Raw genomic sequence first — 554,388 nt, 5'->3', positions numbered from 1 at the left:
ATTTGCACTCCTTTAAGATGTGGCCACTTGTCTATATCTTCTTGTCGCGGGATGTTATTCTTGCTCACTGGAATATCCTTTCATGAAAACACCTCCTTTAGCTTTATAAAGTTATTTGAGTTCAGGTGGCCTACCTCCAACTCTGTCACCATAGTACTGGTCACAACTTTGTTTTCTTCCATGGTTGTAAGAAGGCGGCTGACCTTTTTCCCAGGTAGATTCAGCTCATCAAGAAGTTTATTTGTGCAAAACAAAGCTGTGCTGCCGGTATCCAAGAATGCATACGAAGTGACTATTTTGTTGCCCTTTCTTGCCTTTTCTCGGACAGGAATTATGGCAAGGATGCCCTCAGTGTTATCAGGCTTGTCCTCGAAGTTTTGATTACAACTGCCTTTCACAAATCCGTTGAACACTGTCGGTTCATCACCATCCATGGACTGTCTCTCCTTTGGCTTCCCATGCAGCAACGTATGGTGTGTCCCTTAGCAGAACTGACAGTTTACTCCCTCCTGACAGCGCCTGCTCATATGTCCTGGTTTCAAGCATCTGAAGCATAAGCCTTGGCTCCTGAAAACTCTATCTTATCCTTATAAGAGGAACTCTCCAGTTTTTTACAGTGCTTGAACGTATGCCCCTTGTGGCAAAAAGGACAGGACACTCAGGTGAGGCTTTGATGGTACTGGAAGGCTTGAGAGAGGATTTGATGGTACTGGAAGGTCCTGTCTTACCAAAACCTGGCCCTACGCTCACATCCTTTTGAGCAGCCACCTGCTTTGCAGTAGTGGTAAAACTCTTTTTAATACCAACTACTGGCCCCAACTTGGTACCTGAAGGACTCTAAGTGCTCTTTAGGTTTGTCTACTATGTCCCCATAGTAAGGATGCAGTGAGACCTGGGATTCATAATTGAGAAACTCAACTACATCTGCAAACGTAACCCTACATTTGTGTTTCTCATCCAGATCATAAGCCACCTGCCTCCACTTCTCTCTCAACTTATATGGAAGTTTGGAAACAATCGTCCGTATGTTGCTTGTAGTATTAAGCTCTGCCATACATTCCACATCTACCACGGCACTTACACAATTGGTTAGGAAAAGAGCGAACGAATAGAGCGCTGCACCATCTTCAGCCTTATTTGTCTGCCAATTTAAGGCCTTATTTATATATGCCATTTGTTACCTCCAGGTTGGACTACTGTAATTCCCTACTTTCAGGATGCCCCACTAACTCCCTAAAGAGCCTGCAATTAATCCAAAATGCTGCAGCAAGAGTGCTGACTGGAACTAGCAAGAGAGATCATATTTCACCTTCACTAGCTTCTCTCCATTGGCTTCCCATTAAATCTAGAATAGAATTGAATGGTCAGGCTCCATCATATATAGAAGACCTCATAGCACCATATCATGCCAGTAGACCACTTCGATCTCAGAATGCAGGCCTACTTGTGGTTCACTAATGACATCATCAGTACGCAGACACGTCACAAACACACATAAAACAATTACATTACACACAGACACACATTACATTAAATAAAACAAATAACTAAACTGTGGACCCTTGATTGTCTCATACAAAGTCCATGACTTTTTTTATGTGATGTAACATTTGCAACAGCTGATTTGTTATGGTTGTTTTTGGGCGACACAGTTCCTAATAACCAATAAATATAAATAAATATAAATAATTGAAATGTGATCCTATCTTCACAAGTCACAAATGTCAACAAACACACTAATTCAAAGCTGACAAAACACAGTTATGAATTTTCATGTCTTTATTGAAAACTCCCATCAAGCATATAAAGTGATGGTGGAAAAAGTCACAGGAACAGTGTTTAATTAACTGGCTGAACCACCTTTGGCAGCAATAACCTCAAATAAGCAAGCTGTACAATGTTCTAACTTACAGAATTGATTCAGCTCAGCCATTCATTGGACATCTGTTGTGAGCAGCTCTCCTGAGGTCAGTCCACTGCATCTCTAGTGGGCTGAGGTCTGGGCTCTGACTGGCCTTCTCAAAAAGGTGTATTTTGTGTCTCGCTGCATTACATAGCTTCTTCTAAACTTCAGCTTGCAGCCACCCTGTTTATATCCTGTAGGATACCTTGATAAACTTGGAAATGTATTTTTGTCAAGTGGTCCCGGTCAACAGGCAGCAGCCCCAAATCACCATGCTCACTGCGCCATACTTCAATGCTGGGAGGATATTTTTATGTTGGTGCATACTACTTGAACTGCAGCGGGACCCACCCCCCAATGCACTGAGCTCCTTTCCTCCTCTCTTCCCTCTCTCCTCTCCTCTAACCACACATTTATTCGTCACCACAGTATGACATTAACGTTGTGTGTTGTTTCTCCCATAGTTGTCGATCTCCTTCTCTGTCTCCCTCTCTCTGTCCCTTTATAGGTGTCCTAGGCTTTGGAGCTGTCTTACCAGTGTCCAGCAACTGGTCCTACCAACCTGCCCAATGTTTTGTTGCCTCTTATTGCTCTTTTCTTTTCTCTCTCCACTTTCCACTCACCCTAACCATTCAATGTAGATGGCTGCCCACTCTGAGCCTGCTTCTATTAGTTCTATTACTATTGCCTAGGGTCTGGTCAAGGGGGATTTGTTGGGTTTTCTCTATACATATTCTTGACTTTATTCTGTAAAGTGCCTTGAGATGACTTTGTTGTGAATTGGTGCTTTTTAAATAAAGTTGAATTGAATAGAATTTAATTAATTTTAAAAGAATAATCCAGAAAGTGACATTTATAATGTATGTATGAAAATATAATCTAAAGAAGAAGGTTATTATTCATATCTCTATCTGTGCATCTTCTTTAAGTGTGAGACTACTGACTAATCTTGGGAAAGGTGAGTACTCATTTTGGACCCATCTTCATTTTGGATTCTGGTATTTGACTCATTTATTGTATGCTGTTTATTGCACAATAATTTAACTTCACCTTGGAGTGTTTTGATTTTTGAATGTTATTAAGATTTTTATAGTTGTTATTAAAAACAAAAGGCCTATAGTAAGTCGAAATGTTTCAACCGACTGCCTATTACAGTAAGAAAATTATTAGCTCAAAAAGATATTACAATCATTAACAGTCCAATGTACCAATATACCAAGTTATTCTCTGCATAAAGCTCCGTTTTCTTTAACCCACTTTTAATGTAACTGCAAACACTGTTTTTTACACTCATTCAGTGTCAAATGTCTGTCTACAATGAAGCATTTTTAGAGAATCATTTCACTGATAGACTGGGTCAGACTGAACACTTTATAGGGAAACAAGTAAACATTTGGAGACACTGAAAGCCCTTATGTGGGTAATCTATTGACCTGGTATTCCAAACTAAAAGCACATTCTCTGTTTTAAAACCATTTAACGACTGCAAAACCCACATCATTGCACACCTGTATTCACTTGGTCTACTATTCAAATGCCCCACCTATGTACCAACTACTCAGAACACAACAATGGCTAATTTCTTGACTTAATCTGGGGACACACCTAAAGACTAGTTAAGACTGTCAATAGCACACACCTCACAAACGAGTGACACAACTGTGTCAAAACTATATGGCAGCAGCCAGGGACCTTGACTTTTTAAATTAACAATTTGTATGGGAACGAATAAAAGACAAAAACAGCCACAAAATCGCAGATGGTGAGGACAACGTGGACTGTAGAACCTACAGAGGGAGGTGAGGGTAAAATAACTTTCTGAGAAATGTTCAGGTAAAGCTGGAGTTACTGTAGGTCTGCTTCCGTTGTGATGCCATTGGTCACCGATACCTGTTGTAAACACGTTAAAAGTCTTGGTTTGAAAAACAATGGAGGCAGGAGATATACTGGAGATAGAGGAAGAGAAGACAGAGGAAGAGGACAGTGTAAGAGGATGAGAGCAAGCATTATGAGTGAGCTCAGGGTCACTTTGGGAGCATGTGATAAACCATGGGTTGTCTTTTGGGGAGGCTGAACATAGAGATGAGGATCTGTATGAGGACGCATCCTAATCAGAACTCCTGAACTATAGCAAGTAATATCTGGATATATGAAAATAAGATTAGCAAAGCTCCAAAGTATACTAGTGAACTTACAGAACTGTGTTATACTACTCTAAAAGTACCACTGTATAGCAGTAGTTACAATTAATTACTGTAACATTTAAATGTTTTCTAAAAAACACTGACATCAGAGCTAGTAGACAACATCCACCTGCAGGAAGAAGGCAAACATTCACCTCAGTAAAAAAAATATGTATTTGACAGTGAGAATTCCTGGGGGAGGTGGAAAGAGGATGAAGGGGAGGACTAGAAGGGAATAAGATAAGGGGACCCAAAGATCCAAGAAGAACCAATATTGTCAGTGTGCGGTTGGTGCTGTGTGTACTTATTCAAATAATGGTGTGTGTATGCACTGTATTCATGCAAAAACAATTTTTGAAAGAACTGGAAGAGATTTTTAAAGAAATGTTACACATGTTGTAGGTTTCGTGTAAGGTTTTGCAGTTAGTGTTGTGTTTTGCAAAAATAGTGTTAGTCAAAAAAAAAAATCTAAGCATTTAGGAAAAAGGGTCAAGCCACCACACATGTTATCCAAACACATATTTTACTGTTGAGTTTTTTTAATATTTCGAAGTTCATCAGTCCATTAATAGTTGTTTTATAAGTCAAGATATGACGACATAGCGATGATGTCACCCAATACAAATGAAATATTTTTGTAGAAAACAAATATGCATATTTCGACTTCACTACATATACTTTATTTCTCAAACACACGGGCCTTAGCACAACGGACAGTGAAGCTGCAGTTACATAGAACCACACAGTGGAGGGCCGTTGTAGTCCCGGGGAAGTATTTAGCAGTGACTCAGGAAGTGTAGAATATGCGGATATGGGTTGTTCTTGTTTCAATGTGCAGAGATCACACAGGTGATATATGGACTTGTATTACAGAGTAACAATGGATTTACTGGGCTAAGATGCCGAGTAAATAAATCCACCGCACCCTCAGGTTTGTTTGTTGGTTCTTTTGGATCTGGAGACATGTCCTGACGTGTTGGTTAACAATTGGCTGCTACTAACTTCTCTCTCATCCAATATTAACCACATCGCACTGGCCAGTGTGGTCCCTTCTTTTCGACTGCAACGTCTGACTGTCAGCTGTCCCACTCAGACTGAGTTGTTTTCCATTATGTGTCATTTACAGCTGAGGACACTGATTTTTATAGCGTGGGTGGTGGGCTACGTCGCATTTCTGCTTTCCATAAGAAGGATGTGGACGGGGAAGTACGTCCGTAGTCCAGCGATCCGTTCACTGTTCATGAACATGGCTGGGAGCGAAGTGGCCGCAATTGACACACAGGAGGTATGAATGATTAATAAGCAAGGTAAAGTTATTGATTTTGCTTGATATAGGACTTTAGATACTCCTCGGTTTATGGTCTTCTTTTTACTACTTTAACCTCATAATACATCAAATGTTTTCAGTGGGTGAAAGGTCTGGACTACAGGCCAGTCAGTTTAGCATCTGGAGTCTTTGTAGGTGAAGGTTACACAGCTGAGGTCATCTGGAGTTTAAGTCGTGTCAACTGGACCTTTTTAAAAATCTTTTTGGAAACATTCTGCAACTCATCCAATAAGAAAGACATGACTTAACCTTTAGATACTTGGACTTTTTGTTTTTTACTTTTTCGCTATGCTGTTTTAATAAATGCATAATGTGGTTAAATATTCAATTCAATTCAACTTTATTTATATACCGCCAATTTAGTCAAGTCATCTCAAGGCACTTTACATAGTCAAGACTATAAAGATGTATGAGATGAGAGAACCCAACAATTTCCCCTTGAGCAAGCCATAGGCAACAGTGGAGAGGAAAAAATCCCTTTGACAAAAGAAACCTCCAGAAGACTGGACTGAACTGGGAGCTGGTTCCAACAGGAGAGGAGCTTGGTAGCTAAAGACTCTGCCTCCCATTGTATCTTTGGAAATTCTGGGAAATTCTGGATTAATTGCAGGCTCTTTAGGGAGTTACTGGGGCATCCTGAAAGTAGGGAATTACAGTAGTCCAACCTAGAAGTAACAAATGCATGGACCAGTTTTTCGGCATCACTTTGAGACAGGATGCTCCTAATTTTGGGTATGTTCCGTAGGAGAAAGAAGGCTGTTCCAGGGAATTGTTTTGCTGAAATTAACAAGGTCATCCAGATGGAACCATAATTTACTTAAAACCCTGCATATATTATTCAGCATTAATGGGGGCTTCACAGATGTGCAAGTTACCCATGCTGTGTGCACTATTACGCTATCATTCCAACAGATGTTGGCTCGGAACTTTGTACTGATAACAATTCATGTTCATGCTGCTTATGACCATTATGACCAAAATAATTTTAATTGACTTGCATATAATTGTGTTGTCTTTTCATTTACATTTTACACACTGTCTCAACTTTTCTAGAAAATGTGTGCGTTCATGCTAAGTTTCACAGCTACATATGCACCATGAGTCTTGCAATGCAGTGACCAAGGTACATTAATAGCAGACAGTCCAATTCTGAAATAGTTTAGTGTATATCTACAAATCCTCAATGAGGTAAAAAAAAAAACTATTACTATTACTATTACTATTACTAGTTCTTGTTTTATTAAGGTGAGTGACATAGCTTAACCAGATTCTAGGGGGAAACAAGAACCTTTAAAAAATGTTTATGTAAATATTTGGATCACATTATTTTCTTAGTATGCACCTAATTTTTTTACACTAATATGGATATTAAAATTTTTGTCCTTTTTGTCTCTAGTGGTACCGTTGCTCTCCTGACCTGCTTGGAGAATCATTGGAGCCCCTCTTTATCCAGAGCCACTTGGACGCAGACACAAAGGCTTTTCTCAAGCGGAGTGTGGAGAAATCCGGGTGGCTCCTCACTCAGCTTTATCACTCTCTCGTTTCAACAGTTCTCAGCCCTTTGGTCTCACGCACTTCCATCAATGGGTAAGTAGTGCAGGACCAACACCATCCTTGTGTCATAAGAGTTTCATATAAGCTTTTCTCTGCCTCAGGTTCCTCGGCCGTGGCTCAATGTTTGTGTTTTCTACGGAGCAGTTCCAGCAGCTGCTCCGGATTGGGCCTGAATGGAGGGCTGAGAAACTCCTGGACATCGGAGCTGGGGATGGAGGTGTCACAGAGGTGATGAGACCCCATTTCAGAGAGGTTTATGCAACTGAGGTGTCATTACCCATGAAATGGCATCTTCAGAGGAGGAATTACAAGTGAGAATGTTTTTCTGTTTTTGTGTGTTTGGTTCATCCACCAAACTTTTTTCTTTTATAGCTTGATCCTGAATACAGATATTCATCATCTGGAAGGAATTGGTCCTTTTTTTGGAGTTGTTGAAAGTATCTAAATACATTTATTCAAATACTATAGTTACACTTTTGTATATTTTTTGAATATGAGTATTTAGATTTTATGCTGTTTTATACTTTTTGCCCACTAAAGGTCAGATGGAAAAACGTATTTTTTTTAACTCCACTATATTTATCTGACAGCTATTGTTAATCTGGGGCGGCGAGCTGGAGCCGATTCCAGCTGTCACTTAGACAGAGCCAGTGCTTATTATTATAGAAAGTAATGTAACTCAGCTCAACTACATTACTCATGTTTTTTTTTTTTTTATCATAAATTACTTATTTATGTAATCTTTTGAATGCAGGACTTTTTCTCATACCCGTATTTCTACACTGTGGTATTGGTTCATTTATTAAAATGAAATATCTGATTGCTTCCTCCACCACTGTTTATTTGGAAAATGAGAATTATTATTTATTTCTCGGTCATACACCGATTAATGTCGTGGAGGCACAACATTGCCACTGGTGGACTGAGCACACTCCTGGCCATAATAACAGAATGCGCCTCTCTTTCTTTCTGTGTTCTGCTGTCATGACCAGAGTTCTGGGTATCAATGAGTGGCAGCAGACTGGTTTCCTGTATGATGTGATCAGCTGTCTGAACTTACTGGATCGTTGCAATGATCCTCTACGTCTCTTAAAAGACATCAGGCGATCCCTCGTTCCCAACACAGGGAGACTCATCCTAGCTGCTGTGCTTCCCTTCCAGCCATATGTGGAAATTGGTCAGTTTGAATTCAGTCTCTTGTATTCTATAAGAATGTTGCTATGAATGGCTTTCTTCACGTACACCACTCTGAATGTTTTCTCAGGAGGACAATGGCAGCGTCCCAAAGAATATGTAAAAGTAGAAGGAAAAACGTGGGAAGAGCAAGTAACCTACCTGTCCAACGAGGTCTTCCGATGGGCAGGGTTTGAAGTGGAGGCAGTGACCCGGTTGCCATACCTCTGTGAAGGAGATATGTATAATGATTACTATGTTCTTGATGATGCTGTTTTTGTTCTTAAGGCTTTAGACAATAGTGAACACACTGCTCATTGAGTACAAAATTTCACAGTGGGACTTGTTTTTTCAAAGAAACTATTTGGATGGATTGTTGTGCAATTTTCATAAGCATAATTTGTACAACACAGTACATGATTTGTTTAAAAGTGTTGAGTTAAGCATGAAGCTCAGGTACTATGGCTCCTGTGTTTAACAGCCATCTTCTGTGACAGTGGTACCTCTACCTTTTTAAGCAAAAATAAGTGAATGGCAATATGCAACTGTTGTAATGCCACTAAAGATCAGATCCTTCAAGACATATCACCATGTTGTAAGTGTTGGTTCTATATGTGAGAAGTTTTTATTTTATTAATCTTCATTTTGGAATAATAGTAAGAATCATTACTGAATTTTTACATTTGAACTTTCAGTATTTCTGTGTTGGGGGTGAAGGGTGTGATTTAACCAATGTGAACTGAGCTGTTATTGTAATGCCACATAGGTTTTCTTCATTAGTGAGAACAAAAGTAATATGATGCCTTCTTAAAGTGAGCCATTGTAGCTTACGTACTGACGGTTGCAGCTAGAAATTAGCTTTATTATAGTTCAGCAGCTGATTGAAAAACCAACAAAAACAATCCAAATTAGACTAAGAGGTTTGATAGTGCTAAGGGGTTCTGCAAAGTAGGGGACAATTCCCATTGAGTTTGACACTACGAGCAGTTCCTTTCACATTACGTATAAATGTTTAACCCGTTCTTAATATAAAAGTGCAGCATAAATGCTAAAACCACACTACAGTATCTAGCAAGCAAACACCTGCGTGTATTGGTTTAAGAAATGGTGCCTGTAATAGCTCATAAATTCAACTTTATATTTTTAAAAGAAACACTGTTATCTCTTCTTTCAATGGCCACGTGGTTTCAATTGAAATTATTATTATGCAACTAGAATATGGCTGCATGATGGAGTTTTTTAAATTGTGCCATTATTCATGCAATATTTGTACTGAACAGTGTAAAAAAATTAATACTCAAACAAGGGAAGGTCCCCTGGCCTTTCTTTATGGTTGTAATAAGTCTCTGGTAATTTTATATGTATTTTTAAAGGCTTTGTCTATTATGTGATTTATTGTATATTTTGTGTATCTGGTTTTGGTTTTGTTACTTATTTTTCAACCTCCTGTACATTTGGTAAATTTTTGTTTATTGTTGAACATTTGTTTTTGGTTTTTGGTTATTTTATGACCATTTGTAATGTTTTGTGTCTCTATTAGTTTTAGGCAATTTATTATCTTTGACTAATTGTGCTTCTTTTTGATATTGTTGTACTTCTCATTCTGGTATCCTGCGTCTTTTTTAGAAAATATAGCAAACTTCAGAAGCTGTGTCTTACGAGCTACCTGACCTATGAGGCCCCAGGCCCTGAGTTTGGTCGATTCAACCAACTTTATTGATCCCATGGGAAAATTGTGTTGCCTTGTTACAGCTGCTCTCTGTGTGAAAAGTAGAAAAGAAAGGGGGAACAAAAACCTCCACCAAGACTATTGACAAGAACAAATACAAACTACTGATCAAAAAGTAAGAAAAAACACAGTCAGAGGAGAAAATTTAAATGAAATAAAAAACAATACTATTTGTCCATTTTGACTTTTTAGTCCATTTAGTCCCTATCGTTCTTACAGAAGGGGGATAAGGTGAACAGTTTAATAGCCACTGGGAGAAAGGATCTCCTGTGACGTTCTGTGGAGCACTCGACTGTGATCAGTCTCTGGCTTAAAGTGCTCCTCTGTGCAGCCAGCACACAGTGGACTCGGTGGGAGGGATTGTTTGGAAATCATTCTCCCCTCAGCTAAAACATGCAGAGGGTCCAGCTTCCCCCAGAACAGAACCAGCCCTCCTTATTAGTTTGTCCATTCTTTTACTGTCTGCTACCTTCATACTGCTGCCCCAGCAAACCACAGCATAGAAGATGGAGCTGGCTACCACAGACTCTTAAAATGCTGCGGATGTTGAAGGACCCTAGTCTCTTAAAATACAGCCTGCTCTGTGTTTTCTTGTATATAGATACTGCGTCGACTGACCAGTCCACTTTTGTCCAGATGGACACCCAGGTATTTGTACTACAAAACTTCTTCCACCCCCTCTCCCCATATGGAAAGAGGATTGACAGGAGTCCTGGACTTCCACCACCAGTTTCTTTGTTTTACTGATGTTGAGCTGGAGAGGATTGTGCTCACAGCAGTTAAAAAAACTGTCCACCACTGATCGATACTCTGTGATATCTCCAACCTGGATAGATCCAACATCCACAGTCATCAAAAAACATCTGAAGGTTGCAGGACTCTGAGTTGTACCTGAAGTCAGAGGTAGAGAAACAGGCTGAAGAGAAAAGGAGATAGGACTCTCCCTGCGCACCTGTGCTTCTATATACACTACTATATGATAGTATAGTTATGTTGTAGTGTAGATAAAAATAGTGTTTATGTGAACTCAATTATAACCCCAATTCCAGAAAAGTTTGGATGATGTGTAAAACTTAAAATAAAAACTGAATACAATTATTTGCAAGTCTCATCAACCCATATTTTACTCACAATGAAACAACAGATGTTGAAACTGAAGCATTTTACCATTTCATGGGAAATATTAGCTCATTTTGAATTTGATAGCAGCGACATATTACAAAAAAAAGTTGTAACAGGGCAAGATAAGGCTGGAAAAGTAATAAATAAAGCCTCTCCAATGTAAAAATGGGCAGAGGTTCACCTATATGTGACAAACTACATCTAAAAATTGTGCAACAATTTCAGAAAAATGTTCCTCAATGTAAAATTGCAAAGAAGATCCCACCATGTACAGTATATAATATCGTAATAAGATTCAGAGAATCAGGAGGAATCTCTGTGCACAAACCATTGCATTCTGTTTTTATTTAAGTTTTATACATCATCCCAACTTTTTTGAATTGGGGCTGTATTTTCCGCACAGCACTGAGGCTGATCTTCTGGTGCATTTCATTGTCCGTGGTATTTACAGTTTAGTTGGAAAGTAGAATTGGAAATATTTTCCACCGAATTTAGACGCAGCCTTCGTGTAGCATAATTTATGCAAATTAAATGTCCCTCTCTTCTGATTGGCTGTGCGCCCTAACTTTTCCCGTCTTGCATTGGGTACTGTTGTCTTGGCCACGTCCCCAAGCCACGTCGCGCTTTACTCGCCATTTTCCCATCTTCCGAAAGCCAGGCACCAGTTATTGATAGTGTCACGGTGTCATTCAGCTCTGTCAGATCATAAACTTGCAGATACCGGAGACGAACTGAGCTCTTCGTGGAATCGCTAATAGGTTTCGTTCAGCTGGAGTTCGCACAAACATGAACATTTTCAGGCTAACCGGGGATCTCTCCCACCTAGCAGCCATCATCATCCTGCTGCTAAAAATATGGAAAACCCGGTCGTGTGCCGGTAAGTGGTCGTATACATTTACACACAGCTTACATTACCTTCTTTTCTGGCGTAAAATGTGTCTTGTCGTATAAGTGCTAAGGTTTAACCACACGAAATGTGCCTTTATTGTTTAATGTCGTTACTTCGGGTTCATTAGCCAGTTTGTGCTTACGTTAACTAAGCTAGCTGGCTAGCGACACTACTGATAACTTACACCACTGTCCCCTGTCATTAAACACAAGTACTTTGTATAGTGTCACTGTTACGATCGTAGGGACCTGTAAGCTCAGAATACTTTCGTCAGGAAGAAGTAGCTTTAGAGTCTGTGTAGCGGCAGCTGTCTTGCTAGGCAGCCTTCACAGTGATGTGGGCCTCGCACCATTGTAAGGTAGTGACAAGGGAAGCAGACGGCCACCTCATTTGTTAGGTTAGCATCTAATGTTGGGCCTCCTCATTTTTTAAATCTACTGGGTTAGTGGCACGTTGCCCCCTGTTACTCCTTTACGTTATGTTAGCCCCGTGTGACCTCTGACGTGGCAGCAAAGAGCTCACTGTTTGACATCTACATAGTTTTTCATTGACTGAATACTTTTGTTTTGCATTTGCACATCGCCATTGCAAAGGTGCAAGCTAATTGTTTCGTGCTGTGTTTTCAGGGTCATTTGTGTTCTCTTGTTCAACCCTGCTGTGCTTTCTTGTTCTCTCACTGGTCAAAGGTTAGAGCTGTATCACTGGAAGACAGTTGCTCACTTCAGTTGAATCATTACTGCTCTGTGATTAAGATCAAAACCAGATAGCTGTATATGCAGGTCAATTCTGCTCAAGATCCAGAGTTCTAAAATGTAAATTTGACTGCAGTGCAGTGTTGGCAGTCGTACTATGTATGTTGTTATGTATGCGTATTAATATTGTTGTTATCGTATTGAAAGTGTATGACTTCAAAGATGTGTTGTCACTTGCCAACACACTAGATAAACAGAGCAGCTTGGTACAAGTGGAGGTGAGGTCTTTGGAGCTGCACAGTCAACTGCTTGTTAGAGGGCTGCAGCATAACTGAAATATCACATGCTGAAAATACTCTCCACTCTGCCAGTGAAATAGAAGAACCAGCAAACAGTTCGTTTAAGATTTAAATTTGGTGTATGTGTTGTCTGTGTGATGATTAGCTGCGGGGTCTGAACATTGGTGGAGGACTGAATAAAGAAATGTAGTAAATGAAAATGTTTGAATCACCTCTACCGTTTCTCCACAGGCATCTCTGGAAAAAGTCAGGTCCTTTTTGCATTTGTGTTCACCACTCGCTACCTGGACCTGCTCACCTCCTTTATCTCTCTCTACAACACCACTATGAAGGTGAAAACCCTTGCATGTTACCCCTCACTCGGTTTTCCTGTAGTGTTTTTTTTTTTTACTCAAGCACTGAACACACAGTGCTAAGGGTATATTAATACAGCACGCTGACACACCTGTATTTGCTAAAGGATAGAGTCACCCAGTAAGATGCAACAGATGTGTGTTCAGTCACTACTGCTTTAGTTTATTGATATCACATCACTGGGACCAAGGGTTGTTAATCTTTAGTATTTTGGTGTTGTCCTTCTGTTTCAGGTCATCTACATTGGATGTGCGTACGCCACTGTGTACCTGATCTACATTAAGTTTAAGGCGACTTACGATGGGAACCACGACACATTCAGAGTGGAGTTCCTGGTCGTTCCTGTTGGTGGCCTGGCTTTTCTGGTTAACCATGACTTCTCTCCACTGGAGGTCAGAAATCGAGCAGAAACAGGCTTACAAGCCCACTACAGCACAGATGCATGTATTCAAATTCATTTTATATGGGACAGTTGTTCCTACACTGATTTGTATACAGTTTCAGATTTTGTACACACACCCTTAGTATGTCTTCTGTTTTGCTCTCACTACATTTACAAGTGTACTGAGTAAATTAAAAAGTTTTTACCCATCAATCTACACCCAGCAACCCATATTGCCAAAGCGAAACATGCTTTGAAAAATTATTGGAAATGTAAAAAAAAAAAAAATCAGACGCTGACATTTCTCATTTAAAAAGTATTCAGACCCTTTGATATTACACAACAGCCTGCAAACTTACAAGTAAAATGTGCATGTGCAACCTTTAAGGTGGAATTACAGATACTCCAACAAGTGTGGTCAGTGTGCTTTAACAGATAAGCAAATTCAAGGGGACAGGCTAACGACTAACCAAACCTGAATACAGAGGATTCAGTGTTGGTTTAAGCATCTGTTTGGTAAATGGGGGCAATATGATTAATTTAGAAAATGATCAAAATTATCCTTCTAAGTCACTTGAGTATATTAATTATCAGGTAAGCATTTACACCCAAAGTTAATTAGAAATTTAGGCTACTTTTTAAGTAGTATGTATGCAGTATAATAGTAATTATTTAATATAATAAGAAAGTTGAAAATTAACAGAAAACTGAAATTTACAGAAGCACTCAGACCTTTTGCTGTAGCTCCAGATTTTGTTCAGGGAAGTTTCCAGGGACCCAGCGTTCATTCTTTAAGGGCTCCAGCAGTCGTCTCCCTGCAGAGCAACCGGAGCAGGACGACTGGTCAAAGCTGAGAGAACGATAAATGCTGCCACACACAGAAAGATCCTTTAAGAAAACTGGCTTCAAAGTCTGAGACCTAAAACCTGTGTTGTATTAGCCCCTATTAGGTGGGTTAAAGTGTTTATGCACTACACACAGCATCTTAAACCTCGAAGCAGTACTGCTGGTCATAATCCCTAGCCGCAGTCAAATTTTATACAAGATCAAAGTATTTGTGCCGTGAAGGAGGCCTCCTTGAATCACTGGAATTTAAGAATCTACATGCCAGAGCTACATTCTGCCTCACTCTATGTTTTCCACTGGGCATTGCATGTCCTATTTGTGAAACATGACTTAAGTAATGTGAGTAAAATAAATCTTTCAGCTGGAGATGGTACATTTTTAGTTTCTATAACAACTATGCAAATATACCACTTAAGTGTACTCGAAATGCACATTAGTCCTTTCCTGTCTCTACAACACTCTTCCCCTGTTCTTTTTCCCCAGATCCTCTGGACATTCTCCATCTACTTGGAGTCTGTGGCCATCCTGCCCCAGCTTTTCATGATCAGCAAGACAGGTGAGGCTGAAACCATCACTACCCACTACCTGTTCTTCCTGGGACTCTACAGGGCACTGTACCTCATCAACTGGATATGGAGGTTCTACTTTGAGGGATTCTTTGACATGATCGCCATTGTTGCTGGAGTGGTACAGACCATCCTCTACTGCGACTTCTTCTATTTGTATGTAACAAAAGGTGAGCCATGCTGCATGTATATGTGTGTCCCACCATACATTACTGTGCTCCTCACAATCTATTTGCTCTTTATCAATAATATTCACACTAATGTTGATGGCAGCCCATCAGTCTGTAATCTTAGTGTTTAAAACCTGTCCTGTCTCATTTTAGTACTGAAAGGAAAGAAGCTGAGCCTGCCAGCCTAAGTGCTAAAGAAGAATATTTTGGCATATTCAAAGTGGGGAATTGGAGGGGAGGAAGAGTGGCAGTGGACACCTCTGACACCCCCCACAACCCATCCTCCACCACTGCTTCCTCCTCTTCCCCTCCTGCTAGTGTAAGATGCCTGAGACAGAGAACGAGCAGGAGCCGCTGGCTGCACCTTCCTCTGCTGGAGAATCAGCGGAATCTAAGCTTGTCCATGGCCTCCGGATTTCTGTTTGATGCATCTTGCCTTAACTTTTTTTTTTATTACTCTGTATAAAGTTAGGAAAAAAATTTAAACATTTTATACATAAAGATGTGTACTCTGACGATTTGACACATTGGTGAATAATAGCTGAAGATGTAAAATTGCCTATGATTTGGCATTGTATGATATTGAAAGCGGACTTCTTGTAGTGGAATATTATTGACTCTAGTGTTTGTAATACTATTTGCAATGGAAATAAATGTGCATTGTTTTTTTTTCCCTGAATTAATATGGGGAGGAATTTGTTGAATCCTCAAAACTTTGGTGGGCACGACATGTCATGTTTTGCTACTTTTATTTTATTTTATTGTTTTTACCAGAATTCCGATGTATTACGATGTTTCGTTTGGTTTCCCATGCTCTGGCTAAATCTTGCATAGATGCCACAATTTTATTTTTATTTTTTTAAATTTCTAAAATAAAGGGAACTTGGGCATAACTCTTGAGGTCAGTTGCTTTCAAAATTACCTTGTGTGAGTTCCTTCTGAGTTGTTTTATATTGCCATATTGAACACAAGGCTTGTTAATAGCACAAAGTCAAAGCTAATGAACTCATCACTGTAGCTTGCTTTCTTCGTGTGATTGCCCAACAAGTTATTACATTAACAATATGTCTGTACTAAGTCATTTTTTTGAGATGGCTCCTTTTAAATATTTGATATAACTATCAATTCACTGGTCCTGTGCACTAGTTGCATTTATTTTTGATCTTACTGGTTGATCTTACTGGAGTCCTTAGAATTGTTGAATCTGTTGTTTATCATATTTGTAATTAGAGAAACAATTTGTGTTGCACTGTGAGATAAGAAGCATAATCCTATGATAGCTGTTACACATAAATTCTAAATAGATCTTTACACATTTGCTTCTGTTGTAGATCTCTTGCAGATCATGCCATTTTTTTAATTTCATGTCAGATCTTTTGCATAGTGTTTTCGCCCTAAATAAAGACTTAACAGGAAAAGGGTTCTTTTAAGGCTGTGGGTAAAAGATTAAAGTGTTGTCCACTGCATGTGTTATTCTAGTTGTGGCCAATCTTGCTTGGGGCCATTAGCCACAACAACAGAGACAAGAAGGGGACAACAGTCTTTATGAGGTCTCACACAAGAACCTACTGTATCAGCCTGTATGTCGAATGATTCGTATGTGCAGATTTAATATTTTATATAAAAAGGCAACAGATATTTGTAAACCTTTTAAAGCGTAGCAAGCACAGGTTATTTGATTACGTTGAAGGTTGAGATGCTGCCTTTATTAAAGTATTGGCATTCAATCAGGGATTTTCGTGTGGATAGAAAATAACATAACACAAATTGTCTACGAATGTATGGCTCCCCAAAGGATTAGTAACTATAATGTTAGAAGTAAAAGTTTCCACGCAAACACTTGCATGGTATGTTCATTGTTTATTAGGTGTGAATGGTCGTGTGTGTGTGTGTGTCTCTTAGTGTTGGAACTGAAATAGAGTGGAGACCAGTCAGAGGCCTCATGCTTAATAAGTAACGGGTTTTTTAAAACTCGTATGAACATATGTGGTTTAATATTGAGTTATAATACTATTTGATTAATTGTACTTTATTTTGAAAATTGCCAGCTAAGATCCAATTAGAGTTACATGAAAAAAAAGCTTAACTGTTATTTGGTTAGGTAGGTATAGAGTAAACTGCAGATAAAGGGCTTTCGTGGCATATGAAGGTGAAGCCCCATAGTTGAAGTGTGTTGTCAGCATAACGAAAGTGTATTTTTATGCCAGCCTTATATTTCTGTGCAGAATTTATCCATGTTCGACTATAAACACTTTCCTACACTTGTCAAAGGTTCCACACATTTAACGCTCTCACCAATATCATAAGACATAAATTAAGGCTAATGTTAAGTTGAAAGCGATTTTAAAACACATTGTTATTAACGTTAGAAGTGAGTGGTGGAGATTAAATAGTACGACAGTCGATACGAATTATGCTGGGAGCAGGAACAGTCGAACAGGATAGACAAGCGGAACAAAAATACCGTCGGACAAACAGCTTTAGTTCAAATTTGCAAAGGACGCTTGGAATTATTCGGCATGCAACTCCAATTTTCCCACACAGGGTTAGAATTTCCTTAGTAAATTTGACGACGCTTGCCAACGAACCAGAGCCCATCTTAGCAGAGTGTAAGGGATGAACATAATGGAGGATATATCAAATGGAAACAGTGAGTTCTGCTGTCGGAAAAACAGAATTTAGCAAACTAGCTTTTTTAGCTAACTTAAAACACTAACGCTGAACAGTTGAACATGTAAGACATGATTTCACTATGCTGCCAAACTTGCTGTCATACTTTAAGCTCATGCCATTTTAGATTGAGAGATACACATGCTTTATAGTTTTAATTTTAATGGCAAAAATAATTAATATGAAGTTGTACCAGAAGCCTTAACACTGTTTAAGTGAAAGTGGCAGTGGCACTTAATGTGTTAAAGTTGAAATGAAAGAAGAACCAGAAACCTCCCGATTAGGGTGTGTTGTATTTTATTTATTTTTTTCTGGAGAAAACTGCTGGAAGTGTCATCAACTGGAGGAGCATGTCAACCAAGGCTACCACAATTAAATTTCATAGTTAAAGAAACACAACAAACAAGTAGGAGTAAATAAAACAAAACATATAACAAAATCAAAATACTCTATGCTTACTTTTTCTTTTAGATACCCACCTGCCTCTCTCTGCTCTGCGGCTACTGGTCCCTCCAATTCGGCTGATGTCAGCTGCAGCCTGGCAGACCGTCCAACAGAAAGTTGTGGCCGATTATGGGGTTCTTGCAGATTTTGCTTCAGTAGTAACAGACTTTGTCCCAGAGCTGATCACTCAGCGCCAGAGAGCCCAACTTATCCTAGGCCTCAGAGCACGGGTGAGGAAGTGCAGTAGTCTGTTTTTAACCCCTAATAATTACTATATAATAACAGCTATAACAGCAAATCTAATTTGTAATATTTTATAAATGTGTACCTTGTGGCTTTAATTACGGCAACAATGAATTAACCAATAATTACTCCACCTGGTGGTTTTAGTTATACATTTAATGCTGTCCAGGACCGACAGGTCTCAGAGCATACAGTGCATCAATATGATGCATAGGATAGATTACCCATGTTGAACTCTGTTAGCCACAACACCGGCTGTAAATTGTTGAGATACAGTTGAGTGAAAAACTTTGCAGCCCTTGTTTGAAATGGCAAAAAGAGCAAAACAGATATTTTATTTAATGCACATTCACGTTCAATTACTAGAACTATTCCTTCATCATCAGAAATAACAAAAATGGCCAGGGTGTGTATAAAAAAGAGAGTTATAATGAAATAATGAGCATTAAGCACTGGGTTGAGATGCAGAAGGCCAGGTGTTCCAATCCCACCCCACCATGTGTGGCTGGGTGGGCCACAACACCTGGCCTTCTGGGTTGTGGCAGGAAGGGCGTCCGGCGCAAAAACCCATGACAAATCAACATGCAGGACACGTTCCGCAGTGTCGACCCCTGAAGGGACAAGCAAAAGCTGTTGATTTTTTGTATTAGTAAAAACAAAATCCTTGTTTTACAGTTTTTGCCATTTCAAAATAAGGGGATGCAAAGTTTTGAACTCAGTGCTAACAGACTTGGCTAAAGTCACGTGAATGTCATCTGTTATCTGTGACCACTTATTCTGCACAGACTTATCCCAGCTGCCACTGGGCGAGAGGCAGGGTACACAAAGAGACTTACAGGCAACCACACACATTCAAACGTACTGTGCTAAATTAGATTTTTGAATGGGAAGTTTAAAGAAAGTGTTTCATGCCGTTGTATTTATGAAAATATTTCTGTCTGTGTGTTGTTTAGCTTATCCTAGACTTATGTGAGTGTGACGCTACTGCTAACTTTGACATTGTTCAGCCACACCTGGAGAGGATACAAACCCTTATTGAGAAATGGGTAACGGAGGTGAGTTTTAATTATCATTTTGAATAAAAATAAGCACTATAATGAAAATTAGCTAGCCTTTTTTTTTTGTGCGTGTGTCCTTTCGGCTTATCCTGTGAGTTCAGGGTCGCCACAGTGGACCTTTTGTCCACATGCTGATTTGGAGCAATTTTTATGCCAAATGCCCTTCCTGGTGCAACCTTCCCCAATTTGTACCAGCTTTGGGACAGCTGCACAGCTGGGGGTGGGAATGGGCTGTTGGGGTTCAGCGTCTTGCCCAGGGACATTTCGACACGTGGTCGGGAAGAGCGAGGCGCAAACCTCTGACCCTATGCTCAACATCTCCCTTTATAATAGGTCATACAATGTAGTTTGATCAATGATGATGACCCGTTAGTTTTATTTTGTTTGTATCATGTCTTGCAGGATGACGCTACAACAATGCCAAATTCAGAATTTGTAGATCTTATTTATAGCATGCTGAAAGATCCTGACAAGAGAGAACACTTCTTTCAGGTCAGTATTATTTTTTTAATGTTGTTTTTCAGTAACAAAAAAAAAATAATGCACAGATGCACCAAATATTTATTTGTTAGTTTCTTTGTTGTTGAAACATAACTGCTTTGGGTCACAATTGTCAAATTAGTTGAATTTGAACATGATATACCAACACACATTTGGTTTTCCATTTTTTGACATATAAAGTCCGAACGATCTAGATTCAGTGTTTCAATGCAACCAACAGAAACACTCAAAGAGTCAGCTTTTCTTTATGTGTGTCCATGTCCATGGATGGACTTCAAAACTAAGCTCTGTGCCATGGTATAGTTTAGTGTCTTCATTTAAAATGTGTTGGGTTTGTGTCGGTTTTATAAAAACTAAATGTTTTATCATTTCTGCCTTTCAGAACATTTTCCCTGTAGAGTTTGGACCATCGTTTGATGAAACACTTCACGCACTGATGTGGCTCTTTTTGTCCAGACTTGAAAAGTTTCTTCCTCTTCAGACTTTTGAACTGGTGCATAACACTTGTCTGTAGCTTTGAAGTTCACTGCTCTGTAGAATTTTAGCCTTCACCTTTTCCTTTATTTTATTCCTTATCTCAAGGTTGCCTCCATGTTAAGTGAGGTGTCCTCTATTCTGGTGGATAGTATGGAGAATGTGTCTCAATGTGAGGATCTTAAAACCCTGCTACAATATCGGAAAGACCTTGGGCACCTTGATTGCAACGGCAAGTACATTCAGTAATTCATGGATTTGTTTGGTTTATCATATTTTTTTTTTCGATTGTCCTTTAAAGAGTGTACTTTTCCTGAACCTGAAATTCTGCAAAATATAAGTGCTGTAAAAGCATTGTAATACAGAAGTTTCCCACAGCCTAACGGTGAACATCATTTTCAAAAGCATTATGAACTAGCTTATGTGCATCAAACTGTGAACCGTACATTCTGAAAAGGATCAAACTATAAGATGACTTAACCTCTCGGACTCTGAGATTACTGCGTTTTTTTTTTTGTTTGTTTGTTTTTCATTATGGTAAATGTTCTGCACTTATATATTGCTTTTCTACCTATTGGCACTCAAAGCGCTTTACACTGCTTCTCATTCACCCATTCACACTCACAATCACACACACACTCATACACCGATGGGGAAGCTGCTATGGAGCTGGCCAACACTCACCGGGAGCAACTAAGTTGGGGTTGGGGCTCAGCGAGGTCTATGGGTAAAAAGCAGTCTAAGAGGGATTGGTGTGTGTTGGTGCTTATTGATGATTCTAACAATGTTGTACATGAAGATCTATCTGTAATATTTTGGGGGATCTTGTGTATCTGAATCTGGTGAATTTTATACCTAATAGCTAAAATGTTATTTGTAAAGAAAGTCATGAACTCATTGCTGCTCAGAGTTAAGGGAATACTAACAACTAAAAGAAGAGCACATTTGGACTTTGTATTCATAAGGTGAACAGAAGCAAATTGACAAAGACTAATAACTAATGTGTTCTCCACAGCAAGTTTACGAAGTGATAAAACATTTGTGCTCTGTAGTTAGCTTATTAAACTTTCCCCATTTGGCCAGAAATGTGAGGAATACAACTTAAAATATGGCAGCACAGTGGCAGAGGAGTCTGCATATTCTCTGCATGCTTGCATGTACCAGCTCTGGATACAATTGCCTTAAAAGGTTAAGAATGAGTGTGAGTGTAAAATTGTCTGTCTCTGTGGAGCTGCTATCACACAAGCACTGCAACTTTGAACTAAGAGAAGCTCCATGTGAGAACACAAGTATCAAAGTCAGATGGCTCTGACATTACCCAGATTTTCAACCGCGAGCCCACTACTACAAAGTCTGAATATTGTCTGACTGAGCGTATGTGTTCATAGAGTAGTGAAATGTCTGGAGGAATCAAAGCAATGTATCTATCAGGCAGCTGGTACTGTTTTTGCTGGCTTCTGCAAACTAAATATTGCTTCCGGCTGCATGGTTTCTCTACCATGTTGTGCCTTTGGCATGTTTTCATCCGGCACTACTCCTCACTGAAATCAAGCAGAACTTTGCTCCATGTTACAATGCTTCTGCTTTGTGTTGTATGTTTAAAACTTCGAACAATGACGACCTGATTCTTCCGACATTGTCCGAAGTTCATATGTAAAAAGGTTTACATCTTATTTATCAGTCCTGAGATAGGCTGGCAACTTGTCCAGGGTGTACCCTGCCCTATGCCTAATGACAGCTAGGATCGGGTCAAGCACCCTGCAATCTTTAACAGATAAATGGTTAAGATAATAGATCGAGTCATTTCAAAATTTTGAAATGTCAAAATTTTGACAATTTTGACAAAATTTTGACATTCAAAATTTTGAAATGACTGAAAAGCTTTGTCTAAATGATTAAGTCTTGTTTGTTTTCCTTGTGGCAGGGTTTTTAAGAGTTGAATGAATGACACTTAACAGTGGGTGTTGAGGTTTAGTCTTTTAAAGATTTTTACTTTTTATGTTTTATTTTGTTTTTAATTTTTTTTTTCAGATAGTTCCTTGGATGGTGTCTGTATCATTTCAGCTCTCAAATGCTCCTCCGTTGAAGCAACTGAGACACCTAAAACCCTGATACAAGACAACATATTGGACTATGCGGTATCATGTACACCAGATTTTTTGCCTCATACAGTGGAGATAAGCACTGACGCAGATCATCAGAAAAGTGAGATGGAGACTGAAAAAGACAACTGGACTCCTGTTTCAAATGGACCAGCAATGCTTTTGGGAGATAATTCAAGATCCAATGACAATACAGGCCACAGCCAAAGTCGAGAAGAGTATGCACCACACCTTCTTAAAAAATGCCATGTTCAACTAGAAAGGCTAAAAATCCCACTGTGCTCACAGTTTCGACCTGAGAGAAAAAATCGAGGCCGGCGGATGAAAAAGATTCTGCTAAAAGAGAAAAGAGGACTTGGAGAAGAGACATTCGATGCTCATAAGAAACCAAAATCACCTGACTGGGCTCCCCTGGAAGTCTCTGATAGTGAAGATTCAAGCAGCTTTCAACACTTGTCTTACATGGCTCCTGTCAGCAACTGCAGTGAAGAAGACTCGTGGTCGTACTACTCAGAGGAGAACTCTCGCCGTAAAACTACCAGTAGCAGTCCCAGTCTGGCTGATTCATGGTCTTCCTACTCAGAGGAGGACTCTCTCCATAAGACTGTGATTAGTAGTCCCAGTCTGGCTGACTCATGGTCCTACTACTCAGATGATGCCTCTTCCATTGTGGATCCAGTCAGTAGTTTCGCTGAGGACGATTCACTGTCTGGCTGCTCAAACAAGGACCATCGTTTCATAGATCCTATAAATGTATCAGCTTCTAGCATCCCTGCCGTCAAGGCCACTGCTCCAAAAAGAGTACGTAAAGTCCTGTGCTTTATCTGCAAGGAGCAAGTGACAACAGTCCTGAGAAAGCACATGAGAACACACTTTCCCACTGGTGACTATGCCTGCCCTCAGTGTAACAGAAGATTTAAGCTCATGGCATCATTAAAGATTCACATGCAGAGAACCTGCTATGAATACAATCAGCAGCAGGTTGACCCAGAGAAGCCAGATGAATTAAACAATCTTTACAAGTGTGACAAATGCCAAAAGGCATTTAGGTACAAAGTGTCACTGGACAAACACAAAGTTACCCATAATGTACTATACTGCAACGTGTGCAGGAAGGTGTTACGAGATGCAGAAATGTTGGCAAGACACAAGGTTTCACACACCCGATTCCAATGTACCCGGTGTGAAGAGAGCTTTACTCATTTTCTCCCCTTGCAATGTCATTTTGTTAATATACATGAAATCAGCAGACCCTTCAAATGCAACCAGTGTTTAAAAATCGTACCCAAGCTGCGCACTTTAATCCAACACGAGTGGACGCACACGGGTCACTTGCCGTTCCAGTGTGCTCAGTGCAACTTTAGATTCAGATCTGACGCAGAGCTCATTCACCATCAAAGGGTTCACACGAAAGAAAAACCCTACCTGTGCTCAGAATGTGGCAAGACTTTTGCCCAGACGAGCAACCTGTCTCGGCACTACAAACTCATCCACGGCGAGTTTCGAAACATGAGGAGGTACGCTTGCTCCCAGTGTGACAAGTCCTTTAAGGAGAGAGGAGCCCTGATAAAACACCAGAGGAGCAAACACTTAAATGAACTGTTCCGCCATCCTTGTCCATACTGTGGAAAGATGGTCTCCATGAATACGCTCGCTAGACATAAATTAATGCATACCGGAGAGAGGCCTTTTAAATGCACCGTGGCTGAATGTGATAAGTTTTTCAGGTCAACTTCTGAAGTGAAGAGGCATGTCCTTTATCACCATAGTACAGACAGACCTTATAAATGTGGCGTGTGTGAAAAGGCCTTTGTGAAAATGTGTTATCTCACCGCACATGCTAAAACACACTCAGGAGTAAAACCCTTTGTCTGCCATATCTGTGGCAAGGCTTTTCCTAAGCTCTATAGCATGCAGAGACACAAAAACCTTGTACATACATTTGTACCTCATTAACCCCACGCGTTAGGTATGCTTAGTGTTGGTGTGCCAAAACTGACATATATGAAATCACTTGTCAATCTGCAGAAGTGTTGTGGTGGCAGGATTGTGCAATCTTGAGTGTAGCGTGATCAAACAGTAGTTTCTTTATTGGGGGGGGAGCAGTCGGCACCCAGGGAGCTACTACTGAATGTCCTACTCCAGGACACACCTAGTTCATGGGCTGACATTTGATCCTGGCGTCTCCTGCATCCCGGAACGATGCTCTACCCTTTTAGCCACCAATTATCTGGTGGATTTTAGAGATTGTCTCGATTTATGCTGTGGTACTAAAATTAAAACGAGTAAAGGAGGGAGATCTGCTCACTGAAAACATATGTTAGGAAGTATATTTATGTATTTAAGTTGCAACATTCATGATGTGGTATTAGTCATCATCATGCAAAAGTCACATCAGCTAAAGTCTTCTCTTACAGACTTGAGCATCAGCCTGAAAAGGGAATTTATAATGTCTAATTGTGAAACTATTGGTGAATTTAAGTGAGTGATTCTTGTGCTAACACTTAGCAAATTGGAAATTGGAAACGGCGCAACCTCTTCACAGTTGGTGATGGTTGTTGCTGTTCTGGTTAATATGTCAAACATTATATAACATTTGACCGTAAACCAAATACTGTTAAGAAAGAGGCATCACTGTGTAAAACCACCAAAAATCATGATGAAACATTTTCTGTAGCTCCTCTTACTGATCTCATGCCACTTTCAGATTCTCCCGGTTAACAAATAGTCAGTAAATCAAGCTGATGAATCAGGGAATCAGAATGTTTAATGTTTAATCCAAGTAGCTTTTGGAAAATAAATTGTGCCAAAGTTTGTAGGCTGTTAATGTATAAATTCATATTTCATCAAGATTTAATCCTCTTTTTGCTTTGTATGTAGTGTATTTTTTATACTAGGTATACTGAACATTTTGGGCAAAAACATTTGATAAACTTTTATAAACATTTTTAGTGATAGATAACTGCATCAGGCGAGGAAAATGTTTTTGGGTCCTCACCAGTTTGTACCTCTACAATAGAATATTCTAGCCTGACATACAACTCTACTTAGCAGCGCATTTTAAATTTTAGGTCAAGATCACGATTCAGATTGTACATCGTGATATAATCTTTTAGCCAGAGTGTCCTCCTCTATGAAATGTAAAAAAACTAACAAAAACCAGACTTTTGCAGCCCTCTAATCATCTCTGCTGCAAATGAAGTGTGTAGTACCTCTCGTTTTTCCCCCAGTTTGGTTTCTGTTATAATCAGAAAATATACTTGAATAAATTTTGAAAATGCAAAGGACAAAAAGGAAATTAAGTGTTTTTTTTCTTATGATCTATTTGTATCTGTTTATATGTGTCTAACCAAAATGTTAATTAGACTGAGAGTGTTATAAAAAATTTTTTATAAATAATTTGCTTTTAATATGATGTAAAGACCCTAAAGTGCATCTTAAAACAGAGAGGTGCCCATGTTAATACTGAAACATGTTTGGCAGGCTGTAACTATTCCTCCTGTTGGAAGGAGATGCTTCCTATGTATGTGATGGGTACCAAAATCAACAATCAACCATCAGTTCAGAAATGTTTATCTGTAAGGCTTTGACCTTCTTAGTCATATTAGGTGAATATCTTACAAAGTTACATTCGTTGCACCCCTTGTTTTTGCAATATCTATATACTACTTTCATTCACATTATATGGTTATGTTGTTTTAAATTTAAGCATTATGTATTACTAAAAAAAAACCCATTTCATGTGCATCTTCATGTATTTTGTTCATTTCTTATTAAAATGTTTTATAAAATTAAAGAGCCACATCACGAAACATTGTATAATTGAGCTTGTCAATCAAAAACAGTACTAAACAGTATGTGTTTTGTTAATTCATGTGGTGTTTGTGTGCTTTTTGTTAATTATTGGGTAACTGTGCATCAATTTTACAAATTGGAATAGTGTTTAATCTTAGTTAAACAGGATTTTCAGAGAACGTGTAAATGAATTCACTAAAATGATACTAGATTGTACTTTATAAATGAACAAATACACAAAGGGGTGTGATAAAATTGTTACTTAATAACAAATTAATAAATAAATATAAAGCTCAGTAAATGCGAATGTATGACTACAATTAAATAATGGTATAATAATATAATTAAATACAAACACAAGGAAAAAAAGAGGAAGAACAAAAAAATTAATACGTAAATGTGGAACTTATATAAACGCTGCTGCTTGTCGCCGGATTGTTATTTCGGATGAACATAAGAACCGTTGACGCACAAAGATCGCCTCTGTCACTTCGGTCTTTTCAGAACAGCTATCGTAAAATATCTTTTTTGACTTCAGTCGACAATATTTTCCCCTCACTGGAATGTAACTGCGGTGAATACATAGGATGGATGAAGAGATTTCCGATTTAGCTGGTGAGTGTAAATGCTTACAGACATTTGTTTAGCTAGGCCGCAACGCAGCCCGCGCGCGGGAATAGCATTGCTAACTCTGTCGGTAAATCGCTGTTTTTCAATAATGTATTGTTAGTGGGAAATTATTAGAATTTCGTATGGCACTGACATCCCCGGGTTCACGCCGCTGGTGAAACTGGTATCTGGGTGTCTGGTATTACATTGATTATTTGTCAGTTTCGAGACTCGTGCTAACATTAGCTATGCATTGGTTCTGCTATATTGGCTAATGCTGGCTAAACTACGTTAACTCCTTCCTTCAGACAAGTTCACCAACGCTGTGGGTTGATTTTGTGGCTTTTGGATGAACGGTAACAACTTAACGAACGTTTAAAACATCCTCACAGTGAGTGTAAACATATTTATATTTTCATTTGGCAAAAAGTGGTAGTTGGTCAAACATAAATAGCAGAGACGGCTGCATAAACATCCACGTCAATTACCGTTAGAGCGTGACTTTGGAGTATTGTGGCATTTTTTAATGTTACAAGTACTTTGACCTTTCAATAACGTTATTTATGTTTTCATCAGATGACATCATAAAACCATATTTATGGCATTTCCAAACAAAAAAATGGTAAATATGAGGAAGAGAAGTGAACGCAAGCCTTTTTTGGAGTAAAGCATTATAATCATGGTTAAAAATAATATATTTGATAAAATGAAATAAATATGCAGTGTGAGCAGTGAAAAGTTAATGTACCCAGTTGGTGCTTCAGCTGTTATAACATCTGAGTCACTGAACTGTCGTAATTTATTTTTAATCCCCCAAATTCCCTTTAGGCTTCACTCACCCCAAACACATAGGCATTCTGTTATATAAAGTATACTATGCTGATGTATACAATATCGTGTCTATTTATCTAACACAATGTTCATGTGTCAAATTATCGTGCTTCTGAAATTTCTTTTCTTTTTAACTTTTCCAGGTCCCACTCTTCCCATGTCTACTCTGCGCCTCCTGGTCCCACCAATTCGACTGGTCTCTGCTGCAATCTGGCAGACGGTGGAGCAGAAAATTGTATCTGATTATGGGCTACTTGAGGAGTTTGTCTTTATGATCACAGAGATTGTTCCTCAACTTCTTTCGACAAGGCAGCGGGCTGAACTCGTTTTGGGTCTTAGAGCACGGGTGAGGAAAAATGTGGAGTTTGTCTTTTTTAAAGCCGGTAGTTGTGGTAAACAAAGAAGACCAACTTAACTTTGAGGGGTCATAATTGGATGTTGCTTCAGCAGTTGGCAGTTGAAGGGTATGTAAATATCAGGTGAGCTCATCAACTGCTGCTTTACTGGATGGAGCAGGTTGTAGGCTGTAGTAAATAATTGAAAATTCAGCATTTGAATTGGTTTGTTCCTACTTGCAAAATAATGGGTTTCAAAACCAAACCAAGCCTTTCAGGCAGTGTTGGTCATTGTTTCCAGCATCACTTTTTCAAAACTGTTGGCACTCTTATGCCTTATATTCACAGATCAGTGTGCTTGCATATATTTACAGATTCAAATACCAGATACAGAAATGTGCCTTTTTTAGTCCCTTTGACTGGTTCCTTAATCAGAAAATCTGTTAAGACATTAACACTAAGCAAAGGAAATAGCAACCGAATAAAAGGCAGGTAAGCAGTTCTACACTGTGTTTTTCCTCAGTCAATTTATTATATCTACTTTCGTCTTATTGTAGCTGATTTTGGAGTTGTGTCGCTCTGAGGAGACTGCTGACCTCCAAGTCATTCAGCCCCACCTTGACCGACTGCAGAACCTCAGATCTCTGTGGAATGTGGAGGTAGGTCTTTATGGTGTGTGTTTGGTATTTGTACAGTTGTTAAACTCACTTTTGCATGACAAGTAGTGACCCAAGCCTTTGCTTTTCTTCCTATCTGATTATTTTACATTTCGTGGCACCGGTTGTCAAAAGTCACATCTGTATTTTAATACTTTTATTGCAGACTGATAATCCAGAACCAGAAGTATCTGATTCACATTTCATGGGTCTTGTCCATAATCTGCTGAGAGATACCGAAGAGAGAAAAAACTTTTTTCAGGTAAGCTTTGGCTGTATTGTTTTGTACAAACAGATGTGTTCAAGTTTGATGTTATTTATTAAATGTCACTTATTGCTATGGTTTATTTCATCGAGAACTCTGCTTGTGATAAGCACCAGTTCGCCCTTTATTTATAAATGTGAAGTTTCTTTGGATTAAAATACATGAATGTTGTTTTCCAGGATGTCTTCCCTGGAGACTTTGGTCCCACATATGATAAAGCAATCCAGACACTGATGTGGCTGTTTCTTTCCAGACTGGAGAAGCTACTTCCCACCCAGTCTCTCCAACAGGTATAACTAATGTATCACTGCAGAAATAAATACATGTCTCATTTTGTAACTTGTCTCCATTTTGCCATAAAAGACAGACGTTTTGCTTAAACAGGCTATATTACTTTTTGGGGGGGAGGGGTAATGGCAATGTTTTACCTAACACTGAGAGAATGCAGTGCTGTTAGCTCACATCATTTAGTTTTTTATTATATCTTTGGCAGATTGCAGCTTTGCTCAGGAACACCTCATCTGTGTTAAGTGAATGCATGGAGACTTTTTCTCAACCAGAGGAACTCAAAATCTTGCTGGAAACTCAGAAAGACCTTAGCCAGTTGGAGGACATTGGTAAGCTTCTCAAAATTACAATGACCTTTTCACAGAATAAGGCAAACATTAAATTCATTGTTTAACACAGAAACAAAATACTTGCACAATCACAAACACATAAAGTATTTTTATAGCTGATCTATTAAAATAATTCTGCCTTTTTTCATCTGCATCTTGTTTGTCCGTTTAACAATAACAATTTTTTTTTCTTCAGAGTCATATGTCGTTGACAGTGGCATCTTGTCAGCCTTGTGTCTCCCTCCTGTGGAAAGAGTTGTCATCGTCAATGAACAAACTGAGAGTGGACTCGTGTATACAGTCTGCACAGAGATGGAGGTGGAATCTGAGAACAAAGAAGTCTATGTGGAGGCAACTGGGAACACAGAAGACTGCGTGCAGACCCAATGGTTTGGTCTCGGCAACGTGGTGAAAGCAGAAATGGAATCTGTGGTGGTTACAGATCCTGTGGAAGGGACTGAGGCCAGTGAGGGTGAAACAGCAGATGATCACCATGATGACCAATCTAGAACACTCATCATCGGGGAGGATGGCCAGGTGACTGTGCTGGATGGCATGGAGAAGAAGCCAAACAAACGTGGGAGGAAAAAGAAACGTTTGGCAGATGAAGACTTCAAAGTCCAAGGCAAAACGGGGGACAAACAGAAAGAGCCAGAGTTTGATGTTTTGTGGGAAAGACCAGTGCGAAAGAACCGTGGCCTTAAAATGAAGGGGTACCTGTCACAGTGGAGAAAATCAGGAAAGGCACAGGGCTGTAGTACTAACAGTAGCTCTAAAACGTTCGCCAGAACCCAAGATTCAACTAAAAGTAGTGACGGGAGAACATGTAAAGTGTGTGGCAAAGTAGTTAGCCGTGCCAAGTTCTTAGCACGACATATGAATAGACACTCTGAAGAGCTCCCCTTCTCTTGTCCTACATGTAAAAGGTTTTATAAAAGCTTGCGAAACTTAAAGCATCACAAATGTCCGAGTGCAGCAAAAGCGAAGGAACAAGACACTGAAGCCGATGAGGATGCCCCATCATCTAGTGTGCTTCCTGGGGAAGAAGCCAATGAAGAGCAGCTGTCTGAGAGGGATCCCGATTACTCCCCTTCTGCAGAGAGGAGGTCTTCCAAAGAAGCAGGCCAGAAAAGCCCGGAAGTAAACAAAAGTGTCATAGAAGGTCCATTCTACTGTCCTCACTGCAGTGTGGAGTTTAAGTGCAAGCAAACATTCAGGTTCCATTTAAGAAACATTTGCTACAATGAGCAACAGGTGGATCCTGAGAAGCCTGAGGATGTTAAACATTGTTTCAGGTGTGATGAATGTGACAAGGCATTCAAATACAAGTCAACATTGGACTCCCACAAACAGACTCACAACCCGCTCTACTGTGAGGTGTGCATGAAATTGGTACGTGACTCAGAGGCATTGGCAATGCACAAAGAATCCCACACGCCATTTCAGTGCAACCAGTGTGAGGAGAACTTTCCTGTATTCAAGGCACTTCACAAGCACTACATTGACGTCCACAATCCCACTGAACCTTTCACCTGCACCCACTGTCAGACAACTTTTGCCAGTTTGAAGCGATTCATCAGACACGAGTGGAAGCACACAGGCTACCAACCATTTCAGTGCCGTCACTGTAGTAAAAGATTCAGGTCATACTCTGACCTTGTGGAGCACCAGAAAAAGCATACTAAGGCATATCCATTCCTCTGCTGGGAGTGTGGCAAGAAATTTAGGCACGGCGTAACCTTGACGAGGCATGTGGAGCGTGTGCATCATGCAGGTGAACCCATGACCCAGAAACCCACACCAACCTTCACATGTGCTCAGTGTGGGAAGACCTTTACTTCCAGAAGATGCCTCCTTAAACACGACAATTTCCATCACAAAGGGCTACGTTTCCCTTGCGAGCACTGCGGGAAGGGATTTTTTGGCAAGGATGCACTGGTGAGGCATACTTTGATTCACACAGGTGAAAGGCCTTTCAAGTGTGATGACTGCGAGAAGTCCTTCCGATCTGCAGCCGAACTAAAGATACACAGGAGGTACCACACAGGGGAGAGACCATTTAAGTGCACCATCTGTGACAAAGGTTTTGTTCAGTCCTGCTTTCTTACTTTACACATGCGAACCCATACAGGAGAAAGGCCATATGTTTGTGGAGTGTGTAACAAGGGATTTTCAAGCTTGCATGGCCTAAAAAGACACAAGAGACTGGTTCATGCGTAGTAAGTGTTATCATGAATCTAATTTGAATAGATATGTTTTGTTTAATATTCCCTCATTAAAGGAGGTCAGAGATCATTATCAGCAATAGACCAGAAAATGAGGAACTGTTAAGAATTCAACCTCTTTACAAAGACAAACGTTGAGGTGTATGGATTCCGACTGGGGTTTGGAAATGAAACCATGTTTTCCAGTTGAACAGTTTCCTTATGTCAGCCACACTGCTATCTGTGGCTGCCACCATGTGTATTGTTAGGAACTGTAAATGTGTAGTGCATAATGAAAATGTAACTTTGTATTTTTACAAAAATGTTTGCTGTAGTTCTACATAATATTGTTTGTATAATTGATATAAACCTAAATTCCTTTTGGGGGGGGGGGGGGGTTGTTTTTGTTGAATAAATCAAACGTTTGATCCATTTGATGTTTGATTTACTTAAGGATGAAGTCATTTGTTAAATTGTAAGCATTTAATTAGCTTTGAAATTTCAGCCAAAAGAAATTAAAACTTTTAAAAGGTGTTCATGCAGAACATGGTACAGACTACAGTGGTTTTGAACTATTTACTGGAGCAGTGTAAGACATGCAGGTGTTTTATGAGTTAACCAGCAAGTACAGTAGGATGTTTCATCCATTTTATGTCTGTATGGATTCTACTAAAGATACTTTAAGATGCCAAATTAGGTTTGAGTAACATTCATGATCTTTTAATTGTGTCTGGCTCCATTGGTGTGCGGACACCACTGTGCAATATCAAACACTCAAAGGCACACAACCCGGAAAAAGGTAGAGCAAACAAGGATGGGAAGCATCAGCAACAGAGGTGTGGTCAAATACAGGGTTTGGTGTATTTAGGTGTTTGGTAGCTAAATGTAACTGTATATATCCACAGAGTTTATTAGAGTGGGTTCATTGCAGAGTGCAAATTATTACTATTCATAATACTTAAGTCATTCACAGTTTATTAAAGGTTGCACCCACTTACCTGTACAGTCTATTATGAATGGGATTTGTTTGTGACAACGAGGCAGCTGGCCACCGCTCACCAGGAGCATCTAAGTTGTGGTTCAGTGTCTTGCTCGAGGACACTTTGATGTGTGACAGGAGGAGCTGGGGATTGAATTAACTGGGATTGGTGGATGACTGTTCTACCTCCTGCTACAGGGGGTACACACATGCATGGATGGCATCTCTGTTTAGCCCAGTAATGGTTTAATTAAAAATCTAAAATTTTAGATTCTTGAAGGAAGCCTTTGATTTTGAACTTGCTTCTTTGGTTCTAAATTGCATAGTGCATATACATAAATTAAACTTTCCCCTGACTTAACTATATCAAAGTATCTCCTCACTTATAGCTGAAAAAAAAAAAAAAATGCCTCCAGGTGACATCACTTGGAGGAACCTTCAGTTCAGATTATGTTACCTTGTTGCTCATACTTTGGAGTTTGTAATCGTGGTCAACCTGCTTTTCCAGAGCTCCCCCAAGAGACATCATGTGAACTCCTAAGGAGTTGTTTTTCAGCTAGAAGAGAAATGTTTTAATATAAGGAAAGTCAGTGGGAAGTTTAAAAGTGTTCATGTTCATTTCCACCCTAAAGTAAAGTCATAGAAAGCAAATTGAAAATTGTTGAAGTTGCCCTGGTGTCCTGTGAGTTCAGGGTCTGCACAGCAGATCATTTGGTACCATATCAAAGTTAGAAATCGTAGTATCATGACATCCCTACAGTACAGCATGAAAGGGTCAAACTTTTCCAGGGCACAGTACATTAATCTGCCCAGTGAAATGTTTATATCTTCCAGTTTACACATGAAAGGAAAAACTTCACAATTGAGAATAAAAAGAACTTCACCCCAGATGGGACTCGAACCCACAATCCCTGGCTTAGGAGGCCAGTGCCTTATCCATTAGGCCACTGGGGCAGTAGCTGGATGTCACTGTAGGTTAACAGATGTTAATGTAATGAGTAATGTTCACATTTAATCCAATTCATTTTCTTGTTATTAACTCTGGCATTATAATGTTACGTCCCCAAGCCATAGTGCATTGATAATTATTTACAATCAAACAGCGTTGATTGCTTACAAAGTCAAGCTGATCACGGCTTATCGAGTGTTTGAGTGGTCTCTCAACCACTCGATATGCTTAAACTAACGTCACCTTTTGTAAAACAACATATGAAGCTGACAATAAAATTATTTCACCTTTAAATATCCGTTCAAACAACCATGTTCAAGGCAAAGATTCCCTTTGGCCTAATGGAACGTTGACTGGTGTCAGCTCTCTCCAGGCAGGAACCTCTCAGTCGTTCCTTTCCTCTGGCAGTGGACTCTGGAGGAATGCTAGCTAGGGTTAGCATTAGCTCATCTGGGAACAGCTGTTGGGTTTAGCTGGCGTTAACGTTAGGTACTTGTTAGTGTTATTTGGCTTTTGGTAGATTTGTCAGGATAATGAATTTATTGCCATCGAATCCTCATGGGAATGGGCTCCTTTATGCCGGATTTAACCAGGACCACGGTAAGAAACGGCACTGTCATCTTTTTTCCTGCTAAATACAAATTGTCAGTGTCGTGGATGCTAAGCTAACGTTCCTAAACTGATGTTTTCCCCTGTTAAATTAACCTTGCATTATGACATTTTCTGAAACCAACTCTTTACATTTTTAAGTTGATCTGTTACTGTTACAATATTAATCTAGCGTTAAACCTAAAAAGTAAAGGAAATATGGGACGCTAAGTTCATGATAGGCTTAGCTAACAAGCTAGCGTAGCTTTTTAAATTTAACGCTATAGCACAGAGTTGACGGTAAGTTAGCTAACCAGCTAATGTTGGGTAGATGTGACAAGCGTAATCACGTTATATCTAAACATGTATATAAAACGTAGTTGGCCTAATTAGCTCAAATATCAGTTAGGATCTGAAGTAAATATTAGTTCACTAGTGTGGGAAAACTTAGCTTATATGCTAATGTTAGCATAATTTCCATTAAGCATCATATGAGCCGAGCAATGGCTAACGTTACTACAACTACGAACACCTTGCATAAATCTATATCAGCTAACTTTAACAGTTATTACCGTTTAATTGACTATTTGGAATGTCAGCTACTTCCAATTAGATTATTTTATTCTGCTACCCGCTTTCAGAAACGGATAATAATTTGTTAATCACTAACATGTCATAGTCACCGTTAGCCCATTTTAACACAAAATATTATTGGCTTCACACCCACAGTTTCAAACAGGCCGCTAAGCTGAGCTATTTTTCTTGGCCAAGGGTCTGACTGAATAATGTAATTAAATTACAGGTGATAAATTGTCGTGTGAACTTAGTGTAACGTTAACGTTCTAACGGCAAAGTGCCTAAAGACCATCACCTCATGTGACCTCTCAAAGTAGCAGTCTAAGAACCTCCGTCACCATTTTGAAGGCTTTACTAGTGTTGTGCACAGTATTAGTGTGGACACCTTTTCATTCAATGTTTTATTTTTTATTTTCTTATTGTTTTCTACACTATATCTGAACTGAACAAAAACTATAAACAAAGAAAAATATTTTTTACATAGTCATTTGGCAGATACTTTTTTTTAAAATTCCATCCATTATCTGTAACCACTTATCCTGGAGCCTAACCCAGCTTTCATTGGCAAGGAAGTAGGGTCCAATTTAGACATACACAGACAGACAACCATTCATACTTACATTCCCACGTATGGATAATTTAGAGTCGCCAATCAATGTAACATGGATGATTGTGGGAGGACACCCGGAAACTAGGGACCTTCTTGATACGAGGCTGCAAAATTTACAGTCTTTTCCATTCTCTCAACCAGCAGAGAAAGTCACCTGCAATGCTTTTCCCACATACCATACCACTGCTTTTCCTTCACATTGTAGTCCGACCCATCCCAATCTCTGGTAAGTGTCAGCCAGGTGATTGTAGAGGCAAGGTCATCTGATGAGAAACTGTGTGACATATAGCCCTTACATAGCCATAATATTGATCGATTTCAGCGCCGTTGGTAAATATTGAAAGATTCTTTGGACTGAAAACATAATTTATACCTCTGAGACATCTGCCCAGCTGAAGAGGTGTTTCCTATCGCTGTATTAACATAACAGTCAGTCTGAAATAATGTGTGCTCTCCAAAGAAGTATGGAAGTTGCGCAGCTTTGTCTGTTGATGTTGTTGGTATTAAAATATAGAGCATAACAGGAACTTTACTCAGTGTCCCTGTGTCTGTTCATTGCTGTAAAGCTGGTGTGTGTTGTTTGATTCCTAATTGCTTATCAGTGTTTATGTCAAACCCTTGATTTGACAATAGTGACTGCGTTTACATGCACTTAAGAGACTTGGTTACTGGAAATCCACGTTTACATGCAGCATAAAATAAGCTGATTTTTCCTCCATTGCTGATTTCTTTTGGAAGCTTGGCATACAGATTTTTACCGCTATAGTGATAGTAAACTCTGCTTTCTGACTTTTCTGTTTTGTGGGGGGGGGGACTTGTGTTAGTTAAATATCTGTCTGACTTCAGGCACACTTTGTTTTAAGAACAAGGCGACATTGCTCTGTTAATGAGCTCTTCTTTCATTCAACCTTTCACTCAGCCACATGTTCTTTTCTGCAGCCTTTGTTATTCACATGCACAGTTGAAGAAACGTGGTTACTTGTAATACATGGCAAAGAAATTGGGATTCTCTGACTTTTACCTCGGGTTTTGGCTTTCCCGTCTAGATGATAATTAAGAAATCAGTTTTCACAAGAAAGTCGACGGTAACCTTGTTGTAAATATACTGAATAGTTGCCTAATCTAATCTGTGTTTGTTAACAAATTGCTGTTCTGTCTTCTTGGGTCTTTTCAGGATGCTTTGCGTGTGGAATGGAGAATGGATTTCGTGTGTACAACACAGATCCTCTCAAAGAGAAAGAGAAACAAGGTAAAAGGGTTTAAATGGTTGGAATACTTGACATTTTGTTAGTAGCATTAGTACTGTTCAGTGTTAACGCTCAGTGACATTGCAATGTATTGAGCTATTTTATTAAGCTTAATCGTTTGAGTTAGAAAATTGCAATTCCTTAAATATGGAACCATATAAAAGCGAGGCTTCCTCTAAAGTTGGATAAAAATGTGAATCCGCACATGACTTGTTCAAGAGTCACTTCTCTAACTTTACTGATTTAACTGCTGTACCAGAGTTTACAAGTACACATTTACACAACCAATTGAGGGCTTTATTTTTTCAGTGCTGATTCCTAAGCAGGTCTTTACAGCTGATAGGGGTTATTTCCTTTTGAGGTTCTGCACACTGTACATATAAAAGGCCAGTCTCAGTTTGTAAAATGAATAAGATTTCTTGTTTTTTTGGGAGTCAGTGGACTTTGATAAACATTAGTGAAAAGCAGCAGTGTGCAATTTTGTTTTTAATTAAAATTTCCGGTGCATCATTTTCTTATCCACATAGCAGTTATTCATGTTACTATTAATTTTAACATCCAGTGTCTTAAACTTCCAGAGTTCTTGGAGGGTGGGGTTGGCCACGTGGAGATGCTGTTTAGGTGTAACTATCTAGCACTGGTGGGAGGAGGCAAGAAACCCAAGTATCCAACTAACAAAGGTATGTTTTGGGTGTGTGTGTGGGTGTGTGCAATTCATTTCAACTTTATTTATATAGCGCCAGTTCACAACAAAGTCATCTCAGGGCACTTTACAGATAAAGTCAAGACTAACAATTCCCACCTTGAGCAAGCCATAGGCAACAGTGGAAAGGAAAAACTTAACAGAAGAAACCTCCAGCAGAACCAGGCTCAGGGTGGACGGCCATCTGTCTTAACTAGTTGGGGTGAGTGGAAAGTGGAGAGAGAGGAAAAAAAGGGCAACAAAAAGCAACAACAAAACATCTGACAGGTTGGTAGGACCAGTAGCTGCACGCTGGAAACGCACAGCTTCAAAGCCGGGGACACCTGCAGAAAGAGACAGAGAGAGGGGGACAGAGAAGGACAAAGACAACTACGGGAGAAAACACACAGAGTTAATGTCATACAGTGGTGACAATTGCGGGGTGAGAGGAGAGGAGAGAGGGTCAAGAGGAGGAAAGGAGCTCAGTGCATTGGGGGGTGGGTCCCCCAGCAGTCTAAGCCTATAGCAGCATGATTATAACTAACTATATGCTTTATTAAAGAGGAAGGTTTTAAGCCGAGACTTAAAAGTAGAGAAGGTGTCTGCTTCCCGAATCTGAACTGGGAGCTGGTTCCACAGGAGAGGAGCTTGATAGCTAAAGGCTCTGCCTCCCATTCTACCTTTGGAAATTCTGGGAACCACAAGTAGGCCTGTATTCTGGGATCGAAGTGGTCTACTGGGATGATATGGTGCTATGAGGTCTTCTATATATGATGGAGCCTGAACATTCAGAGCTTTATATGTAAGAAGCAGGGTTTTAAATTCTATTCTACATTTAATGGGAAGCCAATGGAGAGAAGCTAGTGAAGGTGAAATATGATCTCTCTTGCTAGTTCCAGTCAGCACTCTCACTGCAGCATTTTGGATTAATTGCAGGCTCTTTAGGGAGTTACTGGGGCATTTAGGGAATTACAGTAGTCCAACCTAGAGGTAACAAATGCATGGACCAGTTTTTCGGCATCACTCTGAGACAGGATGCTCTTAATTTTGGCAATGTTCCGTAGATGGGAGAAGGCTGTTCTAGAGATTTGTTTTATATGTGAGGTAAAGGACAAATCCTGGTCAAAAATAACTCCAAGGTTCCTTGCAGTAGTAGTGGAGGCCAGACTTATGCCATCTAGACTAACAATATGGTTGGACATCATATCTCTGGGATTTTTGGGCCCAAATACTATGACTTCAGTGGGGGAGGATCTGGTGAATTCTTTCTCTAATAGTTACAATTTTATGCATAAAGAAAGTCATGAAGTCATTGCTGCTCAGAGTTAAGGGAAAACTAGACTCAACAGAACTATGGCTCTTAGTCAGCCTGGCTACAGTGCTGAACAGAAACCGGGCGTTGTTCTTGTTTTCTTCTATTAATGATGAATAATAAGCTGTTCTGGCATCACAGAGGGCACAATATCAAATTAGAAAATAAGAAAATTAAATCAAAAACTCAAATAAGCAGGACAGTACACGATAACAAATAATATTGGTTTTTGATTTTACCAATTTGGGTGTGAAAGGCTAAGAGTAAGGCTCTCAAATGAGTTATAACTCTGTTTAGGTCTAGAGTTTATTGATAAACCTTAGTGGAAGATTGCTGCAACTCCTCCACCTCAGCCTGTGCTTCTAGGAACATGATAATTAATATGACTTGGGGGGGGTTGACTCATTTAAACTGACATATTCTTCCTGCTGCAACCAAGTTTCAGTGAGACAAAATAAATCAAATTTATGATCACTTATTATTCAAGCACTTACTTTGTGTACAGTACTTTTAGTGTGAGTTAACAAATGTATTAAACCAAAATGATTGCAGAAGAAGATTCACAGCACTCACCTGTTTGTTTATGGTGTGATGAGATTAGTTGCATAGCCAGTGTTGTGCATGAATGTTCTAGAAATGCTCTGTTCATTAAACATGCGCATTTTTTCAGTGAACAGTCAATTGAATGTATCCATTTGTGAGTGTGTGTGTGGGTCATTAACAGACACAGTGAACATAAGTGTTTTGCCTACTCCTTGTGTCTCTACACTCTTCAGTCAGCCACCAGCTCTCCCTCATATGTGCAGACCATAGGTTAGTTGTGTTTCATCTACAAACATCACCCCATAATTCTAGAATGATCTTTTCTCCAAACTAAGCTATTTAAGTCATCTAGTGCAAATTCCTGTATGTTTTACTTGGCAATACGTATTGCAGAAAGAAAAACCTCATACTGTCAGTTTCCAACATTGTACAGTCGTAGCCAAAGTATATTTTAGGGCAAACTTTGAATAACTTATAATACATTTTATGGATTAATCTATCTAGTGTTTGACACCTCTAGATCATAGTCATATTAGAAAAGCCATTAGGACTTAGTATTATATACTGTGGCCATTCTCTGAGGAGTTTGCATGTGCTTAGGTTGGTTTCCTCTGGGTACTCGAGCATGAATGGTTGTTTGTCTGTGTCTATCCCTCTGTGTTGGCCCTGAGATAGACCTGAAACCTATCCAGGGTGTATAACGCCTCTTGCCCGTGGACAGCTGGGATACATTCCAGTCCCCCACCACCTTGAACAGCAGTTAAAGATCATGGCTTCATGTTGTAAACTGCTGGGAAGTACTAAGAAAATATGATGGAGTAATAAATAATTATATCTTCCCTACTGGCTTTCAATTATACTTTCCAACTTTAGCCGGTATGACTGTATAAAATTAAAATAGTCTTTCATGGAACTATTAAATACTACACCTGAAGCATTTTGAGACTTGGCTGAATATTTGTTTTCCTTGCTGCTTTAGTGATGATATGGGATGACCTAAAGAAGAAGACCGTTATTGAGATTGAGTTCTCAACAGAAGTTAAAGCAGTGAAGCTTCGACGTGACAGGTAAAAAAGAAATGGGTGTGAAAACCGCTTTATAAATAATGGTTCAACTATCCAGCTTCTGTCATTGTTGAGGTGGTAGTGGACTTTATTTCATCATTTGTGACAGTTGTAACGTTAATGTTGTGCAGTGCATGAGTCAGTAGATTTAAGGTTCCTCCTCAGGGATAGTCATGCTGTTTAGATAAATTTTGTGTCAGACAACAGTTGCTATAGGCATCAGTCTCTGCTTAATCAAAGTACCGTAACAATGAGCCTTGGAGTCATGCCACTTAGTCATGCAGTCACAATGCACCAGTGTCTAGAATCCTAACTTAATCTTCCCCTTTATTTTCACCTGAGCTGCCTCTGTTTTTAATCACTAAAAAGCTCTGTCTCGATGTGGGGCTTGCATCTTTCAGGGACAGCATTTGAAGACCAAATGTGCCACAACTATAGCACTAACCACCTTTATTTCAAAGACTTCTTCAAATGCAGCCAACAACTGCAGCCTTCTTTCTTGTAGCCACCTGGCAATGAAGGCTCATGCGAACAGGTGGATCCTTTTCGGGCCAACCTATCCCAAGATTCTTTGCGTCTCATCATTTAAAAGAGTATATGACGGCTTCGGAGTTGAAGGAAAAAAACCCATAAAAACATTAAAAGAACACTGGTTGTTAATAAGTTTTTACAAAAAGTTGGGTTTTTAAGTTTCATATTGTTAGTGGTGTTAGCTCGCTATCTGCTAGTTTAGCTCCCCTTCATTAATTCCTTTATTTATTTATTTTTAATTGCTGCCGAGCTGCTTACAAAATCCAAGAACAACTGGTGGCATAAATTTGGAGTCATTCGTAGACCAGAGTATTTGATTTTGGCTTTGTGATCTATGTGGTCTGTGAAGGCTACATGCCTACCACAGGTAGTTTGGACCCTGGACATTGCTAATATACCAGATTTATAGCACTGTCCTCTGAATGCTAATTTAAATTTAAATTTAAAGTTCACTGTTGGTTCTCTGTTCCAGGATTGTGGTGGTCTTGGATTCAATGATCAAAGTGTTTACGTTTACCCACAACCCTCATCAACTGCACGTTTTTGAGACCTGCTACAACCCCAAAGGTTGGTAAATCAGTGGGCCTATGTACTGTGTTTACTCCCATAGTGGAGAAATAAATATCACATTTTGGGCTCCTAAATGTGATATTTGTATGAGGACAATTAAATGATTTAATGTGGACAGAGGTGATCACTGAAACAAGCTGAAATACATGTTGTTTTTGCAATAAATACTGCATTTCGAACACATTAATGTAGATACGGTTTTAGCAGAGCATTGAAACAATAAAATACAAAATGATTGTTTGTTTTAATTCCAACATTTTTCCTCTTCCTCTGTTTCTCCTCAGGTCTGTGCGTTTTGTGTCCCAACAGCAACAATTCTCTGTTGGCATTTCCTGGGACTCATTCAGGCCATGTGCAAATAGTGGACCTGGCTAATACAGAGAAACCCCCAGTGGACATCCCTGCTCACGAGGGGGCGCTTTGCTGCATTGCTCTCAACCTGCAGGGAACAAGGATAGCTACTGCGTCAGAGAAGGTATGTAATGCTCGAACTGATGCGAACTGAGAATATAAATGCTTGTTCTTCACTTTAGTTGTGTCTTTAGTTGTTACCACTGATGACTAATCCTAAAAATGATGTGTTTCCACAGGGGACACTTATAAGAATTTTCGACACATCTGCAGGTCAGCTCATACAGGAGCTGAGACGAGGATCTCAGACAGCCAACATTTACTGGTAAGAGTTGAGCCATATTGCTGCTCAACTATCTGCTAACAGCAGCCTGCAACAGTCCTTTTGTTGCATTTTGTAGTGAGTCAAAAATGCGACCTTCACCAGAGGAACCTGCTCTCTCCAGGATATTAACTGGTGATGGGTGCAATTTCTACATCAGAGTTATTGGCAGTCACGCCACAGTTTTAAGTCCTGGTTTACTGCCTCTACTCCTGTTGTCTATAAAGATGGAAGATCGAAGTTCAGAATTTCAGCTTTTACTTCTTGGTATTTAAATTGGGATATTAAACAACATCAAACATAGCACCTTTTTTTTTTTTTTTTTTTTATCAGATCAAGTATTGGAACATGTGACTTCCCAGCTGTGTCTGGTGAGATTGATTTAGCAAACAGTAATTTAACTAAATGACTGCTTTTGGTTTTGCCGTGGGTTTTACCTGTGAAGACTGTATTTGTGTTTAAAATGGATAGAAAAAAAAAAAGAAAAGACTCCATTTTGAATGTGAGAAATGAAGGGAAAGCAATCAAAGGGACTGATTTATTCAATAAAACGACTTGGACTGTGCTGAAAAAAGAAACCACAGGTGTAATGAGCAACATAGTTCCACACTCATTAAGTATTTATTTAAATCTTTTTTTAGATGAATAACTGAGCTTTTCTGGTTCTCACTATGTTCATCTGGTTTGCCCTCTCCAGCATTAATTTCAACCAGGATGCATCCCTCATTTGTGTGTCCAGTGACCATGGCACAGTGCACATCTTTGCTGCTGAGGATCCCAAGAGGAACAAGCAGTCGAGGTCAGTTTCTGCAGAAAGCTTTCTGCTGCATGATATAATCATTTAAAGTACAAATGGAATGTAAGAGTTTTTTGACCTATTCCCATTTTGCACACATCATTTCATTTAGGTGTTAGAGATCTGCCGTTTATTAAAACTGAAATGCTAAACCTAGCTCACTGCTGTGACGAATGCAAGAGACTTGGTGTTATTCTGGAAAATAGTACAGAAGTATTGTAACTGGCAGTACTGTTTTCTAAACATTATTCCATATTTCCCAAATTTTCTGCTTTCTGACAACTGGATTTATTTGAGATTGCTGACGACATTTCATTCGAAAGGCTTCTCTAGGTGTGCGTTTTATTGCATTGTGCCAAGCAATTAAACTGTGTAAAGTTTTTTTAGTTGTTGTTCCACAGAAGTCAAATATATCCACACACCGACTCCACATACTGAACCTTTAGGTTAGACTTTTTGGCACCACCAAGTCCAGCATTACTAGGGTCTAGTCTTTGCAACAAAACTGTTTGTCCTCACTGTGGACTGAAAGGCTGCAACCACAGGATCACAACCCATGTTATGAGTTACGTTGTCCTCAAGGTGCCTCCATTGTCTCTTTGCCTACATTCGTCTTTGGATTACCTCAATATCTGATGTCTAATGCAATTTCTCGTTCCCTTGGAGGCATTGAACGCAAAAATAGCACTAATCATAGAGTCACCATCCCCAGTTTTAGGGTAAATAAAGCAGGTTAAAAAACTTTATTAATTCCTATTAAGCATTGTCTTTAGACACTCTGTTTAGTGAGCCATGCTGTCTTGCTTATATGGATGGACGCTTTCCCAGCTGCCCATATTCAGTGAATCAGCGGCTTTATGTTCTGTGCCGTAAATGAGATCCAAAGTTTGAAAAGGTGATGGGTGGGTTATTGGGTTAAGTGTGCAAATGTTAATTGCATTCATTTAAGTTAAAGCTACTTCGCAAAATGTGGGAGGGGCCTGACAATAATTACACACAAAGACGGTGTTGATAGATCAAAGTAAATTCGATTTTCTGTGGCCTGGTTGTGTGTCCCTCATGTCTGCAGCTTGGCATCAGCCAGCTTTCTTCCCAAATACTTCAGTTCTAAGTGGAGCTTCTCCAAGTTCCAGGTCCCATCAGGTTCTCCCTGTGTGTGTGCTTTTGGAACAGAGCCCAACGCCGTCATAGGTAAGTTTAGTTTGTGATGATGATTTCACACACAGCATTCCAGGACACCGCAGTGTTAATGCTCCTGTTACCGTATGGCCCATGATAAATGGGCACTAAGAAAGTCAAAGTGGTGCTACACACACGGGTTCTTCCTCATCTGTTCTATCGAAAATTGTTAAAAAACAAAATGCAATGTGGGGAAATTTATTCATAAATAAGTTTATTAAATAATCTTACTAACACAAATGTGCTATTAGCCTCATTGATGACTGGTGGTGTGGTTATCAACATGTGTAATTTATACTCAAAGTCAGAATTATGTTAACTTTTAAATCTGATTTAATTTGATCAAAGATGTAATTTTTATGTACAAATGAATTTTGTTGCTAAAAGCATCTGTATGGATTATCCTATACCAACAAAACATTATGCAATTATGTGTATGGTACAAACAATATCCTTTAGGGTTCAGTGCTTTTAAAGGACAGTGGTGTTTTTCTTTCCGAGCTTTGGCTTATTTCACACTCAATCTCAAACCATTTTAAAGAGATCAGTTACATGGTCATAAGTGACCAGGGTCCTGCACCACGAAGTGAAGGGATATTATTATATTCGGCTTAGCTCACATTGCAATATCACAAAGCTGTCTCACTTTTAATGTCACGCAAGTCCGACTAGAAGCACAACAGTACTTTTATCAGAAGACTGGGGTATTAATTCATCCCTGCAGGATTCAAATTGTTGGGTGTTCTTGCAGTTGGACAAGTAAGATTGTCCAACTGCAACTGTTGGACAAGTAAGATTGTCCAACTGCAACTGGTTTTCTATTTTCCTTTTTTCTTTTGTGTCAGCTTGGTCTGTGGTTGTGATAGTTGAGCTTTGTTTTTGATCATACGTCGACCACACACCATCACATGGTTATCAAATGTATCGAATTTCTAAAGAACACACTAACAGGACATTGGAAATGGTAATGCTTGCTGTTGTATGTTGCTGTTAGCTGTTAGCTGTGGTGTTCAGGTGCCACCCGGTTATTACGGTTTGTCAAGGTAATACCAGTTTTGTGAGGTTACAGGGCGGCTGTAGCTCAGTTGGTAAGGCAGTTTACCATGGACCACAGGGTCAGTGGTTCAATCCCCGCTCCCGGCTACCTGTCGAAGTGTCCTGAACCCAAGTTGCTCACGGTGGGTAACATTTACTTTAGTGGGATGGTTGTTGTGTTTCTGTTTGTGGAAACTTTTGTACATTGGAAGAAAACTGTGAGCATGAATATTTACTTCATGATTCAGCTTTGTTGTAACGCTGCCAAGTTTTTGTCCTTAGCATCCACATTAGATAAGACGTTCAAAAACTTGGGATCACATCAGTCACCATTGTGCTGCTGTTGGTGTTGAATTTTGATGTGACATTAAATGAGTCATTAAAACCCTGTAATATTACTGTAACATGTCAGTCGATGTTATTGTTCTGCTTCTGACACGTTCTTTGCTGCTTCGGTAACAGCTTCAGCTTGTTAATGTGTTGTTGTTAACGAGGACTCATACGAGGACTGATATTTAACAACTGTGTAAAGCATGTTTTACACATGAACTCCGGAAAATGTTAAGAAAATTCATCCTTTGGCCTTTCACACATAAAACCCAGAAGGAGAAAAAGCCAAAGTAAAAAGTGTGAAACTCAAAGGCACATGGTAAAAAAACTCATGCATCTAATAATAAGAAATTTGTACCACTTTACTACAACGACAGCTGAATTTAAATGACATTCAATGACCTTTAATCCACCCAACAGTTTGTGACAGAGCAGCGTGCTACACACACAAACTCACACACATCATACAGACATTGTACTAGAGGACTCGAAGGGTAAAGTCTGGATGATGTGTTGATGAGTTCCAGTGCAATTGATAATTGCATAATTGGATTATTTTAATAATAAATATCTAATCAGTTGTCCCTCTGTCCTCTGTTATGGCAGAAGACAGTCATATTTTTTTCTTTTATGTGCATCATTGAGTTATTCACAAAATGGTTTCTGTATTAGACAAAGAAAAACATTTAGTTGGGCCGTTACAATAATTTTGCAAAAATGTATGCAAAGTATATTCTTAGCCATACGTCAATAATAACAAATTAGGTCTAGTTTTTTTTACTCTATTCTCGTATGGTTATATTACTTACAGCTCACCCTGCAGAATATCACATTTGCTTGCAGTAAACATTTCCTGCAGGTCCCGTACATTCATCTCCTGTTATATTAAGTACTTCATTCTTGGTTGTTGGTTCTTGGTTCTTTCACATGACCATGCTCTTAGCCCAAACCAGAAAACCCAGACTTCACAGAGCCGGTTGCTAATCAGCTTTGTGTTACTGCTTATCAAGGACAGTGGATGAATGTTTTTACGTGCACTTAAGAAACCTGGAAATCAGATTTCGAGAGAAAGCCGACTGTAACCTGGTTACGTAAGTCCACGTAAATGTACTCAGTGTGAGGCTCAGTATAGCCAGATAACTCCAAAATATACTGAACTTTCTTTGTGGTGCAGGCCTCTGGTGTTTGTTTTCTAATTTATTGCATTCTCTTTTATGTTTGGTGCATTGCTTTGTGTAAACTTATTTTTGCATACTGTACATTCTTCCTAAGCTACAGCCCAGTCACATTTCTATTTGCTTACCGTGTGGGTCCCACTTTCTCACTTTCCCTTGCAGCCATTTGTGCTGACGGCAGCTACTACAAGTTCCTGTTCAACCAGAAAGGGGAGTGTTCAAGAGATGTCTACGCACAGTTCCTTGAGATGACTGATGAGAAAATATGACCCTTGACCACCTTGACACCCCCCACATTTCTGCAGAATTGCTATTATGCAGCCTGTTATTTTTTTTTTTTCCCTACTTCTTTTTTCTTTTGAACAAGGCAGGAGAGGTCCCTTGTAGGTCTTCTCCATATCTTGACAGACTCTGTGAAGGAGCATCAGATGATGGGAAGACAAAGAGAAAGAAGCACAGACTTCTGGGAGGGGGGAAACCCTCACAGCAAATATGGACAGAAGGAATCACCAAGAGGGACTCATGAGGATCGTATCTAGAAAAAGGGACACGGACGCCGACTTTACTCCCAAACCAAACACAAGACAGAAGTGGGAAACGTATTTTTTGAAATGGTCAGATGCCGCTTTTTAAGATGTCTTCCGAGGAATTTACAAAGGATGGCTATTTTTAATCACACAGATGATTCTGATAGTTGGATAGATTGAAAATAGAGATTTTTGTCATGTACCATCACCTAACCTAAGTATAGGGAGTGCCTCTGAGACTGGAGCAAAGCTGTATATGTGCACATATTACTGTTGTCATATATACATGTATGTGTATGTGTATATACCCAGTGTACCATATTAGGTATTTGCAAGGCAGGATCAGAATGAAGGAACAGTTTTTCTCCACCTCTGCCTTTATAGAAACATCTAAGACAGACTCTGATCCTGCATTGTGAAATGTCACTACTTAGTATTATGATTTCTTATATTCGCTCGCCAGACTGAACTTTAAACTACATTGAACTGTACGGAATAGTAGCAACAACAACAAAAAAGCAAATGAACATTTTGGTTTCATTCTTTTTTTCTTCTTTATATGTTCCCCCCCAATTGTTTTTAAAAGCTTGTGAAAGTTGAGTTTTTGCTGTTTTTACCTACACATGAAACTGTGTTGATCTTCTTATCCAGCTCTCAGCAACACGTTCACTAAAGGGTTCCCCCAAAACTATTTCTTAGAGAGTTACATTCCTAGCTCAACAGAAAAGCTTACAAGCCAAACCCACACAGTTTTCATCTTAATTCACTAAAACATATTAAGGAGACTGTTGGATTTCTACGTAAAGGCTGGGTTCAACTGTAAAAATGCAAATATTTTGAACTTGGTTTAATAATGCACTTCATGTTAATATTAACACATTTATATCCTAACTTGACTCAACCAGAAACCTCTAATACATGATTAATACTTTTCTTTATATACTTGTCATTGGCCAGTGCGACTCCAGTCACAGCAACAGCTGGGTGCAATCGTTTGCATCCCCTTTTTTTTTGAAATGGCAAAAAGAACAAAACAATTTTATTATTTTTTTTAAATCAACACATTTAATGCATTCAGCTAGTACTAATCTTCATCACAAATTTAAGTTTAGATTTTTGGAGGTGGATGCAAACTTTTGCAACGAGCATTTTTACTGTAACGTTATATTGTATATTCTTTGGTCATTTTTGTTATATGTGATGATGAAAGAACATTTGTACCAGGTGAATAATGCATTATGATGTTAGGGATCATTTTGCATCCCTTTACAATGAAATGGCATGTAGGGGAATGCAAATGTAACTAACATCATAATAATGCAAATTCAGCTCGTACAAATGTTCTTCCACCATTACAAGTAACAAAGTGGCCAAGAAGTGTAAAAAAGTAAAATTTAAAAAAAATTATATTGCTGGAAAAGTCTACATACCGCTTATTAAAAATGAATTTCTAATGAACATATGTGAATGTGCACTAAATATTATGATAAGAAAAAAATCTACTCTTTCTGCCATTTCTAATTAAGGAGATGCACGTTTTTGCACCCACTTGCATATGGGAATGTTTAAGTCTCGTGTCAGTGTATCTCTCTTAACTGCTCCTCCTTACCAGCGTTGACAATTCCAGATAAGGCAAATCAGGGAATCTGAAATGCTTTGTTGAACCTTGTTGCCATAAACAGAATATGAGTTCATTGAGGATGCATCGCAGTGGAACATGTGCATTAATGTCAGATTTGTTATTTCTTATTTTACTCAACAGGTTTTTTTTTTTGTTGTTGATATAGTGCAAAAACACATTTTTCTTTGTGTTGCTTTCCGCACCAGATTGTACATCTGCAGGTATCACTGGATACACAGAGCACTTGGTGGTCCCGGACTGAAAAGGGGGGGTGCTGCACAAACATGAAAAGCCAACTTGTTTCTGACACACTCAAGATGATTGTAAAACATGCACTGAAATCTGAATTAAATCTATCATCTGCTTTTACAGTTCTACCTTATGGGCTTGTTCATGCTTTTTTTCTACTGTTCATACCTTAGTGTAGCATCACCCATTACACTGAATAGAGAATTCATTAAATTTGTCCATTAATTGACAAAGGCTGGATGGCTAAAGTCTAAGCAACATAAAAATTGCCTTACTGTGAGGACATGAAAACATGCCTCACTAGCTTTGTTTCTTTGCCTCGTAAAGGTTTAGCCTGCTTGAAACAACATTGTACAATCACACTTGCTGCAGTCATTCTATTCTCTCTGGTAGAATTAAATGCTAAATTATTGTGACTCTTTATCTCACCACATACTTCTGTACTAATCAGACTGTTAATCAGTATGTTATTATCAAACCTTACTTTGTAGTAGTATTTTATCCTTTCCAGCCTAAAATTCAGGCTGCTGGCCTAAGTTTCAAATTCTGTAATGTACCTCAATATCTATCACAGGATTTGATGGCACATTTGGCACCAACACTGACGTGCAGTCACTGGGAACAACTCATCGGATTCAGTGTCCTAATCAAGGACACTTCGATATTAACAAACCAACAGTCCTGGTTGGTTTGTTAGTGGACATCTCTTCCTCCTGAGTCACAGTTGACCTTGATCATTGAGTCTAGGTGAAATGTCTCAACAGCTGTTGGAAGGACAGCTTCAGAATACCTTGTTACACACACCTTTCATCGTGTCCCATCATTTGGTCAAATGTTTGCATGCTAACAACGTAACATAAAAGAACAATGTAGCCATTAAAGGTGGCTAAAGGTTGGAAGATGCTACTGACAGGACAAGCTTCCCTGCAGTGCAGTGCACACGGTAGATGTCTCAATTCAGGGATCTCATCCTTTGAAGACTGGATTTTGGAGTGTAACACCAATACTTTATAAAATATTAAAAACGAAAAAACAAAACATATCAATAGGCTTCTGGGAGGCACATGCCGAGCTCTTTCACCAACTAAAGGACATAATTGTGGAGGCTTCCAGGTGTGTGTGGGGTTTTGTGCCACTTGCCTCCATCATTGTAAGCATATTAGCATGCAAACATCAGCACTTGGATACACGGTGCTTTGTACTATGACAGCAATGCTATGATAGTTCTGCGTAGAAGGAAGCACCACACTGGTGCCTTTGGGGACTCTTGATACCAAGGTTGTCGGAAGCACGCTGAACACTTCAGCACTCGAAATGAGTGAGTCCAGCTGTTTCTTTCCTTGAAGATACGCATGCTCAAAGAAAGCTTTTCCATCCATGTGGTAAGACTTCCTAGAACAGCCCGACCCAATGGTGTGGAATGGTCACAGAAGCCACTTAAACTTATTTCCAAAACTCTACCTTCATTCCAGATGTTAACTCTTCAACCACATGACCCTCTGTAGCATTGCCGAAGATGCACAAAACAAAAAAACAAAATCCTTCACACAGATTTGCATTTGCCCAGCAAACAATGCCTTTTACTCAAAGAAATACAAACTAAAAGGTTATGTGTTTTAAATAAATTTATAAAAAAATGCATTTACCCACTGAAGCAAAATAAACACCTATCACTTGTTTTTCCTGATGTAACATAGAATACAATCTGAATAGACTTTTTAATAGCCTGAACAGAATAAAATAATTAAGCAAAGAGAGAGAGACTGCCAACTTCAACACAAAGTAACAAACACAGCCAATGATGACAGGGGGAAAAGAACAGCAAATAAAACATACACCAAAAAAGAAAAATAGGAAAGGGGAAAAAAAAATGTTAAGTGCAGCACTGGTCAGAATCGTTTAGTGTAGATTCAGTCTAAATTTTCTTCAGTTCCATATTCAGATAAATCTGCTCAAGTACATTGTCTCTAGATCCATAACATGCAAGCTCGATCAAGCATATGGTCAAATACGTATGGGAATATATTTTTTATCTTGTAGAATATTTGTGAAATATGAAAAAAAAAAAAAATCTTTCAATGTACAATGATAAAAGAAATTTCATTTGCATGAGTGAGCAGAAAAAAAGACCATCCACTCCATAGTGTTTTCTTTAAAAGGCAAAAAAATAATAATTTTTTTACATTCATTTCACTGAACAAATAGTCCACATACAAAAACAAAATCTTTTTCCCAAAATATCATGTTGTGATGTTTAAATGTTCTTAAAGAGCCCACTTATAGCTTTTAGTTTTCTTAGTTATTACTAGATAGTATCTGTGCCTTAGGAAACGGAGAAACACTCAAAGAAGATCCACAGATACACTTGTACAACAGAATACTGCATATCTACTCACGACTGGGTTAGGTAGGTCGACGTCAAGGCTAGCTGCCGAAAATGGGGATGTCCACACGTACGTACACACACTTCCTGTGGCGGAATACACTACTGGTGATTTCACTTGGTTGCGGTTATTCTAGCCAACCCAGTTAAGTGCTTGTCTGCAATGCTACCAGGATGAGGCTCCTTTCTGTCTTTGGGGACGTTCAGGACTTCTCACTTGCCAAAGAAGTCATTCTTTAAATTTCTTTTCCTTAAACATAGGTATTTCTCTCTTGCTGTGCTGCTTCTTGCCATCTGGGTCTCAAACGTCGGGGTTTCACAGTCATCAGCAACTCTTAAAATTACATTTTTAATTTGGTCTTTAGTTTTTGCATCGTGTTTCATGGTCTCAAAGAGGAGGAGGATTGGGGGTGGGGGGTGGGGGGGGGGGTAAAGGAGGAGGGTTTTGCACATTGTGTAGTTCTGTCTGTGTTTCCACTTGTCTTCTCTTTTTGGCACCTTGACGTTAAGACTATAACCAGGTAGAATGGAGGGGGCGAGCGTGTTGAAGGTGTTAGGCTCAGTGTGTACAGGAGAGCGGGGGTTAGTGTGCAGATCGAGGTGGTGTGGGGCTACTTGTCACCGACCTGTTCACTGACCCCTCCCTCTCCAGCTCTCGCACTGGTGCCATTGTTGTTAGTGGCTACTGCTGTGGCTTCGCCCTTCTCTTCCTCTTCGGTTTTCACTCTCTTTGACTCCGATTGGCCTGGCAGTTCTCCATTCTGCCTTTTGGTGGGGAGGGAAGCTGAAGCCGAGGCGTGAGTTGCCAGGAGGTGGAGAGGGTTTGCAGCAGCTGGAAGAAAGAGTTTTGGGTTTTTTTAGGCCCACTGTATGGAGTCTGAAGTAAGAAAATGAATGAGACAGTTGAAGGCTGGACTTTACCGTTCACTGTGACCGGTTCCTAAGTCAGCTGGGTAATGTGACACACAAGCTTACGAAGAATTTAATGCTACACTTCATCTGAAACCTAAAACTCACATTAATATTTGATTGCACTGCCAATGCAATGGGAAATTCAGAGCATCAGTCTGATATTAATGTTTTCATTAAACACAAAACATAATATTGTTGATAGCTGTTCATGGCCTAAGTGTTACAAATGTTCCATAACTGTCTTGTCTTTGAGACTAAGATTTGTCAGTGTGAAACCACAGTGAATTTTGCTATTTGGGCACATGGATACTGCCTTTGTTTAAGAAGCAGAGACCTTTTCAACCCTAGAAACATAGTTCCCACAGTTAAACGTGGTGATGCAGCATAATGCTGTGGGGGTGTTTTCTGCTTCGGGCACATGGATGCATGGATTCATATCATGTTAGGTGATAATGTAAAGCGATATCCCAGTCTAGCTTTAGGCTGCGGCTGAGTATTCCAGCAAGAAAAGGACCCAAAGCACACATCCAAGTTGGTCCAAAACTTTTTCAAGGACACCAAAATCAAGTTCCTGGGGCCCAGATCTCAATCCTATACAGAATCTGTAGCAGGGCCACAGGGTTGATGTCCATGCTCGAAAACAATGCAATTTGGATGAGCTTGAACAATATACCATGTAGAAAGGGCTAACGTCGTTCAAGAGACATGTGCCAATAAGTTAGGAACTTAAGATTTTGAAATTACCCTTCTTTTCATCATTTTAGTAAAAAACTTATGGCTTTTGTTTAATTTCATTAAGACCGGCTTCTAATTTTAAACATAACACCAATTGAATCCCTGTCTGTCAAGTAGTCAAGTTTCTAGTTGTATATAATTTGTAGAAAGCTGCTATGAGCACTGAAGCACCTGTAGTTCATCATCAGCTGCAGCAGGGACCACTACTCAAGACTGTTAACTACAATCTCACACTTGCAGGGTCTTTATAACATTTTTGTTTCTAGAACATTGGAGCCGTGCATCTAAAAAACCAAGAAACATTCCGTGGCAATCGACTGATAGAAAGGTCATTAACGCTATGATTTGCTTGCTTTAAATCCTCTGTCAATTCAGGACAGAACAGCGAGCTCCTTGCACAGGCTCCCATATATCCAGCAATGGGGGTTTGCAATCTCTCAAGCGTCTCGCTCAAGACATTTGCATTCTCACATATACCGCCTCCAGATAAAGTCCAGAGAATTTCAGGATTCAATTGCACGTGTAAAGTGGCTTTAAAATACTGTTCTAACTCCAAAGAGGCTTAAGTGACAGTAGAGGACTAAACTTCTTTTTAGGCATTTTTCACAGTTCAAAAAGAAAGAAACAAATTAATCAAAACTAACATATCTAACTAAATTTACAGTAAATATAATTTGTGTTAATAACTGGAAAACTCCACAGAATCCCTCTAAGTACTAAATGCAAATGCATAAACATACTTTAATCGTAAGTAGTTTATACGGGTTGTATGGATGTGTCTGTCACCTGTGTTAGCAGCAGTACCAATTGGGAGCAGATGGGTCCCATTTTGTGTGATAGCCTTTACTGGGAGCTGGTGTTGACCGAGAGGGGCTTGTTGCACGATAGTAACTGTTGTCAGGGGAGTAGCCTGAGAGCTCTGGATGATTCGGCTGACTCCACCTATAGACGATGCTGTGATGGTTGGCACTGACTCTACATTCACTGCACAAAGAGAGAAACTTGCGTAAAACTTAATGCACTTATACTTATACAACAACATGAATCTGCTCTCACCTTTGTTCTCTTGGTGTTCTGCACCACCGTTCTCCTGAGGTTCTGGGCTCACTGTAGAAGCAGACTGTCCACCAGCGGTAGTCATGGTGACTGCTGGGATCTGGTGAACAACGTGCACTGTCTGCATGACGGGGGGGGAGCTAACCGACGTTGTTACAATGGCTGGTGTCGCCATGGCGTAGGTCACAGGCTTCATGGTAGTTTGAGGCATCTGGCGCTGCACAGCAATCAATACTGGCTGGTTGTTGAGCGGGGAGCCTGGCAGCAAGCAAGGGACAGGTTACCGTCACTGTCTACACAACTTCTGTAACTCCACACTAACACAAAAATGGTTTAAAGTGGGGAAACAGTGCTTAGCATGGCCACCGAATTTTCCGAATATCAAATCATATCTGTTAACAAGAGACAAAAACTTGCAATAGGTTACCAGGGGAGTTCTGTGTAAAGCGGGCCTCTTGGATAACAGCAAGTTTTGGCTGGGTAGAGGTTTGGGTGGGGGCTGGATGAGGGGTCGGTTCTGGCTCCATGGGCACTGGAGACCCCTCTCTGGACAGACTGTCTGGGGTCTGGACCCCACTGGAGTGGGCAGACAGCGTCCCTGTGTGGTTGGGAGAAGCGGGAGCACTCCTACACAAGGAGAAGTAACACGTGATGGGTCAGGGCCAGGAAGAAGCAGTAAAATAAAAAAAAAAAAAAACAACTAAAAATGTGCCTTTAAAATTACAATTATAACCTGGAGGAAAGAGGTCCCACAGGGGTCCTGAAGCAGGGCACTCCACGTGGCCTACGCTTCCTGAAGGCTTGTTCTATCAGCTTGCCTTCAGAGGCAGGATCAATCCTCCAGAATGAGCCTTTGCCTGGCTCCTCCTGAGAGCGGGCCACCTTAATGAAGTACCGGTTCAGGGACAGGTTGTGGCGGATTGAGTTCTAAAACAGCAATGAATACAAGGCAGGCGTAAGCTGTACAAGTACCAAGAGTGGGTCACAGCATTTGTATTAGCAAGTGTTGTTGCACTACCGCTCTTTGGTTTGGAACAGCTAAGTTTGCTGAATCTTCACAGTGTGTTTCTTTTCCACATAGTTGTAAAAGTAACCAATGTGCTTGTTAAGTGACGACGTATGAGTCCTGTGATAATTTCTGGTTCGAACGTTTGGTTCATTTTACTCAGTTTAATACAGCAAAATGTTGCCGGTATTTCAATCAATCTGAATCTGAAAATCACAGCAATAATTGTCAATTTGCTGCTTTGCTTGCAAAAGCAAAAAGAAAAGCCAGAGTTAATTGGGTTGATTTCTTTTTTTATAAATGAAAAGGGAGTTTTGATGAGTCATAGTATTAGCTGGCTGGTTAGCATTAAACTACTATAAAACTACAATAAACTACTATAAACATTATGCATTAAAAACTAATATATAATAGACAAACACTACAACCCAGACTTACTACAATGCCAAACACATTTTGGTGATAACATTAGTTGCGGAAAGTTGCTAGCTAGACACCAGTTCCTCTTTTTCATTACAAGTAGTGTAATAACCAATTTTATATTTAGCTAAAATGAAAACTCTAATTCAAGCTGCAACTCCAGAGTGTGTATCACAGCAGCCAGACCCTCACACTTTGTATCGCATCATGAGATGTCAGCTGGCATTAGCCTTATTTAACATTACAAGCTTTAGTCTAATTATTAGTAGAAATGCTGTTTTTCATCTACTGTTACATTATAGTTATAAACAGCCCTGCACATCTCTAAATGGGCAGATTGTCATTACATGTTGTCAGGTAGCTAGCTTCTTACTAACCTCCCTGAACAACTTAAGCTGATAAATCCTCTTTTGCCCATCCAATCAAATTTTACACTGGAAAATATTCTCTTTTGTTTCAGCTATGAACATGTTTTTCAAGTTATGTGCAGTTTTTGCACACAACTTTTAACACTAACCCTAGCTTGAAGGTTCAAGATGAGCAAGTCTGCATAGTGAATATTTAACCAATCCTACAATGGCACTGGCATTTAACAAGAGACATGAGTAACATAAAGCACTGACCTGCCAGCCTTTATCAGCTGTTCTGTAGTAGGGATAATTCTTAGTGATGTGGGTGTATATTCCGTTCAGTGTTAGCTGTTTATCCTGGGCCATGGTGATCGCTTGGACTATTAGTTGTGCATAAGAATACGGAGGTTTGGAGTCATCCTGTGAAAACAAAGTTCTACATAACTTATGTGCTACTGGGAGGAAGTTTGTTGTGTTAACAAAATGCAAAAAAAGGCTCAAGTCATGTTTTCTTTCTTTAGAATGTTCACACGCTGGACACAAACACACAGACTCACCAGGATCTGTACTCTGTAAATCTGTGCTGTTGTGAACGTGCAATTTTTAGACTTCAATGAGTAACCAATGACGTTCACAGTGTCCATCTACTGTCAATCCATGGGGATTTCTCTGAAGTCTGTTGCCTACATCTACTTCAATGAATTGAACAGAAAAGACACATCCATATTTAACCCACTTCTCAGTCAGCCCTGGACTTGTCTTGCTCCTACCTTTGGGCTGTCCTCACCCGATGCCTCCTTGTCATTTTCTGATTGGGAATTGTCTCCTATAAGGTCAGTGGCCAGGACGCGGCCTGTCCTGTAGCTAGATAGTCCCGCTCCCCGCGGACTTGATGGACAGGAGTTTGCTGCACTGTAAAACAGACAACAAAACTTTACTGTAAATTTCTGGAGCAATGATAAGAAAACCAACATTTTTTTAGACAACGCTGTAAAACAGTAGAAGACACCATGTTTGAAGGTTATACAAAACATGACCACTTTCACCTGATGGTTCCAGTGGGTGAAGGCAATGGGCTCATGAGGTGGGCAATGTTGTCAGGAATGTTTATGGTCAGTGGGGAAATTTGGGGTTGGACGGGCTTGACCGGTGATTCCGGCACGTTCCTTGGCTCCTTCTTGTCACTGGACAGGGCTGTGAACGTTATCTTTATACTTGTGCTGGGGAAACGAAAACAACACCTGAGGACAAAAGACAAGCAAAAACAAAAAAAACATGAAGTATGTGTCTTCAATGTCTATAAATCTATTTACATACAGTTAGCATTTGTCAACATTCAAGGATTCGAAGTGTATATTGTCATGTGCACAGACAGAAAGCATGTTTCCCTGCACAATGAAATTCTTACCTTGCCGTCCACAATAAATGCTGTATAGTAAAGTAAAATAAAAATAGAAAAAAAAAATAAGAGCAATAAAAATTAGTGGAAGTGCAGTTCTGATAAATAATGAATGTAATTTGGGTAGCAATTAAATGATACAGATAAGCCTTCTGCCTGACAACAAGCAGTATGCATAACTGAAAGAGGACCAAGATTAAATATGGACATCTAGCATAACTATTATGTAAGGGACCATGTCTAACATGTCTTATTTATTATTAATAAGGTATATTTGGACCAGCTGCTGACACTTTATAATTAATTATTATAATGGCGTTGTAACAGTCCTTCCCAAACATTAGCAAAGTTTAAATGAGCTACAGACAAAACCAGCAAATATGACTTTTGGGGAATGAAAACTACAGACAAACTAGCAGAGTAACGTTACTGTAAACATACCAACGGAGAATGTGAGGCCAAGTTAACACTGAGCTAAACCAAGTTAACAACAGCACTTAACCATCATAGCTGCCACTGTCACACCACATGTGAATATTCGGCTTTAGCAAGTATTTAACAATCATTCCTCCCTAAGCTCTTTCAAAATATGCAGTGCAGTCTGTGTTTACAGCAGGTCAGAAGCTGAATTGATCAGCCATGTCTCCGTGCTGCTAGCATGTAGGTGGCATGCAAACACTTCGGCATTAGCCCCAAATTAAAACTTCTCTTGTTTTAAAAAAAAAAAAAAACGAATCAAAATTGTAGTACAATTGCATTTTCACATCCCTTACTTCGTTGTCAGTGAATGCAAACTTTGGGAAAACCCGTAAGGTTGCTAACATAATACTGAATTTGCAGGGACCGTTCTGCGTGTAGCAAACAACAATAAACAACTCTAAGGCTCGATTCCACATTACTGAGTAGTAACTTGGGCTTTAAGTGCACCGATTCGTTGCTAACGTTAAAAGCATTACTGGCTGACGTCTCGCTCACGTCTACCCGGTGGACTACATGTTTGCCAAATAAATCAAAATAGTCAAACGGTTTGCAGACGGGACACGTTAAACATGTTTTATTTGCCCATCAGCAGCATAATTATTACTTAAGGGGATCGGGAAAGGAGTTTTCATGTGACGTTATCGCCATACATACGAGTAACGTTAGCACGTATCAGGCTTGCTGCTGCTTGAAACAACACGTGCAACCCCGTTGCGGGATAACAAAAACAATAACAACACAAGAAACCCATAAATGCGCAGGGGTTTTTCTTTAGTTCACGCAATTCAGCGATATCAATCTTACATTCGTGGAAGCTGGAGAGGTGGAGCCCCTCTTCTCTGAAACACCCCATCAACAAACACCCCGTTTTTTCCTAGACATCGGAGATAGAACTCCCCCGTGCCCGTCCTGTCCTCTCCCGCAGTGAATATTTCGAGGTGCCGCCGAGAGATGAAGCTGGAGTGTCCTATACTAACGTCCACCGAGCCCTGCGAGGAGTTCCGGCCGATGGTCACTGATCTTTTCTTCATCAGATACTCGAATTCTCGGCCCTCCAGCCGGGCTACCGCCGACCCTGACATCCCGCTTACCACCGCCATCTTCTGAGGTATCTGGTAGAGATTTGAAAGTGTATGTTAAAGCCCAAACGTGTAAGCGGTTACGGGGAATTGAAGAGGGGGAATTTTATAGTTATATGAAAAAAGGGGGAGTCCAATTTTACACCGTGGAGAATTTGGCTAGGAACGTGCCAGACCGGGGACACAGCGGCTCCGACCCACCGCCGTAAAGAAGAGGAAAAAAAAGAGGAGCTTCAGCCAATGAGAAGCAGCCAAACGGGCGGAAGTATCGCGACAGACAATCTGTTAAACCAATGGAAGCATCGCTTTTGGAGACAGATGTGGGGTGTTTACCAATGACAACAATAATAAAAATAGCCAGAGGAAAATGGGGTTCGGTTGCAGTGCAGGCTGACACGCAGATGGTTGGAAAGATGGACGAGGCGGTGCAGTGATTTGCAGGAGGGGAATTTGGTCCGCTTTATCTGTAAATGCTCGTATAATGTCCACACTGGTGAAGACATTTTTCTTAATTTATGTTCTATTTTTACAGTATAACATGGCAACAAACTTCCAAACTTATTCTTTAGAAATTAAATTAATTCATAAATTAAGCATAATGAGTTCCAAACCAATTTTAAGAAAAAAAGGTTATGGCTTTGTAAAAAAGACTCCTTAAAGCTGCATTAACATTTTTATTGGGGGGGCAACTGTGGCATTTCTCTCAAATCTACTTTACCCTTAATTGTGCTTTGCTAAATTTTATTAAATGTAGCACCATCCAGCCTTAGAGATGTGTTTTGGATAACATAACTGCTAGTAACAAAATTAATGCTTGACATGTCGTTAAGACCTGTTTTTCACTCATGTAACATTACAAACAACCAGACTAACTAGCTAAGCTCTAACAACAGTGTCAATGGCTGTGTCTGAAATCATCCCCTACTCACAGTCTTCTTCTTTTCCTTTCTGCTGTTCCCGAGGTCGCCACAGCGAATCATGTGCCTCCATCTAACCCTGTCCTCTGCATCCTCTTCTCTCACACCAACTAACTTCATGTCCTCTCTCACTACATCCATAAATCTCCTCTTTGGTCTTCATCTAGACATGGTCCCTCTCATTCACACACATGTATTCTGTCTTACTGCGGCTAAGCTTCATTCCTCTGTTTTCCAGAGCAGACCTCCACCTCTCTAGATTTTCCTCCACCTGCTCCCTGCTCTCACTACAAATCACAATGTCATCTGCAAACATCATAGTCCATGGAGATTCCTGTCTAACCTCATCTGTCAGTCTGTCCATCACCAGAGCAAACAAGAAGGGGCTCAGAGCTGATCCTTGATGCAGACCCACCTGCACCTTGAACTCCTCTGTCACACCTACAGCACCTCACCACTGTCTTACAGCTCTCATACATGTCCTGCACCACTCTAACATACTTCTCTGCCGCTCCAGACGTCCTCATACAATACCACAGCTCCTTTCTCGGCAACCTGTCATACGCTTTCTCTACATCTACGAAGACACAATACAACTCCCTCTGACCTTCTCTGTACTTCTCCATCAGCATCCTCAAAGCAAATACTGCATCTGTTGTTCTCTTTCTAGGCATGAAACCATATTGCTGCTCACAAATGTTCACCTCTGCTCTTAGCCGAGCTTCCACTACTTTTCCCACAACTTCATTGTTTGGCTCATCAGCTTTATTCCTCTGTAGTTGCCACAGCTCTGCACATCTCCCTTGTTCTTAAAAATCAGCACCAGTACACTTTTCCTCCAGTCCTCAGCATCCTCTCACTCTCCAAGATCTTGTTAAACAAACTAGTCAGAAACTCTACTGCCACCTCTCCTAGACACTTCCATACCTCCACAGGTTTGTCATCAGGACCAACTGCCTTTCTAATCTTCATCATCTTCAATTTCCTCCTCACTTCACTCTTACTAATCTTTGCTACTTCCTGCTCCACACTTATATAGCACTTTTATATTGGCACTCAAAGCACTTTTACACTGCTTCTCATTCACCTGTTTAAACTCACAATCACACACAAACTCTTACACATATGGGGGAGCTGCTATGCAGCTGGCCAACACTGACCGGGAGTAACTAAGTTAGGGTTCAGTGTCTTGCTCAAGGACACTTCGACATGTGGCCGGAAGAGCCGGAGATTGAACCATAAACTGTGGGATTGGTGGATGACCAGTCTACCTTCCTGTGCCACAAGCACCTCTTCTTCTCTCCATTCTCTTTCATTTTCCTCGTTCATCAACTCTTCAAAGTTCTCCTTCCAACTTCCCATCACACTCCTGGCACCTGTCAATACATTTCCATCCTTATCTTTAATCACACTAACCTGCTGCACATCCTTCCCATCTCCATCTCTTTGTCTGTCCAACCTGTACAAATCCACCTCTCCCTCTTTAGTGTCCAACCTAACATACAAGTCCTCATATGCTCTTTGTTTGGCCTTTGTCACCGCTACGTTCACCTTATGCTGCATCTCCCTCTAATCCTGTCCTCTGAAAAAAGTACTGTACAGTCCTCTAAATTCCATACACAAAATATAGTGCACTGTATAGTGTTTACCATGATTTAGTAGTGTAAAAATTGTGAGTGTGTAGGTCTATCCATTATTTAGTGCACTCAAAGTATCCTAAAATGCAACACTAAAAGTAGTGTATAGGGCATCTACAGGTGGTTGCCAGGGGAAAGTAAATCACATTTGTCAGCCGCATTGGAAAAGGCCTTTACAGTGTGATGCAATTGGTCTTTAAAAGCAGCCTTGGAAGGATGCAGCCCCCAAATTGAGACACACCTTGTGTCTGAAATCAAAATTTAACAAGAACACCTGACCCTGAATGTGTGCTTATTTCACATTGACTACAAGCCAGTGCAGACAATTCTGCATCTGACTTTATGCTTTTGCTGTGATCGACACCAGAGAAAAGAGTCAGGTGCTTGAAATGACAACAGTATCAGAAGAAACTCAAGTTTGGATTCAAATGTGGGGAACAATATTCTAGTGTTTGTCCAAATATCCTGTTCATTTTACTATTTCTGTACAGTTAAAAGGCAGTTTCAGCTACAGATTGCAAGACAGCCACAGTGGATCCAGTATTCACAGCAACTATTCTATAAGATAGTGCAGGTTGGCAGTTGTCACCTCATACAGTGCATCCAGAAAGTATTCACGGCATTTAACATTTTCCACATATTGTTATGTTACAGCCTTATTCCAAAATGGATCAAATTCATACAATACCCCACAGTGACAACGTGAAATAATTTGGATTGAAATCTCACCACCTGGCCAATACCATCCCTACAGTAAAGCATGGTGGTGGCAGCATCCTGCTGTGGGGATGTTTTTCAGCGGCAGGAACTGGGAGACTAGTCAGGATCGAGGGAAAGATGAGCAATGTACAGAGACATCCGTGATGAAAACCTGTTCCAGAGTGTTCTGGACCTCAGACTGGGGTGACGGTTTGTCCTTCAACAGGACAATCACCCTAAGCACACAGACAAGATAACAAAGGAGTGTGTACGGGACAACTCTGTGAATGTCCTTGAATGTCCCACACTTGAACCCGATTGAACATCTCTAGATAGATCTGATAATGGCTGTGCACCGATGCCCAAACATACATAGGTGGGCGCAGCTTGTAGCATCATACTGAAAAAGACTTGATGCTGTAATTGGTGCTAAAGGTGCTTCAAAACAGTATTTAAGAAAGGAATGAATACTTATGTACATGTAAATTTGCAAAGATTTCAAACAAACTTCTTTCACGTTGTCATTATAGGGTATTTGTTTGTAGAATTATGAGGAAAATAATGAATTTGATCAATTTTGGAAAAAGGCTGTAACAAGTGTAACAAGTCCTGTGAATACTTTCTGGATGCACTGTATAAGACGACAACTGCCAAGCTGCACTATGTTATAGAATAAGTTATCTGCATATATTTTGTATATGGTGGAGATGGAAAGAGATGAAGAGGAGGTCAAAAAGGTACCCTACCTGGAAAAATTAAATCAGAATAACAAGCATAGATATTTGGAAAAACTATTAACAATAAACCCATTAAACATTTTCCAATAGCTCTGTGCAATATCTGCTAATTCAAATACTTGTACTTGTACTCAAATACTAAGTGTTCTACCTTTAAAAAAAAACTTTAAATAGCGTTGTGTATAGAGTTTAGTGTACAGCGGTGCCCCCGTATGGTCAGCCAGCAGTAGTAGGTTTAGAGCCTGTAATTCCCCTCAGAGTTACTGAAGCAGGTAGAGGACAGAGCGGGACTGATCGCCTGCTGCTAATCTTCGTTATAACATTGTAGCCTTGGACATTTTTTGTCCATAAGTATTTTTTTTATTACCCTTTTTGATGCTGTAAACCTAATATGGTTCTGGTGGTTGGTATGGTTTTACTTCCAATCGTTAATTCAGAGCTACAGTGAATTGTAAATGGTAAATGTTCTGCACTGCTTCTTATTCACCCATTCACACACGCTCACCGGAAGCAGCTAAGTTGGGGTTCAGTGTCTTGCTCAAGGACACTTCAGCATGTGACCGGAGGAGCCGGGGATTGAACCAACAACTGTGAAGACAAATGTCTTTAGTTTTAAAGCGAGTAAGGTAAAGCAAGAAAAAGGAAAGTGAGCCTTCATTAAACATCCAAGAAAAGTTGGGCCTTGTGCTTATTGGAGGACTTCACACTCACATGTTGGCTAACTGTCCAGCATAGAACAAGATCCACTCCTCTACTGACTGACGATGGCAAAATGCTTGGGGATTATAACAGAACAGCCTCCATCAGGAAAGTGGGGGAAATCTCAAAAGATGGGCCCCATGCGTCCTAACAATTAACATGGTGTGCTTTCAACTTCACAGTCTCAATAATGTCAATTGTGTCAGTTAGTGCAAGGCACGTAGTGCACCAGAGCTTTTTTTTTTCTTTTTTCACTAACATCTGCCACTTGCTACTGGAGCAACGCTAATGAAAACAGAGAGCTCTATCTAAACCATTGTTTGTGGGCCATAAAATTTAAACAATGAGCTGAAACTACTTATAAAGTTAAAGGGGACTTCGGTATTAAGTGAATGTTCTCAGTGAATTTGTCAATAAAAGTCAGTATTTTCACATGACATATAGTAATTTAATTGGAGCTGCTTTTAAGAAAATGTATTGTGGTAGAAAAGCACCCAAATTTTAAACTCCATGTTTTGATTTCTATCTATTTTAGAGGATTGGTCAGTTTTTAATTAGTGTCACTGCTCTTTTATGATGTGGTTCTTGTTTCAAACAAGTGGAAAATATTAAAAACAGCACTAACTCGGTCTGCCTGAAACATAAACTTAAGATTCACTTAAATACTATTGCTGAGAGAAAGTCATACAGATAGGTGACAATTTCAGTGACAATCTGGATAAATGAGTGGAGAACATATTTTAATGTATTAAACATATTTTTAGAAAAATTTCAATAATGGTAATGAAACATAACCAAGCATTATCTATAAATCACTTATGTAGAAGTTAAAAAGGATTTTCTATTGCTACACCTTTTTAGAGCTCACTTTTATAGAAGTGTTCTGGGCTCATAATTCAAACGGCAATTCATATATCTACCAACTGAGCCACAGCCCTCACTAACTGATGGTTGTTGACAGGAATGACTTCCTGTGGCGTTTTGTGTCTTAGCACAGCTGAACCATTGTCTTATTGAAGGGGCTCCACAGATTGACCTTGAGGTCATGGAGAGGATGTGAACATTTCTACATGATTTTCAGCAGTTTTTACACCATCCTCCTCTCCATAACCAACTCCAGGGGTTCCAGATAGGTCCATAGTACATAACCATCCTTCCTGATCTGTAAATGGTAAATGGTAAATGTTCTGCACTTATATAGTGCTTTTCTACCTATCGGCACTCAAAGCGCTTTACACTGCTTCTTATTCACCCATTCACACTCACAATCACACACACACTCACACACCGATGGGGGAGCTGCTATGCAGCTGGTCAACACTCAGCGGGAGCAACTAAGTTGGGATTCAGAGTCTTGCTCAAGGACACTTCGACATGTGACCGGAGCAGCCGGGGATTGAACCAACAACCCTGAGATTGGTGGACAACCGCTCTACCTACCTACACAGTCGCTGTTCGTTCACTATATTGGTATTACTGCCTTTGATGCTGCTGTCCCAGCAGATGGCAGCAAAGGATGCTGCACTAGCCACAGCAGCCTGATGAAAGATGTTAAAGGACCTAAGATTCCACAGGAATTAGGGTGTTAAACTGAAATATGGATATGGTGTGGAGGAAAAGTCAGAGGGTGGTCCCTTGTTGTGTTCCTGCGCTGCTGACCACCCACTCAGACACACGTGCCTACAGCTGCCGGTCTGTTTGTCATAGTCATTAATCCAGGAGGTTGGTGATGGGACTAAACCAAAGAACATGATTGTCACAGTGCTGTCCTACCACTTGTAGTATAATCAGATGTAGTATTGTTGAGTCTTATCAACTGCAGTGAAAAATCAGTCCAGTGCTGCCACCTGCTGTTTGTTTCTTACTTTGGTTGTGGGATGTGAGAAGCTTCTGCTGTGATCAGAGCTGACAGAGTTACAGCCAGTGACCTGTAAGGTATGATTGTAGATGTGCTGACATATTTCCTCCCCCCCCCCCTTCCAATAACAGGTCAACAGATCTACCAGTGTTATATAATCTGTTTCATATACACCGATCAGCCTCTGCATTAACGCCACCTACTAGTTTTATTATTAAAAAAGTTTTTTTTAAATATGATGAACTAATAAATGCTGATGTATCATTATAATTTAACTAGCTGTCAGCACATTAAGTGGTTAAAATCAGCTCCAACAGTGTCCTTTGACCCTTATTATTTCTAATATAATTAAATGGTCTGCACTTGCCCTTTTCCACCTATTGCCACTCAAAGTGCTTTACACTGCTTCTTATTTGGCCATTTGCACACACACACACACACACACACACACACTGATGGGGGAGTCAATGCCTGCTTGGAGCAACTAAGTTGGGCTTCAGTGTCTTGCTTGTCTTGATGTGTTGAGAGGACCCGGGGATTGAACCAGCAACTGCGAGATTGGTGGACGACCGCGCTAATTCCTGCGCCACAGTGGCCGCCCAATTAGGCTACTGTACATGTTTTGCCATAATTACTATAGTCAGGATAGTTTAAAATAAACTGCTTTCTTAGTGGAGTTTTACTTTTACTTTAGTATTTTAAGAAAATAGAGTAATTATGTTTAACACTTTTATTGAGTAAAAAATTAAAAGTTGTACTTTAATTTTTCTTACTTGCACAATTGAGTTTGTGTACTTCTACCACCTCTGCCCACGGTGTCAATATCCTGTATATGGGGGCAGTGTAGCTGTGGACTGCTCAGAGTGGCCATGCTGACCCTGGTCCTCCAAGACATTATTAAGACCACCAGTGGTAATGTGATTCACTACTATAGCTCAATACTGGTGTGTTATCTACAGCCTGAAAATGAGTCATACACAGTACATCTTTACTGCATAACAGAAGAACAAGAGAACAACTCACAGAGAGTGCAGCACAAATAATACGGACTTGTTTCTATTCTTGGGGAAAGAGAGAGTTAAGGAGATTTACTCATTTGAACATTCATTTTAACTGAATTGATTCACTCTGCAAACTAACTCCAGTCTCATCTGCTATTAAGTGTTTCTTTTCAGACAGAAATGTGTCTGCAACAGCAACGCTCTACTGAAACCATACTAATGAAATTCTTTTAAGTGAGTTAGCACCTCATTATGGTACTGAGAATCCCACACCTTTTCACTGGAAGGAATTAGATCCTTAAACGAGGAGTTAATTTACAGGAAACACGACAGTTCTTCGTGTAATGAATTTGGAATGTAGAGAGAAAATGAACTTCTCCAGGTATCTTTCTCCCAAAGGAAGCCAGATTCTCTGCCATGTACAGTATATGCATATACAGTAATCAGTTTTTTCTAGCTGCATATGTGTAACAAAAGGCTGCAGACAGAACAGAGAAAGGCTGAATGACCGATCTGGTCGAAAATAAAACTACTACAAAGTGGAAGTTTTGAAAAGTTGTTATTCAGAAAGTTTGCACTCCGCTGTGTCTCTCTCCCCTTTTTTCCCTTTCTCCCGTCTCATCACTCTGCCTCTCCATTCTGCAGGGGCAGAAACACAGGATAATAAATGAGTGTTTTCTGTCTCTATAGAGTTATTATCTGTGAGCCATGCTTCCAAAATAAGTCTGAAGTGGATGAGAAATTAGGTCACTTGTCTCCTGTATTTATATGTGGACTTTCAGTAACCAGGTTTCTAAAGTGCATGAAAACTCTGCTGAAACTTGATAAGGGGCCCAAACCAGATAAGGAGTTTTTATAATAAGCCAAAAAGCTGTTGTATCTTACAAGCTGTCAATATGTTTAAAAGCCAGATCTTACACTTTAAATGCACCGAAGTACAAGGTACGCTATTTCCCCCTGAAATGTACTATACCAGAAGCAGTAGTGAAAAGTAACTAAGTAGATTTACACAAGCACTAAGTAAAAATGTATAGTCTGTTAAATTTATTGTTTTTTACATTTTTACATTATTTCTACTTTTACTCCACAACATTTCATTTGGAGCTTCAATTGCTTTACAGATGCAGATTCCTAAAATAAAATCAAGTAATTTATAGTGATGATTACTATGGATTAACCAGCTATTAAAACTAGCTCCGTCTTCACCACCTGTACCTTTGTGATGTTTACACAATAATGCAGCAGTAATTACATTCCTATGATATTATCCATATATCATTCTGAAATAGGCTTTTCTGCATAACTTGGGCCATTTAAGAAGGCTATGGTTTGATGCTATTACATTTTATTTAAGTTTCTAATGTAGTTGTGTCACTTGTAATCGAATATTTTTTAAATCTGCAGAAAATTGAAATACAGGTTCACCTTTTTTTACTTACTTTTACCTATAAGTACAATATTTCTCTACTTTCCCCACCACTTGACTTTGCTCTGTCACACCTAGTGCCCCCACACTGCTGCTGTAGTGTGAAGTTCTGGCAGTCCTGACAACCAGCACCCAACCACTGCAGAATGTATTCCCTGTCCCCTTTGTCACAGTGCAGTGTGTAAAGCAGTGTCATGTTCAGTTGACCCAGGGCAGGCGTAGGTGTGTGGGTGCTGGCTGCAGCTTCTACAGCAGGCTGGCAACAGGTAATGGAAAGACACATTAGGTGTGAAGTGTAAACTGAAACCTTGGAGGCTATTATGACACCTTAGTCACGTGACAACAAGCTCAAAGTGATTGTCCTGGAAATGTTTTAGCATCAACAGCACAGTTATAAATGAGTAATGCACACCTCACACATTTCCAAAACCCCGTCTTAGTCAAAGCTAAATGGGCGTGTGGACCTGCTCACAAAGAGAAAGATACATACAGATTGTGCAAAAACAATCACGACGCAATAACACAATTTTAAAATCTATTACATGAACAGTATGTGTGTCTAAATCATGTGTGCTGGTAAATGCATAGTCATTTAAAGTGAAACCTTTTTTAGAGCATAGTTTATTCTGTGGTTGCTGTTGTCTCTTTCTAGCTACGTTGTTCCTACCATTGTTAAACCTAAGAGTTATTCTGGTGTTAGGATTAAATATCAGCCACACTGTAAATAGGGTGTGTCTGCTTTACAGACAGACAAACAAGTTGTGCTACATACATCACCACTAAACCTGCAAATCATAGTTTCCCAATGTTTGATTTAACCATGTTTTTTGTTCCTGTAATGTTTCACAGATGCAATTTACCCTCTTATTTCACCACACAAAACCATTGTTGTAAAATGAGAGCACTCCCTGCCCCTGTAGCTAATGGACCTAGTTTGACTGGTTTTTGTTGAATGGTTTGTGCGACCAATAGTCAGATTTCACAACAGATAAATTCCCACAGAGACTGATCAGAAACATTGGCCTTTGATAGAAATCAATAAAAAAAAAAGAGTAAATACAGGATAAAAATGCAATCAAAATGTAAACAGACTGAGTAGAACTACAAAGTGAGACCAGGCAAAGATGCAAAATGACTTCAAAGTGAAGCATAATGCTTTTACAAAGAGATACAAAACAACAAAGAGGAGCAAAAAAACAACAGAAACATAAAAAAGGCTTTAAGGATTACATAATTACTACAAAGAGATTCATACCAAACATAAAAATATCTCAAAGTCTCGGTGCCTTGCTTCTTCTGTATTTAGGTGGGCGACATCAAACTTTGCAGAGCCCATCGTCTTGTAATTTGTCTACGACTGTAGGTTATTGTCATTTCTTTGTAAAATCCCGTGGTTTTTGGGGCGTTGAAGAAAACACACAAAGACAATTAAGTTAAGTAGAAGTTGAGGGTTTTCAGATTGAAAGGATCCTTTACTTCACTTGCTGTAAGGTTTGGCACCTTTATTTGTAGCTGTAGTTTCATTTTCCTGTCACATTTATCCAAAGAAATTGTGAATCTCATCTGGGCAGTAGCTCTGCCAGTGGCACCTCCAGGTTTCCCAGGTACCAGAAGATCCAGAACACCAGGCTGATGAAAATAATAACGGGCCCGGAGAAGACTAAGAAATCCCAGAAGCTGAGTGAAGAGCAGACACCAACCAAAAAGAGGATGAGGCCCACTACATCCAAGAGGATGGCGAGGAAGAAAAACAGCTGACAGCGGCCCAGATAGTTCATTACATCCATAATAGAAGTGAAGTTGACGACTGTAGACAAAGTACAGGCATTTGGTCACCGCTTTACCAGTTTATCCTTGTAACATGAAGCATGTCACAGGTGAAATTCTCTTCCTGTCTGTGAGTTCGAGAGAGTGATGAGAAGGAAAAGTTTGAACACTCTTATCACATTCCTTCCTGTATCTACATCTCACATATTTTCTTGACAGTGACGGAGAAGAAATGTTTTCTTAATGAGGACATGAGATTTTCGGACTCTATTACTGACTGCGACTACTTTTCATAAACATATTACATTCCAGCATTCACAGATCGAGGACTTATCTCAGGCCCACAGGTGCATTTGAAAAAGCTGGAATTATGGACCGAGTTTTTCAGCCTGAAACATTTTTTTTTTTATTTGTAAAAATAAAGTAATAGTAACTAAGTGTTTACACGCTACAAAAAGATTACATGTTGATCATCTGATAAGAATTTCCAGACAGGAGAGATGAGTCAAGAAAAACCGTGTATTGTGCAACTCTGTTATCTGATCAGTGTCATGAACACTTTAGAATGTAATCACACGATGGCAACATCCAATAAGGTGTAAACTTTATTCCCAGAGTAAAAATAATTTAAATCTGTCACAAAAATCAACACATTAAAATAGAAATTAAATGCATAAGTTAAACACATTCCTTCCTCTGTGCACAGCTCCTCCGCTAACTTTCCATTAAAAGCGTCCTCGTTATTTACAAAAAAAAAAGTGACTTTAGTTTAAAAGCTCAAAGTTTTCAGTCTGTTTATGTCAGTTTGCCAACTGGGCTCCATCCTTTCACACCAGGCAAACAGGAGGTTTCCTGTACAGAAGACAAAGAGAAAGTTTTAGATATTTACACATGATAAAATCTAATGAATTACATACAAATAACAGTGGACATTGATCCGAAAGCGGTTGAAGCACAACAGAGGTTAATTTTAGAAGGGTCCCTCAGCATATGAATTTTAAATATTGCTTTTCTTGTGAGATGTTGGAGAATATTATCATTGTATGCTAGAGTCAATCTGTTAATTAGTATTGAAAATAAGACATTAAATTAAGGTAGATAAAATTAATAACATTTATTTCATGAAGGTGGCTTCACTAAGATTAAGGAGCACGTGGGGTCCAAGAACTAGAATATAAATATGATTATGAAATTTCATTGTGGAGTAGGACATTGTACTATGCTGCAAGTGGGAAGGCAGTGTAATAAAAGTAACATTCAGCCTTAAAAAGTCACCTTCCTGATCCCCACCACCTATCATACCAAAGCAACTGATTTAATAATTCTATTATTCTATAGTTATTCCATAACTGAGTTCGCTGCACATTCTACTTTTATCATAAATATTCGTGAGATAAATGAGAATTACTTTCTTTGAGCAAACACTTGTCATGTGTGGGACTGAAACTAAAGGTTAGTTTCTTGTTATGCTGGTGACAGCATTATAGCATTAATGTATGTTTTTGATGTTTTTGTATGTCTGTCTGTCTGTTTGTCCCATTAAATGCAATATCAAGATCTGTGTCTGTGTGAAGTGTCTTCAAAACCAACACGTGTCCACTTGAACTCAAGAAAGAACTGATTAGAATATGGTGGTCAGAAGGAAAGTTAAAAATACCCATCAAAGTGTCCCCAAAGCCCAAGAAAGCAACTTCAAAATGTAATAAATTAATAATTAATCAATAAGAAATAGCAGCTAAACTTCGCAATTTAAAATGTTTAGTAAAATTGAATAAATTACTATAGCTAAATTTCAAAATAGCTGAATTGATGACATTGTTTCAGTTGATTAAAAATAATTGATGATCCTAAAAAAGAAAGAAACAAGGAACGGAAATATTTTCAAACAACTTGCATTTGAGATGCTTGTATGTGGATATTTGAACGTGAGAGTTTCATTAGCTTTCATTCCTTGTCCTAGGAATAGGATAGGATAATAAACTTTTATCCTTTTTCAGCTTCTTACAAACATGATTAATGATTTTGTTATCTTGTAAAATAAATAAGCGCATTTCTTACATCGGTAAACAAAATGTCTGCCTGACCTGGAAACTAACTAACTAACTACATCTAATGTTTATTACCACATTAACAATTCTATAACAGCATGAATGCACATAAAGAACCTATCACTTGAACCTACACCTTATCTGTCTGTTACCCAGCACTTACGCGTCAGTTAGTGCACATGAAAAACGATTGTTTGCTATACACCCGACCAGTTTATTGTACTAACACTTATCCACACATGTTACCATCAAATCTGTCTGATAAATATCTCACTTTATGAAACATAATGGAACAGAACCTAATCGCTGCCTCCATAGCAATGTTGTCCTTAGGTGGAGGCCTGTGTTCATTGTGGGATTGTCCAGTGATAAAACCTGTGACACCTGTGACAACCTGTTCCCAGTTACGAGCAAAGCCCCGGTTTTAGAAACACTGAGGTCCAGTTTCCTGGTGCTTTGCTAATGTGCCAGTTCCACACTGTCCATTTTAAGGATGTTTATGTTCAAACTGGAAAAGTGACCAAATGAATCGAAAGGCAATACAAACCTAAATAAATGTGATCCACTTGTGATTTTTAAATCTAATGTTTTTGATGCCAAGAAAAATAAAACTGTAGAATATGGTGTGACAGCTCTAGAAGCCTACATGTTAAGTGTTTGTCAGAAGTTGCCATCAGGTTGTATTGCATTATTTCTGCTTGTGTGTTCATGTCATGTTCACTAAATGCAAAGTATAGTCTACAAAAACTAGTAGAGGTAAAAAGACTGGTGTGTAGAAAATACCGTATACAGTTAGTATGTATGGAGATGGGACTAAATTAGCAATTTGCTGGAGTCAACTCAGCCTTTGGGGAATGAAGATGAACATTTTTTCATTACATTCTGATATTTTAGAGCCCAAATGATTCATCTTTAGCTGAGGAATCTTCTGCGGTTAAATCAATAAGGAAAATCACTTTTAGTTTTAGCCCTAAGTGATTTTTTTTAACACTTTTGTCATTTTAATCATTAAGTTACTATTCCATTATGTTAATTGTTTTTATAAATGACAGTCTAATTGTTGATGAAAAGTCTTATCACATCTTGCCTGGATATTACTCTGGTAAATACATACTTTAAATCTTAGTTTTTTTTTCAGGCTACAAATATGCAAAGAAATCAACAATTAAAAATAGATTATATCTAGGAAATGTCTTCAAAATACATTATGATAATTACAAAATATAAATTTCTGGCCTCCAAATGCCCAGAAACAAAATGTGACATGGCCTCTTGTCAGCTAAAGCCCTGCTCTTAATGCTTCTACGTAAAGTTCCACTTACTGTTCAAGGAAGCTTTACCCTTAATAGATACGTTCGTATTAGATATCATTTATATATCTTTAGAAACAGGTTATTTACCACAGGCCTATAAGGTAGCTGTAAATTAAACCACTACTTAAAAATCCCTGTCTTTACCCAAGTGTCTTAGCCAATTACAGACTAATCTCCCCTTTATTTCTAAAAGCCTTAAAAGGTTGTTGCAAAACAATCATGCAACCACCTGTGCAGCAATGTCTACTTTTAAGTCTCGGGTTAAAACCTTCCTCTTTAATAAAGCATATAGTTAGTTATAGTTATGCTGCTATAATTCAATTCAATTTCAATTCAATTCAACTTTATTTATATAGCGCCAATTCACAACAAAGTCATCTCAGGGCACTTTACAGACTAAAGTCAAGACTATAAAGATCTATTGAGAGAACCCAACAATTCCCCCTGGAGCAAGTGTTAGGCAACAGTGGAGAGGAAAAAAAGCAACTTAGGCTTAGACTGCTGGGGGACCCACCCCCCCCGATGCACTGAGCTCCTTTTCTCCTTTTGACCCTCTCTCCTCTACTCTCACACCGCAATTCTCACCACTGTATGACATTAACTCTGTGTGTTTTCTCCCGTAGTTCTCTTTGTCCTCCTCTGTCCCCCTCTCTCTGTCCCTTTCTGCAGGTGTCCCCCGGCTTTGAAGCTGTGTGTCTTCCAATGTGCAGCTACTGGTCCTACCAACCTGCCTGATGTTTTCTTGTTTCTTTTGTTGCTCTTTTTCTTTTCTCTCTTCACTTTCCACTCACCCCAACCGGTCGAGGCAGATGGTCGTCCACCCTGAGCCTGGTTCTGCTGGAGGTTTCTTCCGTTAAAAGGAGTTTTTCCTCTCCACTGTTGCCTAGGGCTTGCTCAAGGGGGAATTGTTGTTTTTTTGTCTATAGATCCTTTTAGTCTTCACTTAATTCTGTAAAGTGCCTTGACATGACTTTGTTGTGAATTGGTGCCATATACACAAGGTTGAATTGAAAAAAAAAAAAAAACTTAAAAACCTGCCTCTTTGTTCTCTACTCAGTGGTTGTTCTTTAGACCACACCATTTCACACAATTTCATATCTCAGGCTCATTAGCCAATGTTATTGGAATCAGGGTACAGCCCAATAAAGTTAAATACATGGAACATGTGGACGGAACGAATATGCATGAAGCAGATCAATACACTAATAAGCCACAACAATAAAACCAGCTGGTTGCGTTATAATGTTTGAATATGATCCCTGCATTTAGAGGCAGAGTGTACAGCTTTAGCTACACCTCCACCTACCCACCACACTCTCTTACAATGGATCAATAAGCACTGCAGAGTTCCATTAAAATGCTGTGGTGCCTTTTGGCCCAAAGGGTGTCTCGCTCGCCACCTGGTTACAAGCATTCTGACGGCTAATATAATACACAACTGTGAAGGTGAGCAGAAACGGTCAGGCTCATTAATTAAACGTTGCCACAGGCCACTGAAGATCTTTTCACAGCAGCCAGAAAAAGAACGTAAATAATTATTATTGCAGATTTGCATTTGTGTGAAGGCGCCCATTACTCGAGGAGCCTGGTTTCACTGTGGGCATCACATGATCTGACATTTCATAATTATGAGCAGGTTGAGAACAGGGGAGGGAGGGGTGAGGGGCTGCCATGCCAACATAAGGATGCAAACAGAAATAATTCAAGTATTGCAGATGAGGAAAAGCAAAACAACATCAGGCTGACAGACAGAGAGAATGCAGGCCAACCTGATCAATTGTCAATGCCTGTGGAACCAAACTGTGAATTGGTTCCACAGGCCCAGACTTTAGAGGATCACATATTTTCCTAGTTTTGAATGTTGTAGAATATTGTAGCAGAAGAAGAAATTGGTTGGGCTAACTGGGTTTTCGAAATCTCAGTGAGCATGTTACAGTGATAAACTCTAGACAGGGAGGATGCTGACGTGACCCTGGGTTTGGTGAGAAGGATGAGAGATGGATACAAGGACGTGGATGTTGTTTAGAATGAAATACGCACCATCTCCTTTAAAAGTTCGCTTTGTTATCTGCCGCCTGCAGCGCCACGTCTGAACTCTTCAACACACCTAACTCCACGTTTTTGTCAAAAGGCGATGGGCGCTCACTCCCTTCATCAAATCCTCTGTTGTCGTGACCCCACATGGTTACGCCGCCTCCTTCCCAGCTGATCCAAGCCGGCGCAGCATCGCGCACAGTCCCGTTCCCCATGCTCTTCTTCTCCTCTCCGGCTTCCAGAGCCTTCATGCTACTTTTGGAGAGCCCCTCCGACTGCTTCCTGGCCCACTGCGTAAAGTTGATGTCCAGGGAGCCTGTCTTGTCCTCCTCGTACAGATGGACATTACCTGCGTACCACATAACCCACCACAGTAAGCTGAGGAAAATAATGACCGAGCCCGTGTAGATTAGGAAATCTCCATAGAAGCGGCCATCCAGGGTCAGGTTGCCGAAGATCCCGACCAGGAGGACAACCAGTCCAACTGCATCAAAAGCCACAGCGAGGAAGAACAACAGCGCGCACTTCCCCATGCAGCTATGGTCCATGCCCGAGGAGAGAGCAGAGCCCGAGTAACGGCACTCAACAGTGCAACTTGTTTTTCAGCACGCACATTTCCCCACCATACACCTGTGCTGTAGCCACCTGGGCACAGGCCCCGCCCCTAGCAGCTTACCGTATCAATCACTAGCTCCCCGTGGTCTCATTTCACTATGCTGCCTTCAAATGCACAGTGTAAATTCAAATCACCTACATGGACCACGCCATACAGGTCACCTCAGCTTTAAGACAAATCTTGAATAAACATATACAATAAAGGTAGAAATCAAAAGAGTAAGAAATCAAAATATAAAGTCCCTACTTATAAAAAGGTCTTTGTCCAGGCCACAACATGTTTCTCTATTGTCCACTGAAAAATGGTGCTTATGAAGCAACTAGGCCTCAAGTTTAGATCCTACAACATAAAGATGAGTCTTAGCAGAAGTTCTCAAAATGTTAGAGTTTATGAAGCGTTGTCTGTATAAGCATGGTTGTGGCCAGAAATTTGAAGGTTATAAGTAGCCATCCTCTAAAATTCGCCCAAATATTTCTTCAATAATTTTTCACATTGTGACTCAATGGATGGCTGTGCTGTACTGCCAGTCGGGCTACTACATTGAAATACAGTATCACTATGCTGGAAGACCTGCCGGAGATTTTGTTCTTCTTTTACTTTACATCAAGTTCACCAAATACCTACAAAACCAACGACGAGCCCATCAGGTCCAGCTAGGTTTCGTGCTAAGTTGTAATTATTTGCATAATGAAGCAAGATGACAAACATGGTGAACATTATCTCTGCATGTGCACATGTGAACATGAACATTTAGTTAAATTATTCATAAATCAAATTTAGTTTTTCTTTTTTCTGAGGTGTTTTGAGGGTCTGAGGACAGAGGAGACCCTATGCTATACAGACTGTAAAGGTCCATGAAACAAAACAGTTGTTTGTGATATTATATAAATAGAATTTAATTTGATTTGGTTGTCAACTCAAACAAACATAGCTGAAATGTCTCAATTAATTAAATAATTAGCACCACATTAAAAAGTAAATAATCACATGAAAATGTATAGAACCTAAACATGAATGCAAAATCCTCTGCAAAGAATAATGAACCAATAGCTGGTAAGATACCACTAAAACACAAGACGAAAGCTGTCCACAACTTTTATCAGGGCAGGTTTCACTGAGAGCAATACCCTCTTTCCGAGAAACGCCCTATTCAGATCTCAGTTACTTATTAACACCTGAAAGCTTTCCAGTACAACCGGTTTGATTGGCTGACCACTCACGGCTGATTTTACTGTGATATAGTTGGACACACAATGGACATGATCAAAACTGGCAGGAACAATGATATTGTAATTTTTTAAATTCCATATTGTGTCAGGAATATTGTTCAGGTGGAGATGTGGATGTGTTATGTCAGTAACTTGGCCTCAACTCTCTAGTTTCAGACTTGAGTTTTCAGACTTGCATGTTTAAGGTCACTTCCTTCCAACCTAACTCCAAAATAAACAATAATGTAGTTTGCTTGGCTCAAACCTCTCATATGAACCACGGGAGCGTCTCTTGAAATAACACCTCTGTGACAGCTGACAGGCAGGACTTGTCTCTTTAAATAGCACCCCTATGGTGGCAGAGACACCAAACGTTTGTCATCATGGAAACTATTGCAAACCCAGTCATGGAACCATGGTTCATGGTTAGTTAACACTGAAGTGGTTGGTTAATTTTAAGCAAACCAACAACTTTAGGTTGTTCACAAAAACTGTACCTTCTAATTTTCAGAGTTACAAAAATTGTGGAATAGTCATGGATAACACTGAAAAGTCCCATGTGTTGTGACCCGTCCAACCTGCTCCCAGTGCAGACTTCACTAGTCTGTCACTAACTTTCTTTTTGTCCCGTCAGAATTACTATGTATAAATGTTACTGTTGATCATAATACCCTATGGTCCAAATGACGTATGTATTTTACAAGAGAACAGTCTCCTTCCTTCAAAGTTCACACCCCAGAGTTTCTCATTTCAAACTAACCTTCAGACTCTGCAGATGCTGACTCAAATTACATCTTTTGTGGGAATCAATCAGACTTTACACAGAGACTCTAGAGACAGTAAAAGCCTTTTGTATACAATAGTTGTCTCCAGCACTTGGTAACATACCGAAAGGCACCAACAAATACAGGACATGTGTCGCCAGCCTGTGGTGCCAACAAAGCCAACATGCTTGGTGTCGTCTATAACTGGCCAGAAAACAGTAAGAAACTAAGTATTAATAAAGGTTTTCTCATTTTTGAAATATTTGTTTAAAATAACTTGTAACAAGTATCTTTCTCTAACATATCAACTTAAGCTCCAAAAACTTAAATACATGAATATAGCTGCTTTAAATGTGTTGGTTGGAAGTAACACAACAGAATTCCCCAGAAGTGGTGTAGATGTTATGTTTTATTTGACAAAAATAGGAGAATTGGTATTACATTTATTATAACAAATGTCAAATATGAGCCAACCGAAAAGTGGAAAACAAAACACAAAAAGAAAAAAGGAAAAACCTCTTTGAGCTATTCACAGTATGTTCATAGTCAGAAGAAATAAATATCTCTTCTTATCTTTTTGCTTGAATGCATGTGTTCATTTTCCAATTCTATTATTCCCAGCAGCATTTGAACATTTGAAGGCAGAAATATTTTGCCGTTTTGGATGTCTGAATGGCACACACACACACACACACACCAAGGCAAACACACACACGCACACAACTAGACAAACAATGAATCAACGATTGTAAAACTTATTAAGCCCCATGATTAACTGGAAGATGTGGCAGATTACATGGATTTCCTTCAGTGAAGTCCTTCATGGCTCAAAGTGATTTCTCTGCCATATGCAGGGCATCTGCTGCAGAAAATAGAGGAAAAAAGAATTGAAATGGGGATGATTATGGTGCAACAGAGAAAGTGAGGAGTGCCAGAAATAAATCAGCAAACGCCAAATATCAAGCTTACTAACAGGTCTTGTGTAAGTTAACCTGAGTGTAATGGCAAATCTGCTCCTGTTGACAGGTCCACACAGTCGCTGTACACATGCATTTGGGTGCTAGAGGGCGCCAGTCATCTTTGCAACCTGCCTGGAGCACTGCATCAGAGACACGCTGCATTGCTGATCTGAAAGGAAAAAACTTCAATTGAAAAATCACAATGCAGCTTTTACATACAATTTAGCAAACACATACTTTAGGCAGGGTGTGTTTGCATTCATATATCATTTAGACCAATGTAGAATCAATGTAGAACATTAAAAGACAATTATTTTTAATAATAATTGTGATCAAACTCAAAAATGCCTAAAATCTATGTAAGATTCTGCACACACACAAGACTTCTACTATGTTCTTATACATGTAGTATATACAGCACAGGCCTATCCACGATTCATATATTATTTGAAGCTATTTTTTGTGGAAATATACTCCAAATCATCATAATGTGCAGTTAAAGCCTCTTGTGACAAAGATTCATCGATCAGTAAGTCTCGGCTTTCTAACTAACCAGGGAATTTCAATTATTTTTCCTCGGCTCAAATGTTTTGGAATATATCCTATATATTGCAACTAAAAATGACTAATGTGGTGGGGTGTGGCATTGTGAAAAGCAGGGCTGAAAGTTGAAGTGCTACGTGGAGCAGAATGGAACGATTTTGAGTTTCATGCATATTGTAGCTTTACAAACCAAACATGAATCTATTAAGGCTGAGTTGCAGCCTGATACAATAACGGGTTTTGGTAATTTTCTAAATTATATGTATTGTCCACAGTCATCAAGCAGACAATAAAACCCACAATAAATCATTTTGAACAGAAATGTTCCCTGTCAGTCTGCAGCCTTGATTATCTTATTTGTCTTTGCCATAAACCTCTGTTGTTGTCCAAAAAGCATTGAAGCAGCCAGACACACAGGTCCACAGGACGACATGTTTCTCCATTCTAAACCAATGCAATTTACTCTACATATCCCACAGATGTAGATGTCCAACATTAGCATTTTGTTCACAGCCATCATCTACCTGGTGAATGTTGGTCCAATATTTACAGTCTAATACAGCCTGAGAAAATATTTGACTCTTAAGCTGATAAATGCTCCATGTTCCAACACTGTGTTTACCAGTAAGTTGCTAAAGCTGCAAGAATGCTTACTCAGAGGAAACTGTCAGATGGTCAAATAGCTTCTCTGGAATCATTCTTTGTGTCAGTGTTGGATACAGCTGTGTCCAACAACTTTTACACTTTACAAAATGGACAAACTGACATTGACACCCACTACCCACTGTATCAAGGTGGAGGCAGAATTTGAACTCGTCTCTACAACAACTATGTTTTTTGAAAAGTTGCATAAACTGTGATTGTCTTCAATACAAAAAGTCCTTATGTCGAGATCCAAAAGCTACTTGGTTCGGTTTAGTTAGATAATTGTGGTTTCAGTTAAAATGGGTAAAGATACTCAGTTATCCAGGTTTGGTTATCTGAAGATTGAATCATGTCAATTGGAGTCTTTTTGTTAGTTATAAATATTAGCGAATTGACACGATTCAATCTTCGGATGTGCTTCTATTACAGGACTTTTGTTATGGAAAAGTCATGGATTTAAAAACTAAGCCTTTCAAAGTGGAGCCAGCTGGACTTTACTCACTTTCACTGTTTTCCATCAAGCAAAATGATTGGCACTTTTGCAGTTCTGTCAGAAAATTAAACCCTTCTCTCAGAAAATTGTTTCAATTGCCAATGTCTTGGTAGTCACATGCTTTTTTTTTTGCACTGGAACAACACAAAAAAAAAACCCAAAGAAGAAAGGTCCAACTTGATAAAAATTCACACAGATCTCAAAAATGGACTGGACAAAATGATTGGCACCTTGTCAACATATTTGCTTTTTAAGCATGTGATGCTCCTGTAATTTGTAATTAGAGACACATGTGGCAAGTAACAGGTGTTGGCAATTTATTAATCACACTTGCAACCAGTTAAAATGGAGAAAAGTTGACTTAACCTTTGTGTTTTGTGTCACACTGAGCATGGATAAATGAAATAAGTGTAAAGAGGTGTCCGTGGATTTGAGAGAAGAAATTGTGGAAAAAAATGGACAATCTTAAGGTTACAAGTCCATCTCCAGAGATCTTAATGTTCCTGTGTCCACTGTAAGGAAATATCATCAAGAGTTTTACAGCTCATGGCATTGTAGCTAACATCCCTGGACGTGGATGGAAGAGCAAAATTAATGAAAATTACAACGAAGCATTGCTCGAATGGTGGGTTAGGGTAAAAGAGTGGCTTTAAAACTATGTGTGGATGTGAGTCAGGTCCATTCACAAATTGGGCATTAACCGCAAGAAACCTTTTGTGTTTAACCTATGTCTTATAAAGTTGTTCATCTGCAGGGGTAGTCAAAATAGATGAAAATAAGCCAATTCGTCAAAAATGATGCCCATGAGACGTTTGCTCTCAAAACAGCCGGAATGTGTTTTTCTCCATTCTCCTTATAAACGCTGTGTGAAGAGGGGCTCACTCACCCTCCACTTTGGAGTGTAACATTATGATTGACTGCTTTGGAGGATGTGCTTCAGGGTGGTTGCCGACTGTAGAAAGTTCACTTAGTTTGTCTTTAAGATGCAAAGGGTTTCAATAAAGTCAAGTTTGCTGATAAACCCTGCTTGATGCTGTTTCATTACTGTTTCCTTTCTGCACTTGGGCACTTGGTGGGTACTCAACTCACATCACTCACTGCCTGTATTTTCTTTTCATTTTAACTACACATCATGATCTGAGTCCTGCTTTCTGTCAAACAGCCTCAGTAAAACTGGATAATAATACAAACTGTTCCACAGGCAATACAGTAAATCTGCTTTTAAGGTTGAGTTGATATTATGAACTGCAGAGACCAGGTCACCTTGGCAGTGTGGGATAACTTAGGAAAGGTTTGCTTTACAAAGCTAAACCCTGGAGATTGCATTATTGTGTAGAATCAATCAGAAAAGACATGTGGCAGAGAAACACTTTATCTGTGCCGGGAAGAGGCACGATTGGAGTGTTAAACCTTCTTCTCATCTCTTTGAACAACTTCTGGAAGTGAAGGAGCTGGTACTGTATTAAATAATTGAGTGTTGGAAGGTAATTGAGGACATAGATCAATAATATCTAGGGGGTTGTTCTCATTACAGAGATACCCAGACACTTCCCAAAGTTATAGCTCAATGATGATGAATCTGGAGTGAAAGGCAGAAGGAGAGAGGGAGGTGGAGGAGAAAGGGAGCAATAAGATCTAAAAATCTTACAAATGAGACGCATTTCCCATTCTTGTCTGACTCATCAGAGCCTCATATCAAACCTTTGTATGTAGCAGGTGTTTTGGCCACCTCACGTTTCAACATGTCAGATCTCTGTGCTTAGAAATGAGACTTTCCAGGGCGCGTGACGCCTTCCCAGGGCCTGATTTCCCAGAGGATTGGCAGTCTCGTCACGCATGAGCGTCTGCAAGCCTTTAAACAGTCAAACCCCCACACCACACCACCCACCCACCCGCCCAGCCTCCCAAGCAGCACCCAGCTCCCCATTACAGCCTCTTCTATCCTCTCTTCTGCTCTCGCCTCCCTGTTTCTCCTCCTCCATCAGGACCAGGTTGTTTCTGCTTCTATCACCTGTTGGGGATGTAAAAAGCAACTGTTTCAACTTTTTACAGAACTTGCGGGATTAAACAGTCGTTTCATTAAATGTTTACATCGCCTTAGCCGTAAGTGAGGGATATGGAGTCAATGAGGCTGGAGTTTCAAATCAGAGATGGTATCTATTCCCCACCTGCGGTGGAAATTGGAGAGGTGCCTTTAAACTGATAGAGTGTGTTTCAGAAGAGCAGTTACTTTTCTACCTGTTTATCCCTGAAGGGCTCAGTATGGAGAGGCAGAGCTGCTATTCATGCTCCATCACACATATACAGACCCACCCACACATGTGAACACATTTATTTTGCTACACATGTGAGGATTAGATTCATTCACTATAACCTAACTATGCCCTCGCCACTAAGTTACCATACCTGGAACTCATGTCCTAACTAAAAGCTACATTTAATTACATTTCAACTAAACCCCAGTTGTAAACCCAGGTCCTGAGCTTTTATTAAGGTGAGCTTTGGCCAAATAGCCTTCAATTTAAAGCTAAACCCAAAATAGCTAATAAATGCCACTGTGGAGACAGCAGACTACACATAACAACATTAGATTTCACCCCGGCAGTCCCTCTAAGAGCCTTACCCTTGCTGCTTTCAGGCAGAATGGCATTGCCAGGGTCGAAACAGAAAATCATCCACAATTCCACAGAAAACGCATACAAAGAAAAACTGCAGAAATAAACATGGTGTGTTCAAGGCAGTTCAGTATCTGACGGTAACACTCTGCATGTGAGTATCAGCCTGGGAATACAGTATGTGACAGCTGATGGAGGAGCAGGCTGATCACTGAAAATGTATGTTAAACAGTCCCTTTCCCTGATCCCATGAGTCTGATCAATAACACTGATTAAATCGTGCATTGACAGTTTGTCAGGAATGAAGCTCTGCCTGTTTACACTGCAGTCATCTCTAAGAAGAGTTTTTTATATAGTATCCTCTGTAAATGTTGCAACATTACGGCCAAATTATTTGATTTTGCTGCTCACTGAAGAGAACAAACCAACTTTTGTATCAGATCACCAGAATTGGCACTCAAAGCACTTTACACTGCTTCTTATTCACCCATTCACACTCACAATCACACACACACTCACACACCGATGGGGGAGCTGCTATGCAAAGCTCACCAACTAAGTTGGGGTTCAGTGTCTTGCTCAAGGACACTTCGACATGTGACTGGAAGAGCTGGGGATTGAACCAACAACTGGGGGGATTGATAAACCCCCGCTCTACCTTCCTGCATCACAGTTGCAAGTATCGGAACATGTGACTTGTGGTGTTTATTGTGACCCAAGAGTGTTCTGTGAGATTTATTGTTCAACACTAAATACCTATAAATGGCTACCCCTGGTTTTGGCCTTTGGTTTTACTTGTGAAGAGTGCATTTGTTGTTAAAAGAGAATAAATCACCGTGAAGACCTGAGAGCTGACTATGGGAGATAAACAAGCCAATTCCAATCTGAGAAATAAGGGAAAACACTGCAGACATTGCACAAACATTTGGCATAGACGATACAACTCTCTGGTGCATTGTGTAGAAGAAAGAAACTCCTGGTGCACTGAGCAGCATACATAGAACTGGTCAGCCAAGGAAAACTACAACAAAAGTGTAAAAAAACATTAATTGGCCTTTGAGTAAAGGGGACTCTACAGTAAGGACACTGTTTTGTACAGTTTGAAGACAAAAAATGCTGTCACAAAAAAAACAAAAACGGCTGTTTTTGTAGCTGCAGAGTATTTGAATCTATGTAATATTTTTTTCATGTTGAAAAGCGATATGGATTTAGATCATGTGATTAAAGACAAGACCAAGGAGTATATGGTTCTAACCATATACTCTAACAATTTCAAAATAAATAAATAAATTCTAAAAATGTCAAACCTACCAGGTAGGTTAAAGAAAGTATTGTGGTATACTATGTAAACTAAAATCAGTATATATGTGACTATATGTATATAACACACTGATAATAGTCCATCACATGTATGTTGTTGTCTCCAGTTCATAGAGAGACACCATGATGCGTTCTCTGGATCTGTGAATGGGAAGAAGGAGTGAATGAATGCTGTGAGTGCATGTTTAGTTAGCCATAGCATGTGGTTATAAAAAGGTGAGCAATTTCAGAATGATTTAAATTACAAGTAATTATCTTACTACAAGTCTACTTGAGTCTACATATGAACAAGACACCGACGTGTCTGTAGACTTAATCTTTGTTTTCACCCTTGCTTCTGCAAATACACACAACATTAAGCCAAGGCATCTTTTTGAGGTCAAAGGTCATTTCCATTAGCTTATACCCTTAAGACCGGACTCGATAAATGGTCCTAACTGTTTGCATTCGCTGGCCTTAGTGTCTCTTGTATCCACTTAACTTTAAGACAAACCAGGAAGCGGACTGAGAACGTGGTGACGCCTGTGAAATCTCTCCCCCTCAGCTCTCATACTCCACTTTGAGTGACTATTGTCTTCACCCCGGTCATAAAAATCCGAAAGTGCTGGGGTGGAGAGGAGGATTAAAGAAGGAGGTAGAAACGGAGAAAGACGGAGTGAAGGTGAACAGAAATTGGTCTTATAGCCAAACTGTCCTCTTCAAGGTCGTCACAGTGATTGGTCTGGTATGAGGAGGATGGGACTCAGTGAAATGAAAAATCAAAATGTCCAGTCTGCAGTGTGTGGCATTTACTCCAGAACAAATTTTATTTCTGGAGTTTTCCACCTGCTCTATTCCTTCCAGATCTTAAAGGAACATAAAAGGAATTTGAGCATGATGTTATGGTAAAATATACATGACCAGGGTTTATAGGGCTGCATAATTTGAGGTGGATCACTTCACTCTGAACTACTAAACCTCTCATTTTATTACTGAAGTCCTCTCTCAGGAAAAAGGAGATTATTTCTGGACAGAATATTTACCCTCATGCCATATGATGCAAATAATATAACTGATGACGTCATTCTGCATTTTTGTTGATATGTATTCAAATAAATCATGGAATCTGATTTTTGTGACAGCAAGCAGATACCAATCGCACCTATTCTTGCTTCTCATTAACACAGGAGAAGGTGTGATTGAATATATATCATAGATGCACCAACTGACCTTTCCAAGAAGGTCAGCAATTCTATGGCGGATATAGGAGTTCACACTGTTAAAGGTTAAAACATTTTCTAACATACAGTGGTGCATCCACATGCTTTATGGATGCTTCAGAATTTTTGCTATTTCTCCAAATCAAACAAAGAAGACAGGAAATGATCCAATATTAAATATTTGTGTAGAGGCGATCTTACTTGTGTCTGATGGTCCAACAAGTACTTCACTCCGGAGATCGTTGTTTGTCGAACATTGAACATTTGCTTCTCAACTTAGCCAATGACGGCTAAGTTGTTTAATTACAGTAATCTCACAAACACATTCACAAACAGTTTCATCAAACAAGCTTCTCAAAGTATGGCTGAACCCAGGACTTGTTTCTGAAAGTATAGTTAACCCACAGAACCCGTATCTCAAAGTATGGCTGAACCCAGAGGACTTGGTAAGAATATATGTGCCTCTACAGCTGCACACTGAATCTTTCACTTCCACCACCTTGCAGTCTTTCCCTGCCCCTCTTGTAGTAAAACCTTTGCAATGTCAAAGCCATGTGATGTCACTAATGACATTATCATTATGCCTAAACATAACACAATACAGTACATTACACAACATAAATAAACAGAGGAAACCCTGGCTGGCTCATAGAGTTTTGTGTTTGGCAAAAGTCTGTGAACACCTAGGCTTATTAGTTTCTTTGAAAGGGAAATTGGAGACAGGTTTCAATCAATGAAATTACAGCAAGGTTTGAATCTGATAATGGTTCTGTTCTGTTTCACGGTTCGAGCAAAAGAGACTTCTGACCATGGACTTGATGTTATGTGATGAATGTGGAAATATCCATCTGTGACCTGCAGCTCAACAGGAATTAGATCATGCATTAAGACAATCACTCTGTCCCATATCATCCCCCACTAACTACATTTTGTGTTCGCCATTTGGTAGTGGTGCCAAAATGTCAAATGTGTAAATCCATCCACTAACTATCAATATATCCCACAATGCAATGTGACAGAAGTTAGCGTCCTAAATGTTAAATGATTGCTCACTATTGAGTGATCTACTTAGTGTTGATTATATAGGGAGTAGGGAATGAGTGAGTAGGGGGGGATTTCAGACACAGCGGGTGAGTTAAAGACCTGAGCTTAATCCTATAGGCATGCTATGAAAAATCCTGAAGCAGGCAGTTCATGCAGGAAGCAAAGCAACATCTCTGAAATGAAGATGTACCGTAAGAAGGAATGGGAAAAATCCTCCAAGCCGATTTGCAGTTAGAGGAAATGTTTGGTTGAAGTTATTTCTGTAAAATGGGACTAAAGGCAGATAATATTTAAGTTAAGAATAATCCTACATATAGGGTTTATTTTTGGACCCATTTGTTGGGTCCCTTTATCTAGTTTTAGGAGTTTCTGTGAAAATGTAATTGTCAGTATAGGTCAAAGGAAGAGAGGAATTTGTAAAATAAATCTTGTACACCAGGCCATGAACTGCATAAAGCAAACAATAGTAGAGTAAATTCAATGGCATTGTTTGAGCACAATGTGATGCTGTGAGAAACTGGGTGATGTAGCGACGATAAAGAAGGACTAGTAGACATACATAGTCATATAGCACTAATACACTAGCCGGATAGAGACCAACCAACAGACTCTGTTAAAGTAGCTCTGCAAGTTAGTTAAGACAGCAAGCTAGGTAGTTTGGTAGCATTTCGTTTATTTCAAGCTTTAAAAAAATTCTTAAAGTTAAAGTATTGTGAAAAATGTTCACGTGCACTGGACACTCTTTACATTTCAACAGACCACCTTTAGCTTTTAATAACAATGAGCTGATATGCAATGTCAGGACATTTATTTCAACCTGGAGTTGCATTCATTTTTCACTTAGATTCTATATTGATGATGTGAGAGTCTTCACCCGCACATCTCAAAGATTTTCATAAGGGTCAAAGTGGCCAATCCGTGTGTGAAAATGACATGGCATCTCCCTGAACCATATCTTTTTTGGAACTTGAGCCCAATGAATCCTAGCATAGTCATACTGAAATATGCCTGTGCAATCGGGAAAGAAAAAATCCACTGATAGAAAAACTTGGTCATATTCAGGTAGTCAGCTTCTCATTGCATCAGTTTGGGTTGAATCATTTATCGCCAGCTGAGACTTTACTGCAGTAATTATCCAGATGGGCTCTCATTTACTTGCTTAAATCCAGGAGGTGACTATATTTTTCGTCAGGCAGTGTATTTAACGTAGTTTGTCTCCAGTAGTCAATCTATTGCTTTCTATCCAAGCAGTGTTCAGTCTCTTGAACGCTGCAGTGTTCGGCCTGCTGTAACACCTCTTCAATGTTGTAAAATCTGAAATTCATCAACCCCTTTTTTGGATCGTCTCTGTTTGGTTCAGTGCCATAAAGGATAAGAGTTAAGTGTCTTGCCTAAGCACCCTTCAGTGTGCTAGAGGACGGTCTCTTTAATCATTTAAGCACACTTGTGCCCTCTAAGCTGGTCTGAGGACAAACCAATTTTTGAGAAATATTTTGCTTTGTTAGTCATGAGTCTGGGATTTTCATCTGGTCTATAGAGCGAAAGAGCTTGAACTAAAAGGAGATAGGGAAAATAAGAGCTAGAGAAAATGGATGCTGATGGCAGGTTTGGGAGAAGGAAGATGGGGAGGAGATGAGATTCACAGATTTTTATCTCAGCTGGCAGTGAGGTTCGCTTCATCTAGCCTTTAACTCATTATGCATTTGTCAACATTTCCCAACATTTCTCCCCTTTCAAAGCTCCAGGGAGGTCTGGGAATATTGACTTCCACTCCTACAGAATGTAAAGACGATCCCCAAATTGAGTGCAGAGGCCCTTCTCTTGCCAGGTCCAATCCTGTACCTGTAAGTGTACACCAGGACTATTAATGCGTTTAAAGATTGACCCGACACACAAAAGTGTGTCAATGAGTGGACACCCCACGTGTAGCGCCCGCTCTCTGAGAGCGAGCGGTGACTGAGGGCAAATGCTTGGAAGCAGTCTGCTGGAGGAGACGAGAAGCTAAGGCTGTAGCGCCCCAAGCTCACTGTTGATTTTCCATTCATCGGATATTATCCTAAGTGTCTTTTGTCTGTCCTCCCCGAGACAATGTCTCTGGCCGATTTGAAACAAACAATTGAACGTATTGAAGGGCTTAATATGATTAAAAAACGATCAGCTGTGTCGGTGGCAGGAGCTTGTGTGCATAATTGGATTAGTAATGGGGAACAAAAATGAATGGTGGTGGGGAGAACAGAGCTCTGGATAGACCTGGATGAAGTGTGATTTCTATTCTGATGTGCAGGGTATATTGTGGGTGGGAAATAAGCACTATAAATCATGTCACTGTCCCAGATGTAAGTAGTCATTAAATTTTTCAAACGAGTGGATTTCAGTTAACCTCCATGAATGCCCCTTTAGAAATAAAGTCCAGGACAATAAGGCCGTATCTCATTAATTTGATGAAATGAATTGTTTTCCAGCAGACACTGCTCATCGATGTGACCAATGCAAAAATGTTCAATGGTCAGTTTGCAGATAGTTTTAGTTTTAAGATTTCAATTTCCGGGATTCCTCCCTTCACTCTGTTACAAAGAAAAGGAAAGAGATTTCAAAGAAGATTTAACAGTAGTGGAGTGGTTAGCGCTGCTGCTTCAAACCTAGAAGGTTGTGGGTTCATGTCCCTGGCTGACTGTAGCCTTTACTGTGTGAGGTTTGCATGTTCTCCCTGTAGAGGTTTTTCACACGACAAAGCAATATCTGCCATTTTTATAGTGTTTCCATTTGTCCTGACATTCTACTGTTCAGCGCAATGATGTTATGTGTGTTCATACTGTTGCTCCCTCTGTGTACTGGTACTAACCATTGCTGCTTTGTTAAGACCTGTGGGCATTGAGGATCCTGCAGGCTTTGTATATGGACATGGATTGAACATGAAACAATCCTACAAATACAGGAAGTGAAAATCTGGTCAATCTGTTGCATCAAACTTCAGAACATTGGTAAAGAGCCAAGAGGGAAAAGATAATGATGTCTAACTTGTTTTTTGTAATTATTGTGTGTCCGTCCACATATCTGAGTGCTTTCAATATCCAAATGAGCAACAGACTTTGCCACTAAAATAAACATACAGTGTAACCGCCACCATTTAGCAAGCTGAATTTAAAGAAAGGCCTCCATGACAAGTTTGATTAACAGCCCACTGAGTGAAAATTCCCACGGCACAAGTAAATGATCTGCACTTATATAGTGCTTTTCTACCTATTGGCACTCAAAGCGCTTTACACTGCTTCTCATTCACTCATTCACACACACAATCACACACACATTCATACACCGATGGGGGAGCTGCTATGCAGCTGGCCAACACTCACCGGGAGCAACTAAGTTTGGGTTCAGAGTCTTGCTCAATTAGCTGTTTTTCAAGGGAACCAGAAATACGCTAACTTCTGGTTTAGCCAAAAATAATGGCATCCCAGTGGCACTTATGAGGATTAGCTACATACTTGACAGACAGATGGCTCACGTTTGATACACTCTCAGAAATAGGAGGACAATAATAGTTCAATTCTGTCCCCCAAGGAACAGTATACACTCTACTTACCATTTATTCAAGTAAGGTACAATTTCAGGTGAAAGTCAATTTTTTTAAGTAGATATGAAAATTTCATGTTACAGTTACAAGTCTCTGATGTAATTATCACTGACTGTGTTAAACGAAAAGCAATGAAATATATGCACTCAAATCGCAAGGTGATGAATAATGAGTACAACTAATACCACAAGGGTACAAATAAGTACCTAATGTGAAGGGTAAAAATGTGGCCTTCTATAAGCTGTATACCGTATATTTTATCATCTTTACCTGCCTATGATGCTGGTTTTAGTAGTGGTCAGAAATTGTCCTCACACTCAAGATATAAGGAACAACATAACCTGAACCGAGTATCACTTTGGCTATAAATCACTCGGTAACTGACATCATAGTCTGTTGATTATTCAGAGTAATGGGAACACTGTTTCTGGAGAGACACATTGTTCTTTACACTTTTACAGCTCGTTTTTCCAATGCTGTGATCACTGCAATTTAAATTCACAGCCATTGTTTTGGGGTGGCAGCAGAAATCTCGGAGACAGATGCTGCTTGTGGCTCCTAAGAAATAGCAGAGCTATAAAATACTCTCTTGAATTCAAAAGTACAATATATTAAGCTGCTACCTTCCTCCCAAATGGCAGCTCTCTCATATTTACTGTTCTCCTCAGATCCTGATTTTGTACAGGACAGCTCGAGCTATATTAGATGGTTGATTGTGTGTTTAGGGACTCGATGGATACTGCCTCTCTTCAAATGTATTCTCATATCAACAGGACTACTGCGGTTGTTTCTTTCCGGCCAGAATGTTGAAATGTGTCCGTGGTCCCTCAGAATGCTGTGCCCGCAGGCAGCAATAAACTACAGGCACGTTTCTTCGGCTCAAACCCCACTTTTGCGGCCGCCTCGTAGCGATACAGGTCACATGATTATCCTCACAAGCAACAAAAATACCTGCAGTAATCTTGGTGTTGGAGGAATTCCTCTCGTGCTGCTTATTGTCAGCTGAGACTTACTGAATACACAACATCTCAAAAAAAATTCACACTTGTGATAGATGCTCTGGTGTTTCTGTTGTTGTTGTTGTTGTTGTTGCTATTTCCTGTGAGGAAGAAGAGACGATGGGAACATTTGAGGATTTACTGGGATCTTACTGGCACCATAAAGCTGACTGAAGGTATTGCGAAAGATCCTGTCGCCTACAAAGAAAATACAGCCTAACCTTATACAGAGCTCCTCTGTTAACATGAATAAAGTGACACAGGTTTTGAGCGCACACTACAGTTAGGATACAAGTGTTTCTGGCTGCAGTCCTAGAAAGCCATTGATCCAAGGTGCTCTGTACTATGAGTTCGTCTGCTGCTGGATGCTGCAGTCTTCGCCTGCATCTGTTTGTCTGGATGTTGACCAAAAAAAGGTAACAGAGAGCAAAGAGCCTGAGATGAGGTGATGCGGAAGATGGTGAGCAGTCTGAGTGTGACTCACCAGCAGGTGTGGGCGATATGTGGCACTAGGTGGCGCTGTTTATTTTTAGTAGGGAGACTTACTTCCCGTGAACATAAAAAGAAAAAAGAGGCACTCTTCATTTCAAATATTGATATTCCTATGCAAGAGCATAGCTCCTGCACACCATTAACTGATAAATGCTTTTGTTTGAAAAGCTGTTTACTTCTAGTGTTTAAGGAGTTTTTCATGTATTGATTTTTGAATTAGTCTGTATTGGGATCAGCTTGACAGCTATTTTTTTTTTTAAGTTTTTACTCATACAAAGCACTTTTTTCAGCACAATTCTCAGTTTCCTCCATTTGCCCCCTGAGGATACCAAACACAGCGATGGAACAATACAAACAACTGAACCTTACAAGAGGGTGTGACAGAGTGTTTTCTGCTGCCATTAGATCGACAGAGGAATGCAGACAGAGTTTGTCGTGCCAAGTTAAGCAAACCATTGATTTGCTATTGCCTGGCAACAATGATTCGCTTGGCATAATGTGAAAACTGGATTGCAGGACTTGTGGTGAGAGTCTCTCTGTTCCTGCTATCAGCAAGGTGTTACCCAGTGTGTTTGTGTTCTCAGCATCACCCTGCATGTTGAACTATAAGAACAAATACATCCACATGCACTCTGCCAAGTATCAACGTGCTAATTTATGCCTGGATGGGGTGGGGTAGAATGTATGTTTTAAGCATGTGTGCATGTGTCTGTTTTCTCACGAGGGAAGCTGTTGTTGAAAGGGTCAAAGATGCATGCACAGTTCTGATTACTGGCCAAAGAGAGAGAGAGAGTCCGGCCAATTACCCAATGAGCACCACAGCAGTACTGACAGAAGCTGGACTCCTTGTTTGTCAGTAAAAGACATAGAAGGCCACAGTCTTCGATCAGAGCAGATGACTTGAGAGGACTGCATCGAGATTTAATGCCATTCCGACGTGAATGTGTGCCAATGTGTATGTACAACAGGCACATTGACGTGGTGCCTGGGGAGACTTCATTACACCTGACCTCTGTCTCTGTGGGGGACAGGGAACCTCGCCTTGTAGCTGTGTCCCTGATGATGCTGTCACATCCAGTAGTACACACAGTTTGAAAGACTTGAGACTAAACCCATCGATAGAGAGCCATTGTTACCTGTCATCCTATTCACCTCTAAATGTGATCCTGGGACTGGAAACAGACAAGACAATGGCAGTTTTGTCTCTGTCCTATCCTCACCTCCCTATTGCTGTTTTTTGTCAGATGAACATATAACAGTCATCCAATCTTGTAGCAGAGCCTTTCCCAGCCGTATGATGTGTTTCACACCATATGTTCAGATAAAATGTTTTTTAAAAACATGATCTAATAAGATACCCTTTCTGTTTTCCCATGAGCCAAGATCACCTCAGGTTTAAACATCAGTTAAATGTCAGTTCAGACTGAACTGTACAGTGTGGTAGTTTTTATTCTGCAGACATTACAACCAGTGGGTTGGAAAATTGACTTTAGACAAAGGCATTGGTAAATGTTATGGATAGAGAGGAAACAAAGTAAGGATGATGTACATGGGGAACCTGGATGCTACAAAATTGTATTTGTAGTTTGTTGTAAGCTTGAAAAGTATCATTTGTTAAACTCACAACAGGCTCCATTTCTATTTGAGTCCTGTAGTAGATCAAATTTGTTTAAGATTATGGATAGTAAAGCCCAGGACAGGTTGGTGAAAGAAATGCTTAATGACAGATTAAATTATATTACACAATGCAGTAGATCAGAGGCTAGACAGGATGTGACATCATAATGTCCATTAAGATGAGTAAACCAGTGGACCATGAGTGGATTGGTGGAGCACTAAGTAAAAAATACTGCAGCCATTAATTCGTTATCTTTCACTGGGTCACAGTGGCTAAAAATGCAACAGGTTTGTCCAGATGTCCCTCTCCGCAGATGTCTTCCAGCTCCTCTAGAGGGATCCCTAGGGTTTCCCAGGTCAAGTGAGATATAGAACCTGTCAACCTTTCCAAGGAATCATGGGTCAAGGAATCCTCTGGAGGAGATGTCTGAACAAGAAAATCCTTATGGAAGTCTGAACTCCATCTTTAGGGTCCCCAATATGTTTTTTGCAAGTATGACAATACATTGCCAAATGTGCCCTTGAATAGCTATGGAGGTGATCCAGCTTTGTGGTGATGAAGACCACTGAAGATTTTTGAATATTTCAATGATTACTGTTCTAAAGCTGGAAATTGAAGGCTGTTGAAGCTGGAAATTGAAGGCGTGATGTTCAATGTTGTTAGTGGTTATGCCCCACAGGTAGGATGTGAGTTAGAAGAGAAGGAGAAATTCTGCAGTAGATTAGATGAAGTGATGCAGAGCATCACTAGAGGTGAAAGAGTGGTGATTGGTGCAGATTTCAATCGACATGTAGGTGAAGGGAACAGAGGTGATGACAATGTGATGGGCAGGTTTGGTCTTCAGGACAGGAACTCAGAAGGACAGATGGTGGTAAACTTTGCAAAGAGGATGGAAATGGCTGTAGTGAACACTTTCTTCCGGAAGAGGCAGGAAATTAGGGTGACGTATAAGAGCGGAGATAGAAGCACTCAGGTGGACAAAATCTTGTGTAGTAACCTTAAAGAGATCAGTGACTGTAAAGTGTTGGTAGGGGAGAGTGTAGCCAGACAACACAGAATGGTCATGTGTAAAATGACTCTGATGGGGAGGAAGATGACGAGGACAAAGGCAGAGCAGAGGATGAAGTGGTGGAAGTTGAAAAAAGAAGAATATCATGTAGTTTTCAGGGAGGAAATGAGACAGACTCTGGGTGGTCTGGAGGTGCTTCCAGATGATTGGACCACTGCAGCTAATGTGATCAGGGAGACAGGTAGGAGGGTACTCGGGGTGTCATCTGGAAAGAGGAAAGTGGACAAGGAGACTTGGTGGTGGAATGAGGAAGTTCAGGAGGGTATACAGAGAAAGAGGTTAGCTAAGAAGAAGTGGGACACTGAGAGGACTGAAGAGAGTAGACAGGATTACAGGGAGATACAGCATAAGGTGAAGGTAGAGGTGGCAAAGTCCAAACAAAGAGCATATAAGGACTTGTATGTTAGGTTGGACACTAAAGAGGGAGAGGTGGACAAAGAGATAGAGAGGGGAAGGATGTGCAGCAGGTTAGTGTGATTAAAGGTAAGGATGGAAATGTATTGACAGGTGCCAGGAGTGTGATGGGAAGTTGGAAGGAGAACTTTGAAGAGTTGATGAATGAGGAAAATGAAAGGGAACGAAGAGTAGAAGAGGTGACTGAGAGAAGTGAAGAGCGGAAAGGCAGTTGGTCCTGATGAAAAACCTGTGGAGGTATGGAAGTGTCTAGGAGAGGTGGCAGTAGAGTTTCTGACTAGTTTGTTTAACAAGATCTTGGAGAGTGAGAGGATGCTGAGGACTGGAGGAGAAGTGTACTGGTGCCCATTTTTAAGAACAAGGGAGATGTTCTGTGGCAACTACAGAGGAATAAAGCTGATGAGCCAAACAATGAAGTTGTGGGAAAGAGTAGTGGAAGCTCGGCTAAGGGCAGAGGTGAACATTTGTGAGCAGCAATATGGTTTCATGCCTAGAAAGAGAACAACAGATGCAGTATTTGCTTTGAGGATGCTGATGGAGAAGTACAGACAAGATCATAGGGAGTTTGCATTGTGTCTTCGTAGATGTAGAAAAAGCGTATGACAGGTTGCCGAGAAAGGAGCTGTGGTATTGTATGAGGACGTCTGGAGCGGCAGAGAAGTATGTTAGAGTGGTGCAGGACATGTATGAGAGCTGTAAGACAGTGGTGAGGTGCTGTAGGTGTGACAGAGGAGTTCAAGGTGGAGGTGGGTCTGCATCAAGGATCAGCTCTGAGCCCCTTCTTGTTTGCTCTGGTGATGGACAGACTGACATATGAGGTTAGACAAGAATCTCTGTGGACTATGATGTTTTCAGATGACATTGTGATTTGTAGTGAGAGCAGGGAGCAGGTGGAGGAAAATCTAGAGAGGTGGAAGGTGCAGGACTTTAAGTACTTAGGGTCAACGGTTCAGAGCAACGGAGAGTGTAGAAAAGAGGTGAAGAGGCGAGTGCAGGCAGGTTGGAACAGGTGGAGAAAAGTGTCAGGTGTGTTGTGTGATAAAAGAGTATCAGCAAGAATGAAAGGAAAGATGTTCAAGACGGTGGTGAGACCAGAGATGTTGTTCGGCTTAGAGACAGAGACACTGGAGAAAAGACAGGAGGCAGAGCTGGAGGTAGCAGAGCTTAAGATGTTGAGGTTCTCTTTGGGAGAGACGAGGATGGACAGGATCAGGAATGAGGACATCAGAGGGACAGTTCATGTTAGATGTGTTGGAGATAAATTCAGAGAGGCCAGAGTGAGGTGGTTTGGACATGTTCAATTAAATTAAATCCAATTCAACTTTATTTATCTAGCACCAATTCACAACAAAGTCATCTCAGGGCACTTTACAGAATAAAGTGAACATTATAATGATGTATAGGGAGAACCCAACAATTCCCCCTGGAGCAAGCCATAGGCAACAGAAGAGATGAAAAACTCCCTTGTTGTTCAGAGGAGAAACTGTGAATATATCAGTTGAAGGATGCTGAGGTTGGAGCTGCCAGGCAGCAGGTCTAGAGGAAGAACAAAGAGGAAATTTATGGATGCAGTGAGAGAAGAGGATGCAGAGGACAGGGTTAGATGGAGGCACATGATTTGCTCTGGCGACCCTTAAAGGGAACAGCCAAAAAGAAAAAAAGAAGATGGTAAATGTTCTGCACTTATATAGCGCTTTTCTACCTATTGGCACTCAAAGCGCTTTACACTGCTTCTTATTCACCCATTCACGCTCACAATCACACACACACTCACACACCGATGGGGGAGCTGCTATGCAGCTGGCCAACACTCACCGGGAGCAACTAAGTTGGGGTTCAGTGTTTTGCTCAAGGACACTTCGACATGTGACCGGAGGACTGAACCAGCAACTCAGAGACAGTGGACAACCGCCCTACCTTGTTGTAAAGACTGTGGTAAAAAAACATAGTGTCCATTGAGGAAGGTTCACAGCTGCAGGCTACTAATGGCACAGAAGGAAAACAAAAGCTATTTCAGTCCTGCATTTTTAACTGGATACCTGTCAGAATGAAATTAATGAAAAAGTCTAATGAATATTCCTCAGTAGACAAACAAGAATATCATTGAACTGGTCACCTGTGATTGTCGGCAGGATTTTTCTGGTGACATGCTTAAGAAAGCATTAACCTTAACTGCTTAGCTAAGTATTTCCATTTACACTCTTATGTGAACCACGTTTTGGGCCTAAGGCTGAAACTGACCACCCTATAAAGGAAAATCATTTCTGCCTCTTGTATTTTTGATTAAAAAAAATACAGTCCGGTCCTGAGATTACTAGACAAAATGAAACATAATAAGAAAAAAATGATGACATCAGGTAGGTACTACAATAATGGTCATATGCTCACATACAGTATTATCACTAGAATGTAAAATTAGTTCTAAACATGTTGGAAAAACTTCCTCTGGGCTGATAAATCAAGGGAAATTAATAATAAGTTCCTGAGAAGAGATAATTTGAAAATCTGGGAAAACCTGTGGCGAAGTTACCATTACCATTAATAATAGCTGTGGTACAACAGAAATGAGAACCCAGACGTAATGATCTGCTGCATCTGATCTACAGGGAGGGTGGTTATTATCTGAAGACAGTGATGTGACCACACATTTCACCTCTGCCATGTGTTATAAGCCGAGCCGCATGAACGCAGCATCTAATTTTACTGTGTCTGACCTCACGTCAGCTCCACCAAGGTGGGTGTCACCTCTTTCAGATTTTAGATTTTCAGCGTCTCTCCAGGTGGACTGTTGCCCCCTGTGCCAAACAACAGGGCGGGGTGGTGTGGTGAAAGGAAGACACGGGGAGAGAGGATGGGGCTGACAGCAGAGTGTGGACAGAAGGGATAGATGTGATGCAGAGGAATGAAAAGCATAGATGTGGGGGAGCCTCTCTGTTTTATCTAAGCACGACTGCAGCCTTGTTTAACCTCACGCAAGTGCCAGCCATTTATTCATGTACAGAACTGCAAAGACCAGATGAACAAACCTGTAAACCCTAATCCAGGTTCAGTTTTCTCTCTGAGCGGCTAAGTTCATAGGTAGCAGTTTAAGAATGCCGATCCTCGATCTGCAGTCTGACACTGCGGCGCTGCCTCAACAAGCGTCAGGACAATTTGTGCAGCTGTGGTTATACAATGTGGACGATTTACATTTTCGACAGCAACAGCATTTTCAGCACCTGTTTGTTATCACCTTACACAATAGAGAGTTTGTTATTCCTCTTCCTTTATGCACAAAAATGTTTAATAACTGTCAGTAGAGCCTACGTAGGAAAAAGTCAGCATTTCCTGAGACTCAGTGCTTATGCCCACAAACTACTGGATAACATGTTAACATACAAGCAGTGACAAACCAGAAGTGATAAATACTTAATAAGCGAGGTGTCAAATCTGCTTTCAGCTCTTCGGCGTTTTTAGGCCTACCAGTTTCAGCTTTTTAAAAGGAAGACATTTTGATTCTCTAGAGAGAGAGTTGCAGCTTTATGCCTCGTTTTACTTTCATATCTTTTGCTACAGGCTGAGCTGCTACATGCAGTTTACAACTGCGGTTTACTAAAGCCACATTCATGTCAAGTGAAAGTTATCATTATAATTAACTCTAGGAAGCCTGTTTATAAAAACTCCATCATTTCAGACTTACTGTTAATAAAACAGAACGCCAACATCATTCACATGTCCAGTGGTGATAATTTCTGCATTGACTGCACATGGCTACTATAATATGGTTATATGTGATTATAATAATACTTATGAGGTTAAATTACATTTAGGACACTAAGGTGTTTATGTAACTTCTCTTGAGGGGCAGCTATGGCACAGTTGTTGGTTCGATCCATCTTGAGCAAGACACCAAACCCCAACTTAGTTGCTCCTGGTGAGTGTTGGGTAGCTGCACAGCTGAATGTGTGTGATTGTGAGTGCGAATGGGTGAATGAGAAGCAGTAGAGGTATAAAAACTCTATGTAAGTGCAAAAATAGGTTCTAAAACATATCAAATTTAGTGAACAGCAAGGTCAACAGAGCAAAGGTATTAGCTCCAAAAAGTATCTGAGTGATGCTCAGCCTTCAAACTAGTCATCATCCATCATTGTCTCTCTCAGGGTCAACACAGAGAGTGTGTTTAAATGGCTGCTTACATAGCACATTTATCATCTTGCTTCTCATTCATCTATTCACACACACCCTCACACACTGATGGCGGTGGCTGGCATGCAAGGTGCTCACCTGACTCACCAGGAGGCCTTGGACACTCCAACACGTAGCCTTGACCGGGGATCAAACCACTGACCGTGGTCCATGGCTGCCTTACCAACTGAGCTACAGCCACCCCTACATTAGCCAATAACAGCTTACAGTGACCAGGTAAGTGTCATATAAAGTGGAAAGCTGGCTTCAGAAATCACGGTAGGGGACTAGGGAAACCTGATTCTCTGTCAGAGAACGCATGTATACGTGTAACCAGGTTTCCAACCAGTTTCCTCCAAATTGTGCATATGTGTGACAAAAGGCTGCAGACTGGAATGTATATATGAGTGAAAGGCTGAATGAAAGTAGACATCCTCAACAGAGGGATGGCCCCTCATTTGTAAAACTAATGTCTAAAGTCTGACAGAAAATGTAACTAAATAAGTCATTTTCCTCTGCAGATTTATAAAATTCTAATAGTTTCTATGGTGGATCAGCTTTGTCCTTTTTCTCTGTCCCTGCACTATCACTGAAGAAATGTCAGAAAGCAGCGTTTTCTGTCACTATAAAGTTAAAGTCAGGTTATTCTTCTGCTGCATGTACACACAGTTTTCCAGTAACTGGGTTTATAAAGTGCTCATATACACATTCAGACAGACAATCATTCAGGAAATTTAGGGTCACCAATCCTTCACCATGTCGCCCTCAAACCCCACCAGAGTCAGTTGATTATCTTTGCTTCATGACTAACTTTGGTGTATTCTCCTTTGTAATAATGACTTTAATAATAATAATGCTGACTACCTGGAGGCAGAGCATGATGGGGTGTAGCAGAGTGTGGCAGAGCAGGGAGATATTGTGTCTCATGCTAGCTTGAGTTGCACGTTGCAGTGACACTGAACACTGGCACTGTGTATAGCAGAACTGTCCAATAGGAATCTTGTGTCATGATCCCTGGACTTTTATTTTGTAGCTCCTTTTCTCCACTTCCTGTCCCCGGTTCATGCCTCCAGCTTCATGAATCATCACCGCTCTCAATTGCTTTCACCTGTTCCCCTGCCCTTTTTAAACCCAGCTCTCCCCTTGGTTTAGTGTTGGATCATTGTTTTTGTTGACGGACTGTCATCCATGCAACATGCTGTTTCCTAGTTTACCCGACTCTGTTTCCTGTGTTTGGTTCGAGGTTTGTTTTTGGTTTACACTGTATTTCAGTCTTTTCCTGTGTGTGGGTTTAGTCGGGTGAGGATTAGAGGTATTTTCTAGTCTACTTAGGTTCAGTTGAAGATTTCATGCATGTCTAGTTTTCCTGTGTTCGGTTATTCGCTTGGGATCATTGTCATAGTTCATCTGTATCTGCTCCCTGGGTTTTATGTTTAAGTTTTTGTTTAATGGTTTGATTGTTAGTTCTTAGTCTCCCCATTTAACAACGGGACGAATATTAAAAACAAGAGGGCGCTCTTGTTTTTAATATTCGTCCCGTTGTTAAATTTCTAGAGTTTCAGTTTGAGTCTATTTCTTGTTTTCTAGTCTCATAGTCATCACTCTGGGATTTACCAGTTTGTCCTCATTCATAGGTGTGAATTTTAGTTTCTTTTTTTTTTCCTGTCCTGCGTTGGAATCTTTAAATAAACTCGATCTTGTCACTGAACCTCTCTCACCTTGTTGCTCTTGGGTCCACGCTAAAACTAAGTCCTGACATCTTGAGCTATAATCTCATTTGGGCTGTTTTGGAAGTAACTTGGTTATTTGCAGTATCACAAAAGTTTTTTGTGTCATTGTTTTAAAGCCTAACATATAACAGGCTGCGAGGTGAAGGCCTTTGATGGAAAAAAGACATAAAAAGATATTTGTCTGGTGCAAAAGCTGTGGCATTAGCATAGTAGCTAAGGTCATGTTGTTTAGCACAGTGTTAATGGGAGTAAATGGGTAAAAACTGCTATTTCCTGCACTAACCAAAGAAATGTACAGAGGGATATATTACGCCGTTAGTCATTTAGGTATGAGAGCTTACTAAATGTGAGGACATGATAAAAAATGTTAACAACTTATTTTAAAACATTTAACAGAACATATAAAAGCTGGGATAATAAAGATGCAGCAGGAACAACAGTTAATGAAACCTTTTATTGAATGAGTGCTTTTTAGCTGGATGTTTTTCTCTGAGCTTTGGATAAAAGTGACTCACTGTATTTCTAATCAGAAATTATTCATGTTACAAAAATCCCTATTTTGTTTACGAGCAGAACCATGAATAGAACCACAGAACCAGAACTGTCCCTGACTGCATCTTTAGACATGTCCTATAACAAAGACAGATGAGGGCAAAGTTGAAATTTGAAAACATCACAGCTAGAGATGGAGTAAGAATATGAGCTGCTTCCATTCACATTTTTACTAAATCTCTTTGTCTCCCACTCTGTCAACCTCTCTACACACACATTATTTTCCAGCCTTTCATAAGTAGCAATGAAGACAACAAATTGGGACTGTGTCAACTATGTTCATGAGAGAGGGAGAGCAAGACGACAAGAGAAGGAAACAAACCAATTACAGGCATTGATTTACTTCCATTCTGGCTTATGGGGGCTTAGCTTGCCGGTCAGGTTCCAGGTAATTCAGGGGATTGCATCCATCGCCATGTACGTCAGTTATTGGCGTAATGCCCATTTCTGCCTGTATGAAAGTGCTTGGTGAGACAGGAATATTAATAAGCAGCGCTGGCGTTCAAAGTCTGGGTCTGTATCCTAAATGATTCACAGTGACACCTCTTTCCTCTTCCTCTGCTCTGAGAAGCCACCATCTCATGTTTGATATTCTCCTGGTGTGGGTGGCAAGTTGAATACAAAGAGACCTCGTGGCATGTTCCTTTTATACCCCGGGTTTCAGATGTTTCTGCATTTTTCAAGCATGCCACAGCATTTTCCCCCTCAACAACCGTTTGATTAATGGCACACACTCTAACCAGTCATGTGAAGTACTTTTTTTTTTTTTTTTTGTTGGTGGTCTTTAATTGTCAAGAGTTGAAAAGAACAGATTCCCCTCTGTGATGGTTGAACATTCTGGTTAGGAAAAGAAGTATTATACACTTGTTCAGTCTCAGAGGCTGAAGGACAGGATCTGAAGGATAAGAGACAAAAAAGAGGCACGGTCATCCATTAGGACTCCCCCCTCCCCCCTTCACCCCATCTCAAAAACAGTCAAACACAACTGTCTTCTCATTCTAACATCCACTTTTTCACCTTGTCCTTTCACCTCTTGACTTTCTTCCTCTTTTCACTGTCTCCCCCCCCCACCCCCACCACCACCACCACCTTCCTGTGACTCTTCCATCACAAGCGTTTGGCTGCCAGTGGGATCAAGCCACTGTGAGATGTATGAGCGTGGAGAAAAATGGATGGCTAATTCAATCAAGTCTATTATTCCTGAGGCAGTGCTGTGTTATCAGCAGCGCTGCGCAGCCATTTTGATGCATTGCCTTCGTTGTCAGTCCCTACTCCCACAGAAATCAAAGTTGTTGTGGTATGGGTGGGTGTCATCAGAGGCCAGAGAGCGCTTGTTTCACCAGGGAAACGCACAGAGGTGGATCTAGAAATTTTAATGGCCCAAAATAGGTTGGCACATTTATAATTAGTCATTTAGCAGATGCTTTTATCTAAAATGACTTACAAGTAAGTATCAGCAAATCACATGAGTCTGAGTTTAGGTAGATCATTTTAGCAAAATTTTACCAGATTTCTTAGCTAATCATCACATCTTATTTTAATATTTGCATTTCCTCATGCAACGTAATGATTTATTCACTGCTTTAGCCCCTTTGAGTTTGTTGTTTTGGCTTTAAAGCCACTTTAGAGCCTCAAAAACTACTACATATTTAAATAATATCATTTTATGATTTCAGACAATTTAAACCCACAGTATGTAACTTTTTAAAATGTTTCTTTTTCGTATGCGTCATAAGATATTTTGAAGAGGTGCTGTCAATACCTCCTGTGACACAGACGCACTGACTGTAAGACATTCTCTTCTAAAGGTTTTTGAGTGGGACTTGTCCTTCTAAGAGATCAGAGAACTCCAAAGTCTGTCTGAAGAGTCTCATTTGATTACGGTTGTCAAGCCACATCAAGCAGTTCTTCACTTAAAAACATCGCTGTACATTATGTGCTTTACAGTAACCAGCTAACTTGTAAACGTGCGTGATACTTTTGTCAGGAGTTGGTGGAGACCAAATCATAACTAAAAGAATACAGAATATTGCACTGGAATTGGGTGGTCCAAAACTCAACTCTACATTAGCGCTAGTTTTGCTTTGTCTTTGCCAGATGTGGAAAGAGGGAAAGCCCACGTCACCACTGTCAACATTTTGTAGTGTTGTAGTCAAGACGACCTTACCGAGAGCAAGACCTTTAGTATATATTGAGACCAAGACTAAGGCAGCGCACGACCAAGTCAAAACCCTAAGACCAGACACACAAATACAGTATATGTAGATGGATTTGATTAGTCTGGTTTCGGGGTCTTGACTTGGTCTTGGTCTCGGTACGGTGGTCTTGACTACAACACTAACATTTAGAGTTGTGAGAAACCTCATTTTCAGTTTGTTTTTTGCTCCATGAGATCATAAGATACCAATTTTGAGTTAAATCCAGATTAATCAATATAATGAAGGTTTTTTAAATTTACAGCCATCCATAATTTTCCCAAAATATTGCCAGACATATTCAGTATATTTTACTGCTTTGTTGTCCTGACTAGAATTTAGTTTTTGTTTTTCCCCCACTATTTTGATGCACTGCTGCCTACTGAGGCTGCCAATTCACCTGAGAGTCTTCTCTTCTCCAAATGTTCTCCTAATGAAGAGAAATATGTTTCTGCCTTGTTGGCTCATTCACTGTCTGAAAACACACAGAAGGAAACAACTTCTGATGCCATGTTCATGATACAAGGCTTTGCCACTTTGAGGATGTAAAAGAATGTTTGGGGTTTGTTACAAAGGTGGAAGCAGAGAGCTGAACGAGAGACATGATTGTGTAAATGCAAGTGGTAAAAAATCTGTGAAGACAGCTGGAACAGCTAAAAACAGGTCTATCTTACTCTTCATGTCTTTGTTTTACTATGTTGGTGATAATATATAAATCCATCTATTATCTTATCCACTTATCCTCTTCAAGGTCACAGGGGGCTGGAGTCTATCCCAGCTGTAATAGAGCAAGAGGCAGATCCACCCTGGACAGGTTGCCAGTCTATCTCAGGGCCAAGACAAAAACTCATACACAAACAACCAATCACACTCACATTCACACCTAGAGGCAGTTCAGAGTCAACCTAACATGCATGTCTTTGGACCATGGGAGGAAACCAATGCAAGCACAGGGAGAACAAGCAAACTCCACACAGAAAGGACGCAGACAGTCAGTAACACGATCCCGAAAACCTTCTTGCTGTGTAACCACTCCACCACCAGGCCGCCATAATATATAAATGAATACACTAATGTAAATGGTGTGAGACACAGACTAGTGTACAGTGTAAAGGACTACAACATACTATACCAGCAATTTAGTTAATTTTATTTTCTGCTTTGTTTCATTAAATGACTGCAGGTGTTTGGGTTATGATCTAGTTTACTGTTTTGGCAGCCAAAACACTTTCTCTTTGTGCTATTTTTGTCACAGCGCTGTTTTGCAAACTAGTGTGTCACATGGCGCCAAAACTGTCCCTTTGCAGTCAAAAAATACGTCTAGATAAAAATAAAATCCCTGTGGATTTAGACAATAGATTTTTGCACTCCTTGCATTTTTATGGGTGAACCCAGTGGGTCCTGCAGGGCTGATGATGCTAACTCTTCACTAAGTCTTATGTTTAAGAGCTCAGAGTGTTGACAGATACAAATCCCCGATAAAGTCCATAGCACCTCACCAGCATATTGACAAGCTCATTACCTCTCATTCTCAGGTCAGTTCTTTTTTTATCAACAGTAATGCTGTGCACTGTATGTGTGCTCATTGCCTTGATAACTTATTTAGAGTTTTAACCAGAAGTTTGTCTCAAACAATAAAAACCTCGGACTTGTCAAACAGTGTACAGTGATGTTTATTAGAAGTGACAACAATCGATTCATTTTGGTAAAAAAAATCTCATTTGCTTTCTGTAAAACACTGAGATGCGAAGATTTCTATATTTTTATGTTACTTATCTTAAATACGGACATAGAACTAGGAGGTAGTTAGCTTAGATTCCCATCAGGATTGGAGACAGGTAGGTGATCTGTCCACCTATGATCACTAACACAACAGCAGACCAAACAAACATGACAACAGAAAACGTATCAAAACAGCTGATGAGATTTTATTTGCCATCCAACAGAAAGAATGGACTCAACTACAGCATCTTAGCTTCTGTCTTATATCCTTTTATGTCTCACCAACATTTACAACCCCATCTGATATTACTTTGTCCGCTCTCTTTTTATCATCCTTACGTCCTCAGGCATTTGTGTTTTCATAAAACATGCTAAGAATAGATCTATTGCATTGTTGTTTCCTCTTACTAGTTGTGCCGTTAAGTGTTGGGCAAGTCTCAGTTCCGAATCCACTATTGATCACAGAAATGCTGTTTGCCATATTATGGGTTAGTGTACTATCAAAATGATCATAAAGTGGTTAAATTAATGTTATATCACTTGGGCAACTGTGGCTCAGGAGGTAGATCAGTTGTCCAACACCCAGGGTGTTGGTTCAATCCCAACTCCTCCAGTCATGTGAAGGTGTCTTTGACAAGACACTGAACCCCAACTTAGTTTCTCCCAGTGAGTGTGGTTTTTATGCTGAATGTCCTTTTTGTCCCTCCCATTTTTAATTGATTTATTTATTTTTTTTGTCCTGAGTTGGGACTGGCACCAAGGTTGTTCTTGGTGGCTGGGTGGGCCAGCACCCGGTGGGGTGGGATTCAAACACACGTCCCTCTGCATCCTATCCTAATGCTCTTCCACTGATCCACCAGCCCCCCCCATGATTTTTTTTTCCCACTGTGAATACTACATTTAAAATTGTGAGCAAACATACGGGACACATCCAAAGTAGTTTATGGATCCAAACAGGATAATGTGTTATGTATGTATAATATTTTACGGTTTAAAGAGCCAGAGTCCTTTTTTCATTTTATGCCAAGTTAGTCTAACGAAATAACCATTTTTAGCTCTGTCTATAGTAGTTAGCCTAGGTTGGGCTTAATAAACAGCGACTATGTCTCCACCAATGTCTAAAGTTCAATTATTCACATTTTATTTCTATGTTTAATCTACACACAAAAATAATTGTTTAGCAGTTTTTAATGGGTTAAGCTGTAGGTCCACAAGCCCCATTTTGTTGTAAAACAAACATTTGACATAGAACATGTTCATTTGTAAACTGCAGCTGTTTTATTAGGTAAGACTTCATTAACACAGCCAGACTGGCTTATTTCATGTAAAGACAGAATGAAAATCAAAAGACCTCAAAAAAAAAAGAGAGAGATGGGATGGTGATAAGAGCAACGGCGTTCGAGTTCACGAAGGACATGAAAGAGAGAATGATGAAAGAGTGAGTGAGGGAGAAAACAGTAAATAGATTTTCCGTATTTAAGACAGGCTGTGCGAGAAATCATTTACCCTCACGTCCAAGCTGTGCTTCATTTAGGCCATTAATCACAGCTATATTGGAGAGCTGAGCCCTGTGCTGCTATACACTCCCTCTCTCTCTCGACACCTCACGCACACATGCACACACTGTTTGGTGGTAAGTACGAAGCAGCAACCATAATGGCCACATGGGAAGGAACTGAAATATTGAAACCAGACTAACTGGATGCTAAGAAGCAGACGTATCCCCCTCTGTTCATTTGTGTGTGTACAGATTATGGCAGGGGACAATAGAAATTGTACAGACAGATTTTTGCTTGGTTCTCAGTGTAACAATAACAGCTACAAAGGCTTCTTCATTTTGCATCTCACTCAGAGCTGTTGGTGTCATGACTGCCATTGGAAGATGATGTCTTTTAACAGTTCTATTCCACAGTGTTATCAGAATAAAGAAAAAGAAAAAACTGAACATTTATAGTGACACTGCCGTGTGACTTCCCTTAACTTTTGTCAGAACCATATAAGCAACATTAATAACATCCCTGAGTGAGTTTTTCCTATGCCACAAGGTGAGTGACAGCTGAGAGCTGGCATTGCAGGAACGTGTGCTGTCAAATTTTATGGTGTGGTAATTTTACATTTACATTACATTTAGTCATTTAACAGACGCTTTTATCCAAAGCGACTTACAAGGTAGGTACAAGGCAGCAAAAATCTAAGTCAAGGAGAAAACATTAAAGTAAAGTAAGTCCTATCTGAAAAGTGTTCACATTTCATGAGATGCAAGTACGAGAAAGAGCAGAAAAGTATTTATTTATTTTTGCATAAGAGTGCATAAGAAGATATGGAAGAGTTTGGTTTTCAGCGTTTTTTTGAATATTTGGAGTGAGTTTGCTGAGCGTGCAGAGTTTGGTAGCTCGTTCCACCATCGTAGGATCATTGCGGTGTAGAGTTTTGCTTGGTGTCCTCTCTGTCTGTGGCTGCATCTGCATCGCGGATGGAGAGGTCCTGTGTTGGGGGCTGAGTTGCGGAGACCACCGAAGAGAATCTGTCCGGGTTGAGAGACCTGAGGTTGCGCTGGAATGTTAGAAGTGTGGTGGGAGATTGCGAAGGTCTGGGGATAAAAACTGTGAATTGAATGAAGAAATGATCAGATAAATGCAGAGAAGTGACCGAGATGTTGTCTGTGGTGCAGTTCCGGGCGAGGAAGAGGTCGCGGTTGCTGCCAGCTTTGTGGGTTGGAGGAGTGGAGACCAGACTCAGGTCGAAGCAAACACATCAGCTGCCTGTGGTTTGTCCAGGTGGATGTTCAGGTCTCCCATGATGATGACAGAAGTGCCATGTTCAGGGAAGTGGGACAGCAACACGTTAAGTTCAACGCAGAAGTTCCCCAGCTGCCCGGTGGTCGATATATCACAATCACCTGGACTGTAATCGTTGCTGTGATCCTAACGGCATGATATTCCAGAGATGATTGTTGAGGTGTGCAGTTGAGGTGTGCAGTTGGGGAAAACCTCCAGGTGTCATTGATGAGAAGTCCAGTCCCACCCCCCTGACCTGATGAGCGAGGAGTGTGTGAGAAGGAAACATTAGTGGAGAGTGCAGCTGGGGTGGCTGTGTTCTGTGGCGTGATCCAGGTTTCTGTAAGGGCAAGTAGGTGAACAGCTGATTGTGTAGCAAAAGCTGGAATGAAGTCGGCCTCGTTCACTTCAGACTGGCAGTTCCACAGGACAAGAGAAAAAGAGGCTGGTGACAAAGTGGTCCGGGTGAGAGTGCGCAGGTGAGAAACGTGTCGTGTTCTAGTAGAACAGGGATCTGCTGAAAACACATAGTAAAACAAAGAAAAAGGCTTTCTGCAGTAGAAAGGGTTAATGTGAAGCAAAGTAAAGAACAGCAGATGTAAAGGAAGTTGGAAATAAAGTGCGTTTTGATGTCCTCACTCAATTGAAGAATGTCAAACCCTACATCCTACATATTTAATACATGTATTCCTCCACATAGTGTTACCTATCAATTACCCTAAGAAAGAAAGCTGACTCTTTAATTAGCATTTCAGCATCGTCGACTAACAAGCTTCTAGCTGGAAAGTGTGGAAGCTATAGATGTGTTACAGGGACTGGAAACAAAGATGGACCCATTTGTTATAAATATTAGCTGTATCCAACATCCCCCTCACTCACTCATTCCCTACTCCCTATATCAGTAAACCAAGTGGTTCACTGAGTAGTGAACTGTCAATTGACTTCGGACTCTAACTATTGTCATGTTGCATTATCACCAACAGGTTTTTTAGCCACATGAGGGTAAATTTCTCATCTCTTCAACGAGGAGCATTGCATTGTAGGATTGTTAGCAGGAAGAAGTGTACATGCCAAGTACACTACTTTTAGTGTTGCACTGTGGGATACTTTGAGTGTACTTTTTAGTGGATACATTTACACACTCAACTTTTGGACACTACTACAAAATAGGAACACACTATAGTGCGTGAACGTTCTAATGAGTCCAAGCTGAACCTTGACCAAAAGAATCGGCTCATAATCCTCTTTCTGGAACAGGCTCGCTAATCTTTACTGAAGATCTAAATCATGATGGTAGCAGCAGAATGAGTTCAGAGGTGTAAAGAGAAATGCATCAACACTAATTGGAAAGAGTTTTATCATGCAGCAAGACAATGATCCAAGGGAGTGTTAACAAAGGACTTTATCAAAAGCAAAAAAGAAATCAACAAACAAAACATTGCACTCATCCTGAATCAAGTAATTCTAATTTGTTACATGTCCTAGTGACATAGGGACAAAGAATAAATCCTTAATATATGTAAACATGCCACATTTAGTTTATTTTGAGTGAACAATTTTTAATCACTGTATGGAGTAATATTGGCACAATAATTATTTTCAAATGTGTTTTATGATTTGGGGGTTTGTGCATTGCCTAAAACTTGTACTTGTATAATCTGTACTTGGATTTAATTATTTTTGCAAATATTCTAAATTCACATTATTAAATGTACTCAAGTTTTCGAAATTACTGCTGCTTTGTGGGAGTAAAAAAAGTAAAAAAAATAAAAAATAAAAATCTGTGCCATTTAGAAAGCACTTAGATTTAAAATCTAACTGCTCAATGTAAACATGTTGAAAGTAAAAATGGGAATGTGGAATGGAAACACCACAGCTAATAAAAACATCTTTATGTGTTGTAAATTGAGCATGAATATGTAATTTATTTCATGTCAATCTATCTTCTGTGTTTAGCTAAACAGCTAAACTAGCATGATAGCTTATGCCACTAAACTTAGCTACCAGTCAGTGTTGCTGCGTGAAATAAATAAGGTCAGTATCCGTTATGAATGGGAATTGAACTGCTCCGTTGATGCTAGTGTCACTGCTTCAAGTTGGCCTTGGTGGCTGGGAAACTGTCTAAGGTTGGATATGTCCACAGGGACTATTCTTCATTTCCTCTTTGACACACTGTACCTCCTGACCCCGACCAGCACTATGACTGCTGAGTGCAGCTTTTGGCCCAGTAGACACTGGCCTCTGCACTTCAGTGTCTGCAGGGAACGACGCACAATCAACAGAAACATTGTTTGCCAGAGCGTGAGGAATTTTACCATCAGGATTTGTGTGAGAGAAATAGTAACAAACCCACAGTAAAAATGGACAGTGGTTAAATTGGTATTTGTGAAAACAGGGTATTTTTATTATTATTACCCAGGTATGTGTGCGTTTTGATGAAGGACACACTGAGGAACCACGATAGTTTGTAGCACTACAGTTTTGTTCGCACATCAACAACAGATTCTATTTCCAGCAGATGTGACTAAATGAATCCATTCTCCATCCAGACTGAGATGCTACAAGCGAGAGCAACAACTATGTGCACACGTTAGAGCTAAACTCTGCTACTTAAACAAATAGCAGTACACCTCTAAGTCAATGTACGTGGTTATGTTACACCTTTTACTACAGTAACTAAGATTGAGACAATGAATCTCCAGAGGAAACAATATTTGGAATTTTGCTGAAATTAAACAGCTAAACAAAGTTGCTTGCTTCACTGTAGAAACCGTCCATCGATCCATGTGCAGCAGTTTCCTGTTTGTTGTGCAGAAAAGTAAGAACAGTACAAAGTCACAGCTTAACATTTAAATAATTTTTGAAGCTACAACTAATGGCAAAATGTTCTGCACTTATATAGCACTTTTCTACCTATTGATACTCAAAGCGCCATTCACACACTGATAGGGGAGCTGCTATGCAGCTGGTTAATGCTCACCGGGATCAACTAGGTTGGGGTCTAGAGTCTTGCTCAAGGACACTTGTGACCAGAGGAGCCGGGGATTGAACGAACAACTCTGGCATTGGTGGACGGCCACTCTACCTTCCTGCACCAAAGTTGCCCCACTACTGGAGACAAACTAGATGATTCTGCTACGGTTTGAGAACTGCAGGGATTTTATGAATTTAAAGAAACCGAGTGACATTTTAGACTTGTTTGTTAAAATGAAGGTGCCAACGCTGTGATGCTGAAAGAGATGGGGCTTCGTTCCAGTTTCTGTGCCGTGGCAAAGTCAGGAGGCAGCACTCTACTACAGTGTGTACTCAGCCCAATTTAACCCCTATAAACAGGGAACACTATGGTTTTACTTCCATTAGGCAAAAAAAAAAACTGTTATTGCTAATAATAATACAGACGTGCAGCTTTAAATTAGTTGCTACTTTTATAATTACACATAGAGAATAACAAGTTGTCAGGCAGTGTGGTCGGGAGTTTTCAGATAAATTTTCTTTTTAGCAAAGTTACATACTAGTCAAACTTCAGTGGACGGAGATGATTATTCGCTATCGTTAAAAGAGGACAGATTTTCCGTGCTTTTGCTGTCTCCCTAAATATTGAGAATTAGAAATCTTGACCACACAGCAAAAAGGAATAAAGCAGTCATGGATTTATATGTTACCCACTCTTGTACCTGTATGTGTGTTTTCAGTCAAACCTCAAAGCGTTGCCCTTAAGAAAAGCCTGGAGTCTGTCCTCAACTGATGCTGTCACCTCCTCCTCCCCAGAACTCCTTCATCAGCAAGGTCAGGATGCTCTCAGCAGGATGCTCCTCTGTGGCAATGCTAATGCAGTCAGCTGGAGATAATAGGGAGTTTTGGGGAAATGAACCTTCAGCGTGACCCTGGAGGTGAGGTAGAAAAGCTGACTAAATTATTCATCAGCTGTCACCGATCCCAATATTAAAAAAATGCAATAAGTCCATCGCAAATGTCTGTTAGGCCTTAAATTCTGCAAAAGCCTCGAATAAAATGCATGAGCAAATCAAAGGATGCACTCACACCGACCACAGTGGGAGCTCCTTTAAACAGAAATCCAAGCAGAAAATCTGATATTTCTGCTCTTTCATTGCCCCGTTTCACCATATGTTTTCCTGCATTGTGTACAAAAGAATTGCAAGAGAGAACCTATCTGTGATGAGACATTAGCTCAGTGCTAAAATGCGTGGGCGTTCTTCATATCCTCACATATATAACAGATACAAACAGCTTTATGATGGTATTAGGAGGAAATGCAGCGATGCAGTGACCAAGGCAGTGAGACTGGGCTATGCATTAAACAGACTCTAACAATAATTGTGTTTTTTGGGTTTAGTTCATTGAAACTGCCTTCTTCCTGTCCAGCGTATTAATAATTCATCAATTTTTAGAATTTCGAGGGCCCTTTATATATTTATACTGTGCGTATGCAAGCATGATGTTTGGGAGTGAAAAGTTTGCGGCCTATTTTTGTGCTGCAAAAAAAAAAAAAGGCCACCAAGTGTTTTTCTGTGCTCAGATGTTATTTTTTGACAGTCTCTCTGAGTCGCTCTGAAAGGGGGTTTTGTTGGGATCCATTAGAGTGTTTTTGTACCCTGCAGCTTTTACAGTGAAAACCCCTCCGTACTCCTGCTGTGGTGCATATAACCCAGATGTAAAAGTAGGAATACATACACCCACATTCCCAGCCCATCGCCCACACCACACAAAAACACTCGGTGGGGGAAAATAGGTGGGAGGTCAGGCTAGAAGGAGATGCAAGTCAGTGTTAGTTACTATGGTAGCGAGTCAAACCCTGCTTCCCTGAAAACACAGTGTAGAGGAGGGCATCACTGTCAGTAAATACATTTCTTTGTCAAAACACATTTACCAGAGAATGTCAGCGGCTTATCAGATCCACACAAACTAAAATTAAATTTTAAATGTGTTGCACAAAACTCAAATGTATTGCTGCCTACACAGTATCAGCAGATTGTAAAGCTGTTATTCCTATCTTGGTGAGGCCACCTGGTAAGTGGTGAAATATGGGACGGGTCAACCAGTGAGCTAGAACTTGCCTGTGGGAGTTGCAAGTAATGCACAGTGCACACTTCACGGCTTAATGCAAACTGACAGTCTGCCTGATGATCTGATCACTAAAGTAGGCTTGTTTGTTATAACTATTTAAGCTATGGGCTGTGAGGGTCACATCACTGAAATCACACAAAAAGACATGTCTAGTTTTAGAAAAATAGAATGTAACTTACATGGATTGGATGGATGAGTTAAGGAGACACTAAGGTATATTGCTGACAACAGATATACACCAACATAAACTATGTTTTCATCCATTTACCTCCTTGTGCTTATATAGCTTAGATATGAGGTGACCCTAAAAATCTGTAATAAGAGCGGAATTATTCAAAATCCATCTGCACTGTGTGTATCTGGATTGAGGTCACAGCCACTTGGAGGCTTCTCGGTGGCTCAAAGCACTGTTTTTTCCGAAGAATGAACTGATTACATTTTGGTGCTCAAAGTGTAAGGTCATTGCGACCTCATGGCCGAGCAATGGATTTCATTACATTTGGCACAAATGTTCACTTGGACTCATGGATGAACTGATTACAGTATTAATCTGGACAAGGCCAGAATTCTAGTGGTTTAGCTCACTGCTCATGCACAGACCTTCTTAAATGTATCTATTGCACAACTTTTCAAAAAGGACTGATAGTTAGTAGTATGATGAGCATTTACTGCCTACAAACTTGACCCAAACTATCTCAGATGGCTTCAGGTTGGGTCATTGTGGAGGTCAGGTGCATCTTTTGCTGCAATCCATCACTTTCAGTGGTCAGATCGTCTTTGTATGTAGCTGTGCTTTGTGGATGGTGTGGCGTGTTGCTGCACAGAGCTGTGGAAACCATGATGATTACATGTATCTTTCAGTCTGAATTAAACCAACACATGATATTGTAAGTTGCATAAATTGTTAAAAAAAAAAAGAAGCTGTTACCAACCTGGATATTAATTGAGGCAGCAAATCAAAGATGAATGAATTAGAAAAAAAAAAAAATCTTAGTATAAGTTGTAACTTGGAAAATAGGTCTGTGTTGGTTCCAAGCATGTTTGAAGCAGATTATTAAAGCTCTATGGTGTGTGTTTACTCTTTCAGTTGGTTCAGTTTTGGCCGCTGAATATTTTCTGGGAAAAGCGCCCAGAGAAGTCCATCATGTCCTGCTAAAATGCTAAGGATTGGAATCAGGTGTGTTTTGTTTACTCCATCACAAAATCTCAACCCATTCAGGATTAGCATTAGCATTAGTCTTTCACAGAATTAACACCTACGTCTGAATTCAGATTTCAAGCATTATCTACATAAACCAAATACATAAAGACAATAAAGAAAACTTTTGTGTTTTTAAACCAAACTCAGGCTTTACCACATCCTAAAGCCCTCACTAAAGGGGCTGTTTCTGGGAATTTCTTTTATTTGATCACACAAGTCGTACTGTAAGCCAAGTTTTTACTTATCCCTTTTCACAATACACCATTTGACAATGTCTAAGAACAAAAGTCTATTTCTTGGAGACCAGTACTTTAACTGAAGTACTTATCTGTAAGCTTTGTTCCAGGTTGGAATGACTCAGAAAGGACCAGAGAGGCCCAGGAGACACACTACAAACTCCGACCAAAAAGGAAGGCTCTTTAAAGTGGTTCTGCTGCACTTCCACCCTGTTCTAAGCTGTTAGAGGCTTCCCTATGAGTCACCTGAACACTTCTATTTATCACTGTCTTGCTGTTGCAGCAAAGTCATTCCTCAGCTGGGACAGGAGGAGTATATTTGAGAAATGTTTTTTGAGACTGAAAAGCAGTGGGTTGCTGTCTAACCTTACCTTGTTTTTGTGATGTTTCTGAGTTGGCCCTTAGCCGCAGGTTCAGTTGTGCCTCTGGTTTCTCTTCAATGTCACCACACAAGTCATCTTCAGATGATGGAAGCATCAAGCATGAGGCACAGAACGTTTTCCATCACAGTGTTTTGCACGTGGTGTGGCTCTTGGAATGACATTGTTGGGCTAACATTTTGGTTAGTTGTAGATTCACCCCGTCACACTCTCAATGGACGTTTTATTAAACATGTGACATTACTATTTAAATAAGAACCCATTAACTATGATATATTTTAAAATAGTTTGTTATTGAATTACTGCACTAATCTTCATACTATTACTGGGTTTAATTAGATACTTTCTAAAATGCCCGAGTTAAAATCCCACAGAGTTTTTCTATGGGCATTTACAGTGGGAGCCCTTCCACAGCTTAAATGGTCATCTTTAAGTCACTCGTACCAAAACAGCTTTTGTATTAATAATTCAAAGGTACAAGGTGCGAAAATCTTCAGTGTGATAATACTGCATTCATGTCATGTTAGGAGAATTGAGAGGACGGGAGTAATTCCTATAGAAATGACTCTAGAGCATCCATGCAGTGGTCCAAGCTGGTGGTCATCACTGTGTAGTTTTTGCCATGTTGTTTTGTTGAAGATGATGGTTTTGTTGGCTGCTATGTTGACCCTTATCAAAGAGATGTCATAATGGTTAGAAGGGGTAGAAATTCCAAACATCCCCATTTAGGAATTATTGTACATGTGGGAAGTTGGAGCAACATGGTGGCGGAGCGGTTAGCACCGTTGCCTCACAGCTAGAAAGTCCCTGGTTTATATCTTGGCCAGCTGCAGCCATTCTGTGTGGAGTTTGTATGTTGTCTCCATGCTTGCTATGTTTCCTCCCACAGTCCAAACACATGCATGTTAGGTTAATTGGTGACTCTAAAATTGTCCATGTGAGTCTGTTTGTGAATGCCTCTCTGTGTTGGCCCTGAGACAAACTGGAAAGCTGTCCAGGGTGGAACCCACCTCTTGGCCTATGACAGCTAAGATAGTCTTCAGCCCATGATAACAATAAACAGGATACGTTGTTACAGATAATGGATGTGCGAAGATCTTTGTATGAGTAGTTCTGTCCCCAGCCGAAGCTAAACACTATGCATCTTATAAAGTTGCCGATAAAACTATCAAATTAATCACTAAACTTTCAGAATCTGGGTGAATTTCAGAAAAAATTAGTTTATGGTTTGCATAGTAGCAAGCTAATCCATTAACCTTAAACCAACTGGACAAGATTGTATTTAAAGCTACAATCTCCCTGGTCTGAAACAGCTTTACTTCACTCACTACACTCCCTGTCTGTACAATAAATAAAATGTGACAAATCTACTTATCAACCCTAAATGATTGCTTTTTTTGCTGATTGGTCAGAATTGCGAGCATTTCTCATAACACGGTTTGAAGGGAATATCAGTCCCCTGCTGCCAGTGGTGTTCACAGGAAGTTTGGAAAGCACCTGCACAATGTTGCACACTGCAACTGCACGTTTTGTTAAGTGCGTGGAAACCACTGACAAAGAAGGTTTCAAATAAGAGCCTAAGGGGATATTTTATCAATCGAAAAGATATGCAGCACTTTCTGTCAAAGTGAGATGAGAAAGCCAGTATGAATAGACATGTTTGTGTGTGAAGTGCAGAGGTTAACCTAGTATAGCACAAAGACAGTTGTAAACATATTTAAAGCTCACCAATCATCATTTTACATTTGTTTGCTGATAATTAAACAAATATGTTTTCCAGTTGTATACAATTGTTTCCCCCTGTAAATATTTGTGCATTTTACTTTGATCTGTGCACAGATCAATCAGGTGAGATATGTGACAGTTAGTAATCTTAACTAGTGAGCTGTAGGTATGAGGTAAAGCTGTAGGTTTACAAAAGCTGTACTGTAAGTTAAAGAGAGTTTATTTCTTTCAGATGCACAGCCAACTTTGTGTTCTCTTTTCCGGCAACGCTCTGGTCTTTATCTTTTGAAAGTGAATCAAAGACAAGTAAAGGGAATTTATCACTTCCGCTTCCCGAAGGCTTCACCCCTGGACAGCAATGATACAATCCCAGAATTACACCCAGCCCTGCCACTTACTGGTGAATGAAAAAGGAAGCATACATGGGTATGTGTCTGTGTTTCTGTCCGTGTGGTTGGCAGCAAACTGGAAACACCAGCGAGAGGATCAGGGGTACATGAAAATAGATTAAAGGGATTCATCCAGTTATCAAGCCGCTGCAGACAATCTCTGCTAAGTGATAGCAGGGCCATTCAAAGAGGACTGCATCACCCCCCGCCCCTCCACCCACACCCACCAATTTGCTGTCCATTGCCTCTGCATGTGAGCTGTATATGGGCTCTTCAAGCGTTACTATAAATTTAATTAAACCAGAAAGAGGATTAGTGATGAATTGCTGCAGTTTAGAAGTGTCCGTGTGTGTAGGCTTACACTGTTTCACTATGAGCACTGAAACGCATGATAGCTTTGACTATGGACTTTGATTCTGATTATTGTGATCTCTCTACTTGATATAAAATAATGTGTGTAGCCTTAAGGAACCCTGGCTTAGTTTTACAACACAATCTTGCATAGAAACATGTCAAGTTTGGTACAAAAGGAGAAATCAGAGTGGCCAAAATGAAATGAAGCTGCGATGTGTAGTCTGAAAGGTCAGTGAGTGGCCGAAGCTCATTTAGGCCTCCTGCAAACAATTATTGTTCCTTTTTAATGAAGGCCAGACATGATTTAAAAAATAATTCCCAGTAGCAAAAGAGCAAATGATTTGGCACTGTGGGTGAGTTCAGAGCTCAGGCAGAATAAATAGCCTCGGGTGCATCCTACACTACGGCTTTCATTTCATCCATTTACACAGAACTAAGACATCAGACCCAGATGTGTCACACTGACATCCACACGAGGACTTTTGGTCTTTTGTGGTCCGAAAGTATGGAGCATGGATCACACTTTTGAATGCTCCCCCACCTCCATGAAAAACCTCTTTCTCCTTCTGCACGCTGGCTTTTCTCACTCAGCTGACACGTCACCGGGACTCCTTGGCAAGCAAATTGGTGCTCGCTCTGTTTCATTCATATTTTTGCTGTGACCCAATTTTCCCTGGTTTAGGCAGCATAAAAAGATGAGGCACAAAGGCAATTTTTCACAGCGCTTAAAGCCTTTTTAGATGAGACAAATTGTCCAAATGGAAAAAGGGTCACAAAATTGCTGTAATGTAATCATCGGTGCCATGTGAATTAAACCCAGTTGTATCACGCAATCATGTACGAGCTGATTATGATAATCCACAGTGGTTGTATTTCTCAGGTATTGTGGCCCACTGTATGTACAGTCTACACTGAATCTGACATAATTGCTAACTGTGCAGAACATAAAGTTTCCGTAGGCAAAAAAAATGTTTCCATATCAACACACAGCTTTGAATTAACATTAGTCATTACTGCAAAGACACTGACATCAACTGTATGATGAGAACATCATGCAAAAGGAAAAGTTTGTAAAACAGATGGGCAGCAACGTATTCTTCTATCAGACTGATTCTAGATGCATTTGAAGTCACTCCTGATGCCTCGCTTAATGATCTGTGTACCTATTGAAATCACCCTGGAGGATATTGATGCCTGCCTCTGATAAACTAAGGAGAGCTTGACTTCCAAATGCAGTTTTTGGATCTCTGCCAAGTAAGCTTACTTCACTTTGTGGTTGAGTTGACTGGAGAATCAAAATGAGCCCTCCACCCCCTTTCTCTCTCTGGCTTTGGCCTGTGGCCCTGGAACAAAATGATTATTCCTCACATTTCAGCTAATGACTTTGGCACATCAGCATATCCCACTCTCTAACACATATCAATTAGCCAGGACTGCGTGGATGCCTGAAAGACTGATGTGGGAGAGTGCTGACACCAGCAAGCCAATCGAGGCTTCCTCTCTTGGCTGTTAACTAGTTGTCATAACTCTGGTTCAAAGTCAAAAAGTCTTTATTTAATCATCCACATCAGGACAAGTTCCGTCCAGTCGCAGGTACACTTATTTGGTCAGAAATTATATGTAGGTCTTTGCCGGGACAGTTGGAAAACATGCAAAGTAAAAGGTGGTATTATTAAAAGAATAAAGTTCATTCACACAGAATAATATTTGTGTATACAAAATACAATTTCTCATTTCTTAAAGAATTTACTGTAATTTATTGTAGTTTACTACACTGTTGTGGTAAATACTTTGACCCCTCCTGATGGACATGGATGTACATGTGCCTTATGGGGTAACTGTGGCGCAGTAAGTTAGAGCGGTTGTTCACCAATCTAACAGTTGTTGGTTCAATCCCCGGCTCCTCTGGTCACATGTTGAAGTGTCCTTGGCCAAGACACTGAACCCCAACTTAATTGCTCCCAGTGAGTGTTGGCCAGCTGCATAGCACCATCAGTGTGTGTGTGAATGGGTGAATAAGAAGCAGTGTAAAGTGCTTTGAGTGTCAATAGGTAGAAAAGTGCTATATAAGTGCAGAACATTTACCATTTAAAGTTTTTGGGGTCCGCTATCTGGCATGACTTGAGGTGGGAGACAACATTGACTCTGTCCTCAGAAAGGCTCAGCAGCAGATGTATTTCCTACGACTGCTGAGGAAGTTCAACCTGCCATGGGAGCTGCTGATTCAGTTCTTCACTGCTTTCATTGAGTTTGTCCTGTGCTTCTCCATCACAGCAGCCACCAAACAGGACTGCAGAAAGAATCATTGCTGCTTGTGCGGCACCGAGCAAACAGGCAAAAGGAAACAGGCGATTTTTAACAAAACAGATTTTTTATTTACCTCAAAAAACAAAAAAAAGTCGCAAAATATTGGGCCCATAAAAGGGGTCAACAAAACCAAAATGGACTCAACTGAATATAACAAAATTATCTCACCATTTTATCTGTTGTTCCAGAGAGGTGTTTGATGTGCTGTAAAATTATGTGTGTACATGAGTTTCCAGCATAACACTTGTTTGTGGAAGGAAGACAAGTTGCCTGGTAGTTTTTCAACAAGGAAATCACATTTAAGAGTAAACTCAATACCACCTTTTTCTTGAATAAACCTCTGGGGAGACAGTACCAGATACTATGATGGTTTAGCATTCTTTAATCATTTCTGACTTCTTAATGTAATGAACCCGGCTTTTCCAAATAAAATTAAAGTTGATTTGGTTGATAGTCTCATTGAACTTATTTGGTATAGCCACTAAAAATACAGGGGGGATGCAATTTGCTAGTGATTCCATTTTGGTTAGGTATGTTCTACCAAAGAGCATCAGGTTTCATTGCAGTCATCTATTTGAATGGTCTGCTTCATGCTCAACTGAACAAGATTTTCCACAGCCCACAGCAGCACCAACTACACTGGTAACTCAAGAAATGATAATTAACTCAAGCAAAAAAGTGTTACTTTACAGAAGTTAACGAAATGTGCTTGCTACAAATAGGAACTAATGTACCGCCAACCTAATAAAATGAATATACAAAAATGAATTAACTCCTTATTTAATAATCTGTACAATCAGTACTCCCTAAAGAGCCTGTAATTAATCCAAAATGCTGCAGCAAGAGTGCTGACTGGAACTGGCAAGAGACATCATATTTCACCTTCACTAGCTTCTCTGCATTGGCTTCCCATTAAATGTAGAATAGAATTTAAAACCCTGCTTCTTACATATAAAGCTCTGAATGGTCAGGCTCCATCATATATAGAAGACCTCATAGCACCATATCATCCAAGTAGACCACTTCGATCCCAGAATGCAGGCCTACTTGTGGTTCCCAGTATTTCCAAAGGTAGAATGGGAGGCAGAGCCTTTAGCTATCAAGCTCCTCTACTGTGGAACCAGCTCCCAGTTCAGATTCGGGAAGCAGACACCCTCTCTACTTTTAAGTCTCTGCTTATAACCTTCCTCTTTAATAAAAGTTATAGTTAGTTATAGTTATGCTGCCATAGGCTTAGACTGCTGGGGGACCCACCCCCCAATGCACTGAGCTCCTTTCCTCCTCTTGACCCTCTCTCCTCTCCTCTCACCCCACAATTGTCACCACTGTATGACATTAACTCTGTGTGTTGTCTACCGTAGTTTTCTTTGTCCTTCTCTGTCTCCCTCTCTCTGTCCCTTTCTGCAGGTGTCCCTGGCTTTGAAGCTGTCTGTTTTCCAGCTACTGGTCCTACCAAAGTGCCCGATGTTTTCTTGTTTCTTTTGTTGCTCTTTTTCTTTTCTCTCTTCACTTTCCACTCACCCCAACCGGTCAAGGCAGATGGCCGTCCACCCTGAGCCTGGTTCTGCTGGAGGTTTCTTTCGTCAAAGGGAGTTTTTCCTCTCCACTTTTGCCTATGGGTTGTTCCAGGGGGAATTGGGTTTTCTCTATACATCTTTATAATCTTGACTTTATTCTGTTAAGTGCCTTGAGATGACTTTGTTGTGAATTGGCGCTATATAATTTGGATTGAATTGAATTACAATAAAATGTGTGCAAAGAACTAAATTACCAAATAAAAGTCAAAGAAAGCAAAATGTGCAGTACAGGCGGGTTAATGACACTTAACCAGACAGTGCTCCCCTGTCACCTCTCCAGAATTTGTACATATTGAGAGGCAGGAAGCAGGCAAAGACAATCACCACTGACCCCGTCTTACAGCTTCTTCTTTCTGGTAGGTGCCACAGAGCTCTTTCTGTCAAAACCACCACACACCAGAACAGTTTCTTTCCTCAGGCCATCACACTTATTAACAGCTGACCTCATACTTGCTGATACATTGCTGCTATCCATTCTACTGGATACACTGGACACACTAACACTTCATCACAACATGCCACACATACTGCACCTGGGTCTGTCTTCTTTAGGTCATCCTCAGGTTGTCCATACTCTTTTTCTTTCTTTGTATGTTATTTATCATTTTCATATTGTCTGTATTATTACTCATTGAAAATGTGCTTGAGAGCAACCAAATGGCTGGAGAAAATTGCTCGTACTGTATGTGTAAGCACACTTGGCCAATAAATCTGATTCTGATTATTCACAGCTAAAGCTAATACTGACCTGTGAAAAAAGTATCAGAAGCCAAACAATGATACTGACTGATATGTTATTACAGAATTCTATGTAGATATACTCTACATTGTTTTATTTATTGTGACATTAAAAATGAATACTAAATGCAGCGTGATGGTGACACTATGATGTAATTTTTCTGTACCTGCCTTCTCTGATGTAAAGTGCCTATCGACCACAACCAAAATGCAGCGTTCTTTTGAAACTTTTGAAACTTTGAGACTTTAAATGCTCAGATAGTTTGCACAAACAGAAACAGAACAGCTACCCAACTACAAGATCTTTATAAAACATGGAATTTCTTGACAAAATTGAAACTTTGGTTACGAGCTAAACAACTATACTACCAACGCCAGAGCATGTGTAACCAGCTTCCATTTCCTGTTGGTGTAAAAGTTTGAGACATTTGTTAAATGTTTATCCACTGGTTCTCTGGGTGACCAAAAACTAAAGCTTCCCTGTCGCAACAACACATCATCCGAACACAACAGCACAAAACAACGCAAGTCTGAAAAACATTGAAAAAAGTCATTTCGACGCTTACTTTTACTCTGTCCGAGCTCTTGCTCAGTCTCTGTCTCTCATCACCACTTCCTCCTATATCACATCTTGTAATCCACATTAGAATCTTGTGTGGTGCTATATTTCTTGTGAGAGGTGTCTAGAATGGGCTTCCAGAGATACATACTGCAGTAAATACGTGATTAAAGCACACAGTGGCAGAAGAAGAGATGCTACTCCAGCCTGTTCTCATTCCTGAGGCATCGCTTTGCCCAGTCTCTTTATGTTACATGCTGACGCATCGAGTACCTGTTTGCGTTGGTGATTGACACTCTGAGCTTTCAGCGTAGTTCAATGGAAACACTGATGTTTTAATATTTGATGCCTAAAGCCATGATGTATTATATAAAGTGAGACAGTCTGATAGGGCAGTGGACAGGGTGGTGGATGGTACGACAATACAAAGGACCTTTTCCATTGGGGACCAGGCTTGGCTCTCTTGGGAACTATTGTGTGCTTTAATGATGATCATGACACGATGTGGTGCACGCAGTTTAAGCCTAACCCTAATTGTATTCTCATAACGTAACCTCACCCTGAAAGCTTTTTTCACCAACTCTAACACGGTATTTGTGTTTATATGTACGTCGTTCCCATGTCATCAAATAGTTGCCCTCCTGGAGCATCTAATAGTTACGCCAAAGGCTACCTATGATGTTAATACGATACACCAAAGGATGTAAAAAAGCTGGCCAATTTGACACCTTTGGAGGCGTCATTATCTAACACTGTGAGATTAGAATGTGTTGGTCATTCACCTCATTAAAAGTCAGTGTAACATCAAATGTTGCAGTTTTTTAAAATTCCGTACGGATCAAAATGTATCCAAGTAGAGCCACTGTTGAAGCACACTGTGACCCTGACTTACTGAACAAGCTGGCAGCAGTGTAGACATGGGGAATTTTTTGTGATGCTCACCCTTCTAACCAATGAGAGAAATTCGGTTATTTCTGCTTGACTGATGTTGTAGCTTATTTATTTATAAGACTGAAGGCCCAGGCAGAGCAGAGTGAATTGATTTAGAGTGATGTTAAATTTAGCTTTAATGCAAAAAGTTGCATTTTGTGGCATAAAAGAGGTAAAGAAAAGAGTAAGTGAGTGAAATCAAAGAAGAAAAGGAATGAGCACTAAATCACTTTTCATCACTGATTTATGAAACTGTACTGATAACAACTGATAACTTTCTAACTCAATGTCAATTCTAATTCATGCCATCTCTCATCACTTTTATTGTTGCTTTGTCACTATTTTAAGATGCTATTGCAGAGAAAAACATTACAGATCACGAAACGTACAAAGTAAGATTTGTCATGATGAACCTCTTAAGCATACAGTAAACATACTTGATTACTTGAATCTTTAAATTACAGTTTGATAAAGACAGACAATTGTACATCCCCAGGGTTACATCAGTCAGGTTGTGACTTAACTTTGTGGACTTAATTAATTGATCCAAATCAAATAGACAAATATCATTCATGGACTCACAGTTTGCATTAATTTGTCAGTATGTATGAATACTGTATTCATCAGTTTGTATTACTACAGTACTTGTCAGAGTTAATACTACCCTGCATGTGCATTGTACACTCTTTTTACACTCTTTTTTACTTCCTAGGACCAGCCACTTTACACTGCCTCCCTTCCACCTGTAAACTGAAAGTAATTTGTAATGACAAGAAGAAGAAAGTTAAAAGCAGCATAAGCAAAGAAAAGTGACAGAGTTAGCTCAGGGCAGAGAACAGCAACCCCATTTCAAAGAGACCTGTCTTGCTCCAGTCTCTGTCCATTAGAAGACAGGGACATCACTTTGTCCTCTCAAAAGTTGTATGTATGTTGTATTTCAAATCGCAGAAATCCAAAAACTGACTTATCAAGACAAGTGTTATTATTCTATTCAATGGATGTTAAATATGTATATGTATTTATGTATGGATATCATTATCATTCCCAAAGTTATCTTTTATTAGACTACGTATTACCTACTTTCATTGATTATCATTGATACATGGGGTAATTTTGCAGCTATTATGCACATGACAGGGGCAAGAGTAGCAATTAGTTTAATTTAAAAGACAGGACCATTAATAGTTTAAGATAATGACGAATAGACAAACATTCAAATGAGCGACACAAGTTTGTGTCCCATTTCAAACCAACCCCATACCACAATCCATCCCTCAACCATAACCCTGTAGTTCAAGTTCTAAATGTAACTAAGATGTAGCTTAATATCATAAGGACCTATTGTACCATCTGGCAGGCAGTTAAACAATATATGTACTTAGGCAAACTTAGTCTGTTACAGCAACATACTGATGTCATAATGGCAACAAAAATACCTTTTTCTTGTTATCAATTCTTACACTTTCAAGCACTGTTTTGATTTTAAATGAACACTTCACATGTAAAATGTCGTGGCAGTAATTTGTTTTGTGTTGTATTTAAACTCCTAATAACTTGATCAACTGCACAAAAATGAAACTTTGTTACCCAGATTTTATGCATTTGGTGGTGTGTTCTATATAATTTTTGCTAAGATTTGAAAAAAACAATTTTTATATTGTCTTACCTAAAGTAAAATTGCAAATATAGCAATATGGTATATTTAATACCATATGCCAAGAAAAGGTATTTGCTAGTTAGCCTGAGTTCAGGAGCATCTAATTTTGTTAATAAATCATGTTTAGTTTTGTTTTGAGTAAGACCCATCATTTTCAAAGTATGGTATGTTCTTGTCCAGTCGTGAAAAAGATTAGAAATGAATTTGTTAACTGGGTCATATTAATTTAACCACATTGCAAACCAAATAATAGTTTAATGCAAAAAGTTTAATTAAAAAAGTCATGTTTCCCTCTTGTTATGAATTACATTTAATGAACAGTACAACATAATACATATTACTTTGGCAAGTAACACTAATTGTAACCACGATGACCCAGATCCATCTCATGATAACAGCCCAGTGAGGTGACTGGAAGCAGGTGTCCATGTTATGCAAAAAGCTGATATTGGTCATTACTCTTTATTGTTTGGCAACAACCCATAGGTGACCAATAGATGTATAACTAGCAGTGAAAATCTTTCAACTTATATGAGCTTATAAATGACAACTGACAGGGTGGGAGGAGGGAGAGTGCACAGTGGTAATAGAGAGTGACAGCAAGAGGACGGTAATGAAAATGAAGACAGCCAGACAAAAAAAAAAAAAAAGGTCAACAGAGACAGATCTCAGTGAGTAAGCAAGATGGAGTCATGGTAATATTTGGATGGCCTGTCAACTGGACAGGAGCAGGTCTGTGGGGATGGAAGTTTCATCACTGTGCTCACAGGCTGATGAAAACAAGCAGCAACAAACACTGGAAAGGCTGGCGGGGTAGAGTCAAAACAGGTAGCCCCTTTGTTTTTGGACACTTACATGCCATTTCTTTCCGTCTCTGCACTGTTGTTATGAGCCTACAGTACAAATGGAAAGTTGTAACAGCCTGAAATTGGTCAGAAATCTCACAGGCATCATTGTGCCTGGCCATCAGAGTAATAGACTGTCTGGATACATTATCTGGTTGCAATATCTCCCTCTGGCTGCAGTGGGGGCTTGGATCAGATCCCAGAGCAAAGTGATTGAAAAGCAAGGAGAACCAGGCATGAGGAAAGTGAACCAAGCCAGTAATCTATGATAAAATACAACATTTTCACTACCTGGAAGTCAGTTGGAAAGATATTTTCTATAAGTTACGTTCAGAGAGAGGAAGGGCTAAGAGGAAAAGCATAAAATCATTTAGGATCATGGAATGAGCTGCTATATTTGTAGGATGACAGTTTATGGTGCTTTATGTGTCAGGGTGGGACCTTGTTTAATACAAACACCTCCCACTCACAGGCTGTAACCCTGTCATGCTAACATGAAGGTGGCCCACATGCACACAGGCATAGATTGACACGTACAAAAAGCTTATGTCATACTGGTTGAACTTTTTGAATAATAAAATTGGAAGCCACTCCTCAACAACACCACCGTTGTGAATAAGATGCAGAGCTTTATAATAACCTGTGTCTGCAACAGTGGAAGTAATAGGACTGAGCCTATGGACTGAGACAAGCAGCCATTTTATAATGAGGGATGGAACCGCTCAGCCATACAGCACCACTCTTCCTGTTAGGATCCTTAAATTAAAGAGGGAAACGATGCGTGCAGCAAATTCTCGCCCCTAAATCTCCAGGGCTACCTTTCTCTGAGTGGAAACTAACTCCACTTTCTACCAGCTCAACTCTCATCTGCTTCACTGAATCAGCCCTGCTCTCTGAAAAACGGAAACGACTCGCTGTCTTCAGTGTGTCGTTGAATTGGAACTGTATTTATCTACGGACCATTTTCATCAGTGTGGGAGAGCAGTTACTTGTGCATTTCATCATTCTTAAATCTATAGGATTCACTGCAGCATAGCTTTAAACTCTGGAGTGTTTGCTCCTTTTACACATACTTTAGATTGTTAGGCTTCTTCAAAACATTGACATTTGATTTCAGATGCCATCAAATACTTACACTGAGATGTGTGGGGAAAAATTAAAAAGGATCATGTCTACCTTTCGAGTGAGCTGAAGTGCAGATGATTACGTTTAAGGATGTAATGTGAAGTAATTGCAAATTATGCCTGTATGTAAAAGGGCAACAAAACTAACAATGTTTAAACTCACTGTGTGTAGAATATGAAATGTTTCAAAGGATAATGGATTCTTGTCAAAATTGGCATTTAGCAGTATTAGTCACACTTTGTAATGCTTCTGTTTGTTTGGCTGTTTAATTGTTAATCAGCACATTTGGCACTTTACTAGAAAAGTTAAGGCTTTTTTGGCCAGAACTACTGGCTAAATATGGTTATGGTTAATAAAGAGGCAGACATTAAATGTAGGTCTGTGACATGATCTGCAGACATGCAGATATTGTGTAAATTGTAAACACTGAGTTCATGATTCAATATTTTAACAATTATTGTCAAAAGTATGTTAGTATGTTCATAAGTATCAAGATGGCTAAATTAGTGAAAAAAACAGAATTATCTTTTAAAAATGCAGTTGGAATAAACTAAGAGCCTTCACCAGGCAGTCTGGGGCAGCTTAGTTCAAAAAGTCATGTTTTTTACAGGCTGCTTCTGTGTCTAATATTTCAATGTTCTACGGGTCTCGCAATTTTTGCAGAAAAGCGCCCGATATCATAAGCATTTTATTTGTTATCTAATCAGATCATTTGAGAGGCCTGATGATTGACAGAGGATAGACAGACTGTCCCAACTCATCCTAAACTAAGCCAGGAAGCAACAATAACCCAGAGAAACTGTCCCTCTTTCTGTCTTCTGTACCCACATGGATCTTCATTTCTGTTCATTTTTTAATACGGATCTTAAGGGAAATTATGAAATAATGATTATAATAAACATGTTTAGAAATGTTTAACTAACTAGTACTCTACTACTTTTCTTTGCAGTGATTCCGTGGTTACCAAGTAACAATAAATAATATGACAATAAAAAACCTGCTTTTTTAAATTGTTTGTTTCAGATGTTTTTTAACAACATATCAGACAGTGCAGTGCGCTTCAGGTTTTACAATTTAAAATTGCATTCTTAGCACTAACTTTTTCTAGGACTAAGTCTGTACTGAGTGGTGGTTTGAGCTAAATGCTAAAAAGTATGCAGCTAAACCACGACCCAAATACGTTTTGGTTGAGAGCAATGAAGCCAAGTGGGTGGATTATGTTCCAGTGCAACTTTATTCAAGTAAATTAAGCACCACATTTATTAAAGGAAAGTGAGTCACCATAAGGTGGTTAGTGTGGACATGATGCATGTCTGCAGAGTCTTGTGGTTTTGTTTTAAAGTAATAAAAGGTGTTGTGCCTAAGGTCCCTTTCAATTCTTTTGGAAAACCAGTCTTTCCTAACAATACCCAATGCTGCAAGAGTCTAAACACCATGATGAAAAGGTTTATTTTTTAGCATGGTGTTTAGACTTTGCATCAAAATATCAATGACTGGCTATTTACTAAATTAACAACCTATCCTCATTATGTTGATGGAAAACATAATCCATCCTAGTTTAGAAGCATAGGAATTTCATTTATAAGATACATGGTAAAGCAAATACACTATTTCCAATCATAGTTTAGTCTTAGTATTTCCTAACTTGCAGTTATTCTAATTCATCCTAATTAGGAGACTGATATAGGAAACTGTGAATAACGACACTTTTTTGCTGACAATCTAGTCATTTTGACATATTCCACAGGATAAGTGTAAATTCTGACCTTAATATGATGCAAAGAGGGAAGGTCAACTAATTCCAGATCAGTGGGCATCATCCACTGATGACCATGAATGTGTAGATATTGCAAATGTCTGTTGTAGCAATATTATGCTGATCGTGCTTGGAAATGCTTGAGTAACTTTGACTTAATTGCTGTAGGTCCATGAAAGCTTTAATACAGCTTGTGTAGTTGCCTTTCATCTACATATACACCATGTACAGTATGTTCATAACTAAGTGGACCCTCCTGAAGATGTTTCAGCCACTTTTTTGGCCTCAGGGCACCTCACTAAAGAGAGTACTGGAGACTTGCTGATTGTATGCAGCAAGAAATCTGCAGGTGTTTAAACTCTGCTCTAGCCTCATGCAACCACAGTGTAGCTTCATGTTTTCCTAACCGGGATGGAATCAAGGGGAGGTCAATTCCAGCAGAAAGTGCAGGAGACATTTACAGTGGTATATATTATGTTTGCTATGATGCGTTTTTTACCCTTTCTAAAAACCAATGAATAAAATACTGATGCGATTACATGTTGCTTCATTGTTCTAGTTGGCTTTTATTGAACGGGGTGAACCTAAATCAACTAACAGTGCAGTGAAGTCAACTTTTTTTCACTCTGCTTCAGAGCAGAGAGAACAAATGGGTGTAAATGCTCTTTAACTTTAAGGATTTTGCACTCTGACCTGCACTCAATCCACTCTCCTTGCACCTTGTAACGACAGAGAAAAGCTTTTCTCCTTCACTGCTATCACAAACACGAACTGCCTCTGCTTGGACCTGAGAAGGATAAATCTACAGATGTGTGGACTAATAGAAAATCTCTCGGCCATGCATCATAAACTTTGAAGGCTCAAGGTGGAGAAAAAGAGGGGAGAATGAAAATAAATGATGTATAAATGCACACTGAATGAATGTGTGCTTTTGAATCAGCATAAACACTGGTTATTCATTATCAAATGGGCAGTTTAATTGGTGCCAGAATATATACCACTAACCTGGCGTATGAAAAATTACATGACAGCATTGACAGAGGGCTGACTCCTCCACAATTTCTTTTGAGAAATGAGTTCCGCTTCTATGATTAGAAGAAGCTGGCGTGCGTACATATGGATTATAGAAAATGTGCATTTGTTAATTAAGCTTGTTGAAAATTATATAAATAACAACTGGCAATTGCCATGCTTGAAACTCATTATCAGCCTGCACTTTTACACGGTGTTTGATAATCCCCCTAAAGATTCTCTGCAGTGGCATCTTTTCAAAACCTGCCCCTGTGGTGAGCCACTCACAAGAAAAGCCATTGTTTTGCATATATACTTCATCAAATCCTGCTTGTTGTAGCTGGCTTGGCCATCTACTATATGTGTGTAGAGCTTAGTCCAAGACAGGCCTTGGAGAGATTCCCAACAAAGACACAGACCAGCTACAGGACCCAGAAAAGCTCTTCATCCTTTTTGGATATTTTTCACGTTTTATTGTTTAACCACATTAGAAGTAGCTACATGTGGCTTATTAGACACTGATCAAAAGACCTCACAATGAAAACTACTTGCTACGAAGTGTAACTAAGGAACGAGATACTGAACTCACTGCCAAACCCGGTACCTAAACTAACAGCACATCCGGGCGAGAGAGCAAAGTATAGATTAGGGAGAGAGAGAAACATTTTCAAACATGACACAGTCAAGGCTGGTGAGCTGCTGCTGTCTAAAGTCTTGTTATAGTTGTCTAAATGTCCTACAGAAAAGACTCTCTGCAATATTCTTAATGCAAAAGACTGGCCATGGCAACACATCTGACCTGAGGAAACCCGTGATCAAACACTTAATATTCCTAAAAGCAGTATTTGATATTTTGAAAACCAAGGCCCTGCAGCAGCTGCAGCAAAGGCACGGACAACCTCAATGACATGGTCAGGTAGTTAATTAGTTAGTTAGAAATGTTGTTAGAGAAAATGTGTTTTCTATCATTGTGTTGCTTAATGTTAACTTATTTTTCTGACATAAGTTGGAGTTACTGGCTGTATTGAAGTTCCATACCATCAAGCTGTTTAATCTTAATACACTATAACCGGGTGTGAGATTTTCTAGTATCATAAAACTCAGTATGAAAGCAATAGTAGCCTAGTACTGTTTCAGGGAAAACATTACAGTATTACATTACATTACAACGTCACAGAGAGATAGACCTGACTTAGGTCCGACTTAGGTAGGTTACTCTTGGAGAATGTACAGATGTCACCATGTTTCTAATCTTCTTTTACAACAATGCACGTTACCGACCAAAGGCTGCAGCGGAGTGGAGTGGCTGACTAAAATCTGACTAAAAGTGAAACCTGAAAGACGTTTGTCTAAATAAGTCACTTTCCACAGCATTTTCATTTTTAAATCAACTGGTTTCAGTTCATTTGTAACTGGTACCCAACCTATTATTGTTTAATAGGACACAAAATCCAGTTGCTTTAAGAATTCAGATACTTTGAAAATGCAAATCAGATACATTATGCCACTTTTTTTATATTATATATATATATATATTATATTATATTACCTGAGTTTACAATTTTATGTGTTTGTGGGGAGTTGGTGTTGAAGCTTCATGTGACTCCAACTCACTGAACACTTCCAGACACTTCCAAACATTTTTTACAATGCTTGTCCTTCCAACCAATCGAAGAATTTTGTTTGTTTATGTTAAATAGGTAAGTTTTGCTATTTTGTATTAATTTAATATTGATAATAAAAAAATACCTAGAATACTGGGCAGAGTGTAGCAGAACAGGCGGTGGAGTAAATATGCCAAGTTGTTCACAGTGAAAATGTTAAAATGCTGATATTTACAACCCCAATTCCCAAAAAGTTGTTAAGATGTGTAAAACATAAATAAAAGCAGAATGAAATGATTTGCAAATGTCATCAACCCATATTTCATTCACAATGGAACATAAAATTATATCAGATTTTGATACTGAGACCATGTAACTTTTCATGGGAAATATTAGCTAATTATGGCAGCAACACATCTCAAAAAAGTTGGAAGAGGGTGATGTTTAGATTTTGTGTATTATCCCCTCTTCTTTTAACAACTGTCTGTAAATGTCTGGGGAGCGAGGAGACCAGTTGCTGGAGTTCAGGAGAGGAATGTTATCCCATTCTTGTCTGATGCAGGATTACTAGCTTCTCAACAGTGCTGGGCTTTTGTTGCTGGATTTTGAGATTTGCAAACCATTGTATTCGGTTTTTATTTATGTTTTCACATGTTCACAGCTTTTGGAATTGGGGTTGTAGCAGGGAATAGGTTTACCATGTTTGCCATCTTAGGTCAGAATGTTAGCAATCTGACATTTGCTATTTATAATAAAGCAGAAAGTAGAAACACAGACAAGCCTCTAGCACGGCTAAATACTGACAGCAGTCAGTCATAAGCTATGTGGGATATTCTGAAGTCAGGTGAAGGAAGGGGCTCTGGAAATTGAGCTTTTTAGCCATTAACTTGAACACAGTGTTCACTGCATCCTCATAACCATAGTGGCTTCTGTATGAATAGTGGTGCGGCATCCTGCTTCAGGGATGCTTCTCCTCAGCAATATACCATATATACAGCTTGTGTGGTGTGAGCCCTGCTATGTACAGGAAAACCTCCTGTGGAACATGAAAGCTGTTACTTTGGAGATGATCTGTACTCCAGTGAGGCAAAAAAAGCTCATAGCTACAGAGGAATGGCTTCAAAACAGCAATGTGTTAATGTCCCAGGAGGCCAGACTAACATCATGTGGGAACAGTGACTTTTTCAAGTCCATATCCCCTCAGAAATCTGATGAGGAACATAATACCGAATAGACCAACCAGACACAGGCCTGAGAGGTAAGGTGGATGTTGGGCTAAAGCCTCTACATGATGTGAGTGTTAATATTTTAGTTTGAATGTCACAGAGCTCAGTTAAAGGATGGAAAATGACCATCAGACATAGACACAAAAGGATCCCAGAGCCAAAGAGACAAAGAGATGTATGAACAGGAAAAAACTGCTTCAAAGAGGTAAATGACCAGAAGAGACTAAATGACTGCAAAAGAATGTAGCTGCTTTATTTGTACTAATGTTTGCAAGTATCTCAGTCTGGGCATCATACATGCAAGTAAGGGACCTTTGTGCAGGCCTGCATTCAGGTGCCCATTTACTCATAATGTCTGTCCAAGAACTCAAATGTCCAAGAAACAGTTTCTGTTAATCAGTGTCAAATAACCTCATGAAATCTTTTTGGTTCTATGTTGTACAACAGTAAAACCTGAAACCTTTCAATGGAAGTGAGTCGTTTTAAAATGCCCTGAATTGGACCTTCTCTAACGAGGATGGGACAGCCCGATGTCAAGTGACCCTTTGCACTGGCCTAAGAAAGCTATGCATAATTTAGGCCAATTTGTTGCAAAGCCACTCAGCGGCTGATGAGCTGTCGAGAAACCCGAAGACAAAACTGGGCCTCTAAGGGCAATAAACAATCCCAGCTAACAAGCCTCCTCTGGAAACATGAAGCACAAATAAACACAACAGTGTTGGCAGATAAAATGTTAGCAGACAAACAGAAAAGTTTCATGCAAGGGAGGTTGTTAGTAAGACACACAAACTGTACGTGCGCACACACATCGTGGGGAATTTCAATGTGCTTTTGACGATAGAAGTGCTGCGTGAAAGCTTGAGTCAATGAGACTTGCTGGAGTAGGCATGCACACAATTATATAATCAACACCATATTCTCTTGCACTCGTGAGTCATTTTGGAGATTTTGGGCTCTGTGCTGCTGCCTGCCATCCATATGATGTCGTGCACTGCTCCTCTTGGTAGAAGCTGAGCCTTCGAAGGCATTCATAGTTTAATCAATTAAACACTGTCAAGTTGTTGGCTGGCTAACAAGCAGTGGGGGGAAAAGGCTTTTCCTCTTCAAAAGAGGCTTGATTTGCTGTGATTTAAACTCACAACTTATTCAGGCAAAAGTTAGAGTGCATTTTGTAGGATCTGTGGGAAGATTCTTTTTTTTGTGTTGCGAAATCAGAATGAAAACAAGATTTTTAAAAAAGCCAGAAAATCAACACATCGCTCTGGTGAAATGATGCACAGATGCACATGTGAGTCATCGTGCTTTTACCCCAAAGTGTTCAATTTGCATAACTACACTTGCAAACACTGGGAAAGTCTGGTTCTTAAAGTGCAGATCTGTCCTATCTTGCTCTGCTGTAGTTTCAACCATCACGAGGCAAAACACTGCCACCATCTCAGCAGCTGATGCTGCACAAGGTTCAGGATTAAAGATTAGATTGTTTATCAGAACACCAGATACCAACGCGGTTAGATCGAGCAGGATCTCCCTCTTGCTTCCTAAATGATTAAACAAGAGGGTCATGTTAGTAACTCGCATTTCACACTTTTGCATCTATCACACATTGTATGTTCAATGATGCCTTTCAACCATCTGTTACCTGGTCGTTTTTCAAACATGCTGTAACAGTAAATGGTTTCCCTGCACAGAGGGTGCTAATCGTGAGCAAATAAAGTCTCCACGTTTTCCTGTTGTGAAGGTCGTCCTTGAGGTTTGAAGGCCACGTGACAGATCAGCTGGGTGGGGTCAACTTCCACTGATGAGATGCAAGGAAGGGTTGTTGGAGCGGCTTTAATATACTGCTCTTTTCTACCTTCACACCCAAGTAGGAACAGATGGTGAGTTTTGGCTGGTGTTCTTTTGGCTGGAAAACACCCTTTAGATTGAGTTTCCCATTCTTTTACAACTCTTGAAAAAATTATGTGTAGAGAGCAAACAGAAAAAAGCGGGGAAGCGGAGCCAATTTTTATCTTGCCATGTATGCACATCTTATAGACCATCTGGATTTGGCTGTTAGGGTCTCACTGCACTTCAGTGAGAATAAGCAGGTTTCCCCCCTCATGCCATTCACACACACAGTACAGTTAAAGTGAATCTATAGCTGCTGTAGTAACTTATTTAGTGTGATGGGATCTTAATTCTAAGAGTAAACCTCAATGAAGAATAAAGGCCTTTATTTGCTTTCTGTTGTTCTACATTAACTGCAGTAATCAGCTAATGGCCAACTTTACTCACTAAACACCAGGGTCTTTGAGGCTATGTTATCGTCACCATTAGCCTTATACTAGTAGTGACAGCACGCGTGTGCCTAGTTTTCTAAGTGGTGTGCACTCCAATCCTGTGATTGGTAGAGTAAATCAGTGAGCGAGTGTTTGTATGTGTGTGTGTGTGTGTGTATACACACACAACTCACAGGGAGGATTGACCCTTTTCTCTCTTTCTCTAATTAGCTGTATTAGACAAAGAGCCCTGGGAGAAGACAGATTCCATCTCAAGTGTAAGATCACTCATGTTGGAGTGGCCCTCTGAGCAAAATCACTGCAATGTGCCAGCATCTGAAATAGACCCAACACACCTCCTGTGGCTCTAGAAGCACAGGGGCAGAACCTCTGAGGACTTAATTGACGTCACTGGCAACAGAGCTTGGATGGATAAGAAATAAAATCATGGAAACAGCTGCTTGCTTTCTGGACAAGTCTTCTGTTCTAGTAAATGAAAGCTGTGAAAAGATTCAATTATGGCAACTTCGTTAATGTTTTAGCTGTCAGTACTTCGGGTTCACTATACAGAATACAACCAACAGACATGCAGCAATATTAGCATTTGATAAGTCCTCTAACATAAACAAACCTATTTGTTTGTCTCTACCCTGTACCCTCTTTGGAGGTTTGACTCTTTTTGTCTTAAACAGAAATAAACTCCGCATTTCGGTTGGGTTTAGGAGCAAGGACATATGGGTTGAGTTTAGGAACAAAGTAAACAGATTTGATAAAAAAATTCAATTTATTTTTCATCAAGCTTAGCCTATTTACTGTGACAAACATGATAAAAAAATATGTTCATTGAGTGCACACTGTTAACCCCCCTACACATCTGTATTACATTGGTGGTGTTCAGGTCTCACAGGCCCAAAGGCAATAACAGAGAATTGTAGCTAAACGTGGTAAGATACGGTAAGAGCTGACACTACAATACACAGATTAATAAAAAGATTATAGATTTTTTTGCACGTCACCCTCTCACCTTCTCAAAAAAAAAACAAAAAAAAACCCTATCCCATGACAACTACCTCTCTCTCCAACACATACTGTACTTACACATACGAACACATACACGCATTCCGTGTTGTGGTAAACTAATCATTGACAACTCTTCAATGTCTTCATTCCGTGTTCTGCAGGAATCTGGACCACACTGTTTCTTACTGCGTAGCTCCTTATCACTATTGACAGATTTTATGTTCAGGAGGCCACAGAACTGTTTTTGAACAACATGCAACTATTTGGAGAGAGAAAGTCTACTGTGGAAAATGAGCGTTGTGTTTCGCTCAATTTGTGTATGTCAATGTACAAACCCGATTCCAAAAAAGTCGGCACACTGTACAAATTGTGAATAAAAAAGGAATGCAATAATTTACAAATCTGATAAACTTATATTTTATTCACAGTAGAATATAAATAACAAATCAAATGTTGAAAGTGAGAAATTTTGAAAGGCCTTGCCAAATATTGGCTCATTTTGGATTTCATGAGAGCTACACATTCCAAAAAAGTTGGGACAGGTAGCAATACGAGGCCGGAAAAGTTAAATGTGCATATAAGGAACATCTGGAGGAGCAATTTGCACCTTATTAGGTCAATTGGCAACGTGACTGGGTATAAAAAGAGCCTCTCAGAGTGGCAGTGGCTCTCAGAAGTCAAGATGGGCACAGGATCACCAATTCCCCCAATGCTGCGCCGAAAAATAGTGGAGCAATATCAGAAAGGAGAGTTTGAAGTTATCATCATCTACAGTGCATAATATCATCCAAAGATTCTGAGAATCTGGAACAAGGGTCAAGGCCAGAAAACCATGTTGGATGCCCGTGATCTTTGGGCCCTTTGACGGCACTGGATCACATAAGGGAATGCTACTGGAATGGAGACACAACATGGGCTCAGGAATACTTCCAGAATACATTGTCAGTGAACACAATCCACCGTGACATTTGCCGTTGCTGGCTAAAAGTCTATAGGTAAAAAAAGAAGCCATATCTAAACATGATCCAGAAGCGCAGGGGTTTTCTCTGGGCCAAGGCTCAATTAAAATGGACTGTGGCAAAGTGGAAAACTATTCTGTGGTCAGACGCATCAAAATTTGAAGTTCTTTTTGGAAAACTGGGGCGCCATGTCATCTGGACTAAAGAAGACAAGGACAATCCAAGTTGTTATCAGCGCTCAGTTCAGAAGCCTGCATCTCTTCCACATCTGGAAAGGCCCCATCAATGCAGAAAGGTACATCCAAGTTCTAGAACAACATATGCTCTCATCCAGACGTCGTCTCTTTCAGGGGAGATCTTGCATTTTCCAACATGACAATGCCAGATCACATACTGCATCAATTACAGCATCATGTCTGCGTAGAAGAAGGATGCGGGTATTGAAATGTCCAGATCTTTCACCCATAGAAAACATTTGGCGCATCATAAAAAGGAAGATGAGACAAAGGAGACCTAGCACACTTGAGCAATTAGAAGCCTGGATTAGACAGGAATGGGACAACATTCCTATCCCTAAACTTGAGCAACTTGTCTTCTCAGTCCCCAGACGTTTGCAGACTGTTATAAAAAGAAGAGGGGATGCCACACACAGTGGTGAACATGGCCTTGTCCTAACTTTTCGAGATGTGTTGATGCCATGAAATTTCAAATCAACTTATTTTCCCCTTAAAATGATACATTTTCTCAGTTTAAACATTTGATATGTCATCTATGTTGTATTCTGAATAAAATATAAGTTTATGAGATTTGTAAATGATTGCATTCCATTTTCATTCACAATTTGTACAGTGTGCCAACTTTTTTGGAATCGGGTTTGTAAGTTTGACAAAGAAGAGGACCCTCAGCCAGCCTGCATGCAGAGACCTTAGAACCAGATTGTCTGCATTGTGAAGGGGGACAAACATGGATGTTGAAAACTGATGAAATTGACCAGTCTCTTGCCTAATGACTGAGCCCCCCTGAATGATAGCTAATGTAAAAAGGATACAACTATATAATGTACTGTAGATGGTTATTACTCATGTTTAGGACATAAAGTCTTGTTACCATCTTTTAATTTCAGAGACCGCTGAGAAATTAATTCTGCCGTGCTCATGTATTGATCTATGTGCCTGCTCATCTTAGCTTCTATACCTGACAGAAGCTATCATGCTGTGCAGAGGCAGGTTGGGCATATGTTGATCTTACAGCCCTCAGTGAAGGTCGTAGGATGGATTGTTCTAGTAGACTCTCAGAAGGCACTGGTAAAGGGCCAAGAAGGTTCCAGGTGTCCATCTTAGTCATGATCTTCAATCCCCCAGCTCAGGGGTGCCCACACTTTTTTTGGCTTGAGAGCTACTTATAAAATGACCTAGTCTTAATGACCTACCTACTATAAAAGTTATTTATGAATATATTGAAAATTCTTTATATGCACAATATACTGTATGTTGGTGTATCTTGCACAACTACATGAACCCATATGTGACAATACAACTCTGTACATTTTTTGTCATTACCTTAATCTGATGGCTTGCACTGAATGGAATCAGCCAGGGATGCATAGTCCAGACAGCAGCTGCTGACAGCCAGACTCAAGCTGAGCTTTTAGTTCCTTCACCTTTCTTCTTCTCAGGTCGCTTTTCAGAGGGAAGTCAATTTTTATACCCTTTCTTAAGAGTAAAAGAAATAAACTGGAGCTCTCTAGAGTTTGGCAGCACTTGTATCCATGCGCATGCACGGTGACCCATGTGTCAGAAACGTTCAGATGTCAGAATGGCTGCCCTGTACGTCAATCAAGTGACAAATTTCATAGTGAGGACAGATCATGGGCTGACGTCTACTTTGTTAATTCCATGCGATCTACCCACACTTTGCGACCCATCTTTGCGATCCAGCACCCCTGCCCTAGCTGCTCTTACATTAAGCTCAAGGGGTGGGGGGGAGTTGATGATATATCCCCCTTGACCTGTTGTCCTGGCTCCCTCTTGCAATAGCATTTGTGTTGTACCTCATCAATCTCTAGTGGTTTCCAAGTACCCATAGATCCCACATCCCTCTCACTAGGATTACTTGTATGTAGCATTCTAATACTTTCCTTTTCTAATCTCTCGTCCATGAATGTCTTGTTCTTGTTCCAGTAGCCCACTTCTCATCAGATTGCCCTGGTTCCTCAACACCTAATGCTGTGTTGGGAAACCAGGCAGTGTGGCGCTTGTGTTTCCCACTCTCATTAGCAACGAGGTGGGTAGGTAGCATTAAGGGCTCAGCCTAAGGGCCCACACAAGATATTGGCAAGTCCAAACACACAGAATGAATTGGTATGAAAACACATTGATCATCTGTATGTTTTCTACCAAAACAACATGGTGGCAACCAGCATGTTTCACTTTTATAAGGACTGCAATTTATATTTGAAAGAACAAAAAATGAAAAAGCAAGAAAATCCATGTTGGAGAGGTAATGCAGGACATTGCAGCCAGAAATAAAAAGTAAAATAACTTTGTTAATTGAAGGTTCAGGTAAAGCCGTAGTTACCGTAAATCAACACAGTCAGTCAACACGTTTAAAACAATAGTTTCTCTGAAATCACAGTACATTAGAGGAATTGTTAAAAAAATGTTTTGTAGGGTTTAATGAGCCTCAGAATGGTTTATACTCTGGGTGTGATCAGAATACTGCTTACAAGTGCACAAACAAATATACTGTACATATAAATAAGAAAATGTTTCGTTTTCCAGTTAAGATCATTTATTCTGATTATGTGTAGCTGAGAGGCCCAGTGCAATTTTCCATGTTTTACCAAGGCAATTAAACTACAAAACATTCTCCTTTAAGTCCTATGTCAGAGCTTTCAGCAGGATAATTTTGGAAGATACAGTTAATCTGAGGACAACAACTCTGCTCAAGGTGCCCTCCACTTGGTAAAGTGCAACAATCTTATTCATCACATAAATATATCCAAAGCAAACCCTCTGATTAGCTTGACAAACAACTCTAATCTGAGCTAACACTGGACAAAATAATGATGACCTAAGATAAAATTGCTAATGGGCTTGAATGAAATACGTGTTTATCATCATTTCATCTCCTGTGCAGAAATACAATGATAAAGAAAACACATGGAGGTGTACTATTTTTCTGTTTATCTACTTTTGAAAAGTGCTGAAAATGAAGATGCCTGGAGGCATACAGAGCGAGGTGGGAAGAGGGGTACGGCAGCCCATACATACCAATGACATTGATCCCTGAGAAGGGCCTGGAAAAATGCTGACATGGCCATATTCACATTTTTTGTTTTGGGTAAAAAAAAAAAACGTGTGCTTATGTTCCAACATCAAGCCATCTCAGGGCTGTTTTGATGAGCTGGGTAATATTTCGGATGAGTGAGCCATTTCTGTGTCCTTCAGTATTAAACCAGAGGCACAGTAGGCTGGGGACCAAAGAAAAGGCCCTTTATTGTGTTAAGTAGCAGTGATCCAAAAAGGGACCCTTCACCACCTCCAGGACCTTCCTCCCAAGGACCCCTGTGTGCAATGTTCTACCAGGCCTTAAATTACAATGCACCATCGCTCTCGTTCAGGGACCTGACAGACTCCAGACACCCTGAGCTCTATTCAAATGTCTGCTCACACATTCATGTACAGCCGTACATGTGTGACCCACTGCAAATCTTCTGTTCCGTTTTATTTTTCATTCTATTCTCTACTATGTGCAGTATTTACTACATGTACAGATAATACTTTATTAATTCTTGTTCTATCATATACTGTATTTCCAACAGCTCGTTTTACATAGAGAACATATTATAGTATTTGATGCTGTAATACAGTGAAAAACCAAAGTATGATGGAAAACATCCAAACTAACTGCGTAGCATTTAGACATGCCAGATGCAGGGTCTGACTGGGAAGCTGACTGGGAAATACAATAGAAGAGAACCATCAATAATAAATAAATACATAACACCAATGAAAAAAATGCGTAAAAGTTATAATATGTAAATACGCATACGTATTTACGCATTTAGGGTAAATAAATGTGTAAATGTCATTTACGCATTTCACCCCGAATCACACATTTGCCTGAAGAGCAACAAATACATGCAGAGCTCGACATTAAGGTTTTTGCTCACCAGCCACTGTGGCTACTGGTTTTCCAAAGTTACTAAGCACTGAGCATTTTTGTTGACCACAACTTTGACATAATTTCTAATTGGATAGAGATTAATGGCTTAGGTGTTGCTTTCTGATGAAACACCGGTCACCTACACTTTTTAGTGCCCCTGAATTCACCTCGCCTGCAGTTTTTGACAGACAAATATGGTGACACAACTGACCTAGACAGGAAGTTGTAGGCATCAGCCAGAAGTTGCTAATTTTGGCATTTAACTTTATCTGTGGTGATTTTAATACCTTGCTGCACAATTTAAGATAAAAGCGAATGTAAGATTTACTTCACTGGACGTCTTCCCAGAGATGTTGTGCTCTACTGCTGTACTGAACTTAAACATGTGTTTCATTCAACTGTGACTGAGGAAAAAGATGATTCAACTACAATTGCTCCATGGTACTTTGATTTCATAAATACTTCCATGAATCCATAATCTGTAACCCCTTATCCTGTACAGGGTCACAGAGGGCCTGAAGCCTATCTCAGCTGTCACATGGTAAGAGGTGGGGTCCACTCCGTACAGGACTAACAAAAAAAGACATACACAGAAAGACACCAATTAACCTAACATGCATGCCGTTGGACTGTGGGAGGAAACCAGAGTTCCTGGAGGAAAACCAAACTCCACACAGAAAGGCTGCAGCCAGCCAGGAATGCAAAGCCACAACTTTGTAACTGTGAGGTGGCTCTAACTCTAAGTTCGTAATAATTTTAGTGCAGAGTTATGAAAGACTCTTGCATTGGTCAACCTGCATAATGAAGACATCAGATCTATTGTGTCTTGACTGTTGCTCATATGATGTGATTTGCGCCAACTGCAGTATGAGGACTCTTTGGTGTCACTGTGCAACCTGATCTGTGTCATTCCATCGTTTCCCCAAAAGAAGCAGTGTCAGCGAGCAGACAGCCTGTTTACATGGATTAATAATGGAGGTCAATCTGAGGCCATTCTCTAGAGTCTGAAAAGAGAAGCCACTGTTTGTTCCCGACACATCACACACTCCCAAACACAAGGACAACACACAAACGTGCACTTGCTACACATAATTCACAATATATCCAACATAGAAATACACAGATGTGAAGTTCTGCATAGAAATACTCATGCATGCACACAGACATACACACTCCCAGTAACACAAAGCCAGCTCAGCACAGCTGTGGCTTGGTTTGATGTGAGAATGTCCATCCAGGCAGAAGAGGTCATTGCCAGCATCACTCATGGGTACAACCTCTGATCTCTCTGTGTTTCTGTATCTGTCTCGTTCACTGTTTGACTCTATGCTTTTTCTTGGAGTTTTAGTGCCTCTGTTCAGATTCCTCAATGAATAAACGCAGATCCCAGTATGTGAAATCCAAACCCATTTAAAAGTTAAATTAAAATCAGAAATCAGGTCATGTCTAGTTATTACAACATTGTCATCTCAAGGCACTTACATAATAAAGTTATTGGATTATTTAAGGTATTTTATGGCGTTATTAGGACACTCAAAAGTAGGGAATTACAGTAGTCCAATCTAGAAGTAACAAACACATGGACTAGTTTTTCCATGTGGTTTTAAAAATTTGAAATGCATGGGAAAATGTACCTTTATCCTTTGAGCATATGCACCATTCTAGTTTCTTTTACATACCTTGTTTTTTTTTTCTTCTTTATCTTACTGTTGGTGAATTGTGGAAGAAGATGGGAATGGTTCGGGCTCCGGTAATGGAGTGATAACTACATTTCAGCTTCTCACAGTACTTTGTCAGTGGCTGCCACCTAACAGCTGGAAGGGGTCTGGTTTGAGTCCCGGCCATCTGTGGCCTTTCTGTGTAGAAATTGCACGTTCTCCTTGTGCTTGTGTGGGTTTCTTCGGGGTACTCTAGTTTTCTGAGATAGATATTTGGCCCAGAGACAGAGTGGTGGACCCCACCTCTCACCCATTACCAGGTACTGCAACCCTGAACAGGATGAGTTGCTGCAGATAATGGATGAATGGATTATTGATGCATCCACACATCAATGTTGCAGCTTTGAATTACAGTAGCTTGTGAATTTCACACAAAGGAGCAATAATTTTTTAAAACAGTATTCTGATTCTAAAAAGTAACTGTAGTTATCAACTAAATATAGTGGAATAAAACTATAACATTTGAAAATACTCGAGTACAAATATTTCAAAATTTCAGTGTTTTTTTTTTTTTTTTATATTTTTTACTTCAATTGTGCTTCATAACTTCATCCTACTGTAAAAAGGAGCTGTTGACTCCTCACATGTTATAGACTGACAGAACAGCACTGGCAGCAGTGCAGAGATATTCTCTTCTAAAATTTCACTCTTCTAACCAATCAGAGAAGGCCAAACTCTACGCATCACATTCTGACAAGAAAGGGAACATTGCACATAGCTTTAAGACATTATGGGCTTTGACACAGTGTCAGTATTTCATCCCCGAGTGGACTGAATTCATGGCTAACGGCTACCGCTAACTTGATTCTCAAAATGTTACTAAAATATCCATCCATGATCTGTCAGTGCAGAGGGGCTATCCCAACTATCATCGGGCGAGAGGTGGGGTACACGCTGGACTGGTTGCCAGTCTATCTTAGGGCCACAGAGAGACATACACAGACAGAAAACCATTCACGCTCACATTCACACCTACAGGTAGTTTTAGATTCACTAATTAATCCAACATACATGTGTTTGGACTGTGGGATAAAACCAGAGAACTCGGAGGAAACCCACCGGGGGATAACATTCAAACTCCACATAGAAAGGCCACGGCCGGTTGCAAACCCACAACCTTCTAGCCGTGAGTTGACATCTAATTAAAAACAATATTGAATTAAAATACTAAAGTAAAAAGCAGCTACCTGAAAACGACTTTGTTTTCTTACTTCCACCACTGGAAGTAGGTTACTGATGTTGGGTCCAGCTTATAAACTAAAGTACTTCACTAAATGTACTTAATCACAACTGTACTTTGGCATGTGAGGCACACTGTGTGCACCAAAAATAACAAAATTCAACAACTTTTTGAGTTGTTTCCTTAGCTTCTTTTAGAGGAAGCCTGTACCTGCTCAAATGTTGTTAAATGACTCATGCTAATTAAAGTGTAGCTTTAACTTCAGAACTGTAAAGTTGTGTGTCTGTAAATTCTCTAGCCTATGAGAGACCAATGTCTCTACTGTCTCTACATACACAAAATGAAAGCAAAATGAAATAATTTAATCATCTGTGCAAAGAATATTTCAACACACACAGAGTCCTTCACTAACGCTCTCTGTACTGTATGTAATACACTTAAGAACTTTACCTATCTCACTGACAGGTGGGGTGTCGTATCATTTTCACACTTACAAATGCCACAGATTGCATATTGAAACTGTAGCAGAATGGACATTCTCTATTGTGGTGATATTTTAAGGGCATCACACAGAGAGCAAAGTTAACACAGGTGGATGTTGACTACGTACTGTATATTTGCTATATATGACCATGACTTGTCCATGTCTCTCAAAATATTCAGTTTGTAAGATAAACTTTAAAAAACATTTCTCAAACACAGGAGAGATAAGAGATGGGATGGGGTTTTTTTTTGGCAGCCCTCAGGTATCTTTAAATCCCCACAGTGAGACAGTAGCAGCTGATTGGAAAAACGGTAGCTGATGCCATTTCTATCATACGAATATGTCTGTGGACACATGCATGATGCAGAAATAGCGAGCCAGGAGCACTCATTAGTATCCTGCAAAACACAACACATAGAAGCTTTTTGCTTTTAGCATCAGTTACTTTTTCCCTTTGTTCAATTATCAATGTCCACAGTGTTGCTAAATTCATGTGCTGGGGGTTTTTCTGCAGCTCGCAAAATCCACTAAAGCACATGAAAACATCTCTCAGGAGAGACAATAGGTTTGAGGGAACTCTGGGTAATGAGCTGGAAAGCTGCATTGATTGTTGACTGTTACTTGCTGCCCTCATATGAACATGTCAGGCCTGATAAATAATGTTTGAGGTGCAACCTTAATTCTGTGGATGCTCCCCTCACTGACCCTCGCTCTCGTCTATATCTCACCGAGGCTGTTTAATTATGTTGACTTATACCATAACAAAGACACCACTTGGTGTTGTCAATTTTATGATGGACAGGGGTCAGCATGATAAATATGTACTGCAGGCCACAGTAGGCAGGTGTCAGAACACACAGTGCATCACAGTTTGCTTTGTAGGGGACTGTGCACAGTAGCAGCCTGGTCAAAGTGTCTACTCTGAGTCATGTGCACCGCATCATCAAAATCACTAGTCACTAAGTGACTAATCACTAAAATCACTCTTTTGGGTGTATAGCTGGAGAAAGTGGGCAGGGAGGGAACTAACAGAAAGGAGGCTTATATAACCTTAATTTCATTTGATTTGAAATGAACAAATCACCCGAAGAAGAAACATGAAGTAGAAGAACAAATTGAGGAGCTTGTTGGTGGTAGTTAGTGTTCACTCCTAAAAATGTTCCGCTTCAGAAAAGCTTCAGAAAGAGACAGAGAATCCCTGCTCACAGATAAACTGCTTTTTATTAGCATAGAATACTCTGGAAAAAAAAAAAAAAAATCTCAGCCCAACAACCTATGCAGGAATCGAAAATGCAAGACTTTAAAATTGGATTTCCTGCAACAACAAAGATAAGGCCAACCTAGGAAAAAAAAAACCCGTTTGCCTAGGGTTTGGAGCCAGGGCAGATATCAAAGAGAAATGGGGGGACAGTTGAAAGGCCCGTGAAAGATAGAGGGAAGGACGCGCATCAGTATGACTGCCTATTTAGAAAATTTATGTTCTTTTACTGTGTCTGTGTTTTGCTCATTTTTATGGCAAAGAACGCGGTTAGAAACCAGGCGGGATGAGTGTGAGGGAAGGACAAGCCCGATGCACTTGTTTCATTTCTCCTATCTGCTCAAGGAAAGCCCTTTGCTTTGAGAAAAGGGTCTTATATTGGCAGCTGTGACCCACTTTTACACATTGAATCTCAAGCTATGATATGCACACTCACACACACACACACACACACACACACGTACGCACACCCCCACACATGCTGTAACGCATCACTGAAGAGGAAAACAGAGGCATCTGGAAAAGTCATCCTCTGGGAAGCATTGACATGATTTGCGGGGGTTCTCTACGCTTCCCATAACTTTGGTAGTGTAGCAGTCTTCTAGTTGACTTCCCAGCGCGTTCACTGTGGCAGCTGATTGCTGCACAAAAGATTGGTGAAACACATAATCAGACCAGTGTAGGGAGCTGAGGAATGTGCTGCACCACGCTGTAAAGAGCCACGTGAGACTGCACAATGTATAAATAATTGCACATTAACGTTTAACTCTGGTTTAAGTGTGTGTGTGTGTGTGTGTGTGGGTGGGTGGGTGGGGGGGGGGGGGGGGTGAAATTCCCTGTGATGGCATTGTATGTGGCTTTAGATGTTTTTTTTATTCCTCTGAAGTAACTGCAGAATTAGGCTCAGAAAAAACAAAAACAAATGACATATTAACAGACAAACTTATGATGTGAGCCTGAATTTACAGCTTTAATGTGTCCAATCTAAAAAATTTGCGACCACACTGTTAGAATCCAAACAGGACGGCATTAATGTGAGTACAAACAGCCGCTGTAAACCATTGCTTGCTGAAGAAAAACAAGATCACAGATGCTTTGAACAAGATACTGCAGTGGCTGTTTGTTTGTCACTGCAGTTTCTTAATGGGAATAAATTATCCATTTAAAGTGTGCGTCACATGCTGATGCTTCCATGTGGGAGCTACAATACATCCCACAATACTTAAAAAAAAACAAAGTGATGATCAGTTTCTAATGTGATGTGAGTATGTAATACACAGCGAGGTACCAATGCTTTTTTTCTTCAAGGATATAAATTGACAAGTGAGGGAGCAGATCAGGTATTTATCACTCCAGCTTTTTCTTAAGAAAATATTATGAATAAGGACTTAGTGGCTTTATTTCAGCAGATAAACCTGTGTTAATGTAACCAAAGTGGTTTAGGGGAAAACCAATAAAATTGTGGCTAGAATATTTCAGAATATGCTAAAACACATTCACACATCCACCACACTGATTGTTATAAATCTCTAATAACCAGCCAGAACTTTCACCAAGAAAACTCAACTTGCATTCAAATTTAGAACAGTACACTCAGCTTTATCAGCACTATTGATTAATTCACATGAATTAAGCAATTGATCAGCATTGTTGATTCAGAGTAATTGTACACCCTGGACAGGTCTCCAAAATGTTTATTTTTATTTCATTTCAAATTAAGTACAAATGGACTTTTAAGGATTGATTAAAGCTGCAATGATGTTGGCCAGTGGGCGGCAGGACAGCAAGCTGTAAACACAGCACCGGTATCTAGTTTTGTCTCGCGCTAAAACAGTACAAACCACCACTGAGTAGAAATGTGCTAGCAATAATTAATAATTAAACTGTTTCCTAAAGCTTTGCATTGACATTAATGTGCTGTTTTTGGCCACCTGGTGATGTAGATTTTGAATTCACAGAAATATCTAACACGTCTAAAAGTTGATCACCTTATGCCCAGCAGGGGGCTGGTGGATGCAATCCTGTCACACGGAAAGACCTTAGTCTGCCCCTTGATTTGCCAAGTCACATACATGCAACAACACACAAATATGCAGGGTCAGGGCCAGAGGTGTGCCACCCCCCCACCTGAGTGACAAGGTGGTAGGTACCTGCTGTAGAGTTTTCAGATTGCTGACTAAATCCAAAATTTCAATAAATTGTTAAATATCTAATATTATCATTATAACTCTATAACTGTATAAGCTGCCCACAGCATAGGCACCAATGCACCTCCATGCATGACGTCTATGGTTTACAAAAACCATTTAATATTTTTATTCATCTGACCATGGAACAGGTTTCCATTTTGCCTTAAACCATTTTAAATGAGCTTTGGCCCGGTGAGCACGGTGGGGTTTTCGGATCGTGTGCACAGACGGCTTCTTCTTTAACTTACATTTGTAGATCGCATGGCGACCTGTGTTCACACACAGTGATTTTTGGAAGTGTTCCTTAGCCCATGCATTTGATTTGCAGCAATTACTTGTCCGGCTTATTGCTGCTCCTGGAACAACTCGTTTATGAGATGTCTTGGTGCCATCAAACTTAAAGTGAGCTAATATTTTCCATGAAATTGTAAAATGTGTCACTTTCAACATCTGATAGGTTGTTTGTTATGTTCTAATGTGAATAAAATATGGGTTGATGAGTTTGGCAGATCATATTCATGCTTTACACATTGTTTCAACTTTTTGGGATTTGGGGTTGTACATAATAATATAGGTTTATCTATTCATAGTGATAGTGAATGATTGAAGGGGGCGGCTGCAGCTCAGTTGGTAAGCCGGTCATCCACAGGCCATAGGGTCAGTGGTTCGATCCCTGGTCCCGGCTATTTGTCGAAGTGTCTCTGGGCAAGACACTGAACCCATTCCCATCCCCAGCTGTGCAGTGCTGGTCCAAGCCCGGTAGAAATTGGAGAGGGTTGCGTCAGGAAGGGCATCCGGTGTAAGAACTGTGCCAAATCAACATGCGGACACTGATCCGCTGTGGTGACCCTGAAGTCACGGGATAAACCAAAAGGACAAAAAAAAAAAAAAAGTAATAGTGAACTATTCCAGCTACAGATTTTCTTTTTGTGGTGAACGTTTCACAGTAGCTACCACCTTCTCAACATGGCATGAGGTGGCTCTGCCCCTGATCCCATAAACAATATTCTCATGTTAAAAAACATTTTCTCATTTTATAAAAACTGCCATTAAGGATATAAAATATTTTAGCAAAACCTCAATGCATATTTTTACAGTGTATAGTTGGAATTTCCCAAGCTTTCCTGGTGACAATTGGAGCAGATTATTCTAATCTGTAACTGATTGCACTTTGAAAGGAAGCTTCCAGTTTCTATATGAGGGCACCAGCCCCCAGGCACAAACACTACAGCATCAACCCCCATTCATTACACTACACAAAGTGGCACTACAGTAATAGTCATTTATAACCACAACCACTGAGCTCTCTGAATATATAGCCCTGATCAAAAGCCAAGACTGAACATCAAACAGGCTCGTTTAGTTGTAAGTCTGGCTGTAAATTAGTGCGACATTATGACGTGCCAGAGCGAGTGCCAGGGACAGGACCAGGGACAGGATTTTAGATTAACAAGACACTTATAGGAAGTGATGACAGCATGCTAGAAGTGCTATTACTCCAGATGTAGCACGCTGACTGCACAGAGGAAATAACCACAACTAAAAGTTAAGAAAAATGTCAACAGGGTTAAAATATTAATAATATCTATTTATTTCATTTGACATTAGAACACCATGCAGGCTCATAGCTCGTGAGACTAAAGCAGTATTACGTCAAGAGAGAAACCTCTTGGTCTTGTACTTTTTTGAGGAAGTGCTCTGTTTCCATATTAGAAAAGCTGTCTGGGTTTTAATTCTCTGCACAGATCAACACTCCACCAGCTCAAAGCCTTTGGCTCCAACTTGTAGCCCTGTGGGAAAAAAACAGAGCATTATTAGAAATTCTTGACAAAGCACTTTCTGGAGTAGGACTCAGCAGCACGCATAGTTAAACTCAAGGGGACAGTTTGTCTTAAAAGCTCTTTTACCAGGCCTGGCTCTTTCTGCAATTCGGGAAATACAGTTTTCAAAAGAAATTGGGTCATGGTAATGGCAGAAGAACATGGCATGTATAAAGGATTGGCCCTGGAGAGAGAGCGAGAGGAGTCAAGGACAATGGTGGCCTGCTCAGACGGGGCTGCGCTTCATTGCTTTGTCAGTGCTGTAACAGCAAAGTCTTGTCCACGGGAAAGTCCTATCTGACTCTCTGCTTCCCCCCCACATCCGGTAACGTGGATCATCCCAAAACAGCAACCCAGGTCATTTCATGAACGCATGAGCTTAAAGTGTTTGTTAGGTTCTAATGATTGTGGTGTTTTCTGGATGAAAAAAAAAAAAAAACTCTTTTAATGGTCATGTGGAAAAAAAGCTAAATCCAAGGCACAAAAATGTGTCTGAAGCCTTTATTCTGGATGGCTACTCATAATTTGCAAGCTTAAAGTTACAGAAGGAAAAGAGACAGATCCAAAAGTCAGTTAAAAAGCCTTTATTCTGCTCGGCTGCTCAGTGTGTGAACTTTTTAACTTGCAGTTATGAGCACACACACAGCTTTTCTCAGTGCCTTACCTTTCTATTTATTGATGAACACATTGCAGAATTTGAAATGCGTGTATTTGAAACTAACAGACATGAGACATAAAATATGATATAAGTGGACTACATAAATATTTCAATATTAATGACAGAAAACTTAGTTTTATTTGGCATGAATTAAATGCTTCCACATTTGTGCCATCACACTCAAGCACAGTTTTTGAATTTCAGACTTTGGATTACACCCCCCTGCATGTGGTTAGGTCAACGCAATAAAAGCTGTTTTTCAGGTTTTTTTTCTCAGCCAATCAGCTGGAACTTTAAACATTTAATGTATTTAAGATAGTTTAGGTCAAAGAAGTTAGAGAAACCAATGATCTACACAGTAATCTACACTAAGACTTGTTAAATAATAAAATCAGACTAAACACTTGGAATTAAAAATAAATCTAGTTAACTTGCCTGTTTTTTTCTAACAAGGATTATTATGTGCATTTACAGTGTGTCCTCTGCTGTGCTCTGCTCAGCGCTTCTGCTGTTTGTCATCATCAAATTACAATACATATCAATACAAAACATACTTCTTAAGCAAAAGTCGTTAAAACTTCCTGAAGCAAAAAATGTCTGCACTGCTGCCTTTGTTTCTTCAATGACTCTGAGTTCATGGAAGATATCAACAGCACCTCTCTACATTAAGATCGTTTCTGGAGCATATTGATACCAGAAATATTGTTTAAAAAACAAAGGTTAAACATTAAACATTAACAAAGTAAACACATAACTCTAATTTGACCAGAACCTAAAATCACAAAACTTTAGCCATTATATACTTTCTAAAAATATTTTCGAGTCTTCTTCTTTTCCTTTGGGCTGTTCCCTTTCAGGAGTCGCCACAGCGAATCATGTGCCTCCATCTAACTCTATCCTCTGCATCCTCTTCACTCACACCAACTAACTTCATGTCCTCCCTCACTACATCCATAAATCTCCTCTTTGGTCTTCCTCTAGACCTCCTGCCTGGCAGCTCCAACCTCAGCATCCTTCTACCGATATATTCACAGTTTCTCCTCTGAACATGTCCAAACCACCTCAATCTGCCCTCTCTGACTTTATCTCCAACACATCTAACATGAGCTGTCCCTCTGATGTCCTCATTCCTGATCCTGTCCATCCTCGTCACTCCCAAAGAGAACCTCAACATCTTAAGCTCTGCTACCTCCAGCTCTGCCTCCTGTTTCTTCAGTGCCACTGTCTCTAAGCTGAACAACATCTCTGGTCTCACCACTGTCTTGGAGATTCCTGTCTAACCTCATCTGTCAGTCTGTCCATCACCAGAGCAAACAAGAAGGGGCTCAGAGCTGATCCTTGATGCAGACCCACCTCCACCTTGAACTCCTCTGTCACACCTACAGCACCTCACCACTGTCTTACAGCTCTCATACATGTCCTGCACCACTCTAACATACTTCTCTGCCACTCCAGACGTCCTCATACAATACCACAGCTCCTCTCTCTGCACCCTGTCATGCGCTTTCTCTAAATCTACAAAGACACAATGCAGCTACCTCTGACCTTCTCTGTACTTCTCCATCAGCATCCTCAAAGCAAATACTGCATCTGTTGGACTCTTTCTAGGCATGAAACCATATTGCTGCTCACAAATGTTCACCTCTGCCCTTAGCCGAGCTTCCACTACTCTTTCCCACAACTTCATTGTTTGGCTCATCAGCTTTATTCCTCTGTAGTTGCCACAGCTCTGCACATCTCCCTTGTTCTTAAAAATGGGCACCAGTACACTTCTCCTCCAGTCCTCAGCATCCTCTCACTCTCCAAGATCTTGTTAAACAAACTAGTCACAAACTCTACTGCCACCTCTCCTAGACACTTCCATACCTCCATAGGTTTGTCATCAGGACCAACTGCCTTTCCACTCTTCATCCTCTTCAACGTCCTCCTCACTTCACTCTTACTAATCTTTGCTACTTCCTGCTTCACACCAGTCACCTCTTCTACTCTTCGTTCCCTTTCATTTTCCTCGTTCATCAACTCTTCAAAGTTGTCCTTCCATCTTCCATCACACTCCTGGCACCTGTCAATACATTTCCATCCTTATCTTTAATCACACTAACCTGCTGTACATCCTTCCCATCTCTATCTCTTTGTCTGTCCAACCTGTACAAATCCATCTCTCCCTCTTTAGTGTCCAACCTAACATACAAGTCCTCATATGCTCTTTGTTTGGCTTTGCCACCTCTACCTTCACCTTACGCTGTATCTCCCTGTAATCCTGTCTGATCTCTTCAGTCCTCTCAGTGTCCCACTTCTTCTTAGCTAACCTCTTTCTCAGGATACACTCCTGAACTTCCTCGTTCCATTACCAAGTCTCCTTGTCCACTTTCCTCTTTCCAGATGACACACCGAGTACCCTCCTACCTGTCTCCCTGATCACATTAGCTGTAGTGGTCCAGTCATCTGGAAGCACTTCCTGACCACCCAGAGTCTGTCTCAGCTCCTCCCTGAAAACTACACGACATTCTTCCTTTTTCAACTTCCACCACTTCGTCCTCTGCTCTGCCTTTGTCCTCTTCATCTTCCTCACCACCAGAGTCATTTTACACATGACCATCCTGTGTTGTCTGCTTACACTCTCCCCTACCAACACTTTACAGTCACTGATCTCTTTAAGGTTACTACACAAGATTTCGTCCACCTGAGTGCTTCTACCTCCGCTCTTATACGTCAGCCTTCCTGCCTCTTCTGGAAGAAAGTGTTCACTACAGCCATTTCCATCCTCTTTGCAAAGTCAACCACCATCTGTCCTTCTGTGTTCCTGTCCTGAAGAGCAAAAATCTGCCCATCACATTCTCATCACCTCTGTTCCCTTCACCTACATGTTCATTGAAATCTGCACCGATCACCACTCTCTCACCTCTGGCGATGCTCTGCATCACTTCATCTAACTCACTCCAGAATTTCTCTTTCTCTTCTAACTCACATCCTACCTGTGGGGCATAACCATTCACAACATTGAACATCACCCCTTTAAAGAAAAGAAAAGAATACTCTTTTCACCTCTAGAACATTCCTCACAAAATCCTCTTTCAGGATAACTCCTGCTCCATTTCTCTTCCTATCTGACCCATGGTAGAACAACTTGAACCCTGCTCCTAAGCTTCTAGCTTTGCTACCTTTCCACCTGGTCTCCTGGACACACAGTATGTCCACCTTCCTTCTCTGCATCATGTCAATCAACTCCCTAGCCTTCCCTGTCAGAGTCCCAACATTCAAAGTCCCTACTGTCAGTCCTACATTCTTAGCTTTCCTCTTCTCTCTCCGCCTACTAACACACCTTCCTACTCTCCTTCTTGGACCAACAGTAGTCCAATTTCCACCGGTTCCCTGTAGGTCAACAGCACCGGTGGCGGTTGTTGTTAACCTGGGACCCAACCAATAATGGTATGGAAGTCATTTTCGGTCTGAAAGTCATGATTTGCACTTTGCGTGTGTTTTTACGTCAGATGACCTTCCTTGCCCATTTATCCAGACTTGGGACTGGCACAAGAAGACACTGGCTTGAGCCCCCTTGCGGTTGCATTTGCATTTGCATTATAAACTATTCAAAACTGATAGTCACGCTAGTTCAATAAGAAGAGGTGGTAAAAATAAAGTTCTGTCTGGAAAAGATTGGAATATACCCCATAATTCTGTGAATAACACAATAACTAAATGGAGATATCCAAGTATACAACCAGTAAAAACACACACCCATAAGAACAGATAGTAATGACAAAAGCAGCCTCATGCATCCTCAGTCATGTTTATTGCAGGAAGTAAAATGGATCAGAAACATTTATTGAGCATCAATACAATTGGTCAGAAACTGCTGTAAAGAGACCAAAAAAATTACCTCGTCTGTGCACCTTGACTGCTTATGATCCACATTTGTCCCTTTATGTATTTGGAAATATAATACATGAATCATGAACCATGGGAAGGAGTACAATCTGTATTCCTGCTGTGTGCTTGCATGTTTTTGCCTGAGTATATTTGCTTTTTTTTTTTTTTTTTTGCTGCTCGGCTTCCAGCCCTGATCTATATGTCTTAGAGCACATCTATATCTCATGCTGAAGTCCCAGAGACCAGTTCTGTAGTCAGGAGTTTAAATTTTTCATTACAAGAAGTATGGATGGCATTGTAAAACGTGGTTACTAAGCAACTGCTTCTCAGCCAATCAGTTGGGTTGTTAGAATGGGATTCAGACACAAATATCATCACACTCTTTTCCTCCTCCTCCTCACTCAGTGTGTTTATTTTACTATGTAGTAAATGGAAACAGTGCTTTTGATCAGAAGGTTTTCCAAATGAGCTTCCGGAAAGACAACTCTATCTCCTGAGCCAGTCAGTAAACTTCAGCCTGACGTTATGAAGGTGTTCACGAGATAATGTAAGTTTTATAGGAGAAGCTTAGACTTTAAATTAGGATCTTTGGGTACCCTAACCTGCTGCCAGTCACACCACTGGTGATATTGAAAAAAGATGCTTATGCAAAGCATTTTCCCCCTACTGTTCCTGTCAGGAGCTTTTGAAATCCCTTTTCTAATGAGAGCTGGCATTCCACCTTCTTTCAGTATTTTCTCCAGAGGGGAAGCAAGGGAGGGTTAGCGACAGAAGGATGACAGCAATGAAAGTGCCACAGTCAGGAAAGGTCTTCTGCTCCCAGCTTAGGGAGAAGCTGCAGCCCAGGTTGGAGATTTGTCTGTTTTCTAAACAATGGCATGTGCTCCTCCATCTGCAGCTGTGATATCTGATCTGTTGGTCCTGCAAAGCTTTGACAGGTGGTGCTGATGGAGGTGGGTTCCGGCAACTTTTATGGGTCTATTTCAAGTCTAGTGGGAGATGTTGCGGTCAGTGATGATTGTGACACAACATTGCGCACGTGTGCACTATTCAGCAAGTACGTATAAGCCATTGTCAACTTTTATAGCATTTTGTTTTTATGTAATTTATGATGTAACTTAATCTTACCCTGAAGTTGACAATGGCAGCGTCATTATCTGATGCTGTGGGATGAGAAGGTGTTGAATACATGTGTTGAATTAACAGTTTCAGAACATCAGCTGTTAGAGTTTGGGGATATGCATGCACACAAGTGCATCTGCTATTTCTTTTTGACAAGAGAAATCTAAAATATCACCAAACCAATCATTAAGCCGTTCATGGCAGAACAGTCACTTTGCTCTGTTTTGATTGCCTGGGACTAGGTCATTACCCCAAGCAGAAATGTAAATCTTAATTGGAGTCCTGAATGAGCCACGTTGATTTTTAACAATGTGATAAACCAACTTTTGTTTGGGGAAAAAAACAGGTCAGGTCATCTTAAGTAGTTGGCACAAAGAAGCTTTAATTAGTGTGTTCAGACCTTCTGACCTGCTGAGTGCAGACTGTCCAGTTTGTAATGCTGCACACAGACTTTAATGCAAACATTTTTAGTAAGTCTCCCAAGCAAAAATAAGCACACACACACACACACACACGCACGCACGCACGCACACACACACACAGATGATGCTGATTTTCAAGCCCAGTGTACTTGAACTGTATGTAATGGCTGTTGCAATGTGCCTTGAATCATTCATTCATATGAACAATAAAACATGTGCTAAGGCTTCAGCTTAGAAATATTCTTAACAGCCATGACTGACTTTGCTAAAGAGAAATGAGGACTTGCTGCATCTGTTTATTTTCTTGGTCACTCGGACGAGAGGAAACAGGAAACAATATGTTCTGTCAAATATTCTTATTTTTTATTTTTGTTTCGGTCTCCACCTTGTTTGCCAAGTAGTGGCCTTGTCTGTGTTCTGTTTGGTGCTAAAAATATGGTCAATGGTGGGTTTGTCAGAGGATCTTGGCTGAAAACAGCTGCCCACTGTTGTTAGAAACAAGGTTGATGAGAGCTGAGAGACTGATCCAAAACGATAAAGTCGTGGGCTCCAAAACAGAATCAGTAAGTTAAAAAAAAAAAGTCTAAAGCCTCCAGAGAGCAGGAGAACTGCATATGTGGATGGGAATTCTCTGCGGGTTCATAACTGCGAATGACTTCTTTAACATTACACATAATTTCATCAGTCTGTCAGTGTAAAAAATATTTATTAGTGCAGAAAAAAAAACGCAACTGCTTTGATGTCAGTTTTGCAAATCAAGTCTGTTGCATCGTAGTAGTGAACAGAACTTCAGAAAGTATCTGTAGAGTCTAGTGTATAGAGCGGTTTTCAATTTATCTTTCAACTCGTCTCTCTATGCAAACAAACCACAAACCAAACTGAGTGTATGGAATATAGATTCCCACAGCTGAGTTTTCACACAGGATGCCCTTCCTGCCACAAACCTCCCATTTTTGTCTGTGATAGGGTGAACAGTTGGTGGGGTGGGATTTGAACCTGGGGCCTTCTGCATTCCAACCCAATGCTCTATCACTGAGCCACTAGGACCCCTTTGTTTTATTGTCAATGCATTCCCCTTGAAAAGAACTGGAATGGCCAATTCATTGTTTTTTGCTGTACACCATTTGGGTTTAAGATTAAAAAGAAATATGAGGCAAAAATCCAGAAATTCAGCTTTTATTTTCTGGTATTTACATCTAGATTTATTAAACAATAAAGCACCCCTTGCTTCAGATGCCCCCAAATTTTTACAAAGCAAAAGTACTGGAATATGTTACTGGCGTTTTATGTGAGAATGAATGTTCAAACTATAAAGAACGTTAAATGACTGCTTTGGATTTAGCCTTAGGTTTCACCTCTGAAGACTGTATTTGATGTTGAAAGGGATACATCGACATGAAAAACAGACTGGTGACGAAAAACAAGGAACGTTAAATGTGATGAAAACCATTGCACAAACATTGGGTATAAATATACTACAATAAGAAAAATGAAAGAAGAAACCACAAGTGTACTGAGCAACATGCACAGAGCAGATTGACCAGGGAAAACAACAGCTGATGACACTGGGAGAGCTGAAGAACAGTCTATGATATCACCAACAACAGACATATAGCATTGGGGGAGGGGGCTAAAATCCCAAGAGAACGTACCACAAGATGCACATTCAGCAGTAAAATTCAATAAAGTACAGAGATGAAAACCCAAAGTTCTGGGGAAAAGTTTTATGAACTGATGAGATCAAGATGTAACCTCAACCAAAATGATGGAAATTATCCAAGATGAAAGAATCCACTCATTATTCAAACCATGCAAGCTCATATTTTAATTTAGTTTACTTTAATTAATGAATTTAACACAACCAAGTCTACAATCAACATCTGCTGTCTTATGATTACAATACAGGCAGTGGCTTCAAATGGAATTCAGACACATTATGTACAGTAGATTTATTTTTAAATGAAAAGAATTCTATTATGCCCAAAAAATCTCCATTCCTATATTGCATGGTGACAAAATGAAAACTTCTTTTCATGTGGGACCTCATATAGCAGATTTCTAAATTTGCCACAGGTGCATTCAATCAAGTTTTCATTTAATCAGGTTTGGTTAGAGCTGCCTGTCTGTGTGTACAAATGACCCACATGTTTGTATTAAAAAGAAGGACAGTTTTAGACAGTGATAGTCATAAAGTCAGAAATTTAGGTTTGCATCCTTCACCGAGGAGTTTGCATATTCTCCCCTGTGCTCGTGTTTCCTCCCGGAGTCCAAAGACGTGCATGTTAAGTTTATTGTTGACTCTAAATTGCCTGTAAATGTGAATGTAAATAAATGTCTGTGTGTGTGTCTGTCTCTTTGTTGGCCCTGAGACAGACTGGGGACCTGTCCAGGGTGGCCCCACCTCTCACATCAGTGATAGTTCCAGCCCATCCATCCCATGCATGGACGGATGTTTTCACATACTCACTATTAGTTTTGGAGCATATTCTGTTTGATTTTATTTGATTTTATAGTTTAATAATTAACCTACAGCAAGAGGTTTCAGTGCTGTTGCAGGATGAAGGGATATAAACTTACCTCCAAACCTAACATCATAAAAATGCATGATCAGCTAGTACAAATACTATTTTATCATCAGAAGTAAATAATTCCTTAATTACAAAAGCTTCCATCCTCTTTGATAAATTAATTAAAGATGAACTTTAGTTATTTTCTGATGAAACAAAATTTGTATTAAGAGCAAATGAACTTTTATGTTGATCTTTGTTTTGCCCTTTCAGCATAAGGGGACACAACCTTTTGCACCCAACTATAAATAGAGAGAAAACCTAATTGATCCAAAAAGCTTCCTTCAGATTTCTTTTCCTCACTTCTCTGTTCTTTACTGGTGCTCTTTAGCCCACATCATTGCAGCCTGCTGCCTGCCAGAAACACTCCCCAGAAACAATGCGCTCTATTCTCATCACGTTGCATGCGTCCTCGACCAAGGCGGATAACTGTGATTTAAGGTCCCGCTCTCTCCCTGCAGCTTTCACACCTCTTTCTGCTGCTGTTCAGACACCGTCGTTACTCTGTGATTGGAACGTGTTGAATATGGTGCGTGCAATATATGAAACTCGGTGCTCTATTCTAACAAGTGCCGCAGAGAACAATATGTGCAGCTTTTCATCATAACAGAGCTCTGCACCTGCTGAAGCGGCTGGGTGAAGGTTGACTTGTAGTGTGGCTACAGAAGAAGAATGAAAGACGTGTAACAAGGTGTAGGACTAGTATGTAATAACACACTTCTCTGGCAATTTTCTTCCATCAGTTCTCCATAGTCCCCCAGGTGTCACAGCTTGGCTATGAATGACTTTCGCTACAGCACCGAGTTCCTGTCTCCTCCTGCAAATCACGCTTGTTTACAGGCATGTAGATGGAGAATTGCATCAATCGGCTGTAAACTGTGAATGCAAATAAACATTCGAGTGGGAGAGACTTGCAGAGAGTGGACGTGGTTGTCTGGAGGAAGCCAGCAAGCCCGTTCTGCGGACGGAGGTCTGTGCTGTGCAGCTATTTAATTTAGAAGTGTTAATGCCAATAACCAGCCTTGCTTTCTTGCTCGCTTGGAGGAGGAGGTGGTGGAGGAGGGGTGGAATTTACCGATGACTTCTGACGCCAGCACTGAAGTGATGTAAGAGGCGGAGAGAGAGTGTGTGTGAGAGAGAGAGAAGTGGCGGTGGTGTGTCTTGTGTGTGTGTGTGTGTGTGTGTGTGTGTGTGTGGGGGGGGGGGGGGGGGGGGCTGATATTCTGCTTACTTTCGGAGACCCAGACACAGAGCAGCTCCTCAGCGGGTATCCTTACAGAGGTAGGCTGGCTTTCACACTCCCACTCTGTGAATAAACCAAAGTAGGTTACAAAAATGCTTTAAACTACACTGGAAATGTGTTTGAAAACGTGTAACAGGAAAAATATTGTGCCAATTAAGTGCAGGTAATATAAGATTTGAAGCTTCACACGAGCATTACCTAGTCATTTCGAAGCTTCTTTCCTTGTGTGGGTGTCATGTTATCAAGTTGAAAGCGTCGTGCAAACTGCAAGTCTTAGTTTCACCAGGGCAATTTTTAGTTATTTGAACGCGCAGAAGCCTACTTATTAATTAATGACGTGCCTGTGACGTGAGGATAATACCTAATGAGCCAATCTGGCTTATTTCTTCCTTCAGCCAACTTTGACTTGAGCAAAACTGAGTAGGGGGCTCCAGGAATCAGCACCTTGGACAGCGACACACCGCGACTTCTGCGCGCCGCAGAGTCCAAGGAGCGAGCGCCGCTCCCGGTCAGGACATGCTGCTCTCCTCACACCGCTTCCCTCTGGCTTGCAATGGGCTTTAGTGTGTGTGTTGCATAATAATAGCAGAGAAATGCCCTTGACAACAGTCTACACAGAGTTGTATTCAACATGACGGCTGCACAGGAGGCTGAGCGAGCAGGGGAAGACTCACAGAAGACTGAAGCTGTGCACGTTTAACCAGAGTTTACGCGTCTCTGCCACATCGTAAGACTTGAAGAGTTCCTCACACGACCATGGGGATAAGGCACCTTTTGCTGCTGCTGATATACTTGGACCCACTGAGCGTGTTGAGCGCCGCTACAGGCGGTAAAAAACCCAAGCAGCTGCCCAGGAAGGCTCCCAAAGCTACTGCGGTGCCCTCGGCCATCCCGCCGAAGAAGACCCCGCAGCCGGCGCCCGCCAGCACCCACGACACCTGCCTGGGCTACTACGACGTTAGCGGGCAATATGACAAAATGTTCGAGTGCAACAACACGGACCACCGGTACTGCTGCGGGACGTGCTACCTGCGCTTCTGCTGCGAGTACAAGAAAGACCGGCTGGATCAGAAAGCCTGCAATAACTACAACACGCCGACGTGGGTGCAGACGGCCGCCCCGTCCCCCATCCCGACCGGCGAAACCTACGATCCGAGCATGGATCAGACCAACACGGCGGTCTATATCACCTGTGGGATCATAGCCTTCATCATAGTGCTGGGAGTGTCGGCCAAAGTTGCGTATGACAAAGCTACAGAGCCGCCTCAGGAAATGAATATACACAGGTGAGTGTTTTTGAATTCACGCATAACATGTTAGAATAACGTGTCAGCATTCTGCTCAGCATCCAGCCATTATTTGCAACCACTTATCCTGTACAGGGTCACAGGAAGCTGGAGCATATCCCAGCTCTCCTGTGGTCTCCAGTCTGTGTCAGGGTCAAAACAGAGAGATACAAAGACAGACAACCATTCACACCTAAGGCCAATTTAGAGTCACCAGTTAACCCAAGGTGCATGTTGTAGGACAGTGGGAGGAAACCCACACATGCAAACTCAACCCAGAAAGGCAGGCAGATTCAAACCTTCTAACTGAGCAGCACTAACCACTCCACCACCGTGCTGCCTCTGCTTAACATATGACTTTCAATATTTGCTAAAACAGGAATAGAAACACACCAGGATTCCTCATGTGCACTGTTAGATGTAGGACTAAACATACTGTACTATTATACACACACACACCCCTCTGCACACAGAGGTCAAAGGTCAAGGCTCCTGTCAGTAAAAGGTCCACAGTGAGGTCACATGCACCATCATATAACTCCATGTGTTTATATTTTAGGCTGAGTTTACATTGTTATCTAAAGCCAAACTGATGTAACCCTTCAGATTTTAACCCATGGAGTGAAATAATTATGGAGCAGTTGAAAGAGAACTATTACAATGGCTGTGGGCAGGGCAGTGTTCATGAAGAGAGACAGAGTGTGTACATCTGTTATGCGTGGGAGTGAGCGGCAGCATGGCCAACATTAATGCTGGATGTTTGTTAGCGTATATTTCAAATAAACTCACTTTTATCACTCAGTATCGCTCACTCAGTGAGCTGTGATATGTAACTATAAAGCCCACATTTGGCTCATGAGGCGACTGGGTCAAGTCATCCAGCTGTCACACGTCAGACTTCTGGACCCCATTCACTCAGTCCTCGACTCTCTGGCTCCATGACATGTTCAGGTGGGCTCAGAAAAGATGAGATACTGTGGAAAACCAGAGCCTCTCAATGTTTTTTGGTCTTTATTCTTTTCTAATGCCTTTGCCTACTTTATATACTTCAGCATTACAATTTGTTTTAATAACATTTCCAGAAAAATATGGATATGGATTATTTTCATAATCCTATTCTGGACAGGTATAGAATGTTAGGTAAATTAGTTACAGTATTACAAATTCTGTCAGAAATTTGCAGGAATGGAATGTAACTCTATGGTTTTCTTTACTGATATCATCAATACTTCCCCAAAGAAAGAGAGTAAAAAAAGAGCAGTGAACAGGGGGCGGAGCCACCTGGGTTTTTCAATCCCACTTGTGTCTCATTTGAAGATCGACATTCTTCCAGAGTGTCACTGATATACTTTATTTATGAGAAATGTGTTCATGGCGAAGCACCATTAGCTAAAGAGCAGCGCTCTGGGGGAATTCGGTTCATACTGTGACGCAGGAAGGTAGAGCGGTTGTCCACCAATCTCGCCGTTGCTGGTTCAATCCCCGGCTCCTCCGGTCACATGTCAAAGTGTCCTTGAGCAAGACACTGAACCCCAACTTAGTTGCTGCTGGTGAGTGTTGGCCAGCTGCATAGCAGCTCCCCCATCGGTGTATAAGTGAGTGAATGGGTGAATAAAAAGCAGTGTAAAGTGCTTTGAGTGTCAATAGGTAAAAAAAGCTCTTTATAAGTGCAGAACATTTACTATCTGCCATTTCATTTTGTTGATGATCTCCATCGGTCATTCACAAGAATGACCGATGGAGATCACAAGAATTCACAAGAACCAGAATCATTCTGGGCATTAAATTTGTAATTTTATTATGCAATAGTGTCAATAATCTGGATACAAACAAAAAAAAAAGAAAAATTATGAATCTTTAAAATTCAAGTTCAGTTTTTTTAGTAGAGTACTACATATGATGATAAAATTAATTTTCCATGGACTTCTAATTAGGTGTTTTAATGATGGCTTTGGATTTCATTTATCTGTTTACATTCCAGTGGTTTAAATTACAGAATTCAAATTAAATTATCTCTAAATGATAATAGCTTTAGCCACTCACACATTTACTGTACGTCGTACCTGTACACTGATGATTGCGTGTGTGTCCTTGATGATTTCTTTATCCCTATTGAAAAGCTTAAACTAAGCTGTTAATGTAATGACCAGCTACTGGTCCTATCAACCTGCCCGATCTTTTGTTGTTGCTTCTTGTTGTTCTTTTCTTTTCTGTCTCCACTTTTCACTCACCCCAACCGGTCGAGGCAGATGGCCGTCCACCCTGAGCCCGGTCCTGCTGGAGGTTTCTCCCGTTAAAGGGAGTTTTTCCTCTCCACTGTTGCCTAGAGCTTGTTCAAAGGGGGAATTGTTTTGTTCTGTCTATACATCTTTATAGTCTTGACTTTATTCTGTAAAGTGCCTTGAGATGATTGTTGCAAATTGGCGCTATATAAATAAAGTTGAATTGAATTGAAAAAAAAAATACATTTATCTGTGGTGAAGTGACAATAAATGTCTTTTTGATTGCTGACATGCTAAAACTAAAAATAACACAGTTAGTGAAATTTGATCTGCGTAACTATAAACACATTCTGAGTGTCATTTTTCCCCCAAAACACTAAGCACACACAAATCTAACATGATGTCACTGCTTTTCCAATTAACTGCACAGTGCTAAACAAAACACACATGTACCAACTGATCAAACACGGCTGTGTGCTGACATTTAGATGCCTTATTGTAAATTCAACAATCAGGTTTTAGCAGGTTTTAACCAGATAGGGTCCTCACTTGCCTACCCAACATTAACAGCACCCACCAGGTGTGGCCCCACCCAGCCACCAAGGGCAACCTTAGTGCCAGCCCTGAGCCCAGATAAAATGGGAGGGTTGCGGCAGGAAGGGCATCCGACGTAAAAACACGTGCAAAACCAACATGTTCCCGTGTCGTGACGCATGACGGGACAAGCAGGAAGCCAATGATCTACACAACATTAACAGCAGAAGATAAAGTGGAAGCAGAACAGATAAGATATACACTTTAACTCACTGGTTCTCTATCCTGGTCCTCATTGACCCCTGCTTCGGTTACTACCCACCACCGATTACCTGTGTTTTTAGTCAATCAGAATGTGGTGGAATGGGGGAAGACAATGTCAACTGGTATTTTTCAGCTTTTGATTGGCTGAACACACCTGATGGAGGTGATCAGCAGTGGGTAGTGCAGGGTTATTTAGAAAATAAGCACAGCAGGTGTCCTTGATGACCAGGACATCAGCATCCACAATTTACTGTGCATCCGCACTCACTTCTTTAACCTCTGAGGTATTTTTATTTTTATTTTTTTTGGACATAGCAGTGAAAGATTGACTATGTCAGAATATCCCTCATTCAGGTCATTGAGGAAGGAAGACCCTTCTTGTCTTGACACAGAGAATGTACGTTGTGATAAGGACGAAGTGCTACGTCCATATGCTGCTGTTTTATTAGTTTACAGTGCATATGTTGTTTGTGTGTGTGTGTTGCTTTGATGACTCTCTGCATGGTCCTACTTGGAGCTGCTCCTATACCAGGCTCTAATGCACCCAGAGAAGACAGTCTCACTGATGCACCTGTAGAAGTTGCTAAGTATCCTCTTGTCCTTGCCATGTCTCAGTCTTGTAAGGAAAAAAGAAGCTGATTTGGAGTTTAAACACTGACACATTGTGGGTTGTCCTCTTCAAGTCTTCGCTAAGATGGAGCCTAAGTAACGATCAACTTTCTCCATAGGTGTCTGTTAAATATAGATACGGATGTGTGTTCTCTGTGCCCTCCTGAAGTCCAACACCATCTCAGTGTCGGACAAACAGGACTGGACTCCTTTCACTCTGTTTGTTACAAAGTTTAGGATCTGCATAAGATACTGTTCACTCAAACATTCCTGAGCTTGATGACTATATGAGACAGTGTTAAATGCTGAGCTGTAGCCATTTAACAGTGATTCCACTGATGTGATAGCTCCAGGTGGGTCAGAGATGTGTGAAGGGCCAGTGGAATGGTTCTGTCTGTGGACCTGTTTGAATGCACATTGTCAGAGGTCTATGTAGGCTTTGAAAAAGTATTGCTTAAAGTGTTTCATTCAAAATCACAGGGTTTCTGCTACGTGTGTGTGAATTGTGCGCCCTGATTTCAAATCATAAAAAAACTGTACACAAACACACACGCACACAAACACTTTTCCAAGTGTTTGTGGCTTCTTTGCCCCTGATTTGTGTTTTCTTGAGGAATGGCACCCAGGGCATAAAGTAAAAAATACTTACCATAAATAATATTACTATTATTAATTATGTGCTATAACAAAAAAGAGATCTTGCTGGATTTCACAATGAGTGTAGGTTTCGGCTCTAGGCCTAAAAAATTTGATCAGGCAGTTTACTTTAAAAACCCCTTTTTCTGTATTTTTGGATTTGTTGTCCCAATTGTAAAATATATATGAAAAAATATGGCACATTTAAAAAACCTTCACTAACCCCAAAGCCTTGAAGACTCACTATAAATGTTAATTGTATACTTGTGTGAACTGCTGAACTCTTTTTTAAGTGTGTCATTTATTTCAACCTACCTTTGCCCTTTGTTTTTACACATTTTTACAATTATAAAGTGTTAGGACAATGTGACTGAATAATTATTACTCAACAGGAACAGGACACACATTTCATCTGTAATAACAGCAAAAATCTCCGAGTGCACTGTGGTGCGAAAGGTGATTGTTCCCCACCACTGCACATGTCAATACATGTTTAATGTGTTTTCAGTCCATAACAAGCTTATTCTGTCTGCTCATTGTAGCATCATGTTAATGCAGTTCTCCTTCTCCAAAAGAGACGAAGTCCCTTCGTCTTTAAGTTGTTACAATGTTACAATTGTTACTCTGTTACAAAGACTTAACATCTATGTCCAAAGTGTGTGTCCAAATGTTGCCATTTAGTATGTAAACTGTAGATGGTGAAATATTGCACTACAGTGCTCTGGCAAAATGTTTGTAAATGATAAATCAAACATCCTATAAATACACTGAATGTAGCTAGAAAGGTTATCAAAACATATTGTAATGCAGGTAATGTATTTAAAGGTGACATTTTTCTCAGAAACTACATTCATGGGATGTTGGTATGTCCCATTTTTACACACTATATTGTGAGACAAGTGTATTTTACATTGTGGAGCAATGTAGCTGTTGTATATTTTCATGTAAGACTGGGTTGCCAGGGGGTTCACCATATGAGAGTTATCATACATGAGTGGGTAATATTAGAGACCATGCGCACATCAGTGAACAAATGCTGACACTCATTACTTCTCCATGATTGATTTTTTTTTTTTTTTTTTTTTTTTTTTTGGATGGGGGCATTATTCAAAATTTGAGAAATAGTGTGAGTGTTAATAATGCATAGTGTTAATGTTGGAGCTGTATCAAGGTCGAGTGACACATATGCATCGCTGCAAATTCAATAAGGAACTGGAAGAGAGGGGAGGGGGGGTTGGGGGGTGGTAAGGTTAAGATATTAATACATAAGCAAAGGTTACACTGGTGATACATTTGTCGTACAAAAGCTTTGAGCTGCTGCGAGGCTGCAGAAGTAATTTGATTTCCTTTTTCGATGCCAGAAAAAGCAAACAAACACTATTTGAACTTTCTTTCATCACGATTGCTTCTCCCTCTCTTCCACTCGCGCCCCTTGAGGGCTCGGGCCTTCCATATGCACCTGGTGCGGTCTGAAAAACATTCAAATTCAACCCAATTAGATGAGGTACTCACACATCCAATGTTGTTTCCTTTTGCAAATGAGTGCTCGTCATGTTCCCCAGATGTGTAAAAATAGAAATAAAGAGGAAAGAAGAAGAAGAAACAGAGAAGCTCTGAATTACTCGCAACACTGTCTGAACGATTAGCAGAAAACAGACAAGCTCGTGCTTCATTTTTATCTCAGCTCTGCTTCACTGAGAAAGAAAAAAAACTGTACCAGAAGAAGAAATATATTTTAGGTACCATAATCACAGTTGTTCCTTTTTATGTATTTTGGTTTGCAGGGCCCTTGCAGACATTCTGAGGCAGCAGGGGCCCATCCCCATCTCACAATATGATTGTGAGAATTTTGCAGCGATGAACGGTTCACCCAAAGACAACACACCAGTCAGAACCTCATCCAAGAACCACTACACCCCTGTTCACGCCTCCAAATCCAACCATGGTAAGAGCCATTCTCTTTCTTCACTGCACACTCAAAGATCTAAAGCTTTTCAGACATTTAACTCTTTGCTTACCTCCCTCTCAGTGTGTCCTCAGTGTGCAATGCATGTGCCATATATATTTAGAATGTCTGTGTAAAGATCTGCATTCGTCTCCAAAGAGCACCCGCTGTGCTTGAGGCTTTCGACAGTGTAATCTCCAATGTTAACATCCATTAATCATCCGATTTGAGCAAGAGAGTGTGAGGGAGCGAGCAACAGAGAAAAAGAGGGGCCTGCTAGTGGTGATAATTACAGGCTGGCAAGGTGGCACCATCCTGCAGACTCTGACAGGCTGGAAGTGATGACCAGTCAGTCAGTGGGCGAATCAGACACAGCACACCCAACGTGATTTAACCTCAAGACTCAGTGAACACGGCTAGAAACATAAATCAGTGATGTGGGCTAAAAACTGCACAAGAGGAATCAAGAGGGGGCCAGTCAATGGAGGGAGGTTTTAAGGTGAAGCAGGTTTTATCAAATAGTGAGAGGCAAGGGAGCTACACAAAGGAGTAGCTGAGTTGGAAAGAAAAACGAAAAGATGAGCATTAGTGCACAGAATAAGCAGAAGCACACTATCAGAGGAAGCTATCCAGGCAAATGTATAGGGCCCCCCAAAAAATCTGGGACAAGAGACCCTCGATGGCCTTTCATAGTGGCACATTTTACAATGACAACTATAAACCCCCTTATTCCTCCCATAAAAGAACTTTGCCGTGCACTGCTGCTGCCCAACAAAACCTTCAATGGGGCTCGTTGCTACTGTATGACAGCAGAACTTTAGGCGTAAGCATCATGATTAAATGCGAATACCTTTCTGGCCACCAGAAATGAAAGAAAAAAACATCTTTGGGGGGTCTTGATGGGCTTCTGTGTCTGCGCCTCCCCCATAGAGTCTAGGTTCACCACTGAGGATGTACTGTTACCACTGCCTGACTTCCGATTCAAAAGATTGTTTTCCAAAGCCACTGGATCAGTGCATCCAGCAGCCATTAACCTCCATCCAGCCCCTATCGAGATATGTTTGTTGCCTCAAGGTAACAGTGAGCCATATGGACACGTAGACACGAAGTAAAATCAGATATTTGTTGAAATTATGTGTCAGTGTCCACGGCATGCTGCACTTCCATGTGTGCATTTCAAAATAAGACCGAAGGAGGAACTTTTACCTCACGGCTTATTTTAACTTCTCCTGCTTATAAAGCATTTAAAAACCCAGTGGATTCTCCAAGAAAAGCGTCATGACAAAGCTACTGAATCATTTTTCACAAGATGGTGATGTAGCATTTTATCTCCAAATATATTTTATGAAAGTTGGGCTTCATTTGCCATTCTGTGTTAAATTCTAACAAGACGGTTGCACATTTTCTGCACTTCTGCCTTTGCAGAGGAAACACAGTATTTTTTAACTACATGTTATTCTCTCCTACTTCGTACTTCTGACCTCACAGTACTTTCCATCCCCCACTTGTTGTGGTTTCTTTGTTGTGTTTGTTGTGGTGTTGGCACCAGACTGAACTTTGATTGATGGATCTGCTCTTTCTCACTGTCACTGCCCTCAGGCTTAGTGTCCTGACTGTTGCTTTGAAACTCAGTTCCTTCTTCCTCCTTTAAATCATAAAAAGTCGGCTTTTTTATTAGTAGTAGATAAATACCCACAGTTTTACGAGATCAAATAAATCAATCCTTAACCATAGTATGAAGCTAAAGATAAACCTATATTAGCTGCACACTATTGGCCCATGGAAAATCACAGTTCAGGAATATAATAAACATAACAATTAAATGTTTGTTTTCCTTAACCTTTTCGTAATCTTGTTTCAAAGACTTTAAATGACATTTATCAGACACTGTACTACACATAAATCTGCTTGAAAGGCTCTTCCCACATCAAAAAGCATTAAAACACTGGTCCACTTTGTTAATTAATTAATTAGAAACAACATTTATGTTCTGAAAGCCAAAACTTTTAACACTGGATAATTTACTTGATGATTTGGTCTACGGGTCCATATCCCTAAAAGCCCAGTGAAAACAGCAAGTCAGGGGATGGATAGAAGAACATTCTCAAAGTACTATAGATCTCTAATCATTAAGAAAGGGAAGGAATGTGGCACATGGTTAAACTATGAGGAGAGTAGGAGGCCACCAATGACACCCGAAGGAGCTCCAAGCTTTGATACCTGGGATAAAAGATTCTGTACACTTCCAGTCTTGTGCTGCCTGCTGTGGAGACCTGGCCTCTTTCTGCCTCTTCCTCATCTCTCAAACACCTACTGGTAACATTTTCTTGTAGCAGTGTTTGTGGCTGCAGTCTGTGTTCAGTCACTTAGCGTCTGCCTTGCTCAGTCTCACTCTGTTCCTGATGGTCACTAGCAGGATGTGCAGGGGACACGGCTGATGCAAAGCTGCACATGATCAGCTGCCTTCACTTTGACCTTGACGACATTTATACTCAGTGGACATCACTTTATCTCTCTATCTGTCACCGTGCTTGGCCGACAGTGTTTTGTGTGTTTGCGCACAGAGTGAATATAACATGGGCCGGCTCAGCCGCCCCCACCCATCCAAGCACCACCACCTCATCAGGACCACAGCAGTCCCGACGGGTTGGACATGAAAGGCGGTGACAGCCTTTGCCAAATGGGCGCTTAATGTCTGCATATAAACTAGGAGCTGCACCATGTTGTAAAGAGGCAGCACACACAGTCTCTCTGATAAATGCATATTCATGTGTGCCTAAACGGGCATTTGGCACCGAGCGGGAGGCAGACTTCCTAAGTAGAGGCTCCTTGGCTGAAGTCATCCCTGCTGAGTGTGGCTCTTCACTTCCAAAGGCTTTTTGAGACATTTTAACATCAGGTGGAGGGACCTCATAAAGCAAGTGGCTAAAGGGCCCGAGAGGATGCTTATCAACTTACGTCGAGAGTGAGAATAACATCCATTTCTCCTTTGATCCTCAGCATATAATGGTGCCTGAGCAGTAATCACTTCTTACACAAGTATTTTTGAAATATCCTCTTAGTTTGGGCTCAATTCTAAAAATAAATCCTGGTTTATTTTTGTACACTGCAGGCTTTGTGTGGTGACATGGTAGCCTGACCACACTGCAACTACCACCCCCCCCCCTGCATTTAGGATGATTTATTCCGTTTTAAAGAGGGGGGGGGAGGGAACCAAAGCAGCCTAAAGCTAAAGGAGTACAGACAGCATAATATGATATCAGGACAAGGTCTGCTATTTTAATTCACATCCACTCTGCATTGTTGTGGGGTTCACATCTTCTTTTTAGGTCGGGGTGTAAACACAGAATGGGCCCACGGCCAAAACAACGAGCAGACCCCGAAAAGCAGCAGTTACTGCACCTCAGCAGGGATTCGCCTTTGGTTAAAGTAAACAATAACGACTTCTCTGAGTAATGCGGTTTGGCCCACAGCCCTCATCAGATACAGTTGATGTATTTACCTCGCACCACAGGCTGAGATTTGCCTCCGTTTTTGTTTTTGGAGGAGTTTTGCCTGGTTTCAACTCGCAGGCTTTTTTTTGAATGCACAGAATAATGAAAGATAGTTTTCAGGTATAGTCCACAGATTTATTGTTCCCTCTGTCTCAGTACTAGATAGAAACCAAAGAAAAGGCTTCTCTTCTATAGAAGAGAAAAAAACCTGAAAACTATAGGCAAATTAGATTATGAGTTCTGGGGCTCTATTTGCTGCACCAGAAGAATCAGTATATGCAAGATGAGGAGAATAACTACATTAGAGGCACATTCTCATGTAGAAAAGCCTTCAGCCAGTTCCTGCATGCAGCTCCTGTACAGCACTCCAGGGATGGAAGCAGTCAGTTAATTTCGCTGGAGATGAGCAACCCCCCTTTCTTAAAGGTCAGCTGCTGTGGACAATAAGAGGTCTTGAGGATAGAATAACATTTATAGATATTTGACATGAGCTTCAGATATTTTTAAAGCATGTAACTGTGTGTGGGTTGTTTTTTTTGTTTTTTTTTTTTGTGTGTGTGTGTTGTCCAAATAAAAAGTTTTGCCTAAATAACAAAACAGTAATTTTCTCATTGTTTGCCAATAGGCACTTTTATTTTCATATTCAGTGCCACATGCACACACACACACACACACACACACACACACAGAGACACACACTGCCCCCTTCTACTCACATCCTATCTCCAATTAATTCTTAAAGTGTGCAGCTCTAACATTTCCACTGTGACCCTGCTTGCTCCCCATTGGCCAGATAATCATTACCCACATGTTAAAAACAACATTTCTATGCTGACTGCATCAACATCCATAATAGAAGCTTCCTCCTGTGTGCACCTTTGTTAACGCTCAGCATCTGAGAGACTGCACCTAATTGTCTCATGCCCTACATCTCATTATTGCCGCTTATTATACTGCAGTGTGTGTGTGTGTTTCAGGTGTAAAGGCAGGGATCCATCAGCACCTCCTTCCAGTAGCAGTAGCAGTTAATTATGGAGCACGTGTTGGATCAGGACTTCCTGCACCATTGGTTTCATGAGGGGGTGGGGGTGAGGTTAAAAGAGAGGGGGGCATGTATTAGCCAGGATTGCATTTAAAAAGTTACATTTTTTCCAGGAGGGTTAGTGTGTATCTCAGGCTGAGATAGAGAGCGAAAGATGAGAATATGGTTATGAGGATCTGATACTTAATGGAGATGATGTACACAGATCCATGTCCACTCCAGCAGATCTGCCATAAAATCAGTATACCGTGTAAATTACCTCCGCCTGGCTATGTTAACTTTAATCGACCTTGGAGTTGAATAACCTCCTCGATGCCAGCCGCACGGCACCAAATCCAGCTCAGTTCATAATCTAATTATCTTTTTATTCACATTTTTCCACTCCCAGAGGTAATTTGGGTGTGTAGGTGTCTACTGAAGAAGTATTGAGAAAAGGGTATTACCACATGAATCCTTAACACTCGTTCACTCTAGTGCCCGTTCATTTCCTTGCATATTGTTGTTTTGTGAAAGTCCCTATTTTCTCCATCAAGGAGGATAAACTCATCATCTTTTCCCCCTGTTAGCACCCTAACAAACTGGGAGTGGGGGACTGAAGGATTGTCAGAGAGAAGCGCTGTCGCAGTGGATGCTGGAGTGGGATATCAATGACGAAGGTGACAATGAAAGACCACAATAGCTTGTGCTCGTGTCAAACCCAAAATTGCCGGTATGATGGAATGGGAAAATAACCCTAGCAGATACTCTATCTGCAGTCATGAAGGCAGCACAGACAGAGGTGTGATTGAGTTCAAAGTGCACTGCTACGTGGGTGGTGAAAACATATTGCTTTTTTTTTTTTCCTCAGAAGATCATTGCACTATGTTTGCTTGTGTGGTTCACATTCCTCCTATTCGCCTCTGTTTGTGCCTGAGGGAAATGACACCATGGGGAGGTTTTCCATTTGACACAATGAAAAAGACACAACTTGAGCTTTGAGAACATGACAGTAAAAGCCCCAAAAACAAATTTCTTATCTTAACAGGTAGCCTGGTGCAATTTATCTCTTTATTTTAGCTTAGTGGTCCCCAGCTGTTTATCAATTGAGAGGAAATGATCAGAAACGTGGCAAATTGAATTTATTTGCCAAGCAATTTGTTTCTATGCCTAGTATTTATTATTCAGGTCTTTATTATTCAGGTAGCATGTGAAACACATGCAGAGAACTGGAGAGCTGTTCAGTAGTTCCTCCATGACTTAGCTGAGTTGCAAACTGGGGTGTGGCAAAAATACATGGGGCCACATACACACAACATAGTAGACAACTACAAACTAATGCAGATCTACACAGGCTGAGCATATCACAGAAGTGAAGAGGAATCTTATTCTGACTGCTACAAGACTGAAGCAGCTTAACAACATTTTTGAAACCAAAATCCACATATATCCCAAACCCATTGAAGTAACAAAGAAAACACTCAACACTCTCTGCTCACACATCTCCGCCAGTGTGCAACACAGGATTTGTCCGACCTGGCTGAAATAAGCGTAGTGTCATAGTGATGATATCACTAAATGACCCTGACTTCCTCAGGGTCGTGTTTGCATGATTAACTGAACTGATCCAGAACCACAGAAGACAATGTACAACAGCAAATGTAAGGACGAGTCACACTACACCCGACTTACCTGCTTTAGATATTATCACTACGTTCAATGTCTGTTATTAGTTGTTATTACTATTACTGCTATGGGACAGTAGGCAGCTGCTCTACACACTAATAGGCACGTAGGTCATTATTATGGAATATTAAATGCATTGCAATGTTGTTAGGTTCAGGCACAAAACCGAGACAGTTACAGTCAAAAAAAAATATATTTTGTACCAATGTCCATGTGTTCTTTCACCCACCGTAAACTCCTCCCTGCAAAAACTTTGTCTATGCTAAACTGCATCACCAAATGTCACTTTGGCACCTATTAAATTCCCCACACCTCTCACCCGTGATAACTATGCCAGTAGGTAGTGGGTGACTGACTGAAATATCACTATGGGTGTGATAATGACTAATACCTCACCATTCAAAGACATAACAACACCCAAATTATTTCATTATGATAAACTGAGCTTGGTGTGTGAAAAAGAAAAAAAAAAAAAACTGCTTTTATTTTTTCTGTGGGTTAAAACTTTCTCTAACCTGACAATGGAAATTATTGAAAAAGGACATTAATTTTTGCTTCTGCTTTCTTTTTCTGCTCATGATCTTCTGACTCGACCTCCATGCTGGGATTTGCTGTTGTAGCTATCTTGCTGCTAACATTTTGAAGTGGTCAGAATCCTAACGCCGTCTGTATCTGACTCCGTGAATGATTGTATCTGCGTGTCCACGTATTTATGCGTGTTTCCACAGAAATGTGTGTACTTGAATGGTTCTGCATATTATAAACCCTTCATGCCTGCTTCCGTGTGCTTGTGTGTGCGTGTGCGACCAGGTCTCCACTATGGAAAAGAGAGCGTCCGGAGCAGCGGTGGTGCTGACCTGCATAACTTCATCTCCTCAGGCTTTGTGACGTTGGGTCGAGGCCATCAGAAAGGTAAAGTGCTTTTCTTATTTCCTTTTTTCTCTCTCCTCACACAGGACACTGAATTAACTCTCCTTATCTACAAACACTGTGCTGCATATCTGCTGAATGCTAAAATGTTCCATTTGCAACACCCGTGATCAACAACAAGAAACCAACAGAGGTGAAATGTTTCCAGATTCAATTTCCCTCCCCAGCAAATTCACATGAACTTCTGCCTCTGCATTTTGCAATTAACTTTACAAGCAAACACACACACACACTGGCGCTGATGGGCAATGGCGAAGTGGAGAAGGTGGCTCTAAACTCACACACACTATTGCAACACATTGAAACACAGCCATTAGCTAGGGCCAGAGTTTTCCCATGGGCAATACACTGATTAGTATGCAGCCATGTTGGCTGAGCTCCTGTGATTTATTCCTATCCATTTGGGCTCCACAAATCAGACCCAGTGCGTGTGTCACCTCGCGGGGGCTGTGAGGCGAGCTCCTTTACCTGATACTGCTTTCAAACGTTTAATTGAATGTGTTTGTGCCACAGCGAGAAGGCTTGTAATGTTTCATGGAGCCTGACTACTTTCCTAAAAAAAAAAAAAAAAAATGAATTAAAAATATGGGAAAAAAGCTACATGATATAAATGGAATGTGGTGCCTCTGCTTCATTCTGTGGGTATTTTCACTCTTCTCTCTCAAAACCTGTTGATGACCTGTTAATCATTCTAATTACCGCAGCAGATGACCTGTCGTAGCTTTAATAAATAGCAGCTCAGATTTGCGCGTTGCTTGGCAGCCGTGTGTGGCTTCTCCTTCAACAGGAATGGATGTTCTTTTACAAAGTATCGTGACTTTGTTTCCAACTGTTGGGGCCTGGTAGCTTCTCCCTCCTCTTGTTTCTAATGAGGAAACATGGTTTTTATGTTTACATGAAATTAGCTGTTTTTCTCTGCTTTTTGCCTCATTTGTTTTTTTTCCCCAGAGGGAGGCCATTTCACAATGGTATTCATATGCAGCAGAGAAGACATAAACCCCCCGTCCCCACGTCTCTCCCAGAGATGAGTAGTGAGGAGAAAATGATTAGGCTGATTATTTTAAACACATATCCATCCTCCGTACAAATATCACAGTATACACTTGTCACAACCGCAGCATGGGGTGTGGTTTAGCGTTCAGCATCTGTGTAGCCAGATTTGTGTTTTCTTGCAGTAGGCAGCTTCTGTTACAAAAACAAATTAAAGGTGACAGATTGAGATCTTGCAAAGGTCTGCTGACGCAAAAATTTCTCGAGATAAAAAAAAAGAAAAAAAAAAAGCATGTGAAGTCTGTTCACAAGTTCTTTAACAGTATTGTTTTTTTGCAAAATCTCTGTTTGGCTGTCTTGTGCCAAGAGGCAGGCATTACTGAGGATTGGATCCTAAGATCAATGAAACACTGCTGAAGTTTGGTTTGGACATTGCTGTGAATGGTATTATCTTTAGCATTTGACTGGTGAACAATTACTTCAGGATGGTAGAAGGAAACAAACAATTGAACCAGGCCTCCTGTGCTGTTATAGTCTCTTACAAGCACTACTCACATCCAGAAAAGCAGAATAGCATCGCTACATAATTTGACTTCTCCTTGAACTGGTTAAAGAATATAAATAGCTTCTACCTACAGTATATTAACTATTGCTGACACAGCACATTCACAACGATTAACAAATTGTCGTCAAATATCTGGATGCAGCTCTTGACCCAGCAGTGAGTTTATCCTACATCAGTGGACGGATTTGAATGTCCAAAGCAGTGAACCTGTGGGCCGATGTGAACTTGCAGAGAGATGAGTTTGACTCACGTTAAGGTTAACAGCAAGTAAACATTGTGGTGGAATTAAAATATATTTTTTGAAGAGCTTTGCACAGCTTGGTTTGATCTGGCTGTGAATAACAATGCTGGGGAAAAAAAAGAGAGAATGCAAATACATCTTCACTGGTCAGTCAGGGGAATAATTGTGTTTCCACATGAATCTGGAAACAGATGTTGTCTTCCTTCCTGCGTCTCATTTGTTTTTGTTTTTTTTACATATATATGTTTTGCCACGCTGACAGAATGAGGTTTAGGAGTCATGATGTGGTCCTTTGGGTTGGGCAAGCATGGCGTCTGTTCTGGTGCTTAACTATACAGGCTGAAAGAGCGGTTTGTTGTTAATTGTATCCTGAGTTGTGTGTGTGTGCGAGTGTGTGTTGCAGCGCAGCCCTTGGGGAGGACAGGTGAGGTCAGGGGGTGTTACTGAGTGACAGAGCAGCTGGAAGCTTCACATCTGTGTTGCGGGGTACACAACAACCCTGTGCTAAACTCGAAATGAAATGAGCCACGGGCACTGGGGAGCTGAAATCCAAACTCTTGTGAAGTTACTTTGGTGTAATTCACCTTTGTGCTGCACAACCTTCCCATCAGCTCACCCTGTGTATTACCCTTCATTTACTAGTGTCCTACATTTCCCAGAATGCCTTTCAGGCATCTTTAGAGCGAGGTCATGAACTTTTTGCAGTCATTACTTGTGCGTAGAATCATGTTTTGCTGTGCCTTAATCTCCCAGCGAATGTCCATTCTTCTTGTGGATCTACTGGAAAAGTGACAAAACAAAGTTTTTATTGGGGAGCGACAAGAGAAAATGCAGTATTCTGTCTGTCACTGAGATTAGTGAAGCTTTGTTAGCTGTGCTATTGTTCAGCGAAACACGGGCTACACCACGAGATATGAACAGTGCCAGTGCTGTTTTGTACAGTTGTAAATATTGCAGGAGAGAAAAGCAGCTGCAGTCACAGAGAATTGTTAGATTAAGACCCACAAGTTTTACTGCACTTTCCAAGACAAACTGCACTTTTTGCTACATCATGCTGTCCTATAGAAAACTGGGTGCACCAGCTTGGTCTTGGTCACAAGGGTCTCAGTGCAATATGCTCAAAGAATTTCAAAGTATAGGCAGTTTGTTGAACCATCTTAATATCTAGTAAGATGAATGTATGTAAATTAAAAATACTGCACAGTGCAACTTGAAAATAACTTAACAATTAGTGTTCACTAATCAAATGCTAATTATCATCATCGTTTGCAAAGGCAGACAAACAGTTGCTGACTGCTGTCAGATAATGATATGAGTTAAGTTTCCTGATTTTGGTCATATAATTATCTCTACAGAATCAGTTTTAATAGGTAAATGGTAAAAGCTCTACAGTTATATAGCATTTGTTTTACCTATTGACATTCACAGTGCTTTATATTCCTTCTCATTCACCCGATGGGGAAGCTGCTATGCACCGGAAACAACTAAATTGGGGTTCGGTGATCACTTTGTGACCGGAGAAGCCGGGGATCAAACATCGAATATCACTAGTAGACATCGTTAATGCCAGAAGACCTACTTTATATACGCACAAAAACTGCGTTAGGGTTAGGCACCAAAACTTCAAGGTTAAGTGAAGTAACAAGCAAAATTACATAAAAACAAAATGCTACAAAAAATGATGTCACACACATAACTTCCTTACTAAAGTAAAACGATGCGTCATCATTAAAGCGCACAACACCTCGCAGCCAGAGTTAAAACCCAGGCTACTGATTCTGTTACGTTGAAAATTGAAGCCTTGGGGTTTCCATTGTACTACACTTAAAGCTCCTCGCGTCAGTCATGCTGCATGTAAAGTAAAGCGTCACGTAAAGTGAAAGGACTGGGTGCCTCAGGAGTAGAATGGGCTGTGGATTTTTATTCATACAGAGGTTACAAAGTTGTTGTGGAGCCCTAATATCAGGCAACGAGATCAATACGTTTTTACATCAAATCGAGTGAACATCGTACTCATGTGAAATTTGTCTGTAAGACTTAGGCCCTTTGCCTAGAAAATTGATCATATGTAGCAAAATCACCCTGAGCTCAAGATATTCATTTACAGTCTACAACGATAAAGCTTCCAATTTAATTCTAATTTTAACCTGATTTTATTTTAGTCGTGTCGAGTTGATTATTATTGCAAAAATGTACCTATGTTTAATTAAAACAATAATGACACTAAGTGAAAGAGAGGAGAGAGCAGGGGAAGACATATGTTTATGGTTTGATAATCGTCTTTAAAACCCTTAGTTTGGCTGTTGAGTGACAGGATGCTGTATTGAACAGACTCCACTGTGCCACAAATGCTAGTTGAAAATTGCTGATCCAAGTTCGAATCTATCAACAACAAGCAGTGCACGAAACCAGCCTATTCGCTATGATATAAAATGACACATCCTGTCCAACCCTCATTACTGATAGGCTGTTCAATTGCACCACAGCAAAATCCACAAGCATCCTGTACTAAAGAGAACATGAATTATCTCATTCCCACAGGTAATAAAGTCGTGACCCTCTTGTTCCCACGCGTTATTAAGTCATGGCCACACTTTACATAACTTCATTCGAACCTATTAAGTTGTAGCCACGATGCTTTAATAAGTCATGGCCAATAAATATAAAAATAAATTAATAAACAAATACACAATTTTTGGAATTGTAAAATGTTTCAGAGCAAAATAAGGCAAATAAATTTGACTAATTCAAAGGAAAAAACCTCTGAGGTAGATGAATACTTTTTATACAAACTGGATACTGTTGGCTTCTGGATATTTATTTGTGACTCTTTCTCACAGATGTAATTTTCACATGATATGTGTGGAAACTGTGGATTTTGTTTTACACTTTTTTGCAGGTTTCATTTGTGCTTTTTTTTTTTATTTAGCTGTTACATGACAGGTCATCAATACTGGTTGTAGGTCAGCACTGTTGATCACACTCCATTATGTGATCATAGTGTCACGGTGTCTTCTCCACCCCAGCTTACAAGCCATTTTGGTTTCCTCAGATGGAGAAAAGCATTTGAGTCCCAGTAGAGAAAAAATGTTTGTGTAAGAACATTTCATTTTTTACAGTTCCATAACTGCCACCGTCTAGTACACTGCTAGCGTAATGAGTGTTCATAAAGTGTGCATGACAGAATATGTGGCCATTTCATGAATCCATATACAAATAAAATACAAACAGGTCTCCATAATAACTTCAATACCTTGGCTCCAAATTCTTTATGGCCGAGCTTTGAACGCAAACCTATTTTACAGTCTAAAAACAATGAAAGCACAACCTCAAATCAACCTGCGTGCGCACACACACACACACACACACACACACACACACACACACTATACTTACAATCCTAATTTCACCTGCTTCCTCTGTACCAGCTGTATCTTTATCTCTCTGTTCATTCCAAGTACAGTAGTTCTACCTGACCCTCACTTGATGCGTCAGTTTCAGATGGAAATATTTGAAACAGTCGGAATTGGAAACAACTGGTCTTTTAACTGAAAGCTAAATCACTCTGGAAAAACTGTTCAACTTTCCCATGTGTGATTTCCTTCATTTTTAAGTCTCTTTTACTGATTGACACACTTCTCAACAATTCATATAGTTTTTGAATAGCTGGACCCACATTTTGCTGCCCTTCTTTAGGCAGTTGCCTAGTTCTCCTGTAGGGATGTGCAGGCCCTGGGTGTGGGATGAGTGTAGGTGGCCACCTGGTCCCTACATGAGCTCCTTTTACTCAAAGTTTAACATTTGTCTAAATACAGGTGAAGACCAGAAACGTTGCTTCAGGTCCTAGTGCTTTTATTTCATTTCTATATGTTTTATAGCGCAAGAATAAAAGCTTAAAACACACAAGCATTCTTTTATGGTTTTCAATATTCCTTAGAATTTTTACCTTCACCTTAGTTTTGTCCCAGCGTGACCATCTTTTAAGAACGTGGAACTTTACTTAGCATGCACAGCTGCTTACCTTGCTCCTGTCCCCCTCAGCCATCTGTACAGACCGAGGCACCACCTCACACCCTTCTCTGCTCCTGTGTATTCTGTTGTCCTCTTGTCAAAATTTAGAAGGCAGCGAGGTTGAGGCTTTTGTCACACTGAGCCAAACTAATGAGGATGCTCGCTGACCTGTTTGTGTGTATGTGCCTGTGCGTGTATGCCAATGTCAGATGGGGCTACACTATTACACTGCCTTGGGTGTTAAAGCTACAGAACTCAGTTTGAAGCTTCAGAGTCTCCAGTAATTGTATAAAAGTTCTCTGGAAACATAACGTCAGAAGATAGATAAGAGGGAGCTGGAGCAACTTTGCTTTCCCTTGTTTGCCGGCGGTGGTGATGCAACGCTACACCAAATCTCTGTTTCTTGCCTGCACTGACTGAAGCCCAATCGTAGCTTTATATTAATTGTTTTTGTCAGAGAAGAACGGCGCTGTACTTTTCTATTCGGTCACTGTCACCAACTATAGCTCTGCACTGTAAATCACTGTCACCATGCAGGTGGTGGAGAATACCCGCCATTAATGTAGCCGAATTACACCTGAAACACCTTGATTGATTGGGATTTTCACCCTCAGGACAGGAGAGTGACTGACAGCTGGCATGCAAAATTCATAGCGTATCAAAAATGCAAGTTGTTATTGGTTGAATGCATCCATTTTAATTATTTTCCCATGTGTCAGTCTTGTTGATACCAAACCCAGCTGAGCCACAGCATCCGGAGAAGTGATTACTTCAGACAAAGCCTCTCTCCTTGACTTAGCGTGTGCTATACTACACTTCATTACCTTGCTAAGCCCAACTTTTAATTCGGCCCTGTGGAAGAAGTCAAATTGATTTTCATGGCAGGCAATTATTGTTTGCATGAATAGGATGTGTCTGGAATGGTGGATATGATGACGTTGCAGCAGAATTAGCGAGGGACGCTATTGCAGAACCTTAATTTACAGTGCAGTTTCAGCACTTAAATGAGTACAAGGGCCAGTAATTGGTGTGCTCCTTATGTAGTAAGTTGTACTGTACAACCGTTTAGCGCTGAGAGTCCGTAGGGAAAGTAGTTGTGGAAAGCAAACACCAATCATTTGGTTCCGCTGTTACAGCTGTTAGCCACCAATTTCTTCTTTTTGTTTACCTTTTGTGAAGAACTTGATGACAGGGTATAAAAAGCCCCTCTCTGCGTTTCAGTACTTTCCTCAGATTGTGAAACAGTCATCTCCTGTTCCTTCCAATGAATCAGATGCAGTGGAAACAAGCCCACAGGCAGTATCATGATTTCCAGTCCGTGTAATCAACACTCCAAGCTGATGAGGCACAAGATGAAAACATCCGCCCGTGATAACCTTTGTTGTTGTTTAAGGTACACAAGGAAAAAAACAAAAAAACAAGTTCAGACAGAAACTGATTCAATCAGTGACCAAGAAAAGCTCCAATGCATCATCAAGCCAGAGAAAGTTAGATTTCTGATGCAAAACTCAGATTTTCCAGCAAATCAAACAGTGTAACAATCATTCACATCAGCACAATCTGTCAGACATAATGATAGCTTGTTCATTTTGCCTGCCTCTGAGACAGTGTGTGCTTTACAGCTGCATCAAGAATTCCAAATTCATTTTACTATCTTTTTTTACTAAAAATGTATTAAATATGTATGAAATAAAACAACAGTAGGCTATATAAAGAGCTGTATGGACTAAAAGTATCCTGGAGAAAGATGAGTAAATCTTTCCTACCTGTCATTAGCTATCCCAGCATTTCATGCACACTTTTATTTAATTTCATGACAATAAGCTATTAAAATGGCTTCTTCATGACTTCAGCATCAATGTGATCATAGTGGAAAACACACATATCACTTAAATCTAGAAAGTAAAAGTACCAACTCATGGTTGTATGTCTCCAATAACCAGTGAAATAGAATTGTACTTATGTCTGTGTAGGTTAATGTTTTAATCAGTTCATCCAAGTCCAAGAGGACTTTAGTTCTCGATGTAATGGAATTCTCTCCAGAGATGTTACAGAGATATAGAATGTAATGGACTTGAGGTCATGGTGAACTTACATCTTGAGCCCCAAAATCAAAATCAGTTTACCCTTCAGTTCTAATGGTATTTTCACCAATTACTGAATTTAACTATTTTTGACAATTTGACACAAGAACATCCATCCATTATCTTCACCACTTACTGTTCAGGGTCCTGAGGGACTGGAACTTCGGGCTGAGAGGAGGAGCACAGTACACTCTAGACAGGTCACTAGTCTATCTCGGAGCCAACACAGAGAGACATAGACAGACAGACAACCATTCACACTCACAACTACGGGCAACTACGAGTTACCAATTAACCAAACATGCATGTCTTTGGACTGTGGAAGAAAATCAGAGTAGCCCGAAGAAACCCACGCAATTACAGGCAAAAAAAAAAAAAAAAAAAAATGCAGACTCCACACAAAAAGATCACAAATGGCCAGTGAATTAGAACCTGGGACTTTCTAGTTGATTATGGGCAGCAGCTGCAATAGTAACTACTCATAACAATGTGTAATTTAAAAGATAGTGTTTTTAGAGAAAAACATGCAAAGAGGTTTTTGGAGTCTGTTTTTGTCTTATGACTTCGAAAAAAAAATACACGAGTGGTTGTTAGTACATTGTATCGGTTTTAAATACTTGAACACTCCTGCTGTATTTTATATTGTTTTTATCAACTCCTTTTCTAGCAGCAGCAACAGCTTAGTGATAGAAGCCCCACTAAACCGATAGTGAACACAATGGATTATTAACAAACAAAGAGCTCCCTCCCCTCCCAAAAAAATTCATTCGTAAGATATTTTGGCAGTGTTGAGAAGAGTTTTTGGAAACAATGTTGGGCCAGCAACTAAAGGAAATTCTATGATATGACTAATCCACTGAATGATTAACGTGTTAATGTGTTCTGTCGCTGTGTCACAACACATTTATATTGAAAGATGTTTTATTTGTCAGGAATCATCCGACAATGAAAGGCCCTGTAGCCTAAAAATGATTCATACGCAGGTTCTTATCCAACCTCCGCAATAAAAAATGGAAAGTGCTGTGTAGTGAACCACATCGGGCACTTAAAGCGACAAAATATAAATCTGTGATTTCTTGCATTTCAATCTAATATAATACATAAATTAATGAAAACACAGTGACATACATAAATTGGTGAAAGTGTTATTTTGGTCAAAGACTTATCCACAGACAGTCTGGCTTTAGACAGAACAAGACGATTTCATGAATATGAATTAAGGTGAAATTGATTTCATGGAGCAAAGGCTTGTGCAGTCAGGTCTTTACATTGTTACAGCACAGATTTACCCATGAGCTTTTCACCGCAGTAGACAGCTTATTTACTCCTACATACAATCTGGATAATAAAAAAAAACCTCATGTATCAAAGGGATACTAACATTTGTCTCTTTAATTGTAAAGTAGGAGGAAAAAAACATTAATTTCATCTAAAATCATTTAAAGTTTTCCTAAAGGCAACTCATTTGACAGATTTGATTCATTGTGCTGTTAATCAGTTAACACAGTCATTATCTTAACCATTGTTATGGTTCAGTAGACCACCTACTACCTACCAGTAGGCCTGTATGTGATTATAGATACAGTTCTTAGGTAATTAGGTGTAATAAAGATTTTAGAATCAAAAGTGGCGGTTGGTTGCATTAAAAGCAAACAACAGTGCATGTTGCTTTATTTTAATCAAATCTAGAACCTTTTTGCTAGCCCTCTGACCACATTCATGTTTACTGTAACCATGACAGTGAAGGTCTGGCACAATACAACCACCTACTTTGCCTATTGGCAGGTAGAGTTCCGACATGTTAGGCCAATGAATAGCTTGATAAAAACTGAATTGGGTGGTAAAAATGCACTAAATTAAAAAGTTTATGATCAATTGTGTTGTTTGCTTCTACATTTGTCTAAGAGAGTATTCATCAAAGCCTAAATTAGGGGGCCTGGTGGCTAAGTGGTAGAGCATTGGGTTTCCAGCCCACCAGGTGTGGCCCCACTCGGCCACCAAGGGCCACCTTGGTGCCAGTCCCGAGCCAGTTTAAAATAGTAGGGTTGCACCGGGAAGGGCATCCGCCATAAAAACTGATGCCAAATCAACGTGGTGAACACATCGTGCTGTGGCGACCCCTGAAGGGAAAAGCCAACCGGTGATCTTGTTTAAGATCAATATTTAAATAGTTGTAAAATTTTCCCTCTTCCTTTACTGGCAAAACTTCCTCTTCCAAAACTGAAAGAAGGTCCCAGTTCGGGGAGCAATTTGTCCATCCAAATCACTTTTAGGAGCCAAAAGGCCAGTCAGGCTGCCCTGTTTTCATTCACTGACTGGTTTTGATTGACAGCCTGCTGCTATCAGGCACAGTGTACCTGCTCATACAAATTGATGGTCAGGTTCAGGGGAGGAGGCATGGCTGACCTGCTAGCTAAGCACTCTGCGGAATAACTAATAAGAAAGTGCTAATAGGGTCCTGGAGAGAGCAAAGTCGGGGCTGTGACACTCATTAGCAGAAAGACAGATCTCTCTTATGCACAATATGAATTGATGACTGGACATCTCTGTCTCTCGCCCTGTCTTCTACTGAATATGCAGACAATTCAAGGAAAAGGACAGAAGCATGCCACAGTATGCCTAAAGCTTTTTTTAGTGTGAAATCCCTGCCTAGTTAGGGGTTAACAGTGTGTTGATATCTAACGTAAAAGAGTGTGACATGTCTGTTTTATCCTTAACTTTGTGCTGCAGCAGGAGCAGAGACGAGTTTAGGAAAAATTGGGTGGTGCAGAAGGAAATGCTGAGCCTTTCACCCACCCTGTGAAGCCTAATTGCAGCTTTTCTTCAACCTCGTTCGCACAACTCACCAGCAATCCTCTGTGTCCTTTAGCCGGGGACCGAATTAACGACCGGGTTCTGAGAAATTAACACTTGCGACAAAACACCTTGTAGCATTTTCTAAAATACCACCAGAGCACAAATATGTTGAGGTCAGTGAATGACAAGCCACCCTACAATTCCTGACAAGACTCAAGTATCCTGAGGAACAATGGCACTTCCACATACACTGCAGTCAATTACAGTGGTGTGAGATGCGGGGGCAGACAGCGGAAATGACAGTTGGGAGACAGCTCTCTTATCATTGTCCTTCTGTTGTAGCCACTTAAAACAAGTGAAGCTATTTGTCTGGGAGTGAGGTAGGCTGCTGGGAAGTGAAAGGAGAGTTTTATCTCAAAAAGAGACAGGAGAAGGGAATATGCAAGAAATGAAGCACGGACGCAATATCTGAGTGGTAAAAAGTGAGTGAGTTAAACAAGAAAAGGGATTTTGAGCAGTACTTTGGCAGGTAGGATGGCAGAAGAACAGATAGAGAGTGTGTGCAGGCAGGTTGTTGGGGACAATGGGCTGACAAGGTTGCTGTGATGTTTGCTTAGGCACAGTAACGTGCTCTTAATGTGGACTATCAATCAAAATGCTGCCCAGTGCATAGCATGGCAACTTTTATCGCTGCTCATTAAAGTAAGTGCAGGTATTTTATGCATCAGTTGGAATGCAAAGACCTTTTCATGCTAATTTCCCTCCTTTAGATTTGTTATTCATCATATTTGATCAACGGGGTCCTGTACACAAATAAAGTGGTGAGGAGGCTGTGCGCCTAATGAATCTGGAATATGCCATGTGCTGAAGCATCATATCTGTGGATTGATGCACCACCATGGCTAAAGTTTGTTTAGCAGGCTAGGGAGTTTTTACATGTTGTTAACAAACGTGTATAATACACCCTCCTCCAGCTGTTTCAAACACTTTTCTCTCAAATTACATTAAAGGCAAATTAAAGAAATGTGATGTTAGCAGGGAGTATTTATCTTCTTTAACGTGGAGTCTGGAAATCAAATTTTCCTGCCTTCCGACTCTTCCTCAGGGAGCAATTCCCCTGATGAAAAGAACATTTAACAACTTTAATTCCACTGCTTCTCAGCCTTGCTCCACCACCACTTCCTCTGCAGGTCTGTCCAAGATAAAGATGACTTTAAATGCCATGCCCTCTTCTGAAATAAAACCAACTTGTGAACATTGGCCCAAATAGGTGTCCCCGTATACCATTTTCCCTACATTGTGCATTCATTTGCAAATGAAAGGTGGTTGGCACGAGCTATTAAACACTATATTGGGTCTGGTTGGTCTTCAAGCTTCTTCTTCAAGCTTCTTCTCCTCCTACAGTGTACACAATGGAAACCTAATTCAAATCCTTGGTTTTAATTGATTTTGTATGACTGAAGCAGTGAACACCCTCTTTAATTAGAGAAACAAGTGTAGATCTGAGAGCTGTCAATCAACTACTAAAACGGCAGCGTCCTTTGAATCAAACAGCCTTTATCTCCCTATTTAAAAAGCATCTCAGCCTTGACTACATTGATTAAATTAGGCATTGTTTGGATTCTTGTTTTCTCTGAATATCTCTAACTTGGTAATCAGTGGCTGTTGCTCCTTGCCAGCTGAGAATTGAGGCATAAAGGAAACAAAGCCTGGAACAAGAATGAAAGTGTTTAGTGGAGCGCTCCTGGGTTACCAAATATTTAGCACGGGCAGCACTAGAAAGAGCTGGTGAATGATGTTTATCATATTGAAAAGCCTGACATTGTATAAAGCGAACAGCCATGTCCTTCACAGACTTGCTTTGAGTGATAACACAGCTGTTATAAATAGCAATGCTAAGGGCATTCTGAGGATGCTTCTCCTAGTGTTTTAGATATAAGCCTGGTAAAAGACTGATATTAGCTTTGCTGCTTTGACCTTAAGCAGCTTTAACCCACCCGCTGCAAGGCAAACTCTTGCTCTCATCTGTAATCTATTATTCATAATAAAGAGGCAGAGACGAAGACTGGGAGAGGCAGATAACTTGGTAGCTTTTTCCTCCATCCAACCCCAACCCCAGTATAACTATTATCCTGAGGCCATTGTGTTGGAAAACAAATGGAATGATTGTCTTTTGTTGTATATGAGGAGGGGAATTTGTGCAGAATTGAATGTAGACTTGCAATTCCGAGCACACAAACTATGACTGCGAGTCATGCATTGTGCAAATAATGATGCATGGGAGGGATCGAATTAAAATTTATCAGCTCTGGGTTGGCATCCATCTCCAAATCTATTTCCAGCAAATGAAAAATTGAAAAGGCAAAGGGGAGCGTGTGTTTTGAGTTTGGTGTTAATTTACTCATTCATTCTTTATTGTGTTTTCATCGGTTCTGGCCAAATGTTAAGAGTTTGTAGTTAGTGTGTTGGGACAGAGGTAGTGTTTTTAATCTCAATTCCATCTTTCAGTTAAAACATGCACATTTTAAACGTTTTACTGAGAGACTAAACTAAACTATAACCATCCCTGACAATAACACAAACCCTAACTCAAACTTCTAACTACAATGTGAGGACCAACATTTTGTACCGTAATACGAGTCCCTATAATGTAATTCTGTGGGTAAAACAAGTATTAATTAACATTTAAATGCAATACATGGACACCAGCCACCAGATGCAAACAGGCAAACAGTCCAGCTCAGCAGCCCTGGTAGGGGCTGATAAATGATTCCTGTTGTTGTAATAATCAGTAATCATTATCAATTTACAGTGGGCAATTGTTTACTGAGCACCCAAACAATTTGCTAATTTCACATTCACAGATGATAAACCATTATGAGACACCTTTTCTCAGTGAATTAGAGCAGTTATAATCCAATTTGCTCGACTGGGCCGACCAAACCTTTAAATGTACCTTCTTATTATCTCGCCAGTATATTTAACAACAAGCCTGGTACTCTGCATAAAGCCGTCGGTGTGTTCCTGGGAAGCCATTTCACACCATTGTTCACACAGCACACAAGCTGGAGGGACAAGGGATCAACACCTTGTCAAGCTCAGCATTAGGCTCCAGTTTGAAAAATCACATGAGACGTGAGAGACTTAGAAAGGCTGCGAGGAGGTCTGCTCAACTGATAAAACTACTCCACGAGCTGTTAGTTGTAGAGAGAAAATGCAGCCGTGTCTGCGTCTCTCAGGTGTCACTGACACAAATACCCCGACGTACATTACATCATAGCTTTCCTGGCCTGAACCGACCCGAACGCAAATTACCTCCACATTGTTGCTGGCACATCTTCTGTAAACTTTTGACACGGCAGGGTGCTTGAATTATCACTGATAGAGGCTGCAGGTATTCAATCTGCTAGCCTAGAATATGGGGTAATAGACTAGGGGGCACTGAGGTATTATAATTAAACGACCCCTTCAATGGCGATAAATAATGAAGTTTCCCCACGGGCCATTATGGGTTGGAGAAGGAACTGTGTTGAATGGAGATGTTTGCAGATGTTCTCATATATATATCAAGCCAGCCTGTTAACCCCTGACTGAATGAGGCATTGGGGAAATATGACATGGGTGTGAAAACACAGAAGGGAAGCTACTGCTCCATTATAAATCAACCAGAACAGGTCTATGCATGATGCTTTTTGTTAGGTGAGCTGCTGTTTACTGACATCGCAATTTCAGTAGATATTAATGATTAGACATTACAGGGCCACCTTTAGCTTTGATTACGTCACACATACACCCAACATTTATAACCTTCCAGAGTTGCAATTATTTTATGCCGAGTCGTTGTGATGAGATTTACAATTTAACCAATGGGTTGAGTAAATTGATTAACTTATAACTTATGCAATGGAAGGTTCTGACCTATTTGCTTAGTTAGATCTAGGTAGTGAGTTTCTTTTGGCCAGACAGTTCATATTTGTAGTTCAGCGGTTAGTGACAGAGGAGCAACATCATCAAAATGCAAACAATCTTTTCAGTCCACCAAACTATCACACAATCACTACACAATCCTGCCATGTGAGACACTTGGCTTTGGTATATAGACACGGTAACTGGCTTCCTTATAGCTTTCGAATCAGGCAAAATTAACCACATGCTGCTATTTCTGACAGATATGAGCTTTTTAATCCTCGTCCCAAATAGGCAACTTTTCTGTGTCTTAATTACCTCACATTTGGCACAGTGCAGTGTTCGCAGCAGCCGTGGGGACATGGGGACTCAGTGGAGATATTCAGACAGCAGTTGATGACAGAAGCCAGGGGAGGACACTGTTGAGAAACAGGCTCCCAGCTAAAATGCCTGGGATGACAGGAATGGTGGAGGTGGCTAGAGATCCCTGAGGAGGAGAAGAAGAAAGAGGAGCTAGCTCAAGGGAGAATTCCCCTCAGGCACATATGGCAGAATTGAAACATCCATATACTGCTGTAAAACAAAAGATATTCAGTGTGTCGATGCTCTCAGTGTCCTGCTCTCTCCTCCTTTGGAGATAACTGGCTGGTTTGTTTTATTTTGCACACAACTTCAAATCCCCCAGGAATGCTGACAGTCGAACAGGCAAGGAAAGATGTTTTAGAAGCTCCAGACAATGTCATGGTCAGTGTGTGGATAGAGATATGAAACAGGCACAGATGGCTGCTGGGAATTCAGCAATTTTCCCAGTGGACAGGATTGTAACATATAGCAGGGGCTGGTTTTTACCTCTAAGACATTATATAGTACTTTATACAGATATTCAACAAGCATTATAGCTGCAGTGATGCAACTTTCCTTGTCATATTCACGACTTTCCCTTGTCATATTTACGACTTGTAAGAGAGCCGAGGGGCTTTGACCAGCAACACAGGTGAGCTGCGTATTGCTGAGTACTGGGATGAGGTGTGCTTTGTACTTATCAGAATGATATGCATTTATTACATTTTGCTACTTTTACCCCTTTAAGTTTGTTTGTAAGGCTGATTTAACTGTGTCTATGGTTAGTTTGCCTCGTTTGCTCTGTGATACGTCACAGCGACATTGCTTCCATAGCACACACGGTTGTGAGATTCTCAGCACAGCCGCACCAACAATTAAGCTTTGCACTGCGTCATCTGAATAAACCTCCAACCTACCGTATGTGTTCCTCTCCTCCCACCTGTGCTCCATGCCTGTTGTGTCTCAGCTGTTACTTTTTGTAAGGGGCTAGTTTTTTTAGGGTTGGACCCAATAAGGTGCTTGGAACAACTTCTCAGTGTTAATTAAGTTCATTAAAGAATGTTAGAGTTGGCAAAGCAGGATGTGGATGTGGTAAGACCTCCCACTCGCTAGGTGGCGCTGATCTCCAGTTGGAGTGCGGGAGGAAACGAGCTGAGTTTAGAGGGGAAGTAGGGGTCTTACAGTGGAGTATGGTTATGGCAGTCTGTACATGGAAACGTAGCCGTGCTGGGTTTCCAGTCCCTGATGAGAACAGAACTCCAAAATCCTCCAATAATTCCAAAAACTCCCCTTCAGTGAATATGTACACAAGGTGACGCTGAAGAAGTCCGTGACGCTTGGTTCAATTATCAATATTTCTCATGAGAACACAGTCAAACACCAGTCTGAGTTCCACAGGCAGGAAATCACATGGAGTGATAAAAACGTATGCATGGCATGAATCAAACATGGGCATGGAAAACATTGTCTTCGACATTCTCATGAATGCTGTAAAGTCGCAGTGATAAAGCAGACAATCTGGCAGTTTGGTGAGGGAACATAGGGGGTATATAAGCAAAGTGATGAGAGCAGGTGAAACTGACTACCGGTGATTAGTAAAGCGGGACCAATGTGATTGGACAAGGAAACAGGAAGTGGTTGCAAAATAAAAGTCCTGAGGGAGGAAGTGATGTCGCGGATCCTGACACTTTTGTGTCATCACTCTCTCTCATACACAGTTATCTATGTTAGCTACTTGAGTATATTTACTCAAGTATAATTCTTAAGTATGCAATTTTGATCCCCTTGTAGTTTAGATATTTATGGTTTACTTTCCTTTTAACTTTTACTCAACTAAAAACTTCAGTTACTTTGAAAACGACACAAAATACAACATATAATCATCTCATAAATAATTATGTATTATTATGGAATAACCAACTGTCAGTACATAAAAATCTCTAAATAATTTAATCAGCTGTTTGTTTCACATCGGGTCAAACTCATCTTTGTATTTATTTTTTTATCAGATATAATAAGCTATAATAATAATAATTATATAAGTTTCTTTGCCAAATTTTCGCCCTTGAATGGAATAGTTTCCCAACATTAATGTGAAACAAGAACAGAATAACTTGTTTTAATTTCACTTGTCTTTAGTCCCCAACATTTGCTTTTCAAATACAAAGTAAAGTGTCAGTTAATGAATAGAAAAAAATTAAATGAACGATTATGGTAATTAAAAAGTACTAAGAAATTAGGGAGTCTGTATATGAATTGATAGATGTTTTGGATTTCTGCAAAAACCTTCATTTTGAGGCACAAGTCTGTGCATCAACCTGGCTCTGCAGGTGATTTTTCCAGCTTTAAATCTCACCTTTTCTAAAAAAATTGTGACACACTCTAACAGACCGATTTAAAAAAAAAACCTATTTTAGAGCCTTAATTACTACCTAATTAAGTAGTAATAACTAAATAACTAAGTAATAACTAAACTAAAGTTAATAACAAAATTTTCAGTGGAAATGTAAAATAAATAAAAGAGCAATGGGCATGTCAAACCCCCAAGAATTTTCCAGCCAGTGTTTTCTTTGAGTTGAGAGTGGAAAAGCACAAAAAGAACCCGCAGTGAGAGTCAACTCCTGCAGCCATGTTCACTGAAGCATAAAGGCTGAAAGCAGAGCACTCGGGGTGTTAGTATAAGAAACTGTGTCTGTACCCCACACTACAACACTCCGCTAGCCAAGTCATGCTCAGTCCTTTAACTATAAGAGTCAGCCAATTGTGGGCAAACAGAGACAGCAGCAACATGCATAGTCATCCACATGAACAACTGGACTTGGGTTCTTGACCATGTCGTCAGTATTATTATTTATGTTCTACTGAGGCTTTATAATGTATCTTGTTCCATGCACAGTTTCTGTCCATTTCAAAGCACATAAAGTGGATCAGTCTCCACTTTAGTTGTGCTCCCTACACTAAATTGCATCTATTCCCCTGAAATGGCATTGATCTGACTGAGAGCATTGTGTGTGCCAGCCTGACCAGCACCATCAATATTACATCAGCTTTAGTCTAAACAGCCCTGAACTCTTTGCAGTTTATCTAGGGGGAGCCTCACCTCAGCGTTTAATTAGTAATCTCTTGTAATTAGTATTTGGTCCTTTCATCACCCAAAATCAGCTGTTCTGAGAAGATTAAATGTTTAAGAGTGTAAAAAGAGTGCAAGTCAATATTTGCTTGCTGGAAGCTAAATTGAATTATCACAAGAATTAGATAGATACTTTATTCATCCCAACGGGAAATTCACATTACCTCTGAGCACTCAAATCCACCTGAGCAGCTTTGGGATTTGATAATGTCCAGTTTGCTTCTCTGAACCACAAGTGGAGCAGATTTTGGCCCAAACACCATCTGACTCTCCATTGTTCTCTCTTCTGTTTCTCTCTTGGCCATGGTGGTTTATCTGGCACACACAGCAATGTGGAGACAAAAAAAAAAAAAACGAATAGAAAATTAAAAAAGAGAAATCAGCCATGCAGCTGCCACTATGCCCCCTGGGAAATATGGTAAAAATGGAAAGTGTTTTCAGGAGATGATGTATACATAACTTCAAGCCTTTTAGGTCGTCCTTTAGCCTCTTAGCGCTGACTGATTCTGCAGAGCCTGGTGTCTTTAATGGGTGTGCATATGTTATACTGTGTCTTTTGTGACGCACGATGGAGTCTGACAGTGATTAATGCACTATCATGGCTATGTGAAAGACGTCATGTCCAAATTGCTTGTTTTGGTAGAGCCAGTAAGGAAAGGGACGAACCAAAGGCACAGTTTTTTTCTGTGGGTGTAGAGACAGAATGTCCAATGCAGTTACCCATGGCTGCCATCTTGGGTTTAATTTTTTGAAACACTAATTGAGGAAATGTCATTTTTCTGTCCACTTAGGAGGACTAAATCTTCTTAGTTTGTTAGGCCTCAAATCTGCGTAGCTGTAGATCTAAAGGCTATGTTTAGGAAAACAGGTCTTATGTAAGTGTTCTTTGAAGTAATTCCCTCCCAATAGTTTAATAGGGCATCACTAATTTACTTTAATTTGTTCTAATTGAATTTGACTTTGCAGCAACTGGAGCAGATGTATTTTTTCAAAGAATTACTTTTAATACTATCATGTCCATAAACCACGTACCAATCAGGATAAACAACAGAATGAAAGCTGCAGTATCAGAAAAGGTCGCGATCTAAATGATTGTTGTCTTTTGTCGGAGTGTGCAAGTGTAATTGGTATTGCTGTTTAATAGTGCTGTTACCCTCCATCAATGGTAAATTAGAAAAACAGGAACGTTCACGAGCTTAACTTACAATGTATTATACATCTCACTGGGGGGAACAACCTGGGAACTTGAAATGTATTATTACTGTAAGTGTACTCTAAGTAAGGGGTATCTGTCCTGATATCGTGTGCTATGTTTAGGGGTGAATGTGGTGTAGGAGGTAGAGCGGTCGTCCACTAATCCTACAGTTGTTGGTTTAAGCTTCACATGTTGAAGTTTCCTTGAGCCAGTCACTAGGTAGTCAATAGCTTTAAAAGCGCTATATAAGTGCAGACCGTTTACCATTTATATGATAAGCAACTATGTTTTATTTAGGAAACATTTGGAAGCTGTTTCCATTTAAATACATTGTACCTATTCTATAATTAGAGGATACATGAAGACATTTTTAAATGAAAAACTCAAAATGCTTAAAGATGGATTTTCTGCTTTGATTTAATGTCAAAATCATCATATAGGCCACTGAAAGTGCTTGGAATATGTTTTAATAGGACATCCTCATCTCAATTCACCAGCAGCAGTAGATGAACAATTTAGATTTACTTGTGGTGGACTCATCCCTCTCAGTGGAAGACAAGTTCAATTTTTCAGATCCAAGCCAACCTTCCATTCACATGAAATTACACTTGAATATGAACGTTTTGTACATTAAAAGTTTTATAATAATATTCCATGTTTTTTTCCGAGCAAAAGAATAAATTGAATTGCATTATTAGTGCTATTTTAGTACAGTATATATCTCTGGTATTGTTATACATACACTATTGGGACTAAGTTGAAGTGAAGCTTCATACCCAATTCTTTCATGCACTTACAAAGTAAATAAGAAACAAAGCCCATAAAGCTTGTTACAGAGTATATACCACCAGTATTTTAAATTGTTGTTTAACAATAACAACTACTTGTCGGCTTTTATGAGCACAGTTTTCACATCTGCCCAAGATGTCCGGCCAAGTTTAAAACCAGTTCATTAATGCAGGTAAACAGATGTCCAGGATGTTACATGTCCATCACCTGGTGACTTCTCCCTTGCTATTAGCATAGCAGCAGGTTTTCTCCAAATTTAATGCACTTTGTTATAGGTATGTTAAAACAGGACAGGGATTTTCCACAGGAGACCAGGGTTCTACTTTAGTGCGAGATGTTGTTCGCTTGATTGATGATTATTTCACAACGTGGCCCACGTGGTTACTATATTACTATATAATATATAAAGCAAACTTACCCAACAACTATACTGGTGTCAAGTTCCTGGCTTAGTGCTATGTGCTAACATCAGCTAACTGTTAACATAACTTGTCCTTTATGTTAATTGTCAGAATACCCTTGTTATGTTCATAGAAAAATGGTAAATGGCCATTTATATGTGGCTTTACAATGTTAATTTCTATTCACACACACACACCAGTGGCAGTGGCTGCAAGGTGCTCACCTAAACCACCGGGAGCAACTTGGGGTTAAGTCTTGCCCAAGGACAATTTGACATGTAGCTGGCAGCAGGTATCGAACCACTGTGCCTGTGGTCTGTGGACGACTGCCTCACCAACTGAGCTACAGCCGCCCCAGACTTGTGTTTGCCAGCCTGAAGTCAAACATATTTGAGTTTAGTCTTACTGAAACATTTTGGAGAGACAGAGTTGCTTGAAACATATCTCTCAATGAATCATAAGGTTGCTTCATAACGAACAGTTGACTAACAAGTTATATTTACAGAAATGTTACAATATGTCAGAGCAATGTTCACATCTTGTATTTGCCACCTGCAGGTTTTTCAAAGAAAGAAAAGAGTAAATAAGAGGTCTACTCTTATTACTTACATTTATTAAAAAAGACTTTGATGATGAAAACAATGACTCATCAATCAAAACAAAACAAAAGCTACAACTTATAAAGACCTAAAAATGGGTTACAGTAATATCATGATGCCGCCTCTTAAGTGAGACTTGATTTTTGATGGCTGGATGCAATGGGTCAAGCTAACAGTTTTGCCACCATTACGTTCTCTCTTCAGGTCACACCTCCCCAAAATACCTTTGACAGGTAACACAATGACTTCCAGGGGACAGAGTCTGAGTCATATTTCTAAAGTCTTCCAGCACCTTTCATAAATATCACGGCTGCTGTCTATCCCCTGTGAATTCCTTCCTCTGGCAGGCTGATTGATAGGAATGCACATAATCCATTATTTTGGCCCATTGATTGAGCCAGGCAATCAAAGATCAGTGTTGTGGCAGAGGTAAGCGGACCCTCCTATGAGACAGCTCCGTCACACAGGCACAAGCAGAGGTGTCAGCTGCCGGCCTACTAATCACCCTATGCCGTGAGTAATGGCAATGAAAGCAATCACAGGGGAAATGCATCATCTCTACAGACCTTCCATCCATCAACCTGACTTGCTCTCATTTGACTGAAACGCATGCCAACATAAAATATGGCGCTTTGTCAAAGGCAGAGAGAGCATGTTGGCTCCAGAGCTGCAGACTGTAATAATTAAACACACCCATAAAGGCCCATTGTATTTCATCTATTGACATGTACATGTTGAGCATCTCCAAAGCTGTTTCCCTGGGTAAACATTTCATGCTTGGCTCTGGTGCGTAATTACAATGCACCACCAGTTTATACTGAGTTACAATATACTAGCAGTCATTTTCCACTTGAGTCATCTTTCAATTTGTTTCCCCACATGATATCAACTGAGCGATGGTGGAAGAAGAAAAAAATGCTTTGCCTGCACACCATCAAATAACAATTTGTCAGAGTTTGATGTGTTTTGCCCAAACAAAAGCCACAAGTGATTGTCCTTGGCTAACCAATCCTCTTGAAGATTTGGATTAAGAGTGGGAGCAGGAGAGATTCTCTGGTTCCCTCTTTACAAATCTGGGATATTTGAAGTTGTTTGTGTTGCAGGTTTGACTGCGCAGATGTAATTTCACACAGTGGGAAATGTTTCCTCTCCAACCACAGGAGTCCTGGGTCCCATCACCCTGAAATCTGCAGGATGGCTTCTTTCTGCCCTCGTCTCTAAGCCGCCTCCATTAGGCAACATGCCGTTAGTCTCAACCCGTGCACAAAAACATTTGCACGATGAGAAGTAAACCGAAGCAACAGTGGATGAAAACACTGAGGCAGGACTGGAGTGAAAAGTGGAAAGAGGGCTTTCTATCAATAAGTGCAAAGCAAAATGATGATATCATACAGTATCTTTCAACACCCCAACATATTCAAAAGATCATTTATGTTTTTTTACATGCAACAAATACAATGTTGCCATTTGAAACTAATTGCCACTAAAAAATGCATTCTATAGATTTTCACCTTAACTTTCCTTCAGTCTTACTTAATTAGATGGAAAGATGGAGACTGTCAGCCTTTCCTCCAAGTGAGACTCACCTCAGTTTCTCTCATGAAACTTTTTAGGCATCGATCTGCCAGGATAAGAAATATGTTGCGTTTATTCTCAGATTCCCAGTCAACTTTTTAAAGTCTGTGACTAACATCTGCAGCTGAAAGGCCTGACAGACACTCTGCAGAAGGCTGTCGTCTAACCTGCTGGCTTTCATTTGCTCACACTAATGCGTAGGAATAACATATGCACAACTAGATTACTTATGTTCAATGCAGCAATTATAATATGGTCCCATTCAGGCCTTTGAATGACACCTAGAGTGAAAACGGAGGCGTGTCCACAACTGGAGTCAGTAAATTAGTGAATGTGAACAGCAGTCTGCACCTTTTATGGCTCTTATGTCGTGAGGACAGCAAATGCAGTCATTGTGATAACAACATCATCTATAAATCCAGATGTTTGCTCTATGAATGATAGCTGTAAAAATCAACCCTAAGATAAATCACTGCGATTTGCCTTATGAGTTGGTGACTCACTGAGCCACAAAATACACAAAGCACCAGCAGCAGTGAACAAAGTGAGCAGAGCTTTACGCAGAGTTTTACATCGTTACGTCCAGTAGCATTAGGTACATCTCTAAGATCCTACTGTTAATGAACCAAAATTCACACTCCTGTCTCTCTAGATATTATAGAAAATACTCCATCATGCTGTACAGTAGGTTGGTGTTGATGAGCTTTTTGGCTGTAAAAATCTAAACTGCTGTGCTAATTGTATTGAAGGCACTTGCAGATTGTGAACTAATGCAAAATGTACAATTGAAACAAATATAAAACATCTGTAGATTAAGTGAAAGCATTGTGTTCATTTCAGTTGGATACTATTTAACTCATACAGGCAAATTAATAAATAAAACCAGGGACTTTTATAATTGACAGTTGATAATTACATGAAAAAGACATTGAATGAAGATAAAAATCAAATAATCAGAGTCTGCATTAGTATTGTTGTTTTACGGGAGTAGATAACATTTAAAAAAATCCAGGTAAAGTTTTACTGCTCCTTCAAAGAAAACAGCTAACTTTCATTTAAATTGAAACGTATTTTATTAAAATAAAAAATTTTACAAAGAAAGGTTCCCTGATGCATTTCACCACAATTCTATGCTCATGATGTTCAGAATGTGTGCAGACTTTGTAACACATTTTTTGTCACTAAATATTCAACAAGCCCATTTTATATTTCGTTGTCAATAAACGACTTCTCTGGCTTTCTGCCTTTGTTCATCTCTCTGTCAATAATAATTGATAATTAAACAATTAGGTTACTGCTGTTGTGCTATAAGCATAAATGTGCACTGCACCTGTGTCACTTTGGAGACATTCAGATGGATCGTGCTGCGTTGTGGCAGCTACAGGTATAAAAAAAAAAAAAAAGAACTCACTGGAAAGAATCACCTCAAAGGCTGTCAGCAACAAGCAAAACTTCAATAGTCATTTTTGGCAAAGCCTGTATGACACGAGGTACAGCAGACATTTTAGTTAAGCCTCATTAATCAATTTTATTGCAGTAAATTGTGTTTTTAATGATTTGTAGAAACCTCAAATGCTAAAGATGTCAATTTGTAGAGTAAATTGGAACAATACTCAACAGAAAAGAAAGCTTTAGTGATATTTCAACAGAAATATCACTAAAGCTGTGCAAACTGCCTTTTTTGCTGCCTGTAATGTTCATTGTGCTGAAATATGGATGATAATTATATTTTTTCATAAAGAAGTGGCTCTGACTTATTCATGTGAGAGTTGTTTGGTGATCAGTTCAGATTTTCATCCAGTACGTGGCAACTGGGGATTTGTGATTAGAGAGCATCCTCTCCTGAGATGGTCCTGTTAACCAGTATTAACATTACACCAACATTTAACATTGCAGTGATGGAGGAGTTAGTTTCAACTACCCAATGTTTTCGAAGCAGTGCAACTGCTCCCAGTCTGTAGTATGGGCATCACATAGCACAGTCAGTACTTTTTACAGTGTTTGTATGCTGAGCTGTTTGTGAAATCAGAAAGAAAAAATGTCAAGAAGAGAAATAGAATGACTTCCCTTGGAGAATGGATCATGATGAAATATTAAAATGTCTGCATATGGTGCCCTAAACCTTCTCCCAAGTTACACCTCCTCACCTTGCTCCCTCCCGTCTCATCTGGCAGGCCATGAAATTAATCACAATTGCTGTGATCAGTGTGGCCATTCTGACTTGTGGCACTTTTCTAAAATGTTAATAAAGCCATATTGAATGGTGCACTATTCTCTGCAAGAAGCCCATAGCCTGTGGCAGCTCACTAAATCTCAATGACTTCATTAAGTCATTACCATGAGTCACATCGTGCAGTGCCAACAGCAATTAAAACACGACAGCAAAGGATGGTGTCCTTGGGCCACCGTTCTGCTCGCGAGACTGATATGCTTTACTAGATTTAGCAGGATGATTGACATATCAATAGACACCGAGGTGGATTAAATGGCCTCAATCAATATTCAGATTTGTCACACTCACACCTCATGCCTGAAGCCAATTGTGCACACCTTGACAAGTACTGTCAGCTTTTGTGCTTCAAGCTGCACGGCAATCCTCTGTGTCACATCCAAGAATATGATAATACCTCTAAAGATTTTATTTGATATTTTCATTAGTTTTAAATATTCAACTTATGGTACCTATGGTAATTAAACATTTACCAGAAGCTAAACAAAAACCGAGTTCGTGAGAAAAAAGCCTAGAGGGTAAAAAGGTCAGCAAGATTTCCCCCCCAGTATAGAGAAGACTTGATTAATATTCATCTAAATCTTTTGTCTTTTTATTCCTTATTCGACCAGGAGGCCAGAGGAGATGAAAAAATTGCAACTTTCAATGAATATGTCAAGACTTTCTCCACTCTCTCCTCAGTCTTTTGTAGAAACACATTTCTATTCATGAAGCCAATCCTCCGTAGTCATGACACTGCATACTTATGTGTCTTTTGTAAAACTCCAGCAAAATGGTAATTAAATTGCAACTGTGGGCTTCTGTCCCCTATGCAGACTTAAAGAATCCTTTATCTTAGCAAATGACTGACAGTTGATTATGAAAAACCCACTATTTCTATTTTTTTTCTCCCTCCTGTGTGAAGGCAGTCCACCCACACCTTCTGCTTTTGTGCAAACTATTGTTATGGCTCCGTTGTTAATGAGTTTAGAATTAACTGTCGGTAATGACTGGAGACTGAAGCCCCTACTGGGCCTGATTGTGCTGTTGAATGGGGAACTGGAGGAGTAATGTATAGATGGATGTGTATATCGCATGCAGGTATCTGTTGCTCACTCCCGGGGGAAAAAAAAAAAAAAGCAACGGCTGCCAAAAGTGGGAGGTTCCTTTTCAGGATGACCATCATTAATGCCTTCAGCTTCTTTTATTCAGCTGCATGAGTGGATTTGTTTTAGTTGGATTTTTGATGTCCTGCAGACATCAGCTGCAGGAATTAGTCAGCTGGGAGGAATTAGACTCTGCCCAAATTAATCCAGTCCATTCTAAATGAGTGCTGTTAGCTGAGGACATTTATTCTGCATTAAAACATTGTAACATCGAATGCGTCCATTCTCCATCACGCTGGGCAGTAACACATTTAGTAGTTGGCATTGTAATGAATTACAAACTATACTTACATAGCTCACATAGCACCTACTGTTTACATGTAAAAATAACATGCATCCTCAATTGTGTGTCCACACTCAGACCCATAGTCTGGAGTGTATTGGGACCAACAAGTCTTCCAGCCTATAGGAAAACATACTGTATGATGATATGATAACCATACAAAAGCACCCATACAAATGTTCCGGGGGCATGCGTACTGTCGTCATAGTAACAATAGGAGGGCCCTTACCGCCATTAAAAATTTTCTCTGACAACAACACACAGGACAGTGATCTGTAATACTTACAGGCAGGATTGTACAAGACTGGAAAGTTGTCACAGTATAATCTGTCATCACCCACCATTACTTTAAATACAGAAAAAATACGTAACTTTCTTTAAAACAGCACTAGCAGCAGTGCCGACACATTCTCTTCTAAAAGTTTTGACGCTCATCTTTCTGACCAGCCAGATAATGTCACTTGTTTCTGCTTGGGTAGTAAGTTTTGTCATTTTATAATAGTGGATACCTACGGAGCAGGGCAGCAGAGCGTAGCAGAGTGTAACAGAGCAGGGAGACTGAGCCGGGGTGAGTATTTAATCCCACAGTAGTTATGATGTGAAGTGTTGTGTTTGATAATGGGGCTAATATATAAATATTTCCTCTGCATATTCAGTGGAGAGACTGAACCACAGGTCTTTCAGCTGCCATGGTCTAGAACTTCAGCCTTGAATTTCCCTTAACAGCCCTTTTTGACTTTTCTGTTGTTTCTTCTTAGCAGGAGGGTGTGTAAACCCTGTATTTTTCTGCGAGGCACTGCATGCACCACAGCTAAGCTGCCGTCATGTGTTGATACTCAGTTCAGGAAATACCAGACCTGGTGGCTGAAGAGTCATTTATTCCTACATGTGTATCCAGCACATATCATGCGACTGTGGCGTCTTCAGAGTTTTAGAATTTTAAAAAAGTGGTGGCTTTTGGGTGTTTTGTCTAAGTAGATAGAATCGGAATATTTCTAATTCGAATTTCAATTTAAAAAATGTGCTTTGAAATGATTGAAATTGTTTTGTGCTTTTTTAGTATATTTATTGGTTTTGTTGTAAGTGTTGATTAAAGGTGATGTGTGTAAAATGGGATTTGTGACTGGCTAGTGAGTCCCTGGGATTAACAGAAGGTTTTAAAACCACACACCTGTTTCGGATCATTAATGGGCACGTTTGAAGACACTTTCACACGAAATGTGTTACTTAGGTCTAAATGGTTCATTAGACAGCTGGAATTTTTGTTTTTGAATTTCGGCCATTTTCCTGCTCCACCTCTACACATTGATGGGTGAATGAACACACAGCTGTGAACACGATTATTATTATTTAAATTTTTTTTGTTTTTTAAAGCTTAAAACTTTTGCAGTGAGTACTTTTACTTTAAATGTTCATTTTAAATGATTTTCGATTTAAATCTGCCCACCTGCCTCAGGGTTGAAACAAAGGTCATTACCATGGCTCTGCTACATCAGATGGGTTAGTGGTACATCAGTGCTTTGCAGCCGAATTTGGGGCTGTTTTTGGTGAGACGCCGTCTGTTTTTACTCCCCTCTTCTTCTCTCCCCACTGTGTCCTGCAGCATAATTCTCTATAATGAGCTTGTGGACAGGAGATGAGATATGATTCTTGGAATTAAAACAGCATTTTGTACTTTGATCATCCAGCAGTGTGTGAAGCACTGAAAAAAGACGCTCCCCTTCTTTATCGAATCTTCACTTTCACTCTCCGTCTCTTAATCTTTCCTGTGCTCGCTCATCCCACTCTATCTCAGCTTGGGGGATTGCTGTATGAGATGGAGAGTTAATGAAGAAAGCTTTTTTTTCCTCCCCTGCAAGAAGACTTGTAAACTCTGGCAACTTTGTACTCCCGCTTTTGTTAATTGCATCACGTACAATAGGCTTTCATGCTTCACAATCCCAACCCCTGAACTAGTTAAGCATAAATATTTTACAGCGTTATAGACAGATGGAGGAACTGTATTAATCCCAGAGGTGAAACTTGTGTGGTCACTACTACATGGCAATAGGACAAAAAAAAACACAATGCAATAATAAAAAATATCAGTTAAAACGTAAGATTTGCTAACATAAAGTCAGCCGCTAAAGTTAAAAAACCATAATCTTCTAGCCCATGAGAATGTCTTCAACAATTACATAAGCTGCTAAACAAAACAAGCCAAACCAAACCGTTTTTTGCTCTTAAAGCTGCTTCAGTCTTTATCTGAGACAATTTCAACATCATTTCCCTTTTTATTCCTTTTCATTACACAACATCTTGTTTTAAATTACTCACAGGCAAAACAGCAGTCACACACCCCCTCACTCTCACACACACTCTAACACTCAGAAGTGGCCTTGTCTTGATATACTGTAAGTGAGATGCAGCATTGTCAAAAAGCCATTAAAGATCCTATCATGTAATATGGAGGCTGACGTGGGCCGGTGCTGGCAGCATGGTTATGTAAGCAGCTTTCTCAGGGAATGATAGCAATCCAACACACCCAGTAGGGGAGCAGTGTGTATGTGTGCGTGTTTGTAGGGTGTGGGGCGGGTGGTGTGAAACAAATCACACATTCAGGATGATCCATATTATTGTACCCAGTGTTTTGCCACAGGTACAGAGAGAGTCACTCTTTCGTGCCAGTTGATTTGTTAATATGCTAATGCGTCGTGATTAGCGGAGCAAGAAAGTGAGCGCATCTTCACGCAGTGAGGTGTTGATTGAAAGAAATCAACAACCCGGCTGACAGATGAGAAAGAAACACACATTTTAAAAGTCAACACTTGGAACTTGATGTTGTAGTCACAGGCCAAGTCAGATGCTTACAGTTCATCTTACTACATTACTCCAAGTACAGGTGAAACATCTCTGCAAAGCAATCGCACAGAGAGAAATGTTGCACAAAATTTTGTCATTTTGAAACTTTAGCAGGGGATAAAATGTGGTCATTTTCTGATTTACAGCTTTTCTCATTTGTCAAGTCGCATTTTCAACCAGTTGACGCACAGGCAGAAGCTCACTGCCAAAAATGCAAAATGCACTTGTCCTAAGAAAAAATAAAAGACATGCAACAAAAGCAAAGTTTTCCCTCAAACAACACAACTTGGGGTCAAACTTTATCACTTTTTCTGTCACTCCCTACACAACGGACAACAAAATATAAAATACAGCTATCAATAGCCCAACATCCTCCAGTGATTTCACTGAAGATAACAAACCCTGCTGCACTCTGCATGTGCACTTTTTTAAGATGGCCTGTTCAAGTACCATAAAACTGAATTTTCCTAAGAAAGCTTTCTTTAATCATTTATTTGTGCAGCTCTTTCTACGCCCATGAACTGTCGTTGACTGCAAAGTCTACAGTTTACAGCAGAAAAATCTGAACATTCAGTGTGACACAACATTTGTAATTTATTCTTTCCACTATGAATAAAATAACACATTTTTCCCAAAATCAGAAAAAAAGCTTTCTTTGGAATGGAACTCTGTACCGCTGCTTCATTCTAACTTGGTTTCTCCTAAGGACTCAATTAATAGCATCAAACATTGCTGATATTTCCAAATGTTCCCTGATCTGCAGTTACTGCCTGGATTTCACATATTTTGATTGTATTGTTATCAACAATATATACAATAGCAGACTCCTGTTCAGCACTAAAACTCCTTATTCTGCCGCCACCACTGTGTGGCAGTCTGTGGATTCTATAATAGAAATGCGAGAAGGAAAAATTTCAGAACAGTAAAACTGACATATACTATTGTGTACAGTAATATCATGACTTAGCTATTCTCATTTCCCAAAACTCTCACAACAGATACCACAGTGCCCCGACAGAATGAGCTGGACCCTTTGTCCAGCCTCTCTAAAGGAGAAGCCAGGATTAAAAACATGGTCAATAACTGTTGCCCAAATTTCCTTTCTTCACTTCTTACAACCCCTCCACCACACATGTGAAACCCTCTTTCTCAGGTCCTTCTGCCACAGCCTCTTACTCTTATTATGTGCCTTGGGATCTTTAAACCGTGCTTGCAAACAGCAACACAGATATTTTATAGATGACTTGGCTGATAGCTGGTTAAAGAATTGTGTGCACACAGGTACATAAGAGATTCCGAATTTTGCAATTAATATCTATCAGCTGGAACCATGTTTTTTCTTTATGTTTACACAATGAATACAATAAAGTTTTCAGTCACAGAAAGAAATGTGTTAACTGTTTTGAAAAAGGATATAAAAATGTGTGAAAACAATGAAAATGTCTTAACACATTTGCAAGAGAAGACTTGTGCTGTGCTAAGAAGGTAATGATGAAGATCAAGTGGATCCCAGTTTCATTAAATGCATTTTAGCAATTGAGAATGTCTCCACACAACAATCTCCACACAGACCCTAAATCCAACCATGAATTGCTTCTAATCATGTCTGTCAGTCTGCAACTTTAAAACTGGCATCATTGTCCAACAGTGACTCAAAACACCAGTCCCATGGGTGACATGTCTCTTTATGGAGAAATTATTTTTAAAAACTGTGGCCCCAAATGCTCTGCATTGCCAGAGTTCCATGGAAGATCTTGTGTATGCGCAGTTTACTTTTGCTTACTTACTACTTTCAATGAGTAAGTAAGTAAGGCACTGTTGAAAAATGAGATTCATTTAGAGAATTGCAAAAGGAATAGTTATGAATGTGAATGTGATGTGAGACAAGCATATATCAACATCAAGCTAAACCCAGGATTTAATTAACAAAACATGATTTTCCTACATAAAAGATGTGCAATTTCTTGTATTAGCACTGAACAATGGCACTGTCGGAAATAGGTACAGAATCTATAGTTACTAGGTCCTAACTATTACATAGTTACTGGATAATAACAGGGTTTTATTCCCTGTCCAACTCCTTTTTAGTGAAGCCAGACTCAGCAATCATCTCACTATGGACAGACATGTTGGCCAGTGTAGGAAGTCATGACAACATCATAAGCTTCCTCCTTCTCTCAGGATGTTGAGTGGTAGACCTGTGAAACATGAAGTGTGCTTTGCAGCTTTGCACGCCACACTGAATGCTCACAGTTAGCACATTTGTAGCAATGGATTAATGAGCAGTTTGTTTGAATGCATGCTCAGCTCCCAGGCTCATTTGCTGAATACATCTGCATCATTAACAAATATGAGATATTACATACACAACACGATGTTTGTATGAAAGAAAACATTTCTTACGGTCATAAAAAACATTATCTTTTATTACTTCAGAGTGTAGCACCCCCTGAAATCAGCTTCTTAATATGAATGAAGGTCCAATTATTATCAATGAAACTCAGTGTTATTGTAAAATCTACTGTATGTTGTAAAAAACATACGGAGATTTGAATCTACCTGCCAGCTGCAGCATTTTGCTCTGGATTTCTATAAATGTTCTATAGAAGTGGTTATTCGAATGACCATTAACTTCCTGTCAGCTTGAACCAGTGTGGCCATTCTCCTCTGACCTCTGGTATCAAAAAGGCATTTTCACCAGAACAACTGCCGCTCACTGGATATTTTCTCTTTTTCAGAACATTCTGTGTGATCCCTAGAGATGGCTGTATGTGAAAAGGCCAGCAGATCAGCAGTAGATGTGAAACACTCAGAGCAGCTCATGTGGCACAAATAACCATGTTCAAAGTCACTTTTCTTCTATATTCTGATGCTCATTTCAACTTCAGCACAATTTCTTGACTATGTCTACATGCCTACTTGCTAAAAACACATCTATGATTTTAAACAATCATCAGCTTTTAGTGGCCCCTTGAGATCATGCTATATACATGACAGTTGTCTATGGTAGCTGAGCAGGGGGACACACTTGTTGCCATAGTTTTTTTTTTTATATATATTGGTGTTGATTACGGCGAATCTAATGTTAGAAACTTGATAGTTATTATTCTCCTGACATGAATAATCTGATAAAATACATGTGCACATACTTGACGGGGTTCACAGGTTCTTTTTATTTGCATTTTCATTTGGTTGGGTTGTGGCCTGTGTTGTCAAAATGATGAGTAAAGAATAGAATGGGGCCAGACCCAACACCAGATTGACTGGGGTGGTTGAATTTGATTTTTAAGAATCTTAAAAAAAAAATCCTCGTTATTTGGACATCGTGATCACATGACATGTTTATGGCTGATATTTTAACGTCTGACTCCCCATCATTGATTTAAGGATATACCCCCTACTGATATGTCAAGGAAAGGGGCCTGCTGGAAATGCAGAAAAGCCCCCCTGGAATGAATTACCTTGGGTCGGAAATCTGAGCAAACTTTGCTACGTGCTGATGGTGAACATGCTGGCAGGTAGATTTGTACTGGGAGGGAGTTCTGCTCAGTGCACGGACTCATCCGCAGATTCTCACCTGCAGTTGCTGCAAAAGAAAGTCAGAGATTTGTGCCAGTTAAACGCTTAGTCCGGCCAACCAAACTCCTGCCAACTGCATGTCGGTGTGTAGCAGTTAACTGTAAATACAGAGAATAACCAGCGCGGTTTACTGCTGAGCTGCCAGCTGTACTTATGTCATTTTAAGCTCTGCATTTAAAGTTAGATTTTTACAATTTTCATCCATCCACTGAGAGTTAGTTTTAAACCTTTTGATTTATCTCCGCTCTTGCATTGCAAGAAAACTGAACGTCAAAACAACGGACTGCTTTACATGGCAATGTTGTGAAATGAGACAATTGTTCAGCCTGTGCATCGCTGCAGGAATGTTCCTGTAGCACTCTACAGCCTTACAAGGCTGACTGAAACACTGCACACATCATAAATACAGTGCACAATGTTGAGTCAGGAGAACTGTAACTAATGCATCCACATCAAGGCTTTTTGTCACATTTTGCTTCTAAATAACCACGCAAGGAACGCTCGGGTGGGTAAACTGATGTGTGGAAGCCTATGGATGGATCAGTTTGCTCTTTTGCTGCCTGTGTAGCAGGGTCGCAACCAGACAAATTATCTGTATTACCTCGAACAACGCAAAAGATATGCATTCTGCAAATAATAAAGTTAAAGATTTATCGCCACCAAAGACTTCCTAGGTGTTAAAGCTGGGAAACACACCACAAGCCATTGAATAATTACTGATTGGAATAATGTTCACCGTAGCAAGTCCTGTGTAACATGGTAAGATAATCTTAAAAGGAGGATGCGAGTTCACTGCGTCTGTCAGAATGACCACAATAGGGCTTATTAGGGCTGCTGATTAATGTAGTATATACAAGTCCTGGGCTGTCAGTATAAAACATCATTTGACAAATTTAAATATACATTAGAGATTTGTTTGCTTTCTGTGTAAACTATTAATATAGGAATATTATTAAACCATAATATTTTTCATTATGAGACATTTCTGGTGTTAGCTAAGCAGTTACTTTACTTTTTACTCCTCACTAATGTAAGATGCAAGAAATGTAAGATTAAATTGGACACAGAATTGATTATATTTTTCAGATAATTTTGTGTGTGTTTATTGAATTGAACAAGATGCTTTATGTTTGTGTTGCATTGCTTATGAATTAAACTTTCAAATTACAACAGTGCTTTTAAATGTTCTATAGTCTCACTTTAATGTACAACAGATCGTCCTGCTGTATGTTTGGGGTCTTCTTTGAGAAGAGCTCTACTGAAAGGGAAACAGTTTGCCCTACAGTGGGAACTCCGTGCCCCAAAAATGATGTTCCTAGAGATCAAAAATTTCAATCACGTTACGTTTCCTGTCAATATAATGAGAATATGTTCACATGTAATGTATAGGCTGAGTTGGAAATACATTTATGGTGAACATATCAATAAAATGCTGCCAGAAAACCTTTAATTTTCTCCTGTAATATGTGATCCTGCAGAACAATGTCCAATTTGTGTGACTAAAGTGTCTTATAGCTATGAAAAGGCAAGCACAGCAGCTGGTTAGGTTCACGGGAAGATAATGCGCTGGTCGAATCACACGAAACGTGTTTTATCATTTTTAAACAGTCTAGTACTTTGTACACCCGCCACCCTTTCCAACCACATAATGGCAGCTCACTTTACCTTAATAAAAGTACAGTTTGTTTCAATAACTTGGCTACAAAATAATAATCACATTTGCAGTTTAGTTGTATTGCAACATATTTTTTTAGGAGACAGGTTTGACAGTGGATAGAATACAGGGGGGCAGCATTAATGTATACTGTGTCCCCCCACTCTGCTGGAACTGGTGTTATGTGTACTTAGTATTCCAGTACTGAGATGTGCTGTTTGCATATTTCTCTCACAAAGAGATTTCATGTAATCCACCAGCTGTTATCAGTACACTCATGTGTCAAACCTGGCAAATCAAATTCATCAGTGTATCTACAGCAACACTCCCACCTGTTTCATTAATGCACTCCAAAGTATAAAGGTTCATTTGGTCAGCGGGTTCAAGGTCACCTATCTTTCAGGCCCAGATCAGGGAAACGACTCCCCATAGCTGTGTGTTTCAGAGTGCAAGGCAGTGGCAATAAGATGCTGATGGTAAATCAATAGTGATGGATCAAAGTGCCACATGGTTGGAGTCCTGTGGTGTCAGGGTTGCAGGGAACAACCGGACTTTTTACAAATCCTCTCTTCTCCTCATTATCCTCTTCTTCTCTAACTTCTCTCCTGATTCCCAAGTTCTCTGCTTTCATTTTGAAAATCTGACTCCTCTCAGTTTCCCCCCACACTTGGTGCCATATCATGTCTGAATGTGTGTGCGCAAGAGGAAGAGGGTGAGGTGATGCTGGCCTCAGCAAGTGGTGGATGGAAAGATATAATGTATCTCAATCAATTTCCAGTTGCTTTCTGCACCATGTGTGTCCTCAAACTGTTGGAACAGCCTGACTTATAAATGAGAAGATATTCAAAAATGCTGCATTGTCTGGGTGTGGAGCATCACAAATGCCTTTTTATATAAAAAAAAAAAAGTGGTTCATTTGTAACCAAGACTTGTTGTGAATTCAACTGTCTGGATTGAATGAGCTGCTGTTCCATGTTGGTCGTTCAATGTGACTGTATTTATCTTTAATATTACTATTCAAACAGCACAGTCCATAACCACTTGATTCTGTTTTCTAGGAGAAAAACATTGGCCAGTTCGCTCCCAGAGTCACCATGGTAGGGATGGTTGTTTTTTGTTAAAGGGTAAAAGTTGCCTCTAATCACATCTTGAAATCTGAATTTCTCTTATGAACCTGTTAATAAAACAAAATTTGGTTGTTGCTCAATGTTTGGAGGCAGCTCTTACCTGGAGTGTTAATTGTGGTGCAGTGACTTCCTGTTCCTGTTGACCTCTTCCTATCTAACCTGTGTATTTTTTCCCTGATGTTTAGCTCTTTTGTTGTGTTCCTGTTTGTGAGTACATGTGTTAGTCTAGTTTTAGTGGTGTAACGGTACAAAAATGAGATTTTTGTAAAAACATGTGCATTAAGACATATTTGTGACATATTCAATAAATGTTGCTCTCGTGTTAACGTCTGAAAGCCAATAGTTAGATTAGCTTAGCATTGGTTTTGAACCAAATCAAACGAGCTAATAAACCAACAAATAAAAAATAAACAAACAAATAAATTTAGTTTTATTTATTAGTTTTATTGAGAGTTAAATTATGGAATAAGTTTTTGGCAAACAACCAGAAGTCGTTAACTCCTGGAGTCTAGTATGAGGTTGCTGTTGCAAAAAATTTAAGGTAGAATATTGAATTGTTTCTGTCTAATGTCACATGTTTTTAGTCATTTTGCACTTTCAGTCCAGGACAATAGCTTTTGGAGCTATACTGTATAACCTGGGTAACATGATCCAGCTAACAGTCTCTCACTGCATTCTTGTTCTTTGGACTTTGTGTTCCCCATCTATATCACTGTAGACCAAATTAGTGTTAAACTAATCCTGCATTATTTGAAATAAGTGTCCGTTACACCTCTGCTTGGTTAAATTAGTGGTGTGATGTTGTGGGATTGTCTGCAAGGAAACATTCCAGAGGTGATTTTAATTGCTTTCAATTTAAAACTCCATTCTGTAAGTAAAGTTTGGATCTATTTAAATTTTTAAAAAAACTAGCCAAACTAGGGCACAGTGTGGGTAAACGAGAATCCTTTCTGCCTCTTGATGTTTGTTGCAGCTGGCCCACATTGTAGCTTTTTTAATTGTGTGGTGCCTTAAAACCCAACTGGTCCCATTTTACTCCTCTGTTTTAATTCCTGCCCTTTGAAATCTCTGTTTTAAACAGTTTCACTGCAGCTTTTTTCTGTCCTGTCCACTTTACTGAAATGAATGTCCTAACCTTTATGGTGTGCGTGGTCTTCGACTGTGTCCGTCTCAGTGGGGAGGAGGGCTGGTCTATAAAGGCACGGGTAAAGGCAGTTTTTGATGATGTTACTTCTTCTATTTTAAGAAGACATCAGATAAATCTGTGCTTATCCTTGCTTACAATATACGGACCCTCCTCTTCCTCTTCTACCTCTACCTCGTCCTCCGCCTCCTCACAAAGGAAGTCTGCTTTTCAACAGCCTGCAAATGGAGTCGGTTGGTACGTCAGTCAACTGTTCAACTGAGAAATGACTTGTTTACTTCAATATTATCCCTACAATGTGACACCAGACACCAATGTCATATGGTTTTATTTGGGGAAAAGACCATTATTTTCAAAGCCAGTGTGTGACCTCTGCTTGCAGTGAGCGAAAACTGACAGGTTCTGTAGGAACATCATGAAGCACTACTTCAATAAAATTGATTTTATTGTCTTTTAACACATGGGGTCACAACAGTCCACAGTGGGTTCATTGTCTATCACATTTCATAATGAACTGGATATGAAGCCGATCTCCACCTTCTGGCCTTCCCTATCCCTGCTGAGACTATCATGACACATCTGTCAAACTGGAGAGCCAGTGACATGTCAAGTAACTGCTTGGCCTTAGGTGTCTAGGGGGTGATTGTGAGTTATGAGTTAAAGAGCAGATACTTACCAGCAATGTGGATAGAAACAGTCTACACTGGGACTTCACTGCACTTAGAAGAACACAGGGACTTAGCAGCATGCAGCTCTATGCTTATTCCCCTTAATGGAGTTATCTATGAATCCATAATCATAATGAAAGTATTTCTGCTGGGCAATTCATTTGTATCCAATTCAAAACATATGTTGCTGCAGCTGGGGAGCATAGTGCAGTGGTAGTAAAAGTCAAATTAAAGAGCTAAAAGTAGAGCAAATATTGGTCACCAAGAAACACAGCTCCAAACTGCCAATATCTCAGATTTAGCTCAGTTCCTGAATGGAAACATGTATTACTTAATATTTCGTTTCTGGAATTTCTATTAAAATTCTGGACTAAATTTCGATGCCCCCACAGCAAGGAAAAAAATCTAAATCCTCAATAAAATTTGTGTTAGGGGCATTAGAAAACCACGACTTAATTGTCTGTGATCAGATGGAGACAGACGATGATGACGTTCATGAGTAGCTGTGGTTACCGGTGGAGGACCAACCCACATAGCTCATTAGTTTCAGTCTTGTTAGCGTTGCCTTTGTACAGACATCATCAGACATTGTTTCTGCCCACAGAACCCCAATCTTGTACACCTAGATTCCAAACAACTGTATATGGAATTTGGACAGTTATACGTCATCAGCTAAGACACTGTGACAGACAGAAACACAGCTCACTTCTCCGCTTCCTCTCAGTTCAGTAGATCACAGATACACGTTTTCGTGAACACAATGTAGATTTTAATTCAATTCAATTCAATTCAATTCAATTCAATTCAACTTTATTTATATAGCACCAATTCACAACGTCATCTCAAGGCAATTTACAGAATCAAGTCAAGACTATAAATATGTATAGAGAGAACCCAACAATTCCCCCTGGAACAAGCCATAGGCACCAGTGGAGAGGAAAAACTACCTTTAACGGAAGAAACCTCCAGCAGAACCAGGGTCAGGGTGGACGGCCATCTGCCTTGACCGGTTGGGGTGAGTGGGAAGTGAAGAGAGAAAAGAAAGATAGAGCAACGAAAGCAACAACAAAACATCGGGCAGGTTGGTAGGACCAGTATTTGCACACTGGAAAGCACAAAGCTTCAAAAGGACACCTGCAAAGAGAGACAGCGAGAGGGAGAAAGAGAAGGAGAAAGACAACTACAGGAGAAAACACACAGAGTTAATCTCATACGGTAGTTACAATTTTTAAGTGAGAGAAGAGGAGAAAGGGAGAGGAGGAGGGGGGTCCCCCAGCAGTCTAAGCCTATAGCAGCATAACTATAACTAACTACAATATAACTATATACTATTACCGAATCTTAACTGGGAGCTGGTTCCACTGGAGAGGAGCTTGATAGCTAAAGGCTCTGCCTCCCATTCTACCTTTGGAAATTCTGGAACCATAAGTAGGCCTGCATTCTGAGAACGAAGTGGTCTACTGGGATGATATGGTGCTATGAGGTCTTCTATATATGATGGAGCCTGACCATTCAGAGCTTTATATGTAAGAAGCAGGGTTTTAAATTCTATTCTAGATTTAATGGGAAGCCAATGGAGAGAAGCTAGTGAAGGGGAAATCTGATGTGTCTTGTTAGTTCCAGTCAGCACTCTTGCTGCAGCATTTTGGATTAATTGCAGGCTGTTTAGGGAGTTACTGGGGCATCCTGAAAGTAGGGAATTACAGTAGTCCAACCTAGAAGTAACAAATGCATGGACCAGTTTTTCGACATCACTTTGAGACAGGATGCTCCTAATTTTGGCAATGTTCCGTAGGTGGAAGAAGGCTGTTCTAGAGATTTGTTTTATATGTGAGGTAAAGGACAAATCCTGGGCATAAATAACTCCAAGGATCCTTGCAGTAGTACTGGAGGCCAGACTTATGCCATCTAGAGTAACAATATGGTTGGACATCATATCTCTGAGATTTTTGGGCCCAAATACTATGACTTCAGTTTTGTCTGAGTTTAGAAGTACAAAATTATAGGACATCCAGGCCTTTGTGTCTTGTAGACTTGAATCTTTATTAACTGATTATTTTCATCTGGTTCCATAGATAAATATAGCTGGGTATCATCATCATAGCAGTGGAAATTAATGGAGTGTTTTCCAATAATGTTGCCTAAAGGAGACAAATATAAAGTAAAAAGTATTGGTCCTAACACAGAACCTTGTGGAACTCCATAGCTAACCTTTGTGTGCATGGAGGATTCATCATTAACATGAACAAATTGAAATCTATCAGATAAATAAGATTTAAACCAACCTAGTGCAGTTCCTTTAATCCCAATTTCATGTTCTAGTCTCTGTAATAAAATGTTGTGATCAATGGTATCGAATGCAGCACTAAGATCTAACAGAGTATAGAGATGAGTCCATTATCTGAGACCATGAGAAGATCGTTGGTGACTTTTTCCATTGCTGTTTCTGTACTATGATGAACTCCTGACTGAAAGTCTTTATACAAATTATTCCTATGAAGGTGATCACATAATTGTTTTGCGACTACTTTTTCAATTATTTTAGAAATAAAGGGGAGATTAGATATTGGTCTGTAATTGGCTAAAACACCTGGGTCAAGACAGGGTTTTTTAAGTAATGGTTTAATTACAGCTACCTTATAGGCCTGTGGTACATAGTCTGCTTCTAAAAATAGATTTATGATATCTAATATGAACGTATCTATTAAGGGTAAAGCTTCCTTGAGCAGCTTAGTTGGAATAGGGTCTAGCAGACAGGTTGTTGGTTTAGATGAGGTAATAATTGAAGTTAGCTCAGAGAGATCTATGGGTAAAAAGCAGTCTAACAGGGATTGGGGCCTTATCGATGACTCTAGCACTGCTGTACATGAAGATCTATCTGTAATATTTAGGGGGAGGATCTGTTGAATTCTTTCTCTAATAGCTACAATTTTATTCATAAAGAAGGTCATGAAGTCATTGCTGCTCAAAGTTAAGGGAATATTAGGCTCAACAGAACTATGGCTCTTAGTCAGTCTGGCTACAGTGCTGAACAGAAACCGGGGGTCGTTCTTGTTTTCTTCTATTAATGATGAATAATATGTTGTTCTGGCATTTTTTGTACATTTTTAAACTGTTTTTTCAGGAATTTTTCCCTAACGATTGCATAGTCCGTAAATTCAAATGTTATTAGAAAATGGTCAGACAGAAGAGAGTTGTGCGGAACTATTGTTAAATTATCTGCTTCAGTTCCATATGTAAGGACAAGGTCTAACGTGTGACTAAAACAGTGAGTGGGTTTATTTACATTTTGGGAAAAACCAATTGAATCTAATAATGAATTAAACGCAGTGCTCAGGCAGTTACTGTCAGCATCTACATGAATGTTAAAGTCACCCACTATAATGACTTTATCTGTACTAAGCACTAAATCAGATAGAAAAACTCTGAATAAGGGACTGGAGGATGGTACACGATAACAAATAATAGTGGTTTTTGAGTTTTCCAGTTTGGGTGTGAAAGGCTAAGAGTAAGACTCTCAAATGAGTTATAACTATGTTTAGGTCTAGGGTTTATTGATAAGCTAGAATGGAAGATTGCTGCAACTCCTCCACCTCGGCCTGTGCTTCTAGGAACATGATCAGTAATATGACTCATTTAAACTGACATATTCTTCCTGCTGCAACCAAGTTTCAGTGAGAGAAATCTAATTGATGATCACTTATTAAGTCATTTACTAACAGAGATTTAGAAGAGAGATCTGATATTTAATAATCCACATTTAATAGTTTTGGGGTTTTGTTCTGTAAGAGGAGTAGTCTTAACTTTTATTAGGTTATTATGATTAACTCCTCTTGTTGTCATATTTACTTTATGTAATTTAGGTCGGGGAACAGACACAGTCTCTATAGGAATGTGGGAGTTGTGGGGGGGTGACGGTTGTAAGGACACTGCAGAGAGGTGTGTAGGACTGGATCTCTGCATCCTAGGCTCAACTCTGGATTGTCATACTTTTGGTTGTTTAATAAAACCAGCCATATTTCTGGATAAGAAAGCTGCACCATCTAAAGTAGGATGGATGCCATCTCTCCTAATCAGCCTAGGTTTTCCCCAAAAACGTTTCCAATCGTCTATGTAGCCCACATCGTTTGCTGGACACCACCTAGACAGCCAGCGGTTGAATGACGACATGCGGGTGCACATGTCGTCACTGGTCACATTTGGCAGGGGACCAGAGAAAATTACGGAGTCCGACATTGTTTTTGCAAAGTTACACACCGATTCAACATTCATTTTAGTGACCTCCGATTTACGTAATCGGGCGTCATTAACTCCCACGTGAATAATAATATTACTGTATTTACGTTTATCCTTAGCCAGGAGTTTCAAATATGATTCAACGTCGCCCGCTCTGGCCCCAGGAAGACATTTGACTACGGCCGCTGGAGTCTCTAACTTCACGTTTCTGACTATGGAGCTGCCAATTACCAGAGTTGGTTTCTCAGCGGGTGTGTCGCTGAGTGGGGAAAATCGATTAGAAACATGAACCGACTGGTGGTGAACCTCGGGCGTCTGTTTAGCATTAGATCTCTTACGAACCGTCACCCAGCCGGACTGGCTTCCCGGCTGCTCGGGAACTGCCGGGGGACAGCTAGCAGGGGCTACGCTAGGTCGGCCCGCACCAGCTACCGGGGCCTGACTAGCTGGATTATTTTCCATGGTGCGAAGCCGCGTTTCCAATTCAGTGAGCCTCTTCTCCAAAGCTGCAAAAAGCTTACACTTATTACATAAACCATTATCACTAAAGGAGGCAGAGGAAAAACTGAACATGAGAAACGCCGAGCTAGAGAGAGAAGGAGAGACAGAGGGAGACAGAGAAGCCATTGCTAATGGATAACTGCTAAGCTAGCGAAGCTAAAATAGGAAAAAAGTGTGGAATTAATAAACGTTAGCTGGTTATGTTTAACAAGATCAAGTGCTTGTGTAATAAAAAGTGTATGTAACGACTCAAGTATTAGTTGTTGTGTGAACTTATTCACTTATTTAAGTAAAATGAGAGCTGTAATTACAGTCCTTCCATAGAAACCCAAGAGCGTGCAGAAACAGGAAGTGACACAATACACTTACCGCAGTAATAAGGAGTCCGAATATTCTGTATGTTGAGTTCATAAATGAATTCAAGTTCTTTACGGTCATTTCAGTCTTATTATTGTACAATTGTATGTTTGAGCTAAGTAATTTTTGATTTTAGAATCAGAATTTTACCAAGTTTAGATTTTTATGTAGGTAAGTGTTGACTCGTCAGTATAATTTCTTACAAATTTTTACAATTGTGACGCCTTTTGGTACCTAGAAATCCAAACATGCTTTACATTCATGACTCTAGCTTTCCTAAGGCCGGCAGGGTTGATTTGTTGCTGAAGTTTCTGAACTTTGTCTTTTGTTGTCATGTTGCTAGTTAAGTTAATCACTCACACTTTTCTGGCTATAGGTTCGAATCCGGAGAGCAACAAATGCAGAAGAACACACTTTTACTTAAAAGGTTAAGTCTTTTGTCAGGGTAAATCCATGTTTGGAGCCCCCGTCCAAACTCTGACTCACTGTAGCCATCAGTTAAGACTGAGCAGTGGAAGCTGAAAATAGCAGCGCTCTAAATATAAGCATTAGCATTATCACCAGTGCTGCAGTTCAGAATTAAGCTTTCTGTTCTACCCGTGACATCAAAGAGGAGGTGGGAGCTACTTCTATCCAGGGGTCTAAAGCTTGGTCGCCTCCTAACTGAGTAAGTGAGTGGGGCTCTTATGGCAGTTAACATTTAGCGATTAAATGTGAACACTCTTTGTCAGTTGTTAAATGTCAAGCCCACAGTGGCTTTGCTTTTTTTGCCGCTTTCTTCGCTGCGAGAGGAGGGCAGGGACGTGTTGGTAGCAGCAGGCTGTCAACAGAGCCACTGGGACAGAGACATGCGCATTCATACCTGTCACACACATTTTGCACACAAACGTAGACGTGCACAATGAATGCACTCTGTAGCCCCTGCTCCCCCCACCCCCACCTCCACCTCTGCCTCCTCTGGGCCTTTCATAACTCCAGTAGCTCCGCTTGGCAGAGCTAATACGATGGCGGGGCTGTTGGTTTTAGAGAGAGATATTATGAGGAGAGTGGAGCAGAGAGCTAAGAATCTGGTGGGAGGTGGGGGGATGTAGGGGTGGAGGGCTGCCTTGTGATCACTGGCCTGTGTTGCCGTTTCTCTTTCTCATACTTTTCCGTCTCTTATCTGCTTGCTGTCTCACTTTATCCTTTGTCCACCGAATTCTTGGTTCCCCGGCCCTTTGCTTACTGTCTCCTCCCACCCTCCGACCCCCTACTTCCTCTGTGTTGTTCAGAGATACTAAGCCTGTAGGGTTTCCATTAAGTTGTTGGTCTGTCTGCTTGGTCAGTGTTTTGAAGTCTTGCCTATGTTTCTCCATATCTACTTACAATATCCATTTTAAAGATGGTGGAACAGGTTTGTGCTTTTGGTGGGACATACACCGGTGCCCTTCTGCATCCCAATCCAATGATCTACCACTGAGCCACCAGGCCCCCTCTGAGTGCTCTATTTCATCAATTTCCCAAATGCCTATGGCAGCTCCCACTGTTCATTGTGCTTTCATGTCAAAGTCTTCAAAAGTCTCCAATAGCACCAGAAAAAGTCACAAGATTTGTCACTAGTTGTTCTTTTGAACAGAGTCGCTAAAAGGTTCTAAATACACTAAATCTAGCACCAAAGTCGCTACGTTGGCAACACTGATTTCCACTGGCTCATCAAGGGTGGGCGAGACAGAGTGACCATTCAAATTGACTAATCAAGTTTTCATATTTATGTTGCCCTTTGGGAAGCTACTTGGAAAGTGGCTCGTGAGCGATGTGTTGGAGACCCCTGTACTGGAAGAATACATACATATTCTTAAAGCTCTTCTCCTGTGATAGCTGTGGCTAGAGGCTTTATGTTTTCAGATTGTCTGACCATCCTGTCCTTTAGAACGCAATATCTCAGGACAACCTTAAGAGAATTTCTGCAAATTTGGAACAAACATCACCTTGAACTCAATGATGAATTGAATAGATTTTTTTCAAAGATCAAGATCACTGTAAGCCTAGTCTGCCCCATTCTCATCAACATAATATCCCAGGAATGGGTTGAGGGAATGTCATTACCTCTGGAACAAACAGTGTGGACAGATTAGAATATGAGTGTGGACAGACATGTAAACTAAGACCTGACTGCATTGGTGGAGGCCCAAACCCAAAGGTGTAATTCTACTTGAGGTTGGGGGTGGATAGTATTTTCTGTGGTAGTTTTTTCATAATATTCTTCCAAACCCTGTCTCATGCATTTCATGTTCATAACATTTTCGAAGTTTTTTTCTCCCCATAATTTATACATCTGCCAACTTTGGGACATCTACGATTAGGGAAACATGGATACTGCCTATAAAATATGGTTGAAGACTAGATAAGGTCAAGCAGTTTAGAGTTATGTTATGGTTACGGTTAAATGCCTAATATCTACACATTGAACCAACACAGTGAACAGATGTCTCACCATTAAATTAATGGTTTATTTGTATTTTTTTTAAAAGATGCTTGTATGCAGCCCAAAGCAGGGATGTGGTGTTTAGGTCTGACATCCGATAGGAAACTCACCACTGGAAGGTTCCACTGTTTCAGTTTAGCCAAACACTCTGACCTTGTTTGTTTGTCAGCTATTTTCCACCCATCTCATTCTCTCACAGACATGACTGTTTGGCAGTGTCCCATTTAACTCATCTCCTGTCTAACCATATCTACACTATTCATAGAAATACAAGAGATTCTGGCCACACACACTCAGAGCAGCTATCACGAGAGAGCTGCCTGGATATCATTACGTGGCTGTTCAGCTGTTTAACAGAATGCAAATTCTGATAAATCCATGTTCTCATGGTTTCCACAGAACCATCGAGCACGGGACCACAATCGATTCTGCAAATGCTTATTTAACCTTGGCAGGGGGTTGAAGGTGTTTTGTGGTCAGCACAGCATGCCTCCTCTTGGCTCTCCCTGTGCGCTGCATGTGGATGTAATGCTTGGAAGTATGATGTGAAAGAAAATGCCACGCCAAATGTCAGATTATTGAGTCACTTGTGCACCATCTGGATGCAATTATGCAAACCCACCAACAAGGTATTCTCCCGTGTTATAAGCAAAGGGGAATTTAAAGTGAGTAATCTTGCCAAGGTGAGGGCAACTACATCTAGAAGAAAGTGTCTAATACCAGCCTCTGTAACCCAGTGATCACAGATATATGGTTGATTCAGCCACTAAATCTGACTGACACCATCTGACAAACACACAGCTGCATCATCAACATACTGATAGAAAAACATACATTTAGCAATTTAGATAGAGACCCAGTTTAACCCAACAGTCTGGAGAGCACATCAATCACAAATAATCAAGCTGCTGCGTGATTACACAGCAGCCCTGGCTTCACAACATTTCTGTTTGCCAATTTAAGGAGCTGAAGGTAATAACTAATGGACAGCAGTGCATCCAGAGTTGGAGGTTCTCAGCCTCCACCGTAAGCTCCCTTCATCACTCACAAGTAGCATTTTGAGCTGGTACATCATAACACAAGTGTGTGGAAGGTTGTTTTGCAATGTCAGCCTAAAAAAGTTGGAGAAGGCTGATGGTGCGGTGGGGTGTTCTGAGCCGATAAGCAGCCTCATGGCTCTGAGAGGTTGGAGATGCTGGGTGTGTTGGGACTCTTCCTTGAATACGGTTAATTGGTCCCCAGATTACAGAGGGATCACTGAACATGGCTGTCCAGGCTCTTAATGAGCTACAGACTTCTGCTTCTTCTCAGTCGGTTGCTGAGTTCGACCTGTCCCTCTGGACCCCTCAGACCACACTTTGAGTGGAAATCACCAGTCTGAAATAAAACTTCTGAAAGTTCAAGAACATTGCATAGTATTACTCCATGTCTGGGACCTCTCTCTGTACCTTTTAAGTGAAAAACTGAAAGATGTGGTGATTTTCAACAGGTTACTACCACTGTACACATGATGAAATCTGGGGGATTTCAATGGCTGGTTCTAGCTTTTACTTTTCACGAGGTTTGTCTATTGTTGCACAAGTGGTGTTTTACCATTAGTGGATTAGTTTTTAAAACTAAAATGTAGTGACCTGCCTGTTGTTTACTGCATATCAGGGAAATGCACTAACAACAGTCATTAATTATACACATATCCTTGTACTTGTGACTTACTGTATGATGGTCTGATGATGGCTGACCTTTCACACAGCCAAGTGTGTCAGTAGCCTAAACCTAAAGCAAAAACCACAAAACACACTAGGTGGATTTAGCAGAGATGGTTTCAACTTGGTGCTTTGCTTTGTGCAAAACATTCTACCACTCATCTGCTAAAGGCTCTTTTCATCATCTGGTACGGAGTTGTACGAGGGCCACAGTTGTATTTTATTGTTGAAAGCAGCTAATCAACTGTACAGAAAAGAGCCCTGTGTTATTTGCCAAGCAAGAACATTTTGTTGTGGCTTTGTTTGCTCAGTTTTAAATCAGTGTTTTTGCATCTTCTGGGTCAAGAAATAGTGTGAACCTATTCACCATTGTAGCACCATTGTAGGTGATGGTATGGACCATCTTTGTGCCTAACGTTGGCCTCCATGTCTGTTAAAACAAAGTTAGGGTAAGTAATTCAATAGCATTTTAGTACTCATCAGAAAACCTGCTTGGGAACCAAACTGGCAAAAAATTTTAACCTTGCTATGCTCAGTAATGCTATTTACAAAGAACACTGGTGTTGTTGTTGCACTGGTTTATAATCAAAGTGCTGACTGATTTGTGGCAGGTCATCTGCAAGTATCTGAAATTATACCTGTAGGTTTTTTAATATTTTCACATTGGTCTTGTGTGAGAAAAAGGCTTCTTTTGTGCAATCAGTTTAATTGAGCAGTCGTAGGCGACCAGTTCGCAGCTTCTGTATTAGGTATTAAGTATCATCACTATTATTTGGGAAAGGACATCATTTGTGTTGCTTTGAAAATTCATTTAAATTCACAAAATTACCACCATCTGCCATCCACTTAACATTAAAATGATAGATTAAATTACTCTTGGTAGCGAAGCAGATATACATGTACTGTTCGCACAATGCAGCATGAATCACTTTCTCCTTGAGAGCTGGTTTTAAGGATTTCTATGAAACACATGAAACTCAGTGAAGAAATGCACAGAAGACAAAACCCATTTATCTCTATACCTTGAGCAAATATTGAAACCCATGATGTGACGCTCCATGCCTCTCTCTCCTCCTTTACTTGTGTGACAGATGTAAATGGATGTTTCAGCAGTTGGCTCTAATGCATTTTTAAACAGGCACAGCAGCAGACAGCAAATGAACGCGTCGCAATGGCAACACTCTACAACAGGGTCTCCATCTACTGCTGCCTCCTCCTCGCATACAAACTTACAAACCCCTGCTCACAAATACACACGTCCCTACACACTGCTGTGAATAGCTGTCATTCATCAACTTCCTCAGTGCAATGGGCTCAGTAAAGGTCCCATCTTTCATCTAAAGCACCTCCACACTGCGCTGCCCAGCTGAGCACTGTACCACTGCATCACATTTCCCTGTCATCCGCAAACACTCCTGCACAGTGGGATGGATAGATGATTGGGTGAAACCGTTGTTTACTCTCTGAGTTGGAAATCAAAATGGTTCTGCTTTCCCAGATAACGCCATGGATGACAGTAATGGCTGATTTGGGTCTCCTCAAATATACAGGACATCATCAAAGAGCAAGAGAACATAGAACAATGACCAGGGTGGGATTAGTGTGTGTGAGCTTAAAAGACTGGAACTTATAAAAAAAAAAACACTGCAAGCAAAAGGAAAGAAAAATCTTTACCATTTGGACAACATTTATATCATAAATAGACATTTTTAGACACAATCTATCAAACTGATGATCTCAGACACATACTGTGCCAAATTTGAGAATTGGTCAATCACTGCAAAATTCACAGCTAACACTGTCTAATCTTACAACAAGGTCGACTAATGAAAGGAGTTTCTATTTTAAGGTGCTTCACCTGCATCTAATGGCCTTCAGCAGCAAATGGGGCTTTTGCAGCTCTCGAGTCACCTAAAGCTACAGTATGTTAAGATCAACAGCTTTTGGCTTGTCGCAGCAGCAGAACGTGTTGTGCAACTTGATTCGGGTTTTTACGCCAGATGCCCCTAAACTAGGAGATTTGGTGGAGCAGAGGGGACCGACTTTGCATATTGTAGCTTTATTTATGAAACTTTGGTCATGAGCACAGTTTGTATATCAGCTGGATCAACACAACTATTAAGCGGACACTAGTAAATATCTGAAGACTTTATGGTGGAAAAAGTTAGTAAGTGGAGCTTGAATTAACTCCGCAGTGACCGGCATTTAAGTAACCGGGTTAATCAAAGAAATCAGTTTTTTTCTGGTAATCAGGGGATGGAGCTTACATGCACTGAAGAAACCTGGTTAACCATCTGTGTGTACATGAAGCAAAAGAGAAACCTTTCTTCTCCACTTCGGACTTGTTTTAAAAGACTGGTTCACAGATTTTTAATTATATAGTGATAGAAAACACAACTTTCTGACTTTTTATGTGTTTGTGGCTTTGCAGAGTGGGAAAGCAGAATGACAGCCCAGGGGAAAGAGGAATGAGAGGAGAGACACAGCTGATAATACACAGCACAAACTTAATAAAAAGTAGTCAGCAGTGGAAAGACTTCTAGGGGGCACTTTTTGTTAGTTTAAATTTCAATTGGATTTTTTTTTCAGACTGATTTCAAAAAGAGGATACTGATCCCTACTTTCATTCAACCTTTAACTGCCCCAGAGTCTCTCTGCAGCCTTTTGCTCAGCACATGCACTAGTGGAGTAATTAGAAACCTGGTCACATGTATACATGGCAGAGAAATCTGTGTTCTCTGAAATCTACCTGGGAAACTAGGTTTGTTTAATCCCCTAACCTGATTTCAGAAACCAGCTTTCCTGTTTACATTACACTCAAGTAATCAGCTTTCCTTTAAAAGCCATCTGTAACCTGGTTACACACTGATTAATTGATTTGTTTGTGGGGCACTTGAAGGCAGCACAACCAGCTGTAAATAACACCGACACATTAAATCCATTATAATGTTGATTTAGCCAATGTCTTAGCAAACATATACACACGATGTATGTAACTGTAGCCTGTGTCTGTGGAATAATGTTGAGCAATTAGTGACCAGTCACTTTATTGGAACAGTTTCACTCCTAAAAACAAGAACAATAAAAGCTGAGACTAACTACACAGTAAAAATGTGGACAATGACCTAAAAGATGCCAAAATGTAGAGGAACAATTACAGAATCTAAAAACTTGAGCTTTTGTAACGTACCTAAAAGTTTGTATTTGTTGCAAATACAGACAAACTTGTTCTTTCCCTCATTTCAAAAAAATCCAAAACTCAAAAAAAAAAATAGATGGATACAAGCGATTAGATGAGACAAATAAGGTTTCAAGGTACAAAGAGGTAACACGTATGTCAGTCAGCACTTCACTGGATCTTTATATTAAAGCAGGCAGCATTGTCCCAAGCTGCTTTTGTGGAACAAATTTGTTGCACCACAGAAAGAGGAGAATGTCTATGAAAGGGAAGGTAACCATTTAGCCGCAGAGGAAACGATCTCCTCTTTGTCCAGTGTAAGTGTGAAAGCTGCCACTGACGCTTCTCAACTGGACCCTGATTATGTTTCCCACCCACCGCAGGTAAGAAAGATTAACATACATGATGTATAACGTTCAGGCTACGTTAACTTGTACGTTGAAGCTAGAGGAACTGTAACTCTGTTCACATGTGTAAAGTACAACAGCACCCGATGCAATGTCACATGGGGGTTACCCAAGTACACTTGTTTTATGTAAAAAAGGTCTATTAATAACTTTTCACTATTTGTTTGTTTTCTATCTTTGCAGAAAACTGTATTTTTGCATATGCTCCATGTTATGATAAAGTGTATTTCTCAATTTGCTTGTATTTTATTCATTTGTAGCTTTTTTTTTCTGCTAAATGTTACACACTTGCTCTGTCAATGATAAATTTGTTTTTTTTTTTCATTATGTATTTCTGCTGGTGCTTTCTTGCATTTGGAACATTCGAGGCATCTTTTTAATGATGAATGCATAGACTCATTTAGTCTCAGTCCAAATAATGTGAGTGCCTGGTATTCCAGGGCAAGCTGTGATAAATATTGTATGCTTACCCTGTTTTAATGTTTCCACTGTAGCCTTGGACTGGATTCTGGCTGATACAAACATGTTTTGCAGGATAATGCTGAGGCTTGCTGAGGACTCCACCTCCTCTAGATTTACTCATTCCACAGTCTCTCTCACCTCTCTTTATGTCCATTCCCTTAATTTGAGGAAATAAAAGGGATATTTCACTCACTAAATAAATTTGCCAGTAATTCTGACTGAGTACCATAAAATACCATAAAAATTCATTGAAAATGTGCAAAACATCTCTCCATAAATCTGCATATAGCTAATTACATAAAAATCATATCGCCAAATGCCCCCCAAAGGAAAACTTTAACAACATTTCAGTGAAGTATCTCTTTAATTGTTACCTTCACGCTACTAACAGTCTACTACTAACAGAGCATTCTTCATGGGCACTGAACAGATCTTTCATTGCTTTTGTCATTGCAGGTACCCATCAGCACAACTATAACCATGTGGCTCTAGGTAGCCCTACACGCACACCTAAGAATGGTAAGAGGAACTAGTAGAAGAGGGTGAAATACAAGTGAGCTCAGTTAGTTCAGTGGGCGGTTACTTTAATATGGTGCTTGACATTGTCCTCCTGAATTTGGCTGCAGTCACTTCTGATCTTTGCGTTCACAAAGGGAAAGCAATCGGTTGAGGATCGACTTTATGTTCTATTGCGTCTTCCCATCCTCCACTTGACAGAGCTTGAAATGGTCCCGGTCGTTATGCCAAAAACAAAACTTATCACTGGTGCCTCATGCAGGAAGGTTTTTATTATTGATGTCATTCAGCAGTTTGCCAAGAAATGTTCTTGTGTGGAACCTGAGGCCTGGGCTCGCAGATTGGCAGATGTGAGAATTTGCAGTTGTATTAGAGGAGTAGAGGTGGAGGCTTTGGAGACAGCAGGGATAATAAAAAAAACAAAAAAAACGAAAGAAAGGAGGCTAAACTGAATATTTAATGTCTTTTGGTTTTAAGATTGAATTTGAAAAAAAATTTCAGGCTAATATGGACTATGGCCCTTTCTTTATGCACATAATTGTGTTTGTGGGTCACAATTCACACATATATAGACACACACGCATACACACCCAGTGAAAGACAACTGTAGTGAAATGCCCTGGAGGTCTATGGAAAACATGAAAAATCAATTTCAACAACACATCTAACACAAAGACTTTGATCATGGGCCCCTGAAAGGCTTCACATTTCAGCATACAGAACATTTTCAAGATAAACCCCACTGCTATGACCACTCCTCTACCCCGCAGCAGCCCACGAATGAAACAACTAGGAGCTACAGCTGCACATCACGGGCAGAAAATTTGCAATCGTACACACAAGTGTACATCACATGCCTCAGGAAGTCAAAGCTGATTTGAATTATGTTTGAGGGGAGACTTGCTGAACTTAAAATTAGAAAGTCTGTGTAGTGAGTTCAGTTTTTCCCCTCATCAACATGTTTCTGAAATCTTTGTTTTCTACTTGGGTTTTGGTAGCTCACCGATCACTGAGGCGTGGTAAGTCATACATACATACTTTTTGTTGTGTGGAACCTCTTACATTGCATTCCAGCACCACAAACCCTCCCCCACGTTTGTCTCTTCCTTTCCTCACTTTAACTTGCTGTTTGTTTGTTGAAGCCTTGTTGAAGCTGCTCTTTTGAATGTCATGTGGGGTATGGTGGCCCTGGGAGTTCAGTGAACTGCAACTCGACAAAACACAGGCAAATTAAAGCAATGTCACGATATGACAACAGGTGCAACTCATGGAAAGAAACAACCTAATACAGAAATGTGCTGCAAATACAAAAACAGAAATGTGTCTGAGATGGAAAAACAGAAAACAGAACTAAACTTGACATTTAAATGTTAAAATAATTAGAAAACCTACATTTGAGCTTATTGTGGGTTGTTTTTTTTTTTGCTATGCTTTTTTTCCCCTAAATGCTGTCAAATTTGTGAAGGTATTTTCCTCATTTGCATGTGTTTTGTCTATTTGCACGTGTTCTCTTAACTCTCAGGACCATCATAAACAAGAGTCACAGAATCCCAGAAGGTCAAATAATACAATACACACCACAGCAGATGTTAATGTGCTTAAATATAATTTGTGTTCTTTTCTGTGTACTTTTCCTGTTTCCTGTTTCAAATTCTACAATAAGATGTGTATGTGGTTTTAATCCACACTAGTGTTTGGACTAGTATTTTGTGCACTAGTGAGTAATATTGGCACTAGTTTTTATACCGTTATAGATTTTTGTAAGAATAGAGACATGGCTTTGTGGGCAGAACCATGAAAAATTGTGACATATAAAAAAACCAAGAAGAATTTATGTTGCTCTAAGCTGCATTAGAGCACATGGAAAAAAGGAGAGTTGCTTCTACTACCAGCTAAAACTTGGCCACACTTATATAATGCTTTTGTACCTTGGTACCCAAAGCACTTTATAACTACTTTACATTCCACAAGACCCTGGTTTCGGACCTAACAACATTGGGTTTGGTGGACAACCATTCTACCTCCTGTGCCACGGTTGCTCTGACCGTTGTGATGATGCAGTAAAATGTGTCCACAATTGACATAGAATGTGACATGTGGTTAGCTGAATTGATTTCCCCTTATTGATGCAGTGTGGCAGACAGTCCACTCACAAATCATTCCCATGCTTTGGACTCCCTTCCTGCAGCCGCAGGACCTCTGCTGTCATCAAGCTCTGCATCCTACCCTGTCAAGCTTCCCTTCAATTTCCTTCCTGTATTTCAGTCTCATCTTCCCCCCTTTTACATTCTCTTATCTCTAGCTTTTCTCCTCTTTCACCTTCTCCTCATCCTGCAGCAGTTACTAGAGTCCTATTTTTATCTGCCCATTGGAGGCTGGTCTAGAGCCGCACCCATGCCCAATGCTCTGCACTGCGTGACAGACTCACGGCTCACAAAGGGAGATAAAGCAGGAGCGACAAAGAAAATGACAGAAAGGGGAATACTGAATGGACATGAAAGAATTAAAGAGTGGAGGAAAGTGGGTGGCAGCATGGTAGGATAGATAAGACTGACAGCGTGAGGAAGATGGGACAGACTGCAGATGTTTATAAGCATGCATGTGTGACAAACAGAGATATAGAGAAAGACTAGAATGAGAATAAAAAAGGACTTTGGTCCAGCCAAACCGCCCCCCCCCCGCCCCTTGCGTCTTCCTGGCATCATATCACATCTCATCAACAACAGCCTGTCCAGGCATTGCTCCCTGCCCTGTCCCAGATCACATCACAGCGCTGTCACGAGCAGGGTCACTCTCCAGCACACATCTGTTGTTTGGTGTGGTGTCTCTTTTTTTTTGTCCTTTCTTCTTCGGGCCACTGTTTCCTTTTGTCAAACCACCACATCACTTGTCAAGTCGGTCCCCCACCAAACGCTCACTGAGTGTCTGATGTGACTGCCTGTAGTCCCCTGTCACTGCCACCAGCAAGTTGGAGTTTTCGATATGCAAACACTTGTCAAAGGCAGATACACTCTACTCACTGGCAGAGTCAACTTAGGTAAAGAAAACCTTTCTTGAACAAATGATGTTATGTGACAGCTTAGTGAAACTGGTCATGCGCGTATAAAAAGGCAACAACCAGGGCCGTAGCTGATCCTGATCCCCAGGTGCCAACTGACCCTAAAACAATACTTTTGACTAGCCAAACGTTGTCCGTTAAATATTTTCTATTTTGAAGAGCTCCATTAGATTGTCTGTAAACCTATCGTGCTGCCTGAGGTTTCAAAGCCCATTCCACAATGGCAGGACATCAACCTGATGTCAGTGGTTTGAATTTAGTCACTTGCCCAAAAACAGTACAGTTAAATCATTTTCCACATTTTGGACACAGCTTAAGGCTAAAAAGTTTCTACGAGTTTTTATTTGCTGTTTTGTTAAAAAGCAGTGTACAAAAAATAAAATCAGGTCATCACCACATGACGACCTTTGCTAGTTACAGATGTTTTTAGTGTTGAACCCCAAATCTTCCTCATATAAATACAGTGCATTAGGATTATCCACATTCAATGAACTCATTTTCTCCAATATGTCTAAACAAAGACATCGGCAATCACCCAGTTTAGAGAGCAATAATGCATTTTAGGGATGTACTCAACTGCTGCCTTCATACACTAGGAAGTTTGAAGACATAAGAATATAGTATCAAAATATATTGTATGTTTTCTACTGAGTGTGTAGTACTAAGAAGTACGAATCTAATTAACATTCATGCAGAAACACATTTTCTAAAAGAAAACTTGTTCCAAAGATTGTTTGTGAGGCAAGAAATCACCAATTTCTGTGCTCACGGTACAATTGCAAAGGTCTGTGTGTTCTGTAGTTCAGTAAGACTAAGATATTAGGGTCTATTCCTTGGGGGAAATGCACTGCTCTAACTATATAATCCTATGAATTTCACTAATGTCAGTATTTCTAAACTTCACTGTACTATATATGCCAGTAATTTAACTTCAAGTAGCAAATCAGCTTCAAGTAAGTCATGGAAACTCATTTGTAAAGTTAAAGCCAATCTGACTGCTAAAAAAAGACCAACTCATCTTTATGAGTATTTGTACAAAAATAAAATTCTCTAGGTTGTTACAACTTCCACATTCAAAGAAAAAATACTAAGGACATGTCCTCTGTATCCTCAGCTGCTACAGCCCTGACAACAACAATACATTATTTACACATCTCTCTGCTAAACTGAATACACTTGCAGTATAAATATTTCCTTTCATGAATCCGACGATGGATTTTTACTTTATACCAATGGGATATGTTAAAGTACGTTTGCCTTCAGGAACTGTTTGTATAACTACAACTCCAGCAGGAGGTCTTCCATGATGGTTGACCGGGGTCTCATTCTGGCACGGGTTGGGCGGGGATGCGCTGGGGTACGGGAGAAGCCAGCCTGCCCATTTTTTCCTCTTTTGTGTCTGTATATGTATGTATGTGTCTCCAGAAAACAATCGGATAAGTGGCATCCTGACCTCGCAGACGGAGCCCTACGACCTGTCTTTCTCACGCTCCTTCCAGAGCCTGTCTCACCTGCCGCCCTCCTACGAGGCGGCCATCAAAGCCGATCTCAACCGATTCTCATCCCTCAAGAAACTCAGTAGGTCCAAGTTTACTGCACTAATGCAAGAGTAGGGTCCCTGCCCTGAAGCCCTGCATGATTGAAACAATGCATTGATTGTGTTGTCCTGGCTCCTAACTGGGACTTATTGAGTGGCCCACAAGTGTTTCATCTGTGAAAATGATTAAACCGTAAATAAAGGACACTTTCGGAATTGTCTGGAAATTTCTGCAGCTCCCCACTGAGCAAACATTTCAGTTGATGGAAAAGGCCTTGAATTAGAATTAGAAAATACCAATTCCCCAACTCTGATCCTCGGTGAAATCAGCCTAGTCATCTCAAGGAACTATGAGTCACTGATATTCCATGCTTCCCTCGTCTCCACTTTAAAAGCAGCAACCACTTTTTCTCTCAGAGCGTATTAGAACATTAAGCTGGTTCTTGTGCCTGGCCTGGCTCAGTATTGATTTAGTGGTACTACGCTAGGTTTCTGCTGTGTAATGAGGTCTCATCTCATGATATTCTCTAAGTGGAATGCAAATATTTCTTAAGGCTCGTGTAATTTCATCATGACCGCCCCACTTCACTGCTGGCTTGCAGTCAAAGTGAAGGATGGCAATCTACAACTCATCCCGTCAGGGCTCACTCCACAAGGCTCCCACTCATAGCTGCCGGGCAACATTTCAAACTAAATGGCAAAAGGGGGTTTCAGGATGCAGTGTTATTTACTAGTCCTCGGTGGAGAACAAAAACATATTCCTATGGATGTTTTTAAGACATTAACATAATAGTTTTTGATATGTAGTAAAACCAAACCAAGATAATTGCAGTTGTTGAGGCAGTAGCCCACAGAACACTGTTAAAATGGAAAAAATACCCTTAGGCAGTGTCCTCCCAACTTGTCTTCGCAACTTTCTTTCTGTTTCCACAGCACATTGCACACTGACAGAATGTGTTGGATTGTGGTTGAAGAAAGATGTAGCAGCATTTTCATTGTCAGGATAATAAAAGAGAAGAATGCTACTGCTCATTAATGCAAATTGCTATCAAACTGAAGAAAAGCGTTTACTCCATCCCAGACAGGACAGTATACATCACAAGTTATTCATTCACTCTATGGTAATATGGTTAATGAGTTTGCAATGCCCTGCCCAGATCTTGAGGACTGTTATGCTTGAGAAAGGAACATCCTATTTTTATTATCTCTCATAATGAATCGATTTGCAGCAAGCACCCGTGGTTCCTGCTAAAGGGGATTTTGGAATGTAATCTTGACCGGTGGTGTGAACACTGGTGCCCCCATTATTTAAAAAGACAGACTCCAACTATACTCATCTTCATATTCTTAATATGGTGGAGAGGTCTGCTGCCCATTAGTTATTTCTACCATATACATAACATTAGTGCTCACTTGTCACAAAGCGTGATGGTCGGACATTGATGCCTATGTGAAAAAAAAAGGGTTAAATGTTTACATTTTTAAAACAAAGTGTGCATCACTATGTGTGTTTTTATGTGGGTTATTAAACAAACACAAGTCTTTATGTAATGCATGGGTTTGTGTCGCGTTGCATGAAGTTGATGCTACATTAACTCCTACACTGTACAGTCTCTGGAAATGTATCTCCTGTCTTTTCGATCTGCTTCTGAATGCATGTTGTACTTGTTTGTGCACATGAATAAGCATTAAACTTCTACACGAGGACATTAAACACTTGTCATATGTTTGTGCAATAATGTAATTAGCTTTCAGCATGTACTGTATATACGTATGAGGTGCTTGCGTGCTTCCATTTATATCTGTATAAAATGACAATGTTTCTTTATGGACTTCGACTTGACCTTTGAGAAGTTTTCCCTCACAGCCACAACTGCCTGTTGAATCACTAAAGAAGCCTGGATGTTATGTGCCTAGCATGTAATACTGTCTGACTGCAATCCTCTGTCTGCCTCTATTTTCTATTCCCCTCCATGTGTTTGGAAAGGTGAAATACAGAAGGGTCTGCCAGCACTATTCTCTGCATTGTGTGCAGGGTTCTCCAATCCCACTTTATCCAATTTCTCCCCTTGCATTCTAACACCTTCCCAGCATTTTTTTTGCTTTCATCCCTGAATCTCATCTTCACCTTTGGCTTCTGTTCTTTTTTTTTTTTTATTCCCCTCCACAGCAGATAAAGAAGTGGAGGACTACTACACTCGGAAGCGCCACTTGCCTGACCTAGCAGCGAGAGGCACTCTTCCTTTGCATGTTCTCAAAACAAGTCAAGACCAGGTGGGTACTCAAGTGCTAGGTTTTATAGGTGTAGCCATCTAAACAAGGTTGTGTTCTTTGCTTTATATAAGGCAGAGCATGAGAGCTATCTCTGAGTCTTCAGGTTAGAATTTGTTGCTGAAGCTGTAGTCTTTCACTTCATTCTGCAGTAGTGGGCGGTGGAGCCTTTTACCCCTCAGCTAGAAAATAAACTCACCTCATTCATCTTTTGTTCAACAGCACCGGGAACAGCAGCAGCTCCAGAGTCAGCCCCCGCAATCCTCAATTTCCCAGGGCCCTCCGCAGTCGCAGTCTTCACAGCAGCAGTCCCAACAAAGGCAGAGGCCCCGTCGCGTCCAAAGGGCCATGTCTCAGGATCGTGTGCTGTCCCCACAGAGGACCCCACAACAGGATTACAGCGTGTCATCTAATGGTATGTCTCCATATGGAGGCAGGATCCTCTCCGATGAACAGCTTCTGTCTGCTGAACGTCTTCGATCCCAAGAACGCCTTCTCCCACATGACCGCCACACCTCCCAAGATCGCTTGTACTCCAAGGACCGCATGTACTCTAAGGAACGACTCCTATCACAGGAATACCTCTACTCAAAGGACCGCCACTACTCTCAAGACCGCCTCTATTCACAAGATCGCCTCCTATCACAGGATCCTCTTATCTCGCCGGACAAGCTGATGATGTCTTTGAACCGTGGCATGGTCAACAGCATCTCTGGTGGGTTTCGTGGCAGTGACAAGTCAATGTCACGTGCCATCTCGCACACTGATGTGTTCATACCAACCACACCTCTAATGGATCGCTACAAGATGACCAAAATGCATTCCCATCCCAGTGCCTCTAACAATGGTGGTGGTGGCAGTGGGCAGCAGGGAGCAGGGAGCACTGGGCACTCCAACACTTTAGCCATGAATCAGACAGCAACTAAGAGGCAGGCCTTTGCCTCCAGACGGACTCACACTGTGGAGCAGCTCCACTACATTCCACAACACCACCAGCAGCAACAACAGCCACAGCATTACCGTACAGGCAGCAAGACTGAGGTGACTGTGTAACCGGAACCAGGGACTACCAAAACTGTACAGGAAGATGCACTGCTGTGCGCCAGGGGGTAGGGGTGACTGAGGTACGCGGGCACACTGGCCTTCTGATAGAGTAGGATGGTGGTGAATTTTATTATGTTCGACTGAGATTCCTGCAAAGTCAGACATACCAAGACCAAGAAGACCTAAAAGCTTACTGCGAGAGACCGGAAAAAAGAGCTACACTGTACACTACATACACAGGGCCAGGTAGATCTGAAGCCAGGTTAGTTTGTGGTTGGGGGATGTGTGGTATAATCCATTAACTTGCCAACTATTATTTCCAATGTCCTGACTACCCCATTCAGCCACAGGCCACAGCTTCATTCAGTAAATGTTTTAGTGAGAAAACACAAATCATGTCTGTTTCAGTCTTTATTAGCCCCCTTTGTCCAACAAATCTACTCTGTGACCTTTTCTGGCAACTCTTAAAGGGCTTTGCATGGTTCAACACAATTACCGATTCCTCCACGACTAACGCCACCACAGGTGATGAACCAGGACGAGCCTCCAGTAACTTTATAAATATATAAATAAATGAATTAAAAACAACCATTTGTACGCCCTGTCCTACTCTAGCTCTAGAGAACTGAAATGGATGTTATTAGCACTTCAATTTGGTGCCTCTGACAGATGTTCCATTTCTAAATCTGAAGTGGTTTTGTGGGTTATAAAGCACAATCAATAAAAAAAATAATCTCTTTCTGTTTTTCCGTTTTGTTTTTGAGTTTGAATAGTAATGGCTAGCTTGTTTTGTTCCTAAAGCAATGGCAGGTTTATTTTTTGCTTCCAGTAGATGATTGTAAATAAGCTATTCTAGGAGCAGTTTTATGGACAAGTCTGTACTGGATGGACTTTGTATTAGACTGTCTGTTTTCAATAGATTATTAAAAAAAACAACTATAAATCATCACTGTTTCGTGAGTTCAGAATAGAAACCCACTTAACCGAGTATTTGACAGGATAAATTACTACTATATTCTGCGTGTCTTTAAAATTGTATGTAGGAAGAGAAGTGAATGAATGTGTTGTTGATAACAGATATACCACTGTTCATATTTGGATGTAGACTGTGTTCCATTGACTTCAGAGGTGTTGAACATCATGGCAATGGATTATATTGCTTGTCAAAGTAGGGTCAAATAAACCATCCATATTTTTCTAAGCATTCAATTGAAGCATGTTCATTTAAGGACGTCTGTGTTTTTTGTTTCCGTTTAAGAGTTTGCTCTCAAAAAGGTGATAATTATACTATGTGTTTTGGCCTCCAGATTAATAATATAAACATCAGATCCACGTCTTAATATAATGCACTCCAATACAACTTAACTCCCCACTATGACATCAATAATAAATGAATAATGAATTGCATTATGTACAGGTGTTCCTAATAACTTATCTATATCTATATCTATATCTATCTACCTATCTGTATACATTACCACTGCGTTGCAGTGTTATAGTTTACATTTTGCAAATAATCTGAAGTTTAGCTATACTGACATGTTTCCTCAAGCAAAGTGTTTATAAAGTGAGATCTTTTGAAATGGAGGCAAGAGTCAAAGTATTTCCTGAATATATTAATTTGGGTTGAGTCATAGTGAATAGGGCTTGATGCAATGAAAGAATGAGCTTATATAATGTAACCTAGTGTGCTTGTAGCTAACACTTAGTCATATTAACTCAGTCTATGTACAACATTCCACATTTCTCCATGTGTTTTTCACGTATACACAGAGACATTTTGATACACCAGCTTGAAAAATAGGGGAAGGGGAAGAATGTGAATCACAGTTAATAATAATAATAATAATAATAATCTTGACGTTATTCTGTAAAGTGCCCTGAGATGACTTTGTTGTGAATTGGCGCTATATAAATAAAGTTGAATTGAATTGAATTGAAGTTAGATTAAACCAGTATTTATGGCTGAAAAGAGACAGGATGCTGTTAATTGTAATACACTTTCCATTGACCACCAATTCACCTGGATTATAGACATCGAGACTTCGTGAAGCCTAACCAGCCTAACGTTGCCCCCTTTGGTTGACGATGCGTTTGAAAAGATCACGTTAGGATTTCAACATCTAGTGTTAAAACATTTATCATTTAGAAAAATGGGAAATCTAAAACTAAAAAACTAAAACTGCATCCACAAATATATAAACAATATCCAGAAACTCTGCCATCTGCTCTGAATTTGAACTCATTTAAAATGTACTGAGATGAAGTAGAGAACTGTCTGGCAGTCTGAAAATTATAAATTATTTTTGGATTCCATGGATTTTAGTCCTCCAGGCTAAAACAGCTAATAAAAGAAAATGTAGTGCACAGCAATGGGAACAATGCCCCTGTTTTTTATGATAATAAAAATCCTTATACGGCTTTTGTGGACAGGGTTTCATCATGGAGAAATGTAATGCTGGTCATGACTGACAGGCGTCAAAAGTCTATACAAAGCTGAGCCCTGCGACCTCTGCATTTACCCTCAATATTGAAATTTTCACTTTTTGGTCAAATGTAGCTTACTTTTACAATTGATCGTCTACATGTGTGTTGTTCTGAAATACTTCTTGTGCTGAACATAACGGATTCAAAAGTCTCCCAGCTACAGCACTGTATGGGACAAGTTGTAACTTTGTCTAAATTAAAACAGCAAAAATCGAAAAGTACAGTTTTTTGTAAAAACATGTATCCAATGTGTAGGCATTTTAACTTCTTTCTGCAATTACCTCTGCCCAAATTAAAAGAGCAAAATGTGTGTTTTCCCTTCTGCTGATGATGTGTCCTGCAGAAGACAGGTGACCAAGACAGCTACAGCAAACAACAGAAGAAGAAATTGTACCTTTTCCATTCCCACTCTTTTTAAAGGATTTCGGTTTTGAGTTTGTCATAAAACAGAGAACAGTATCAGGAAAAATCACCCCTGACTTCTTTGTCTGAACAAACAAGGAATTAAACTGTTGTCTGTTTGGTCACTGATATAACTGCTCATTTACTAAGCCCCTTTTTCCTGTACAGCACTACACCTCTGAGCAGACAGTATCAAACTGACACAAACCATTTAGAAAACCTTTGTTTTATATGGGGGAAGAACACAGTTTTAGTCTGGCAAAGGTCTAAATTGTAGAGACACATAAGCCAGAAAACAACTGTCCTGTCAGAGCAGAATATGTTTATTGTGTGTTCAGCAGCCCCACAACTACTCAGCAGACAAATTTACATCTGTATGTCTGGATGTGCTTTTAAGGACAGGGACAATTTAGCTAAAAATGCCTACATGGTAGGGGTTCAGGGACAGTCCATATTAGTCCCTGACACTGCTCTGAGTGATGATTTCATGATTTCAGCGTAATACGTATTCATGCTTATCTCTGTGTCAGGTAGAAGGCAAACAGAAGATGAAGCTGCCTGAGACTTGGACTGTCTTATTATCCTGTGGATTACGAGGAGGATAGAGAGACATTTGCCTTTGATAGAAATCCCTTAACCCTAAGGCTGATTGTTCCGATCACAGCCATTTAATGCAAGTTCAAAATCAGCACTAGAGCTATTGAATCTCCCTACTCGCTAATCGGAGAAACACAGAAGGTAAAAACAAATAAATAAATCATTTTTAAAATCAGAAATAATCAATAAACAGAAAAAAATATGCTATATCTTAAATTCACTTTCTTCTTCCTTACTTCCAGCTAATGAGCTTATTACTTTGTAAACACTCCTCTTTTTCCTGCCCACTGAGGTGTAACACAACTAATCAGGTTATTTCTGCCTCCGGAGCAGCTTTGCCGGAAAAAAAAAAATCAAATACAAAAATTAAAATGTTTATGTAATTACAACTCCAATGTGCCAACTGTAAAGGTTTGATTTCAAAGAAGTAGAGGGCACACACCTTATCTGACAGTATGTCACAACCAGACCCACATGTTTTAAACTGATCGTTTTCACTGTGATGTAAGGCTCCAGCATTAGCCTGGGCAGTGTTTCAAGTTGACAACTGAATTAATATGGCCTGTTTTAATGCTGGTCAGTGCAATTTCAGACCTTCTTTAAATTCATGGAAATCTATGGGTGCGAATGACAATTCTCACACCAAACAACAGTGCCTGCAATCGCACTCCTCCACACACACGAATGCATGCACGCACACACACACACAAAAGGGAAGAAAAAAGCAGAATGAGTTTTCCAATTTACACTGATCCTTCAGCCTATCAGCATTTAAATGAAAATATGAGTCTGCAATCACAAAGAATCTATGGATGAGAGAGCAGCTGAAGCGTGAGAGGTAAGATGGCTACGATAAGTGAAGTGAGGAGGAGGAAACTGGCCAAGAACAAGGTTTTCTATAAAATAATCAGCAGCTTTCAAACTGTGTTTCCACATCTCATATGGCACACATTTCTTAAACAATGTATTTCATTACTCCTCTCTTTCACTTTTAATGCAAACATGATCCAGGGGGAGAGCGTTTATTTTGGTGGTTAAAAATTTAGTGCACTCGCTGTACTTCTCCATTTGTTCCTTGCTCTTTGTTGCTGTCAGTAAGAGACTGACAGGTCTGCACTTAGAGAGAAATGAAATCGTTGATATTTAATGTTCAGAAAGATAAGGCACACAGCTAACAGGGGGCAAGGGGGACAGTGGAGCCACTCCCAGCTGGCATCGGGCAAGAGGCAGGGTGCACCCTAGTTAGTTAACCTGTCTACCCTTTGGCCGTACATAGAGGCAGACAACCATTCACACTCACATTCACACACATTTCGAGTCATTAATTAACCTAACATGCTTTGGACTGTGAGAGAAATCCCACACAAGTCTTGGGAGAACATGCAAACTCTACACAGAAAGGCTGCATTTAAACTGGATTCCTAGTGTGTGTGTGCACTAACCACTCCACCAGCGTGATGTAAGAAAAAGCAAGATGATTTATAACCATATACACAATATATTCCATCATTGCACCACTGCACTGAGATGAATTGGGCAATGTAACCATAGTTTAGCTAGTAATGCATTCAACCAGCATGTCGCGACAATGAAGACATACTGTACTCTAATGGTGTTCATTCCACCTTTACAACATCTACACACTCTGTGGGCTAAACTCTGGGCTGCCACAGGTAAATACTTTACTTGTTTTGAATGAAATGGTAAATGTTCTGCACTTATATAGTGCTTTTCTAGCTATTGGCAGTCAAAGCGCTTTACACTGCTTCTTATTCACCCATTCACACTCACACTCACACACCAGTGCTATGCAGCTGGCCAACACTCAACAGGAGCAACTAAGTTGGGGTTCAGTGTCTTGCTCAAGGACACTTTGACATGAGAAGCTGGGGATCGAACCAACAACTGTGAGATTGGTGGACAAACGCTCTACCTTCCTGTGAAACAGTCGTCCCGTATGCTTTTATGTGCAGTGTTCAAGATCTTATTAATGTTAATCTCAGTAAAATTGTCTTATTAAAAACAGTTTATACAGTAAAAACCACAAACCTCGAGTGGTCAAGTGAGCAGACTCCCACATTCTGTTCAGGTGTGTCAATTTGTTCCTGTATGGTATTTGAGTGCCAAGGAAGATGGAGAAATATTTACACGCTGTCACAACTCCAAAAAAAAAATGAATAATAATACTTTTTCAAAAAACATTTCCATAGAAAATGTTCAACTGTTCTCTAGATTTTCTAGAATACATTGAACACTGGTTCTGGAATGAAAAAGGGTTTAAAGGTGTAAGCATCAGATATTAAAATTAAAGTTACTTACCCTGAGCTGTTGTTTCATGTTATTATTATCTAATTAAAGACTGTTTGTGAATACAGATTTCCAATAGATTAAAATATCAGATAATAATTTCTACCATATTTGTCTTCAGAATTGTGTGGAGACCCAAGTGCCAGCTTGAATGTGGATGAAGATAATAATAATTGCCATTATGACTCATAGAAAGCTCCTTACATGCACACAGTAGGTGCCGCGGCTGTGACTAGTTTCTGCCTGAACGCTCAAAACGTGACCCGAATTGCTGTCCTCTCCCGGCTTATCTCCCCGCATGCAGGACCCAACCCAAGTTATTTGTGATAATCCACAGATTGTGGGCAGCTAACAGACATTTGTTTTACGACAGATGCCAGATTCAGATAAACATTTAATTAGCAACTCATCAGCTCTGTCAAAGCTAATTACCCCAGTCTCCAATAAACTGCTCTTCTCGCAGTTGGCCTGAACAGCAGCTGAGTGTGTTGGCTGCAGTGGGAGGTGAGGAGCCAGAGGAGCCAGAGGCCCATCATATTCCACGAGGATTGCAAGTAGCTAATCCGGCCATTCTGCCCCAGCTGACTCTTGGGGTCAGAGCAGTCAGTAGAATGATAAAATAACAGCCTGAGATAACAGTGTGCATTTTCTCAACACTGCCAGCGAGGTGTCTCTGCAGCTTTGGCTGTCAGGACAGCTCATTTCTCAGTACCGTGAATGTTAGGATGGGTGGAGCTGACAGGTGGCTTCTGGGAAGTGTAGTGCAGAAGGGACTTACCACCAAAGATGCCAACTGAAAAGAAGAAAAGATTAGTAGTCTGTCTTCAACCAAATTGCCACAGGATAATTAGGCTGCCCTCCTATCAGATGGTCACTGTTCTGGTTTATGTCCAACTTGTGAACAATGACGGACTGCAAATACAGCTGCAGAGCAAAGGTGGGAATTCAAGGCATCATCTCCATGGTTATTAGCTATAGTTAAGCCCTGCAATGGCATCATCACTTTCCACTGAAAGTAGAACTCAGCATGTGTACATATAGGGATTTCTATAGCATTCACACTTAGTAGCTTCTTTGACTGACCTGTCACCTAGCAACTGCTTGACGTCTCACACAAGCAGATGATTTGCACTCCGAGCATGAGCGCTGTGAGATATCCCCACCCCCACCTTTGACTCCAGCATTCTTTCCTCACTAGCATGCCACTCACATTACCTACAAATATAAAATATGAATTGCCCATTCCCCTCCCCAGCTGTGCAGTGCCAGTCCAAGCCCGGTAGAAATTAGGGAGGGTTGTGTCAGGAAGGGCATCCAGTGTACAAACTGAGCCAAATCAATATGCGGACAATAATACGCTGTGGCGACCCTGAACTCATGGGATAAGGCCAAAGGACAAATAAATAAATAAATAAATCAAAATGTAAAAAATTAAATAAAATATGAATTGCCAGGCTGTTTTTAGCCTTTTGAGACCAGGAGCCTGTAGCTGCCATAGTCTGCAAAGTGCAATCGTTAACCGTCTGGAGAGCTGTTAAGCATCTGGCTTTTCATATCAAACCAGGACAGCGGTTGATCTGCAGAGGTGGCTGGAGGACACTTTGGTCCAAAGTGAAGCCCAGATTCTGGGTCTGCCGCACTGTAGGAACAAGAAAAATTAAACCAGCTGAAAAGTAAGGTAGGTCATTTTTTAGCCTTTGTGAGCCCCCATCACATATGAGAACAATTGAACGAAATGGATAAAACACTGCATTTAATGCTGCTGTGTGTGTTTAGGCTAATATTAGTGGCTCTGTCCTGTGCTTTACTGTTTGTTGGGAAGCCAACATTACCTTAAAGAGATCAGTTACTCCTCATACTCAGATCCCTTTCTCGTGTAACAATAAAACATACTGTACTTATAAAAACACTAAAACATCCATCTTTACTAGGTTAGCTGTTGCTTGTCTATGATGTATTTCAGCGATGCTAATAATATGGCTTTTTGAGTCTCTTTGGCCCAGTCTGTTAAAACAACTGTCCCCTCATGTTACATCTGGTGCCACCATCAGGTCAAAAGTTCAGCAAGACTGGTGCCTTCAATGCTTAGAAGTTAAGACAGTGAGCACAATGCAACATCCCCATCTCAAGTGCAGCTGAGCACCTGTGCTAAATCTTTCTCGCTCTTTTTCCCTGTTATCTAACATCCACAACACACTCCACAATTGAACAAATGTCCACAGCATGTTCCCCACCAACAATCCCAGAATGCAACACTGTCCATTTTACAGATGAGAAAATGACTGATGCACAGCTCTATAGCTGTTAGTGAGGACACAAAATGAGGATGATTAGTTAGTGTCGGAAATTTACTGCCACTGCTACTATACAGCTGAGATTTCTATCTGCCTGATCCCTTGCTGTTGGGTGCATATACAAGAGCATTTTACAAGTTTTAAACATCATCTGGAGACATTAAAATGTCTGCAGAAAGGATTGTTATTGCAAAAGTGACTGGACTTTTATATATATAAAATTAGATCTATTAAAAATATTGAAAAAGTGAGTAAATACAGTATGCAGCATGTGCTATGCTTAAATGGAAAACCTGACAGGCAAGAAGTAGTGTGACAGGGATTTGCGAAGAGTCAATTAAGCAAGTTTGTAATACTTCATCTTGGCATTTCTGTCACCACTGCTGCACTACAGACCAACATAATTTCCCCTGTGCAAAGAAACACTACAGTTGCATGGACAGTGTACATGTGTACACAGACTGGATCTTTTTTTTCATAATGCCACCTGAAGGTGTAATTTGGAAATTCAACAAAAATTGCCTCACCCTGCATCATTGCTTTCCTCATCTTACTTCCTCCCATCTGCTCCTCCCCCTTACTCCTCTTGTCTCCGAGTGCATTGTTAAGGCTGGCCAATAACCAGATAAAGGAGACACCAGGGAACATGGACTGAGAAAGCAAGAGAACAAGAACAAGAAAAAGGTGAAGGTGGAAGAGGAAGGGATAGATTTTTGAGCTGGGTTTGAGTGTGTGCATGCATGATGACTGTGCATGTTGTTGAGGGACTCCACACTTTCTGCTTTGGAAAGTGTTTATTTTTTTTTTTAAATCTCATATGGTGTGGAGGGCAGAAGAAAGTGAAGTAGCAGGAGGAAGGAGGAGGAGGAGGAGAAGAGAGAGGGAGAAAGTCTAAAAAGCCTTGGAAGAGAAGAGGCAGGACTAGGAGACTGGAAAGTGGAGATAGGGGAATGACTGCATATTGGCACTAACAGAGGAATTATTGTAGAGTGTGTGAAAATAAAACCAAATGCACAATCTGCAATGACAAGATAAAGTGTCTTTATTCTAGAAATTCTTTTCTGAGAAAATAAAAATGTTTGTCAAATGATTTGGCCACATAAAAACATGTACTATATGTGGTCATGTCAGACACGATCATTAGAAAATGGGTAAGTAGTGTAGGTAGTTTTAAAGATTTGGATTCGGATAAAATGTGTGAAAATCATCTAATAGTTAAATTTATTCTGTGATATTCCCCAACCAACAACATCTTTACACAACACCTCCTCATGAAGTGAATCACAGATACATGATATTACTAAGAATTTGTCCACAAACACACACAAGATAATTATCATTTTATGACTTAGAAACAGCAGTTTGCAGTCTAAATACTAGTCATGGATTATTTTAACAAGCTACAACTAACGAAAGGCTCAGCATGAACTGTAAGACCAAGAAATATATAATAAGAGAGGCAAAATGTACAGCATATACTGCTGCTTCCTGAGGATAGTGAGTGAGGCTCACTCGCTGCTGTTTCTGAGGCACTTTTTTTCTGGGAATTTTATTCTTGACAGATGTGACGTATCACTTCCTGTCAGTGGGTGAGGAGAGATTGCCTGGCTCTGGACACAACACCAGAAGTTTATTTGGGTGAACAGACCAAATTCACAGAATGTAACTTGTGCAGATCAGATGCATGTTAGTAATGGAATACGGGGTGTATTGCTCCCTGTCGGTCTGGGACGCTCTTGATAGAATGTTTCATTTTTATTTGGCTTGGGTGGATAAAAACAAAGAAGGAAAAACCCCAGTTTTAAAACGTATCTGTGTACGTGCGGACAACCTGAACACGTTTACGACAATCAAACACTTTCAACAGTTTGAGAAAACAAAACCTTCCATCCTTCAAAAGTATGCAAGTTGAAATGGGACATCAAGCGGGAATGTTTTTAAAAAAGATTGTTCCTAGTGAATCTTCAACAACTGAGACAGTTCTAAAATGGATTCCCAAAGGATTGGAATCAGTAGAGTAAAACCTAATGAATGCAAGTTTCCACTGGTATTGATTCTTCTTTCAAAACCTTGAAAATATACGGCCCAGGTGTGACTCTTAACCTTGTCGCCACCATCACTGTATTTATTGCAGTTCCATCTGAACTGCTAAATCTGCAGAAGCAAGGCCACACCCGCTAGAGTCCACTTTGAGGCATTTTCTTTGGTCTTCAGGTTGAATGTCCACACGTATGTAGGGCCCCTCTGACGGGTCTTGTACACAGGACACTGGTAGACGTTTCTGTTCTCCTGTTTGTCCACTGGGATGGCCCTGATGAAAATGACCGGCATGGTTGGGGTGAGCTCTTTGAGGCGGGCGTCTACAATCATGCCAGTCTGAAAGAGAACGACAGCACGGGAGGCGAAATGAGAGAGACACAAGAAATGACAAGCGAGTCAACCTCGGACAGAAATATTTCACAAAGCTGAGGGTCGTTCTAAATGATAACTATGTACAGTGGAAACTTTGTCTAGAGGCTGTAGTTATCATTAAGGCTGCATTAAATACTATTCTTTTGTAGAAGAAAACGGCTACACATTTGACTAATCTCACTCGGTTTTACTTTCAGCCTGCAGAATACAATACGGTTGTACCCTTGAACAGTGGTGAAAGTCAGCAGAGTCTGAGTCAAAGTCAAGCTGCCCTGCCTTAGAATACACACTCTCTAAACACACTGAAACTGAGTGGTCTGTCTCATTAATTAATCCTCCTACACTTAGTGCCTGACAAACAGAAGTTTCTTCATGCATGCACAGTGACTTTCAGGAATGAATGTTAATCCTGATGACTTTGGAAAGCTCAGAGGACAGAGCCCTAATTGCAACTGCAGTAGCTTGAAAACTTTAAAGAGGTGTTTAATACCAATAAGTTTATGTCGCTGGCGTAAATACATGTAATTGGAATCTTATAGTGGGCCCTGTGGGATCATTACAATTTAGTTTATTGACATTGTACATATGCTTTTACTGTGGTAACAGTTTTTATTTGTATTGTCTACTGAAATAATAAAATATTCATCATCATTAAGTGGTGTCACAACCCACAAACACACACACCCTTCTGAGCATTTCTAGCACATCACCTCAGCACAGAAAGTGTTTATCATATACAATATCTAGCTGTCCCCCTACCCCTGAATAAAAGGAAGGGTTCATTAATATAGATGAGTAGTTTTATTATGAATCTTTGACTTTTATTGCCGCACAGAGCTGTGTTCAGATGGAGTGCTGCTAACTCCTCTATTAACACTCTGCTACTCCTCGCCAGCGGCACAGAACAAGCCTTGGGGCTGAGAGGAGGCTGTGAAGAGAGAAGGAGGAGGAGTTGGGAGTCGGGGGCTGGAAGGAAAAGCCGCTCGACCTGTCGGTACGCCTGTCTATTTGCCTGCGTCTCCAGCTTTAATGAAGAAAAAAGGAACCACTCCTCTACAGGGCGATCTAAGTGTTCAAGTGCACACACTGCACATTCCTTAATTAAGAAGTCTACAGGGATGCTCCTTGAAAGTTGGGTGCATATAGAGGAGCTGTATGTATGGAGATAGAGCCCAGGGAAGCTGACTAATGCACTGTGCTTTGAGAGCTAAACGCAAGCAAGATGCAAAGCAGAAAATTAAACCACAAAGGGAATGTGGAAGCCCTTAAGGGAAAAAAATATTGAAGTAACTTTACTTGACTCAGTTTAAAGGTGCATTTTGAGGCTAGCTCACCTTATGTTCAGGCATTATAATAATCCATCAGCAGAAGTAGTGTGTAGTGGAAAGACTTCCGAATAAGGTGCTCGTAAATCGACATGTGCTGTTTTTGATATTGTATCCATGTCATCCACGGATACTAGATGTCAAAAATGAGCCATTTCCTAACTTGGTGACAGTCAGTGGAGCAAAGAAATCAATGACAACTCTTTTACCTGTGTGTCCCACCGTGCACCCTCCATGTAAAGCCCATGTACATAGGCCCCTTCACGAGGCGGAGAGCTGAAGTCTTCTCGATTCTTCTTGGTCACATCACACTGTAAACCCATGCTGTCCAGAGGCCACTCATTTCTGCCATGAACAAACAGTGGGATTTACTGTCACACTAAATGGTTTTCATCAGATTGATGTACGATGCTAGTGAAAGAAAAAAGCTCTACCTTCGAGCCATAGCCTGCATGATGGCTGTGAGGAAGGACTGGGGGTTGAAAAAGCCAGCTAGCCATACTGCAGAGGGTAAGACAAAGTCTGTCGACCAGGCTTCCAGCTCCTTAATCCTGGACAACAGATCAGTGAACCACAGAGCCAGACCAGACATGGAGGGGTAGGCCCGCTTAGTCCAACTGTCTGGCACTACGTCCAAGTAGATGGCATTCTGCAGGTTCTCCATGTCACTGGTCATGGTTAACTCTCCCTGAAAGGTAGGGGTCACAGCATGAAGAACTTATGTCAGCTAAAGTCATTCATTTTTAAGTCAAATGTAACTTTGCTGTTGAAAGGAAAAAGACTTTACTAATGATATTGTTAACCTGCTATAGCAAGAAAGCTAAGTGGTAAAACGTAAGTCATTTGCAGTTAACATTTTAACTGCACGTCAGTAAAATTAGCTCTCTGACCAAGCTAATCTGCGAGTACATAGGTCATCAATGGTTTACACAAACTTTGTGAGGAGGTAAATAGCTACAATATCATTTTTTGTTATGGACACTGGCCTATGGACACAGTGATAGCAGGGTTTACCTGCTGGCCTGCCACGCAACTTTGAAATAAAACTGTGATACAGGTGACTCTGTTTACAGTCTACCACATTGTCTGCCTTGTGTAATGAAAAAATTCAGTCGATCAGGAGACAATTTGTTGAATAAACTTTTAAGAAGAAAAGCTTAGTTATATGTGTTGACTCAATTTTCACTTTACAAGCAGGTTAAGCAAGCAAGCTTTTGAGATAACTTTTGATAGAATTCCTATTTATTTTAGACTCACTTCAACAGTTGGCTTCCATTTGTGATGGCCTCAGTCAGTTCTGGGTTTAGTTTTGATTCTGTGTTTTACTTGTCTGTCCTTGTCTGACATGCAACGCACCTGTGTCAACTGGGTTGAGATTCCTATAAAGGAGCCCTCAAAGATCTGCTCACACTCCTCCCCTGGGCCTCCCTGCTGAATCCTCTTTGTCTTGTCTACATCTAGACTCTTTTCACACTAACCATCCAACACTGCACACAATACTGACTTGCTCACAAACATATTTTAAATCTGTTCGTAGGCAGGGAAAGAGGAAAGCCAAGAGTTTAAGACTGACACTAGAGACTTTGAATGTTGAGACTATGACAGGGAAGGCTAGAGAATTGGTTGACATGATGCATAGTACGAAGGGGGATATAAGCTTAGAAACAGGGTTCAAGGTGTTTTACCATGGGTTGGAATGGAAGAAAAATGGAGTAGGAGTTATCCTGAAAGAGGAGTTTGTGAGGAACGTTCTAGAGGTGAAAAGAGTATCAGAGTATGAAGCTGGAACTTGAAGGCGTGATGTTTAATGTTGTTAGTGGTTATGCTCCACAGGTAGGATGTGAGTTAGAAGAGAAGGAGAAATTCTGGAGTGAGTTAGATGAAGTGATGCAGAGCATCGACACAGGTGAGAGACTGGTCATTGGTGCAGATTTCAATGGACATGTAGGTGAAGGGAACAGAGGTAATGAGAATGTGATGGCAGGTTTGGTCTTCAGGACAGGAACACAGAAGGTCAGATGGTGGTTGACTTTGCAAAGAGGATGGAAATGGCTGTAGTGAACACTTTCTTCCAGAAGAGGCAGGAACATAGGGTGACATACAAGAGAGGACGTAGAAACACTCAGGTGGACGACATCTTGTGTAGACGCTGTAATCTGAAACAGATCAGTGACTGTAAAGTGTTGGTAGGGGAGAATGTAGCCAGACAACACAGGATGGTGATGTGTAAAATGACTCTGGTGGTGAGGAAGATGAAGAGGATAAAGGCAGAGCAGAGGACGAAGTGGTGGAAGTTGAAAAAGGAAGAATGTTGTGTAGTTTTCAGGGGGGAGCTAAGACAGACTCTGGCTGGTCAGGAAGTGCTTCCAGATGACTGGACCACTACAGCTAATGTGATCAGGGAGACAGGTAGGAGGGTACTCGGTGTGTCATCGGGAAAGAGGACGAGTAGACTTGGTGGTGGAACGAGGAAGTTTAGGAGTGTATCCAGAGAAAGAGGTTAGCTAAGAAGAAGGCTGGCGAGGCAGAGAGATAGAGATGTGAAGGATGTGCAGCCGGTTAGTTTGATTAAAGATAAGAATGGAAATGTATTGACAGGTGCCAGGAGTGTGATGGGAAGATGGAAGGAGATAATATCTACTTTAATTAGGATGACTGTTCCTAGAGCTGACAAATGATGCCTTTTTTGTACGTTTAAGTTCTCTGTTGGTTTGTGAATTGTCATTACAGGAAGTAACAGGGAGTCGATTGTGTCACTTCCTGTTTGTCTAAACAGCTAAACATTGAACAACCTTCCAGCTGCATAATGTGTTGAACGGTACCAAATACTCAGAACCTACTGAGGCAAACATAAAGTTGAAGACAGGTATGCTGTGCTAGATAAGAAGACATGCTGTAAGATAGCCAAAAGAAGATTGCATTGAAGAGTAATGAGGGAGCAGGGAGTGAAAACAGTGTCCTTCAGCTACTGATACAGGAGCTGATGAATTGCTGATGTATAGATACCAATATGTGATAGCAATAACAATTCTTTATGAGGGGGATATGGGTCTGCTGCTTTATCTACATCAATGCATTTACCATGAACCCCTCACCTTTGCAACACTCCTCAAAATAATCCAGATGCGTCAGTTCAACCACAGCTAATTCAACACTTCATGGCACCATGTAGCACAATCTCACCAAGGCAAACTTTCTGATCATTCCTATTCATTTCACTATAAAGACAATATATGATTTCATTTGCTGGTACACCCGTCTTTTTAGACAACTGAGCCTATTTATTGAAGCTTGTAGTGTTGGGAGACTGAAGACTTAAAACTCCAGATGAACACTTTTACACATTTGTCCACCTCTTTCTCTTCTTGATTGTTGTTAACACACAACTAAGTCAGGTTTTAAACACAAAGCTTAGATGTCTTCCTCCTTTTTGCTGCTCTATAAGCCAGACCTCTGAGTGACTTTTAAGATTGAGCTTCTGACAAATAGCAGAAAAAAAGATGTTGTTACTGTATGCAGGAATCCTAACGTCGCTGCCCCTCAGTCTCAACAGCAGCTGAGCCAATGTGGCACGAATTGTAGAGGTTTTGTAGTGTGTTTCAATAGACAAATCGCTTAATTTAGCTCTGAGTATGATGCCTTTTTTTGGTGGGTCCAGGGATTTCTCAACCAAACAACTCTGTTTTAAGGTTATATTAAGGCATTTCCAGCTAAACTACAAACGCTGCTTATTTTAAATTTATAAAAAAGTAGGCAGTCCATGAATTATAGTATACATCTCAAACCTTTTTACAACAATCTTAAGGAACCACCTATTTGATTTTGGTGCTGCCAAGTTCTAGTTATTTCACCTCTTATGTGAATAGCTTAATCAGTTCTAACAGGCTTGGAGTGGGAGGCCGTTGATGCCTGAGGGCTGTTTTTCCACCCTGATCACCACCACGAGTGTCACAATCTCCTCACCTTCAGTCCCAAGCTGAGCTCACGGAGAGAGCGTCTGATCTCCTGTGTTAGGAGGTTCATGCGCTCACACTCCTGCAACGCCACCACTTGGTAAGGAGTCCTTTCTTCTGCTTTCCCCAGCAGCTCGGGCATGTTGAAATCCTCTGGGAGTCTCTCCATGATCTCTTCCAATACTGCACGCACCTGATAATATAGGAAGACACTGAGTGACGCTGTGAGAGAGTGAACAATAAACCGACTTTAACAATAAGATGTATTATACATCTTATTGTTATAATTAAAAAATACATCTTGAAATCAAAGATTTGTTTTATCTGTGTAAGATAATCTTAGTGCTGCCAAAGCTGAAAGCCTGAGAAACCGTTACAGATTGAAATAAACAGTTTCATAAATATTCATGAAGATATATTTTGCTACGGCAGCTCTTTGTTTTCAATAACAGTCTAATCCCTCCAGAAAATCAATGCTCACATCATATTTTTGTGGGTAAGTGATGAAAGCTAATGTCTGTGTCAACATTTTCCCAAAGCAACCAGCATTAACTATCAATCAACGGATTAGGTGATGAACATAGGATGCAAGGTCATTATATCTAGGGATTTTACATATCAGATTTTTGGCAAACACTGAGTATGTTGCATAAAAAGCGGGACTGTCATCTGTTAAGACAGCAGGATCCAGGCTTGTAAGCCCAAAATGTTACACATTAGCAGGCTTACAGTTCCATCTGAATTTATTAGAATGGCAATTTTTGTTCTACACATTTAGGTTTAAGATCAACGTACAAGATAGCACCTTCTGTGGATCATCCAAATTTTAGATGAGCAAATATTTTGACTAAAAAAGTTGACCAGCTGTGTCTTTTGAGACAAATGTCCTGAAAAAGAAACTACGGGTGTCCTAAGCAACATGCATAAAATGTGCCGAGCACGGAAAACAACAACAGCTGATGACAGAAGCATTGTGAGAGCTTCTAACAGAATTGATCCAATTCATATTAACTCATTTGTGAAGCAGGGGGAAAGTAGTGTTATGGCTGATCTTGTATGGCTGCTTCTGGGACGGGCTCACACGTCTTTCTTCAGGACACTGTATTGGTTGTCATTAAGTAAATATGCATTTTAATATACATGTTACAATGGAATTCATACTCTGCATTTAACCATGGTGTGGAGCAGTGGGAAGCCACAGGCAGCACTTAGGGAGCTACTGCTCTGGACACACCTGGTGCATGGGATCAGTTTTGATCCTAGAGACGTCTGTATCCCAGCTTAATGCTCTACACCATGTCATCTCTCTTAACTCATAATGGTTGCAGCAGAATGATTATAAAGGTGAACAGTCACGTTTTGTCAGCAAATGCACACAGAAGGGCTTCAAAGCAGATTGGAAAGAGCTTTATCATGCAGCAAGACAATGATCCACAACACAGAACAGAACATCAGAGGAAGGAAATTCAAAGTTTTAGAACAAAGGATCTGCGACCATATACACCACTATACCATCAAATAAAAGCTGAAATCCAAAACCTTTTTCTCATGTCCATCTTTTGATCTTAAAACAAAATGTCCTCAGTGTACATAAAAAAAATGAAAAAAGGTGTTATTCAAATACTTGTAGAGGGGACTGTACTTTGTCTATTCTCAAGAAATAAAAAGATATTTACAGTAATTATTCTGAGCTGAGTTACCAACAAGACTAACTGTTTAAAATAAGCCTAATTATCCCAGTCAAGTCTGGTATAAGTAAGAGTTCATCACTGACACAGACGAATTGAACTTGTAAAGACAAAACAATGAAGTTGAAGTTGAAGCCTGTACATCAAAACAAACTACTAGAGGTGCTAAACTGAAAAACAGACCAAGCCAAGCAAACAGACAAAACAACTAGAACCCCCCCCCAAAAACTGACTTTCCAGACTTGTAGGGAGCCTGAATTGTAGACTAAACTTTAAATTTCCAGCAGTTCCAAGTACATGAAACAAACATCACAGCAAAGATCAGGCATATACAGGTACAAACAGTTGCATCACTAAGGTGATTCTAGTCTGGATGATTGGGAGTGAATCAATCGAAGGAGGACCAATCAGATCAGAGCTGAGCAACATCTTATACTCCCGTAAATAGAGTAAATAAATAGAGTGCGAGTCTGTAGACTATGTGTAGGTTTCAAAAAGAAAAACAAACAAAAAAAAAAAGATAAATGTTTGTATAGAAATATTAATCAAGATCAATCATTGAAAGATTGCATGATTACTAAACTTACTGGAAGACTGAATTGCATTGTGCAGATTTTCCATTTTTCTAGCATTCAGTTTCTAACCCCAACACCACAAGATTTTCCTGAACGAATAATCGAAAATGATTTTTTTCTTACTGGGGCTGAAAATTAATTTAAAATGAAAAAAAGGTACTAATTAAAAGATAACTTTCACAAAAATTATGGACGTATTATGGACTACAGCGGCCTCCATATATTGGATATACTATTTTTAATATGCTCTGGTAAAGCTACTGTTTCTATAGATTTGCATAATTTTAACAGCTTTTTTTAAAATGCTACACTGAATTTAAAATCACATATTAACAGTAGAACTGTAAATACTTTAGACTTAAAAATGTTATTAGGTCAGATTTTTACTACAAAATAACTGCAGCAGATGTTGCACTTAATGTTAGCAAGCAGCACGATGGAGCAACCACTGGCAACAAGACTGGATTTTTCTGGGGTGAAGGCTAAAACCTGAACTCGTCTGGAAGTACACATTGATATATAATAATGTGTAATTTATAAATAATGGACACACCCATTGTAACATAGTGTGATTTAGACTATCCAAACACACTTTCCTCAAATTATGCCTGATTTAGTCAACTACACCTGGAACCGCTCTGCTCTCATACAAAAAGGAATAAGAAATCAGAAAATAAGAAACTTAAAAGTAGTCTGTGACATAACTCACATCTTGGTGCTTGTTTCAAGCACCAGTGGGCATAAATTACTTTATAATCACAATAAAACTCAGACAACCAAGACTCTTGTTTATGATGGTAAAATAGTGACACTTGCTCTAACATAATATTTGTTTGAACTTTTACACTCAAATACGCTTTATTTCGGTTTGGTACTTGAACCAGAAAATGCACAAGAAAATGCCATCGCTGTAAAAATCACCCTGGCTGCTGTCAAGAGGCCCCAAACAGTTGGTCTGGAATTTATTTCCAATTCAGTGTGCAGCAGCACCACAAAATGTCACCTGTTGTCATTACACATTTAAGGTTTAGCGCTCTGTACTACACTTGAGTGTGATGGTGGTCTTCATGAAAGCCCTTTACATATCTGCTCAGGAAAAGCAGAATATCTTATTAGAATTATAAGATGAGTACAAATATTACTATTCTAACCCTTTCATCCTCAGTGACCATAAGATGGGTTTGTTATACCAAATTCATGCAGTGAGGCAAACACTGTTTAAACCCGTACAACCTGATATTATATGCTAGTGGAGTTACAGAGTTTCAAAGGATGCATCAAGTGTCAGACTGACTTTTGGGAAAATGTGTACAAAATGAAGTGGTGCAAGTAGTATTTGCTATTTACTTGCTGAAAAGTAGCAATACAACAATTAAACAATACTCCATCTTAAGCAAATGTCCTGCATATAACTTAAGGGAAGCTACATAATTACAAAATATATTTCCAATCTAAACTGAACAAAGAGCTCCTTAATCAAAAAAATTTACTAGTTGTAGCTTTCGTTGCAAAATAAATGTGACATGGTCAAGTAGTATACGTAGTATAAGTACCTCTCAATGGTACAGTAGATTACTACTTAACTTAAATCTATTATGCAAATTTCACTACAATTATGCACAAGGCATCTGCAGCATTTCTGTGTAGTTAAATTACCCAAAAATGTGAAAGTTAGTGTAAATGTTGGTCTGTCTGTGTATCTGTCGGTCTGTCTCTCTGTTTTGGTTTTGAGATAGACTGGCACCTATCCAGGGTGTATCCCTGCCTCTTGCCCAATTGGATAGGCTCTAGTCCCTGCGACCCCATACAGGATAAGCATTTACCAAAATAACCCTTTTGAAAATCATAATAAAAGCAATACTGATTTGATTGATTTGATCCTGTTGTTAGTGGCCATGCAAAGATTTCACCCTAAAAACCCTTAAGGGCCAACTTCCACTGTTCATGTTCTGTTTATCTAGAGTTAACACAATGCTTTATCACTATGAGTTCATTAAAAGAAGTGGAGATCTTCTTTTGAGTAGTATATTGTTACCAGATAAACTTTCAATATATTTTTAGACAGAAGGAGATCTGTGGATTTTTGTGTCCATCACTTGAGACAGGAAATGTGTGTGAAGCCCTGTATTAACAAAATAAATAATTACAGGAAGAAGAGTCTGTGTTCATACAGGCACCTGACCTGAAAACCCAGCAATCTTTTTCAATGACAAAACATTTTATCTTTCCTGTTTAAACATGACACGGTATAAATAGCCAAACTAGGTCCAGTGAGAATTATTTAAAACTGTTCACCATTTTGGTGTTGAAGAACTGGAATGGCCTTCATAGAGCCATCACAATTCCAAACAACAGCTTTGAGATAAAGAGGAACGCTAGAATAATGACCAAAACCCTGCACCCAGGTTTGGTGTAAGAACTTCCCAAAAGATTTGAAACTGTTGTAACAACAGATTTTGAAATTTTGGTGTAATTTGCAAGTATCCACATCTCCTGGACACGATTGGAATAGAAAATGAAAAGAATCATCTTATTTCGAAATCAGATTCTCTCTATACAGTATGAACTGCCACATCAGGTTAACTATAATATTCCTTTTTACCTTCTCCTCTCGTGTCGTCCCGCCACCCTCACCGACTCCGCCGTCCCTGGGCTGCATCTCTAACACAGTGCGGAAAAGCTTCTCAGAGGTTTGCGTTAGGAAGCCGATCTCAGCATTGGGATGAAGGCCGTAAAGATATGGAGATTCGCCAGGTAGGTTGTCATCAATGTACTGAAGCAGAAATAAATCAAGTTATACTCTTTATCACAATGATGAACCAGACATTTATACACTTTTGTAAGTCAAATAACTTCTTAACTTTAGATTTTTAGAATAGTTTCTCACAAGATCTGGTCTGAAATAAAGGTCCAATTCCTTTTGTCCCGAAAAGTTGTCTTATCTGAACAACACAATATCGCAAGTCTCACCCTAATTTTCAACCAAATTATTTGTAAAGAACCGCATAGATATTGGCAACAGAATTTACTTTCTGACTAAAAAGAAGTTCAGTTTTTTTTTTTTCCAATCAGGTATTTCTGAAGTACCGCTGACAAAGGACAAGAATGCAACCATGGTAACGTTGAGTTATTTCCAGGTGAGATTCAAACGCTGGGGATCAATTGACATACTGCTAATGACTATAACAAGGAGAAGGAAATGTGGCGTTTTCCATCTGCTGGTCCATAATGAATGTCAATATGCTTTTAAGTTAGTGCAGATGAAAGTGGAAGCTCAATTGAGAAAGGATGCTTTTTGTGGGGCACTTACATTAAATTAAAAAAAATTCTTCTAATCATAATGTCCCGATGAAAGTTTGGATGGAAAATATATTGGACTTTAATACAGAAGCACTTTGTAGTCAGCTTGTTTGATCTTCTCTGTACTTGCTGGATAACTTTTGCTGATTGCACACAGCCGTGTATTGTTGAGAGAGAAGTAAAACTGCTGAGTCACTGAGTTCTTCTTGATGTCTGTCCCACCTTTCTTCTCTCCTAAATATAGTGCAAGTTTGCTCCAGATGGCTGTGAGGGAGGCAATGGCCTTACAGACCCCCGGGGACCCATAGGACTTTACAGTCACTGGTCTCTGGCCAAATCTAAACCCCTTAGCCCTCAGTCTGGTGTGTGGTGACAGCCAAATACCGTATAAAATGCTTCGGCCCTTTCCCAGTGCAACTGTCAAAGGACAGCCAGGATTCGCCCGATGAGCAGCCCAGAGTGTGTGAGACAATTAAATACAAGTCATACTCTCCACTCCCTCTGCCCCCCCGGGGACCTCATGGGGGAAATATGGTCTGAACCAATGTTATACATGAAAAAAAAGAAGAAAAAAAAGGTAGTTCTCAGTTTCTCTTAAGGGACACTAGTGAAGCTGGTTTCTACTGTCATAGAATGGAGTTGTATTTAATCCTGAGAAATATAAAGTACATTTGAGGCTTTATAGTGTGTCAAGTTATCAATTATTGTGTGTGTTAAATACTAAGTAATAACTAAGGTGAGGGAGACTGAGGTAAAGCAGTAAACTGATGATGCCATAAAGCAAGTTCAATCATGTCAACAATATTAATGAAGATCACGTGAGGGATGTAGCTTATGTTGCAGATATGATGTTCTGTAGTAACCAGGCCCAACCAGGGATCTGAGTAGAGCTGTTCCAGTTGTTCTATCAGGGAACTGTGATACGTGTGTTGAGAGTTGAGAGTTGAGCTGAGAAGCGCTTTTTGTTAGTGAGAGACCTGATGGCTTACTGCATAGAAACAAAATCTGTTTTTAGCTGTTAATGTTTTGGAATCAGATTAACAGAAATTAATTATTTAGAATATTATAATATTATCGACTTTAGTTTCTTTAAACTTTGTTTTGGACTCTACCAACCACAGAGAAAAATACCGGACTCTTTCGCCGCTTCATGCTCCACTATGCTATTGTACCTACACCAGTCTCCCTTTAGACGTTTGACAGCGTGCTACACTAAAAAAAAAAAAAAAAAAAAAAAAAAGGGGTTTGGCTCTAAACAGGGGTTAACATGATCAATGACAAGCAACTAACACATCAGGATGTAAGCTGGTAAACTAAACCAATGAGTTAGCTGAGGCAGCTGGATGTTAAATGCTGGTGGATTTGTCGCAATATCTAACACCTTGAACATTACATCTTTTTTTATATCTATTGCTAATTGAAAAATATTAATGATAAAGTTTTAATCATGTATGTGTCCACATACAGTAAATGGAATGGGGGTATTTGCTGTTTATCATGCTGAGATTGGCTCTTTCTGCTTAAATTATACTATTGTAAATAGGTTCAGTTAATGGATGTAGTTCAAAGCTGCTCTCACAAAAGTTTGTTCAGCATCTATACAAACAATCTGTGTACTCCATGACTCATCTAGTTACACTTTGTTTGACTTTATGTCTTTCAGCTTAGATGACTTCATAATCTCAGTTTGCTAACATTCAAGTTTGCCAGTTAGACTGGCAAACTCTTTCCACCCACAGAGCAGCTCTACCTCTGAGAAATATTTCTACAAATCAAACTACAATCTGTTATAATCCTAGAGACCCATATGGGAAGAATTTTATTATTAATTATATTGTTCTTGATTTAGCCTTGCACTGTAGAAGTCTACTGTGTTTAGGGAACAATTATACAGAAAGGGAAAAAAACCTTTAAATTATAGTGCTCAATGCACTACAACATAAGCAAACAAGGAAATTACAAAAACATGAAACTTATTTCATATTACAGGTGCAACATAAAAAAAAAAAAAAAAAAAAAACACTACAATAACACAATACACAAATTTAGAAACAACTGCCACTAGCAAAAACACAACCAAAAAAGAAAGCATATAAAAACATTGTCAGAAGATATTTAGAATTATATCAGAATTTTGCAAAAGGAATGTTTTAAATACGTCGACTTCAAATTCATCAGTCACCATGGAAAGTGTGTCCCCTTTGTCTTAATCAATTTTTTATTTGCTTTCTTGACTTGCAGATTATTTCTGATAAATAACACAACAGACAGGTAGGAAGTTTATCCACCCCAAGGAAGTGGCAAGTGGCATCAAACACACCTCAAAGACAACAGCAAACAAGCATGAAGCTTCTGTGCTTTCGAGAGAGGAAGAGAAACAGGAAGAACCTTGGGTGGAAAATAACAAACTGCAAACTAAGTTGTTAGCTTGCTATTTTCACACCCCTTATCCTTACAGATGGTTTATGTGAACTTCTAATTGACTGTAGACTGTTTCAAATATGAACCCTGGACAATGTTAGGAGAATCCAACCTTGGACACTGTTCAAAGTGGCGTTTCAGACATTTAACACACAGTGAGTAAGAACAGTCCTCACGTGTAACACAGGTGACCCAACATGGTAGAAAACTTAAGCAGTTGGAGCACATAGGAGCTATCCATCTGAAAAAAAAAAAAGGTTTTATCACTCGACTACAACCAAAGTCGTGTGACAGTGAGAACGTCATCAAAATGCCCACTCACTGAGTTCATGCACATAATACAGACTTTGTACTAAGGGGCACAAAGGATAAAGTCCGACTCACTCGGACATTTGCATTCACACAGACATCCCCCCCGACAACGTCAGGAGAATGTCGGAATTCCCGTGCATGTTTGAAATACAAAGCTACAAATTGTACTCTGGTTCGCATTTCATGATCTATTCTCATGCAATGATTGGCTCAGCTTTATGAGAGTGGTTTCTTTCAAGAACAGGATTCACTCAGATTTAACAAGTTGAGTGGGTTGAGACAGTGTGGACTAGGGAGGGGGGATGACGCATCGATGTAATCAATTACATAAATATGTGGACTAAGGTAATGTGCGTCGATGCCTCGTAAATAGGAAGTAAGACAACTGTATCTGGAATGATTTGCGTACTCCATGTTCCCGGTGAGTGTGCTGCCCCATATATGCAGTCAAACAGGCACAACTCCCATTTACATAGTGCCTGAAATCTAAACAAAGTCATTGCATCATCACAGGGAACACATACCATTAGGTGGCTGTAACAGCCGAGAAGTGTTGAAAAACCAAAAAACAAAAATGAAGTTGTGCTTTATTGTTGGGGGCTTTAATGGTTTACAGCCTCACTGGAGGCCAAATCCTTGTCGTAGATGCTTATATGTGGGCTTGTTTTGATCCAGAATGCTGGGCAGTTTCAAAATGGTGGTTGTTGCACCCAGAACAGAGTAAGGCTTACTCTCTTGGAAAGTATACTAAGTACATTATATATAAATATATTAAATATATATTTTAGACTAAAATCATTGGTATCATTTTATTCTTTGGATATGTACGGAGATAATGGTGAAAGCACTTATGAATTCAATTACTCTGAGCCCCTGCAAACATCATAACATGCTACATTTACTGTCTCGCTGAGTATGAACTTACATTTTGAGAAACTGTTGTTGCTGTGGTCCTTAAATTAGTTTACATCGTTAGAATAGTGAGAATTTTCTGCTTTCGAGTTTTGTTCGGGATAAACTGGTGCAATTGTGAAATACTTCAGGTGATTCCGTGTGCGACCCAGATAATAATAACTGGTGGGAAAATAATCTAGAAATGAATCGATGAATCAAAAAATAATCGATAATCTACAAAAAAGTAATCATTAGGTACAGCCCTAGTGCGGACACAGCACAAAAACTAGCCTGATGGACGATTATCGGCAGCCTGTTGGCTGACGGCCGACTGGTGGCTTGGTGTGTCAGAGGCAGAATGATGCAGTGGCTAATGTACTGTACTTTGACATGTTGTGGCTCCTAAAATAAATAAATAAATAAAATCATTTTGCTGTGTTGACTTTATTTTTTTATTCTAACCCATCCTACTCTGCCTTACCTGGTGGTAACTGTTATAGTCCATGTTTCCAGGCAAGGGGAAGCCAGGCGCAAGGTACAGCTCCCCCTCCATCATCTCAGGTTTTATAAACTCCTCCAAGTAGGCCAGACACAGGCGCCGGTCCCAGTCATCCGTAATATGACCACCATACATGATCTCCCCGAAGAGGTAGCGCAGGTCATCGTACGGCACCTGGGAATTAGAGACAGGGGATATTGCCTTTGTAGATGGTGACCTGTAGTATTTAGCTGAGGCCACAAGTTTACAGATTTCCTATTAAGATTACAAACAGAGGGCTTTGTACCCCTTTATGCAGCAATTAAAGAGAACTAATTCTACCTTCGGATTGGCCTCCAGGTAGTTATAGAGGACGCTAATAGAAATGGTGAGGTCTCCAGTGTTAAAGGGGTATGATCTGTTCCAGCCTTGAGGACCAAACTTCCTTCTCTCTGCCACAACCGCGTGGAAGTAGCACAAGGCAAACAAAATACTCTTAAATTCATTCTCCCGTGCACACATTTCCAAGGTGTCCTGAAAAAAAAAAAAACAACACACAGTGTGACATATTTAAAGAACATATCCTGAACTATACACTTGCATTAACAGAAAGATTTTTTTGCATGTTACAGGTAAAAAGTTGAAGCAGACAGTCCTGTGATCTGCTGCTTTCTTTTTTTTTGGAAAGTCCCCAGCTGTGCTGCACACTAACAGACAGATAACGAGATGACTAGATGGCAATAAAGCCAACGATGAGATTCCCGTTTAATTGTCACAACTTGTCAGGAGCTTTCAGCCTTCAACTGTCTCTGGGGCTCATAACTCCAGACAGGCAAATAAAAAAACTGGACGTAAATGGCATTGTAATCTCTCGGGGGAGAGACAGTTAAATAGGCATGCCAATAACCCCTGTGGAAATAGGGAGCCTAAATTCTCTTTATTCCAGCATGTGTAATGATGAGTGCAGCGGTGAAGCCCCTTTCACTTCTCCTGCAGGCCCTGAGGAACTGACTTCTATGATGCACACACACAAACACACATACAGTACAGACTAACTACCACACACACACACACACACACACACACACACACACACACTTTTAGAGGGTTAGTTAATATTCTGCGTGGTACTCCTATGCTCAGCACAGCTGAAAGAGATGCATAGTCTCCTTATTTATGACCTGTGGACTGGAGAGAAATGACAGGCAGTCGGCTCACAGAGAGAAAGAAGCATAAATACACCTGCACACAGACTAAATAACACACGTCAGTATCTTTGAACTGACAGATGTCTGAGATTATTCTTTGGGTATGCATGAGTCTGAATAACCCGGAAATTTGGAAGATGAACTGAATTGATCAGATTCAGAAAAAAGGGAATTATTTATCCATGACGGGTTCTTTCACAACAATATTATAAAACTGTTATCTCAGTGAAACCTAAACCATTGTGCCAGATATCAACTTTAACCGACTTAGTGTTACAAGCTTCTGAAGATCAAAATAAGCAGTGGCGCTTTACACATCCTCAAGTGAAAGGTCAAGAGTAAAGAAACACATTTCTCTGAGAGCACTGGCTTTAGCCACGCAGGGGGGTGCTACAGTTGTATGCAAAAGTTTAGGAACCCCTGGCAGTGTCCATGATTTTCATTTATACATATTTGGGTGTTTGGATCAGCAATTTCATTTTGATCTATCAAAGAGCTGAAGGACACAGTAATATTTCAGTAGTGGAATGAGGTTCATTGGATTAACAGAAAGTGGTAACATGGGGGTCACAAAACAACTCTCAAATGACCGGAAAACAAAGATTGTTCAACATTATGGTTTAGGGGAAGTCTACAAAAAGTTATCAGAGATATAAGCTGTCAGTGTCCACTGTGAGGAACATAGTGAGGAAAGGGAAGACCACAGGCACAGTTCTTGTTAAGGCCAGAAGTGGCAGGCCACAAAAATATTGGAGAGGCAATGACCCAAAAACACTGCTCAAAATCTACTCGGGCATTTATGCAGAGGAACAAGTACAATGTTCTGGAATGGATAGATTTGAAGCGGGCTGTTCATGCTCGGCAACCATCAAACCTAACTGAACTGGAGATGTTTTGTAAGGAGGAATGGTCCAAAATACATTCATCCAGAATCCAGACAGTCATTACAGGCTATAGGAAGCATCTAGAGGGTGTTATTTCTGCTAAAGGAGGCTTTACTAAATATTGATGTGATTTTTCTGTTGGGGTGCCCAAATTTATGCACCTGTCTAATTTTGTTTTGATGCATATTGCACATTTTCTGTTAATCCAATGAACCTCATTTCACTAATGAAATATTACTGTGTCCTTCAGTTATTTGATAGATCAAAATGAAAATGCTGATCCAAACACCCAAAAATGTATAAATGAAAATCATGGACATTGTCAGGGGATCCTAAACCTTTGCATACAACTGTATTACAGAGAGTTAGCCTTACATTGATTAGCTTTCAGTGAGTACACATGAGTAGAATACCCCTTTCACATATACCTCAGCAGACCTCCATGTGGCTCTTCATACTGGGAGCTTAGGGCTCACAAGCATGTTGGGTTTTATCGGTCAGAGTGACATCATCGAGCTAAAGATCATCGAAATGGACTGGGAGGTAGATGCATCTGCTGTGAAGCACTGGGGTAATAGCAAGGCTTAGATAGAGACCACGAGCTGATAAGGTAAAGAAAAGCTGAGTGAGGACACTGCAGTAAACTGATCCATTCTAGCTACTCGGGCTACAGGATGGCTCAGCATGATATTGTCTGATCCCTCTGATAAACAAAAATGCAGAAAATTGCCTTTTTTTCTTCTCCATCACCGCTGAATCCCTGCAGAATGTAACTCTACAAACTTAAGATGGTTGCACATAATACATTTATCTGTCCTCTATGGGTCAAAGGTAATTCCAGAGTAAGTGAAAGGTGGCTCTACCATCTGTTAGCTGCTATGTTTCTGCAAATTGGCAACTTGATGAGAAATCTGGAGCAAAATTTGCCATGTGCTGTCTCAACTGCGATTCACAGTAAAATGGAAAATTAGTTCTTTAGAAAAAAGCAGCACTTGTGCCCAAAATATTAAGAATCACAGTAGAATGGGCTTTATTAAGAACAATCTTGCATCTCCATTGGTGTATTGGACTAAAACCAAATAGAATATAGATAAATAGAGAAAATAATGATATTGTTTAATAGGACCATTAGCATCATCATATACAGTATATGATTATTATATACTAAGTTGCTGTCAATGTAGACGTATATGTAGATATACCGCAAAAATGACAGTATTATCAGAAAAAGCAAATGTATTTACTATGCAGAATTGCCTCTTTAACATTATTACATTTAAATATGTGTTCTTATAATTTGTTTTAAATCGAATATTATAAATAACCCTGGGACCCTAAACAGGATAATTAGTAACAGTAAATGGATGGATGGATTACTAATAATGCATTAACTTGTAGGCATCAAATTAAAGTTCTGTCTAACTCGTTTCAAAGCTTTTGCCCGAGGATGCAGGAAAAAAATTGTTACAGCTGCAAAACACTGTCATATTGGTTTTGGTGGAGTTGACAGAGATCGTGTTTTTGAGAGCTGCTTTGTTTTATTCATCAATTGTTTTATTGATGGCAAGAAAACTCTAATTACTCTAATTACTGTGGCAGTTTAATGTCAATCCATTTCCGTATCATTATTCTATATTTCATATTTCCACTTAAGGGAAAAGTTCAGGCAGCTTCTTTTTACTAGAGCAGAGTTTGGTCTTTCAGAGGGGAGAGTTTTAAAGACTGTGTCTGTGTGATTGTCGACAAACAATTCAGTTCGGTTTTAACCTGTAATAGCATCGATCAGCACTAAACTGAAGCTACTGCATGAATATTATCTGCATTTTAACAGCAAATATCATTTCCCACATTCACAAATTTTTAATTTGACTGGCAGCTCATTTCTGTAAAGTTGTTGATTGTTTATAAAGTTGATAAAAGTTGAAAATACTTTAATGTGAAAAAAAACAGTAACTACGCTAACAGTAGCGTGGACCCATGTCATTAATCCAATGGCTAAAGTTATGGTAAAATAAAATGACCCACTCTCTGGTTCACCTAAATTGAGAGATTGTGGACACTTTATCATTAAACATGCTGTGCGCTGCTCTACGGTGAAATAAGATTTTAACCAATTTGAGGTGGAGTGACACATAAATCAATGTGCGGAAAACACAGCAGACCATCATATTTATTTTCCACTTGTCCAAACTGGCAACCACATGATGCATGTAAATGTGCTGGAAAGCCACTTTTTAAGACACACTTATTAGATTCATATATGGCATTTTGTATTAGTGTCAGTTTTATCTCGACTTTTGAAACCTGGAATAAAGTCTGTCAGACTAAAAACAATGGGGTTTCAGTCCATGTAATGATCACTTTGCTGCTCCTCTCTGCTACTTTCAGCATCGGCAGTCTGCACATGCGCTGGACAAATATTCATTAGAAACCCAATTACACAAGGAGAAACTAATGTTCTCCAGAAGAAATCTGTCTGGGGAAATCAGGGTTCTCTAATTCTGTACCAAGATCACAGAAAACAGGTTTCTCATTTGCATGGCAGTTAAGAAATCCGCTTACTTAGGAAAGGTGACCGTAGCTGGGTTACTTAAGTGCATGTAACTGCTCTGCCTGTGAATAATTTGACTATTAACTCTGACTTTTATAACGGCCGCTAAAATTGGTTAAACATGAAAGTAAAGTATTTAGTACATTTTTACCACTTAAGGTTTCATTATTATTAGATGACCTCCAGGCGTAACATTAATCCTCTCAGTTTTACCTGATTGAAGTTATCCAGGGCCTTGTGCAGGTTGGCATGCATGCCGGTGGGCGGCTCATTGGTGATCTTGATGGAGTTTTCCAAGATGCCCTGCGGGATGATATGGCCCTCAGGAGTGGAGGAGGGCTCAGCACTGACAAACACCCTGAAGTTTTCATGGCTACCCTCTGCATGCTGCTCCAGAAGTTTCTCTAAAGTACCCAGCCAGCGAGCAACCAAGTGGATATTCTACAGTGACAGGAAACAAGACCCACAGGAAAAGGCTTAAGAAGGAAAACTGAATGTTACTTTAACTTAAAAGATAGAAACACATCTTGATTCTACAGTGGGTGACTTTATTGTAGGACTACTTTTCCTGTATTTTACTATTAAATGGTAAATGGTCTGCACTTATATAGTGCTTTTCCAACTATTGGCACTCAAAATGCTTTACACTGCTTCTTATTCACGCATTCGCAATCGCATTTGTTCAAGGACACTTTGACACGTGAGCAGAGGAGCCGGGATCGAATCAACAACTGCGGGATTGGCGAACGACCTTCCTGCGCCCTAAGGATCCCTAAGGAGCCTTGAATTAATGGAGATGCTGTGGCCAAAAAGGGAGAGTTGAACTGTCTATTTAGAATCAGCACTTCTGGTGCATCAAGATGTCAATGTATCTTACTCAATTAGGAAGCACGTGATGTCACAGTTATCTGAAAATTCTGTTCGACACCACACTTCTACAGAGAAGACATGGACCTCTGAAATTCATATAAGGCCGTGGGTGCTCAGCTCTCAAAGGGAAAATCCCAAGATTCTCGAACCCACTCTGCACACAGACCAAGAGGACAGTGAAAGCTTCGGTGAGATCAAGAGTCTCAGAGGTTCGATGACGATCAAATGATAAAAAAAAAAATATTTTTTTTTTTTTTGCAAATGTATTTGCAACGCCATACCAACAACAACACTCAAAGGGTAATATGCCAAATGAATCAGAATATAAATCTGAATTAGATTTAGTTTTACTGCCATATAGGTTTAACATACAAGGACTTTGTCTTGGTGACTCAGTGCAAAGAGTAAGATAATTGTTGTTAATAAAGCCACCACCAGTTGGAAGAAACTCTTCCTGTGGTGAGACATTTTGGTCCTGATGGACCTCAGCCTCTTTCCAGTAAGTCTGTCAAAATTGGTCTGGGATGGGAGGGGCCACTTAAAATCCTCCTTGTATGCTTCAGAATGAATGACATAATGCAAATAGACTAGTGCAAAACTACTAGTAACAACAATATTAAAGTAAACATGATGTAATATGCAAGAATTTTTAGCATCCATTTACAAATAGTGCACCAAACAGGTTTCCATACCTGTAATAACTCCAATAACCTGGTTCTAAATTCTTTCAGCAAAGCTTTTCTCCAAATAACTCAATTTCAGCTCCTGAGAGTAAATCATATCAGCGCACTCTCCTCCTTCTCATGTGCATAAAAACCATAATCCAAAGTGATTTATATGATTTGATGTGAAAGCAAATTATATCATCAGCAATTTAAACAATGATTAAGAGCAAATAAAGCTTAACATGCCGTTCAGATTGTGGACAGTGGACAGTTGTAGCATGATGGACTCATTGCTTTATATTTTTTGCCTGGCCCAAAATGTCCCTAATGGTAGGTGATATGCTAGTTGTTAAGCAAAGTTAATTCTCTACAGTGAGAGCAGACAACCTAATCTATAACCAGATAATGTTTTCTGTTGAATATCTGTGAAAGCCTGGGCTTTAATGGATAACACATAATAGCTGAATAAGGTACTTGACGTCGGAATTGCCTGTATCATTTATTTTTGTAATGACAACTAGAAAAAAAGGAGCAATTAAAATGTTGCATATTCTTCTCTCTTCATTGTGACTTTGATGTGGCACCAAATTAAATGGTACATAGCACTTGGAACCCATTTCCAGGTTGCTGACTTCGAGCAGCCGCTTCCCAGCGTGACTTTAGCCTGACTTTTCTGCATATTCATCTTTCAGTGCCAGTGGGGCAGCAGAGCAGACTTGTACTATCACACAAGCTTGAATGAGCTCAATTTTCCATCTCAACTGTCCTGACACTTACAGAATATCCTGTGAGTGATAAGGAGTCAGCTAACCCCCCCCCCCCCCCACGCAGTACTGCCCATTCCCTAAATTTAATTACAGCACTAATAACTCCAGTCATTAATTCATAAGCCTCTTTACTTTCTCATTTCCCTTTGCTCTCCATATTTAATCTTCCTCATGATGGCTGAAGTTAGCCGTCTTTCCGAATGACAGGACATGACAGGGAGCCAGTTTTTGGGAGAGGCATTGGAAAAAAAAAAAACAGGAGAGAGAAGTTTACATTGAGACATTGAGAAGTCCAGGAGGAGCTAGAAGCTGAGAAGAGGATAAGTTAGTTTGACTCCTGACGCCTTAGAGAATAATGAATGGTATACAAATTAAAAGTCTTAATTCAACCGCTTTTCATCAAGCAACGGGACAACCCTTCCTCTTGGCATGTAAATAGTTTGGCAATAAAGGAAGCCAACAGAATAAGTGAGAGACTGCCTCAGAACTTGTCACTGTAATGAAACCATTCATCCTCTGACTGCAAGGGGAGAAGAGGGGGGAGGAACAGAGAGAGAAAGAGAGGGAAGGAGACAGGCCAGCAGGCCAACAGACAAACAAACAAGACAGAGGAGCAGCCACTATTTTATGGCTTTTTAATTAACTTTCAGGTGCAACATTTTTTGTTCTCTCAATGTCTTCTTGATAAGGGCCTTCCAGCCGATGTGATGACTGGGCTGATACTACATCAAAGAGTCACCTATTTACATAATAATATAAAAGTTGAATCTAAAACCCATTAGAAGACACCACTGGCAAGGTCTTTGATGCACTGCTATCAAACACAGCCTAAGGGAAAGCACAATGGTACATCCAATTGCCTGTCACGCACACGCTGGCTCATAGTCACCAAATACAAACACATGTAGGTGCACGCACAAAAATCTTCCTCTTTCGCACACACAAAGACACATTCATCAAGGAGCAATAGCAAGGACAGCTGCACAGCTGGGCTCCAGCACTGAGGAGGCGGCCCCGCAGTGGAGAAGTAGTCAGGCTCCAGACTGACGTAGGAACACACAGCAAATAGGACGGAGAGACGAACAGGACTGCTGACACACTGCAGGCACTGACAGCATGACAAACTGCTGAGTCTAAATTTAAAAATTGTGTAAATAAGTTCACAAACAGGGAGTTTAGTGTTGCACATTTGGGAGTTCAGTTTTTGATAGTTACATATTGACAGTTAGATAACGTCCAGGGAAATGAACTGATGAAAAGAATAAGCCTGTGTACAGAAATACAAAGGTAGGGCAAGAAGTAGGAACTACATTTTCCTACATTTTGTGTGTGTGTGTGTTGCGCGTGTAGGTGATCCTGAGATATATAGTGTAGACATGAAGTCACAGGCTTCGGAAAGATAATAATAACTAAACTGAATAGAGAGCGTCAGTTCTTTTTGCAGTATCCTAGTTGATGATTCTCATATCTCTCTCAAACTTTCTACCACATGTAACTCTATAACCTATAGCTACTACTAATGATCACTGCCATTGATCATTAATCCTGGTGCAACCCAGCAGCTCCTTTTGAAAAACCTATTATAGAGTGCGTCAATAGTTGGTTTAATATTTACTATTACACTACAAGATAATAAACCTGAGGATAATAAGCTAAAAATGATCGTAATCTTGATATTTTTAATGTAGCTGATAATGCCCAGTTTATGCTTGCAAGTTAAAAAGGTTCATCACCACATCAACATTTAAAACAAGTCAATGTAAGATTTCAGATGAGAGGAACACATGAATCATTTAAGTTTCAAAAGATAACCAAAGCTATCTGGCTCTTCCTTACAAAGTGAAAAGAACAGAGGCCATGGAGGTATTTTTGTCAAACTGTCTTTGCTGCTTTCTCCTATTCTCTATGTACTTTTTTTCTGCCGCCGGCTGCAAATGGGGAAGCTTTAGCAGTAATGTGCGAAGAGGATGGCAGTTTTAGGCCACTTGATGATTCCCATTGCCTGGCCGATGTAGGATATTCAGCTTCAATCTACCCGATTGATTGCCTGTCCATTCGCCCCATTCTCCACCCCAGTGGGCCGCTTTCAAAGCTTCTCCATCGGTGTCTCCCAGGCTCATCTGTGCAGAAGCCGCTGTACGAAAGGGGGGGGGGGGGTTTGGATAGGTAGAGGGATAGCTGGGGTGAGGAGGTGGGCAGGGGCGGCAGAGATAAGTTAGTGTGAAAGGTGGGAGGACGTGAGGACTGATAAGAGGGTGGTGCTGTCTAAGAAAAATTATACGACTAAAGTCTGAAAGTTACATGGCAGAATATGAGGGTGGGAAGAGGAATAGAAAAGAAAAGATGGAGTGCTATATCAGGAGCAGGTAGTGTTGGTAAAAAACAGGAAAAGAGAATATGATGAGAATATGATACCTGCCCTCCCCTCAGTTTTCCTCTCCCTCCCCTGCCAGTACCATGGGGGTGGCTCTCAATGGGGAGAGAAATGGACAGGCGATGATAAAGTGAGTGGGAGGTTTGTTGCCAGGGGGACAAGGCCTTTTTCAGCCTATTGATCGGGATTCTTATGCAAAGGTAATTAAACAACTGCTTGTCTCTGCTGAGTCTAGAGATGAGAATAATGGCATCCCAGTTATTTCTCTCTTTTTTTCTTTTCTATTTTTACTAGCTGTGTGAATTAAAAGACAAGCATGTCCCGCAGTCCCCGGTCTGCAGTTCATATCTGTCAATACTTCCCATTAGAATTCCACTAAGGTTCCCACTTAAAATGCAAACACCAGCCTTGCCCTCCAAAAAGGAAGAGAACAGACACCACGGACATTGTATAGTATTGTGCCCTGGCACTTTCAGTTAGAAAATTGCTATTGAAAATTAAATTCGCATTTTCGTGCCGACAGACCTGGGAGTAAAATAATTAGGCATTATTGAAAATTGTAAAAAACTGTGCATCATTCCCAAAATGCACAGGAAGTAACATCTAAAATCACTGGAAAATAAAGTACATTAAAAAACAACACTTAGGACAGTATAAGAGTGTTTGCTTATGTTTTTACATTTAAAGCATGTCATTTTTATTCTAAGCATGTTTCGTATAAGTTGGCATCATTTGAGTAAGAAAACTGGTTGGGCTTTACCACATAGGGCCAGTGAAAACCAAAATTCCTCGAACAACTTACAGAAGTTTCACATTATACAATTTTCACCAATCTTCAAATCCTCCAGGCTATAATTTGATCTATCCAATTATTTTTCAAAACTTTCTCATTACAACAAATTAGGTGACGTGTGGGTGATTTATCTGCTGAGCAAAAACTACTGAGCAGTTTTTCTTGTGCATTATATTTAATACTGCAATGGGATATTTTTGTCTGTGTCTGTACAGCACAGTGTGTGTATGGTTGTATTGTACCTGTAATATGACCCAATGGCCGTTCTTAGCTGCCAAATCAAGGGCTTGCTCAGCTATAATCTCCTGACCCTGGCCCAGAGACACATTGTGGAAATTCTTGTTGTCAAATGTGTAGCCCAGCTTTTTTCCTGGAAGAAAACATAAGTAAAAATTACACAAATTAATATCTTAGAAAATGCAGTTATTAATCACAGTTGGGTGAGAATAGTAGTTGGTAGGTAGCTTAGCACAAGGATTGGTAGCAGAGATGGAGCAAATTTGTAACAATGCCAGCAGCTGTTGTTAGGCATTTACACAGCCTAAGTGCAAATATGCATCTTATAGAATGATCTAACAAACTTATTACTTAAATATTATTGTTTATAGATCAACGGCTTAAGGCTTGTTCCTTCAGTGGTCGCAACAGCAGAACATGTTTTGCACATTGATTTGGAATGAGTTTTTACCCCGGATGCCCTTCCTGCCGCAACCCTACCATTATTATCCAGCTTGTGACCGGCACCAAGGACGGCTATGGTGACTGGGCAGGGCCACACCTGGTGGGGTGGGATTCAAACCACAATGTTCTACTCAAAGAGCCACCAGGGCTCCATTTATGTGTGTTTAATACACCAATGTTCTTTTACTTCTACTTTAGGTCTTAGGTGCAATGGAATACAAAAGCTGTTGTATTGGTGCCCTGTTCTTTATAGTTAAAGAATGTCTTATAAATACTATTGCATCTACTTTGGACAAGTCTGGACCAAAGTGTCTATTTCCAATATGGTTGATTAAGCTCAATTAACTGAGTTCATTTGTAAATAAAAAAAAAACTACTTTTCTGCTCTTTCTCGCACTTGCATCTCGTGAACTGTGAACACTTTTCTGATAGGACTTTGCTTTGATGTTTTCTCCTTGACTTAGATTTTTGCTGCCTTGTACCTCACTTGTAAGTCGCTTTGGATAAAAGCATCTGCTAACTGACTAAATGTAAATGTAAGAGTTCTAAAACTTACTCTGTGCTGAATCAGTGTCACTGACTTAATCTGGAAATGTCTGGTCAAGGTAGCAACACTAGCATGATACACAGTATCATGTGATTGTATTATTGTCGTTTCGATCCTAAAAGTCATTATGATGTAATTGTACTAGATACTGTAGGTAATGATGTATGGAAAGTTTTATTTGAACTTATAGTAACAGGCAGTATCATAATATCATGTTGTTGTTGTTATGATGAGAAAATTACTTACATTTGTATGTATATATGTGTATTAAAACATTGTTGATGGGACCACATAGTATAGAAAAATAGTGTCATACTATAAATGCATTAAGATGTCGGGGATAACGATACTCTAACTTAACTCTCAGTAAAACATTAAATAAAACAAGAATCCCCAAAAGGCACAGTATGCGTTTAACTTTACAGTCAGTAGTAAGTCAGTGACTCAGCTGTACTTGTCCACCAGCCACTGAGTTTTCACTCAAACAATACAATTACTTCTGTCTTTTCATTAAAAGCCCAACCTGAAAGTGGGCTGATAGGGAGGGTCTGTCTCAGGGATATTAGTCCCCTGCAGAGCATACCAAATCACATCATCTATCTAATGAAAATCTAATTCACGCCTAATACCAATGAGAAAGCCAATAGTTACAGCTATAATGGAAAAGCACCTTTTTCAGACTGCAGCTACTCAGTATCATCAAGCTCTCTACAGCTCAGCGATTGGCTCCTTTTAGCTTTGATGCGAAGGACTTCGTGCAGACAGAGAGTGTTGATAATCTATAATTACACCCCTTAAAGGCAGTTCCAGTAAATATGCTACATCTTATCATATAAGGAGAAGAGGTTGGATTTCACATAGGGTCACAAATATGTCTACGTTAGCTTTACTGGTGATTTCAGCACCTGCCGCTGCTTAGCATACGAGTCTTGAAGACATTGCCAGTAAAAATACAAAAGAAATAAAAATAAAATACTTCTGCGAATCCTAGATAACAATTGAATATTTAGCAAACCCAGAAACTCACGGAGCCTAAATCAAACAACAACAATGATGATACTTGAATACAGAAAACTGAACATTTAAAAAAATGTAGAGACTTGGTTATAGTACAAACCTTTATTACAGTGATACACTCCCTACAATCTCAATATTTCATAGAGTTGAATTCAAATACCCACAGAGTGATTTGGCAGTAGATTCAAAGTGTCAGGCTGTGATGGAACCCCGTTCCAGGTCAGTACAAAAGCTTTGACTTCTGGCATATTTTTGGTCCAAAATCAAAACAGCACATCCTGCTGCTATCCATATTATTCAGACAGGAATGTAAAGTAACTCTAAAACCAATGACATTTACTGTCTGCTGCCCCTAATACAGCACTGGTGTCGTCTCATATATTTTTGACCTTTAGTATAATCCTTTCAATCTACCCAGAGCTCGTTGTGCATTGGCAGTGATGGCTGATATCACGGTAGAGACACATAGCAGATGTGTTGGTGTAAATGCTGTTCTGACTGATAATCTTATGCAGCAAATAATCACAGAGGAACTCATGCATGTAGGTATGCAGTAAATTACAAGTATGTAAATACTACTACATACTATAAATAAATAACAGACATATTGATAAAAATACAGAACACATTCTGAAGCAAGAATATTACCATGTTTCTCCACATCCTTCAAAGGGTCAACTCCAGGAGACAGGATAAAGAACATGGGCGTAGCTGGACCCGATTCTTCAAAGGAGACGGCAAAGTCCAGGGATCTGCCAATCACATACTTGCTCCCCAGTTTCTCCTCTACGAAGTCTCTGTGGGAAGAATATGACTCAGTTCTCAGCAACACTTTTTATTATCTTTGACTGACAATCTGAAGGTCTTGAAGATTCTTGTGTTGTACAGGGCATTAAAAAGACTGCAGCTCATGGAAAAATATTAACTCTACTCACAACCATGTTGGATGTGGCTCTTTTAAATTGCTAAATCCTTTGGCTTTTCAAACATCATATTTTGCTCACTGCTGCTCTGACTTAACAATTTACACCATGAATACTTAGAAACATGCTACAACTCAGTGACAAATTAAATAAAAAAACAACAAAGTAACTCAGTAAGGTGTTGCGCCAACATATAATGTCTGAAAACCTGTGTTCAGTTGAGTTGGGATTGTGTGACTGTGAAGGCCATAGCTTATGATTGATTCACTACACCCATCCTCTGAACCCTCAGGCCCTATGGATGGAACATTATCATCAAATTTCTCCACTCATTTATTGAGGTTTTACTTTAATTTGTCACCCATAATTATCTATGCTAAGTGACCGTGTCTGTTCCAGAAAGCTAATAAGAGTCTGTTATCCTCTATTACTGATTCATTTGCAGGTTATTTGTAAATCAGTCAATAAATTGTTTTGTTCATAAAAGATCAGAATGAGGAGCTTGTTTACTGTTGCAACTGTTGAGAAAATGTTCACTTGGCTCTATAGGCTGTGCTATGAGGAAGCTGGCGTAGGCTCAGCCTCCCAGAAATAAATACATGTATTTTTTGTGAAAATCAAAATAACTTCAGCATAATTATTTTAATGAGAGTATGCACAACAAAGACAGGGGCGGACAGAGGACAGTCTCTAGTTATTGATTATGCACAGTGCTAGGCCTTAAAATAAGCCTTGCCTGTCTGTGTATAGTGCGCATACTGGGAGGAACAAATGGGTGAAACTTTATTCCTTTCAAATAAAGCAGTGCAAGGTGACCATAAATACTGTAATAAATACCATAAATACTATAATAGTGCTTTAAAAATGAATCAAGGCAATAAACAATAAACAGCCCTGGTTAAACAGGTGATGTTATCTGTAAAATATTATTTCGAAAGATTCCAACATGATGTTATCCACATCCTGCAGTTCATGAAATCTCTGATGCATCTCAAGCCCATTCCCCTCCCCAGCTGTGCAGTGCCGGCCCAAGCCCGGTAGAAATTGGGGGTTGTGTCAGGAAGGGGATCCGGCGTAAAAACTAAAAACAAATCAACATGCGAGCAATGATCCGCTGTGGCGACCCTGAACTCACGGGATAAGCTGAATGGACATTCATTCATTCATGTTTCACATACTAAAGTTGCTTTGCAATATAATCCAAGTTACAGCTTGTTCCATTCATGTTAACGCAAGGTAGTGCAATCTATATTTAGCTAATCAACAGCAAAATAAATTAAACAATTTGCAGAGTTTGCAGAGCACTATGTTGTTTGGTCTCTGCATAAAATAGTCCCATACAGTACTTTAGATGATCACGGCCATTGTTTTTCCTCGATCATTTTTCCATGCTCTCAATAGACACAGCCATCTTACTTCCTACTCAAATTACATAAGTCATTTATAGACTACGTTGACGCATTCCACCACCGCTAAAGCGGAGCAAAAAGAGCTTTGGTGTAGCCACTTTAAGCACAAGATGGAGGTTTGCATAAAAACACATACCAAATCAACGTGCAGGACGTGTCAGCCTCTGAAGGGACAAGCCAAAAGCCGTCGATTTGATCTGAGTGCAGCTTTAATACTGTACATGTGTAACTTTAGACATTTTTTCAGATTTTTTGCTCATTTCATAATAAAATTAATAATTAATAATTGATTAATAATTGGGTGACTGTGGCGCAGGAAGGTAGAGCGGTTGTCCCGCAATCTCACAGTTGTTGGTTCAATCCACGGCTCCTCTTGTCACATGTCGAAGTGTCCTTGAGTAAGACACTGAACCCCAACTTAGTTGCTCCCGGTGAGTGTTGGTGTCGGTGTGTGAGTGTGTGTGTGATTGTGAGTGTGAATGGGTGAATGAGAAGCAGTGTAAAGCGCTTTGAGTGCCGATAGGTAAAAAAGCACTATATAAGTGCAGAACACTTACCATTTAATAACTTATATTATAACTGCAAAGTTGTGCAATTGTACAGTCAGATACCTGATGTGAGCATGGGTTGCCAGTCAACTCAAACAAAAGGTTAGGCTATTTAATTTTTACTCTTTCAACAAACAGCACAGGTCAGTATGATCCTCCACAGATTACAGAGCAAAGGCCAAGCTATGATTCCGCATTCCTACCTGACAGCGTATGTCATGCGGTCAGGTCTCAGGGCCCTCATCATACACAGTCTCTGAAGTGAGGTTTTATTCTTCCACTCTTGGGGGAATTTCTCTTTTTCTGGACACTCAGACTCCACAAACTTCTTCCAGCGTTTGGCTGAACCTTCAATGTCTCGGTCCAGGTTTCTGAACTCCTCCATGGAGCACAGGGACTGGTGGTTGAAGAAAGAAAAGTGAATCCTACAGGGAAAAGCACTTATTTTTTTTATTGCCTCTACTCTGTGATCAGCGATGCACATAAAAGTAGTTGATCACTATCACAATGCACAGCAAAAAGACTAACTTTGCAAAAAGTTAGAGGGAAAAATGAGACAGGAATGCTTATCTTTCCCCACGCCTTCATAAATAACATTTATTCAAAAGGAAATGCTGAGTAAACATGATCCCTTTCAAAACAGGACGGCGGGTGGGGGAGGAAAGAATATGCATTCGCTGCAAAAGCAGTGGGGTTTCATTGTGATGCTCCAGCTGACAAAAACCTTATCTCATCTATGGAGCAAAGCAGTGTCACGCAGTGTAGCCAGCTACACGCCTTGTCAAGTAGACACAAACACACACACGTACTCCCGTCTGTGTAAACTCTGAGGAAGGTCATGAAACCTTCTGACAGCAGACACACGGAGTACAAGGTGTCATAGAAAATATTATCCATGTGAATCCAGGATTTCTGTTTCTCTACCCCTCACACCACTTGGCATGGAGTCAGCACACAGTCCTTCGCTTCAGCTCAGCTTGTTTAATTACCACAGGCGGTTGGCAACCTCTCCGCCCTGCTGAGGGGAGAATACACAGGGTCTCATGGGATTCTTGCTCTGCTAATATAATCAAGAAGGCCAAGCAATCAGAGGATCATATCCTCTAAAGCTTTCCGACTGATTATGTTTCCAACTGCGATAAGAAAATCAAGTGACAGAATCTGATTAGTAGGGCCTTAAACAGCCAGAGTAGGCTGAGTGCAGTTCAAACAGGCCGCCTCTGAACCCTCAGAGGGGTTTAGGTTAAGTTAATATTCAGGCAATACACATTGAAAAATTCATGAGCGCATGAGGCTAAAAAACAGGATGTCATTAGTGTTTAGTTTGCTGCTAAACTGATTTGATAAGTGAGGGTACTTGTCCTTGTGTACTTGTGTATACTTGTGTACTTGTTGTCCAATGCTCAATGTCTAATCTTTAAGAGGAACTAAGAGTTTGTTGCACTGCCCTCTGATGTTATAACAAAGCAGGGACACAGAATGAAACAGGGTCTGGAGAATCACAAGCTGTCAGACTGGAGGATTGTGTGAAATACAAAAAAAGGCTTAAATTAGTCTGCCAGCTCCTTAAGCATGTTTTCATTTTCATGTAGAGTTGCTGGAAGACTCTGCTGCACAAGTTGCATCATCATTGTGTGAAAAGGCTAAATGCTAAAATAACTTAAGGGAAACTGGATGTCAAACACAACTCACATATACTGTACAATAGGCTATATTGTCATTTTTCTATTGCCACTATACATTTTTTCCAACATTAAGAGGCATTTAGTATTGGAATTGTCTCTCTCGTTCTCTCTCTCTTTCTATATGTATAATTTAGAACTCTGTTTATGCATGATTTTAATAAATCCCTATGAATCTCATGAGGACTTAAAAAACACCATAGTTACACAGATCTTGCTGATATTACTGATACAGGAAACTGTGTTCATTTACAGTCATACCTGTTTCAGGTCAGCTCATTCACGTGCAAAATATCTACTGTATTAATATTTCACATCTGGGCTCTGATTGCATCCCTCCTGAAAAGAAGTGCAAAGCTCAGCATAGCAGGGACTAGGAAGTGATAATATGATCTACCCCCAAGATGGTGGAGATTCTTTTGACTTCTTTAACGGGCTGCCAGGATTTGCTTACATTTTAAAAATGAGCCTCAAATAAGCCCAGTGCAGCCAAGTGGCCGTCATTGGTTAGATTCTGTTTAATGATTTAATGATTTTATTATCCCTTTCACAATACAGGATTTTAAAATTGGGGAGACTCTGAGCCAGTCAGGAGAATTAAGCTCATGTCTGTAAACCCCTCACCCTACAAGATCCTTTGAACCACAATCAGTTCTGACCAGCCCTGAGTTGGGAATGCACTGCAGATCATCAGGAGGGTCAAAGCTGATGCAAAATCGGCCCAGTTGCTCTCTATTGTGGGACAGCATTTTTGGTTAGCGTTTCCTCAAATTTTCAAAGTTATTGACAATTTTCTGTTTCTGTTTTAGCCTTAGCTTTAGCCACAGGCAGCCACTGCCATCGGTGTGTGAGTAGGTGATCTTGTCTGTTTGTGGCCCTTTGCATGTCACATCAAGAATTCATACTCTCTCCACTGTCAGTAGATTTAATAAGTGGTAAGAATAAAAATACATCTATCTCTGCCTATCTCTATACCTTGATCCCTCCCCAGGAGTAGTTGGATAGGAAGTCCACTGGTGATGATACACCTGGTTGGACGGGATATCTCAGAAGGAAGTCCAGCTCTTTAGGGTTTATTTCTTTATTCATCAGCAAAATCTGGGGGGACACAACAAACAGGAAAGACTTTTCAGCACAAACCACATTTCCTTTCTACATGATTACACCCAGAGATGTAGGTCTCGGGAGAAGCTGACTCAACGGAAAGCTTGCGCTTAAAACAAACCATGCAGAAGATGAAACTGGCATCTCTTTCTACCTGGAAGGTGAGCTGAGCGATGTACGTGAGCTTGTCACACTCAAAAAGTCCTCTGGTGGTGTACTGAAAGACTGAGGAGGTAATGTTGTCAATTAGGTTGGACACCCGCTGCTTCAGAGTCTCGTCTGGCTCAGCCTTCAGAACTGCTTTCTGGAAGACCACACTGAACGCCTGTGGATGCAGAGGAGGGGTATAACTCTTAACACAAACTCTGGATCTGACGTCAGGTCTTAAATAGATAGAAAACCAACTATATATTCACTTTTAACAAATTGCAAACCAACAAATAAAATCATCAGTGGTCACTTATTCAATAATTGAGTCGTGTTGATATATGGCTCATTCAAACTGAAGTCAGATTATTAACTAGTTAGTATAATTAATAGAGGTTATATTTTATAAATTGTAGGTATTTTATTTAGAGCTTTCTCAGCAATATCGACAGTACACATTTTCTTACATACTAAACAGTGAAGGTATAAATTCCACACAAGCTACTGATCAAATGTGCAATTGCTTGTCTTTTTTTGAAAAGTAAAAGAGTGAATATAACATTAAATAAAACAGAATTATGTTCATTATCAACACAACAGTGTAATTTTTGTTGGTAACACAGAGTCACTCTTTGCTCTAACCTGGTGAGAACAAATATTATAATGTATAATATATAAATTTCACTTCGTTCACAAGGTCAAAGGTATATATATAAACAAAATGTTTTCATTTGATTATGTTGGGAAATAACTTGGGCCAGGGCAGCTACCTGCAGAGTTGAAAGTGATTGCAAACCATATCTCAGGCTGCCTCCTCTCAGTGCTCGCTGGCTGACAATATGAAAGACATTACACTCTACATAACCACATTAGGGAGCCACAAACACAATAAAAGCAGGCCAAAGAACATAAAACATGGCGAGCAAATGGAGAAGGGGGGGGAACATAGGAGTGAGTGTAAAGAGGGGTCTCACTGGGAGCATGTGAGGCAGGGAGAAAACATGGTGGGTCAATAGACGGGCTACCTTGAGAGAGAACTGGTACATGGGGTGGATTTTATTGAGGTCGTTCATTATGAAGTACAATAAGGAAGCTCGTGCTGCTGCTGGACGGTAGTGCTCACGAGCCTCATTGATCTTAGCCTCTGTCACCTTGGCTTCTTTCACCTACACACAGGGTCGTGCAAACACAATAAGACTCACACTCATAGACACAAGCATGCATTCACAGATATGCATAAACTCGGGGTTTATAAATCAGCTAGTGATGAAATTGTGCACCGTCCAATAAAACACCCTCTAATGAAGAGCAGAGCTATTCCAATTTCACGGTTCCACAAAAATGTTCTCACATTGCGTGGAACACGACAATTATGGGATTTTTTTCTCTTCTACCAGCAAAAGCCTGCGTAATTATACTTAAGAATGAACATCTGCAAAGGCGGTGTTCATCTCCTGCTGACAGAAGACACACTTTCACATCATCATTCAGTGCTTTCTCAGAAGTGCTACGAAGTATCAAGACATCAGTAATTCTCCTCTGGCAGATATGATACACTACGCTGACATATGATTTGATTTGCTAACCAAAAAACAAAGCAAGCAAGTAAGAGAGAAGGGAATACAAAACTGCTTTATAGTCCACACATTACAGTGTAAATACATACAGGCTCAAATAATTACTGGGCACCTACACTCTGTTACTTTACAATGGAAGAAAATAAAAGGGCAACAAATTGCATTTAGGAGAAACCAAGTAATGCATGTAAGGGAAATAAATAATAAGACAATGTAACCCCAAAATATCGCTATCTGATGATATCTACTATGGCAGATGTCAGGGAGAGACTTAAAAAACTAATATTATGGCCCTTTTTGATTAATCTCTTGTTGATTTTCAGTGTAATTTAAATATACTGTTTCTGTTCAGATGTCTATAAATCTCCCTTAGGCACAAATTTGTTATTTGTGCCTAAGGGTTATTTGTTCTTCTCTGCTAATGTCTTCTTAGCTTCCCCTCTTATATTTGCCTCAGTAAGTGTTTAATTCAAACATTTCATGTACTCAAAAAATCCACAATTATTTTGATATCTAAATATATGGGAGCAGATATATTACAATAAATGTAAAATAAGTTGTTGAGATAAAAAAGAAAAGAGAACAGGACCTTCTCTTCAATCTCGGCGGCAGTGCGTTTGGTTGTCTCGAGATTTTCCACCAACTCTGTGTCACCTAGGAAGTTTCCTGAAGCTGAGGACAGACGGGACAGCAGGTTGTCCTCCAGCGTCTTCAGCGTGATCTTAAATCCGTTCTGCTGCTTTGTCAGGTCCGACTAAAAAAAAAAAAAACAAAGAAGCACAAAAAAACTTGATGGTAATTCCATGTTTAAGAGAATTTCTCTCCTTTTTGGCCTTACCATCATAATGTGAGCCAGTTCAAGGTGTGGGTCAGTGTGAGGACATGAATACCGAAGGGCACCTCAAAGGCAGAGCTAATCAATATGCTATGCATTGCCTTTTAGAACCCATGAAGGGAGCGCTCTGGGCTGGATTAACAGGCTTCCGTCTGGTTGCTAACATCAAACCTCTTCAGAGTGACCTAACCCTCAGTCTGATGAGATCATCAATTTGAGGAAGAAGGGAAGGAGCTTTGATGGTGACTACAACACACTAACATCCGCTGTGGCTCATCAGGACATTACGGCTGCAATAAGGAACCTAACAGATATCATGCAGAAGATAAACACACTGACGCCTCATATGGATTAGTGTACCTTGCCTTTTATTAATGCTTTAACCCGTTTTTTTCTCGCTTTTTTTTCCTAGTTGAAAAAACAAAAGTGTGTGAAAAAAAAACGTTTTTCAAAGCCTGCCGCCTGAGAAGCAGCGGGAGAACAGAGTCAACGGGCCACGGTTGCTTCTCTTTATTGCTTCATCCTGCTCTGTCCTTCATTACAGTCTGTTGCAGCTCCTTGTTTCTGCACATAATGACTTTGCTTTATTGAAGTTTGCCTTAATAGAAGCCTCTGCGACCTTTGAATTGTTGTAATTAGAGGAGGGGTGGGCGGCTGTGAGATTTGCCTACTCCAGTGTTGTCAGGGACTGATAATAGCTGAGGGTTTTTGAGTGGCATGATCCCTGACAGACAGTGCTAATAAGTTTTTGGCAGTGCTGCTTCTGCCCCCGTGTAATCACTGGGAGAGCGGGTAGTTTGCTGGCGGGAGTGGGGGTGGAGCTGCTCCACCTCTCTTAGGCATAATATTCCCATGACAAAAGACATACTTGGCTCAGAGCACGCAGGGGGATCAGATAGTTTAGGAGACCACCGTGTTTAATTGCTCTCTTTAAGACAATATTTCGCATTGCAGTGATGAGAGGTATGTTACACCGTTGTTAAAACTAACTGAGCCTCGCCCTGGTAAATTTCACATGCTCTCAAATTGACATTGACTGCTCTATAGCTGAAACGCTTTTCGCTGCCAAAACTGCACAGGGGAAAAATGATATGATTTGTGGCATTTAAAGCAAAAACCGGACATGCATGTATTCTCAGCACAGACAGAAGTACAGAATAGATTTGAGTGGTGGACATTTAATCGGGGACATGTGCCTGTGTGAGTCAAGTGTGACCTTCTACTCGCGCAGACTCTGTGCTCTTGAGGGCAAGAGCTATCCACCCTAAGACATCCCCAACTGGATCCAGTAATGAGTCAGTTTTAAACGATTAGCTTTCCTCTGGCACATTGTACTCGTAATTACACTTGCTTGGGAAAAACAAACAATTAACCAGTCAGCAGAACACCCTAATTGGGATTCAAATGAGATATTACATCTATCATTTTTAGGCAAATGATTACCGAGTGCCACAGAGCAGCCCTGTTAAGGTAATTTGGGAAGTGAAGCATTTTAGCTCTCATTATCAGCAAAGGTCTGGGTAAGGATTGTGACGGAGCAAACACACACACAAGGATGCACAAATCCACGCTCATATGCACAGAGGGAGGAGCAGATGAGGTGGTTATTGTGGTAAAAGGTTGAAGACTGATCCTCCTGTGCACTCTCCAAAAAGGCAACTTGACATTTTAAGCTCCTTAGCCCATTTATGACTGGGTAAATGAGAGCTCTTTTAGCCGGTAGTCATCTTACGGCTCACTGGCATCGCTAACCTCATTAAAGTTCTAATGGCACCGAATCAGTCAAAGAACGGTAGCAGGTACAGTTCATTTGCACTCTGCTATCAGTCTGTTGATTGTTATCAGTCCAGGTTGTTCATTGACAACAAAGAGCCATTCAGCACGGGCCGTGTTATGATAAGAGGGCGCTTGGCGTGTGCACAGCAATCCCCCCCCCCACCACTCAGCTTCAACTTTCAATGTTAATTAAAATAATAAATGAGTTCCAGATCTTGTTTTTTTTTTTTTTTTTCCCCCTCACCCTCCGATCTCAGTGAAATGCTAATTAAACAAGCTTCATTAAATCACATTTCACTTCTTCTCCATTGGATTTTGCTGAGGGGACGTAAGGCTTAAAATAACTCTGGGATTTTTTTCCCCCTCTCTCTTCATTTATTAAAAATGCTGATTTGTCTACGGATGAAAGCCTACAGGTCTGAAGAAAGTGCTACCTACAGAGGCCTAACGCAAACAAAGACGCCTCAAGAACACCATCAAAATGCAAATAGGATTGTGTTCTAGTAAATCTGCCTGACCTGTTACCAGAGTTTCCACATTATCTTCCTTTCTTATCTTTCAGAGGCGCCGCTGCCAGCCAGACATGTTCTGAACGAAGTGGGATTTCGGATTTCCTTCCTTTCACTTTGACTAACAAAGAGCTGCATTTAAGTAACAGTGAAAGTGTGTCAGTGTGTTGTCTAATTGCTGTGATACAGTAGCGCTACCGGCCAATCCATTTCAAACAGCTGACAGGAAAGGAGCAGACCGTCCATGAGATGAGTGTAAGGCATCATTAGGCGCTGGTGCTTTGATCAAGTCAATTTTCACTTAATTATGAAGATTTACATTCACACTGTGGACCCTACTGTTGAGAACGCAGCTAGCTGCTTCTCATTACTCCTCAAAAGTTGGCTGTTCGGCTGCCCTGAGGCTGCTGTACTGTACACAATGTACCAAGCTGCCCATTAACTCTGATCAGCAACGACGGCTTAAGGCTACAGCTGGTGACGGCAACGGGGATCAACAGAGTGGAACAACAGCTTTTTCCTCATACGAGTCGAGGGTCGAACTTCCACACAACAAAGACAAAAATGAATTACTCCTTTTGTGAGCTCTTCTGAGCTTTTCTTTTGATTTTGGAATGGCGGATGTGAATGGGTGAATACATCTACCAAAGTGACAAAGAAAGCTAGTACTCACTTAAGAATATATCATAACACAATTATACAATGGTAACTTTGACACCATTAGGTAATTCCTCATGGAGACTATAAGCCATGACATTCTAATCAATCACATTTTGGTAAATATTAAGAGATATAAAATGGTTGAACAGATGATGAAAGTTTTCTATTTAAAGCTACAGTTCTGTTGATGACTCCCCTGACAGACTTACATAGCAGCATTTGCAGTAGTGTGAAGATGTTTGCTTCTAAAGGTTTTTACTAAGCGTCGCCCTTCTAACCATATTTCAAACAAACTCTTTTGTCTGTCAAAAATCTTGTACACCGATTACCAATTTAAATTATTGTGTTCTATTATTACCTAAAACATCAGTATTTTCACACTGTTGAAAAAATCTTTATCAAATAAACCCACAGAAATATATTAATTTCTTCAAGTGCTTGAACATCAAGTGCCATTATCTGTGCAGCTCTCTGTGATGTAAAGCAAAGCAACAGATTCATCATTAACGATGAACAATTACAGATATATTAATTAAATCTTTATAGTAGCAATTGATCAGACGTCTACATGGAACAGCTGTAACATTACGACTGCAGATCATTAGCCTGCATGTTGATTGGGCACTGTTTTTACACCGATGCCCTTCGTTATACTACCCTCCCCAACTGGGCTTGGGACGAGCACTGCGCAGGGGATGGGGATGGGCTGGTGGGGGGTTCAGTGTCTTGCCCAAATCTTCGACCCTATGGTCTGTGGGCGGCCACTCTACCAGGTATTGGCCCAAAAATTCTCCACATGGACAATTCCAAATGCTTTACTCAAGTAAAAGTACTAAGCGCATTATAAGTTCTCAGTCATTATAAATAAAAATATATGGGTAATAAAATACTTATTAGGTTAAAGTACTCCATGCTACTCTACATATGCTACCTACCCATAACCTAAATGCAGACAATTTAGCCACTGGAAGAAAGCGTAGCATTACTGTAGCATTACTGTGGCACATCCACAGACACTCATGCTGCAGCACGCACTGAATAGACCATGAAAAACTAATTCCTTCATTTATATCAAACTATTTTAATAATATAATATTTTTTGCACACACTGCAGATGTCTAATTTAGAATTTGTTTGTAATATGTATGTGCACCACTAATTCCAACTCCCACAAGACAAACAAATTAGTTCTTGGGAATTTGTCACAAGTAGGAAATTGTGAAGTCATGTATAACTACTCAAAGTAATACTTATTCAAATTGAATGGGGAGATACATTTGCATTTAATGGAACAGTTTTCAATGGACATTTTATTGATAATTAATGACATTTCTGATCGCTTTATATGCCACATGATCATCAGCACTTTGCACATAGAATGGACAATCTCAGACACACTCACACAGCCGTGCAGCATCTCAGTCTCCTTAAGTGAAGGACCAGAGCCTCATAATTATCACACAATCACTTAGTTTGTCGTTAATCAAAGACACCAGGTGATTGTTACGACATCAAAGAGCCTGGACCTGCAGCCTCTTGTGATGTTTAAAGACAGAAAGTCTTTCCTTGATTAATGTGTAGCATTAAAGATGGATAATGATGAGCGACAGTGCTCCACCCTGCTTTTGAAGGTACCTGACTGCTCCAACTGTTACTTTTAATTACACCTGTAGAGAAGAGATGTTAAGACAAAAACTCAAAGACTCTGACTTGGAACAGTTCTTGTCTTCTGATAGAACTTGAAGATGATGTTAAATACTGTTTTTAAGACCGCTGGGGTTCACTTTTACAAGGTGACATGAAAAGAAATTCAAAATTTCCTCTTTGTTGTTGAATTGCTGTGTTTCAGGGAGTGTCCCCTACCCACCCGCTGACACACTGACTTTCTCACCTTCAGCTGTTCCAGGTCAGGTCTCTCCATGCTGACCACCGCGGCCAGCAACTGGTCCTCCAGACCGTCTCTGGTCACTGTGAAATTTATCAAGGTGCACTGGGCCTGCAGCTCTGGCTGGTAATGAGGGCTGGCAAGCTTTGTATGCAGGATGAGGCGGAAACCGGGGTTGTACTCGCATTCCTTGTCTCCAATCTTTATGTACCTAAAAAATAAAACCAAAAACTACAATAGGAGCTAAAAAAACTGAATGATGTTAAATAAATATACAGAAGGAACAGAAGCTCACTACAATAAAAGCTACAATATGTAAATGAATATGTTTTAGTGAAAATATGGTGCAAAACTTCATCTTAAACTTTTCAGATGGCTCCATTGAAACACCAACTCAAAAAACAGCAGTGCAGACATTAACCAGTAATTCGTCATTTTTGCAGCATTATTTTTTACCTGAATCATTGGAGAAGGCTATAGATCAAAGCAGAGCAGATTGACGTCGAGTCCTATATTAGTGAGAGCCTAAGTTGCAAATTGTAACTTCGAGTGAAAATTTTCATCAAAACTTGATATAAAATATATATTTCTCTTTTGAAATAATGGCCTGGGGATGGGGGGGGGGGGGGGGGGGGGGGGGGGGTAGTGGTCATAATGTCAGTGGGTTGACTGCTGGTTCCTCCTGGTCATAAATATATCTGCTAAACAACCAATTGTATTGTAACTGTAATCAAAGTTATAATTATTAGTAAATGAATAAAGTTACAGTCTCGAGTCTCGGAGTCAATCCTTCCTGCTCTGCCGGGTTCTCCCTCTCCCTGCTCTGACAGCTTTGCTTCACTCTTAACACTCTGCTATACTCTGCAGCCCTTCAGATATTTGTACTTATGAAATTACAAAAAACAAGAATGCTAAAAAACGTACAAATCAAGCAGAAAATGTTGCTTTCTCGGATTTGGCAGTAAGGTGCTAACGCTTTTAGAAATCTCTGCACTGCTGGCTCTGTGTCACAGCAGGCTTCCACCACACCTCTCCATAGACTTTAATATACAGTACCTAAGCATGACACACACTAGAGCAACGAGTCACGAAAAGTACTCTGTGTAAATCACAGCACTTCGCCGTCATGTCAGTTCCATATTAGAAACATCATAAACACATCCACTGTTAGACAATTTCCTGCTCTGCTCACAAATGGACTTTAAGTTATGTCTTGGCATCCAAATGAATAGGACATTAGCCTTCTTTCATACAGCACCTTATGTTGAGAGAGGATCAGGGTTGCAGTGCACAGCGGAAAACGGCTTTTGACTGTCTTACCTGCCCTTTTTAATGGTTTCTCTGCCCAGCAGAGGTCCAAGAACAGGATCTAGGGTTTCTTCCAGGTTCTCTATTAAAACAACATCACCTGCAGACAGTGCTCTCTCTATAGCATCCAAGTACCTTTCAGGACAAAACAGCAAGAATCAGCCTGTCAAAATCTCCCTCCCAAAAAAGAACTATATATATATATATATATATATATATATATATATATATATATATATATATATATATATATATATATATATATATATATATAATAATTATAATAATGCATTATGCATATTTTATGATGGAGCCTCTTACCCCCTCTGCCCAATGCGGATTGCACGCAGATTTTCACCATATTTGTTTTTGATCCACTTGATGCCCTGTAGCTGGGGATCTACCATGAGGGGCCAGCGCTGGCAGGACGTGAGGATGGTTGCATTCTCGGTGGACATCCTGTCAGCAGGTAGCCCCTCGTTTTGCCATGCTGCAATGTCAGCATCATCCGTCAACATTGTCAAAGGGTCCAAGTCAGGGGTCACTGGGATAGGAATCTTGAGAAGATAAAGGAGTATGAATGAAGTCTGAACCATTTCTAAAACTTCAGTCTCTGTTTACTGCACCACTTAACACTGGATTGATGCATCGATCATAATCAGGCTGTACTCTTCCAATTACATACCACAGACAGGTAGATAAGTTTACATTGTTTCATTAACTCTCTCATTAAGAGCAATGATAGCAATATTTTACGTAAGTTTGTCTATTTAATGTTGTTTTATTTTTTACTTTTTTTAGATTATGTCTCTACTATTAGCAATCTTTACCGGCATAATCCTGCAGTAGAAAACGATAGCAGCCCAAGCTGACCATTGTACAGTTCTTCTAACCTTAAGGAGTAGGAGTGGAGAGTGCATTTGCTGGGGACTATTTTCTTTTGCGGATTAACACAATAATATTAAAAAATAACCCTGCAGCTGAAAAGGTGTTACTCAAAATGAGAAGCTGGGCGTATGCTCAGAAAAAATCACTCCAGATATAATAAGGGCATTCAAAAATACTCCTTTTCACTGATAATGTGTCTATGTCTAAGTTATTTTTCATGAAATTATTATTTAACTAATTATAAATGGTTTAATATGCAAATAGTGTTTCGTTCCAACTAATTAACTGCTGGCAACAAGACACCTTCACTTTGCTGAAAGGTCTAATGTAGCTCTTTACATTCAAGTGTAAATTTTGCCACCCACCTTCAGCTGACTAAGATAAGGCCTCCACGTGTTGTCCATAAGCTGGAGCCGGTAGCGTCTGGTAAAATATCCCAGGTAGGAGATGAAGGCAGTGATAAGGAGGACGTCCCCACACAATGTTCTCTCCTGTTTCCTAAAGTTTCCTACGGCCTCTGCCCAGCGAACATTCTCTGATGCCAGACCTCCCACCTAAAACACGAGGATAGACAAAGAGCACTGCATTACAACACCATTATCCCCACTGGGCATCATGTAGAATCAACTCCAAATTAATTTATATCTGGATTCATTGATGCACATAGTCATGGGCATAGGAGATCTCCAGACTGGCAATGCATTGCTACCTTCAAGTCCTTTTTTTATTAGCTTTTCATACCCTTAATCACCTCTTTGCTCGTGTACCAACATTTCCACTCCTTACCGCAACAATGCTCCAATTTTCCTTCAAGGATCAATAAAGCTCCCCTTAATATTGTATATCTTCTAAACTTGAGAGGCTGTACACTTTGATACAGACTTTTCAGTGTACATCCTGGAGACACTGTACACCGTAACTGCATCTGCATTGGTCTCTGTGATTGACAGTTGAGTAGCACCTGTCAACCTTTCGTTTTACCAGTCATGCCTTTGGAAAATTCTTCTGAATAATTAATTGTAATTAAATTAAATTTGCACATTACTTTATGCTCAATGATCCATAATTACTATTAAAATGAAAGTTTTTTATTTTACTTTAATTATGCTTATTTTCTAATTTAATAGAAAAAAAAATTAAAAGAAACCTCATTTACAAATGTACTCAGAGTATTTGGTGTGGCTCTTCTAACCAAGGTCAGATACATCCTGACTGCTTTAATTTTCCCTTGAGAGTCTCTTTCACACGTCCACTGGAATCCTGATTTTCTCTGGACTTTACCCAGAGGCAGAGTATGTGAGACACAAATGTTCAAGCAACCTTTATCCTGAGACCCCCTAGTGCAAAATATTAGGTATGTGAGCCTGTGCATGGATTAAGCACATTGCTCTGTTCCAAATTGTCAGGAGGGTTCAAGGCGAGCTAATCGGTGTGTTGACAATATTTCTATCAGGTGAATACTATGGGTTCTGGTGAGTTCATGGTTAATTTTTTAATGCATGGCTTCAATGTGCTGTGCGCAAAACACTTGTAGTATATTTTTTTCTATCATATCGTGCCTCCTATGTTGGAGTTTGTTATATTTTCTATTATATTTTCTATTATATTCTATATTATATTCTTTGTGTTATTATCATTATGTGAAGAATAGTAAGTCACAAGACTCACATAGTCAACTTGGTATAATGTATATATTCTATGCTACATTCCTTCTTAACTAGTTTAGCCTTGGGACAGAGCAGGATGTGCATCCTGTTCTGTACATCTTCTAATCTGTTTAGTCTAGGGCCTGTAAAGCAGGACATAAATCCTGTGTCCACATTCCTTCTTGGGTGAGAATATCTGGTTGTTCAGTAACCAGATGGTTTGACCTAAAGAGAAGTTGTATACATGAAATGTCCAATCACGTGAAGGCATACCTTTCTCTGTTCTGTCCTGTTTACAATAAAAAGAGCTTGCAAGGGGATACTCTTTGGAGTGGCTGTGTTCGGGTGAGTGCAACTGTCACTGAGACCCGCCGGCTCCCCTTGCAGCAAGTAAAAGACAAAGTCGACTTCTGTGTTAATTTCACTGTTGTAGAACTGTACTTCCTGGTGTAATCAGCGCTGTTGTGGTTATTAGAACCCAACATCCTATATGTGCTGACACTTCACTAAAATCAAGCTGAATTCCTCCTGGGAGCTGATTTGGAAACTGTCACTGTGTGTTATGTGTACAGTTCATTTGTAAAAGAGGCTTAAAACTTGTAAGGGAGTCTACCTTTTATCATCAAGCCACTTGACAGAAGTCAGCTTGAGTAAACTACATTTAATGGGGCATTTGGACTTTGTCAAACAACAAACTCAGGACACAGTACACGTTTTCCAGTTATCGCAGCATATGGATGCCAAGCTCTGATGTCCACTTCAAAGTGGCCTTGGGCAAAAAACTGGGGCTCTCCTCGGTATTCTGTGTCTTGCCTGACTAAAACTATCCACAGCATGTTTGTGATTCAGCTTCAGCTGAATGATCAAAAATGGCGGCGTATGAGAATGAATGTAAACATTTTAATCCGGTAAAATGGCTGATTGGAAAGTTTTCTGTACTGTAAACTTGCCTTACAGGCTTTGCCGTATGGTATTTGGTAATTTCTTAATAGTTCTGTGTTGGGTACCTGTGAGTGAGCGTGAGTGCTCTTTATCTGTGTGGATCTGTGTGCCTGATATATAACAGCTTTGCCTGATTGTTTGGCAAGGCAAGTTCAAAAGTCTAGTTCCCTTGGCATCCAAATCCTCAAGTCTGATCACCAAAAATAATGAGAGGGCTTAATTGAAAGTGGTGGAGAATATGACAACAGAACAACAACCTCTTGTAGAATGCAGTGAAAAAACAAGGAGATGTAGAATGTAAGGAATTACAGCCCCTTCAGTGGAGAGTATAAGGAGCCTTTTGCTCTTGGCCTCACAGATGACTTTTGCTGGATTTTTAACAAACACCGTTTCATGGCAGTAGCACATTAGAGAATGCATTGCCTTTTACATCTAGCCAGTTTACGGTTCTCCTCTGCTGCTGAAGGTATTCTACACTGTACTGTCTCACAGGGAGTATCACTGCCAGGCAGACACACCTCAAGACTGTATTGGAGAAAGTTCTTTCGCTGACCCCACATACAATTACATCAGGAGATGAAGAATTAAACATAAGAGCATCACCTGAGAATGTTTGTCCAATATGACAGCCTTCGAGAGCTTCTGCCATAAAAAAGCATTTAAACTTCCCAAATTCAGGTCTACAAGAAGTCTAGGAGATGCTCCTAAAAAGCTTCTATAAATTAAAACAATTGCTTTTTCGGTTCTGCCTACTTATGTATGAAATAAGAACATTTCAGTTTTAATTCTGAAACATTTCCAAGAAACAAGAAACAACAAAAATACTTCCTAAGAAAAAAATACTGAGTTTAAGATTAACTCTACCGCCCAATAACGTGTGCAAAAAGTGTCTAAATACTTTTTGAAAGCACACAAAGTACAGTATGTACTGTTTACCTAGGAAACAGCCACACTAACAAGCAAAGATAAAAATACTTGGTGGGTTTTGTGTGCATCAATACAAGTTTGTACACATTTGTATCTATATGAAGGAGTAGGTGGCACAGATGGGAGAGAGTGTGTGTGTGTGTGTGTGTGTGTGTTTGTGTGTCGAGCTGATGCTGTGTGTGACCCCGCTGTAGCCCTCCTCACCAGGCGGTTGGCCAGGGAAATGGTGTGTGCGGTCGATTCTGCTTCCTGTTGGCACTTTAGCTTGTCTGCTGTGGCTTTCTCAAACTTGGATGTCAGCTTGGCCAGGTTCTCATTAAGGTGCTGTTAAGGCCAGAAACAGATAAGACAGACACACACAGAAATAGAGCAAAATTGGCACTTCCTAAAATACAGCGTGGTCATTAGGAATTGTGAAAAACAGAGAACAAAGATAACTAAAGTGTACCTTTGAAACAAACTTGAGCATGTGTGAAAAGTTAGGTGAAACTTATCACTCACTTAGCTATGGATTTATTTGGCATATGGAAGCAATTAGCACAAGGACAAACAGGATTAATTGTCGAGAGGCACACAGGTTCAGTAGATTAGTTTGAGGATTGCTAATTCCCTTGGCTCCGAACCCACTCTCTGCTCAAATGATCTGACTGAGGGCTGAAAAATGACAGCGAGAAGTCATGCTGGATCTTATTAACAGTCGTCACTCTGCACTCTGCGGGGTTTGATGTAAGCAGCCGCTGTTGCCGCAGCATCCCGAGCGCTGCTCTCTGCTGGGGCTCTCTGGCACGCTAATGTACTGAATGTCAAACGCCACTGAGAAACAATTATTTGCAGCTGCTTTTATCAATAGGGTTTTTAGGTTGATGGATTTGGTTTTACATTAATGAACAGTGAAATCCTTTAATAGCACTTACAGCAGCTTTGTATTGAAGAAATACTGGTGGTAGAAATCATTACTGGCTGACTTCATGTATCAACTGTCGCAGAAGTCTTGATAAAATAATTCATATCCTGAATTTTGGCTTCAGCTTGTAGCCTCTGGTTGTTGTTTTTATTTTTATGTCTGTACCATCAAATTCTTATTTTGCTGCATATCTTCCGGGTTTGAGTTCAGGGTTAGAGCTGTTGATCCATACTGATGTTGCAGAAACATTTCATAGCCAGTTGCAGATATTTCTGGCTTTCACAAATTATTTCTCAGCCCACACTGTTTTGAACTCAAGGTATCCCACAAAATGAAGCTACATAACGCTCTTTGTTTGTTTTCAGTGCATCTTATGACAAAGAAATTACTAGAAAAGAACAGGACCTCAAAGAACAGTAATTTTGTTCTTTAATAAAATGGCAAAACAAGTTCAAAGAATAGTATATCCTCTGGATTTAACACAATGAAACTGTCTTCATTTTAAATAGATATTTGGCATCAGACAAATAACATTTTCATTTCCTGTGTACTCAGTCCGATGCAGTGACTTACATTGATCTTGCTCTTGATAGCAGCCAGCTTCTCCTGTGCAGCAGCCAGTTCTGCGTTGGCCTTACTGAGAGCCTGGCGCTTAGGCTCCACCTCACAGTAAACCTCATAGAACTTGACAATGTTTAAAACCCAGGAGCACAGACCTGCGGCTGCATACGACTTGGAGGCCACCAGATCTGGCTGGAAGTCTGGATCCTAGAGAAAAAACAAAACAGAGGAACCCACATATATGCACGAAATGAAAAACATAGATCACACACACCATTTAAACCTCTAATTCATTTACAGTGACCAGTTAAAAACACACTGTGGGCTTAAAATATCGTACTAAATTACCTTACAAACACAGCAACCACACATTTACACATGAAAAATTGAGTTAGGTCTTTCTTACATCTGTGATATTTAAAAAAAAATGTTTTGTAAGATGTAAGATATCTACACCACATTTCTTATATTCTTTTCAACTACCTTTTCCTACCTTTTTTACACAGTTTAAAAATATCCATTTCACTGTCACACCGCACAAAAAAGCCATAGTGGCATCCAAGGGCAAAGCAATTTGGCCAAAAAAGTAAACTTTTCACAAAACAGTATATTTTTCTGTATTCCGGATGAATTACAAGAGGTCAATACTAATTCAAACTAGAATAATTCATCACTACGAAGTCTGTTGTCTTTTTACATGTTGTAAACATAGAAAACAATAACACTATGAAGCATCTGCATTTTTTCAGATCCTATGAAGTCTACCATACTTCTTGCGAAGAACAATATTCTCACATTGAATTAAATGGTTTAGCAACTTATCTTACAGTTTGGTATAACAGCCTTGAAACTATAAACGCCATTACATTAAGAAATGAGTTTGTGATGCTGTATATCCCTTTTTTTATAAGCATTATGTAGCATAATGAAATAAATAGCATCATATTCCATCAAGAGTCTCTAAAAACTCAATCCATGGTGTATATTTAGACTGTGTTTTGGCTTTGTCTGCTGTCATACCTAGTATCTGCTCCACTGAACTTGATAATCAGGGCGGCTGTTAAATTTGTAATGCTTAATTAACCGGTTGATTTTCTTTGGCTGTCATTTGGATACTTGGCAGCCATAATGTGCCACTGTCATTGTAATCATGGCCCTGCTAAATTTATGACTTATTAGTTGAATTTGCTAAGCAGCAGACATGGAATGTTGTACGACGTTAGCGCAGACTTTAATGAATGAGGGCTGATTGAAATGCTCACCTGCAGGTAAGGCTGAATTGCTTTAAGGCAAGCGTCTGGGATGTTCTCTTTGTTGAAGTTTATCAGAGAGTCCAGGAAGGCATCCACTTTGGCCATCATCACCTTTGCGGCCTTCCAGCTGCGATCCTTAGGAACTTTGCCGCCAGGTGCCATCAGTACCATAACTGCAGCGGTAACGTTGGTCACCGCTGCCACTGGAGACCCGAATGACTTCAACTCGGTGAGATTGTTCTGAAGCAGGGCAGACAGAGGGAATAATGGACGAAAAATCAAAGGACCATGATTTAATTGGGTTTGAACAATTGCATATCTCTGTAGTCAGCTGGGGAAAAAGAGAAAAAGGGAAGGATTAGAATAAAGGAAGAAGAACCTGTGCTGACTTTGAGAAGACAACAGAGAATTCTAATTAGGGCATCTTTAGAGAGCTCCAAGCAGTGATTGAACTGTCAGTTTTGCTTGTTTGAACAGAGAGCACCTTTTAAATACAGAGGGTGTTTTTGAAAATCCCACAGGCTGTTCATAAACCTACAAGGGAGGCAAGGATGAAGTAAATGCCTACAGAACACAGAGAGGACATTATTTTAGCAAAGACCCAGCTAAACCCTGTGATTCAATAATCTTTTTTACAGTTCAAGGCCTGTGTGGACAGAACTTATTCCACTGAAGATGGCAAACGAAATCAAATAAAAAAGAAAAAAGGAGACAAATCATCTTAAAAAAGAAGAAAACTAAGAGCGAGAAAGAGAGAAAAGTATGATGGAGTAAATCAATAAGACACAGCAAGGGATAAGAGTGTAACTGACCTTATTTAGAGTGTTAAGGGCATCTTGAGCAGCGAGGAGAGCTGGTTCAGCCTTGGCCAAGTCCTCTTCACAGTCTCTCTGTTTGCCACTGACTACCACAGCGATCTCCGCCACCTTTTTTTCTTCTTCATCAGCCACAGCTTTCTCCTTCGACACCTTCTCAGTTTCTATTCCAACTACCTGCGGAAAGCACGCAGGGTTTGCTGCTGGACTAATGGAGCAAGTTTAACCAGTGGCTTAGTTTTCACAGCATGCACGCACTGCAAGAAACCCCCTTAGAAACTTTAGTGCCTGAACATAGTTGAGGTTAAAATCAAAACTCCAACTTGCCATACAAACATGTGTTGTCAAAGCTTTGATAATGGATACCCAGATTTCTCTTCTTTAAATAAGGCAAAGCCTTCCAGACTCACACTTTACCCATAAACTGAAATATTTATTTTTTTAATTAATTTATTTTTTGTTCTTTTGGCTTATCTCGTGAGTTCAGGTAAACAATGCGCATGTTAATTTGGCAGTTTTTACGCCGCATGCCCTTCCGCAGTGCCCAAGCTTGGGATAGGCTGTTCGGGGTTCAGTGTCTTTCCCAGAGACCCTGACCCTGTAGTGCCTTGAAGACTGCCTTAACAACTGAGCTACTGCCGCCCCAATGCATGTTTTGTATGTATTATATATATGTTTTATATTTAAGTTTGTATGTAAGTTTTTGCATGAATTGCATAAAAATCCAATCATGTTTAAGGTCATACTAATGCACAAAATTCTAAAGGGTTCATAGAATTTCAAGGTAAATTCTGTAACAAAAGATTAGGAGATTAGGAGCTTAAAAGATTAACCCCAAAGTACAGGTCCCACATAAGTGTTTTCTCACTTGCAGTAACTGCTACTGCAAGTAAGAAAATACTAGCACTTTTAGAAGTTTGCTATGTCTCCAGAAGAAGGCACATGTTCATACCCGGATTAGCTTGTCAGCATCTTCATTCTTCTGCTTGAGTTCCACTTCTTGAGCAGCCAGCTTGGCCTTGAGGTCATCAACCTATCACAGGAAGACACATGAAGGCCAAGGGGAACCGAGGAAAACTGATGGCTTTACTTTTGAAAGTATTTTTTGCAAATCTTTTCATTCTTAACATTAACACTTCAGATGCTCAATAGCTCATAGCATCTTTTGTAGTTCGTTTTTATATACACCAATCAGCCAACAATACCACTGTTGCTACCACTCTTATTACTGTCATGACAACAAGTATCAGTGTGACTACTCTGTGCAGTCTACACAGCCCAAAACACAGCAAAAACGTGCAATGTTTGAAATAGCTGATAAGTGGTTTTCACATTTTTTTTTACAAATAAATATCTGAAAAATGTGATGTGCATTTGTATTCAGCCCCCTTTACTCTGATATCACTGACTAAAATCCAGTGGAACCAATTGCTTTCGTGACGTTACCTAATTAGTAAACAGAGTCCACCTGTGTGTAATTTAATCTCAGCATAAATACAGCTGTTCTGTGACGAGGTTTGTTAGAGAACATTAGTCAACAACCAGCATCATGAAATCCAAGGAACACACCAGGACATGGATAAAGTTGTGCAGACGTTTAAAGCAGGGTTAGGTCATAAAAAATATACCAAGCTGCGAACATCTCACGGAGCAAAATGTGACAAAATTTGGAAAATTTAAAGGGGTATGAATACTTTTGCCAGGCACTGGAAAAAACTATCCACTACAAGTACCACTTAAATCTTTTACCTAAGTAAATTTTTATTTTTTATCCTTTCGGCTTATCCCGTGAGTTCAGCGTCGCCGCAGCGGATCATTGTCCACATGTTGATTTGGCACAGTTTTTACGCCGGACGCCCTTCCTGACGCAACCCTCCCCAATTTCTACCGGGCTTGGACCAGCACTGCACAGCTGGGGAAGGGATTGGGCTGTTAGGGGTTCAGTGTCTTGCCCAGGGACACTTTGACATATATAGCCAGGGCCAGGGATCGAACCACTCACCCTGTGGTTCGTGGGCGACTGCCTTTTATAACTCAAGTAAAATTAATAAGCAGATAATCCACATTTTACTTAAAGCGCAAAAATAAAAGTACTTCACAAAAAAAACTGTGCATTTTAAACTATACTGATTTTGATAAATATCTCAAAACATGTACAGAAATGAATACAAAATAAGAGTCAGAGATCACTGTTTGTAGAGGTGGAGCAGATTTTAACCACTTTATGTGCTGACAGGTGGTTAACCCAGACTGACACATGATCATTTATTAGTTAAATATTATATTATATTTATATATTTAGTTATATATAGTTTATTATCTAATCCCACTAGTTAATGTGTTCTATTTCATTTGTTTAAAAAAAAGAAGGATTGGTAAAGTCGGTTATTTTACATAAAGCTGCACATTATAAATCAAGAAAAAACTATGGCTAATCAAAGCTGTGCCACTGTTTAGGTTCAAGTGTAAGTTAGTAAAAGGAAGAATGGAAATAGAGAACAGTGGGCATAGGGCAATCTGCTAAGAGTGTTGTATTTTTGTCTCATTAAAAAGTGTCAATCACCGTGAATATCATGGACAGTTGTGAATCTGTTGCTATCATCTAATTGAATCTCAGATGGTTGTGAACTGATCATTTGTTGTTGCTGAATGTGGCATTTCTGGATTTGTAATACAATCACTGTTCAAGCAAATGACAATTTAATTGAAACCTAAACATCTTCTCAAATCTTCAAACCGACAAAGAGGATTCTGTGGCTCAGGAAAGTTGAGCAAATAAGCTTGACAAAGGGCCTAAACCTTGGTGAAAAACATTCTATGCCGTGCAGCATTGTGCCATGGACCATGTATGTGACCTTTAATCCATTACTAAAAAAAAACTCTTGTTCTGTCCAAACCGATAAAGGAACAGAAAAAGAAGAATGGCATGAATATCTGGGGAAAAAAATAAAAAGCTTTAGGATCAAGAGCTGCTATCAGCACACACAAACCCACTGAACAAGAATGGCCATAAAGAGAAATTAAAGCTGTTACAAACTCCTTCTAACTCCCCAACAAAAAAGGGCTTTGCGTTCCTGTCCGACTCCATCAAAATGTTGCACTGGGGAAATAAAAACAGATTGTTTTTGATGCTTGTCTTTTAGCTAATTAACAAAGAGAAAATCAGGCCAGAGGGAAGTTGGCCCTTTCGGGTTTCGACGATTCTGTGCAAAAGATTAGGTCGAACATTAGATGAGCACCAAGTGAGCCATCAACATGATGAATGGGGTGGGGAGGGGGGAGTGGGACGCACTGATTGGTGAGAGAGATGGGTGATATTTAATACATCTGAGCAGCATCTGAGTTCATCTGCTGCGGATGAAAATCCAGACAGGGAAACGTTTCTGTCTGCTACTGTCTTCATGAAACAGCCCACTGTCACTCCCTGCTGCTTTAATGCTGTAAATGTAAATTAGATTTTTTTTTTTTCTTAAGGCAAGATATAATTTGTTGCAACACACAGCTATACTCATTCTTCCATGTGTGAGATGGCCTATGGACTCAAACCCACATTTGAACTGAACAGAGTTTTACATTTCAGTGTTTGGCTTTCATCACTAAGTTATACTGTAGCTTCATTCATGCAACAAGGAGACATCTGGCTGTGTGTGAGTGGGGGCTTGGGTGGGGGGTGGGTGGAGATGTCTAACACGTCCAGTTGTTCTCCTTTTAAGGATAAATATTTCTCTGGTTTCCAATGCAAAGAACTGTCAAGACAAAGCAGCTTTTGGGTGGAGATTAGGTTAAAGCAGTTAAATGTTACACCACACTGCTAAGTTTCTGACTGAGGTACTGATACTTCTTTCTTTCATACTACTATTAATACTACTACTACTATTTAATACTACTGCCTACCACTACTGTTATTACAGCTGCTGACAACTAATATTTATACTGTACTTCTACTACACCACAAGTATTACAGCTGCTGACCACTACTATTCCGGTACTACAACTGCCTATTACTACTACTATAACTGTACTACTACTACTACTAACACTATTGCTACAACTGCCAGCCAGTAGAAATACCGTTCTACAACTGTCTACTACTACTATAATTGTTACTGCCTACTCGTAGGGTTTTTCCTAGGATATAAAGTCTTAAGCTCAGCAACTAAGTGTGTGTTTTATGGATCACGTTAAGCCAAACAGAAGTAAAAAGGACTTTAGGCAAATCACAGTTACAACAACAGTTAAATGGTTATGTGTTGCCACAAAAATACAAAAAGCAACAGGAGAATGACCCAACACAAATTTGGAAAAATGATTGTGTCAACAAGCTAATAAAGCAGCTGATCAGATATTTCATCTCAATATTTCTTCTCTTCTTGTCGAAGTATATTAAAGCAACACTGCATACTACAATAGGATATAGTACAATACAATATGATTTTATTATTAGTTATCACTGATATTTATAAGGCATCTGAGAGTCACTCCATCATAAACAAATTACACACAAAGAAATACTAAAACTATAACTTATGTAATGGTTTTATGTCTTTAATCTTATTTAGTGGATTATATCCATTACTGGCAGTACTACTGTTACTACTGCAACTAACACTGTTTTTGCTACTTTTAACCACTATTAATAATAGATTTATTAATACTAAAACAAAAACTGCTAGCACTACAACAAAGACTACTACTACTGGTACAACCATAGCTACTACTACCACATAAAAAACTATACTACATGTGTATGTGTGCCTCAACATCAGTTTATTAAAAGATGAGTGGGTGAGTGCTTTGGTGTGCACGCACGCACACGCACACACAAACACACACACACTCACCACTTCTGAAGACTAAAGCAGCCAAAGTTAGGACACTACCTTTACAAAATTGAAGAGGAAAAATCCCATGGAACTAATGTGTTCTGTGGGGAACAGATGACTCATCTCAGCATCTCTTACCGTCTACCCTAACACACACAGAAGCTTACACACACACACACACATAGATCCCTTGCTTTATCCCTCCTGGCCTTTGTTTATCATGGTTGTAGGAGCCCCTCTTACTCTTGTACAGTATTGTAAATATTGCAGTACAGTAGTGCAGCCATCAGTGTCGATGGTGCAATAATGGTGGTTTATCGCTGAGGAGGGTGAAGGCTCCCTACAGTAAATGGGCAGCAGGAAGCCCAAACACAGGACACTATGTGGCTTTCATCTTTCACCTATATTGAAAGGCTGTTTATGCATGTGTGTGATTTTGTGCGGGTGGTTGTGTGTGGGTACGTTTATGCAAAACAGTAGAGAAGCATGGTAAGAGTGAAACCGTGTGTGTCTGTGTGGGATTTTACATGCATTCGCACAGTGTAGTAGTCCTATTATAATTAAAGCTGCTTCACACACACACACACACACACACAGACCTTGTGATGCATTATTCATATAGCTCTTTTCTGCAAAGATGTGGAGATGGTAAACATTTGAACAAATGGATCCAGGTGTAGATATTAAAAATTGAAACATGAACTGATGCAAATAAACATTTCAACAAATGGAAAGCATACGAAGTCAACTGGGCGTTTTTCTGCCCATCATATAGCACAGGGAGGATAACTGGCTGCATATGTCATTAGAAAGCTGTGGACGTGCTGGCAGGTATAATAATCCACCACTACATTATTACAAGTTACTATAACAATTATACTACTGCTGCTATCATCATTGGTATTAACAATTATTAGTACTAATGCTACCATGCTTGGCTTCTCCCTCATTCATTCAATCTAGGTTCTTCTAAAATGAATCTACTGGTACTATTGTAGTGTTAGTACTCTTATAATGTCAGTACCGATTCTATTCCTGCTACTACCACTGCTATAACACAAGAAGAATTGCACTACAATACTAGGCAGCTGTCGAGCTAATCGTATTAATACTATTATTATTATTATTATTACAAGTACTACTAAAAGTTTTACTGTAGGTCCTGATTGAGAACTACAAATTGACCTGAATAACCTAATCACAGGATATTACATACAGTACCATTAACTGAAGGACTAAGTGCAAAGATTGTACACAAAGACTCGGTCCACTCCGATCTTCTTTTGTTGCTTAGTATCAGTTTAAGCCATTGCAATAATGTTAGTTATTGACAGCTGATCTGACCTGCTGACGCCAGCAACAATCAGCTTAAACTAAAACTAAACATCTCCTTTATTTAGCCAATATTAAACTAAGAAGATAACCAGAAGCCCACAAATCATTTACCTTCACATACTAAAGTAAGATAAAGATCGTCAATTAACCATTATTTAACATATTTGCTTGTACATTGCTCGCACGCTTCTCTTGATAGGAAGTTGACTCCTACTTCCTACAGATTTATTTGTCTAAAACAAAATGACACTAGCGCACACTTCATTGTAGAGAGTCATTTTTTTTCCAAAAGCATGACTAATGTGACATTAAGTAACATCCACTTCCCATCATCAATAAGGACCAACAGAAGTAAAAGATAGAAGCAAAAGAAAACTTTATGTTGCATTAATATAAAATAATACAGTAAAAATTATATAATTATATTTATAATTATAAATTCTAAAAAAACAAAACAATTTATAAAATAAAAAAAAGAACATTTAAATACTAGCTGACACCTGCTATAAGAATGTCAATGCTGCAGTAATGTTCAACCTTAGTTATTGCCACTGCTTTTAATTCTCATTATATCAGCTGCTGTTTACCAGGTCAAGGTGGAATTTTTAGGTTCACTTCAATAATCTATGTGCAAACACCATCTGCTGGTGAAGATTATAATGTATGATAAAGGTTACAGGCAAGACGCTGTGTATGATACTGTTTGATGCTAAAACTGTGGAATATTTTAGCATGAACCCTACGGATAATGCATCACATGAACTTGTACATAGCTGCTTCTAGACTGTACCTGAGCAGAGGTGCTGTTGAGCTTCTGCAGGCCATTCTCCAGCCGCTCCATCTTGATGGAGAGGTCTTTACTCTTCTGTCCCAGCAGACTGCGATAGAGCTTGATCTGCTCCAGGAAAGACTTGGGCGTGGTGTAGTTGTAGCGCCGCTCGTTGGCCAGGTAATCCTTGGATGTCTGATTGACGCTCTTGTGCACGTAAGCCATGAATTTACTGACTGACTCCTTCACTTGAGGCTGCAAGAATTACACAGAGAGAAGAGCAGGTTACTTTACATTAAAAATAGATGACCATGCAGATTTAGCTGAAGAGTAATACTTCCTAAGGCTCAGGCTCTGAATTTAATTTTCAGAGCCTCTGGTCTGCTTAAAATTAATATCACATTTTGTTGTGTCACGGTGCCTGACATTTGAAATTATATTTTCAGAGTGTGAACATAATTTTTGTGGGTGGCTTCGTCCCCATGTGTGTATTTAAAGTATGAGCTGTTCTCACTTCAATGTTCTCCACCTCCTGGAGGAACCTGAAGCTGACTGACTCCAGCGCCTCCTGTGGCCACTCGTGGAACCAGTCGATCGATGTGCAGTTCACCACTGCAGGGAACTTCCTGCTGCGAACCCTCAGTTTACTACCCACTGGAGAGAAACACAGAGCCACCTGCAATACAGGCACATTCAATGACAAACACACACGGCAAGGTCAAAGTGAACTGAGCAAGTCTGATTCTGCAGCTAGATCCCAGTGAATTTCTTTTCTCTGTTAGTACAACTAATATCACAGTTAGACTGTGAAAAGAGAGCCAGGGAATTCCTGCTCTGATTAGCACTTGTTCGCGGTCAAGAGGAAGAATGAAAAACTGAAATAAATATTTTGCAGCTACATCATTAAGCAATAAAGGCCTCTGGCAAACGTGTGAATTAAGAAGAGTGTGTTGGGCACTGGAGTATGTCAGACTGATTTCCACTTTCAGAGACAGCTGGCTTGTTGAGAAGCTCAGCCAGATGTTCGATACCACCACACTGAAGAAACAAACATGCACAAGACACACCCAGAAACATTGCAGTGGATAGTCAACTGTGGAGATGGAAATAGCTGCAGACTTATTTTACATTGTCTGTTACATTTGTTTTAAACACTGAAGCTGCATCAGGCATTTTTCATCTGAAAGAACATTATATTTCATGTCTTAAATGCGGTTTTAGAAGATATGGTTCAGCATAAATTCACAATCATGTTAAGCTTGTTAATATGAAGGTATGTGCAGTGCCTGTATATTGTAATGTTTTATTATTTTACTTCTTTTGAACATTAATTGATGGTTGATTTCAAGTGAAAACAGACTGTAATTAATGTGAAATAAGTGATTGCATACGTAAAACCCCTTTTAAGTCAGTATCGTTTAGATGCACCTTTGGCTGTATGCATTGTGTCTTTGTCTTGACAGAAAATAAATCTGTCAATTCTCAGTTTTAGTCTGATCAAACGAATATTGAGAAAAAGAACCTTCTTCCAGCTGGAGAAGGTTTTTATTTTGTGTTGTCAATATGGTGATGCTCTTTTCCTAATTTGCGTGTGTTTTTTTCTCGAGTCGGCTGCTGAGTTCTCAGGGCCACCATACCTGTAGGTATGTGTAGTGAAGACCCCTTTCAATATTTATATCTACTGTATTTACATATTACAGTGGGTGCAGCCTTAATTTCAGGCTGACTGAAAAGAGAACACTATGCAGCTAGATCTCCTGGACATGTGGAAAATGTAGAAAGACAGATGTGGCAGATGTATTATTATCATTTCTATTTTCCATCCCAGCAATCGTCTCACACCCTTTCAAAGTCAGCTCAAGACCAAATGTGAAGTCCAAAATCATTTTCTGCTAAGGTTGTGACAGTAATAAAGAATTAATACTGCTAATTTTTAAAACCTTTCGAAAACTGAGTTACATGCAGACACACACCCTCGGCTAATGTCATTCTGATTACAACAACTGCCTCTTTCCATTCACATTTTTCTTTACCAATTTTTTACAATTCAACCCATGGGTGTGGCCTCATTTATTCACTCTCCAACCCAAGGGAGACCTGAGCTAAGAGCGAGGCGATAGAGGAGGATGTGGGCGGTGATGGGGTCCACACTGTAACAATGACAGGAGACCCCTGGAATACTTGTCTTCCCAGAGGAAAACAAAGAGGCTACATGTTATTTATGAAATTATCTGCAGAAAACAGCAGCTCACAATGGTGATTTATAACAAAGTCATATTCAAGTTCACCCAAAAATGTCTGGAGAGAAAACTGTTTGGGGCTGAGGCTTCATAATAAAGCCAGAAGTTTATCCAAGTATGAGGGCTGTTTCGTTCTGGAATTGTAAATTAATATTGTGAGGCAGCATGCTTTTGCTATATAAAGAGGGGATGAAGATCAAATACTGATGCAGTTCTATGGAAAAGATTAATAGCAAACATTCCCCCAAAGGAGAGACTCTGAGAACAACTTTCCGTGGATGATTAGTAGTTCACAGTAAATTCACAGTAACAAAGAACACACAGCTCTTTGTCGTGTCCTTGTCTGAATGTCGAGCTGGTTCACCTTGAGTTGCCTGCGAACACGGTCGATAAAGAATTTCCAGCAGTTTTCCCTCGTATCTATCATTCCCGATGCACGGACCTCTGGCCTTACGCTGCCAATGATGCTCTCCACCTCATCATCTGGGAATAGGTCAGGAATCTCTCCTTGAATGAATAAAATGATCCATGTTACCAATGGGAAGACCACCAAGGCTGAAGAAAGCAGACTGTTGGAATCTGAACTTGTGTGAGAGAATGCTCTTTAGTTGAACTTTCTTTTGTTAGGATCTGAGCTGACACTGAAACTCTTACATCACATTTAGGTATTTTATTAGAGTGAGGGGAAGCGGGAGTTTCTACAGAGAACTTATGCTAATGCAGTGATTTGTTGTAAGTCACAACCTCACAGGAGCAAAGATGTGGATTGTGGAAAGAGTGTGGAAATTCCCAGTGCCACCACAGGGGCACCTGTTTTCAAAGACTGCTGTAATATGCACTTCTCTGTAATAAATGCACCTTTATACTGTATATAGGTGATGGTGACCTACTAATTTCAGGTTAAAATTGTGAAATGAAATATGTGTTGCTACAACTCTAAAATTAATTAAATGTTTTTGTGTTACATGCTAAAATGTCCGAAGTTAACGCACGGATTTAGTAATATCACTTACAAAGCAATTACGATTTAATCATTAGCTAACATTAGCCAGCATAACCCTTGAGGGTATTGAACTAATAAGAAAGTGGTTAGTTCAAATTCTTAAGCATGAGCACTAGACTTCGAATCCAATCAACTCTGCTCCACCCAGCCCTATGTATCTCTCCTTGCTCTGCTATGTTCTTCTACCATCCGCTACACTCCAACATGCTCTGCACAGGCCTTTAGCAAAGCCATTTACTAAAAAGCAGAAATTATTTACAGTCTCTGGTTGGTAAGAAAGATAAAGCCTCGCTCAATAACGTTTTGATGTAAATATCTCAGGACTGCTGCAAGTGATGTTTAGTGAGTCTGAATTCACAGAAGCCATCGACAGCAGTGATTGTTGCAGACATGTATATGAATGGTGCCTCCCTTTGTTTTCCATGTATTAAAGCGTTTCTTCTTGTGGAAAAAACAACAACTAAGTTTAATACCATACATGTACATGTATGCAAACTAGAGCCATAGAAAGCAAGATAAAAATCTGTGAAGTTGCCCTTAAAGATTACAACTTGTTTTATTAGAATATTCTTACGTTTGAAAATGATAGTGTTTCAAAGTTGTTGATATATGTACGAATCTATTGACATATATTGACGTATCTCCATCATCGGCTGCACTATGGAAATTATATAGTACATTTATTGTTTGCATACTAACTACCAAATGATTGCACACATTAGTACTAAATAAATTATGTTATATTCATATTTCATAATGTGACGTGTTACAACTTTCAAATGAAGAATATACATCTAGATTTGATTCTTTCCCTTGCATGCAATCATTTACAGGGAGGGTTTGCAGTTAATGACTAATGCTGTAGAAATGGCACCTGAGTCATTTATTGCTGGGGAGAAATAAAAACATTCCTCTCTCGCAAAACATGGTAAACAGTAGCGTTAGCGTTACCCGACGCCAGGAGATCGTTGACCAGAACCAGGAACTTCTCGTCGGACACTTGTGCATCAGTCATTAGGAGCACGGTGCCAATATTCTTCACGCCAGCTTTGATGTAGAGGGATGCCAGGTCACTCTGGGTGACAGGAAGACAGGGACAGGAAGACGTGGGGCGGCAGAAGGACACATAACACAATAGCACCCTGAAATGCCTAGAGACTTGTTATTTTGCAGTGTGGGATGCCTGACCTTAATCACTAGATGGATACAGTGTGGATTACTAGTACTGTGTGACCATACTGCTGGAGTTATGCCTCAAATCCGTGCATCAGGGCAGTGCGCATGTAATAAACTTTACTTATTGTGAAACTAACTGTCCAGTTCAGATTGATGTTTTGTGGTGTAATCCTCCACACACCTTTAGGTCAGCGATACCATAGCTTTTTTTCAAGGTGATTTGGAAAACCTCCAGATTTGAGATGAAGGCAGCCAATCGTGTCAGACTCTGTTTGCCACTGCCGCCCACTCCGACAAGCAGAGCATTACCCCGAGGAGATTCCAGGATTCGGTTTATACGGCAGCTACATGTAAAAGTGAAGACGGATGGGGGAGGGCGGAGGAGTGGAAAAGTGAGATAAAAGGCAGAGGGAGACAAGGTGGATAAAGGCAAGCTGACTCATAAGACAAACTGCATAAGACAGACAGGTCACTTCTGACTCCTTCTGATGCTCTTTCAAACTGCTTGTCACCACCATCTTCAGAAGCACCAAAATGAAATGTTTTAAACATAAAACTAAATTATACTGTGCTCTTGAGAACCTTTATGCCTTAATTAAAACCAGATCAATGTTCCTCTTGTCCCTTTATTTTAAGCAGATAAAACTATTTCCTTTTCATTAGTTCATTTGATGGTGCTGCCAGAAGGAATACATCTACACATTTTAGCTGAAGTTGCTTCCATTGTTTGCATTTCAGATTTCCACTTTTCTCTCGTCCTTTTCAGCTGTTTTTGTCCCTCTCAACTCTTTTAGTGCTTAAACATGCACTGGCATTTGAATTGATTCCATGATTTAGACACTAGGTCAGCTACTTTCATTTCTCACATTTGAGCTGAGTTTAACTGCTTATAGGTTTGCACTCTTTGTTTAATTTTTAACAGTTCAGCTGCTTCCACTTAAAGTGCACTTCAGCTCCAACTTCCGTTGGTTTTACTGCTTACAGTTCAACTAAGTTAACTTTCACATCATACTTTGAAAGCACACTTCACATATTTCACCAAGGATGCAGCTGCTTTTAGTGCATACCTGCCAATTTACATTTCAGTTTGTTCATCAGCTGGCACTGATATTCCTGCTAATGGATTAACTGCTTTCAGGCTTTCTGTCAAAATTTTTAATTATACTAGTTTAAGTACATCAACTTAATTCAGGTTGCATACAGTTTGATGTAACTCCTATATTTCATATTCACAAAATGAACTCTTTTTGCACCGTCCATTCTAATGTTAGTGAGCACACTTCTATTTCCTTGAGGATATGTAGCCTATAGGTAAACCGGTCATCACTGATCATGTTTGCCATTAAGTGGTGAAAGTGTTACTTTATCGGCCTGATTATTGCTCTGAATGCTTACACTAATTTGAGCACCAATTAGAGAAAAGGACAGACTTTTTCAATGCAACAATGGTAATAGTGTTTTACTGCATAATTTGGAGATTTAAAAACCATAAAACAACAAAATATGATCCGCTATAGTCCGTTTTTGTTTTTTAAACATCAAGCACATAGTCATGCAAAATGCACGGACTTTATCTGGTACCATCCTTCACTTATTGCCCTCCTCATTAAGAAAAGTACTACTTCAACAAAGCACAAGCACATTTTCTACGTTTTTTAATATTCAATATTAACCTCGCCAGCTAGCTTGCAACTTTTAGCCTCACAATTACTCTGTTGCCCGGACATAGATAATTAAAAACTGGTCACAAAAAAGACATTTATTAGAGATTATTTGAGATTACTTACAGGGGCAAATTTGATATGTTTTTATATGGATAGTGTTCATGGGAGTGAGTCAAAAAAAAATGTGTGTTCATGATAATGAAGAAATATATCATCCTTTTTAGTACAATATATTGTTTGTCATGGTCTTTTCATAGGATTTTAAATTAAATAATCTAAAAAATAAACTTTCTAACAGATGATCCAAAGGTCAATCTTCCCAAATATGGTGCTTTATTTGACTGACACAAACAGCAGGATGTTCCAGCCTAAACTGTTTCTTTTTTTACTTTTTGTACGATGTCACAATGGTTTACAGATTTGTCTGTATCTGCTTCTGACAGACTACAAAATGAAACTGTAATCCTCAAATACCTGGAACACCAGTGGATTTTCTTGACAGACAATAAAACATTTTCTAAAACATGTCCCCACACATTCCCTTAGGTTCCAAAACTTCCACTCACATATGAGCCATGGCATCCTCAAACAGTACCAGGTTTATGGTGGCGTTGACCTCATTGTAGCTGTCCAGCACCTCCAGCAGGGTGTTATGGAGGCTGCTCCAGGACTCTGCAGTCATGTACTTGGCCTCCCCAAGCCCACAGGCAAAGTGGCAGTACAGGTTCATCTCCCTGGTCTGCTCCAGAGTCTCCTCCATGTCCTCAGGGAGGGACACATACACACATATTGCAGCGGTAAACAAACAAACCCACACACTACCCCTGTCAGCACTACATTAGTGTTAAGCTTAAACAGTCTGGACAGGGACACAGCTGAATATCACAGCTGCAAAGAGGGTGACCTAGTTCATTTTCACCCTGGCAACTGTCGGCTTCGAAAATTTCACTAGGGAGATTTTGTGTGCTTGTTCCTGTTGCTAACTTCAACTGTGATGAAGGAGGAAAACTGAACAAATTCACATCTATCTTATGGTTCTGTACAGTCTTCATTTTCATAGCATCAAGAGCACTTTCCTGCCGTGCAACAGCCTCTAAAGGATTTCTTGTTTGCATGTAAAAATAGCAAGAAAACATGGTGAATATTGCTCTGTGGCACAGGGGCAAATTGTCATAGGTTTACTGAAGGTGCCAGCTCTGAATAATACATTCTGGAGTGGGTAGAATTTTTCTTTCTCTTTCTGTGGGTGTGTATTCACATACTGTATACTTGTCAGGTCCTTCACTGTGCCATGACTAGTATGCATGAGCTAAACAGCATAGTGAGGAGAGCAGTGGACAGAAAACCATTAAAATGTTTTCCAATTTGCCAAACTGACAGTGCAGACCCTGACAGCCAGACCCCCGCACCACACTGATTAATATTCTCTCCAACCCCATCCTCACCCTCTGTCCACTCTCTCTGCCCCGACGTTCCTCTTTTCGCCTCTCCTCATCCTACTCCAACTGATGTTCAGGTCCAGACACAGAGCAGGCGGCCTAATGATTTCCCCCACCTCCGCTCGTTCCCTCCTATCCTCCAGCCTCCAGTTCCTCTCTTCCTCTGCTGAACTTTGTAAAAACTCTCACCTCGTAAAGTTTTTTCACTGTGTCCGCCTGCAGTTTATCGAAGGCCTGGAAGTCCTGCTCCTCCAACAGCTTGTCTCTGTACACCCGGCAGGACTCATGTAGGTAGATTTTCAACAGGTCCTGAGGGGTTTTTAGACACTCGCCAGTACAGAAGAGAATGCCCTGGGCAGAGAGGGGGGAAAGGCAGGCTTACAGTGTAACAGAGTGGCCAAGATCTTATTAGGTGTGTCAGAGAAGCTCAGAAAATAATGGCAGCAATTTTTCTTTTATTTTCACTCAAGTATTGCTGCATGTAGAGCAACTTTTGTGGGCAGGTGTTAAGATTGAAATAATGAGTTATGAAAAACTAAGGATGGAGTCTGTAAAGTTTTCTGCATTTTAAACAAACACAAAATTTTATTATTGTTACATTTCTGTGACTTTTACGTTATATATACTGCCCCACAAAATTTCTACTTTGAGATCAAACAGTTTTTGAAATGAAATAGTTTTCATCATGTACTGTACACAATATGAAGGAACTACATGAGAAATGATGGCAAGCTATAAGCTATCAGTAAACAATAGACTGACTGTGAAAGTTCTACAGTAAAGTCTGTGTGTCTGTGTTAATTGGCAACATTAACAACACTAACAACTACATTAAATGTTTCAAAGTTATGAAAAACAGAGCCCTTGAAAAAAAATCTTTAACCATTGACTTGACCTGTGTTCGCTGCAAGAATCAGTACGTTAGTCATTAAATTACCAAACAAAGTAAAACATAAAGTTACGTAAATTCTAAATTAAATACCATAATGAATTAATTTAAAAATGTTCAGTTTCCAGAGCTCAGGAGACCAAGCCAGGGTTTATCAGTCCGTGCACCCAAGAAACAATGAGCCATGGGTCTGCCCTCCTTAACCAAAGTCACCTGGAGGCTTTCTCAGCATCTTCAATGTGTCACCAGTTATCCTAAGCCTGTTCCCTGCCACGCATAAAAACCCTGACAGCCAATTTCAATAAGATCCCACTGAGGCCACCAGCCTTGTCTCCTACTGTTCCACCGGCCCCTGGTACTTGCTTACACTCAATGTCCTCATCCATACACTTTTCCCAGGGCGCTGTTAGCTCCCACTTGATCAAACTTGATGTTTCCTGAAAAGATAACTACTTTATGACTGGGAAAGTGAAGTTGATGTTAATGCGGAATGAGAACGTCAGGTGTCAGAAGCTGTGCTGAGGAGCAAAGCTTTTGACTCCAGCCAGTATTAATGGATTATTGGCATCCCAAGACAGGAGGCAACGATTTGTGCCAATACAGTGTTAAGTGGAGGTGCAACTTCAAATTGAGATAATCAAAGTCATCTCCTAGGGACCATTTATATCTTTATCATATTGTTTGGTAATCTCTCCAGTATTTATTATTTTTTCATGGGAAATATCAGGATTTAGACCATGAATGGCCAGATGAAATTTTATGGGAATCCATTTGGTGTTTTTGAAATATTTCAGTCTGGACCAAAGTGGGAATCTTGTTGACCAACAGGCTAAGCAACACTGGCGTCCATAAAGACACAGAGCTAGCAAGGCACAAACTAGACCAGAACAAAAAAAATCTGTAAAGGAAAATCTGTGAAGAAAATCATAACAATGAGCAGATGACTGTTTATCTGATGATTAATGTGTTTCTAAAGGAGGCCGCTATGACGTATCGGCTTTCCCACAGAGCCATTCATGATGCAGCCAGGCAGAACTTTGTGCAATCTACATTCCTCATATAACAGGTGTTGCATAGATTGAGGAAGAGAACGGGGAGGTGCGCAGGCACTGTTTGTTCCCCTTTGCGCACTGTCACTCAGGAGGCAGAGGTGAACAGATGTTGTGTGTTTCCAGCCCCAGAACTTATACTAATCAACAGAATCATCTCCGGAGGTAAAGCCAGCTGAATCTGATCTGCCTTCATTTCTGAGCCCACTGGATGTGACAATTGGCTGTTAAATCCACTGTGTAATGGTGCAGATGGGTGGTGCTTAGTGTGTTTATGTTTATTTGCATGGTTGTGTGTACTGAATATTCAAACTCAACTAGAATTACTGCCACCTCTCTAAATCTACAAAAGTCAAGATTTTACACGAGTATGTGTGAATGATCTAATGCTTTGACTGTTAATAGATCTGTCTTTTTCTCATCCCTTCCACTGCTCAGTGGTGTAAGTCATGACACCCGGTATTTTATTTTGTGTAAAAATGTGCCCGAACAAAACAAAACACCATATGGTTACTCTATTCAGAAGTAATACTCACGCCTTGGCTGTTCCTTATGCCAATCGATCAAGATACATAAATAAATAAAAGCCCTAACAAACTAAGCAGGAAAGAGAACTTTGTACTTCTTCTATCCAGCTGACTACCTCATCCTCTCCCTGTCCCTGATTTTTCATTGCTTTGTTCAGAGGGATTAGAGAGTTCTGGATGTCGGCATGTATGTGTCTATCTGTCTGTCTGTTGGGATGTCTGCAGTGGGCCCACTTTCCTTATAGCCTGACAGCTGCTCTGAGCTGCAAACAACACTCCCTCTCACTAACAAATGCACCCAGCTGACTATCCATGGAACATCATACAGACATATTGCGCAGTCGGTACAGTTCGGCATCAGAGTCTCTTTGCACCATGAGTTCCATGTACTCTCTGTTTCCCCTCGCCTCTGTCCCCCACTTCCACTCCTTCCATCTTTCCACTATCTTCCTCCTTGCCTCTTGAGTTTCAAGGAGCTCATTTAGGCTGACGTGAGGAAGACAGGCCAGCAGATACGCCTGCCGGTTATGGCAGAGAACGAACACTGGCAAACAGAGCTCTTTGACAACACTCCCAGCGGTGCCAAAATGTTTGTTATACCCTAGTAGTACATTAGTGGATACTGTACTTCCTTTAAAATACACCTAAATTAACATTCATTGGGCATAATGACTGCTCCAATACTTAGAGAAAGTAAAAATATAGCTGTATAAAGTATGAAAGAAGAAGGCAGGGTACTAAGAGAAGGTAAGTAAATGGTAAGGGACGAAGTGTAAAAAGAAGGAGATGGACGATGGAAAAGACAGAGAATTTGCTGACATTAACTCCTACTTAGTATTCAACAAAAACATCCTAACCGGGGAATTTTGTCAGCAAATAACATTAACAAAACTCTCATACAAATGCAACCTTGAGCACTGTCTGGACCTGCTTCTTTTGTCACATTTAAAAACACCTTTACAAGGGGAGTGTTGCAAGCTTACAGGGTCTCTGAGCTCATCTTTCTGGCTCATTAGAGTTGATCATAATGAGACGGTTGCCTTTGGCTACATCACCAAGTTCTAAACTTAAAAAAAAAAAAAAAAAAAAAAAAAAAAAAAAAAAAAAAGAGAGAGAATCACAAAAAGTCTCCCAATTATTTCCGCTGAGGCGAACATCTGAAACGTCAAGCCAGAAAACAGGGTGACAACCATTTAGGCCTTATGCTCAAAATTAGAGGACGCGTTTCTACTGTCACATCAAATACTTTGACACTTGAACTGAAGGTGCAAAAGCACAGAGGTAAGGTGAAGCAATCACAGCTGAGGTAGGGCTGCGAGCATCAAGGCTGCTCACCTCCTCCCGCCTGTTAAGGTGTTAGAGCCGAGAGCTGAATAAGTTAGGCAGAAAAAAAAAAAAACTTCAAACAAGCTCCAGGAGTCCCTCTCTGGTTTTCTTCCATTCTGTATGGGTCCACAGAGGAACAACGAGAAAGATTTGACACTGTTTCCTCTGTGTGGTTACTGGACATCCAGCCACGCTGTGTAGACCATTAAAAAAAGAAAAAAGACTTCTACAAAGTAGGTAGCATCGCCTTTTCATACAGTGGCTTCAAAGTGTTATGGTGCGGCTGAACTCCCCAGTTCTTGAAGGCAATGTTACATGGGATCAAGGTCCTTAAAGTAGCACTAACCTCGGTCAAATTTAGCAGTTTTTGTCAGTTTGAATTTAAAAGTTTTATTTAGCTATATCCTGTGGAACCTTCTGAATGGTGATGGCATAGTAAAGACTCTGATATTGGGGACTGTAAAGTACTGTATGTGACGATGAACTTGTCAGGGAAGCTAACAGCACATTTTTGGTAAAAAGCTGATGTTAACAGTGACTAATTTCTCCGAATCACCTTGTCACATTACTTGACATTTCTCATTCTGCTACTGTGTCTGTGTCCGGGCTGTGGGTGTTCAGCTGTCACATAACCCCCTGTCTCTCCCCTCAAACCTAGAGCAGTGACCTAGAGCCTGAACAAAACCATTGCTATTCTCCATAATCTTTTATACATTTAAACGTCACAGCTAGGCAGAAAGCTGGCACAGATGATGGCAGAGCTACCATTGAAGGCACTCGTCTGACCCAGTGGGAGCAACTTAGGGTTCAGTATCTTGACAAAGGACATTTCAATATCTGTACACCGGAACCAAACCTGCAGCCCTGCAAATTCTAGATGACTGCTAAATGTGGACCCAATCAAACTGTAGACCTTCAATACTTTTACTCAGCTGTAGAAGTTCTTAACCAGGTTGTCTCTACTTGTCTTTCTCCTCTACCCTAGATTCCTGCTTCCATCCTTTTTTATGTAGAGTAGGAATGGGAAGGGATGGGAGGAAACTGGAGTAACCTAACAAAACTCACACAAGCACACAGAGAACATGCGAGCTCTACACAGAAAGGCCACAGCCGGCCGGGGATTCAAACCTAGGACGTTTTAGCTGTGAGGGGCAGCACTAAACACTTGTACTCGTACACCATCATACTTTCCCATCCCTTAAGCAATGAGAGTTTAATACAATCATATGGTGCCTGTTATACTAATTGATTTGAACTGTTGCATAAATTTGTCGATTTTTATGGACTATCAAGCAGAGACTCAACAAAAATCAAAGGACTTAGATGATGAATAGGGTAAAAAGGCTTGACCTGGCAATCCATATTAATAATGCTTAGATTGCTCAAAGCTCATTAACAGGAGTGGCTCATTATGCCCAAAACTTTTTTGTTTAGAAAAAGTACTGTGAAATTAGACATTTTAGGGGCAGACAATCACAATAAAGTGTGCAAAATCCTTGAGAAACTTAGCTGCTTTTAGCAAAACACACCTGAATTACCAACCAAACTGCTGGCAACTGAGTTGAATTACGTGTGAGGTCTTGACATGGAAGAACGTGCGGACAAAGGATATTATTTGTGATTTGAGTGCATTACTGTGTAAAAGTCTAACAACAATGATGTTAATTGAGCTTTTCCTTTAGTACCAACTTATGACGACATATTTATCAAACTATTAACATTTATCATCACACCGTGAATGTGAACACTGGCTAAACTAATATGTTTCTCTAAATATCAGCATCTTGTATAGTCAGTATCAGCATCAGCATACTCAGTGTAAGATTTAAGTTTTAAGCTTTAAGACAAATGTTGTCTATAAAACTGCATTTTATTCCACCTACATGTAACCTCCACATGATATAAGAAGAAGAAGGAGGTGCCTTTGTAAACTCCTAGATGGAAATATGAAAAATGAATTTCCTATAGCTGAGTGGCTTAAAGCATTAATTATACAACGGAGTGCGTCAAATGAGAGACCCAGCTCTCCATGAAACCATGGAGGATTCTGACAGAAATATTGCCCCAAAAGCTTCTCCCTTGACAGCCTTTGCTCTCTGATATTATATTCATTTAAATACATTAAATCATCACTAATACCCATGGAAGTGCAAATCCATTCTATTTTCTGTTACACTTATTTCAGACTTATTTCTAGCTTTCAGACACAGCTCTTAAATCAATAATCATTTAGATGAGAAATTAGTGACAGAAGCCTGGCTTTTTCCACATGGGAAGCAGAGCCATAGACAGAGAGAGAACCAGAGCAAAATATCTAACTCCTTGTTTGAAATGGAAAAGGGAGTGATGCGAAGAAGGACACAACTTTTTTCCTGATAACTTCTCACATTCCATCATTTCATTGCAGTAAAATTAACGTGTGGTTGTTGTTGTTCTATGTGGTTAAGTCTAATATGTTTCTTTCTAATATGTTTGCTACAGTATATGTCACCTGGAAGATGTTGGAGAGGTCTCTCAGGTTAAAGATGTAGTGGAACTTGACTGCAGTGGGGAGGAAAGTAGAGGAAATGCGCTGGTGCAATGCCAAGGCTAATTGGACCAGGGTGGGGCAGCTCTTTTGCACTGCTGCATTGAAGCAATCTCCTTTTAGGTGCTGAGAGAGGATGGAGGTGTAGATGGTGCTCAGCGCCTCGGCTCCAGGGAATGACAAGGCAAAGACAGAGAAGTGTCGCTATGACGGGGGGGAAGAGCAGAAACGAGGCAACAGTAAGCGTGATGTTTCAAAGTAATAATAATGTAGACTTTCCAATAAAAGCAAAGGTCATGTTGTAGGTGTTGGTAGCAATAAGTGGAGAGGGACCTTGTATTTTTCGACTTTCCTGTTTAAAGGGGCTCTTCTGTGTTTTGTAAAGAATAATTTCTTATTCTGTTTTTATATTTTACATATGTGATTAAATGCCGTTTTTTCTGATTATGCTAATATGTGCACAACTTCTTTAAAAGTAGGTTTTTATGTTACTATTAGCCAGTCAAATCTTAATTTGAATGCCTGTCAAAACTATGCCATGCTCTGACATGCAGACATTTTATATAGAAATGCTCTGGACAAACAACGTGATGAAGAAAGGAACTAAAAATATACAGTTGACATACATCATCGGTACATGTGCATCGATACCTTTTACATTGTTGATAAATTAAATTAAACTATTAGCTGTATCATTGCACTGCCATGGTGTTTCCATCCTGTGAACCATACTTGGAAATAAGATTAACAAGTGATACTTTGCACCTCCTACACTCCTCTTGATAAACAATAGCAGACAAAGGACAATCCTGCCCCACCAGTAAAGTGACAAGAACAGTGATGTCAGCTATTAAAAGCATATTGTTGAGCCAGACAGTTTGGCCTGGATGACGAGTTCGATTTCATTACCATGACCATGTTAATCCAAAACACAGTGTCCAAATACTCACTCTTTAAAAGATAAATTGTGGCACTTTCTAAATTATTTCTGTTCACCAAATTGTTAAATAGTTTTATTTTAATAGTTTTATTTGTCTTTTAATTTAATGGTCTCTTAGAAGCTACACAGCAATCCAAAGCCTGCTACAGGGCTTTTGTTAGGGTTTAATCTAGGATGTACTGCTCAGGTGACTCGTACTAATCCCAAAGCCTGATAATAACCAAGACAACATATTCAGTGACATCTGAGATTTCACATTATACCAATATACAAATGCACAAGCACTGAATCAACATATTGACAGTAATTTTGATTTTTTGTCTGTTTATTGTTTTCAAAAGTTCTGATCCATCAGTCCGGACACTGCACAAACAAACAAATAAACGAGAAAGTAATGTGCCACGACCTATGGGCACACAAGTGTAATTTTATAAATGCTGAATATGTTGAGACATGACTTAATTTATTTCAGTTTTGTCAAAATCAAGTCTGCATGGATGCCCTAACAAATACATGCACAGACAAATTAAAGTTTGCACAAATAAAAACTAATACACACTAAATCTTCCTCCACAATTTGATACATACTGACACTGACATAGAAGAAATGGTATACAGAATCTATGATAACATGTGCAAGAGGAATGAGTGCACAGATTACAACTGTGAACTCACAACTGTGTTGTGGAACCAGTCGGGCTCACTGTGCTGTGAGGACTTGATGTGTGTGTGTGTGTGTGTGTGTGTGTGTGTATTATATACTGCACCTGCAGTCGTGGATTGATGGTGAAGCTGCCGGCTGTAGGGTTCATGCAGGACATGTATTGAACGCTGTGTATTTCCTTTAAAAGCAGCTTATTGCGGTCATACCTGGGAGTAGACACACACACACAAAATGCAAAAAAATCATTATTTGAGAGCCTTGCATGCTCACACACACTGACTCTCATCAACACACACAAGTGCAACCTTCCCTGCACTTTTGCCGATATGGACTCCTCAGCTCTTACTTAAGCTGGCGTGGCTCAGTAGCGTCCTCCTTCCTCTCAATTTCATACCTGAAATCCTCCCAGCATATCTCTAATGGGCCGACCGTGTCTAAGCCAGTCAGCCTGTGTCTGACACAGTGGAAACATGTTCAGAATGGCCTCACTATGTCAAGAAGATGAGCAACAAAATCCTTTTAGGAGGAATCATACAACCCTGTGCTCACATTTGACTTTTGACTCATAAAAGTTTCAGCACCATATTGATACTGAGGTGAGGATTCATGTGAATACTACAATTAAGGCATTTTTAATAGAAAGGCCATTCATGTGAATTATTAGGGTATTACACCATCAGCTGCTGGCACTTCATCATGTCAATAAGTCTTTTCGATGTTAATACATGCACACATAGAAATCATCTGAAATTTTAGGCAGTTAATGTGAAAAACACTTCCTCGGCTGATGTGATATTTTCTGCAAATCACATACAAAGACACAGTTTAGCTATAATGCAGTATATAGCATAGCTGTTTGCTAATGAGTTTTACCAGTGGTTGTAGTCCATGTGTTGGCGTATGAGTGTGTGCGGTTGCACCGTGCCATATGCATCCACCTCCGGCATATTCATGTCATCTATGAAGTAGATCAGTCTTCTGCTGCCTGGAGGTCCGTAATTACGCCCTGCTTTCTTCTCAAGGGGCTTCTCCAACACCACTGCGTAGGAGAGGAATGAAGGAGCGGAGAGCAGAAATGAAAGCGAGAGAGAATGAGCACTGAGAAAGGTCTAATTTAATAAACAGTATTTGTAGAGTAATTTAACATAAAAAGTACATGTTTGTGTCAAAACGCCATTCATCCCGTTATTATATGGAACGACTTATCTTGTTTAGGGTTTTTTGGGGGGCTGGGGCTATACCAGCTCACATAGGGCGAGAGCAGGGCCACACCCTAGATAGGTCATCAGCCTATTTAAGAGTTTTACAATTTCAGAGTCACCAAGTAACCTAACATGGATGTGTTTGGACTGTGGGAGGAAACTGGAGCACCCGGAGGAAAGCATGGGGAGAACATGCAAACTTCACACGGGTCAAACCGGTCACTTATGTCACAATTTTTCAGTGTTTATTTAATTAAACTAAAAGAGAACTGACACCATTGGTCCCAACATGGGGGTCAGGACCCCCAAGAAAGGTAAATTTGGGGATACTGCATGGCTCTGTCATTTGTTCAAAACCAGCAAGAACGAAAACACACTGGATTTGTTCCACCCCCTCAAACACAAACAGCACTAATGTGAAGAGGAAATGAACTATATAGTTCAGAAGGCGTGATGTGAATCATATTGTAATAATTGTCTATATTGACTGATTGACTGAAATCTGAGAAGAGAAATTCACACTTCAATAGATTTACAAGCAAAATAGTTTCCCCTGGCTCCCTGTAGAGTTCTAATATTATCTAATAATAGACGCAACTCCCCGAGTGCACTCATTAATATTGTACAGTAATTTTTAAGACTAATGTAAACAGCAGAAAAAAAATTTAAATCAATTTGAAGTTAGGTCAAGTTTATTTTAAATTGTAAAAGTTTAAAGGTGACTAAGTATCCAGTTAACCTGATTCATGTGAACAGTATCACCATGTCTTTGGAATCACTAATATGTTGGAAAATTCCTCCCCTACCAAAGGTTTGACACTGTATTTGAGTGATTTTGTATTTAGGTTTACAAACTTGCACTTACAGTCACATCTATAAATTTCATCTCCTCTACATCTTTGTGTGGGCCCCAACCAGTACACTCCCACATCCATGTTTCATATTCGGCATTATGCACTCACTGTGGTAATCCTGGCCCAGGTCTACATCAAACATGCTGGACCCCATCTGATCCAAACTCATTTATTTTGGTTTCATCTGACCAAAGAATCTGCTGCCAGCATTCATCAGTCTTTATATCACATTTTTTTTTTTTTGCAAAGTGTAGCAGATTTGTGCTGTTTGTGTGATTGGCTTCTTCTTGGACGGGCTCCATATAGAATGACTTTATGAGGTGTCCTTCACACTGACTGACCAATGACCCCCTTCTACAGATAATCCTTGTGCCAAGTCATAAGCACTTACCTGTCTGTTTTTAATGCAATGTCGCAAAACTAGTGAAGTGTGTGTTGCTGCCTGCTGCTCGTTTTGTTCCCCCTCCCCTCTCTAGTATGCAAGACCATAGTAAAGTAAGGAAGAGGCTGAAAGCTTGATGCCAGCATTGTTCTGTGTGTTTGTAACAATGCAACAGTTAATGCTGTCAAGTGTTAGGTGCCCATAGGATGTCAAACTCATCTTTTCTTGTTTTTCCCACATACATTTGGGTCATCTATGTGACCCACGAAGTGTAAGGACAACCCAATGTGTTCTTGGTATGCCAGCTCTGTCAGAGCCCCTGGGATCATTGGCCTCAATCTGAATTCTGCCTCGTTCACACGTTATACTGATGGACATTTACATAGCCCAGTAGCCCCCAACACAATGTAGCTGCAAGTGCAGGGCTTGTGCTAGAGCCAGTCCAGCTGGTTCAACTTGCAAAACTGCTTTGTTTTTTAATAGCCCATCGTAACCACATCATTATGTCACTGTATAAGTTGCTGCCTTATAAAGCAACATAGTTAAGCACATCAACAAACATTCAAACATCTCTCTACAAATATAGTTGCTGGCTTCCAGGCAACACCACTGGTCAATTATGTGCACAGATTATATTTGAAGCAAACTCTAATTAAAACTGACAACACTGAATGATCAATGTTAATATGATTGAATTATTTTAGCCTCATTCTTTAAATAGCTAACTATAGCAACATTAGTGCTAGACAAATTAAATAAATTATACATTTACAACACAGCTTTACTTGGTCCTGTCTGTTACCTCCAATACCTGACAAAAGCAGGTCTTGGTTCTAGTCCAGCAAAGAGTTGGTTCTACTCTGGAACCAGTTCTTCTGTCCACGAGCTAGGGGTGTGCAATATGTGCAAAATTCAGCACAAGTAAGTAAATCAAATCATTTAAAAAAAAAAAAAAAAAAAAAAAATACTTTATTCAATTTCACCCTCCTCCGTGTGTGTGTGTTGAGAAATGAGAGATGTTTTTCCATCATCATACTAAATATCATCATCAGAGCCAGTTCTTTTAATTTGCAGTTTTGATTATTTGATTATTTTAATAGACACATGCCAGCCAATCAGAAGCCAGCATTTTCTAAGGTAGCTGTATGAATCTTGTACCTTGGAGCATAGCGGACGTGGTGTAGTAGTTGAAGGGAACATTTTTAATCATGTATTTCTCTGCGTCTAATGATGCCAGCTTGTCCCCGACCAGAACAGACTTCCCAGTCCCAGCATTCCCGACTAACATGACAGGCCGACGGTGCTCCAGGAGGCGATCCATGAAGTAACGGACTCGAATGGTCTCGGTTGTGTGGACCAGACATGCCTGCACATGAAAAACACACACGTTACTCAATGCGGAGACGTTGACTAGACAATAATAACAGCATAAAATATTTGACTATTAGAAATGAGGTAGGCAAGAGCTGTGGGACTGAACCAAGTAATTAAGTAATGAGAGACAAAACCAAAGCAATGAGTTACAAGACAATAACTATGTAGAGCTAAGGGGAACTCCAGACTCCCCTCATATGTCTCTGGGGCATATTTACTTCTACAGTAATGATGCCTTTCACATTACTCATACACAAAGAGCCATTGTTTATACAGAAATATTGACCAGTGCATCTTAAAACTGCTGATCAATTTATTGTTGTTCATTGATGTTCAAGCTGTTGTACCTGAAGGGGTGTATCAGTGTCCATCTCAAACTTGGGCACCATTTTGGACCACGGCTCAAACTTCTTGCTCTCGGGGTCGATGTAGTAATCAAACACTGTGCCCTGGGATGGGAACTTGATGGTTTTGAACTCGGCCACCCACCACTTGCTGAACTCCAGTCTGTAGTCGACCAGCTATGGTCACACAGAGAACACATACGGAGACATACAGGGTACAGTGAGTTTCTATACTCTAAAACGATTTCCTCTTTTCTTTCCCCCCTTACATACAGTAGTTATAGATTTGTGCATTTGATTTACACCGGTGAGAATACAAACCAGAGGACAACAACACAGAGATACAGCCACAGTAGTTGAAGGGTAGAAAATGAACGATGGCAGGCCTATCTATACATCTGTCTGATTCAGACAGTAAAATAGCCTCATCACCTGCTGGCTGGCAGTTTCTTGCCTCTCTCTACCTCTCCACCCCTTGGTACCTGTCTCCTCTATTCACTACCAACTCTCCAGTCAATAAAACCACTTAGCATTTAAATGCATCTGTGATGGAAAAATAAAGTGGAGTACATTTGTACCGAGGGGAGAGCAGTTTTAACCCATAACTTAGATGGACGCACTTACTGTACGGCACTAACTGGATTGCTAAGCAACTGCTTACTGTGGCTTTCCTGCTGATTTAAATTCAGCCAGCCCAGGAGTTGTTCGGTAGAAATGGACTCCAATTCATTTTGAGATGGAGAACTCCCCTGTTTCAAAAACGTGAAACTGAAAACAACTTTGAAAAGATTTCTTATAAATAGACACTGAGATCCTGAGTTCTATAAGGGTCATCAGAACTTGAATAATATCAATGAATATCCATAATGTGAGTGCAGTTTCATTTTTTCAGGAAAAATCGTTCAGCTGTTTCAGTAATGTTTTTATGCAACCGCATAATAAGTGCCTCACATGCCGAAAGGTCCACACAGTACCTGGTCTTGGAACATGGCTCCCCCAAATGCCCAAATGGCAGCAAAGACAAAATACAGCTCATAGAGTTCTTTAGCGCAGTCTGGTGGGGTATTTTCTGGAGTCAGCAGACATTCCAGCAAGTAGCACAACATCTGGACCATACTCTGCTCGGGAATGGGGATGATCTTCTTAAACCTGGGCAAAGACACAGGCATTAAAACAGTGGATTCAAGCATCAGCACTGACTTGGGTGTCTCTGGGTACTGAGCTGAAAGGGGAAAATATTCAATTATGGTTTCACCTTATGTCAGTTTGAATTGTGTCATACATTTTTAAAAGATATAAAGGAAGACATATCGCTGCATTTTACAAAATACAATTCAACCATGTTTACTTTCAACAAACAGGATGACAGATTTATAAGCTATGGCACAGTGATGCATGTTTCAAAATTTGGCTTCACACTGACAACAAATTATTCCTCCTCTGCTTCCTGTTTTTGTTGTCTGCTCCAATAAGAGTGCTGATGGAGGTGTTGGAGGAGGCGAGTCGTCCTGTACAATAGAATGCAGGACAGCATCCAGTTCTTCTGAGTCAGTCCCTGTTTGCTCCAGTCCAACACACCCACTTTGCACCGTCCCTCCCCATCTTATGTCACACCATGACATCCTGCGTCATCTGGGCATGACTGTAAGCATGACATTTCACAGTAACAAAGAGCTACTCGGGATGTGCTTTACCTGGATCTGACAGCATCCAGGCAAGAGGGGAGGTACTTGTCAAAAAGTATGGTCAGGTTGGCCTTCTCTGATTGGACCTCTCTCCTGTCAATCCAGCTGGACACTGGCGGGTTCCAGCCGAGGTCTGCTGGGTTTATGTACAGAATTCCTAAAAAAAAAGAACAGCCATGATGGAACTTGAACAGACAGAAACTGTTGTTGGACCTCCATTTATGAAGACACACAGCAGACTATACAGTACATGCTACTTCATTGTTTGCAAAGGTAGCCAGTTTATGGAATAGTTAAAACATCCAAGTAAAACAACCCAATACTTATAGTAATGTGTAATTTAGTTCTATGTATGTTGATTTACTGTGTGACAATAATAGTGTGCTGTATTTCACTTTGCTTGCTTGATTTTTGTTTGGCCATTTTTAATTTCTCTTTGTTTTTAACTATTTGATACTAATACGCTTTGATGTCAGGTTTGCAGTGTGTCAGCCAATTTTTCAACAGCTTTTTAGGACAATGCACCAGAGAGAAGGTGTGTTTGTGTCAAGTTTAATCAAATAAGATCTCCCTTGTGATTTCTTCAGGATCATTCAAAACAAGCCATGTGGCTACATCCTCAATTATGTTGTAGAGTTGAAGAGCAGAGCAAGGACTCATATTTTTACAATTAAATAATCTGCCACTTACTATTGTGATTAATTAATTAATCATTTGAATATAAAATCATAGTTTTATTTACCAGAGGCCAATCCTGCAAATGACAAAACAAATTATATAAAAAGAAAAAACAATTAAACCAGAGCTACATTATGCAACTTCTTAGTCTCATGCTAGCAAATAGAAGAAAAATGATATTTATTTTTCTCACTGACCACAATGACCTGCCGTGGAGCTGGGTCATGTTTTATAAAAATATATTAGAATAAAGTTAAAAACTGTAGTTTTAATTAATTTGTATGTTATTAATTACTAAATGAATTGTTTCTGTCTTGTTGAAGTGGTGGAAATCTTGCTTTCTATTTAGCTGTATAATTACATTTCCTGGATATATTTAAAAAGCAAATGTTCTATAAAAATGTTTAGTACTATTAGTACAAACAACAATTATCACATTTGATTTGTTTTTTAAATTAATTGATTAGTACAGCACTAAATCAATCTTGTATCTACATTTTGATAGAGTGAATCCTAAATTTTATAAAAACCTTTTAAAACACCACCAACTTAAGCCATTTTTTGGAACAAACACAATTTGTCAAAATTGCCCACAGAGAAGAACAAGGAAAGAGGTTAAAAAAAAAAAAGAAAAAGAAAAAAAGCAGCACTACCTGCTCTGGATACTGTAGCAGGGGTTGCAGTGCGAAGGTGGCTGATCTCAAACACAAGCCTCATGGTGGGGTTCAGTGGGATCCGCTCATTACTGGCCAGAGTCAGGACCTAACAGAAGGAGAAACCCTATTTACTGACAGTGTATGCAGATATTACATCACTGAGAAAGATGCGTTTTTGTGAGTTTTACACAGCCTGGATTATGTCACCCGCTATCGTCAGCTCTATAAATGCAGATGCTGTGATTTTTCTCTACTCCAGAGTGTAACTAGTTTACCATTCTTTAGCATCACTTGTAAGTCAGCAGTTTCCTAATCATATCTCACTGCTGACTTAATAAACAGCAGACAGTCAAAATGTAATTTAGACAGTGAATAAAGGGCTCAGTCAGATACAGGGTTCAGTCAACACATTTAAACACACACTCAATTCATTCGCACCTTGTTGTCATCCATCACTGTGTTAAGTGACTCAATCCACATTGGGTCAATGTCACCATCCAGAACAATCCACTTGGGCCCACTGTGACTGATGTTGGCCTGTTCACGCATAATATTAGAGAAAAGACCTGATGGAAGGAGAGTAAACATGTTGGTTACTCAGACAAGGAATCATTCATCAAACACCACTCCTCTACTGCTTAGTACCATCTTTCCACTCTCTAGTTGCTGGGTTGATGATTCCAAATAGCTCATCATTGGTCACAGCCTTCGGGTTGAGGTCTGCCCACACAGGTCTGCGCTTCATGTTCTGATAGGTCCTTTGAAGTGATCTCATCACCTGACTCTTCCCGGTGCCTGCGTTCCCAATCACAAACACAGAGTGACGCACCGCCAGCAGCTCCTCCAGCTGCACCACCTGGCACGGAAACAATACAAGTTGTAAAATATGCTTTGTTGAAGTCACATAGAGGGACACTGGTGACACTGTAGACTAATAAAAACTGACCCTTTTACAGGAAAATGTAGCAATTCAATATATTATATCCCACTCTCGTGTTATGGATCATAGTGTATTGTAGCAAACCAAGGGGAGTGGTCGCTGACACAGACTTGTGGGCACTAGGGATTATGTGAGTTCTATTCTGTTCTGATAATACAAGGACCCTTGTATTTTCGGGATTGACCTGCTGACCCACTGTGTTGATCTGTCTCACCATCAGCCCTCTGACATTGGCCCTCCAGTACAGTTTTTGGACTCGACCAGTGACTACTGGCAGGTGGAACTGGACCCCAACATAATACCAAAAACTGCATTCCTGGAGGAGGAACAGTGTCCACAGTGGCCCAAGTTTTTACCCGAGGCTCCTAAGGTGAAGGCCTACCACTCTAAATGGAACAAATTTAAGCCCTGCAATGGTCTGCTGTATTGCTTTCGCCCCCAGTCCTTCAGGATGTGCATGGTTTGGTAGGGTCAGGTCCCTTAGGGATCTCCAACACATCCACTGCCTCCAGGGCTGCTTTTACTGGCCTGGCTGCTGAAGGGACAGTGAATACTACATGCACTGCTGCACCTCTTGTGCTGCACAGAAGGGACCAGCTCAATGCTCACATGCCCCCATGCAGGAATACCCAATGCAGTGAGTGGGGGTGGACATCCTTGGCCCTCTTCCTGCCACAGAATCCTGCAAATGTTATGTTCTTATTGCCATGTATTTTTTCACAAAGCGGCCTGAGGTGTATGCAGTGCCATTACGACTGCTGAGAGACCGGTTGTGGAGCTGTTCACCCACTTTGGGGTCCCCACCGAACTTTGCACCACCCCTCTTCTCCCACAAAGTGATAGGCTGGTAGAGCGGTTCAACCACACCCTAACCTCCCAGATGGCGATCCTCGTCGACGGACATCAGTGAGACTAGGGCTGTCATCTGTCTTAGGTATTTTGGGCCTACCGAACAGCTGTCCATCTGTCCAACTAGTGCACGCCTGCTGCCCTTATGTTTGGATGGGAGCTCTGGACCCCAGTGGAATTGGTTTTGGTTTTTGGGGCTCCCAGGAGCCAGAGATTGACAGGGGACTCGAGATCGACTACTACTAGATTGGGTTAAACTGAGAAATTTAATGCTAGCAACACTGTTCATAAATGGCATACACAGCATCCACGACTCCTTATACCACAGGAAAGTTTCCACTTCACCTTAGTCCAATTTGAATGAGCTGATGAGAAGGCAGCAGTCTTTCTGTATCTTCCTCATAAACTCGCTGGCGTCTTCATTAGGTACACCTGTACAACCTGAAGCAAACCAATACAGCAGCTCTGCCATGAAGTACGCATTTCTCAGGTTTTAAGTTAATACTGTCAAAAAGGTGATAATTCTACTGTGTGTCTATTACAGAGGTCATAGAGGGTGGTGGAGTCAGATTGAATGGCTTTGCTGTATATCAAGTAGGGCTTCTAATGTTTTGCCACCCTATTTAAAATGTTTGAGGCAGAGCTGCCATATTGGATTGCATTAGATTACAGAGGTGTACCAGTAAATGTATATGCTTCTCTCTTTACCTGGTAGCGTTTTAACTAGCATTTGTTGGTACAGAATCAAATACAACCACAGGGGGGCACAATCCAGTGTCTATTTGTGCCAGTCCCAAGTCTGGATAAATGCAGAGCATTGTGTCATGAAGGTCATCTGATGTAAAGCACATGCCAAATCAAACATGCAAATCACGACTTTCATAATGAATCTGACTTCCATATCGAATCGGTCACGGCCTGAGTTGACAACGACTGCCACCTTGCATTTGCTGATGCAGAAACAGACAAAACTGACAATAGTTTTCAGCCCATGCAGGGATTTCCACTGCCTGTTTTTAATGTAATGCTGCCTGAAGATAACAACTATGTTTTAGCCTTCTCCTTTCTGTACAGTTTGCTCTATATTTCCTGAAGGTTTGACTGTATTTTGAACAGCAGATAATAAAATCACCAAACTCTTTGCAGTTGCACATTCAGAGAGGTTATTCTCAAGGTGTTAAACACAAAACAGTGATGAACCACTTTCTTACCTTAAAAAGACTCTTGGAAGCTCTTTTTATAAAGTAATCAATGATACTGACATGTTCACGAATAACCATTCAGTTGAAATGTGTTGCTGTTTTCCTCATTTGCTTACAACTCACATTTTCAAAACAGTTACCACACAGGCCAAAAACAGAAGCTAATTGCCCAAAATGATATATTTTGTTTGAAAATGCTCTCACACTAACAAAACTTTGAAAACATGCAAATAAAGCAGATTTTCTTCCTCAAACAACACAACTTGTAGTCAAACCTTTACACTCTTCGTCAAAAAAAAATCAGTCACTACATTGTAGAAAACAAAATACAAAATCTATCAATATCACAATATGTAGCTATGTATCTATCTAGAGATAACAAACCCTGCTGCACTCTGCACCTGCACTTTTTGAGATGCACTCCTGCACTGTTAGAATTCTATAAAAGAGAGATGCCCTTAAAAAGTTTTCTTGATTCGTTTGTATTTGCACATCCAACTGCATCTAACTGTTTTTGACATGCAAAACCAACAGTCAGCTTCAAGACTAGACCAATTCATTCAATTTCACTTTGTAATGTATTCAATTAAAAAAAATACAATTTCTCATTTTCTACATCTGATATGTTATTTATGTTCGATTGTGAATAAATATGTGTGGATGAGATTTGCAAATCATTGCATTCTGTTTTTATATATGTTTGACAAATCTTCCCAAATTATTTGGAATTAGGGTTGTAAATATTTTAAAAAGTAATTCAAATTATTCCACTGCAGATCCCTAAACTTTCTTGTTTGTTTTTATGTATATATACAAAAGTTATGGGAATAAGAGATGTTGGGTGGTACCCTCATAAAAAATACTTTGAGTTAATCACATATTTGAGGTGACACCACAGAATAAGTAACAGTGAGAAAAAAATTAAAGATTTCCTCTCCACTTCCACTCAAACATACTGATGCAAGCTCAATCAATGCGATCGACTGGGCTCCTCGTGGCACCCACTCCCCATTCATTCAGCTGGAGTGCAGGTAGCTTTACACTCTCAGGGCCTGGGTGATTACTGCTTTGATGTGGGGAGGACTAATGCTGGCACAGGCTAAAGCTAAAGGCTCTCTTTTCTCTCAAGCCCCCACCTTGTATGAATTCAAAAGGTTGGGTGTGTAAACAAAGACAGTAAAAGTTCAGGGTCTGAGGGTGGATGGTTGTTATTGACCACTCTGCCATTCTCTCTCCCTCTGTTTCTCCTCCTCTTTGTTTATTTCAGTGGCTGTCTCTCACTGTGTCAGGGTTAAGTGGCATGGTGCCGCGCCAGACTACAGTGATGGAGTGTTATTATGTGCTTCCCGTGTCTATTTGACCTGAGGCAGATTGCACTTATTTTCCCTGGTCCTGCATTCATCTGTCTCTGACATATATCATATATGTGTGTGTGTGTGTGTGTAATCTGTACGTAATATAATGATTAGAATTAGGTCAGCAGTTTGAGTACCTGAACATTTGGCTTTGTACAGTATTTGCCTGATTCATCCAGATTCTGTGGTTTGACACTAATGTCTATACCCCAGCAGAACATCATGACATGAGGTAAATAGCTTTTGGAAAAAACAGAGATAAATCTATATTGAAAGGACTACAAAAATATTATCTGTCTAAATTGCTAAAGTTAAAACCCCTCTTTGCTCATGCTTCTCAGACAACTTGTGATTGCATTTTCTTCATCTCAGGCTTGGTGAGACCTCTGTGACTTTCTTTTTTCCTTCCTAGTCACAACTGAATTTGATGCACTGCACCAGACAAATATAGCTGTCAGGAAGAATCACATTTACTCTACCTTGAGTACAAAGTTGTCCTCAGCCTGTAACTTCAAGTCGAGAATGGACTCCTTTACATGTTTCTCAAAGTCAAGGTCTCTCTTCCTGGGGACGTCCAGTGCAGGAAACAGGTCTCCAATTAGCCCCATGAATACAGGCATATCATCTGTTACAATCTTGGGGATGTTGAAGTCTCTCAGAGCTCGCATCAGTACCTGGTCCTCCGCTCTCCCAGGGTCACCTCTTTTCAGCGAGCCAGCCACCACCAAGACAGACTTGATGGCTCGGAGGCCCCAGTCATAATGGTCCTTTAGTAAAGGGAGAAATATCAGTGAGCAGAGGAAGATTCACCTCTTTAGGTCATTAAATCTGAGGAGAAACCCTCACTTACCATTTAAAAATATAAAGAAATGCATTTGAGAGCACAGATGAATAAACTGATTCAAAGTTAATGAGGTACCTCCACAGGACTTTATCAAATACACAAATATTTGAATAAAAATCATAATAAATAATAATGAATTTATTTAATTTACATCAAGATAACATCAACTTAAATAACCGAAACTCTTTTTAAAAGCACATTGCAATAGTGACTTTTAGAGGCAACTTTACCCTTTATGGGATTTCTTAGAAGTCTTTTTATGCTAAAATAGAATGACTGCAAAACATACATCTTGAATAAACAACAAGCCCAAGAAATTGGTCCCCATGGGTTTCTGACATTAAAGCAAGGTCACAATTATACATACAGGGTTCAAAATATGCTTATACCCACTTTGATTATTAATCCACTGGTGCTGAAAGTTCATTTAATTTGCACAGCCCAGGTCCTCTTAACTTCTTTTTAATTATCATTATTGACTATAGCTGGTGGCTTCTCTGTGCCAACATAACAAAAAGGGTTTGTTTGACACCACTCACTTAAGTTATGAACATACAGTATAATGAGAAAGTCCAAGTAGCTCAGTGCATATCTGAGAAAGAGGAATGTAGGTTTCGATGAGTCAGGAGTGTCTTTTAGAACCATTCTAGACTGCAGATTTCAAGATCATTGGATTAAACAATTTTACATAAATACAAGTTATTTGTACTCTAGGGGGAGCCACTTTTCAGGGTCTGGAAGAAGACCCAACTGTATCACTCAGCTGAGAGGACATTGCTTCTGATGGTCAGGAAAATATTGACAACTGTGTCACTGTCTTCAGTCATGTGAGTTTTAAATAACCATGGAATGAAAGGCTGACGTCCAAGAAAGAACCATTGCTAGAACTTGCCAACTCACCTAGTTGCAGCTTAACTAAAGTTTTTAGCTGAACACATGGACAAAGAAAAAGCCTTGTGGTGAAAACTTTTGACATAAGATGAGACAAGCTTTTGACACAGGCCTGTGTCACAAACCCCAAAAATTTTGCTAGGAAGAGCGATCAAATATCCAGCAAATATCCAGCTCTTCGGCTAGAAAAGGCATCTGCAAAAGATGAAACTTGCTAAATATCATATAAAGAAATGTGTGTGCTGTATGTTCATGTTTGACCTTGTATGTGTATTTTGGCCCAGTGTTGATGTCAAAAACCCCCAATTAAGCATGCACCAATTTTTTAAGCATTTAAAATCCAATACTGCCATGACACCTCATGTCCATGAGTGTATATAAACATCCAGTTGTAAGTGTTGAATTAGTGTGTTATTAATGACATGCCAGGTGTGGGTGTATAGGTGTGAGTGAGCCAAAACTGAAGGTCAGCACTATGGCATTAGCAACGACCACCATAATTCTGAAGGTCCCAATCTCATTAGAGCATAAGTTTAACTCCCTGTGGTTTTTAATAGCATCAAATATATTTCACTGTATTGTTTCCGTGTGCACTAATAGGAGAAAGTGATTCTGCACAGGCTCATGCAGCAGAACTTATGTAATATTAAATCCACAATTAAACCAGCTGTTTAGCTCTCTGAATCTGCACTTCTCACTTATTTGCTCTTTCAGCCCTTGTGAATACAGCTTAGAGAAGCACTCTGTTGATTCCCATTAAATTTCATTACCACCAAGTTGCCAATGCTGGAAAAGTTGCAACAAAACTCTGGAACACAACTCCAGAACTAGATATTCATAAAACAGCAGTATGACTCGTAAATGGACCTATGGTCCAAAAAAAAGTTTTGGGCTCATAAGTGAGGGCTCATAAAACCTCTTACCCAAGTTGAGCAGCTCCACTGTTACTCTTAGCACTGTGAGTGATTTTCTGCTTTGTATAATAATAATGGCATGACATTTTAACTAAGGACTAAAAAAGATTGAAGAACAATTTAAATGGAATAGTATCCAAACTCTCCCCATCTCCTCAATTATGTAACACTGCAATCTGACAGTTAAGTTAGAAAGTCAGCTCTTGTGTGATACCTTTGAATATTTCCTTCATTTAAAGACTTAAATATATGAAAAACATTGTCTCAGTTGTTAATCTTTGAAGTGGAAATGAATATGGTTCTTTCTCAACCAGATCACATGTGTAACACCGAAGAAAGCTAATAGTACCTGTTTGGACAGCAGTTCTTTACACAGTGTGTAAAGCGTGATAAACTTCTTAGCGAGGACTCTGGCGTTAATGAAGCCCTCAGCCACCAGCATGATTTCACAGATCAGCTCAAAGTCTGGTACCACCATGGCACAGGGTCTGTGTTCAAAAAATGAAAGAATGCATTTAAATGCACAGGAGCTGTAGTTCATAATCATAAGCCGGGATAAAGAAATGTTTAAATCACTTAACAACATAAGCAATTAACTTGTGTTGACATTTGACTTTTTTTGACGATGAAAACTCACAAAGTGAGGAACCAGGAATTCTTCTATACGGCTCACAGTACACTACAATTAGAGTAAATATCACAATTTCCCATCTTGTCCAATGCAATGTCGCCAGTGAAACTGATGCCAAGCATACAGGCAAAACTGCACAGAAATCATTCAAAACAAATGTAAAAATGTTTGAGCAGTTTTACAAAGGAGAATTTAAAAAAGGTGCAGTGTCCAGATTCAAAGATAATTGAGACCCATCCACACAGACTCAATGTCATGTGGAAAACTGCCAAGAGTGGGGCTACTTCCTTTTAGGCACTCTACAAAATTCCTTTTTGTATTTAAAAGACTGAGCATCCTGCTACAGACATCTTTAGCTCACTTGTTTCCAACCCAAAAACAAGCAAGGGACTAAATGCAACTGTAATTGTCTTTACAAATCTTATGGCGATCCAAGGAATCTTTTTGGCAGTTATTGAGATATTTCTGGCTGAAATAAAAGTAATCCACTTCAGTGCCAACTTAACAAATTTCTACTTAAGAAAAAGTGTGTGTATATATATTTATTTTTTTACTTTAACATATTGTGTGAAACGTACAAATAATTGAGAGCAGGAGGGCTCACCTGAAGAGGGCTTTTAGGTTTTCAGGAAGCTCGGTTCTGCCAGCGTAGCCTGGATTCATTGTGATAAAGATGCCGACAGAGGGGCAAAGATTCACCTCCTCTCCCATGAAGTTAAACCTCTGCTTCTTATCGCGAATAGCATCCTGGATACTTTTGACCTGCACATAAATAGATCATTAATATGATACAGTGTAGAATACATTTATACAAATAATGCTGAATAACCATCCACCCACCATCCATCCATCCGCCATGTCTCCATCGCAACAAGACAAGATAAACTGTTTACTGAAACACAATTAGCTCTGTCAAGATGATACCTTCAGAATGACACTCACAACATACTTACCATGTCTGCCATCACCAAAGTTATTACAGTTCATTTCTGTAATAGAGCTTGAGAAACATTTGAAATCATACCCAGGCCTAGTCAGTTCAAAAACTCTCTGTTAGCACTTCCAGTAGATGTTTCCAACTAGTACAACCATCACAGAGGATGTAGCTAGATGGGTTCGTATAAAACTCATTATCATCTTATTAATAACATGCTAGAGACAATATGTAACAGGCTGTCGAATTGTTATACAGTATGCGCCTCTTTTTCAGGGACACGGTTTCATTAATAATATGAGTGTGCTATTAGCCAGAGTTTGCTGGATGGATGAACTGTCAAAGATCCACTTGTCTACATTATGATTGAATGAGATATCAGAAATAAGTGTGTGTGTGTGTGTGTGTGTGTGTGTGTGTGTGTGTGTGTGTGTGTGTGTGTGTGTGTGTGTGTGTGTATGTGTGTGTGAACTTGCATTTCTTACTTGGTGAGGCCCAGTGGCAAGCAGCCCACCAACAGTGTGGGGCCCGAAGCCTTTGTGGGGCCCAGCTTTCATTCAAAAAGAAGCTTAGGAGCCTCCCCTGATGTTCCTCTTGCTTTTTTTCATTTGGCCCACAAGGTCAGAAGTGTGTGTGAAGTGTGTGTAAAATATATCCTCAGTACTGCCAGCTAGTGCTAGGGGCTTCGTATTGCAAAAGATACACACTTTTGGAAGTGTGTAACATTTCAACCAATCAGCTTAATGATAAGAAGGCATTTGATTGGCTACTTCACCGTCACCAATTTGCGACATACCCCCATTTCCCTCAAACCAGAGATGGTTATGGCATTTTCCAGCATGAAAACTTCTTCATGACAACTACAGTTAGGTTAAGTTTATGATTTTAAATTTTTTAACTTGATATTGTTTCCTCCTCTGTACAGTTGCAAACAGGGTAAAAATCGTAGTTGTAATGTAGTTGTAATTTTTAGCTGGTAATGTTAGCTACAGCATGTTCGCTTGTAAGTTAGCAACAGCATGCTAGCTTCTAATGTTTGCTATGTTAGAGCTTACAGTTTGTAAAGTGATCTGTAGCTCAGTAGCTGCTACTGTAATGCTATAGATACATATCTGGCACATTTTCTTGTAAGGTTAAAATACAATTAATTTTGTATGATAAGAAACTCGTAGCTAGACGACATCAGTTGCCTTCAAGTCACCTACGTCACACAAGTTGTAAATCTACATGTAACTACTATCTTACTCTTTAACTTTCAAAATACATTAAATTACATGTATGAGATCATTATAGATTCAAAAGGAAAGCAATGCATCATTTAATGTGGCTGGCTTTGAATGCACCATGACTGCAGCTCGGTGAAGACCTCATGCTTCTTGTGGATTAAACAGGACAAATTCACTACAGAACTAACACCAGACAACAAACAAATGTAAGTTAACTTATCCCTCAAATACTAACAATGCTAACAGAGGGCTGGTAATGAGCTTTAGATTTTTAACTCCTTTGTAATGCTCCATGTCATGCAAGATTTTTTTCTTATTTAGCTACAGCATTAGCGTTAGCTATGTCAATGAAAATCTACTCTCCTTTCGGCTCATCCCGTGAGTTCAGGGTCGCCACAGCGGATCATTGTCCGCGTGTTGATTTGGAACAGTTTTTACTCCTGACACAACCCTCCCCAATTTCCACTGGGCTTGGACCAGTACTGCACAGCTGGGGAGGGGAATGGGCTGTTAGGGGTTCAGTGTCTTGCCCAGGGACACTTCAAAATATAGCCAGAGCCTTTTGGACTTTTAGGGGTGGAAACCGTACTGCACATGGGGGTATGTTTTCCAGTAGAAGCACATTTTCCCATTTTTGAAGTACAAGTTAATGTGCATAATATTTACTTTAGGGCGAAATGAACAGGATTCAGAGTTTGGCCTTTCTTAAGGGGATCATTGGAAGTAGAAGGGAAGATGATGGTAAAAAGAAAACAATGACAGAAATAATATATTTTTACCTTAGTCAACAAATTAAAATTTTACTTATAAGAAAATATGACAGCTGTGATAAAGATGGATGTTGTGTAATGCTTAGAATGTCATTTACATAATGTGTAAATCTGACACGTCACTTGTGTGAAGGGTAAGTAAATAATTACATTAGATTCTGTTTGTTTATACTGTCTCCATATCAGAAAAATTGTATATGGCCTAATAAATACATTTTTACAATGTTCTATGTTTATAAATGCATCCAGTTCTCTCTCCTTGAAAATGAATCCTGCCACTATTAAGCTGTAGGATTGTCATAATGTCTTGTATAAAGTCCTGCATACAAAAACATTAGCCTGTAATTATCACAGTAAAATCAATGTTGGAACACAACCTATGCTTAATTCATATTAAATCCTAAGAATTGGCTGTGCATGAGCCAACCCGAGTTTCCTCAGTTTTTGTTTATATTGTGTATTGTAAGGTTAATTGGATTAGGGGGTATATGTTTGGGTGTGCTAATGGTGTCATTAGTGGCATCATATTGCTTTGATGATTGCCTTTATAGTTTGCCTTTTAAGTATGTTGTCCAGTTGTCAAGGAAACTGTGCATAGCAATGGTTTTGTTACAAGAGAGTTCAGTTCAGTAACTTATATTTTACATTAATATCTTAATAGCTTTCAGTATCAAAACTCAAGTTGTTATAGCTATAATGCTACACCTCTTTATGGGCTTCATTTTTTCAAATAGTATTTTGAATGTTACCCATTACATCCACGTCTATGCTATTGTCAGACTTGCGGTACATGTGGAAAAGGCCATAGCATGTGGTTATTTTTTATGCTAAATACTGTTTGAGAAATAGCTGTCAGCCAGCTAACTTAGACAACTTGTGAATCTGTAAATACACAATGACTATCACTTCTTGATGTGCTTTTGATTTGGGTCTGAATACCAGGTGACAAACAAGCAGACTCCTGCTTTGGCAGTCCAGACCGATACGTCCCATAAAGATCATCCGACCTATTAGGATTCAAACAGAGATGATCCCGGGATGCAGGTAAAGACGTAATGCACACACTTAGTCACAAACCATTTATGTTGACCTGGACTTGGTGTAATTCTCGTATCAAGATAGGGAGCTGTTCACAGCTTTCCAAAACAGTAATCCTCCTTTTGAGTCGGGATTACTGTTTGGGTAAAGTGCCTGCTTGTGGTTGAGGTACCAGAGTAAACCTGACACACATCTTCCTGGTGTTTCCTTCATGGGGCCCTCATGCATCCAGTTAACCTGAGACACAAATATGCTCATATGCTTGTGTTTCTAGTCTTCCTCTTATGGGGCCCTCAAGTAGTCACTGAATCTCACACACTCCTAATTTTAGAGTTTCTCCCTTTATGGGGTCCTCCCATATGGATCGAACTTATAGTTATTTTAAATCATTATCTTAATACCTGTCAGCATCAAAAGTTGTTAAAGTTATAATGCTACACCTCTATATCGGGTTCATGCTTTCAAATATATAGTCGCTATCTAATTTTGTCCTTTGAAGTTTACCTTTTAAGATTGTTTAACAAGTTGTCGTAGGATTTATCTAATAGATGGTTTGATGTTTAGCCCAGACTTTGTAAAAAAACAGACACAGCACTAAAAGTACAGCTATTGGGACTACAAAGTTCAGCTATTAGAGGGGGAGCACAACTAGGTACAAGTTTAAAGGTTTAGTGTGTAGTTCATACCTTATTCATTGAAATTGATTTGTGAACATGTTTGTGAAATCATTAATTATAAATGTGTACTGTAGAATTACTCTAATATCTTAAAGTTGAGAAATGTGGAGTTCAATAAATGTTCAGTGTTCGTCATACAACTATCTCTGGAGTGGATAATTGTTGGACTACCGCATATGAGTAAGATCACTTCTACAGCGCCTGTGCGGATACGTTTGCATCATTTAAACATTTTTTGCACTTTTAAAGGAGAGTTATTTTTTAAACTTTTTCAATTGTTCATTGTGGAAATAGGATCGAATGGAGAATAGAATAGAATGACTATGTTAGGTATGTGCAGTTTAATGCTGTACATTCAAATAGTTTAGGATTTTTTTTGTCCCAATAGTTTACCATATCTCATGATATTTGTAAATTCACTTTGACTGAAAGTAATCTGGATTTCACTTAATGCCCCTATAGAGAGTACACTATTCCAACAGGCTGTTGACAGTTAGGTTGTCAAGTTGTCATACTTACAATAATTTCTAGGAAAAAGATATTAACTAACATTTTGTTTCTGTAAAAGATTCAAGATAGTCTTGCGATTAGATGAAACAAGTGCAGAGAGCAAAGAGTAGTATATTCCAAATCCCAGGGAAGAAAGCACGGACAGTAATGGTAGCTTGGAATTATCCCTTGAAAAAAAAGACAAAGAATAACATTGCATCTACTAGTCAGAGTAGAAGCAAGTCTTCCAGTCACACCCAGTCTGAGTCTAGTCACAGCAGAAACGTAGTTAGGACAAGCTGTGATTCTACACAAAGATAACCTGAAGGCAGAGCTGATGCAAATGAAGATGAACTCGCACCCCTTGAAGAAGAGCCAACTGTCTGTTAATCCAGTGTTGAAGGAGGAGGATGGATCAAGAAGATATAACAAGAAACATCAATGCTTGTATTGTGGACAAGTAGTTAAAAATGTCACGACTTCTGATGCATAAACACAAAAATAAGATTGATGTTGCCGAAGCTTTTAGATTGCCAAATAACTTTAAACAAAATTATTAATTTATAATAGCTATACCTTTGACCACTATCATTTTCTTGCTGTCACAATAACAAGTAGCATAGCTGTCTCAAAAAGGTTTTTTCCAGATACCAGTTTGGCACAGGTGTCAGAAGACGACCTTTTGTTATCCAAGTTTTTTACCAGAACTTCCAATTAGTGCACAGACAAGCACATCACCATCACAAAACTTTTAAAGTGCTCTGCTCAAAAATGCAGGTGATTGAAGGGCACCCATGGGCATAACCCACTTATGTGACGTAATAAATTCTGGTCTTGTTTGTAACCAATTTGGTGTCAGGCACCATGTATGAACTTTAAATCTTTAGGTAACATTTGGATTAACTATGGAAGGCTTTGAAGGCTGCACAATCAGTTTACTTGTGGAGCAAAAAATGAATATGTGCTTTGCTGACCTGAACGTAATATTCCAAGTAAAAAATAATATAAGTAAGATATAGTTCAGCGCTGACACAGTTCAATACAGAATGTGATAGAAGGGGAGATGGGGAATGGAGTGGAAGATAATTCACATCATACATGGCTTCTGTGTGTAGAGGTTATAATGTCCCCATTTAGAGGTCTGTAGGTACAGTTTGGGTTTAACGTGGTCTTTCCCAAAACTAATTGACTGTGGAAGAGTCCTTTATGACCTTTAAATCAATTCAGTACTGCAGTGAATATGTGATCAATCCAGTTGTGTATCAGTTCAGGTTAAGATTTGTTCTTAAACCTACAATATAACGTGTTCTATTTATGCACACTTGGGTAATCAAACTTCAGTGAAAACAAGCTGAACACTCGAAGAATGAGCTGCAGTACAAAACAATTTAAGAAAATTTATAGTGATGAACCAAGTTCTGGTGAGGTGGACTGTGAACGTTGCATTGCTGCACAACCTCCAGCTCTGGGAAACCGAGACTGGAAAGCAGTTAAATACTTTAATCAAAAATTGAATTACTACCATGAGAAGAAAAGTACAGTAGAAGAGCTTCAATGAGGTATTGTTTTGTGTAAAATGTTAGTTAACCACAGAAATAAAAGGGAAGGTCCCTGATTTGGGAAAAACTGCATGGTTTGGTAATTGAGGTGAGCTCAAGGTTTAAGTATTATAATATTGCCCTGACTACATTATGGTGATCTTTCATTAACTTGAAATGCCCATATGTGAAATGGTTGCTGTAGAAGAACCACAGATGTGGAATAGAGAGAATGTAGAGTAAAATGTAAATCCCTGATACTGTTCTGCATTTTCTTTAAAAACTATGTAAAGAAACGTTAACAGAAACTAATTTCTCCAAATAAAGATTTTGTTCCCTGTTATGATATAAAAACACGAAATGTGCATGTGTGTGAAGATGGATCTCACAAATACTGAATGTTAGAAACAGACCCCACAAGCAGAAAAAAAACGGGCATGGAAAAAAGTGATATTTGTGTTAATGATTTTTTTTTTTTTTGACTTGTGTGATTTTTTGACTGAGGTGTAGAAACACTGGAAAGGCTGGATCCTACCAGTGGGTACAAAATTAGCGGATTTCACAAGGGAGGAAAACGTGTGTGTGTGTGTGTGTGTGTGTGTGTGTGTGTGTGTGTGTGTGTGTGTGTGTATGTGTGTGTGAGAGAGAGAGAGAGAGAAATCCAGAGAGAATCTTGGCCTAAAACTCCTAGGCAGTAAGAGGCTTTATGAATTTAACATGCGTGTGGTAAAAGAGCAAGGCGAGTTCGACAGCTGGAAAGAGGAGGAACATCTCTTCATGGATGAGTACTTAGCTACAGATCACTCAGTCATACTAACACAACAAGGAGATGGGGGTGGGGGGGTCTGCAAAAAAAAAAACAGTGCAGCTGCAGGACAAAAAAAGGTTTTCAAGAACATTAGTTTTATGTGAAATGACAGCAGCGCACCACTGGTGTCCCACAGAGATATAACGAGAGGTGCTGTCCCCATCATTGTACAGACTGGAACTAGACGCTTCGATATATTCACAGTCCAGGCCTGCATTCGGTTTAACAGAGGCTGAACTTTGCCAATTTATTTCCATGTTATTACATCTAGCAGCCTTCTGTTTGGCTCTGTTTTACCCAGTGTAGGCCTGGTCCTGCCACCTGTGTTAGCCGACCCTATAAGCAGCTGAGTATGTTCCCGTGCACCGCTAGCTGCTCCCTCCCTCCCACGCTTAAGAAGGATGGATTAGGTGTGTGTGCTTTGGTGAGAGATGGCTCAGCACTGGCTCTGCTGAAGACGGCTGAGCACTGGAGCAGGCTGCCAGCTGTCACAGCAGGAGTTTGACGCTCCTCTGTTCTCAAGGTCTACTTCTCCACAGATAAGACACCGTGATTTATTATTCATTATGCCAAACAACACCTATTCATTCTTCTGGCACTTTAAAATTCTCTAAGTACTGTACACTTCCATAGCTTATGCAGAAGACTGCTTGACTTTCACTGCTACTAACCGGAGGGAAGAAAGGGCGGGTAAGTCTATCACAATTATCATCACAATCATTATCAACATTCTTATCAAGTTAATGCAGTGTGGTATGACAGCACTGCACATGTGTGAAGTTAGTGGCTGAGGCAATAGCCTGCAGGGCCAGAATACGCCAGAGGGACTTATGAAATGACAGTGAGGGGTTCTGTTTGATCTAGAATAACCACATGTGATAGCAGAAAATCTATCATCAGCTGAAACGCACAGACAATGAGTGATTTCTCAAAAGAAGCCCATTAGCTACTGCAGGTCGCTGAGAGTATACAGCATCCAATCTGTAGATGGGTTTTCTCACTTGATGTGTCACTGTTCGTGTTGTGAAGACAGAGGGGAAGAAAATAAGATGAAGACCATGTTATAATGATCCATTTATTTCAGTTCAAAGATGGAAAAATGGACTTTGTCATATACTGGGGAATGATTTACCAAAAGCAAATCTTCCCTTTTTGTCACTTGTAAGCAGCACAAAAAGCTTATAAACACAAAGTTGTTATGACTGACACGTTAGCATAAAGAAAAAAAAAGACCAACAGTCACTCTCTTCCAGCTCCGTTTTTGTCTCCAAGCCCACCTTAAAAAACAGTTTATCTGTTGAATGTTCACCAGCCAGTGGGTTTATCAGGTTTTTTTTTTTTTAATATTTTTATTTATTCTTGCTTTATCTTTATTTATCCAGCGAGTCCCACTGAGGTCAAATTACTACCTTCCAGAGTCATATTCCAGAGTTTCCCCTACATTATTTAACAATGAACCACACAACTTATCAAACTTCTAGCAGCGATTGTTTGTGGAACATTACATCCCTACTTCAGGACTGGTAACACGTTGCAAATATCAATCCACCTCCCCTGTGTGCTAGAAAATGCACACAGCAGGGGCCGTTGCCATGGAGGACAGAGTTCAGAGGACAGATGCAACATCCTAATGGGAGGCGACTGTGGTGCAGGAAGATAGAGACATTTCAAATGACAGATCCCAATGTAAGTATACGTACTTATTTCATTCTACATGGTGTTAATTTAACTTCAGTGTCACATTGTTGCTGCTTTATACAGTATTTTAGTTAGCTTGACAAAGTCCAAAGCTCCTAACTGTATCCATACTGCAAGTTAGAATAGGTTACTGCTTAATGCACTGTTGGGTTTTTAAACATCTTTTATATTTCAAAGTGAATAAAGAGGAGGAGGAAAAGTCAAGATGCTGCGGAAACACAAAGAAGTTGAACAGAAAAAAAGTTCAGGACAAATTTACTAATTTGAAAAAATATATTTTAATTAGTCATTTGGTGCTAGAAGCAGAGGATGAGAGGAGCAGGACTATCAGGCTGCAGAAGGACTGATATCTGAGGATGTTCTTTCATAAGTAGTAAATGTATCCCATGCACAACAACACCAAATTAACATTGTAAAATGTGTTATTTTACTACATTTGTAATATTACATTGACTTGTACAGTATGTTATAGATTATTGGGACAAATCTGGCAGCAACCAGGATGTGTTTTATGTGCTGTTTGTTTTAAGCTGTACCCTGAGTCAAACTTCTAGTTTTATGTTGAAGGATTTCATTCACAGAGCCGCTCAACTGTCAGAAATTCATGGTAACACAGACAACTCAGCCCTCACGAAAAAGCCTACATACAGTACTTTAAAATAATTCTGAGGTCATGGGAACTTGATCAGCAAATTTAATACGTTTATCGTTGTGTCCTAGTGGATTTTGTACCAGATTAGGAGAAATTCCTTCAAGGCATTTCAGAGAGACATCATTTCCAAGAACTAGACAGACATTAGCTCGCACTTACCTTGATGTTTTACCACTTAAATCTAGTTAGGTTGGACGGATGGACAAATAACCTAAAAATATAATGTTTATTATAATGTCACTGACAAAGACGCAGTATTGGGAGCAAATTATTTTTGGGTTTGTCACTATAAATGTCATTTTCAACCTTCCACATAATAATTCATTATTAATTCAAAAAACTAAGACACAACATTCCTGTGTCTAGCTGTAACTAGGTGAGCAGACCATGTCTAAACTTTAAACTTTCCGGTACATCTAAAGCCACACTAGTTGCTGTGGTGCTTAAAGCATTTACAGTAAAAAAAAAAAAAAACAATACAGAAATCAAGAAAAAAGCCTGTTAATTTGGATAATCCAGGACTATTTATCTGTAAGGAAAGTTTTTTCAAATGTCGTGATTTAGTCATTCCACAAAGAAATAAAATACATGTTAAAAGGCTAAAATGTTCCCTGCGGTCAATCACTATACTCGATGCCTGTTCAAGATTGACACCAAAGTTTCTCTAGCAAGAGAGAAAAATATAAAATTTACTTTTTCACTCTTGACAGATTTCATTTGATTATTCAAAGGGTAATTTTAGATGGCTTGCAGTCATTTGTGGTCTTTTTTTGTAGTACAAGCTACATTCTGATGGGGTTCGACTAGATTTTAATAAACCACAATCCAGTTCTGAATCCACTGTGAAAAGCACACTGATCAGACACAATCATTAAAAACCATGCTTTGTAATAATATAAGTACACAATTTGAAAACTTTAATAATTATTTGTGGACCATTTACCAAATTGGCCTGACAGTGATAATAATAAACACTAGAATTATTAAACCCCTAAACTGTTCATTGTATGGTTTTCACCAAATATTTAATTAGTGCTCTGTGGCATTCATTAACCGTGTCCTCTATTGGTTTTACTTACTGTGGGGATGTTGTGCAGCTGAAGAAGCCAGTGGAGCTAAAGTATAATCCACACAGTAAAAATAATAACTCTACTTGACCATTCAGTGATTAATAAAAGTACCGAAAGGCAACCACAGTGTTCTCCTGCAGGTCATGGATTCATTGAATCTTTTAACAAGTTATAACCTGGTTCAAAATGGAAAAAGCAATCAGAACATATATCTCTAACAATTAATGTGACTGAAACTGACTGGCTTTTTGGTGTCAGAAGAATATAACACTTCAAGAACAGCTTGCTATTTTAGCGAGATCGTTAATTCAGAGGCAAATAACTTTTATTACAAGTACAAATCCCTGTTTGTACAAATTTGCAAAACAAAGTTGTGCTCAGAGCACTAAATATAAGCAAAGAATTTATCCAAATTACTGAAGCACATCCTTGAAGAGTTTAGAATTTGTGTATTCAAAGTTGCTGTTATTAGTGTGCGAGGATGTGAGCATCATGACCTACACCAAAGGCAAGCAAAGCAGACTGTTTTCCATCCTCAACTCTCAAATCAGATCAGAGAACACTCCAATTATTAGGAAGCTCTGGGGTGCAAAGGTGTCAGCCTTGGTGGATTACTTCTATAGCTGAAGCAATTTAGGCCTGAGATCAGTGATGAAGAGGCTATTTACTTCAGCTATGCTGTTTCCAACAGCTTATTTTCAATACAACTTGATTTGGATAGACTACCTTGCAAATGTGATAAAAACCCACATTTATTGTAGCTTCACCCACCGAGGGTGAAAACAAACACACACAAACACACAAAATGAGGAATTGAACTGCATGGGATTTTATAAGTGCCTGAGGCAGAGGAACTGGACATGCACCTACCTGTACAGCCACCACAGACAGCACCTCCACTGAGATCCTGTTAAATTCGTCAAAGCAGCCCCATGCCCCCGTCTGAGCCAGACCTTTATAGATGTTCCCGCAGGACTGGTGTACATTGAGGGAGAGACAGATTCAGATGGAGACAATGGGACAAGACGTCAGTCTGTCAGGCTCACAAGTTTGACTGATAAGGCAGGCAGTGAGGCAGACAGAGATGTATCACCAATTAAACAGAAGATATATGGAAAAACACCCATGGCAGCACCACAGCAGGCAGAGAGTAGGCGAAAGTTAACAGGATGATACATAAACAAGGCGTCAAACTAATAAAACGAGCTGATGGCAAAAAGAGAAAGGCTAAAATGTCTACCACCCACATTTTAGCTTTCCCAGGGTCACTGTGAGAGCAGGTGAACAGCTCTCTGGAGAGCAGCTGGACCAGGATGAAGCAGCCAGCTGACTTTTCTCTCCAATTACAGGGCAGAGGAAACCTCTGACGCAAACTGGAGCTGACTAGAGGATTGATTCAACATGTCTGTCTGTGCGTGTGTGTGTGTGCATTACTGAGTATGAGTAACAGTGTGGGGCTCTGAAGCCAGATTCTACTGCCTGTGTTCCTCCTGGAGTCTATTAGCACTTATTTCTGACATCTTGCTGTGGCGTGTATAGCCAGGGGTGCTCTGTGCCTCTATACTGTAATGATGTGCTTGTCTGGGGGAAGCAGGAGCAAGCTGAATGACAACGGCATGTTTATGTCTCCCTTGACCATTCTATATGCAGAACGAATATACAAGAAGCATAATAAAGCCGGGAGGACCCTGGGCACAGGGATGGCATTCTGACAAAGTTTTGTAAAGCAATAATGAGAGTTCAACTAATCAGCTCTTATTTTAAGAGGTAACAGGCAACTGAAGATGAAAAGAAAAAAGATGAAAAGAGAAAGGTGTAAAGATGGGTGGACAACTTTAATAGCAAGTGCAAACCATATTGCTGACAAAGGCAAGGATGAAAAGAAACATGAATAGTTTTTTTTTTTTGCATGTTATATGCACATTAGATCCATTCCCAGGCTCAAATGCAGGTTCGTGTATGCAAGCAGCTCACCTTGTAGTCCATCTGTTCAGAGCAGTTAAATACGTAGACCATGATGCCGAGGGCTCGACCCAAGTCTTTAGTAGTCTCAGTCTTGCCTGTGCCTGCAGGCCCAGCTGGAGCTCCACTCATGGTCAGGTGGAGGGACTGGGTCAAAGTGATGTAGCATCTAAATATAGCAGAGAAGGAAACAGAGACATCACTGACAGCTTTCTCTTTTGATTGATTTATAAAGATGAGGACAAGGCCACCTACTTCCCTTTGCATAAAGTGCAGTAGTATGAATATATTTTGGGCATGTGAAAAAATCATTTGCCTGTTTCACCGAGCTAAGTAACAAACTCTATATATTTTAAAGCATCATTACAGAAGTATGAAATTGTTATTTAAAAGACTAGTTAAGAATTTTGGAAGATTCACTTTTGCTCACATTTGTGTTTTAGGTTATGGTTCTGAAAGTATCAAGATTAGTTTAGATTAAATTAGATTGACACCACTGACAAGTATGTGCATTTGAACAGAGACATATGTTCTTGGACAAAGATGTCATGGATGTGCACGTGACCCTTGTATTGAGCCTGTTTCTGCCACTGGGGAAAAAAAAAATCATGATCTTGCATCTCAATATTATGACTTACTAAGTCAAAAATAATGAGATACTATCTCAATATTATGACTTACTATGTCAAAATAATGAGATACTATCTCAATATTATGACTTACTATGTCAAAATAATGAGATACTATCTCAATATTATGACTTACTAAGTCAAAATAATGAGATACTATCTCAAAATAATGACTTGTACACGTCTGGACTTACTTGCTGCAAAGGCATCTATAGTATCATGATGATACCTGAAACCTCACGAAAACTGCACCCGAGGGCCTTTTTTTGGCCCTTGCATGATGACAGTATCAATATGACAAATACGAGATCAACTTTAATTGATCCCGCAGCGGGAAAATTCACTAATTAAAGCAGCTCACAGGAATGGAATAAAGTGCCAAAAGCATTTTTAAAGTATTTACAAAAAATATAAAATAGAATATAAAGTGCATATCCAAAAGCATGTATAAACTAAAGAGAATTTACAGTAATTAACCATAATCAGTAATGTTCAGCTGAGCTTTTGAGTTGTACTGTCTTACAGCGGTGGGAATGAAAGACCTGCGTTAAAGCTCCTTCCTAGACTGAGAGTGTATCAGTCTGTTACTGAAGGAGCTGCACAGAGTCTCCACTGTCTGAGTCAGCGGGTGAGAGGTATTGTCGATCCATCCGCAGGTGTTGTCAACTTGGCAAACATCCTCCTCTCACCCACCCACTCCACAGAGTTCAGTGGGCAACCCAGGACAGAGCTGGTCCTCCTTACCAACGTATTCAGTCTTCCTGTCCTGGGCAATGCTGCCTGAACCCCAGCAATATGACTTGTTGAGGTTTGTCAACAGGAACACGCTACCTGATATATGCACCAATAACTTGTCCTATCCCCCATCAATCAAACAAATAGGGGGCTTGTTTTTGTTCATTGTTTCTGTATTTGTATATTTAATTTCAAAATGGAAAACAAAGGAAATGGTACCAATTAGGGCTGCAAATTAATACTATTTATTTTATTTTATTTTATTTGAGGGCTTGCAGCAGTGCCCCCTCCAGCACGTGGTCCCTAGGTTACCACCTATATGGACTATAACAAGAGCCGACACTGACAAAGTCAAAATATTGAGAAACTCTCCTTATTTTGACTTGGTAAGTCATTTTTTTGAGATAGTATATCTTTATTTTAACTTATTAAGTCATTATTTTGTCATTTTTTCCCTTGTATAACTCTGTAAATCTCTTAGGCAACTTCTTCCAGTCAGAATAAACCTCGCTTTTGTGTTTATGACACACACGTACACATGCAGTTTATCCTTCAGACAGTCAATCACACCTCTATAACTGTGCTTTGTACCAAACTACAGGGCCTAGAGTCTATTTCTTTTTAGAAAGCTTTTGTCTTTTGCATATTAATAACAGCTCCCTGACTCCCACAAATGATGTACAATATCCCCTGACGTGGATGTTTCTTCTCTTTTTGGACCTGTCACTTGAACACAAGAACTTTGAGAAGTCACACCACATAATGTTTACAGGCTCCCCGTACAGAGTGTAGGTCACATGTCTGGAAAAGTTGCAGTGATGGGATAAAACTGCAGGGTTGAGCAGAATTAATGTAGATCAGTTGAATTTAAATTAATTGTTTTGATCAACACAGCAACACAGACTCTTTAAATGAATTCGCCTGTGTAGCATCTCCGCTGGTTGCCTGGCAACCTTACTGCGATGACAAGACTTCAGGAAAGCACTGCCTTCAGCTGTCTTTCACATAGAGTGACACTGATCTTATCATCTCATCTTGAAAAAGTGGAAGAAAAGTATAAAAAAACAAAACAACAATTCCCTTCTGCCTCACACAACCCACTGAAATGGCTACTGTACATACAAACAATTATCTTCCCCTGCCACCACATGCAATAACTTGTAATAAATATGAGAGAAAACAGGAACAAACAATTCTGCAGTTGTTTTTCTCCCCAATTCAAAAACAATGTACTTTTAAAAAGAATTGCTGTTCCATGATTACATTCCATAATACATCACTGCCACACACTCTAAAACTTTTGTGATTTATTATGTCCAGTTTCATAATAAAATACTGTGACATACTATAACTGACAACATCAAAATACTTTAAATACAGAAAATGAATACTAAATTCTTTAGTAAAGAAAATGAATAATATGAAGCAGCTCATCTAGAATCATCTAGACTGACTTATTAAATGCACAATTAAAAAAGCCTTAATTTCTGCAGAAGTAATTAAGAGCAATAACACGTACAAATGACAAACCCTGAGTTTACAATTTTTTAAGAAAAACTGACATACATAACTTTATTATATGATAATATAATCTGCTTTTGTGCTTTGATTATCACACAGGATGATTAGTGATACCCAGTGAATGCTTTTCCCTTAGAACCTAACAGGACTAACAAACACACTGCCCCTCTACTATCAATAAAAAGCAGTTGCATCATCGACATGAACTGACACAATCAGAAGTTTATTGATCATAACAATAAACACTGGTTTGCCTTAAATATCAACACAGCTTTGATTTTCATGAGCTACTAGTTATCAGATGATTTGTGATGTACAGAGGGGGCAAATATTGGAAAGCATAATGAGAGAGGGAAGCTCAGAGAAGACAAATGAACCCATCTGTATACAGTGTATTATGCGGATGCCAACAAGCTTTATGAATCTCCCATGAAATATGTCCTAACATCTCACAGTCAGTCATTGAGGAGGCTGGATAAGGAGGTCGTGCACAAAATAACTAAAGACAGATACAAGACGAGAGAGAGAAACTAAACTGTGGCTGTGACAAGGTGATTTATTTTACTACAGTGCTTTTAAAAGAAACGGCTACATATATGTCTGTCTGAGCCATTCTCCATCCATTCTACTCACTGTTGGTCTGTGTGCTTGTGAGTAAGTGTGTGGTAGTGTGTGTGTGTGTGTGTTAATTGCAGCTGTGAATGATTGGCTGCAGACTTATTTAATCCCTGCTGTGATCTATTTAGGTTGTGTGTCATTTCCAAAAAATTTCAATGCTACAGATAGTTTATATCCCTAAAAACTACAAAAAAAAAAAACGAAAAAAAAAAACTGATGTTTTAACGGCTAGAAGGTTCCAGGTTCAAATCTCAGCCAGCCGCACCCTTTCTATGTGAGGTTTCCATTTTTCCATGCTTGCATGGGTTTCCTCCATGCACTCTGCTTTCCTCCCACAGTTTATGTTAGTTAATTGGCGACTCTAGCGTAGCCCCTGTTAGCTGTCCCCCGGCAGTTCCCGAGCAGCCGGGAAGCCAGTCCGGCTGGCCGACAGTTCGTAAGAGAGCTAATGCTAAACAGACGCCCGAGGTTCACCACCAGTCGGTTCACGTTTCTAATCGATTTTCCCCACTCAGCGACAAACCCGCTGAGCAACCATTTCTGGTAATTGGCAGCTCTATAGTCAGAAACGTGAAGTTAGAGACTCCAGCGGCCGTAGTCAAATGTCTTCCTGGGGCCAGAGCGGGCGACGTTGAATCATATTTGAAACTCCTGGCTAAAGATAAACGTAAATACAGTAAGATTATTATTCACGTGGGAGTTAATGACGCCGATTACCCAAATCAGAGATCACTAAAATGAAGGTTGAATCAATGTGTAACTTTTCTAAAACAATGTCGGACTCCGTAATTTTCTCTGGTCCCCTGCCAAATGTGACCAGTGACGACATGTGCACCCGCATGTCGTCATTCAACCGCTGGCTGTCTAGGTGGTGTCCAGCAAACGATGTGGGCTACATAGACGATTGGAAACGTTTTTGGGGAAAACCTAGGCTGATTAGGAGAGATGGCATCCATCCTACTTTAGATGGTGCAGCTTTCTTATCCAGAACTATGGCTGGTTTTATTAAACAACCAAAAGTATGACAATCCAGAGTTGAGCCTAGGATGCAGAGATCCAGTCCTACACACCTCTCTGCAGTGTCCTTACAACCGTCACCCCCCCACAACTCCCACATACCTATAGAGACTGTGTCTGTTCCCCAACCTAAATTACATAAACTGAAAATGACAGCAAGAGGAGTTAATCATAATAACCTAATAAAAGTTAAGACTACTCCTCTTACAGAACAAAACCCCAAAACTATTAAATGTGGATTATTAAATATCAGATCTCTCTTCTAAATCTCTGTTAGTAAATGACTTAATAAGTGATCATCAATTAGATTTCTCTCACTGAAACTTGGTTGCAGCAAGAAGAATATGTCAGTTTAAATGAGTCATATTAATTATCATGTTCCTAGAAGCACAGGCCGAGGTGGAGGAGTTGCAGCAATCTAACATTCTAGCTTATCAATAAACCCTAGACCTAAACATAGTTATAACTCATTTGAGAGCCTTACTCTTAGCCTTTCACACCCAAACTGGAAAACTCAAAAACCACTATTATTTGTTATCGTGTACCATCCTCCAGTCCCTTATTCAGAGTTTTTCTATCTGATTTAGTGCTTAGTACAGATAAAGTCATTATAGTGGGTGACTTTAACATTCATGTAGATGCTGACAGTAACTGCCTGAGCACTGCGTTTAATTCATTATTAGATTCAATTGGTTTTTCCCAAAATGTAAATAAACCCACTCACTGTTTTAGTCACACGTTAGACCTTGTCCTTACATATGGAATTGAAGCGGATAATTTAACCATATTTCCTCACAACTCTCTTCTGTCTGACCATTTTTAATAACATTTGAATTTACAATAACGGACTATATAGCAGTTAGGGAAAAATTCCACTATAGCAGATGCTTAAATGAAAAAGCTGTCAACAAATTTAAAGAAATTACTTTTTCATCATATGCTTCAACATATGTTAATACAATGAAAAGTAGTCTCCTTAATGTTGCTCCTGCACAAATAGATTATCTTGTTGATACAATACTCGATAGTGCAGCCCCTCTGAAAAAAAGGCAGTAAACCAGCAGAGGTGATCTCCATGGTATAGTTCACAAACACGCAACTTAAAACAAGCAACACGAAAGTTAGAAAGGAAGTGGCGTTCCAGAAATTTAGAAGAATCTCATTTAGCCTGGAAAAATAGTCTTTTTGTACATAAAAATGTACAAAAAAGCTCTCCGTGATGTCAGAAATGCATGTTATTCATCATTAATAGAAGAAAACAAGAACAACCCCCGGTTTCTGTTCAGCACTGTAGCCAGACTGACTAAGAGCCATAGTTCTGTTGAGCCTACTATTCCCTTAACAGCAATGACTTCATGAGCTTCTTTATGAATAAAATTGTAGCTATTAGAGAAAGAATTCAACAGATCCTCCCCCTAAATATTACAGATAGATCTTCATGTACAGCAGTGCTAGAGTCATCGATAAGGCCCCAATCCCTGTTAGACTGCTTTTTACCCATAGATCTCTCTGAGCTAACTTCAATTATTACCTCATCTAAACCAACAACCTGTCTGCTAGACCCTATTCCAACTAAGCTGCTCAAGGAAGCTTTACCCTTAATAGATACGTTCTTATTAGATATCATCAATCTATCTTTAGAAACAGGCTATGTACCACAGGCCTATAAGGTAGCTGTAATTAAACCATTACTTAAAAAAACCCTGTCTTGACCCAGGTGTTTTAGCCAATTACAGACCAATATCTAATCTCCCCTTTATTTCTAAAATACTTGAAAAAGTAGTGGCAAAGTAGTTATGCGACCACCTGTACAGGGCGACTGTGGCGCAGGAAGGTAGAGCGGTTGTCCACCAATCTCACAGTTGTTGGTTCAATCCCCGGCTCCTCCGGTCACATGTCGAAGTGTCCTTGAGCAAGACACTGAACCCCAACTTAGCTGCTCCCGGTGAGTGTTGGCCAGCTGCATAGCAGCTCCCCCATCGGTGTATGAATGTGTGTGTGATTGTGAGTGTGAATGGGTGAATAAGAAGCAGTGTAAAGCGCTTTGAGTGCCAATAGGTAGAAAAGCGCTATATAAGTGCAGACCATTTACAGAAAAATAAGTACGAAGACTTTCAGTCAGGATTTAGAGTTCATCATAGTACAGAAACAGCACTGTTAAAAGTCACCAACGATCTTCTCATGGCCTCAGATACTGGACTCGTCTCTATACTTGTTCTGTTAGATCTTAGTGCTGCATTTGATACCATTGATCATAACATTTTATTACAGAGACTGGGACACGAAATTGGGATTACAGGAACTGCACTAGGTTGGTTTAAATCTTATCTATCTAATAGATTCCATTTTGTTTATGTTAATGATAAATCCTCCATGCACACAAAGGTTAGCTATGGAGTTCCACAAGGCTCTGTGTTAGGACCAATACTTTTTACTTTATATATGTCTCCTTTAGGCAACATTAGAAAACACTCCATAAATTTCCACTGCTATGCTGATGATACCCAGCTATATTTATCTATGGAACCAGATAAAAAATCAGTTAATCAAGCTTCAAGCCTACAAGACATAAAGGCCTGGATGTCCCACAGTTTTTTACTTCTAAACTCAGACAAAACTGAAGTCATAGTATTTGGGCCCAAAAATCTCAGAGACATGATGTCCAACCATATTGTTACTCTAGATGGTATAATTCTGGCCTCCAGTACTACTGCAAGGAACCTTGGAGTTATTTTTGACCAGGATTTGTCCTTTACCTCATATAAAACAAATCTCTAGAACAGCCTTCTTCCACCTACGGAAGATTGCTAAAATAGGAGCATCCTGTCTCACAGTGATGCCGAGAAACTGGTCCATGCATTTGTTCTACGCCCGGTTTGAGGCACAGAACAACGTGAAGGCGAGGAAGTCCACTCCACCTCCCAGTGACCAGGTGCTCTGTCTAACCACAGCTGAAGTGAGGAAAACTCTATGCAGAGTTAACCCACGGAAGTCTGCTGGACCAGACAACATTCCTGGCAGAGTGCTCAGGGAGTGCGCAGAACAGCTAGCGGATGTCTTCACAGACATCTTCAACATCTCCCTGAGCAGCAACGTTGTTCCTACGTGCCTCAAGGCAACGACCATCGTGCCTGTGCCTAAGAAGTCTACTGTCTCCTGCCTCAATGACTACCGTCCCGTCGCGCTCACACCCATCGTGATGAAGTACTTCGAGAGGCTCGTCATGAGGCACATTAAGACCCAACTCCCAACCTCCCTGGACCCCATGCAGTTTGCGTATCGTCCAAATCGTTCCACGGACGATGCCATCTCCACGACCCTCCATCTGGCCCTCACCCACCTGGACAGTAAGGACTCATACGTACGAATGCTGTTCATTGACTTCAGCTCAGCATTCAACACAATCATCCCTCAGCACCTGACCGAGAAATTGAGCATACTGGGCCTGAACACCTCCCTCTGCAACTGGATTCTGGACTTCCTGACTGGGAGACCCCAGTCAGTCCGGATCGGGAACAACATCTCCAGCACCACCACACTGAGCACTGGAGCCCCTCAGGGCTGTGTGCTCAGCCCTCTGCTGTTCACTCTGCTGACGCACGACTGTGTAGCAATGCACAGCTCAAACCACATAGTCAAGTTTGCTGATGACACGACCGTGGTGGGTCTAATCAGCAAGAACGACGAGTCAGCCTACAGAGAGGAGGTGCAACGATTAACAGCCTGGTGTGGAGCAAACAACCTGTCTCTGAACGTTGACAAAACTAAAGAGATGGTTGTGGACTTCAGGAGAGCACAGGGTGACCATTCTCCATTGATCATCGATGGATCCTCAGTGGAGATAGTCAAGAGCACCAAATTCCTTGGTGTTCATCTGGCGGACAACCTCACCTGGTCAGTCAACACCAGCTCCATCACCAAGAAGGCCCAGCAGCGTCTCTACTTCCTGAGAAGGCTGAGGAAAGCCCATCTCCCTCCCCCCATCCTGACCATGTTCTACAGAGGGACCATTGAGAGCATCCTGAGCAGCTGCATCACTGCCTGGTTTGGGAACTGCACCGTCGCGGATCGCAAGACCCTACAGAGGATAGTGAGGACAGCTGAGAAGATCATCGGAGTCTCTCTGCCCTCTATCATGCACATTTACACCACACGCTGCATCCGCAAAGCCAACAGCATTGTGGACGACCCCACACACCCATCACACACACTCTTCACACTCCTGCCATCAGGAAAGAGGTTCCGAAGCATTCGGGCCACCACATCCAGACTATGCAACAGTTTTTTCCCACAAGCCATCAGGCTCCTCAACACACAGAACTGAAATAGAACTTAAACACACTGCAAACCGAACTCAGCACATTCTCATCACTCACTACTCATCTCATTCCACCACCACTTATTTATTATTTATTTACTTTTATCATTCTACATTTACTGCACTACAATGTTTACCTGCTGCTTTTTTTTTTTTCACATTCCAATGCAATTGCACTTTTTTTACATGCTGGACATTTAAATGCACTATACCGTTTACATGCTGCTCTTTTTTTTTAACACCCCTAGCACACTTAACTGAACTGTACTGTACTGTAAAATAGTATACAGTAGGTTTACTGGTCGGCACTGTCTTGGGTCTTGTGTCTTGTGTCCTGTCCTGTGTTACTTGTGTTGTCTGTCTACACTGTCCGTCTGTACTGTTTTTTCGTCTGCACTGTTTGCACTTGGTTGCACTCGATGCACTTTATTATAGCTTGTGTTGTTTGTAGCACCTTGGTTCTTGGAGGAACGTTATCTCGTTTCTACTGTGTACTGTGTACCACTGTGTATAGTAGAAATGACAATAAAAGCCACTTGACTTGACTTGACTTGACTTGACTTGTTACCTCTAGGTTTGACTACTGTAATTCCCTACTTTCAGGATGCCCCAGTAACTCCCTGAAGAGCCTGCAATTAATCCAAAATGCTGCAGCAAGAGTGCTGACTGGAACTAGCAAGAGAGATCATATTTCACCTTCACTAGCTTCTCTCCATTGGCTTCCTATTAAATTTAGAATAGAATTTAAAACCCTGCTTCTTACATATAAAGCTCTGAATGGTCAGGCTCCATCATATATAGAAGACCTCATAGCACCATATCATCCCAGTAGACCACTTCGATCCCAGAATACAGGCCTACTTGTGGTTCCCAGAATTTCCAAAGGTAGAATGGGAGGCAGAGCCTTTAGCTATCAAGCTCCTCTCCTGTGGAACCAGCTCCCAGTTCAGATTTGGGAAGCAGACACCCTCTCTACTTTTAAGTCTAGGCTTAAAACCTTCCTCTTTAATAAAGCTTATAGTTAGTTATAGTTATGCTGCTATAGGCTTAGACTGCTGGGGGACCCACCCCCCGATGCACTGAGCTCCTTTCCTCCTCTTGTCCCTCTCTCCTCTACTCTCACCCCCCAATTGTCAAAACTGTATGTCATTAACTCTGTGTGTTTTCTCCCGTAGTTGTCTTTGTCCTTCTCTGTCCCCTTCTCTCTGTCCCTTTCTGCAGGTGTCTCCGGCTGGTCCTAGCAACCTGCCTGATGTTTTGTTGTTGCTTTTTGTTGCTCTGTTCTTTTCTTTCTTCACTTTCCACTCACCCCAACCGGTCAAGGCAGATGGCCGCCCACCCTGAGCCTGGTTCTGCTGGAGGTTTCTTCCGTTAAAGGGAGTTTTTCCTCTCCACTGTTGCCTAGAGCTTGCTCCAGGGGGAATTGTTGGGTTCTCTTTATGCATGTTTATAATCTTGACTTTATTCTGTAAAGTGCCCTAAGATGAATTTGTTGTGAATTGCCGCTATATAAATAAAGTTGAATTGAATTGAATTGAACTCTAAATTGTTGTCTGTTTGTGGTTCAAGATAATGGATAATGGATGGATTGTCCTAAAATACGGAAACTATATTACAATATCACTAGAGATACTCACAGCACCCACACTAGCTCATGTTCAATCAAACTTTAGAGAAACAAACCAAACCAGAAACTTAAATAATAACCACATCAGCTTAAATATATATCAGAAATTAAATGATTTATGTCTCTTTAAGACTTAAAAAAAAAACATACCAATGCATTTATCTTTAGTAGTAGACTACTGAAGAAAAATTAAGAATGAGACAAATCCCTACTAGAACTACCATTACTACTTCCAGAAAACATATCTGGTTTGTTGCTGTAAACCATCTAGTACCCTCTAAATATCTGTGACACGTCCTCTTACTTTCTCAGCCTACAACTTCCAAAAGAACTGAGGTTTGCACCAACTGTGTCTCCTAGCCACAGTGTTTAAATAAATTAAATTTGTCACTATTAATAAATACCATAGAGAAAATTGAATTCTGGCTTCTGCTGTGAAATCTGTTTGACTTAATTTAAATAGAAGTTTGATATCTATTTATTTAATTTTTTGTTATATTGCTTTGTGTTTCATTCCTGTGATTTGAGGTAAAATACTTTAGGAAATGTATAAATATGCACAGTATTAGGCTAAAAACAAGTCCTACATTTTCAGATACAATGTTTGGTGAGCTCAGGTTTTCACTTCACAGAAGATGCATTCTTCTCTTGCCAACTCAATGGCAAAGAAAGTTGCATGCGGCAAACATGCTTTTAGCTGTTTTCTCAGGTCATGGATTAAAGGATTTAGCACCCAGCTCCCTGATCTATGGTTCACTGTTGAAATGAAAGCCGTGGCAAACCGTGTGAGTGGTAGCGAGCCACAGTGAGGCCATGCACCATATGGTGAAGTCTTGCTACACGGTAGCTGATCCGGCCATCAAAGCCCATTGTTTGTGCTTTGTTCAGGCTTCAAAGGGAATACTGGTCAGTCTGGAAAACCACACAGTCAAATGCTGCAGTTTGCCAAAGGGCTCTGAGAGGCAGGTATTTACCTCTGTGTAGTTTAAACCTTATCAGCAATTCTGCAGAAACATTTGCATGTGAACAAACAAGCTGTTGGCAAGTGTCCAAGCTGAGATCTTCTAAAAAGTCTTGCTTGTGGTGGGTGTACATAATGACTCAAATGTAAAAAGTGTCAGATGGCTGATATCAGATAATAGCGCTGCTTGCATCTTCTACTCAGATTTTTAGGAGAAAACAGACAGTCCTACAAATGGAATTTTGCTGGTTGGAAAAAAATGCTTTTACAATGGATCGATTAACGTGTAAATAACTATATACTAGAATTTGTTGCTAGGTGGAGTATGGGCTGACTCGCTTTGATTGATCGTTTGCTACTGTAAACCCCTTAACAGCTTGAGACTGATACTTGGCTTTTGAAAACTACAGTCTTTCATATGCTTTTCAAAACAAAAAACAACAAAGCCAACCGACCCATGGAGCTACCTTAATAACTAGTTAGCCACAGCTTATGAAATCTGCCAGTGATCATATAATTCATGTCAATAGTTACCAGCTAGAACTATGAATATCTTTACTTTTTACTTTGTCTGAATTAAAGATGCAATACTATGCAGAATTTTGGGTTTATATTTTATTTATTTAATTTTTGCTGCCTTGTACCTCACTTGTACGTTGCTTTGGATAAAAGCATTTGCTAAGTGACAAAATGTAATGTCTTCAGCTCTGAATGAAAGAGTTAATTTTAGCTCCTGTCTCTTTCAGACTCCTCATCTACATTGGGAGCATGGGGACACAAAACAGAGGTCCATTTATGAACCGAAGACATTCATACATCTCTTAAAAGGTCTCTTTGAGGCACTGGAAAGCCTTAGGTAAGTCTTGCAACAGAGTCAGTAGAGCAAACAGAGACACACAAGAGTTTGTTTATGTGTGATTTCCTCTACATATGTTCAGCTCACATTATGGAATATTAGTAACTACATGTTTATAATGACTGTTTACTGCATGTGTGAAATGATAGGACGGAAAACATCACACGCGAGCTAAAAATGAACTTAAATAGCAACAAGTGACAGACAGCGATAATGTTTCGTTGTCTAAGCCTGAAGACTGTCTAGGCCTCCCTACCTGTCTGTTAGAGGAGTGATGACTAATCGTGGTGTGTTGCCCAGATATTCGTAGGAGTACAGAAACTGGGCATCACAGATGTTGGCAAAACAGTGCTTCTCCTTCTCGCCCCAACGATGTCTCAGCTGAGAGAGCCACACAAATGCCTGAGAATTTTCCACCTTAAAGAAAAAACAGTTAAAAAGAAAGTGCTCAGGCTTTAGATAAAGCCAGACATAATCTGTGCTTTTCACCCTCTAATTATGGTAATGAAATACCTTGCTCGAATATCTTGAATGAATTACACACTGGTAATAGCCTCTCAAATAATACAGCAGCATTCACCAAGTCTGTTTATACAGAACAGGTTCTTGACCAGATTTATCCACCACGCCTCTCCCGGTTTCAGCCCTCCTTTTACCTTTTGAGCAATCATCTTGGCCACCACATCTCTGCCGTGGACGTCAATGGTGCAAATGGTCATAACCTTCTGACGATCACCCGGCGTAAGCTGGCCAATCAGCATAGAGATGAGGGTGTTGAGCTGGGACACCTGTTTCTTGTAGTATTCTTTCATAGCATTGTCGTAGCCTTCCTCCAGACGAGCAAAAGCCATGCCGACGTCAGATGTCCACCAAATTTGAGTGCAGGTCAATGCCACCTGAATCAGAGATAATGAGAGAGAAGCAGACAGAATCAGAACTAGCAAAGCATCTGAGATAAAATTCATCTACAGAATCATGTATTTAAGCTAATCAGATTCTTTGATTTTGTATACATTTTAAATAAAACAGCATCAGTCAGAAATGGAGCCAACAAACATGTATGATGTATATAGGCTTCCTATATATAGTACGCATATGTTACATACATGAGGCTCTGCCTTCATTTCTGCCAGAAAATTTGGCTTGAGATGAAAAGATTATATTTAATGGTTGTTTTTATTGATCAGTCTGAAAAGTCAGCAAGATTACTGGATGGGCTGAGCAGGTTTTATGTGGCCTGGCTATTAATCTGTCAAGGGCATAAATTCAACTCAAGATTAGAGGCAGAGATCCCTGTAACTTTTTAAAATTCAACTTTTATCCATTCCTGATATGACATATTTTTACTAAACTCTTTCTAAACAAAAATTGTTGTCAGCTATCATGACTATGTAAAAATGCTGACACATATGTGTCATAATTTTATGAGTATGTGTTAACAGCAATAAGCTTGTGCTAGATGATTGAAATTGCTACAAACTGTATGTATAAAACTAGCGACTGTTAGCACTGTTAGATGAAATATTGATGAAATGACCATTCAATCAGATCAGGCATTAATTAGTTCACGTATCAATCAGGCGTTAGATAAGCTGACTAAACTATACATACACCTCACTGGGCCAGTTTACCTGAGCTGGATAGTCAAACAGCCACTGCTCTCTGGGTTTGTCCTCGTAGGCTGTCACTGCCTCGGTCATCTCATGCCGAACTGTGGAGCGCATGGTGTCCAGCACCCGGTTCAACCACACCTCAACCTTACCAAGGAAAAATAACAAAGTTCGGCGAATAGAAACACAAGTAGAAAGACATTGAAATGTCTGTCACATGAGCATTAACCGGCTCTCTTATCAATGGACCCTAATGAGGTCATTAATAAGCATTAGAGTGGAAGTGGAGTCAGGCAAATATTATGGGATGTAATGGAAAATTAATGGATTTATGGTCTTTGATATGCAAAACCCCAGGGGCAACAACAGACTCAATTTCATTTGTGTCTGTATTATGGATTTGGATAACTACAGAATATTTTATATATATTCCCTCAATGTCCTTTTATTTGTAGAAGAGTAGGTGAAATGACTCTTCTGACCTATTACAGACAGCTGTAGTGCCCCAGCGAACATAATAAATGTCCAGTTTACCACCATGTAAGTGTATATTTTACCTGTCCAGTGCAGTCACAGGACTGATTAAAAGGGACATACTCCTCCTCTTTGCTGTACATGCCCAGTCCATTCTTCGAAGGATTCCCCTCTCCATTTGCTTCAAATCGCATCTTAGCCATGTTGTCAAAAAGCTTAGACAGATGCTTCTGGACCTGAGCAAACACACAAATGCATTAAGCTCAGGCCTAATTTACACTCAGCTCACTGTCTGGTTCTTATTTTCTCTGCTGCCGTGCAAAATAAAATAGGATTCCATTACCTTTTTTTTTACAATTGTTAATCGAAGGGCAAGACCTGTTTTCAGCTGCATGCCGGCAAACTTCCTTTTTAGATAGATTTAATTGCAAGTTGTGTTTAACAATGATTTATTTCTCTGAAGTAGAAAATGCATAAAACAGTTTCCTGATGGTGGAGTTTGAAACAGGCTAAAAAACTGTAAGCAACATTGCCCCGGTATGGGCAGTGAGGGTACTACAGAAGTCAACAGCACTCAGAAAAAGAGCTAAACTATTAAAAAGTAACTTGTAGAAGAACTGCACCAAAATTTAAGCAACATTTTCTGCCTCTGAACATACTGAAGTGTACATTTCTCGCTCAGGCAAATATTTGTGAAAGCACCTCGTGTGGGTTGGTGCCATTAGACAAAATGTCCAGCAGATCAGCTGAAGAGATGAAGTAGAATCTTGGGAAGGACAGGCGCTTGGTGTCCAAGTACTCTGCCAGAGCTTTTTCACACAGAGAAAGCCTGTAGAAAAATACACAATCGTGTGTGTGTTTGAATGTGCTCACACTGTGTAAACAGTTTGAAACCCATAGAAGAGTTCCCAGACAAGAATTCTCACCTGCTCTGGATGTCCTCCAGTTTCCTGAACAGGCCTTGTTTATTAGTGGCCTCCACCACATTGGGCGTGTGATGCATGGCACCTGCCAGCGCTTTGAAATCAGCATCAATCCCCTCGAAGCGCCTGGAGTCCTGCAGAGGATTTTAGAGCCGTGGGATTTAGGTTTTCACAAGAGAGAGGTGAGAATCAGAGGTTTAATAGCAAACATCTGGGTTTAAGCGCAGGCCGAACATCATGGGAGCAATTAAAAAGTCATGTAATCTCAGCACCTAAACTGGGAGTATGGTCTAATTAACAAATTCTTAATTAACAGCTTTAACAGCAAACAACAAGGGCGCATGTTAAAGCTTGCATGCAAATGAGCTTGTCACTAATGTATACTTGAAATACGAGCTGTAATCAGCTGCGTGCGAGCACAGTTAGTGAATATACGTGTAACCTCGGGCAGCTGTGACCGGATGTCCTCAGAGCCAATGAAGATGCTTTCCAGGTGGGTCCACGTCCGCTGCACCTCGAACCAGATGGAGATGACGGAATCAGCTACAGACAGCTTGCTCTGCCAAGCCGACACTTCGTCCAGAAAGTGGGCGATGTACTTGGATGACATGAGGTTTTGCAACTGGACCTGGTTGTCTTCCAAGGTCTCAATCAGCTCTTCATTTGTGCGCAGCAGTGGCACCTGGGTGCGGTGATGGTGCTCATACTGGAACTGCATACCTGGATGGGATCAATACACAAATAAACAGGTCATAAAATCTAGGTAAGAAAATGACAACACTTTTGAAAGTGTGGTTACAGCAAAGTATCTGCCTCCCCTACCTGTCCATGTGGAGTTGAGCTCGGAGAGGACTTTCTCCATCCCCATCTCTTTTACTGCCTTGTCCACTATCCCTCTCACCTCCTCCTCAAAGCAGTGCAGGTTAAGTTGCAGCAGGTCAGCCAGAGTTGTCTTCTGCTAACAGAAAACTACATCACTACTGTATTTTACCCACGTGTCATATAAACTATAATCAGATGCTATTACACATCTTACAGTGAGCGCTGGCAGTGATTGCTGGTTTCAGTTTAAGGGGAACACACGCTGTCATTAATACTGAACGCCTTCAGTATAAGCAGCTATTATAATCAAACCGTCTACCTTTTGTGCCCTGCAAGCAAGAAAAAAAAAAGCCCTTCTGTACTTGTGGAATCTGTACACCACCACCTTTTACCGCTCATACTATAAAGATATTTTGTAGAACATCCATAGGCTGCTATTATTAGTGGAGTTGACAGATTTCAGGAGAATATCTAATGCAACTGATCTTTGCTTTATAATGAGACAAATTAATTCAATCTGCTCCACATAACCCTCCCTCTGCCTGTGCTGCTACGCTCACCTGCTGACTGTAATGGTCTGCCATTTATCTTCTACATTAAAACATTTAACACAATATGCAAGTCCTCTCAGGGTATAAATAAATTTGAGAGAAAATTGACCAGTGGTAACCAAATATAATGCAATAATATACACTAAATATTTAAAAGTGGTTAAGTAGCTACTAAAATCAACAATCCCTCAACATTTCCCAGTTAAAATTTCACGTCCTACGTATTGTTAGTGATGGAAGTTGGGTCTCTTTTGCACGCTTCTAATATGCTTTTCTGGTTGAATGAATAATAGTTTTTTCCTCAATATACATACTATAATGCTGAAGTCAAACCAATTTGTTCGTTAAATTAGCAGATGCATTCAAAAACGGAAATCTGTGATTTACAAAATTAGTTAGACCCATTGCTGTAGCTGTCTAAATTGTGTTCAGGTGCATTTGCTTTGCTTTCATTTCTCTTGACGTGAGCCAAAATCTTGACTGGAGTCCGCTTGAGGACAACTGAACTAATTGGACAGAAAGACAGATCCGTTTATATAGCCTCCCATAATTGGTGCCTCACAGATCAAGACATGTCCATAAAACCATTGCTAAAGCTCTGAGTCTTCCTGGGGCACACTGTTCTCTGTAAACATGAAATGGAAGAGTCCACCAAGAGCTTTCCAAGAGGTTTCAGCAAAAACGAAAAAGTAAGAAGAACCTTGATCAGAGATATAGAGATGTCCTTCAAAGTAACTTGCTCCAGAAGTAATGAAACCTACATAAGACTGCAGTGATGGTTAACATTTCATTATGACCATGATCTAAAACAGTAAGCCAAGATACCACTGCAGTGGCTTGCGGACAAGTATTGACTGGCCTGTAGTGGTTCACCCAAACAGAGACCCAAATTAAAAAAAAAACATCTGTAGATGTGAAGATGACAGACGTCTCATCCAATCTGATGGAGAACAGAAAGAATGAGATAAACTAACCCAATTTTTTTTTTTAATTATAATTAAGTGTGTACATTGCTGGAAGAATTTAATGTTTTAAAATAAATGTACAGTGGAGTAACATGAAAAGTGTCTCAGTCTCTGTAATAGATTTTTGTGTAATTTAAATTTGAATTAAGCAGCTGGTAAGTGCAAACAACTTTAATGTGATCTCTAATGTGAGCTGATTCTGCAGCACAAACAAGTCCTGTGAGGATAGAGGTAAAGCTGGGAAACAAATAAGGAACTGCTTTGTGTGTGTGTGTGTTAACGTTCTCCATTAAATTAGCAGCACATTGTAGCAGAGCTTGTTTTGAATATTAAAAAGTAGCTGCTAGTACTGCACATAATTCACCCAGAATCAAGAACAGACCAACATATACTGAATCCTTTCATAGTGTATATGTATGAATAAATCCTTTTATTCAAACCTGATCCATGGTGAATCGGACACCAGTAGCAGCCATCAGCTGGTGCCAATGTCGGGCTCGTATGGCTGTGTTTTGGAGCTCTGCCACAGCCCGGAGAGAAGTTAAGAGGTTCTTTACCCTGCTGTCCAAACCTGTGAAGGCCTCCCACGCTCTAACCTACAGGAGTTAGACCGCACATCAGTAAAAGAGCCTCAGATAGAGATGAGGGTGCATGAAGCTGCAAGTCAGAGTTTCATTTTATTTATTCTGGTTAAATAGATTAAATTTATTTCAATTCAGTTAGAAATATGAATTACTTCCCAGCACCCCTGCTCATGGGCACATAACAACTGCATGCAGTTTATCCGTCTTATCTGTCTATCCGTCTTTGGATAGACATTTAGTAAGTCCTGATCAAATCCTTTACTGTGCCCCTATTTAGGTTCTTGCATGGCATAAATGTAGTTTGCAATGATAACAGGGGCATATTTAATACTTGCAGTTCATTTTCAAGAATAGGTCATTGATTAACCAACTGTAAGTTTTACCAAATACAATGGAAACTGTAGCTGACAGTTTACAAGCTGTTCACTGCTGCTTATGTCGACATTAGCTCCGTGAAATTGTTGAGAACTAAGGCCTTCGGCTCAATTTTCCACCTTTTAAGCTTGTTTCAAATGAGAATATCTGAGAATATCCTAAATGTGCACTTGATGGCTACAAACTGGATTTCACGATGGCACACTTACCAGTGGATCATCTAGAAAATGACATGGAAAACAAAAAACATCAATGTGTTTGTACTGCAAAATGTACTATAACATAACTGTTATTTTATTCAAACTTAACCCTGTTAAGATGATTTATTTATTTTGTTCAGCTTTCAACATTACAAGAGAAAAAAGGTTTTCAGAGCGAAGACTAAATGACGTGTTAAGCGCCTAGAGTGCTATCTCATGTACTATAACATGGAGGAGTGTATTAGTATAGTATAATACATTATAGTGTAACTTCCCCAAATATAATATACTATTTATTAAAAATTAAAATTGGGCTTTTTAAATTGATCTAAATCCCACTTTAGAACTCACTCTTCATTGGTGTTTAGTAATTAAGTACTCACCTCTTTATCTAGCCCCCGTATGTCTTTAGAGAAACGTTTGCACTCCAGCTCCATGTCCTCCACGTGGACCTCTCTCCATGGAGTCTTCTGCCATGCGGCCATGCTGGACTCCACCACAGTGATCATATCCCACAGTTGTTTCAGCAGGCCCACCTCACGCCTTGAAGGGGGGGTGAATTAAATCACCATAAAAATGTCAACCCTTCAGATACTGACCGGGAAGCACACGACATGTAAAGAAGCTTTGGGCTTTACCTGCATTGTCGGAGCTGTTTGTACTCAGGGATGGTGACCTCAAACAAGCTGGCAGACTCCACCAGGGAGGCCATGACAGCCTCCCACTCCAGAATCTGCTGGTGAAAGGCATCCAACATCTGGTAGGGGCTCTCATTGTCAAACCTGGACCAACACACAAGCACACACATGCAGCCATCAACACAGAGACACATTTGCACAACCATACCAGACAGTGTTTATATAATGACAGGCTGCAGGTTTGCCAGGTCTGACTTGGCTCTAGCATAATCAGACCTAACCGCGCACTGTGACAATTAACAATGACTTCCATGACATTAATGGGAAAATAATCACTAGGTTATTAAGAGACCAATTACACACATAACTAATCTAACAATTAGACGTTATGATGAAGCATCTCTACCTATGAATTAATTATCATTATGATAAGATTCAATTAGCCTTGTCGGATGTAAAAGCCTCCAGATAACACCTCTTTTCTGAGAGGGAGATGAAAAGGTAACATTATCTTTTCAGAGATACTTGCTAAACTTAGTTGTGAGCAAATAATAAAAAAAATTTTTTTTCTATTTAGCATTACAGCAACAATAGTTAGAAGCAGGCATAATGCTTATTTTACTTTATTTGCTACTAGTTCCACTAGTTCCTAGTTCCACTAGAGGAAGAGATATCAAGGCTGCAAGGCTGGCGTCAAGTTAAAGGCTAAGATAGTGAACAACTGGAGGAGTTTAAATCCCCACCATCATAAGAGGGAATGTAAATTCTCTGCCTAATAAAACCGGAAAATTTTCTGCACTGAAAAATCAGAGGATCTACCAGGAGCGCAGCTTGCTTATCTTCACAGAGATGTGGCAATGGACCTGCTGCTTCATTATGTACATTAATAACTGCTGCTGTAACCCAAGACACCTTTATGAAAGAAGTACGGCCATACTATCTGCAGAGGGAGTAAAGTCATGAGATCACCGTCGGTGTGTACATTCCTCCGAGCGCTGATGCAATGTTATTTCTTTAAACTGTTACATATATGAACTCCAGACAATGTCAGGACGATCAGGTCCTGACATTGTCTGGAGTTTCCCTTTCAGACATGTAACCAACATCGGGAGATAGTCCGTGTGATATGCGTTCTTGCTAAGAAATAGTCCTTGTAATTGGGCAGAACATGACGCAAAAGCCAAGCTGTGAAAGTGACAGTGTTTTGCTTCACACATACGCCCACCCCAGAGAAAGTCTGAAAAATGGCTGAATTCCAGTGCATGTCTGAAAGAGGCCTTGGACTCCACTCTGGCTTCTTTCTACCAGGTTCTGGATTGTCCCACAAGGGAGAACAGGAAGACTGGCCTACTGTATGTTAATGTAAAGGATGCATACACAGTCACCCCCCAGGTAACATACAGCAGGTCAATTGGCTGTGGCTGCAGGCAAAATACAACCTGGCTTACCTGCAGCCACAGTGCAGCCCACTGGTACAAAGACAGCCTGCCACAACACGCTCCATCAGGAAATGGTCTCCTGAAGTGGACAATGCCTTGAGAGATTGTTTTGACATTGCGGATGGGATGTCCTGCTGATTTCACATGGTAACAATATAGAGGGATTGTCACATTGCGTGATTGACTACTGAAACCTCCGTGTTGATGTAGTCGCCCCTGTTAAGATTGCGCACTACTACCCTAATAATAAACCATGGGTAACACAAGCAGTCAAAGCTGTTCTCAACAGGAGGAAGGTGGCCTTCAGAGTCAAAGATAAGGAGGCAATAAATTAGCATAGCAGGACGTAACACCATGCATGAGGGAGGTAAGAACAACTAAAGGAGCACAAACTGCAGAGCAGCATGAGGAAGGTCTTGGATGGTGTCATGAAAAGAATAGTAGGGGGCACAGTGGAAAAGGCAAATGAATGGAACGACTACTTCAACCACTTTAAACAGCGTACAACCACTGCACCCCCCGCTCAACACATATACACCCCCCTTCCTACAGTCTTCTACAGTCTATCCCCCCCTCTACATCACTGCAGCATCCTTTCCACAGCCTCCTCCCACATAACAGCAGATGAGGTTAAGTGAGCGAGGAAGCTTCATCCTAAAATAGAAGTGGGTCCCAACAAGGTGTCAAGGTGTCCTTGAATTCTTAAGAACTGTGCTGCCGAACTGGGGAAACCCCTCCAACATGTTTTCAACGTAAACCTGAAGTTAGGGAGAGTGCCCACTTTGGCGGACATCCTGCATCATTCCAGTGCCAAAAAAGAACCAGCCCATCGAGCTGAACAACTACTGACGGCAGCGCTCAAGTCTCATTTATTATAAACACCTGCTTGCAGCTCTTCCTCTGCTTCGTTGGGCCAAAGGTGCAACATGGTCATGACCCACTGCAGTTTGCGTATCACGCAAACATTGGCAGATGCCAGGCTCGGATTCTGTGTCTGGAATTTTAAAGCGCTTTTAACATCATTCAACCCCTTAGAGAGTATAAGAATCTGGTGTAAGACTGCTGCTCCCAAAACGTAGCACAAACAGAGCGAAAAACTCCTTTGTCCCCTGTGTCATAAAACAGTATAAGCATACATTCAGGGGGAGGGGCAACAGGTGCAGAATTGTATAGGATGGGGAGAAACAGTGAGTCTGTGCAATACATATTTATCTATTTATCTAATCACAACATTAATACAATATTATACATATACTACATAACACCTTTAATTTCACAAAAGGCATTTGCCCAAAGGGTTAATAAAGTTTTATTCTATCCTAATAAAAACACTGTAGGAAGAAAAGCATAGTCGCAATCCCATAATATCTCAAATATGACATCTTAATTAAATAAGGTATTTTATTTGCATATAGTTCTCCCTCACTACTGGTGACAAACTATGTGCAGGTCTTGAACGGAATGCCAACTAAATTATACTGCTTATACTGGTCACAAGTGAGGTAAAATCAGTGAAACACATTATGCTATGACTTGATACAAAATGGAGAAGCTTTTCCAAGCCTGATCTATAAGAGACGTCTGTCTAGAGTATAATTTACCCAAAACCATAATCACTTTTGACCGATTTATTAAACAAATCAGGACCTGCTGATCGTCAACCATAACTTGAAGATGAGCAACAACATGAGAAAAAAACAAGTCACTTGCATTTATATTTTGTGCATTGAAACCACCGTTAAAGCCAGTGCAGTGCATGTTACGGTTAGTATAAGTCATTTTGCAAGGACCCAAGTAAGGAGATGGCAAGAGGAGGTAGAAAGGAAAGGGTACATATTTATAAAGAAACAGGAGGGATAACCCAACTAAAAATCACTCCACGAGGAGGGTAATAACTTACAGAACAAAAGGTAACAAACGACAGACTGTACACGAGTAGGGTGAATGACAGACAGGATGGCTATTCAAACAAATGGGGTGCACACATACAAGATAGACACAACGTAGGGTACAACCATGGACCAGACAAGATCATAACTAATTCAAACACACAGGTAAGAGGATAAATAACAGGGACTAAAGAACAGAACTAAACAGGAATAGACAGGCGGGAATAAAACAAACAAACTAAACTAGAGGCAAAGGGAATTTAACAGGAGTAACTAATACAGGGAACAGGGTAAAGCAACCAGGCAGAGGATAAACTAATGCAAACCTGACAAGGAATAACCAAACCAAAGCAGGGACCAAAGAACAGAGCTAGACAGGAGAAACTAACTTAAGGGAGCAGGATGAAACAAACAGGGAGGATAAACTAATTCAAAACGTAACAAAGAGAACCAAACCACATAACAAAGAATAACCAAACCACAGACCAAAACCATGACAGAGTCCAGACGGGGATCAGGCGGGATACGTGATGCAGCATGTGTAGTTACTCTGTCTGTCTGCATGCTGCTGTATCACTGACAGTGCATTTTATTTGAAGTGATATAATGTCTACGTTTGAAACACAGTATGTCTGATGCAACTACAGCACAATCTTTTTAATGTTTTGGTATTCATACCAAACTGCAGGTTTAAGGTTGTGCATCAAACTAACTGAACTTTGACCCTAAATTTGATGACATCACGGATTGGGATGTGCTGACCTTCATCACATATCCAATGGAATGGTTCATTTTATCATCTCTGAATTCTGGCAGTTATGTAATTCTACTCTCTTATTCTCCAAGAACCTTCTATCTCAAGTACCACACATATAAAATAATAATAATAATAATAATAATAATAATAATAATAATAATAATAATAATAATAATAATAATAATAATAATAATAATAATTTGATCTCACGAGCAGGATCGTATGTGTGTTTGGCCTAAAACCAATATTAGGAGGTATTAGTTTGTGCATTTACCACATACCACAGTCACCTCTTTAAAGGCTGTGTGCAGTAAAACTCCATGTAAATGAGAAGGACATAGATACTGGATGATTGACAGGATTAATTACAGTTGTATATAAATATATTAATACTTTAAAATGTCCTTGTAAATACTTACAAACACACAATAATGTGTTGTAGACTATTGACTGCTTACATATGTAAATTATAGAGTAAAATGTCAAATATTGCTTTAATAATAATAATAAGAAGAAGACAACATTTCTTCTACCTGAAGGGTCCATTCTTACGAAAGTGCTCCCTGAAACTGTGCTGTTTCACGTCGAATACGGCACACTTTCGACGAAGGCTGGCAACCTCGATGGCCTGCAGCGGCGCCACTTGCTGCTTAACTAGCACTGCTTGCTTTTTGACATTGTTCCACTTTTCTGGCAACACCTGCAAGTAGAAAGATAGATGTAGAAATAAGGAGATTAAAAAAAGAAGCGAGAAAGTCAAGGTGAGAAGAAGTGAGTGCAGAGGAGAGAAATAGTTCAACAACAGAAAGAACACGTACTCTAATATCTGAACATCAGTCCTTACCTCCAGCTGTTTGTAGACCATGTCAGGGAGCTCCTGCTCATACACTTTTAGCAGAGCAATGGTTTGTTGCAGTGGCTCAAACATCTCATCTGTGTTGTTCTGTCTCTCTTTTACTGCCAAAAGGTGACCCATGACACCCACCAGGCCATCGTAGTCACCCTCTTCCACCTGCTGGCTGAGGCCAGTCTCAGCCATACTGACAAACTTCTCCAAATCTGACAGACTGCAAATAAACCAGTTGGAATATTACAGGGACATCTCACAAGTTTACTTGTAATAAGCAGTGCCAGTGAAATCAGTTGTGTCCCCCCGGTGTTGTAGGCTGTAGCAGCACAAACTCAGCGTGTATTTAACTGTATTTCACCTGTTTGTTACATGGTCGATGAGGTGCTGTTTAAACATGAAGCTCCACTTTTTGATGATGTTTAGCAAGGCACTCTTCATGCTACGGCCATCCACCCTCATCCACCCATGGAACACACGCACTGGCTCCAGAGCCTGTACCTCCTCATAGATTTTCTCATACCTGCAGTATGATGACATTTAGATTCTAAAAAGCTAATCTAGCCCAAATATTTCACTAATGTTGTTTAACCTAAGCCTTAACCAGGATTAAAAAAAAACACACAAAGAAACATAAGCTCGTGCTCTACCTGACTATTACTCACCTGTCCACCTGCTCCCTAAAGTTCTCCAGCGTTGGAGGACACTCTGGAATTCCATCGTTAGCATAAAACTCCATCTCCTGGCTGGTGAGAACGTGGCCATAAAGGAGGAACTGGCGCATGAACTCCTTCCTGTCATCCACATACAGGTAGCTGTAGTGCTCCAAAGAGTTGCAAAACTCACAGCATGTTGTCATGATGTCCTGCACACGCTCCATCAGGAGATGACGCATGTCTGCCAGGTCAGCCATATCTTCCATGTCAGTCTGAGTGTAAGGGGTCAGATACAAAGAATAGCACTGTGACAATAGCCTTAAGTGTGTGACACTTTATCTGCACTTACGATACTGTTATACTATTGATTGTGGCTCGAACAAACAGTACCTGGTAGTCAGGGAAGGGGCTTTGCTGGGTGAGACGAGGCACCAGTGAGGAGATTCTGAACACATCATTTATGAGGCCTTCCACCAGCTCGAAGAAACTGTCTCCTGCCCCAAACTCCAGAGAGGGAGTAAACACCATGTCAGGGACATTAAGGTCTAACTGAGCCTCAAATAGAGGGGCCACAACTGTTCTCCGGTCTGGGAGAAGGACAGGATTGGAAACGGTTAAAATGGCATGGCATCTCACCACTCTTTCTAGAATTACTTTCCCGTGCACAAAAACTTTTCAATTCAATTTTTCAAGCTGGTTCACAACTCTGAAAACAAAACATAGTCACAATCCACATCACAAAACACTATTGCACTACAGCAGTTGTAGTTAGCAATATGCACAGCTGAGCATGGATGGATTTGTAAAATTCTATATTTTAGTGTATCACAGGAGGCTGAAACAGAATGGGCGACAAATTCAAGATGCTACAGAAACTTTGAGAAAGTAAAAATATATTTTAAATAATCCTCATGTCCCCCAACCTGAGACACACAAGAATGGTGTCAAGTGCTCAAAACAAACCCCTTTTCGTGACACATATGTTTAAATTCTTATTAAAGATTTGTTATCAGGAGATGAAATGACCTACAGTATATCAGGCTATGAGATCTTTCCCCGTATCACACAGCCCTAAATTTTATCTACAATAGTTTTGGCAACAAATATAGAAAATATGGATAAAAGGTGATATTATTCTCTAAATAACGCTACAGTATTTAACTCATCATTTATTTTTTAAGCTTTATAGCACATGAGTCACTCTTTTTAAATGTCATTTATTTTAGAGATTGTGACAGAAAAGTGTATTGAGCACAATATGTAAAACTACTACTACAATATTTCTGCAGTGACTCTTGAATCAATTGCAAAAGCAGGAGACAATTATTCCAAATTAATTTCAAAGCAAATCATTTTTTTAATTTAAACATATTTTTTGAATTAAACCAGTAGTTATATATTGGCGACTTGTGGCAATAGAACAACTTGTAAACACACAAACACATATTATCATCTTAGTTATGATGCTAAACATGTCAGCAGAGTTCCACCAAACACAGAGCAAAACAGACATTGGTTTGAAAACACAGTAAATCTAACAGACTCCTTTTAATTGTGCTGTGCGCAGTTACATGCACTGTATAGTATTCAGCTACTAAATGCTAACTTTCCTGTCAGTAGTGTACAGTGGATTTGTTAGAGCTTTGTCTCTGGAAACAGCTGCCTTATGCTGTTGCAAAGCTGACGAGAGCTATGAGATCTAACCTGACTGCAGGAGAATCTGGTGACAATTCTTTGTAGGATTGTCACCTTCTCACATTTTTTATTTTACTCCATAGAATTTACAGCGCCTTCTCTCATTACAGGGGTGATGTCAAAAAGCTTTCTAATCGTAAAATCAACCCACACAAAGAGAAGGAGAGGGAGATCGAACAGGGAGAAGAACTGAACACAGTCTGGCAGCAATCCACCACATCTTGAATCACATCCCAGATCGCCGATGGTTGACAGCATAATAGCAGGAAAGTTCAAAACTGTTTCATGTCCACAGTCAATACAGGTGGACATCCAATTGACATAAAAATCCCTAAGGATATATTGCTAAGGAGCTGTCTAAGTCACTTCTGGCTGTAGGAAGATGCTTCTAGATTACTGTAGAATTGGAGTAGTGAGTAGTACTAGACAGCTGAAATTAACTTTAAGGTTGACAGCAAGAGTAGCAACATGACTAGCATCACTTAAGTTTTATAAATACTTAAAAGTCTGAGTGTCGATTTTTGGGATTTGGATCCTCTCTGTTCAATTTAATTTCATTTAACTTTGTTTATCTAATTCTAAACAAAATCCTCTTAACGCACTGTGTCATCTGATCTTGGACGTCCCACCTGTGTTATCCAGGAAGAACTTGAGGGAACACTCAATGCTGTTGAAGAAGCCATCCATGATCATGTCATCAATGTATTCCACATAGGCCTTCCACTCCTCAGATGATGGATCGGCCCTGAACAGCATCAGGTTGGTCTAAGACATGTGACATGTGAGCAATTGTGACGGTTATTCTGGAACATAATCTTTATTACATTAAAATTATTGTTTAGACTTCAAATTCAAATTATGAATCAATGACTTAATATTAGCTTGAAGAACTACAGGAAAGACTCTTTTAACAACCTTAACCAGGAAGTGGATCTTTTCTCCTGAAGACTGTATCAGGCTGTAAAACCTGTCAAGCCTCTCTGTCTTGTCTTCTAAACTCAGCAGTGTGTCTTTTTTGCCCTCCTTCCTGTCAAATATAGGGTTGGCCCAAGACCTCATGCAGCTTTGGATCTCCTCAATGTTGTCTTTGGTTCTCTGGAGTCGGTTCTCCAGGTCACAGACAGAGTCACGAACCTCCTGGATATACTGCCAAATACCTAGAGGGGAATAGATAATGTAAAAGTGTTGTTGAGAGATCAAATTAGTAGAACATTACTTCAACAATTAAAACTAAGTCTCAAATTTACAATTATGCAAGCTAATGTCGCTAATGCTAACAAGTGACATCATCATTTTAGGATTGGTGGGGGAGGTGGCCAGCTCTGAAAGTTTACCCGGCCAAGAAAATGGGAGTTTGTGTCTCTTTAGAAGCCATTTTATTGTAAACGGATACAAACTTAACCCTTAAAGCCAACATCACAAATGTTCATGTTCAGTCGGTACAAATGTTCCTTCTTTGTCAGAAGTAACAAAAGTGGTCAATATTGACCAGTAAAACTTTTATTTTTTTTCCTTTCGGCTTTTCCCGTGAGTTCAGTGTCGCCACAGCTGATCATTGTCCGCATGTTGATTTGGCACAGTTTTTACGCCGGATGGCCTTCCTGACGCAACCCTCCCCTGTACCGGCACTGGACAGCTGGAGATAGGAATGGACTGTTAGGGGTTCATTGTCTTGCCCAGAGACACTTCGACATATAGCCACTGACCACAGGGTCAGTGGTTCGATCCCGCAGACAATATTTTAAGTGCAGTTTTTCTTCCATATAACGTAAGAAGGTCAAACTGCACTTATCAGGAGTTTACACACAGTGCTGTGACAATTGGTTTTCACTGCTCAGCTATCACACAATGGTGGAATGAGCAACCAAACTATTGAAAACAGAACTCTCCCACAACTTCATATGCACTTAACAAAAAAAAAAACTTCTCTGTCCTATCTTTACTTGTGCTTGTGAAATTGAAACATAAAGGTAAAGAGCTTTTCATTATTAGTCCTGAGCCGCTGCGACTGAGCGCAATACTCAGGTAAACATGGAAGCTCTCTTTGTTGCATAGATAGATGTGGAACAGTGACCTGACCTGGTCCCTAACACACATGTTTTTAGCAGCAGGGGAAACTGGAGCCGTCAGTGGAAACCTACACAAAAACCATGCAAACTCAGAAAGGCCCTGTCTGGTCTGGTCCTCGCACTCAGGACCTTCTTGCTGTGAGGCAGGAGTGCTAACCACTCTGACACAAAGCTACGCTATTTCTTCAATCCTCCTCATAGCAAGCTGCTTTAATGTTTTCTCTGCTTGCTTCTTTCCTCACTTGTAGGTTGCTCTGAATAAATGCAAAAAAAAAAAGACTAAATATAAACGTAAATGGACATTTAAAAACACATAAGCAATCATAAACATCACTATTATATTCAATATATAGGTTCAGAAACTGTCTATTAATAAAAATATCTGACAAAAAGTGTTAATGTAGTAGTGATTGTGGCATGATGAGAAATCTTATGGCAGAAAAAATGCACCTTTTTAGACAATTTATAGTAAATGGCATACAACAGTTTATGTTTCAACATTAATAATTAATGCTTCCCTGATTACATGTCTGTGTATATTCAACAAACCGCCCATAAAATTTAAAAGCTGTACAGAGAGTCAATTTCACTGTGATGTGAGCATATGAACAACATTGTTTACCAAAAGAACAGCAGCCAGTTATCTATTACCAACATAAGCAAGGGGGGTAAAATGTCTGCACACAGTCAACTCTCAGATCTGAGTGATGGCAGTGGTGTATTTACCAATGGAACACATCAATGAACATTTGTGCAACTGACATTCTGGGCACCAGAAACAAATTACAAAATGTTTGCCTTCCTTTCGGTGCCCCTCGAGCCGTTGATGCCCTAGGTCACAATCAGGGGTGTTTTACATAAAACAGTAAGAAACCTTTGAGGGAAACAAGTTGCACCTGACATACATGAATGAGTACAGTCATTCTCTACAAAATACATAGTACAGAGACAAAAGTAATCCTATACGGTTTTACCAAAGAAATTTACAGCAGACAAACATAGCAGCACACAAAGCAGATGTGTGTGCAGGTAGTGTATGTTCGGCAGAGGGACTGTGAATTTGTCCCTGCGGACAGCTGAGTGCATTGGCATGTACCAAAAACACTCTTCTCATTTCTGCTACATTCTTCTGGGAATCCTGGACTTGAAGAAACTAACACGACATGTCTGTCAGAGCTGTGTCAATCCAAGCTTATCAATGATTGAACACCACTCCTACTCCAATTTGATGTTTTTAAAATGCAAAGGCTCTTTGTTCACGTCCCTCAGCTGCCTGCTCTGCCTTACAAATATGACACAGACAGAGGAAAAGATCAGGGTTGAGCAGTGAGGGAGAACTATTTCTAATATTTGTGCATTTTTATACAAATACTGTGTGTGGGTACATACACTCAATGGCCACTTTATTAGGTACACCTGTACAATCCAATGCAATTCAACACCGCAGCTCTGCAATGAATTCTACTTTTACAATGTTATAATTTCTCAGTGTTTAAGTTGAAACTGTCAGAAAGGGGATAATTCTACTGTCTGTTTATTACTGAGGTTGAAGTGGGCATGGGAGTCGTACTGGACTGCATTTTAGAAAGAGGTGGCTCTAATGTTTTGGCCACCTTACTCATTTTTAATAAGAAATTATTACACTGTAAAAATAGAATTCGTGGCAAAGTTGCTGTAGTGGATTGCATTAGATTGTACAGGAGTGAGTGTGTGTCCGTCTATATATTCATATATATATGACAGCTGGATAGTTGGTTGACACTGACTTTGGTACAGTAGGTCGCGGGTTCGATTTCCGGTTAGGGCATGGTCAATATCCAGTGAGTCCATGCTACCTGCTTGACATGAGACCCACCAAGGCTGGAGACTAAAGAATACTGGAAAAGCATATTTGAGAAGGAGGCATCACATAACAACAATGTCCAGTGACTGGTGGACTTGAGAGCAGACCACAGGAACCTTCCTGAACAAGACCCAGTAACCTTCACAAGGACAGTCATCCAAGAGAGGGTATGAAGAACTAGACAGTTCCTAAATCAGTAAAAGATTGTTGCTTGTTTTGCTACATCAAATTCTGAAAGTTTGAAAAAGATGTAAACACCTCCTAATAACAATCAAACCACATATCTAATGTTATAGGGGATGCAATAGCACACAAAGAAAAGTAATGTACATAATGTCGTGTTTTGTACTGTGGGTTTACTGACCCGTTAACAGTAGGAAAAAAAACATAAACTGCATCTGCAAGGTATCAGTATGTGTCCAGACCTTGTCCGTTCCAGTTCAGAGTCTCCTCTGCCTTTTTGAGCTGATCGTCAATGTCCCTGAGCTGGCCATGAACCAGAGGAAGCTCCACGCTGAGCACAGAGTGCATCACCTACGGCCAGGGAATGGGAGAGAAAGAAAGAAAGAAAGAAAGAAAAGATGTGATTTCCAGCTCCCATTAAGTGTGTACAGAAACCCAGTTTTAATATAACTGCCACTGAAAGGCCACACAGAAGCCCAGAGCATTAAGATGTGGAGTCATCCTCATTAACGCCATTGTTTCTGGATCGTTCCATGTTGCTATGACTTAATTGGACTTTAACATGTACCTGAAGCAATGAAATGCTGTATTTTAAAAATATAATCATCTCATTGAGGCAGCTGTTATACATGTGGTCTAGGTTTGTTGGGTGTTCTCTGCATGGCTGAGGTAATTACATTGGTTCTATTGTTTTATGCTCCATTATTAAAATTGCCATTTTGCCCCCATGTCTAGTTCCCATTACAACCCACAATAAAACTATGTAGCAGCATATTTTATGAGGTAATTCTTTCATTGAACTCATTCAGTGCGCACATGCACACAAAGCACATCAGCATTAACATAATTTGGAGATTAAATTCAAAGTCTGTTTGTCTTTCTACAGCAAGGGCACAATGATGTTTAAACAGCAGCTCAGTTCAGTAACTGTTCTGAATGTAACCGATCGATGCTATGAATTTGACATTTATGTAACAGTAGTAGGCAGCATGAAGAAAACACCACCATAATACAGCTATTGTAGTATTCTCCACTCTGCGCACATTGCAGCTTGGCTTCATTCGGCTTATCCTGTGAGTTCAGGGTCATATAAGTTGGGGTTCAGTGTCTTGCTCGACATTTGACCCGAGGAGATGGGGATCGAACCAACAACTGTGGGACTGATGGATGACCGTGCTACCTCATGCGCCACTGTCGTCACAGTCATCAAAAAATCATCACAGTGGATGATTAGTCAGCATGTTGATTTAGCTGGATGCTCCTCCTGACACAACCCTCCTTTTACTTAAGTAACCAGGTTTTCTTAGATTGTTGATCTCTGAGAAGGAAACTAGTGAGAGTCGATTAAAGTGAAAATTTTCCCACCTAACAAGTGAAGGAAATAAGCAGCACACGACAACAAGCCTTCCAGCATGAATGAATACAAAACAGGACTCTATGATGACATTTTTGTGGCACTGGTGGTTTCGAAATGAAAGTTCAGTTATTTATCCGACGTGATTGCAGCATGGAATTGGCTTATTTAAGCCTACAGTCTGTAGGTTGAGAAGACAGATTGGTTTGAGTGACAGCCTGATAACTGATCACAGCATGCAGCTACAACCTGACAATGGATCAGATAAAATTTTATTTATCCTCAAATAAATGTATGTGCCCAAGATGCTCAGTGAAAATAAATACTCTGTTTATACACCAACAAAAACATCAAATCTTAAGTAACTATACTGTTTTTACACATGAGACAATAACAACCCAATGACTTTGGTAAAGCACTTAAATTTCAATGCTATCAGATTTAAATACTTAATTCCTTAATTCAGAACCAGAAGCCGATGCTTCTTTAATTTACACGAATAAAAATGTGACTGGGAGATTCTAATATCTAAAACTGATGGTTTTACAAGAGAAGACCTGTTAGTGTCTCTGTCCATTCTGGTTGTTCAGATGGCTGATGTGCCCAAATAACTTCTAGTTATGTTTGCTAATGCACTATTATGAGTTAGTGTTAGATTTGAATTTTCAAATGCTACATACACTGAAATGAGCATTGCATAGTACATTTCAAATGGGAAATCTGAACTCAGGGTAAAACTAAACCTACATTAAATATGGAAAGCAGTATGGTAAACATTGTAACTAACATATGTAACTTATATCTTACATATTTGATATATCTAACATAAATATTGAGCAACCACAAAAAATAAAAAAGTATTTTCTGAGAAGGGTGATAACCAAATATGTTTATCCATACTGTTCAATTTTACATATCTGAAATATACATACTTAATGTATTTGAAAATATGAGCAGAGGAGGCTACAAAGACATAAAAATGATAACTGAATACCTGATTTATCAACTAATACATCCTACAAGGATCATGATTATCCAAAGCAATTTAATTGTCTTTTTAAATCTCGAGGGCCAAAATAAAAGACAAATGGAAATATATCTTTACCTAAATATCTTGGCTGGATGATGAAAACCATACATCAATGCCAATTACATATGCATTCTATAATAACACATATAAGTTATTAACTTGTTTCTTAATACAGGTGACTGCATTCATTGCATTATGGTGAAAAGGAAAACTGAGCCAGTTCCCACTAAAAACATGTTGCACCTTAACAGATGACTGCAACAAAGAAGCTTATACTGCACTGAATCAGTTAAGGGACAGATAATGCCTAAAAATTGTAGCAACTCCCCTAACCGTAGCCCTTTATATTACTGATTCTCATAAAATATTTATTATTATGCTCATTAAAGTAAATTTAAGTATAAGACAGGCACTATGAATGTGGCAATATTTGGTCTGGCATATTACATAACATTGGCTATGTTGGTCCTTAAGTGCAACTTCAAAATTATTTCAATCCATTACGAAAATAAATATAAAAATACAGCAAAATTTCAAAAGGCTAGAAGGAAATGTGGAAACGTGAACAATCATAAACTCAGCCACGTTTTACTGTATCCACACCAACCTTGTTATATCGGGTCACAGTAAGCTCCAGGTTGGCCACATATTGCCAGAGCTGCCCCCTGGTGGTATAGATCTGCACTGCAGTTTCTGGGATCGCCTCAGTCTGTCTGGCCTCCAAGTACCTCACTTCTCTCAACACCGAAGCCAGCTGCATTGGGGGGGGGGGGGGGGGGGGGTTAAAAGAGACACATTTGGAGACATATAATCAACCACATTGTCAAATTAGGGTTTAGTGCAGGATATTGACAATGTTTAAAATCTAATACCTTTATTTTTATGTATATTGTCTTTCATTGCATTCACCATAACACAGGACAGTTTGATCCCAAATTACTGACCCAACTCATTAAAAAGAGTGTTCACTTTATTTAAGGATTTATGCAATAAGTGTAAGACTGTGGATGATAAAAGACATAACCAAAATAATAAATCAATCAGACTCTGTCCACAATCAATCAGAGAAAAAAATTGCAGTGTGCTTTACAAACACAAACACAGCTTGACACAGTCTGTTGTTGACAGTTTTCTAACATGTGGGTTTAATGTAAAAACCTGAGGGTTGAAGTTGACTGAGATCAGCTGAGTTGCTGGGTCTCTGCTGATTAATGGCAGGCTGAGGTTGTACTGAGAACTCTCGCCCACAGTCTCTGTCCATGTCTCATACAGACCGGTGCAGTATCTAGAATACCAAAGAACAACATCTGCGATCACAATCAAGCACAAAATATCATCACAGAAAAAGAATTTCTAGCTTTACTGCCAGGGTATAACACTGTTTCACATCGCATTAAAAGGATTGAAGCTTTTATTTCACAAGGCCACAGGCGTAAAATAACTCACATCGGCAAATTAACATAAGCAACAAAACAAGCAGCTAAAAGGCATATGATTGAGCCATTTTACCAATTCTCTGAGTTTGTAAACAGAATGAGAGGCATTGAGTCACTCGTCCATATCAAGCAGACAATAGGAGCAAAGGGAGAGGTAGCAGTGAAGAAGGTTAGATGTAGGTGTGGGAGGAGTAATTGCTGATTCATCAGCGAAAGGCTGTAAACAGACAATATGTCCGGGCTCTATACAGCTATATCAATCTGTAAACAGACGTGATTATGATGAGAACGTCAGTGTGCACAGTGTGCTCCTTATTGGATTTCTGCTGTGAGCTTCATTTCCTGATAGTGGGACTGCAGACACAGAGGCAATCAAAGCCTTTGGTCATGGCCATAAATCACGGTGCATTGTATCTTTGGGGGTAATGAGTGAGGATGCCCATACTGCTCATGACTGGACTATGTATAATAATGTTTGCGTTCATTCAAGGCAGAGGCCGTGATTATTACAGCATAACAAGAGCTCTAATTTGTAGTAAATTGAGGGCAAAGAGCTGGCGTTATTCATCATTCCATTACTGTGGGTGGGGGGGACATGAAGTGAAAGAGTGATATGAAGCATGCAAAGCACAAAGAGTGGGCATCTGTCCTGGTGCATTTGAATGTATCACTGTTTATGCACTATAATGTGCATAGAATTCCTTAAGGACCTGTTTGCATACATCGTGCCCACGCATTTAGTTTACCATACTGTAAAGAAAATAAAGGTACAGTGTGTATGTTTTGGGATGTTTTTTTACAATAAATAAATTCTAAAACTTATCTTAATGTGAAGAGCTCCTGTGTTCCAGACTAACTGAACTGGCTACAGTGCAGACTAGATATGTTGGCTTTAATGGTTTCTGAGTAAGGCTCACACTTTTAGCTAATCAGAGAATTTCAATTATTTCTGTTTTGGAGCATTGTTATTTATTGTAATTTCCTAAAAATAACTTCCTGAAGTGTGTAGCAGAAGGTAACAGGGAATAACAGTGTAGGTGAAGGGGGGTATGGAGCTGAGTGGATGGACATGTTTATACCTTAAACTGATTGGTTAAATACCTAAACCATCTGTACTGAATCTCTTTTTTGTAAGTAACCAAAAACCTGAAAAAACCCAGGTCAGAAACCAACAGGTATTAGTATTGTGGTTTACCTGCTAATTATGATTTCCATTTCCACATTCATTAATAATAATTAATACTTTAATCACTTTCATCAACTATTATTATTATTATTATTATTATTGTGATGAGAATGCAACGTTCTTTGTCCATTAAACCTGCTTGAATTATCTTGTAAGTCTGTGCATTGAGTTCTATTGTTGTCCAAAACCCAATAAAAATAACAGCCAAACAAAAATATGGTTGATTATTAATGTGCTTTTAATCATTTTTGAACAAAGATTAAATGTTGGATTTATTGTTGACAACCTGATTTATGAATTATCAATAATGTATAATAATAATAATAATAATAAAGTATTATAAAATGACCTTTCCAAAAAAACATTTTTTTAATTTGTCCTCTGAGCAACATTTTAGCCAAACAAAACAAAAGGTGTGCAAACACCCAAAGTAATAAAATCATCGTAGATGATGGATGTCATCCTCACAAGATGACAGACCTGGCCTCACATACTATCTGGCTTTTTTTTGCCTAATCTAAAACCAAAAGTCATAATTCTTGCATTACCCTCAAATTAAGCTATTACTTTACGACTAATGTCAAAAGTGTTACAATATAGTCAATTTATAACTATTTATACGTTTTGCTGCCCTTTTGTAAGAGCATCTCTCTATATCAATATATCTGTGGCACAGTTCAGTTTGATTCCATGGACCACAGCATTTTTCCCCAATGGGATGCTTTTTCTTGCAGGTTTTGATTTTAAGCGGCATCTAAAAGGCATCAGTGAGCAATAACAGAGCATGTGGGATTATGGGAGCCCTGTGAAATAATCTGCAGAGCAGTGCCACAGTAATGAGAACATAAATCATGGACAGAGCTGCATGTCCAGAGGGCCTGCTTCATAAATGTTATACACTCAAATAAAAAAAATCATTAATTTAAAAACAATGTTGGCGTGAAATTACTGGAAGAAAACAGAAACTGAGCTAACGTCTGATTCGTGTTATTGACTTTCATGGTATTTACAGTCCAATAAGGTAACATCTCATTCTGTCGCTCAGTATTCTGTGTAATCTTCTTCTCTGTTCTTTTATTCAGTAATGCATACATCTAAACATGATGACATATAGTTAAATACACTGAGATAAGAGCCACACATACCTGTCCAACAGTTGCATCATGTCCTCATATTTCTGGATGACCCTGGCTCCTTTTGCAGAGTCCAAACATCTACAGAAGATGAAAGTTTACAACCAATGCTAAGATTACTTCAAATGTTTGCAGTTGCCAGGATATAAGTATCGTTTTTATAAGAGCTGTTTACAGAGCAATTGATTCATACTGAGACCATTCAAAATGCGTGTCCACAGCAAAATGATAGAGACAACATAGGGGACTCACGGATAGGTAAGGTGTCGGAATTTAGAGAACGGGGTCTGGATGCGTTGCTGTAGCTCCTGGGCCCATCTTAGCCCCCCAGCTACTGACGGCATATTCTTATTCACTGGTGCTGAACCTGAGCGTTACATTACTTATTATGACACAGACATTTACAACAAAGTCAGTAAAAAGCTCGAGCTAAAAAAGACACTATTTCATCAGAAAACATATAACGTTCCAATTAAGGCAGCACCAGAGTACAGTGCACTAAGACATTTTACAAAGATGCCATAACTGTGCCTTGGAGTACTGTCATACTGTTATGGAATGTGTAGAAATCTGACTACGGGCTGGTGTGTTACAGTCTGTGGCAGCTGCTTCTCCCTGTACAGAAAACAACTGGTAACTAAAGTCAGGAGAAAAAGGCTTAATCTAGAAATTGTTAGAGGCATCCATCCATCCATTTTCTGTAACTGCTTTACTGGTTCAGGGTCATGAAGGGCTGGAGTCATTCCCAGCTATCATTGGGCAAGAGGCAGTGTACTTCCTGGACAGGTCTCCAATCCATTTCAGAGCCAACACAGAGAGACATGCACAGACAGCCAACCATTCACACTGACATTCACACCTACGGGCACCTACGAGTCACCAGTTAACCTAGCATGCATGTCTTTGGACTGTGGTGGGAAACCACTGTGTTCCACCATAAGAGCTACAATGCACCTTGGCATTAATTCTACAGGTCTTTGGAACTCTGCTGCAGAGATGGATTTTATAATGGTGGTGCATTGACACAATGCACCACCATTATTGACACAATGTATGCCAGTCCCATTTCTCTGCACTTGCTCTAATTCGAGCCAAACACACACAACATAAACCTCATGGAATTGAGGCAGTGTGGCTTGTGGAGCCTGGGCTACAGTTGCTCTCTACCAAATGCAAGACAAGAACTAAATGGGACTTTTATTGCTTACATTTTGCATAATGACGGGCTATTCTCTTAACATAATGTTTGGTATGGTGACTTTCAGAGAAATGAATATTACTAAACATACTACAAACACTGAAAAAGAGTTACAGTTGGTCTAATATGTATATATGTGTTTATACTGTCTATTCTGTCAAACACAAGAACATCAATGAAACAAAAGCACAGTTCAGTTCAGCAAGTTGATTTGCCTTATTATACCAGAAAAAGAAAAACTAAAGACTAGATTTTATTCCAGGGTCCCGGTATTGTGTGCGCTCTCTCACTGATTGGTTATATTGGTAACCTTGATAGAACTTAGTCAAATATCAGCTTTTTTTTAAGTCTTTTTGGGTGAAGCACTAAAGTAATTCCAGCAATCTCTAATTTTAAACATTTGTGTTTTTATCTTCATACACAGTCTTAAAGAATTTACCATTTATATAATATTTAGTGTATTTTAAACATCTATTTTATTCACACAAAGTTTAGATTTCTCCATTTTTATTAGCAGTCAAGTTTATTTCAGAAGCCCCTACTCTGACTGGCTGGGGGTTTGTATTTTATTTTCAACCACAGTCAAAGGGCAAATGACCTAATGTATAATGAATATTCTCTTACACATTACATTACATTACAATGGAGACTGGTGGAAACATAAAAAGAGTAAGACAGTAGTTATACCAAGATCTATAACTTGATTTTAAACCTAAATGTGGAAAGGAAGAGGCTGACTTAAGTCTTAAGTATACTTAAGTCCTGAATACTACCAGGAGAAGCTCACAGACACCACAGACACCAGAAAGCTGTTCTCCACTTTCAAATCACTCATCTACCCACCTCTACTTCCTCCATCCACCTCTCTCACTGCAGACTTTGCCGGCTTCTTTACTAATAAGGAGGCAGACATCAGCTCACAATTCTCTCCTCCAGATGATGTCATCCTGCTAACTTCTTCCAACACTGCATCGCTCTCCTCATTTTCAAATTCCGACCCGTCTCTCTTCTTCCATTTCTGACCAAGACCATGCAACGAGCAGTCTTCAATCAACTCTCAAACTTTCTTTCCAAGAACAACTTCCTAGATGTCAACCAGTCTCACTTCACTCCACAATGGTCCCTCCACAGAAACAGCATTCCTGACTGTCATGGAATCTCTTCGAGCTGCAAAAGCCGCAGGTCAGTCTTCCATCTTAATCCTGCTCGATCTGTCTGCAGCCTTTGACACAGTGAATCATCAGATCCTCTTGTCCACACTCTCTGTCTTGGGCATCTCTGGACCAGCTCTAACCTGGCTTTGTTCTTACCTATCAGGATAATTCTTTAAGGTATCCAGGCAGGGGCATGTTTCTAATTCTCATAGCCTCTCTACCAGTGTGCCACAGGGTTCAGTTCTTGGTCGTCCTCTTTTACCGTCTATACTACATCCCTGGGTTCTTGAATCTGCTCAAATGGCTTTTCCTATCAGTGTTATGCTGATGACACACAGCACGTCCTGTTCTTTCCAACGGGAGACTCCCCTGTCTCATCACACATTTCTGCCTGTCTCTATGAAATCTCTGCTTGGATGAGAGAGAGGCATCTTCAGCTCAACCTCTTCAAGACAAAAGTTGTTGTCTTCCAAACCAGACCTTTAACACAACATCAGCATCTGGACAACACTAGATCTACAGTGATTGTTCCCACTAAGTGGGCCAGAAATCTGGGGGTCATCATCGACGAAGACTTTAAGGACCACATCTCCTCAGTCTCTAGAGTATGCAGATTTGCCCTCTATTTTCTTTTTTACCCTCTGTTAGGTGCAATTTCTGTTTATTATTGCAAACAAAAAATAACTTTGGTGAAATCCTTTATATGAATGTGTGAATCAGCAGGGACCAGCTCTGTCCCAGTTCTCAGTACAGGAACACCAAGAATTCACATAGCACTGCTTTACATCTGCCCCTTTCTGCGCACATGGCACCAAGATGGAGAGGGCTGAAACCCCAAGGTCAGTTAAGATGACGTTTGGAGCTCTCATCGTTATGTAGTTCGATCAACTTTGAAACCACGTTCAATGATCCCATTGGAAGACACATTTTACATTTTACAATGCATTCAGCTGCTTTATATCTAAAAATCGACCATTTCTCCGGGGGGGTTTCGTTCCTGTGCAGTGAATGCAGAATTCGGTAGACAAGCCAAACTCAGCACAATCAATTTAGCTTACCCATACAGATGGATGTACATAAATTCCACACAGTAAACCATTGCAAAATGAACTAAACAACACACCTACACACAAAAGCCTATGAAACAACACATTTGTTCTTACGCTTACCCAGTGCCTCCGCAGCTTGAATGTGCTTATTGTAGAGGACTTTACAGCAGTCTAGCTCCTTGTCAAATATGGAGACAAGGAGAGGGTAATGGTCCAGAGCATCTTTAGCCATCAAGGTGCGCTCCAGCAAGCTTCCAAACATATCCAGAACCTGCAGACATCAAATAAGCTGAAGGGCTTTAATACTTAAGTGTGTACCTGTATGTATAACAAAAAACGGGATTAAGTTTTCAAACCTTAAAGGCATGCTCTAGTCCAGAGGCCTCATCAAAGGCCTGGCAGAAGATGGCTCCTAGTTGTCGGTCTGTATCATCTATTTTCAGTTGGAACTCCCTCACATCTTCTTCAAAATCCTGTGGGGGACATAGCTCAGCTAGACCAACAACCAAGCACCACACAGCAACACAAGCTAACACAGAGTCACCACATCATACACAGATATCATACCATTTTTCACATTTCACTGACCAGAGAAATCCAGCAGAGAACAGTGACTGAGTCCTACAAGCAGAGTAACTTGCTTTTCTCGCTCCAACGTAGAAAAAACTTTGTTTAAGCAGCTAGGTAGCACTAAAAGGTAGTCTTCTTTTCCTTTGGGCTGTTCCCTTTCAGGGGTCGCCACAGCGAGTCATGTTCCTCCATCTAACCCTGTCCTCTGCATCCTCTTCTCTTACAACATCCATAAATCTCCTCTTTGGTCTTCCTCTAGACCTCCTGCCTGGCAGCTCCAACCTCAGGATCCTTCTACCGATATATTCACAGTTTCTCCTCTGAACATGTCCAAACCACCGTCCAAAACATCTAACATGAGCTGTCCCTCTGATGTATTAATTCCTGATCCTGTCCATAATCTAATTTCTGTCCATCACCAGAGCAAACAAGAAGGGGCTCAGAGCAGATCCTTGATGCAGACCCACCTCCACCTTGAACTCCTCTGTCACACCTACAGCACCTCACCACGGTCTTACAGCTCTCATACATGTCCTGCACCACTCTAACATACTTCTCTGCCACTCCAGACGTCCTCATACAATACCACAGCTCCTCTCTCTGCACCCTGTCATACGCTTTCTCTAAATCTAGAAAGACACAATGAAGGACCAACTGCCTTTCTACTCTTCATCCTCTTTAACATCCTCCTCACTTCACTCTTACTAATCTTTGCTACTTCCTGCTCCACACCAGTGACCTCTTCTACTCTTCGTTCCCTTTCATTTTCCTCATTCATCAACTCTTCAAAGTTCTCCTTCCATCTTCCCATCACACTCCTGGCACCTGTCAATACATTTCCATCCTTATCTTTAATCACACTAACTTGCTGCACATCCTTCCCATCTCTATCTCTTTGTCTGTCCAACCTGTACAAATCCACCTCTCCCTCTTTAGTGTCCAACCTAGCATACAAGTCCTCATATGCTCTTTGTTTGGCCTTTGCCACCTTTACTTTCACCTTACGCTGTATCTCGCTGTACTCCTGTCTACTCTCTTCAGTCCTCTCAGTGTCCCACTTCTTCTTAGCTAACCTCTTTCTCTGGAAACACCCCTGAACTTCCTCGTTCCAACACCGAGTCTCCTTGTCCACTTTCCTCTTTCCTGATGACACACCAAGTACCCTTCTACCTGTCTCCCTGATCACATTAGCTGTAATGGTCCAGTCATCTGGGAGCACTTCCAAACCACCCAGAGTCTGTGTCAGCTCCTCCCTGAAAACTACACAACATTCTTCCTTTTTCAACTTCCACCACTTCATCATCTGCTCTGCCTTTATCCTCTTCATCTTCCTCACCACCAGAGTCATTTTACACACCACCATCCTGTGTTGTCTGCTTACACTCTCCCCTACCAACACTTTACAGTCACTGGTCTCTTTCAGATTACAACATCTACACAAGATGTCGTCCACCTAAGAGCTTCTACCTCCGCTCTTATACGTCACCCTATGTTCCTGCCTCTTCTGGAAGAAAGTGTTCACTACAGCCATTTCCATCCTCTTTGCAAAGTCTACCACCATCTGTCCTTCTGATTTCCTGTCCTGAAAACCAAACCTGCCCATCACATTCTCATCACCTCTGTTCCCTTCACCTACATGTTCACTGAAATATGCACCAATCACCACTCTCTCACCTCTGGGGATGCTCTGCATCACTTCATCTAACTCACTCCAGAATTTCTCCTTCTCTTCTAACTCACATCCTACCTGTGGGACATAACCACTCACAACATTGAACATCACCCCTTCAATTTCCAGCTTCAGACTCAACCTGTCTGATACTCTTTTCACCTCTAGAACATTCCTCACCAACTCCTCTTTCAGGATAACTCCTACTCCATTTCTCTTCCTATCTGACCCATGGTAGAACAACTTGAACCCTGCTCCTAAGCTTCTAGCCTTGCTACCTTTCCACCTGGTCTCCTGGACACACAGTATGTCCACCTTCCTTCTCTGCATCATGTCAATCAACTCTCTAGCATTCAGTGTCATAGTCATAACATTCAAGGTCCCTTCTCTCCTTCTATGACTTCGTACCAACAGTAGTCCAATTTCCATCTGTACCCTGTAGGTCAACAGCACCGGTGGCGGTCGTTGTTAACCCGGGCCCCGACCAATACGGTATGGAAGTCATTGTCACGATTCGCTTGTTTAATTTGGCATGTATTTTACGTCGGATGCCCTTCCTGACACAACCCTCTGCATTTATCCAGACAAGAAGACACTGGCTTGTGCCCCCTTGCGGTTGCATTTAGCATTAAAAGGCAGCGTTGTTTGAAAAACTATTTTCTCCAACAAACACTGGGACGACCATGCAGCGATGGTGTTTCCCAGTCTCTGTCTAGTATCATAAAAGCCAGCCAAACCGACCTTAAAAGTTGCCCCCCAAAAATGTATTTTGCCTGTATGAAATTGAGCGAAACCCTTTATGCACCCTGTGATCGTAAAACTCCATACCCTGTTGCTGAGATCCAGGCAATCATAAGGCTTCTCTGTAAAGACTTTAAAAGTCTCTACAAATTTTTGGTGGAGCAGTTGGACCTGCTGACTGAGGGCTCGGCCTTGGATGCCTCCAATCTCCAATTTCTCAAGCTTTAGAAGGTCCACAGCTGTTAATAGGATATCCTAAGATAAAAGAATAGGGCAAGAGAGGCAATCAAAGTCAACTGCAGGATAAGTGCAAAACATGTACGAATTTAATATACTGTATGTTTCAGTTTAGTATCTCAACTCTGTCACGAAGCTAACCTTAATGGTCCGGACTCTGTTAATAAAACAGTCAAGTCTAGAGAAAACTAAAAGTGGGGAGAAGTCCCAAGGCTTAACCAGGCTCCCATTCTTCTTGTACTGGGTCAGATTGGCCCTACGCTCCTCGTATGTGTCCCTGAAGAGCTGCAGGATGTCCAGGCTGGTCTGCACCTTAAGGAGACTCTCTGAAACCTCTCCCCTCAGAACTTCTTCTGGAACTAGATACACCCGGGCCTGGTATTGAAGAGCAGTAACAGGTAGGTTAGTGGCTATACACATGTGGTATGTTAAACTGCATTAGGAAGCATGATTGCAACCCATTAACATCAGTGTTTTGTAAATTAAAAAGAGTGTATTACCATGTGAACTGTTATGGTTTAAAGTGGAACTCTTTGACAGGATTCCCCTTTTTTTTAAGCTAATCGCTATCACACAGCTTTGATCCTACGATGCTCGTCCCTCTTTCAGTATATTGTCATCTACCTAACATGAGTGGTCTCAGCCCAATGCAATTTCTTTCTTCTATTTTCAACTTTCAACAACCTGTGACAATCACATCCTTTTATTTTAAAGAAAAAGCTAAATATCATGCTGGTGAAAATAGTGAATTGGTTGAGAACTATTTTCTAGGAACTCTAGAAATACCTTTGGTCTAACAGTAAGCAACAGACAGGCAACCAAATTCAAACATTTCTGACAATGTTTCCAAAAATGTGTAATATCATGTAGATAGATACCACTTTCACTAATGTTGATGTTTACCAGCCAGTTCAGTCAAGTTTTTCCAGAACCTCAAATGTGTATTTGCTCAAATATTCAGGAACACTACCACATTAATGAAGCATGTCTATACTTTCATTGAGTATTCCAGCAACATTTATCAATTGGAAGTATTTGTTTAGAATGTATATGTAATAAACTGCCATCGCTGCTATTACAGAGATAATGTCCACAGTATTATGTAGAACTGTAAGCTAACAGGATGCAAACATTCATTAGTATAGTAATTAAAATACAGAGAAAAATATGTATTCCTGATGACATCTGGTCACAAACCACAACCTTTTCTGTTTGTATAGTAACCACCTGTCAGCATATGGTGATTTAGCTCAGCTCCACCTTTACCAACAGTGATGTTTGACCCTATTTTATCACTGTAAGTAAAATGAAGATAATCTGCTCAGAATCTTTACTTCAATAAAAAGTAAAAACGTTTTTAAGCTTATATTTGCACTTAGTATCGGGTTTGGGTTTGTGTACTTCCACCACCTCTGCATACATCTTACTGCATACGGTGCTGTGTAGAGGCTCTGATGACCGACAGTGTTAATGGCTTTGTACACTGTATCCATATACAGTGCATTACCTACTATACATAGTGATGGTTTGTGCTTATTATTTTTATCCAATACAACAACAACATAAACAACAATAGCAATAGTTGTCGCCGTAATAAAGTTAACACAAGCCTCCTGTCTGAAACCAAATGTCCCAGCTGGGTGGAAAAATAAACATATTAAGATGAACTGTTGTTATCCTGGCAGTCCAGTACAGGGGTCCAGTCCAGTCCTCACATTTAAGTGGCAATTACTAGCTTGGCTGAGGTTGAAAAGAACAAGTTTCTACTCGAGGCTGAGGGGAAGAAATTCATCCAGCTATTCGCTACCTTCATCGCAATGTTCCCCCTGCTGCCTCTTCACTAGCAGCAGCATAAACCTGAAACTGCAGATACTAATAAAGTCACACTGCTCAGCTGTAGTTTACTTCTTATAGTAAGTTGTTATGGTTGCTGGAAAATATTTAAGCTGCAAGTATACTTTTACTGCTTCGGAGATATTAATTTCAGGGTCTAGACCCGAATAGAGCTGTCATCTTGTGAGCCTGATTTAGTCACGCATGATCTATTTCTTTTACATCAACCAGGAGGGGCTACAGACACATTATAGAATAACAATTAAAGCAAGGAAGCTTTTGCTTTAACTGCAGATGTTGTACTTTTTTTTAGCCGGTGCAGAAGCTAACAAAAACAATAAGTGTTTAAAAATGCTAAAATCAACAAAACAAGAATCAGTCAGAAAAGTCTACTCTTGACCTAAGTTGACTATGTTGGTGTTAGAAGAATAAGGCTGGTTGAAGAGTGTAAAAATCAAAAATATAAAAATGTGTTGTTGAAAGTTTGTGGTTGTATTTTGAGCCCATCAGCTGTTGCCCTCCTCAGTGTTGAAGTCTCATCTCCAGGCCCTAGTTCGGCGGATCCTGGATGTCTCCCGTTGGCCTTGGTGCACTCCTGGTTGTTTAAAACATCTGGAAGTCGAAGGCTGCATGTCTAACTCTCAAAAACCTCTGGGTTTTATAGTTATTTCCCTACAGGTAAGACTTCACACCTTGACACTCTGAATACGTACTTCCATCATGTGATCGTCAGCTACCATACAGACACAGCATTACAGATGGCTTGATCACCTCGTGGCATAGAGCTGATACCTACATATCTATATCTTTATCAAATCCTAACATTAGGTCATGTCTCCCCATACACAGTTTATGCACCACAGATTTGTTAATTACTATGATCCCGTCATTATATTATTGTCAAGGTAATTCCCCTTTTCTCTAGCTGTCAGTGTCTGCACAGCCTCCTTGTTACTTTCTCATTCCAGCATTACACACATACAGTTCAGCATTAGGAGAAGTCTGATTACACATAACATTTCAAATGCTTTTAACCATTTTTCTTAATTATCTTGATATTTGATACATTTTGATACATTCAAAAGTAGTCACACATCTATATGACTATATTTCTTTAATGATTAATCTTGCTCATATATTTTCTTTTAAGCAATATGTCCAAATCAACCTCTATCCCCTCATACTGTCAGATCCACAGTGTTTCTTCCCTGCATTCGGGGTCTTATGTCTTCTTTTGTTATGTCATCCCAGGCTTTAGAGACACAAAGCTGATGTAGTCTGGCTCTTTAGTAGTAGAACAGGCTTTTCATGGTTTACCTAGGTTGTCTTTTCCTCTGAGCTGGTTTTGGTTAAATTCCTCTGTTACCATGATAGCTTCTCTCAGGCATACTTTGGTTTTGAGGCCTTAAACACTCTCTCAGGTTACCATTGATTTCCAATTTCCTGGCCTCCTTGACATTGTCATCATCTCCTATTTAAAATATCTAAATGCACAAGCAATAAAAAGTTGGGACAATGTGTAAAAGGTAAATAAAAAGTGAATGCAATGATTAGCAAATCTCATCAACTCATATTTTATTTACAATCGAACATAAACATATGAGATGTTGAAACTGAGAAATTTTACCATTTCATGCCAAATATTAGCTCATTTTGAAATTGATGGCAGCAGCACATCTCAAAAAAGTTGGAACAGGGTGATGTTGACCATTGTGTTTCATTACCTCTTCTTTTAAGAACTGTGTGTAAATGTCTGGGAAGTGAGGAAAACAGTTGCTGGAGTTTAGGAGAGGAACGTTGTCTCATTCTTGTCCGAAGCATAAGTCTCGCTGCTTAACAGACCTGGGCCTTTGCTTCAGAATTTTTCATTTTATGATCTGCAAAATGTTTTCTATTTGTGAAAGGACTTGTGAAGCCATGGTGTTGTGATGGATGCAGTATTTGGTTTAGCATTGTCTTGCTAAAATATATGCAAGGCCTTCCGGAAAGACACGGTGTCTAGATGGGAGCATATGTTGCTCTAAAACCTCTATGTTATTTTCCGCATTGATGTTGCCTTTCCAGATGTGTAAGCTGACCACACCATAGGAACTAAAGCACCTCCGTACCATCAGAGATGCAGGCTTTTGCAGTGTCCGCTAATAACAAGCCGGAGGGACCCTCTTCTCCACAGGACACAGTGTCTATGGTTTCCAAAAGAACGTCAAATTTGGATTCATCTGACCAAAGAACAGTTTTACATGTTGCCCCAGCTCATTTTAAATGACCTTTGGCCCAGACAATACGGGAGCAATTCTGGATTGTTTACACAAATGGCTTCTTCTTTGCATGAAGCAGATGTTGTTTATTGTGAATAAAAAATGGTTTAATGAGATTTGGAAATCATTGCATTCTGATTTTATTTACCTTTTCACATCTTCCCAACTTTTTTGGAATTGGGGTTGTAAGGATTTTGTAACGTACATATATTTATTTCTACTTTGTTTGAATCTGTGGGAATACTATAGCGAAATTATCAAAAATTTAACATGACTGAATTATAATGTTAGACTATAACTATAAACTAACTGTTACAGGATTAGAAATTAGGACACCGAGCTTTGAAGAAACGTTTGTCTAATGTAGCGCTAACGTTGTTGTCGCTGCTAGCTACTGTTCGCCAGACCCGTTAGCTTGGTAGTTAACAATATTATCAATAAACTATATAGAAATGAAAAAATACTAATTTTTACAAAAGCATACCTACTCAGATATTTGTATAAATGTGATGACGTTGCCATTAGTCAATTATTTAATGTCCACAGAAATGTCAGCTCCAATTCTCACCAGTTTTTTGCCTCTAACCTTCACATAATTACTTCCCTCCAGAGTTCACCTGCAGAGTGTGTTTTACACACACACACGGCATCTGTGGAAGGTTTCACTCGACACCTGTTACAAGTTTTTGCCTCATAACCAACTAAAACAGCAATAAGTCCATGCTGTTTATTCATTTGTGGATAACTTCATTAACTTCATTCAAAGGTTGTTCCCTTATAAATGTATTTTTTTCTAATGTAATCTGTAATAGTTAAGGAATCAGTGAGGTTTTACGAAAAGTATGTGTAGAATTAAGTCAAAATCAATTTACTCTAATACTTTTTTTTTTTTTTAATATAAGGGCTTTTTCAAATGGAGAGCTTTTATATGTTCCAATTTTAATGTTTCTTAATATAATGACAAATTAAAGAATGTGGATCCAAAACACCTTTGATTTTATTCAAGTCATAATTTAAGGACAAATTATGTTAAAGATAAGATAAGAAAAATAGTTGACAAATAACAAAACAAGCCCAAATATTGGAGAACAGCACACACAATAGAAACTGGAATAAAAGTGACTGACGAAATCGTTTCACATATTAGGAAATGGATTTGGGCCCATTTACTCTCCTACAAGAAATCGATTAAAAGACCAATCCCATTCGTCCTTACACCTACACTTTGAGAACTTTGTAATTGGTTTCTTCCTCCGAATTCATGTACTATAACCAGATGTGTATGAGGTAAGTCAAATACACTGTAGACACTGGCCCAAATAAGTATTTTTCCACATAGCTATGGAAAAGGAGTCATTATAATCGGTAAATTCGACCTATTATCACAAAGGCATTAACATTTGGACAGTCTGGGTGAGCTGAATAATTAAAATGTTCAATGAGATTTGTACTTGCAAACAAAACTCAGTCAACTCAGCCAGTCTGGCAGAGTCTGGGCAGAACTCGATTCCAAACAGGATTACTGGTTTGTCTCCTGCTCCTGGGCAAAATCAATTAAAGCTGCTGTATTATGTCTACTGGATTACTGTTCCTGATTGGTACTTAAACACAACACAATACATTCATAATCCAAACAGAGTGAGAGGAACATTAGAGCGGACTGTGACTAGGGGCCTACACCTCTATGTTGCCCCAGGCCCCTACTAAAGTTTATTCAAGGACTGGTGGCTGATTGGTCTTTCGTTGGAAATGTTTTTTAATAAACTATACTTTTTTTTGGCAGGAGAAACTGAGGTTTGCTTCAAATAAACATAACAAAAAGGATCCGAGCAATGGAGAGTTTGATAGCACGACTAGTAAAAAGATTCATGCCTGAGCAAAGAAGGAGAAGCGTTTCCCACCCACAGACGGTGACACAGACAGAAATTCATATAAAAAAACTATACAGGTGGTCACTGACAGGGCAGTTAAGAAACACACTACAGTAAGAATACTTAGCAGCAAAGGTTTACCACAAAAAGGAAAACGGGCCCTTGGGACTGGGTATCACATGACACAGAGAAGAAACTGCTGCTGACCTGCTGTATGAGGAGGTTGCAGGTCTCTTGCAGCAGAACGATGAGGTGTGCTGGGGTGCTGTAATATCTGGAGTTGGCCCACACAAGGCACACTGTGTGCATGAACGGGCCGATTTGACTCCTGACATCAGGAAACTCCACGTTCTCCATGTCCTCAAACAGCCGCTGCAGGGGCTTCAGGTAAGTGCAAATGTCCTTTGCCTCCTCTAAGGCTGGTACGTGGAGAAACAAAGCAAAAATCTAGATAGTTCAAAATCATCTTAAATCACACGTTAGCCCTGCAATCAGGCAAATGTTACACCTCACACAAAAGTCATTACATTTCTTTTGTCAGATGTATAGATACTGTGGCGTCATTACCGGCAAGAACGTCCTGCTGCATGTTGATAAAAGCAGCGGCATAGCTGCTCTCCACAGCCTCCAGTACCATGGCCATCTTAGTCACCTTAGAAGATTTTAACTGGGAATGGATGCTCTCCAAATCTGTGCACCTTCAATTAGTCAAAAGAGGGAGGACATAAAGGTTCGTGTCACACAGAGGACCCTCTAAATAGAATCAGCTGCTCCACCCTGTTTGTAAAGCCAATTCAAACATCTGTAGGTTAAGAAGGTCAGGACCACCACCTTTCAAAGTGGTCATTCACTTAACTTTGCTGAACCATTAAAAACAAATGTAGTTAGAGGGGCCAAACAATGTATTTACTTAATTTTTATTCTGGCTTTATACATAGACACCTCTAATATGTCAACTAGGGGTGACCCCAAATAGTCAAATAGCCTGATCTGACTGCCACATAATCTAATAATTATGAAACAAGGATCATTCAATTCCAGCGGAATGTAGGTGCCGATTGAGTTTAACACAGATTTGGTTGTTTTTTTCCAAATTATCACAATATACGGAAGAGCATATTTTGGTTTAAACATCAGCCTATTAGTAAATCCAATATAAAAAACATTTTAAATAATTATTGTGCCTTTAATTAAGCGATACCCAGATGGACTTATTTTCCCCCACAAGGACAGAGCTCTCTCTCCCTCATAGCTCCATCATGATGAAACTGCATTCTTAAAATGTCCTGAATACTTCTTCACTAAACCTTATTATATTTCTTTGATATTAGCTATAATCTGCATGGTACTGTTTGTCTCAGTTTATACCACAGAGCTGCAATAGTTAAGGCACAGGAGCAGAGGAGGGGTTTGGTTAGTGCAGAACTGCAGAGGCAGACGGTGGAGATGTTAGGAGAGTGTGTGTGTCTGCCTTCAACTCGGCAGATTTGGAGAGCATAAAGTAATTATATTTATATGTGGCCAATTCCACCCAAGTGAAGAAGATAAATGCTGCTCCAGCTTTTTTTTTTTTTTTTTTTTGGTGTGGAAAAATGAATCAATGTCACAATGCAAAAAAAAAACTGTCAGCTGCCAATCGACAATAAGAGAGGCTTGACAAATTAGGTGTAGTCAGTCATAGTAGGTATAGTTGGTTACAGTCATATATAGTTACATATTAGCTGCTAATAGGCTACTAATGTTATCTTGTAGCAAGGTAACATTGTGGCTGTGTCTAAAATCACTGCTTTCTCAGAATGTCAGTACTTCCTATTGACATCACATCTTCATGAGGCCCAGCTGGAGGGCAAATGAATCTTCATTCCACCACTTTATTTTCCTACCTTCTACTTTTGCCTCAGATAGAGGCCTCATCACTCCATGCGATGCTACTCGGCTTGTTCACAGTTGCAAGCAAAGTGCATGTATGTACATGTGAAATCAATTCTCCTAACCCCTCCATACATGTGCACCAGCTCATCCCATTCCCTTTCCTTCACCGACTCTCAACAATGGATCAGAAGTTCTTATTATGCTTATGTCATAAAATGTATTCATCTGACCAAAATGTATATAGTTGGGTGCAAAGGTTTGCATCACCTTATTTTGAAATGGCAAAAACAACAAACCAAAGTTCTTCTTTTATCATAATGGTTCATGCAAATTGAGTTTGTACAAAGCGTCTTTCATCAGGAATTAATAAAAGTGCATTTGTAATTAATTTACTTAAGGGGATGCAAACATTTTCACTGATATCATTTTTCATATTTTACCATAACTTCTTTATACACTCCTTTATACAATAATTTTTGTTTCTTCTGATGACGAACGAACATTTGAACCAGCTGAATTTGCAGTGTTACTTTGTGAGGGTTTTCATACCGTTCCACTGAAATGGAACAAACCCCTAACCCTGACATAATGATATGATAAATGATAAATATAGAGGAGGATTCACTATTTCTCTATTTCTAAGAAGGAAGCAGAGAACAACAAAGTAAAATGTTAAATGTAAAATAGAAGCTGCCAGTGGACACGTTGTGTCTGTAATAATCGAGGTGCCGACCTGTTCTTCCAAAAGAGCAGCTCAGTGTGAGGTGTGGGGTTTTTGCCTTCCAGAAGAGCCTCAGAGGAGTCTTTCTTCAGGACAGCACGGATCTGATGGCTCCACTCAATCACTGCTGTCTCCAAGGAGTGGATCATGCTGGCGTCCACTGTTTCCCACCTGTAATATTTCATAAGTAAAGCATTTTAAAATGTACAAGTAATACAAACTGTACACTGACATGAACCTTTATGCCTCAGTTTACCTCTTGTCTGTCTCCAGGGGGGCTTGCTCCACTCTCTCTGATCCTGCAGGCAGAGGCAGCAGAGTCTTACCGTGGATTTGACCAGACACCACAAAAACATTGGTCTTAAGAGAGTGGACGTGACGTAAGACATCCTGGGACACTACTTGTGGCCATTCAGTGTGGTTCTTTGTGTTAGATAACAAAGGGGTCACAACCTAAAGGAGTATGAAAGAAAAATGCATTAATGAATGAGATATTAGTTTTAGTATAATGTAGTTTAAAGTCACAAAAGTAAAAATAGCCACAGTGATTGACTCTATCAGCATTATCTTACTACACAGTATAATATCCGATATTAGTGGATTAATCCTTGTTGAACTGAAGGCTTCATTTTCTTTAGTGGGGCTGTGTGGAACCTGCTCAGTACTAGTAGTAGAAACCTAATCTCATGCATGACATCCCCTGCTTAAGAGGGGGCTTAAGAGGGGGGTGTTTATTTTTGTTGTATAACACTTACTCAGTGATACGATACGTGTCGAAGTGTCCTTGGGCGAGACACTGAACCGCAAGTTGCCCCCGGTGGGTCGGGTGAGCACCTTGCATGGCATTAGTGTGTGTGTGTGAATGGGCGAATGAGAAGCAACTTTGTAAAGAGCTTTGGATGAAAACGCTATATAAGCAGCCATTTACCAAAATCTATTTCATTCTCAACTTCATCCAAATCACACAACACACACTTTCGTTCCTCCTCTGGAACTGAATGAAAGAGTCGAGGGTCCAAGGCCAGAGACAAAATACGAGATCTTAACTACGGACAGACAGACCTCTGGCCTCTTGTCAGTTTGTCAGGGTCTTGTTGCACTTCCTGTCCCTGGACTTTTATTTTGTGGCCCCTTCTCCTTACTTCCTGTCCTTGGTTCTTTTCCCCAGCTTTGCCCTCGTTGTCCCTCATTGTTTGCACCTGTTCCACCCTCTATTTAAGTTCAGTCTTCCCTTCACTCCCCTGCCAGATCCTCGTCATTGTTAATGTGGTCTCTGCTATCGTGGTCACTGTCTTCATCGCGGGCATCATTGTCGTCATTAATACCCTCACCAACTCCACAGTAGACTCTGGACTTTTGGTAAAGCCTGAAACTTACGTTTCTCGAACTCTTGGGAAATCTGGACTCCTGCATCTTGGACTTTGGTATCCTGGACTCTGTGTTTCCTGTGTGGTTTTGGTCTGAGGTTTTGCCTTTTGTTTAATTCAGTATTTTGGTCTAGTCCATAGTTATTCTCCGCTTGTTTTATCCGGGTTTCTTTCATGTTTAGGTTTGCTTGTGTGCTCTTCAGTTTGCCAGTGCCTTATGTTGAGTTTGTTTGTGACTGCCTCCCTTTAGTCCTTGTGTTTATGTGCTCTAGTTGTTTAACGTTTATCTGTGCCTTATTTACCCAGTAGCCTCTGTTAGTTCTTTCTTCTCCTAGTCTAACTTATTCCCTGACCCTTAGCTGTGTTTATTCTGGTCATTCTGTTCCCCTCTTGTTTTCAAGTTAACTCCTTTCGTGTGCTGGTCCTGTTCACCATTTAAGTCAGTCAATAAAATCCCCTTATTTGCAATCCCTTTCACGGTCTCTTTACTTGGTCCCTCCCTTAACCAAAAATCTTGACACAGGTTGAGAGGAACTTATTGCTCAGGATAAAATATTTGCTTAATGCACAGTGTGTTGTCAGTTTTGGTTTTTAGTTTCTCTTCTTACCATATTTCTTCATAATTTTGAAATATCAAGAATTTAAAACAACCTACACTCTGTGGCGTCTTATTTTGAAATATATACTGTAAACCAAACTTTGAAAATAATTCTGCAAGTCCTCTTGCCCATGGATAGTAGTTCAAGCAACCCCAATAGAAAGTCTGTTTAGTACGTCTATTGTAAGGCATATGGCCTCACCTGAATCCCATCACATGTCCCCACATGTTGACAATTTAGGGGCCATTTTATGTCCACCTGAAAACAGGCATAGCCCTGTTTTATACTTTATCACTTTCAGTTTGATTAGAAAAGCCTCAGATCCCTGCAGCATTATCCAGGATTGGACAGAAACAAGAATTAAACAAGCCTTTGTAAGTGTTACAACCCAGATCTTTACAATGCTTTATTTAGAACAGCTCCCAAGTCCTGCCAGGAGACTATGACAGGATCCTTCTTCTGAACTCAAAGGTGAGATGATCGTCAAGGTAAAACCTAAATACTTACAACAGTCTGAGTATGACAAAGAAACTGATCCTATATAAAGTCAGTCTTGCATTTGAAAATCTCCCTTTGTCTAAATACATTATGAAACTTTTATCATTATTGATCTAAAGTCTCCTTTGATAATGTACGATATTCAACATGTGCTGAAGGTCCTGTTCAGTCTTTACCAGCAGAACCACATCATCTGCATATATCAGAATACCAACGATAAAATCTGAGAGGCCTGAACCCTAAACCCAACCACCTAATCTCATCTATTAAATCATTTATATAAAGCACACGAAGTGTAGGAGAAACTACTGTATGTCTCGCAAATCAGACGTTTTTAAAACCTGTTGCTTTTTTCACTTCAGGCTTATCAATTGCTTTCTTAACTTCCTCCTCTGTCTAACTTACAGTTAAATACTCATCTATTATCTGTAACTGCTTCACTGGGTCTCCAGTCTATCTTCAGTCTAGGCCAACATAGAGAGACAACCGTTCACACCTACAGGGAAATTAGAGACACAAATTAACCTAACATTCATTTCTTTGGACTGTTGGGGTTACGGGAAACTAAATTTATCTAGATGACTCTCTGGGCGGTTTTTAGTAGGCGGCGAGTCAAAGGCATGGTACAGCCCACACATGTCACTCTTCCACTTTAAAAGATAACATTGTGTTTCTATGGAGCTTTTAGTAGGGATGATACTGTGTATGTTAGTAAAGTTTTCCTTATTCTCGAGTCCAGTTGTTGAAGAAATTCTTTAGTGTCAGTGGTTAAGATTAAAGTCAGCCCCTAGGAGACCCTGGGGTTTAGGTTTGGGGTTAGGGTTACCTACACAAAGACGGAATCTTCTAGGTGTGAGGAAACTGGGGGAACCACTCTACCAGGGCTAGGGTCTTCTTAACCCTATTTTGTTTTTGCAAAAAATCTCATCTTACTCAAATAGTTAATATAAAAAAAAAAAATTAGTCTCCATTTGTCTCAAATGTATGAAGAAAACACAAATGTGGTGTGTTTTTGCAACTTGTAGCCTATAAAGCAAGTCGTTTCTTTAAGCTGCTGCAAAACACAAACTAATGCAAACAGCAGTGTGTTTTATTCAGAGAGATCTGCCTCAGAATTTGCTTTACAAATGTGCAGTACAGTGTTCTACGTTCACGGCCCTGCAGCCCAGCGGGGATCCAACAATGATTAACACATCGTGGTCTGCTGCTTACCTCCTCAACCAGAGCGGTAAAGTGATCCAGCGGAGCGTAAGACAGGTCCCCACAGAGCAGGTTTTGTCTCATGGAATCCTCGCTGAGCGCTGTTCTGCTCCGTCTCACAAAGTACACCGCCTTGTTCTTGGAGCAGGCGGGGAAGTGCGCGGCGGGCTGCAGGAGTCCGGCCGCGGTCACAGACACCACCAGAATCCTCTGCTCGGCTTTGTCCAGGAAGTCGTGCAGCGCCTGTCTGTTCTCTTCGACGGACACGCATTTCTGCCATTTGTCCTGTTTCACTTTCAAAGTCCTCAGCACGTAGTCCGCTAAAAAGTCCAGTCGTTTGTCCACAGCAGGCGAGTCCTCCATGTCCACAGGGCGCTGAGCTGGTGTCCGGGGTCAGTCTGAGTGGATGGAGTGATTTGTGTCTCGGAATCCATAGCAACGTTGTGTTTGCATTAATCTGTGTTTGCAGTTGCTCAGGGGACAGGAGGGACCCGGATCTGACCCGGGCTAAGGGCATCACTCTGTCCTCCACCTGTGAGGCCTTTGTCTGGAGGAAAGTTGTTCTGCAAGTGTGATCATTCCTACATACAATAGGCTGCATGGAGGCTCCAAAGGGGGTAAATTTACACCCCCCCCCCCCCCCCTACTTAAAAAGTTTTTGCTTACTCTTGCTTCATTTGCAACTCTGCACATCGGCAGCTGGCACTGAAATGTGGCTAGAAACTCAAAACCTCCTGTGCACATGAGAAAGGACTTTTTCTCCCACGTCACTGCAAAATTCATCTTTATCTGGACCAGTGTCCTTCAACCTCTGCTGCACTTATGTTGCTGCACCAAAATGTTTTTCATTTCAAAATATCCTCCCTCAAATAATTAACTCAACTTAATTTGAGTTAGTTACTAGTTGTGTGGCAGATGCACTATTATAGAAAAAACTAAAGACAAAATAAATAAAACAACATTTACTTTGATCAGACACATTAAAATGCTCCTTAACAAAAGCATAGTGAGCTGAATCTGTAACTGTTGTATAGTCAGAATATGAATTTGTGACTGTCATTTTTACATTGCTGTTTTGTCAATGCAACTCTAGCATCTACATCTACTGTCTTTCTTCTACAATATTTGTGATGTCTCTGAATCTTAAACTTACTTAAACATTCATCTTACAGTGCCCATGAAGAGTATTCTCCACCTTTTGGGGGCAGCAGACAGCAATTTTCCCTAAGTTCTTCACCACTCAATGTTTTCTGTGAGAGTAGTGAAGAGGGGGAAAAAAGGTCAAATAAAATTTGGAAGACTTTTTCTTTTTTCTTTTTTAGGTCTAATGAGACCAAAATTAAGCTTTTTCTCCATCAGACCAGACAAAATCACTGATAAAGAACCTGAGGAACGTTCACCAATGCTGAAGCTTGTCATTCCTTCAGAGGAATCACAGGTGTCCTGGTGACCTCCCACACTAGTTTCCTTATTGGACAGTCATTCAGTTTTTGAGGATGGCCTGCTCAAGTCCCTTCCAATTCTTAATGATGTATTTAGCTGTACACAGCTGTAAGCAGTAACACAGTTACTGCCCTGTTAATCTCTATGCTTTAGGTGATTTACTTTAGCTATTTGCAGTTGAATAATTCAATTAATTTCCACTTGTTTGCAGAGATCTGTTCCCATGTTGAGTCTTTTTGGTAAATGTTGGTCAAATGAGCCAAATTAAATCCACAATGATTAAACTGTATGTGGAAAACAGTCTTTGTCATGTTACATGCATAATAAATTCAGTCTGTTACAGATCTACAAAGTTTTCTATAGATCTTTACCACAGCTCCTTATTTATCACATCCTGCAGAGCCTCTGAAACATCATTGTCTTCATCATCGGCATTTGTCTAATCAAGTCCTCCAAACTGACAGTGTAGTGTTACAGTATACCAGTATTGATGCTACTGTTCACTTACTAATCTTTGTATCTACAATGGTTTTGTCCACGTACTAGACGTGAGTTACTCAGACAGATGTGATGACCACAGTTATTCACAAGGTTGCATCATTGCACCTGACACATGTTAGAAGGCTTTTCCGAAAAGTGCTTATCCTCACTACTGCAGAGCACAGCTTTGTTAGCATCAAGTTCCAGATGTTTGGTGTTCCTGTTTTTACCCAGCAAACTAATCTAGAGAAAAAGTGCAACACAACAAGTTAAACATCATTCTGAGGTATGTCCTGTTTGTCTTTGTCCCCTGTGAAAACTGATCAAACCACACATGTAAAGTCTGCATCCCATGAATGTGTTTGATAGCATTTGGCTGCGGAAAACACACAGAGAGTGTTTGGAATGTTCTGATGTGGGATGTGAAGGAGGATTATCAGGAATATGACATCAGATGTTTTCTTTGAGGTTTCCTGTCGCATGGAGGTGAGTTTTAACGTGGAGCGTGACAGACCTCCAAGGAAGATGTGCACGTGTGAATGAATGCCGTATTTGTGTATTTATCTTTGTGTGTGTGCGCAAATGGGATGATGTGACTCACTAAGAGTTTTCAGAAGCAGCAACTAAAGATGTTCAGTTCCTCTGAATGACTTTGATGATTAAGATGAAGCGTCACAGCCAGACTTTCGATGTCAGAATCAAACAAGCCGCCTGCTCACTGATATGACAGAGCTGCTGGCTACATGCAGCCAGCCGGCTGGACACTGGAATACATAAACCACGAGGGTCTGCGTAGCACTGATCTGTAGATCTGCTCGGTGAACTAAAGCAACACAACACAGCAGGAGGGATTCGAAAGTTGTTGAGCAGTGTGAATCATGTTGGATTATTTGGTTCTGCTTACAGTTACAGTTATAATGTAAAAAAGTTTCCACTCTGGTGTTTTTTTTTTTTAATTTGCTATGATCAATAACCAAAGTCCCACATTAAGTAGAGAGTTAGTCTCTTAAGGTCACTGTGCTGAACAGGGTTTTCAGAACGTTAGTACAATTTCGATGTGCCGTTAGAATGTTTCTTTTATGGTCCTTCTACTTCAACTGCTCCACTTCATTTCAGAGGAACAAACTGTATGTGTAACCAATCTGAGCTGCAGTTACTTTTCAAGTTCAAATTTATTAGGATCTTAAGAAAATGTGAAGAGTTTTTAAAATGCATTACACATAAAAGACCCAGAGCTGACTCATAGCCATCTGCAGGTTTGAAACATCTCTGACTCGTAGTTGCATGAAAACACATGGTTTTATTTAAGTAACTGTTTGAGGCCAAAAGTAATCAGTGCAAGTTCCTGAATGTGAGAATTTGATCAAGTGAATATGTTTGAGATTGCTCCTTTAAAAGGCAATGTGAAGACTTCACCTTTGGCTGAGGGGAATTCTACATGTTTTTGTCAAAGTGATCAGCTGATAAACTAATGATGGTTGCAGCTCGAATACTGTACATAAGTCTCCAAAAAGTCCCCTAAAATAAAAAAAAAAAAAATGGCAACCTGCTTTGGTTTCGAGTGTTCTTTGTCAGTTTAGTTCACTTAGTGTAGGAAGCATCTAGCACACAATGCCAGAGTGCAGATTTACTTTGGTTTTCTCTGAATTCAATGTCATGGTTTTCTATTCGCTTCTATGATCAAAATGATTAAATGTCACACAATTAGAACAGAGTAAGAAAAGGAAACGTTTCTATGAACATCAATCGTCTACATCAGTACAACTTAAGTTCAGCAGAATTTGTAAATAAATCCTACTGCAGTAAAACATAATCTTTACTCTAGTACACACACACGCTGGTTGTGTGGACAGGTCTCCAGTCTAGCTCAGCTATGTATGTCTCAGACAACCATTCACACACATCCATACCTACGGGCAATTTAAACCAACCTAACACATGTTTTTGGACTTTGGGAGGAAACCTGGAGGAAATGTACACAAGTAAAGAGAGGACACGGAACGTGACGGGACATGGTGCCAATAAAGCTGCACAGTTGTCTAACAACATTTTCTCCCGGTGATCAATAAAGTACATCAAAACACCAAACTAAACAACGAGGACACAACTTCACACAAAGATGAATTAACACTTTTGCATTTGAGGAGAACCTTGCAGGTACTGTAATCAAAAACGAACATGACTTTGTTTCTATTACTGAGATCACTGAGATAAAATAAATGGGAGTGAATGTAGTCAGGATGAAGCTGCCAGAAATTACCAAAAAACACAGTGGTGAGTTTCACCGTTTTGTGTGATTTATGGCCCTTTACTCCTTTTTTCTGTCTGTGCAAAATGGTTCACTTTGACTCCTAAGGTACAGTTTGGGAGACAGGGCAGGGTGTTGTCATTACTATCTGTCACCAGCAGAGGATGGTAGAATTCTAAATATATTTTATGGTCACTCAATTCTTGAATTTTGTTAGAACATGCCATTCGGTTTAGGAAACATGAATATAGTGTTTATGAGTCTCGCTGTGTTCTTTGCAACGTGCAGAAGGTTAAACAAAATCATCTGACCACAAACCACTGACATATGCTGATACATTGTGCCCCCACCATGGGAAAAAAATGAAGTAAAGTCCCTCTAGAGTAGAGCAAAGTGTGCAGCAAGGTGTCCCCACAGTTGGAGCAAACACAATGAAGTGTCCTCTCAAGTGCCCCCAGAGCGAACATGTTAAATGTATGCATCTGTTAACCAATCATGCATCATTGTTCTCTGCTGATGTCAGAGGCCCTTTAGTTTTTTCACCCCTGTCCCTCAGACAGCTCGAGTCCACTGCTGTCTGTTTCCTTATTAGCTCAAACTCAAAGCAAGAATGTGCCACAGTACTGTTAGAATATAGTGCACACTGGAAGTAGGCTACATGTCAGTTTTCTCCTTCTTCCGGTGCATCACTTCACTTTGTCCATCAAACATCAGCTATATCACCATATGAATTTCTCCCTTATTCACTTTCCCATAAAAGCTTTTAAACAGGTTCAGTATAAAAGGTATTTATTAAGTTCTTCACCGGTCAACACCATTTCCTTAATTTATTGCATAAACTATCCTGTAGTATATAAATAAATAACAATATATAAATAACAATTTATAAATAAAACAACAAAAAAAACAAATCACAACAATGAAACAATAAAATACATAGGGTCAACAATACAGCTCAACAATGAAACAACAATAAAATAAATAACTCGTGAATGAAACATTAAAATAAGTCACTCAATAATAAAACAACAATAAAATAAATTACTCAACAATGAAGCAATAAAATAAATCAATCCACAACAAAACAATGGAAAAATAACTCGATAATGAAACATAAAATAAATAACTCAATAGTAAAACAACAATAAAATAATTCACAACAATAAAACAACAATAAAATGCATAAGGTCAACAATACAGCTCAACAATGAAACAACAATAAAATAAATAACTCGTGAATGAAACATTAAAATAAGTCACTCAATAATAAAACAACAATAAAATAAATCACTCTACAATGAAGCAATAAAATAAATCAATCCACAACCAAACAATAAAAAAAGTAACTCGAAAATGAAAAATAAAATAAATAACTCAATAATAAAACAACAATAAAAAAGTCACAATAAAACAACAATAAAATGCATAAGGTCAACAATACAGCTCAACAGCTAAACAATAAAATAAACCACTTAATAAAAATACAATAAAATAAATCAATCCACAATGAAACAACAATAAAACAAAACACTCCACATTGAAACAGCAACAAAATAAATCCCCCAACTGTAAAACAACAATAATATAAGTCATTTAATAATGAAACAACAAAATAAATCACCCAACAATAAAACAACAATAAAATAAAAAAGGCAACAATACAACTCGACAATTAAACAAATGAACCATTAGCAAATTTGTTGGCTCATCATTCAGCAGCACAACAGTTTCTTGCCATTACAACATAACAAAAATTGCCTGTTAGTCCCAGTTAGTTTCATTTTAAGCAGAACCCAGCACCCAACAATGAAACATTTCAGACGCATCCCCTCGCTGGTGACTTCGTCATCTCAGATATCAGCACTCTGTAATTTGTAAAAGTACAAAAACAAGATGCAAGTTGTTAAAAAAGTAGAATTATACCTTAGATGTTGAGGTTTAAGTGCTGCACACATGTACGGCATCAGCACAGTGTCTCTTTAGACAGTATATGAATATATTTATTAGATGATGTGAAACCACACCACACACTGACAACTGCCACATGAGGGGGCTCCAGTATAACACAGCAACAGCTGCTTTTGACACACAGACACACACACACACGTTATAAACAAACGTTTCATGCTTGTGTGCCTTACAATTGGTTCATACATGTGATGGTGAAATGCCAAACCAATAATGATGTTTAAATATAGTTGAACACACTTAGCCAACTGGGACTATTTGATTTCAAAGGAGGCAATTTCAATGACAAGACACCGAAAGTTGGAAAACACAAAAACCATGCAGAGACCACAAGTGAGCATAGAAAATATGATTCATTTAGCATCCAGTTTCCCTCAGTGGACTCTATCTGCCATTTGAATCCATACAAAGAAACAGAGACACACATCCTCCACTTTTGCATGAGTTGTGTAGCAGGACAGCTTTTTATACACAGCTTCCAACTCATTCCTGGCAAAGCTGGCTGACCGAGAACTGTGACGCAAAGTCTAGTACTGAGGATATGCCACAATTCATAAAGGCAAGCATCTGTTTCACTAAAAGCCTGGTTCCTGGTGTGTTGCCAGTTGCCAGTCAAACTCCTCACAGTACCAGGCTCTGACGTTTTTAACAATCCCAACTTGACACTGGAAGGACTAGAAGCAGCACCTGACACCTGATGCTGTTTGTGCATGAATGTGCTTGAGGAATCTGGCGAATACCTCAGCCTCTGGGGAATGTCAGTAATCCTGAATGCTTCTGAATGATGCTTTTCTTTCTTGCTTTGGATGGAGCTTGATTCATTTGTTCACTTCACGTCAAGAGCAGCAGCATTAATCATACTTGACTCAGTCTGAGTGAGGGCAAACTTTCTCGTTTACTAAACTCCGATGCTGAACTATTTACTTCTTTGGCTGTTTTACTCAACCTCCTTTTTTGTATTTGTCAGATGTGAAGCAATGCTGCTTCTCTTTAAAGCCTCTCTGAGCTTCAGTGACAACGTATTATTATGCAGCTCTCGAAGTACAAGTGGTCTTTCCAGGACTGTCTGACATTTGGAAGCCACTACAATCAACGAAATGCATACTTCTAGCCTCTGGTGTCACATGCTCACCAAAAGAGAAGGGGAGCTCACCCAGAGACAACATGTCAAGCTATTTCTGGGCTCGGCACTCCAGAGGGATGTGACATGTTGAGCAAGGCGGGGGTAAAGCTCAGGCCAGCCAGTGTATGAGAAAGCTGATAACAAGGCGAGAGGAAGCCGGCGCTGTTTATCTGGGCTTCCCGCATAGCTATAATCGCCAGGCCTTGTGGTCATCGAATTATGCAGCCTTACAAATAACTTGAAATGCCCCTGGCTACTTTGTTCCTCTAAGGGGAAGGAGGTGAGAGGTTTCGTGGTTGGTGTTGGCGGTAGGCAGAGTTGTATTTTGCCAGTCAGGTCTGGCCTCTGGGCCGTCGAGAGCTTTGTCAAAAGGAACCTTGATCGCTTTTAAAGAGCTGCAGGCCATGACAGGATGGGTAATTTTCATACTTCTGCGATTTGGTGAAGAGCCAAAAGCAACATGCTGGAGGCTCGCTCTCTCTGAAACAGGATATTAGGTTAGTAATGGCCATCAGGGGACCAGCAGAATGACATAAATGTCTTTTTTCACACATATTATGAAGAGCTAATAGCAGCACGTATGAAACCTATTTTAAAAACAGTCAGGCACATGCTGGATTGATATAGAGAAAATCCTTTAGATCAAGTTTTACAAAGTACAACATAAAACAGCTTGTTCCACAGTGAGGAGGGAAAGCATAACCTATACTCTATATCATCCCCAGGACAGTATTCATATATATAATATATCATATATTATATATCATATTCATATGTAGTTAGTGAATATGGAATGAATATGAACAAGTTGATAGTAGCGGTTAAATGATGGCACAAAAACAAAACAAAAAAATTAATGTTTCCCCTCAAATGCAGTATTGAAAATGTAAAAAGCTGAAAGTACAGGTATTTCTCATAAAATCGAGGGGGTAAAAGTAAAAAGTTGTCATAATAATAATTACTCAATTAAAGTAAAATATCTAAAAATTCTACTCTCTCACAGTAACAAAGTATTTGTACTTTTTAAAATGTGTTTATCTTCACAGACAGACGGACAACCTGACATTACAGAGCATCCAGCTGTGGCTGTCACCTGTTGGAAAATTGTGACTTAACTTTACCAGGCTGAATAATGATAATGCAGTTCCATGAATGTTGTATGTGTTAATAAGTTAAGTAACTTTGCTATATCGACTTAATAATATGTTATACCCTGAATATGGTGTTCTCATCTTATTAAAGGCTTTTTAGAAAAAACAGATCAGAGTTAAAAGTGATAAAAAGTATTGTACTTTTTGTTTGTTTTTTTATTTGCAATTTGTTAAGAAGATTCAGATGAATATGCTGCACTTGGTCACATACCTGCAGAGTGCAATAAAAAACATTTTCTTACTGGTAACAAATTGACTAAAGAGGTACATTTAGAGTTTATCCATAAATAAACCGAAACCTAATTTGCTTAATTTCCCCCAGTATCAAAGAAAAAACGTCTCTGAAAGCTTTCAATAGAAGCCAAAGTTGCTGTGGGTCCGTGTTTGTGCAGCAGGGGATTGAAATAAAAGTTATAATTGCATGTAGATATGATCAGTTTGGATTTGGAGACACTAACATGTGAATTTGTGGTGTACATTGGAATACATTAGGTGTGACCTGTTCAAAATAGGTCAAGGTTGGGGGGAAGTCAAAGTTCGTCTTCACCGCTACAGACTACTGTTCTACAGCACCAGGCTGTTTCAGTACCAACTCTCTAATCCCATAAGAACTGTACTTACTATGTGATTATTCTTCATTCCCTCCTTTTAAATTGCTTTAAGTTGTATTGATTTAATAGGCCCTATTTTTGTCTCTAACTGAGGTCCCTCTGGGTCTTAGCCCTGCAAGGACACCTTACCTGGACCACCATGTTGAGGTATCTGTTAACCTCAACATGGTGCTCGGCCTGGCTGTGTTTGGACAACTCCTCTTAATAACCATATAATCAAACTCAATTAGGAGCCAATTAGAGGCAGGGCTTCACCTAGAAGGTCAGCGTCCACATGCTTCCTGGATGGCCCCCAGATTATGGTTTTATAAATCATTTCTGGTCTTATAACTAGCACATGCACTTTCTCCCTTTTTTTCTTTCACTGAACTGAAACACTGAGACGTACTGTGGCAAAACGAGCAAATTGGAATTCGGTGATACAGTAAGTTGTGTAGCACTCTCAGAGTCACAGATGTGATATAAATCAGACGTCAGCTATCGATAAACTGAGTTGTGTGCGTTGAAACAGTTTGGGTTTCGTCTTATGTCATGTAACAGCCACAAATCAGCTTAAAGGCCACCAACACATACAGTAGTAAGTTTTTCTAAGAGGCTAACAGAAAGCCTGCACTGTTGATGAAAAGACATGACATGACATTAAAAGACACTGACTCTGGCATGGCTGCCAAGTGTCCTTTACCTCACAGATTCCTGTGATATGGCTAAAGTAAATTTGGGCCTTGTTGTATATGCCTCAGAGAAGTATACTGTTTATTTAACATCTCCAGGGTGCTGAGTTATGACTAGTAATGATTACTCAAATGCCCAGTGTTTGGGCTGTTGTACCAGGAGTGCCTCCAAACAGGCCCACTGGTGTTTATTTGAATTTTCCATTTTATATTGCCACGTGTCATTAGGCTGTTTAGAGTTTACTCTGACTGATGGATCATTTCCTTCACCCCTCTCCACTCACTTTAACCCCGCTGGCTGGCGCATGCTTGTCCCAAAGGTGCAGAATATGTGTATGTGTATGTGTCATGTGTCAGTGGACAGAGGTAATGGCACCCTGAGTGCGAGACAGATGTCTTATTTCACTACACTGCAGACAATACAGGCAGTGCTATGTCTGGCCCTGGCAGAAACAAAAGCTGGACCTTACAGTGGATGTTCCCTAGTTTTCAACATTATTTCAACATAAAGTGGACACAATAAAATGAACACATTGTCAGAGAGGTTTTCAATATGTCCTAACGTGTGCTACATTTAGTGATATCTACAGCAAACTCACCCAACTACATTACAGGAAATCATCATGTTATCATTATTCTTCTAACGTATTTTACATCAGTGTTAAAATAATTCCCCACCACACGTTGAACAAGAATAATTCGTGGGTTTTGGCTGAACACTGAGGACATTTAGTTTTAAGATAAAAAGATGAATATCAGATAAGAGTTTTCAGCTTTTATGCCTCAGTACATTGAACAACGTAGCATAGATGGAGCATAGCACCTTTTGTACATCACCCACATCTTATTCCTTCCAAAAGCATTGCAACAGATTTATAGTAATTTAGAGTAAATGAAACTTAATATTTGGTTGCAGGTCCTTTTTTTCACTCACTGGCATCACTAAGTGGTTGGTTTCTTCTTGGGATATGCTTTTCTGGTCTTTACTGCAGCTAAATCCTTCCATTTTCCCTCTGATGAGATATTTTATTGTGTTTTAGATCCTTGTTCTGATGCATGAAGCAGCTCCTCCCACTTTGTTTGATTGCTCTTTACATTTGCATTTCTGTCCACCTCTGATATTATTCTGCTGCTACCAGCTGTTCCAGAACAAGCCATGCAAGAACAGGACCTGACATTACCTCCACCATGCTTCAGGATTAGCCTGTATGGTTTTCTTCTTTCAAACTTGGACATTTCAACTTTGGTAGAGAGCTTGGTCTCAGCAGTCCGTAGCACTTTGATACACACAGTTTTTATAAATTCTGACCTTGCTTACTGATTGTTACTGCCGATGAAGGGTTTGAATCTTGTGATATAGCTTCTCACTTTCAGGAAGGGTCTTTGTTGTAATGACAAGGACGCTATGTACATAGTATGAGAGGGTCTATATGGTCATTTAGGTTGGAAGGTGTCGTTATCTGGAAGTTGAGTTATGTCAACTTATCTTTTTTCTTCTATTCATCCAAGAAGCTGAATGACTAGTGAAAGGTTGCAGTAGAAGTAACATTACCAGGTAAAGTCAGGCATATCTCAACATGGATTTTAAAACTTATTTTACATATGTTTCATTAAATTAAAAGGTATAAGGACAATAGTGAAACAACAATATGTTAAGTCATGGCTTAAACATTGGGGGCTTTGGAGTGTTTTTCCTCAACCTTGAAACTACTGAGTCAGATGAGAATCATAAATTAGTTTCCTCTGTAACTTCTACACCCTGGCTGGCTGTCCCAAGATGTCCTGCAGGATTTATAAGCAACACTGTAATGTTTATGTTGGCTGCAAGAGAATATGCATCAAACTTCATGTGATATATTAAAGACACTGCTGGATATTGTTTATACACGCAAGTGAAAGCTCCGTGGATCCTATTTTCTCCCTGTTTGATGTTAGTGCTTTAAAGGTAAAAATCAATCCTAAATCAAAATAAAATAAGTTCTCGGAGGCCTGGAGTCACTTGATATCGACTGTGTGTGTATTTTAGGTATTTCTTTAGTAAATTAGCTCTAAATGCCTTTAAGCATGTGATATCTTGTGACTTTCTGTGGAGCCTTATATCTACTCCAAACTTATTTTCTAACAAAAGGTCAAGGCGAACGTAATAAAACTGGACTACTTACTATATCGCTTAAAATTTCTGCAAAAACAAGTTGAATTTATTGTTAATGTGATAAGTTTCAGTCTTCGTCACATTATCAGGGACATTCAATTGAGTTATCTTTTGGCCACCAGCTTTTTCTGATAGATATCCCCGAAGAAATCCTTTCACAGCACTGTGTTTAAGCTGTCCAAGCCCCTAAAAGCCTGTTTCATGGGAACTGGGAGCCTGCTTTTGATGTTATGCCTGATGTAAGCACTACACTATGCCTCCTGTGTGACTCCAGTGGTCGAGCCTGATGTAATTCATTTTGAATCGTCATTATACAAATTATATCATGAAATATTCATGTAATTTGTGGAATGTGTGAACAACATATTTGGTATTTACTGTATTCTTGCTTTCCTCAAATACCCCCTCAAAAACACGAGAGTCTTAAGATCCAGCTGCACAGTATGTGAATATTGCACCTTGGAGAAAAGAATACTCTTAACATAAACACAGTGTCACCATACTGTACTGTGCATGTTAACACTCAATCCTTTCATGCAATTTAAAGTGTAAAATGCAATAAATGAAGATGAACCATGAAAAACAAAAACCTTGGTGTTTCGCAGAACAAGAACCCATGTGTTGAACATCAAGGTGTTGACAGTGCTCTGATTACATACTCATAAATCTAATTTCATGCTCACGTTATTGAGTGAACCTCCTGTGCATTGGTGAGGATGAAAGACACTTTCATCCTGAACTGTAACAACATCTTATGCATTAACATCCAGTGAGATTCTTTACTCTGCACCCTCATTATGTTTTATGGACGTTGTGAAAGTGAGCTCTAAAGTAGAAATTCAAATGCAACAATAGGGAAACTAAGTCATTAATAAGTCATTCCTTAAGCAGAAGGAACAAACCAACGTGAAAAACAGAGACGAGCAGAAAACAACAATTTTTTTTTTGTGAGGCCTTTGATGTGTGCTTTATTGTTTTGATAATGAAAGGAATGCCCCTTCTCTCGTCTGCCAGTGCTGTTAATGCTGGTTTCAGCCCCTGCTAAAGGTATTAATACAAACTGAGGAGAAACTCTGGCATCTGTGTTCAGTTAGTGGCTTTGGGTCGAGTTTGTGGGAGGCAACATGGTTCAGTCAGTGTAAGGAGGAACATCAGGGGTCCAAATCCACACAGTTAAGCATAATTCTGATTTATTGTCTTATTGAAATAGTTTCGGTCATCATCTGTTATGATAACTTTTTACTAACCAAAATGAACTGCCGAGATCTGGGAATGCAGGAACATAACTATCATAAAGTTTGTCAGAACAAAAACCACAAGTAGTCAGAGGTGTAAACAGTTTAGCCACAATATTTAAACCACTTCATTCATTGTCAATGCAAGAGAAACGGTAAGTAAACAGGACTGGGCTGGGGTTGGGTGTAACTAGGGTGACTTTAGACAGAGTGGCCATATTGGACAATGGAGAATTTGAATAATTGATTTGCAGTGCTTTCCACAGATTTTTCGGTGGTAAGAAGTGGAGCCAGAACATTACAACCACTGATAGGTGAAGTGAATGTCAACAATGGCACCTGGAAGCAAACATTTTGTCCCTCACGTTGATCTGTTGGAAGCAGAAAACATGGGCAAGCATAAGGATTTGAGCAACACTGGATAGAGCCAAATGGTGAGCCAACTGGGTCAGACCAGCTTCAAACCTGCAGCCCTAGTGGTCCGGGTTTATTCAAAGTGGTGATGAATGGCAGGGTGATGGCTGCTAATGATGCACATGGGGAGTGAAGGGTTGCCCGTGTTGTCCAATCAAGTAGAAGAGTGACTGTGGCTCAAATTGCTAAAATGGGTCATGCTGGTTTTGATAGAAAGGTGTCAGAACAGTAGCATACGGGGCTGTGTAGCTGTTTTTGTATTTTTGTACATCATGTTAATGTTGCATGTGCCTCACTTACCTGGGGAAGAGATGGCACCAAGATGCATTTTGGGAAAAAGGCAAGTTGGGAGAAGCGGTGTGATGCATCGATGTTCTGTTGGGAAACCATGGGTCTGGGTCAGACCACTGTTTTCCCTGATGCACCCTGCCTTGCTACAAAAAATGGTTCAAGAATGGTTTGAGAAACTCAGTCCCAAAAATCTGTGGGATGTGCTGGAAAAACAAGTCTGATCCATGGATGCTCGCTTCACAACTTACAGGACTTCAAGGATCTTCAACTGACTGCTTAGTGCCAGATTCCAAAACATGCCTTCAGAGGCCATGCCCGGAAGGGTCAGGGCCTTAGGCTACAGCTAAAGTATAGAACTACAAGCCTACAAATATTTATAATTGATAAAAAAATATTTTATACTATCAATCACTGATTTACAAAATATATAATTAGTTTGCAAAGATATATACAGTTCATCAAAAGTAGTCACTTTTGCTAAATCCTGTTTTTATTTTTTTTAAAAAACCATCCTCTTTAAACTACTTGGAGCTACATGAGTCATGTGACCAGCTATTATTGTTTGACACCTTTCTGACTTTATGGCTCTGTTAACACTGTCAGTATGACCTGGATCAGTAGAGCGCTGTGACGATGTTGTCACTATCATAGTGACTCCCATTTTCTTTATGAACTGGCAGGATAAGTAGCATATCCCAATTTAAGGTAGTACAGTATTTTTTTAACCAGTTGCTTAGTAGTTAGATCAACATAACCTACAATGATTGTTTATCTAGTTTAATTTCAAGCTATGTATTCATAAGACTGTTATTGTGGGAATAAGTGTTCAGTAAAAAGGTTACAGACTAAAAAAGTACAGGTTCATGTTGTGGGTTTGTGTTGTTTGTTGTTTTTGCGTTCAAGTTTTTCCAAAATTTCATTTTGTGACCTTTTTTTCACTTTATTCAAAACAGTTTACTCTTTATTCTCCAATAAAATTCTGGTATAAACTTTATGGTGTGAATTTGCAGCAAATTCCCTATTATTTTCACATCTATCACTAGTTAGTGTTACAACTCACCCCACTAGGCTACAACAATCAAAAACGGGGTAGATTGTGTAGTAAATGTTAAAGATCATTTTTATTTCCATTACCATGTAGTTTGTGCTGGATCCGTCCAATAAAAAGTGTTACCACCGTGTAGATCAGTGGAGGAACCAAAGAGTTTCTCTGGCATTAGCATTCAGATTATACTAAGAGAATGTAAACTCAGTGTTCATACTTCTTCTAGCTGTAGAACTACATCAGAGGCTTTTCTCTGCAGTGATGGGAAATGAGATTTGAGACCATTTGTTAAATCAGAATAATAAGCTGACATATGTTAAAATGCTCTGTATTAGCTTATGGAAACTGCAGCCTTGGGAGATAATACTCTGTGGGTTTGTCACATTACACATAGGCGTTTGATTCATTGTTAACATAAATAGATTGATTACAGCAACTTTTCTTTCCTGCATTGCAGTACAACATTTTTTTCTGGGGACACACAATATTTTGTATTCACTCACGACCCTCTGACATTTCTCCATATTAAATGGGAAAATTGTTCTTGACACCAAATATATGTATTAGTAATGTGAATGTGATACTCTTTAAATACCAGCAAAGTTCAAATAATACCCCGAGCTCAATAAAGATGTATGTCATCATCTTCTCTTTTTCACTCGTACGTCAACCTACAGCTCATAATGTGCACTGCACTTTACAGCCCACCTTTACAACAAGAGGAACATTTGTCAAAATGCAAATAAAGATATATGAGTGAAAGAGAGGCTATGAGGAAACCCAGACCACCTGGCCCCTCTGGCCCTCTTTAGTTCCCTGCGTGAACAGGCCGGCACAAACATGCGCATGTTTTCAGTTTGCAACAGCGAGGATAATATATCTGGATGTTAACAATTGCGCTTGTTTGGCCATTAAACTCTAGGCTGGCTCACTTCAACACACCGATAGCTGCTATTACAATGGGATGACAGCAGCCTCTCTGCCCAGTCTTCAAGCACGCCGCACTCACTCAGAGCACTACGGCTGAGGTAATGCCTGGTTCGCAGGCCAGAAATCCATGTTCAGAGCAAGGATACGAAATCAGATCTAAATTTAGAGGATTGTTAAGTAGACTCTGTAACAATTCCATCAATCAAACAAGATGACCTCTCCCTCTCATGTTTTACAAAAAGGGATTTCTACATTTTATTGCTATGTATCATGGATTACATCATGGCTGTGGCTCATAGGCATAGTTCTGTGGTGTCACATTTTAGATGCCTAACTTCAACGTAATGTTAGGCAACCAATCTTTACCTCCCAAATTTGAACATCAACCCATTCCTCTTAGTTCTCCACATGACCAACAACTGTGATCAGTGAAAGAGTCTTATCCTTCGGAAGAGAGCTGAGAAGCAGCTTTATTGTTTATCCTCAGAATGTTTTGATACTTTGGCCGTGATCTGAGTTGAACGATATAAGCCTCTGGTAAATAATAAGCTGACTGTAAAATATTAGCCCTTCTCTCATAGAGTATCACATGAGCCTGCCTCTGGGTGCTGCTGAAAGCTCTTAAGGCCTTCCACCCTGCTTCAATGCCACTTTTCCCAGGAGCTGGACTGTCAGTCAAATGGTTTGTTTCAAAAGACGAAAATGTAAAATTGCGTAAGAGAAAAGGTTTGGACATGAAAAAACACAGAATGACGAACACGTAATAATGTTGGTGTGTTATAAATCACAAAATAAATTAGTTAAGGAACACGCAAAGATGCTCGTAGCTAAGCGGGGCCCTACAGAAGCTACAATTGCGGGTACTGTATTCTGATTTTTAACCACGAAACAGCTGCAAATCCTGTGCAGACTCTGCTACGTTCACCGAAGCTCGTGTCAAAAGTTTGTTTGCTCTCAGCTTGGTAACCCAGACTCCATGGCCATGGTGGTGGCCTGCTGGTAAAACACCGTAAAACTGTCTCCTTTGGCACTACCTGAACTCTCCTCAGTTGAAGGCCCGTGTAAAGTTTCATTTAATGTTTTAAATGCTCATTTCCAATGACAATATTAGCTAAACCAAACACTGTTTTCTGCATACATTCTAATACTTGGAGGCTTTAACGTCCATGCCGACACCCCCTCCTCCCTCGAGCCCCTGAATTCTTGCAACTACTGGACTGTCTAAACTTCACAAAGCATGTTGATCTCCCCACACACACCAGAGGGCACACGTACGATCTTGTAATCACTGACTCTGCATCAACCTGCTGGTATATGACCTTGGCGTTTCCAATCATAAGCTAATTCCCATGGAACTGCTGTTTTCTTCCCATTCTAAGCTAAAATGCCAAATTCAGTTCTCCAACTTCTCACCTCTGTAAACCTCTCATCAGTCAGTGAATCAGTGGATTATTATAACAGATCTCTCTGCAGCCTTCTAGATCGTCACACCCCCATCAAAACTGGAACAGTGACATTTTCTTGCTCAGCCTCTTTAGAACACATGTGAACTGTGGCAAATGTAGGCAGCTGGCCGTGCCCAGCATTTTAAAACCTTTTGATTCTCTGCACAGGCTTTGCTTACCAGCAGCACCAAAAACTCAAAATCATTCAATGTTGCACAGTCATATCACTGTACTAAACTCTGAGCAGCTGTTTTCCACAATAAACCATCTCCTTAAACCCCAGTCTAAAATGTATACAGAAAATAAAGCGGACCAATGCAACAATCTTCGTAACTAAAAGCAAGATTGACACCATTCGCTTCCTTCTCTCTGGTGGTCCTGCTCCACCTGCCCTGTTTGCCAGCCCGTGGCCTGGGCTTTCCCACTCTCTTCACTGCTTCTCTGAGGATCCACAGTGTGAAGTTGAGGCCATCATCAGAGAAATGAATTCATCCACCTGTGGCCTCTATCCATTTCCACAGCCCTGATTAAATTAAACCTTGCTGCCTTGAACACCCTTATCCCAAAAATAATTAACCAATCCCTACAGTCTGGCATGTTCCATCTGCACTAAAACTGCTGTCATGAAGCCGCTTTTAAAAAACCAACCCTGGAACCAGACATCCTTGCAAACTATAGACCCATCTGCAATCTCTCATTTCTTTCTAAAGTGCTGGAAAAAGCTGTCGCCATTCAGCTTGAGAACCATCTACAACTACACAGTCTTTTTTGAAAAATTTCAGTCAAGTCACAAATGACCTTTTGATTGTGACGGATGCTGGCTATCCCTCTCTACTCATTTTCCTCGACCTAACCGCAGCCTTTGACACCATGGATCACCGCATCCCCATCGAACTGTCTGATACTGCTTTGGACTGGTTCACCTTCTATCTTTCTGGGAGGACAGAATTTGTCATCATGGGTAATGATACACTTATCATTACCCAGGACACTTATTGTCACCTCTGGTGTCCCTCAAGGGTCTATTCCGACCGAAGGGAGCACATATTGAATGAAAGGATCACTTTTAATGCAATATGTGCTCCCTTCGGTCGTCTCATCAGCCGGCATTAAATATCTTTCTATTGCTATGCTGATGACACATAGCTTTACCTCAAGACTCACTCAGCCCTCTCTGCTGCCCTGCCATCTTCATTACTATCATCACCGCTGTCGATCCTGACCACTTCCCTGGAGGAGATAAGGGCATGGATGTACCAAACTTCCTCCAATTAAACAGTTCAAAAACTGAAGCCATACTGGTTGGCACACCACAACAGGTGCAGTCATTGTTTTCCAGACAGGACAGTCCCCTCTCATCTACAGTTACCAACCTTGGTGTGAGTCTGGATCCCCACCTAACATTTAATAATCACATTCAACGTCTGTCATCAAATCATCTTTTTTCCACCACAAAAACATCTCCAAACATCCCACTCTCACCCTATCTGATGCAGAAAAGCTCGTCCATGCATTTGTATGCTCCAGGCTTGATTATTGGAACACACTGCTCATCAGGATTTCTGGCAAGAGTCTTCAAAAAACTCCAGCATATACAAATCAGCGCTGCCAGGATCCTGATGAGAGTGTGTAAACATGAGTATATCACACTTATCCTTAAGTCCCTTAACTGGCTCCCGTTCTCCAGAATTCAATATAAAGTTGCGTTACTAACGTATCAGTGCATCCATGGCAACGCTCCAGCTAACCTCAAGGAGCCTATGGCTTAGCAAGCGCCCATCTCTCCTACATACCCCCAGAAGTTACGGACTATGGGAGATCAGGCATTCTGCTCAGCTGCACCCTGCATGTGAAACTCCCTTCCTGAACAGCTGAAGACCCCACAGACTGTAACTGCTTTTAAAATGGACCTGAAGACTTACCTCTTCAAGAAAGCTTTCAAATCACTGCTCCTTGTTTGTTTGTTATGCTCATTTCTCTTCTAGCAAATCTAGAGATTTGTTTTTGAATGAAAAGTGCATTATAAATTAAATGTCTAATAATATAAACAACAATAATAATAATAATTATAATTATTATTATAAGACCTGCCTGCAGACAAAGAAACACAGACTGTTGACATTATGGTGGGATTTTGGAAATAGACTTTTTTTTTGCTAGAAGTGGACTGTTGATCACACGGATCAATGGCTTGCCCTGATCATAACTTGATCTTCTGCCTGGATTAACATCAACTCTTTCCAGCAGTCCACCATCTCCAACCAAGTCCCCTTGTCACACTGGGCAATGGCAATTTTCTACTGGGATCTGATGAAAATACAGCATAATAATTACATTTGTAAGGTGGTTAAACAAACACCAAATGCCTGATAAATGTCAACTGAACTGTCTGAATTAAAAGATCTGCACTAAACACTAGCACTTTGTGTTAGTCACATTTTCTGGCAGACTTTAGACAGAATTTGCCTTAAAAAGAAGGCAGGTATTGATCCATTTAACTCAGCGGCGTGTTCCTGTTTACAGCCTTTTGTTAGACACATGCACAGTTGGATAAAGCTAATTAGAAACCTGGTTTTGTGTAGACACGGCAAAGAAATCGACATTCCCCAACAGAAATCTACCAGCTTTCCCTAATCCCCTACCCTGATTTCAGAAACCAGCTTTCCCGTTTACTTGACACTTAAGAAATCAGCTTTCCAGCTTTTTCTTACCTAAGTCAATGTAAACACCCTGAATAGGTTGACAAAGGCAAAATATCTTTAATGATTCCCTAACTGTGAACCTGAAACAGTGGATGGGTTAACACACAGTCCGAGATGACAGTGAGATTAAAATGAAGGAGTGTTTGAATAATTACCAGCCACTGAGCCACTGGAACTCATCAATTCCCAATCACTGCATGTTGTTATCCAATGACCTCACTGCTCTATCGAATAACTCAGTGATAAGTAAGTGGAGGTAACAACCCAGTCTGCAAACAATAACCCTGATTATAAATAGCCTAAAAGAGGGCTTCAGACAGCTGGGAGGAGAGAATACGTTGCTTTACACACAAACACACTAACGGTCAGAGTTGTGCATGTGGAGAAGCAGGAAGGCCGGGTGAGGACACTCACTCACTAGATCAGGATTACCCTGCTGCAGTATCCAGCCCGCACCGACCAGTCACTGTGAGTTATGCAATATTTCTTCTGTCATCTTCCCCGTCAGGAGCAGGCTGAAAGCTAATGCTCATATATTTGGCTTCTTTTTATTCAGAACAGTTTTATAAAGCAAAGCAATCTGGAATAACAAAGCTAAAGCATAAATAACAGTGAAATAATATTGTGATGTGTCATTCATAAAGGATTGCAAACCTTGCCTGTCCTCTGCTTGACTTGTCCAATTTTGAGTTCTTGTAACAGGTCTGGAGCTTCACTCCTACTTAGTGATCAAAGTGTGGTAGAAAAGGATGAAGATATTTCACTGAAGTATGCATTGTGATACTGGCTTCAAAGGCATCCAGTATTAAGATTCATAACTTTGTGCTTTGGATAGGTAACTCAAGAAGATGATAATAGCCTGAGCAGACATTTGGGGTGATAATGCAAAGGTGAACTTGTTTTTTTAACTTGTGGTAAGTGGAGAGGTGGTGATTAGTGTCAAAGAGAAAAGGGTGGAAGTGAAGGAATGTGGAGAAATGGAGAAACGAAAGAGTAAAATTAGGACTTGAATGCCACCTTGTGAAAGATGACTGCTCGGATGCAGTCTGCCTGGATTCCAGGTCTAAAATTAGCTGCTTACATCCATTGGTGTTAATTTCTTCAACTTTAACATGAAGGAAAGCTGGTTCTGGAGCAAAACTTGAAAAAAGGCAACCTGTGACAACAGTTTTACATTTTTACACATTAAATTGACCTGAATGTCTCTGTGGAATCATAGCATCTTCACTGACTGACGTTTTAGTAGTTTTCAGTTCAGAAATGTTTTGCCTTGCTGTTAGCTAATGTTACAATTTCATGTGGCTAAGAAAACAAATTTATTTTTGGAAAACCATACAAATATATGAATTTGAAGCATTAGAAGATGTGCTCATATAATAAAACAGTTTGACCAAACTATGACAAGCTTTCATTTAAAGATGTATGCTAACCGTAGCAGAACTGTTAGCTCTCAATGTGGAGAAATGCTAACATTGCCTTAAGTTAGCATTCTCGCTGTTACTACTGCAGGAGACAGATAGATTCATGTAGGTGGTCGAATATTGACGTTTTTCCGTAAATGTTAGCTGAAGGACTAAAACAATCAGTATTAATATTACCTGTAATTTTAGGAGCTATCACTCAATTAGCCATGGAAATGCTAAGTAAACACACGCAACAGAAAGTTAGCTGCTGTTTAGAAAGTTTTCGAGAGTCAGGAAATTTCAGGTGGATCTCCAGGTGGTCTTTGTATGAAGGAGGACATTAGAGGTAGGAGGGACTTTTTCTGGTAACCTTGCAATATAGTGACTGTTTGCAACAAAGATGGAAGCAGTTATGGCTTCAGAAAGGTTAGACATACTCTATTGGACATCAAATTAAAAAATTCATAGATCGTAAGTCAACATGAAGACTAATCTACAGTACTTTTATGTTCACTGAGAATTATTTAGTTTCATTAACAACTGTTAAAGATGGGATTAATGTTATTATTATTATTATTATTATTATTATTATTGTTATTATTATTATTATTATTATTATTATTATTATTATTATTATTATTGGTCAAAAGTGCATCATGCACGGAGGCCTAGTAGACTTCTTGGCCTAGATGAGGGTTCGGGAGCCAGGTCTGAGACAGCAGTCGGCTCAAAAACCAGAGGAGGGTTGTTTATAGAAGCGGAGGCATTCAGGAGGAACGTATCTTCTAGGGCTGAACCCAGGAGCCAAACCTAATTAGAAACAACTGGTCAAAATTCACTTCAATGGCTACACAGATCTCTCTTTTTATGTTGCTTGGCCGCTCCTACACGTTCATCAGCTGCACCTCGAGGCTCATCTCCATCTCTTAAGACTCTTCTGGCTGCGCAGCGTTTGTGGATTTCATGGATGGTAAAAGAAATTTAAAGGTCCGCTACAGAGCTCCCCAGTATTATCTCCCCTCTGTCTCTCTTGCACACATGCGCACATATGCAGGTCTTGTCTTGAAACAACAAGCTACAATCACACTTGTCAGGTCAAATCTGTTTCCAATTGACCATGGGCTTTCATGTGTTTAGACCTCGCCCTGTTATTTTTGAGAAGCATTACATCATGGACCTGGTTTACTGTAGCTGCACTGTAGGTGCCTCGTAGCATTTTAATCTCTCATCCCGCTTGTGTTTGGAGTTGAGTCACTTACCATTATTGATGAGATCACTGAGGGATCACGGTTTAGAGCAACAAGTGCCACTGCAGAGTTCTCCAGATCCAGCTATATAGTGCTGACCTTGTGCCAGGCATGAATTCTGCCACGATGAAACGTCCATACGGTGATTACATGTCTGGCAACATAGCATTTTTGGCACACACAAACCCAGACATGGACCTCTCCAAGCTTTCGAGTCGATGTAATCCTGTCATCAGACCATCTCAAGGAGGAGTTCCTCATTCAAATGGCATCCGAACGAAAGCACTGGCAAACACAGGCACTCATATCTGAACCAGGTGATGGAGTTTCACGTCAATATTTCTTATACAGTAATGTAGACTAAATAATCCCTGCAAAAACGTACTGTTGCTTTTGACATTGCAGATGGTGTTACTGCTGAAAAATTTGCTCTATTATCTCACCTGACCACTTTATTAATTGGGAGATGTCTGTGGAAACATTCAGAGACCATGAAAGAATTTAAGAAATGGCTGAAATTGATGTGAAGATAGTTGAGAGCGTGAAGGATGAAATTGCATTAGATACATATACAATACATAACAGTGCAGGGCTGCACAGATCCTCAAGCCAGACGCTGTTTATTTGACTCATGAAACCAAATAAATGAAGCCTTAGCTAAAAACAAACTCTTCACTATTAACTATTAAATAGGATGGAATTTACTACATATCCACCTACAAAATAAATGCATATAGTGTTGACTGTCTTTGTAGAGATTTTTCAAATCCAAGATCTTTGTCAACAGATTATGAAACGACTTAAAACTCAGCCTGTTACATTTAGGTTACTAAAATGATTAATGCTACACAAATTGATATTTTGGATTAAAACTATAATGTGTGAAAAGTCTTGAAATCTTTCGAAATAACTCTTCATATATATTTGCTGTTGAGGTGATACAAGACCAGTTTTAGTACCATTATTTGTACATATATTGAGAAGGTCTAATTAAGTAAAGCACATTCAAAACCATAAATTGTATATTAGAAAGTATTAACGTATAGCGTGCACAGAATGCATACAGCTGTAATCAGTGGGTGTGGACTCATTCAGACAGGAGCTGCTCAGCACCAAAGAGCAGGCACAAAATCACAGAGTCATTTAGCAACAAAACGAGTCAGTGAAGCTCAAAATAGAGCTAATTACATTTGTCAGGTGGCCAAAAACATGGTCTATTTGCCTGATGTGTAATTTGAAAGAGATTTGATAACTCACCTTTACTGAATATCAGTAGCAGTCATAGTCTGTTTTTCCTTTGGTTTTAATGAAATAATGCTGTGGGACAGTAATAAACATCTTACGATGGTCATACGTTTCCCTTTAAGCCAACCCTCCGTGCAGCTGACATACTGTCAGACATATATATGCAATACCTGCAAAAACTAATATAAAAATACAGCATCAAGAAAACTATGTGAACAATACTGAATGACAAAATGAACATTGCTGCACAGAACCAAAAATATAATACAGTCATAGAAAAGTTGATGAATTCAAAAATATTTTTCCTAATGATTACATGAACATTTGAATTATTTTCAAGTGTCGTTTAGCTTATTTAGATATGAAATGAGAGCTTAAGAGCTTAACAACATTTTAAATTTGTTGTCAGTTTTTCAGAGTGTCGTCAATGGACAAAAAACAGACACAGCAGCTTTAAGTAGAGAAAGTTATTGTAATGTAATTGTCTTCTGTATTGGCTATTATCTCAGGAAAAATGCTTGTGTTTGATGCTGATGCTAAAAAAACAGACAGCATAATGTTTCACATGCTGTAAATGAATCAACCTTTTCGAAACCAGTCTTGTGTTGTCACAAGGTGCAGCAGGTAGCTGCTCCAGGTTTGGAGCTGTGCAGCCCGTGCTAACATCTGTAGTTCAATTTTGCTACAGTACACGCAGTTCTGTTTTTGTTCTCCACGTCCACACACATCACTGTCAGCCGCTGCTGTGTGCTGATATCCTGCATGGTGGATTTAGTCTGTTTTTGTAAAACACACATTCCTCCGTCTGTGTTTGGGACAGAAAAAGGTTCTAGGAAGTTGTTATAGCTTCAAGGCTTTTAAAGGCAAGTGAACCTAAACAGGGGTTCCTCTAAACATCAGCTGTATAAGGACGAGGGGGGAGGTGTGTGTCGGGGGTGGGGGGGGCTGAAGAGGCTACTCCTTGTCACTTTAAGAAAAATGTGAACATACATTCGCATTACAGTCATTCACATCTCTCCTCCATCTGGACCGCACAAAAAGAACCACAGTGAAAAGAGTTAGAATTCTTGACCTTCGTCCCAAGCACATAACGCCTCCAGAGCTGAGTGGTAAACCTGATGCTTCAGGCCAAGAGGAGCTTTCAGAGACAAATGCTATCAATGGGCATTGTTGATGAGGACGACATACTGTGGAGCCAAGCTGGCTGAGACCCTAGACCTACACCAAGTGACCAGCTTTTACCCACAGGAATGTTCTCTCTCTTTGCTAACGGAGGAGAAGACTTGTTTCAGACAGAGCTGAATGATTTAGACAAGTGCACATAATTTGCAAGACTGATTGAAAAGGTTCCGGGCTGCTCAATTCTACTACTTTTTTTCCCCCCCCCACATTTTACCCCCTTTTTGTAAGGGGGAAAAAGAATGAAAAACAAAACAACACATTCTCTCCCTTCCTCCCACTCTCCCTCTCCAGCATGCAACGCCCCCAGGGAGAGCGCACCAGAGGCGTCCAACAGAAACATCAAACAGAAATAGAGCTGCTATTTCAGTCTGAACTGGCTGTTATTTTTAGAAAAAGTGACATGCTCTACATTGAATTACAACATTGTAAGGTCATTCCATACCCCCTTTTTTCAGCCCTCAAATCTCCAGTCTATGACTCACTGAAAAGTATGCGGTGACGTTACCCCCAACTATTCACCCCCATATTCCGATCAAAACTTTGATATTTAGCTCATTGACCTGATTCAATCAGAAGGGGTAGCTCTTACTATCCACGGAAATCTGGTTCTAGTTTAAACTGATTGTTTTATGGTGCAATGTTACAGGTAAGACTGAGCAGTCGGATCACAGTGCTTAATACACTTACTTGGTTTCTTTTCTGTTTTCCCATCATGGACTACCTCCATGACTTAGCCCCTGCTTTTGACAGCACATTATAACATTTGTTTCCAGCATGTGAATGAAATGCAATCCAAACACGTAATGCAGCCGTTGGTTACGCCAGGCTGAGGCATAAATACAATAATACATACAGAAAAAAAACAAAAAAAAACACATGCGTCCAATTTCTAACCCAATCTGGTGAATCTGGTGTTTCATCCAACCAGTGACGAAGTCTGAAAGCGAAAGGCGGTTAATCCCCTAACCTTGGTCAGTTATCACCGCAAGGCAAAGCATCGGTAATAAATAACAGGACAAACAAGGCGTCGTGACTGTGTCCAATTAAAAGAGATTGTTATTAACTTAGTACATCTGAAAAATCGGAGTTTCAGACAAAATCATAAAACTGCACAAATAAGGTAATAGGACTAAAAAAGGGGATTTAAATTAGATCAACCTGTTTAAAAATATATATGTTAAATAAAATGAGGTAAAAGATGTTACAATCAGAGGCAGGACTATACAACGTGTTTGAAGTGGCTATAAAACATGGTAATGAATTCCCCACTTGAAGTTACTCTGGCAGCAACTTCTACAGTCTACACTGCCTTTATTTTTCTGTCTGGGTTAAAGGAAACAAAGGTCTATAATATATATCTAGAGACAAAAGTGCTTGTCATCATCCAGTAACCTAAAACACTAGCTTAGCTCTATGGATAGCAATACTGGCTGGTCGGTCAAACGCCTTTGGTCCCGTCTTAAATAACTTCCCTTGGATGGATTGCCTCAAGATTTTGTAGAGACTTTCATGATCCCATTATCCGATTTGACCTCTGACACTACCAGAGTTTTCCAGTGAAATCAAATTTACAGACAGATAAGTGCAAACCTCAGTGGAGATGTTCACAATCCTCAGAGCAGCTCTCTGAGTCATGTGTCATCATAAGGTTTACTGTTTGTGTGTATCCTTAAATTCATCAAGCATCAAGTAAGCAATGCTTTTTTTTTAAAGTAAAACAAAAGAAAACCCTTATGACTGTGGTTTGTAATGTTTTATTGCTTTTGCATCAGGATTCAAAAATATACAATAACGTTGCTGCTTGCAGGTGGCTACAGTCAGGTTGCTCTCATTGCTTCCATTTTATTGCCACTGTAAGATACTATCTTCTAGAAATTAGATTTATATTGTACTACTTTTTTTTTTTTTTTTTTACAAATTCTGTTGTGATTAAAAAATGTAACTGGAGGCTCAATTATTTCAAAAAGCGAAGTGCTTTTCAGACGGATAGCATTTCTTTGCCTTGTGGATGGAACTACTAAATGAGGTTTGCATCCCGAGTCCCCTTCCGTGGTTAGAGATGGTTAAAGTAGCAAAAGCATTTTGGTTAAGGTTGGAGAAACACCATTATTCAGAGTTTCAGCATTTTGTATCAGGTGACTGTGAGCTGCTTGCGTTAAACTGTAGCAGAATCTAACCAAAATGCTTCCACTGACTGTGTAGTGCCAGTAGTTTCTAAAATTGTTGGCTACACAATCCCACTTTTTGGTGACCTAAATGCAAGCTGTGTAAACATGCACTGAGGACTGAAGCTGCTACTGTTGCTCTTCAAACATGCTGTGCTTTCTGCAGATACATGGTGCTAAACTTCATTCATTCTGTTTATGAACCAATGTAAACATGGATTTGCATCTACTTACTTACTGAAAAGGTAACAAACTACACACCTCTGTTAATCCACCTACTGACCTCTGGTCAAATCTGTTAGTCTTTATGCATTAAGTGTGAACCATTAAAGCATATGCTCCAATATAATTATGCAACATTTTTGCTATGCATAATTCCACATTTTTGTATTTGTTCACTAAACCATTACTCTGTTAATGTAGATACTGTAAAACATGATTTTCAACAGTAGTCTATGGAATACGAGATAATATGATTGGTGTTAGTTGTTACAGACAAATTAAGCCAAAGGAAATGACAAATGACAAATAAATAAAAATTCAGTTTGGAGACATTTTTGAGGAAGGTCTTTTACTCCACCCACACTTCATTTGAGCCCGATGCCAAAGTCATAAATTAGCTTTTTTTTTTGTTTGTTTGTTTTGTTTTTTTTAGGAAATACTGTATCTTTATTTGTTTTCAAATTTAAAGCCACTCTAACCTATATTTTTCCACATAGTCACAGATTCTTTAATTCCATACAAATCCTTTTTCTCTCTTTTACATCAAGGTTTGGGATTTAAGGCCTGCACCGAACCACACCACCACATGGTTTCTCAAGTTAGACCAAAAGGGAAAATGAAGGTCAGACTTCTATTAAGCATCTTTCACACATTCGCTGGAATCCTGATCTTCTCCAGTCTTTAACCAAAGGTGGTGCATGCAGGAATGCAAATGTTTGAGTGACACATCCTGACTACCCCATGAGGCCCCTGGATGATGTGTGTGAACCTGTGCATGGATAGAGCAGTGTTCTGTCACAAATTGTTGGGAGAAATTAAAGTAAGTAAATGGTGAGCAAGTGTTTATGATATTTCTATCTGGCAACTGCCATGGTGCCTCCTGTACGCTCTGGCCAGGCACCACCCCTCACTAAAATCAAGTTTCTCCAATGAGAATTCAGGTTAAAAAAATAAGTGGATCATTTTCTAAATTATTTGTCAACAATTGCCATAGAGATACAAACCACAATGAATTGCCTTAGTTCTAAGTGTCCATCCATGTGCACTCTGGATTAGCTTGTTTGCCTGTGCCACTGTTGGCCAACAAAATGATAAAAAGCAGCCAGAGGAGTTTTTTTTTTTTGTTCTAAAAATTATTGTTGGAGATATAATGCTGCTGGTCATTTGTTCCTGCTGCTATCAGACGTCAGTCTCCAGCACTCAACTGGAGACTTCATATGACCCAGTTAATTACAGACTGATTTGCCTAATTGTTCAGCTTAAAGGAACCTGGCAATTGGCTGCTAGTTTTTTCTGTTTAACTTTTGATGCAATTTTTACTTTGCTGTTATGTACCAGTGTTGCCATACCATAATATCACAGTTTTACAACCATTTAGAACTAGTTTAATACTCAACATCCTATAAACTCACTGGTGGCTCTCTAGTTATTTGCAGTTGGAACCATCATGTGGTTCTGCTCAAAGTTTATTAGGTTTGGTTAGTGATACAAGAAATACTGATCTACAACCTTTTCTTTTACACACTAGATCTTGTGTGTCCTGCAGCTTGAATAACTCGGGCAGACTTCACACTGCGATGTGCACTTCAAGTATCGATAGTTTCACTTAAACTACCACAATTCTGGAGGTTTGTCCCATTGTTCTTTTTGCATGATCTGGCAACACTGCAATACAGTGTTACAGTACAGTACAGTAACTTAGTACAGAACTCTGAGGTAAGCAAGTATTGACTGTGTGTGGGTATGAATCTTATGTAAAAAGAACAGTTTGCATTGATGTTTCTCTGTGTACCAGCTCTGACTTACTGTCCAACACACATGTTCTTAAGGCTAAAATACCAATATCTTCTACAAGATAAATGTGCTCGAAACTTTAAATAAGCTTAAAGCTTCTATAATAAACTAGGATCAAACAATTCAGAAGGAGAAATTGGCAATGTAAAAGTAGAGTTAATTCAGGGGCAGTGTGGAGGGGACAGTGGCGCTCAGTAGTTCTGAACATCGCACACAGCCTCAAGGACATCTCAGCACAAGGGAAATACAGGATTTCAGTTGTTAGAAAAAAATGCATGGCCAAACGCCCACTACTCACACAGACTAACAGAGCACTGGAGTCAGGGAAATAGTTACAGATTAGGAGGCGAAGGCCTTCTCTGCCCAGCCACCTCTATCTAGCCATTTTGTTGTGTTTGCTGCTGCTGTGCCTCTGCTCTGGTAAAATGGCAGCTTACTCCATTGATTCTGTGGTTCCCTCTGTGCACTTCTTGGCCGTAAACTCCCTTCATGCTCCCTCTCCTCCTGCATTGTCTTGGATGCAGCTCCCTCCTTCTGACAGTTCCCCTTAGATGCACAACCTTGGTCTGTTTGACTCACATCATACACCTGAGCCTCTGGGTGCCCGACCAGAGAAGCAACGCTGCAAAGTCCTTTGGGTAAAGTGCCATGTAGTGTGTAAACAAGTTACTTTTTACTTAAAAATGCACAGCAACTCATAACATGCAACAATAAAATCAGATCATGATCATGTGGGAGATCACAGCAATGTGGAAACTTATGCAAATCTTTTTGACCAAAGATTTTTGAATAAACAAACATGTCACCTTTTCACCTTTGTGGGATTTTTATTTTTGGACAACAACAGAGAGCTCCAGCACAGACAAATAAGGCAATAACTGCAAATCAATAAAAAAAATAAGACATAACCTATTAGTAGAGGTCATTCATTGTTTATTGTAATTATGTGTACGGGGAGCGTGAATTGTGTGTATGGGGATTATTGAAAATAAGATTAATTTATCAAATGACCAAACTTACCCCTACAAACCAAAAACACCCATGACTGTAGATGGACTGAATACTGTAATTGCCCTCTGCCCTGAAGTGACATTCCAATGCTCCCACTTTTGCACTTGATTAGCTGTTGCTACTCCTATTTTGGTCAGAACTAAAAGTACAGAAGCAAGTTTGTCCAACAGCAGTTGATTTAGTTTACAAATGGCTCCGATGTGGCTTTTACATTTAAGGAGAATACTTGTATTGGCATGTGATCTGTAGTATAGTACAGTTAGAATGGTATCACACAACAAACAGACTTGGGGGAAAATAAATATGTTTTGTGGTCAAAATGCCAAAAATCACAAATCAGGGTAAAGTGCATCATTTACATTTACACAGTTCAAACCACTGTCAAGCTCCCCGCCCACTAAATCTCAGAAGCTGAAAACTCCCACTTTGGTTGTTATCATCAAACACTAATTGCCTCCCATTTCAATGGTATTATTTTTCCTGTGAACCCGCATTTCAGCTATGCTGAAATACTTAGCAAATAAGTGAAACAAATAGCCATGTAAAGTCAATTTAATCACAAGACAAGGCTTTGTCCACTTCGAAACATCCTCTATCTAGAAAAACTCCTCCACAGCCGGGGTGGAGACGGACTTATCCATTAGGTAGAGAAAGAGAAAGAAAGAAAGCCTGGCAAAAGTACTGACGTACAATACTAGAGTCCTAATAACAGCACACCACAACCCAGGAACAACATTAATTTTGGACGATTCAACACCTTATGATATTCATCCAGGACCCACGGTCAGTACTAATGCAGGTGTAATTTGGTCTTTATTGAACAAGTTGGACAGGAGAGTGAAGAGGCCGAGGCAGTGGATGAGTGTGGAGTGTGCCCCTATTTTAATGCAAGACACAAGAGTGTGTTTGGGTCTCATCTCAGAATTTTACATGCAACTGTTTTGACTTTTGTAAAATTTTTGCTTTAATCTTTCCTTAGTCTATAATGTCTGAATGGTGCATGGTGGTTCAGTGTCAAGCCCCGTCACCTAACAGCTAGAAGGTTGTTGAACTGAATATGCTACATATGTGTCTTTCATGTGTTGAATCTTGAATGTTGGCCAAAGACGTGCAGTTAGGTTAACAGGAGAATCCTCTGTAGCTGGGAATGTGAGGACAACCAGTTGGACTGCTCTTTTTCAGTTTAAGATCTATTCACGCTGTACCTTGCACCTTGCCCAGAGACAGGTCACATTTGAATCTCATATTGATTCTCTTTTCAAGCCAGGCAGTGTTTGCAAAACAATAAGTATGACATGATGTGATAGATGTTATTCAAGGGCCTGGGACTGATATTTCTCAAAAATGACATTTAATCAAGTCAAAAGTTGGGGCCAAAAAATAATTAAATCCTTCTGTGAGCTCCTCTGTAGCTCATCTGTGAGTTCACTGTAAGTGAAGTTCCTCTGTAAGTCCAAAGAACGACCCATGATGATGTTTCAATTCAAAATGATGTTCACTTTTGAGAAAGGTGTTTTTTGTGGTTTCTAAGCCTACATTTAGATTTAGTGGCATGTGAATAAGAATTTGCTCAGCTTCAACGTGCATATCAAATTAGGCTGAACAGGTAACGTCCATAAAGCAGGGTTCTACTTTGGTATGTTAAACATTAGTAATTAACCAAATAGCCAACACAGGAAAAACAGATACAGATGGGAGACAGTGAGCAGAGCTGATCATTTTCGTTCCTTTGCCAACTTATGCTTGTTTAACTGGTGGTTGGATTGAATTTTTATCAACCAAACCTTTGCTGCAGCACACGAGTAGTAGATGTTTAGTGTCCTGTCCTTGGAAAGGACACTAAACATCGACTACTCGTGTGCTGCCAGATGTGACCAATAGTACAATTGTAAGTACATTAAAAGGGATGCGCTTCATGGCGGTGGTTTGTGGAATGGCAGAGATTGTACCGTATTAGTTTAAATATGTATATTAAAAAAAGAATATTTTAGACATATTTCCATTCAAATGAGATGCATTGCAATAGTGATGAAGACTTTTTGTTGATGGTGCTGTTGTATTGTAAGCTTCCTGACAAATTTCACTTTACACAGGAGTTTACATAAATTGTCATTCCAGTCACATTATGTGTTTTCCAATGAAACCATTGGTCACATGGGCCCAAATCAGTTACAGCAATTACTTTTTATAGTAATGTTTTTCATAAGGGCTACATAATGTCAAGAAGTCCACAGCTAAGGAAACGCTTTGGCTTATGTGGGCGAGAAACTGTCAAAGTTATTGTTTATGTGGGAAAGCAACATACTCCAAACAGAAGATGTGTACTCAATACTAGTATTTCTTAAATTCCGTTGCACTCCAATTTCTTCTCTGAAAACATGGGATGGCTCTGGATCTGGAGGTAGAGGTTGACCATCGATTCATAGAGTCCTCCTGTCCCTGCGTTTTTCGGTTAGACCGTGAACCCCAAGTTGCTCCTGATTGGTTGGTTAAGCACCTTGCATGGCAGGTGCCATCATTAGTGTGTAGGCTTGGGTATGAATGGGTTCATGCGGTCTGGGCACAGTTACTGTTGAAAACCCACCACAAACCATGTTAAAAGTGGCGGAATCAAGAATTCGGTAGGAATCTTTTGCACCTTTCAATAAATGCACTGTAGGGTTTATCATTCCACACTGGTAGAAAGCTATAAGAGCTTTGCCCTGGTCAAAACTGCACTCCAGTATCCAGCTGCAACAGTCCAATGAGGACATCACGTCATTTTTCAGTCTTGTAGTAGATGACTGTAGTTGTGTTGTTGGTAACTAGCCTTCAGCAAAATAAAGCTTAATGGAGATTAGGCTATTGTTGTTAAAAAGGCACATCAACCATATCACAGATCAGTCCGAGCACTAAACATTTGATAAGAAAGCAAACACACTGAGTCACACTGAGTTTATTTCCCTTTTTTTTGACAAAAATGTACTTTAGAAAAGTTAAAACTGAGTATAGACAAAGTAGGGACAAGTAGACAAGGAGAGAACTCAGAGAAACTCTGCAAAATGCTTATTTTCAACTAACTGAACATCTCTGGAAGTAAAGTTATGGAACGAATACGGTGTTTGCAAAAGTGAAAGACTTGTGAGGGAGGCCACCAAGACACCTGTGACTCCTTTGGAGGAGTTACAAGCTTCAGCAGTTGAGATGGGAGAGACTGGACGCAGAACAACTGCAGCCCAGGTTCTTCACCGGGGGAAGTTCAATGGGAGAGTCATAGGTACATGTCCTGATAAAGCCCAGCACCAATGATGTGTCTTTTATTCTCTGCCACACGGTTAAATTAAAGCTACAATATGTGAAGTTTTTGTCACCTGCAATCTTCAAAAAGTTATTCATGCAATTACTTCCTCCAGACTGGACTGTTGCGGTCTTTACTCTGATATCAAACTAAATAAATAAATGCTCTGCACTTATATAGCACGTTTCTACCTATTATAACTCAAAGCACTTTACACTGCTTCTTATTCACCCATTCACACTCACACACCGATGGGGGAGCGGCTATGCAGCTGGCCAATGCTTATCAGGAGAAACTAAGTTGGGGTTCAGTGTTTTGCTCAGGGACACTTCCGCATGCGACCAGAGAAGCCGGGGATTTGTGGACGACCGCTTTAGCTCCTGTAGAGGTAGAGCTTTTAATACATTCTAAGATAATCGAATACCTGATGTTAAACTCAAATGTGTTTAGAGTGCAACAGAAATAAGTGAACTGGCCTTGGTGCTTCAACATTTTGAGAGGGGACTGTATGCAAATTAGCTTAGGATTCACAGCCCTGAGTGTCCCTAACACCACTGGGACAACTTTGGCCCTCACGTTCTACATCCTTTCCAGTTTATTCTCAGTCACTGGTATTTCCCCAGCATTCTCACACCCCTTCCTTTTGATGTTCTGGTCTTTTGAGACTGCAAAATCCATGACTACTACATCCGTTGATTTTCTAGTACTGAGATGTCCATATATGTACAAAGACAGGTGACAAATTAAACCTAATGTCAAGTCTGTTTGAAAAGTGTTGCACCACTATGTGCCACCCCAACAACTTCAATCTACTTCTTCCAGGGGGTTAGAATACAATTCTTGTAAAAGTTAAAATCCCTCATATATTACGTTTTGATGATGGTGGTGGAGAGTGCTGTCTTACAAATTGGTCAAAAATCTCCCATAGGTGTCTGACGTGGATCTGGTGACAGTGAAGGCCACCATGATTGTTGGCCTTGGTTTTGAGGAAGATACAGAAATCACATAAGGCCAGGTCAGGGGCATGTGATGCGGCACCAAAAACTCAAACCCCAGAAGCACTAATAAAGATAGACTTTGTGGCTCAGTGTGTGGGGGTGTTGTTGTGCTGTAGGGATCCACTTGCCGTACCTGCACTAAGACGTCTCTTGAGACTAACCTGAACATTTAAAGAAAAGATAGAGAATGCACACGTTCTGAAAGGAAGCAGTTAGCACTCCCACTTCTCAGCTAGAAGGAATTAGCATGTTTTCCCTGTGGTACGTGGGTTTCCCCCAGAGTTCCAAAGACATGCATTTAGCTGCACGGATGCCTCTAAATTTTTCATAGGTGTGAATGTGAGCGGGTGGTGAACGGTTATCTGGTAGTGTGGCCCCGAGATAGGCTGAAGCCCTGTCTAGGGTCCACACCAACTCTCACACAGTGAGAGCTGGGATAGGTCCAGGACCCCCACATTAGGAAATATTTGAGATAACAGACAGATGTAAAAAAAGAGTCCCTAAACTTACAAATGAACATGAAATGCATCTTTTTAACACCCACTCGAACACCCACAGTTTATTTGCGTTCCTGTGGGTCACTGTACTACAAATTCAACACTTATCCAGCTCTGGATAACACTTAAAGGCAGCATCACTTGCCTCTCATTCCAGTGTGATTATGTATTTTTTCCAGTGAAACCACTGGTCACTTGAGTCAACAAACACAAGTGAAATGACTATTTATAGTAAACTCATAATTTGAGCCACTCACAACAGTTGAAATAGTTTGACTCATCTTGTTTTAACATTAATGTTGTGGGAGCTGATTCCAGGCCAGGGGATTCTCCAGTATGATGCTGGAATGTGGCCCCCGAATCATGTATCATGGATTCCCATCGTTCCATCTCATCATCTTCATATATTTTCTCCTCCTCTGTAACTATGAGCGGAGCCCCTGTCACTTATTTTTATGGACATTTGGCAAATTCAGCTAAAACATTATGCAAACTTTATACTGCAAAGTCATAATCCCAGGAACTGACATTTAGTATTTAACAGTTCGTGTGACAGGAGTATAAACATATGATGCAGTGTTCAGAAAAATCATATTTAAGAGCAACAGCATTAAAGTTTACATTCTTATTCTTATTCTTGCTTATTGTCTTTTTGTATTTTGACAGTGGCGTTGGCAGCTTACACCAAGACTCCCTGTTTTTCTCTGTATGTATGGTGCATAGTTCTGGAGTAAACATCTTAATCCTTGTTTGCGAAGATATAGATAATGCCTGACCCCGGTTTCCAGAAACAGAACTTGCTTGTAGATTGTTGACCACCACCAGTTTTTTCTATCAGTGTCAGCACGGAGGTACTTCCTGATCTAGAGTAACTGAACTAAAACTTGTAATTTGGATGTAGACTCGGGGGTAAATAAAGCAATTTTAGGAAATCCTATGTGCTTTTTTTGCATCTATGGTTTAACTGAAAATGTTATTTGTATTAAAGAGTTTGCTAATACACTGTCTGTATTAACTGAGCCACACTAAAATCTTACAAGAGACTCAGTGGCTCCACCTGAGTCTCTCGCTTCCAGTATCTCCATGTTCCATTTAAATGTGAATTTCTTCTTTTGTTTTAGTTCCCCACTCAGACTACTGTAAATTTAAATAGGACATTTCTAAAGCTCAGCTCATGACGTCCAACTGGAAGAAACCAAGTAGCCCGAAGAGAAACGGGTTTCTGTGTATAACAGAATATATGTATATGAATATAAACATGTATACAACACTTATAATGGGGTCTATGGAGTTTTTGGCAAATTGACTACAGGGGGGCACTGCTGTGTGGATGCTATTGTACATGTACTGCAGTCACTGCAGTGTAATTTCATCTTTAATACAGGTTTCAAAAACATTGAAATACTGCATCTTGCAAATTGTGTTTGTGACTGAGCTTTTTTAATTTTTTATATTAAAAGCAGCAGGTGGTTAATGTTGTAGTAGATAGGTATATATAAGAGGTGTTACAATTCTGGAACAGAGACTCGAGATTGCATGACATTGTATTTCGACCCTTTTCTTGTAATGTGTGGCTTGATTTTTCCAATCAGCAGTATGGAAACATTTTGGTTGTCCAGTGGAGCATTGTGTTGGTACATATGTTGATGACAAAACTCACTATGTGGCCATGTTCTATAGGTGTTTGTTTCTTTAGTGTCCCAACATGTTTTAATAAAGCCTGGAAAATGTATTTTGTTTTCCCTTATTCACTGTGGAGTGAAACAATAATAATAATAAATAGATGAACCGAACTGTGAGTTTGGAGAATCATTACCCTCCTTATATATACAGTGTGTTTTTTTGCTTAGAAAGGTATTTAATATTGCATGAAAATATCACAGTTCACATCCAGCCATTGGATTCCCTTTAGATGGCAATTGCAGGATTTCTGAAACTCCTGCAGTTGCTGGATTGATCCCAGGCTCCTCTGGTCCTACGTCAAACTGAACCCTGACTTAGTTGCTCCTGGTGACCTTTGGCCAACTGCACAGCAGCTCCTTCATCAGTGTGTGATTGTGAGTGCAAATGGGTGAATGAGAAGCAGCCAATAGGTAAAAAAGCACTATATAAGTGCAGACCATTTACCATTTACCAACAACACAGCTAGAGGACAAAGTCTTCACCTTTGTAAAACCAGCATTAATGACATAAGTCACAGAGAGCACGTAAATACATCATTTAAACTATTATAAGTGGTTAGGTTGTGAACATGTTTTGCAGGTTTTTTTTTTTTCAAGACACTTTTCACCAAATGTAAATGTTCTGCACTTTTCTACCTATTGTCACTCAAAGCGCTTTACACTGCTTCTCATTCACACATGCACAGATGGGGGAGCTGCTATGCAGCTGGCCAACACTCACCGAGAGCAACTAAGTTGGGGTTCAGTGTCTTGCTCAAGGACACTTTGACATGTGACCGGAGGAGCCGGGGATTGAACCAACAGCTGTGAGATTGGTGGACAACCGCTCTACCTTCCTGCGCCACAGTCGCCCCAAATGTTTGTGAATAGGATAGAAAAACACACCTGCTGATGATAGGAAATGAGAGGACAACATCTCTTCTCATTTCCTTTTCCATTTCCATAAATAAGTAGTGATGAAGACAGTAACTGCAGGTCATGGTCTACTTCAACACCAGGACTCCACACATTATTAATTATTAACACAGTTGTATACAATGATATGAATGTGTTAATCAAATCTAATCAAAACTAGCATCTGACTTCACACCAGGATAGTAGAGTGTGAACTTTCCTACTTGTTGTCATGTGACCTTGTCTTTCTCTATGGGTGTGTCATTGTATATAATCCAAGAGACATTCAGCTGTTTCCATTGATAGTGACAATAGCAGCAGGAAGGAAGTCGCTGTCAGATCTGCAACATGCAAAGCAGCGAGGTGGCATGTCGTGCACTTTGCATGTTTTACAGTTGGTGGATATGGGAGAAGGCAGTAGCATGTTGTGAGGACACACTACTCTCTTCTTGGTAATTACCGCACAGGAAATTGGACATAAAATGTTCCGATAAATGAATAATCGTGTATCTGAAGTAAATTATGGATGAAGCCAGCAGTAGTGAAGTAAATTAAAACAAGTGAATCCAATTACTGTTTATGGAAAGCAGCTGCCCGAGAAGCATATGTTGGTGAGTGAAACCATGAGACCAATGTTGAGGTTTACAGCTCTGCTCATCTGTATAATGCTGTGGCTGTGTGAGCATTTCATCTGTACATGAATATGGATTGACAAGCCAAAAAGCCTGGCACAGAAACAGTCATGCTATGTGTTGTGTTTGGGAGAAAGTGCAAGATTATACGTGTACATCTGAAGAAGTGAAGTCGACTGTCTTTCTTTTTTGTCTTGTTAACTCGCACTTCATGACAGTATTCTGATGTCATAACCACACGATAACTTGCCTCTATGGATTTACAGAAAAACAAGGTTAGTGTTTGCTTTCAGTCATGTACAAACCCTCTTATCCTTGTGTTTATTTACGTACACTGAATCAATTCATCTGTAATACAGCCAACAGTCATGTACTGGATAGGCTTTCCTTTCAAAACATTTGGATTTAATTATCACGGGGATATGATATCCAAACAATCTGGTTTCTTCCATTAATAACATGACTGCAGCATGGCAGTGCAAGCTAAGGCCGCGGCGTTTCATATATTCTCGTGGATTTGGAACTTGTTTGCTTACTATTATGGGCATGGGGCGAAACCCAATTTCGACTAATGACACAGTTTACATTTTCGGGTTTGAAAAGATCTGTGTGAGGAAGTGTCCTTGTATCCCAAAAGAAAAACAAACACTACCCGTGTGACTTTTTCAGAATAAAACAGTTCTCACTTGCTTCAGTCGTTTGCAGGTCAGCGCACTCGATATGAGGCAGAGGGGAAACCAGCTGAAGCTTTTACATGACTGATAAGTGACCTACACAACTGTACATTTGGGAAACATAAGTCTACAGCAGTGTGTTGCTTCTCAGATAAAGTACAACAGAGCTGGATGCTCTATTTATAGACATTAACCGTGGTGCAAAGTTTGGGGCTCTTCAAGTGTTTTTCTCCTCCTCCAGATTACAGTTTTGGACAGCGGGCTGCAGTGTTGGGGGCAGTGCTCATTTTGGCACCTAACTTTAATTTAGTTTTACTCTTTTCAGAATAATTCTATGACTGCAGATGTAGTTTGCTCATGATTAGTCTAGTTTAGTCTAGTTTTACTCAGTGAAAGGTGTAATGTATTTAAACATGTCTTAGCCTCATTTCTATCATAGTTATAAAAGGGTTCTGAGACACTTTTGATGTGAACAGATACCAGTCTTAGTTTCATCTTTCGTAAGGTTTTTGGATTGTTAAGTTAGTTACGTGATTACAGAAAAAACTCTATTCACCAGATATTGAATAGCAATAAAGTAAACCCGGAGCTGACATTAAATGAAAATGTAACCTCAACACTTGTGTTTTGTTCTCATTGTTTTGACATAGGTTCCATAGGTCGTGTGGCTTCATGGTTTTTCTGTGCAATGAGGAATTGTATACCATTATGAGTGCACACACTTTTGGTAAAGCAGTAGTACAGTACCTAATGGGAGCTTTGGGCAGTATTGGGGAAGTTAATTACTGCTTATTACTAGTTATGTAATATATTTATATTTATTTTTGTTTAATTTTAATACAAAGTAAACTTATAAAAGTGTGATACATTTCTGAGACGTTATGCTTTTGAAAAACCTAGTCCACTACAGGCCTATCACACAATAATTCTTGTGTTGCATCCATAAAGCCTTAAGCTACAGCTTGATGTCATCCATGGACAGGAGATGGCTGATGTTTGCTCCGTTCCGTAGTCATTATCCATAACCACTCTTGGTGATGAGCTGGGAGGAGATGGCCTGTAGGGCTGTTTTCCACATGTCCACTTGATGAAGGCTCTTAGACTCCCATTGATGTTGTACAGTTCCTATCATTTCAGGATCCTTGTATGAGGCAGTGAGCCATAGACTCTCTTCAGGCAGTGTATAGGTTGTATGTGTGGTCTTGCAGTCACGAGTGACTATCTGCAAGTAGCTGGTGTTTTATCCTTTGGTGTTACTACCTTCGTTTCTGGGCCCCACTCATGCATTGAGCCAACTGCCTGCTTTCCCAAGCCATTACGACGTCTGACAGGAGGCAGGTTATTGGGCAGTAGTTGGATTAAACTGCTCCCTTACGGGGGTCCTTCAGGATCAGGTCAACTGTGAAAAATAATTGTTTGGTTAGGTTATGGCACTCAATAAACATGGTTAGGGTTAAAAATACGCTTTTCATACAGAGGACGCGTTTGAGAAAATGCTGCTTTGTTTCTGCTTCGCTCAACCCTTAGATAAAAGCATGTAGCAGCCACAGTGTTGAGTTTCACTAGGAGGCAGATCATTCAAATGACAGGAGTCAAATCATTTAAATAGGCCGATTATAGGGTCAGTTGTTAGGGCTTAGGTTCAGAGTTGTACTCAGAGTGGCCCTGATAATCAGCATGTGTATTTTTCTGTTGCTCACTTTAACCTGTTAACTAATTCCAGCATCATGTGTATTTTACGATTGCATTTGAAGAGTCCTTAATATTAAGAGCTGTATCTTGTCCTGTCGTATTTCTCAGTTGCTGTGTGTCTCAGCTGCTCTGTGCCAATAAGCCCTATAATGTGTGTGTCGAGATTTGTATTTCGGCGGATCCAAGTGCAAAACGACACGAGGGAGGTGTGGCAAAGAAAATAAACAGTGTCCCCTGTTATCTCCCTCTGATAACGCTCTCCCTTCGGTTTCCCTCAAGACACTCTCGTATTCACTTAACACTCACATGTGTTGATGTTTCCTCTCTTTCACTGTACATTAGTCTGGCAGAGTGTGGATTGCTGAGGGATGTATATTGAAGTATAGATAAGCATAACCAGACTGCTGTTTTAGTATGATGAGGAGGTGTGCAAACAATATGGTATTAATACAGTAATGGTTTATAGGTCCAGTAAGTATTAAAATGCCTAATAAAAAGCCATGTCAAACGGCTAATTAATAAAGTATGTATTTTCTGAATTAGGAAAGTCTGCATTCTTTCTTTAATTTTCTATTAGCACCTAATCCCAAGAATAAAAACAAAACAAAACACTGTAGTCAGAAAAATTAGATGTTGTACTGTGATATCTGATATTTTGCTGAACATAAATTAATTGTGCAGGAACATTTTACTGATATGTTCAGTATCAACAGTATTACAACTTGTTGTTTAAATTTAAGTTTCTTTGTGCTCATGTCTGTATTTGGTAGTTTTTTGGTAATTTTGTATAAATGTCTGTTTTTTTCTGTGCATTTGTGGGGGTTTTTTTGTTGTTGTTGTTTCTTTGTGCTTGTTCTGTGTCCTTCAATTGAACTTTGTGACTTCTAACAAGAATGATGAACTCTCACTTTGTAAAGAGCCTCTGGCCTGAGACCCCCTTACTGGGCCTGTTAGTATTCCATCTACGCCTGGTGATGCTAGTAGGTTATAAGTCAGGAGATTCCCACTGTCATTAGAATGAATTTAAATGCTTTAAAAAGAAATTTACTCAAAATGTCAACCTCACAGTGATACTTAATTGGTAAAGTTATGGGACCAGCAAAGTAAGTATGGACCAAATTGGTGAACCAACCAAGTCCAACATTGTCTCTCTGATTACTGTCTCTTTTTCTTTCTCATGATACATTACTGCAAATTTTTTTTCAAACAAGTTACAAATCACCTCCACTGTATTCAAGTGACTTCTATAAATAAATACAAGACAAATAGCACATAACTTCTGTACTGCTGATGAGCATTGAAGAAGTGTTGCATATAACCTATATTTAAGCTGTGCGCAGGTCTTACGTGACATTCATGCCCTCTACTTCACGTCTCACCGACAGTTCCTGCAGATGAATGTCACACAGACCAGCTGCATGTTACTGGTTTGTTCATGAATTACTACTTGGACACATCCTACCACATGAGTCCAATTATTCAAAGTCCCAGTAAAGTGAATTGGCACACATTTAGGTTGCTGAAAGGCAGCCTATAGATTTCCCATGATGTCTAATTACACTTTAAGACACAAGTAATTGCCATAATAAGTAATGTGTTTAGATTTAGCAGAAGTCAGTCCAGATGTAAAACATCTGTTTTGATCCTGCAGTTGTACCTTTGTTACTTAACATGGTATTGTGAGATCTGCTGTCAAGTTTGTTCATATCTCTTATGTAAATTTCATGCTGTAAGAGCATATGCATGTTCTAAGAGTCCCATCTCTCTTTCATACATATTGTAAATTCAAAGTAAAATGAATTGCATTGTCCCATGTAAAGCAGGGAGTGCTTTTGGCATGTTGGCAGGACGGAGTCACACAGTAGCATTATTGTTCCGTGTAATAGTTATGAGCGTGTTAGGAGAGATGAGGGCTTCAGATCTCTTACTGAGTCATCACACTATCAATGCATATTTGCTTTTCATGTCCCATATGACCCAACAGTCGGATCGGAGGTCAGAGAATGCAACCTGTCCAGTCAAGTAAAATCATCAGAGGGGAAAAGAAGGATTGTCATTGAAGGAAACAGGAAGCCTTCAGTGGGATGTGTAGGGACTCAGTAGCAGGAAAGTGGAGGAGAATAATAACAAAAACCAGAGAAAACCTGCGTACTTAAGACTTGACCTGAGCTCAGCCTTTACAACCATGCAGGTATGTGTGATGTTCGATTTCTGATTATTTCTATGTTGAATTAATCAATTTGTTTCTCCTATTCAATTCCCTTCAAGAACAAGCAGTAGCATTCTGGTGCCTAATATGGGCACTGACCTTCAATTGAAGAGGTCAGATTTTCATGTACTAAATAAAAGAATTTGAAGCATTAAAAAGCTCTGGAGATAAAGTTACAGATAAAGCTTGCAGCTTAAGCAACACCCTTGCAAACTTTAATGAGTTTATTCTGCTGTGCTGTGCACAAAATGGTTTTAAGCTGTCATTATAGATTCTTACAGTGAAGTCTGTCTAATACTTTAGCAAATTTTGGACATGGCTTAAAGGGATTGAGTTCATGAGACATAATCCATGATGCCAAAATGTTTTTCAGTCTTTCAACCTTTCATTGAGTGCTCAGTGTTCCCTGACCTTGAATTCATACCTGTGTACAATTTTTTTCTCCTGCAGTCACTTTGACTTCAAAGGCTAAGATGATGAAAAATGCTGCTTTAAATAGAGACAGTATATGACAGACAAAGGTTCAGGATTTTTCTATTTGGTGGTATTTTAGGTATGTTGAAGAACATAGTACTGGTGCATGTGACTGAGAAGTTACTATTTCATGTTAGACATGAGATTTATTGTCTACGGTTAACAATAAAAGCTGTGAATGACTGATGCTGGTTTTAGCCTTGGGTTTTACCTGTTAAGACAGCATTTATTATTAATAAATATAAATCAACATGATAACTACAGAGCTGTCTATGGGAGAAAACTGCCATTTTGAATCTAAGAAAGCAGGCAAACAATCAGAGGCACAAACGTCGGGCATAATATAATCAATACACCAATTTGGAATATCCTGAAAAAACAAAATGTTTAGGAGGAAACTGATGCAAACTATGCAAACCTATCTTTGACGTGTGGTGGAGGTACAGTAGTATTATGGTTTGGGCTTTTATTGCTGCTTCTGGAACAAGCTCACTGATCTAAATTGATGTATAAGTCATGAGGATATAGCAGCAGAATAGATTCAGAGGTGTGCAGAAATATTCCTTTCTGCAAATTTAGAGAAGAATTGGCAGAAGCTTTATTGTGAAGCAAGACAATGATCCCACTGGCGGGAAAAAGAAAAGTTTAAGACTGGACGTGTCAATCATCAGATCGCGACTCAGGGTCTGTTGAAGGGAAAACCTCAAAACAAACAACGACTTATGGAGGCTGCAGTAAAAGACAGGAAAAGTAAAATCATGCTGTTATCTAATGACATATTTAATAATATTTACTTCATCAAAAAAGGATAAAAATATAGAAATAACTTGATATTAAACCCAAAGTCTTCAGTATACAGTAAAAACTAGTGAATTGGCTTGTTGTTCCAATACTTTTTTGTCTGAAAAAAATTAATTAGTTTCTGACTGAATCAAAATGTATTTCTGAAGAAATCCAGGATCATCACAAGCCACTAAATACTAACCTGACACTATAATGTAGCCTGTGCAACTGGGAGATAAAAAAGGTTTTGACGATGGTGTTTTTTAACACCTTTGGTTATATTCAGACAGTGAAGACATTTTTCTATAATTCTATACACAACATTTCTATTGATGACAAAATCAACATGATATGAATTTTTTTCCATTTACTCAGCAATATTTCCTCCTTTAAATTGCGTTTATTATCTGTTGCAGTGAAGCTGCTGTAGCATTGATTAATAGCATCCTTGGCATAATGATTAAATGTTTTATTTCTCAACACAAGACTAGATTAGTGTGGTGAGCTTGGTTTCCACTCTAATGCACTTGTACTAGTGGATTAGTGTTTTTGCCACGAAAGGAATGTGCCCAACCATCTGGCCAGAGTTACACGGACTACATTGATGAGTATCACATACTTTATGCTGTAAATACTGATGCGATGTTTACAATAGGATATTGTGTTTGGAGAAGGATATTTAATTGGCTAGTGAGTTAACCTGAGTTTAGACATTGATCTCACTAATTAAATTTAGAGTTTCTTTGAAAAAATGATGGAGTGATGAGCTTTTATTTCCTAAAAGTTGCTTTTTTTCTGACTTGGCAGAACAATGCTTACTGTGCCTGATTAGACTTTGGGTGTTGTAATGCAACCTTTCCCGTGGGATGTAATGATCTCAGACATCAAGCAGGTGTTCTTGATCAATATTTGTTGACATGAAAGGTCAATAGTTAGGCAATTACATTTGCATAAACATTTCACTATTTCATATTTACTATGCTAAATAGTTTTTTTTTTTACCGAGTTTACATACAGTGGCCCTCAGGTGCTTACACGTGTTTGCTGTACAGTAAATACTATTTGGCTGTGTGTGTACATTGTTACTTAGGCCCATCATATACTGTATTTGTGTGTATTAATGGCTACACAAAAACAAAATATTAGCAGCATCCCGCCCTAAACAGCTTGCATTCCCAACCAATGACTCGCTCGGAGTAAACAAACATGTCTCTGCGTCTTTGGCAAACCAACAGTCCAGTGGTGCTGTTTGTTTGCTGCACACTCTGGCCTGATGTAAACAAAGTATACAACACTGTTTAATAAAAAGTATTATTTAGACATATTAATTTAATTGATTTTTATCCTTATCGCTTTGTGTAGTCACAGTTTGGAATATCTTAATTGCTGTGGTTTGGCTCGTTGTCGCAGTAAGATCCAAATAGTTAACCAGTTGCTCAGCCTGGCAGTAACGGTTGTGATGCATTTAATGCTCCCTCTGACAACTATATTGGACGTTTTCTGATTTTCATTCTGTTGCAGGAATCTAAAATGACATCTTAAAACCCTTTTGGGCACAGCAGCAGAATAAACTAATCAGTGTTTGCAAACCTGCTGGCTTTGTCTGTTAAAGTGCCCATATGTGAGAAAAACTGAGCGACAATTAAAAATTCAGCTTTCAGAAAACAAAACAAAGCTAAAAAGACGGGATTTTATTTCTCCTGCAGCAAAATGCTTTTCCCCCAACTCTCATAAGCATGGTGGCAATGTGGCTTTACCTTTGAATGGAGAAGCATATTGATCTACACACCAATCAGACTGTCACCATGTGGGCTGAATGGAATTAGAATTTAGCTTTTCAATGCTTTCTTATGTTTTCTAAACATAAGACTTATTAAGGAAGAAAATAAGTTTGCAAAGGACTGAAAATTCATCAAATAAATTTAGAAAATATGGGCTAAATTGTATGACTGACATACAATTTTACCGCATATTAAACCCCTAATTTTAGATTTTTGGTTGTAATTTTAAAATCACTTTTAATAGGTTTTCAGTGTCTGTGGACTGAAGGTGTTGTAGCATGTTGTAGCAGGAAAACTACCAGTGCAAATCAACAGTAATTATGCTGTCCAGGTTTGTCAGGGGCTGGAGTCATCCCATTGTCATTGTGAGGGTGTGAGGTGGGGTCCACTCTGGACAGTTCACCAATCAGTCTCAGGGCCAACACAGAAAGACCTACACGGACCGACAACCACATACACTCACATTCACATCTATAGGCAATTTAGAGTCACTACTTAACCTAACATGTTTATCTTTGGACTGTGGGAGAAAACCCACGTAAGTACAGGGAGAACATACAAACTGTATACAGATAGACCACTGTCTGCTGGGAACGCAAATCCCCAAGCTTCTAGTTTTTGGGTGGCAGCACCAACCTTTACTAAATCCAGAACCTGAATAAGTGATGAATGCTAATGCTAATTGTAGGTTGTACATGATGTTTTCTACATTTAATTTTTTTTTCAATTTCTTTAATCCTCTAACATACAGTCACTTATCAAAGTGCACACGTGAAATCTATAAACCCAATGAGAAATTACATGCAGCTTTATAATGAATGGTTGGTGCAGAAATATGTCCAGTGAACAAGCTCAAGGTGAGTGAACAGATACCCACAATATCTGGACTAGTGTCTTTTCTTGCAACATCCACTAACTTCTACTCACTACTTAGACTTTGCATTGGGATGCTACTTTTCTAGGCTCTGGGTAAGTTTTAAAACAAATATAAAATGCACTAAAACTTTGTAATAGAAAGAGTAAAACCAACCTTGTTTGTAGTTTGAGGAATCAGGGTTTTACAAATATCCCTTTTATGTATATAGTCAATGGAGAAATACATTTTTTGTGTCAGAGTGGAAGTTTACTTTGCAGAATCACCAGTGGCCACTAGGAAACATTGGCTGAAGGGCAGAGAAGGGCCACTGTTTCCAGTTTTTTCAGTATATTGACGGCTATATCGTTATATCTTGTGATGAAAACTGTTCCCAATTAATGCTGCTTGAGAAAATCATCCCGTTAATATTAAAAAAGTATCTACCTCAAAAGTTTCTCAGTGTCTTTCTATGTAACTAGCCATTTTATTCTGACTTCTGTATAAAGAGCACAATTTTAGCCAGAATTTCCTTTTTTCATTCTTTCTTCTAATGTTGTTCATAACTTTGCAACGACATGATACAGTAGCTCATTATGAAATGTTTTTAGCCGTCATCAGCCAAAAAGTTGTAATGTAAAAATCTAATTCTTAAAAACGCTGTCAGTCTGAAACAAAACATATCCAGTTACAAATTTAGACATTATTTTTCCTCAGCCAGTTCTCCAGTTCACTTCTGTGATGACAGGACACGTGGCTCCCAGAAGATTTGTGACACAGTTGGTCTCTCTACTATTATTCCACTGCTCTATGCACTGAAGTGTGAGATGAGTCTCCTCGCAGTCTGGATTTACTCGTGAATACTGTTCATTTTTATATGAGTTAGCCTTCATCATTTATCATCTCACACATGCCTTTTAAAAATGTGTGCAACGTGTCACGCACTCTTCTGGTGACTGGTTTGTATTATTTAGGACTTAATATGACAAAAGCTGAAGGAGGGACAGTGGGAGGGTTTGGGGGGGGGGAAGTTTAGACAGGGAATTTCATCAGTTCCAGATACTGGAAAAGTTGTAAATATAGAAAAGACTGAATACCTTTCTGTACCGTTTCATTACATGTTGTAAGAAACATCTGAATTAGTGTCCCAGCAACCCGTGATGAATGATCAGGTCATTTGTTTGCCATATCATACACTAAACCTTGTCCTTTCAATTTCACCCTGTCGGTTTTCTCTCTCTTGGCGGAGACCTTGGAAGTTGCACTGGTTCTCTGTGTGTTCGTCGCTCGCCGGATTACGGGCTGTTGTGGCAACATATGAGCTCATGGGTAATTGGCTGAGGTGATGTTTTCTTGTTGAATGCTACCTGGTTCTTTTGTGGCCGTCGTTATGGTTGGGCACTTCCCCTGCCACTAAGATTGGTAATTGAGCAGTACTTTTGTGGCACTGGCTGTGAACCATGAAAAGGAAACAACGTTTCCTCACACTGTCACTTGAGAGAATGACAGGGTTGTATTATTGTTTTTGCACAGAGGGCAAGTTGTATCTTTTAGTTCTAGCTTCAATTCGATGACTTCTTGTAGGATTAAAACATTATTTTACTTACAGAAACAAAAAACGGTCCTAATAAGAATCAGCTTTGTTGTCTGGGAATGTTTGAACATACAAAGAATTTGACCAGTTTTCCTGGTTTCTTCACCACTACAATAATCTGACAACCTAAATTACTAAATTAATGACTTAAATTCATGTTATCAAAGAAGAAATTACAGAAAGGCAAAAAAAGCTCTCATAGCAAACTGCTATAGCTAAAAAAGCATGAGAGCTAATAGGACCCTCAACAACAGTCTGTAAACCAAGAATCCTAGTGCACATAATTTAAGCATGTTAATAATCATTTAGTTTATTACACATATTTGAACAATGCAAGCAATGATTACGATTTAGATTTGAAATCTTTGGCATTTTCCAGCTTAAGCACTGGACCTTGGTGGAATCATGAGGATACAGCTTTCCACTGGATTATTGCATTTCAGGTAACTTTCAGTAAACCATTGGTCTTTAATGCAGTTTTTACTCCAGGAGGAGATAAAATAGGTGTATTACAGCTAGTATGTTATAAGCCAGTGTCACAAATTGATATTTCAAGGTTCAGTATAGTTGAACTGTATGGGGATTGGTAAAAATTATTATTATTTTTTTAATTTATTGAAAAAGAATGTCATATTTAATTGTATAGAGTAATTTAGAACATGATATCCAAATAGTACAGTAATTAGTCAGGTGTATGGAAGACAATACGAGCTGAATTTGAACTTTTTTTCCTTATGTAGCCACCTCTGTCATAAATACAGGGATACTTATCTGTATGTCATAAAATCATTCGAGAAAAGACTGTCAGACAGTGTGCATGAAGTCTTTGGAAAAGGTTAAGGGTTACAAAAAAAAAAAAAAACAAGATTGCAGTTTCAAGAAACATTGAACGGAAGAAGAAAAATTAAAATATTCTTACGAAATACACATCAGCATATCCAGATGAGAAACTAACAAAGCCCTATGGGGGAACTCCCGGGGCAAAAGTACCAGAGTAAGATTATTCTGTTGCAAGGGGAAACTTGTGATGTTTGGGTACATGACGTGCCTGTAATAACAATCTAAGTGGGAAGAGGTCTTGCATTCCCTTGGTTTGAATCCTCTCAGTCTAACCGTGCCTTAAGCAGCATGCGTACATAGATCAAAATAACAGGGCTGAAAAAGACCAAAGTAAAACTGTCAAGAAAGGGCATTGGTCTGGATGAATGGACATGGACAGGGCTGTGCATTCTTCCACTGTGTTAGGGGCTTGTTGTTTTTATCCTGTAACAGATGTTACACTAAAGCCATCACTTAAGGAAAAAGGGATCTGTATGATTCCAAGAAAACACAAATCAGTTCTTTTAAAATAGATTTCGTGTCACCATCCTTTCTTGGGAATGTTGATAATGAAGCGAAAGAAAAATTTCCTCTTGCCCTTGAAGGTTACAGAAGATGCTCTCAGTACTCACTCTTGTAGAGTCTTAAGAGATAGAGATTAGAGGATATTGCTGTTGTTGCTGGCTGTTTCTCCTGACGAAATACCTAATGCTGTCATTAGAGTGGATGGGAGAAATGGCATAACTTAATGTAGGCGTCATTTCCTTGGAAAGGTTTTTTAGTCCTCTTATCACATGGGAAAGAATTATGTTTATAGGATCTATTAAACCGTACAGGATACACATGTTTCTACAGTGATTCAGCAATGTGAAGTACTATACATCACGAATAGTCCGAAATCCGAATAAAACCAATGGAGTTCATCTCGGCCTCTCAGCTTTTAGAAAACTTCCTATAACTGACATCTACTTCATTCTTCCAAGAAAATAAAAATGTGCACCGTGTGCTCAAATTTTAAGCTTTGTGCAAAAAAGTAAAATGTGATGACTAAAATCACACAGTAGTAAGGCCAGTGGACTCGCAAAGCCCCTGAGCAATTATGTTCACGCCTCTGAAAAAAACGTAGACTCAAGCTGGAAGGACTTTTATATTATTGCTTCCTTTACTTTGTCTGAAATCACAGTGCCATCATCAAACCTGCATGTGTAGTAAGACACAGCAGAAATCAAGTCCTCTCAAATGAATTGGAACGTGGCCATTTTCCTGGTTGCACCCTTTTCCCAATCCCACTGGGACTGGCAGATCTGTTGGCGCTCTGCGGTATCCACGTTCGCTGTGTGAACATTCTTGTCATGCTTTTCTGCTGTATTTATTGGCTGCTTGATTACATGTGTGTTTACTTGGCAGTTTGTTGCCCCACCAGATGAAAAAGAGGGAGAATGTGTCTAAGCATCATGATCCACGGGGATAGCTGCAGCTTTCAGGGGTTGTGCTTCATCGCTTTAAAGTGCTGTCAGTCAAAGAAAGAACTGAACAGATGGTGGTCTGTGAATCCCACTCTACCAATTCTGATGCAGTGTAATGTTGATGATGAAAGATGAGGCTGAAAATGAAGTTGCGGTGGGTATAGACCAGTCACAATTTGGTAAATAATAAATCCAACCGAGCATGGTACATTTTTATGTTAATCATAAAAATACTCTGTGCCCACTTTAGTTGTCACGCCTGTGCAGTCTGAGGCAAAACTGGTAGATGTTCAGCTGTGTTGAAATTTACACAATTGTACATGTATGAGGGCATAACATAAGAAACACTTGGGCGACTGTGGCGCAGGAAGGTAGAGCGGTTGTCCACCAATCTCACAGTTGTTGGTTCAATCCCCGGCTCCTCCGGTCATATGTCGAAGTGTCCTTGAGCAAGACACTGAACCCCAACTTAGTTGCTCCTGGTGAGTGTTGGCCAGCTGCATAGCAGCTCCCCCATCAGTGTGTGATTGTGAGTGTGAATGGGTGAATAAGAAGCAGTGTAAAGTGCTTTGACTGCCAATAGGTAGAAAACACTATATAAGTGCAGAACCTTTACCATATTACAGTTTTTCTCACTTGCCAATTTCAATAAATGCATTTAATATAACTGGAATCCACTTGCTCTTTATCGTTACCTACTTAGCACATCAGAAGTCTTCATTTTTTAAATGTGTTAGCACTTTTCCATTAGGTTCACACATTACTTTGCAGGAAATTTCAAAACACTTACTGCACGTCATTCAGACGCCCTTAACATAGGTGTATTAACTGTGTCCCCCCCAAAAAAAACACATGTTCCTAGCTCATAGAAATGACCTTGAATGAAATATGTGTGCAAAATTCCTCACTCAGCAATCAATCCTTATCCATTTATAAAAGATGGTCCAGTGTGTTGCGTTCATCTTTTCTGTGTGTGAGCTATATGGAAAAAGAATGAATTTTGATTTGGTACAGTCAAAATTTAATAATAAGTCGGTGTGGGTCATTTTTCTCTTTTGAATGTGACTTCAGAGTGGACACTGAAGTGTCTAAGTAAATGAGTCAAGTGAACTATCACCACTCAAAGTAAAACTTTGGCAGATCATTTGTATGGAATTACAATAGTGAATGTATAATTATTATCTTAACAATTGTCAATGTGTTTCTGCTTTAACAGGTGGAGGACACCAGGTTGCCCTGTGGCTTGAAATAGGACTGTTAGTGAGCAGCCACGGAACAGGTAGGATTTGTGTTTTGTCTACCTCAGTGGTGTCTAATACGTCAATGGTTATGGATTAAACAATAGATTAAATATATTCAGGGTTTCCCTTGGCTTAAAAAAGCGGAAAAGGCTTAGGCTCCACACATAAGTGTTTTAATGGCTTATGTTCTAAATGTAAAATGGCATTTAGACATCACATCAAAATAAATGTTAAACACAATGGTGATCGATTTAAGTTGATAAGAAAAAAAAAAATATTGATCTCTATTCCTGTGTTTTTTTAGCCATGAATGGACAGAACAGAGAACATTTGTTGATCTGGGTTTGCTGTTTTCTTTTTTTTTCTGTAGGTCAATAAGTAGGTACCTGATAATTTCACTAAAGTAGCTTTACAGTGTTGTGTTATAGAATCTGTGCAGTGTTTTGACTTGTAATTAACCTCAAAACCAATGCAGTGTTTTTACTATTTTTAACTTGACTTTTTTCTTTTTAACACAGTAGTTACTGCACTCTGAACATCTGCTAACTCTTTGATTTAAGACAATAAAACCTAATATTGTACAAGATCTTAAGTGAAGACTAATCTTATAAATGATATTAGAATACTGTATTTTACTAACACTTTCATAATACATTTCCTGCACTAATCTCAGGGAAAAATAAAAATACTGGTGGAGTTCTGAGGTTGCAAATTGGACTATGTGAAGACAGATTTTTGCAGTCAGCTTCTTACACCAGGGCAGTAAATGAAATGTATTTCACATTGATATTGTGAAGTACTGTAACATGGCAAAACAATGTACCGACTTTTGTATTGGCCATCGAGTTCTGCCAAGTGCAAGAATGAGTTAGTCTGAAGACCATGAGAATAATGGTCTCAGTGTTTAATGAATCATTTCAGGGCTAAATTGATTTTCAAGCTTTCCAGTTTTAAACTCAAGGCTTGAGTAGCACAGTAAAACTAAGCTTGTCTTATGTAGCTTGACAACTTGTGATTATGATTGACACAATTACCTGTCAGCCAGGTGCTAATAGTATAATGTTATATAATACATTTAAATTTTATATTGAGAATGTGAAAAAAAAATTGTCATCCAGAGATGATCTGTTTTCCATAGTGGACACTTTAGGTACTATACTATTACTTTTATTGTAAAGACTCTAACAGTTACATAAAAGAAACCTTTGACGTTTGTATCAGTTACCTTATGGCTAATGGGGATTTGAATGTTACTAGCCAGAAGTGGCTATTTACATTTTCCACCCCATAAAATTTCCCTGCCGAAGTACCACAGTGCATATCAATCTGCAGAAAGTGTTTTTAGTTGCACTCTTAGTAGTGATTGTGCAGCCCTACTGTGTGCACTGTGTGTGCACTGTGTGCGCTCTGTGTGCGCTCTGTGTGTGCACTGTGTGCGCTCTGTGTGCGCTCTGTGTGCGCTCTGTGTGTGCACTGTGTGTGCACTGTGTGCGCTCTGTGTGCGCTCTGTGTGTGCACTGTGTGTGCTCTGTGTGCGCTCTGTGTGTGCCTTTTGTCTGTATGAAAAACAGTTCATGGTTGTGACATTTATAACAGCCTGTCACATGGAACCTTTTTACTGTGATGCCTCAGCAGCAAATAGTCAGGCTTTTTTCCGAATGGTCTCGTGTGTCAGTAGACCTACAACATAATACTAGTGTCACTCAAACATCCCTCTGGTTTCTGTACATGTATTTTATGTTAAATATTTTACTTTTTTTTTCCTGCTTAGATGCCTTGAAGATAAACAGAATGTATGAGATTTCTACTTAGACACAAGTGTACACACTCCACAGCAGTCATGTGTTCACTTCTGATTTCATGTCATGTCTCAAAACAGTTAGTGCCTCTTACTGACACATAATTTTGTCTGGGTCAAAGTTGAAAACATAGGTCAAACAGATGTCATGCAGCTGTTTCCAGAGATGTATACCAATGCATACAGGTACAGTACATACAGTACATCATATGAGAAATTTGAACGTAACAAGATCACAGCATCTCTGAATCTTTAATTGCTTTCTGAATTGCTTGACCTGTGATGGAGATCCCCACATGCATCCTTTCTCATGTCAGCATGGAGGGAATCTAAGGGATCAGAGAAATAAACGAGAGACAGGTAGTGGTGCCATATAGGTATAATCAGTCTTTATAATTCCATATATGGAAGCTTTACATTTTTTTTAATTATTGACAAAAATATCGCTATACTTTAAAAAACAATTATTCTCAGGAAAATGTAAAAGTAAAGCTATTACTGTTTCAGAGTTATTATTACATCCTTTATATTGCTGGAGAGATTGATGGCTAAGTGGACATTTTTGTGTTTTATCGAGCTGTGTCAAAGATTTGGGAAAGGGGCTTTGTAATAGCCATGCTTATGAATAGGCGTGATGGGTTTACATGGGGATAGAAAAATTGTTTTGGGCTAAAACAAAACCTATTCGAAAATATAACTCTGGATTTTTCTTGCTCTGGGAGGTGTGTGTATGATAAATCACAGAAAAAGGAGATCAAATAATTTTTTACACTGTGTGAGAGAAAGTAAATCAGAACAGCTTGTCAGTACCAGTAAAGATCTTGAGTGAATCATAGATCCAAGCCTGACTTTGTAACCCATGAATTATGTGAAATCAAAAAGTCAAGATACAAGATGTACCTAGTCATAAATGAATAGAATAATGAAGTTCAGGTGGTAAGATAAAGCCCCACGTTTAGCCTGTGGGAGATAACAGAGAATGGGAGGCTGAGTGGAGAACAAAGTGATGCCCGTAAATTCCCTGCTGAAGTAAAAGTCATGCAGCAATTCAGCTTACAGCAAGGCTGTGTGAGAACAGAAGACACCATACAGGCAGGTGGCACTCAGGGTTCTGGATTTCAGTCAGCCTGCATCGAAAGTGAACAATTAAATATTGTTAGTTAATTTATTAAACTCAAGTGTGACAATAACTAAAAAAACAGTAAGAGGCTTATACCTTTCCCTTTGCTTTTAACCTTCTAAACTTATAATGTGGAGAGGTGCTGGGAAAAGCTTCTGTGACCGAGAGTCCTTGAAGAGACAGCAGTTACTGAGTGACTTCTAACCGTCTAATGCATTTTGCTTGACTGGTAAATTTTCCGTCTGGCATGTGACTCTTGATTTCTGAAACTTTGCAGAACACTAGTGTGCAGCTCTTTGTTGGTAACTGACTCCCTGGTCGGATGGAACTCCAACCCAACCAAAACGTTATCTCCTACTAATACATTTGGAATTTGAAAGATTCTGATTAAATAATTGTTTGATTTTTTTTCACCTCCTTCAGAAAAGCATAGATAATAAGCTAAACAATGCATTTAAAAAAACATAGACAGCAGTTAAAAGAGAGGAAAGAAAATATCTGAATGTAAATGTAATTTGTAGGCTCAGGCTTCTAAGCACATAGGACTTTCCCCCTGTCCACAGTTTCCTCTTCACACTCATAAATCCTTGCATTATGGAGCATAGCTCATCTGTGGCTAGGATTATTTGGACAGACTGTGCCACACTTCTATAGAACAGAACAAGAGTTGCATTTTATGGCCTTATCCACGCGACCCATGTTTTAGGGAAAATTGCTTTCACATATAGAACCTTGTAACAAATTAGACTCAAAATAAACTGTTTGCTGGGCATAAAAGAAGACACAGAAAAGGTTTTCCATCACGCTAGGTCAAACTGTGGCATTGCTCTGTTTTACCAGCGTAACAAGGCACTTTGTAAGAATACACACATAATCACTCTAGCTTGTGTGTTTGAGTAGGGTAGGTAGGGCTGGTTGCAGTACAGGATCTGAAGTTCTATCTTGTGGTTCCTGTCCTCAGTTTAATGGCCACCTATAACCTCTGATCTTTTGGTCTTCGCTGTAAATTCTAATTAGTTAACCTTATTTTTTATAAGATGAACTAATAAGGTAAATAATGCCAAATAATTGCTTTAAATAAACAGACATAAAGTAAAAAACAACAGGAATGTGTTTTGTACTTATAAATGGTTATTATAGTACACTCACAATTTAGTTTATACACACACACACACACACAAAACAGCAAACAGCACATGTCCTGTATTTAAGTTGGCCGAACTCATGTGACATTTCCTGGAACTTAGAATCCTAACAAAAATCCTAAGGACTTGTTAAAACCATGCAAACCCATTGGCTTAAAAAAGACAAGTAATCGATGCTAATGTGAATTTAGTATTTTTTATTTTTCTTCACGTTGAAGTCGTGTTGTGTCAATTAGTTGTAAGTTTTCAGTGGTCAGATCAGTCCCACCATAGTGTAAAATCTACTTTACACTTTATGGCACTAAATATGAAATATATTCCTGCTTGCAGCAGGAGTTCATTTTTGAAACATTTAATCCTCCGTCCTTAGCAAATGTCAGCAGATGATGCTTCAAGAGCAGAAAAAGGTCAATGGTCAACTGCACTGAGTTGATAATTGCACATTTATTGCACCATGGCGCTTTGGCCCTGTAACTACTTGCCTACAAGACCTTTTTGTGAGTTACTGCCTCCTACTGGTGCAGTAGTTTCATTGCCTCATTAATTATTATTTATGTATTCATTACTGTTGTATTTTTACAATAATGTAACAATACTTTTACTGTTTTAAGTTAGCTTTACTAACAAAAACAATAAGTAAATGGGTTTGTTCTAACTGCAGTTACCTTTAACTTGATGTAAACTTGTAGTAAAAAGTGCATATTTTGGATAACTGAAGACTTCCTGAGGACTGTACAGGGGATGGTAAACTGTATGATCTTCTGTTTGCTATTTTGAGAATAATCTCTTATCTTTATTTTTTAACTTTCCCCTTTAAATAAACCAGCTCTAAACTCTCGCAATGCAGCCTAGAGGAGGGCAATGTCATCAAATGGAAAACTTGCATCTTTGGGACGATCTTGGAGCATCAGCAGGTAGTGTTCCAGCTCCACAGAGGCTCGTCTTGTGGGGAGAAGCCAGGAGCATTGTCTCCCCTCTGGATCTCTAAAATGTTCCCATGCAAACAGCCTCTCTACTGTAGGAGGAGGCAGATGCAGCAAACTGTATTACTCTAGCTGACAAAGTCATTTACTTCTGAAGAATGCAAATTTAGAATGTGAGTGCTCTCTTTGCTTTATCACACTGGACAAACAGTGTTGAGTTATTGGGAGGATTATGAATAACTTTTTTCTCCAGTGGAAAAAGGGAGACGTGGCCAAGACGGAGCATCAGAGGTCCCTAAAATAGAGTGCAGTCTGAGAATAAAGCAGAGAAAGGTGAACGGCTGGTTGGTGCGATTCAGTTAAGCCGATTCTGCTTCAGCGCCCCCCAAAGAACCCGATTCATGTCAGTGGAATCCCAACTTTTTTTTTGTAGATATAGCCTGTTTGGGTTTTCAGAGTGCTTCAGCTTTGTAAGTTGTGAAGCATTATTGTTTTCTTTTAATAAATGGTCTTTTGGGCGGTGTTTAATGTAAATGTTTTGGTTGAAGCATGCTGCATGTGTGTGTGTATGTTTACTTTGGCAATATTGGCTCGTATGCCCTTTTTTGTTTACAGGGCTTATTAGCCCTTCACTCCCTTGATGCAATTTGCTTATTCTTCTTTTCACTCATGTCTGAGACAAGTCAACAAGGCATCTCCACAAGCCAGAGCCCGTAATGGACCTATGTGCAACCCCGGTGCGCATGCAAACACACACAAATATACACACATGGAAGTAGCCTCCCTCCTCTGTGTATTTATTGTTCACAAAAGACAAATGAGCATTTGCATCAGTGATGTAAATAGAGATAGCGAGGGATGGATGTTTCATTTACTCTGCTCAAATCTCCACAGTTTAGCATGGTTCCCATGACAGGGTCGCATCAGTGTGGTGGGTGGCTCCTGCCAGCCCCTTTATTTTATTTTAGACCAGAGGCTCATGGGAAAGCTATTTCAAGACCTTTTCCTATCAGTCTTAGAAAACAATGCAAGTGGTTGGTTAACAGGTGCAATATGACCAGGTGCAATATGACGATATGATGATAGCTTCATTATACAGCTTAATATATATTCTATATATTCCCGTTTTTTCTTTTTTGTTTGAAGGTTTGTTTATGGTGTAAATGTACATTATTGCTTTTAATCGTCCCTCTGACTTCCCTATATTAAAATATTTCTATCCCCCAGAGGGGTTTTTCATCATTAGGAGTTCAGATGATATCATCTGGAGAAGCTCTGGTAAACCACTCGACCATGATTACAACCTCCATAGCATGACCCATGACATGACATAATCTGAACTGAAGGTCTGTACAAGTAATTTGGAGGCATTTTTCAGCTTGAAGAAGAGAGATATATTAATATAGGGAAGTCACAGGGAAGTCGGCATTCATTTACATGTACTACCCCAAACTACACCCAAAAGAAGCGATTGCAACATCAGTGAAGGTGTCCTAGGTGTGAAATACCTGATCCAGAATTGGAGACCCTGATTCATAAAAGGTAATTATTGTTAGGGTAACAAGCTAAAACTGAATACAAACAATCATTTGGAGAATGGGAGACACTTGCAGCTTCATTCGCGACAGCTCAAGGACTTGAAGGGGATGGTGTGAGTCAAACAGGAAAATAAAAGCAGGCATGACATCTGCTGATTCTGGAGCTTGCACAGTGTCAACTGACTCTGATGGCTTCCCATTAACCTCATGAGGTCTCTGAGGTGCTGTGGGGCAAAGGCTGTAGCTTGGGTGTGCTTGATGAATGGGGCTGAAGACCGGGTGCGTTGGAGACCTGTGAGAGGGCTCTATATCTGAGCGTTCCTTTCTTCTGTTGGACTGTTGGTCTCTCTGGATCCAGGACAAAATGTGTTCTCCTACTTGGGCTTTTAGATAGGCCCAAATATTCTTTGCCCAGGGTGGTACTAGGCTGTAACTCATGTGCGGGGGACCTGGAACTCGTGAATAATGGGGTTGTGAAGCTTACGAGCACTGGGCTCATTAAGTTTATAGCAGCTGAAGGCATGGAGCTTTGGTGTCTAGGTGGCTTGAGACTACATTGGTTGTGTTTTTCTGTTGGCCAGATAGTCCGACCCAAATGCATTACAGGAGGAAGGAGTTATTAGAAACTGAACATAAAACTACTCCAGAAGTGGGCAATTGGTTACAAAATAATAATAATAATAATAATAATAATAATAATAATAATAATAATAATAATAAAATCAATCAATCATGCATGAATCCATAGCTTCATGAACAGACCAGTCACTGTGAAAGGTGGAGCTGTTGTTTGCAGTAGCTGTGTGATGAGAAGGATGCTAGGTGACTGTGGATTAGTGATACCAACTACTTTCTTTAAGATCCAATACCAAATACAGCCGGGGCTTTAAAAAGGTCTCTTCTGTATGGCAGTCCTAAATCACTAAACAATCTTCATATAATGAAGCACCTAGTTTTTACTTCTGATTTGCAACTTAAAAAATATTTTTTTACTTGGCTTCATTGTGAATAAAGTGATGGACAAAAATTCCATAAAAAATTCCAATGCATTATGAGGTGCAAAGATTTGGAGAGTGTGAATGCTTTCCGAAGACACTGCCAACAGATAGGTCATAACAAACAAGAGACAAAACTCACACAAACCCTTCCCACAAAGTACTGTATATAGGACATTAAAAGCAAAAGTACTGAGCGAGAGAAAGACCAAGAAGAGAGAGAAAGGGAGACGGCGAAGAGGCTCAGACTTCTGGAGGATGAAGGTGCAGATAGAAAATGTCTGGAATGAAGCAATCAGAAACAAATTGCTCGCTCTAGCAGAGAAAAATAAAAAGAATTAAAAAGAGTGGACAGCGCAGAGAAGAGTGTTTACACTGATCTTTTTGTCAGAAGAACATTGAATATGGTATATGTGGCTGGATATTTCTAACATGTACAAGGCCTGAAATTGCCAACACAAAGTGAAGACATGCATATAGGTAACATTTGCATTTAAACAGTAAGCTTCTATGGAACACAACTGACATCAGCATGGAGGTTATTCCAGGAGAAGGACACAATAGGAAATACTTTGGAGCCAGCAGACCTGTTTTTACTGTACCTCTGTGGACGGGCAGGAGCCCTGTATGCTGAAAGCAGAGTGGAATATGTGACATTGTATATGTCAGTAGAAATATCTAAGAGTCCAATATTACATGGATAGGTGACAAGTGAACACATTGCTCAGCTTTAAGTGGATGAACCTGTATGAAAGATACTTTAAAAATTAGTTGATGTGTAGGGAGCCATGGAGGGAAACATAAAATTGGTGCAATATTGTCCAATTTTCTTGATGTGTTAAGAATTTTTACTTCAGCACTCAAAAACATCTAAAGAGAGTTTTGGAACTTGTGCATTACACAAACAAGTGAATTATCACTGGACCAAAAACAAAACACCTTGAGTTCTTTGGTAAAACCAGATATAGACTTCTTTAAATGTCTAGGTATGGTGATAAGATGTGCAACACAGAGCAGAGTTAAAGCAAAAAAAAAAAAAAAAAGTCAAGACCACCAGCAGCTGCTGATCGAGAGCAGTTAAAGTTGATGTACCAGTATGTCAAGTAGTACATGCATTTGCATATTTGCAGTATAATGTTGGACTTATTCCATGTTTTATTCCACCACATCCTCATTATTCTGGGGAATCAAAGCATCTCAGTAACGCTTTAGCAAACAATGATCTCAATTTTAGAAAAATAGTGTGAGGTTTTTAATTCCGACTTTCAGGAGATAATTATAATGTTATTGGAATAAGACAAATGGCATTTTTACACTTTTTATTTTTTTTTCTATGCAGCAGTGCAGAGACACAGTTTAATTCTGGAGGATTTTATCAGTTGTTTTGCCTTTGACACACACACACACACACACACACACGCACATCGATAAACACACCCATATATACATCCACACAAAGCACCCGAGGAGAAGAGAGAGAGACAACAAAAAACAAAAAAGTATCAAAAGTATCAAATTGGATTTTCTCTGCCAGCGTCATCGTCCTGCAGGAGCACTACCCTCACGCCAAGAGCACTCGCCCCTTCTTCCAGCTGAAATGGATGCAGTTTGGGGCAGGGGGCACTGCAGAGAAGAACTTTTGCCACCTCAAAAACAAACTGACACCTCCCCGACCACTGATATGGGGTTTTGGGGCTCATCAATGGAGCAACACCTTCAGAGAAGTTTCTACTGAAAGCACGATAACATCTTTTATTAAGAAGAAAGTGGCGGAGCTCACTGTGCGTTTGGGGAGCTCAGAAGTGACCTGAACTATGGCATATTTGTCCCTGTCGTACTTGTTTGCCCGAAAAGGTAACGGCTGCTTGCCCAAACTCACAGTTAGGCCAGGTTAAGAGTAAGGGACTTAGAATCAGTCTAATCTGCTCCGCCCACCCACACTCTCAGTGCTACAGTATGTTCTTCTTCTATCTACCACATTCCAAGTACCCAAATGACTGTGAATGAGAATACTGCAAAACGTACTAATCAAGCAGAAATCCTTGAAATTCTCTGAGCCGTTAAAAAGACAAGCTTCACTTGATAATAGGAGTGTAACAAATCTGAAAGCGAGACAGACACTGTTATACAAGGGTTCATCATTTTACACAGCAACACTGGAAGAAGTTCCTGTGATATTCAAGTCAGATATCAGAGTCAGGAGCGTGGCAATTTTGATCATCCAGTAAGGAACAGGGTTATCATTTGTGTGGTAGACTTAGCACAATTTATGAGCATATTCTCTAGTGTTCTATTTCTTAGTGTTCGGAAACTTGGTTCATTGTTTTTAACTCTCATTCATTCTCATTTAGTGAGCACCCCTCCACATTAAATGGGGCGACTGTGGTGCCGGAAGGTAGAGCTGTCGTTCACCAATCCCCCAGTTGTTGGTTAGACTGCTGGCTCCGCCATTCACATGTCGAAGTGTGGGTGAGCAAGACACTGAACCCCAACGTAATTGCTCCCAGTGAGAGTTGGCCGGCTGCTCCACCATCAGTGTGTGAATGGGTGAATATGAAGCAGTGTAAAGTGCTTTGAGTGCCAATAGGTAGAACAGCGCAGTATAAGTGGAGACCATTTACCTAAAAAGGTTTGGAAGCACATTTCTAGAAAAAATTAATTTCCCAAAAGTTGCATAGTTTAGCTTTAACATAGCAGGTGTCAAGTCAAAAAGAACCTGTGTTGTACAGTAAAATTGGAGACTGAGCAGAGTGAGGAGATTAAACAGAAATTAGTTGGAGAAAGTGAAGCCAGTAGTTGTTGATCTCACAGAAAATCACAATACACACCATGCAAAGCAGCCACACAATCATAGACCCACATATTGTAGCTTATACAGGATACAGGATATTATTCCACTGCACATATGCATAGACTCTTATTACTGTACAATGTGGTAATTACATGTATAATAACTGTGCTGTTAATGCTGAACAGACACAGCTCACACCAGAGAAACAAACCTTAATAATCCTGTCTAGACAAATTTATACTACATTGTCATCCAGAATAATATTGATACCAAAAAAAAAAAAGAATATAATGCATTATGTGTTATAAAAAAATACATACGAACAAGGCATCAGCATAAACAAGTGGGGGCCTGCTAGTGGGAGATGTATTGACGGAGAGATTGAAAGGGTAGAGAGAAAGAGAGAGAGTTGTGTCTTTGGGAGCAGGACGACCCATGTGACTCAGTCTGCCCCTCTTTGTGTTTCCCACACAGTCTGACATGACCGGAGCTATATCCACACCATCACATTCACATTCACAAGGGCCCCTGTCTGCAAACTTCCCCCTTCTTATGATTCATAGCTCAGTGAAGGGCACAGTGTTTGTTTATGGTACTGCCAGCTGCACATGGCATCACCGAGCAGTATGTTTTTTTACAAGGCTGCTCAAAATACTTCAGCCACTCCTTCCTTTTACTCAATCTTGTGCCTCCTAAGACTATGTTGATATTTGTCTTGACATTCTCATGATGCTGGAGATACTTTATTTTGTACCTTCTATTTTATGGAGGTTATGTGCTTTTCATCATTTTATTTTTTATGTTTACTGCACTTACTGTACGCTTGTGTTCTCTGTACGTTGTTTGCATGCGCTTTTGCTTCTGAGGCACTGTGGGAATTATCAGATAACATGTCCTCGTATTATGTAAAATGTCCTATAATAGATGCTGTTTCCATAGGAACAGGTGTACCACTTTTGTAATCTCATTAAAGTAAATTGTACTAGAACTTACTGTACCTTGCCACTGTTAGATACTGCGAGTATTTTAGCCGATAGAGAGTCATTGTTATCCCTCCGTTTTGGAAAGGGTCAGTTATTTTTCATAGGTGTTGAAGTTTCTAACTGGATAGAATCGTTAGGTAGAAATGTCAGGGCCCCAAAATACAGGTTTACTAAATCTCACTAGGTTAATGATTCTTTCTGTTTTTCCAAAAAAAGTAAAACACATACACATATCAAACCATTTTGGTTGTAGGTTTCATGTAGATGTGTACACAATCTATAAGAGCAGTTAACAGCATAATTGTCTTTCTGGAGAACTTTTTCTCAAACGTTTTTTTCATTTTATGTGATGGACTGCAGCAGAAGGCTTAGCTGCCAGCCTCAGGCTAGCAATGTCACACCAAAAGCAAGACCCTCCCTTATTATTAAGGTCTCCTGTTTGGGAACACTTCAGCTTTCTGGCATAATACAACAACTGACAAAGACAAGTGGATAAAATAGACGCTATCTCTGTATATTGTTTAGTGGTGACTGGGTATTTTTCCTGGCAACACATCATCTTTTACATGAACATATATTACTGCTCCAGACTCTGCCTTCTTCAGAGTTTTAACTGCCTACGGTGATACAGATTGGGCCAAAGTAATTTAGTTGTTGAGATTTTAAGCACATGTTGAAGGTGATTGAGCCCTGATATGAAATTTCTTCTCATCTACTTTTTTTTGGCAAGAAAGTCATAGCAGCATGTTATGAAAAAGCAAAAGCTGCCGTTGTCCACCACTGAGTGTCTGCTGTAAAACTGACTGTCGGGTGGACTTTGAGTACTGCATAACAATCACCAGCCGTTACATCTTTTTGTATATTTATATATATATTATTTATGTTTGTATGTAATTTTGATGTCAATGAAAGTTCATAATAAAGGCCAAGCAATGTTATGCCAAGTATTTTTTCACAACACCCGTCCTTGTGGGTAATATAGACCCTAATACACACAAAACAATATCCATGCCCACTGAGCACTGTATGTGCTATGTGCTAACTTAGGGGTCTAATGCAGTGGTTGTGTTATGTAAAGTTTTTGTTAAAGTTCTTGTTGACAGTTGATGGACATAAATCAAATGTGGTTTGTGTGAACTCAACAAGTGTGCTTAACATTTGAAGCAAATCAGTTCAACAGGAAGTAAAAGAGTTTCTTTTCTTTTTTTTTTAAACCATTGTTTACTTGTGATATGGGCCAGCATGTGCTACTGTGACCTTATGCAACTATGTGCGCTATGACTTTAATCTTAAAATTGTGCTATTCATTGACGTTTGCTTGAGACAGTTATTTCCGCTGAACATGAGAGGTATGGCGTGGGTTGGATGTCCTTGCCATAAACATGCCAAACCGACATGGCATTTTGGCAGAATCTCCTCCCTCTGGTCCTTTACTCCCCCAGGACCTCTCGAGAACACGGACCCAGCTTGTTTCCCATCTTCAGGGCCACAAACAGACCCAAGCAAAATATGTTGCATATTGCTGCCAAAAGACCAATCATTTCACGTCACTCCTACAACAACTTCCACTACTACAGCTGTGTGTCCATCAGGCAGGCCTGTGGTCACTGTCCCAGTATTTACAGGGGCTTTCCCCGTGGTCTGGCCAGCTATTTCCATCCACTGTCATCCACCCCCACACCAACAGCCCTTGGGAGCCCCTCATTTTGGCATCAGCCCAGAAACATTTTGCTTAGCTTTTTTTAAAAAAATTATTGCTGGCTGTCACACAATCTTAAGCGAAAATTGTGGATTTCCAAAGCCAAGTAAACAGATAGCGTAAAAGTTCACATGGAGTCAATGGACATCTTACTGGACTTAGAAGGCTGCTAGTCATAGAAGTGATTTGTAGGTCCCAGCCTCTTGGCCCTTATGACATTATCACTGTCTGTTGAGGTACATAGCATGGGATTTCCCATACGTTCATCCAGCTAAATTAACAGCAGATCTGATAAGACGAATAATGTCCTTTATCAGTTGTAGTGTCTCAATAGTTTTTCCACTATTTCATAATTGTGTAAACTAGCTATATCCAGCTTGTAATTTATGTTAAATGGTGTCTCACAGGTAATTATAATGTAGAAGAATGTACGTTTGAGTGGACCAAAATGTCCGTTTTCTGTCTCTCCTACTGCTTCGGCTGTTGGCTTTAGCTTAACGGTTCAGTTTAAAGGCACAAGGACATCAGATTATGACATGTATTGAAATTAAAATCACCCCGGAGAATATTATTGCCATTTAAGCATTTGTAGCATAAATCATCATATTATATCATACACTATTTAAATCAGTGAATTAGTGCCTGTCCACAGTCCAAACCACAACTGCTGCATCCAGCCAACCCCTCCGAGACTTCCACATACACTCCCCCACACAAAGAAGACATAAGAAGTAGTGACTCAGTGTCAGAGCAAGGGAAGGGAGTGAGAAAGAAGCAGAAATAAGAAGTTAAGTCAGAATAAAGGCCAAGGCAATGACCAAGAGACAGAGCCAGGGGTTTGGATGGAGACAAGAGAAGAACACATGAAATCCAGCAACAGCAGCCAGGTTCAAGAATAGAGCTAGCAAAGCTAAGTGGAGGTATTTTGATTATAAGAACATAGTGTGATTTCCCCCTCTCTCATGTCCTCTTGGGGGTCTGAGGATGTCAGAGGGATATGGGATGCTGTGTTCCCAGCCCAGGATCTGGAATCCTCCCCTGCATTTCTTAACAGTTCTAGATGCTCAGTTTGTCTGGCGTTCACCCACCTCACCACTCCCCACCCCCACCCCCAGGATGGACCCCAGACCTAGAGACCACACAATGTTTAGTGTCATGTGGGGGTTGACCTTGACTCATATTTATACACCAGAAATAATCATATTGCAGAATCTGGGAAACGCTGCCAAGCTCTATAACACAAGCTGGTCATCTTTCCCACAAGCTACTGTACAGAATCACCATAGAGCCATGTCATCACTCATCTCTCAGTGCATTACCGCTTTACCAGCAACATTATTTTTAAGCTCGAAAAAACAAACAAATACTTGTGTTGGATGTCGGAACACAAAGAACTCAGTCAGTCACTAGTATCTGTAGCTTAGAATAGAGCAGAACATTATAATCCATTTCTAGCAGAAGCAAAACTATGGCACAACCAGGCCGTTGTGAACTAGACTTTAGAAAGGGAATAATCCTGTGTTTACTAAACTACCTTCAACTTGACAGATTGTCATTTAGTCTATAGGACACCATAAAATATATCTAGGTGCGTATCCAGGTTAACGTGGCATTTTTAAAGGCCAGCCTTACTGACCTTGTCTAGAGCATCCCTTGTACCTTTCAGACTTGGATTACCATTCCGTTATTGCCTGTGGGAGGACAAATGCTGTTGTAGTGGTTTCAGCTTCATTGGAAAGGACGCTTGACTTTGGGAACAACATAGTGGATTTGTGCCGTTCAGGCTATAACTGGTTTAGGTAAATCCGTGATTTGAGTTAAAAGCAACAGTTTTACTCAGGTTATGAACCTTTCACCATAACCTCTGTGTTGGTGAATGGTTGGGGAAAGATGTTGTTCATTGGTAGGAAGCAGGAAACAGTCAAAGTCCAGTGTTTTTTGACCAGCCATGCAGCGTGACGTCCTCGTGCAAGTCCTCTTGGAAGTCCTATACAGGGAAACTCATTTCTAATTCATATTTAAACTTTTTCACAGGAGTGATGCTATGGAAAAATAAAAAGAAGCCAACAGAGTTTGCGAGGACAAATTCAAACCACAGTGTGTAGGGATGTACCAGCCAAAGGTCAGGGAAGGTACAATATGTACCAGAGCAAGGGGAGACATGATGAGAAAGACACAAAGAATGGAAGCCATTTTAAGGCCAAAGCAATTATGAAAATACAAGATGTATGGGGCATGCAGACTGAAAAAAAGTCCTGAACGAAGGGGCTAAGAATCTTTGAGGGCAGACAAGGGATTAAAGTGGACAGCCCTGGATGGGGCTGCAGAGCGTGTGCACTATAATTGAATTTCACGCTTGCTGCCTTCTTCTGAAGTTGTGTAGCAAAGCGATCATTTGAAAAGAAAGCTATTAGTCAAGCCTTCTACTAAGCTGAGAGCTGTGCCATAGGAAATCTGGGATTACTAAGGCAGCAGGCTTCAGTGTATTCCGTCAAAACACTAATGTCACAATGAGCTGCTGGAATAGGTGGACAGCAAGTGTCTACTGTGGACTGTAAAACACAGACAAACACTTAAAGCCCCTGAATTTTTTTTCCCCCATGATCCCTTTACCTCCATTTACCATTTACACACAGAATCAGAAAATACATTTTCAAACATTTTCCATTAACGTCATCGCTGTCAAGGCCAACTTTATTTCTAATTAGATAACCTTCAACTGTGTCCAAATCATGTCCTGATTACATGGACTTACTACAGGGTACCTGCAGGACTCAAAAGGTGTTTAAGAAAAAACTGGTTTCATTAAAGCGCAATTTTGGTGATTTTTAAAATGAACACTGTATTTTCAACAATGGCCATTTAGACACTTAAACCAGCAATGATTAGCCTCTACTTATGGGTAATTGTGACCTGGAATAGCTGGATCAGTGCAATAGACCATTGCTGTCCAAAAATGATGTAAAACACATCAGCCAATCCAAAAACAATCCCCTAAAAGTTTCACTCAGTGAAACTTTGGCTTCCTTTGTGTTTTAATTGTTTTTGGACAACGAAGGCTCACAGAGCACAGATGAAAAAGCTGATCCAGTTTGCAGACTGACAGACACTAAACATGAGTAGAGGCAATAGTTCGTTCACAATCTGTATGAGGATTCACATATGCAAACCCACATCAACTAGGATGGATGTGTTACATAAGAATAATTACAACATTGTAAAAAACATAATACTGGAGAAAGTAAAATAACAATACATATGATAGAAAACCAAATGTTTCAGGCCCTCATTAACCTTTATACGTTCAAGCTTTTAAATTGACACAGGTGTTGACTTTGACTAATATTAAAAAGGACTTTGTAGGACTTTAATTGTAACACGGTGAAACCTGCAGAAACTCTGTACCACATTTAGTTGGACTGTACTGACTCGTGTAGGCTCAATCACATGTCTCTTGGCCACCAAAACTATGTGTTTGCCTCTACCTATTTATGTTCTTAATGGTGACATGTTCTTCGGAGATAGAATTACAATCAAACTTGCATGCTCTCGTTTTTCCAGAAAAAACGGAGTATAAGTGAGGACAAAGTTTGAGATGACAATGAAATTATTAAGGACTGTTCTTGTGTTAAGGAACTCATACAAGTGCAGGCAATTGCCCAGAACACTCAGCAAGAAAACTGAATAATCATTAACATTCTCTAGTCTTTGTTTGTCATCAGTGTGGTCATTTAATTAATTAGGGTTTATTTATGTGATTCATTTCTAAAACAATATTTTTACTTTTACTAGGTTGATTGGCTTGTATGGGAGCACAAATAGAGCAATCACTCAGCTGTTTAACTATGTTGACAATCTCTACCACTTCTAAAAATGCACACTAAAAACTGACTGACGTGGATTGAATCGAGCCTCACTGTTGGGATTGCACATTTATTTTGGGCTTAAAAAATAGATCTCGTGAAATGGAGCAATGCTGTTTATGTTGTTATGCAGCAGAATTAGAGAAAACAAACACTGTAACGGCGCATTAATCAAAGGCAGAACTGTGGCTTTTTACTTCCACTGTCCCAGAACCTCCAGCAGCACAAATGACTTTGTTACATAGCAGCTTCAGACAGAGTTACAAGTGTTCTATGTTACTATAATAAAGTAGGGGGATGGTAAACACCTGGACATGCTGTATCTTGTACATGTAGACCATGTTCAAATTCATTACAAAAATTGAAGCCTTTTTTAGTGGGAACATGTTCCAAAACATATGTTAATGGGGAGAGGTGCTTTCAATTTACACTGCTTTATACTGGCTTTCCTGTTTGATGCTACACTTAAATGTAGAGTCTGAGCTTCTATAAACAGCAAAACTTTGCTAACATTTTATCGTACACGTAGGTCTGAGGAAGGCTCCGAAACTGTCCTGTTGGATTAAAAAAGTGAACTGTAAAAAATGCAGGACCGGTTTACACTTAAGTCAACAAACTCTTTGCGGGCTTTGGGTTGATGATCAGGATGTGCTGTGTGCTGCCGAGATGCAGGCCAAACAGGGAACAAGTTCAGAAACTTTCAGCTGATGGTTGGATCAACACAGTAAACACCCAAAGTTTTTCTTTGGCTAAAGGAGTTTTCTTGTGAAAAATACGGTGACACAAAGGCTTTGTTTGGGCAGAGTGCTGATGGAGATGGACAAGCACATCTTCAAACACTCCCTCTTCAGTTCTTACACCTTACAGACACACAAAAAAACTCCTTTGATAATGAACATGTTATAGTGATTGTGTTGTTCTGAATCTAATTATAAAGAAACTTTAGTTTCTCTCTCTCTCCCTCCATGGCCTGCCTCTGAGGAATCTCCACACTAGACTGTTATACACAACATTCCTCCACATAAAACTATGTGCACATTGCTCTTTAAAATTTGGCATCAGAATAGAAAGCAGAGCCAGATACTAGACCTTTACTTAAACTATTGTAGTTGTTGAAATGCTGTGTCCCAAACAGGGAAATGTATTTTTCATTTGGAAAAAGTTGCCTATTTATACGTCTGTAAAAGTGTAGTACAGCAATATTTGCCTCCAACCCGCAAAACTACACAATATTGTAAATGTAGTATTTAAGGATAGTTTGAGGTGTGGATGTGCAAAAGAGTCAGATATTTTTTGACAGCGCCTTTGCAGCTGAGTAGGAACCTGCAGGTCAGACTCATTTGCTAATTAGCAGCTAATTAGCAACCCGAGCTTTCAGCATGACACCCCAATGTTTGTTTCCTGCTGGGCAGTGTGCAGCACCGATATGACCCCGCACCAGTATCCATGGTTATGCAGTGGTTCGCTGCTCACTGGCCCTGTAAACACAGAAGGGCTTCACATGACACACACACAAACACACACATGCACACACACACACACACACACACACACACACACACACACACACACAGAAGCAGAAAGGGCTTGACGTGGCTTAATATGCCCAGTGGCTTCAAATAGTAAATCCAACAGGAAAGCTTAGATTTAACTTATTCCAAAAAGACTGATGTATGTTATTTTTCCAGGAAATACTAATTTGTCTGTTTTCTTATGTCATATTTGTAAGTTAATTTTGATTATAAAATAATCATATTATAATTTAATTTAAAAAAACAACAACCTTTATTCAACCTATTAGTGTTTAAACTTCCTAACTTCTGCAAATACAGTGCATCAATATTAAAGCACATGTAGCCAATAAACAGTATGGCTTTATGATTTCAACTACTGAAAGTATTGAAGGCCAAGCATTTATCAGCAGCAATGATCCTTATCATTAAGAGCCTGCAAAGAATAAAAAAGTTCCACCCAATAACAAACCCTACTAAACATTTTTAGTGTGGTAAAACTGGCAGTGATGACAGAAAAATGGGCTTTGTGGGTTGTGTGTTTATTTTTGTAAGGTAGCTAATATAACAGTTTAATTTCTGTTTTAAACAAAAAATAAAATCATTAGTCTAAATGTCAAATTTGTTGTTTATCATTTTTGTATATCATTTCATAGGGGGCCTGGTGGTTCAGTGGTAGAGCATTGGATTGGGATGAGGGAGGCCACGGGTTTGAACCCCACCCACCATGTGTGGCCCCACCCTGCCACCAAGGGCCACCTTGGTCCCAATAAATTTGGGAAGGTTGCAGCAGGAAGGGTAAAAAACACCTGGCAAATCAACGTGCGGACACATTCCGCTGTGGTGATCCCTTACAAGGACAAGCCGAAGGCGCTGATTGATCATTTTTTATATCATTTCATTATTATATGAAAGTGGAAGCAGATGTGTTTTATTATTGAACACATACAGAACAATCTTTCATGCTCTGTGCATACTGTACTGTACACATACACTCCCTGGCCACTTTATTATGTACAACTTTACAATCTATTGCAATCCAACACAGTTGTTCTGCCACAAATCTAATTTTAAAATGTGAGAATTTCTCAATTATTTTTTTTAATTACTGAGGTCAAAGTGGGTAGTGGAGTCATACTGGAGTGCGTTATAAGAAGAGGTGGTTCTAAAGTTTTGGCCACCCTATTTAAAATGAATAAGGTGGAGTAGAATTTTTCACCTTTCTGACAGTTTCAACTTAAAAACAGAGAAATTATAAGGTTGTAGGCTGATGTATTGGATTGCATTAGATTGTAGAGGTGTACCTAATAAAGTGGCCAGTGAGTGTACATAACAAAACATATACTGTACAGTAGGCTGAACATACTGTGAATCTATTTAATTTAATGTATCTATCTATTAAATAGCACATTGTGTGTTACACCTATGTGGTTTTGCTGTAATTTTGTCAGGAAGCCTTCGTTGCTTCAGAGGGAGCTGTGTGACGTGTGATAAACGATGGCCTGCAACGTGCTTCCTGCCTAAGGACTGCACTTTATCCTCTGACCTATGAGCTCATTACAAAGAGTAAGGTGTGAGCTAGTGCGGTGCAAAGTTTTAGAAACTGAGAGACATATGGCAGAATCACAAGCTGGTCACAGTGACATACTTTTTGTGAAGCTCGAATCTGTTCTACCCTTTGTTGCCACATTTAGAGCCTGGATAGCTAAGTGACACCTCTGACTTTGATACAGCAGGTTGGGGGGGTTTGTTTCCTGGTCGGTTGTGAAATGAGTCTGAAATTATTTTGTGAAACCAGGAGAGTTTGGTGAATCGGATTGTTCTTGTATCAGGCCCAAATACGATTTTGTGTCACTGATTTTGATCTTGATTCTTTTTTTTCTCGGAGTGTTGTATTAGTGGAGCGGGATGCGAGAAAAGTTTTGTTTGTTTTTGTGATTCACTTGAAATTGAAGTCCGGTTCATGTTTTATAGCTCATTACGATGATTTAATGGTGACACTTTCTACTAAGCTGAGTCCTTCTGCTTTTTTGTTACAAAGTAATCTTATACTCTGTGGAAGAAGTTAGGCCTCGTCTTTTTGGCACTTTATAAACACACAAGAGCTGAGTTATAGCTACATGTATGATACATTGCCAACAAACTAGTTCAACAAGTCAAAACATTTTAAACAGTCCTCACCTCAATCCAACTGAAAACCCATGAACTGGTTCTCAAAATGAACATGAAATGAAAATGGTGTTTTGTAAATAAGCATAATTTCTTCTCTGTTGTCAGACTAATCATAGAGCTCTGGTTATATTTCACTGTGTCTATCTACTCAGACCAATAAGTACAACAGGAAAATGTCGTTCTCACCTTCTAAATATCATCGCTCCATCTCATCATAGCTCCAGATAAAGGCTCCCCTCATAATTTTATAATTTTAGCACTACATCTGATTGCTCTTGTCTCCTACTCCCCTCCTTCCCTTTCTTCTCTGCTCTCCCCTCATCTCCCCTCATCTCCCTCCCCCTTCCAACCCCGGGCCAAACTCCTGCCACCTCAGAACTCAGAAGGCTTATTTGGGTGCTGCATCACCGGAGGGCCCTTCCAAGCCGCATCAGATTCTGCTGGCGCTAGCTTTGCTTTTCTTGGAAAAACAACAGAAATCACAAAAGAAAAGAGCAAAGGAGATAAGATGTTAACACACGTCAGAACCCTTTTTTTATTTTCCAAATAGCGAGAGGCCATTAAACATGTGTGACAGTGTGTCAGGCCCTCCTTCATTTTCATGGGTTTCTTTTATGAAATCATGTCTTTCTTCACACCCTGCAACTTTAATGCCCACAATGACATCTCGTTTTCTGGGATGGCTGCCCGCGAGGCACCATGGTATCGCTGCTTTACAGCTATCTCCAGCTTTTTAGTAAGATAGCGAGACGTTTTTAAAGCACACAGTGAAAACAACCGAGTAAAAGAAACACATACTTTACAGTTTGCGAATCTTTGAGCTCTGCCAATTAGACAAAACACAATCACCATATTAGTCCTCATGTATCTGCACTCATCACAAATAGATATTTTTCAAGCTCTCTGTCTAAAGCACAGCTATTTATTGTATTAGCAACATACAATTGAACCACCAGGCTTTAATTTAGATGACATCATTCATTCGAAATTCCTACTGCACTTATCTGCATTAGATCTCTCTAAACACTCAGAGATGCAGAATTATTTCCTCTTGAATAAACATAACAAAGTGATGCGGTCTATGAGGTTTGTATGTAAAACTATTTGGATATGAGAAGGCATGCACAAATACTAAATAGCCAGGCAACCTCACACACACATTTACCGCATCTTTGACAAAAGACACTGTCTACATTTACTGTGATTTCATAAAACAGTAAAAGTACACAGGCTACATTGATCTGGAGCCTCGGGATGGAAAAAAAACTTTCTTGGCTGTCTCTTTGTAATGTTTTGAAGCTGATGTGACACCTATTAAACAAGAACAGCATCTTGCAAGTCTCTTCTCCGCTCTCTGTGTCTGATGTGGCCGGCGCAGGCTTAGATCACAGAGACATGCTGGGCTCTGAGAATCAGCAGACCCATCAATTCTATTTTACCTTTTGCAGATATAAATCTGTTCATAACTATTTGGTCAAAAAAAAAAAATAAAAAATAAAACTAAAAATAATAAAGAAAAAAAAATTCCACACATGGCCCTTGTCAAGCATCCATGTACAGTTGCATTGGAGTGAGGTGCTTCTGCAGCATGTCACATTAGAATGTTTGGGTACAGGAATGTGCTGGTGTGTGTCTCTTCTGCCGGCACAGGACTAACAACTAGTCAGAGTGAAATAGGACAGTTTCTGATAAAAATGCCGTGTTAAAGTACAGGTCTTTGTACTACAGCTCTCATGTGGTCCATGCAATAAATTAATATATATAACTGTAAAATTCATTAGTTAGAAGCTAACTAAGAAGCTAGTTATTAAGACAGCAGGATGACTTAATATCAGCATTAAACCAAGTCTACCATTATCAAATCATATCTTACATTTATTTCAATTTCATTTTTATATATATATATATATATATATATATATATATATTTATATTTATATATATATATTGTTTTTTTGTTAGTGCTGTATTTCAGTTTATTTGAACAGTACCATTTGTACATGTCCGTGCCATTCAGAGTGCAGACCCCAAGTGAGGACAGTACAAAATCATAAAAATAATCATAAAACAATCATACTGATGAACACAGAGAAAAAGAAGAAACATAAAAGACTATGATCAAAGAAGCATATTAAACACCAAAAGAACAGATAAATAGTAGATATAGATAGCAGTTAACATGATGAAAATGGCAATGAATGAATAAACGGTAATAATACTTTAAAACATGAGCATAATAAAATATGCTAATAAAAATAAACTAATGCCCATAAAATATTCTTAATGAAATGCCAGGCTACAGAGCTAGTTTCCATCTCATTAATGAGATCTGGGAACTCAGCAACCACAGGTTACATATAGAAGGCAATATGAAAAGTAAGACGTTCAGGACAGTTTTAAAACTCAGCTTTGTGGTTTCATTATGACCTGCTGTGCAGTGCATTGGGCATATTCACAGCCGTCCTTTCCAATTTGTGATTTTTGCTGTGCACACTTTCCATCCTGTCTCCTAAACAATTATGCAATAATAATACAACCGCTCATGCATTTTGTAGTTGCAACATGTTACATCAAATTTATGTAAACAAGTTAAAAAATATGTTGATACTGAACATATCAATAAAATTCTCTGATTTCTTTTTGTCTGGGATCAGAATGTCCAATCTTGAAGTACAACATCCATTTTGTGGATAAATGAGAGTGTCTTGCAGAGGACTTCTGCGAGTCGTGTAAAAGCAGTGTGGTAATGGCTGGTAAGCCGATGGAGTTTTCATTCTGGAGCTGCTTGAGTAGGGTCTTAACATAGGGAGACCTAAGCAGGTGGTAAATGTGTTCACTGCCACTCATAATTACAGTCACCCCACGACCACCATTTCCTGGACCACTTCAGTTTGTTTTCTTGACTAAATGCATTTCAAAGGCGTGTTATTACATCAGTGCTGAGTGCCTCAAGGGATCTGCACAGGACACATTTCATTTTAACAGAGTGACTGATTAAAGCACCAAAGTCAGAATGACAGTTTTCAGTAGTGCAGCTAAATGTTATAAGAAATGTCTCTAAATGCAAAAACTTCACTATATTTACACATCCGCTATTTATTTTCTATTAAGATCTCACTAAGAATTGCACATTTGGTTGAGCGTCTCTGTTATAAACTACACTTGACATAAAGCAGATGTTTACATTATGTCTGGGATTTCAAGTTTTTTTTAATGTCTTTCTATAGAAAGTAGTAGGTGACCTGCACTTGTAGTACATACAACACTATCACTCAAAACCTAGCATATCAGCAAAAAACAAGTGGATTTGCTGGAGGATAAACAGACATAAATGTTAAAACTCGAGAGTTAAAAGTAGAAACACTGTCTGTATTTACGTGTGTGTGTGTGTTTATGTGTAGATTATGCTGAGATTACATGTGTGAGCATGTAAGCAAATGCAAACAAAAACGGACTCATGAAAACATGAACGTTTTTAACATATGCACGTATCTGTTTTCTTGAAGTTTTAAAAATTCTGCAAGCATTACCCAGAATACCTTTTCACTCCCAAGCACCTAGTAATATAAATATTGCTTCTGAGGGATGTGGCTTCCTAGAACTGACATCATGGAGATTATTATTAGCATTATCTGCAATAAGTTAAAATAACAGATTGATGATGCATTATCTTCTTTTTCCACCTCATAGATAGAGCGTTCTCATGTTCATTCTGAATTTTTGAGGCTATTTTGTTTCCAAAGGCAATGAAAACATTGATCACCTTCGAATGAAGTAAACTGTAAGAAACATACAGTTAGAACCATCCATCCCTCCGTCCATTATCCTAATTGCTTGTATCGTTAAAGGCTGTGGGGGAGCTGTGTTGTCATTAAGGTCAATGTGGCACAGGAGGTAGACTGGTGAGTGTTGGCCAGCTGCATAGCAGCTCCCCCATCGGTGTGTGAGTGTGTGTGTGTGTGTGTGTTTGACGGCGAATGGGTGAATAAGAAGCAGCATAAAATGCTTTTCAACTTTATTTATATTGCGCCAATTCAAAACAAAGTCATCTTAAGGCACAATACAGAATAAAGTCAAGACTATAAAGATTTATAGAGAAAACCCAACAATTCCCCCTTGAGCAAGCTCTAGGCAACAGTGGGGAGGAAAAACTCCCTTTAGCAGAAGAAACCTCCAGCAGAACCAGGCTCAGGGTGTACGACCATCTGCCTCGACCGGTTGGGGTGAGTGGAAAGTGGAGAGAGAAAAAAAAAGAGCAACAGAACATCGGGCAGGTTGGTAGGAGCAGTAGCTGCACACTGGAAGACACACAGCTTGAAAGCCTGGGGACACCTGCAGAAAGGGACAGAGAGAGGGGGACAGAGAAGGAGAAAGACAACTGGTGATGAGAAGATACATCCAGGAAAGGTTGCCAGTCTAGTCTGGGATAAAAAAGGATAAAAAATAAACAGAGAGAAATACAGATCCATTCATACTCACATGCACATCTACTGGCAAGTGCTAATAACAAACAACAAATTTGAATATCAAAATCTATTCATTCTTTTCATGATAAAAGTTAACATCTATCATCACTTCAAAAACATATGAACTGAGAGGGACAAATGTGACATCATGTGAATAGGCTTAGAGAAAGGGGAGGATTTGATATCCATCCATAGGGCCGGTATTTTGTTTTCAAGCTGGTTTTTGGATGTTGTTTTTTATAAATTCTGAAAACCTACACACTGTGCTGTCCCTAAATGCATCTCAAGCAGAGTGTCATCTAGACGGAGATGCACATGCTAGGTGGTGCTACTTCGTATAGGCAAGGATAATGTAAAACCTCTGATGAAAGGTAAATGATAAGTCCACTTACCACAAGATCCAGGAAAATACTAATCCCAGCTACAGTCCAGAGTTTAAGGTACAGAGAAATATCCAATTAGCTGTTTGATTAGCTTAGCAATTAGCATTAGTCACACACCAGAGGTCTGATCTGAAACTGACCCTAATGCTGGGGTCCATCACTTCAAAAACATGGACCTGACCTGCAAAAATTATTTTTAAAAAAGATGAACACAATTAGACATGGATCTGGAAAGCAGAACTTACGTGAGACCTACAGCATAGATTTAAATATAAATCAAGTTGTAGTTACAATTATCCAAACACAGATTGCTGATTGGCAAGTCATACTGCTGCCAGCTTACCTTTTTATCTCCCTAGTACTTATTTTGTTCATTATTTAGTCAGTTCCAAGAACTCTTGCAGGTAGTTAAAAGGTCCGCAAAATGTTATTCAAGTTAGTTTTCACCCCGATTAAACAAACAAGTACTGCTATGTATATTTTCAAGACAGTTTCCTAAAACGTATGTTTCTATTAAAACCTGTCATTACAAACATTGTAGATAAAGTAAATGCATCGTAAAATGTGTTACTTCAACTAGACCACATAAAAATTTTTAAACATGTCGTCTCACCGTTAGTGGTATCTATACACGTGGACAGTATTTGTTTCACATGTTCAGGTAAGCATCTGTTCCTGGTAGTGAAACCCTTTAGAAGTTTTAATGTTTTCTTTTTTTTTAGCATTGAATAACGGTACCTTACATTTCATGTGGCTTTTTAAAACAAATCACAAAAAAGAGTGTGTCATGTTAAAGTGAAAAAAGATCTCTGCAAAACAACCTAAATTATTAAAAAATATAACACTGAAAATAGAGGGACTGAATGTTAGGTACATGTTTCTTCAGTTTTTTTTAGCAGTGGAAGCTTTTTGGGAGCATGGCAAAGAGAAAAAAGGTCAAAGAAATTCTCAGCTAGAATTTGTAAGCAGGCATGTGGAATATGTTATGGTCCAGTGAGACCAAATTTAACTTTTTGTGTGGCTTTAGAAACCAACTGTCAGCCCCAGTGATGATCTAGGGGAGTTTCTTTAAATGGTGTGAATCTCTATGCACTTATCAGTTTCATATGTTTAATATAAATTAATTTGTGGAGACTTTAAAATATTTTTTTTTGTTAAAAAAGCTAAATTAAATTGGCCATGTCTAAAAAAAACAACAACAAGATAATATTGTTGTTTTCGTTATCCACAGTATATCATAAGGTAGTTTTTATTGCTGTGAGCACAAATAACCACCCATTGACCTCCATTGTACTGGGGGGATAGCTACATTATTAACAGTTGTTTAGTGGGGTATACACCAAAGAAATCCACTCTTAAAGATTTCTCTGATGGTTCCACACTTTTTGTTTGGCCCATGAGCACTAGCATCCCCTCCAGTAGGGCCTCTTGTTGTACGGCACATGGGCTGAGGACTGTTTGCTTTTGTGTTCCTGTCTGTATAAAACACATTGGTTTAGCCTCTAATTGGTGTGTGTTAGGAAGAGGTGAAAAGCAAGTGCTTCAATTACACAGTCCCTAACAAGGAGGCGTGTGATGGAGCGACAGATCTTTAAGGCTTCATAGGGAGCACATCAAGTATTACATTGTAAACAGGTGAAACCTCTTCTACATTGTCCATTGGCACATTTACATTATTATGTTTCTCTTAGTTGCTTGCTAATGTTTTTTGTTTTGTTTAATTGTTGTATCTGTATCAGAAATTTTTTATTCCTTTCTAACTTGAATTAAGCCTTTTCTAGATGGTGATACTTGACAGGACAATAGCAAGGTCAATCCACAGTAGCCTCTTAGCATGCAGCCGGACAAACAAAGGCAAATAATTGTCAACACACGTTTTCTGAGATGGGACACTAAGGAAGCTGGGGAATGCATGAAAATGCATGAATGGAAAGTGGCAGAGTGGATTCCAGGGAGGTCTGCGGGTGTTTTGCTGCTGATGGGTAGGGTGCGTTAAAGCTTGTCACACAAAGCCCAGCAGAAGTACACTCTCTATAAACTTTCCGGGAGATATTTAAACACAGGGGATGCCAGCCTACCCAACCAGAGACGTAGCGGGAGGCTTAGCCAAAATGTCACAGTCGCACACACAGTCACACAACCACGGTGTGTGAGATTATACGGTTCATTTGTATTTATATTACCTTATGTATTTAGATTACATAGCTTCTTTGTGTTGAGCAAGTTAAACACACAGGCCATTATTCATGATGCCAGCACTGAGACTGTTCTGCAGCAAGAAGGCTGGTGGGCCAGGGTGCAATGATGTCAAAGAGGTTATTGCAGGACAGGTAGTAGTGGCAGAGTTCTATTAAACTCACTAACTCACTCACAGCCGCAGCTTTAACAAATGGCATTGTCACTTGGCAAATAAATAAATAAATAACCATCAGCTGATGTGTTGCAGAGCTGTATAAAACCTATGCCACTAAGTCTGAGTGTGAGTTCATCTTGATGCCTGTTTTACAAATAGGTCTGCACTCAAAAACCCATACAATGAAAACATGTTCTTATAAAGTCCCACACAGAGTTTGATTGGATCTTGGATACCAGAGGCACAAAATTAAAAAAATTCAAAACTCAATTACTTTGGTAATGGATACCAGATTATTGAGTTTATACTGTACATTTGGCATCAGGTGTTAGAGGCTTGTAGAAACTTACCCAAGATGAGTTAAAGCTGGTTTTGCTGCCATAGTGGCTGAAATTAAAAATATGTCAAAATAGTAAATGTATCTTTTTACAACTATACCTACAACACATTGAAGTACAGATGTCTGATCACATCCTGGCTTGCCCACAAGATGTGTGCCTAAGCAAGACACTCCCTGGGTGCCCCCCGTGGCTGCCCACTGATGGGATTGGTTATGCGTAGAGAAAAAAAATCATTGTAACATGTATTTGTTATAAGTATAAATGCTCAATTACAACAACAAGTATGCAACAGGTAATGATGTTGAAAAACTTTCTAAAGCATTAGCCTTATTAGAATTAACATTGGAAAGCAACGTAAGTTTCACATTAAATACATGTCTGTCCAGACTTACATCACTTCGAGTGGATGTTTTTGCCAATTGTTATAAAATTCCCTCCCGGCAATTCTAAGATACAGCGCTGAAAACAATAGGTGGATATGAGTTCACTTTGAACTTTGCCATTTCTCCACCAAAATCTAATCTGTTCATCCTTGTGTCCTACGGCGTGCGCGTTCAAATTTGATAAGATTCCATCAAAGAGTTCCTGTGATATCACGTTCACCAATAATAATAAGCATGTGAAGTTAATGATTAAGGTTTAAAAGTTAAGTTGGCCTTGACCACCAAAATGTAATTGGGCCCAACTAGATGTTTGCAGCAAATATTTTTATGGGAATACTGTGATATTACATTCACAAAAATGGGATAGATTGAAGGGTGAAGTTTGAGATCACAGTAACTCTAAAATCTCTCAATACCCCATAATGACAAAGTGAAATATCTGTAAATTTATAAAAAAAACAAAAAACAAATATTACAGATGCCTTAACTAAATACTTATTGTTGGAGCACCTTTGGCAGCAATTACAGCCTTGAGTCTGTTTGGGTATGATGTAACAACCGTTGCACACTTGAATTGGTGGACTTTCTGTCAATCTTTGCAAATCCTCCTAAACTTAGTCACGTAGGTGGGAACCTTTGGTGGACAGCCATTTTCAAGTGTGTCCAGAGATGTTCACTAGGGTTTTAAGCCAGGGATCTGGCTGGGCCACTCTAGGACATTTTACAGAGTTGTCCCTAAGCCACTCTTACTCTGTCTTGACTATGTGATTAGGAAGGTAAACTAGACTCTGAGATCCTGAGTGTTGTGAACCAAGTTTTCATTGAAGATATCTATTCAATTCAATTCAATTCAACTTTATTTATACAGCGCCAATTCACAACAAAGTCATCTCAGGGCACTTTACAGAATAAAGTCAAGATTATAAAGATATATAAAGAGAACCCAACAATTCCCCCTGGAGCAAGCCATAGGCAACAGTGGAGAGGAAAAACTCCCTTTAACGGAAGAAACCTCCAGCAGAACCAGGCTCAGGGTGGACGGCCATCTGCCTCGACCAGTTGGGGTGAGTGGAAAGGGGAGAGAGAAAAGAACAGAGCAACAAAAGCAACAACAAAACATCGGGCAGATTGGTAGGATCAGTAGCTTCACGCTGGAAGACACACAGCTTCAAAGCCGGGGGACACCTGCAGAAAGGGACAGAGAGAGGGGAACAGAGGAGGACAAAGACAACTACGGGAGAGAACACACAGAGTTAATGACATACAGTGGTGACAATTGCTGGATGAGAGGAGAGGAGAGAACGGAGCTTAGTGCATTGGGGGGTGGGTCCCCCAGCAGTCTAAGCCTATGGCAGCATAACTATAACTAACTATATGCTTTATTAAAAAGGAAGGTTTTAAGCCTAGACTTAAAAGTAGAGAGGGTGTCTGCTTCCCGAATCTGAACTGGGAGCTGGTTCCACAGGAGAGGAGCTTGATAGCTAAAGGCTCTGCCTCCCATTCTACCTTTGGAAATTCTGGGAACCACAAGTAGGCCTGTATTCTGGGATCGAAGTGGTCTACTTGGATGATATGGTGCTATGAGGTCTTCTATATATGATGGAGCCTGACCATTCAGAGCTTTATATGTAAGAAGCAGGGTTTTAAATTCTATTCTACATTTAATGGGAAGCCAATGGAGAGAAGCTAGTGAAGGTGAAATATGATCTCTCTTGCTAGTTCCAGTCAGCACTCTTGCTGCAGCATTTTGGATTAATTGCAGGCTCTTTAGGGAGTTAGTGGGGCATCCTGAAAGTAGGGAATTACAGTAGTCCAACCTAGAGGTAACAAATGCATGGACCAGTTTTTTGGCATCACTTTGAGACAGGATGCTCCTAATTTTGGCAATGTTCCGTAGGTGGAAGAAGGCTGTTCTAGAGATTTGTTTTATATGTGACTTAAAGGACAGATCCTGAACAAAAATAACTCCAAGGTTCCTTGCAGTAGTACTGGAGGCCAGACTTATGTCATCTAGAGTAACAATATGGTTGGACATCATATCTCTGAGATTTTTGGGCCCAAATACTATGACTTCAGTTTGTCTGAGTTTAAAAGTAAAAAATTGTGGGACATCCAGGCCTTTATGTCTTGTAGGCTTGAAGCTTGATTAACTGATTATTTTCATCTGGTTCCATAGATAAATATAGCTGGGTATCATCAGCATAACAGTGGAAATTTATGGAGTGTTTTCTAATAATGTTGCCTAAAGGAGACATATATAAAGTAAAAAGTATTGGTCCTAACACAGAACCTTTTGGAACTCCATAGCTAACCTTTGTGTGCATGGAGGATTCATCATTAACATGAACAAATTGAAATCTATCAGATAGATAAGATTTAAACCAACCTAGTGCAGTTCCTGTAATTCCATTTTCATGTTCCAGTCTCTGTAATAAAATGTTATGATCAATGGTATCAAATGCAGCACTAAGATCTAACAGAACAAGTATAGAGATGAGTCCAGTATCTGAGGCCATGAGAAGATCGTTGGTGACTTTTACCAATGCTGTTTCTGTACTATGATGAACTCTAAATCCTGACTGAAAGTCTTCATACAAATTATTCCTATGAAGGTGATCACATAATTGTTTTGCGACTACTTTTTCAATTATTTTAGAAATAAAGGGGAGATTAGATATGGGTCTGTAATTGGCTAAAACACCTGGGTCAAGACAGGGTTTTTTAAGTAATGGTTTAATTACAGCTACCTTATAGGCCTGTGGTACATAGCCTGTTTCTAAAGATAGATTGATGATATCTAATAAGAATGTATCTATTAAGGGTAAAGCTTCCTTGAGCAGCTTAGTTGGAATAGGGTCTAGCAGACAGGTTGTTGGTTTAGATGAGGTAATAATTGAAGTTAGCTCAGAGAGATCTATGGGTAAAAAGCAGTCTAACAGGGATTGGGGCCTTATCGATGACTCTAGCACTGCTGTACATGAAGATCTATCTGTAATATTTGGGGGGAGGATCTGTTGAATTCTTTCTCTAATAGCTACAATTTTATTCATAAAGAAGCTCATGAAGTCATTGCTGATCAGAGTTAAGGGAATAGTAGGCTCAACAGAACTATGGCTCTTAGTCAGTCTGGCTACAGTGCTGAACAGAAACCGGGGGTTGTTCTTGTTTTCTTCTATTAATGATGAATAACATGCATTTCTGACATCACGGAGAGCTTTTTTGTACATTTTTATGTACAAAAAAACTATTTTTCCAGGCTAAATGAGATTCTTCTAAATTTCTGGAACGCCACTTCCTTTCTAACTTTCGTGTTGCTTGTTTTAAGTTGCGTGTTTGTGAACTATACCATGGAGATCACCTCTGCTGGTTTACTGCCTTTTTTTCAGAGGGGCTGCACTATCGAGTATTGTATCAACAAGATAATCTATTTGTGCAGGAGCAACATTAAGGAGACTACTTTTCATTGCATTAACATATGTTGAAGCATATGATGAAAAAGTAATTTCTTTAAATTTGTTGACAGCTTTTTCACTTAAGCATCTGCTATAGTGGAATTTTTCCCTAACTGCTATATAGTCCGTTATTGTAAATTCAAATGTTATTAAAAAATGGTCAGACAGAAGAGAGTTGTGAGGAAATATGGTTAAATTATCCGCTTCAATTCCATATGTAAGGACAAGGTCTAACGTGTGACTAAAACAGTGAGTGGGTTTATTTACATTTTGGGAAAAACCAATTGAATCTAATAATGAATTAAACGCAGTGCTCAGGCAGTTACTGTCAGCATCTACATGGATGTTAAAGTCACCCACTATAATGACTTTATCTGTACTAAGCACTAAATCAGATAGAAAAACTCTGAATAAGGGACTGGAGGATGGTACACGATAACAAATAATAGTGGTTTTTGAGTTTTCCAGTTTGGGTGTGAAAGGCTAAGAGTAAGGCTCTCAAATGAGTTATGTAACTCATTATGTAACATAAACTATGTTTAGGTCTAGGAATTATTGATAAGCTACAATGGAAGATTGCTGCAACTCCTCCCCCTCGGCCTGTGCTTCTAGGAACATGATAATTAATATGACTTGGGGGGGTTGACTCATTTAAACTGACATATTCTTCCTGCTGCAACCAAGTTTCAGTGAGAGAAATCTAATTGATGATCACTTATTAAGTCATTTACTAACAGAGATTTAGAAGAGAGATCTGATATTTAATAATCCACATTTAATAGTTTTGGGGTTTTGTTCTGTAAGAGGAGTAGTCTTAACTTTTATTAGGTTATTATGATTAACTCCTCTTGCTGTCATTTTCAGTTTATGTAATTTAGGTTGGGGAACAGACACAGTCTCTATAGGTATGTGGGAGTTGTGGGGGGGTGACGGTTGTAAGGACACTGCAGAGACGCGTGTAGGACTGGATCTCTGCATCCTAGGCTCAACTCTGGATTGTCATACTTTTGGTTGTTTAATAAAACCAGCCATATTTCTGGATAAGAAAGCTGCACCATCTAAAGTAGGATGGATGCCATCTCTCCTAATCAGCCTAGGTTTTCCCCAAAAACGTTTCCAATCGTCTATGTAGCCCACATCGTTTGCTGGACACCACCTAGACAGCCAGCGGTTGAATGACGACATGTGGCTGTACATGTCGTCACTGGTCACATTTGGCAGGGGACCAGAGAAAATTACGGAGTCCGACATTGTTTTTGCAAAGTTACACACCGATTCAACCTTCATTTTAGTGACCTCTGATTTGGGTAATCGGTGTCATTAACTCCCACGTGAATAATAATATTACTGTATTTACGTTAATCCTTAGCCAGGATTTTCAAATATGATTCAACGTCGCCCGCTCTGGCCCCAGGAAGACATTTGACTACGGCCGCTGGAGTCTCTAACTTCACGTTTGGAGCTGCCAATTACCAGAGTTGGTTTCTCAGCGGGTTTGTCGCTGAGTGGGGAAAATCGGTTAGAAACGTGAACCGACTGGTGGTGACCCTCGGGCGTCTGTTTAGCATTAGATCTCTTACGAACCGTCACCCAGCTGGACTGGCTTCCCGGCTGCTCGGGAACTGCCGGGCGACAGCTAGCAGGGGCTACGCTAGGTCGGCCCGCACCAGCTACCGGGGCCTGACTAGCTGAGTTGTTTTCCATGGTGCGGAGCCGTGCTTCCAATTCCGTGAGCCTCGCCTCCAAAGCTGCAAAAACCTTACACTTATTACATAAACCATTATCACTAAAGGAGGCAGAGGAAAAACTGAACATAAGACACACCGAGCAAGTGAGAGAAGGAGAAACAGAGGGAGACAGAGAAGCCATTGCTAATGGATAACCGCTAAGCTAACGAAGCTAATATAAGTGAAATGTGGAATTTGTAAACTTTAGCTGGTTATGTTTTGCAAAAGAAGGTGCTTGTGTAATACAAGCGTATGTTACGACTAAGTATTAATTCTTGTGCGAAGAAACCACTTATTTAAGTAAAAATAACAGCTACAATTAATCAGTAAACAATCCTTCGGTAGAAACCCAAGAGTGTGCAGAAACAGGAAGTGACGCGATACGCTTACCGCACGAGCAGCCAATCAATATCTCTGTAATTCACTCCATTAATTTTTCCCTGAACACCACCACAGCACAATGCTGCCACCACCATGTTTCACAGTAGGGACGGGTTTTCTCCAGACATAACGTTTAGGATTGAGGGCAAACAGTTCAATCTTGGTTTCATCATTCATCAGGTTTTGATTTGTTTGGACTGAGGAGAGGTTTCCATTTAGCCACTGTGCCATACAGCCCACATCGGTGGAGGGCTGCAATGATGGTTGTCCTTCTGGAACTGTCCGATCTCCACACAGGATCTCTGGAGCTCAGTCAGAGAGACCATCTGGTTCTTGGTCACCTCCCTTACTAAGGCCCTTCTCAATCGATTGTTCAGTTTGGCCAGGTGACCAGATCTTGAAAGAGGCCTGGTTGTGCCAAACCTTTTCCATTTGAGAATTAAGGAGGCCACTGTGGTCTTGGGAAACTGCAAGTACAGCTGATCATTTTTGTTGCCTTCCCCAAATCTGTGTCTTGAAATAATTATGTTTCCAAGCTCTGCAGGCAGTTCTTTTGAACGCACAGCTTTTGCTTTGAAACAGCTTTGTCAGCTTTGAGGCGTTCTGTAGAGAGGTATGGGTCTTGTCCAATCAATTTAATTCACCACAGTTGAACTCCAGACAAGGTGTAGAAACATCTCAGCAATGATCAAGAGAAAAGGGAGGCACCTCAGCTATATTTTTTACACTTGTTCTTGAACAACTCAAATGCAGTTGACTGAGAAATTTCGCATATTACATTGAAACAGCGGAAAGAATAAAACAAAGAATTTTTTTTTTTCATCAATGCACATTCAGCAACCAAAATGTTCCTTCATCATTAACACAAATAGTCAAGGAGTGTATAAAAACAAAGTAAAGTAAAACAGTGAAAATTATATACGTGCAAAAAATTGCTTCCCCCTTGATAAACCATCTACCTAACTTTGATATATCAAATCAGGTGTTTGGTATTTTAAAAAAGACTGTCAACACCTAATCCTTGACACGTAGCACCAGGTGTGTTATTTTGAGCTTGCACTTTACATTTGCAAATGGGTAGATCTTTAGGGGCAGTCTCAAGCACTTTGCTGAGAGCAACAAAAAAAATGGGATCAGGAAACAGCTTTCAGAATACTACAGAATTAAATAGTAAGTATATTTAAAAAATTTCAAAGCATTAATTTCTAATCATTTGTCAAATTAATTAAGGCTGGGCAAAGTTGAAACCAAGGGTATGTATTAGAATGGTTATGTTAAATAAATTGATGGAATTGGGGATGGAGAATTAGGGATGTGCTGATTAGTTGTCACAGTATAGGTCTTCACCAGTGGATGGAATAACATAATGACAGTAGGGAGATCAATCACAAGGCTCTTAGGAGACACAGATAGGAGGATGAGTAACAGATTGGAGTCTGATAAATAAATAAGTATGGTATAAATTCACTAAATTATAAATTACCTTGTTGTTAGACAGGGGCAATGTGCAGCAGAGTGTGTAGAGAAGATGGAAGAACACCATGTGAGCAGAGGTGAGATCTCCTGGTTTCAGATGAGTGGTAAAAAGATTGTAGAGGGTAGTGGCAAACTGGCAGAGGCCCACATGAGTACTGGGAAGGCACGATGGAGCCGGGCTGTTGAAAGCTTCTAAAGAGAGATACATAAACTAAGAAGAAGAGGAGAAGGTAAGAAGTTTGCACAAGGTATATTGTGTAACGCTACTCAGTTACATCCAGAATCCAATTTCATCAATCCAAAGTGAAAGTTCTCAAGAAAGTTCTCTATCTCAGGGCCAACACAGAGTAGGAAACACAGACAACCATTCATACAAAATGTATACTTAAGGACAATTTTAGAGTCACTAATTAACCTAATATGCATTTCTTTGGACTAACCCTAAACCAGAGTACCCAGAGTACCTTCTTAATTTTACACTGTTCACTGAAAACAAACTGCAAGCAAATCCCTTTGAATTAGTCCTTGGTGTTCCCATGAGTTGGACCAGCTTTGGCACAGTCCGGAAGAGGTCGTGGTCCCATCTCTTTGCCATGTCAGTATGTCAGGCATACAAAACATCCAAATTGTTCGTTTTTTCATATAGTGAACACGAACAAACTGGTTTTTGAAAATGCCTTTGGAATGAAACCCTGAGTGAGTGTTGCTACATACTTGCTTGGCATTATCTGACCTGTGAGGTCCATAGTGTGCCTGAGGGTGGTCTTCAAACAGAACAGCATTGGGAGCAGCATGGAGACGTTTGCAAGGCTTGTCCTTCTACCAATCAGAGATCAAATTTTGTTCATCACATGCTGAAAATTTTAAGTATGCTACAGATTTTTTTTTAAGTTTTCATTTTCAGCAGTTCAGATCAAAAGTTTTTGGACGTAATTTTACACTGTTAACTGAAAACAAACTGCAAATATCTGGCAACAGTGGGCTGTTGGTCGGTGGCCATCGTAACACTCTATATGGCCCCTTAATAGAAATGTAATAATATGTTCTGCACAACTGATAATTAACTATGAAATACAGATGTGTCTAAATTCCACAAGGTCCAGACAGCAGACCACCATCTTAATTGGCCAGTGTTTTTTTTTTTTAAATTTATAACAAGTTCCAGTTTCTGGATAACAACTGCTTTACCTTGAAAATTATTACTGTTACTACTGCCAAGAATCGTTAAGAATCATTCTCTCGTGTGTTTATATCAAGCAAAGGAAACACATTAAAATCAGTCCTTGATGTTCCTGTGAGTTGGAGCCGCTTTGGCCCAGTTCAGAAGAGGTCAGGGTGACATCTTCTCCCTATGCATCCCCATTTCATTTTGTCATTTTTTTTATTCTTTCATAGTTTGAAAATGATTGACTTCAACTAGACTGTGCTGCTGTTTTTTACAGTGACAATAAAATGTTTAAACTTGCATCATTTGGCTGTAAATCCTCTGTCACCATATATAGAGGATGACGTACAGGATGAGGCCTGATACACTCTCTGCTGAAGACTGAGGTGCAAATCATTCACATTGCACTATAGCTCTGACAAAACATTTCAAACACAGACAGCTGAACTCCGCTGTATGTCTGCTATTGCAGTCATGTGTTTCTCCAGGAATTATGATGTGCTGTATGTAGGCTTTTGACCTTTGTCATGTTGCCTTCATCTTCTGTTCAGCTGAGCTTGGCGCCGTAACATCCTTTGCATCAGTATAGTTGCGGGACAGTGAGAGGAATCAGCTTAGGGCACTTACTGTTAAAGAAATAGTTTCTCATTCACCACGTGCCACTGCCTTTGAAGTATTGGGATAGTTTGAAGGGCTGGGCAGGATCGGAAGATGATTGATTCATAGAAAGAGTGTTTTTCATAACACTCCAATAACATCTGGTGAACTGTAAAATAATAACAGATCTTCTTCACTTGAATATCTTAATCTTTCTTGGCATGTGAGACCAGACACAACACAACGTAAGCCGCATGCTTCTGCACACCGTTTCAGTTAATTTCTTTTGAATGTGTGCATAAGTGGGTCTGGGACATCTTCCACTGTTTTTACTATGAAAAGTCTTGATGAGACGCCCATGGCTCGATTCTTTGTGTGACTGATGTGGATAAAGGCCGTCAAACTAAACAATTTGCAGGAGGGGAGAACTAAAAGCCCAGCTGCATCGACAAGAGTAGAAACATGTCCAGCTGGCTGCAGCTCCTCACTTACCCTCTCATACTAATCACTAAATTCACACACTTAACTGCAGCCATTTGACAGTAGTTTGGAAGATGTATTTGAGCCATAATAAGCATGATGGTAAAAAATAAACACAAATTATCAGTCAGAATCTCAAAGTAGAACTACTAGAAAAAAAATATACATTACCAAATGTATGTTGCGTTTGCATAAATCTATCTCTGGTATCTTTTTTTGACAATTCTGTACATAAAGAAACAGAATGAGAGAAATTTTTAGAGTTAAGCAAAACCTTTGATACATTTGCAAATTGCAGAGTTCAGGCGAAGCTGTACTGTAGTTCTAATGTGTTGCTGAGCATGTTTGTTACATTTACATTCGCACCAAAATTCAGGTAGTAAACTCACTCTTTGCTTTGGATTCTACTAATATCAAGACTCAGTCACAGCATATTTGAATGTCATTGAGCTTTCCTGAACTTTTCCTGCCGTGTTTTGGTGGTCCTTTTCTCTCTTGCCCAGTGGAGTGTACCAAGCAACTTCACCAGGTTTCTATTGACAGTGAACGGCATGGCAGTGTAAATTCACAGTCAGGAGACGCTGAACCTCCAAGCCCAGCAGAAATTTGGGAGGGTGGCATCAGGAAGGGCATCCGGCATAAACACTCTTGAGTAAATCAACATGCGGACTAATGATCCGCTTTGGTGTCCCTCTGGATAAGCTAAAAAGACAAAAAAGTATAAACTGTAAGACAACAGAAATACCTTTAACTACGCAACCACATCATGGCAACCTTCAACCCTCAGTGGATTTGTTGTGCATTTCATCGGAAATGATTGCTACTGTACTTGAGATGCAATATTCATCATTGATGCAATGTTGTGTGACCATGATCTCAAATTATCTCAGCAGCAGCTGTAAAACACCACAATCGTTGGAAGTGTTGAAAAAAAAAAGCTTATTGAGCTCATTTGCAACTACACAGTGATAATTCTACTATTTGCCTATTATTGATGTCCAAGTGGGTAGTAGATATTATGTTGAGGAAGTACATTGACTCCATAGCTGTTTGTGTCTCAGAGGGTGATAGTAGCCAGCGTGTACCTGGTCTTAGTTGTACATTTAAACACATTTTTGCACATAACAGTAATTGTGGATTTTGGCCCCCATCATGTCCATTTTAAGGGCTTTGGAAACTCAGGAGGAATAGTTACAACAACAAAAAGTGTAATTCTGTTATGGGCGACTAACTGTCCTTGTAAAACAGCCATGTTGCCAACATGCCACTGCGAACAACACATTTTTTCTGAATTATGATTCTGAGTCAGTTATAAGGTATTAAAACACAAATGACTTCATAAACTTTAGTATTATTGATTTTGTAAAATGAATTTACTAGATATGTCATCTGTTTAACATTTAAATAAATAACATTTTTAAAAGAAGCTGCGGGGGATTAAATCAAACTCTACCAACATTCTTTCATGCTGACTCACAATGTACAGCAAACACCGTTGTTGTAGCCTCTCCATGTTTATTTGAAACATTTGACCTTTCAACATTTTCCATCACTCTGCCTACCATAAGCTAGTCAGCTCTGTGTATGCATCAACTGTCACCTACTGCTTTTAGGGGCCTTCTAGACTAAACCACATTGGTCATAAAATAGGTAAAAGTAACAAAAAAAAAAAATGGTAGGATTGTTTAATGCCAGTTTGAATGAATAAACTTAATAATCCCATGTCCTATAATAAATCCCAGATTGACCTAAATATGAAAAGGGGCAGTGACACTTAGCGCTCACTGTTTTTCTTAACATTCCCAACAATTGCTGAGCAGCTATAGTTTTTTGTTTTTACTCTCCTTTCCTTTGATGAATTCCCTTTGGTAGATATATCTTGAGTTTTTACCTACCTGAACTTTAAAGTTTGCACAGCACTATAACACTGTCATAGTTTATAAGTCCTGTAAATGGGGGATGAAAAAAGGCCACTGAGCTTTTTTGGAAAGTTCTTCAAAAGCCAGCTTTAATGTTTACAGGTTGAGAAAGGGTTGGGCTCAAGGATGTGAAGCCTGCAGTCTTTTACAACGTTGTCTTGTCTGTCACTTGACATTTGACTGCCGTACAGCTATTCCCCCTGCTTAGCAAACAGGCCTGTTATATTTTCCATTTGAAAAATCCCAGGGGTCACCAGTGCATCTGACTGTGTTCACTTCAGCCAGATGGGGGTTTTCCTATAAACAAGTGTACAGGCAGTATTTATACAGACTGTGGCACCTGACGCCATAACACTCGTGACACTCTGTTTAGTGGCCAAAGTTGCCATAAGTCACTTTAGAGAATTAAGTAAATATTTTCATTATGGCTATGCCATTGTTTATTATAAAATGGCAAAAGTTCTAAATCTTGCCAAATTCTCTGTTAAAAAATAATTTAATAACAACCTGTCTTAAGTGAAGCGCCATGTACATAGAGCTGATTTCTTTTCATTATTCGCAAGTCTATTTACTTTCAAACAAATCCAGGAACACCACCTGTTTCAACAGCAGTGTGAGTAAAGGCTCAGGTTAGCGCAGAGCTTTAAACAAGCTGCAGAGTGAAAATGCTGGCTTATTTCTGCCACACTGACAGAAAGATGAAAGCATACCTCTAGCCTGTTGAGAGCCACATCTTCTCGCTCAAAAACAGTGTGTCACCCTTTACAGATAGAGGCTCGCATTCCACTCTGTTAAGTATTATCGTGCTGCTGGAGTAAAGCAGCATGAGGCATGAGGACGCACGGCGCAGTATTGGATGATGGAATTATTGGAAATTACTGTTTGGCCTGATAATGGTGTGAGGAAGAGTTCAGTCCTGGAGAAAAGCCTTTAGGATAAAAGCATTCCAGTAAAGACTGCTGGTCAGTTGAACGTTTGGGGGAAGTCACAAACAAGTGGTTTTATACAGTAACAGCTATTTGGCTAAGATGGAAACAGCCAGTTATGGTGCTCCCATCTAAATGTGCAAAACAAATGTTATTAAGCAGAACTCAAGAAGGAATTATCATAATGAGCTCAGCTGGAGGATCCCCCGTATTGATTGCAATGTAAATTTACAATTCATCAGTTAGAAATCCTGGACAAACCCCAACGTAAATATCACAGGCCGTAAAATTGGCTTGGCTTCAGCTTGGCTGGTGGTCGCCTGCAAAGCCCGGAGAGTGTGCGAGAAGCAGGAAAGAGACAAAAGGGAAAAAAACATACCAGATGTGACCACTCGAATGAATCATTTGTCAATGAAAGACGACCAGGACTGATTAACAGATTCAATCAAGGATAAAATGTGTGAATCTTTGGCTCCAAATATAAAAACCTAGAAGCAGAAAGTACAATATAATTCTCCATGAAATGCTGCAATCTGTCATTTTAGTCCAAGTTAAATAAAACAAATGCTCAATAAAAGATACAGTTGCTCGTGCCACAAGAAATTGTATAATGATGTTGTTAGTGCATAAGTATACTATAATAGGAAGTAGACTACTAGAAACCAACAGCCTACTTTTTGTGTTGATAGAATTTAAAAGCAGTTCCTACATATTTTTCTTGAGAAATGAAATCAAATGAATGTGCTCAAAAAAATATTATGTTTAGTTTTTTTTTTTTAAATAGCAGGACTTGAAGTCAAACTTAACTTTTGTGTTGTACTACTAACTGGAGCATGTCCTAGTGCTTTATAGTCCGTTACTGATCTATGCAGTTTTTCCTCTTATTTTCCATGTAACATTGATTATATTTCATTAGCAATTAAAGGTTAACATTCTGAAAGTTTGTTTTTGGGGTTGACTATCTGAACATCCATTCTTTCCCTTTGTGTGAATTCAATACCTCAGGAACAGGAATTTCTTCCAATTTGGCACATATCTCCATTTGGATTCAAGTATGAACTGATTGGATTTTGATGGTCAAAGGTCACTGTGATACTGTGTCGGCCAAGATTCACTGCAGTGTCTGGAGGGACTTTTATTGCATCTGGCACAAATGTCCCTTTGGACCCATGGATAACAAGATTAGAATGAGTCGGGACAAACATGCATGAAACTGCAATATGATTGGTTGGCAGAGGCACATAAACATGATGTGCTAATTTAACTTTATTTTGCTTATTCAAATGCCCTTAACAAAAACGCTGTTACATTTAATGACTACATTAAAAAACACTACATTTTAAAGCAAAGATTTCAAGATCCCACTAATGTCCCACTAATTGACTCCAAAGTTGAACTATCACAACGCAGTCTAAGCTGCAATTAATGTCAGTTTTCTCCGCATTAAAATCAAATCCCCACTGTCTTTGGGCAAAAGGCAGATTACACTCCAGACATGTTGCAAGTCTATCACAGGCTGACGCCGACATACTGACAATTATTCTACCTCACGTTTATAACTATGGGCAATTTTAGTGTGTTTGGGAGCAAACCAATAATTATACAAGAAGCCCGGGCAAACATGAAACTAAGGCTAAAAACCACCACAACAAAGTAAAGATAAAGTTCTTTATTTGTCATTATAGATACAAGCTGTACAACGAAACAACAACGATGATCAGATGGAGGGTTAGTCCTGGGCCACTGTGACCGAGCTAACACACAGGGTTGTTTTTTTTTTTCAGCAGCAGGGGCAACCGGAGCACCCAGAGGAAACCTATGCAAACACTGGGATTGGAGCCGGGAACCTTCTTGCTGTGCTGCCCATTTGTATTAATCTAATGTTACATTGCAGACAAAATTTACTGCACGTGTAAGTGTGACATCACACAAACAAGTTCTGTGACTAATAAATTCGACGATGCAAGTAATAAAGATTAGCATTGCATGGCGCAGATGATATAGGTGGTGGGGGTTACACTTGGTGCTTGTCCGTCTACCAGTCACTCCTTACAGTCTGTGAGTCATTACAGATAAGGGCAGGTAATACAACAAAAATTTGGCCCAGCTGAAGAATTCGATAAGAGGACAAATGTTAAACGGGACCTGCTATCAGTCCATCTCAGTGGAGCACCAAGTGCCACGTGTCTTGGCTCTCGTTGTGTTGACACAGAGATGCAGGCCACCATTCACTCCCCACCGTCAGATAGCATCGGAGTGTAACCTGGATCTTTAGAACACAGCCTTGTTTTCTCTTTCTTCATCTGCACTTTTCCCATCATGCCTTTCAGGACATGGCATTTTTCAACAGTCAATCTTGGGTCGTAAAAAAGTGACTGACTGATAACCTATTATAGTATGAGCTAATATTAAACATCAAGTCCAACTTGGCTGTCACTGTTGTCTACCCTTCGTCTTTAAGGCAGCGTTTTCATCTGCCTGTCCCTGTCTTCCCCCAGTGGAGGTTGTCACTGTGGTATAATTTATCAGAGTGGGTCCTATCTGTCTCTGGGTGGGCTTTTAGGCAAGGCCCATCAGTTAAGGCTTCATTAAAGAGGTTCTTCCTGATGCACCATGGAGGAGTCTCAGACTCCTCTAGCCTTTTAACAGACTTTGATTTAGTGTTGTCTTGTTTCTGAGGTAAATGCACGACTCTGTTATTGTTTGCCCTTTCTCGTGTTTATGTACAGCATCGTGCGCAACCCCTTTTTGTTCTTTCAACCAAACTACATGTAATCTGTGTGTCAAGATATGGTTTGAGTAGATGCAGTGTCTTCAATATTGCTTCCCAGAAGTGGAAGGAAAATCCGAGAAAATTGCCAGGGCATCCTTTCCCGAGTTCAGAAAAACACTACCTGCGACATTGTTAAATTTGTTAATATTTATGCCCTGTGAGCTTTAAGGATAACTGACTGTTGAGAATGTGAGGATTACAAAATAGCTGATTGTATGGAAACTGCTTATCAGACAGAACTTTACTAGTTTTGACTGTAGAGTGAAGGAGAATGTGGGCATTAGATTTCTGAAAGGAACGTCTGAATTCAAACATGGGCGGTGTGTTTACCAGGTGCCAAACTGTCCTCGGCCACCTTTGGCGTACAATACATCACATACCGTGTGACTGCCAGATTCATGATTCATGATTTATGATGAGAATCAAATTGAGTTAGCAATATTCTCACACTACAAGTCCAGCTATTAGGCTTATAAGATTTGCTACCGTCGAGCTATAACATTTTTGGCTCCCTGGGAAGCAAGTGGGGGTAAAGAGGTCATGATGAAGCAATAAACACTGTGCCTGAGTTTTAAAAGCACAGTATTTTGCAAGGGATCCAAAGATGCATAAGCACACATTGGTCTGTGTGGGTCTACCTGTATGGGAGGAGCAGTTTGAGTTTTATACCATGGGAGTGACTTTTAACAAAATGAGAATGGACAGTTCTTTGTCTTTGGTTTTAAGGGTGAGATTAGAATTAGGGTTATGTTAGGGTTAGTGTACTGTTGGCCTGCTCTGTAGTAAGCATATTTCTTTAACTGTAAAAATGCTGTTGATAGGAGGGTTTAGGTTTGAAATACATTTTTTTTCTTCCAGTTATTTGTAGAAAACGTGTACCTTTAAAGGTTCTGTATGTTAGGCAGAAGTAGATATGAAAAACCCTTGTACCCTTGATTCTCATTTGCTTGCCAGTGGCAACAGCTTTGTTGGGATCTTGACTTTGCAGGTTTCTGTATCTGCTGCAAAGGCCTGAGTAACTATTAGTGCTGTTTTAGCTCAAGATCCTGTTTTTATGATTGTAGTGATTCTGGTATAAAACCTTATGCTAACCTTTTAAAAATGTGCTACTGTATATTTATAAGAGTTATATATATATATATTTATGGGAGGTTTTAATATTAATGATGCTCTTGCATATGAGCAGTTGTCCAAACAGAGCTTATTAAAGACAACAGAAATGTATGCTTGGGTGCCCGGGGGTGCAGGCCTCGGGAGACAACTTAGTCTATAGAACGTAGACAAGCTGCACAGAAGACTAGGCTTGTCTGGGACCTGAGTAAGGGGCTAATTTTTCACATCGACACCTTGTGGGGGCTATCTAAGCTACTGAATCCACAAAGTAGATGTGTTTAATATTTGTCCAGGAGGCAGGAGGTAGTCTGCTTTTTGTAAAGTGTGTAAATTGATAAGTTGGCAGCGGCAGTGGATAGCGGCAGCCGATGGAGGGATGCAACCGTGAGGTTGAAAGTGGGCTTAAAGCTCTGTAAACAAACAGGCACGCGCACTGCCGTCTGCCTGAGCTGAGATGAACCTCTAAAAAGAAACAATACAAAATCTGGAACTTGTGTTGTATTCTGCAAACACTAACATGGCTTTACTCCAGTTCCTTGCACCAAGGAGGATTTTTCAAATGCAAACATTCAATGACTGTTTGCTGTGTTGTTCATGCTTGTTCAAACGCAATTAATGTTGGCTGCCAAACTGTTACAAGTGACTGAGGTAGTAGTCAGACTCACAGACTATGCTCTTTCATTGTCTCTCTTTCACTTCACAAGGCAAGTTGAGGTGAACCAAGAAAAGATGTCATCCTCTGGTTAGTGAACCGTGGGCCATGAATGTAGTGAAATGCTTGGAGATCTGCACCAACAGTTCAGAGGACAGACAGTGTCCTGGACACCTGCAGAGGGCTGCACAGGGTCATGATAATGCCAGACAGCTGAAGGAAAGAAGGAACCAGGCATTAAAGAAACAGCTGCCATCGACAGAAGGAAAGAATGGTGAGCGCTTATCCAATTTGATTTTATTTTCATTTGAAGCCATTTGGTAAACTTTGCCAAACTTATTCAAATTAACATAATGATTGTAAGTTTAAATGACGTGGCTAAATCTCACCCAGTGATTGTGGCTCATATCTCACACGCTTAGTTTATGTGAGGGGATTGTTGCTTATGTGAATGACAATGTGTTGAGTGTTATGGGCCTGATTATTTAGGTTGCCAAAACTGTCAATTAAACGTGATCAAAGCACACCAACAACCTAGGAATGGATTATGAAGTCTTATCAGTATTCTCTAAGGATGTTTTCCATTACTTTAATAGTTGCTGTTTTAAATGGCTTCAATACAAAGTTTAAATGTGCAGGACAACCTGGCCAAACTCTCTCAAGAATCAAGCATATTAAACTTTACAGAGTATATTTTGTTTGCTTTTACACAAATTAGATAATTTCTTTCTGCTAATTGAACTGGCTACTAATTAGCATGGGTATTGCTAGGATGCTGACTAGCTTGTTTAGCACACATTAAGTAACATGCTAATTAGCTTAGCAGGCCAGTTAGCTAGATAGGAGTGGATTCTATTTTACTTGCCAAGATGACCTCACTCTCAACTGAGAACAACTGAAAATGAAGCATTTACACTCACATTCCCATTTAGAACCAGCAGTTAACCCAGCCTGCATGTCTTTGGAGTGTGGAAGAGAACCAGGGGGAGGCCTAAGTGAAACTCAGCCATGCCCTGGCTGATCAATATGTGCAAAACCCAAATCTTGTCTCTGTGAGGCGAGAGTGATAACTCGCTGCTCTACTGCGGCATCACAAATGCCAGGGAAAAGGACTTTTTCAAGTTCATTGTGCAGAATGGAAAAAGTGTAAACCTTTTCACAGATTCTAGCGTTCACATTATGATAGCTAACGGCCACTTTCCCCAACTCGAACAACAATTACAAAACCTTCAATCGATTGTACTGCTTTACTTATAGTATGTCTGACTTGCTTTATTCTGAATGAAAATCACAGTCCGCATTACTAGTGTGAGAATGTTAAGGAATATGACACCAGTTTTTAGTGGTTTCATGAACAACACTGCCAAATAAATACGACAAAGCTTAAATAAGATAACATGATTAGTTAGGCAAGTGATTTAATATAATTCCTTCAACTTAAGTGATTTTATTTTTTTTAAAGTCATTTCCATGTCCATCATCAAAGTACTAATCTTAGCAACATTTTTCTATTGGTACCTCTGAGGAAAGTTATTACTTGTATGAAAAAATGAGTCCATGCTTCCTGTTGTCATTGCCCAGCTGAAGAACAGCGTTTATCCAGAATGGAAAAAACATAGGTGATTTGCCACTTGCATCACTATACATATAAAAAGGGCTTATCTTTTGTACTTTCTGGCTCCGACCAAATAGCCAAACATTCATAATTTTAAGGACATTAATGGTAGTCTCTAAATGATTGATGAAGTTGTCTAAAGAAATGTACAAAATGGAGAGAAACACAAACAATCTCAGCCTACTCTTATTGTTTTGTTAGCTTTGAGAAACTTGAGAACAATGATTTTTTTTTTTTTTTTTTTTTTTTTAAGAATCAATCATGTGAATGATCTTAGCCAACATACATACAGCAGGTAAATAGGTAAGTATGCAAGTCACAGGTCTTTGCCAAGAAAGTTCCCTGGCCAGATAAAACAAGGTTGTTTGAACATTTTATTGAATCCATCTGATGATTAATCCATGCTGAAATATCTCTGCTTTTCAGCTTCACAGCCCAAATCAACCTGGCTTATATGCCACTCACATCACAGGGCTGAAGGTGAAAAGTATCTGAGGAATCCTGTGATTTAAATTTGTATTTTTAGACTGATGTATCCCTGTGGGCTTTCAGAACAGTGAGAGCAACACAGCATTTCCCTCCTCACAAAGTTTTCCATGATGTCATGTGTGGCGCAGGAGAAAGAGTAATTGAAGAGGCAGATGAACATAAACTGGAATCTCCTCAATTTCAACCATTCATTTTATTCCCTTATTCCTCAAATCAGCCTGCAGACGGGAGACACAAGAGAAATAAAACAACTGAGGAGCCTTAGACTGTGGCTCCTCGTGGTCCTGCCAAAGACTGGATGACAGACTCCAAACACAAATAAAAGATAAGAGTGTTACTGACACGGTGACCTCTTCTTCATTTACTAGTTACAAAAACAGAAGAAACTCAGAAAAACTGTAATTTATTGAAGAAAGTATAAGGCTCCTTTAAAATTGATAATGTAAAAGTTAAGGCTTACAAAGTTACAAAGACATGAAGTGAGCAGAACATTTCTACTGCTGAGAAGTAACCTAAACTAAACTGACAGTAACAAAAAAGTTCGTTTTTGGAATTTATACAATAATATAATATATTTTTGTATAGTTTATATTTCTAAAACATTTTTGACTTTAATCACGAATGCAGACAGAAAAAACATGGGGAGGGACAGAGGGAACAACCTACAACAAAAATGACCAACATATACTGAGTGTTTAGGACCACAGCTAACATTGAGGACAACTCAATTAAATACTTAAAATTGCTTGGATGGAGTTGGGAATACGTGGAGGACATTTGGAGTCATCTTTATGATTTCCAAAACACCTCTTATAATTTGTGTGGTGTAGGCAAGACTTTATCAATACAACTAATTAACTTTTAATTTTTTGAAAATCCTGTCAACAATGACCTCCTTGTCTTTATGCGTTCATTTGTCCATATATATAGGACACACAGCTATAGTAAAGCAATACAGACCTGTTGTTTTAGGCGTTTGGTTCTTGTGGACTGTATTCAGTGAACGTAGAATATTTAATTGGTTAATGTTTGATGTCTCAGCTCCGACCTTGTCAATCCCCAAAAGACAACGCCAAGCTCAGCACAGCACGAGGTGACGATAATAAGTCGACTTCAGGGGAACTTTGGGTTGGAAGTTGTGATTATTTGATATCCCGAGAACTTTATTGATTCCAGGTGGAACATTGCCTTGTAATGCTGCAGCTGCAGAATAAAGAAAGAGCTCAAGCTCAAGTGCACAGCGATAATGTAAATGGTGCGTACAGTATTTATTTTACTTAAAGGAATATATTTTGTAAGTGTAATGGCAAGCTCAAGGTGAGTGCATAAACTACTGGAGCTGCTTCATTTATAGCTGGGTGGAAAATTTTCCATCCGCTTATTTTAAAATGTTAACAGAATAAAACAAGTAATTGTTTTTTTATTTATTGCACATTGAGTAGTAATGTTGTTTTATCCGAAACTTAAGTACTTTTTTAAAATAACTTAATGAACATTGTGTTAATTCTGAAGATGAAAGAACATTTGTACAACCTTACTGAGCGTTGTTATTGTGTAAGGTTAAACAGTTAGGTTTGCATCCCCTTACTTCCATGTAGGGGGACGTAAATGAATTCAAGTTACATCTGTTCTAGTTCTATCTAATTCTGCCTTAATGATTATGTTGATTTAAAAAAAAACAAAAAACTTTTGCACCCAAGAGTATGTCAACCAATTTCACTTTAATTAACAATCTCTGGCAAATATATTTCTTACATTTTTTATTATATTTAGTGTTAATCAAAAAATGCACTGATACCACTGACTAAAAACCAAAATCAGTTGTTGTACTTTTGTAATTCAACATGTTTCTGCATTAATACATTTCAACTACACTAAGCAATGTGCATAAGAGCAGATAATGCAGATTAAAATGTGTGTGTGTGTGTGTGTGTGTGTGTGTGTGTGTGTGTGTGTGTGAGGGTAGAAGGAACGTAGGGACAGAGACAGGAGGAGTTCACTTGGAGCAGAGCAGGCCCAGCCACTTGGAAAAAGTTCATGTTGAGAGCTGGTATCTCATCACAGTGGTGCTTTTTATGTGTGATGTCTAAAATGAATAGTACTTCCATCAGTAGTTAACACATTTTCACTTTCACTGGAAGTTTTAACATGAGTAAAAGGCTGTTCAGACTAAGCCGAGTAATGTATTAATCTAATTTTGTAACAAGTGATAATGAAAATGAATCTTGTGCCTGAAAGATCCTTAAAGCTTTATAGTCCACATGATGGCATCATTAACACAAGTTTTCAATCAGAGGTGTTACCAGCTGCCCACTAAAACTTTCAAGGCCTACTCCTTTTGGAACCATTCCTCAAAAATCTTTCTACTTTTCAGTTTTCCACGTGACATACTGTGATGGATTAATTTGAAAATAATTTCCTTTAAGAATCATTAATATGCCTGTAAAGGCATGTTGGCCTTTTTATGTATTTTTAATTTCTTCAATTTAACATTTTCAGGTCTATTTATCCCTGGAACATTCTCCCAAAACAAAATCCAGGGACAGAATGAACCATGTCCCTTCAGCCTGCTTTTGGCCTGATTGCCCTTTGGTATAAAACTTCTTTTGATGAACAAGGCAGATTAACTAATCAGACTTCAATTACTCACATCAGACATGTTAAATTGATAGCATTCCAGTGAATCTGTTAAAGGTGGCCCAACACCACCATAATTCTTCGCTGGGTTAAGCACAGACTTACCTGATACAAATCTAAGCAATGTTCTTTCCATTTCTTCAAACAAGATTGGGGGGAGAGGTCATAGTAGGCAGGAAGATTGTTTGGCAGCTCGGGAGTCTCCAACACCTGCAGTAGAACCAACTCTTATTGCTCCTTTTCGTGCAGCACCTTTCGCCTACAAGTAGATTCCACGCTGATTTGATGGTGGCCAAAGTTAGGAAGATTACTCTCATCTGGAGGAGATTATTCAGTCATGCTGATAGACATGATCAGCCCAACACTTCATCATTTCATGCGGTTTAACATTGGCTCTGCACAGTTTGCTTATTTATGTAGTGCTCTGCCCCTAAACTGAATGATTATTTTCATCAGAGGAAATTAGGTTAGCTTTCTGATTATACACAATCATGCATTGTGCAATGGCTTTCACTCCAAGTCTGTGGTGATTTGAAATTTGGACTTTGAGTTTAGTAGAAAAAAGATTTAAATGTAATGTAATGAACAATATTATACTAGACGTGATAAGGACTACCTGTTCTGCAAATAGAACTCCACTGGAAAAAATCTTCACCTTGCTATTCTCATTCTAAAAAGCATTTTCGGCCGACCTGCCAGTGGTTCTATCATGACCACGACCAGCATAAAACCTCAACACCATTACAAAAACCTAGGTTTTGCTTGCGTTAGGCAACAGGTGGAATGTGTGCCGAAGCATTTTTCCTGCTCTTTAGCTCTTAATTCATCCATGAAATTACTCACATGTTCATTCATCATCTGAGTGAACAGGCCCCGAGAAGAGAATCAGTTGATGGATAGAACATTTCTGAGGGCAAATATTACCTCAGTCCACATGGGCAGTAAACAGATTTATTATTTATCAAACCAGTCTTTGTGATGTGATGAAAAACCAAATGGGAGAACATAAAATAAATACTTATATTGAAGGGGAAGGATAGAAAAATATAAACCTAGGGCTGTGTTTGTAGTAGTGTCGACCCAAGTTTGTAATTGGTTTCATATTTAGTTATATTACAGTGAAACTTACTGAAAGTTATACCGGGGCTCTGTGAGCTCAGACACATAAATAAATCTTTGATACCTCTGTTGCAAAAATGCTGCACACCTCCTCATGCCAACGGTTCTGTTGACTGGACAGTGTTTTGTTTTGTTTTTTGTAAGCTTTGAAATGTTCGCCCGTCTGGGCCAAGTGCTGTTCACCTATCTGGAATGTACAGTTAAAATTGCTTTGCAGCTAATATAAATACAAGCCACGGTGGTTGTAGTGTAGAGAGATGGCAGACCCTTGTGTGGAGAGGGAGCAACCTTGAGTCACGGGCTCTTCCAATGAAGTTGAGGTGGTCATGTTAGCTTTTATTTGGATAAATCTATGTGCGTGTGTGTTCTGCTGCCCTCAATCACTGACAAGTAATTAAAAAGATGAAGTCACCCTTTCTAACACCTCATTGTGTGTGGCTGTTATTCTCAGTGACAGTAGCCCATGCATCTGTGAAAATAGCTCAGCAACGTTTCATAATGATGGACAGCAAAGCTACTTACATGTGAAACAGTAATGTGGAGAGTATTCAGTTAATGATTAGCTGGTAAACTTTGGCGGTAGCTGGATGAACCAGATGTTTAACTCAGGGCTTTGTGGAGAGCAAAAAGATACAGTAGCTAAAAAGAGCCAGAAATATGGCTCCAAATCATATTGTTTCTTTGGGTTTGCTGGATGTGCGAATAGGCAAATGTTTACAAACATGTTCGTCACATACGCTTGGAAGGCAAAAATATGTTTGTGATATCTCGTAACAATTTGGCTGCACATTTCTGTCGGAACCCAATCTGAGCCTGATGCAGTTGAGCTTTTGCAGCGATTTACTAGTATTAATACTCAATGCATCTTTTCATTATGTAAACAGCTTATCTGGTTAAGGGTCGCAGCTTGTGCTGGAGCCGATCGCAGCTTGTACACGGGACATTTTGGCAGTCTACCTCAGGGCCACACATGGAGTTAGGCCACCATTCACACCGATTGGCAACTTTATGGCACCACCTAACCTAACTGCCTGTTCTGGGACTGCAGAAGAAGAACAGAGTACCCAGAGAAAAGCCACACAGGCACAAAGAGAATGTGCAAACTCCACAAAGTGGCACTGCCCGAAATTCGGCCCAATAGCTATAGGGTGGCTGCACTTGCCACTCCACCTCCTATGAATTAATATTACACTACTGGGGGTGTAATTACATCTCTTTAGTGCCTATAACTTTTGAAGTACGTGATCCAAACCTGAACATAATTTTTTACATTGCTTTCCAAAACCCTTGATATCTGACAGTGCTCTGAAATGCACTTCATCAACTGCTGCTAATTTTACGACGTTAGCTAGCACAACCGAAATATACCTCTTTTTATTTAAGTGAATGTTGCAAATCTTGCACGGGCTGGTTGGTATAATCTTTAACAAGGATGCACATGCTACCTACCCAACAGCTTAGTTGTTAAGCACTGTGAGCTTGATTATTCAGCCTGAAAGGAAGGAAGGAAAGCCAGGGCACAGTTACTGTGTCTGTGGGGTATTTGTGTACAATATCAGAACATTAAACTATGGTTCTGGAGGTAGAGCAGTCATCCACCAATCCCAGGGTTGTTTGTTCGATCCCCGGCTGATCCTGTCACATGTTGAAGTGTCCTTGAGCAAGACACTGAACATCAACTTATTGTGAGTGTGAATGGGTGAATAAGTAGCAGTGTAAAACGCTTTGAGTGCCAATAGGTAGAAAAGTGCTATATAAGTGCAGAACATTTACCATTTAGAACAAAACAGTGGCACATTTTTAAGTTGAATGATTTAACACATTTATTTTGTAGCCTATACAGACATTTTATGTGTGTGATTTTTTTATAACTATACTGCGAATCCATATTTAGGCAGTAAGTTAAATGAACTTATATAATCTTGTCAGTTAACTCACATGTGTACAGTTTTTAAAAGTAAGAGTAGATGTTATCATGAGTCCAAGGCTTCTGTTATTATGAAAAGGATTTTAAGATTTGAAGCTACTGTCCACTGGAAACAAAAACTCATCTGGATGCCTATTAAACTTTCCATGATTGTCGCTAATATGCGCTATGGATATGAGCAAGGACAAATGTAATATAAAGGGAATTAAGGGGCTTACTTTAGAAGCTTCCATTTAACATTTTCATTATTTGTTAGATGCTTCACAAAAGCAAACAATTAGAGGAGCGTGCTCCATCATCTGACACTACACATAGCAGCCCGTATCAATTATACAAGTTTTTCCCAATTTTAACACTCACTGAGGGAGAGAGGAAAATGTAGTCTACAGTTCGTTGTATGGCTTATACTATATATTCTCAGAGGTATCAGTAATCAGTACTACATGATTTAGCACTCTTACATTTACGAACAACCCTGACAGTGATATTATCTGAGTGTTCATTCATCAGCTGTTAACTGGAATGATAAAGACAGTCTAGGATTACCTACCTCTCCAAAACTCCGGAAAAGATTAGGTCCTTGCATCCACAGGGCTATTTTTAGAGCCCTTTAACGATGGCATATTAAACAGAACGCTTAGAAATTCAATTAAGAAACCACTCGCCCACAATGACCTGAAAATAACCCAGAGTTATTCTAAAACAAAGTCTCTGCCGATCAGCCGCTGTGCCGCCTCACATGTGGTTTGGAGACAGGAGTGCTTAAAACCACAGATTCTTAAGGGCTGCAGAGATTAATGAAGAGTTTCTTTTTCCAGGAGTTGTATTGTGGATACAAGAGCTTTGGGTGCTGATTTTTTTTTTTACCTAGGGGAGAAATCCTCACAGTAGAAATGAAAACAGTAATACAATATACAGCTCTGATCCGGCTCACGGCTCAGAAACAAAAGCAGGAGTGCATTCCAGACCCGAGAGAAAGGAAACGAGAATAGACAGCTCTGGTTCATTTTCAGATATCGATCACATTTGGCATTTATGTGAATGGTGGCTGACAGAGTCGGTGCCATATATTTCCAGAGGAACATTTTAGTATATGGAAAAATGACTCATTTTTTACAACCCTTTTCCCCTTTTATTTACTTTTTAATAACATTGTCTGACACCCTCACATAAATATCAATAAAACAGACGTCTCAGTCCATCTCTTAATTTTTTACATATTGATCTGTCATCATCAGTGCTTCCCAAGGCTGTTAGTCATTTTCTATTGCTTTCATTGGCACTGCATAAAGCTGCCACATGCCTTTTCAATTTTATTGTAAAATACTGAGGCTCTCTTTTCAGCCTGGATGACAGAGCAAAGCTGCAACAGTGAAAAGTGGCTAAGTTCTTTTAATTGATTTGTCATTATAAGGTTAATGTGACATATCAGTACATGACTAAGGTAAAAATTACAAATACAGGATTTTTTTTTGCTTCACCCAGCTACTGTAGGTGCACTGCTTTGCCCATCACTTTATTGTGGATAAGGCAGAGGATGTTATATTGAATAACTAAATATTGAGGTTTTGATAGAACCTCTCAGATAAACTTTCAATAATATAATGTCATATTTAAGAGATGTTAAAGAACTTGTAGAAGTATGTTGCAAAACTGACCTCAGTGTGGAGAGAGACGTCATACTTATTGAACAAGCTGGCAGCAGTGTAGAGATGTTTGTTCTTAACGTTTTTGAGAGAACCTCAACCTTCCAACTAATCAATACATATCTGCAGCTGTAATTTGATTTGAATAACTAAACCTAAAGGGCTGTGAAAAGCATAGCACACCATAGCAGATGATAGAAGAGCACAGTGGGGCAGAGGGAAGTAGGGCTGAATGGTTTAGTTTTAGCAAAAGGTGGTTCTGACACCTGTTCAGCAAACATTATTGACAGGCTGATCTTTGTTGTTTCCAATCAAAATGCCCAACAGCAGGTCTGATCCGTTCACTCTAACATTTATTCAAGGGCTGGACTGTTGTTTGTGCTCGATTTCTGCACGAGGTTGGAGATACAGGCTTTGGCATGTGTGTAAAACAAAGATCCTTTATGCGGAGAGGTGCGTCACACTGCCTAACATTTAAGGTGGACTGTTTCTGTAGTTCCAAGGCAAACAGAGCATCTTATCTCACATCAGTCGCCAGTTAAAGCATGTTTGGTACAAACATTAAATTCTCATCTTGAAAAAAATACAATGAATTAAGTATTTGTGCCCCTAAATTCTCAGGATTTTCTTACTGGGACCATGACCCTGCACTGCACCTGATGAGTCAGTTGAACTCAATCAGTTTAACTAAAAGGAAAATGATTGGCTTAAACCATTTAAGTATATTATTTTATTATTAACCATTTTAGCCCTGCAAATTGTTTGACTTAAATAAAGTAACTTAACATCGGGAAGTAATTTGTACTCATATGAAGCATATCCCTCAACTTATTAAAGATGAGGGAAGAGAATTTATCGGAATAAGTAAGATTATCTTGTGTGCATTGTTTGTTACAAATACTACCAATTATACTTCCTTTACTTATTTACCTTCCACTAAGATAAACTATTACAATCTAGTTGTAACAACTTTAACCTCTGTTGTGGTTCTCAAATCATTTGAGGAAACCAATTGCCTGAAACCATTTAAGTTTCATTAACACAATTTAAATGCACATATCTGACACAATTTAAAAAATTTATTTAGTTCAACAATGAACAATTATGGATGACCAAACATTTTAGTGTTTAAACATTTTACATTTCTTTGTTTAAAGTTACAGTTTACCATTTATTTGCGGTTGCTTTTACAGTATTATAAATTAAAAAAAAAAGAAATCCAATCAAGTATATGAGGTTAATATAAAATTGGCTACAAATCAATTCCTATTCTGTAGGTTTTGACATGGATGATATAGACCAGATGTATTTAAATGAGTTTAAGCATTTGTAATCAAAATTACTTTAAAGTAAAACAAAATAGTACAAAGTACAATAATATACTTATATTCCAGAGCTACCTGCCTTCAGTTCCAGAGAAAAAAAAAATCTAAATTCTTTTACATCTTGTTTCTGGTAAATGGCCCTAAATAAACTATTTTGCAAATTTTACATTCCATAAACTGTTTTAATTGCAGATTTAATTGTTCATCATAACAATGATGTCAGTGACAAAACTTTGATTTGAGCTTGTTGTTCAACCATCATAAAGATTTAAGACGACACCCATTACTAATTCATAATCTGAAGTAGACATCTTCTATAAAATTATGCTGAGTATTCTGAGCAATATTTGACCAGATATGTTGGTCTATTATTATTAAATAAAGAAACCCACCATCCAGGGGAGCAGAGTTCCTGGCTCATGTGTTTTAGACAACAGAGGTCAACAGAGAACATTAAGATAATCCAGATTGCATACAATTTATTGTTGGGATTAGTTTGAAGAGTGTTGAAAATATGATTAATTTAGTAAATGACCGAAGGTACCTATCACACGTGAAGGTGATGAGCTACATATATTGGAAAAGACGATAAAAAAATACCTTAAAAGTAGAGAAGATCTCAGAGTCCTAAAATGTTCAAAGTTTGATAGTAGGCCGTCCAGAGCTGCTGTTATCTGCACTGATGCTGTTCTTGACCTGCTGAACAAACAAACAAAATGTGTGCATACCGCGATTTTAAGGTCCACAAATCACATTCAGTGTCACTGTAATGCATCAAAAATATTTCACCTTCTCCATATTCCATATCATAAATCAAATCAAATCATAAATCATCATAGTTTTCTTGTCATATTATTATATCAAAATTAATTGAGTTTCCCCCCTGACCTAAATTAAGACTAGCATTAACTGATATAGCTGGCACTAGCTTACATGAGAAAGGCCAACATGAGAAGGAAAAAATTCCTTTAACCAATAGCTAGCGCTATATTTGTTAAAGAAATCTATTTGGATGAAAGGATAAATATTTTCCTCTCATTGTGAACCCAGTAAAGAATTTTTTAGACAATCAGCCTTTAAATCACTGCAGAGACACAGACCATGTCAAAAAATAAACAGTAAAAACTACATTAAAACTGACAAACATAAAATGATTAAAATTTGCCTATTACTCTTTTGAACACCTAAAAATTACTAAACTGCATTAATTATGGTTTCTTGGAAAACGTCATTTCAACCACACTACATTTTCTTGTGAACGTAATGACAATATATTGTCACGTAACATAATTGGCGAGTTTCAAACATATAATAATATCAGCAATATATCAGATTTTGCTGCAAAATATCCAGTTTAGTTTTGTGCAGTAGATTCTGCAGTACAGTGTCCCGATTGTTTGGGGTCAGGGAGAACAAAAGCTGGTGTAATAGAGGAAAATCTAACAGTGGCTTTACACAAAACATGTTTTATCACTTTGAAATACATCAACGATCTTACTCTAATCCTAAAGACAGCGGTTTTTCTTGCCTAAACCTAACCAGACACAGGACTCGGGGACCGGACTCAGGAACCAAGCTCGGATTGTTGGCTTGATAATCCTGTGCATTATACACCCGCCAACTACCTCCTGGCAGCTCCCTTTCAATTATTGAAAGTACTGTTTCATTCATTCAAAAAAATGAATGAAACTGGGCACTGGAATCTAAAAATTATATTTGCTGCAAAAACCCTTTAGTTGTAAAGGAGCCTAATATTTAAGAGACAGGGTTGGTTTAACTGCAATGGCAGATTACAAAAATATCACATTAAAGTTTTTTCTGACCATATGTTATTGCACTCCTGATTGAACCGATAACCCAAATACTGAAAAACTGAAAAAAATAAGAATTTGGATCAGCCAAGTACAATAGGTCCCACTTCTAATAACTGGGATTGCAGTCATGTATCAAGGTACAAATACCAGTGGAAGAGCGCTGCATGCAAGGTGAAATCATTCTCAGCTCTGTTCTTCTTTGTTCATGTGTTGTGAATAATAAAAAAAGAAGAATTCATTTTATGGTTTTACTAGTCAGCAACCCAGGTATGCATTTGTCAACATAGAGGGAAAGTTAGAACCATATGTTAATTTGAACGGGAGGCACCTGGATGTGATTAGGACTGTGGATGATAGAAACACACACGAGCCTGTACTTGAGAAAAGCACAATGAACAGGACAACACTAGCTCAAATCAGAATGAAAACATTTGAAGGTCTAAATGATATTTTTAATGAACATGCTGATGGGCAGGCTTACTGCGGACACAAGGTTTATCCTGTTTATGAAAAGTCTGGACATTTTCCATAACTTATAAAGTAATTGACTTCACTGCATCCCTCTTCCTATGTGGGCTTGCAAAAACACACTATTGTTTTCTTCTCTGTAAAAAAGAAGAGCATGCAACTCATTGTTTTTCGGGTGGTTTTTTTCTCCATGCTTACAGTAGGTGTCAACTTAATTGTGGGAGAGGTGACAGGTGATAGAAAACACATAGAAACCAGTTAAACCTGTGAACTCAGTAAAAAAAAAGTGAAAGCAACTTGGTCATATAATGACAATCAGTACTTTGACCATCTGTGCTAGTGTGTGTTGAGTTTAATGTGCATCTGTAGTAACTGTGTCACTTTATTTATTTATTGCTGGCCTCGGTTTCTCAAAACTTTTATATCATGGTGATCATTTATTATACACTTAGACACTGGCAAACAGTTTGATCCAAAGCGAGTGCACTGGGGAGCTGAACTGTGGTTGATAGACAACCTTCGCTACCTCCTGAGCTACAACCTTCTTCTTCTTCTTATAAACAATTTCTCCACAGTATACCAATATTAATTTTTCACAAAATTTGTTGAATTGCTTTTAAGGTTGTGGGAAAATCACTCATATATTATTTACTACTAGTTTCACAAGAAGGTTCATTAGTTCACTTGGCTAATCTACTACATCTGGACTGTGTGGGTTTGATTGATCACTGATCATGATTATAGTTTTTGCTTATGTGTTAGCAATAGCCTTTTTATTTTATTAAGCTGTTGCATACTAGTATTCGTGTTATATTTATAAGCCAAAAGGTTTCTCTATTTTAATCTCTGATTCAGTATCCTCCAACTTTTGAGAAATATATCTGAGGCCATTATTAATAATTGGATAATGAAGCACTTGAAATATACGTACTTTCTCTTTTAGTCACCATTTTAATGGTATAATGGTAATAACCAAAACACATTCAGCCCCAGAATCAGGTAAATTATTTAGACTTTTACAGGTGTTCACCCTTCTGTAGATATGCTGTTCATTAGAGTGCAGACCAGAGAATCCATCAAATGTTTCCTCCAAATGTCCACTACAGTAAATGCTGGCTATCCAAAGGCCAAGTACAACATGGAACTGAGGGTCAAATTTTCAAAGGTTTCAACTGACATACCAGAAGCTTTGCGAATCAGCTTCAGCAAAAACAACAGAATTTTATATTGGGACTGTGCTCAAGACCACTGTATGGAGATGCTATCAGGGTCAAGTATCTGCTCATTACAGATGTTCTTCAATTAACGTTCAGGACAGCAAGATTGATCATTCTATGTTTATGTACATTGTGCTTCTTTTTCAATACACCTTGGAAATTTCATTAAAACGAAGAAGAGCTAGAACAGGTATCTGGCTTTTGATCCACTGTTTGCTTTGGTTTGAAGTAGACAGCTGTTGAATGATACTAAGAATTGTGCTAGTTGGCTTTACTGTGAAATTACAAACTGGAAAGACTGGGCTAAAAAAGACTTTGTATCTAATAAGAAAGGGAGACTGGGGTAGAATGAGTCAGTTTTCTATTAAATGTTAGGTCAGAAAAATAAATATATACTTATTTCCAGCTATATCGTCTTTGTCTATTTATGGAATCAATATGCTTGATGCTTTTAATGGACAATTCTTTATTCCAAAGTGACAATGTGAGGGACAAACAGAAAATAAAGAGAAAAAATGTGGAAAGTGAACATTATTTTACTCTAGTCTCTAGTCCTATAAACCCATACATTTAAAAGAGTAAGACACTGATTTCAATTACAGTAGAAGAGCTTCTATAAAAGTATCAATACTGACACTGCAGAACCAAAGATGCCTATATTAAACCACAATGTGACACAACTGCTGACACTTTGATCAAAGATTGCTCAGAATTAAACATGTGTACTGTGCAAGACTCCAGGCTCCAAGAATGCGTCCGCACTGTCTGCAACAATCAGCCTGAGAACATCCACAAGAATATGCTGTATCCTAAAAGAAGCAGGCAGCTTCCGTTATCCCATTTGCAGCTCAAGTTGCTAGCCTCAAGTAGAGATGAAGTACAAACCAAAGAGCTGTTCTTTTTAACTAAAACTTGTATAAATCAGTCCAAGCTGATGCTCACTCAAGTGACATCACTGAAGGCAAACTTCACATTGTTCCTTGTAGAAAGAAACTAAAGGCTGACATAGTAGTTGCTTGGCATACAGTAGTTAAATGAACTAGGTCATACATCATCAAGAAAATGTTCCTACAAGAGCTTCTCCAACATTTGCTTGACTAATGATCCTGGGCATCTGGCAAGAGTCGAGAGCCAAACAAATACCAGTTCTTTATTTCCCAAACTAGACCTCTGCCTGATTTTACTAGGTTAAAATCTTACTAAAATCTTAATCTTAATCTATTAAAGTAACCAGGTTTTTTTTTTTTTAAACTGTCAAACAAGAAAGCTGGTTTCCCAAATCACGGTAGGAGATTGTGGAAACCTGATTCCCCACGTAGATTTGTGTCAGAAAACGCAGATTTCTTTGCCATGTACTGTATATGAGTAACCAGGTTTCTAATTGGCTTTCTCCATGTGGTCTAAAGAAAAGGCTGCTAACGGAGACAAGCAGCTCAGTGAAAGAATGAATTAAGTTGCCTTCACAAAGTACTTCGTAGAAGTCCAAATAATTTGCTTTCCCCCCACAGATTTTTTAAACACAGACAGTCTTTTCCTTTCTCTCCGCCTGAGATGCCACCGCTGTGACACAAACACAGCCAAAAAAAAAAAAGGAAAGAAAGATGGAAAGCATTCTCTGTCACTATACAGTTGAAATCTTGGATCATGGCTTGCAGAGAAATCAGATTACTATATATGAAGATTTTAGGTTTCTGAAGTGCATGTAAAAGCTGTTTCCTGATTCCCCGAGAAATCTGATTTCTCAGAGTAACCTGATTACTTGGATGCATGTAAACGCAATCATTGCTGTGGCACTAAAAACAGAGTCGGTGGCTCATTAAATTCATGAAAGTGACAGACTTTTGCATCTCAATCTAGCAAATCACTGCACATTTCAGACATAATAGTTGGACCATTGGTTTTTTGAAGCTAAATGTTTTGCAATTATGTAGCGCTTTTCTAGCTTACTGGTCCCCAAAGCTCTTTGCACTGCATTCACACAATGGGGGAGCTGCTATACAGCTGGCCTACATTTACCAGGGGCAACTAAGTTGGGGTTCAATATCTTGCTCAAGGACTCTTCAAGATGTGAAGAGCTGCTGATTGAAACAACAACCCTGTGGTTGGTGGACCACTGCTTCACCTCCTGCGCCACAGTCACCAAGAGGGTGCAAAAATGATTAAATGTGCATTGAGACGGATTGTAAATTGTTAGTTTTAGAGATGTTCACATATCCAGACAGAACGTCCACAAGCTGTACCATCCTGTTTCCTGCCTTCCTTGTTAAGTGGCCAGACAATGAGTGACAATGAGTGACAGACAATGAGTTTTCCCATTTCTGAAAGACAGGAACTATGTGTCGCCAGGCAGCATATTTCCAATCACCATGTAGCCAATCCAGCAGTACAATACAAGGTCACACTTGTGTAGATTCAGTCTAGTGTTTGAACTAGATTTTTACAGGTTAACTCTGAAGTTTTAACAGCACAAGCAATGATAGTTTTCTATATCAAAAAGAAACTTTTCACATGCAAGTGAAAAGTTTAAACACTTCAAACACTATTATCTCATTAATTGCCTGATAAGTTACATGGAAACACTTGCAGAGATAACACCAGTGACCTGTCTGTTGCATTCAGTTTATCCAATTTGTTGTCTTCCACGTCCTTGTCTGACAAGCCAGTTGCTGTCTGTGTCGAAGATATGTTTATCTGACAAATTGTGCTATAGGATTTGTCAGGAAGGCCAAACATTTCCAAGCTGTCAGTCAAGCTGATGAACAGTTGAGGGCAGCGGTGAACAGTTTGCAGGCTTGTGTGAAGTATGCAGGGAGTGAAAGTACCCTTTGTCACAGAGTTGAGGCATCTCCAGTAACACGCAAATACAGAACCTAGCTGACAAAGCTCTGCCTGGACGTGTGTATACGTATGTGGAGGCCTGTGTGCATCGGAGAGCTGGATGTAGGCGTTTCTGACAGAGCCTCTGCAGTCATCTGTCACCTACAGTGCTCTTATCAGAGGACTGGCTCAGATGCCACTGTTTGTTTTGAAGCATCGTTCGTGTAAATGCTAGTGTTGCAAGATTGTGGAGAACTTTTTATTCAATATGAATTAAAAATTCTCTTTCTCTTTTGATTTCTCCCATGCTATTGTCTCTTTTTACTGTAAATGTTTGTATACATATATGATCATATATGAACACATATATGAAATTAGACTAACCTTAAACCTCTTGTCCTTTAGTGACCGTTGGCCAGCTGCATGCAAGCTCCCGCATCGGTGTCTGAGTGTGTGTGTGAATGTGCTTTGGGTATCAATAGGTAGAAAAGTGCTATATAAGTGCAGAACATTTATATAAATACTTTTAACCTGTAAACATTCACCACTTGCTGTATGGTTCTCTGTTTCTCATGGAAGGAAACGCAACAGTCGTTTCCACACTTGGTGTTTCAATGGAATCTGTGAATCTTTGATAAAGAACTAAAATCTTTCCAATCACGAATTGAGAAATATTCTTTTGGTACTGATGGACAGTTCTCTGACAACGTTTGGCACTAAGTGGTGAACATCAAGGCACCTTTGATACAAAGACCTGAGCCTGGATGCTAATTTACATTCTTTATGTAAAGCACAGATTTTTTTTTTTAATGCATTTTTAGAACAATTCTTAACTTTTCTAAAAGTGGTGTTTGAACATGTAGGTGGAAAAAGAATACAAACATTAAGTAAATAGAAGAGTAAACATTTTCCTCTTACCAGACTCATGTGGTAGTAAACTGAAACTGTTTTGAATTTGCTCTATTTGCTCTCTCTATTTGCTTCTTTAACATCTCTGGTATCACATGTGATGGATGAAGGTTAAAACATTGGACAGTCTCTCTAATTCTAGCATCATTGCTGTGTGGTCGAGCACACTGTGGAGTTGTTTCCAGTTCTTTTTTTTCCTTTGCGATTTACTCCCCCTCCCTCCCTCCTTTGTGTCTCCCCCTCGTCCTACTGGCTCGTGTGGAGCCTGTGAGCCGTTCAGCCTGCGATCATGGCTCTGGTCCACGATTCAGTGGACAAGCAGCCGATGACATCATACTTCACTGTGGACATGTGTATGTCTGGTGGAGTGGGAGACAGAAAGTGACACCACTGGTCACTGTGACACAGTATTTGTCTTGTCCACCACATTCACACACTGAGTCAGATCTAAATGTGGTTATGAGTGTGTGTTTCCTCTAAGACCTTACCTTTGTTACAAGTACAGAGAAAGAGAAGCTAATTACCACATATTTGATCACAATAACTTCAATATATTTTAACATTAATTTACACCTGATGCTTTGAAGTAAAGACACACTCTAAAATCAGAAATCATAGATTAAGAGCACTTTTCTTAAGCTGGTTATTTTTTGGGGGGGATTTAAAATAAAACTAAATAGCCAAAGCGCAATCCCCCTAAGTTTTTATCCGTGTGACATTTAAAATGTTTTGTAATGAAACCACTGTCCTTTCAAAAGCATAAATCCATAGCAGTGTGCAAACAAAGCGGACACTGTGACCGTACAGAGGCCGATCATTTTGTGTATTAAAGCTGTCTGCTCTGCAATGAAATAAAGCTCAGTTGGGTGTTAAGTTCGTTAGATCTCATGAAGTTGGTTGATAGAGCCAATGTGCCACAGACAATTAGGGACTCAGTTCTTGGTGGTGCTGGTGTGTTTTATGTTTACGGTAGCACCGCTATACGTAATAATCCATTCTGATCGTGGGCTGCTGTAATCATCTCTCTCCATACTTTATGAGAGGCAACACCATTGTGAAGTGACTGCAGGACACTGGGAGATTTAAAATAAGCTGTTATATTCTTAAACAACACAACAGCTGGATTTCAGAATTGCTATGGTAGAAGGTACAATACTGTACATTTACAATTGAACACAGGTAACATCACTGTATTTTATAATTTAGCTCGGCTTGTGTGAGGCATCTACAAAGTAAATCTTTTACAGTAAACATCCACAAAAAAGGAAAAGAATCATATTGGCTAACTTTGGCTATAAAGGCCCTATATCAGCCAGTGGTTTTGCTGTAGCAACAAACTGATATGAGCCAGCCAGGAACAACTCTTCTGCTGCAAACCCACTCTCTCTGGGGAAAATATGAACCAAAAAGATTGTAACGCTGGAAAATATTTAAGTAATTTTGCTTTCAGTAACTTGGAGATCTGAGGCCTCATGAACTTGTTGTCAGTGTGAACTTTAACACAAAAGGGAACATTCTAAGTAAAGACACACAATTTGGCTCATTAAATGGAGTCACTTGACTTAATTCTTTGAACATATATACGTGTCAGTATTATATAAAGTATGAGAATGATTAATAAGTATCCAAAATCCCTACTCACTTGTTGCAATAGAATTGACTATTAATTTGATTCATTTCCTCTTTCATACACCAGTCTACAATTGATGATATGCCTCTCACTCTTTAAACTGTATTAAGGTAGATTTGAAAAAATTAAGAGCTTTTCCAAAAACAATGGGTCCAGTTTGAATTTTAATTGTCTCTTCATTAATTCCATGGCCCTCAGTGTAGATGGCCCACCCCTCTCCAAAGCCAGGCTGCCTCCTGACCATGAAAATTGCCATAACCAATGAGGTAAAGACGGTAGTTTTCCACAGTTCACAATCCTGTTAGTTGAATCAACAGCATCAGCTTCGCTTTATCCCATTACTCCCAATCACGACAGATCTACAAGTTCCCAGACCCTCAGAGGCTGGAAAGGTGTGGATTAAACTATATACACACAAACAAACCATAGAGACAGGAAGAAATCACACACGTATATATATATATATATATATATATATATATATATGTAGCCAGGTTCAGAGCCCTAGAACAACATTTGATCATGACCCACGGAGTGTCCCTGGGGTGTTAAAAGCAAGCAGGACCATGTAGCTGTTGGTGCCTCTTTGTTGTTTCAGCTTTCAGAATCAGGCAAGGAAGAAAGAAAGGTTTGTCTGACTAAATTACCTATCGCAGGAAAAATAATAGAAAAGGCAACGTCCCGAATCAATGGTTCAGCGTGACGATAGCGTAAATTCTTACTGACAAGTCGCATAAGTCAGGCCTCTCTACATCCCGCAGAGTGGAGATAGCACATGTAGCTGTGTGTTTGGTTTGAACACAGAATAGCAGAAAATGTCACCCCTGATAAATGTCCATGATCCTGATAAGACGTACTCCCTGGGGTGGGCGTGCAAATACACATGACACTCGTGCACACATGGGCAGATAAACACACACACACACACACACACACACACACACACAGACACAGTCCTATAAATAAGTCTCTGGTCCTGAAGGGTCAAGTGGAGTGCAGCCTAGCAGATACTAGCCCTATACCCAAAGATCAGGCTGTGGTCTGTGTCTGGCATCAGTGTCCGGAGTAGCATGTTTTATTCTGTCAAATAGCTGTCAGTGGTAGGGGGTTGTAGGGAGGATGGGGGTGGTGGGATGGGGTCATGCCAACATAAACATGGCTCTGATTCATTGTCATTGAAAGAAAGAATATGCTGGCTGACAGGTATTTCGCCCAGGCCATCTGGATGTGCAGTACCAGCTCAAGAGAGCTAAACATTATGCAATACTGGCTCTTTTCCTTTAAATTCAGTTCTTGTAATGATTTTTTTGCTGGACCTGCAACACTTCCTGTTAAACTAATGTGATGAAGACGTTGAATTAGTTTCCATGTTTTCTTTTAAGCTTTTGAACCCTGTTGAACTGTTTTTCCTCATTTTTTTTTTATCGCTTTAGTTATGTTTCAAGCCCCGTACAGTATGTATGGTATGTACCGTTTGATTGTCACATATTCTGCACTATTCTTGTTAAGCGATTACACAAGCACTTGTTCTTAGTGTCAGAAACGACCATCATGTTTTGCAGCGTGCATGTTTACATGTACTTCCCCAGTTGTAGTTCTGTACATACGCATTTGTCTAAGGGCAACTGGAAACCACAAGTTGGCCTTGCCAAAACCAAACTTGTGGCATGCCACATTTTTATCCTTATTGTTTGCTCTGGAATTATGTCTGCTTACATAGAGTCACTCTATTTCAGTTTCACAAATTTTGACTTAAATGGTTCCTCTTTGTAACACGCTCAAGGCAAATGAAAGACATTTGCGTGGCATAGCTGGTTATTTCTCTGGATGTGCCTTTCATCTGGATCCGTTAGTCACGGACACACACATTAACAAGAATAAAGCAGACTTGGCGTTATTAAATTTCTGATAGTGAAGTTTTGGGAATACCACATAAAGCCAGCCCATAGCCCCAGGTAATAGGCAGAACTTAGAGCTAAGCTGTGGTGTTGTGGGCCCATCTCTGTGCTGTAGCCTCACAGACATGCTCCCCTCCTTCCTGCCCAGTCTTCTGTGGCCACCTGCCAGTGCCTGTAGATCACAGCTAAAGCGGAGTCAATTGCGGAAATCTAAACACCCACAAAAACACAAAACTGTGTATCCTGTAGTGTTTTGGGTTTTTAGATGATGCGGAGTCTATCTCCATTGCACTCGTGTGTTATTGGATTCCATTTGAATTAGTTGCAGCACCTCTTAAACAACACTAACATTTTCACCCGGGCGGCAGACATGCGCAGTTTGGACTCATTGGCCTATGGAGGCTTGAAGAGAGAAAGCAAAGCGAAGGTGACCGAGCCACAGAGCAGATAAAGATGGAGAGAGCAAAACTGAAGCGTGTAAGGAGAGTCTGGAGGGGAGGTTACTGGCTCGGGCTTGTCTTTCTGTCACTTCTAGTTTGGATTTGGCTTGATCCCCCCAGGACCTTCTTCATTATAAAGTCTCAGAGGCAAAGGGGAAACACTGAACCTGACTCCACGTCTGGCTCCGTCCACGTCTCATTCTCACTTTCCCACCCTCCTTCACCTCTTCTTCCCCACTTGCAGTATGTTTTTAGCTCGTTTTCATACCGTGCCCTCACTCTGTCTCCTGTCTTCCTATGTACTTAATATTTCGCTCACTTTGTTTGCGTTCCATGATCTCCACTTTTCTCTCCCATCATTTTGTTATTAGCCAGCCAGCTTGAGTCGTGAGAAACCCTGCTGTTTTATGATAAGACTGATTGGGGGCTGATAAAGGACTGAATCATTCTTAGATCTCCTTGTTGACTAACTAAGCTTCCATCATCTAACCTCATATCACCCCTTTGACTTCTTGAAATTATTTACAGTGGGCCTAAATAATAAATGATAGCTTACAAAAACATAGCTTGAAGTTCACTTTAACACTAAATCGCAATTCATCAACTGAATCAACAACAAGATAAAGTGTTTTTCTATTTGTTTTTTGAAGACAAATCAAATTTCAAATAGTACTTATCTTCAAATATCACCCCCTTCAGTGTCTCTAGTAACTGTTGCTTCACTTGCCATCCTTTCCATTCTGGCAGAAATGCACCTTGCAGTGATAATGCAAGTTCCGTTTGAAATGCCAAATGTTAGGCTGATTTGATCAGGTCTAACTAGCCGATTAAGTTAAAGTTAGCTCCGTAAATAGTTTGAAAACACCGTTCAGTTTTCAGCCACTGTGATGTTGTGTTCCTTTCCATGAGCATGCACCACTCTACAAATCTCCGAGTTATTTTAAAGTATATAGGGTTTGTCTATTAAGCAGCTTTGTGAATGAAATCTCTAATCACGACTTGAATCTTTTGCTGTTCACCGTGTTTATCCATTTCACGTTTCATACAGACTTTCTCCTTCTCATTAGTCTCCTGTCTTTATTCACTCTCTTTTAAAAATCCAAATGTGCATTCTGCAGAGCTGTGACATGCAGTGTGGATACAGGGGAGGAGCTGTGGAGTTACTGTCAAGCTAACTGAACTATAAACCAGCAACAGTGTGACACTGCACTTGAACTAAAACTGTTTCAAATTATTTAGACAAGAACTCAATACACTGTGAAAAAGCATCAAAACTTAAAAAGGCAGCAGTCGTAGGATGAAAATGACAACAGATTTGAGCCTTGCTCCAAATCCTTGTTATCACCAATGTTCTCCTTCGGGAATAGAATACTTTCAAAAGCCGGCCTCAGGCTGCTGAGATCACTGCTGTCACACTGTGTGGAAAATGTGTCAAATTTATGAACAGTATAAACATAGTTTTTATAGACTGCTCACATCTTCTTAATCCAAATGGCTACTTCTAATACTTTAGTCCTAGGACAAATATTAGCCACAGCTTAGAGCCTCCTCTCTGCGCTGCACTGGCTCGGTGTTTGGTTGATCACTTTTAATATATAACCATGTTTCCTGTTGAGCTGAGAAAGTTTCTACTCTGCAATACAAGCTATAAAGGGTCCTCAAAAAAGTGTGTTCCTAGTTCCTATAGTCTAAATAGTATGTGAAAAGGGGGGATTTTCTGATTGGATTTTTAAGAACTACAAAAAAGCACAGAAGCACCTAGAGTCACTAACTTAGCCTAAACTCTACCAGCTTCCAGGAACAGCTCTCATGGAGTGGTAAAATACAGTGGATGTAGTAGTGGGTGATCTTTTTAATATTAAGCTGCACGTCCTTAGGTCATTGACTCATGAAGTCTTACTCTCAGACTCTTTGAAAAGTCTGTGAGGCTTTTTTACCACTATATCTAGTTAAAATTTTTATTGATTACAAGCTACATTAAGGGACATTTCATTCATTATTACTTAAAATTTAGCTATTTTGTTTTACTCTGGGAAATCAAAAAGAAAACACCCAACTCACACAACACTTTAATTGAATCATTCTTACTACAGCCCCATGTGTGTAGCTCCATGCCAAGAAATCCAGAGCTTCACAAAGCTGGCACACTAAGTTGTGATTGGACAGCTACACTTATAGAGGAGTTTAGCAGATGGTCCAAACGGCCTCACACCCACAGGACCACAAACACATCTTTCTCCAGCATCCTCGTTGGTTATTTAAATGTCAGTGTTTACCTGAGAGCCACCCAATACAGCGACAGTGAACAGAGAAAAGCTGCTATCTGAGAGCAGCTTGACAGCACTCAGACTGATGTGACACAGCTGCTGCTGCTGCTGGGGCCATGGAGGCTGCAACGTCTGCCCCTTTACATTCATGCGTACACATACAGACACAAATGCACTTATGTCCTGTGCACTCCTGACCTGAGAATCTCATCTTGTGTCATCAAAGTTGTTACCTTTGCTCTATCAAGCCCCATCGTCTTCCAATGCAACCCCATTGCTATATCCCTCCATCTTACACACACACACACACACACCTCCTCTATGTTTCTCTAGACCATCCTTCTTTATCTTTACCTTGTACATTCTCTTCTCACTTCATTCACCTCTTGATAGCACAATTAACCTATTAGGGAGCATATACACTGAGGACACAACAGACTAGACATATGAGCTTTGCGACAGTACTAAGAGGCAGACTAATGCATTGCTGTGTGTCTGCAAGATAAGGGGTAATGCTCAGAAGGGGCCTGGTGGCTCAGTGGGTAGAGCGTTGGGTTGGGATCCCACCTCACCAGGCCTGGCCCTGCCCAGCCACCAAGGACCAAGGACCGGTCCTGAGAAAATAAGAGGGTTGTGGCACGAAGGGGCATTCGGCGTAAAAACACATGCCAACTGAACATGTTGAAGTGTCCTTGAGCAAGACACTGAACCGCAACTTGCTCCTGGCGGGTATTGGCCAGCTGCATAGCAGCTTCCACATTGGTGTGTGATTGTGAGTGTGAATGGGTAAATGAGAAGCAGTGTAAAGTGCTTTGAGTAGAAAAGGCTATATAAGTGCAGACCGTTTACTTTGGCTGGTTGGCCATTTGCCCCAGCTTGGTTCAAACTATCCTGAAGGATAGTCCTGAAGGACGGCCTCTGTCCTATTGTGGAAAGTAGGCAGAACGATGAGAAGACAGGATAAATAGGTAAGAGTGGGAAGTTTCCCCCTTTCACTGTAGTATAGTAGTAGTTCATACAGGGCAGCTCCCATTTTGTCCAACACATTCATTTTGTATTGGGTCGTGCAATCTAGTACTTCGTCCGGTGACAATCTTTTAGGCAAAGAGGAAAGGGACAGCTGGATTCCACAGATAGCATATGAGCAGAGATATTTAAAGCATTTAAATTATGTGACTGCTCCTGTCAGCAGCTTGGACACTTTTTAATCCAATTTATTGGAACTAAAAGTGATGATGATCTTGTATAAAAAAAAGAAAAACAATATCTGACACAGTAAAAATAGTTTGAAATTCCTTGCTGGTCATCATTTTTATGATATTTTGGGCAGTTTGGCTATTTTTGCTGGTCACATCTGCTTTATGTAAAACAGAAGAAATCATATAACACTAACAGTCATTTTTTTGATCTAGATGTCTGCTTGGTCGTCCAATAAACACGTTCTGCTGCAATATGGAATGTGCACTTTTAACGTGCCCTATGCAAAGACGTTTGACGTATTGTTTTGAACTATCCATTATATGACAGATAGAAAAAGGACGATACTATGCTGCACACGTCTTGTATATAATGTACATAATGTTCACTCAAATCGTTTCTTTAAATCAGATACACAAACGCAGACATTTATAGCTCCAGACAGTTCAGATGAGACTTGTCATGTCCGTTGACATAGAGCCCAATTAAAGGGGAGGATTAAGCCAGGACTGGGTGACCTCTTAAGGAATCTCTGCTAGACACTGTGTGTACACTGTCCAAACCCCTGACAGACCTTCCCTTTAAGCACTTTCACCTGCTAATACTGACGCCCATGCACAAGTGTTTTTGCTGTGTGTGCATGTGCACCTTTGAAATAGTGCGTGTGGTCATTCAATGTGCACACAACTGACACAAATGCCAGTGATAGATTTGCAGCTCCAGAACTACTATGTAAATATTTGACTTGAGCATTGTACGGGTTTTTGGAGCTCTCTCCAGCACACGTCAGCGCACAGCATAACAGCAAACAGATAGGGCATGTTATTTATGACATTAAATTATTTAATGTTTTGGTGTGTGCATCTCACTGATGTGTGTAGGGGCTCCTCAGCAACAAAGGCCAAGGAGTGTTTATGGTGTAAAGAGATAAATATGAACAGCAGTGAGTCTGAAGCAGCGAGCTGTTGCTGGACAAAGATCTCAATGACTGATTAGTGCTCCGTCGCGGCAGTTTTTACACGATGTAGAGAAAGGGCCTGTGGTAGTCACACACTCTGTGTTATTTTTATTTAACAAACTGCGAATGGGCAGGGTAGGACTTAGTGGAAATGTTAAGAAAACCATAACTTTGGGACAAAAGTTTGGCTGGAGATGGGGTCATGGGTGTAATAAACTCTGCTACTCTGGAATTGGCCTTTGTAAATGTTCTTCACTTATATAGCACTTTTCTACCTATTGGCGCTTTACACTGCTTCTTATTCACCCATTCACAGTCACAATCACACACACACTCATACACTGATGGGGGAGCTGCTACGCAGCTGGCCAACACTCACCGGGAGCAACTAAGTTGGGGTTCAGTGTCTTGCTCAAGGACACTTCAACAGAGGAGCCGGGGATCAAGCCAACAACTGCAGGATTGTTGGACGACTGCTCTACCTCCTGCACCACGGTCATCCATTTGTACAGTGTATGTGGGGACAGGAAGACATACTGATCCAGAAACATGCAGTGTATTTCCCTGTTCAGCCTCCCCACATTCTCAGCTGTAACCACTGAACCCTGTAACCTGGTTCTAGTGAGACAGTAGCCCGTTGGAACAACAGCCCTTATGGAAGTAGACACCTACTGTGTAACAAAAACAAGGACACATAAATTCATATTGACTTTGAAGGTTTGATTGATGTTTAAATGTTTCTAATGTTATATATTTAGTCAAGTCTGCGCATAAACAACTGCAGAGGAATCCTTGACGTCTCCAGCTGACATTGCTTGCTGACAGACAATTAGGAGCTTCTGTGATGTTTAGGAGCTGCTGTTGGCAAACACTACCCAAAGAGGAGGGAAGACACAGAGCTGACAAATGTCTTGGTGGTATGTAGGAGCTGGAAGAAGCCCGACTGAATACAAGCTGGGGAGTCTGCTAGAGTCAGAATCGCACATCCAGGTTTTTATTGAGAATGAACGTTCGAGAAAGATGATTATTAAACAACACTAATAAAACACAAATAAATGCCCAGACGCATTAAGTGATGTTATCCCAGTTTGTATGTTCATTAATATGTTGCTAAAAAGGTTTTTTTCACATATGTCTTCACAGATACTCACCCGGTTATATAATACAAGTAAACACTAATATTATATTTGTATGAGAAATGACGGGAAAAAAACACAAGAATTATATAAAAGGAAATGTAATGTTCAGTATTGATGCAAAACAATTTTTAGTTTTGCTCATCATCAACATGTTCAAACAATTAGTACCACTTTCAAAGCTATATATTGCTGCCACTCGGGGGCAGTAAAACAAGCAAAAGAAAATAGCAAATATCTTCAAAAATAACGTTATAAAGTTGTTATGTTTAACAGAATCCTAGCACAGAGTGATACTGGCTTTCTTTTCCACTTATCTGTTCACATAATGAGACCCTCTCCTTCTAGCTCTGGTTTGGTTCCTAACAACTCTGGAAGATAGCATCTGGCTCTTTTACTACAAATGCTTAAAAGTCATTTTTGGTCTTAGGAAACACGGTTATCTAATTATTGTTGCATGCTGGAACGAGGTGGAGAAGGAAGTGGTTGGGTCTGGGTACCTTCTGTTTAATGATCCAGTCACCAGCAGGGACTAGTGTGACGCATAGTTTCAAAATATGACTGTCCACAATGATGTAAGTGCTGCTTGCACATGGTAAATGGTAAAAAAGCTCTGCACTTATATAGCACTTTCCTACCTATTGGCAGTCAAAGTGCACATGGCACCACCTTCCACAGCAAGCATAAGTTCTGCGTGAGCCATCCACAGTGTTTACCAGCTAGTAGCAGGTTTTCGTACAAATGACCTATCACAAGTAGTGTACAACGGGTTATCATTGACCAAAACATTACATTTGTGATCCATATGACGCTAACAGAAAAACAGTTGAAGGCACTCAATGAGGTTATTTAGCCAAAAGAAATTGCAGTGCTGGATAAGAACTCTACAGGTTGATCAGCACCTAGTGACTCACTTTGTTGTTCCTAAAAAGATGCACATCAGTCAGCCACAACATTATTACCACCTTGTGGTTTTATTATAAAATATTTTACATGTTTTTTAAAAACATATTCTGAACTCACAAATGCTGATGGATCATTATGGCTCACGTCCACCTTTAATAGCAGTGATTCTTTACACTTATTACCCATCATCAGTATTGTTTAAAATATATTGTTTTCTCAGTGGACTACTTGTACTTTAAGTAAAACCTACGGCTTAGTACTGTTATTTGAGGAAACTAGTTGAAATAGTACATTACTTGTAGTGGAGAATATTTTTTGCACTTTTACTTGAATACTTATTTTGTGTACCTGTCCAACCTGTGCACACATTGCACCACATTTTGCGCAGCTGCAGACTGATATTGATCAGAATCAGACCACCAGTGCTGACGTTGTGACTGACAGGTGTCGATAGTGAAGCTTTAAATAGTCTTACATGTACATTATGATGATGATTGGAAATGTCATTTTAACTTAAGTTTAATTACTTAAGTCACCGAGCCTCACAAAGATGCAGCTTAGCTATATAATTCGATCTGTTTACAAGTAAAGGCAGCAAGTTAATTTTGTATCTGACCTTTTCAACTTTAATTTATATTTATATTAAAGTTAATTTATACATATAAATGTAGTTCACAAAAAAGCCATCACAAGGCACTTTCCCACTTTCTCTCCCTCCTGGCTATAATGCTGCGTCTCCGTTATCAGCCTCTGTGTCTCTATCTTGATCTCTCTCTCCCTGTTTAACTCTCCCCTCTGATAGTCAGCAGGGCTGATAGGCAGATATATTTACACTGGTGGTAGAGGAGGAGGAAACCGTCGTCCAAGCCCTGTCCTGACTTTCGCAGGCGTGGCTAAGAGGAAATCCTGGGTGATTAGCCACTCCCCCAACTAGGGCATATCTCTCTGTGCTGTCCCTGGCCCTGCTCAGAGATCTCAGCTAGATGGGACCAAAGCTTAACCGACCCACAGACTCATACACTCCCACATCAGCCCCTGAGGGAGAGAGAGCAGAGAGAGAACAGGAGTCAGGAAGAGAAGGCAAGCACACAGAGAGCAGAAGGCTGCTGCGAGTGTGCACACTGACTGAGAGACACCAAAAAGCCAGCGTGTGTGTCTGTTTTCTTCTTCTCATACCTAGTTTTCTTCTAGAGCTGTAGATGAAGCAGGCTGGCTCAGCTCCATACCAACTCAGCCTGGGCTCCAGAAGTGGCCGAGGGGGTCAAAGTGTGTACCATTTCTCCAGTTTGTATGACTTCATTTTGCAACTCTTGAACACTGGAACTGTACTGTAAGCATTATGACTCTTCTGGGCTCTGAACACTCCATACTGATACGAAGCAAGTTTAGATCAGGTAAGTCAAACGCTGACTGATACACAGTTTCTCATTACTTCCGTGTGTATCTGCGTATGCACTAAGTTTGTTAGTGAACCCTTTTTGTGTACGGCTTGGATCAGTCTCACGAACACATTTATTGGCAATCCTGTACACATTGTGTCATTCATTTGTCTTCGTGGAGGATTTGTATTAACATCTACATGTGCTTTTTCAGTAACACAACCAAAGTGACAGGTGTGTGTAATATATGACAGAGATGTGGCATTAACGAGAAATACCCAACTATGCCCAGCCAAAGTCAGAGATCCTTCTGCCCAACAGCACACCATTGGTGTCAAAGCATGATGGATTTATGGCTGGGTGTGTTCTTTAATGTTCATCCACCTACTTGTAAAACCGTAACATGGGAGGGAGATGTCCCAAGCAGGTTAATCCACTTGTTCCGTGTCAGCTGCTACACCGCTGCTGCTGTTGCTACTGCTGATGGGAAGTCAGCAAGACTTCCACTCTGTGGCTCAGTGCATGTGATAAATGGAGATTAGACAGTGGAGAGGGTCAGAGGTTATCTTAATATGGGTGAAGGGGAAGCTGATGATGCATGTGTATGTATGTGTGCAAGTGTGTGTACCTGGGGATGTCAAAGATGGAAGATTGGCACAGACTACAGCAGTGATTTAAATTCCCCTTAACACACAGCAGCTGTTGGGACTTTGTATCCATCTGTCTCCTTCGCATACACACTATGCTGTTCACATTCACACACATACACACTTTTTTTAGCGAATGCCTTTAGTCTGTGCATGTGTGTTTGCGCTGCAATACTTGTGTGTGTAGTCTGCCCAACACTGCCACCTCCCTGAGGAAAATGTAACTGATGCATCTGCAACAGAGCTCAAATGATGCTCTCTGCTCCTCCTCATGCTTGTTCAAGAAAGTGGAAACTTGTGCCCAGAGTGGCTTCAGTTCTTTCTTGTGTTTAGCCTGTGAGCTGTAATTGTGATACAGAAATCGCATGGTAACTGCTGCTCTTCCTTTGAGTTGTTTAGAGCAGATCAGCAGGCTGGTAAATGACCCCCCCAGTTCTCCAGGGAACACGAGAGGGTGAAGAGCTGCTTTAGAAAAGCAGCAGGAGGTTTTTTCACCGAGGTGGCTGAGGTTCTGTGCTACTCTCACCCACATGTTGTAGCTGGTTAATACACTACAGATGTCTTTATCACCACACATTTCATCTTGTCCTACATCTGCCCGATGTTGCAGTTGGAAAGATTCATGTTGGGTGATACAATCTTACAACTGACGTGACTGTGTGAGCGGCTTTAGAGTGCGTGACAGAAATATTCTGCGTAAGTGAAGTAAAACTGCCTGTAAATCTCTCGATGAAAAGCGCTTATGACATGGTGAATGCAGTTGCCTTGGATTTACAGTTTTCATGAAGCCGCAGCAGCTTCACCAGTGACTGTTGCTTTTCATGCACCACGCTTCAACTACATTATGAAAGCCATGGGAACTACTGCTGCATGGTTGAAACTAAAAAGGAAAGATAAAGATCTCACTTAAGTACTCCCTGCGGACCGCCAAACATCTAGTGTGTGTATGTTTGTGTGTGTGTGCGTGTGTGAGTTGCTGTCTAGTTCTCAGGCTGATTTGATTAACAACCCAAAGGGCTGTGGCCCGTGCTCTAACGGTCAATGCCATTACATAATAGTACGACAGAGGCGTCAAACATATGCTAAATCAACACTGCAAGGTGTCAACCACACGCTGAATAGTAAATCAGCACCACACACAAGTGCAGTCCCAACTAAACACCTATCACATATACGCATATACACTGAATGGTACTAAATATCTCTTGACTAGAAGCCTTTCCACTTCATATATTGTCCTCGGGTTTCTCTGACCACGAAGGTCGTAGTTTTGGTCATCTTGTTTCTCCAGAAGTCCTCGAGTCACACTTTAATGAGGAGAGTCTACATGTTCAAATGTGTAATAGTGTGCTCTATTCCATCTAAATGCTTTCTTGTCGATTAAAATGTGACAACTTCACTGAATCTTGTTGCGTTAGCCCGTCACTCACAGGTTTAGGCACAAATGAAAAACGCATGAGTCGTAACTTATTGTATTTAGTGACAAGTATTGCAGATTCTAGGTCCCTGATTACGGTCTCGACATAACTGATAATAATAAATTATAACATTACCACCAGATAAAAAAAAATAAAAACACTTACCTGTGTTTTTGCACTCGAGCAAGATTTTATTCTTCTGAGCACAAATCTACATCAGCCCACTCTCTCTCAATGTTGACCACACGTCTTTGTCAAAGTAACCACCTTCCCAAATCTGTCCCAAATCTGTCCCAAACTGTCCAAGGCCATAAGAATAAAATATGTGAGTCCGCTTTTTAGGGTGGAATCTTACTTTATGCGGAGGTATTAGGCTAAAATAAACCTAATACTTCATGTGGCAATACCTGTTTATTAGATGTTATACATTCGTGCTCATACATCTGTTGCAGTCGCATTCCTGCTTGTGCTGAAGGAAAGTTCAGGAGATTCATTTAACAAATGCGACCAGTCCCTTTAGCAAAGTTGTTGGAGTTTAAGTGAAAATGTGTTATTGTAAGTCTGTTACTTTCTCGTTTGGTGGCTGTGAATGTGTGAGGCACAAGAGGACGATAAATCAGAGGATCACTACTCTGGCTTGTGTAATTATCACCATTTCACCAGTGCAAAACCAGGCCAAATGATCATTTATTTACACTATAAATCTGAAAACTTGTAAATGTGCCTGTGGATTTGTATGTCCTTTGTTGTCAAGAAAGCCCAAGGTAAAACAAATGTCTTTGGTTTCAGAGTCAACAGTGAAAGAGGCAGAGTATTGAATGGTCCAGTTACATGTAATTACACATCCTGGCTCCGCTTCTCCTTCTATAAAGTGAACACCGTGCAATCAGGGCAGGCAATACTCCGGCTTTAGTAAGACTTTTTAGGAGAAAGAGCAGATTCTTTGGCAGCAACTGGAGGATTATTGATCACTGTTGAGTAAACATAATAAAGAGAAATGCCGTGACTTACAATCAAAGATCTGCACAGTGAACAGTTACATTTAATTTGTCACTTTGCATTTTCCACAACAGAAGAAACAACAAAATCACCTGAAAGAAAATGCACAATGAATTTTTCTTCTTTTCCTTTGGGCTGTTCCCTTTCAGGAGTTGCCACAGCGAATCATGTGCCTCCATCTAACTCTGTCCTCTGCATCCTCTTCTCTCACACCCACTAACTTCATGTCCTCCCTCACTACATCCATAAATCTCCTCTTTGCTCCTCCTCTAGACCTCCTGCCTGGCAGCTCCAACCTCAGCACCTTCTACCAATATATTCACAGTTTCTCCTCTGAACATGTCCAAACCACCTCAATCTAACCTCTCTGACTTTATGAGCTGTCCCTCTGATGTCCTCATTCCTGATCCTGTCCATCCTCGTACCTCCCAAAGAGAACCTCAACATCTTAAGCTCTGCTACCTCCAGCTCTGCCTCCTGTCTTTTCTTCAGTGCCACTGTCTCTAAGCCGAACAACATCTCTGGTCTCACCACCGTCTTTAACATCTTTCCTTTCATTCTCGCTGATACTCTTTTATCACACAACACACCTGACACTTTTCTCCTCCCGTTCCAACCTGCCTGCACTCGCCTCTTCACCTCTTTTCTACACTCTCTGTTGCTCTGAACCGTTGACCCTAAGTACTTAAAGTCCTGCACCTTCTTCACCTCTGCTCCCTGTAACCTCACTGTTCCACCTGGGTCCCTCTCATTGACACACATGTATTCTGTCTCCCTCTGACCTTCTCTGTACTTCTCCATCAGCATCCTCACAGCAAATACAGCATCTGTTGTCTCTTTCTAGGCACGAAACCATATTGCTGTTCACAAATGTTCACCTCTGCTCTTAGCCGAGCTTCCACTACTCTTTCCCACAACTTCATTGTGTGACTCATCGGCTTTATTCCTCTGTAGTTGCCACAGCTCTGCTCATCTTCCTTGTTCTTAAAAATTGGTACCAGTACACTTCTCCTCCAGTCCTCAGCATCCTCTCACTCTCCAAGATCTTGTTAAACAAACTAGTCAGAAACTCTACTGCCACCTCTCCTAGACACTTCCATACCTCCACAGGTTTGTCATCAGGACCAACTGCCTTTCCACTCTTCATCCTCTTCAACGTCCTCCTCACTTCACTTACTAGTCTTTGCTACTTCCTGCTCCACACCAGTTACCTCTTCTACTCTTCGTTCCCTTTCATTTTCCTCATTCATCAACTCTTCAAAGTTCTCCTTCCATCTTCTATCACACTTCTGGCTCCTGTCAATACATTTCCATCCTTATCTTTAATCACAGTAACCTGCTGCACATCCTTCCCATCTCTATCTCTTTGTCTGTCTCCCTCTTTAGTGTCCAACCTAGCATACAAGTCCTCTCAATGTACCACTTCTTCTTAGCTAACCTCTTTCTCTGTATACACTCCCGAACTTCATTGTTCCACCACCAAGTCTCCTTGTCCACTTTCCTCTTCCCAGATGACACAACAAGTACCCTCCTACCTGTCTCCCTGATCACATTAGCTATAATGGTCCAGTCATCTGGAAGCATTTCCTGACCACCCAGAGTCTGTGTCAGCTCCTCCTTGAAAACTACACAACATTCTTCCTTTTTCAACTTCCACCACTTCGTCCTCTGCTCTGCCTTCGTCCTCTTCATCTTCCTCACCACCAGAGTCATTTTACACACCACCATCCTGTGTTGTCTGGCTACACTCTCACCTACCAACACTTTACAGTCACTGATCTCTTTCAGATTACAACGTCTACACAAGATGTCGTCCACCTAATTGTTTCTACCTCCGGTCTTATGCGTCACCCTATGTTCCTGCCTCTTTAGGAAGAAAGTGTTCACTACAGCCATTTCCCTCCTCTTTGCAAAGTAAACCACCATCTGTCCTTCTGTGTTCTTGTCCTGAAAACCAAACCTGCCCATCACACTCTCATCACCTCTGTTCCCTTCACCTTGTGCCCCCTTGTGGTTGCCTTACAATTTGGTTTAGTAACTACTACTAAGAAGCGTTGCCAGTCCAGTGACAGCTGTGGCTAGGGGCACATATGTTTTCAATATGTGTGTCCATCCTGATCCCATGTTCATGATATAGCAAGAATGCTTTGGGGGAATTCCTTCAAATTTAGCACAAGCATCCAAGTTAGAGAACTCAAGGGGGAACTGATTAGATTTTGGTGTTCGAAGCACAAAAGGTCAGTGAGTGATAACGTAATTCACTGTAATTATTCAAACGTTTAAAAAATGTGTCCATCCAAGGACAAAGGTTTTAGAAGGTGTTGACTAAGACTTGTTGAGTAATTGACCCATTCAGCCATATGGAGCTGTAATATGCCACCTGTGGAGTTAAAATAAATGAAGCAAAACAGAATTAGCTTACACTAACACATTCCATTTCACTTTGAGTTTTCAGTGACAGAAAAGGTGACACTTGCATGCATCGATATAAAGGTGGCTGGTAACTGTGTCTCTCAGACTCATTCATTTGGGAGGGGTTATGCCTTTGCAAGCAAATTAGTCCTAAAAAATTAGGAAGCCTTTTAAGATAAAGAATACATTATTCAGCAGCTGCAGTTCCTCTTCAGAGGTAATTCACGATAACCCTTTTTGTAAACATAAGACAGAGCATTGAGCAGCCATCTTTAAAGAAAGCTCTGCAGAATTACCTAACACTAACAGTTACATTCCATTGTCACCTTGGGTTTTCCATGACAGAAAAGCTAAAAACCTGCCTGCACGTGTTTCCGTGCACATGGATAGATGTTTGTCATTGTAAGACCTAATCAAAAAACTGAGCGGAGGTTGTGTCATTTACATGTTTTGGTCAGTCACACTGCGTTTGCTCAACCGCTGTAAATTAGGCAGATGTTGGATGGAAAAGGCCTAGCGTTACATAGTGGAGGTGCCCCCCCCATGAGAGCGCTGTGATGTGGCACCCGAGCTCCAAGACATTTCATTAAACTTTCGAGAAAGTCATTACATCAAAACTGGAAGGATTAAGAAAATTCATAAAACACAGCCAAAGTTGAACAAACAAAACCTCCCCGAGCGAGATAATTAACAATATAGGGAAAAGAAGTGGAAAGTGATTAAGGCTTTGCCGAACAGGAGGAACATTTCATACTGTGTGTGTCTGTGTTAGACATCCAGGATGTCACAGAAAGACCTTGCGATAACTGCAGGGAGAGAAAACACACAGAAAGCAAAAGAAGGCAAAAGGGCCACAGACGCAAGCAGACCCACAGACATGGAGGAGGCACACTGTGTCTAGGACCGCACACTCCCACCGAGACAAAGTCTGCACACACAGAGCACGCAGAAACGTGTGCAAACTCCACGGACCACACACTGCTGCACTGATCTGTTTAAAAGCCAGGAGCTGTGTTTATCATTCCCTAAATCCTACTCACAGAAATATTTGTGAGCATGCAGTGTTGTTTTGTCCATGTTCTCTGCATGTGTGTATGTATGTATACATACTGTGCACATTCAGTAGATGTCTGTTTAATCACTGTAAATTCACATGGGTATCTCTTTTTTTTAATTTTTTAATTATGCATTTTCTAAATCAAACTATAGGTAAGAATAAAACAACTGCATTTTAAATGAAGGTTAAATTCTCAGTCTCTCTTCCTGTACCTGTCTTCCCACCTCTCTTTCCCATCTATCCCCTTTCATTTTTGTGCTTCTTCTACTCTATCTATCTCCTCCAACTTTAGTCCTACAGCTAAGACTTCAGCAGAGGAGGACACGAGAGCAGCTGGCAGACCAAGGCATCATGCCTCGTGAGTAACGCCTCCCAACACCAAGCTGCTGCTTATGCAGAAACACACACACACACATACAGATTTGCACTCACATGAGTTTACACTGTAGTATGACTCAAACAGACAAGGGACAGAGCAACAAGGAAATATATCACACTGTGGTCCAGATTTACTAAAAGTATATAATATTGGAAGAGAGTAATTTTCAAACACCCCCATTGTATCTACACATCCAGATAACATATGTTTTACAGTATCTATGTTTGAAGGTATCTGAGAGTCCAAACATAATGAAAATCAAAGGTTGTTTGCTTGCATTTTCCATAGCAATGAAAAATCACATTTAAAAATTATAAGCAAGCTATATTACCAATGTCTGTTTTACGCTGCAGAGCTAAATATACGGAAGTACCAATAATACAGAAACTGTCTTTTGTGGATTATTCAAATAATCCAAATATAAATACAAGGGATATTACGTGACTATGAAAATGCCAGTTTTGAACATTTTATATTTGTGTGATGTTGGCACAACAAGCTGTGAAAAAATATTCCCAGAAGTTAACCTCAAAACATCATAGCAAACATCAAAAAGTTGCTTCTTTACATATAAAGCAACATTCACATGGAGTTAGGTCCAATTATCACTTTGGTTTTTGCTCTGTTTTTGATCTCCTCCACCTTATGTGTCTTTAGCTGGTGAAGTCTCTACTATGTCCAGCAGCTAGTCAATATGTCTGCTTGGCTTGGACAGGTAGTGTGCAGTCAGGTTAGCAGAACCTTTTTTAGCAACAGCTGGAAATGACACAGATCAGAGTGGACGGATTAAAACCATAACAATGACTTAAACAACACAAATATATCATAGCAGTGAGGTAAATGATGAGTTTTGTGATCATTCTCAGTGGGTTTATCATCAAAAGTGCAGTTGGGTGAAAAACTTTGCATCCCTTTATTTTGAAATGGCAAAAAGAGGAATAAAATATTTTTTTGAATCAACATAATATTTAATATAGATTCTTTAGTGGAAATGAAAGGATCATAAATACATTGTTATTTTTATTATAGTATTTTTTTTAATCTAATTTCTTAGGGGAGGTGCAAACCTATTCACTTTTCCATGCTTTTATTTTACATATTTTTTATATACACTCCTGGATCAATTTTCTTACTTCTGAAACATTTTTACTAGCTGATGGTGGTGAAATTATGTTTTCCTTTGATGCCATTTCTATGTAAATGGATGCAAACTTACCCCAAACATAACATACCAATGCAATGAGCTGTACAAGTGATCTTTCATTAGAAGTAACAACAGTGTTCAAGGATTGTATGAAAAAAGTTATAGTAAATTAATGACATTTACAAAAAGTGCACATGATAAATTAATACAAAATTGGCCATTTCAAAAAGGGTTGTAAGATGTGAGCAAGTAATCATTTTCTTGTGTTAATTGTAGATACCTCTGGTTTATTCAGTATTATTCAGAGCATCATTTCCATTTAGTTCTACATGAGTCACATGATTGAGCCTGATATCGCATGACATGTACAAAATTAAAGAAAAACATTTGTGATTGTTCAAAAATGGAGCATTACAATAAAATGCCAACTACAGTTAAATAACAAGAGGGAGAGTGAGAGAGAGGATGGACAAGATCATCTTGACTGTAGTAAAAAAAACCACGCAGGGTCTTGCAGGTTTGTAGACAGGGGAGCGAATTCAAAAGGTAGGCAAAGAGGAAGCAGGTGGATCTATCAGCAGACAGAGAGACAGGCAGATAACGGCTGCAGCCAGCGAGCAGACAGACGGGTCAGTGAGTGACCGCAGAGGAATGCTCTCCAGTTGGATGAGTCTCTCGGCCTCCGAAGAAACGGGGCCAGTCCCTGTTTCTACTAGATTTACATAGACGGTACCTGTTTACAGCGCAGCTCAGCTTTATCACCGAGGCCCAAACAGAACAGCCCAGAGTGTGAGCTGCCATTTGGGAGACCCAGGCCTTTGCTGTCATATAAGACAGTAATGATAACGTGTAGACCCGACTCTGAAATTGTTCCTGCTACTTATGTACTTTCCTGTTCTTTCCATCAGCATCTGTAATGTAACTTCCTCATTCAATTGCCACAAATATTCACGAGGAAGCAAAATTCTGCGTTTGTTTAGCAGCACTGTCTCCTGAAAGCTAAGAACTTAAAGATCTTGATACTTTAAAGCAAAGCTGGATCGTTCTAGAAAGCACGAGAGCTGTAAACTACGCCAGCATATCGGGGTTTTTTTGTTTTTTGTTTGTTAGTTTTTTGGGTTTTTTTCTAAATTACTTGTCTGTAGGAACAGGGGGGACTGGGGACTTGGACTGCAGGCCAGGGATTTGTTGAATGATATCTCTGGCACCGTTCGCCATTTCACAGCGGCTCCAGCCTCCAGATAAATGGCTGGTAAGTGTGCGGGGGAACGCAATCCAGAGGCCCGGCGAGGCCCTATCAGTTTCTAGGAGCCTGTCACAGATAAGGCAGCAAGGAGAATCCTAATTGGCCAGCGGGGCTCCAGGTGCTTTTTTTAAAAAAAGAATTTTCAATTGGTTGTTTATCTCTCAATTGCAGGCGGTGGTGCAGATGGAAGAGGGTTGCAAAGACTTGTATTCATTGGTACACACTTTGCTTACACCCACGCGCTGGATGTCTTATCACTCTCCAAAACATCATGCGTCCTCCCAGCTCTTTATGTCTGCCCCCCCACAAACAAGACATTTTTGGGAGGCGACACAGCTTCCTCCTCCTCTGCTGTTGTCGCGATCCCTCTGATGCTGGCTGGCTCTCTCTGCCTGCCTGTGTTATTCCTGCCGGGGAGATGGACACGGCACAGGGTCTGTGTATATATTACCCAGGGAACATCTGGTGTTTATTAGGCTTTTCAAGAATCTGCCCCAGCCTCTCAGGCCTGACTGGCGTGTTGCCTGCATAGGAACACACTGTCTGCTGGCCACAGGTCTGACGCTGCACACACATACAATCTAATGTTTCCTCATAAAGATAATAGAGCGAGAGCTGCAGGTTTACTGTGGTTTTTCCTGCAGAAAAACACACTTTTCATCTCCACAGCAGCAGCGCTTCAATCCTAAGTGAATGGAAACACAAAGAGAACGACTCCTGCCTAATGCACCATCCCTCTTACCGCTGGGTGGAGTGTTTACATTTGAAAGATACAGTCACCAGGTATATGTATGGCAAAGGGATTAAAGTGTGTGTGTGTTTTTGAGCACAGCTGAACGGTTATTAACATTCTATAAACCAGCTTGAGACGGATCAGCAGATCACGTTACTTTATACCCGAGCAGACAGTTCCAGCCATGGCTGAACACGATTTCAGGCACTTTGGTTACACGGTTTAAACACATGTCGACTCAGGCTCAGTTGCTGACAGGTGAGGCAGGAGGTTATAAACAGATGATGATGTCATCGTGCACGCTACAGACTGCCAGCTGATATTTCCCGACCTCTTCTTTGAGGATCAATGCTGCCACACTGGATCATCTGATTTACTCTCCGTACTGTCTGACAGCAGACATTATTAGAGACAAGCAACCAGGGCAGACAGGGGAATATCATATGCAGCAAAGGTTCACCAGCCAGGACTTAAGCTTTGGATGCTGCACACATGCTTCTTCATCACATGACCACCTGTGACTCATGACATCTATTTACTCCTTTTTCAGTTTTGCTTTTATTCCCTCCATCATCCTCCTTTGTATTTCATTTTTATTTGTCTTTTTTTTTTCCTTCACCTGCCTCAGTTTTTATTTTTATTACAGGTTTTTATTACATTTTTATTTACTTATTTCTTTTCCTTCTCCCACCCTCTCCTTATTTCAAATTCTCTATCAAATTAAAATTGAAATTCTTTCAAATAACATTTGTTGTTTCTTTTAATTTGTTCCTCCCTCCCATTATTATGTCAATCTGCTGCTGTTCTTCAATTTCTCTCTCCATTCTTATACCCTTTTCCCACCTAACATATTTTTTCTTTCTTTTTTTCCTTTCTTTCTTTTTGATTGTCTGGCCTTCCATATCTTTTTCATCTTGTATTTCAGTTTGAAAATATTCCTTTTTTTGTTTATCCTTCTTCCTAATTTTCTCTTTCTGCTACTTTGCTACATTGCTTTACATACATTTATTTATTCCTCTTTCCTTTTTTTTTTTCGACATTAATGTCCACCATTCATCCATTTTGTATCTCCTATCCTAAACCTAAAGGACATAATTTTCATCCTATTTACCACCTCTTTTGAAACATTCTCCGATTTTTTTTAAAACACTTAACACTCTTTCTGTAATGAGCTGTCTTTTTTGAAGTTATTTCTGTCCCATATTTTCTTTTTCATCTTTCATATCATCTATCCCCAATACTCTGTACCGTCCTCCTTTCTTATGTTTACAGAGACTGTTTAATCTTAGCTTCATTTTGGTATTTGATGTGAATTTATTTTTAGGTTTATTAAGAAGCATTACATTATACATCCTATGGTGTCCAGTTCAAAGCTCAATATCATTGATTTCATCCTAGCACTAAATCCTTTTTCATCACTCAGAAAAATCCCTTTTATATTATAAAAAAACCAAAGAAGTGCAGTTGCTACTTCTTGTTTTTAGATAATTAAACTGATTTGGTGTGCTCCCCTCGCGGCTCGGTAATCTGTCCTTAAACTCCTTTGGAAGAAGTGTAGGCCAAAGCAGGTTTGCTCTGGCCCTGATTATTTATGCTGGATTTAAAAGAGAGACTTTGAAAGGTTGAAAATCTCACCCGCTGCAGCCCTTTCATTACAGCCACTCTATTTGTTTTTCTAGTGCTCAAAGTGTCTGGCAGAACAGGTAGTGGAGCAGCTGGACAGATGTTAGAATTGATCCAAGAGGGAATTTCAAATATTGAAAGCTGAAGGAGGCCACGGGCACAGTGGTTTGGCAAAACAAGAGCGGGATTAAAGATTAATGAAATAAAATAAAGAAGAAATAGATTACATTAATATTTAGTAAACAAATAGGACTATTAAGTAAATCACATCATTTACTTTAATTTATGGTAATTATAAATATCAAAGGGATTTTACTTGGAAGTGTCCTAAATGTAGCAGGAAAGATATGGATCATAGGGGAAAACACACATTGAAGGAAAACATAATCATAGAAGTTTGGTTTAACCCTTTTAGGGGACTGATAAAAACACTTGGAAATGTTCAATTTTAATGGATTGGAATGGTATTGGTGGGTATGAGACGAAATTATAATTTTTTTGATTAGTTTAATAAGTCACATGCACGTAACCAAAAGGATTCTGAGAATAATTTCAAACCTTACGTAAAGATTGTAAACAAGAAAGTGCACAAATACAGACTTTAGTAACATAGTAATGTAATCATGTTAGAAAAGTGCTCTCAAACTAGACGAGGCTGATCCCCTGTCAAAGTCCATTCCATTCCAGTCCTGCTTCGTGGTACTTTATGACGTGGGGATGATGTTTTTAAAGCCTTGGGGATGGTTCCTTGCTCGATAAAGGTTTAAATGTATTTTGTAAATTGCAATATACACATGTTTACATGTTTAAATGTTACTGAAGAATCCAATATAAAATCCTTCTGATTTAAGAGAAGGGTCAGATCGTGTTCACACCGAATAAAAATTGTTTATTGTATATTTGCACAGTAAAAACTTGTAGACAGGTGTGTAGTGTTGCATATCTGCAGTTTATCAATGATGAAACAATTTTTTTTTTTTACATAGTTTACAATATAGTGTAGAGATAATGTTGCAAATAAATGTTCTTGCATAGCTTCCATTTATAGAATTGATGCTAATGTAATTCACGTTATTTCACATGTGTTTTAAAACACTACTGCAGTATCTAGAGACTTGGGCAGTATTTCCCTGGTGTGTCTTGTGTTGTTGACGGTGTGGTCCTGCTGTGTGTTGTCCAGACCCGGCCTCAGACGGCTCCTCTCTAGAAGCCCAGCTGAGGCTGAAGCGAGCTCGGCTCGCTGAGGACCTGAACCAGAAGTTGGCTTTCAGGCCAGGGCCCCTGGAGCTCGTCCAAAAGAATATAATTCCCCTAGACTCTGGAGTCACAACGTCAGGTATCAGCAGAGAGACCTTGCCGTGTAGCGTCACACCCCCGTAACACCTACTGCATCTCCGCCTGTGTGACTCCACAATTGTGTGTTTAGTAGTCAACCTTGTCCCCAGGTCTTGTTTTAAGCGAGAGCATGCAACTCACTCTGCGTGTGTGTATATTAACAAACCATTGTTCAAGTCATTTACTAAGCAGTACAAAGCACTCTGCTGGAGATTGTAATCTACTCAAACGAGCATGTACTTTAACGACTGCACTGCTGGACTTCAACACACTCACATCCTTTTGTCAAACAAGCACCAACTAAAAGTAGAGTGTTTACTGTAGATCTTTTATGTATATTATGTTCCTCCACCACAAAGAGCTTTGCGAGCGTAGCATGGTGTGGACTTTCCATTTAGTCTGTGTATGTGTGCTGAAAAGGTTCAATGCAACGTAACGACAGTAGAAACAAAAGCAGAACAATAAATCTACAGATGAAAGTTCCACATTTTAACTTCAACTTCAAGGTGATTTTACCTACAAATGAGTAAGAAAAACTGGTCCGATGACTTTCAGAGCTCTACTCTCTGGGTCTATTTTAGGGAGCACTGGTAACACAATAAAGTTTCTGTCCTTGATGCATCTCTCAGCTTCTATGTCTGATGATGACATCATGCAGAGGAGTTTTTCGTTTATGTCGTCTTGTTGGTCTCACTATGGAGTTTGTCGTCTTGGTCAACCTGCTCTTCCTCCTCCAGATGATGTCGTTAAGATTTTTAAATTGTAGACAGTAAGAAGAGTCTATGATCCATCCATCCTATATCTTCTGCTTACGTAGTCAGACTCCGGTGAAAGCAGGCTTAGCAAGATAGTCCTGATGTCCCTCTTCCCAGCAACATTAAGCTCCTTAAGCAGGATTCTGAAGCATTCTCATCCTTTTTTGGGTTTTTTTTACTCAATTTATACTTCTCAACCTGGCAACCCAAGGCTTATCTCTAATCTATAATGCATTCATAGACTTCTTACCATTAAAACAGTCAACTGGTATCAAAGAGCCTCACTAGTCTTGAACTTTTCAGCTCTCCACCGTGACATTCCGTTGGACTTTTAGTATCAAACTACCTGTTTCCTGTTGTTCCTCCTTAATGTGTTTCAGATTTATGAGCAGGGGAAAGTATTTGTTCATTTCTCCTTGCACAAAGAATGTTATTTACATTTTTAGAGCATCATGCTTCTTCCAGAAAACATCTCACGCCAGTCTGGATCTCCTGAAATGTCTCTGTTGTGGCACTGAAAATACTGGTTTTCTTCCAGAAGAGCTGCTCTGCATCGGTGTTCGCGAACGTATTGTGGACTCGAGTGCTTAGGGAGCCCTCGGGGTCTGATTTAACTTAGACGCTGCATTGAGTTGGTGCTGCATGAGGCATTAAGCGTTTGCCGCCCCACTGCGCAGCTCTGACCTCTCACTGTTTGTCTTTGAATCCCCAACTTGTTACTCAGTCTCTCTATATCATACTTGGCTGTGTGTTTTTGAGACTCTGATGTTTTAGCGGTTTTATGTTTGCCCCCTTAAGCTTCCTGTAAACATGTTGCGTAAAGGAGCAGGCGGGCTGCAGTCAGCTGGTTTACACTACCTCTACAGGAGGAGGGGAGCACCATTTATTGAGATGAGCAGCAGCTGTATTTGGGTCCACCCTTTTTTTTTCAAAGTGGCGATGTGTATTTAAGTTTGAGTGCATCCATGTGTCTATGTGTGCTTGTACCTGTGTGTACGTTTCGTCCATGTTGTAACTGGCCCCTGCAGCTCCAAGCAGCTGCTACAAACCTTTATGACACGGCCAGGCTGTTGCATCCTCCTTGCCTGCAGCCTTCACCCCTCACCTTAAACCTCCACATGCCCTTCCACAACACTCCCAGTGACTGTTTCAACCTCTGTCCTGTAATTCTAGAAAGTATGTGACCCTCTGTAACTTGTGAATCGTGCACTTGAAAAGCGGAAGTGTACATGGCTTGCAGATTTCCTGTAATTCAGCCATTTCAATCTCCTGGTGACATCAAGCTGACTTAAAGCATAATGAGCAAACTCACGCATGAACCTGACAGAAAGTGAAGGAGTTAAACATGAACAGGTGGGAGGAAGTGGCCTTTAGGACAATGCTGCGCTCTAAGCTGTGTGTGTGTGTATGTGCGTGCCTGCCTGCGCAGTGCGTGCGTGCGTGCGTATTGTGAGGTCACTGAGTTGCATAGAATGAGCCTGGTGCTGTGATTGAAACCAGCATCTGTTCCTGGCTGTCACATGTTTGGACACAAAAAGAGAATCATACACCTCTGCACACACACCAACATTTACCACTGTTAGATAGCTCTCAGGGCTCCCAATGAAAGCTGGTGTTCTTATCAGCTCAGCCAATCAGGGCAGGGGTAGATGTACAGTGTCAGTCTGTCACTCACACTGCGTAACACCTCTGGGCTGAGTGTCGTACTAGGTGTCAGTGACAGAGCGGCAGTGTGTGAATACCACAGGTCACATGGGGAACACATATACATTGCGCAGCAGGAGTGATACAAACAGTCATTCTCCTGTTTGTCTTTCCTGTGTCAAACATCTAAGAATAAGTCTTATTTTTTTTCCATCCTTCCTATTGGCAGGGTCACCGAGGTAAATCCAAAATACCTTGATAATATACTTTTGTCTCATGCCAACATCTGTACGCTGTGCTTATGTTGGTCTCAAAATTTTTCAGTCACAAATCTTTTACGTAGCCTCTGAAGGGCCTCTCTGCTGTTTTGTCAGTGTGCGCGCAATTCTATGTCTGGAAAATTGTAAATAACAAACTAGACAAACCATTTCCAAAGAGAAAATGCACTTTGAATGCTTAAGCGCTGAAAAGATTTTCCAACCAAAGCTGAAAAAGATGTTTCTGAAAATGTTGCTTTTGCTAAAAAAAAAAGCTGAAATGAAATGTTGCTTCCTCATATACTGCTAAGGCAAACTTCAAAGTTAATTATGTGATGTCATTCATGATGTCAATTGCGTCATCGTTTTTTAAAAGTATAAAAGATTATAAAAAGCCAATAATTTCCTTTATAAGCTGAACGTTTTGGAGTCTGATTGGTGTTTCTAGCTGAAAGTATGACGAAGTAGTTGGGCGTCAAATAGCTGACGGAAGACGGAGGTCACAAAGATAATAATAATAAAATAATGCACATATATTATTAATACACTAAATCTAGAATTCCTTCAGTTCTTTTGCCCAAGATACACATTGCTGTATTACAACTTGAAATGTTTAAAAGAAAACCTTTAATCGCTGCAGCTACTACCTCACTGACCTCCCCACTCTCCCCTGGCTGCTCTCCTCTTACAGTAAACCATGGCAAGTTCCCTAAACAGGAGGACTCTTACGCGTTTGAGGAGGACAGCAGCAGCGAGAGTCTGTCTCCAGAGCAGCACCACAGTGATGAGTCACAGGGCTCAGCCTGCCCTTCATCTGAGGCCATTGGCAGTGCACCCTCTTCCTCCTCCTCACCTGCCCTCACGAGCCCCCGACAGGTAAAAACACACGACCCCACTTGCTCAGACTTCTGTGCCTGTTTGGTTCCGTCTCTCTGCCTTTTCTTCCAGTAGTTGCTTTCACTGCTTTGGTTGTTCTGCCCTCCTGTGGTGGCTCAGTAAACTGCCCTTCCTCTGTTTTCCACTGACTGTTGGACTAAATCGACCCGGGCAGGTGTCACATTCCTGCACGCTGAGCCATGGGCCAGCACAGCTTACCTTTCCCTCATGATGACCTCATTTCAACGGTTGTAATCTGTAACAGTCACTTGATTGAAATTCCTGGCAGAGCAGCTTGTTTACATCTGTTCAACTGGTGTCTCTAAAATTTTCCAACTGAATCCTCAACTTTCTCTGTGTTGTGTCACTGCAGAATGTCTGTTTAGAACTTTCTGGAATTCTTTTACTGCGGAAACATCAGTACATGTGCATTTTGGGGGATATTTATTCTATTTCGATTGTAAACTAACTGGTTTGTGAGAATCTTAAATTCAACCTCATAATACCAGAGGAGGAATTAGCACTGTATGCAGGTGAAGAAAACACAGACAAGCCAGAATACATATCGACAACACAAACAATCTCAGCAAATATTCAATGAGTTTAATCAACTGGTACTTTTAATATATACTATGATGTAATTGTTTAGTGTGATTTTGTATAAGGTGTTGCCAGTGAGAGAGGACATTCTGTCTAAACACAATCAATTTGTGTAATAATAGAAACGGTTCTCTTCGCATGTTTCTTGTGTGCTTTAAATGCTGCTCAAACCGCTGTGATATGCACATATTCCTGGTTGGGATCCATGAAACATCCCTCTTTCACTAATGGAGTACTTCCATGGATGCCACCACTTGGTCCACACTTTGCATTTACAAGTTTGAGTGGACATAATGTGCTGTTAAATGTCAAACTGTTGGATGAAAGCAGTCCACTCATGTTCCCCACAGGCAGCGATGAAAACCCCTAAAGCACCGCAATACTATCAGTCAGTCAGTCAAAATGTAGCTTAACTCAAGTTTGTTCATTTTGTTTTTTTAAATACTGCTGTAAGTATCTTTCTGTGCAGAGATGCAGTCAGACTCACAGAACAGCACTGGCAGCAGTGCAGATGTGAACTTCTAGTTTCTTTAAGGACTTTCTAACCAATCAGAGAATTTCACTTATCAAAACTACAGTATTCTCATATACTGTGATTTTATAACAAGGGTTTCCAGAAATACTGGGCAGGGTGCTTATGAGTGTAAAGTGAAATGATTTTGCATCTCATGGTAGCTTATGTTGCAAGTTGTAGCCTTTAAATAAATGTATGTGCTCTGTACTATGTGATGTATTATTGGGTTAAATATAGTAATACTGTATCATTATTAGTAGTTTATTAAGTGAAATGATTTTAAGGGCAGTGCCTTTTTTAAAGATGACTCTATATTTGATTATAATTTCGATTCAATCTTATCAATATTTTTCACTATTAATGTGCAAATTAACGGCAAAGATAAGGTGTCAGATTTATGCAGAGTTAAGTCATATTTTGCCCTGTAATGTAGTGGAGTAAACATACTGTATAAAGTAGCATGAAGTTAAAGAATGATAACGAGATAAACACAGTAAAACCTGCTCTTGCTTTCAGTTAATCTGCTAATTGGATGTCAACTGTAAAAAGTAGCTGACGGACTTTCTATGTGCTTTGCAAAATCATTCACTTTGGCTGTATTTGTGAACAGGGCGGTTCAGCCAGAGACCCCCCTGATCAAAGCCAGGATGAAGGGCTGTCTGGGGCCAACAACAGCCAGGCTTCTCCCACAATATCTGTTCCTGCTATTGTCAAGGTCAGCTCATCCTTCCCACTGTAACAGATGCTGAGATGAGACCATCAGCTCATAACGTGTGTCCCTTTTCACTCCGAACAGTCCAAGACATCAGACAAGAACCGACACAAGAAACCCAAAGATGTGAAGCCCAAGGTGAAGAAGCTCAAGTACCACCAGTACATTCCTCCAGACCAGAAGGCAGAGAAATCTCCTCCGCCCATGGACTCCGCCTATGCCCGACTGCTGCAGCAGCAGCAGCTCTTCCTGCAGCTGCAGATCCTGAGCCAGCAGAAACACGCTCATGCACATTCACAGACACAGCAGTCGCAGCAGTCGCAGCAGCACACAAACACTTCACAGGCCCAGGCTCAGCAGAGACAGTCCACTTTCAACTACCAGCCTCAGCCGCCAGCCCAGACCCAGAGGTGAGTCCCACTCAGGGGCAAATCGCAGTGAATACATCTGATAAATAATCTAAACTCAAGGTCCACTTACTAGCTTAATTTCTGGGGCTTTCAACTGCACATTTGCTAAGGATTTCACTTTTCAGTGGGACAGGCTTTGTTAAGGGGTCACAGATTTAAACTAGTTGGTGTAGTGTAGAACAGTAAAAGCTTTGCTGGACTTTTTTTATTGTATCACACAGTCTTCATCAGCAAATGCTCAATGGTCAGTTTTGACTTTTCATTACTCTGAGCACTTTCAGGAGTCCTTGCCATGTTAGTTTAGAAGCTGAAATATTTCCAATCTAATTTAATTTGAGATTTTCAGTTATTCTTGTCAGCAATCAGTAAGAGTTGTTCTGACCTCAAGTCTTTTTACTTCAAAGGATGAAATGAGTGAATGTAGTGTATTGACTTTCTAGCATGTTTAATTTGAAAATAAAATAAATGTGAAAAAACATTGAAGGTTGGAAATTAGCTCATGCTTTTTTAAAATGTTCACAATAATAAAAACCTTGGTAAATGATGAGGACGATTATTGTTGAATTCGACTTCCAACAAATACCTGATTTTTTAATAAACTGACCAACATAAATCAAACAATACAGTTTCCACAATGTGCAATATTTAATCTAAATAACATTACAAAGCATCATTTTTTAGTAGAACAAGACTTAAAGTAGAACAAGACTTAAACAAGAACAAGACTTAAACATTTATTGCAGCCCTTTGACTCATAAGCTGAAGCAACCTATATTTAAAAGTGCATTATTTTGAGTAAAAATGGTTTTACTAGAATGTAGTACTTCACAGGGTTTGTGGGTACTTTACTGTGTGTTGTATGGGGTTAACCTGCTTTACCTGTCCCATTCTAGAGGAGCCAGTGATCAGATATCAGCTTGTAGCTCCAGTGGTCCGTCCAGCACAGCCAACAGTAACTCATCTTCCCCAGTCAAGAACACATATCCCAACCAGAGTAACATCTCACCAGTCAAACCTGGGCCCCTGCCTGCCAATCTGGATGACCTCAAAGTAGGTGGTAATGGAATTGAAATCCAGACAGTTCACTTTACACAAAATGACCCATCTAATCCATACATTATGGTCTGTAAGGTGTCAGAGCTGAGGCAGCACCTGCGTATGCGTGGAATGCCTGTCTCAGGTACCAAGACTGCACTCATTGAGCGACTCCGGCCCTTCAAGGACTCCAACACCAGCTCCTCACCATCTGGCTCCTCTGACATCACCACAGTGACCTTCCCTGTCACACCCACCGGGTCCCTGTCCTCCTACCAGTCCCCGTCCTCTTCCAGCGCTCTTTCCCAAGGAGGCTACTACCATTACCCCAGCACCTCCTCCAGCCCTCCTATCTCCCCAGCTTCATCTGAGCTGTCCCTCAGCGGCTCGCTCCCTGACAGCTTCAGTGACGTGCCCATGTCTTCACCAACGCAGTTCACCCTGCAGCCATCCCCGGCCCAGCTCAGCATGGACGATGGCTTGGGAGGAAGCAGCCTGGGCAGTGGAGGACAGAGGGTGGGAGAAGGTGGAGGCATGAATGGCCTTGAAGCTGAAAAAGACAAAATGTTGGTGGAAAAGCAGAAGGTGATCGAGGAGCTGACGTGGAAGCTGCACCAGGAGCAGAGGCAGGTGGGTGACAACACAATGTGTATAAAATATTAAGTATTAATGTCTGAAAATGTTCTGAGGACTATACAATTTGCTGTTGAACAAACTCTGCTCATTTAAGACTCTGTGGTGAATTTTTGGAATTATTGCATCTGGAATGCAGAAAGTGGCAGCAGGAGCTTGTTGCCTTTCTATAAAACCACCACTAGGTGGTGACAAAATTCCATTTTGAATTTCTGCACATAGATTTAAAATAAAATGGGCTTAAACAAAGCAAGCACATACTGAATGCAGGACAACACAGGAATGTATAGCAACACCTTCTGTGCCACTGCAGTCAATGAAATAATGACACGTAGAGCATGATTCCACAGGAAGTAACATGTTTATGACCGTGCTTGTTAGGTTGAAGAGCTGAAGATGCAGCTCCACAAGAGGAAACGTTGTTATGGGGCAACACAGGATACCGTCCCCCCTCCATCCCACCCCACCATGCACCACCAGCAGACTTCAGCAATGATGGGCCAGCACTTCTTCGGGGTGACTATCAAACAGGAGCCCATGTCCCTGTCCTCCAGCTGTCCTCTGTCCTCCCCCAAACACCTGAAGAGCCCTCCAGGCAGCTGCATGGAGGATATGGGACACTGCACCACTTCTGTACACAACATGGGGGGCCCGGGTGGGCCACAGTGTATGGACACAGCCCCCTCCACTGGCAGCCCCTCCACTATGTCGTCTTTCCTCAGTCCAGAGTGTTCACCACAAGACTCTCCCAGGGGGAAGCCTTCCAGCAGCCCCCAGCCTTCGTCTCCTAATAACCCCTACCTGCTGTCACCTCCGCTGGGAAGAGACAGCTGCAGTCACCCACAGGGCAACAGCAGAGCACGCAGCATGCAGGTATGATGGAAATATGGAAAGCATTACCATTCGGTAAAGCTCCATGGAAAAGTCAGACATGTAAAGATGGTCACAGTAATGATAAATTACTTCAACCAATTGTTCCCAGACTTTCTCAAATTATCAGCCAACACAATTGTACCTGGGGCTCGATCCAAACAAGCTCTCACTGCCCTTTTTTTTTTATACAGACTAATACTGAGCCCAAACCCTTTACTCATATTGTCAGTTGAGTGTTGGGCTGCCACATCCTGTCAGTTTGATGACGGTGATGAGAGCACTCTCCGAAATCATGCTTGTCTCATGCTGGTCCCTTAGGGTTGACATCTGGTGACTGCAAAGGCCATAACATATGATTCACATAGTTTTTTAGACTCATGCCTAATTGATAACGGGATTGTTTCATGCAGTTTGATCAGGGGTTCACCGAAGACCTGAGGGTTTGGTCCACAAACCCTTTGTACTGTACTGGGTTTCATGGCAAACCATCCAATTTTTCTGTCATTAATTATTATTATAATAATTACTTCATGGTTACCTTTATGTACGTATGTGCTCTCTCTACTATGTTATTCTCTGACACGTCTACACTTTGCTTGACCAACGACAGCAGAAGAGCGGTGGGCAGCAGGTAGTCCGCTCTTATCCCTCCGACCAAAGAGGCCTTCAGGGAGTCTTTCCCAGCTCAGCTGACTGCGGCCTTAACCACAGCACCTCAGCCAAGGCTGAGAACCAGAATATGCAATCAAAGGTAACCCTGCAGCCCTGCCGTCGCAATGTAGAGAACTTCATATGAAACGCTTCACATTCATATAACCGTTTTCTTCTTTTCCATTCATTTGTGACCTGTCTCTGACTCTGTATAGTTGTCTTGTGTTATGGGATTATTGTCACGCTTTGGGAGTTCATCTGTTTTCATTACATGTTCCTTCCCGTCAGTGACTTTTCCTTCACTAGAACACAACGCCAACTTCTTTACTAAAGTTACATAGTTGATGTGATGACAATACTTAAACGCAAAGGCCTGATTTCAAGTTCTTTTCATCTGGAAGACATTTACATTCCCCTATTCTAATTGGTGACCTGGTGTCACTTTTCACCTATTTCCCATATAGATGTCAGTATTGCCCTCTCCTCGGCATGTTGGCCAAAAGGGCCAGGTCTCCCCCCCTGCCTTCAGTAGCTCAGATTCAGATGCATCTGACTTAAGACAGCCCCCATGCTATGAGGATGCAGTGAAGCAGGTAAACTTAAATCCACGCTAAAATTCAGTAATTCATGGCTGGCCAGAAATTTTATTTCACCTATCGGCGTTGCTCTGATCCTCTTTTTGTCTTCATCTTTATCCTCTTGTCTTCTCTTGTTGTCTCCCTGAGTCCATCACCTGTGTTGCACATCTTTTACTCATTCGTTCGCTTCGGTCACTGGACTAACTTTTCACACTGTGCCAACTTTCAAACAGACCAGACTTTTAGTTGTTCAGAAATTTGTTTGAAGCAGATGTAAGTCTTAAATGGGCAAGTGGATGAATAGCTGCTTAGAGTTTGTGCACTAGAGAAAAATGTTTTGTTTTGTTTTCCGAAAAGCATCATCTAAAAAATAAAGGTATAACCTGATATTTTGCTAAATATCAATGGTTATATTGGCCTCACAAATCCATCAGTCAGGTTACAATAGCTGGCTGCTGAAGATCGGTGTCTTTCTGTTAAAGTATATAATATACTAAAAGAAGCTATTTGTTGGACTCTGGCTAATGTTGTAGGCAAAGTAAATTACAACAGTCTGACATTGGAAAACAACTAGAGCTACTAGCGTCCTATCGCTACGCCAGAAAAGACAAAATGTCTGTCTTTTTAGTGACATCTACTCTCATTTTGGATCTTAACGAATTAACTGATCTGACTCCAATATTACAGTAACTTTATTCTGCAGAACTGGGCAAACTTCTGAAAGCTTGCATATTATTCATGCCAAATCCTTAAATTAGTGAATCTAATTTTATTATAACTAGTTAAAAGAGTCTTCGGGTGTAAAACATTATAATAATAATGCGATTTTTTCTTATACCATTACAGCAATTGACCAGAAGTCAGCAGATGGATGAACTTTTGGATGTGCTCATAGAGAGTGGAGGTAAGGTAAAAGTCAACACATCATATGAGAAACCAGAAATAAAACCGTAGGTGTCACTGCACATGTTGATCTCTTGTTTATGTAACACTTTAATGTACTTTGTAAAACAGGATATTAGTAGTGTGATATTATAATAACACAGTAATAGTGCAGTAAAATCTCAGTAATGACAGTATAGGTCATAAATACGGGGTTTGTGAGCTAAAGATGGGGATACTTTATGTTGTAGGTCTTTACTATAACAGACATTACCATCAAATTAAGTAGTAACATATAGTTTAGCATTTTACTTGTCGGTTTTACTGTAATTGCTGTTGCTCCTGATGTTTCCACGTTATGTGTTTCTGGCCTCCTATTACCAGGATACATTCATTCGTTCTAGTTTTAACCGAGTACTTTAGTATTTACCATAAATGACTTTATTTAATTTTTATTGCTATAATAACCCACATTTACATTTTCTTAAAGAATCATTACCCCCTATTACTTTGTGATCAAATATGATCCCCTATTACATAGGTATTACAGAGATATTACCCAACTTTTCATATATTTCTGTAATAGTACCTAATTGCCATTCCAGTACTTTTGTGTATGTAAATAACCAAGTGTGCTGGTTTAAAACTTCACCTGACAGTCAGTAACCCAACACTTTGGTATCAGACCCCACTACCTGCTGTGACCCTCCCTCCTCTCCACTTTCTCTTCAAGAGATGCCAGCTAACGCCAAAGAAGAGAGGGAGAGGTCCTCTGTAACCAAAGTTGTGCCTCACATTACTGTGTCCCCAGGGTGTCCCAGCTTCCTCATCCCGAGGTTTCATCGCCACTATGAACACCTGTCCCCCAGCCAGCTTCCTTATGACGGCTCGGCCAATCACATCACTGAGAGCCACCTGGAGAGTCTTCTGGGAAGTCCACTTGGTCGGGGAGGAGAAGTGGCCCTTCTTAAAATGGCTACTGAAGAAGGAACAGGACGGGAAAAGCTTCTGCCCAACAGAGATGGGATGGACACTCCTCTGTCGCCCATCAGCTCCAAGGTGTCCGCAATCCCAGAGGTGCAGGGGATGGTCAGCATGACCTTCAGCGAGACACCATGGGAAACCATGGAGTGGCTGGATCTGACACCGCCCAGCTCAGCCACAGCCTTCAGCGTTGCTCCACCCAGTGGCCCCAGCATCTTCAACACAGAGTTCCTGGATGTCACAGACATTAACTTGAACTCAGCTATGGACCTTCACTTGGAGCACTGGTGAAAGCAACACAAACACCCAAGTGCTGGCTAGCAACAAGCTAGACTAGAGTCTTTACACAAGACAGCAGCTTAAATGCAGCTCATTCTCAGCTCTGACAGCCAAAGAACTTGTCCCTTCCCCCCTGAAAACTTTAGCCCCACTGCCAGATTTAGTATCGTGTTAAAATGCAATCAGACATACATTAAGCTTGGACCAGGAGCCTAAATCAAGGCTAAGTCTGAAGATAATATACTGTTATATTTTGACATTTTCCAGCCTCTTCATTCATTGAAATGCTCATCTTGTCATCAGACCATAGACTAGGTGCTTTTTGACATGATTTTCGTCTGTTTGGACAATGATGCACACAACTGTCAAACAACTATGACAGTGGACACGTGAAGGATTTTCTAGATCATTGCAAGGCATGACTACAGTGCTTTACATCAACACCTAATGCAACACCAGTGTTACACCACCTAGACTTGAAGACACATTTTGACAATCATTGTATACTTTCTGACTCTATGTTTGTATTACTGGAAGAAAAATGAAAGGAATAACAAGGTGAATTTGATTGCTTGTTTGGCCATTTTGTAAATATAACTATCTGCACTGACAGAGACAAGTTGACGTCTGCATATTTAGTCGGTGGCGCGGGAGAGGACACGAACCACAAATCATGTGGATTTTGTAAGCAGTTCATCATTGGATGTAAATATTAAAAAAATCACTGTGCACCTCTAGTTTAATACACATTTGTCACAGTTTGCTTGAGCTTAGAATGTGTGAGTAGAAATGGTAGTCATTCCTTTAAAAAAATCTTTTTTTTTTTTTTTTTATAAAAGTTTCTTTTTCCTAATTGACTTATTTATCCATGGGACATTATGGTGAGAAATGAATGTCTCTGTAATGTCTTTGGTTTTATATTTTTAATCTGCAGACTAACCTGTGCCTTATTTGTTACCACTTTTATAGTAAACTTTCTATTCCAATATTTCCATTCACAATTTTATATTAATGAACTAGTCCCTAAACAATACTGACAGACATTAACAAAAAAAAAAGCTCCAAAACACAAGTCAATTACCATTCAGTTGCTAAATTACACAAATAGTAAAGTAAAACACATCTTTTTTCTCTATGTACATTTTTGTCCTCCAGCCCAATCAGTTATTTATTTTGTTCTTATATTTATACTTTATCCTGTATAAAGTGCCCTGTATTTATACTGACATTCCTGACTAATAGATTTGGGCTTGTTTTGATTTGCCCAAGTCCAGTGTTACCATTTCTTCTTAAATCTATTCAGCGATGCAAAGTGAAAAAGCCACTTAAAAAAGCCATGCTTTCTTCAAACATTTTAACTTAATCATATGAAGAGGAAATGCCTAGAATTAGCACTTGTGAATAGGAAAATGTAATATATTCAAATTTGTACTGTGAATACTGCATAATACACAACAAAAGTATGACACCAGTAGTTTGCCTGATGTGGGACTTTAAAACACAGTTTGAAGTTTCCATTTTGGTCAGTAAGTGTCTGTTTTCACACATTTAAAAACTAAAGAAATAGTTTCATATTTAGCCAAATAAATTGATTGGGTTTTGCTGAGATATACAAAGACTGATACACTAAACATTAGCCTTAAGGAAAACAGACAAGGCAGCAGCAGAAAAATGTCGGAAAGCAACTAATTCTGTCTATAAGCACCTTGAATTGCCTTAATTCTGTTCATCCCATCAGAGACAAAACTATAACGAACTCCACTTCGTGGTCATGGTCCTTGGCAGCTTGTACAAGGGGCAATAGCTGAATGATTATCTTAAGTCCTTTATCACCGGCACCTTTAAAAGGTAAATGTTTTATTACAAAACATTGTGTAACTGCTGCAAAACCACAACGTGTCGTTGCAGCAGAGGTGCTGCTGGGTGAATTTCCCTACCAAAGAGAAGCCAGGCTACTTAAAGTATACTCCAGTCTTTATGCTAACCATCACTTCATTACAGCTTAATATTTACTGCACAGGTACCAAACCTCTCACCAATAAATTCCTTGCATTTTCAATGACATCCTCTGTAAAAATGTCTCTTAGTTTTCTTCAGACCAAATATTGTTTTTGTTTTTTTTCCTGCTACTTATGAAGTGTTGCACTTGTTAAATGAATTCTGTGATTATGTGTAGATTATCTTGAATATAAGACAAAGCTGTTATTCTTCACTTTCCATCCTGTGTTGTAAGAAAATCTACTGGCCTTTTTTTTTTTTTATTATCTAGGTTTATTTTGCAGTAACTTCTTTATGCAAAGATGCTTATCTGACAGAAGCTTACATGTTGCTTGACCACTGACTTGCTTTCCTATTGTAAAAAACAGTATTTGCCTGCATCCCTCTATACTATAGAAAAGAGCAATAAACTCGTCACAGAAGTTTTTTCCCCTGCAGTTACTTATAATTTATGTCCGATTAATAAGAAGCACACAATACAGGGTTTCAATCTTTTCCATGGGAACTTTATTTGTAACCCTTGATAAAGATACAATATAATATTCATTTCCCTTAATATTATCTTATAATCTAATATGAACATTCTAGTAAATTGCAATTTATACAACATGTACCCTGGAAATTCATATTCACCAGTGGTAAGTTAGCTTCCTGGAAACATCTCATGAGAGAAGAACAAATCTGGACACAGCAGCAACACACTGCTGTGTGTGTGCTGTGGGTTTTTTCTCAAAGGTTTGCACCATTTTTTCATTAGACGTACAAATGGAATGAACAGAGCTGACAGAATTCTCTTGTTCAGTTACCGAGAGTCCACTCAACAACACATTTCCACCCACCCAAGTAATGCTTCGCCATCTAGAGGAGGCCACGTAAGCAAGTATTCAAGAAGTTGTGTTTTTAGACTAAACCCCAACCAACTTTTTTGGTGGTCATTTTCCAACATGGCTAAACATCTGTAGAGCACTATGTCATAATTTGTAGCAAAAAAATAACTAAAAGTAAATGGAGCCAATTTCACACAAATTTCGCTTTGCATGTCAAGTTGGGTATTACTCGGTCCAGAATACATAATCAGATTTCTTTCTTTCTTGCACAATGCACACCACTGTAAGGACAAGATATTTCAGCCTCTGCTGCATGAACTAGTTTTAATCTCTCACACAGCAGGACTCCCAACTTTTTAAAAGTTCAATACTAAAATCACTGGCATGTCCCTTTAGCAACAACAGCTTCTTTCATGTAATGAACCTAGAATAAAGCTTATAAAGGAGGAAAATGTTCACGATACAACAAAAATCTGAACTTTGACAATGTTCATGTCTAAAATGTACTTTGCTCTCATTAAACTACAAAGGACTCATATAGGATCCAACTGATCCTGAATTATGTATCAAAGTCAACTGTTGACTGTTGTGGTTACGGAGCAAGTTTGTCCCTCCTGGCGGTGAACAACCCGCCTTGTAAAAGGGAATAACGGTGGGTGGATTTCAATAGTCTCAAAGTTTCACCTGACCCAGGACGCTGAACTACACATCAGGCAGTGGAGAAAGGCAGGTGAGGGCGCATGTTTTCGACTGTGGAAATGCACCGAGTGTAACCTGTAGTTTTGTGTGAAAACATTCTAACATCAGTGCAATCGGTGCCGAGTCACAGGGAAACATGCCGAGGTCATGGTGATATAGGGGTCAAAGAGCAGTGACTTCCCTCCTCTCCTGACATTTTGTGTTTGGTGGACAGTATGTCATTCAGCGGCAATGATGGGTGTTCATTTTACCGGGACTTTTAAAACGTGGTCACTGGTGTTTGCCTTTGTATGACGGTGGATCTGAGATCAGTGTGGATAAGCAATCGAACTGTACAGTGATAGAACAGGCTGCTGAGGGGCATTAAAGCTCATTTTCTCAAACAGGAGCATACAGACACATCTTCTTAGTCTCACTGCTTGA

General features: G+C 39.9%; 9 protein-coding genes and 1 non-coding gene across 38 annotated transcripts; 7 read left to right on the top strand and 3 right to left on the bottom strand.

The window, feature by feature from the left end:
• Positions 1–4,866: 4,866 nt before the first annotated feature.
• On the top strand, positions 4,867–11,868 carry mettl9 (methyltransferase 9, His-X-His N1-histidine). 2 transcript variants are annotated; one of them, XM_067487765.1, is made up of 6 exons: positions 4,867–5,017; positions 5,213–5,371; positions 6,810–7,000; positions 7,069–7,278; positions 7,960–8,144; positions 8,232–11,868. In XM_067487765.1, exons 2-6 carry the CDS (start codon positions 5,279–5,281, stop codon positions 8,459–8,461), a joined length of 909 nt encoding a protein of 302 aa, XP_067343866.1. In that variant the 5' UTR covers positions 4,867–5,017; positions 5,213–5,278; the 3' UTR covers positions 8,462–11,868. The 2 variants fall into 2 exon arrangements, with proteins under 2 accessions (XP_067343866.1, XP_067343865.1); XM_067487764.1 differs by having other exon boundaries at positions 4,876–5,371.
• LOC137105494 (ER lumen protein-retaining receptor 2) lies at positions 11,734–16,082 on the top strand. Its single transcript, XM_067487766.1, has 5 exons — positions 11,734–11,868; positions 13,103–13,203; positions 13,459–13,617; positions 14,937–15,189; positions 15,343–16,082. The coding sequence occupies exons 1-5, from the start codon at positions 11,778–11,780 to the stop codon at positions 15,375–15,377; spliced, it is 639 nt and encodes a 212-aa protein (XP_067343867.1). The 5' UTR covers positions 11,734–11,777; the 3' UTR covers positions 15,378–16,082.
• A 1,465-nt stretch (positions 16,083–17,547) lies between these two features.
• On the top strand, positions 17,548–25,565 carry LOC137105492 (zinc finger protein 250-like). 4 transcript variants are annotated; one of them, XM_067487759.1, is made up of 7 exons: positions 17,618–17,839; positions 18,331–18,533; positions 19,500–19,601; positions 20,007–20,096; positions 20,488–20,598; positions 20,688–20,811; positions 22,611–25,565. In XM_067487759.1, exons 1-7 carry the CDS (start codon positions 17,806–17,808, stop codon positions 24,635–24,637), a joined length of 2,691 nt encoding a protein of 896 aa, XP_067343860.1. In that variant the 5' UTR covers positions 17,618–17,805; the 3' UTR covers positions 24,638–25,565. The 4 variants fall into 4 exon arrangements, with proteins under 4 accessions (XP_067343862.1, XP_067343863.1, XP_067343860.1 ...); XM_067487761.1 differs by lacking the exon at positions 19,500–19,601 and having other exon boundaries at positions 17,548–17,839; XM_067487762.1 differs by lacking the exon at positions 18,331–18,533 and having other exon boundaries at positions 17,550–17,839.
• A 1,340-nt stretch (positions 25,566–26,905) lies between these two features.
• Positions 26,906–32,421, top strand: LOC137105914 (zinc finger protein 93-like). Of its 2 annotated transcripts, none has more exons than XM_067488710.1 (7): positions 26,906–27,091; positions 28,060–28,262; positions 28,809–28,910; positions 29,074–29,169; positions 29,352–29,462; positions 29,666–29,789; positions 29,986–32,421. In XM_067488710.1, the coding sequence occupies exons 1-7, from the start codon at positions 27,064–27,066 to the stop codon at positions 32,007–32,009; spliced, it is 2,688 nt and encodes an 895-aa protein (XP_067344811.1). In that variant the 5' UTR covers positions 26,906–27,063; the 3' UTR covers positions 32,010–32,421. The 2 variants fall into 2 exon arrangements, with proteins under 2 accessions (XP_067344811.1, XP_067344812.1); XM_067488711.1 differs by lacking the exon at positions 26,906–27,091 and adding an exon at positions 27,381–27,476.
• A 1,432-nt stretch (positions 32,422–33,853) lies between these two features.
• On the bottom strand, positions 33,854–33,926 carry trnar-ccu (transfer RNA arginine (anticodon CCU)). The gene has a single exon. It is a non-coding gene; the product is annotated as a tRNA-Arg (tRNA).
• A 388-nt stretch (positions 33,927–34,314) lies between these two features.
• wdr45b (WD repeat domain 45B) lies at positions 34,315–49,362 on the top strand. The gene is made up of 10 exons (XM_067487380.1): positions 34,315–34,521; positions 36,870–36,944; positions 37,521–37,622; positions 40,459–40,546; positions 41,547–41,641; positions 41,929–42,119; positions 42,235–42,320; positions 43,015–43,116; positions 44,183–44,304; positions 46,995–49,362. The coding sequence occupies exons 1-10, from the start codon at positions 34,455–34,457 to the stop codon at positions 47,099–47,101; spliced, it is 1,035 nt and encodes a 344-aa protein (XP_067343481.1). The 5' UTR covers positions 34,315–34,454; the 3' UTR covers positions 47,102–49,362.
• foxk2a (forkhead box K2a) lies at positions 49,159–59,276 on the bottom strand. Its single transcript, XM_067487379.1, has 9 exons — positions 58,775–59,276; positions 57,138–57,332; positions 56,862–57,003; positions 56,365–56,511; positions 55,049–55,242; positions 54,743–54,942; positions 54,316–54,573; positions 54,046–54,243; positions 49,159–52,444 (listed from the first exon to the last, which is right to left on the bottom strand). Exons 1-9 carry the CDS (start codon positions 59,068–59,070, stop codon positions 52,224–52,226), a joined length of 1,851 nt encoding a protein of 616 aa, XP_067343480.1. The 5' UTR covers positions 59,071–59,276; the 3' UTR covers positions 49,159–52,223.
• A 100,214-nt stretch (positions 59,277–159,490) lies between these two features.
• On the top strand, positions 159,491–235,987 carry shisa6 (shisa family member 6). Of its 14 annotated transcripts, XM_067488843.1 has the most exons (10): positions 159,491–159,574; positions 159,932–160,822; positions 166,872–167,032; positions 174,041–174,142; positions 209,575–209,613; positions 225,220–225,282; positions 226,278–226,298; positions 229,763–229,915; positions 232,045–232,148; positions 232,368–235,983. In XM_067488843.1, exons 2-10 carry the CDS (start codon positions 160,293–160,295, stop codon positions 233,196–233,198), a joined length of 2,004 nt encoding a protein of 667 aa, XP_067344944.1. In that variant the 5' UTR covers positions 159,491–159,574; positions 159,932–160,292; the 3' UTR covers positions 233,199–235,983. The 14 variants fall into 14 exon arrangements, with proteins under 14 accessions (XP_067344944.1, XP_067344945.1, XP_067344951.1 ...); XM_067488844.1 differs by lacking the exon at positions 159,491–159,574 and having other exon boundaries at positions 159,764–160,822; positions 232,048–232,148; positions 232,368–235,986; XM_067488850.1 differs by lacking the exons at positions 159,491–159,574; positions 229,763–229,915 and having other exon boundaries at positions 159,764–160,822; positions 232,048–232,148; positions 232,368–235,987.
• Positions 235,988–242,300: 6,313 nt separating this feature from the next.
• On the bottom strand, positions 242,301–399,504 carry dnah9 (dynein, axonemal, heavy chain 9). Its single transcript, XM_067489060.1, has 78 exons — positions 399,115–399,504; positions 395,695–395,891; positions 395,451–395,609; positions 393,413–393,543; positions 393,053–393,264; positions 387,025–387,258; positions 386,734–386,901; positions 384,023–384,139; positions 383,787–383,937; positions 380,518–380,632; positions 380,278–380,346; positions 377,669–377,795; positions 377,118–377,264; positions 374,369–374,477; positions 370,947–371,188; positions 370,661–370,796; positions 368,727–368,923; positions 368,346–368,608; positions 368,042–368,203; positions 367,678–367,900; positions 367,367–367,533; positions 362,749–362,892; positions 362,494–362,653; positions 361,392–361,547; positions 359,436–359,568; positions 359,056–359,333; positions 358,617–358,747; positions 358,393–358,519; positions 357,774–357,926; positions 357,238–357,363; positions 356,263–356,502; positions 355,863–356,023; positions 343,337–343,493; positions 342,233–342,337; positions 331,067–331,224; positions 330,181–330,319; positions 327,662–327,949; positions 323,482–323,692; positions 323,275–323,402; positions 322,834–322,942; positions 321,512–321,659; positions 320,792–320,966; positions 319,821–319,994; positions 319,258–319,465; positions 316,535–316,700; positions 315,765–315,867; positions 314,022–314,261; positions 307,929–308,090; positions 306,867–307,063; positions 304,818–304,980; positions 304,412–304,535; positions 302,822–302,964; positions 300,732–300,893; positions 300,239–300,472; positions 294,243–294,323; positions 293,288–293,467; positions 292,485–292,715; positions 291,235–291,429; positions 289,962–290,081; positions 286,608–286,796; positions 285,676–285,911; positions 285,367–285,489; positions 284,053–284,257; positions 278,971–279,135; positions 277,830–277,970; positions 276,812–276,982; positions 276,529–276,651; positions 274,075–274,268; positions 271,640–271,788; positions 268,989–269,116; positions 263,491–263,718; positions 258,977–259,168; positions 258,638–258,829; positions 253,832–254,002; positions 248,977–249,159; positions 245,448–245,701; positions 245,223–245,358; positions 242,301–243,652 (listed from the first exon to the last, which is right to left on the bottom strand). The coding sequence occupies exons 1-78, from the start codon at positions 399,463–399,465 to the stop codon at positions 243,425–243,427; spliced, it is 13,395 nt and encodes a 4,464-aa protein (XP_067345161.1). The 5' UTR covers positions 399,466–399,504; the 3' UTR covers positions 242,301–243,424.
• A 37,527-nt stretch (positions 399,505–437,031) lies between these two features.
• myocd (myocardin) lies at positions 437,032–552,678 on the top strand. Of its 11 annotated transcripts, none has more exons than XM_067489342.1 (14): positions 437,032–437,239; positions 450,822–450,884; positions 496,024–496,245; positions 532,591–532,656; positions 538,604–538,759; positions 542,106–542,290; positions 544,015–544,119; positions 544,201–544,526; positions 545,420–546,191; positions 546,576–547,067; positions 547,678–547,818; positions 548,183–548,311; positions 549,143–549,200; positions 549,912–552,678. In XM_067489342.1, exons 3-14 carry the CDS (start codon positions 496,080–496,082, stop codon positions 550,451–550,453), a joined length of 3,138 nt encoding a protein of 1,045 aa, XP_067345443.1. In that variant the 5' UTR covers positions 437,032–437,239; positions 450,822–450,884; positions 496,024–496,079; the 3' UTR covers positions 550,454–552,678. The 11 variants fall into 11 exon arrangements, with proteins under 11 accessions (XP_067345443.1, XP_067345446.1, XP_067345452.1 ...); XM_067489345.1 differs by lacking the exon at positions 437,032–437,239 and having other exon boundaries at positions 545,420–545,576; positions 545,658–546,191; XM_067489351.1 differs by lacking the exons at positions 437,032–437,239; positions 538,604–538,759 and having other exon boundaries at positions 545,420–545,576; positions 545,658–546,191.
• The last annotated feature ends 1,710 nt before the right edge of the window (positions 552,679–554,388 follow it).

Source organism: Channa argus, chromosome 20 (genome assembly GCF_033026475.1).
Source record: "Channa argus isolate prfri chromosome 20, Channa argus male v1.0, whole genome shotgun sequence".
NCBI lineage: Eukaryota > Metazoa > Chordata > Actinopteri > Anabantiformes > Channidae > Channa > Channa argus.
This window is presented reverse-complemented; position numbering and strand designations above follow the sequence as displayed.

Excerpts from the sequence above, each read along its gene's own strand:
- mettl9 (XM_067487764.1), top strand. The coding sequence starts at position 5,198 with ATGTGTCATTTACAGCTGAGGACACTGATTTTTATAGCGTGGGTGGTG. Across the intron at positions 7,001-7,068 it reads TCACGCACTTCCATCAATGG|GTTCCTCGGCCGTGGCTCAA; the intron begins GTAAGTAGTGCA and ends TCTCTGCCTCAG. Across the intron at positions 8,145-8,231 it reads CCAGCCATATGTGGAAATTG|GAGGACAATGGCAGCGTCCC; the intron begins GTCAGTTTGAAT and ends ATGTTTTCTCAG.
- LOC137105494 (XM_067487766.1), top strand. The coding sequence starts at position 11,778 with ATGAACATTTTCAGGCTAACCGGGGATCTCTCCCACCTAGCAGCCATC. Across the intron at positions 13,204-13,458 it reads TCTACAACACCACTATGAAG|GTCATCTACATTGGATGTGC; the intron begins GTGAAAACCCTT and ends CTTCTGTTTCAG. Across the intron at positions 15,190-15,342 it reads CTATTTGTATGTAACAAAAG|TACTGAAAGGAAAGAAGCTG; the intron begins GTGAGCCATGCT and ends GTCTCATTTTAG.
- LOC137105492 (XM_067487759.1), top strand. The coding sequence starts at position 17,806 with ATGAACATAATGGAGGATATATCAAATGGAAACA. Across the intron at positions 20,599-20,687 it reads CTCTTCAGACTTTTGAACTG|GTTGCCTCCATGTTAAGTGA; the intron begins GTGCATAACACT and ends CCTTATCTCAAG. Across the intron at positions 20,812-22,610 it reads TGGGCACCTTGATTGCAACG|ATAGTTCCTTGGATGGTGTC; the intron begins GCAAGTACATTC and ends TTTTTTTTTCAG.
- LOC137105914 (XM_067488710.1), top strand. The coding sequence starts at position 27,064 with ATGGATGAAGAGATTTCCGATTTAGCTG. Across the intron at positions 28,911-29,073 it reads GATCTCTGTGGAATGTGGAG|ACTGATAATCCAGAACCAGA; the intron begins GTAGGTCTTTAT and ends CTTTTATTGCAG. Across the intron at positions 29,170-29,351 it reads AGAGAAAAAACTTTTTTCAG|GATGTCTTCCCTGGAGACTT; the intron begins GTAAGCTTTGGC and ends GTTGTTTTCCAG.
- wdr45b (XM_067487380.1), top strand. The coding sequence starts at position 34,455 with ATGAATTTATTGCCATCGAATCCTCATGGGAATGGGCTCCTTTATGCC. Across the intron at positions 37,623-40,458 it reads CAAGTATCCAACTAACAAAG|TGATGATATGGGATGACCTA; the intron begins GTATGTTTTGGG and ends TTGCTGCTTTAG. Across the intron at positions 42,120-42,234 it reads TAGCTACTGCGTCAGAGAAG|GGGACACTTATAAGAATTTT; the intron begins GTATGTAATGCT and ends GTGTTTCCACAG.
- foxk2a (XM_067487379.1), bottom strand. The coding sequence starts at position 59,070 with ATGGCGGTGGTAAGCGGGATGTCAGGGTCGGCGGTAGCCCGGCTGGAG. Across the intron at positions 55,243-56,364 it reads CAGCTGATAAAGGCTGGCAG|AACTCAATCCGCCACAACCT; the intron begins GTCAGTGCTTTA and ends TTGCTGTTTTAG. Across the intron at positions 54,943-55,048 it reads GTGGGACCTCTTTCCTCCAG|GAGTGCTCCCGCTTCTCCCA; the intron begins GTTATAATTGTA and ends CTCCTTGTGTAG.
- shisa6 (XM_067488843.1), top strand. The coding sequence starts at position 160,293 with ATGGGGATAAGGCACCTTTTGCTGCTGCTGATATACTTGGACCCACTG. Across the intron at positions 160,823-166,871 it reads CAGGAAATGAATATACACAG|GGCCCTTGCAGACATTCTGA; the intron begins GTGAGTGTTTTT and ends TTTGGTTTGCAG. Across the intron at positions 174,143-209,574 it reads GGGTCGAGGCCATCAGAAAG|GAGAAAAACATTGGCCAGTT; the intron begins GTAAAGTGCTTT and ends TCTGTTTTCTAG.
- dnah9 (XM_067489060.1), bottom strand. The coding sequence starts at position 399,465 with ATGGAGGACTCGCCTGCTGTGGACAAACGACTGGACTTTTTAGCGGAC. Across the intron at positions 368,924-370,660 it reads GTTCTTCCTGGATAACACAG|ACCGGAGAACAGTTGTGGCC; the intron begins GTGGGACGTCCA and ends TCCTTCTCCCAG. Across the intron at positions 290,082-291,234 it reads CTATCAAGAGCAAGATCAAT|CACCTTAATGAGAACCTGGC; the intron begins GTAAGTCACTGC and ends TGGCCTTAACAG.
- myocd (XM_067489342.1), top strand. The coding sequence starts at position 496,080 with ATGAATGTAGTGAAATGCTTGGAGATCTGCACCAACAGTTCAGAGGAC. Across the intron at positions 544,120-544,200 it reads CTGTTCCTGCTATTGTCAAG|TCCAAGACATCAGACAAGAA; the intron begins GTCAGCTCATCC and ends CACTCCGAACAG. Across the intron at positions 547,068-547,677 it reads GCAGAGCACGCAGCATGCAG|CAGAAGAGCGGTGGGCAGCA; the intron begins GTATGATGGAAA and ends GACCAACGACAG.